Here is a 576716-nt window from a genome sequence, read left to right as displayed (position 1 = left end):
GCGAGAACAAAGCGAGATCGTCCGGGTAACCAGTCAAAACTTTTTAAAAAATGCCATCTCTGCCCCCAACCCTTTGTACAGGGCCGCATTACATACGCTAGGTACAAACCAAAGAAGTAACGAAAAAATATTGCTTCCGAGTTCTTCCTAATGTTTGTTCACAATATCACCCAAGCTGTAACTTCAAGTACGCTGAAGTTTTATTTTTCATTTCCAATAGGGCGACGTTCAAAAGGCAGATAAGGGCACAATACATTTCATCTTTTGGCGCTGAGCACTGAGCGCCAGCGGTCCGTGAGTTCCGCGGGACGATTTCCTTTTTTAATTTCCTTCATAATTTAGACACTTATTTCCGAGCTACATTGGTTTTGTTTTGTTTTGTTTTTCCATACCACTTCTTGCTTTCTTTTATGTTATACGCGATGTTAAGGGCGATGTGCGGGTGAAGTTTAAAGTACGTGGGTTAATTTCGGGCCTTAATTGGCGGAATTAACTTATAGTACGATGAAGTCGAGGGTTCGACGGAAACCCGTCTGGTCGGGATTAAACATGAAGCAATAAAACGAGAGACACCGACCAAAAGAAGTGCTAAAAATTTATAAATCTTTAAGACGTTGCGGCTTCGCTACGGAAGCCTTGTTCACAATCTGAATCTGAAATGATTGTGAACAAAGCTTCCCTAGTGAAGCCGAAGCGCCTTCAAAAATTTATTCATTTTTAGCACTTCTTTTGGTCAGTGTCTGTCCTTTTATTGCTTCAACTTATAGTACGCGTTCGAAAACGTTATACTCGTACAGACGCTATTCGCATTACTTCACGGTGTCCTAGGCGAACCACACGCACCAGCGAGTTGGTATTTAAAGAGAAAATGTTATATCAGGGGTGATGTTAGGACAAAGTTTAAAGGCTGTGAGTTAGATTTCTGTAAATACTTACAATATGCTCGTCTTCTCCATCTTTAGAAGATGTTATACAAAGCGGGTATAACGCCTTCCTGTGGTCCTGGGAGGACCAAATATGACACCGAGTTTAAATTTGCAGGGAATGGATGTCATGTTCGGGCAAAGCTTAATGCATCTGGGCTTTGGGAAAAGTTACCATTACAAGCGCTCGGCTCGAAAGCAACAACATTGCTGGAAATTGGGTTGAAATTTGTGGGGATGCGCGACTCTCGCGCGTCCCCTGATATCTTGTTTTCCCGCATAGCTTTTATCTCCTGCAGTGGGGCTTCGCCGCGTGGCCTGGCGCCCGCGGGTGGTTGAAGCGCAGTACGAGAGATGGCGCGAGTGTTGCGCTGCGGCGGGGTTACTTGGGCGCAAGGGAGAACACGCTTGCTCTTCGGGGCTGCGAGTCGAGGTACGACGCGGACGTCCCGTGCGTACACTGATCCATGCTTCTGCGAGACCGTCTCGTGTGGCATCCATCGAACGCGCCACCGTTCGCGTGACCGTACGCGCGAACGACCAGGCCTTGGGATCCAGCATGGGGCGAACATATTCGCTCGCTATCCGGTCGCGGTGAGTCGGACTTTCTAGATTTGTCGCGCGCCCATCGGCATGTTTTGCGGATAGCTACTCGGCTAGCAGGCATTGATCTATGAAAGGTGCAATAAATGCCCTTGTGATTGTTTGGACTACTGTTCTGTCGTTCCTTTGTCCCAAGAGCACGGGAGGAGAACCCCACAAATTCTACAAGGTCTCGTAAGCCTTCCCGATTCTACTATTGTCCAACACCGGCGGCGCAAGAGAGGGTAATGTTCAATACAGATTCAGGCTCATTGCATTAATTACACAGAGGGACAGAAATAGGCCAGATCTGAACAAATAGAAATTTACTGCGTGGCAAACGGAGCTACATCGCACGCAAGCTTTATCTTACTAGTACCTCATTGCTGGTTTAATATTTTTTTTTTCTGGCACAAATATGGGAAGGTGAGCCTAGCTGTCTTGTGCACTGTGGCGCTATTCCTTTTTGTAGCGCTTGCGTTCCGTCGATGTTGTCTGGGCCTAGATGAATGAAGCGTGAAGTTTTCATAAGAGAACGTCCCAGGCTTGACGACTGTGGCGATGCCTTGTCATCGAACTTGCATATTTCATTATAACGTCGTTAACTGTACGATGACATGCTGGCGATCGTTTCTCTTTGCGGACGGGCCATGGCTGGGCATCGTTAGCACGGAGTGCGGGATACAGCTGTTCGCAAATAAGCTTCATAATGATCGACATGATTATTATTTCTGTTTGCGGACGGTACATGGCTGGACATTTTTCTAATGAAATATGGTTTTAAAAAGAAAGTTAATACTGGAAACGAAGGACGCTGCTCGTCTCTGTGCCCTTCTGGTCTTCTTCCATGCTGCCAAGTGTGAACCTAGGAAGCCAATAAGGGTTCTTATTGAGCAAGACACCGTTGCGTTTCTCGTAACGAGTGCCATACTTAGTCGTATGCGAAATCGTATGCGAATGGGACCAACGGCATAGTGTTCCCAGTCGTTGTGATCTACTCAAAAGATTCCTGTAGCGCGCTTAGTGAGTGAAGAAAAATCAGGCGGAAATATAAAAATCAGTTTTACAGTTTAAGGTGTGCTCGAAGTTAAGCGTGTTCGGAAACACCCAATGTTTTCATGAGGTTATCTTTCACGATGTACCAGTCACGGTGGCTTAGTGGCTATGGCATTGTGCTGCTGAGCCCGCGAGTTCGCATTCCGGCCGCATTTCGATAGGTGCAAAAACAGAAACGGTAGTGCCCTTAGATTTGCCTGTACGTTAAGGAACCACAGCTGGTAAAGAACAAACAATTCGGGTGCCTTCCATTATGGCATCCCTCTTTAACCCACTGTGCAGTTTAAGCATGCAAAACGCCACAGTTTAATTTTATTTAGTTTTTCCGAATCCTTCTCTTCGGAGCTCTGAAGAAAGCCCGAAAAATATCCAAAGAAGTGGCGTCACTGCGCGCTGACGAGTCTCGATTGCAGAGCCCTCAGTCGCGGCCTTTCTCGCTGGTCATGTACGCTGCATACATGGATGTAGGCACACGTATGCAGTTCTTGTTCAAAAGACATGCTTCACTTTGCAGGAAGCAGCTTGGCACTAGGCGAGGATCCCACCGAAGAGGCTGCTCCACAGGGCCCCTCAGTGAATCAGGTACGATGCAAGCCAGAGGGTTTGCAAAAGAGACTGCAATGAACTCAATGAAGTGAACTTCACCTTAATGATAGGTGGAGAGGTTAACCGAGGTTTGGCATGTTACTACAGGTTTGACATACAGGGTGTCCCAGCTAACTTTAGCCAGAATTTAAAAATACGCGAATGCCATGTCGGTGGACGGAACCACGGTAATGTTGTTTGCCGTCGCTTGGAGGTATTCAAATTATTTCTTTTCATTCCGCCTAATTAGATAATTAGTATTGATTATTAAATCAACTTCTCAAATAATATAATTAGATGAAAAGTGTCCATGAGAAAATTGCAGAGCAACATGAAAAACTCCCGATACAGCTTTCTGTTGCTCAATACGTGCTACATAAAAGTCTTTTCCCCAGAGTGAAAAAAGCCCGCGAAAACACGCAAAATTGCCGCGAGACTGGCCGCTTGAGGCACTTTGCGTGTATTCGCGGGCTTCTTTCACGTTCGGAAAAAGACTTTTATGTAGCACGTATTGGGGCCATTCCACGCCAACTGTACTAACCGCGTGGCGCTCAGGAAAAATCGTTTCTCACAAAAAATTACGAAAACATTACACGCATATAAGCATTACTCGCACAGCATTTTCCCAAAATATTTTGAACGGAAAACAATTTGGCCACGTGAGCGCCATTTGAATTTCGCGAAATGATGAAAAACCAGGTGCTAAAAACAAATTGGCCAATAATCGACCATTTCGCGCAATATTTCAAAATTTAGGGTTTTGCATTGCTTGAACATTATTTTTCATTATAAAACAGTTTCACACAATAACTTAATATTTTTTAATCCTTAGCACCGAGGCGAAAATGCGAAAATTCTAGTGTTGCGAAATTTTTCACAAAAAGAACAGTCAGGAAAGGAAACCTGAAATTAATTTTATAAAACTGTCGTTAAAACTTACTATCTTCCAAAATTTTATTCTCGCCAATGTGCTGCTCACAGGCTCCGAATAAAAGCGTGAATTAAAAGCGTTAAAGCATTAAAAGCCTGGCAAAAGCATTATTTTGGCCTATGTTCAGACATTAGTAACACGCTAAGGTGATCCATGAAAAAATAAGCAGAAGAGCGGATATCATTCAGAAGAATAACAGCTTTCGCCACAGAAATTTTAATCAAAGTAATCTGCGTTTTCATCGAGAGAGAGAGAGAGAGAGAGAGAAACAACTTTATTCGGTCCACTATAGACGTAAGCAAGCTCCACGTCACCTGGCTAGGCCCACTCGGGGACCATCAGGTGAAACCTGACGGTTCGCGCTTCCAATTCTCCTGAGAGCAGGTTGGGCAGAAATATAATCCAGGGTGGCGCACATGGTGGTCTATATGATGAGGAATAAAAGCCGAGATCATCAGGATTTCGTAAGAATTTGAATCTTGAAGGTATGCTTACTTAATTTAGATCGACATTGCGCACTAAAACAGTACTGGAAGAATGCATATGCAACTGGTACGCCAATGTATCTCGTCGGACACATTGAAAATTAATATCTCGGAACTGGTGCTGTCCAGAGAATTCGTTCCAAGTGGATACGCTGTGCGAACTCTGCGGCTGTTATTCGCAGATTGAAATATGTGGCGTAAAGTAATTAATTAAGAATTTAATTAGCGTAATAGCGCTAATTATTCGGTTGAACATCTGCATTTCTCGTAGAAGTAATGGCCGCCTCATCAAGTAATTTATATCAAGGGTTAGAATTGTGCGATCCGCCATAGGGAATGTCTAAAAAATTTGGTGCAGCTGGAAAAAAACGCCCCATATATATATATATATATATAGATATGTATATAACACTATACATACAATATTGTATAGTTCACTTGGTGTCAAACCTGTCAATGTGGACATTATCGCGACGTCATGACCAAGACCGAACTTGGATCAGATCGCATGTCTGGGTAAAGCTTTCTTTTTTTTTTTTTACGACACCGCAGCGAAACAAAATGTCAATCTCTGATGCAGTATTCGTATTTACTGAGTGTCGTCCTTATAAGTCCGGGAAACGTGAAATTGAGTTTCTGCAACTTCGAAGACATGCATCAATACTTCCTTAAACATGTTAAGATAACCTGGGGCCGATATTTAAAAGCTATTTGTCAGTGAGAACTTTTGTCATTGGTCGGTTGAGTTTCCAAATATGCTCGCTTTCACGATTCACCATAGCCTGTTCTTGAACGGTACGAACTGATTTGCAAATACGGGCCTCTATTTCACACGTACTTATGATGGTAAAATATTAGTATGATATCTGCCAGCAGATATAGGCTTGCAAGAAGTGTCACTGATTACTCCGCCTGGTCGTTTGTATTCTTGCGAACTATCACTTCATCGGGTTACCATGAGCGCAACGCGAGGCAAACTAAAACGCTGCAATTGTAGAATGCACGTGCAGATCGCACTCTGTCAACTCCTCCCCTCTCAGTGGATTAGGAAGAACACGCTTCAGACGTGAAAGCAGCACTGTTGAAGACGTGAATGCACACTCTACGTGTTTGCAGGTGCCAGACACAGCCGACCTGAGCCGTCGCCCGAACGGTTTTCGAGAGAATGCTCGCCACTCGCTGGCCTCGTCGTCAGAGAGCCCATCACACAGGTCGGCTCCTGAGGCGCTGGCCTCAGGCCACGACGGCAGCGAGAGTTCCAGCATCAACGACAGCGAGCACGTGGCCCTGGGCCTGCGGCTGCCGCGCAGCTGCTGGGCCCGAGCGCGAGACACGCTGTCCACGTCGTCGGACAGCTCGTGCTTGGAAGACGACTCCTTTACGCGGATGGCTCTGAGCAGTGGCGGAGCCAGGCGACTGGGCGAGTCGCATGACTGGCGCGGCCTCGAGAGAGACCATGGTCGTCGCGTGAGCTATTGCGGCGACTACGAGGATGACGTGTTCAACGATCCCTCGTCGACCTCTAGCCTCGAGGTGCGCTTTGACGCTTATCGGAGCTGCACCAAATGTGCTCGCACGGCACACAGAAACTAACATAGCCACCACGTTCCTTCATAGCCTGGCTGCACAGTTTAGACGTAGACTTTAAGACTTAAACGTAGATGTGCTTGATAAAATCAGTTTGTTCAGCCCATGTGTTTCACCAAACAGCACTACTCTTCGGAACACTTAGCGGGAGCCTCCCAAAAACACATACGCACCAAAAGCGCATGGCCTGGACCTCACAGACACGTTCTAATAACGCGATGGCGTTAAGGGCCCCAGGTCGCAAAAAATACGGTGTCGGCGTCCCGTGTCCAGCGTCGACCGTCGCTTTGGCAAAATATATTCCGTACCATGAAACGCAACCACGCAGATCATCCGTGTAGCGCAAAGAAGTTACTGAATTAATTGAATTTCTCAAAGTAAAATACGTAAGAAAAATCGTAAAGTGCGATTTACGCACAACATACAGACATGATGGCGTCGGAATGTAATTTGAATATATGAGAAAACATACTTCTGTTACGCGGGAACTCAAACACAAACCCCTTTTCCAGTGTTTCTACCATACATAGACCGGCCACGGCGTCCGAGATTTCCCCGCGCCGGCGCGCTCAAATCTAGGAGGCCACGGAGCGGCGCGCCCGTTTCCTTAAAAGTTCCTTGCACCTCCAGAGGCGCTCGCCTTCGCCGAAGTACAGTAGTAGAGCAGCTTTCAGGTTTGTTTTATGCGGACGACACTGTTACTAGCTAACAAGCAAAGTGATATGGAACGTCTGGCTAATATCTGTGGAGAGGAAAGAGAGAGTTTAGGTATGAAATTTAGCGTTAAAGATCAGGTGTTATGATATTCAATGAAAACGGTGAACAGACAGTGTCAATACAGGACCAGGAAATACATCGCGTGAAAGAATATAAATACCTTTTTATATGGATAAACGAAGGCAACAAATATATGGAAACTCAGGAAAAACAGAACAGTAAAGGGGAAGAGAAATGCGGCCATAATGAAACACACAGCGCTATGGGGACACAATAGGTACGATGTGCTCCGTAGTATGCGGAAAGGTGTAATGGTTACAGGACTTACATTTGGAAATGTTGTTTGCTTGAAATCAGGGGTACAGTCAGGACTCAGGTCAGTGGGACGCCTCGCATTGGGCGCTCACGGGAAGACTACAAATGAAGCTGTGTAGAGTGATATGGGCTGGACAAGTTTTGAAGTGAGGAAAGTTCACAGTAAATTTGATTATGAACGACTGAGGAAAATGCAAGAAAGCAAATGGGCGGTGGGCGTGTTCAGGTATTTGTACACGAAAAACATTGATTCACAGTGGAGGAAAAGGACTAGAAAGTTTACCAGTAGGTATACGACCTATATGATCAGCAACATGGCATCAAAGAACGTCAAGCGGAAAATCGGGAGGCTGGGATAATATTATAGGTGGCGGCAATGGAAAAGAAACCTGCTATGAGTAACTACTTAAGAGGAAAAAACGAAATCAGGAAAGAAACAATTTATTATGTAACTCAAAGGGAAGCTCTTTACTTTTCGAAGCGAGATCAGGATGCCTTAGAACGCGTACTTATCAAGCGAGATACAACAAAGAAGCAGAAGCATGTGCTTGCTGCGGCAAAGCTAGGGAAACGATGGTGCATGTTTTATTAGAATGTGAAGATATCTGCCTGGCGGTCGATTTAGGCACCTCTGGCCTCCTCGAAGTCCTTGGGTTCAGCGAGAGCAGGGGGAAAGTAACCATGTCCGCAGTAGAGATTAGTAATAGGCGATTGGAAGATTAGTGGAAGTAGGGAAATGGCAAACAACGGAGGCGTACAAAAAACGAAGTTCACAATAGGGGCCCAGAAAGTTCGGTTCTGGTAATTTATCGTGGTTGCTTTTTTTTTTCTATTCTTTTTTGACATAGGTAGGACATTAGAGAATATAATAATAAGAGGTTGGTGACGCCACCCACTGCCCCGTTCCAAAGGGGACCCTCATAGCATCCATCCACCCATCCATCCATCCATCCATCCATCCATCTTCGCGACCTACGCAAGCGAAACGACGCGTTTTTACCAGAAAGGTCGCCTTCAAGCATAGCGTTCGCCGCCAGCGTTTTCCGGTAAACATTACGGTTACATAAGCTGCAGTTGCCGGGAAGTGTGAGAAGCTGTCAGGGATCTTTGAGTGCTATCGTGTATCACTCTTAAAGGCGAAGCTTAAGCGTCCTCCAAATTTTTTCTCATGCACTCTTACCGCCGAACAGCGTTATTTACCACTGATAATAGCCGAGTGACGGCGTTGCCTGGCATCATAAGAATCACATATACTCACCTGAAGCGAGCAGTTGTAGTTAGGAGCCGAACTGACACAGTTCGGCCTAACTGCTGCTTCTCGAGCCGTCTGACGTCTCCAGCGTTGGGGAGAGGGATGGACCTTGGTTGCTGGCCACGGACAGCTCCCACACGTCGCGAACCGTTTTGCCGGATTCACGTAAACGTCCCGATAATTAAGGAGGCTACTACGGCTGCTCTGCGGTCACTGTTTACGTATGTAATTGGTTAGGTTCAGGCGTGTTGTGCAAGTCAGATATGCCTCGGCAAAATTAGACACTCAGCCAACAATATTTTGATGCGATTAGGATAATTAGGCTACTTCATCCACTTTGGCGAGATGTTTCAGTCTGCTATCTAGCCCCTGAAACGTCGCTCTCGCTCGCGAAAGAAAAAAAGCAAGTTATATGTTCAACAGTTGGTTTCCAACCCGGCTCCCGCAGCACTGCATCCCTATGCTCAACCCTTAGGTCATGGGCGCACGCCAACACATACCAACAAATACAGTCGTGCAAGGCAGCGCTTCGAGACGCTTGGCACGTGAGTCGCATCGCATCGCAACAAATAACTGATAAAAATGTGAACGCGGGCTCTTCTAGCTGACAATGAAAATCAGTTTTACATCTGGAAAATAAGTCTATGCAATCGCACCGTAGTTCATTCGAAGTCGATATGCTGAAGCACAATTCTACAGTATCAGCGGGGCAAAATTGACTGCGGTTGGGAGGCCGCATTGGTTAAGCTTTCTTTGTGGCGTCCGCGAACCCGAAGCAATGGAACTCTCAAAATGATCACTACAGATTGCCAATGAAGGTGTCTCCAGCACTATGGTGAGTCGCGACATTGTTTGAATGCTGATCGCATTAGCATCGACATTCATCGTGAGATGGGTGCTGCGGATTTTTTTTCTCTGTATGCATCCATTCAAACTCAGTGGCATTAACAGTGGTTAACACTCACACTCATCGCTAGCGAGTAGCAATCTATCGCAAGTGGTTGGCAATTCATAGTGATATTATCACTGTACTAACGAAAACACAGCTTTCTTCTCTGCATTCCAGCAGTGACGTTTCTGAGAATGGCAGCAAGCTTTTTGGTATCTGTATTTGTGCTGGGCACACCCTCATAATAACATACATATTCAATTATTATACAAGGTGTACAAGCGTGTATACTGTGCCTTTCACCACTTATTTTCTTTAAGCCGGGAAGGTAAACCAATGAAATAGGACGGCAGACTGTTGGAATAGTTGTGGTGGCATATTGCGCTGAGCGGAAACATTTGCGGAAAACGTAAAAGATGCAAGGCCGACAGGATAGACGCTCACCAGCCAAGCCAGGATTTATGGAAACCTTCCTAAGGCGCAGCACAGGCACACGTGCTCTGGGGAGCACGCGCATGCGCTTCGGACAGATAGGGCACGGGGAAAATACGAAAGGTAAAAAAACAACACGCACGTCATATCAGCGATTATCTTTTGTTAGTCAATGCATAAGAATCGAGCTGTCATCTGACGGACATTAAGAAAGACACGACCATGAGAAGATTTTCTCTTCACCTGTTAACGTAGCTTAGTTCTTCATCTATCAAGTGCACTGAAGGCATATTGATGCACGAGTGAAAAAAAGTTGTTAATCTAGCCAGCTTCCAAATTTTCGCGCAGCAGCCTACCCTTGCTCCTTCCGAGTACCAAAGTTTGCAGGCTGGTCAGAATAACAATATTTTTTACTCCTGCATCAGTGTACAGTCAGTGCGCTTGACAGATAAAGAACTACGTTATCTTAACAGATGCAGGGAAAGTATTTTAATGATTGTGTATTTATGTCTGTACGATGTGAACTCGGTTTTTAGGCATTAACTGCCAAAATATGATCGGTGATACGTGTGTGTTGTTTTGCTTTTTTTTTACCTTTAGTATATGCCCACTGCCAGGCTCGTCCGAAGCGCATATGGGTGCTCCCCATCGCATGCTTCCCTCTGTTGCTCCTTAGGAAGGTTGCAATAAATGATCGGTTGCTATTGACTGATTGCTAGATGCGCAAAATTGGGAAACAGGACACCACACAAGAAGGGGCACACGAAAAGATCGAGTGCTAGTGAGTGTCTGTCCTGCCTGTCTTTCCTCTCTTCATTTTTCCACAATTTTTTCCGCTCATGGCAATGATCGAGCAGACGCAGCTGCCCGATCTGCCCATGACGGCGTCAACTGCGTTGCCATTCCTCTTTCGAGAGCCGACGCAGCGAAAAAACTTTCCGCACTTGCGCGTGACCTGACATTAGCCCAATGGAATTCATCCGATTTCACAAGTGCACGCCTCCATACCCTGGACCCTAATTTACAGCTCCATATTCCGCCCGAGCTTCCACGACGTGACTGCACCCTTCTTGTCCGTCTATGGCTTGGAGTAGCATTTTCAAATGCCTGCTCTTTCCTTATCGGAATGGCCAACAGCCCACTGTGTGACTTCTGCGGGTGCAACGAAACGATCGAGCATCTTAGTCAGTGCTCTCGTTTTAACCCACAAAGAGCATTCCTCTCAGCCACCTTAGTCAAACTGGACAAGCGCCCAATGACAGAAAACAAGATCCGTGGAACCTGGCCTACGCGAACATCAGCGCGATCCGCTATGAAGGCGCTGCTGCGGTACTTGAAAGACACGGGACTTTCTGACAAATTGTGACTGTACACTGTGTGACGTAGGACTGTAGGGTGACACTGCATAGGACTAGGAACGCCTTTGCGGGCTGCGTGACAGTGCCCACAGAAATAGTTCGTGTGTACGTGCGTGTGTGTGCTTAGGTTTTTTTTTTTTGTTCCTTTTTTTTATCCTTCTTTCTTTCTCACCTATTGCATCCCCTTGCCCCTCCCCCAGTACAGGGTAGCCAACAGGAGATAATCTCTGGTTAACCTCCCTGTCTTTCCTTTGCCTTTCTCTGTCTCTAGTAGCGCAATGTTCAAAACCAATGTACTTCAGAGACGCCGTCCAAAAATGCGTCTGTGTGTCGAATCCGGCATTCTATACGGTTACTTGTTGGAAGCAACGGATTCGGGTCTCCCCGACACTCCCTAAAACTTTTAAATTGACATCACGTTCAATAAGTCATTAGTTTTAGAACATGCTTCATTACATTCCTTATTAATCACTTATGCGCAGTGAAAAATATTGAGAACTGGATGCGACGAATAACTTCAATCACACAGAATATTTCTTTCTCTCTTCTCTCTTCTTTTTTTCTAAAGTCATGTAGCTTGTAACCCGCGCACCTGTCAAAAAAACTTTTCTTTCATTTTTTTAAGAGTAAGAATTTCGTATATTTTTTCCACTGTCAAACGAACAAATGACAATTGCTTTTTACCTCTTAGCTATATATATATATATATATATATATATATATATATATATATATATATATATATTCATAACTGTTTCGACAACTTTGAAACAATTACGCTCGTGTTCAAATAATGGCACAGAGTAGCGCTTAGTTATCGCAGAAAGAGTGAGACGATATTTATAAGCGTGCTGCGTTCAGAAGGGAACACTAATAAAAGTCACATTTGCGGGCCTCTATAGCCATGAATGTCACTGTCTGCTGTGTAAAAAGCTATTACCCGCAGTGGCTGCTCAGCGGCTATGGTGTTGCGCTCCGAAGCACGAGTTCCCAGGATCAAATTTCGTTGGGGGCGAAATGCAAGAACGCCCGTGTGCCATGCATGGGGTGCACGTTAAAAATCCCCAGGTCATTAAATTTAACCCATAGCTATCCATTATGGCGTACCTCATAATCAGATCATGGTTTTGGCACGTAAAACCCCAGAATTCTTTCAACTATTGCGAATGTATTTCAGTGACGCGTCCTAATGATCGCTTCTTTTTTTTGTATCTGCAGGTCACGTACAACCTCGCTTGGAAGAGCCGTCATCAGCATGACCCAAGTGCTGCACATAGACACACATCTAACACGACAGATGCGCCAGCCCGTCTCAGTCAGGACCTAACATTTTCGTTCCCCCTACAAAAAGCGCGTTCGGATTCGCCCACAAGCTGCAACGCCAGAAATGAAACGGCTGATCTTTGCACAAAAGAAGGACGTCTTAGCAACAGCCCACACCGCATTTCATTCAGTCTGAGTGATAATGATCATGCAAAGACAGACCGAGCTGCACTGTCTGACGTAACAGAAAGGAACTACGAATCTACGTGTAAGTCGAAAGCAGAGAGGCGTTTTAGAAAAGAATGTTCATTGACGGATCATAAGCATGACCAATCAGACTTGTGGATTTCCCAGGAACCTTGTCACTCTGAAGCTCAAAGAAGCCACAAGCCCTCAGAGAGCACATCTTCAAGTCTACAGAGCCGGTCACGGGATGCTTGCCACAAAGGTTCGCTAACGTCAAGCAGGCATGGACAGAGTTCTTATTACATTCCACATACATCGATGATGGTCCCTGTGGCGATGCCGCAGAGCGCAAAAGAGCTTGCTTCATCGAATCAAGAAGTCACTGCTTTTCCTTTTGCAGCCGGCAGCCCGCCCTCCCCTCGTTACAACATAGCAGCTGGTAACGTAGATGCGCTTTTAGAACAGAGCCAGAAACTGGAATTTTCCCATGAAGACCCGACGACGCAGCATCCGAAGTCCAGACAAGAGCCTACAGAGAAAAGTTTTCTTTCACTTAGGTTACGTCGTCCAAAGAAAAAAGACTATTCGGCCATTGGGCAACTCTGCCGACAGACCTTGCCCCTCTCTATTAGTGACGAAACTGAATCTCCTCCGGAAACACTGAATTCAATGTCGGAGAGGTCTGCGTCGCCAGTTACGGCAAGGTCGCGTTCATTCAGTCGAACGAAGTGGCTGCCTCTTTTCGTAACCAAATCATAAATTTAGCACTGAATCCAGGACCACTAATGCCGGTGGTGTGTATGCCACATTTATTGGGTCCTTTCAGTGCTTATGAGAATTTTTATGGACTTGAATGCCATACGATCCAAGCGCCGTTCCTGGAGCAATGCCGCTGGACTATGAACATTTACAACGGCCTTTCGGGCTAGATGCCGCATTGTTTACCTGATCGAGAAAAAAACAGAAAACACGTTACAGAGGATATATTTAAAGCTACACAATGTTTTGTCCAAAGTCACGCTTGCCCCCACCTCCCACCATAAAAAAAACAAAGAAAACGTGTAAATCCCTTCTTTTCACATCGCTTCGTTCCTGTACACATTCTTTTTCTCATTGCACATAGTCGCTCGTTACGCCGAGAGTAAAGGTGCATGTAATAGATCTGGCGTGGTGTGAATTTCTATAGCGCAAAATATTCCTTACCGAATATGTACGACTTTCGTTGCTTCAGAGGTAAGTAGTATAAATTAGCTGCTGCAGACAACTTGACCGTACAGCTTGATTGATGTCTTTTGGAACTTCGCAGAAGCGTCGCACACACGCGAATCTTTCACTGACTCTGTCAGGATCACAGAACGCCACTGATGTAGCTCACCTGTGCTGCATTTGTTACAGACAATGAAGAGACTCAATTGGCGCCCTTCCCAGCTCCGAAAGTGAATGAAGGGGAAAACAACGCAATACGTACATGAATATTGGTTTTTGCACTTCGCCAAGTGAAGTCGGTGAAAAATATCCAGGTCCGATTTGGAACCCTCTTCAAGGCAGCTCTGGTGTCCAACTGCGATAAAATAGTGCAGGAAACGGACGCATGCTATTATTTCCATGGGTAATACTCACCACTGCATAGTGAAATCCGGTTTTCGATTGCAAAACAAATTAGCCGGAGGAAGTAAAAAACAGCCTATTCCTACGGGCGCTCCATGAAGCACGAATGAAACGCTACAGCTGGTGCAACCTGCAGCGTCGCTCACAGCCATCTTGCGCAAGTAAGTGAATTCTTTTATTCCATCTATCTACTTAGTTTAGTTAATTAGTTGAAATTCATTGTCGAGCAGTTAAGCTATATGTTGTTGGACCCGTGGTAGTTGCGAAAGCTGTAAATTGTTACTGAAATCATCAAATTCAATAGTTTGCGCCCAATAGTTTGTGCAGTTCTTTTCCCACGCTTGACAGAAAGGACGAAGTGATCGAAAGGTTCAATGAGGACGTCTGATGTGAAAGGGTTGAAAACTCTGGCAGACGATAATAAAAAGAGGAATTCCGATATAAAAATTTATGAATGGCATAAGGAAACTATCGGCAGTGTTCGAGGAATAGCTAACGAATCATAAACACATTTTTCCGCAAATATAAAACCGGAGTCGTATTTTGAATCGGTCGGTTATTTTCACTTTCCATTCTCTTAGCTATTATGTCATCAGCTCACACAAAGCCGCGCACCCGCTATTACCGGGATTGGCCATTCAGCGGTGTGGATGATAAGCAATTAATGCAATCGGCGAAGAATCCTTACGCAACATGACCACCTCAGCTCCTTGAGATGGTCATAGAAAAGCCCGACGGCTAGAACCAAAACGTGAAACGGCTGCCATACACCATAAAAAAAGTTTACACCCTTTGGTGTGTATATTTGCCACACAACGATAATCGTCATCTGTCTTGCCCGCATTTACTTTCTTGAAAACGCTGCGCTCGTTACTTTTCTGCCGAGAATGTTCTGTCATGCTGATAACGCGCATGCCGTTCGTGACTTGGAAGTACCGGGATCGCAGCGTTATAAAGAAAGGAAATGCGGGCAATACAGATGACGATTATCGTTGTGTGGCAAATATACACCCCAAAGGGTGCAACTGTTTTTAGAGCGTATTGTGTAACATTTACAGCATCCTCTTTGACGTACAAGTTACATATATGGTGAAGTGTAGTAACTATATACGTTAGCCGGTATCAAGATAAACCTTGAGACAAGGGGGAAGTTGCTACAAAAAAAAAAGCAGGTTCACCTGCTTGCAATCACGGAAAAGTGGAATAATTAACTTTGTTTCACATGCTGCGACTGGAGCGAGGAAAAAAAAGTCGGCGCTGTCGCATACGTCGCGATGCAATTTCCAGAGGACTCCGCACACTCTCAGGTTCCAGCGATCGTCACTGAGGGCGACATAATAAACCGCGGCGCGTTCCAGCATGAAGCGCATGCAATAGATCTGCTGAACTCTCGCGCTATAGAACTTGTCTTTTACTGTTAGGGGCGCACGTCATTGCAATGTTTGAATGCAAAATTTTATTGAAGTGAAGGAAGCCTACTTCTTAACATATATCACGCATAAATTGAACAAGCTGCTGCTCATACAGTATTCCTTTGAGCTACTGCGTCACATCTCTTTTATCAACGGTTTTTGCTTCATCTGACTCTTGGTCGTCAACAGCTTATTGACATCGATCTGTCACGCGACGTCATGGTCTGTTTTGGCCAATTCAAATTATACGGCAGTAGAACTACGTAACGAATTGCGGTTCCTTCGCGCAGCCTTGCTCGATGCCAAATATGCCGCTTTAGGCCTGCTAAGAGTTCAAGACAAAGCGACTGAGTCATAAGTCCAACTGTATATGGACAGGCAACCGGCAGGCTGTCTTGAGAAGTGAAGGGCTACTGAAATGCGAGAGCCTAAAACATTCGAGATCAGTAGCTGGACAAAAGAGGCAAAATACGCATTAAAGTGAGCGACATTCGAAAGCGTAATATCATCCAAGCGTGTTAAAAGTGCTAATTCAGTGCACTTTCCTTTGTTAGGTCAGACTGTAAGGCCCCGAAACAAGACACATTTCTTCCTTGTTAAATGCAAGGTTTATAAGGGGCAAGTTAGCTAAGAGAGCCTTCTGGAACGTGGCGAGGTTGGAACGTTCGTTAAGGTGAATACGTCTTACTGCGTGATGTTATCTTAGCTAATTTCTTACATATATGTTGTCCTACTTCCGCTGATATATATATATATATATATATATATATATGTCATATCATGAGAAGTCAACAAACACTGACACCAATGACAACATAGGGGAAATTACTTGTGCTTAATAAATGGAATGAAGAAACGATAAATTAATGGAAATTAAAGTGGATGAAAAAACAACTTGCCACAGGTGGGAACCGAACCCACAACCTTCGCATTTCGCGTGCGATGCTCTACCAATTGAGCTACCGTGGCGCTGTTTCCCCATCCACTTTCTTGGGTATTTATGTGTACTAGTAGAACCCTGGGAGTGTTAGCCAGCGCCACCACTCACAGACCTTGGCGGCGGACGTGGAACGTCCTTGTCGCCGCAGGCGTCACGAGAACGTGATCTTTTTGGGTGAAGGCAACTGGTCAATAAACCCACATATGCTACCTTAAGGCATCAATGTTGCCGGATTCGAGACCCTCGTTGTGTAATAAACGAGAAGGGAGGTTAACCGAGGGGCCGATTTTTATTTGTCATATCATGAGAAAACAACAAACACTGACACCAATGACAACATAGGGGAAATTACTTGTGCTTAATAAATGGAATGAAGAAACGATAAATTAATGGAAATTAAAGTGGATGAAAAAACAACTTGCCACAGGTGGGAACCGAACCCACAACCTTCGCATTTCGCGAAATTCGCTCCCAAGCGAATTTTGATGGATACACGGCTGCATTCGTGTAGCGCCGCATCGTACAGGGCTTCGCCATGTAGGATTGGTCGATAGGCGTCGCGGATTAACATGCGGCGAGATAAGCGTCAGCATCTGGTGACGCAACAATGTTGAGCTCATGCGACATTCAGCATAGCCTTAACTTTCACACATCATGAAACAAAACTGCAAAAGAAATTCAAGCAATGTTTAAAAAATGAAACGATGCGTAAAAGGGCACGGAAGAAGATAAAATGCAGCTCTCAGAAGAACAGAAAAGGGCTGCACTGGAATTTATTTCAATAAAAATTATGCAAATCCCACGTACTGTTGGAATCGATGTAAGCGAAGCTTTGTGTGCTGGTCGCTTTGATTGACGATAATTAGTGGTGATGTTGACGGTGAAAGCTTAATTTCTTAAACGTTTAGTCCAACACGAGAGTGGTGAGTTGATCTTAAACCGTACCTTGCGCGCACCACTGCTGTTTGTCTGCATAGTACACAGAACACACAGAGAGCGGTGTTTGCTTGAGGCGTTGTTGTGCCCCATATTTCAGTTCATTTCATTGTCCTTAAAGACCCCCGAAGGGGGTATTATATAAAGGGTGGCTTTTACATCAGTTCTACGTTATGTATGCATAATTAGCTATATGCAAAGTGATCAATCACACGCTGTTGGAACAAAGACGGACAAATGATGTCAACAATGTCAGCAGGAAGGCCGTTCCAGTCTTTAGCTGTTCGAGGAATGAACGAGGCGGAAAAATGAGCGGTTCGGGCACGCGGGCGTCCGACTTGCTGCGGATGAGTGAGAGATGCGTGCTGAGGGAACGGTGTATGGCGCATGATGAAGGGTGCTGGAAAAGAACTTGTGATAGAGCTCAAGACTGGCAATGCCTCAGCGAATACATAGTAGTGTTAATCCGGATTCTACTTTAAGAGCAGAAATACTGACATCGTATGAATATTGTTAGTGACTAAACCTAGCAGCTCGGATCTGAACAGATTCAAGTGAGTTGACAAGTCATGCTTGATGTGGGCACCAGATGGCAGATGCATGTGCCAGTTTTGCTCGACAAGGAATTTGTATGCGAGCAGTTTTACGTTCTGTGGAGCCTGATGGAGATTACGCTTTAAAAAGCTTAGTGTCTTATTAGCAGAGGATATAATGTTAGAAATATGTTTATGCTGACGTCACGTCTGGTGTACCACAGGGGAATGTCTTGGGGCCTCTGCTTTTCCCAATATTTATTAACGATCTACCTTCAAACATTTCCTCTTGCATACGACTGTTTGCCGAGGATTGCGTTGTTTACGAAGCGATTAATTCCATTAACGATCATACCACCTTACAGCATAACCTTCACATTATTACCCACTGGTGTAGCATATGGAAAATATCTTCCCCTCGAAATATAATATTATATCGTTCTCACGCAAGCGCACTAGCTCCATATTCACATACAGCTTAAATAACACGACTTTGTCACGTACCACTACCTACAAATACATTGGTGTAAACATCACTAGTAACATTTCTTGGTCTTCGCATATTACTACAATTTGCGCAACGGCATCTAAAACGCTTGGCTGTCTGAGGATCAACTTGCAAAATTCATCTGCTGACGTGCGTAAATTAGCATACCTGACATTTTTGCGCCCGCAGTTAGAATTTGCATCCGCTGTATGGTCACCATGCCAAGCATATTTAATAACCATGTTGGAACGCATACAGAACAGAGCTGCCCGATATATCACCTGGAATTTTGATCGGAACTCCAGTATAACGCAGATTAAGCTCGATATTTCCAGATACACTCCAGTTCAGATTCGTCTATTTGCTGATGACTGTGTTTTGTTTGGAGAAGTTACCTGCATTACTGACCAATATGACGTTAACTCTAACTTAGACAACGTGTTGAAATGGTGTGAGCAATGGGGAATGCTTCTTAATGCAACTAAGTGTGTCTATCTCCCCATAACGCGCAAAAAAGTCCCTTTAGACTACACTTACAAGTTAGCTGCATCACCTTTACTGAAGGTAACATGCTATAAATATTTAGGCTTAACATTAACGAGTGACTTATCACGGAACTTGCACATAAATAGCATCTGCTCTGCCGCTTTCCGGAAACTATGCCTTCTGCGCTACAAACTCAAGTCTGCTCCGTCTAGTGTTAAACTACTCTCTTACTTTTCCTTAATTAGGCCAAAACTTGAGTATGCCTCCATAGGTTGGGACCCTCACACAAAAATTAACATTAAGAACCTAGAAAGAATTCAAAGAAAAGCAGTACGATTTATTTACAGTAAATTTAAGGCTACTGACTCCCCCCCTGCATTACTAACCGATAACGGTATTGAACTACTACAAATTCGAAGAAAGAAAAGTCGGCTAGAGTTTCTTTCAAACTTAGTTAATCATAGGATTGCCTTAGACACCGCAAGATACGTATCCCCCTTGACAAGCAGACCCACTCGGCACCACTACCCTCATTCTCTAACACCTATTTTCGCAAGGACTGACACTTTCCGGTACTCTTTTCTTCCACAAACAATAGATGACTGGAATAAACTAACTGAAGCATACCCCCAGCGCCCGTGACCTGTATATAATTTGTGTAAATCTTGTTATTTCGTGTATTATTATAGTTGTATTGTAATCAAGTTAAAATTTTTCTTAATCGTCTACCTTACGACCAAACAATTTGTGTGAAAAACGTGTTACACACTTGTTTCATCTTGTTCTTCTGTGTGTATCATCCTTGTTTTTTGCTCACCCTGCTTGGACTTCTTGTCCGCAGTATTGTATAAATAAATAAATAAATAAATAAATAAATAAATAAATAAATAAATAATAAATATTTCTTTACAGCCCTAGACACCCACCGCAAGGTTGCTTTGCGCTGTCTACTTCACAAATATGTTCATTCTGATAAGCCATGCATATTATAATAAGTAAGTATTTTATTTACAGTAAGCAATATACAAAGCTCACTGCAGGAGCAGGGGCTAAAGGCAATCAAGCCTGACAAAGGTCCCTGTCCCTCCGCAGTTCGTGGCAGCTCACACGCTTCGAGTTGAACAGAGCCAAAAAAGGATTGCAGTACATCAGTTTCAGGAAAATGGACAACTAGCAACTTGCAAGAGTACACATAACAAATCACATAAACAAGAGAAAAAAGTTACGTATCATATTTAAATAATCGCACAGAAGAGGTCGTGCACGCCAAAATATACAGCTACACAAAATAAATTCCAAAAAATTGGAAACGTAGAATACAGGAGGATGCAAAGAAATTACATTTTACATAGGATCACTCAGAATACTAATTTGTGAACGATTTAAGCATTGGTCGAGCCATGAAAATCCGCAAGTTAATGTTGATACTGTATACATGTGGTAATTAATGAGTTCTTTGCTTGCTTTTTAAATGCAGCACTACTAGCTTTAAAGTTCAATCTATCTGCAAGGATATTCAAAACATGATGTGTCTGGTACGCAGCACTTTGTTTTCCATAATTAGTTCTTACTTTAGGTGCTCGTATACTTTGTTCTCGTAAATAGTAGTGTGGTTTTTCGATGCGGCTTTGTTCATATAATTTATTTTGTTGAATTACTTGGAGCAATTTAAAATAGTACAACTGATCAACCCTGAGCATGGAATGTTTCATGAAGAGTGGAGCAGTTGGCAGGTCTTGTAATTTTACCCTGTACTTTTCGAAACAGCGCAATATCTTCTTCTGCATAGTAATAAGTCTATGGTAATTTCTTTGCGATGTTTCTCCCCAGACTAATATTCCATAAGTTACCTTAGAATAAAAGAGTGCATAGTACATATTTAGTTTTAACCTTAATGGGACTAAGTGTACTGTTTTGTGAAAACAACCAACTGTTCGCGCTAATGCGGTAATCAGGTGATTTACATGTGTGTTCCAGTTTAATTCCTCTTGAAATCACACACCAAGAAAATTTTGTTCCCTAACGTGCATAATACAATTTCCTTCAAACGTGACACTTATTTTACTTATAGGCTTGTTTATGGGTCGGAATATCATATAGGTTTTTTTTTTTTGCATTTAAGCGTAGCTTATTTTGCCTTAACCATTTTGAAAGATGCCTCAAATAGTTATTTGCACTGATTTCAAGTGATATTAAATTGTCTGATGAAAAGAAAACGTTTGTATCATCAACATACATAATAAGTTCAGGGGAATTAGGAATTTCTACAATATCATTTATATAAGCAAGGAACAATAGTGGGCCCAATATGGACCCTTGGGGGACTCCTTGGTTTAACTTCATCTTTGTAAACATTGTGCTATTAATTTGCACGAATTGATAGCGATCTTCAAGGTAACCTTTGAAGAGTTTAAGTGCGACTCCACGCACTCCATACCTCGATAATTTATGAATTAATGGTTCGAATTGTACGGAGTCAAATGCTTTTTGAAGATCAAGAAAGAGCCCAAGAGTGCATTCTTTCTTTTCCATATGGTCGATTATCTTATCTTTGATATACAATAGAACTTGTTCCATTGACTTATATTTTTGAAACCCATATTGACTCTTTGTTATTATTTGATGTTTATCAAAAAATGGTACAAGTCTATCGTATATTACTCCTTCAAATATTTTTTATATTGTTGGAAACACAAATATTGGTCGATAGTTTGCTAAGTTATCGATATCACCACCTTTATGTACTGCAGTGACTTTTACCACCTTTAACTGTTCCGGAAATACACCGGCAGCGAAGGTGAGGTTCATAATATAGGCCAATACATAACATATCAATGGTGATATCAATTTCAACTCAGCAGAACCTATTTCATCAATCCCTGATGCAACACTATTTTTAAGCTTTCTGATTAAGTTTTCTACTTCAACCGGATCTGTGGGTACCAAAACATAGAATAAGGCACAGTAGACTTATCAGCAGTTGGGGCACTTTCCGTATTTCCATCGGCTGCAACATAGGAGCCCGCGTTTATAAAGTGTTCGTTCACGACATTGGCCAACCTTTCACCGCTGAGTGTTTCGCCATTAATTGTTAGGTCCTGTGTCCTATTACAGCCTTTATTCCTGTTGTAAGCCCATTTATGACTTCCCATAATTTCCTCTGATTGTTGTAAATTTTTTCAAATAACTTTTCATAGTACTTCGTTTTAGCCTTCCTTATGTCTGAAGTTAAAACATTTTTATATGTCTTGTATTTAGTGAACGCATCTGTCTCTCTCGAGTGGATGAAATCGTGGTAAAACTTATTCTTCATTTGAATGCGCCTGTAAAGATCAGAATTTATCCAAGGCTTTCTGCATTTTTTATTTCTATCACGTGCGAACTTCTGAAGTGGAAATGCTGCGTCATAACTAGCACGCAACAGCTTTGGGAAGGCGTTATAAGCTTCATCAGGGTTATTTTGCCTATAAACAGTGCTCCAATCTAGGTTCTGAACTAAGTGAAAAAAATGTTCCCGAGTTTTTCTGTTTTTAGTTCAATGAAGAAATGTCTGGGTTCTTGGTATGCAGAGGTGAGAAGTAGATAATACGAGAAAGAAGATGGGCAAATGATCACTTATGTCATACGACAAAACCACGGTTTTTATATTCTGCGAATTTAAATTTGAAGCACATATATCAAGCAGCGTAGCGCCTGCTGATGTAATCCTCGTAGGTAACGTTATAAAATTTGCACTTCCATATGTAAGCAAAAGCGTTTCAAATTCTTTAGCATAGGATTCATTGGAGCAGAGGTCAATATTTATATCGCCCATAATTATGCAAGTATTCCAGAGAACAGTTGATGATAACACAACATCAAGAAACTGAATAAAAAAATTTTGTGGCCACGTGGTGGCCTGTATACACCAACTACTATATATGGTCCAATACACATGGTCATGCATTCAATATCATCATTCATGACAGAATATTTATCAAGCAGTTCAAAAGAAAGCGCATTCTTAAAATAAATAGCAAGACCTCCACCTTTTTGCTGTTCACGACAAAGGATTTCATTTCGATAACCTGGAAGGAACGGTGCATCTCATTCACAAATATGTTCATTCTGATAAGCCATGCATATTATACCCCTCGAAACCCCCGCCCGTACGTCCTCAAGATTACACAATCATCTTAGCTTCAAGCGCAATTTATCTGCTGTACCTCGTGCCATATGTCACTGGAATAGTCTTCCCGATGAAATCGTCTCGATAACCGGTCGTAAAATATTTAATGAACGTCTGTGCGCGCTTTTTACTTAATCTCCTTCCTCTTATTTGCTGTTATGCTTGAGCATTGTGTGTCTTGTTTTGTTTGTTTAGTTCAGCCACTGTACAGTTGTGCTAGAGTTATTTTGAGTGGTTTCCATTGTACTCAACAGCTCATTGTTAGATTGCGCCTTTTAATCAATGCCGGACAGGGCTTGCAAGTTGTTTTCTAAATAAAAATAAATAAATAAATACCAGGACAGATTACTGCACACAGTGACACCTAGGTAGTTATATGACTCGACTAGTTCGAGAGGCATGTTTCCAATTTGGTAAAGAGATACTAGGGGATTACTGCTACGATTGACTGAAATAACTTCACATTTTTTTAGCCTTAACTGTCATTAACCAATTGTCCCACCATGTTGGTATGTTGACGAGGTCTTTCTGCAGGGCCGTTTGAGTGAGGGTATAGGGCGATAAATGACACAATCATCGGCGACCATTTGGATGTTAGAGGACGCATGTGAAGGTAAGTTATAACTATACATTAAAAATAATAGAGGGGCCAAGAACAGATCCTTGAGGGACGCCTGATGTTACTGGTACAGAGCTAGATAGGTGACTATTTATAATGACAGATTGGGAGCGGTTACTAAGAAATTCTATAATACAATCAAAACATCAGGATGTAAATTAGGTCTTGTAAGTTTCAATATTAGACACTGATGAGGGACTTTCTCGAAGGCCTTAAGAAATTCAGAAACGTTATGTCAGTTTGCATGCTAGTGTCAAGGTTAGTGTTAACATCGTGCAGGAAGATGCCCAGCTGGGTGTCTCACACGAGAAACTTTTGTGGAATCCGTGCTGAGCGGGATGAAAAACGTGATTCAAGTCAAGAAATGATAAGTGAGTAGATGACATGTTCCGTGATTGTGCAAGGGACGCTTGTTAGGGAGATGGGGCGGTAATTTAGCGGCGAGTTTCTGTTACCTGATTTGTGGGATAGAACGACCTTCCCAATTTTCCAGTCATCTGGAATGAAACCTGAACAGGTTTGAGCAAATATCAAAGACAAATACGCTGCGGCAATATGCTTTGTGTATATTTAATTCTTTTATTACTCTCGTCCATGCCCGAACATGATGAACACTTGATATTGTCGATGACCGCACAAATACCGTCTACATTCAAAACGACGGCTGGCACTGAAGTGAATATACTAAGCCACGGCGAAATGGCAGGTGCATCAGATTCGTTAGTGAACACAGTAGCAAAGGCAAAATTAAACACGTCAGCGCAGTCAGAATCATTAACAGTTTGGTTTGATTCGTTAGTTATCTTAATAGTGCGCATTTCGCTATTGTTTATGACTCTCCAAAATTGCCTCGGATTATTTATTAATAGGTTTGGTAGATCATTGTGGTAAAATGAGTGTTTAGCGTGACACAACGTAGTTCTGTTCAGAGAGAGAGAGAGACTACAGAGAAACGCAGGGAGGTTAACCAGAGGTAGTTCCGGTTGGCTACCCTGCACTGGGGGAAGGGTTAAGGGGGATAAAAAGAGAAGGAGAGTGGAAGGGGGAGATAGAGCGAAAAAGAGACGAGCACGAACAAAGCGCGTACACTATAGAGCGGTAGGGAGCGGCATTCTTAAAGTCTATCGTGAAGCCATTGACCGCAGGAACCTTAATAACGTAAGGCCTTCAACGCGGATGTTCTTTCAGAGAACTGACCTAAAGCTTTCAGTTCTGATAGTGGACGATTGTGCAACTGGTACAGTACGCTGCACATCACTTGCCTCTGGGCACTATATCGCGGGGAGACACATATAATATGTGTGAACGTCTCTTTGCTGTTGCATGTGTCGCACGTGGGGCTGTTGGCCATTCCAATAAGGAAAGCATATGAGTTCGTAAAGGCAACGCCTAGCCATAGACGGTTCAGCATGGTCTGTTCACGTCGTGGTAAACCAGGCGAGAGGTGCATCCGCACGTCCGGAGACAACGAACGCAAACGACACATGGTGAAAACGTTCGAATCCGACAGGGGCAAAGTACAATCACGGGACATCAATCGCAGCCCAGCCGCAGCGTCTGTTCGCGAAAGCGGAATGAAGATTCGTTGACCACTTTCATGCGCAGATCGGGCGGCTTCGTCGGCGTGGTCGTTCCCACTGATGTTACAATGTCCTGGCAGTCATTGAAAGATTATGTTGTGTCCCTTGTCATGGCTGTGATGATATATGTGTCGAATTTCTGAGGCCAGTTGTCCATTGGATCCGTGGCGCATTGGGCTTTGTATGCACTGAAGGGCTGCCTTCGAGTCACTAAAGACAGTCCATTGTTGCGGTGGTTGCTGCTTAATGAAATCAAGTGCAGCACGGAGTGCCGCGAGTTCTGCACCCGTCGATGTGGTCACACATGAAGTTTTTAATTTGATGTCTTCAGATTTTCCGGGGCTGAAGACTGCAGTAGCAGAGCTATTGAGTTTCACTGAACCATCTATGTAGACCTGTTGCCGGAATCTGTGCACGTTGTGAATGTGTGCCAAAGTTGCTTGTTTCAAAGATTGCAAAGGCGCTCCGGCTTTGTTTCTGAGGCCTGGAATTGTCAACTGCACTTGCGGCCGGTGCAGACACCACAACGGGTCGGATAATCATGTGGCAGGCGTAAATTGTGATGGCAAGTAGGACTGATGTCTTACAATACTGCAAAAGTAGAATGTGGCCTTTTTACTGGCACGCAAGCAAGATGGTGGGAGGGAATCCGAGTCAGGTGTCGGATGTGTGCTCTCAGGACATCTGTATCGATGTAGACTGTCAAAGGAGCGTGGTGGTGGTGATGTTGAAGCAGGCGGGGTTAGCCTGGCATACATAGCCGGCAATTGTTCCGCCTGATCCTCCTTCGAGTTGATATCAGGGGTGTGTCACCAGGTGTCGATGAGCCCCGTGTCTCGCAGGAAGGCTATCAGCAGTCGTTGCGCTCTCTTCGTGAATGCCGCGGGCCCTCCGAGGAAAACAACGTCTTCAAAGGTCCTGTGTGTGAGACCGCTTTTTTGTAGGTTGTCGACCATCGCTTTTCTTTCTGTGTCAAACTGCGGGCATAGCCAAATGAAATGTTCGATGTCGCCAATGTCACCACAGAAAACACAGAGTGGGGAAGCGCGAAGCCCAGTCTTGAATAACCAAGCTGGGGTGTACGCGGAGTCGGTTCTGATGCGGTTTAAAAGCGTCGCTTGTTCGCGTGTAAATCCATGAGTCACACAGGATTCGTGTGGATTCTTGTGCATCTCTCTAAAGTGAAGGCGGATTGCACCCTTAGGGTTTTGAAAAGCTTTTGGAGCTTTCCCTTTTGGGACGCCTGTCAACGCTAGGCGTGCAAGGGCGTCAGCTCCCTCGTTTCCATCAATTCCTACGTGTGATAGAATCCACTGAAACCTTATGTTAAATCCTTTGCTCGTTAGGTCGTCAATTAGTGCCAGAGACTGCCTTGTAAATTTCTCTAGAGGTAGGCCCCGATGTAATCTCTGTAATGCTGACTTGGAATCCGTCAGCACCACGACATCTCGTGCAGAAAAGGCCCGTAGTTTCCGCAAAGCCGCGGTGATTGCGGCGCTTTCTACTGTTGTAGAGGAAACTACGCGATCCAGTCGGCCAGACCATGACACATCGAGGGATGGTATGCAGAATGCCGCTGCACATCTATCTGTTTGTGCGCACACCGAACCGTCTGTGTACACTTGTAGATGGCTTTGAAACACAGTGCTCAAGTGGTCCAGCAAAATAAACTATGCTTCGGCAGTTGAAATGGTGCGTTTCGTCGGCAGGTGGGGTACATTGAGGCTGCAGGTAACGTCCGGAAAAGACCATGGCAGGTCAAGCCGACTTCGTTTGATTGATTGATTGATTGAAAACTTTATTGTTCCACCGAGCTGGGGTGCCCGCCTCTTAACCTACACGTAGGTAGGGGGGGAGGACGAAGCAGTCCCCGCGCGTTGAGGACGGTGAGTGTTCACGGCCTCAACGGCCAGGCGAATTGCTCGACGCTGGTCGTCTTCAGCCTCGCTCTGGAGCAAGGCCTCCCAGGCTTCTCTACTGTTAATGTTTTCCTTGGCCCCTGGGGAGCCAGCACACTCCCATATTATATGGTCTAGCGTACCTTTTTGCTTACAAATTTTGCAGAGGGCGTCGTTATAGTCCCTCGTCTGTGTTAGGTAGATCCAATGTGGTGATGTATAATTGTTTCCCTGGAGGCGTCGCCAGATGCGAGCGTCCTCCAGAGAGAGAGACCGATGCGGAGGCGAAAAGATTCTTCTTTCGGCTTTGTAGTGATCGACAATTTCCCTGTACGTGATCATGCTATCTTTTATCCCTGGAACTGGCTGCTCTAGAGTTGCCCGGTGGTAGAGTGCTCGGGCGAGCTCGTGAGCGGCTTCGTTGCCTGGGACTTCTTCATGGGCCGGTACCCAAATAAAAGTTATGTCCCTCCTGGGAGGGTTTTTGAGTAGAATGTGGAGGGCTTCTTCCGAGATTCTTCCTTTGTTAAAATTTCGGATAGCTAATTTGTTATCGCATAATATTACTCCCGCTTTTGTGCCCGCACAAGCGAGCGCTACTGCAACCTCCTCGGCTGTACAGGCGTCCCTCGTGCACGTGGAGCACGCTATCTTAACGCACCCGTCGCCATCAACCACCGTCGAAACCGCAGCCCCGTCTCTGCCGCAAGCGGCGTCCACGTACGCTACATTATGCGCCGGTGTGCCTTTAAGTTTATTTACTAGAGCCTTAGCCCTGTGAGCTCTCCTCTCTTTGTTGTAGATAGGATGCATATTTTTAGGTAGGGGGGCGATTCTGAAGCGCTTACGCACGTCCAACGGAATGTCCTCCTTGTCAGTCGGGGCACCCCTGTCACATTGAATTCCTACCCATTCCATGATTTTTCTCCCTGTTTTAGACTGGCCTAATCTTTCCAACTGAGACACTCGTACTGCCTCAGTGAGTTCAACTAGCGTGTTGTGAACCCCCATTTTGAGGAGGAGGTCTGTCGAGGTCGAGTCTGGGAGCCCTAGGGCTCTCTTAACGCTCTTCCTAATGATCGCATCTATTTTATCCTTTTCTGCTCGTCTAAACACAAGATACGGTGTGGCATAAGCTATACGGCTGGTAATGAAGGCTTGCATGAGTCTGAGGAGGCTGTTCTCTTTGAGGCCCCTGCCTTTGAGTGAAATTCTCCTAAAGATCCCCGTGACTTGCGCCGCGTATCCTTCTAGCTTTTTGATTGTCGTGAGGTTGCATCCATTTCTCTGGATATACATGCCCAGAATTCTTATTTCCTCCACCTTGGGAACCTCATTTCCGTTTACGAAAACAGTGATGGGTCTGCTACTTCCAGCGTGTCTCCTTCGATGTTTTGGCTCAATGATTAACAGCTCCGATTTCTGTGGAGAGCACGCCAAGCCTCTGCTCGCCGCATACTCTTCCACCATATTCGCCGCTATCTGTAGTTCAAGTTCGATGGCTGCGTCACTCCCACTGTTAACACAGATGTTGATATCATCCGCGTACATGCTAAATTTAATCGATTTAATCTCATTGAGTTCCGCCGGGAGACCCCTCATCGCTATGTTGAATAGGAAGGGTGAGAGCACTGACCCTTGCGGGGTTCTCTTGCTCCCAAGTGTGATGGGAGGGGATTTTACATCCAGAAATTTTATATTCACCTCCCTCTGTGACAGAAAGTCTTTGACGTATGCATATAACCTGTGTCCCACACCTACCTCTTCGAGGCCTACCAAGATAGCCTTATGGCTAACGTTGTCAAATGCCTTGGTGAGGTCGAGACCTAGGATCGCCCTGGTGTCAGTTGAGTCGTATCGGTCAAGGATATCATGCTTAAGTCTGAGCATGACATCTTGTGTACTGAGCCCTGGCCTGAATCCAACCATTTCATGCGGCCAGAGATTGTTCTCCTCCATGTACCTGGTCAGTCTCGTTTGAACAACGTGCTCCATCAATTTCCCTACACACGAGGTGAGGGAGATTGGTCGCATGTTGTTCAAGCCGGGTACTTTGCCTGGCTTGGGAATAAAGACTACGTCCGCCTGTTTCCATGTTTTGGGGATTTCTCCTTTCTCCCACACCTGGTTCATGAATTTGGTTAATGCAATGATGGACTCATCGTCTAGATTCCTAAGAGCTGTGTTTGTTATCCCGTCCGGGCCGGGGGCCGATCTCTTTCTCAGGTTATTAATCTCTGCTCTAACCTCTGTCGTGGTGATGGGAGCATCGAGATCTGGATTGGGAGGTCCCTCGTAGTCCCTAAACACCTCGCTCTCTGCTTTTCCAAGATATGTCTCTTGGAGCTCGCTAATGAGCTCGTCATCTGTGCCAACAAAGCCATGCCTCGCTCTCACCTGGTTTGTGCTAGCTTGCATTTTTGATTTACTAGGGTCGATTAGATGTCTGAGAAGGCTCCATGTTTTGGAGAGACTCATATTGGCTTCCATCTCATCGCACTTGCTGTACCAATTTTGCTCGTTGAGCTTAATCGCATATGTTTCTATTTCTTTGTTGAGTCTGGCTAGTTCGCGCCGGATATTCCTGTTCCATCTTTGTGCCTTAAGTCTTTTCTCCAGATTGCTCTTTCTGCTCCACATGTTCAGCAGTTTGCTGTCTAGTGCTGGGGGTGCGTCCTCATCCTCTATAGTTGTAGTCGCTTCCCCTATATGCGTTTTAAGGAGGTGTGTCCACTCGTCGATATTGTAGATATCGTCCGGCAGTGAGGCCTCCTTTCTTATCTCTCTGAATTTATCCCACTCCGTTAGTTTCGGTTGTTTGATGAGGCGTGTTTTGACGCCTTTTCCTAGCGTGAGCGAAATGATAAAGTGGTCGCTGCCTAGATTTTGTCCTGTGCTTTTCCATGTTACTGTTCCCGCCATATGGCTTATCGTGAGGTCGGGTGCTGTGTCCCTGGTTATACTGTTGCCTGTGCGCGTAGGGACGCATGGGTCAGTATGTAGAGTAAGCCCTAGCGTTTGTATATCTTCCCATATCCGTCTACCTTTGGGGTCCCTGTATGTATATCCCCATTCCTCGTGAGCCGCGTTGAAGTCTCCCATAATGATGAGAGGTCTCCCATCTGCGGCTCTGAGTGCTTTGCGGAATAAAGTAATAAATCTAATTTTCTTTTGCTTGGGTGTGCTGTACACATTCAGCAGGAATATGCTATCTCTATTTTTCTTCCCTGTGATAATCTCAACGAGAACAGCCTCTGCCTCGCTGGGGGAGACATCATGGACAATGGTTGCAATGTTTCGCTTTACGAAGGTGGCGACTCGGCATTTATCCCCCTTGCCGCTGTCAAAGCATTGGTAACCCGATAATCTAACAGGGGCCTTTCCCGTTTCCTGCACGACTATGGCTACGGGTGCTTCCTGTTGCAGCTCGAGGTATTGTTGCAGCAGCGCTCTTTTCCTCTGATACCCTCTACAATTCCACTGCCAGAATGTGGAGGCATTTTTCTTAAACGAATTTTTATCCATTTCTATTAAGAATCGCTTCTATGGCGCCGATTTTCTCGCACAGCCTAGCTATTGTCGTGCCTAAGGTATCCATCGACGTGCTTAGGGCGTCTATTTTGCAAGATTGTTGGTTCACTTGCGCCTGTAATAGCGCAATTGCTCCTCCATTCTGTAGCTGTCCTGCTTTCATGGTTTCGTTCTCCTTGTCCATTTTCATTAGCCACGTTTCAATTTTCTTTTGCCAGCTCGCCAGCGGGTCGGTCTCCCCCGCCTTACGTTTGGAAGGGGGTTGTCTCGTAAAATCCACATTCATATCCTCTTCCTCCTGACCAGATGCAGCTGGCACAGGAGCAGGAGGAGTGATGTGAGTGTTGCATTTTTTGGGAGCCTCTGCAAGTACCCTCTCTGTTTTTAGCGCGCTCAGCTGATTTTGGGTTTCCCTCAGCAATCGTTCTAACCTCATGTTTGCTTTCTTCTGCTCCTCTATTTCTTTCTTAAGTAAGCTAATCTCATCTTTCTCAGCCTGGGAGCCCTTGCTACCAAAGCTTACCAAGTGGATATTTTCTTCTTTCTTCTTTTTTCCCCACGGGTCCTTGGGGTCCCTGGGCGGCAAGCCGGGTCCCCGGCCCTGGTTAGCGGGTCCCCGGCCCTGGTTAGCGGGTCCCCGGCCCTGGTCAGCAGGCCACTTGGCTGAAGTCTGCTGGCGGCCTCCCCCGGACCACGAATTGGACCTCCTTCCGGGTCTCGAGCTAGATCTCGCTCTCGACTGCTGCCCCGCCTGGTCTCTGGGAGCATCCCTTGCTCTGCCTCGGTGCTCCTCTCTAGGTGCCGAGGTGGTGGCCTGGGGCTTGCCTTGAGTTGGGGCTTGCACCTGGAACTTCTCTTGTTCTATTTTCTTCTCCCATAATTTTTTCTTGATGATGTACGGCATGCGATATATCTCCCGGCACTTGTTGTCGCCTAGGAGGTGGGCTTTCTTGCATAGCAGGCATCGAGGCTCGCAGCTGTGATCTGGTTCGGGGTTTTCGGCTCCGCACCCCCGACATCTGACGTGGTTGGGGTTCGGGCAAACATCCGCCCGATGTCCAAGTTTTCCGCAGGTGACGCATACTCGGAAGGCGTTCAGCGCCGCATGGAAATGTGAGCGAGTTCTTGCTCTTAGCCGCCGGAGAAGCGCCGTGCCTGCGCGTGACTCGCCCAGCCTTATAGCTGCGTCAGCAAGGCCTGAGATGCCAAGAGGCGGAGTGGAAGAGACTCTGCCTCATTAGTGACTTTCTTGTTTGAAGCCGCCATTGGAACTCCCATCGCCAAGCGAAGTCCCTTTCTGTGCACTGCCTCCAAGCGTTCGAATTGACTCGATGACGGTGATATCAGAGGGAGCTGATAGAGAATGCGGCTTGTTATCAGTGCAGCGTTCAGTTTAAGCATGGATATAGGATTGTTTCCCCAACGTACACCTGCCAGTCGACGAAGTGCGTTGACTCTTTGCACTGATGCAGCCACAACACTTTCGACTGCACCATGCCATAGTAGCTTGTTGTCGATGGTGACGCCCAGGAATCGAACATGAGTTGCACGAAGAATTGAATGCCCTCTGATATTCAGCGTCAGACGTGTTGACTTGCGTCTCACTACCGGGAAGAGCATGAAGGCAGATTTTTCTGCTGATAAATATAGGCCAAGCGTCGATAAGTGGCGATCGATAGTGAAGATTGCGGCCTGGGCTATCCGGGCCAAACGTTTGTGTTGGTACCCCGAGATCCAAATGCAGATGTCATCTGCGTAGATGGACGTTTTAACTGCCGTCCGACCTACTTTCAGGGCATCTAGATGGCTGGCCATGGCAACGTTAAAAAGCAAGGGAGATAGGACACTTCCTTGTGGGACGCCGAGGGAAATTCGTCGCTTGTCACTCATTATACTTCCGAGCTTAACTTGGACACATCGATCACTGAGAAATTCATGGACGAATCGACGAGCATTTCCCGAGACACCCATGGCTCGGAGTCCGTTGATGATGCCTGTATGAAGCACACTGTCGTATGCCTTGGCAACGTCCATAAAGATGGCGAGTGTGGAAAGGCCGTCTACGCGATGGTGCTCGATATGGCTTAGTAGATCCAAGGCACTGTCCTGGGCACTCAACTGTGCATGAAATCCGGTCATATATGATGGCAGTCTATTTTCTTGCTCAAGATACCATGTTAACCTCGTACATATTAGTCTTTCCATCAACTTTGATACGCATGATGTTAGTGATACTGGCCGATAAGAGGTGAGGTTTGCAGGATCCTTTCCGGACTTGAGCACTGGAACCACCCATGCTGTCTTCCACGCTTCTGGGATCTCTCCTCTGCTCCAGACGTGATTAAATATGTCCAGAAGGGCTCGTTTTCGTTCATATGGCAGATTTCTCAGCATCTGATTGCTGATTGAATCGGGACCCACAGCATAGCGTCTTCTTAATTTGCTAAGCGTCAAATCCAACTCACGAAAGGTGAACGGCGTATCCATGGTATGGAATGCTTCAGACAACAGAGGGTTCGATACTCCTGCTGATCTGCCAGATGTGTATACGTCTGCAAAATCTTCTGCAAGGGTTTGCAAATCTTTTTCCTTGCTTTAAAGCAAGTGCTTGGAATGGCCTGTGTAGGCGAATCTTTCCGGATAGGCTATTCATTACTCCCCATATCCTTGTCATGGGAGTAAACGCCGATAAATTCTCACAGAAAGCAGCCCATTGAACTCGTCCTAACCTTTTTGTGTGACGACGGATGACAGCGTTTATTCTGTTGTATTCAGTTTTCGCAGATGGATTTCCCGTTTTTCTCATTAGTTTTCGCTCCGCCCTCCTACGCGCTGCGCAGAGATTCTTTAGTTTCAAATCAGGAGTAGGGAAATGATCTGGCAGTTTCAACATTGAGGTAGCCACTCTTTTGCTCAGCAGCATATCTGTGAACAGCTCACCAGGGGATTCATCCAACGCTTCTCTGTATGTGTCCCAGCGTGTCACAGCACAGAATTGTCGCCCAGCAGTGTGAAATCCGGTGATGTTGGTGAAGATCGGAAAGTGGTTACTGCCCATCCTGTTTGGGGCCGTTGTTGACGATACGACAAGGTCTGTAGAGTGCATCACGAGGTCTATGGCACTCCATGAATCTGGTGGTCTGAAGAAAGTCGGTTTGCCATCGTTCGTGATACATAAGTCAGCAACATCCGCGGCTGCGACAAGTTCCTTGCCTCAGGAATCTGCAGTCTTATCTCCCCAAAGCGAATGATGTGCGTTAATGTCGCCACAGATTATTATAGGAGAGGGGCAACGAATGCATAGGTCGTTTATGAACGCCTCCATGGAGACCTTCCTGCGCGGACTTATATACACCGACACCACACTGAGTTTGCGTTTTCCTAGGCCCACTTGCACAGCGGCGACTTCCAAGAAGGTAGAACAAAGCTCTTGCACTGGTAAGGTGACGTGAGGTATTTCTCGCCTGATGTATATCATCGCATTTCCATTTGCAAATGATGGTATACTCGGATTTTCATTTCTGATGTACCCTGGGATCGTCCTTCCATTTCGGAGACCGGCATCCGAGAGGGCTAAAATTGGTATAGGTATGTCTCGAAGGAAAAGGCTGAGTTCAGAAAGACGCTGTAGAATACCGGCGCAGTTCCATTGCATTATTAAGGGCACTTTTGGACGACGGAATGGACCAAGTGGGCGAGAAATTGCCATTATGATACTGAGGGTATGTGGAAGTAGAGCAGAGTATTACTGACTCAAGTGCCAGCACTGCTTCCAGCATATTCTTCGTTGAACTAGCAGGCATCTTCGCGACGTGGGAACGTAGTGCCATGAACAAAGCGCGTATCACATGCTGGCAGTTTTCCTGCTGACTGTTGCCAAGTGGTACTTGAGGTCGGTTTACTGCGGCTGCATAGGTGCGTTTTTCGGACTCTTTTCGAACAGGTTTCTCAGCGGCTGTGAGCGTTCGCGTTGGTTCAATAACTTCGTTTATCGGTGTGAGACGCGGGAAATGAGATGCGTACTCTGTTTTCAAACCAGTTAGTTGTGGCGCTCTGGACGTCTTCGTGTTCGATGGTGCGCTTGCACTCTTTGGACCCAGAACAAACAACTTATTTCTTCGCTGAGCAGCTGTCCGCGCAGGACATCGACCGTAGCTAGCAGGATGGTCACCGCCGCAATTTGCACACACAAAGTTGTCTTTACTTGCACCCGTCTTAAAGTCATGAGGTCCCCCACAGCGCTTGCACCTCTGTTCCCCACGACAGTACTTAGCGATATGTCCGAAGCGCTGACACTTAAAACAGCGTGGTGGTGTCTCCACGTAGTCGACAAGCTCGTGTCTGGTGAAACCAAGGTTGATCTTCTCCGGGCGTTCAGAATTTGGAGCAAATGTGAGAACCACCGAGTTAGTGCGCCTTGACTCCCATTCAGATGACGAGGTTTGGACCCGACGGATGATTCTTGCATGGAATACTCCCTGAGGTCTCAGGTAGGTGAGCAGCTCTTCATCCGAGTACCATTTAGGGACTCCTCTAACAATGCACGTGTTTCTCATATAACTGTGTGGGACACGGGCAGATATGAATATGCCGCCGATATTCATGGTCTCTAGAAGGACGTTGGCTTGTCTTTCTGTCTCTACATCTAAGAGCCTACGTGCTTGTCTGGTGTCTCCTTTCTTCGTGTGTTGTTTTATTCGGCGCCGTCTTTGTAATCATGCTTAACCAACTAGCCCACCAGCACATGCTCAGATCTAAGAGCAATGCTCCATGTGCTGTGAATGGCTCTTCACTGGTGCTCCACCGAGAATCGTTTCAAGCTCAGAATACAGGACAATAGGGTTTACTTGCCTTAAATTATCTCTTTCGGATGCTGCAGTGATTAACACTGGAATGCCCTCCGCCCTGTCTTTACGATGGCGCACAATTCGGAAACCACCCTCGTCCATGTCTAGGTCTGAAGGGTTCGCCACGTTTTCGTCCTCGATGATAGTTGACTCGTCTTCAGATTCACAAATGTCTTGTCGCTTGCAGTCAGGCTACCTTGTACAAACCAGCTGGCGTTTCTGACCCGGTGTCAGCCCTTGGGAGGTCATGGCGGGGTGCTCGTCGATGCCAGCTTGGTTCCTTCTAGCGCCTTGTGAGGCGGCGGGTGGCGCAGCGCCCGTCGGTCTCCGATACGGAAGGTACTTTTTCGAGTCGACAGACGTCTTGAATCGTTCTGACCAGTAATATTACCAGAAAATAACGATAAATGTAAGCAGAGCTACTCAGACAGGCTAGCAGCAGGTTCTGAGTGTTTGTGCTTGTACACTGTGGAGTTTGCGGATATTTGTAGTGCATATATTTCCTAGTACAGGTAAGCTGCACCGTATGAAGCCCAAATACAGTGCTTTATACAGTTGCAACATTGATCATACTGTTGCGCCTCAGGATTTCCCGCCGAGGAACGCAAGAAGGTACACAATGGCGGCCAAACGCTTTGTCATGTACGAGATGTGAGGGCTTCAAGAAAAGCCTCTATCAATGATGACGCCAAGAAATCGGTGCTTTCGTCTATATCGTATAGTTTGGTCATTAATCCGCAAAGCGTATAGGGCCATCGCTTTGCGAGTAAAAGCAATCGAGTGCACATTTCTCAGCTGAAAGCTCCAGGCCTTGCCTTCTTAGGTATGTTGACACAGCCGTTGAAGCTTTCTGAAGTCACGCGTGGACTTGTACCCGTGTCACACCTGAAGCCAATATGCAAATGTCGTCTGCATATGCGGAGAGCTGAACGGTTTGCGGTAACGAATCAGCAAGACCAACGAGCACCAGGTTGAAAAAGGGTAGGGCTGAGTACTCCGCCTTGCGGTACACCACGACTCGTATAGGTAGATGGCGTTGGTTCGTCATCAGTCAAAATAAAGAAAGATCCTCCATTCAATTAGTTGCGTATCCAGCGAAACGTGTGTCCATCAATCCCTACAGCTTCTAAGGCGTCCAGAATTGCATGATGATCTACATTGTCGTACGCACCTTGAACATCAAGGAATAAGGCCGCAGTGATTCGTTTCAGGTGTTTCTAGTGTTGTATGTATGTTACAAAGTCGATAACGCTATCTATTGACGAGCGTCCGCGTCGAAAACCAGCCATTACCTCTGGATAGACGTTATAAAATTCCAAGTACCATTCCAACCGTGTAAGGATCATTCTCTCCATTACCTTGCCGACACAGCTGGCCAGTGCTATTGGACGGTAAGATGACAATTCCAATGGAGATTTGCCAGCCTTGAGGAGTGCAACAAGCCGACTGGATTTCCACGTCGTAGGGACCAGGCAGTGACGCCATGATGCGTTGCATAGGCCAAGAAGTGCATCTCTGGCCTCTTGACCAAGGTTTGCAAGCGCAGAGTATGGGATGCCATCGGGTCCTGGTGACGAAGATTGCCTGAACCCAGCAAGTGCGGCCTCCAGTTCTTCGATGGAGAAAGGCGCGTCCATGCGAGGATCTCGGGAGCAAGGGGGGACAATAGGAATAGGTGCGCAAGGTGAATATGTGAACGCCGGACCCGTGATCCTTGCGCAGTAATCTTCGGCTACGTCGACTTCTCAGCGTCCTTAATGGAGGGCTAAAGATTCAAATGGACGGCGCTGTTGAGGAGCTGTTCGAAGTCCGCGTTTTGTCCTCCAGACAACCGACAGAGGTTTACGCGGATCGAGAGACTCACAAAATGATTCGTCTCGCCTCTCTAAGGTCGTAGACCAATTTCGTCCGTCTGTACCCTCGCTCCGCTCGCCGGCGGATTGCATGGAGGCTCTGTATTTCCGCATCAAAATCTGTGTATTTCTCCAATGGCCGAAATGAACGCATAGCATCCTGCATAGCCTTGGCAATCTCAAATTCTAGTGTGGACGAAAAGCCTTCGTGGCATGCGTCTTCCATAAGTGATTTAAACACGGGCCAATCTATTGTTTGTTTAAACTTTGATGGAGCGGATTTTGTTAGGCCTTTTATTTTAAGGTAATTAGGAATGTGGTCGCTTCCGTGGGTTTCTATATTTGTGAACCAATGGACGCAGTGAGTGAGGCATCGCGAAACAAAAGCTAAGTCTAAACAACTAATGTACGTCCGGCCGCGCAGAAACGTCGTATGGTATGGTATAAAAGGACACTAAAGGGAAAAATGATTTCTTCTGCATCAGTAAATTACTGTTCTACAACACGAAAAGCACCACTCTTACAACGATAAGACGTTTGATAATCCAGAAAAAGCGCAAGAACGAAATACGGGCGGCGACGCCTACTTAAGTTCCCGCACCTGGGGGCTGTGACGTCTTGGATTTTGATGGCATCTTCTAGGGCCTACTAATTATATATAGCGGTACAAATTGACTACAGTGCGTTCTAAAGGAACCAAATATTAAACATGGCAAGTTTCGAGAACCTTTACTCAGCCAACGCGGCCCAAATGCGAAAACATACTTTGGAATCCCTGACGTCACGCTGACGTACCGGCGCTGGGGTTTCGGCGCGAAATTCAAGTACTGATACTTGGACTCATTTTCTCATCTAATAATCAAACTATTTTTTTAACTGACTGCCAGCAGGGTTCTCAAACAATGCTTCATTAGTCTAAACTAATTTATTGTTTCGCTTTGGTGTTCCTTTAATGAAGTCCTGCAGATCGTGAGTCTTCCCGAAGCGGGCCGCTCCGAAGTGGGAACCGGAAGGCCGAGCCTCTCGGCCGCATCGTGGGCCTGCTGGACAGCCCAGAGTTGGTCAGCCAGAAGAGGGCTGCGGAGAACCGCCTCCCATCTGGCTGAGCTGTTATCGATGATAGAGCGTGACCGGGCACGCTGCCAGAGTATGTGGTCTAACGTGGCTATTTCTTCACAATCGTGGCAGGTAGCATTGCTGTAAGAATCCGGATAGATTTTATGTAAGAGCGACGGATTTGCGTAGGTATTCGTTTGTAGTAGACGGAGCGTTAATGCTTGAGCTCTATTGAGCCGCGGATGAGGAACAAAGTAGGTTCTACGGCTGAGGTAGTAGTGTTTAGTGACAGTTGTTGCGACGCCTGTTTCTCGCAGCTCGACCGTCGTAACTATTGGGTAGCGTGGCGTTGCCGGCGGGCTGCAGGCGTCCGGTAGACCATGGCGATCAGGCAGGGACGAGACGATTTGATTTGAGACGAGATGATTGGTGAAAGATGTAAAAGAAGAGAATGAAGTGAAAAAGTACATTGTGGGGCCGTTTAAATAGGCCCACTAAAATAGCAGGCGGGATCTCGCTCACGTCAACGTCACGTGACATGCATTGAGTCCCACGGTGCTTGGCGGCGGCACCCACTTTCCCAGGACGATGTTTTTTCCGAGCTTGCCTCCGCTGGTGGCAACCCGCGGGTCCTGGGGATCGTAGGTAGCTGATCCCTTCTCTTTCGCGCGTCGTTGGTTCGCGGAAAGGGCGTCTGGTTTATGGGCGGCTGTTCCATTCTCCCACTGACGTCTTGACGAGCGTGCCTCCGCTGGCGGCAGCCCGCGGGTCCTGTCTAGTTCGCAGAAAGCGTCCTCCCCTAGAGTTTGACAGTTCGCGAAAAGGATTTACACGCGCACACATAAAGGGGCCTGTGAACACTGCGGGGCGTCCGCCAGACCGGCATCCACTCGAGACAACCATAGCAAATTAGGAATCCATTCTTCGTTTCGCTTAGGCATGCACACACACGAAGGGGCCTGTAAATACCGCGGTGCACCTGCCAGACCGGTAACCACTCGAGACAACCACAGCAAATTAGGAATCCACCTTCCGTTTCGATGAGGCATGGTGGTTGAGCATCCTGTTTGCGCGGGATGTTACACGCCAACCGTAACAAGGCCCAAGTCTTCGTTGTTGTTGTACCTACGGAGAATGGTCCCGAGACCGTTGTCGACGCGACGGCCTCAATAGTTCGCCTCTCTGAAGTTTACTGCTTTCAGCACATGGGAAGCCTCAACTTCCATGTAACCGTCAAAAGCATGGCTTCCATTACCCTAATCGTCAATGCTGACAGCCTTGTCATAGGTGTCGAGCGTTGTTGTGTCATTCCCATCGGCCCGCAGGTCACCAACGTAACCTGCCTCTTCTTGCCGTCCTTCATTCCGAACGAATGTGCATAACGATAGTGCCCAGGCACTATCACCATACGGCAAGGTTCTGTCTGTCAACCCTGGTCTTATGAGCGGACGACGTGGCGTGCTCACGGGCACCCGCTTCGTTCGAATGGAAATGAGCACCACAACCCCTGTCTCCAATAACCTGCGAGTCTCTGGTCATCGTGTGACGTTTGACTACCGCGGCTTGCAACGCGTGTGTCGTCGATGCGGCTCCAGCGACCACTACCGTGCACAGTGCCCCGCATCGTTCTGTGGCCGTTGTGGTATCCATGGCCACGAAAGCGACGGATGGGACCGTCCTTGTCGGCGTTGAGGGGATGGTCACACTACGGTCGCGTGCCCTGTGCGGCGTTCATATTCGGACGCTGCTGCTAGAGCCTTTCCTCCTTATCGCCAGCGTCAGCTGCGGTCGCGACTACGCTTGACGCCGAAACCAAATAAATTGCCTTGACACCGTATCAACCAGCGTCAGCAAATGACAAAGAAGAAGCATGCAACTCGGATAATCACAACCCTCATGTTCGTCGGCCTCCTCTACCGAAAAAGAAGACCGTGCAAATGGCGGTCACACGGGACGTAAAGCGTGTCCATGCGTTAACCTCTCGCTCGGACGGCGCCCCGGATCGCCGCGCCGAGTTACAGCGGCCAAAAAACGTCGGCCTTCTTCGAGAGGGTCGAAGAACTGACGCGTGTACTGCATGTCTCTTGGACTTATTCCCGGGGCGCCGACTTGAACAACACGACCAGGTCAGTTTGGTGACACATTTAATTAAATATGGCTGACACCCTGAATATTGTTTCATTAAACGAACAGGGCTTCTGAAGTCCTATAAAACAAGCCGAAACAGGGCCAGGAAATACCTCGCGTGAAAGAATATAAATACCTTTGTTTATGAATAAACGAAGGCAACATATCTATGGAAACTATGGAAAAAAACAACAACAGTAAAGGGGAAGAGAAATGCGGCCATCATGAAACACAGAGCGCTATGGGGATACAATAGGTACGAGGTGCTCCGGAGTATGTGAAAAGGTCTAATGGTTCCTGGACTTGCATTTGGAAATGTGGTTGTTTGCTTGAAATCAGGGGTACAATCAGGACTCGATGGCAACCAAAGGTCAGTGGGACGCCTCGCACTGGGTGCTCACGGGAAGACTACAAATGAAGCTGTGCAGAGTGATATGGGCTGGACAAGTTTTGAAGTGAGGAAAGCTCACAGTAAAATTGATTATGAACGACTGAGGAATATGGAAGAAAGCATGGGCGGGTAGAGTGTTTAGATATTTGTACACGAAAAACATTGATTCACAGTGGAGGAAAAGGACTAGAAAGTTTACCAGTAAGTATACGACCTGTATGATCAGCAACATGGCATCAAAGAACGTGAAGCGGAAAATCAGAGAGGCTGGGATAATCTTATAGGTGGCGGCAATGGAAAAGAAACCTGCTATGAGTAACTACTTAAGAGGAAAAAAACGAAATCAGGAAAGAAACAATTTATTACGGTAACTCAAAGGGAAGCTCTTTACTTTTCGAAGCGAGATCAGGATGCCTTAGAACGCGTACTTATCAAGCGAGATACAACAAAGAAGCAGAAGCATGTGCTTGCTGCGGCAAAGCTAGGGAAACGATGGTGCATGTTTTATTAGAATGTGAAGATATCTGCCTGGCGGTCGATTTAGGCCCGTCTGGCCTCCTTGAATCCCTTGGGTTCAGCGAAAGCAGGGGGGAAATAAACATGTCCGCAGTAGAGATTAGTAAGAGGTGATTGGAAGATTGGTGGAAGTAGGGAAACGACAAACAACGGAGGCGTACAAAAACAAAGTTCACAATAGGGGTTCAGAAAGTTTGGTTATGGGAATTATGAGTTTGGTTATGGCTTTTTTTCCTTTTCTTTTTTTACTTCTTTAATTTAGGTAGGACATTAGGCAATATAATAACAAGAGCTTGGTGGCGCAACTCGCCACCCCGTTCCAAAGGGGACGCTCATAGAATCTATTCATCCATACGTTCCAGCATGAAGTGCGCAAGTGGAGCTACTGTAATTAGGTCGTATACTGGAATTCGTAATTATTCTGCTAGGGGCGATCAACGCGGCTAAATATTTGGTGTAAATGTGCATATAATAACCGACAAACATAATTAACATGTCATTGTTTTGTGAAATAAGCAGACCATTGTTTTATTGGACATATGTTATTAACGTCCGTGCTTTATTAGCTGAATAAAGGTTTTGAGTCCTCGCTGACGTGTGATAAGCAGTAGCCCACAGGTATCGATTGCAGTCCATGCCGTTTATCGGTTCGAATTGTACGGCGGTAACATTTGCGAACGGGGTGCTCGTTTTCTTTGAGCAGCATCACGCAGGTTCGTTTTAATTAGATCACATTAATATTTCAGCCTGTTTATGCGCCCAACATTCGGTAGCCGCCACCGAACGGACGTGTTTAAAGACGGCGAATTTTAGCAGCTGCGGCATAGCAATAGTGATCTGCCACGTCTGGCCGCGTGATGACGTATTGCTTAAAAGAAGAAAATGTGCTAGCTAGCACGCAAATTCATCGCTGGGAATAAGTACAGTCTGTTTGGAGACTACCCACGAATGCGGATTAACCTTGCAGCCTCTGAGTTTGTGCACCGGTGAGTAAAAGGCTTTGCTTGGCATTTTCAACTTTGAATTTCTTTGCGTGCGAGGCGGATAAAATAGATTCCTGTAGTCATTAATTAAAATTGGAAAAATAATAATGATAAAGTTATTGCTCTTCAAAGGCAATTCAAACGTGGCTCTTGTAATTTTTCCACGTTGCTAAAATTGCTAACACAGAGTACAGCATAGATGATAAATAGTTTTGGCTGTTTCGGCATAAATGATACACTGTGATAAGTTCACTTCACATTAGTGACAAATGTACTCTCGGTGATACAGTTCGATTACATAATAATATGACTATGTTTTACCAAGTATCTGGCCAAACAGAAATGTCGTCTAATCGAAGCTTCAATAAGCACAGCCCACACAAAGACACCATTAAATGAAATACACACGCAAAACAGTGTTTTGTGTGTGTGCATGCTTTTCTGTCATGGAGCATTTTGTAAACTGTTCAATCATACATGGATCACAAACTCACTCACACTTACACCACAGTAATTGAGGCTCTTTTTCCTTTCGACTACAGCCTCCAACACGCTGCTCATATATGTTCACCCCTTTGGACTCTGTTGTCTCTGGTCGTGCGAGACAAGTCAGTGTGCCACGAATGGAACTACCTTGAAGCGCCAAAATTTTAACAAGGTATGTTTCTGAAAACTTTAACTGGAACCGCGATTTGTTTATTTATTGGACTAACTTTTGCTTCATCATTTTTGTTTGCATGTTTGTCATGGCTTCATCATTTCTCTTTTCAGAAAAACAGACAAAAGAGAGATTAGTGGTCGGCAAGCTGCCCACGCCAAGCCATAAGAAGCTCAGCGGTCACCACAACGACAACAGGTTCTCTCGAACTATGTGCATCACCGTGAAATGTTTGCAAGTTTACCAGATAGAGAGGGCGTGATCCCTATCAGGAAAGCAGCAATCTACAGTTTTGTATCGTACCAAGCGGGAATGCTAAAATTTTACATGCAAGCTTAGTTGCTTTTAAGGGCATTTTATGACAACGGAGAAGTAACGTGTTCAATCCCAAGTTGTTTCTTTTCTAATCATTGTAGCCATGACGGCCAGAACAGAAACAATGTAGCAAGCTCCTACTTGCTAATGCACAAACTCCGTCGTCTGCTCTTTGCAAATCAGCTTGACGGGCGTTACCACCACGTATCACATGTTCCCTCACAACAACAACTTGTTACATGAAAATGCGAAGAATTTTAAAACGATCAAACGCGCTCAATGCAATTTTTGAGGAAATGATACTTCATGTTGACTGAAACTCTGGCAGTCACTGTTTATTTTATTATTTTATTAAAATATCCTCAGGGCCATATGGCATTAAAGAGGGGAGTGGTTACAAAGTAGTAGAGTGAAGCAAACCAACAAGTACAGTGAGTTCTATTATAATAGTTAGTTAGTTAAATTGGGTTTAATGGCGCAAAAGCAGCTAAGACTATGCTGCGCCAAACACAATAATAATTATATAATAATATAATATATATAATAATTATCCAGATGACACAATGTTAGCTAATGTTTCGCGAAAAAGTTTGTTGTCGGTGATGGCTACGATACCCGAGGGAAAATAGTTCTATTCCTGAGAAGAACGAAGAATGAAAGAAAGACTTCGTGAAACATAAATCAATTCCTAGCTTACTGTGATGATTGACGTGGTTTGAAATGTACTAAGGCCGCAGTGTAAAGTCGTCGTGAAGTGTCGTGTGACGGAAAATGTTTATGAAATAGCGAAAGACGGGCGACCTTACGGCGGTTAGCTAGTGGAATAAGTGCTAGGTTAGTTTTCATTGAGGTTACACTCGCAGTACGGTTATAATTAGAAAGAATGAAACAAGTAGCGTTATTTTTTACTACTTCAAGTGAAGCAATACGATTAACACGACTGGGATCCCATGTTGCAGATGCGTATTCAAGTTTCGAGAGTATTAGAGTCGCATAAAGCTGTAGTTTTAACGTAGACGGTGCCGCAAGTACCCGAGCATATGATTAGCATTGTTAATGACGTAGTCTGTATTAGTGATCCACTTTAAATTATTTGTAACATGTACAACAAGATATTCATATGACATGAAGAAATCTAAGGGAATGTTGTTAAGATGGCAAGTGCTAGGATTAGGATTAGATGCGAATACCCGCATTATTTTACCTTTGTTAATTACAAATGGTTCATGTACAGTTTGCATGAAAACAATAACTAGGCTAGCCCTGCACCGTAAGAGATAGCTAGAAAAGGTATGTTGACACAATTGGCCTATTCCACACTTCTCGAACAGACAAAATCACTAAAAACAATTTTTCTTTCTCCTTAAACATGAGATCACAAACCTCAGCACAGTGTGTTCCTAAAAAATATATGCTTGGAGTAAGTTCGGCTCAGCGTTCAGCCAATCAACGGTGAACAAGCAAGGGAAGCCTCAGCGTGGGAACTTGTCTTCGTCTCTGTCCTCACAAATATGTTTGCTTGTTGAAACGTTGGCTCCAGGCTGAGGCTTCCCTTGCTCACCTCTGATACTGAGTTGAACTGTTAATCTCCTTGTAACCTCTTTGCTTTTTTTGAATACACAAACCGAGATGTTTTACAGCGAAGCTGTATACCTCTACCGTCGAAGGAAATTTTCAAGTCGTTGGCGTGGTAAACAAAAAACTCCCCATACGTGGGCCCATACCGGAGATAGTGCAATACCGGCCCGACCAGAATCACCTAGACTAGGAGAAGGCCTCGGCACTCCTTCCGTGACGTCACCACACTCAGCCCGTCCGCCTCCGCTTGAGGTGCCATCGAAAGAAATAAAAAAGCACAGTACTGCAGCATGTTCGAGGGTATATACCTCCGGAATTTATTTGCATCCAGTATAAATTTAGCACTGGCGTGATTTAAGGAACTAAGACAAGTTCTTTCCACGTCAACTTCGGCATTTGGAGCAAAGCTGACAATGGCCCCCATAAAATAAAATGCACTACAGAATTTGGGTCTAGAAAGACGATGCGCCGGAACAACGTCTTTCTTTTTTCAGTCTGTCACAGACAGCTGTACAATTCATATCACACATTTTATTTGGCACTGGTTTCCACTATCACAGAATGACATTCGAACACACAACACTCACATCAATAATATATGACATACATCAACCTCACTAGCTTAATAAGAAAAATCTGCTGAACTTCACAATGCTGAATAATAAAAAAAATTTCCAGAGAAGTCAAGACAACATCACACACAGTTCATACATTGTATGTATTGTAGCATACACATTCCCGAAAACAGCACATATCATTTTCACTTGAGGGTAATCAACTTTCTCCTTTCCCCATTATTATTTTCTTTGTTTATCTAGTCGTTTTCGAAGGCTGCGTAATTCTTCAGCAGAATGTTTACTGCTGGATTAAGGATGTTCTTTAACATTGACTCTTGACTGTGACCAGTTGCACAAGTGTCTAAGTCTTCACTCTCACAGAGCAAATACTTCATCACACTTAGAAGTGCAGCTCTCTGATTACTCTCTGCATGAAACATATTCTCGTATTCTTTGCCTGTAATATGTTCTAGCACAATCTTGGTGCAGAGCACTACATGAACGACACATGGCTGTGGAAATTTCAAGCCGCCTCTGCTCATATTATGAATCAGCACATGCTCACTGCGTTCAAGCTCTCTCTCAGTAATTGTGAATAAATCACAGCAGTCATTGCAAGGCTGGTGCTTCAAAGCAGCATAGGCACAGTAGCCAGCGATGTACACCAATGCCGGCATGTCTTCCCGGGGCTTCTTTAGGTCACAGCTTCTTAGCTTTATGTTATATTTGTCAGTCAGCATTTCAGCACACGTCTCTTTGCAAGTGTCAGTGGATGCTGGCATATCTGGCAATATCAGTGTGTTCTGGAGGCGGATCTTTGCCTCAGCTTCAAGTACCTGTGTGATCGACACATTGTAATGGGACCCACACAGCTTCCAGTACTTTCCAGACCGAGCTTCGAGGGGATCAGTTTGAAATTTTCCAAGGAGAACGTACGTAAAACCGAGCTTCTCCAAACAATATCTTGACACCTCGATCAAGGCGTATGCGGAAAGCCGGAGAGCTGAGTGGGCCTCCTTTGTAAACACACCTGCATGCACACTTCTACTTTTTCAGTCATCGAGCCAGGTAACAAATGTGTCGAGGAACTGCAGCTGCTCACCATTAATTTCACGTATTGGCTCTTGCCACACATCTCTCACTCTGTATTCCTTATGGGGAGTCTTGACGTTGACGATGCTCCACCATCGCACAATTAGGTCAATGAAATCTGCAGTACCATCTGTAAGCGTCAGATGCAGGTTTTTTTTATACAGCATTGATTTAGACACAGTGAAGGTCTTGGATGGCAAGGCTAAAGGCAGTACATTGTCTGCCTGACTAAGGCCCTGTCACCCATACATTGCTCAACAGTGAGGTAGCATATCATAACATATAGATAGTATACACACATATCAATAGCGTGGATTAGACATACATAGCATACATTACAGACATACGTGCATTAAATACAACAATCACTGTACAACTTTCTAAGTAGAAACATTTTAGGATGAACAGAGTAATATGAACACGAAAAAAGCTTTATATATATACAAGCACAATATGAAACGGACTTAAAATAATTATACATAAAACACACAAGAAACCATTTAGCACAATGTCAATCAAAAAGGGAAAGCAAATATTTTTTCATAGCACTTTTAAAGCAGTTTAATGATCTGAAGTTTTGCGCGATAGTGATCGTGTTAGGATGTGCATTTACGAAGGATGGGACTAAGTATGCTAGTTGTTTTCTACCGTAGTTGGTCCTGCAAAATGGAACTCTAATATGGTCATGCCTGAAATTGTATTGGATGTAACTTGAGAGGTGGGTTTGATAAAAAATGAGTGAATTTTTCTCGAGTTCATCTCGTATGTATATGGCGAGCTTAAGTTCGTACAGTTGATTAATTTTTAAAAGTGCATATTTTATGAAAAAGGTGCCGTGTGATCGCGGGGTCCAAGGTTCTCAACACAGCGAACTGCTTGTTTTTGGAGACATATCAATCGATAAAAGTTTGATTGGAATGTAGTCCCCCATACCAACAGGCAATAACTAAGACGGGACTGAATTAAAGCATAATGCAGACAGCGTTTCAACCAAGTAGGAACAAGGTATCTAATCTTAAACAATATGCATATTGACCTACAAATGCTAGAATGAATCTTCCTTACATGAGGTGTAAAACTCAGGTTCTCATCAAAAAGTACACCTAAAAATTTAAAAGCTGAAGTCCGCTCGATTACAGAACTATCGAACTTTACACAAAAAGAACAGTCATCAGACTTATTTCTAGACTTATTTCTGGCCGGTTTACGACCACAAGCAGCGGACATGGCCGATTCCGGAGAAGGCAATGACGACCCCACCTGCGGCGGACCGGACAGCAATCACGCAGGCCAGGCTGGCTACTGGACACCGCTGCGAGATCCACCCACCTTTTCGGGGAAGGCGAACGAAGACGTCGACGACTGGCTTCAACACTACAACAGAGTGAGTCGCCACAACCACTGGAGCACTACGAAGCAGCTCGATAACGTGTTTTTTTTTTTCTCGCTGGAACCGCGCTCCTCTGGTTTGAAAACCACGAGAGCGTTCTGACAAGCTGGGATAATTTTGTAGAAGAATTCACCAAGTGCTTCGGGGACCCGATCTCTAAGAAAAAGAAGGCTGAGCAGACGCTTTCCCGACGAGCTCAATTACCTGGCGAAGCGTGTACAACGTACATAGAGGCTGTTCTGAAATTATGCAGAATCGTCAGTGCTACCATGACAGACGAAGACAAAGTAGGACATCTGCTTAAAGGAATCGCTAAATATGTTTATAATTTTCTTATAACGAAGGAAGACCTTAGTACTCCGTCTGATCTGAAGAAACACCACCGGGCGTTTGAAGCGCTGAAAATGAGAAGGATTGAGCCGAAGTTTGGACGCTTCGACAATGTTACTACTATTGCAAGTGTGTCCGTCCCAACCCACGATGACATCTCCTCGGTGATTCGGCAAGTGGTTAAAGAAGAGCTTCAACGCCTTAAAGTTGTTGACGACGCTCATGTGTGCCATCAGTGTGCATTTGATCATCGCTCTCGTGTGCCACCGGCCACCTGGGCACCTCAGAGTTACCGAGAACCTCGCAGGACCTATGCTGATCGTACGGAGAGCAGCAACTTGCCACCGTAACCGACAAGTCCGGGACGCCGACAAGATGCACCACAACGATTTGTTCCGCGGGCTCTTCCCTCCTACAACCAGCCTGAGAGTACGTTTCTACCCATGACACCCATGTCACCGGTGTCACCCGCGACAAGCCGCGACTCCCGCACTTGCTACAGCTGCGGTGTGCCTGGACACATTGCTAGGTATTGCCACAGCTGCCAGCAGCGTGCTCCACGGTTTAATTCCTACACACCCCGCGTGCCCGCTGACGAGCCCTGGCCGTATCCCAGTTCCTTCCAGCGGCTGCAGCAGAGGCGCGCAAACCGCAGTGACTCCCCCGTTTCCGATCGCAGCCTCACACCACCACCAACACGACAACGACGCTCTCCATCACCTCGTCGTCGCTCGTTGTCACCGCCGCCGCTGGGAAACTAGCTGGTGCGACCGACGGGGGCGAGGCCGCAATATATTCATCTTCATCAAGACCCCCTTGTGTAAAGTTGTTTAATAACAAAGTGTGTGTTTTAGTTGACAATGTGAGTGCTTTTGCTTTAGTTGACACCGGAGCGGCAGTTTCTGTTATGACCCTGTCCTTCAAAAATCGTCTTGCACAAAAAGTTATGTTTTCTTGGGATCGGAACGCTACCTTTCGTGGAGTTGGCGGGGAAATGTTACGCCCACTTGGGGTCTGTTCTGTTTCAGTTACGATAGGGGACCAGACATATCGAAGTGAATTTACTGTGCTTGCACGTACAACGCATGACATTATTTTAGGAATTGATTTCTTGCGTGAGTGGGGGTCAACTTTGGATTGTGGAAGTGGCGCGATTTCTCTTCGCCGCGACGCGCGAACTTCAATGACAGATAGCACCAGTGATGCCGCGGACGTTCTCTCCGTGTCACAAGATGTGTGTTTGCCCCTTCAGACTGCAATGTTTGTACCTGCCAATACTTCTCGCCCTCGTACAGGTTCTTGTTGTGGTTTAGCCGAGCACGATTATAACAATACGCTCAAGAAAAATGTGATATTCCCTCGCTCCCTCGTTGTCACCACTGATGGTTGTACTCGTTTGTGGACAGTGAACGTTTCAACCCAATCCATAACATTGCCGCTAGGACTTAAACTGGCAATGTTTGATGAACAAGCCATTGTCAGCGTCGGAACGGTTGAAATGTCAACTGCCGGAAAAAAATCCAACCCCGATTCCAACCATGATAATTCTGCTGACTTTAAGCGCATGTTTAACAAGTCGCTGTCTTCTAGTGAGCAGTGTCTGCTGGAAGCTGTGCTCGCTCGCTACGCCACAGCGTTTGATTTTGCTCAAGGCCAACGAGTGTCCCATACACCACCGGCGTCTCGTATGCAACACCGCATCCATACAGGACAAGCAACGCCAAGTCGTCAGAAGCCCTACCGCGTTTCACCTTCAGAGAGAAAAGTCATCGCTGAGCAGGTCGAAGACATGTTACAGAAAGGAGTGATCCAGGAATCATCTAGCCCTTGGGCTGCTCCTGTGATCCTAGTCAAGAAAAAAGACAACTCATGGAGATTCTGTGGGGACTATCGCCGCCTAAACACCGTCACAAAGAAAGACGTGTACCCCCTACCACGAATAGATGACGCCGTCGACTGCCTCCACTCCGCGTCGTATTTCTCTTCTGTTGATTTACGGTCAGGATATTGGCAAATTCCCATGCACCCCTCAGACAAGGAGATGACAGCCATCGTGACACCTGACGGTCTCTTTGAGTTCAGCGTTATGCCCTTTCGCTTAGGCAACGCTCCAGCGACATTCGAGCGATTGATGGATACCGTGCTCCGCGGACTCAAATAGGAAATTCGCATGTGCTATTTAGACGACGTCATTATCTACGGCCGGACATTTCACGAGCACAATCAGCGCCTGTCGATCGTTCTTGACTGTATCCAGCAAGCTGGCCTTATTTTAAACTCGAAGAAATGTCATTTCGGTCAGCGTCAAGCCCTCGTACTAGGCTTTCTGGTCGACAAAGACGGCATACGACCAGACCCTGAAAAGATAGCAGCGGTTCGCGACTTCCAACAGCCACAAACGGTGAAAGATCTGCGAAGCTTTTTGGGCCTTTGCTCATATTGCCGGCGCTTTATCAAGAATTTCGCACAGATTGCCTCTCCCCTCACGTCTCTCCTTCACAAAGACACCCCATACTTGTGGACTGCTGACTGCGAGTCGGCGTTTCAACAGCTGAAATTTTTGTCGAATTCTGGACCGGTACTGCGGCATTTTGATTCGGAGGCATCAACTGAGCTGCACACTGACGCCAGCGGTGCGGGTGTTGGTGCTGTGCTTGTTCAGCTCTGCGGTGGCCGTGAGCATGTCATTGCCTACGCTATAGTCGGACACTTACAAAAGCGGAGACAAACTACACCGTTACTGAACTCGAGTACCTAGCAGTTGTCTTCGCCTTTCAGAAGTTCCGTCCATATCTACATGGCCACGCATTCACGATAGTGACCGACGATCATTCACTCTGTTGGCTGGTTGGGCTGCGTGACCCGTCTGGCCGGTTGGCCCGCTGGGCTTTGCGCCTTCAAGAGTACAGCTTTTCCGTTAACTACAAGAGCGGACGCTGTCACACGGATGATGATTGCCTATCCCGTCTCCCTTCGCCGCACACTAAAGCTGAGAATGATGACTTCGATGACTACCTAGTTTCCATCTCTTCCGACTTTCCAGACCTGCGTACCTTCGAGAGCAAGCAACGTTGCAACCATATTGTATACCTTGAAATTCCTACGGGCAGCTGCACGTGAGCCAGCAGGAACAACACCGTTGACTTATCGTAATGGTTTGCTTTACAAAAGAAATTACTCGGCTGATGGTCCCCCATTGCTTCTAGTTGTGCCCGAAAACCTGCGCCCTGCTGTCCTTCGTTCCATGCATGACGATATCCCGTCCGGGCACCTTGGCTTTGCACGCACACTACACCGACTTAGACAGAGATTTTTCTGGCCCAAGCTCTGGAAAACAACGGAACAGTATGTCGCCAGCTGTACTGTTTGCCAGCGCCACAAGCAAACGACGACGGTCCCAGCAGGCTATTTACAACCAGTTAGGCCACCGACGTTACCCTTTGAAAAAGTCGGCATCGACTTGCTTGGCCCGCTCCCAAAGACGTCAGCTGGCTACCGCTGGATTATAGTACGCGTAGATTACCTTACTCGCTACACGGAAACGGCGGCACTTCCATCTGCCACTGCAGAAGATGTCTTTTCATTTTTGTTGCATCACGACATACTCCGTCAAGGCGCTCCCCGTGTTGTTATCAGTGACCGTGGACGGCTATTCACCGTCGACATCGTTGAAGAACTTTTACGGCTTTGTGGTTCTGCTTATCGTCATTGCACTCCTTACCACCCGCAAACCAATGGCCTCACGGAGCGGACGAATAGAACCCTTACCAAGATGTTATCAATGTATGTCGCTGCTGACCACAAGAATTGGGACGCCGTCTTAGCTTTTGTAACGTACGCGTACAATAGTGCCAAGCACGAAGTTACTGGATATGCGCCGTTCTTTTTGCTGTACGCACGCGCTCCCCAGAACTTTCTGGACACTATTCTACCTTTATCGTGCCAAGAAGATCTTTCCATCGCCCAAACTCTGTGTCGTGCTGAGGAAGCACGTCGACTGGCGCATCTTAGGACGTTGTCCTCACAAGGCAACAGCAAGATTCGCTACGATGCGCGGCATATCCCCGTCAGCTTTACTCCCGGTGATTATGTTTGGTTGTGGACACCTGTTCGCAAAAAGGGATTGTACCGCAAGTTTCTCGCCACTTACACCGGACCATTCGTTATACTCAGCCGCTTGAGTGATGTGAACTATGTCGTCGCCAAAGTGACGGCAAGTAATCGGCGTTCACGTGCGACGCAAGTTGTTCACGTGGCCAGACTCAAGCAGTACCATCACAGGTCCTTTTAACTCGCTCAGCGAGCTTCGTCTGCCCCCGAGGAAAATGTCGCAGCACTGCGCGACTGAGGCAGAGAAAGAAGAAGTAGAGTGGGCGCGCGTGATCTCGGGGTACTCTGCGCCGGCTGGGCCTGGCCTGTAGCTTCCCTCTCGGACCTCGTTTCACACTGTAAATAAACATCATTCGTAAGAATATTGTTACGTGTGGAAAGACACAGACGAAATAGGCTATTTACAGGCTATTTACACTGGAGCGAGACCGCCCTGTCGACACTCGCTCGCGCCAAGGGCACAGACCCACTTCGTCGTCGTTCTCGCGGCGGCTCGTCCCTTGAGCATCGCTCGATGATATCGTAATACTACCCCCGGCGGCAAAAGCGTCGTCACGTTGCTGTTAAATATCCAAGGCGCGTGGAGAGTTGTAGGGTTTGAGTCGGGCGACGTGGACAATGTCACTGGTTGTCACAGCGGAGGACGTAGTGGGCGTGGCTAGAACGATTTCATAGGTGACATCGGTCACTTGGCGGAGCACGCGATATGGGCCTGTAAAACAGGAAAGGACTTTTTCACAAAGGCCAATTTTACGCGATGGTGACCAAAGCAACACGAGGGTGCCGGGCACAATATGGACATCACGGTGACGGAGGTCGTAGCGTTGCTTCTGTTTGTCTTGAGAGACTTGTAGACGAGCGCGCGCAAGTTGGCGAGCATGGTCGGCATGGGCGATAGCATCACGGGCATAAGCGCTAGTTGAAGCTGTGGTGGACGGAAGCACAGTGTCCAGTGGCAGCGTCGGTTCACGGCCATACAAGAGGTAAAACGGCGAAAAGCCAGCAGTTTCGAGACGGGAAGAGTTGTACGCAAAGGTAATGTAAGGTAGAGCCAGGTCCCAGTCACGGTGGTCGTCTGAAAAGTATTTGGATAGCATGTCTGTAAGGGTGCGGTTCAAACGCTCAGTGAGGCCGTTCGTTTGAGGGTGGTAGGAGATGGTAAATTTATGCCGTATTGAGCAGGCATGCATGATGTCGTCAATGAATGGCCAAGAACGTACGGCCACGGTCTGTTAGCAATTGACGCGGAGCACCGTGAATCAAAATGATATCATGCAGGAGGAAGTCCGCAACATCAGTTGCGCAACTGGTCGGAAGAGCGCGGGTTACAGCGTAGCGGATCGCGTAGTCCGCCGCGACTGCAACCCACTTGTTTCCTGATGTAGATTCCGGAAATGAGCCGAGAAAGTCTAAGCCGACACGATGGAAGGGCTCGGCAGGGATGTCGAGCGGCTGCAGGTAACCAGCGGGGAGCTGGGAAGGCTTCTTGCGTCGTTGGCAAAGTTCACAAGCGGCGACGTAACGTCGTACGGAACGGGCAAGGCCCGGCCAGAAAAGACGGCGACGTACACGGTCATAGGTTCGAGATACGCCGAGGTGTCCTGCCGTTGGTGCGTCGTGAAGCTCTTCTAGAACGGTTGAGCGGAGGTGTTTAGGTATTACAAGCAGGAACTCAGAGCCGTCCGGATGAAGGTTACGACGGTACAGATTACCGTCGCGGAGGACGAAGAGGCATAGAGTGGCATCAGCCGGAGAGTGTTCAAAACGGTCTATGAGTGCTCTGATGTAGGCGTCACGACGTTGCTCGTCGGCGAAATGAAGCAGGTGTGATACAGAGGATACGCAAGCAGCACTGGCAATATTGGGGGAGTCAGATTCGTCAACAGGGTAACGCGACAAGATGTCAGCTACTTGGTGCAGGCGGCCAGACTTGTACACCACGGAATATGAAAATTCTTGTAGCCTCAAAGCCCATCGACCAAGCCGGCCTGTAGGATCTTTTAGCGATGAGAGCCAGCAGAGAGCATGATGGTCAGTGACTACGGAAAAAGGGCGACCGTAAAGGTAAGGACGGAATTGGCAACCGCCCAGATAACAGCAAGGCATTCTCGTTCCGTAATGGAATAGTTGCGCTCCGATGGTGCGAGGAGGCGGCTCGCATAAGCAATAAAGCGATCCTGGCCACGCTGACGCTGGGCTAAGACGGCACCTACGCCATGACCGCTGGCATCTGTACGAAATTCTGTAGGGGCATCAGGGTCGAAGTGGGCGAGAATGGGTGGTGAGGAGAGAAGAGTGACAAGACGAGAGAAGGCGGCGGCTTCTGATGTACCCCACGATAATTGTACGCCTTTCTTCAAAAGATTAGTGAGGGGTCTAGCAATGGCCGCAAAATCTTGAACAAAACGACGAAAGTACGAGCATAGCCGTACAAAACTTCGAACGTCTGTAGCTGTCTTCGGAACCGGAAAGTCTCGGACAGCGCGAGTTTTGTCGGAATCAGGCTGTACTCCGGAAGCGTCAACGAGGTGGACCAGAATAGTAATTTAGCGGCGGCCGAAACGACATTTCGACGAGTTAAGTTGCAGCTTCGCCTTTCGAAATACATCAAGTATAGCTGTTAGACGCTCATGGTGAGTGTCGAACGTGGGCGAGAAGACGATGACGTCGTCGAGGTAGCAGAGACATGTGGACCATTTGAAAGCTCGGAGCAAGGAGCCATCATACGCTCAAAGGTGGCAGGAGCGTTGCATAATCCAAACGGCATTACTTGTGGGGCTTCGGGCTAACGTGCCCGAACCCGACTAGCTAAGGTCTAAGGAAACACGTAGCTCGTCCCCACTCCGCAGCGCATGCAAAGGGGCGCCGCGGCGGGTTCGCTGACTCACCGGCAAGACCTACAGACGACTCCAGCCGTGGCACCAACGAATGGGGGTTTATTCCCTGTTATGAACAAAATGCGCGTACAGTATAAGAATTTCGGTACTGGGGTGGCAGTCGCAGACTACGGGTGAAAGCTCCCGGGAAGTCTGCTCCGCCACGCTGGCTTTTCCAAGTAGGTTCGCCACACAGAAGGGGGCCGCCTTGCTCAGAGGGGCGCGGGATCAAGTGGGTCCGCACGTCCGACAGCCAAGAGCACCGAAAGTCAATCTCTCCGGGCGAAAGCGCCCGCGCACCTCCGATGCTGAAGGAGAGAGAAGCTGAAGAGAGGGCGAGAGGGGCCCGCTCCTCGGGCACTGCGCGCGGCGCACGGCGTGAGCCGCGCGCGCAAACAGCAGGCTCCGCGTCGCGCCGGCGCCAGCGGCCGCGGGGAATGTACGCTATCCAAAATAAGGCTTGGAACTGCGTGTCCCCAGAGATCACGCGGGCGAATGGCCCAAGTCGCGCGTGAACAGGAGACAGGGATCCAAAAGGGGTCCCCACATCCCCCCCCCCCTCCTCCTTAAGACTCGGGCCGGCCCATGAGGAAGCCGGCCGGAATCAATGGCGAAGCTGACGTCTCATTTCATTTCATTTCATTTATTATACCCTCAAGACCACAAGGTATTACAGAGGGGAGTGGGGTAAAAAAAAAAAAAGGTTACATAACAAAGAAAGCAGCAAGTGATGTAGTCATACACATGTGAAGCCCAAAGCGATGGTGTTGATTATGGCCGTACGAAATTGTGCCTGGTCTTCAATAGCAATCAACGCGGCGGGAAGGTGGTTCCATTCTTGACACGTCCTAGGAAGAAAAGGCTCGTGACAAGCTCTAGTGCGACACTGCAAAACTCCAACTTTGTGATGATGATCAATGCGAGGAGAAACGTAGGTTGGGGATGAAATAAGATTATCGCGCAGATATGAATTGTGGAAGTGTATTTTATGAAACAAAGCCAGGCGAGAGCATTTGCGACGAGCAGAAAGTGGTGGAAGTTGGAGGATGTTTTTCATAGAAGTTACGCTACCCGTGCGGTTATAGTTGCTTAAGATGAAACGCGAGGCATTATTTTGAACACGTTCGAGAGACTGGATTAGTGTCTCAGCATATGGGTCCCAAATTGACGAAGTGTATTCCATTTTACTCCTAATTAGCGTCTTGTATAAAATTAACTTTAATGATGACGGAGCGGAAGAGAAGTTTCGGCGGATATAACCTAACATGCGATTACTTTTATTGATTACGCTGTCGATGTGTAAAGACCAGGAAAGAGTAGAGGTTACATGGACACCTAGGTATTTGTAGGATGTAACTGCTTCCATGGCAGTATTACTAAGGTAATAGGTCGGAAGAGGAAGTTCACGGCGGGTTACACGCATGGTATTGCACTTAGATGGGTTTAGTTTCATTAACCACAAGTCGCACCAGTTACAGACAGCGTTAATGTCGTTTTGCAGAATGCTAGCATCATCGGCGTCAGAAGTTTCACGAAGAATAACGCAATCGTCGGCAAAGAGATAAATGTTAGAAGAAATTTCATTGGGTAAGTCGTTAATATAAATCAAAAAAAGGAGAGGGCCTAAGACTGAACCTTGAGGAACGCCAGATTTAACAGATCTGTTTTATTTCCTCAAGCGAAAATATCGAAGTCAAGACTCTCTCCCGCACGGTCGGTGCCCCCGGCTTCCGGCGAAAGGACATCGCTGTGGAGGGGCGCCAGCGCTGTCGCCTGCTGGACAGCTGCCGCGGTGGTCGCCGCGAACACAGGATCCGAGGCGAGAGCGCCGACAGCGGAACGCAGCAGGGCAGGGTTGACGTCCGGGTCCGTGTTCTTCTGCACCTGTGTGGCTGGATCCGTCCCGGGCTCCCCGGCAGCTGGCTCTGTCCTCCTCACGTGAAGCCTGTGCACCCCGCTGGAGTCATGGGACCGGCACAGCCGCAGCACACCGCAGACGCCGCAGTACACTGCCGAAGGGTCAGGGGCCATGACTGCTCCGCCCGAGGCCTCGACCATGGCGGAAAGCGTGCGGCCGCGGAAGATGCGTGGGATCTCTCGCCCGTTCATGTCGTTCTCCACCTTTCTTCGTTCCTTCCACCGTTTCGTCGACACGAAGCAAAGTGGCGCTTCAGAGCCGGATTGGAAGGCCCAGGTAGCGACAGGGCGGCGTGAAGGCAAGCGGGAACCTGGCTGTGGAGACGCAGGCAATGACCGCACCTGGAAGGATGCGGAGGTGGTAGAAGCGCTAGATTGGACCACGGGTCGTGCTGTGGTCTCAGGAGCGAGAACGACCGTAGTGGCTTCCCGAACGGCTTGCGACTGGAGGTGCCTGCGGCGGCGGCGACGGCTCGCGTGAGACTTGGACGAGTCGGTCGACGTCCTCGAGGCGTGTTGGGATGGGTTCATTGTAGGCGTCTGAGTAGCACCAGCCTGACAGTTAACTCTTCACACAACTAATCCGCACTCCTATGATAATAACAACACACCAACAGCAAATTTCACAGTCCGACGACAATGTTCATACACAGAACACGAAGCTCACACAGCGTCCGTCAGCTTGCCAATCACGCATCGTTCTGGCGCATTCACCTTTGCAGGCAGCTGACAGAGGGAAGGAGGAGGCTCACAAAAAGGGGCATGCCTTTCATGTGCCTTTCATGTCACACGAGCACCACTGGAGGATAAAGTTCCCCGGGCGCGAGCAGTAAGGCAACGGCTAGGTCCGCTTTCACAGCTCACACCGGCGGGCTCGCGGATCACTTTGATTTACCACGGCCCTCAGCAGAAGCCGCGCACTACGAAAAAGCGTCTTATTCGGCTAACGAGTGCTTTTCTTCCGCTTTAACGCGTGCGTTCACGCTATAGTCACACCTCTTCGCTTGCCAGCTCGGCAGGGAATAAGGTCCTTCTGCCTACCAGCGAGAAGCGGCGACTAAGAGCGTTTTCGCAAGTTATACCGGCGAGTGCGCGGATTGAGATCCGCCATCTTGCTCGGTTGCGCTTGCTGTCTCTCTTCATCTTTCCAGTTGCTGCTTCTGGTAACGAAAGGTTTGAGGTCAGAAACGTTCACTGGACCGCCGGTCTACCGTTTGAGTTCACCAGCTTATACACAAGAGGTGACATTTTGGTCTCCACTCGGTATGGGACCGACCACTTGGCCGACAGAGAGGCTGAGATGCCCTTTTTTGCGTCACTCAGCACATGATTGCGCCTGAGGACGAGGTCACCTACTTGATAATGTACCTCTTTATGCGACCGGTCGTATTGTGCCTTTTGTCCAGCGCGTGCTTTCGCCAGGTTGGTGCGGGCATGAGAAAGGGCCTCGCTCATCCTAGCGCGCACTTGCACCGCGTAATCGGAGAGACCCGACGCAGCGGCGCTCGCCCCGCTGCCGGTTCGCAGAACACGATGCATAGGGTTTGGTAGCTCTCTCCCGAAGTTGAGGAAAGCGGGTGTGTACCCAGTCGAACGGTTCACCGATGTGCACAAAGAGAAACCTATCTCGCGGAGGCAGGCGTCCAAGTCCCTGTGTTTCCGGGCAAAGGCCGCGAGCAAGGGCTTCACATTTCGGTTCATCCGCTCGGTGGGATTGGCCTGAGGGTGATGAGTCGTTGTTTTGCGGTGCTTTATGCCAAATGCTGCACAGACATCGACGAACACCTTGGCCGTGAAATAGGACGCGTTGCCAGTGATCAGCTCCGCCGGAAAGCCAAAGCGGGTGAATACCTCGTGCAACTTGTCCTATATGACGCGTGCCGTTAGCTTCCGAAGGGGAAATAGTTCCACCCACTTCGTGAAATGATCTGTGACGGCCAGCAGGAATGTGTGACCTTGCCGTCTTCTTGGGAAAGGTCCCATAACGTCACAGGCCGCGATTTGCCAGGGTAGCTGGCTCTCGATCGGCTGCATGAGGCCCGGAGGTTTGCCACCACGGGGCTTCACACTTTGACACACGCGGCATGAGCGAGAATAATGAAGTACAGTCGCGATCAATTTGAAGGTGATCGCTCGAGCGGCGACCAAAACTAAGAGCAGCGCCACGTTACGTCATCACCGTCGGTCGAGAGGGAAACATCAGATAGCTCCCCTTTCTCTCTTTTGGTGTTCCCTGAAAAGCTGTCACTCCCGTCACCATTCACGGCATAACCTGTGAATTCATTTCGATTGCGTTATGAGCTTTTGCACAGAGGCGTCATTGTTAGCCAAGATATGCATGAGGAAGCGACGCACACAGATCATTGCCATGAAAGGGAAACAAACACAAAAATGTGGCGAGTTGGTCTCGGGGGTGATGGTTGCAGCCTGGAAGAGCATAATAGGGGAAGAAGGCAGCGCAATTTTTATCTTCGCAGTTCCAAAATCGGCCGCTATGCTGCTTGGAAAGCCCGTCGGTCGATGCTCGCGCGATCACCTTCAAATTGATCGCGACTCTATATCACGCTTCATGCCTGGCCAGGTTGCGGAGCGGCACAACTTAAGATAAGTCTTACGGCCACTCGCGTGTCCGGCGAACCGCGAGTCATGGAAATAGCTCAAAGTGGCCCTCCGGAGACTGCGAGGAATCACCACCTTAAAGGACTCATGAGGAGCCTCTTCAGATGGGATATAGCACAGGAGCACTCCATCAGCATCCAGCAGATACGAATCCAACGTGCCTGCAGCAATACCAGCTGCGTCGTACCCGGCGCCAACAGCAATACCAGCTGTCAATTTGCGCCCATCGGCGTTGCCGCCTCGCTCCCTTTCGGAGCTGTGCTCTTTTTCGAGCTCGTCAGCGATTTGCTGACAAAATGGGTCGTTCCGCTGAGCTTCCAGCAGCTCCTGTCTGCTGAATGCGATACCCATGTACGTTACAGGGTCCAGCAGGTATGCACTTTCGTCCGGCGACGGCGGCTTATAGGTCGCACAGCCGCCTGAACTCGCTTCTTCCGTGCCATTGGAGACAAGGGCTCCGGCTTCGTTCGGAAGCGTTGTCGCGGAGGGGTGCCGGTCAAAAGTGTCCGGGTCTGAAACAGGGGCGCGCGACAAGGCGTCAGCCACCACGTTTGTGCTCCCCTTCCGATAGCGAACAACAAAGTTGTAGCGCTGTAAGGTCAATGCCCAGCGCGCGAGGCGGCCTGAGGGCTCGCGCAAGCGCTTCAACCAGGTGAGCGCCATGTGATCCGTTTCAACAACAAAAGGCACTCCGTCGACGTAGTGATCGAACTTACGCAGAGCGAACACTATCGCTAGACACTCATGTTCGGTCACGGAATAGTTACGCTCTGCGGGCGTCAACGACCGGCTGGCAAAGGCCACTGGCCGAAGAACTTCCTCATGTTCTTGGAGCAGCACCGCACCTATTCCCCGGTCGCTCGCGTCAGCTTGGACTACGAACTCCCTGTTCAGGTCGGGCAGCTTCAGCTCGGCTGTGTCCACAAGAGCTTTAGACAGAGCCCTGAAGGCAACATCTTGCTCCGGACCCAACTCCAGCTTGCAGACTTCCTCAATAACGATGTCAAGGGAGCCTGTAGAGCGGCGCAGTTGGGAACAAATTGGCGGTAGTAATTCACCATGCCCAAAAAGCGTCTGAGAGCATGTATGTTCGCCGGCGTTGGGTACTCAAGGGTAGCTCGGACCTTGTCCTCGCTCGGCAAAACACGGCCTTGCTCTATTGTAAAACCCAGCAGTGAGACACGGGTCTCTGCGATCTGAGCTTTCTTCGGGTTCAGAGTGATCCCGGCAGCGTGCAGCCTTCCCAGGATATCCTCCAAATGGCGGAGGTGTTCCTCAAAGGTGCGAGAGAAGAGGACAATATCGTCTAGGGCTAGGGCGTATTGCCATTTTGCCCTTCCCATAACTCTGTCCATCAATCTCTGAAAAGTCGCTGCAGCGCCCCAACAGCCAAAGGGAATGCGAGTGAACTCGTCCAAGCCTCTATGTGAGGTGAAAGCGGTTTTCTCCGCGTCCCTTGGCTCCATCTGCACTTGCAGGTAACCGCGGCTAGCATCTAGAGTGGTAAAATAATGAGCACCACCTAGGCTCGCCACGATTGAGTCAATGCTCGGCATACGGTTAGCATCCTTCCGAGTGACTTCATTGAGTCGGCGGTAGTCCACGCAAAGACGAGAGGAGCCATCTTTTTTCGGGCCCAGCACTACCGGAGAACCCCACGGACTATTACATCGGCGAATTACGCCAGTCTCGATCATTGCGTCCATTGCTAGGTCGATAGCTTTCCTTTTGACCACACTCACGGGCCTAGGATTGCATTTCCACGGTAGCGCGTCGCCTGTGTCGATCCGGTGTCGCACAAGAATGGTGCGTCCCGGCCGATCTCTAAACATCGCGTGAAATTGGTTCAGCAGCGATGACAGGCGCGCTTTCTCACGTTCCGACAAACTTCCAGGCAAAGGCGGCAGCGAGCGGTTCGTTTCGCCGCGCGCGCTTACGATCGCAGGATTACATGAAATCCTATCCGCTAGCGCTGCGATCGGCTTAGGAGAACGAGTCTCGCAACGAGCTCTGCCCGCTTCGCTGGCCGACGAGGGGCCGCGTACAGCGGGTTTTGTGGCAGCCGAAGTCTGGGGGCTCAGTGGGATTCGCCCCTCCTCCTGCCGTGGTGTCGCGCCTGGGGCTCTGGGTGCCACCGAAGCGACAGGGAAATGCGCAAAAGGTTTCAGGGACGCACATTGGCCCTCCCTGTATCCTTTGTTCGCCATGTCTGTCACGATCCCAGTGTGGGCCAGGAAGTCTCGGCCTAATATCACGGGAACGGACAGACCAGGGAGGTACACGAACCTGTGACGGCGTACACGCTCCTCCCAGCGCACAACCAATCTTGCCGAGCCACACGAGGTAGCGGCACCGCTCGCGAGATGGAAGGCGGTGTTGCAGGCTTGCAGCCGGACTGAGTGCCGGCGTAGGTGAGCCAAAACTTCCTCCCCGAACAGCGAGGCTGTGGCGCCGCTGTCCAGTAGCGCTGCAAACGTTCGACCAGCGATCGTGAGCGCAAGGAAGGGGGCTGGCGACGGGTCATCAATTCCGACCCTACACGCCATCGGGGCTAAGGAAGCCCTTGTTTCAAGCACCGCCGGCGAAGGCAGAGTCACCGGCGGCGCACGCCGTTTCCCGTCGGGCGATTGTGCCCTTCGGTAGCGCGGCGGTTTGCGCACCCCCGGGCAATGTGGCCCGTCTCATTGCACATGTAGCAGACGACGCTGCGTGCAGGCGGAGCTGCTCGCGGCGCGCTGCGCGCCGGCGGTGGTTTCTGTTGCGCCGCGTGGGCATTGGTATCAATTCCCACCGCTGGGCCGCTTCGGCGGTCCCAGTTTCGTGCTCGGCCGGGCTGGGCGACTGTGCGCGCCCGCCTGGTGTACGAGTACGGGTCAAGAACGCGGTCAGAAAGCTCCCACGCGCCTCGCTCCGTTTCTCCAACGAGGGCTGCCGTTGCGTCGGTTTGCCGGAAAGGGGCGGGCGTAAGCACGTTGCCGCCGTTCCAAGCGCACCGGGGTTCAAGGGACAGCGACGCTGGCGGCGGCGGGCGGTAGGCCCGCGCGGCCAGAATGTCACGCTGAATGCGCTTCGCTTCAGCGGCCAAATCGTCCAGGTCGTGGAACCGGTCGTTTCGAAGGTAAGCGGCGAAGGTTGGATGGGCTTGCCGAATCACCCGCTCCACCTTCTCAGAGTTCGACGCCGAGTGCTCTGCTAGGAGATAAAGCTCCTGCATGGCTCTCACGTACTCGAGCTGAGATTCGTCCCTGTGTTGGGTTCAAAGCTCCAACTCGCGCCGCATGCGTCGCTCATAGTCAGGAGGGAGGAACTCATGGCTGAACAGCGTCCTAAACTCCTCCATGCTACAAGCGCGCTGTCCGACTAGGCGGTACCACCGCGAAGCTTGGGCGGTCAACGAGACAGGCAGTATGGTGCCTATAATCACGCTGTCTTCCAGCCTCATCGCTTTCTGGTATTGGCATAGAGACTCCAGGTATTCCGTAGCGCTCATGCGGTCTGAGTAACCGCTGTACGTCGGAATGTGTACCTTGAAGTTGCTCGGCAAGGCAAGCCTAGGGGGACTAGGGTCTACCACGGGAGGCCTGACACTAGCCTGAGATTCCGCCATTTCCATCAGCGATGATAGCAACTGCGCGGCTGCGTTGTGTAGCGGCGATTGGTCCGGGAGAGGCTGACAGGGTGTCTGCCGGGATGTGCCCGCTCGTGGCCCTAAGGGACCGGCGAACGGCGGAGAAATGTCGTGCGGGCCTATGGAAGGCCGGCCGACGGTGCTGCGAGAAGGTTGCCCTCTAGGCCAACTGAGGCCGGATAGCGGATCGCAGTCGCCGGCGGAGCGGGATGGCTCTTGCTCGGCAGCACGCCGAAGCAGCTGAGCAGTTAAAGGGCTCACGCTGCTTGGACCGTAGGGTGCCGCTGGGCGAACGGACTGACCAATGGGCGTCCCTAGGCGGTCGCACTTGGCATCTGATAGCATGGAATTACCACAAAGAGCATCCCTGAAGCTTACAGCATTGTCCGCTGCCTCAAACGACAGAAGGTCCGCAACCAAGGACTCAGACTGCGACGGGGGCCGCAAAGGGGCCTGCTCCGACGCCATGCCGAAGCCTAGTTGGGCGCCAGATATGTGGGGCTTCGGGCTAACGTGCCCGGACCCGGCTAGCTAATGTTTAAGGAGACACGTAGCTCATCCCCACTCCGCAGCGCACGCAAAGGGGCGCCGCGGCGGATTCGCTGACTCACCGGCAAGGCGCAGAGACGACTCCAGCCGTGGCACCAACGAATGGGGGTTTATGCCCTGTTATGTACAAAATGCGCGTACAGTACAAGGAATACGGTACTGGGGTGGCAGTCGCAGACTACGGGTGAAAGCTGCCGGGAAGCCTGCTCCGCCACGCTGGCTCTTCCGAGCAGGTTCGCCACATAGAAGGGGGCCGCCTCGCTCAGAGGGGCGCGGTACCAAGTGGATCCGCACGTCCGACAGCCAACAGCACCGAAAGTCAATCTCTCCGGGCGAAAGCGCCCGCGCACCTCCGATGCTGAAGGAGAGAGAAGCCGAAGAGAGGGCGAGAGGGGCCCGCTCCTCAGGCACTGTTCTTACGCGCGGCGCACGGCGTGAGCCGCGCGCGCAAGCAGCAGGCTCCGCGTCGCGCCGGCGCCAGCGGCCGCAGGGAATGTACCCTATCCAAAATAAGACTTGGAAATGCGCGTCTCCAGCGATCACGCAGGCGAATGGCCCAAGTTAAGCGTGAACAGGAGACAGGGGTCCAAAAGGGGTCCCCATATACTTTAAATTCGTATAGGCCATCAGGTGTGATGAAAGCAGTTTTTTCTCTGTCCATATCGTCAATAGCAATCTGCCAGTATCCGGAACAAAGATCAATAGAAGAGAAATAGCTGTAACCGTGGAGACAGTCAAGGGCGTTGTCTATACGTGGGAGCGGGTAAAAAAAATTATATTATGGGGTTGCACGTGCCAAAACCACTTTCTGATTATGAGGCACTGTAACATTTGAAGACGATCTCGCCGCTGCCACCATTTGTAAGATCTGGAGTCGGGCTTGTAGGACGATCGGGGGAACTTGGGGCGACAGGACTAGGCGAGCAGGATTTATTTACATTATTTACATTTGAACATGAGGATACATTTACACAGTTTAGCGTGGCTCCTAAATGGAGCACGCAAGACGACGCATACAGCAAACGAGCACACAGCTCACGAGTACATTGACGAGCACAGAGCACGACGACGAGCACACTCTAGCAGTCGACAACCGCTGCTTATAAGCACTCCATTCGACGCCATCGTTCGACGTCATCGCAGACTACACGCCTTTTTGGAGAACGAGGGCTCACACACACGTGCCGCACAGGTTTCAGTGCTCTCTCGAGGGCAGACGACCTTTGCAGCGCAGTCGTCGTGGTATCCATTGTCCTGCGTCCCCGTATTCAGTTGGTCACGCCCTATCGCAGCCGGCGCCGCTAAATTTCAGAGCTGCCTTTTTCCTGTAGTCGCCCCGTGTGTCAGCAGACTGTGACGAATCCTAGGGCCCCCGTACCGCAAAGCATCCTTTTGGGCTCCCCCTGCCGCAGAGAGACCATGACGACCCGGCAAATTAACCAACAATGCACGGCGCGCCAAACGTGGCCAGCCCTGCTGTCGTCACCGATCCTCCAAACGCGGCGCATGGTCGGTAGCGTTGTCGTCCTCGCTCGTTCTCTGAAGGGCGCCGCCACCGCGGGTCGGTCGAAGCACGTGCAACGGGCTGAAATAGCTGGCACGTTGCCACCTCGGCAGGCCATTCCTAACAGCTCCTCCATGGCCCGGAAAATATCGCCTGGCCAGTGCTGGCAACCGCTGGGCAGGATGAGAATGGCTGGCGAGCAAGACCATGGCTTTGCTCTCTGCAACCCCTGCGCACTTGGAATGCCTTCAACCATCTCACAACTGGCACAGAAGAGTCGATCCCGGCAACACAATACCACTCAGCGTGCAAACGCCCGGAATCAGCTGTTAATCCACCAGGCCTCCTATCAAAATTTCCATGCAAGCCGCTCAACTGGGAATACCAAATTTTGCCCCAAAATTTTGTGCCGCCAAAGCAAGCGTTCACGTTCCCCCTGAGTTTGACCAAACCTGACCGTCGCGCTGCATAACAGCAAAGGTTTACGTAGAACTAAACCGAAGGCTTCTCAACCACCAATACCCAAACTCAACTTAAGCAGCCTAAGTTCACGAACGCAGTGGCGTACTTATCTCATGTACGGTTGCCACTGGACCGTCTGGCCAACTCCACAGGTACGTAATCACTATCGCGCTAGCTTTGTGGTCCCTATTCCGAACACGTGCTTGCGTCGCACGCAAACGTTTCATCACGCTTACTCCCGTGTCTTTTTCTAGTCCAATCAGGACACGTAACTTAACAGAGCAACTAAACGTGCGTAACTCACGCACACCGCAGAACCCTTAAAAAAAATGCGTCTGCCATCAACTAGTTCTACGCACGCTCACTAAAGAAGACAGAATACGGCTGCCCTCAACACACACGAGCAACCCAGTCATAAATCTGCTTCCTTCCGTCCGCACAGGACACGCGCTAAAGGAACTAAGAACGCTTTGTGCAAATCACGCACTTACTGAAAACCTACGCGCTTAACCTTAGAAAATAAAAAAACACATAAAAACGAAGGTTAACTAATACACACGCGCGTTACGATAGGCCTTTCACCGATAACCTTGACACTCAGGTTACTCACACACAAAAAGGAAAGCCTATCTACTCATTAACTAACACCTCGCGAAGCTAAAGTTCTACCAGAAACCCATCTTTCAAATCTCCGAGCTTCTCGAACAAAACATAAACCGAGCTCATACCTTACACACTGAAAGAAACTGTAGTCTTAAATCGCGATATTTTTCAAATGCTCAAAAATAAAACAAAACAAAACAAAACGTTTCACTCCTACGAAGCTCTTTGGCCTCCCGCTTCAAACGTTTACGACTGACTCATACTTTTGAGCCGTACTCGAGGTGGTCGCGGTCGCGGTTCAAAAGCTACTGTGGCTACCGAGGAACAACAAAAGGGGCTGACTCACTATCAGCTCCTCCAAGACGTTACAGTCTCCTGCCGATTTGTGTCCTGGCGCCACGCTTTCATCACTAACTTGACTGACCGCGTCGCGACTCTCTACCACCTCGTCTCGTCTTGCCACCTGGCGCTCCTTCGCCCTACCACGGCCGGTCTCGACGCGCGCGCGCTCTAGCGCGCGTCGAGACCGGCCGTGGCCCTACATGCTGCACGGCTGCACTCCGAAAAGAACTACGGAACGACGAGGAACATAACTGCCCCGTGCCCTTTGTCCGCGTCCGTGCAGAACATGCTTCTCGGTCTCTCTTTGACCGGTGGCTTGAACGTGTGGGATGCGTCAACATCGTCAACGACAACCGCACCTTCTTCTCCTCGCGCCTTGGGTTTTCGCGCCTCTCGCCTTTTTTGGCTGCGCTGCCTTATCTACGGCTTACCGATTTTTACCGCGCTTCTTTCTGCGGCGCTTTCTCTTTGAATTCCCTCTCATGTCGCCTTCTCGCGTCTCGTGCTGGCCGGTACACATTTCGTCGGCCCGGATCGGTCTCTTACCCGCACAGTCTGAGTGATTCTTAACTAAATCACCCTTCTCTTGGCTACCTAGACTGGCGGAGAGCCGCACCGATCCCTGAACAATGCAGTTGTCTTCCCTTGAGCTACGCATCTCGCAATCCTGAGAACTACCTTCAACTGCATCGTCCAGCTGGCACTTCACTTCGGCCTGCAGATCTGGCTCGACATGGGTGCTCGCGTCTGTCGGGTCAGCAGTGCTCTGTACCTCGCTAACGACTTCGTTAACATTAGATGCGACGCACACGCGCGGTGACTGTGCCAATTTGTTCCCAGCTGGCCTAGCTGTCTCTACAGTCTTCTGTTGGCATAGCACCTCGTCGCTCTCACTCTGGCCTTCAACGGCCTCTGCTGCCACTAAGGCATCGTTAGCTGCTAGCACTTCGAGTTCACTTATGAACGTGCTGCTAATCTCGCAGGTGCTACTCCTTCTCTCGGCTTTTGAGCAAAATCTGTTATCTACTTCCTCCCACTTTCGCTGCGTCCAGCCTACAGATTCCTCAAGCCGCTGTTGACTCCGTGCGTTTAATTGCTGCAAATTTTGTATCTCTTTCTTCACTGCTGCCATTTCTTTTTCAAGCTTTTGCCGTCTCTGCTCACGCTCTTGGCGTTCTTGCCTAATTGATACCGGTTCCTTTCTTTTGCGTAGAATTCGTTTGCCCATTTGTTCTACGAATTTCACATCATTGCCACTTTGCAGAATGGTCTTACGAATATCTGCTTCCGTCAAGTTCTCCACTACGTTTACCTCGATGTCTTCACACAACCACAACAGGTCAGCTCTCGCTAAACACATTAGAACCATGGTCGCTACTTTAAGCTTTGGCTCTGCTGTCACACAATACTTGCTGCGATACCCACGCAAATCAAAATACAAGTAGAAGATCCCAGCGAATCAAATCTACACACAGAGAGAAATTGAAGCCTGGTAAATCTTACAGTCAAAAGCAAACGCTTACCCACTGAAGCAGCACCATATCACCAGTCCTTCTCCGCCGTACCCAGTCAGTTGCAAGAGGTGGTAAATCTCAAGTCGCCTCCAACTTGATCAGGATGCCGGTCGGTCACCATGTGCCCACGTCCGTCAGCTGCCGTTGCTGTCTCCGAGTCGTAGGCCGATCTACGAGCCGTAGGCCGATCTCACCGAGCCGTAGGCCGAGCTCACCGCTGGCATCCAGATACTAGATTCATCGGACGATCCCACTGCTGTCAACCAGATGTAAGAGTTTTCGGACGATCCCACCGCTGTCAACCAGATGTAACATTCGGAGACGATCTCGCCGCTACCACCATTTGTAATATTTGGAGTCGGGCTTGTAGGACGATCGGAGGAACTTGGGGCGACAGGACTAGGCGAGCAGGATTTATTTACATTATTTACGTTTGAACATGAGGATACATTTACACAGTTTAGCGTGGCTCCTAAATGGAGCACGCAAGACGACGCATACAGCAAACGAGCACACAGCTCACGAGTACATTGACGAGCACAGAGCACGACGACGAGCACACTCTAGCAGTCGACAACCGCTGCTTATAAGCACTCCATTCGACGCCATCGTTCGACGTCATCGCAGATTACACGCCTTTTTGGAGGAGGAGGAGGGCTCACACACACGTGCCGCACAGGTTTTAGTGCCGCACAGGTTTCAGTGCTCTCTCGAGGGCAGATGACCTTTGCCGCGCAGTCGTCGTGGTATCCATTGTCCTGCGTCCCCGTAGTCAGTTGGTCACGCCCGACCCCAGCCAGCGCCGCTAAATTCCAGAGCTGCCTTTTTCCTGTAGTCGCCACGTGTGTCAGCAGACTGTGACGAATCCTGGGGCCGCCGTACCGCAAAGCACCCTTTTGGGCTCCCCCTGCCGCAGAGAGACCATGACGACCCGGCAAATTAACCAACAATGCACGGCGCGCCAAACGTGGCCAGCCCTGCTGTCGTCACCGATCCTCCAAACGCGGTGCGTGGTCGGTTAGCGTTGTCGTCCTCGCTCGTTCTCTGAAGGGCGCCGCCACCGCGGGTCGGTCGAAGCACGTGCAACGGGCTGAAATAGCTGGCACGTTGCCACCCCGACCGGCCATTCCTCACAGCACGCCGTAGTGGAGGGCTCCGGAAATTTCTACCACCTGAGGTTCTTTCACGTGCACCTAAATCTAAGTACACGGGTGTTTTCGCATTCCGCCCCCATCGAAATGCGGCCGCCATGGCCGGGATTCGATCCCGTGACCTTGCGCTCTACAGCCCAGCACCATATGTGGGAGCCGGTAGACGTCCTTCTTAGTAATGTTGTTCAGATGACGGTAGTCTACACAGAAGCGCCACGTGCCATTCTTCTTCTTAACCAACACCACAGGTGACGCCCAGGGACTCGAAGAAGGCTCAATGATGTTGTTATCTAGCATTTTGTTCACTTCACATTGAATTACTCGGCGTTCCGACACAGAAACTATACGATCGCCGGTGAGTAGGAGTAGCATCGCCAGTAAGAATCCGATACTTGACCGCGAGCGTCTGGCCTAAATGGCGATCGTCGAAGTCGAAAATATCCCGGTAGGACGATAATACTTTGCAAAGGTCTTCAGCCTGCGCAGAGGGCAGATCTGTCGCAACCATTTTCTTTACCTAGGGATCGGCGGCCGAGGCTGGCACGATGGGCCTGCTAAGCTCGCAAGAAGCATCGGTCGATAAAGTTGGCAAGGCAAATACCTTGCGGTAGAATTGGCTTTGCCAATCCAAAGTTAAAGATAGGCATGAAAGTACGGTTCGCAGTAATAGTAAGTACACTTTGAGGCACGTTAACATCATACTGTAGTGGAATGTCGGGCAGAGGAGTGACGAGGTACTTGCCATCAGGGACTGGTGGGGAAGAGAAGAGTTCAATATAGGCAATTGACTTTGGCGGCAGGCGAAGAAAGCCGGTGGGGCGTAGGCGGCACTGGGGTGCGTCAAAAGGTTCTGCGAGAATCAGCAACTCAAGGCGAAGGGTACTGGCAGAGCAGTCAATAAGAGCAGAATGCGCGGAGAGAAAATCGAGGCCGAGAATGAGGTCGTGGGGGCAATGAGCAATCACGGTGAAGAGGACAGGAGTGTGGTGGCCGGCGATGCTAACACGGCCGTACACATGCCGATGATGGGCACAGTACCGCCATCCGCTACGCGGACGACGCGTGCCGACGCTGGAGTGAGGAGCTTGTTCAGTCGTCGTCGGAGGGCAGCACTCATAATAGAAAGATGTGCTCCTGTATCGATGAGTGCCGTGACAGGATAGCCATCAACGTCAACGTCAAGAAGGTTTTGGTCTGTAGGTAATGTGAGCAGAGGATTTGAGGGCAGGGTGGACAACACAGCTTGACCTCCAGAAGCTGCAGTGCATAGTTTTCCGGCTGGATCGGGGAGGCGATAGGCGGCGGAGAGAAGCGACGGGGTTGGGGCGAACGAGACTGATGGCGTCGAGGTGAGGGCGAGCGGCTGTAGCGAAGGTTCGGGGCAGGAGCATCAGCGGCTGTGGGTTCATGGCGGGTGGCATAGGGAACAGAAGGTCCAAAGGTGCGGGAATAAGCGGCGGTGTATGTCCGAGGAGGTCGTGGCCATCGGTTGCGGCAGTGACGAGCGACGTGGCCAATGCGACAGCAGTGGAAGCAGATCGGCCTGTCTCAGGAGTACGCCATTCGGACGGGTTGCGGCGAGATGTGGCAGAAAAGGACTGTCGGGGACGAGGAGGGCTGCTAGAGAACTGGGGGACCGTGGTTGGAGACGATGAACACACGGAGTTTAGACCCATGTTCTGAAATTCCTGTCTGACGACGGCCTGAATCATCGCAATCGTGGTTGCTGGTGGATTGGAAGGCGTCGCGGAGAAAGCTGGCGAACAGGCGGCCTCGAGCTCGCGGCGAACAATACGGGTTACGTCCTCACAGGGGGTAGTCTGACGCGGTCGACCCTCACATGTCGACGTAGCAGCAGTGTTGGGTAGCCGCGTGATGTGGTGTGTGATACGGCGGCTCTTAGCTTGTTCAAGGCGACGACATTCTTTGATGATGGCGTCGATAGTCGATACGTTGCCGAAAACAAGCAAATTGAAAGCATCGTCGGCGATGCCTTTTAGCACATGCGACACTTTATCTGCTTCAGACATAGTATCGTCAGCTTTGCGGCATAGAGCCAAGACGTCGAGGATGTATGAAACGTACGGCTCTGTAGATGTCTGAACACGAGACGCAAGAGCCTTTCTCGCGGCAGTCTTGCGCCCAGCGGGGTCGCCGAACGGTTCCCTGAGCTTTTCTTTGAAACTGTCCCAACTGGTTATCTCGTCGTCATGCGTTTGGTGCCACATGCGTGGGGTGCCGCCGAGATAAAAGATGACATTGGCGAGCATGATCGTTTGGTCCCACTTGTTATTAGCACTGGCGTGTTCGTAGAGCTTGATCCATTCGTCAACGTCCTCTCCATCCAGGCCAGAGAACACAACATGGTCGCGATGTTGGGCAACCGTGATGATTGGAGCAGTCGGACAAGCTGAAGCCGTTGCAGAGGCGGTCTCGTCACCGGGAGGCATGGTGACAAGCTCGATGTATCGACCACTCAGGAGTTCCGTGGTGAGGACGGGGATCGCTAACCTCCACCAGAATGTTACATGTAGAAAGACACAGACGAAATAGGCTATTTACAGGCTATTTACACTGAAGCCAGACCGCCAGGCCGACACTCGCTCGCGCCAATGGCACAGACCCACTTAGTCGTCGTTCTCGCGGCGGCTCGTCCCTTGAGAATCGCTCGATGATATCGTAATAATATGAAAGAGTGGCTGCTGCGGATTAGCTGGATGGGGGTAAACAATTTCGAGCTTCTGGGCCTCACTGAACATAGCCATTACTTTCCGGTTAATGGAAATATTGTTACGTAGGAAGACACCGACGAAAAGCTATTTACAAGTATATTTACAAGGCAATACGCCGCAGTTGGCCAAGAGGCAACAGCCCGCGCTAGCTTCCAATCATCGTCGTCGTCGTCTTCTTACTGCTCGGCTCTTCGTCATTTGAAATACTATCCCGTAGCACTACCTCCGGCGGCAAAAGCGCCGTCCCGGAGCGACTAAAGGCCGGACTTGAGCCTACTGACGTGCACGACATCACTAGATGCCAGAGTAGATGACGAGGTTGAGTGCACAGGAGAAATTTCGTACGTCACAGGCGTCACCTGGCGCAGCACGCGGTAGGGCCCTGTGTATCGCGAAAGGAGCTTTTCTGAAAGTCCGACGTGACGAGAGGGCGACCACAGGAGCACGAGTGCACCAGGCGAAAACTGTACGTCACGGTGGCGGGCGTTGTACTGACGCTGCTGCGTGGTTTGCGAGTCCGTCAGTCGAGCACGGGCAAGCTGGCGTGCATGGTCGGCGAGGGCGATGGCGTCGCGCGCATACTCGGTTGTTGAGGTCGAAGCAGGAGGAAGTACCGTGTCAAGGGGCAAGGTCGGTTCGCGACCGTAGAGTAGATAAAATGGAGAAAATCCGGCGGTGTCGTGCCGGGAAGAATTATAAGCAAATGTGACGTAAGGAAGGGCAACGTCCCAGTCGTGGTGGTCCTTCGAAACGTACTTGGACAGCATGTCGGTAAGAGTACGGTTTAACCGCTCTGTCAGGCCATTGGTTTGAGGATGGTATGAGGTAGTCAGCTTGTGTTGAATAGAGCAAGAACGCACAATGTCGACGATAATTTCGAGAGGAAGTTACGACCACGGTCAGTAAGCAGCTGTCGCGGGGCGCCATGCACTAAGATAATGTCACGCAAGAGAAAGTCCGCGACGTCAGTGGCGCAACTGGTAGGGAGAGCCCGCGTTATAGCGTATCGGGTGGTGTAATCAGTTGCGACGGCTACCCATTTGTTCCCAGAGGATGACGTGGGAAAGGGACTGAGGAGGTCTAATCCAACACGAAAGAACGGTTCCACAGGGATGGTGATCGGCTGGAGATGACCGGAAGGTAGCACCTGAGGTGTTTTCCAACGCTGGCAGGGATCACAGGCAGCAACATAGCGTCGGACGGAGCGAGCGAGACCAGGCCAATAGAAGCGGCGGCGGACGCGGTCGTACGTGCGGGTTACCCCAAGATGTCCTGCAGTGGGTGCGTCATGCATCTCAAAGAGCACAGTCTGTCGTATATGTTTTGGCACGACAAGAAGAAGATCAGGGCCATCAGGGAGGAAGTTCCTTCGGTACAGAATGCCGCCCTGGAGGACATATCGGCCAACGGATGCGTCGGTAGGTGTAGAGCGCAGACGCTCGATGAGTACTCGCAGCGATAGGTCTCGGTACTGTTCATCGGCGATGTTAGCGAAGGCAGACACAGAGAAAATGCCGTCGGCGGTACTACTGTCAGCGTCGTCAGGCTCGTCTACCGGGTAGCGAGACAGGCAGTCAGCGTCCTTGTGTAGTCGGCCAGATTTGTAGGTGACAGAGAACGAATATTCTTGGAGGCGTAAGGCCCAGCGACCAAGTCTTCCTGTAGGGTCTTTCAGTGAGCATAACCAGCAAAGCGCGTGATGGTCTGTGATAACGGAAAAGGGTCGGCCATATAAGTATGGGCGGAACTTCGCAACCGCCCAAACTAAGGCCAGACATTCACGCTCAGTGATGGAATAGTTGCGCTCCGCGGGCGAGAGGAGCCTGCTGGCGTAAGCGATAACACGGTCGTCGCCACGCTGGCGTTGTGCCAGTACTGCGCCAATTCCGTGACCGCTGGCATCAGTACGGACTTCGGTAGGCGCAGAAGGATCGAAATGGGCCAGAACGGGAGGCGTTGTGAGAAGGTCGATTAGAAGCGAGAATACAGAGGCCTCGTTATCGCCCCACTGGAAAGGGGCGTCTTTTTTCAAAAGCTCGGTTAGTGGTCGTGCTATGGCCGCGAAATTTTCCACGAAACGGCGGAAGTACGAGCAAAGGCTGATGAAGCTGCGCACATCCTTGACGCACTTTGGAACAGGGAAGTGCGTAACAGCATGGATCTTGCCTGGGTCAGGTTGCACTCCGTTCGCGTCAACGAGATGTCCAAGGACGGTAATCTGGCGACGGCCGAATTGGCACTTCGATGCGTTGAGTTGCAGACCGGCTCGCCGAAAAACGTCCAGGACTGCTGAGAGACGCTCGAGGTGCGTAGCGAATGTTGGAGAGAATACTATAACGTCGTAGTAAAGTTTCGTTCGTTCTCTGTCCTCGCTTCACCGTTGGAACTTGGAGCTTATCGGACGATGATCGGCAGTTGTTGATCAAACGCAGGCAGGAAGCGATGAGATCAGATGTACAAGAAATATTTATAGGTAAACTTTTCTATATACATGGCAGGTAAAACAAATACATTACAAACTTGAACAATTGAGAAACAAAGTCTCACTCTTCAACTGTCTCAATGACTGTTAGAGCCCAGACTTGTTTTAACGTACATAGTACGGAGGCTCACTGATCTATCAGCAATCCTGATTTCAGCCAAGTCTGAGGGACAGCATGTCGTCCCGATTTTTATAGCCCAAATATACAAAGAAAAAAGGCGGTAGGGCCGTTGGCCCGTCCCACAGGTTCAGTTGCCAATCAGAGTCAACCGTTTGTTAAGCCACAACCCACAGGGATGGGCTTACTCTTAAATATAAACATATTGGAAAACAAAGCCCTTTTCCTTCTTCCCTAAAACTCCGTTGCCCTCTCATTTCTCCGTAGTTAGTGACGGGCTCAGCAAAACACGCCAGGCCCGAACAAGTTATCGCTAGGCCGCCTCAAATCCCAAGGGCGTCTCTAGGCCGCAAATGTCTCGGAAGCAGGGGCATCGATACCACGTAGTGCGGCCGTACTCAAAGTTTGTCCGCGTGGGAGACTGATGGCCCTCCTTGTCCTTCAAACTTATTGTCTACAAGACAAGTTCTCCGAGTGCGTGTTTCCAAGACGCCGCCGTCCGAATGCACTCTTCACGTGTGCACCGCATCCCTACAGCGTGCACTGTAAGCTGGCCTTCGACACCACACAGGCAGTCGCACCCAACAACAAGGCTGGCGATTGCGTTCCGGACGCGTAGAAGAATAGGTCCCTGCTCAGTACATGCGGCACGGGGTTAGAAGAATAGGTCCCTGCTCAGTACATGCGGCCCGGGGTTAGAAGAATAGGTCCCTGCTCAGTACATGCGGCTCGGGGTTAGAAGAATAGGTCCCTGCTCAGTACATGCGGCACGGGGTTAGAAGAATAGGTCCCTGCTCAGTACATGCGGCACGGGGTCAAAGAATAGGTCCCTGCTCAGTACATGCGGCACAGGGTCAAAGTTGCTAAGCCCTTCTTAACCTCGGCGGCGCCTCCAATTAGTCAGGTACTCGGGAGCCAGACCCACAATACCGTGTACAGCTGTCCCTTTCAAGGCTGGTCTGTGTGGACTCGTGTGACCGTCGGCGGACTGTCAACACCGTGCGCACAATACCGACTTCCCGGAATCGGCACTCGCCCTCCTGGCGCCTGCCGCGACGCGTCACCCAACACCACGCGGTGCCTGTGACCCCATATAACACAGCAACTGTTGCCCCGCTGACACAGGGGGGAAGTGAACCCCCTCTCTATACATAAAGCACGCGGCTGATTCGTGGCACTTAAGAAGACGAACAATCAGAGCGACCTTACAGTCGTCCAAGTAGCACAGGCACGTGGACCATTTGAAACCGTGAAGAAGGGAGTCCATCATGCGTTCAAAAGTGGCAGGAGCGTTACATAGACCGAACGGCATCACTTTGAATTGATAAAGACCGTCGGGTGCTACAAAGGCAGTCTTCTCGCGGTCGAGATCGTCCACGGCAATCTGCCAATAGCCGGAGCGAAAGTCAATAGAGGAGAAATAGCGAGCACCGTGGAGGCAGTCAAGGGCGTCATCAATCTGAGGTAGGGGATACACGTCCTTTTTGGTAACCCTGTTAAGGTGCCGATAATCCATGCAAAAGCGCCATGAGCCATCCTTCTTTTTTACCAGCACAACAGGTGACGCCCATGGACTACATGACGGTTCAATAATGTTCTTGGCAAGCATTTTGCGAACTTCGGTGTGAATAACTTGACGCTCAGCCGGTGATACTCGATACGGGCGGCGATGAATAGGAGGGGCATCGCCGGTATTAATGCGATGTTTAACAGCTGTTGTTTGCGCCAAAGGACGATCGTTAAAGTCAAAAATATCTTGGTAGGAAATCAGAACGCGGTAGAGCGCACGAGCGTGCTCGGACGGCATGTCGGGTGCAATCATTTTCTGTAAGTTGGCGATGGTACAAGTTGCCGACTGCGACGGTAGAGGAGGATCGGCGGAATTGCCGTCTACTGAAATCGATGCTACAGAGTGATCCTCGAATGGGCAAAGTTGGGCCAGAGACATCCCGCGTGGCAGCAATTGTGTCGTCAAGCCAAAATTGACCACTGGCAGGCAGACGCAATTCACCGTAATAGATAAAACTGTATGAGGTATTGTGATCGCGTGTGTAAGGAGGACGTCTTGCATAGGAGCCGCGATGTAGTGACCATCGGGGACTGGTGGGGATGACACTAAGTCAACGTAAGTCAGTGCCGAAGGTGGCAAGCGAACGAAGTCGACGGAACTGAGGCGAGTAGGGTGTTGTTCAGCGGGATCCAGAACAGGCAGGTCGAGGCGGAGAGTACTGGCGGAGCAATCGATGAGAACCGAATGTGCGGAGAGGAAGTCTAAGCCGAGGATGATGTCGTGGGGACAGTGAGCGATGACTGTGAATAGCACGGTAGTGGAGCGATCGGCGAAGGAGACGCGGGCGGCACACATACCAATTACAGGGGCTGTTCCGCCATCGGCGACACGGACAACAGGCGTCGTGGCGGGCGTGATTATTTTCCTCAGCCGGTTACGAAGGTCAGCGCTCATTACCGACAAATGCGCCCCAGTGTCTATGAGAGCAGATACAGGAACACCGTCGACTTGTACGTCAAGAAGGTTCAGATGAGTGGGCAACGTCAGGAGAGGATTTGGCGGCGTAGGGAGCAATGCAGCGTCACCTCGAGGCGCTACATCGTCTAGTTTTCCGGCTGGGAGCGGCGTCCGAAGGGAGTCGGCGAATAGGAGCGACGGGGCTGGGGGGAGCGAGATTGTCGTCGTTGGGGCGAAGGCGAACGAGAATAGGGGCGGTTCGGCGCAGGAGAATCGGTGGCGGCATTATCTGAGCGGGTAGCATATGGACGAGAAAGGCCACCTGGGGGGCGAGAGTAGGTAGTATATGTAGACTGGTTCAGGGAACTCCAGCGACTGCGACAGTACCGAGAAATGTGCCCAATTCGATGGCAGTGAAAACAAATTGGTTTGTCGTCTGCAGTGCGCCATTCAGAGGGGTTGCGGAAACGTGGTGGGTAATAAAGTGCGGGACGGGGTGGAATCGAAGAAGCCGGGTGGGTATCAGGGCGATGGGCCGAGCAGATGGTGTGAATACCCATGTTGGCGAACTCCTGGTGGACAACTGCCTGGATCAGGGAAACAGTGACTGCAGGTGCATTGGAGGGGCTGGAGTCGAAGGCAGCCGGATAGGCGGCCTCGATCTCACGCCGGACAATCCTGGTAACATCGTCAGTGTTGTTGGGACGAGGAGCGTTGGCACAGGAAGATGTCGCTGGGGTGTTGGGCAGACGGGCAAACTGTTGGTCGATACGTCGGCTTTTAGCGAGTTCCAGGCGGCGGCACTCTTTTATAACTGCACCCACCGTCGCCACGTTGTTAAATACGAGCAAGTTGAAGGCGTCATCGGCAATGCCTTTGAGGATGTGGGAGACCTTGTCGGACTCAGTCATGTGTGCGTCAACTTTGCGGCACAGAGCCAAGACGTCCTGAATGTACGTGACGTAGGGCTCCGTTGACGTCTGCACACGACCGGAAAGCGCCTTCTGCGCGGCAAGTTGGTGACCGTAGGGGTTGCCGAACAAGTCTCGAAGCTTTTGCTTAAGCGAATCCCAACTGGTCAGCTCATCTTCGTGCGTCCGATACCAAACTCGAGGTGTGCCACCGAGGTAAAAGACTACGTTGGCGAGCATGATAGTAGGGTCCCACCGGTTATTGCGGCTGACGTGTTCGTACAGGCTGATCCAGTCATCGACGTCTTCCCCATCTTTTGCCGAGAATACGCCAGGATCACGGGGAGCGGGGAGAGTGATGTAGGTCGTCGAAGTGGCAGCAGGTGTCGGAGCCGGCGGAGTCGAGTTGTCGTCGCCGGGAGCCATGACGGAAGGCTCGACGTACTGTCCACTGCGAAGCTCCGTGACGAGGTACAGAAAACGTCCACCTCCACCAGATATGTTACGTAGGAAGACACCGACGAAAAGCTATTTACAAGTATATTTACAAGGCAATACGCCGCAGTTGGCCAAGAGGCAACAGCCCGCGCTAGCTTCCAATCGTCGTCGTCGTCTTCTTACTGCTCGGCTCTTCGTCATTTGAAATACTATCCCGTAGCAATATTGTCTGTGATGACTGCAACGATATGAAGGTTCGCTTCTTCAAGTCTCAAGATTACTTTTTTTACAGTTTCATGCAGTTCCTCCGTAGTAATTTTTGACAATGGAAGGATGTGTGCAACATCATTGAACGGTAACAGGAGAGACTGCACCATAAATACATGCGCTCTCTTAGCAGGTTAAGAACAGTTCGCAGCAGCCCCTGTTATGATGCCACCCTTGTATTCAAAGAACGGCTGTAAGTGTATTTCATCTACCATTAATGTTGCATTTCGTTCATGAGCTTTCAGCAGACTTGCCCTCCTTTTCATATATCTTAGGAAGCCCTCTTCATTTTGCTCCTTTAAAGGACTAACATCACGTGCACCACAGACACGCTTGATTGTTTCAGTATGAGGCAACACTAACTTTCCACTGCTGCTCAAAAACTTGTAGCCATGCGGTGAAATAGTGTATAAAATGCTACACAACACCAAAAGTTCCGCAGAGAACCGAACAACATTATTCCTCTTCATGAGAAGATGACACTGCTCTTTGAGGAACATCCCAGCGCCCACCTTTTCGTCCTCCAGAAGGTCTCCTCTTGAAATGTCATCAACAAGTGAGATCACCAATTTCAGTGCAGCCTTTCCTTTGTCCACTTGTTGTTGTTCTCCTTTAGTGCAGTGGTCCTCGACATTAGCCAAGAGCTGAACAAGTACGCGGAAATCGTGGAAACGATCCGGGATCTCAAAACCCTTGTCAGATCTAAGACGAGCACCTCTCCAAAACACACGCAAAGGCATATCCGACGACACAGTCACTGACACCAAAATCTCAGGAGCATCTGTTGTCACTTTGAAGTGAGCAAAGATCATGCAGCTGTCGCAAGGTATCGCTCTCCAAAACCTTTTCTCTCCTAGCTTGTACAGGCGTGAACTGATGTCTTGGAGGCTGTTAACTTTGTTTTACCGTTCCTCGTTTTCGTGCGCTAAAGCTGACTGCTTTAAGGCCCTTTGAAGCTGTTCGTTCTCCACACGTGTTCGCTTTGCACCAGGGTCTTCTCTCGACTGGCGAGAATCAGAAATATATTGCGGGCAGCCGGGAAAGATCGTTGGAATGGCATCAGGCGTAAGCCGGGTGAGCTTCATTTGAACCTCGATGGTCCGTCCGTCGCAGTCCGTGTATTTTGATCTTGTACGTAGGTGCTCGGGCTTGAAATGCCGTTCACAAACCAGCGAAACAACCAGCGCCGTCATATTATGAACACACCTTGACGCCTGCAAAACTGTGACATACGCTTTCAAATCTAAGCGCGAGATCTGTGAAAAGCGCATTTTACTGACCCATGAGCCATTCAACGAATGAATATACACACACCATCGCAAACGCACGCGAACCCGCGTGGTTTACACGTGTAAATAAATGGTCACTTGAAAACGTACTTATATAACAATGGAATATCGTAGTTAGCACTAATACACTTTCATTGTACATTGTTTATATAAATCATCACTGCACTAATTAAAAAGCTAGACAATACTTACAAGCGGATCTTTCAATTTTCCAACGTCGACATCGTCCAGTCGCACTGCCCGCTGCCATTTTTTCCTTCGTTCGGGATCACGTGGGAACCCAAACAGCCTGACCTTTGGCCCGTTGTCGTAGTTTCCTCTACAGCTTGGCACACAACATCGGCCATGACATCGAACAGACCGCACGTGTACACAGAGGAATAAATGCAAAAAAGCGAACCACGTGCAGCGACGTTCTATTGCGGTGTCTCGACGGCGCAGGATATGCGCGTCACGTGCGTCGCATAGCACCTAGCGCCATCTGGTGCTCAAGGGCGACATCACGCGCAGTGGAACGGCTAGGGCAGAGTGGGGTGACGTCAGAGGATAGGTGCTGGCGAGAGCGGAGGCCTTCTCCTAGTCTAGGTGGTTCTGGCCCGACCTACGGCGACGGTGAAGCTGGCGTTAAACACTCCCCATACGTTGGCCGATCCCTAAGATAGTGCAATGCCGGGCCGACCCGCGGCGGAGGTGCAGTTCGCCATTACGAGGCCCACATACACAGCTTCACTGGTCATCCTTCTTCACAGAGTGGAAGGGCACTGAGTTTTTTCGTAGATGAAAATTTCATTTTCCAAGGATCCGTGAGCATTAATTTGGCTTAGTTAAATGTTTATTTAGTGTCCTTCTTTATTCCCACAATATTTGCAGAAGTCCTTGTTAGCACTGTTGTCTCCACAACGTTCCTTGCTTTCCTACGAGTACTCCACTTGTGTCAAAGCCTTTACTGCCGCACCTGAACACTTAATGTGCGGAAGAAGTATCAAGAGCAGGCAATCTGCACTGTAAAATTTAGCATAACTTTTTTTATCCCTACACTACGTGCTTCTCGCCGATGTGTTATGAAAACAATGGGACATTGCAGCTCGAGCTTATCTTGCTGACAGTACATCTTTGCCGAGCACTTTTTATGGTGCTTTTTAGAGCGAAGCTGTACATAGGTTGCCGATTCGTCCGTCCGTCTGTAGGTGACCTATACGCCGAAAACTCCTCCGGCGCAACCCCATGCGCACGCTCGAGAAAAAAAGAGAGAGAGAGAGAGAGAGAGGCGCGCCATTAGCCAACACCATCTAGATAGCACAAGGCATGTTTACTCCGAACCATGACGTCACGCTATCGGGCCTGAAATTTCCATTGACAAGGCTGGCGTGATGAAAGCGGTGACGTCAAAATAACTGTTGCCCACTCGGGAGCATCTCCATTAGATTCTATGGCAGTCGGGCCAAGTAACATGGCGTCATGGATCGGAGTGAAAAGGCCTGCCATGGTGCTATCTAGGTGGTGTTGGATTAGCTCCGCCAGTAGTGACGTCGTTGCTCTCCGTCGCAGCCGAGCACGCGCGCAACAGTTTCTCTCCGGATACGAAATGGGTAGGCCACGCGTCATACGTACTTCTTAGGAGCAGGCAGCTTTCGATCAGCAACGCCACGATCAGAACGAGCTCGTCTACGCTGTGCAAATGCTGCAGCCCGGGCACAAGAAAAGACACAGCAACTGCGTACCGAGGATCCAGCAGCGTACCTGTAGCAGAGCTGCCAGCAACGCGGCATCGTGACATGTGACGTCACGCCCCTGTTCCCATATATGCCAGCGTCCCACCGGCAATAAACGTTGTTCTTCACCGACAACCGGCTTGCTTACATGGTGGCAAAAGTCCCTAGTCGGCATGTCGACGCCAGCGTCCCTTCTTCCACCACCGAAGCCCTTGGACACGTTAGGCAACGCTTGGCTTGGATGGCAAACTTGGGAGAGTGAGTTTACCTTGTTTTCTACTGCCACTCAGCTGAGCAAGCAGAGCAAAGATGTGCAGGCAGCCACGTTGCTAGTAACGATTGGTGAGGAGGCTAGAAAGGCGTACAGCACGTTCAAGTTTGAAGCAGGAGAAGACAAAAACGACGTCGACATCTTGTTACAGAAATTTCAGGATTTCTACAAGCCTGAAACGAATCTAATCTTTCAGGAAATCCGTTTCAGATCAAGAACCCAAAAGGAAGGCGAGAGCTTCAGTGAATGGTTGACCGAACTGGGTTTGTACTAGCTAAAAGCTGCGAATTTGGAGCGCTAGAAGATCGCATGCTGCACAGCCGCATTATCCTGGGCATTCGAGACAAGAATTTGCAGCGAAAGTTGATCGCTGAAAACCCTTCGTATCAGAAGACTGTCGATATCTGGCGCGCCAATGAGCAAGGGAAAGAGCAGTTTCGCGAGATAAGCGAAGCAGCCGCAACCGCTCACGAAACGAGAGTTCATGCAGTAGCAAGTAACAGAAACATCTGCAGTAAATGCGGCTACCAGACACATCGCAGCGGAATATGCCCTGCGAACGGGAAGACTTGCGAAAAGTGCGGCAGGCGGAACCATTTTGCCCAAGTATGCAAGACGCCGCCGCCATCACGAGACTTGGTTCAGAGACCCAGAGATTTGCGTGAGCTGCGTCTAGAACCCGACAAGGACTATTTCTTGGAAACGTCACGAGACGCAGAGATTTGCGTGAGCTGCGTCTAGAAGCATACGAGGAATATTTCTTGGAAACTTTAACGGTGCATACCATAACAACAGACAACTGCAATGCGACGGTTCACATTGAAGGCACACCAATGACGTGCAAATTAGACACGGGCGCAAACTGCTGCGTTATTTCGAAATGAGACATTGAGACGCTACCATATAAGCCAACAGAATCTTGCCGGGTCACGCTTACGGCATTTTTTGGACACAAAACTGCATCGCATGAAAAAGTACGGCTGTTACTTTCAGCGAACAACAAACCTCACGAAGAAACATTTTTCATTGTAGAGCAGAACGTGCCAGTAACACTATAGGGCCGTTTATAGTCCGACGTAACGCTCGCGCGCGCGCACGCTACGTCACGTCGGCGACGCACTGCAGCGCCGACGTAACCGGCGGCTGCCAGCGCGCCCCGACGAGCTCGGCGCATATTTGGCTCCTGCTCCATTCGCGCGCCGGCGCCGCCAACCGCGTCGACCCACAATGCATTGCGCGCGAAGAAAAAGGCGCTAACACAACTCCGCTGACGGCTTTTGCGGACGGCGCGCGACTTGGCGAACCTTCTGCGCATGCTCCGAAGATAGCAGCCTACGGCGCGCGCGTTGAAGTATAGAGGGGATGGCATCTCGGCTGGCGCAACGCAACCGACGTAGCGTGACTGACCGCGAACGACGCTCGCCCGCGCGCCGATAACGTCGGACTATAAACGGGCCTTATACCGGCAACACTGGCGAGACGTCGCTCGAAGTCATCGCTCGCATGGGGTGCGACTTGTAGGCGACGAGCGAACGCGACAGCCATCTCCATCGCGTCGCTTGTCGCTGTCGCGTGCAAGATCACTTGCATGGGGTTTATACTTTATAGTCCGACGTAACGCCCGCGCGCGTGCGCGCGCGCGCACGCTACGTCACATCGGCGAAAACGACCCCTCTGTAGTCGGGCGCACCGGCGCAGCCAACGTAACCGGCGGCTTCCGACGCGCCCCGACGGGCCCGGCGCTGACATGGCTCCTGAGCCATTCGCGCGTCGGAGTCGGCGGAACTCTCGCACCACAATGCATTGCGCGCGAAGAAAAAGGCGCCAATGCAACTCCGCAGACGGCTTTTGCGGACGGCGCGCGACTTGGCGAACGTTCTGCGCATGCTCCGAAGATAGCAGCCGGCGGCGCGCGCGTTGAAGTATAGAGTGGATGGCATCTCGGCTGGCGCAGCGCAACCGACGCAGCGTAAAGGCCCGTTTATAGTCCGACGTTATCGGCGCGCGGGCGAGCGTCGTTCGCAGTCAGTCACGCTACGTCGGTTGCGCTGCGCCAGCCGAGATGCCATCCCCTCTATACTTCAACGCGCGCGCCGTAGGCTGCTATCTTCGGAGCATGCGCAGAAGGTCCGCCAACTCGCGCGCCGTCCGCAAAAGCCGTCTGCGGAGTTGTGTTGGCGCCTTTTTCTTCGCGCGCAATGCATTGTGGTGCGAGAGTTCCGCCGACTCCGACGCGCGAATGGCTCAGGAGCCATATCGGCGCCGGGCCCGTCGGGGCGCGTCGGAAGCCGCCGGTTACGTTGGCTGCGCCGGTGCGCCCGACTATAGAGGGGTCGTTTTCGCCGACGTGACGTACACTCTTAGGCAAAGTTACACCCTTTCGCTTGCCCCTTCTGCCACACAACAATAATCGTTATCTGCCTTGATGCGTTTCCTTTCTTTAACGCTGCGAGCCCGGAACTTTCCAGTAACGAACGGCACGGGCGTTATCAGAAGGGGCACTCCAAAGGGTGTAAACTGTTCTATGCTGATAACGTGCGTGCCGTTCGTTACTGGAAAGTACCGGGCTCGCAGAGTTAAAGAAAGGAAACGCATAAAGGCAGATAACGATTATTGTTGTGTGGCAGAAGGGGCAAGCCAAAGGGTGTAACTTTGCCTAAGAGTGTAGCGTGTGCGCGCGCGCGCGCTCGCGCACGCTACGTTACGTTGGCGAAAACAACTCCTTCTATAGTCCGACGCACTGCAGCGCCGACGTAACCGGCGGCTGCCAGCGCGCCCCGACGAGCTCGGCGTAAATTTGGCTCCTGCTCCATTCGCGCGCCGGCGCCACCAACCGCGTCGACCCACAATGCATTGCGCGCGAAGAAAAAGGCGCCAACACAACTCCGCAAACGGCTTTTGCGGACGGCGCGCTACTTGGCGAACCTTCTGCGCATGCTCCGAAGATAGCAGCCTACGGCGCGCGCGTTGAAGTATAGAGGGGATGGCATCTCGGCTGGCGCAGCGCAACCGACGTAGCGTGACTGACCGCGAACGACGCTCGCCCGCGCGCCGATAACGTCGGACTATAAACGGGCCTTAACTGACCGCGAACGACGCTCACCCGCGCGCCGATAACGTCGGACTATAAACGTGCCTTAAGTGGCTCAGCGGCGAAACGTTTGGGCTTCATCAGCCGCTTGCAGAGCATTGAATACGAACATATTTACCCCCCAGCACGGCCTTTTGCAGAAGTCTTCAAAGGGCTCGGCCAACCAAGGGACTTCGAGTACAAAATGAAGCTCAAGCCCGGTGCCGCGGGTATCGTCGTGCCAGCTATAAAAGAGTCGCTGTGTCCCTTCAAGACAAGGTGAAGCGGAACTACAGCGCATGGAAGACCAAGGAGTAATAACAAAGGTAACCGAACCTACGGAATGGTCCAGTCCCATGATCACAGTAGTGAAAAAGGACAAAGTACGCATTTGCGTGGATCCAACAGAGCTAAACAAGTCACTGTTACGCGAGAACTATCCTATGCCAACAATAGAGGACATAGTTCCGCGACTTTCCCAGGCTGTTTTTTTTTTTCAACTTTAGATGCGGCATCTGGATTTTGGCAGATTAAACTGCACGAGTCAAGCTCAAAACTCTGCACTATGAGCACGCCATATGATCACTATCGGTTTCTTCCAGTGCCGTTTGGCATCGCCTCGGCCCCAGAGATTTTCCAAGCAGCAATGCACCGCCTGTTGGAAGGGTTACCATGTGTAGCGGTAGTCATGTACGACATACTGCTCTGGGGAAGGACTAAAGAAAAGCACGATTACCACTTGAAACTCTTGTTGACACGCTGTAAAGAACACAATTTTACACTGAACCTCAAGAAATGTGCATTCTTGCAGCCCCATGTGCGTTACCTGGGCCACATATTCAGTGCAGAGGACCTGCGAGTAGACCCGCAACGAGTGCAAGACATACTACAAATGCCGGCGCCCAAGAACAGTAAGGAGCTGCAAGTGTTTCTTGGTATGATTAATTTCGTACAGCGATTCATTCCAAGCATGTTCGACGTTACTGCCCCGCTGCGAACCTTGCTGCGCAAAGACATTGCATGGGTATGGGCCGAACAGCAGGAAAAAAAGTTTCGAAAAGTTGCGGCAGTCCTTGGCGCGAGCACCTGTGCTATCCTACTTCGACCCGAAAAAAAAAAATGTCACCCTCTCAGTCGACGCGAGCCAATTTGGTGTTGGTGCGCTTCTTCTTCAAGAACGCCGCCCTGTAGCGTTTTCGTCTCTGTCACTCACGGGCACACAACAGCGCTATGCGCAAATTAAAAAAGAAACGCTCGCGATTGTGCACGGTTGCACGAAATTCCACGATTACATTTACGGTCAGCCAGAAGTAACGGTTTAAACAGATCATCGCCCTTTGGTGTCGATTTTCAAGAAGCACTGCACCAGTGCCCCCTTCGTTTGCAACGCATGAGGCTCACCTTGCAGCGCTATCCCATCAATGTTATCTACAAACCGGGCAAGGAGCTATTTCTTGCGGATGCTTTGTCACGGTTTCCTAGCAAAGTGTGCATGCATGACTGGAGAGACCCAACAGTTTCAAGTAAATGTGCTCGATTTTGTTTCTGCTTCCAAAGCACGCATCGAAGACCTCCTTGCAGCAACCGATAGCGATCCAACCCTGATCAAGCCACGAGGATATGCGGAAACAAGCTGGCCGGACGATAAACGTGATACCCCGGAAGCCGTGCGCCCCTACTGGTCATACCAGGAGGACATACACACACAGGATGGCCTACTGTTCCGCAGCAATAAGGTAATCGTACCACACTCAAAGAGGTGTTCCTGATTCTATTTGCGATTACCTCAGTAAATAGTTTGTAGGCAACTGACAGTAAGCTGATCGGTCTATAATTTTTCAAGTCCTTGGCGTCCCCTTCCTTATGGATTAGGATTATGTTAGCGTTCTTCCAAGATTCCGGTACGCTCGAGGCCATGAGGCATTGCGTGTACAGGGTGGCCAGTTTCTCTAGAACAATCTACCCACCATCCTTCAACAAATCTGCTGTTACTTGATCCTCCCCAGCTGCCTTCCCCCTTTGCATAACTCCCAAGGCTTTCTTTACTTCTTCCGGCGTTACCTGTGGGATTTCGAATTCCTCTAGACTATTCTCTCTTCCTTTATCGTCGTGGGTGCCACTGGTACTGTATAAATCTCTATAGAACTCCTCAGCCACTTGAACTACCTCATAAATATTAGTAATGATATTGTCGGCTTTGTCTCTTAACGCATACATCTGATTCTTGCCAATTCCTAGTTTCTTCTTCACTGCTTTTAGGCTTCCTCCGTTCCTGAGAGCATGTTCAATTCTATCCATATTATACTTCCTTATGTCAGCTGTCTTACGCTTGTTGATTAACTTAGAAAGTTCTGCCAGTTCTATTCTAGTTGTAGGGTTAGATGCTTTCATACATTGGCGTTTCTTGATCAGATCTTTCGTCTCCTGCGATAGCTTACTGGTATTCTGTCTAACGGAGTTACCACCGACTTCTATTGCACACTCCTTAATGATGCCCACAAGATTGTCGTTCATTGCTTCAACACTAAGGTCCTCTTCCTGTGTTAAAGCCGAATACCTGTTCTGCAGCTTGATCTGGAATTCCTCTATTTTCCCTCTAACCGCTAACTCATTGATCGGCGTCTTATGTACCAGTTTCTTCCGTTCCCTCCTCAGGTCTAGGCTAATTCGAGTTCTTACCATCCTATGATCACTGCAGCGCACCTTGCTGAGCACGTCCACATCTTGTATGATGCCAGGGTTAGCGCAGAGTATGAAATCTATTTCATTTCTAGTCTCGCCGTTCGGGCTCCTCCACGTCCATTTTCGGCTATTCCGCTTGCGGAAGAAGGTATTCATTATCCGCATATTATTCTGTTCCGCAAACTCTACTAATAACTCTCCCCTGCTATTCATAGTGCCTATGCCATATTCCCCCACTGCCTTGTCTCCAGCTTGCTTCTTGCCTATCTTGGCATTGAAGTCCCCCATCAGTATAGTGTATTTTGTTTTCACTCTACCCATCGCCGATTCCACGTCTTCATAGAAGCTTTCGACTTCCTGGTCATCATGACTGGATGTAGGGGCGTAGACCTGTACAGCCTTCATATTGTACCTCTTATTAAGTTTCACAACAAGACCTGCCACCCTCTCGTTAATGCTATAGAATTCCTGTATGTTACCAGGTATATTCTTATTAATCAGGAATCCGACTCCTAGTTCTCGTCTCTCTGCTAAGCCCCGGTAGCACAGGACGTGCCCGCTTTTTAGCACTGTATATGCTTCTTTTGGCCTCCTGACTTCACTGAGCCCTATTATATCCCATTTACTGCCCTCTAATTCCTCCCATAGCACTGCTAGACTCGTTTCACTAGATAACGTTCTAGCATTAAACGTTGCCAGGTTCATATTCCAATGGCGGCTTGTCCGGAGCCAGGGATTCTTAGCACCCTCTGCTGCGTGCTAAGAAAGAGAGCATAAATATTGAGCCTCCTTCACGCCGCACATTCGGGAGCAGACAAAATCAAAGAACGAGCGAGAAGCGTTATGTTCTGACCCAGCATGTCCGCGGATATTGAGCAGTACTGAAGAGCTTGTAAGATCTGCCAAACGCATCAATCGCGAAACCCGAAGATGCCGCTTTTGTGTCACGAAGTGCCAAGTTTACCCTGGGAAACTGTAGGAATGGACTTGTTCTCTTACGGCGGCCGACAGTTTGCCATAATCGTAGACTTCTATTCCTTCTTTTTTGAGATAAAAAAAGAAGGAATAGAAGTCTACGATTATGGCAAACTGTCGGCCGCCGTAAGAGATAGGAGACGGAAGAGATAGGAAGTGGCCGAGGAAGACGAAGAAGTGGCTCTTGTGTGGAACCCCGTTTTCTACTGCTCTCATTTTGCGAGTATTTTTGCGTGTTTTCGGGAGGCGCCGCTTCCGAGACCTTCGGCGATGGAAGCGGAGTCAGCTAGACGTCCGGAGGAGACCGACGTCACAGCGTCGAGCGCTCCGAGGAAGTGCAATCACCTGATGAGCGACACAGGCAGCGAGGACACCTTGCTGTACTACTCTGCTTCAGAAGAAGATCTGTCGGATGACGGCGACTACTTGACAGTTGTGAGGCAAAAAGGAAAGAGGAGAATCATCACTGCCTCCTCGTCTTCAACAAGGACGACGGCGGCAGCAAAGGCCCATGACACGGCTCATACCATCCTCTTCTTACCCGAGACGCCGACCGACAACCTGAATCGGCTAATCAGGCAAGCCGTATCTGTAACACTAGAGGCTCTTGTTCCAAATGAGATCACGGATATTGTCGGATTTGTCAGTCGTAGCTGTCGGGATGAACTTGGGACGACAGGACTAGGCGAGCAGGCTTTAATTGCAGGATTTACATTTAAAACAGGACATACATTGGCAGCCTAGCGCGACTCCCATATGGAGCCCGCAAAACTAACATACAGCAAACAGTTTACGAGCACACAGCTCACTAGTACATTTCTAGTATGACAGAGCACTCAGCTCCCGACAACGAGCACGACACGAGCACACACTAGCAGCCGGCAAACGCTGCTTATAAGCCCTTGCTCGACGTCATAGTTCGACGTCATTCAAGATGACCCGCCTTTTTGGAGGATGAGGTGTGTCGACTTGGAGGATGAGGGCTCACATACACGTGCCGGACATACACACAGGTGAAAAGGCCGGACAGTTCTCGGTACCGCCCAGCTTTCAGTGCCGACGTCAGAGGGCTTCGTAGAACTGCTTTGTCCCGGGTGGCTCGGCCAAGTACCAATTTCCTGAGTCACGCCACGTGGCTGCCGGCTCTTCGCAGTTCTCCGAACTGGTGGGCTTGGAACACGTGCAGCGGGCTGAAAGCTGGCCCGTACGGCCATTCTTAACGATATGAGAATTAACACCCGTAAGAACATTCTCGCGGTTGATGTCAAGAACAGAGCAGCATTGGATATCTTGAGTACAGTGAAAATGCTGGGCAAGATAAATGTTCGCGCCATAATTCCACAGGACAGCAATACTATATCAGGTGTGATTTATGATGTCGATGAGTCAATCGACGACAACGATCTGCCTATTTTGGTCAAACCCGCCACAGCAGATGTACCTATTATTGAAATCCGTGGCCTAGGAGATTCACGCTGTGAGAGGATAACTTTCAAGGGAGGTAGCTTGCCGTCCCACGTGAAAGTTGGATTTTTTCGTCATCCAGTGCGACCGTTCGTTCCAAGACCACTTCAGTGTCGTAATTGTTTGAAGATCGGGCATGTCAGCGGCATATGCAAAAGTTCGACCGTGTGCGCAAGATGCTCTGAGCAGCACAGCGCAGATGCTTGCCGTGCAACTTATTTCAAATGTGCCAATTGCTCCGGTCCCCATGAAGCATCGTCGAAAGACTGCCCGAGACACAAGACAGAGCGCAGTCCTAAAACAAATGGTGAGAGAGAACTCAATTCACAGAGAGGCCGCCGCCAAAGTACGACGGCGTAGTGTCCGCCGTCGCCGTAGACGATCCTCGTCTACTAGAAATACTGATACCGTCGCAAGACAGACGATACTTCCTGAGGCTGGTGCTCCCAAGGCGCTCACCCACACTAACAACACGGTGTCTGATGACGCAGTGAATACATCTACTGCAAACGACTGGCCTGCACTTCCGACATTAAGTCCTCCAGCCCAACAAAGGTCGACGGTGGACTACCGACGAACCAATGAGGGCACAGATCACATGCGAGGTCAAGACAAGCAAGTAATCACCATAATAAAATCTCTAATGAAAGTCATTCGCGTGTTGATAAACGACATGCAGACGCCATCTGCTCGAGGTGCACTACAAGTGCTGGACGGCCTGGATCCGGTACTTGCGAGCCTCGAGTAGTAAGCACAATGGCTCTACCGCGTCAGCCGTTCTTCAGACAAGTCAAGGAAGCATCTAATATGCAATGGAATGCCCGCGGCCTGAAATCCCGCACTGATTTTCGCCATTACGTTTTCACCAATCGATTCCCCATTACTGTCGTCTGTGAACCGAAGCTACAGAAACCCGTCCGGATCTCAGGCTATGAACCTCATGTGTCATCGACTTGTACTGACATTAGCAAAGTGACCATCTACATACGATGTGAACTGACTTATGTTGTTCATCCAGTGCTGCCACATGACACTAATCAGTATGTGTGTTTGACCGTGAAAAAACAAAAATTTGCGTTTACATTAGTGGGCGCTTACCTTTCTCCATCAAGTCGTTTCGATAGGCAGAGACTGAGTGACATTATAGATGCGACACCTGGTCCATGGATTGTTGTTGGGGACTTTAACGCGCATCATTCACTTTGGGGAAGCAACAAGATAAATTCCAAAGGAAGAAACCTCGTGTCTTTTGCTTGCGACCATGAACTTTGTTGTCTAAATGATGGCAGTCCGACGTTTCTGCGCGGCCGGACATACAGTAGTTGTTTAGACTTAGCATTTGTTTCGCGATGCCTCACTCGCTGCGTCCATTGGTTCGCAGATATATAAACCCACGGAAGCGACCACATTCCTACCTACCTGAAGAGAAAAGGCCTCACCAAATCCGTTCCATCAAATTTTAAACAAACAATAGATTGGCCCGTGTTTAAATCACTTATGGAAGACGCATGCCACGAAGGCATTTCGTCCACACTAGAATCTGAGATCGCCAAGGCTATGCAGGATGCTATGCGCTCATATCGGCCATTAGAGAAATACACAGATTTTGATTCGGAAATACAGAGCCTCCGTGCAATCCGCCGGCGAGCGGAGCGACGGTACAGACGGACTAAATCATTATATGACCTTAGAGAGGCCAGACGCATTCAAAAGAAAATTCAGCGTCGCCTTGCTGCACTGCAAAATCAACGCTGGAAATCGTTTTGTGAGTCTCTCGACCCGCGTAAACCTCTGTCGGTTGTCTGGAGAACAATCCATGGACTTCGATCAGCTCCTCAACAGCGTCATCCATTTAAGTCTCTAGCCCTACATCAAGGACGCCGAGAAGTCGAGGTAGCCGAAGATTATTGCGCAAGGATCGCGAGTTCGGCGTCCACGTATTCACCTGGCGCACCCATTCCCATTGTGCCTCCTTGCTCCCGAGATCCTCGTATGGACGCTGCTTTCTCCATCGAAGAACTGGAGGCCGCACTTGCTGGGTGCAGGCGATCTTCGTCACCAGGACACGATGGCATCACACCCTGCGCTTGCAAACCTTGGTCAAAAGGCCAGGGATGCCCTTCTTGGCCTATACAACGCATCATGGCGTGACGGCCTGGTCCCTACAACGTGGAAATCCAGTCGGCTTGTTCCACTCCTCAAGGCTGGCAAATCCCCGTTGGAATTGTCATCTTACCGTCCAATAGCACTGGCCAGCTGTGTCGGCAAGGTAATGGAGAGAATGATCCTTACACGGTTAGAATGGTACTTGGAATTTTACAACGTCTATCCAGAGGTAATGGCTGGTTTTCGACGTGGCCGCTCGTCAATAGATAGCGTTATCGACCTGGTAACATACGTACAACACCAGAAACATCTGAAACGAATCACTGCGGCCCTATTCCTTGATGTTAAAGGTGCGTACGACAATGTAGATCATCATGCAATTCTGGACGCCTTAGAAGCTGTAGGGATTGGTGGATGCACCTTTCGCTGGATATACAACTATTTGAAGGGAAGATCTTTCTTTATTTTGACTGAAGACGGACCAACGCCATCTAGCTATACCAGTCGTGGTGTACCGCAAGGCGGAGTACTCAGCCCTACCCTTTTCAACCTGGTGCTCATTGGCCTCGCTGATTCGTTACCGCAAACCGTACAGATCTCCGTATATGCAGACGACATTTGCATATGGGCTTCAGGCGTGACACGAGTACAAGTCCGCGCACGACTTCAGAAAGCCTCAACGGCTGTGTCAAGATACCTAGGAAGACAAGGCCTGGAGCTTTCCGCTGAGAAATGTGCACTCGTTGCTTTTACTCGCAAATCGATGGCCCCGTATGCTTTGCGGATTAATGACCAAATTATACGATATAGACGAACGCACCGATTTCTTGGCGTCATCATTGATAGACACTTGTCTTGGAGCCCTCACATCTCGTACATGACAAAGCGTTTGGCCGCCATTGTGGACCTTCTTGCGTTTCTCAGCGGGAAGTCCTGGGGCGCAACAGTACCGTCAATGTTGCACCTACATAAAGCACTGTTTTTGGGCTTCCTTCGGTACAGCTTACCTGTAATAGGAAATACTTGCACTACGAATATTCGCAAACTCCAGAGCGTGCAAGCCCAAGCACTCAGGACTTGTCTCGGTCTTCCCAAAACAACGTCATCCATTGCGACAGTGGCCATAGCCAGAGACGCTCCTTTGACAGTATACATTGCTACAGATGTCCTGAGAGCGCACATCCGACACCTGACTCGGATTCCCTCACACCATCTTGCTTGCTTGCCAGCAAAAAGGCAACTTTCAACTTTTGCTAAAACTATTGTAAGACATCAGTTATACTTGCCATCAGAATTTACGCCCGCTACACGATTGTCAGATCCATTGTGGTGTCTGCACCGGCCGCAAGTTCAACTGACAATTCCATGAATCAGAAAGAAAGCTGGATCGCCATTGCAAACTTTGAAACAAGCAACTTTGGAGCACATTCACAACGTGCACAGATTCCGGCAACATGTATACACAGATGGTTCAGTAAAACTCAACAGCTCTGCTGCTGCAGTCATCATCCCGGCACAATCTGAGGAAATCAAATTAAGAACTTCATGTGTGACCACATCGACGGGTGCAGAACTCGCGGCGCTCCGTGCTGCACTTGATTTCATTAAGCAGAAGCCACCGCAACAATGGACAGTCTTTCGTGACTCCAGGGCAGCCCTTCAGTGCATACGAAGCCCAATGCGCCACGGACCCAATGAACAACTGGCCTCAGAAATTCGGCACATATATCATCAAATCTATGACAAGGGACACAACATAATCTTTCAGTGGCTTCCAGGACATTGTAACATCAGCGGGAATGACCACGCCGACGAAGCCGCCCGATCTGCACATGAAAGTGGTCAACGAGTCTTCATTCCGCTTTCGCGAACAGACACTGCGGCTGAGCTGCGATTGATGTCCCGTGAGTGTACTTTGCCCCTGTGGGACTCAAATGCTTTCACCATGTGTCGGTTGCGCTCGTTGTCCCCGGACATACGAATGCACCTCCCGCCTGGATTACCACGACGTGAACAGACCATGCTCTACCGTCTGTGGCTAGGCGTTGCCTTTACAAACGCCTATGCTTTCCTCATAGGAATGGCCAACAGCCCCACGTGCGACACATTATTAGATTTGGCAGACGTAGCTGTAGAGATCAACTTGGGACGACAGGGCTAGGCGAGCAGGATTTAATTGCAGGATTTACATTTAAAAACAGGACATACATTGGCAGTCTAGCGCGACTCCCATATGGAGCCCGCAAAACTAACATACAGCAAACAGTTTACGAGCACACAGCTCACTACTACATTTCGAGCATGACAGAGCACTCAGCTCCCGACAACGAGCACGACACGAGCACACTCTAGCAGCCTGCAAACGCTGCTTATAAGCTCTCCGCTTGACGTCATAGTTCGACGTCATCATTCGGCGTCACTCTTCGAGGTCCACGTGGACGGAGTCCCAGTGGGCGGAAACGCTCGTCCAGTCATTAGAGACATTTAGCGTGTCCGGTATTCGGGCAAGCGCGGGCGGTTTTCCGGTTTAGCGGGGGGGTCAAGGTGAGCGGGCAGATTGGTGGCGCCAGCTGGTGGCGCAAAGCTCAACCACACAAACACAGAGCTAATTATTATATTCTGCTTAGCTGCTGGCGTAAATTTTCGACAGTGGCGTAATCGTGTTGACAATTACGCCGCTGCCAAAAATTTGCACGGGTGGCGAAGCAGGATATGGTGAGTTACTGCAGTTTTAGCTATGCGTTTCTCTGGTTGAGCTCTACAACACCAGGCGGCTTCACCGCTCACGTTTACGCCCCGACCATCCGGTAATCCGCCCAAACCGCTCCCGTTTACCGGAATAGCGTACAAGCTAAAAGTCTCTATTGTAAACTTGCCGCCGCCCCGCAGTACGGCCCACACACACAAAGGCACACACGTTCGAGCCTACACACAGAAAGGCTGACACGTTCGAGGGCCCCGTGGACGGAAATGTTCGTGTTGCACACACACACAGGTTTCAGTGCCGCACAGCTCTCGGTGTTGACGTCAGAGGGCTTCGTGGAACTCTGCTCCGTACCGGATGGCTCGGCCAAGTACCAATTTCCGGAGTTGATCGCGCGCCACGTGGCTGCCGGCCCTTCGCAGTTCTCCGAAGGGCGCCCCGTCTGGTGGGCTTGGAACACGTGCAGCGGGCTGAAGGCTGGCACGTTGCCACCCCGTACGGCCATTCTTAACAACATGTAACATCGACGAGACGCTCGCACACATTATCTGTGTCTGCCCGCGATACAGTGCTGAGAGACAAGTGATGTGCAGAGTACTGGACCAGTTGGACAATCGTCCACTTTCAGAACTAAAAGCTTTAGGCCAATGCTCCGAAAGAGCATCCGCGTTGAAGGCCTTACTCGCGCTATTAAGGTTCTTGCGGTCTATGGGGCTTCACGACAGACTCTAAGAATGCCGCCCCCTACCGCTCTGTAGTGTACGCGCTTTGTTTGTGCTTGTCTCCCTTTCTTTCTGTCTCCCCCTTCTACTCTGTTTCTCTTTTTATCCCTCTTAACCCTTCCCCCTGCGCAGGGTAGCCAACCGGAACTACCTGTGGTTAACCTCCCTGCCTTTCTCTGCATTGTTTTCTCTTTTTGAGATACGTGAATTCCGAAACGTCACTGCGAAACTGCTGAAATCATGATGTGCGGATATTTTTGCTGTTCATGGACTTCCCTTAAAGCTGTGCAGTGATACGGCCCACCGTTCCACAGCGCGGAATTCAACGTTTCTGAGCACATTAGGTATCGCACACGTAACTTCGAGCCCGTATTACACGCGCTCTAACGGAATGGCTGAGAGGACTGTCGAAGAGGCTAAGAAACTACTAAAGAAGTGCTCGTATAGGACACCCGACTTCCAAATGGCTTTACTTGAGTGGCGCAATACCCCCAGGGATGCGGTGCTGAAGTCCCCTGCGCAGAGACTCATGGGACGACTGACGAGAACCCTGCTCCCCGTACCCACAACGCACCTGGTGCCAGAGACGGTGCCCTGCAGAGCCGTTCACCGCTGTCTGCAGGAAATCCTTCAGCGCCAGAAAATCTACTACAACCGCGGCTCCAGACAGCTGCCCCCCTTATCGCAGGGGCAACAGGTAACAGCGTACGACACTCTTCACCGGACCTGAGCACCTGCTGTCTTCCTAAGGCCAACGGAAGTACCACGGCCGGCAATCCTCGAAATGGAAGACGGCCGGGAGATCAGGTGGACCCGAGAGCATCTACGCGACTTGGCCCCACAGCCACACGATCCTCTAGAGTCTGATGTCCCAGACGTCGAACCGCCTTTCCCAGAGCTACGACGAAGCACACGGCAACGTCGCAAGCCCTGTCTGTACCCATTGCCTAAGAGACGAACTATCTGTTTATGTAAAATAAGGGGGAAATGTAGCAGAGTTGCCAGCAACGCGGCATCCTGACCTGTGACGTCACGCTCCTGTTCCCATATATATCAGCGTCCCACCGGCAATAAATGTTGTTCTTCACCGACCACCGGCTTGCTTACACTACCAAGCCGTCGTTTAATGAACCGTCGGGATTAACCCTATGATAAACACTGGGGCCGAACGTTTCAGCTTCGCTGGTTAACTATATGTACGGAGTGCTTGGGCGGTGATTTTAATTCATTAAAGCCCCTGTATTTAATCTAGCTGAAATCGCCGAACGCATACAATATATGTATAATATGAAACACGTAAAGCAGCACTGTACGAAACTACAAATACGAGGGTAGCACAGCATAACTGTCGTTTTCTGAAGCTTCGCTCTCCCCTCTTAGCAGACTTAAATTATGGGGTTTAACGTGCCAAAACCGCTTTCTGATTATGAGGCAAGCCGTAGTGGAGGACTCCGGAAATTTGGACCACTTGGGGTTCTTTAACGTGCACCTAAATCTAAGTAAATAGGTGTTTTCGCATTTCGCCTCCATCGAAATGCGGCCGCCGCGGCCGGGATTCAATCCCGCGACCTCGTGCTCAGCAGCCCAACGCCATCGAAAACTTCGCTCGACTTCAGCTTTCAATTCCATTAAATAGAGGTGTATCTGTATTTCTTTATGTTGTAAACTTGGTGACTGAGAGTATTAAGTCCACATGACCTGTACGAAAATTGTGAGCATTGTTACGATTGGCCAGCGGTGCTGGTGGCCTTCTAGCCTTTCCTGCCCCGCTACGACGAATCGCTTCGTGAAACCAACACTGCGTCCCCTTCGGACAGGCGTGCGGCGCCAGTAAAGGCGAGACACGTTTGGCGGCCCGAGTATTGTTTGTTGGTTCACTGTTCCCTTCACGTACCGACTGGAGCAAGAAAACTCCTGGAAAATGGTGTTCCAAGGCGTTTCTCACGGACCCCGGTAACCACCACGGTCGTTTGACAAACGCCTCAGCTAGCTGCTGGGTCATCCCAGGTACCAAGACGCGCCAGCTTGAGTCAAGCGTGACAACCCCTGTCTACGAGGCTGCCTTCCTTTCTGTGTGCTCAGTGAACAAAGGTGCGGGAGTGTATGAACCCTGACCCTCAACGCGGGTCCTTCGACGACTTTGGACGCTCCCATTGGGCGAAGGTTGGACGGCCGTATTCCCTGGCCTATTCATCTAGGGATGACAGAGGGTGTTAAAGCATACTTTTTTCGGCTCCTCGGTGTGCTTCACTTCAGTCATGCTAGACTAATGAGATATAACGTTCTCCGCCCTTCATGTAGATATTGTAAATAAACCCAGTATTCCTCGTTCTCGATGAGAACGCGTTCCTCTCTTCAACGTCTTTAGCACGAATTAGTCGGACGACGGCATAGGCCAGCTACCCTTTTTTCTTATGCCTGACCCCAACTTTTTCAGCATGCACTACTCCAATCACCATTGACAATAAACAATGTAAGTTTAGTTGTTTCAAGTGCTTTATTTTACTGTTTGCCAGTTGAGGCTTCTCGGTCAGCTGGCAACATAATAATGATATGTTAAAGTACCATACACACGATTACCACCCCGAAAGCGGTAAGAAGACGCCCAAAACCTGCGAGCGCTGGCTGGCTGGCTGGCTGGCTGGCTGGCTGGCTGGCTGGCTGGCTGGCTGGCTGGCTGGCTGGCTGGCTGGCTGGCTGGCTGGCTGGCTGGCTGGCTGGCTGGCTGGCTGGCTGGCTGGCTGGCTGGCTGGCTGGCTGGCTGGCTGGCTGGCTGGCTGGCTGGCTGGCTGGCTGGCTGGCTGGCTGGCTGGCTGGCTGGCTGGCTGGCTGGCTGGCTGGCTGGCTGGCTGGCTGGCTGGCTGGCTGGCTGGCTGGCTGGCTGGCTGGCTGGCTGGCTGGCTGGCTGGCTGGCTGGCTGGCTGGCTGGCTGGCTGGCTGGCTGGCTGGCTGGCTGGCTGGCTGGCTGGCTGGCTGGCTGGCTGGCTGGCTGGCTGGCTGGCTGGCTGGCTGGCTGGCTGGCTGGCTGGCTGGCTGGCTGGCTGGCTGGCTGGCTGGCTGGCTGGCTGGCTGGCTGGCTGGCTGGCTGGCTGGCTGGCTGGCTGGCTGGCTGGCTGGCTGGCTGGCTGGCTGGCTGGCTGGCTGGCTGGCTGGCTGGCTGGCTGGCTGGCTGGCTGGCTGGCTGGCTGGCTGGCTGGCTGGCTGGCTGGCTGGCTGGCTGGCTGGCTGGCTGGCTGGCTGGCTGGCTGGCTGGCTGGCTGGCTGGCTGGCTGGCTGGCTGGCTGGCTGGCTGGCTGGCTGGCTGGCTGGCTGGCTGGCTGGCTGGCTGGCTGGCTGGCTGGCTGGCTGGCTGGCTGGCTGGCTGGCTGGCTGGCTGGCTGGCTGGCTGGCTGGCTGGCTGGCTGGCTGGCTGGCTGGCTGGCTGGCTGGCTGGCTGGCTGGCTGGCTGGCTGGCTGGCTGGCTGGCTGGCTGGCTGGCTGGCTGGCTGGCTGGCTGGCTGGCTGGCTGGCTGGCTGGCTGGCTGGCTGGCTGGCTGGCTGGCTGGCTGGCTGGCTGGCTGGCTGGCTGGCTGGCTGGCTGGCTGGCTGGCTGGCTGGCTGGCTGGCTGGCTGGCTGGCTGGCTGGCTGGCTGGCTGGCTGGCTGGCTGGCTGGCTGGCTGGCTGGCTGGCTGGCTGGCTGGCTGGCTGGCTGGCTGGCTGGCTGGCTGGCTGGCTGGCTGGCTGGCTGGCTGGCTGGCTGGCTGGCTGGCTGGCTGGCTGGCTGGCTGGCTGGCTGGCTGGCTGGCTGGCTGGCTGGCTGGCTGGCTGGCTGGCTGGCTGGCTGGCTGGCTGGCTGGCTGGCTGGCTGGCTGGCTGGCTGGCTGGCTGGCTGGCTGGCTGGCTGGCTGGCTGGCTGGCTGGCTGGCTGGCTGGCTGGCTGGCTGGCTGGCTGGCTGGCTGGCTGGCTGGCTGGCTGGCTGGCTGGCTGGCTGGCTGGCTGGCTGGCTGGCTGGCTGGCTGGCTGGCTGGCTGGCTGGCTGGCTGGCTGGCTGGCTGGCTGGCTGGCTGGCTGGCTGGCTGGCTGGCTGGCTGGCTGGCTGGCTGGCTGGCTGGCTGGCTGGCTGGCTGGCTGGCTGGCTGGCTGGCTGGCTGGCTGGCTGGCTGGCTGGCTGGCTGGCTGGCTGGCTGGCTGGCTGGCTGGCTGGCTGGCTGGCTGGCTGGCTGGCTGGCTGGCTGGCTGGCTGGCTGGCTGGCTGGCTGGCTGGCTGGCTGGCTGGCTGGCTGGCTGGCTGGCTGGCTGGCTGGCTGGCTGGCTGGCTGGCTGGCTGGCTGGCTGGCTGGCTGGCTGGCTGGCTGGCTGGCTGGCTGGCTGGCTGGCTGGCTGGCTGGCTGGCTGGCTGGCTGGCTGGCTGGCTGGCTGGCTGGCTGGCTGGCTGGCTGGCTGGCTGGCTGGCTGGCTGGCTGGCTGGCTGGCTGGCTGGCTGGCTGGCTGGCTGGCTGGCTGGCTGGCTGGCTGGCTGGCTGGCTGGCTGGCTGGCTGGCTGGCTGGCTGGCTGGCTGGCTGGCTGGCTGGCTGGCTGGCTGGCTGGCTGGCTGGCTGGCTGGCTGGCTGGCTGGCTGGCTGGCTGGCTGGCTGGCTGGCTGGCTGGCTGGCTGGCTGGCTGGCTGGCTGGCTGGCTGGCTGGCTGGCTGGCTGGCTGGCTGGCTGGCTGGCTGGCTGGCTGGCTGGCTGGCTGGCTGGCTGGCTGGCTGGCTGGCTGGCTGGCTGGCTGGCTGGCTGGCTGGCTGGCTGGCTGGCTGGCTGGCTGGCTGGCTGGCTGGCTGGCTGGCTGGCTGGCTGGCTGGCTGGCTGGCTGGCTGGCTGGCTGGCTGGCTGGCTGGCTGGCTGGCTGGCTGGCTGGCTGGCTGGCTGGCTGGCTGGCTGGCTGGCTGGCTGGCTGGCTGGCTGGCTGGCTGGCTGGCTGGCTGGCTGGCTGGCTGGCTGGCTGGCTGGCTGGCTGGCTGGCTGGCTGGCTGGCTGGCTGGCTGGCTGGCTGGCTGGCTGGCTGGCTGGCTGGCTGGCTGGCTGGCTGGCTGGCTGGCTGGCTGGCTGGCTGGCTGGCTGGCTGGCTGGCTGGCTGGCTGGCTGGCTGGCTGGCTGGCTGGCTGGCTGGCTGGCTGGCTGGCTGGCTGGCTGGCTGGCTGGCTGGCTGGCTGGCTGGCTGGCTGGCTGGCTGGCTGGCTGGCTGGCTGGCTGGCTGGCTGGCTGGCTGGCTGGCTGGCTGGCTGGCTGGCTGGCTGGCTGGCTGGCTGGCTGGCTGGCTGGCTGGCTGGCTGGCTGGCTGGCTGGCTGGCTGGCTGGCTGGCTGGCTGGCTGGCTGGCTGGCTGGCTGGCTGGCTGGCTGGCTGGCTGGCTGGCTGGCTGGCTGGCTGGCTGGCTGGCTGGCTGGCTGGCTGGCTGGCTGGCTGGCTGGCTGGCTGGCTGGCTGGCTGGCTGGCTGGCTGGCTGGCTGGCTGGCTGGCTGGCTGGCTGGCTGGCTGGCTGGCTGGCTGGCTGGCTGGCTGGCTGGCTGGCTGGCTGGCTGGCTGGCTGGCTGGCTGGCTGGCTGGCTGGCTGGCTGGCTGGCTGGCTGGCTGGCTGGCTGGCTGGCTGGCTGGCTGGCTGGCTGGCTGGCTGGCTGGCTGGCTGGCTGGCTGGCTGGCTGGCTGGCTGGCTGGCTGGCTGGCTGGCTGGCTGGCTGGCTGGCTGGCTGGCTGGCTGGCTGGCTGGCTGGCTGGCTGGCTGGCTGGCTGGCTGGCTGGCTGGCTGGCTGGCTGGCTGGCTGGCTGGCTGGCTGGCTGGCTGGCTGGCTGGCTGGCTGGCTGGCTGGCTGGCTGGCTGGCTGGCTGGCTGGCTGGCTGGCTGGCTGGCTGGCTGGCTGGCTGGCTGGCTGGCTGGCTGGCTGGCTGGCTGGCTGGCTGGCTGGCTGGCTGGCTGGCTGGCTGGCTGGCTGGCTGGCTGGCTGGCTGGCTGGCTGGCTGGCTGGCTGGCTGGCTGGCTGGCTGGCTGGCTGGCTGGCTGGCTGGCTGGCTGGCTGGCTGGCTGGCTGGCTGGCTGGCTGGCTGGCTGGCTGGCTGGCTGGCTGGCTGGCTGGCTGGCTGGCTGGCTGGCTGGCTGGCTGGCTGGCTGGCTGGCTGGCTGGCTGGCTGGCTGGCTGGCTGGCTGGCTGGCTGGCTGGCTGGCTGGCTGGCTGGCTGGCTGGCTGGCTGGCTGGCTGGCTGGCTGGCTGGCTGGCTGGCTGGCTGGCTGGCTGGCTGGCTGGCTGGCTGGCTGGCTGGCTGGCTGGCTGGCTGGCTGGCTGGCTGGCTGGCTGGCTGGCTGGCTGGCTGGCTGGCTGGCTGGCTGGCTGGCTGGCTGGCTGGCTGGCTGGCTGGCTGGCTGGCTGGCTGGCTGGCTGGCTGGCTGGCTGGCTGGCTGGCTGGCTGGCTGGCTGGCTGGCTGGCTGGCTGGCTGGCTGGCTGGCTGGCTGGCTGGCTGGCTGGCTGGCTGGCTGGCTGGCTGGCTGGCTGGCTGGCTGGCTGGCTGGCTGGCTGGCTGGCTGGCTGGCTGGCTGGCTGGCTGGCTGGCTGGCTGGCTGGCTGGCTGGCTGGCTGGCTGGCTGGCTGGCTGGCTGGCTGGCTGGCTGGCTGGCTGGCTGGCTGGCTGGCTGGCTGGCTGGCTGGCTGGCTGGCTGGCTGGCTGGCTGGCTGGCTGGCTGGCTGGCTGGCTGGCTGGCTGGCTGGCTGGCTGGCTGGCTGGCTGGCTGGCTGGCTGGCTGGCTGGCTGGCTGGCTGGCTGGCTGGCTGGCTGGCTGGCTGGCTGGCTGGCTGGCTGGCTGGCTGGCTGGCTGGCTGGCTGGCTGGCTGGCTGGCTGGCTGGCTGGCTGGCTGGCTGGCTGGCTGGCTGGCTGGCTGGCTGGCTGGCTGGCTGGCTGGCTGGCTGGCTGGCTGGCTGGCTGGCTGGCTGGCTGGCTGGCTGGCTGGCTGGCTGGCTGGCTGGCTGGCTGGCTGGCTGGCTGGCTGGCTGGCTGGCTGGCTGGCTGGCTGGCTGGCTGGCTGGCTGGCTGGCTGGCTGGCTGGCTGGCTGGCTGGCTGGCTGGCTGGCTGGCTGGCTGGCTGGCTGGCTGGCTGGCTGGCTGGCTGGCTGGCTGGCTGGCTGGCTGGCTGGCTGGCTGGCTGGCTGGCTGGCTGGCTGGCTGGCTGGCTGGCTGGCTGGCTGGCTGGCTGGCTGGCTGGCTGGCTGGCTGGCTGGCTGGCTGGCTGGCTGGCTGGCTGGCTGGCTGGCTGGCTGGCTGGCTGGCTGGCTGGCTGGCTGGCTGGCTGGCTGGCTGGCTGGCTGGCTGGCTGGCTGGCTGGCTGGCTGGCTGGCTGGCTGGCTGGCTGGCTGGCTGGCTGGCTGGCTGGCTGGCTGGCTGGCTGGCTGGCTGGCTGGCTGGCTGGCTGGCTGGCTGGCTGGCTGGCTGGCTGGCTGGCTGGCTGGCTGGCTGGCTGGCTGGCTGGCTGGCTGGCTGGCTGGCTGGCTGGCTGGCTGGCTGGCTGGCTGGCTGGCTGGCTGGCTGGCTGGCTGGCTGGCTGGCTGGCTGGCTGGCTGGCTGGCTGGCTGGCTGGCTTCCACCAATCCTCCAGTCGCCTCTTACTAATGTCTATTGAGGACATGTTTGCTTTACCACTGCTCCCTCTGAACCCAAGGGCTTCAAGGAGGCCAGTGGTGCCTAAATCGACCGCTGGGTAGACGTCTTCACATTCTAATAAAACATGCTCCGTAGTTTCCCTAGCTTTACCGCAGCAAGCACATGCTTCTTCTTCGTTCTAATATCTCGCTTTATAAGTGCGTGTTCTAAGGCATCCCGATCTCGCTTCGAAAAGTAATGAGCTTCCCTTTGAGTTATCATAAATGGTTTCTTTCCTTATTTCGTTTTTTCCTCTTAAGTAGTTACACATGGCAGGTTTCTTTTCCATTGCCGCCACCCATGAGATTAATTCTGCCTCCCTGACTTTCCGCTTGACCTTCTTTGTTGCTGTGTTGTCCACCCTACAGGCCGCATACTTGCTGGTAAGCTTCCTAGTTCTTTTCCTCCACTGTGAATCAATGTTTTTCCTGTACAGATACCTGAACACTCTCCCAGCCCATTTACTTTCTTCCATATTCTTCAGCCGTTCTTCATACTCAATTTTACTGCGAGCTTCCCTCACTTCAAAACTAGTCCAGCCCATATCACCCTGCGCAGTTTCATTTTGTAGTCTTCCCTTGAGCGCTCAATGCGAGGCGACCGACTGACCTTTGGCTCCCATCGAGTCCTGATTGTACCCCTGATTTATAGCAAACAACCGCATTTCCAAAAGTAAGTCCTGGAACCATTACACCTTTCCAAATACCTCGGAGGACCTCGTACCTATTGTATCCCCATAGCGCTCTGTGCTTCATTATGGCTTCATTTCTCTTCCCCTTTACTGTCATGGTTTTTTCCTGTGTTTCCATATATCCATTGCCTTCGTTTATCCATATACCAAGGTATTTATATTCTGTTACCCGAGGTATTTCTTGGCCCTGTATCTCCCCTGTCTGTTCACTGTTTTCATTGAATACCATAACACCTGATTTTCTAACACTAAATTTCAAACCTAAATTGTTGCCTTCCTGTCCACAGATATTAGCCAGACGTTGCAAATCACTTTGCTTGTTAGCTAGCAACACAATGTCGTCCGCATAAAATAAACCTGGGAGTTGCTGCTCTGTTACTGTACCCGCCTGTTTGTATGAGAGATTAAACCCGATATTACTTCCTTCTAGCGCCCTCTCCATCCTCACCATGTACATCATAAATAGCAGCGGGGATAAAGGGCACCCCTGCCTCAGTCCCTTGTTGATATGAACTTTCTCCTCGCTCCTCATCCCTTCCCATTCAACGCAAACGGTATTTTCTAGGTAAATCTCTCTCAAAAGCTGTAGACAATCGTTACCTAAGCCTCCCCCTTCCAGAATATCCCACAAAATGTTGCGGTCTACGTTATCGTAGGCACCTGTAATGTCTAAAAAGGCCACATACAACGGTCTGCTTTCTGCTTTTGATATTTCAATACACTAAGTAAAAACAAACAAGTTATCATCCAAACGCCTACCTATTCTGAAGCTCTCCCAAAATGCCATTATTCTCTGCTCATGCTTGAAGCTTTAATTTGATTGCCTGCATTGCTAGCCTGTATATTACCGATGTAATGGTCAACGGTCTATACGAGTGAATTCTGTCTTTCTCCCCCTTACCTTTATAAATTAAATTCATTCTACTTTGTCGCCAACTGTCTGGTATTCGTCTATCTTTTAAAGTTTGTTCCACTGTTTTCATCGGAGCTGCCTTACTTTTTGGTCTTAGTTCATTTATCAGCCTAACGGGAACCTCGTCTAGCCCTGTGGCTGTGCGCTTAGGAATTTTCTCTTCCGCTTTCTTCCAGTTTAAATTTGTCAGCACCAGCTCCTTTTCCGCTTGAGTCTCTTTCATGCTCTTTTTTTCATCAAGTACAACCTCGTCATTGCCTTGGAAAGATTCGGCTGTTGCTTTTCGGATGTAATTTATTGCCGCTTCTCCTTCCAGTCTGTTTTCATCTTCGTCTAGGATATGTTGTATTGTTGTTGACTTCCTGCCTAATAATTTTATGTGGTTCCAAAATATTATAGGTGCGGCCTTCTTTTTCTCACGTATTTCTGACAACCAACGTTCACTTTCACCTTTTAATTTTGCTTGCACCAGTATTTGAATCATAGACTTTTTCTCCCGGTATATTTCCCATTTACTGGTTACTTCATCCTGTGGCAACTGCGCCTTCTTTGCCTGCCTGTGCTCTCGAGATGCTTTCTGTCGTTCGGTGATCGCTTCTCGTATCTCCTTGTTCCATCAGCTTTTCGGTTTCTTTTTTCCTTTCCAACGAACATGTTGTTTCTCTTTCCGTATTTCTGTCGTTATTACACTTAGAAGCTCACCATATTCCCACTATTTACTTGGCCATTTGCCAAGTTCTTCCTCAACTCTACTGACTGTATTTGCTATTTGTTCAGCGTTAAAATATGGACTGGCCATTTTGCTCCCCTTGCTCTCTTTCCCAATTACATATCCCATATTCAAAATGATGCGTTTATGGTCACTTTCTATGCTGCTAAACCCTTCTTCATCGATGACCATTTCTCTCAACTTATCATTAATTCCTTCTGTCATCAGACAGTAATCAATGGTCGATTGCCGGTTTCCCACTTCCCACGTGATCTGTCCTTCACACTTAGGCCCTGTATTCACGATCACGAGGTTATGTTGTTCACAAAGGTGCAGCATTGACTTCCCGTTATTGTCGGTATAGCCATCTAAACCCTGTATGTGGGCATTCATGTCACCTAATAGGACAATTTCAGCAACACTCCCGAAACCCTTAATATCAGCGCTTATGCATTCCTCTAACTCTTTATTCTTCTCTGTGCAATTTTTTCCGGTCCACAAATACGTAACGCCCAGCCAAGTTTCTTTCCCACTCATTGTACCTGATAACCAAAGATGCTCTTGACATTGTGAATTTACTCTTTTCCATTTGGCTCCCTGATGGATGAGCGTTCCGACTCCCCCTCCCTTTCTTTCCGACTTAGTTCTGTTGCACCCTTCCCAAACATAATTCTCAATAACTGGCAGCTCTTCTGAGTCTCTAAGGTGCGTTTCTGTAACCGCATACACTCCTATTTGTTCTCTGTAACTGCTCCTCAATCTCTACCCACTTTTCCTTTCTTCTGCCGCCCTGCATGTTTATGTAGCCTATTGCATGGCGAGCTCTTTTTCTTGTTTTCCTCCTTTTTCTGTTATCGACGGCGATGCTCTTCTGATGTTCCCCTAGGGGACCTTCTTCATTACTATCTACTCTGACCTCCTGAGCGCCCGCGGGCCCCCTAAAAAAGCAACAGCGCGACCACCAAGTCGCCAGCCCACTTCTCGTGCTAGCCTGTAATTGAAGTGGATCCCGTCTCGTTTAAAACCACCACAACTTCTCACTTCCCTGTTTACTTCGACAACCTCGAAGCCTTTCTCTCGGCTCATTTTCTATATTGCTCATTAGCAGCCACTACGGCTCTTTGTACATGACTGTCACGCACAGGCACCTCCGGCACCGTGCACACCACAATCTGCACCTGAGGGGATAGCTCACGCAAGTCGTCCACCCCCTTCGCCAAGCGCTGGGCTAGTCCTGGCCCTTTCCTGTTTAGGACGTCATTTAGCCCACCTGCTACTAAGACGAGGTTGCGCACGCGGGCATTTTCCGCGAGCTTTTCTTTTGCTCGCTCCATGACAGAACCCAGTTTGCGCGCTGGAAATGTCCCTACCGCCACTCCTTTGTCGCTTTTCACCCTCTCCACAATTGCTTTTGAGCACCCAGCCAGGTTTGAATCGCCAGCGATAATCACCCTTTCACTCTCTCCTACCTCTCCCTGCTTCCCTTTGTCATTTTCCGCGTGATTCGGACTCGACAAGGGGCATTGTCCCCTGGGCTCCTGCTTTTTCCGCGTAGCGGCCTCAAGGTAGGTGCTGCTCTTTCCAGCTAACCCTTCATCCCCCTGCCTGCGTTCCACGTATTTCTCTGACCCTTCCGCGCCTGTCGCGTCGGGAGTCTGCGTTCCATTGTCACGCACATTCTCGGTCACAATGGCGGCCCTGTTCAGCTTTTCCTCGGCTGGTTCAAGTCTCTTTTCAACTACCTTCCGTGCCTGACGCTCCCTGTTTAGCTCATTTTTTAGCTCTTGCACCTGTTTGAGAAGCTTTTCCTGGAAAGCCTCCATTTTCTGCAGCCTCGTATCGACATCACATTGTGTGCCGGTTGATTCGCACCCTCTCCATTCTCACCCGCTCCTCATCTGCCTTGAGGGATCCCCTCCCCCCCCCCCCCCCCGTACTGCCTGCTTTACCGGCTTTCTCGCCATGTATTGCACGGCTTTTTGCAAATACTATAATACTATATCAATGCAGAGCACGTGCCCTTTAGAAAAAACCGATACGCACAGGATCCAAATCCTCAAAATGCCGCAAAGCAACTCTCACCACTGTTTCAAAAACAATACCGCGGAGACCAAAGGTATGACACACTCTCGCACGCGCTCAACCACGCGGCCACGCTCTCACTTTTCTACCAAACACGCACAGTAAAACCACTAATAGCTATTTGTCGTGCCACTTCCAAGCTACTATTTAGACTACAAACACTCAACGTCCCACTCGGCTGCACGTGTTGGAACACGTGGCACGAAAAGACGCTCTAATCATCCTGCAAAACAAATGTACACGAAGCACACCCGCGCACCCGAAATACGAGAGACAAAAAAAAGGAAAGAAAAGGAAAACCCCCCAATTACAATTTAAATGCAAAAAACCAGCAAATAAAAACAGAAGCAAGCTCAAAGCATGCACAAAAACTTATGATTTCGTCGTCGCCACGGAGCCCCGAAAAGCACGTCCATTCGCCACAAAATCCAAACCACACTTCGTTTTGATTTCGTCAGCGCCATCTTTTGGTTGTGTAGTTTAGTTCACAACGCTACCGCTACTCTTACTTCCGTTGCACTGTAGAAGGTAGTTTCCCTTTCGACGCTGGACGCCGACGCCGGATTTTCTGCGATACGGGGCCCTTAATGCTCTCGCGTTAAACATGTTTTCACGCAGTAACCATAAGCTTTGTTTACATACATGCGACAGCGGAGCGGAGCTTCAACTGTACGCTTTGCCTACATTTACCTAGCTAGTAAGGACGAACGCCCTCATAAACGTTCACGTGCGGCAAAGCGTCTGCTCGGCGTCTGCATAGCATTTGAAAGCTACCGTCATCACGTACCATGCTATAGAACGGAGCAGTAAATTAATTATAAAATGAGTAATTAGGCCTTTATAGAGTACCGCATCGTCAACGTGTCACCAGCGCTAAGGCTCGGCGCCGTGTCTGTAGTCCTAGCAGCGTGAAAACAAAGAGCTGATCTCAATAATTACGGCAAAACATACCCAATACTTTGACCTCAGCTTAAGACGAGACTTGGCGATGACTGATTTTACCGCTAGTTTCTTGCTGACAGAGCGGAGAGCCAGTAACAAGCGCGAATTCGGATCGAAGCGAGTGGTCGGCGCTGCATGGGCACTGCCATGTTGCTATAGGTGATCACGCTTAGGGTGACGGTAACTATCACAGTAATTCTCAGGATACGAGGTGCATGCGCAAAGGCCATAACCAATGCCTCTTTAAAAAAATGCCTGCCGCGTGAGCTGAGCAGCTGGTTTCGGCCCCTCTCATCTTTCCTGTTCCCCACCGCGTTCGGCTGCGAGAGCTATTGACCCTTTTCGTGGAGCAGTTTGTTCTAGAGAAACGAGATGGCGCTTTAGGCGACGCGCCCGAAGCGCCATTCTCATGGGTGGCGGCAATCTCAAATAATCTCATGGGTGGCGGCAATGGAGAAGAAACCTGCCATAAGTAACTACTTAACAGGAAAAAACGAAATCAGGAAATAAACAATTTATGATAACTCAAACGGAAGCTCATTACTTTTCGAAGCGAGATCGGGGTGCCTCAGAACGCGCACCTATAAAGCGAGATATAAGAAGGAAGAAGAAGCACGTGCTTGCTGCGGTAAAGCAAGGGAAACTATTGGCGGCGAGGAGTTACGGAGTCGCCATCTGTCGGAAGCGCCTCCCTTGCGTAGTATGAGGGATCACGCGGCGCGCTCCCCGTAGGTTTCGCTTACGGCGCTCAATAAAAACACCACGCAGCAGCCCTCCTGGACATTTATGTAGGTATTCTCAAAACAAGGGAAGTTTTTGACTGTCGATATAATAATCTTGGGCAAACTGAAAGCACAGAATCGTTTACAGACGCTATCTCTTTACCGAATACGCACAGTGAACGCCACTACGCGCGGTCGCCGCGATGGAGTCTCCCGAACCGGCTTCTTGCGTGAAAGGTAGCCAAACGCTGAGAGTAAACTAAGTGATATATGTTCTTATAGAGAGTGGTCTGTATAACCTAATGGCACATAACAGAACAAAGCATCAATGCGTGCAGCCATCACACGGGTTCACGGCAACCGACTGCCAATCTGCATGCATGTCCGCGCACAATGTTTTGCTTTCGCTGTGAGCGCATTTTCCCACCGTGCCGTGAGCTTTAGGCCGCAGCATATGAGCATTTTCCAGTACACTAGCAACTATAGTGTTGCGTGGACGCTATCAGAACTGTTCAAAAATAATTTCGTTATAGAGACTTCGACGCCTACGGCGACTGTGATGTGCCGTCGCGACTATTCAATCTTTTTTTGTCTTCTAAATTCTAGGACATTTCAATATTATTTCTCAAGTTGCGTCGCACTGTATGTTTATCAGTCTTCTCAACGTGCGATTTCCCTCTGCTTCTTTTTTGTAATCCAGTGCATTAATTCATAACAAAAACATGACCATATGTCATGCCTTTCTTTAATATGCGTCTTACCGCTCCCTTTCCGTTCCAGAGAATTTGCCAGTATCTAGCATCAACAAGTTCATAGACAAACCGTCCTGATATTAGCCGGGCAGCGGGCGCGGGCGAGCGTCTCAGTGCGCGTTTTCTTCTACTCACCGAACATCGGCAGTCCCGGCGCCGTAGCAGAAATCTTCCTCGCGTGTGTGCTTGGAGCATACGCGAGCTGTAGCCGATGGCTGCCTGCCGGTGAAAAGTTTCGCCAGCCAAGCTTCACACAGCTCCTTGCCGTGCGGCTGCGTGTGAATGAGGCTGACAGCGGGCTCTGTTGCGTACGTCTAGCACTGCGGCACCAAGCAGTAACCTACCATGCTGCACTCCTCCAAAGGCAGCCACTACCTATTGTAGTAGTTTCAGATGTTGTCAAGCAGACACCCAATGCGGTAAAGCCACACCACTTAATCAGAACCGCGGCGCAGGTGCGACTTTAAACATTCGTTTTCGGCTCGCTGCGGCGCTTCCGAAGCAGCCGACGCGGCCGCTGTGGCCACGTGATCCCTCATGCCACGTCACGCCGACGGTGGCGCCAGCTTTTCCAGTGGTGGAGCTCGAGGCCAATAGAGCATGTTTTATTAGAATGTGAAGACGTCTACCCAGCGGTCGATTTAGGCACCACTGGCCTCCTTGAAGCCCTTGGTTTCAGCGAGAGCAGTGGAAAAGTAACCATGTCCGCAATAGGGATTAGTAAGAGGCAATTGGAGGATTGGTGGAATAAAAGTAGGGCAACGACAAAAAACGGAGACGTACAAAAGCACAGTTCGCAATAAGGGATCAGAAAATTTGGTTGTGGAAGTTCATAGTGTTTTTTTTTTCATTGTTTAACCTATAGGTAGGACATTAGGCAGTATAATAGCAAGAGCTTGGTGGCGCAACCCACCGCCCCGTTCCAAAGGGGACGCTCATAACATCCATCCATCCATCCATCCTCACGTGGCCTCGGCGACAGCGCACGAATACGAAACCACTACCCCTTCTACCATGTTTCTATGCGATCAGCTGTCGGAAATGCAACTGAGTTTTTGCTAACGCACAATGCTCCAATCACGCTGGATCGAATTATGTGGTTTGAAGACGTATGCAGTAGTCGGCTGCAAAAAATAGTGACTGGCATATTAAGGAATGGAATGAATCTGTATGGCCAAGTTCGCGGACCGCTGCTGCAACTCTCTGTACGAGTTACCGGCACTTCGAGATGCACGGCTTTCTTCAAGATTCAGAAATTCGCTCATCCGCCAGCGTTGTATCGCTAACACTCAGAGGAAGAGAGTCAGCCCCGGAACGTCGGCCAGAATAAGTACCGCTCGTTAAACAATGAGAAAGGGAGTAGCGCCGCTCCCAATCATAGCAAGTTTCGCACACGTTATCTGCACACATCTACCCCAATTGACACGCTAACTTACGCCCACTCTATCGCCAACGTGTCAATGAGTGAACGGTCGCACATTTGAATATATGCGTACCATATACGCACAATAACTGACGGACTACACCAATAGTGCACGAATGGTCAAAACTGAATGCTTCGTGACGGTCCCCAAGAGTAAGCGAGTTACTAGCGATAATACATCTTTGCTACAAGGTATTACAATGTACAGAACGGCTACGTTTCAAGCCTTGCGCGCAACAGGAACACGTATATCGGAACTGAATACAGCCGGGATTAGGCAGAAATAATCAGATAGTGACCGCTCCAAGGAAATTTACTGAGAACTGTGACAACCAGCTGCTCCAAATATTTGCCAAATAAAGAGCGAAGAGCAAAACACACTAATCCTGGTTCAATTCATGGGCGCAAAGTTTGGATAGCTTGGAATACATACTTAGCCCTGCTTTTAGAACAAGCACCATATACGCTGATCGCGCCGTTTGGACATAGTTTAATCAACTCCGAAAGAGCTTTTCGCATGTTCTTTGAAGCTGTGGCCACAGCTTCACGTCGTCCACCCAGTCATCGTCTACGATATCTCCCGAAACAGAGGTTTGATAAGCCGCAACGGCGCCATACACACCCACTGTAAACGCGGAGGCAACGGGGGCAGTTGAGGCAAGCAATGGACGCGTCACCTCGTGATCAAACATGGCAGCGCCCACGGGATCGCCGCGAAAAGGGTCAGTTGGCGGCGGGGACTTACGGAGTCGCCATCTGTCGGAAGCACCTCGCCTGCATAGTATGAACGATAACGCGGCACGCTCCTCATAGGTTTGGCTGTCAGCGCTCAATAAAAACAACACGCGCGAGCCCTCCTGGACATTTCTGTAAGTACCCTGAAAACGATAGAAGTTTTTAGTGTCAAGATAATCATCCTGGGCAGACAGAAATCATACCTGATCATACATCATCATCATCAGCCTATTTTATGCCCGCTGCAGGACAAAGGCCTCTCCCTGCGATCGCCAATTACCTATAGCTCTGTCCTGTGCCGACAGATTCCAACTTGCCCCTGCGAATTTCCAAATTTTTTCACCCCAGCTAGTCTTCTGTCGTCCTCGATTGCGCTTGCCTTTTCTTGGCACCCATTCTGTAACCCTAATGGTACACCGGTTATCTAACCTACGGATTGCATGGCCTGCCCAGCTCCATTTTTTTCCCTCTTAATGTCAATGAGGATATCGGAGCAAGAGAAATCACGGAACGTTGTAATGACGCTATCTCTTTACCTAGCTAATACGTTAAGTGAACGCCCACTGCGCTCGGTAGCCGTGATGGAGTCCCGTGGAACCCATTTTTTTTTTTCGTGAAAGGTAGGTAATTGCTGAGAGCAAACTATGTGACATATGTTCTTATAGTGGGCTGTCTGTATAACAAAATTGAACATAACAGAATGAAGCCTTAATGCAGCGACCGTACGGGTTCGCATCGACCGATTGCGCGCCTGCCTGCATGTCCGCGCACAATATTTCGCTTTCGCTGGGAGCGCGTTTTCGCACCGTGCCCTACGTAAGCTTTAGGCCATAGCACATGCGCATTTGACAGTATATAAGCAACGATTGTGTGGACGCTATCAGAGCTGTTCAAAAAAAATTTCGCTATATCTAGGAACTTCGACGCAAACTATTTCCTGCTGCTTCTTAATCCAGTACATTAATTGTTTGGTGCAAACACAAATATGAGCATATGCCATGACTTTTTTTTTTTAATGTGCTTCTTCCCTTTCCCTTCCAGTGAACTTCCACTATCTAGCATCAACAAGTTCATAAAGCTTCACATTAGCCGGGCAGCGCGCGCGGGCGAGCGTCTTAGTGCGTGCTTTCTGCTACTCACTGAATATGGCAGCCCCGACGCCATAGCAGAAATCTTCCTCGCGGAAGAGCTTGCTGCACAACCGAGTTATAGCCGATGGCTGCTTGCCAGTTTTAAATTTCACTATCTAGCCTTCAATCAGCTTCTTGTCCTGCGGGTACGTGTGAGGCTGAGACCGGGCTCTGTTGCGTACGTCCGGCATGCACTGCGGCACCGAGCAGTAACCTACCATGTTGGACGCCTTCAAAGGCAGCGAGTATACCTATTATAGGGCTTTTAAGTGTTGTCAAGCGCACACCCGAAGCTCGAAATCTTTCCCACTTAATCGGAACCGCAGCGCAGGTGGGACGTTGAACTTTCGTTTTCAGCTGGTCTCGGCGCTTCCAAAGAAGTCGACGCGGCCGCTGTGTACATGCGATCCCTCATATACGCTGACGGCGGCACCAGCTTTTCCAGTGGTGGTGCTCGCCTCCAATATAGGCGGTAACGTCTGTCTTGCTTTAAGAAGCTAAATACGGATATTCTGCGCTGAGGCTAAAAACTTTAACATTACCTGAGCCTTGGGATAAAAACAAATGAGAGTTCCGTTTGTGAGTCGGGGCTGCACCTTTCTTTTTATAGTTAGCTTATACGTGTGATAAGGTCGTCTACGTCCGATTACTGGTGCTTGTTCAGGCTTGCTGTACGCAGTGTTCAAGGTAGGGCTCGGGCTTGCGAACATAGCAGACACCCGCCGCCCGCTGAAATTCTAAAACCCTAGTGAAACGCGAGAAATGACTAGCAACCAATCGGACCAAGTTGAGTTTCTTCCAACAGGTTTCCAAAATTTAGCAAAGATTTTTTTTTTTTTTTTTTTGGGGGGGGGGGGCAAGTCACTTGTATTACTGTAAATACACGACTCGGAAACGAACTGAAGCAGTTGTAATGCAATTTAGGTGCGCGCACAGTGTCTGAAAGCAAACTATCGGGGCAGCGCGCAGGTCGAACGCTCCAAAGCTGGAACGAGCGAGCGCTGCTTGTTGCTTCTAAATTTCTTGCGAGAAAATAAACTGACAACTCAACGAATTGAATGAGAAAACAGCATATTCTACATGCACCACTAAAGCATGCTGTGAAAACTACATGTCGCCTCGCGGCATAACACGTGTGACGTGTCATGATCAAATTCAGACCTTTCGAGGCAGTTATCATTCCTGCTACGTTGCCTGCAGACAAAAGCACAGCCTGTTTCACACTTAGTACTGAGTGCGTGCTACCGTAATACGCAGCGACAAGGAATAGACAAAATTCAGAGGACGCTTAAGTTTCGCCTTTAAAGCGGGGGCTACATGGGGCGTTTTTCTCCTGCGATTATCGCGCGCCAAAAAAAAAAAAAAAAAAAAACGCGCTGGCGGGACGCCGGCCAGGCTACATGAGGCGTACGAGCGGCGAACGCCGCCGCAGTGTGGCCAGACAAGGCAAAAATGTTTTGGCTACCACTACATGAACGAACAATGCTTATACGTTGTTTGCTCGTGTTATAATTAATAAATTATGCAATTAATACCCCACTAATATGTCTATACACATTACCAGGTATGCTTTCGCCGACGTAGCCATGGTGCTGACCAGCGCACGCGCGCGAAGTGTTGAAGGGACGGCAAGGAACGGTGAGACGGCTGGCCGCTCCCGCCGAAAACAGACGGAAGTGACTCCGACAGGCACTTCCGGTAGCGTCAGACGCGTGCGCGCCGCGTCAAAATCTAGCCGGTCCTGATCGGTGGCGGCGGGCGTTTTTCTCGACGCCGGGCGACAAATCGGCGCCGTGAGGCGGAAATCGCCTCAAAAACGCTCCATGTATTCCGGGCTTAAGAGTGGAACGCGATAGCATTCAAAGATCGCTGACTGCTTCTCACGCTTCCCGGCAACTGCAGCATATGTAATCGTAATGCTTACTGGGAAACGCTCGCAGCGAACGCTATACACGATGCGGACTTTCTGGTAGAAACGCGGCCTCTTGCATGGGCTGCGATGCGGCGGAGGCAAGCGCCATCTGAAAGTGTTTCAAGGAAACGGGCGCGCCGCTCCGTTGCTTCCAAGATATTTGCGCGCCGGCGTGCGCGCAAATGGCGGACGCCGTGGCCGGTCTGTGTATGGTAGTAACGCTGGAAAAAAGGGTTTGAGTTTCGCGTAACATAATTATTTTCTCGATTATTCAAATTACAATCCGACGCTATCATGTCTGTAGGTTGTGTGTAAGTCTTACTTTACAATATTTCTACGCATTTTAACTTGAGAAATTCAATTAGTTCAGTATCTTCCTTGCGCCACATGGAGGGCCTGGGTATGGGTGGTTCGAGAATCTTTTTCGCCAAAACGACGCCCGACGCCGACGCTGAACCTTCTGCGACACAGGAGCCTTAACGCTGTCGCGTTATAATGTGCGCGCAACGTGCTCGGTCTTTGACGCGAAAGGAAAACAAAGCACTCAACTATGGGGGTCAAACACGATGAAACAAACGGATATGAATAACTGCACTGGTCTTTGTGTCCCTTTCTTATCTTCGTTCAATTTAAGACAATGAGCTAGACGTGATTCTTCTCGACAATAGTTCACTACACCAGACAGACCTTGCCCGTCAGCGGGGAAATGCATGCGTCACGCTCCGAACTTAGTATCTCGTTATGTCCCCAGCGGCAGCGATGAAAATGCTGGAGGGTAGCAAAGTGTAGCGTGACTTAGTCAGCTATATGTTAATTTGCAGCACGTCCCACTCGTCCCTATCCTCGCACAACGCATGGAGAGGATGGCGCACCAGTGATACTTTTAATGAGCCCCAAACATTTTCAATGATGCCGAGGTCCGGGGATCTGGGCGGCTACTCAAGGTCAGTGATGCCGCACTCTTCGAGCAGTTCTTGCACAACACGAGCAGTGTGGATCGGCGACATATCGTGTTGGAGTATGTAGTCGCCTTCCAGGAATGGGCCCTGAATAACGTACGAAATCAGTGCATTGTTTGATTGCCCCGTACCTTTCAGCGATGAACTTGCCTTCGAGGCGTATCAGTGGGCGTCGCACAATGCTTAGTAAAGAATATCGGCTCAGTTCATGCAGTAATGATGAAATCCACACATTGTCCCCGACAGCAGCATGCGGTTCAAGACTACGCTTCTCGGGCATCTGCGCCTGCGCGAGCAGCTGCCGCAGCCTGACTCATAGGCGCTCACCGCATCGTGATGCATCGGAAGCTCTCGTGAAAGCAGTTGAAAAAACTTTAAAAGATAGACGAATACCAGACAGTTGGCGACAAAGTAGAATGAATTTAATTTATAAAGGTAAGGGGGAGAAAGACAGAATTCACTCGTATAGACCGTTGACCATTACATCGGTAATATACAGGCTAGCAATGCAGGCAATCAAATTAAAGCTTCAAGCATGGGCAGAAAATAATGGCATTTTGGGAGAGCTTCAGAATGGCTTTAGAATAGGTAGGCGTTTGGATGATAACTTGTTTGTTCTTACTCAGTGTATTGAAATATCAAAAGCAGAAAGCAGACCGTTGTATGTGGCCTTTTTGGACATTACAGGAGCATACGACAACGTAGACCGCAGCATTTTGTGGGATATTCTGGAAGGGGAAGGCTTAGGTAACGATTGTATACAGCTTTTGAGAGAGATTTACCTAGAAAATACTGTTTGCGTTGAATGGGAAGGGATGAGGAGCGCGGAGAAAGTTCATATCAACAAGGGACTGAGGCAGGGGTGCCCTTTATCCCCGCTGCTGTTTATGATGTACATGGTGAGGATGGAGAGGGCGCTAGAAGGAAGTAATATCGGGTTTAATCTCTCATACAAACAGGCAGGTACAGTAATAGAGCAGCAACTCCCAGGTTTATTTTATGCGGACGACATTGTGTTGCTCGCAAACAAGCAAAGTGATTTGCAACGTCTGGCTAATATCTGTGGACAGGAAGGCAACAATTTAGGTTTGAAATTTAGTGTTAGAAAATCAGGTGTTATTGTATTCAATGAAAACAGTGAACAGACAGTGGAGATACAGGGCCAAGAAATACCTCGGGTAACAGAATATAAATACCTTGGTATATGGATAAACGAAGGCAACGGATATATGGAAACACAGGAAAAAACCATAACAGTCAAGGGGAAGAGAAATGCAGCCATAATGAAGCACAGAGCGCTATGGGGATGCAATAGGTACGAGGTCCTCCGAGGTATGTGGAAAGGGGTAATGGTTCCAGGACTTACTTTTGGAAATGCGGTTGTTTGCTTTAAATCAGGGGTACAATCAGGACTCGACGGGAACCAAAGGTCAGTGGGTCGCCTCGCATTGGGCGCGCACGGGAAGACTACAAATGAAGCTGTGCAAGGGGATATGGGCTGGACTAGTTTTGAAGTGAGGGAAGCTCGCAGTAAAATTGAGTATGAAGAACGGCTGAGGAATATGGAGGAAAGTAAATGGGCTGGGAGAGTGTTCAGGTATCTGTACAGGCAAAACATTGATTCACAGTGGAGGAAAAGAACTAGGAAGCTTACCAGCAAGTATGTGGCCTGTGGGGTGGGCAACACAGCAACAAAGGTCAAGCGGAAAGTCAGAGAGGCTGAATTAATCTCATGGGTGGCGGCAATGGAAAAGAAACCTGCCATGAGTAACTACTTAAGGGGAAAAAACGAAATTAGGAAAGAAACCATTTATGATAACTCAAAGGGAAGCTCATTACTTTTCGAAGCGAGATCGGGATGCCTTAGAACACGCACCTATAAAGCGAGATATAAGAAGGAAGAAGAAGCATGTGCTTGCTGCGGTAAAGCTAGGGAAACGACGGAGCATATTTTATTAGAATGTGAAGACGTCTATCCAGCGGTCGATTTAGGCACTGGCCTCCTTGACGCCCTTGGGTTCAGCGGGAGCAGTGGTAAAGCAAACAGGTCCGCAGTAGACATCAGTAAGAGGCGATTGGAGGATTGGTGGAAGAAAAGTAGGGAAACGACAAAAGACGGAGACGTACAAAAGCACAGTTCGCAATAGGGTATCAGAAAATTTGGACGTGGTAGTTCATAGTGGGGTTTTTTGTTTTTTCATTGGTTAACCTAGGTAGGATATTAAGCAGCATAGTAGCAAGAGCTTGGTGGCGCAAGCCACCGCCCCGTTCCAAAGGGGACGCTCATAACATCCATCCATCCATGCAATGCGCTCCGAGTTCTCCCCTAACTGTAAGACAGCTTGTACATGAGCGAGAATATTTCTGCTGCTTAAAGCATTAGTAACACTAATGCTGGGGCCAGAAAGCTATAAACGAACAAAACCAAATGAAGCTTAAACGCACATCACTATAATTTATTAAAGCACCTGCCTAAGCAAAGCACACTCCACGATTTGAAACGCCTGCAAGATATTTAATATAAATAAAAAGAAAGCAATGTTCTGCACGCCGGGAAGAAAGAAGTCCCGAGTGAAATGTTTCGAACAAACCGGTATAGTAGCAGTCGTCACCTTTTCCCAATGCGAAGTTTCTTATAGCGTCCTCGATCAACCGCACCGCTGCGCACCGACCATCCTCGATCACCGGAAGCGCACCCTGTTGGAGCGGTTTTCCGTTGCCCCGTCCCGCACCGAGAAAATCGGCGGTGCGCCGGGGTGCAATCCCAGCAAGCACTGCGGGACGTGCCGACGCGCGCGCGCACTGCCGACTGCAGAACCGCGGACGCTCTGGCCCGATAGCTGCGCAAGCTGCGGTTGCAACGAAGTTGACGGAGTTAGCTAGTGGAGATGTCGGCAATGAGAAAGGAAGCGCTCCTAGTTGCTGCAATCGATGAGCTTTTTTCAAGTTCGTCTGACAGCGAAGACGACATGCTGATCGACCTCGTCCAAAAACAATGTGGTGAAGAGCGGCCGAAAGTGGACAGGTTCGTTGAACAGGTCGTCAGGAACGGGTCGTCAGGATTAATTATAAAATCCATTGGTGTTTGCTTGCAACCAGGTATGATGGAGCACGCAGTTTGACAAGGTTCGAGCGCTTGCCGCAGATGCTCAGCACCTGCAAACAATAAAATGTGCGCGCACGTTTTTCGCGCCAGGGGCAATGTAGCGCTGCAGGCAAGCACCCTGCACGGGGTGCAGTTTTGTCCTCGATGTTGACCCTCCGCAGTGCGCCACCACGGAGGTGCAAAGCGCACCATTCTGGTTTCGGGGCAACTCCGGGGCAAGGTGACCGAGGACGCTATTATCCAAGTCGCTCTCCGATGCGCGTCGTCTGCTTCTTTCGCGAAAAGATGAAATCCTACATTGCTGCCTTTAAACCGCGATGACACACATAACGGTACACAAGTCTTTCGACATCCATATATTTTCATTTTCGGCTTGAGCGCGGCGGCAGCACAATGATTTGAGAACTATGAGGCATTCAGTGCATGCCATGATAGGAGGCTCTCTTTCGCTTCAAGCTTGAACCTGGATGGGCTGTTTCTCGGCGCGGCCGCTAGGGGATGAGCATTTAGTTGGAGTCGCCAATTGTACGAAATGCCATACTAAATATTTAATTGGCAGCATTTATCGAGTAACTAGCTCTTAATAATTTTAGGGCACACTTCGAGATTAGCGCTGCTCAACTTGCGGTAAAATGCACTTTTCTTTCTCTTATCCACATTTAACAAAACACCTTCTTAAGCAATGAAAAGACGAATTCAACTGGACCACCAATGCATTCCTCGAAACTGGTGCCAGCCACGGAATTGCTTCTAAGTTTACAATTTGCTTTATGACAGCTCCAACATATATACAGTCATAAGAAGCCAACAAATAATGACACCAAGAATACCATAGGGGGAATTATTTGATGCTCTTAATTAAATTAAATATATCATAAATTGGTGTCATTATTTGTTGGTTTCTTATGATATGACTAATAAAAATCGAGCACGTCGGTTTCCTTTCTTCTCGTTCGTTATATAGCGAGGATCTTGAACCTGGCAGCTCTGATGCCTTCAGGCAGCATGTGTGGGTTTATTGACTAGTTCTATCACCCAAAAAGTTCACGTAGTTGTGACGCCTGCAGCAAAAAGGATGTTCCACATCCGCCGCCAAGGCTGTGAGTGGTGGCGTAGGCTAACACTCCCAGGGTTAGTTCTAGTAGATAAACAAATGCCATAGAAAGTGGATGGGAAAACGGCACCGCCGTAGCTCAATTGGTAATGGTACGCTGCACACCCAATGTGAAGACATGGGATCGTTCGCCACCTACGGCCAGTTGTTTTTTCATCCAATATCATTTCCATTTAATTATATTTTTTTTCAATTAAGAACTGCTGTTAATTTTCTATATGCTGTCCCCGGTCTCATTATTTGTTGGCTTCCTAAGATATGGTTAACAAAAATCGGGCCCCTCAGTTTCCTTTCTTCTGGTTCTACATACAATAGAACCAGGAGAAAGGGGTTTAACCGAGGGGCCAGATTTTTATTAATCGTAAGAAGCCAACAAAAAGACACCAAGGACAACATCGGGGAATTTACTTCTACTTACTAACTGAATTAAATAAATTATAAATTAATGGCAATGAAAGCGGATGAAAAAACAACTTGCCGCAGGTGGCGAAGATCCCACATCTTTTCATTACACGTGCGATGATCTAACCAATTGAGCTACCGCCGCGCCGTTTCCCTAAAGGAGTACTGACACAAAAAAAAAAATCCACGCGGTTTTTTCTGCTTTAATAAGTAGTTAATGACCCAATAATCACGGCACGAAACCTCATTTACTTCAGAGCGCGACAGGTAATTATTTGCAGTCTTTTTTGTAGCGACCAGTCGAAGTTTCGGTTCCAGAGAGCAACGAGACGGAACCAACGGGAATGTAAACAAAGTGGTCACGTGTTCACAAAAGGCCATGACGTATGCTCTGACGCGCTGCCAGCGTGCGCGACCAACTTGCTGAATATTGTCGTGCGACTGCCGCATCGGTCGGACGACCGCGCCGGTAGCGTGAACGTCAGGCCACGTGGTAGACCCGGCGGGGTGGGGCCGGCGAGCGAGCACCTCGCCGCTCCGATCATGTCTGTTTTTTTTTTTTCTCTCCCTGGTCGAAACGCGGGCCTCTTTCGCCGCTGACGGCGGCATATAAATGGGCTACAATTTGTTTCTGACACGAAATAACTTTTAGAATAAAGTGACCTCGAAAGAGTACGAGTTATAAAACGTTGTGCGAAATAGTAAATCGTTGGCGTGATTTCTACTCGGACACGGTAAGCGCAGACGCGCCAGCAATCGTCTGTACACGAAGCGGCTCGCCTGACAGGCCTGTTTACTCATCGCTGCTAACGGCACCGGGAAAACTAACCGTATTTTCACTTAAGAGGAAGCTTTAGCTCGGGCCCAACTCCGACGCGCCCTATTCAAATACACGTAAAACGCAAAAACGTTTTTATGAGATAACCCCTGGACCGATTTTGATGAAATTTGTTGCATTTGAAAGAGAAAGTTAAATTCTAGTGACTGTTGGAAGCGGAATTGCGATTTAGGGCTCGAATTTTCTTAAATCGATTTTCAAATATTTGACCGTTTGAAAAAAATGGAAGCACGAAGTTCACAAATTCATAGCTCTGTAGCAAGAACCGATATCGCGGTTCTGTAAACGGCATCCATTAGATCATTCAAAGCGGACAAATTGAATATGTCATTTTACATCTTACGTGAATTTGTTACGTTGGTTACAACGGTTTTGCAAAAGTTGTATTTCCCTACGATTAAATTTTTTTATATTCATGTGTAACATATAAATTTTGTCCGCTTTAGATGTACTATTAGATGCAATTCACAAAATTGTATTATCATTTTTAGTGGTTGAGTTACAGAGTTGTAAACTTGATAGTTTCGTTTTTTGAAAATTTTCGATTTTTCGCAATTTTTAATAAAAAATTCACAACCTAACTCAAAAATTCGAAACCAACTGTCACTAGATTTTAAGTTTTTCTTTTTAATGCAACAAACCTCGTCAAATTTGGTGCATTGGTTGCCGAGAAAAACGAATTCTCCTTTTACATGTATTTAGATAGGAGCACTCGAGCTAAAGCTTCCTCTTAAGAGAAACATAAATGTTCAGGCATTGATTGTGCTGGCGAATTTAGGCGCTTTATTACGAGCTGCGGACGCATCGCAAGGACCCTCGGCCCCGGATAGACGGCCGGCGAGCAAGGCCTACATCGTCTCCCAGCGATCGCAAGCTCGCATGGCATGCTCGTTCGCTTCTGTCGGCGCCAATGAAATCAAATGTGCTGCAATTTAAGCGTGACAATACTGTGTACACGTCGTGCCGACTAACATAGGCGCTTCGTTATACGAGCTGCAAGCGATCGTGTCACAAGCGCAACCGGTGTCGGATTCGATGGCCCAGCGAGCTATGCCTGCCGGTTCCTGGCCATCGGCGGCTGTCAACGGATCCGATACTGCTATAACGCGGCCTTGCGGAAACACGCCTACAGTGCTCGCATAGACGTGTTTATATTGTCATCGTTTGTTTCAAACAAGATAGCTGTGCAAATACGGTTGCTTTCACTTTCTGTTCTAAGTTACGCAGCATTCCGAACTTCCACGCAGGGGCGCCGGTTCTGGGCCGTCGCTCGCTCATTCGTACCATGTGTCCCGAATCGCCGCATGCAGCAAGTCGCACACGACGCGCCGTACTACAGATCGCACGGAAAATCGCGCCATGTGTCTCGGAAAATCGCACGGAAAATCGCGCCAGACGTGGCCAATCACTTAGCGACTCAGATATTGCGGCCGGCGATGGCGAGGACAAACCTCAACAAAACCCTCGCATCGGCCACAATCAACGGTAAGACACAACAAATCGGCGTTGAACGTTGTGGCAGCGCAGCCAAGCTGATAGTGTGGGAAATATCCCGATGGACACGACAAAAACTGCAGTTGCAGCGACACGGAGAGCGTCCCACTAAAAGTACGTACAACAGCTAGAACAAGCAACAACAGAGGAGAAGAGCACATGTAAGCCGCACGGCAGCCAACGAAAATTCGTGACGTAACCACATGACGTAGCGTTTTCTTGGCTATTTACAATCCCGGTTGATGTCAATGTCGCGAGGTGCTCTGTTTTGTGGTTGGCTGCACGCACGTACTTTAAAATTGATTTTAAATATGTTCTAAGCGATATTCGCCGCTGATATTTTATAGACCATGTGTGTGTGACCAACTAAATCGATCTCGCAAGTTATCTCGACTTCAAATTTTTGTGTCAGTGCTCCTCTAACCATTTCCTTGGGTATTTATGTTTTTACTACTAGAACTAACCTTGGGAGTGATAGCCAGACCCACCACTCACAAACCTTGGCGGCGGATGTGGAACATACTTTCTGCCGCAGGCGTCACGAGTATGTGATCTTTTGGGTGAAGGCAACTGGTCAATAAACACACACATGCTACCTGAAGGCATCAATGTTGCCGGATTCGAGACACTTGTTATGTAATGAATGAGAAGGGGGTTAACCGAGGAGCCCTATTATTATTATTATTAATATTAATTAATGATATTATTATTATTCATATGATTAATAAAAATCGGGCTCCTCAGTTAACCCCTTTCTTCTTGTTGATTATATAATGAGGCATGATTAATAAAAATCAGGCCCCTTGGTTAACCCCCTTTCTTCTCGCTCATTACATAACGAGGGTCTCGAATCCGGCAACATTGATGCTTTCAGGTAGCATGTGTAGGTTTATTGACCAGTTTCTTTCACCCAAAAATATCACGTAGTCGCGACACCTGCGACAGAAAGAATGTTCCGCAACCGCCGCCAAGGTTTGTGAGTGGTGGCGCTGGCTAACAATCCCAAGGTTAGTTATAGTAGTAAAAACAAATACCCAAGAAAGTGGATGGGGAAACGGCGCCGCGGTAGCTCAATTGGTTAGAGCATCGCACACGTAATGCGAAGACGTGGGATCGTTCACCACCAGCGGCAAGTTGTTTTTTCATCTTCTTTCATTGCCATTAATTTATAGTTTATTTAATTCAGTTAGCAAGTACAAGTAATTTCCCCTATGTTGTCCTTGGTGTCTGTTTGTTGGCTTCTTATGTGACTATGTATGTCTGTATACATACATACATATATAAGGACACCAGGGACACAGCATACGGGAAATTACATGTACTTATTATTTGCATTTAAGGAATGATAATTAATGGCAATGAAAGTGGATGAAAAAACAACTGGCCGCAGGTGGGATACGAACCCACATCTTTGCATTACGTGTGCGGTGCTCTTACCAGAGCTACCGCGGCGCCATTTTCCCAATGACCTTCTGGGGTATTTATGCTTTACTACTAGAACCCTGGGAGTGTTACCCAGCGCCACACCTCACGGTCTTGACGTATTATATATATGTGTATCAGAAACACGTGCCCTAAAGTGATTAGTTAAAAAGTGCACTTGCGAAACTTTCGTAATTTATCCCTTACGCAGATCAATTTCTCACGCAAGTAGCATCAGCCTCTTAAGAATCCAGCTTACAGAGTAGGGGAGTTTGTGTCAAGACTTCTACCTCTGAATGTGAAATTATCATACTGATCTCAAAACTTCAAGATAGATATCTCAGAACACAAGGTCTATAATCACTAAACAAAATGTCTTCAGATACAATATTTTTTTTTTCACTTTTCTGATACAAGCATGTATATTAAGAGAAATTAAAATTCTAATTAACAATTTATGATGTATTTATTCACGCTATCACGAAAATTGCATTCGCCAAGCTGCTTAATATAGCGACGTTTTTGTAGAAGATAGCGTTTGTGTTCAGTCCTATCTGTATCTTTTGTTTTGCCGTGCAATAAACCTGAAAAGCTTTTTGTCAAATATAATCGAATTTATTTGAAAACTAAGTACCTAAGGCTTATTATGATTTTACTGCTAAGCACTGCTACATCAGTTGTGATACTGACCCCGATCAGCGAGCTTTACACCATACACCAGAGGTCATTCCTCATTCTTAAAGGAGCCCTGAAACACTTTTTGAACATAGTAAGAAAACGTTTTAGATGCTGTTGTGAACATGTGATCCAAACATTACTGCACTGCATGCAGCAGGGAATTCACAATGTTTTGTCAAAAACAGCGAAATGTCGCTTGCTCTCACTACCGCAATGCAGTCATGTAGCGTCATCGAAAGGCAGCTGGTCCAGAAACGCTATTAGCTATTTCATGATTACGAGAGCATCCTCAGCAATACATACGCTGCAGCAATACACACGTTTTATATATATATATATATGTGTGTGTGTGTCTGTGATCTCAAACATACAGAAAATTATCATTTCATCTTTGCATTGCGTAGTCTATCGTGGCTGCCATGGGATGACGCAATGAGCCCTTTCGCCGCCGCGACACTTAACTTTTTGCTCTCTTGGCTTATCCGCTGTGTAGCTAGCACACTAGCGGAGACGAAAAGGGAGAGAAAGCCAGGTATCAGTGCGATAACTGTACTTGCAGTTTAAGGATTAGAAACCTTTTTGCAGCACGAGATTCGCGAAATGATGTCCTTTAACAGTGAGGCCATATATGATTAGTCAGAAAAGTGTTTCAGGGCCCCTTTAAGTCTGTTGATGATTATCTTCATATATTTTGATGGGATGATGGCCCCTACATATGTACACCTTTTCCACAGTTGGCTGCAGCATTAGGACGGGCGCTGAGCGCCCGTGGAGGCAAAATAACTATGAGGGTCAAGGTGCCCCAACATACGTGATTATAAGCCAAGGCAACAATACCCGTTATCAGAAAAAAAAATTGAAACCTGGGACGTGGACGTAAGCCAAAATGCGTTTTATTGAAAGCCAAGAACATGCACGTGAGATTACATAAACAGTGTGGTATCCCCTATCGCTCAAGCGTGAACTGCACGCGGCGCTCCACAACGCCATGAAAAGCCGCCAGACTGCACTTCTGTGCCTTAAAAGCGCTGCGCTAGCATCGCCACGTGCACCAGAGCTCGCCGTGCTGCACATAATGAGCGCCAGAAGCGGGAAACTCACGGCGCACACGGTCACCATTCGCCCTAACTTTTACGTACACGACGCACCAGGAACAAAAAAAAGCGCAAAAGGTCGAGCGCGTCAGACCTAAGCGCAGGTCAGTGCTGAAAACCTAAACCACCACGACGACAGAACATGATCGCCATACCCCGGCGAGAAAAGAACGATGAGGTGCACGTAGTAGGGTGACGTCTAACATACTGCACTGCTTCGAGACGGCGCTTCGCATTCCTAATGCGATGCAAACGAGCAAACGTAAGACGCTGCGAGGCTCCAAGAGGCAGCGCCAACCATGTCCATGAATACCGACATCAAAGACTTGCAAACATTAAATCAATAATTGAGTTCATATCGATGAGTCAAACGCCAATAGTGAGACGTCGTCGAGCCACGGCGCGACAAGCGATGTGAAGAGGTACACGTGACACTGTCCCACAGTATTGTCACCGGAGGCAGTGAGAACCGGCCTACAAGCGAATATATCGGCGCAAGCGGTCCGTTCTTCCCACATCCAAAGAAAGCACATTAGACCGAATGCGACAGGAGAGTCGGCCACGAGATATACTGGGGAACGCGATTCTGCGAAGCGGCGGCCCGTGTGCAAAACAAGACTTTATGTACGATGTGTGCTACGGGGTTACAGAGAGCGAAGATGTGCGGCACGCCGGCGGGGACTTCACTCTTCCTCGTCCGAATGCGGTGGAGGTGCAGACGGGTCCGCCATGAAACTATCCAGGACCCCTTGCATGCTGCGGCGCATGCGCAGCTCTGGATCGTCACCACCAGCCCCCTCCTCCTCCTCGGTAGTGGTTGTCACCAGCTGCTCTCGGCCGTCGGGACCCACGGTGCGCGTGGTGCGCGTCGTGATGACGCTGCGAAAGGTAAAGAATGCAGCACGTCAACAGGTCTTGCCCCTTTACTGTAAAGTATACATCCAGTCCCTTTATTAACACGTCGCGGAGAATGGCCGATCACACCCATTACTGCGGCGTGGCTGCGTGCAAACCAATAAAGAGGGTAGAAAAGAATGGATTTAAAACATAAAGAATCATTAAAAAATGTCGACTGTGAGCACTGTCTGACTTGTGAGACATTTTCCCAGTACGTATAATTTCTGTCGAATGATTGAAAAATAACAGAAAATCACATTAATGCAAACAACACTTTGCACAAGACCAATCCACCGAATAAGAATAGCTCTTCACTAACAAAGTCCTTCGGTCTGCCTGCAGAATGGATAATTCGTTGGTAAGATGCTTGAGGACAGTAAAATATATACAGGGTGTCCCAGCTAACTTGGACCAAGATTTTGAAAAGACCTATGCGTTCTTCAGAACAGAAATCGCGTGGATGTTGTTAGCATTTATCTAAACTTACAGTACCATTTTATTGCTAGTCTTTTTTTTGAGTAATTAGCCGAGACAAATTTATTAAATTTTTAGATATATAGCTTGAAACGTTCAGGCGTCAATAGGAAAGTTGTAGAGCTTGACAAATATTGCCCAACCCAGGCACTTCCAACAAGATAGACTTAGTGTGGCCGTTTTTATTTGGGAAAAACAAAAGCCCGTGGAGTTTACCACGTGACAGCGTGCTCTGTGTGCCCGAATGCACCGCGATTACAGTGCTCTCAGTGCTTTGGAAAAACATAGCTTGCTTCGCGCCTTTCGTGCTGCCCACGACAGAGCTTCGCGTTGTGCTTGTTTCGGAGATAAACGCCAGTGGGTTCGGGCGGCAGTTGAAATACAGCGTGGCTCCCATTCCTGTGGCGATAATTGCACTCTCATGCTAGCAGAATCCATGCAGAGGAAAAATGACAAGCTCATGAGTTCGAATTTGGGAGCAAGACCCCAACAAGCAAACAGGCATTATAACAAGCTTGATAATGTTGTGTGAATTATGCTGGTTGTCATAAAAGGAAGAATTGTAAACTGGCACAAAAGGTTGTTTTTTAGCTTCCTGTCCATTCCTTGTCGGCAGAGAATTTGTAATTTCATATTACTTATGTGCCTTTTCCACGTCATACAAAAGTTTAACACAGATAGCTCTTTTCATGGATAACGGTTGTAGAGATTTATTCGCAGTGATGTCTGTCTAAAGAATGTGTGCAAACAAGTCACCCTCTGCCATAATGCAGTCTTGGCACCTTTTCAGAACGCCCGATGTAGCTTTTTTGATGACGCAAGACGGTATTTCGCTGCAGGCCTCAGCAATCTATGCCTTTAGCGCTTCTGGTGTAGTTGTAGGTTTGTGGTACACTCGGTCTTTCACATGTCCCCACAAGAAGTCAAGAGGTGTCAAGTCTGGTGACCTTGCAGGCCATGCCACTGGTCCATGCCGCCCGACCCACAGGCATTTGAAGGCTTCGCCAAGCCAGGCTAGGGCAAGGCTGGTGCTGTGAGCTGGTACACCGTCGTGCTGATACCAAGTTCGCTTTAAAAACACAAGAGGAAGATAACAGCGAAAATCTTCGACTGGGCCTTCCAAGATGTCATTCATGTACCGCTGAGCAGTGAGCATGTGGTCAAAAAATATGGGGCCAATTATTCTTCCGTCAAAGATACCGCACCACACACTTGAATGACCATTGGTACTGGTGTCTGGTCTTCACCACCCAATGCGGGTTCGTTTCGTTCCAGTAATACACATTATGGAATTTCACATTATGCGCATTATGGAATTACTTGTGCTTAATAAATGTACTAAAGAAATGATAAATGAATGGAAATCAAAGTGGATGAAAAAACAACTAAGTAATTTCCCCTATGTTGTCCTTGGTGTCAGGGTTTGTTGGCTCCTTATGATATGACTAATAAAAATCAGACCCCTCGGTTAACCCCCTTTCTTCTCGTTTATTACATAATGAGGGTCTTGAATCCAGCAACATTGATGCCTTCAGGTAGCATGTGTGGGCTTATTGACCAGCTGCCTTCACGCAAAAAGATCACGTACTCGTGATGCCTGCCACACAAAGGATGTTCCACATCCGCTGCCAGGGTTTGTGAGTGGTGGTGCTGGCTAGCACTCTCGGGTTGGTTCTATTAGCAGCACATAAATATCCCAAGAAGTGGAAGGGAAGATGGCGCCGCGGTAGCTGAATTGTTAGAGCATCGCATGCGTAATGCGAAGGTTATGGGATCGTTCCCCACCTGCGGCAGAAAACCACTTTGATTTTCATTAATTTATTGTTTCTCTATTACATTTATTAAGCACAAGTAATTACAAGTAATTTCTCCTATGTTGTCCTTGGTGTCAGCGTTTGTTGGCTTCTTATGATACGACTATTATATATATATATATATATATATATATATATATATATATATATATATATATGGGGTCCCAACGAACTTTAGCCAAAGCTGTCAAGTTCGTCTTAACTACATTCTCAGTTGGGTTGGTTGGTGGGGGTGAGGGGGGCTGAGTAAAATGTAAAGTTACTATTTAGCTGTGGTTAACGCGATAATTTTTTTTTCTGGGCTACCAATTAGGTTATGCTTCGACATCCTGACTTCAAGTCGTTGCATAAAATCTGATGGCGGCCCATCATCAACTGCCCGCTGCGTCACACGCACATGAAAGTGTCTATCAAGCTTCTAGCGCGCCAGGCTAGCTGCGAGTTCACAGTAGGCACTACGTTCCTCGCTGTTGAGAGGAAGCGTTAGCTCAGGCCCAACTCCGATGACGCCTGTTCAAATACATGCAAAACGCAAAAACATTTTTCTGAGATAACCACTGGGCCGATTTTAATGAAATTTGCTGTATTTGAGAGATAATGTTAAATTCTAATGACTGTTTGAAAGTGAAATATCGATTTGGGGCCTGCATTCTTTAAAGAGAATTGTCAGAAAATTGGTAAATTTGCACAAAAAAATAGAAGCACCAAGATTACAAATTCGTAGCTATGCACCAAGAACACATATCGCAGTTCTGTTAACTGCAACCGTTAGAGCGTCCAAGGCAGACAAATCTGATACGTCGATTTATAACTTACGTGAATTTGTTAGATTGTTTATAAGAGTTTTGCAAAAGTTCTACTCCAATAATAGTGGTTTATTTGAAAGCCATGTATAATACATCAACTATGTCTGCTTTAGATGTACTATTATGTGTAACTTGGAGTTGTGATATCATTTTTCATTGCTCGAGTTAGAGTTGTAAACTTCATAGTTTCATTTTCTGAAAGTTTGCGATTTTCAACAAGTCTTGCTAAAAATATTCCGGCCTAATAAATAATTTCGCTACGAACGGTCACTAGATTTTAACTTTTTCTTTTACATTCAACAATCGTCATCAAATTTGATGCAGTGGTTATCGAGAAGAACGATTTCTCCTTTTCCATGTATCTAGATAGGAGCCCCCGAGGTAATGCTTCCTTGTAAGGTAAACAATTCTGGATATACGTACCTGCTCCTCAATAACCAACAGGTTTTCATCAAAATCACTTTTGTCAAATGCAATTAACTATATGAACCTGTAATTGATATTCGTATTTCCTTGCCCAAACTGATGTATAATACACCATTTTCTTTAAATTTCTTTTTTTAAGGTTTCGACCGTGGTACGTCATAATCGTCTAATACTGAAAGTTAGAAACCAACTGCTTGACTATAACACAACACGATGGACTGAGGAGTTCCTGACTCACAGAGTTCAAGTAATAAATTTAAACAACTGCTTTACTAACCGCACTCACGTCACTTCAAGAGTTCCTAAAGGGTACGTCCTCGGTCCACTGCTATTCTTAACTTGCATCAATTACAATGCAGCTAATGTTACTTCACAAATACGCCTCTTCGCAGATAACTGCGTCACGTACAATGAAGTTGCCCCGCCGACATCTCTGCGCTGCCAGTCTGATTTAACCAAACTGAATGACTGGTGCGCCCCATTGCAGATAGAAATTCACATAGTAAAAACTAAATACCTGAAATTCGCTTCTGTTACAGGCCCTACCTCTAACCAGCATAAGATACGCGGTATAACTATCGACTCAGCATTTTCAATTAACTACCTGGGTGTTCCGTTGACCTCTTATTTAACTGGAATACTAATACTGAACACATTACCACAAAGGCATGTAAAAAACTTGGTTGTCTCAAATGGCAATTACACCTTGCAAATGTTGATACCATACTTCGCACATAAACTTCTCCTATCAGGCCCTCTTTAGGATATGTGTGGTATCCTGTGTGGACTTCTGGTTTCGGTTTTAGGTCGTTACATCACGGCACCACTCAGCGCCAAACGCTGTAAGTTGCCTGCAGCGTTTCCTCTCGCAGAAATACAATCATTCTTGGTCTGGTCCCCGACTGAAGCTGTCCGGCTGTTTCTTGCGGCACTGCACGCCCCGGCCGTTTAGGCCTCATGCCGTAGATCTTCCGTCAGGCTGCCCCGTCAAAGCTACAACAATATGTATCCATAATTTGGCGCCCTCATCACACTAATATCTCTAACCTACTCGAATCAGTCAAAAATGAACCTGCACGGCTCTTGTCTTCATAATCGCATTATCAAAGTGCGTTCTGCCTTAAAGAAATTAATCTTCCTTCTCATGACATGCGCAGGAAATTAGCCTGGTTGTCATGCTTTCATAGTATTTGTAATAGCAATATTCCTTTCACTCAAGCCCATATTCGTCCCACAACTTGCACCTCGACCCGCGCAGACTATGTTCATAAAGTGAAACCAATATTTGCCCGGACTGAAGATGATCAAAATTCGCCTCCAGTTTTACCTATTAATGCAAAATCATTATATGCCCATTTGCGCGAAAATCCGTCGTAGTCGATGACGTGACCGGATGACATAAAAAATGGCCAACGGCGTACAGAGTAAATAGATGTGGTTGATCCCTCTTTCATAAAAATTGGTAGAACACGCAAGTGAAACGTGTCTTCGCAGAAGCAGTTGCGTGAACTCACGGTCCGCTGCCGCAAAAGGTGCATGATTTGCGGGTCGGCGACGGTGTTGCAGGTCCACTTAGCGTGCGGTGTCCTGTTGGCGAGCGGCTTCCTGCTGCCGAGTTGCTTTGGCGAAGGTACGAGCATTTTGGTCCGGCTCCGTACTGTCTTGGACAACCAGGTGCGACACGCTCAGCTTCAGGAATGCGAGTGGCAGAGTTAGCAGTATGCGCCGCAAATGCACGAAGGTGTTCTGCTTCACCCTGGCGAATCTCTCCGGACCAAAGTGAGATTCGCTGGTCGACTTTGTTGCCTTTCTGCACTGCTTAGTGCAGCAGTTATTAGTTGGTGCCATCCCAAGTGAAGCAGTAGGCGGTGTTTAAGCACTGGTCATGCATGTGGAAGCTGCACTCCGTAGGCAACGAGGTGTCACAGGCTAATCAGACGCGGAAAACCATGTGCGGAAACTGTGTCATCACCTCAGCAGAAGGCCTACACCACCTATACCAGGCTACACCGCGCTGGAGCCTCCGCTGTGCTGAGACAAGCGAAGCGCTCATTGTTGGTGCTCGTTAGTGCCATGATGCAGTACTTCGCTTCACTGCTCCTAGACGGTGGCGCCATTCCTGTCAAGAGAGAGCATATTTTACGCGCTCGCGCCGACGTCACATCCGTTACAGGAAGCTGATGATGGACCCGGCACAAAACATCTTCGTCTTAAAACATGTCAAGAAATGCTCGGACTGACATCAAATCTCTCAGGGAGGTTTCTGTAAACAAAGTAAGCTAATGGTTTTGAAAAGAAAATTTGGTACATATCGGTCTGGGGGGGAGTCGAGCCCGGGCCTCCGGGGTGCGAGACGCGAGCGCGCTTCCCTGACACCCCAGCAGCTGTACGGTTCTGGTTGACTAAAGGTGTGCCTAGTGCGTGTGTCATTTCACACGCCACATTGCGGCCGTCTGGCTGACTAATGGTGTGACCTAGTGCGTGAGTCACTGGGCACGTGGCTGCGCCACCAGTGGGGAGGAGATGGCACCATGTCATGAGTGTAATAAACGAGGGCATAAAATAAAAAGCATTAACGTCTAATTCAACGCCGCTGAGCAGCGATTTGAGTTACGAACTTCTGGCGGGCAAGTGAGCGTGCTGGCTTGGCGCGCTTTGATTCGGCCTTACCAAGGCACAGTTAGGACGCAAGTGAGAGCTTACGGGGACAAGGTCTGCGAGGAAAAAAAACTCGCCGACGATTACGATATTCCGTAATGGGAAATTTGAGCGCAGCTCTACACGTGTCACTATTTTGTATTATGATTCTATAGGTACACGGTTTGTATTAGGAAAAGAACGCCATGAACGCTTTGAGTAGCATAGATGGCATGGACCATCTGTCTCGTGCAGCACATTGAAAACAGAGCGAAGGGAGGCGCTAATGCCTTGCTAATTAGGAGATTGCAAGAGGCAGCGCATTGGTGACGCATTGATGATGCATGGGCGCGATTCACAGCAGCCGCCGCAGACAGACCTCCGTTCATGCAGCACTTTGTTTCCATACAGACGACGCGCGCTACTCTGGCACCATATCGTAGGCATCGTAACTGCACAGCCTGTCTTGCGCAGCACTATGCTTTTCTTCTCACGCTTTCGCGGGAAAATCGTGCCACCAGTGTCAGCGTCGGCAACATCCAAGGGAGTATCACACCGAGCCTTACTGGTAGTTGCTCGCCATCACCTCTTTGCAGGAGCAGTAATACCCGTCACACATGCTGGTACCGCAGACTGGCCTGAGCAGCTGATGGCGTGGACAAGCGTAACCATTGCGTGAGCGATGTGAGCTGCGTTTGCGTTGTCGGCTATCAGATATTGTATAAAATCCATTTCTTTTTCTTTCTAACATGATGTAGCGTTTATGTTTTCTTTCATCTTTCTGTTCAACTTTTAGGCCATATTTTATTGTATCTAATAAATTCTCATATCATTCATACTCTACACATTGTACTTACGTTCGATCCTTTTGCATCCCCCCCCCATGTAACGACCTAGCAAGCAATTAGGCTATTCAAATAAATAAATAAAAGAAGATATCTGAATTGAGACCTCACCAGTGATCTCGCGCTTCTAAGACAAGCACTCCAACCACTACACCGCAGCCGTGTTATGCAAGCGAGCAGATATTAATTTCGCATCGGGCGCTGACAAACGCCGACGAATAACTGTTGGGCTCATCTTGTACACCACCTTTCCTTATTCCTTCGTCCATTTTTACTTTTCTTTAAGCACTTCAGTACTTCGCGCTGCAGAAAGTTACACCTTGTGAATAGTGAAGTGCATAATCACTGCATGACACCACATGTCGCATGGTATGCAAATAAACACAACTGCACATATCAAATTTGGCTTTATATCATTTAATTAACTCCTTAGTATAAATTCCAACATGCACATTTCTTTTTATTTATTTAGGAATTCCAAAGTTTCATTTTCAATCCTAAAACAGCTAATTTGATGCTAACCAGCTGTCTATATATATATATATACAGTCGACGACTGATTTTTCGGACGCCTAATTTTTTGGACATGCTTGATTTTTCTGACTTTTTCCTGGCCCCAGGACATACCTCATAAAGTCAATGTATTACATGGCTCAAAATTTCGGACACTCTAGGGAGGGCTGTTCGATTTTTCAGACTTTCCAAGCGTCAGCCGGGCCAACTGCCGCGCATTTTGAGCTGTGTTGCCGGCATTTCGTTTGTTTATATTTTCCTCCTGTAGCCTTGAAACCGGTGCCGGTCTTGCATGGCGGTTCCTCAGCTACTCAGATGCTGGATTGAGGCTATATGCTAGCAGCTTCCGCTTCCGCAACAGCGTCACTGCCGTAACGCAGTGCTTTTTTTTTCTTTTCCTCCTTTGACTGCCTGTTTGTGTTTGCTGTGCGTTGACGAGCTTAGCGAGTAGGCCTAGTTGTGGTCGTGCTGCGGAGACGTGAAAACCACGTTTTGTCGCTACTGTGGCTACTCTGTCGATTTGCTTGGAGCACTCAGCATGCTCGCTGATGCGTGGAAGTCGGCGGCACCCACAACGCTGCGCAACTGCTTCTGCCAAGCGAGATTTGTGCTGAATGGCGACTCGGCTGTCCTGGACAAGGATAGTGTCGTCGAGCAGCTGTCTGGCAGTGAGCACCTCATCGACGGCCTTCGCACTGCAAGCGACAAAATTCCCTCGACCGTCTCGTTTTCGGAGTTCACGGACGTGGACAGCGAGTTGGAACTGTGCGCTGGGCTCACGGAAAAGAAATCCTTCGCCAAGTGCATGCGCAGTCCGAGAGCGACGACGACGACGACTCGCCTGCAGCAGCGCAGCCGACACAAGCTGAGCTGATGCAAGTGGTCGCAACTCTTTCGTTGGCTTACGGGGACACGACGACTCTCGCCAAAGTTTAGGCGGACCTGCTTGCACGCAAGCGAAGCATGGTTCAGAAGACCATTAATCACTTTTTCCAGCCTCTAACTCAATAGTAAGCAATAAATTGAGTTTCTTGAGGGCACATTTGTTTTTTCGGACTGCCCGATTTTTCTGACATTTTCACGGTCCCTTGAGGGTCCGAAAAATCGGTCGACTGTATGTGTGTGTGTGTGTGTATTATATATATGTATATATATATATATATATATATATATATATATATATATGGCATCAATTTAAATATTAGTTTACCAATACACATTCTGGGGGTATCGTGGAGCCTATCCCTGACTACATGCTGGTATTCATAAATAATAATGCAGTTACCTAGCAGAGGCAATAAGGTGTCCCTGAAACCATTTTAGTCCAACCTAAAGGAATGATATACTAGACAAAGTATCCTTCAAAAATCGCTCTCTTGCAACTGAAAGTTTCATCATCATCATCATCATCATCATCATCATCATCAGCCTGGTTAAGCCCACTGCAAGGCAAAGGCCTCTCCCATACTTCTCCAACTACCCCGGTCATGTACTAATTGTGGCCATGGTGTCCCTGCAAACTTCTTAATCACATCCGCCCACCTAACTTTCTGCCGCCCCCTGCTACGCTTCCCTTCCCTTGGAATCCAGTCCGTAACCCTTAATGACCATCAGTTATCTTCCCTCCTCATTACATGTCCTGCCCATGCCCATTTCTTTTTCTTGATTTCAACTAAGATGTCATTAACTCGCGTTTGTTCCCTCACCCAATCTGCTCTTTTCTTATCCCTTAACATTACACCCATCATTCTTCTTTCCATAACTCGTTGCGTCGTCGTCAATTTGAGTAGAACCCTTTTCGTAAGCCTCCAGGTTTCTGCTCCGTACGTGAGTACTGGTAAGAAACAGCTGTTATACACTTTTCTCTTAAGGGATACTGGCAACCTGCTGTTCATGATCTGAGAATGCCTGAAAAACGCACTCCAGCCCATTCTTATTCTTCTGATTATTTCAGTCTCATGATCCGGATCCACGGTCACTACCTGTCCTAAGTAGATGTATTCCCTTACCACTTCCAGTGCCTCGCTACCTGCTGTTCTCTTTCGAGACTGTTAAACATTACTTTAGTTTTCCGCAGATTAACTTTTATAGACCCGCCCCTCTGCTCTGCCTCTTCAGGTCAGTGAGCATGCATTGCAATTGGTCCCCTGAGTTACTAAGGTATTCTCTGTTAACTCTTATCCCCAATTCTTCCCAATCCAAGTCTCTGAATACCTCCTGTAAAAACGCTGTGAATAGCATTGGAGAGATCGTATCCCCCTGCCTGACGCCTTTCTTTATTGGGATTTTGTTGCTTTCTGAAAGTTTACACACTAAAAAAAAGGGGGGGCGGGGGTGTACGTCTGAGAAGGGATGGAGCAATTTTGTCGTCATTGTTTTTAAACAATTCAGTTCTGTAATGCGATGTAGTTTTATCCAAACGCAGAAAAACAACCAGACTAGCATCAAATGTTGTGATTTCTAAATATGTTTATTATTAGTTACCTGCCCGTTTCTTTACGGTGGAGATTTCGGCGAAAATGAGAACGGTAGCAATTTACAAGATGACGCCTTCAAGAGAAGGCATGGGCACCCTACCGTGGCTGTGTCCTCACGAGGGCATCCTCACCCCTCATCTGCCCTCACTCTCACATGATGAGGTGAGGCTGAGGTGAGGATTGGCTTCGAAACATTGGTGAGGGTGAGGGAGAACAGATGTGGTGAGGGCGAGGGAGGATAACGGTGACGATGTAAGGCTAAGTGAGGAAGATGCGATTCATATCATTGTGCCTATTCAAATGCTTTTGTACACACCCTACATGGACCTGTGCAAGGTCCGCAGTACTGTATGAATAATAAAAATAAATAAATATATTGCTGAAGTGCAGAGTAGCCACTTGGATCATATGTGTCATAGATTTGAGATCTGAAGTTTTGAAGCACACTGGCAGGAAGCCTCTTGAGCTCACTTGTAACTGATCTGAGCAATAAATGGCTGTTTGTGTTAGCTGTAGCAAAACTTCGCGACTGGGAGCTGTAGCAGCAACGAAACTGGGAACAGGGACGGCCGCTTTTTGGTGTCACTCCAACATTTGTTTTTTCCACTGATTAACACAGTTCAGCACACTCCCATATCCGAAGCAAACATTTTGGAATTCACCTTTTCTTGCTCTGATTAGGTAGGGATTCTTACGATCGGCCTGCAGGGGTACTGCTCTGCAAAGCTATCTCAGCCTGTTGCAGGTGCTTCGATCGACCAGCGGTGGTGGCGCCCTTCAGAGAACCGGCGAAGACGACAGCTCTAACCGACCATGAACTTCATTCGACTGGAACTGGAGACTACGGCGACGTTAATCCACCGTGTGTCTTCTTCGGAGAGTCGGCGACGGCAGCAGGGCTGGCCATGTTTGGCCGATCGTATATTGTTGGTTGATTTGCCATGGCCTTCATGGTCTATTTGCATCAAGAGAGCTTCTCTAACAAAAGGGTGCTTTGCGGTACGTTTTTCCTCGGGCCCCAGGATTCGTCAGAGTCTGCTGACACTCGTGGCGACTACTGGAGAAAGTCAGCTCTGGAATTTAGAGGCGCCAGCTGGGATCCAGCGTGACCGCCCGGCTACGAGGACCCTCTCAACTCGGTAGGCTCTAGGAATCCAAAGTGCGTACATGTGTGTGTGAGCCCTCCCCCTCAAAGGCGGATCGACTACACCCCAACGACTGTGGACGGTCCAATTGGACGAAAGTTGGACAGTAGTTTTCCTTCCCCTAGGGATCTAGGGAGGTCAGAGGCTTTTTAAGCAGCAGTTTGTCGGCTGCTAGCGGCGTGCTTGAGAAGCAGTGTGCTTGGAGCTGTGTGCTGGTGTACTGTATGCTTTGTCTTGCGTGCTCCATTTGGGAGTCCCGCTAGACTGTCGAATGTATCCCCTGTTCTAATGTAAATATGTAAATAATTCCTGTACTCCTAGTCCCGACCAAGAGTCTGGTCCTCCCTACAACCTTGACCACAAACCTTACAGGACAAAAATGTGAGGTTGAGGCTTTTCAGACATTGACAGCGTTCGTGGCTTAGTAAACACACAAAAAGATATGACGTTATTATAGCAAAAGTTCGACTACAGTCCAACCAAAACTTTTTTGATGCTTTGGATGGCTCATGGAAATGGCGGTCGAGGGACTTTATTTACAGTAAACACGCAACTTAAGAACGTTGTGCTGTTGCGCTGATTCTCTCGAAGAAGCGCGACATGTAATTGATTAGTATAACAAGTAGTTGATTAGTATCTAATCACAAATTCCAACAAGCTATCCACTTTCCAATTCCCTGTAACTAGAAACTTTCAGCATAAAAACAACATAGCTCGCGATTAATTATGAATATTACAGCACATGTCCCCATAAATAAATCCATGTGCTTATTGCTTCGACAATTGCAACTCCAGGGCAGGCATTATATTTGAAAAATAAGCTGATGGGACGAGTAAATGGTTTATTTAAAACTGTAGCATGCTAAAGGTAAAATAATGGCATACCAAAGGATGACAGCGTTTCAATGTGACAGTGGAGTGGGGTGGGCAAATTTTCAACGTGAGGGTGAGGGAGGAAAGCCAAAAGTGAGGGCATCTGCCCTCCTCCATTCGAGAGTATCGGCTCAATGTAAGGAAGAAACATTAGGAGCTCACTTGTGGCAATAAGAAAGCTTGCTTATGTTCATTATTAGCATCGTACACGGATGCAACGCAACAAAGCGTTTACTGGAACAAGCTTCCGGCTGCATTCGTCGTCTGAACAGCCTGGCTGCTTCGGCCTTGCTCTCTACACACAAAGAGAAACAAGCAAAAACAAGATGAACACAGTACACTTTGCTTTCTGTAGCTTTTCCCTTTCGACCTCAAAGAGCATAAAGTTGAGATAACCATGGCTGCTGGACAGAACGTGGTATGCACAAAGGTGCCTCACCGAGTAGCAGTGACTGGTCGCGAAGAGTCATCCAAAGCTGACTCTGCTTCCATCCAATGGTCTCCGCCTTAAAGAAAAATAATGGTCACGTCATAGTTGTTAATTAGAGTATCGGTTGGGCAACTGACTAATATGTTGTACAAAAACCACAAGTGATAGGCCAACGTCACTGTCACAGCAGGCTACAGCAATCACACTCATTTAGAAAAAGGCGCACTAAACGAGAAACTTGTGAAGCAGTCAAGTTCTACGTCGTGCATATTTCTAATTAAACTAATCACGATTAGTTGAACTGTGAGGGCAATCTGTATGAAACATGCAGACTAAGCTTCTGTGCCCATCTTTAGAATAAAGCAAGTCAGACCATTATCTACCGATCACCAATCTTTGGTGCCCCTTTTTCTCTCTAAAAGCACATGTATGCCAACACAACAAAACGAGTAAAATATATATAAACATATATATAAACAGACAACGAAAGACAATCTGGGAAGGAGATCAAACAATAAGCCATAAAGCCCACAAACACACACACTTCATCAACACCAGTGCAGTTCCCCACCAGCCTACTCAAAAGGACAAGGGATCAAAGGAAGGTGGAAGGGTCACAAACTCAAGGTCATTGGAGAGGGGACGTCTTGTCTCCATCTACCTGACAAGCGTTGAAGCCCAGGACAGGCAGACGAGGGCGCTGTTGCGGGGGGGTCGGGCACTAAGGGCTGAGGGCTGGCCCGCGATGAGCAGACGCCAACGCCGGAGTCTGACGTCGGAGTGTTCTCTGCCGACGACTGCTGGCAGCCAGCCAGGTTACGCATGTACTCTCGCATTTGCAGCCGCGCGTCGGGGCCCGTAAACGTGACGGTCTTCACTATGGGCCGCACCAGCACATGCTGCGTCACGTGGACCACGTTACCGGCCGCATCGAAACCTTTACATTCGTCCTTTTCCGACGACGGTTCTATGGAAGAGAACGAAGCGACAAACTCACGGCTTCGCTGTTCAGCGTCTGGACCTGCGAACATCTGCGTGTGCAGCCGCGGCTCTGATGTCACGTGCCGTTTCACAGTCCGTGTGACGATTAAGTTCCCTTTTTCATCAATTGTTTGGCGCTCCTCGACTTGCTCTTCATCCGTCGGTGAAGCTGCAGAACGTAGCAAGCACTCCCGAAAGCGCTCTTCGATGACGTCAGTTGATCCGTCTCCTACAGCCGGCATTCGCTTATTTTGACGAGGATCTGTAGTGGCATAATCCAAGTGTTCCTCTGTGAAGTTTCCTTCCGTTGGCAGACCACCCTCAAGAGACAATGACTTGCCCGAAGCGGCAAAATGTAATGCTTCATGGTCTAATGTGTCCATGCTGGAAACCATGGTTGATTCTTCTGCAGAATTGAGGCTAGACATCATTGAATCAGTGTCACATTGGTACGTCGCGTGAGTATTAGCAGAGCTACTGGGCTCCAAGGAATCTGTGCTTGAGACAAGCGTGTCATTTTGCAGACGTTCTTGTGGTCGAGCCAGCGACTCTGCATCCGAAATAAAAGCTTTTGCAGAGTCTTGGTCGACCCATGTGAGCGTGTCAATACGCTCTACGACCACTGGAACAACAAAAGGTGAAGATGCAGGCCGGGACAATGTTGGAGATAGCTCTGTCGTGCGAATCTGGCTTGAGAATTGGTGCCAATTACGCGAAGTATCATCTTCGGTTCGAACCGAGTCCCATTCAATGTCCCGGGCTTCATATAAGGAATCCTGCAGTTCATTACAGTCATCCTGCAGGGAGTCAGCATCAGCAGATGGTTCTTTTAGTTGCAACGAATCCTTATCTTTACTTAAAACCTCTTGAAGCGAATCATAGTGTTCAGAGTCGTGAAATGAATCGTGTAATGAGTCCAAGTCCACGGACTCTTTTTGCGTGCAACCAGGAGTGTCCGGACCAAGATTAGATTCAGAATCATCAATTTCCCTGTCCCGTAGAGAGTCGGCATCAAATTGTGTTGCAGTGGACGTGGAGCTTTGTCTATCAACGCTGTCCACCGAGTGACCGCTTTCAGTGCGTGTAGACAAAAAGTGTCTCTCTGTCCTGGACCAAGCAACTTCTTGCTCATGTGACGTTTGAATTTCATCTGATTGCGCATCATCAGCCTTTCCGTCATATTGTCCTTCATTAACACTACTGTCTGTAGCCATTTCTCGCAATAAAGTGATGCCATTTTCAACACACACAGTAGTTTCATGCCCTGGGTCAGAGGCTTGGCTTTCATGACCCTCGTCGATTTCATCAAGTTTTGGAACAGCTTCTCCACGTAACCGAGTGTCGACACCTTCAGCTTCAACTATTTCCTTTTCCAGTCGTTCAAATTCCGTAAGCGAGTTTACAGATACACTATCTTGCTCGCTGCCTGCACCATTACGGATTTGATGCTGACGACCACTGAACGAATCGCTAGACCCGACGCTCGATGATTTTGTGCCTGATGCCATCTCAGCTTCAAGTCTCTCGAATTCCATTAAAGAGGAGGTGGAGGCATCGTCTTTTTCGCTACCTTTCCCAAACGTCCTACGTCCACCAAGGGTATCATAATCTGGCGTGGAACCACGTTCATCTGATATAGGGCTAAGTCGCCTTTTACCACGCGTACGAGCACGCTCATCGTCGTATGTTTCCTCCTCTACTTCTTGATGCGTATATAGATCCCCATATTCTGCTCTGACGTCTCCGACGTACTCATGCTCGTAGGATAAATCATATGGAAAGTCTTGTTGGCCTCCATTTCCTTCTTGAAGTCGACTTGCTAACAGCTTGACATTTTCCACGTCCATTCCTTCCTCTGGAAGATAAGAGCTTTCATCCGATGTATTCGAAAGACCAACGCCATACTGACAACTTTGATGCATTTGGAGAATATAATCTTCACATTTGCTGGCATACAGCTTGACGTCATCGGCTATAGCCCTCCCAGAACTAGACGACACACTTTCGGAATGGGGCTGGTCTTGGAATGAGTGACTTACTGAGCCGGGCAAGAAGGTGTACCGATCATCTTCAGGGCATTCCTGTTTAATTCGTGTTTTTTCGTAACTCATTGACTCCTCGGTGTGAACATGCTGAAACGTGTCACCACTGACATCATCTAAGCGCTTTTGTGACAAGTTACCTTTGTCATCTTCGCCATCTATTTCGTCTACAGGTTCTGGTGTGGCTGGACGTTCAAAAGGTTCCTTTACAGCAATGTTTTTGACTTCATAACGCACACTGCAGCCAAGGTATTCGGTCATTTTATCACAGTATTCATTGTAGGAGCTGGAAGATCTACCCTGTAGCAATGCTTCATCTACCGCACTTTCTACTTCTTCAGACGACAAATCACCCTGGAACGTTTCCGCGTAGAAGCCTTCCTCTCTTAGTTCCGTGCTATCTTCCTGTTCATCAAGCTCACGGCTAGAAGACACGTCGCCATGTGATGGTTCGAATATGGTGACAGCGCCCTGAGCCTCTGCTTCGCGTTCAGGTGCACTCTGCTCTAGAACAGGTCTCAAAGTTTGAGCAGTGAGGTCGTCATACTCTGGCACGTATTCCACTTCCACAGGGCCGTTTACTTCCTGAAACGGGGGAGTGGCTTGATCATCGCCAGCGTTGTGGTCAGCCTCTGCGTATTCAGCCGCCACAGCCTCATCAAAGGGCAATGAAACGGAGTTCTGAATTGTTGAATGTCGGTGATGCCGTTCCGTCTCGCACGAAAGGCGCTGCACCTCCACCGCATCTACTATGGTCTCTATGCTAGTCTGCCATGTGTGCTCGCTTTGCGTGGCCGAGCTTTCCGACACCGAGAGTTGTTCTTCTTCGTGACTGCTTGCCATGTAGTCATCGTTAGGACGAAGCCGACGCTGTCCGTCAAATAGTGCCGGTGAACCCGCTCCATTTAAAATTTCTGTCTTCCAGGTACTTCTACCGGAGTCACCTTGAGCGGTGGACGAGCTGGCAGACGGCCATCCAGTGCAGCTACGTCCTAGCTCTGCTGATACCGCACTTTGAAATGGACTGAAGACACCTTCAGATGACAATGGTCGAGCGCCAGTAGGCCCGTGCAGCATTGGAGCTACTTCTTTAGCCACTGGCTGCCAGCTCGGCAAGAACGGATGTTCCACTCCACCACGAATTACTGATTCAGGTATTTCGGCATCATATGGCTCCCGTAGAACAGATTTTGATCGTTCTGACTCGTTGTCAGAATCGAGTTCTTCATGCGCAGAGGCGACAATAGTTTCGCTAGCTTCGGAAACCTCCATGCTTCCTAGGTGTCCAGAGCTCTCAGAGTCTACGGAATAGGCAGAGCCACGCGAACTCCCACTCAAAGACGAACGCGCCGTTGCGAAGGATGTATCGTGAGATGATGCTGCTGCGGTAGCGTAAGATCCAGACGCTTCGCCGTCTTGCGATGTGGCACACGTCTCGTACTCTGAGGAGGCTTGCCCACTTAGTATGTTCACATCAAATTCGGATGACGTTGGTCGACTAGCACCAGGTGTTTTACCAGAATCCGACGTCATTTCAAATGAATAATAGTAGCTGTGGTCGGTTTCAGACCCAGAATGACCAGTGTCCATGTCTCTAGATGACCTTTTTTCGCTTTTCTTCTCTGTTCTCTTGGATTTGGATCTTAGCACGACAGGAGAGGTGGCGTCTACTTTTCCACTGCTTGATCCATTGTCTCCGTCTTTCCTCTTTGGTGGCGAGTCCAACTCTGGAGAAAGTGTTCCAGCAGCGCACGTAGCCATTTCATTTTCATCGTCATATGAAAGCCCACTTCTGCTAGACTCCGCGAGAGCTTCCTCTTCTATCACAAAGATGGTGTCTTCAGGTCCCTCGGCGACCTTGTCATCTAATTCCTGAGCGCCTTTGTCTCCACTCTCGTGCGAGTGCTTGTCACTGCCACCATCTTTTTGAGAGTGACCGCATTCAAGAGCAATGGCACCAACTCCAGAGGCTGCGCGATGATGTGATCCAGATGCCCTAGGACCATCACTGTCTGGAGATGAATTGCGGTCAGAGGCGGAGTCCTTTCTGTCTCCTCGACACGTTGCAGTGATGTGCGTTGGGGACTGTTCTCTTTCCACAAGATCCTCGTCTGATATTTCAGAAGGAATATGCTCCAATTGAGGTCGCTTGCTACCTATACGTAGTTCTGGTAGTTGCGGCTGAGTTGTCTCTTCATCGTCCGTGGCTGTATTTTCATCGTGCTTAACTACACTTTCTTTTTTAGTTGTCACGTCAGAGGCTAAATCTGTATGAACTTCCTCCTGTTCTGCAACAGGTGCTTCCCAAGTGACCTGTTCATCGTGCACTTCAACACTCTGCACAGCTCGTGGAGAGGCCGGAGGAGTGGGTGGTATTGGTCGGCCCCGAATCTTCGACATTACGTGGTCAGCCCATTCCTCTTCATCTTCGTCACTGTCCCCACGACGTGATTCGGGTGTTCGGGCGGTCATGTCCGATACTGTGAGAAGACCAACACCGAGAAGCCCCTCTGACAATTCTTTTTTCTCTGGGGCATTTTCTTTGGGTGAATGATCAAATGCTTCATTGAAGATAGTGGGCTTAATCTGCAGCTCCATTTGTTCATTGCGTTCTTCAGCCATCAGTGACTGCGGACGAGGGCGGACTTCCTGTCCCACATGGTGCAAGCTCTGCTCCGCTTTTAGAAGCGCAGCTTTCGCAGTTTCCTCTGTTGACGCTTCACGAACAACTTCATACGGACTCCGGCTGCCCGTCGGGCTCGACGATTCTTCCACTGGGGACGACGTGGCGTCGATAACGTCTTCACCGGCAAAAGCGACATTCTCAAAAGCCATGGCAGTTCCTCCTTGGCTTGGCGGACATGGCGACCCTACTTCTGATGACGACTCCACCGACGACTCAGAGTACCGGACTGACTTCTCTTTGGCTGGCTGCACCTCGGTCGGCGACACACCAACGCGCACTTGCATGTCTGGTGTCAAGTACTCCGGATACTCCTGCGCAGGAGATATGTCTTGCGTGGGGCAGTAGGCAGTCTCTTCAGGTGGAGAAGCCTCGAGAAGCGGTGAGCGCTCCCGACCCCCCACGCTGCGCCCTGCCGATGCCGCCGGGTCGGCAGCCGCCGATGGCGCATGGGATGGCTCGGCCACTGCTGCGTCGCGGCGCTCTAGAAACACGCCATGGAATGAAAAGGGTTAGTGAACGCGCAGCGCGCCACGCTATCGGTGTCTTCGTTGTTCGACAGCATGCAGTCAGCGAACGCACCGGCTGCCAGCAGCCTACAAGCGCAGCTTGACACGTGTGAAACAAGCGCGGTGCACAAGTGCGTCCGTGCCATTTTAACAGCTCTTACCAGCAGCAGCCACAAATAACGAATGCGGGGTGCAAAAAGCCTTGCTCAGTGCGCTCGCTGTTTCTCTTTACAGTTTTTCATGGTACTCGCATAGTATCAGCAGTAACAGTATAAAACGATAACCATGCACGCCTTGTCAGCCATCGCACATATGCTAAAGTTTACCCTGTATATGTTGCTTAAAAGTGGAACTATAACTAGCGCAGCATTTGAACGTTTCCAAATGCCATTGAATTTTACCCTACCAATGATGTGCTGCTCACACAGCTGTGCGGCTAATTCCGGAAAGTAAGGTATCTCCAACTTAACTGAAGATGATCTATTTTAATAACTTTTCCGAGTCTCGTAATAATGGCTCAAGGCTAGAAAACAGCATTTTACATACATAAAGGCTACCCACACTTCCCACAATAAGCTGCTTTTTGCACCCATCTTCCTTGTGGTACATATGAAAACTACCCTTGAGAGCAATCATACACAAAACTTGCTCATAACTACTTTTCCACCACGGCGGATCCTCAAACTAGCACCACTCAAGAATATGTGTGAATATTTAAGACGTTCCAGAAATGCACAGACATTTAAGCAATCCGATGTTATGAAGGCACCTAGAGACAAGTTTTATACAAGGGACACATGGGTTTTTTCTGCCGAACACCACACTACACATTTTAAATTAAATGAAGTTTGCTTCAAGCTGGAAAACATGTGGGGCTCAAATGTATAGTGCCCGTTTCATACAATCTGACACTCGTTAAATACCACATTCACTCTATTCTAACATGCCCTCAATTGTAACAAGCACCTAACGAAATGCGACTTTGTTGATGGTAACAAGCAACCTTTTGAGTTACATACAGATATCTGAAGAGCCCTAGACATTCAAATTTAAGGTACACATAAATTTTAGCAAATCTCTCTTTACATAAGGATAAGCAGAATTAAGTACTACAATACAAAGACTTCAGATGTTTAACTAGTAATTTCAATATGTAAGTGGAAATTTTGAAGCCTGTACCTGCTGTGGATAGACTGTAAAGCTATCTTTTTAAGCACAACAATACCGCAAACATAAATGAGTCATTTCCATTGTGAGCAACCTACATAGCAAATTGAGAAGGGTCGACATTTGGGCGAGTTGGTACTGGTTGAACATCTTGAAGGGGCAGCACAAAATGACGAAGACAGAAGGCCGGAATGTTGTCCTGTGTCCTGTGTGTTCCTGCCTTCTGTCTTAGCCATTTTGCGCTGCCCCTTCAAGATATAGCAAATTGAACTGTGCACAAATTGAGATACCTATATTGCAAGACTATAACCTCGAAGCTGTCACCAAAAGAACCCTAGCTGATGATGCTGCGAAATCATGAAATGCAAATAATTACACAGGACTGTCTGAAGATGAGACCTCAGATGATGATCAACTAAAGATACTCTGCTAACGCACAGGGGCACAAATGATATGCTCTCACAAGGAAGTTTTCTTGTAGAAAGAGAACATTAAAAAATGAGAAAGGCATCAGATCCACAAGACTGTTTGCATTTAAGTCTGGTTCTTCATGGCCAGTACTCATATGTTGGTCAACCTGTAGCCACGAAAACAACATTCATGCCAGAACTTTATATTTCATTAGCTACTCCTCTTTCCTCAACAGCCATCGAACTAAGGTGTTTATATACCTCAAAGCTTCATGAAGGTTATCTTTGAGAGTGTCCATCTTTTCAAGCTTCCAAGGCAAAGAAACTTCATATACTCTTTCCACTTTTGCAATAGAGGACTTGAACTTGTCAAATACGGTGGATTTCAGGTGTGCATTTCAGTCACCACTAATGCTCATGTTTCCCAAATCCCAAAAATGACTTGAGACGTTTTCATCAAAATTTCCCCAGTGGGGCATACAACTATGTAGCATGAACAGTCACTATAGCCAAAACGTTGACTGCCAAGCCGCTGGGAAGTTACAAACCCAACTTAGGTACAAAGAGCTTTGCGAATCTGTCCTCCGATATACATATTAAACACCACTTTTGAAATTACTGGATAAGCAACTAATTTCTATCTAGCACCTTCCTCTTTAATTAGATGTTTTTTTTTTTCTTTCAGACAAAATATAGGTAAAATTTTTTGCTACAATAAAAATAACTTTCTTATGTTAGCAGTACCCCGCATTAAGGCTTCCAGAGTCTTAATGTCAAGTAACACTCTACACTAAGCCTGAACTTCACTACCATACTCGTGTCACAGAGTATATAGTGTGAACAGAGAGAAACACTAGAATTTGGACTAACATTCCGATAGCAAACATATCAGATTAAGCTGAAAACTTGTAGCCAATGCTTCACATGCAACAGTTATTCTATGCTTAAAAACTAAAACAGACAAGCTGTGAAGATACACACATTAAGGAAGTCCATAGCATCAGTACCCAGTTCTTGTTTTCAAAAATTGAAAAAAGGAACAAAGCAGGGATGACAGTATCAATCATGCAAGGGAAGCAGCATCATTATCACTGCCTTTAAATGCAAAGCATTTTCTGGTGCACTATGCTAATACAGTAACATTGGTGAGAAAATATAGTGAGCAAAATGGCAGTGGCATTTACTTCCAAGCATCTGAGAGAGCCAGATAGAGTAATGTATTCTTCTTTGTTAAAAACAACACTTACTTGTCTTATTATTTTTATTTACAAAATAAAAAAATGCAGCAAGAGATTACACATAGAAAGCTATCTGGCTGTTTTGAAACATTGTGCCTAATAACTTGAGCTCAAAGACTTTATGAATGTAAGTATAAATTTGTGAACTTCATAATGGGTCATGCACTGCAGTATACTATCACACTTCAGTATGAGCTAGAATGCAAAGTCGTCTGTCAAAACAGTCGCAGGTTGTAGATCATACTGAGTGCAATAGTACATGATCTATACTTAAGTACTAAAAGTCTGGTCACTGCAGTGTATCGTGCTCCTTATTGTTACTTTGCAGGTCCCGATGCAATGGGTGTATGAAGTGCATGTAGTATGCGCAGAAGCTAGCCCACAGAATGTGACTTGCAGAGAACTTGTTTCGAACTAGGTTCTGAAGTTTACAAAGTCTCTAGCAGCCATGTTCAGCCATGCAAGATAGACTGGCAAGGCAGACAAAAGTGATGCAAAAATGTTCTCTTAAGTAAACAGCTTTTGTAATTGCTTTTTAATGCTTTGTAATTGCTACCATGCAGAGTGACAGTTCCTTCTCTCTTTTTAAGCATGTGTACTAGTGCTTGCCTCACTTCTCTTGAAAGCACTATAATTTCACATTTCCAACCTCATAGAGATCCAAAAATATGTGAGCAATTTCAGCATTACTTTCACAGTGCGTCTCTGGCACACAGATGATAATTCATGAAGCAACTACCTTGAATTTTATGCATACAGTGCTTCACTGAAAGGTCCAGTCAACTTGGAGTTGACAGCAATGGTCATTTATATCATCATACTAGAAACATTACTAGTTATTTACTAGTTATTACATTACTAGTTATCTGCCTTGTACACTTGCTCAGAAATGGGTGCCCCTACATAGTAACCGCAGCTCCCTTGCACCACAATCATTCGGGACAGTCCTCCCTTTTATCGTTCATTCTACTTGAGACTCCAATAAATGCTGTTATTATCTAAGTATTTGAAAGAAACAAATATCTTACAATTTAGAATACTGTGTAGTGGCACCCCAGTGCCATCACATTTTCAAATAGAATAGAAAAGACTATTTGATTTGTGTTAAATAAACTCTAATATCTGCACACACCGTACTAATTTGTTAACAAGCATCCATGATGCTTAAATCTGACTTATGGCCATTGTTCTCTAGATTTCCCATACTTATAACTTAGTGAGCCCCAGAAGTGGAGCAAGTGATTATGCATCAATAATCATGTACTTGGTGGCATTTTGTGAGCACTGAAAGCCTCACATGTTGCTAGAATGTATAGTTGCTTCTTCTGTGGCAATAATATGAAGGCTATTCAAAAACAAAATTTCTCCTTCAAAAAATTTTACTGTTCACTTTATGAAATTATATACACTGTAGACTTCTCCACTAGCTACCACTCCGAGTGATTCCTTCATTAAAAAATCTTTACGTGACAGACTTTCTTTGATAGTATGCAGTTGTCTCATTTTGATTTCCTGTACATCCTTTATACTTTGATATCAATGTGTCTTGAGGTTTGTTAAACATTTGTTTATCTAGAAAATATTTGCAAGGCGATTAAATGGCCCCATGTCTAATTTCCTGTGACGATTTTCTTCAGCTTCTATATGAATGCAGATCCTTATCGAGCTGAACATGCTGGTCCTCGGCTCTTCACTCAAACTATGCACGAATTTGGTGCTGACAAACTATCCTTAGTTTTTAGTTTCCACATTATAATTTCCTAGGTCAATCCCATATTCATTCCCACTTGATCACAAACTTCTCAAACAGTGAGGTGAAGAGCTCCAGGAATCACAGCAAGAACCTTTTGAACATAGCTTTTGCCCATGTTTGCAAAAACCTTGAAGTGATAGTCTCCTTCCTCTGAAACTATTAAACTGCAGTCGACTTCCGTTAATTCAACCTTGACAGGACCGACTAAATTGATCAAATTATCCGGTGGGTTGAATTAAAAAGATGCAGAAAAATCCCCATAAAACACATTTGATTCATTTGGCAGTATTTGCCTAATTCTAACACTCCCCCAAATTAAACGCATGCTCACTTTCTGTGTCCAAAGTAGAAAACTAATGTAGAAATGACAAGAAAGCTCCTAAAGAAAGTAGAAATCTAATGCACACCCAATATTCTTAGCAAGAAAAATGGGCAAGAGCCTCATATGTGTTGAACAGTGTCAGCTGGTTTCCCAAAGTCAGGTTCACCGCATAGCTTTCAAATTGTGTTATGTGATAAAGCATACAAACTCAAGAAGGTGGTTTTGGTTTTGTAATATTCAGCCCCCTTTTCTTGAAAGAAAAAATGCGCGCGTGTTAGAATCAAGTAAATAGCATTATGGGACATTGTAAGCTACAGTTATTGCTTAAAAATCTTCCCAAGGCAGGCTGAAAATAACTATTTTCGACGGGAGATGATGTGTGTTTAATGCATTCACTGGCCCAAAGCTCCACCGACCCAGACGCTGCCACTAAAGGGGTCTCTACTTGGTCACTATAGGGGTCAGGTGCGTGCATGCTGACTGGTCAAGTTTGAATTATCTGGCAAAGGCCAATTTTAGGGTTGTAATAATGAAAGTTTGACCCCATTGAAATGCATGGGCACCTGCTGAAACATTCGGTCAAGATCGACTTAACCAAAAAATTGAGTTAACTGGAGTCGAATTAATCCAAGTCTACTATACAAGTAACACATTTTACTGTTCATGCAATTATCTCCGTATACACAACATAGATGTCTTTGTAAATTATTTCTCAAATTTTTTACAAAACTCAATGCAGACACCTTGTTGACCCAATCGTTTCATTCTCACTTTCTCCAAAATCCAAAGAATGCTCAATATAGATGTGCTTAGCTTCAGAGTTGTACTTCGGTGACTAATGGAAGAACGTAAAATGGATGAATGTAATTGTCTAGCCCATCTGTACAAGTTATCTGGGTTGAACAGCAATGCATTTGTCACTACATTCTTAGGTTGTCACTAACTACAATGATTAAATTGTTTGTTGACCATGTTGAAGAAGTGGTTCAAGGCCTCTTTAAGTTCAAAGAAAATAAATTGGGTGGTTCCAACCATAGAAGAGCCAAACTCAGAAAACACCACTGCCATTTCGTAGAAGTAGTAGTACCTAAACTGTATTTGGAAGTGCACCAGAATATATCATTGCTAACATGACTCTGAAGCAGTGCATCTATTACAAGGAAAATCGAACAAAAGTTAACGAAAATATTCATCAATCACATTGTATTTTTCATCACAATGCTGCCTTCACATTATTTTTTCACACCACCAACCAAAACAAGCAGCTCATCACACTACTACAAACAGTACAATACAGGACACTGTTTCTTACTTCAGCATCATGCGCACAGTTCATCAGGCTTTGTGTCAAACCTTTCTAAAGCACAGTGTCATGCAAGCTGAGAAATCAGATGAACATAAAAGACATTTACAAAAAAAAATTTACGGAATACAAGATGCAAAGATTCATTCTGTAAACCAAGAGAAAATAAAATAGTTGTGTGGGAGACAGAATAGACCCTTTCTCGTGTTAGCCCATCCCGTGGCAAGTATTATGTTTCTCAGATCACAATAGATGTTCGTATCTAAATGACTTAAAAGTCATACAGAATGCATATTATCAATTTGCCTGTTATCCTAAACCCAAATTACTGCAGGCTTTGATACAAGAAAAGTGTCTATTCTAGTGCCAGTCATGCAGCTGTGAGCCTGCAAACTGCAAGTGAAATAAAAAGAAAACGTTCTGGCCAAGCACCAATGATGATGAGGTGACTGAGCAAGTCCGGTGAATCCTCCAACCAAAAGACATGTAACCAAGAGCAGGCGTTCCCAAGATGCACAGCGTGCAGGCGACTGCAGAGGAATAAAAGAAAGGAGGCGACCAAAGTACCTGGCTCCAGTGGCGGTACCCTGGCTGACACAGCTTCATCCCCAGAGGTGCGCAACTGGTCCGCATCTGGGCACAGCTCGTAATCAAGCTCGGAGAGCGGAGCTGGTGCGCCACTTGCCTGACTGCCAATTTCCACTTCAGTAGACAATTGTGGTTGGAGGTCTCCGCTGTTGTCCTGTGACGAAGGCACGGATTTGTCCTCTTGCGAACCAGCCTCAGGTGAGGGGACGTCATCTTCTATGTCCGGCGCTTCGTCTTCCGTTCGCACTTCGGCGAGCTCCACATCGCTCTGTGAAAACCCGTCTAGTAATTGCATCATGACTTCCCGACTGCATTTTTCAATTTGTGCCTGATCATCCAAGGACTCTGCTGTTGGTGAGCCACGTCTTCTCCGCTCTTGGTCCTCATCAACTTCATCAGCAAATAAAGGATCTCCCAGGCTAGTGATGGAGTACTGAACTCGATCTTCAACACGACCTTCCTTCAACACTTCATACATTTCTTTGACACCAAAAAGGTTCTCTTTATTATCTTTCTCTATGGCTGATGGGGGACCTGCTTGTGACAAGGTCTCGCTGACTTCTGACCTTTCAGGGGGGCTCCCAGCAGCATATGCAAGCCCACTATCATGTATATCTTCCTTCAGGCTGGCTTCAGGGGCAACTTCATTAAGTGACTCCACAAAAGTGCTGGCTATATGCACAACACTGTCCACAATGCGGCTGGCCTCTTCAATTTCTGTTTGCCTGTCTGACTTAAGGGGCACGCAAGGTGCTAATCCCACAGTTCTATCATCCAAAACAAAGCCAACATGCTTTTCCACATTCATCACAGTGTCAGTGGACACAGCAGGACCTTTATGTTCAGGTATATCATGATCCTGAAATATCTGAGGAAAATGTATCACATTGCTAACTGTACTAGGATCTGAGGTCAAAAATTCTGCTATCTTTTCAGCTTGCAGATCACCACTTGAGAAACTGCCTCCATCTTCAGCTTCATCTTCTAAAGACGATGAACCCCCACGTAAAAATGGTATTGCTAACTCAACCTCTTTATATCTAGAAAGTTCCTTTTGTTGGTCCTCATCTGAAGAATATGGCATGTCACTTCCACTTTCACGATGCCCTGTGCTTGCTTCAAGGCACAGTTCATCCTGGTGCAAATCATTACTATCAACAGCCTTGACAAGCATATCAGTGGTTATTCCTGAAGCTTTCTTTGAAAATTCTGTATCTCTCCTGTCACTATCACCAAATGACAAAGGCAGGTTGTCCACTTTGCCAGCAGTCTGTGAAGTTTCATTTAGCAGAATTTCGTCTTTTGAGGCAGCACTATGATTAGAGGCTTGCTGATCTAATGCACTGCTTTTTGCAGGAATGCTCACAATATCCTCAACAATCAAAGACTGCTCACCTTCATTTATTGTTGTGATGTCCAAACTATGCTCTTTGCAAAGCTGTTTTGCTAACGCTATCTCTAGGTGAGAACTTGAGTCAGCACTGAGAGATGAGCTGTCAGCACACTTCTCTTTTTCTACTCCAAAAACTGGCTCAGAGACTTCTGTCAAGCCCTCCTCATAATCAGGCTCTTTTGAGGCAGTTTCATCCTGGACATGGCTAACAGCTTCATCCTCTTTCTTGTCCTTCCCAGATACACATTCAGAGGCAACTTCTGAACCATGAACAGGAGGTCCATAGGCTGCAACAGCAGGTCTCCATTCTGACAACTCACATATTGGAAAAGACTCTTGATCTTCCAAAACAGTAATAAATTCTTTAACATCTCTATCATAGCTGTCTTCATCACTTTCTCTCAACCTACTTTTCTGATGAGCACTTAGAGAAACTAAGTGCTCAGACTTTTCTTTACCTCTTCTTTCTTCTTCCACAAATTCTTTGCTAGCATAACTTTCTAGCTTCTTAGTCGTGAGATGGACAGAGGCTGAGTCCAATGAGATGTTGGTATCTCTAGCCGTATCTACTTCAAAATGTTCTGGAGTTTTCCCATGAACCATGCTGTCGCTTTGTCTGGGAATAAAGTCATGTGGCGACAAGCCATGTGATATGCCCAAAATGTGTGCATCCTGTTCACTGTCCTCTTCAGACTTTGTGCCCACAAACTCTTGACTTGATCCATCAAATGCTGCAAGCACTTCTTTTGGAAGATCTCGTGTGACACAGCCTTCACTGTCCACTGGAGCAAGACTTTCCCCAAATGCTGATGAGAGCTTGTGCTGTATGTCAGCATATTCTGTTTTCATCATAGTTTTTTCCTTTGCAGATGGCTGCGACATTTCGACTTGATTTGGCAATTCAGCACACATTTCAAAGAGATTTGACTCCTCAGAAACGTGTGATATGTCTAGCATTTCAATCTGCTTCCCAGAGATGATGTCACCACCAGGCAGAACTGTGATGGGTGCTGTAGCTACAACTCCTCCAATTTCTCCCCCGTCTTTCCCCCTAGCCTCTTCCATAGCCCTTGTAAAACCTTGTTTTAGAGGTAAATCACTCACTGTCGGTGAATCTAAAGCTGTCAGTTCAGAGGGTGAAGAGCTTAATGTCTCAAAAGTTGCACTTTGAGTGCTTGCTTCAATGCCCTTTTGCAAAATTCCTGATCCAGCCACAATGCCCATTTGAAGACCTGAAGCAAGCATGTGTGACTGCGAACTAAGCAAAGAAGTTTTATGGTCTGTCAAAGGTTGCCTTCCTGACACAGCGATATCTTTGTTAGTCTGGTTAGGAGGACCAGTTTTTGAAAAAGTTAAATCTGTAGTAGCTTCATGCACCAGGCACACAGAATTATCGCTTAAAGCAGCGGGTTGAGAAGGCTTACCGGTTTGGCTACCTTCTTGTTGAGGTGCTAACAAGGAATCTTTGTAAGCATCACGCAGAGGCGATGGTTTCTCTCCAGGTAGCTCACAGCTAGATATGAGCGTTTCACTAACACATTCTTCAGGGGCTGGCATTCGCACTCTCATTCGAGAGAACTGCTGATCTATGTCTACGGATGACTGCACAGAACGCACATCAAAAGCTTCCTTATCGGCATCACTTGTGTGCACAAGCAGCCGTGTGTCACTCTTTCCATCAGTATCCTGTTGGCCTCCCAACACTTCTGAAGATATCTGCTGCAATGATTCAGCCATTTCTGGCATATCTTGAAACTTTTGCTCTCTACTTTGACGTCTTTTATCCATTAGGTCAAGATGAGGCAGGCTGGCAACTGGCAATGAACTTACTTGAGCTCCATTTTGAAATAGTCTTAACCGTTCAGCAAACACTATGTTTTCTTCAACAATTTCTCCCTGTGAAGTAAGGCTCTCTGAGCGTGGTCGTGGCTTGACCGTCACGACTGGTCGTGTCAGTGCTGTATCCAAAGATGGTGTGCTCCCCAATCTTGTACCAAGAGTTTCCTTCAGTGGTGACTGTTCAGATAGCTTCTCAAAAAACTCTTTCTTCTGGAAGAATGTGAGAGACTCTGCTTCATCGTGCCTTGATGGTGCACTGGCTGCTGAGCCACCATGGCTGCCTTTAGATGAATGACTTATGCTGGTGGACATGGTGTCGCCCCTAGGTGCACCTGTCGTATTCGGGTGGAAGGGAAGAAGGGGGAGGAACAACTCAGCGGCATACTGCTCTGCTAAAAAACTGCTGCTCCTCGTCTCCTTCTTGAAGATCACGTGATGCTGATGAGCATGAGTAAATAAAAAATTTAAAAAACTGCTACTCACACTTCAATACTCCTTTCTTTACCTTTACCGTGCTTTCTTTACTTAAGACACAGCTAAGTCCTGTATAGCAACCTAAAGACAATGCATGGTGCGGTTGGTCACTTCTAAAATAAGCAAGAAATAAGCAACAATTGCATTTATGAAAAAAAAAGTATGTGTTATACATTCAAGAAGCTGCAACAAATAAGAGAGGATAAGCTGTGCATCACACTCCTATCACAACTCATAAATCATACCTTGCTTGTGCAGCCATGGGTGGCAGTAAAAAATCACCAATGTTCAACCAATTGTAAATTGTGTTGTAAACGAAAACCAGTACAAAAATATTACCCTCAGCATCAAGCTCAACTGCTGGTGCAGCACAAGCGCACACACTCATGCAGACTTTGTGAAAGCAAAGTAGACAAGCATAGGAGACACACAGCCTGGGAGTTCTTTTTTTGCCTCTCTAAATCTAAGCTAATACCAATGCCGCTACATGAAACTTCGTCACAAGAGCAGTTATTCCTGAAAGCAGGTAGTCATTACACTGCGTCAAAATTTATTGGCTGCTATTGATTACATTAAAATGAAAACAGGGGCTTAGGTTCCATCCTTTACAGTACTTCTGTTATAATGTTTGTGCCCAGGAAATATGCACTGAGAAGCAGTGCCTTGTATTTTAGGCTTCACCGTCCACTGAGACTTTATGGCAAATTAACTGCATTCTTAAAAGCCGCAATAAATAGGCCCCTCATGATTCTTTTACCACAGCAACTGAAAATGCCAAGTATTTTCACATCCTGAAAATTTGCACATTCGCCATAGGCTACTTAATGTTATTAGACACAGGAATTCACACCATCACAAAACTTCAGACATCCATGTTCAAGATAACTGCACGAACATTAGTGCTGACACACTTTGCAGTTAAAATTCATACCCTAGGAAACATCATTCAACAGAAAATAACTGGCTGATGATGATGAAGTGTGTGGTAAACCCCCACTCAGAAGCCTCTATTTTTCTTTTTTTTAGGCTACATATATTTGCAGAAAAGATGAATACACACTCAACAATAGGAGGGAAACAAGAGGAACTTGCTATCTGACTGCATAAATAAATGCACTGGTTGCCTGTTCTGCCTTCAAAAATAAAAATATGCCAATTAAAAAGCAAACACCACTCAGGATGAAACCATAACAAGCACTGCCAGTCAGGAAAAGCATGACTGCACGTAAACCAAAAATTCACAAGCACAAATAAAAATAAAAAAGCAGTAAGCAGCATAAAAATATTTTACCGTGCACCAAGGGGCAAAGCCAAATACATCAAAGGCATTCGTTACACAAACTAATAAATTGAAAAACAATCAAAGCAAGAATTAATTTAAATGCATGCACATACATTCTGCAACACTAAATCAACACATAAAAACGCATGTAGCTGCATCTACAGCAAGTGTGCTTCAGAACTACTAAGCATTTCAAGTATTAGATTATAACTAGGCTTCCGATTTTACAACATTTATTTTAAGAAAAATTTGGCGAGTATTGCTTACTGAATTTTTTTAATTAAGTGTATTTCTGTTTGATCAACCGACGCTACACAGAAATTGGCTTGGTAATTATCATTTAAAAATCAAGCGAGCTGTTAAACATTTAAAGACCTAATCAATAAAACATCAAAGATAATAACAAAAGCCCAGTACCTGCAGTTCCTGTTTACAGCATGCCTCTGTTACCTTTTATGTGATCTGAACATTGTGACAATAATTCTGGTGTCTCTCCCACATGATCTGTATATTGTACAAATAATTTCAGTGCAACTGAATTAGATGGAGCAAGAACTGTAGTTTAAGGAGTTACTGTCTCCTTCAGCAATAGCATATGTTCCATGAGGTGAACACTGACACATCTTTCCATTGTTGTATTGTTATAACTGAACTCTGCCATGGAAAAAATTAAATGGTTTAGTGGCTTACAACATAATATGACATGTCAGTTTCCAACGAACATATACTGTTGAAAAAAATGAAATTATAGGGTTTTACATGCCAGCACCACGATCTGATTATGAGGCATGCCATAGTGAGGGACTCCGGAAATTTGCACCACCTGGGGATCTTTAACAAGCACCTAAATCTAATAATATGGGTGTTTTTGCATGTCGCCTCCACCAAAATGCGGCTGCTGCAGCTTGACGCATCTGACTCCTCACTGGAACTTGCCATACAATACAGTGTGGATACAGCCCTTGTACACTTCACATGAGGTAACATGGTTCCACTGATAAACTCTAGTGTTGCACAAATTCTGTTGAATATAACCTTCAAATTTAAACCCATTAAGATTACTACGGCAGCAGGGCAGGAAGTTCAAAGGGCGCAAGAACATAAATCTGATGCCACAAGTGCTGAACTGATACACTAGGCAAAAAATATCAATTTGGTAAGCAAGGAAAGAAGCCAGCATCACAAACACATAAAAAACAAAGATACGACATGACAGCTCTAGACTGTCATCAACTATTACAGCATGTGGTCAGATTTATTTTAAAATGTCTAAGAATTGGTTCTTTATCCCAAAGAATGAGAAGGGGTGCTGACATAGGTACAGGTGCCTTGTAGCCTTAAGAATTCCTCAGCTTTGAAAATTTTGTGCATTGTTTTATCCTGGCTTCTGCTCACCATCATTGAGTTTTTGAACACTAGCATACAGCCACAGTCCATACAGTGGAAGGCTAATTGCCCTGAAACAGCACACTTTACATTCTACTTAAGTTCCCTGATCCATTCATTAAGATAGCAGGCTGTTATCCTGCCTACACTTTCTTAGAGGACAGTGGAACCAAATAAAAAGCACTTTCACTGCAAGTGACTCCCACATGACAGCAATGCTTAGTGCAGCCTCCGGCTATATTAGCCCCATCACTAACCTGGCGACATAAACTTGTTAACTAATTTGGTGTGGAAAAGAAGACATTCACTCCAGCCCTTCTGCCAATCTTATTCAAATTTTGCGGGAGAGATATTCAAGATAACTGAGACTTGTCTTTTTGCCTTTAAACTTTCGTTTTGGTAAGAGTGTCCTTTGTCCTTCCAGCGCTGCTGCATTATTACGATGAATAACCTAGCCCATCAACTCGTGGAGATTAAACTGTCTTGTTGTTTAGCTTAGTAAAGAAAACCCTTAAATGCTTCAGTCAAGATTCTAGCCAGTGCAATAATTTTTAAGCAGCCTGCCCGCTTTATGGACCCTATTCATTTATGCACTCCACCAACACATCTGGAATAAAGGGCTTTTGAGCTGATATTCTGAGACAACATGCGTAATAGCTTCAACAGTAATTTAGTTGTATAACACCCACCTGGCAGAAATATTTTAAGCCAAAAATACCCAAAAATTGATGTTTTCAGTTTTCACTGATTTCAAGTACTTTTTACCAGCAAATATTTATCAGCTTAACCAAAAAGTCGGAAGCCTAATTATAACACGGCACTGAATTACTACTAAACAACATTTGGCTGGTCAATATTTAACCACACTAGCAACTGTAATATTGGTTGCAATACTAGAAACTACTTTACACTAAAAAAATGATTTTTGTCAGCATCCAGACTGCACAGCAAGCTAAATGGAGCACCAGCTACTCAATACACATCACCAATGTGCATCTTTTAAGTAAATACAGGTCAACTAGAGTGCTGTCAGAAGAGCATAGATAGATAAAAAATAGTGCTGGTGATTAAAGGTTTTCTACTAACAAGATGCACACAGGTAAAAAGAACTCACTAAGAGGATCACACTAAGACTGGAGGTAGTTGCACTGTGTTATCAAATAGCACCTGTGTATGCCATGTCATGTTGTTACAATAAGAGCAGCCAACAGAAGTAAAAAAATTGAAACTGCTTTGCACAGACAAACACAATATTAACTCCTTAAAATTTAAAACAACAGGTAATTGAAACTGAAGCCATGCTTAACGAAGCATAATACTGTGGTACAACACCTCAGAAAGATGGTGAAACTCAAAACAATACAAGTACAGTCAGCAAAACTAATACATCTTTTCTTAAGTATAACATTAACTTGTCAATGGTATTGACACGCCACATATCAATATGTGAGCTTGAAAAAATATTACGCTAAATTAAAAATGTGTAATTGAAGAACTAGTAATACTTCTTTATACTGAAGATTAAGAAATAGCAGTCAATCAAAAAAGTTGCAGTTTCGCCCGAAAGGCAAAGCATCGATTGTGATAGCATATTAGTGGACAGCTAGCTATACGAAGTAAGGATAGTAGTTTTATCGGCCATATAAACTTCTAAACATAGTCATAGTAACTAAATTAACAAGCTTGGTGACACGCACGCACAAGCAAACATTAACACATCTCACTCAATGACCACAGAAACTCGCTGTCAAAATGCTAGAGTGAGGAAGCATGGCAGCAGCAGCGAGCAAATTGACTTTCGTGCTGTGTCTTGTATAAACGCAAACTAAGCAGCGAAAACGCAGCACGCGGCCAGACTCTGTCCCTATCGCAGATGGCTTTCAAGGTACAGCAACCACCTCGGCGACCCCTCCCCCCCCCCCCCCCTGGATTGTTGCGCGCAATGGAGGACAGCGCACCTCTTCCCCGATTCCCTCGCTTGCAGGCACGAGATTTAGCCGCGATCGCCGGGTCACCCTGGCACGCTTTCACTTGCACATACAGCACACAGTGTGAGGCAACAATTTTATCATCCTTGGACTTTATACGGAACCTCACGGCAACAACAGGAATGCACCTAGAATGTCCATATAATTGCTATCGCAATAAAAGATAAGTTCCTAGGCACAACTGCAATATGTAACACATGTAACAACACAACACATGCAATTACATTAAATAATCTCAAATCAGTAACCATTTCAGACAACTTGCCCTAGCAAAGGGGGGATGTGGGGCTAAAATTAAGATTATTTTTCCTAATTTTGTTTTTTTTTGGATTTCTAAGCATATAAAGAGCTCCTCACAAAGTTTGGTTATTATCTGCATGGCAGAAGAGAATAAAATTTGCTTTCCTTTACCCGGCAGTGGCATGTCTTTCGGCATGTTTTGAGATCTTTTAATAGATTTTTCTCAGTTTGCACTTTTTGGTCTATTCGCACTTCTAGGAAAATTATTGTTTCGAAATTGCAATTAGAAATTTTCTAAGATTTTTTTTTTAGGCTGAAAATTTGTGAGAAACAAGACTATGCACATTTCGAATTTCTAGATTGTTTCTATTGTGAGAAAAGGTATACACTTCTGCAACATAGTAACAAGAAAACAGTTTGTTTTCAAGTGACACGGTTTCTACAAAAGAAGGCATAAAATTGCAAGCAGCTGCCCCTATTCTGTCACATAGGGCGTACAGAAGATGTTTATTTAAAAAAAAAAAGTTATCTAACATTGTAATTTTTAAACGATAGTTTTCCTAAAGAGGCACACTCATTTGCTCAATAGGATATGCAGAACTTCTTTTGCATTTATGCTAGGGTTATCAAATTTACTACTAGCTCTAACCACAACAAGACAAAGCCACCTGCCGCATTTTGTTAAAATTGGCATGGCAGTTCAAAAGATTACCTTTCAGCCTTGTATCTACCCACAAGTGTTTATGATTAGTGCAGTGAAGTCAAGAGTGGAATGAATGAATATAATTTATTGATAGGAAAGACAGAGAGGTCAACCTGAGCTAGTGCGCTCTATTTGTTCCAGTGACACTGTAACAGTTCAGTTCTCACAAAACATCCGACTGTATGCCAAGTCAAAGAAATGAAATGAAAAAGAAACAAAAAGCTTGTCAAGCCATAACGACAAAAAAAAAGGCAAAATTTTCTTAAAAGTTTGTCACTGTGATTAAAACAATGTCCTAACAAGGTACCCCTTGGCATGCAGGTGACTAAACACATAATCCGCACGAGGCTCTAAATTCACCAAGACTGTCACTCTTAGTTATCTACAGCAATATTAACCTGCCTAGGTTTTACCTACTCAAAGAAATATTTCTTTATGCTTAAATTTTGAAAATAGGCTGAAATGACTATTACCAGTTTGCACAACAGAAATGAAATAAATTTCCAATTGAATACTGTGATCCTACTATGAAAATGAAGTGAAAAATTGTACTGCATGAAGCAACAGGCAAAAAAAAAAAAGCACACTAATCAAAATATAAACATTTAAAGAGCAACTTACCTTCACCCTGTTTCATCGATGTCACAGTAGTGTGAGTTGTCTTGCTAATAATGTGGCGCACTTCTCCTGAATCTGGGTCGGTTTCAGTCCATTCTGTACAACAATGGCAAACAGGTTTAGCACCCTGAAGTGCTATGGCACAACATCATGCAAAACCTAGCAATGACATCTACAACTTGAAACCAATAAATTGTGTATATAGGTTACAGCTAACCTGGCAAATGAAAAATAAATATGTTCAGCATCAAATTAGTAGCAGCATCCACAGAACATGGCTACTATGATACCTTTGAATACTGGCACCTTTACATTGAGACAGGCTACATGGCGTTAGTTTCTGCAACAGTTCTGAATGTATGTAAACTGCTGTAATATGATGCACAAATATAGCAATATCCTAATACAAGCTGCTTTTGGAGCAAGCAAAAAGGAAAATTCACAACTTACTACAACTGGTTGCTAAAGCATGCAGCTGAGAGTAAGGCTGTGGAGCTTGTTATTTCAAGACATATTATATGTGATAACACTGCACAATGCTTATTAGCCACATGCTCAGTTAAGAATTTCAACACAAATACTAGCAAAAGACAACACAGAGCATGCAAATAGGGAAAGGATAGAAGCATCTAGAGGGCAGACATACAAGCAAAGAAACTACTAAAGGAATAATTATGGTAGAGCACATAGATTGAAGTAAAATAACATTCCTGTATTTATAATTTTTAAACTAACATCAATTCTATAGATGACTGTTGTTTTCGACCTGGTCCGAGTTTAATCTGTTTCAGTGGATATGGTTATTCACTGTGATTAACTTTCATCACTCTGGACATGGCAGCCATATGCACAAGCAATAGTAGTGAAAGTGTACATACTTGGAACACAGTGCCAAAATTACCTCAGTTCATGTTTCTCCTTGTCTTCTACATGCACATTAAAATAAAACTGAACAATTACACACCCTATTTGAGCAAAGAGGGAAAGGGAGTATCTTATGCCTTGTTTCTGATGGCAACACATAAAATATTTTACAGATGTTAAAGAGCACAGGAACAAGACTATCAGCTGATCTGCCTGTTTGAGCACAGTGTCCCTTCCAGAAGGCATTTTGTTTAACATTTATATCAAGTAATATTATTATGAAGTTTCTAATTACATAATAGGCAGGGTAAGTGGAATAGATTTCAGCAAGTGAGACAAGCAGTTGTAATAAAAAATACAGACAAAAATAAACTTCCAAGATAAATTAACGTATTCTCACGGAAGATTTGTGCAGAGGAAGGCAAGTGCTTAACGGCCTCTCTAACCTATCTTTTTGTAGAACAAATATTCCATGCACAGCGGTAGCCTTACAATCTTTTCAGTGCCTTATTAATAAGGCCAGGCAAGCAATATTAAAGCTTTGGTGTCAGAAGGTTGACTGTACAAATATTCAGATAAGTTTCTTCATAAGTTCATTTTAATGAAAGACAAAACGTTTCCATAATTGAATCCATACTTTCATGCTTTTGGCACCAAATAACTGACATATACATCACTGCAATGCTGAAATTAGTATTCAGTGAAACATATGTGCAAATTTGCATTAGTAAAGAGTGAGAAGGACAGGGCAGACAACCATAATGCACCGAAAGAGTTTGAGACAAAGAACCCCTGCATTAACCCATGAGTGGCAAGGATGAAAATTAAAAGGACAAAGTATTATTAATTCCCTTTGGAAGTGGTTTGGCCTCAGAAGCACGAGCTTACTCTCAGTCTGTTAGACAAACACGAGCAAGCCACAGAGTTTAGTAGGTGAAGCAGGAAAGCAAGAATGTGGTCAGAGTTTAAAAGGAGCAAAGTGGCAGCTGACCTCCTCCACTGCCAATGGAGTTGTGGGGCTCCACAGCCAAGTCTTCGATGTCTGTTCCTTCAGAGCCCACATCAAGTTCTTCCAGGCCTGCCATCAGTCGGCATGTAGGGCTCCTTGGCTCAGGCATGATAACAAGCTCCCCTTCATCTGTCAAAGAGCCTACGTCTTCTTCAACAAAGAATTTCCTCAGCAAGCGTTCCTGATCATTACGGCTCGTCAGACGATAAGGCAAGCCAGAGCTTGGACATCGGAGCTTGCTCCTTTTTACTTCACTAGAGATTTTATACTTTTGTGACCGAACATCCAGTTCCCCGAGCACAGCACGGACATGGGCCGACAAATTGGCAAATTCACTTTCTGAAGAAGCTGATCGTGGTGACTGGCAAGCTTCAAATGTACCTGGGGACGACAAGGAGCAAGGCTGTGAATGTGATCTCTGCCTACTGTGTGTTGGCTTCTGGCCAATGTGATTGCTATCATTTTGAAGCCATTTGCTTTCACCTGAAATTTCTTTACATTCCAAATTATCCAGCTGCACCTCTTCAATAAATCGCTTTGCTGTGTTCTTGCTGCCTTCTGCATTTTGAGCAGAACTATCCCAAGGCATAGCCCGACGCCTCACTGATTCCACATCAAGGTCTTCCACATCTGTCTTATTTTCATCACCAGAATCCTCTTCCTTATCAACCAACATTGTTCTCTGGTCAGCAGTGTCCATAGTCTCATGGTCACTCAAGTTTTCGACATCAGTTTTGTCACCATCATCATCAGGATGCAGAGGGCTTAGCATTTCCACCATTTCAGGAAGATCTTCAAATCGCTTGAAGGTTGGTTTTGGAGCAGCTGCACGAGTTTGTCCATCAGGCGCTTCCAGCACTGACACTACAACACCTCCAGGTGTCTCCTTACTGTCTGAAGGAGCCTCGCACTGCCCATTGTCAATTGTGTTTGCTGCCATATTCGTTAGCAAGTGAGAAGTTGCTGCTGTGCTTTATTTATGTAGAGTGGCAGTAGCATAAAGCAGTGCAGTATAGATGGTGCAGATGGTGCAGATTGAAAAAAGGTGATGAAATAAAGATACTGAAGAGAAATGTTCCTTTGCAGGTTGAGACAATGAGCGATGAAATTGTTGATGCGCTTATTTTATGACTGGTTGCTGTCTTTTTTTTTCACTCGGAAATGGATTTACTAGTTTTTAGAGCGCTTCTTGCCACGTTTCTTTTGCTTCTTGGATGCTGTAAAACCACCAACAAATAAACAAGTGATGTGTGAGTATAACACAAAGTACAAAACAAAACAAAAAATTCAGTTGCATTGTAAACTCAAGAGTACAGAACTTCTAATTCAGAATGTGCTTGAATGAAAGTGGCCAAGTAGGAGCTTCAATTTTTACATGCATGAAAATGTGTGCTAAAGCTAACTTTCACATATACTAAGTAAAAATTTTGAAAAGATCAGATAGTTGCACCATACTAAGTGGTAAAATAAGAACACTAAGTGTGTGATTTATATAATGGCAACTTAAAGAAATGGGTGTCACAGCATGAGTGGTGAAAATTGTACATTACCTGTTATTTTGCACACCTTTACCATGGACAGACAGCATAACGAAATATTTGGGGTAATTAAATACTTTTACCTGTATTCTATAGAAATTATTAAGCTGCATATGAAGCAGATAGACTGTCTCAATGGAGTAATTGCAACAGTTCAGTATAAATAATGTCATTGGGTCTTTTCTTTACCTTTCGTTTTATTCTCCCCCAATATGGCACAACAATAGCCACATCAGGAAATAAAGTGAAGGTGAGTGCTCAAGTAACAATAGATAATTTTAGACATTGAGATGACGCAATAAAAATGTGCACTACCCATAATAACCATGTAACAAGGTATTGCAACAGTTAATTTGCCATGGTCTCAGTGCAAAATTAATAAGTTTTTTTGCGTTAATGCTTTTCATAAAAAAAAATTAACTTGAAAATATGGTAATAAAGATGACAAGCAATAACTCCATAAAGAAAGAAACAAAGAAATGTTTATCTCACAAGAAGTTACAAAAGTGCAGCATTTGAATGCTTCGGAGTCATTGATGTATACTCACTTCTCAGTCATTTCAGTCAAGAACTATTTCAGCTACTATGGATATTATGAAAAATACCATTCCTGTGCATAAACGCTTGATGAACACTTTATATGTACAGTTTCCCCCCCTGCAATCTAAAGCTCATTATTAGTCATTCACCAGGGTATGATATATTTGAAACATGTACAAAGTGAAGGCTGAGGTTTTTACTCCAGGTCTCACAGTAGGAGACCGTCTCCTTCCTCAAATTTTTCACCTTACTATGCGACACAATGTACAATGTTTGCTGTTACTTATAGGATTCTTGTCAATAAAATGTGGCCTTCTGTCTAATCCCTTTATGCACTGGAGATCTGCAGATGGCACCTCTTTTTTCTTTTGATTCTAGGTCACTAACAAGTTGCTCAACTCACTTCCTACAATAGAAGAGATGCTTCAACCCAAAAAAGCAGTTTCACCTAGCATTTCAGTTATGTATATGAGAGAAAGATAGACAAGCAGATTAGCTGGTTGACATTCATCTAGATAACTTTTTGAAGTGCAATAAAAAGACGGAAGACAAAGTCACTGAGCAATCTGGCCATTGTACCAATATATGTCTAAAGGGGCATTTGGCACCACAAAATTCATCTGAGACATCACATCTGGCAGCCTACTGCAGAGAGTGCAGGTGCTGTATCATGTTTAATGAAACAGAGGTAGTTTTCAGAAGCAATAACCAGCTCCTACAAGAATTAGCAGACTTCCCATATTATAAAAAGAGGAAATGCTTGCGTCAGCCATCCTTCTTTCGTGCTACATGATAAATAATTTGCATTTCTCGAGTGCTAGGATATGTGCATGTTTGGCTTCTACTTTCAGGCTTCTTAACAACTAGGTATTGGTATATCGTTTTGATTTTTAATCATAATTTTTTTCGTGCTCTGCTCCGCTTACACAATCACTTCTATGTATATGTATTATATGAAGCTTCTCCAATAATTTCTTCAGTTGCAAGTAGATGCCTTGTTCTGTAGTTCCTCTGCCATCCGTCCTTTTAGTTATATTTTTAAAAAATTCTCAAGATAGATGTATATGACAACACATAGCGTGGAAAAGAGTAGTTGGCCCTGCCAAAGGAAACTTGTGCCTTCTCTCATCGAGGAATACCATTCGTTCATCTGCTCTAATGGAATTTTCAGATCACACACTGAAATCCTTTTCAGATCTACTGACATCAAGCAAGTTACATGAAAACACGAGTAGAGATAAGACTGCCATATTTTAAGTGCACTGCAACAACACACACCTGATTCACTAATTGCACTGCTTTATGCCCATCCCCATGAAAAAGACCTACAATGCATAATGAATAAGTATTCAAAGTGTTCAAAAAGGTTCCTTAAGGGCTGGCCACAGGCCACCAACAAAAGAATATCATTTAAAAAGAAGTAAAATTTCTGCAGGAATGAGCAGCACACACATGGCAGGTGCCCATTTAACATCTCACCAGAACCAACTTTCTTACATGCCAGGTGTGGCTCATCGTGTGACTGCAATAGGTTATTTACCTTCCTTGTGCAAAACGATATAAGGCAGCTACAAGAATATTCAACTGTCTATCAAATGTCTCAAAAGCCAAACTAGGAAAAAGTGAGCCAAAAGGACTCAAAATTTTCAGCAATTTAGCAATAAATAACAGTTTCAGCATGTGATATGCACTATGAGACTGCCATTTTAACCTGAGTAACTCCAAAGATGACGTTTGCAGCATGATGCGTAAGTGCATAGAACACAAGTTTAGCTCGACAGAATTTTCAGATCCCAAATATAATTGGGCTACTCCATTTGCAACATAAAGCCACAAACACTAAAGCATATGGGTCACAGGAACATAGTAAGTCTCAGCTCCTGCTTGAATATCTTGCCTGGTTCAAAGATAGACTAAAAAAACTACATACTGTTGACTCAGACTATTTAAAACTCCTATGAAGTGCACATCTTGTTTTGAATTATGAAAAGTTAAATTACACTGAGCCCAATAAAATACAGTCCGAAGAAGAATTATGGGTTACTGGCACTACAAAAATACACATGCAGTTGTGTTCAAACAGATATACGAGTACAATTAGAACAGGTATACTGTTTTGTAGTGGTGCTCGTCAAGATAAATGCCAGCCTGAATACCAAACATAGGCACATTTGGATTATTTCTAAGCCAAAAATGTTCTGACGTAATCTTTGCATATCATAACTTATGCAATGGCCAGCTTCTGAATTATTATGAATCTACTGTATATACTAGTATATGTACCTTTTGCAGATATATCTTATGTCAATAGAATATAAAATTGTGTTAGTCTATAAACAGAGATTTCTGCTTATGAGGATCAAATAATGGCAAAGCTCAAATAAGCTCCTGTGAAAAAGCAGCCAAATAAGTCATGATTTACTATTTGCGCATTATTTAGCCTCCATTGACGACAGCCTGCCTATTTATTTCTACATTTACAATAACATATTCTTGTGTTACAACAAATGTCACATTATAGCATGAACCTCACAGCAATAATGCATGGGAGTATGGCATTCAATACCTCCAGCACGAACCCATAATAGCTGCCACTGCTTTCAGAGAAAACACACATGCTGTAGAAACAACACCTGGCTGATCAGACCTATATCACAGCAGTGGCCAATGTCCTCTTGAAGAATAAATATGCATCAACAAATATTATGATCCAACTTTCATGCTTTGGCTGGCCTTTATGCAATGAAGAAAAAAAAAAGTCTTGTCTAGCTAGTTCAGTCAATAGCACGATGATAAAGCAGGAAACATAAGCATGCCCTCAGATATTATATGGTACCCCCAGTTATTTGTTATAATCATTATCTGAAAAAACAATAACACTGAAGTGCATTCAGCTCATAAGCCCTGTGCAAGTCTGATGCCAAGCAACCAGTTATAAGGAAACAGTGGTGCAGGTATTAAAGATACCAACATTTCTGTACATGTGCTAGACACATGTACACCAAGAACTGATACTATCCAAACGTGTACAGGATGAAGCTGTTGTGCCCTATAGTCAAGAATGTTCCATACATTGCAGGCGTAGCAATAACCCCTTTCCTACTGCAAAGTTCGATAGAGTGTGCATAAACAGCAATAAGCAGGAATAGGTGATACCAGAGATGCCTTAAAAGTGGAGATGTATAGAGCTGATTCAAATTAGAACCTTGAATATTCATTTTATTGTGGAATATACTGTATGCAAAGGGCATGGGATCACTTCATACACAGTCCACCTTACATTCAACACAAGTGTTCCAGTGGTTTGGAAGTCCAAGAATACAAGGAGAAAAATACTTGTTTGTCCTCAAGTGCAGCCATGCATGCAGCAGCTGCTGCACATCTGCATGAAACTTGAAAAACTTCCCTCGCAGAGCCACATTAAAGCATGAAGAAAACTAAAATCAGTACAGTTGTGTAAATATGAAAGGGCAAAGTGGTCAAAAGACAGGCCCTACATGGCAAGCAACTATAGAACAAGCTGTATAGGGTCAAGTGTTATGTTTAAGCATAGCGCCTGTTTGCAGCATACCACCTTTTTACTTGGCTGTTCATCAAAGGTGGTTAATGAGAAGACATGCATGCATAGGACTGGTGTCTATGTCCTACATATAGGTATAAAGACTCCCCAGTTTCATTTATATTATATAATATTACGTGCCAATTTTCTTTTGCCAACTTCCAGCAATGCAACAACCTCGGGCTTCTGGTGAGTCTCTTACAGAAGTAGCACCATTCTGGAAGTTCCTAACCCACAATAGAGCTGTAGCAGTGACAGGCATTCTTCACTATGCTGCACCTGCATTCTTCAATAAATTTTGGTACGTTTGGCGCTTCCACAGTTCAATGATTGAATAACAGAATGTTGCTCCTGTTGGCACAAGGTGTCATTGTCCCGTTTGGCGCAAGGTGTCACTGGAGCTGCAATATTTGCACCACTGCTGCATTCTAATTTAGCACAGTAACTTCAAGCTGTCAAATGCAACTTGCTTTTCAGGCTGCTTGCTTTGTTAGTTTAGTTTAAGCTTTACCCAAGCTTTACTTGCTTTTACAGGAAGCTATGACAAGGAATAAAATTAAATATTCACACAGTGGTAGGCATATAAAGTGAACTAGGCAAATGTAAATTGCATTGACAATTTGCACATACCCTCTAGCCAAAAACGTAAAAGCAAACTCAACTTGCAGAAAGAAACTGTTGAAGTCTGAATTTTTTTTACTTACATTATTAATTACTTTGTTATGAGAATCACCATAGCCCACATCAAAAAGTTGACATCAAAGCACTTATGAACAAACACTACCATGCTCTCAATGCAAGTACAGTGTAATCTCAATAAATGGAAATTGCTTAAACGGAACTGCTGCTTAAATGAAACACCATCATGGTTAGTTGATTTTGTATTCATGCAATGCTCTCTGGCCAATGTCTCGCAGTAAATAAAACTACTGATAAACGGAAAAAATTTTCCTGCTCCCTTGAGGTACCATTTAAAGAGAGTCCACTGTAGACAATAAAGCCTGCGTGAAAACTCTAAACAGCAGCGTTCAGTGAAAAAACTTTTGAAAGAGTCAGCACAGTAGAATTTAAGGGGCCATTTTCATAATGTCCAGGTATGCTTCTGCATACTGCACTTTTGCCCCATTAATGGTGGCTCAGGTCATCATTCAAAATGAAGACAAGGTGCAAACAATGCATACATTGCTGCATGTGACTTTTTGAGAAGAGGCACACCATCTTTCCCTTAATGCTTATAAAACACTGCAGCTGCATACATATGCGCTACTTTATAAATTGGCTATGGTGCCATTAGCTTGGCACTTGCCTTGCAGGAAAGCCAGCTTCACAATTAGAAAAAAAAAGTATAATTAGAACTTGCTGAATTTGAATTGATAGTTAATACAAAAGTCACGTTATATGAATTGGCAAGAACAGTCAGTAATGAAACTATTCAATGTAAAAGATTGTTAACCCATATAAGATTGCTTAATGAAACACACCATTTCTTGTAAGCACCATGGCAAAAATGGGATGGATACGACATGGCACAAATTCCGATATGCACATCAAGAATTTAATTTTTCCCAACGTGCAAGTCATTTTTAAATGCAAAATTTTTACTTCATACATATCCTTTTTGATATATAAATTAGGTCCCAAAGCAAGTATTAGATGAACGAATGCTGCTATACAGGGTGTCCCAGCTAACGTCAGCCAAGCTGTTAAAAAAAATATATTGAAAAAACACCGTGCAAGATATGATTTTAACACCTATGGTGGTCGGTCATCAGACCTCTGATGATGGAGCACCATAGGTCTTATAGTTGTATCTTGTGGTGCATATTATATATCCTTTTTTTTCCCTTTGAACAGCTTGGCTAACATTAGCTGGGTCACACGGTATGCTTCCTTGAACACTTCAACACAATTGCTTAGGCTAAATAATTTTTTTTTTCGAATTTGACAATGAAGAAAACAGACAGATATAAATTGATAGTTTTATGCTTAATGTAGTGCATAATTTAAGTAACTAATACAATGTACTAAAGTGCACCATTTACACTGTAGTTTTCTTTTTTTTCTTCCTTCTTTTTTTAGTGCAACTAACACCATCATCATTCAGACGAAAACATTCGGACTGTGCCAAGGGGCAAGATTCTAGACTGGAAGTTGAAGCATGCAAGACTTTGTGCTGACAAAGAAGTTCTCGTGGAAGTAAAAATGTCCTTTTAGTCAGAGGAGGAGTCCTTTGAATGATGTCGAATACATCAAGCAGTGAATGAGACAAGCTTCTTAGTTCCACCAGAATTCTCTGTGCAATATTTTCTTGTGTAGCTCCACTTGAAGAAGTTCCATCTGAGCACCACTGTTCTGCCTCTTCACTCCAATCAATATCCAACACAGATTTAGACGTACACATGCAAATGTTTCCACCATCACTTTCCAGTTTCTGTCTGTCAGTCCACTGCACAGAGCGCCTACCTTTGTCCCCCTCATATAATAGTAAATCATTACAGTGCTCAAAGGTAAACCGGCCATCAAGATTTTCCTCCATGCCTTCACCAGTAACTTGCTTTGATTCAGCAAAAGGCTTTGAAGCGTCACATGGAAGCGTGCATTCTGGGCATTGGGGTTCACCACGGCATTCCTCTTTTGAACACAAGCTCAAATCTTGAACAAATCCACTGGAACTGCCCAATGTAAAGCAGCTAGTGTCACTACTTGTTTTGAAATTATTTGCCACTATAGCCTTGCAAGTTACACATGTATCAGAAACCTGCTTTTTGGACGAACCATCCGCTGGCGACAACATTCCTTTATCACCATGAATAAAGCTGCTCATAGAAAAATGCTTTTGTGATGAACTATTTGATGCTGTAGCAAGTTCAAGGCAACATGGCAAAAGGACACCAGGCACCTGAAGGATGGTGATGTTCTCAGCATTAAACATAGAATTTGGTTTTTCTATATCCCCGCCTGCTCGATGACTTCTTTTCAGTTCATTTCCAAGAAATCGACTGTTATGATGATGATCCCTTATGCAACAAATTTTATGCAGCCCTATGTCTTCAATGACGCACGAAAAAGGCTTTGGAAGATGTCTAAAGAAGTCAAGCAGTACAGCTAATTGTACTTCTATACAAGGAACAAAAACAACTTCATCCTCAATCAATGCAGAACTAGAAAATATGCCTGAATATATGCCATAATGCATTGCATGTTCCTCAGATGATTTGAACTGGACATTGTGGTTTATAAATATGACTAGGACGTAATTTACAGGTTCAGTTCTAATGTTCTGCTGCATCTTATCCTCAATGATATCACTAATAGGTTTAGTTGCCAAGGTGTTCCTAAACATGGAGTCTGTGGTGGCACCAGATGCTTGCAACAGCTTAACAATTACACTTTCTGGGAATGAAATGACAGCATCATTTGACATCACGGCTGCTGTGCTTAAATTATGTTTCTCTTCGTTTGCATTTCTACCACTAGAAATGCCAATATAAGGTTCAAAACTGTCGTAGTGACTAGTTGATTTTCTTTGTTGCTTCACAGAAGCACAACTGAAGTCTTCATTGCAGTTACATTGCTGATGAAGAGATTTCCAGATCTTGTTGTCTTCCAAGATGCTTTCCTCAGCTCTTGACTCTGCCAGTTCAAGCAAAAACAGTCAATAAGACATACTAATCTTCCAGACTGTAATATTTGAAGAGCATGCTGCGATGTCTGTACGTGATGGCAGCAGGAAGACGGGATCTGCCTTCTTTGCTCACCACTGGTACATTTGTTGCCGCTGATGAATGCAAGCAGCGTACCCAAATTGATAAAAGCAGCTGCTTATCTAATTAGAGCCATTTTCATCTGGGAAAGTGAATCCACTGGTGTTATGCAGCACATCCATACCACACACTAATGTGTGAAGCAGAAGATATTGTTACACGTGCAACCAAACATGGTTAAGCAAGCCACTCTAGAAAGTTAAGACTATGCCTATGCTAAACAGCTGCTACACCTCTGATATCAATTAAATAATAGGATGATGCTCATTAATAGGTCTTACAACATGACCTTTTGTTCAACAAAATGTCTTTATTACAAAAACGATGTGGATGTCCAATTATATTTTTAAAGATGCATAAATAATGCCATTAAAGCATGCACACAACAGTTAGCATATTACGTGCAAATCCTTAAGAAGTGGAAGTAGTTGACTTCTGCTTTCTTCTGAAAGAGAATGTACTTTCTACTTCCATAATCACTTGTGAATAATATTTTTAAGTTCACGTCACCCTCAAACAGGAGCTCAACCACATGTTAGTAAAGGTAACAAAGTTGGTAACTGTTAACATAGTTTGAAAATATACTAAGCATGAAGAGTTGTCGCTTCTTGAATTAACTTCCCCTTTGCAAGAATTCCATACCACTGACGCTGTCAAGAACAGAAAGTTGCCCTTGACTCCCCTCGAAGCTTTCTGAGAGCCTCTTATCATTTTTGTTGCTGCAGTGGATGTCAGAGCAAGTGCAGAGCAGTGCTCATCCCACTCGAACGAATGATGTGTTGTCATACTAAACTTTTTCTTTTTGCATCACCCACCCTTAAAGGAGACTAAAGGCAAATATCAATTCAGGCTAAAGTGATTAAGTGTTTGAAGGTATGCAAAGCATCACTTCTACAGAGAACAAAGTTTTTGTAAACGAGAAAATTATGTAAATGTAGGACAGGATTGGTGCTGCCACTGTGGAAGTATGGTGCCAGCTCTCATGACATAACTTGTCCAGCTTATTACGAGGGAACTAGTCAACCAGTGATAAACAAAAAGTTAAATAAACTGCAGTTTCGTCAATTTTACTTATATTATTCAACAGATGGGCTCTACCACTTCATACTGTACTGCAGGCTCTATTTGTATGCAGGTGTATGCCACCATCTCTCTGCAGGCTTGTAACTCGAAGCAGTCAGTAGAGCCTGGCAGAGTATAACCTTTGTGATTGCCAGTACATGTTGCATGTGAATCTCTGCTCATTGCAGGAAATTTGAATTCTAGAACTCTACAGGCCCTTCAGTCACTATTTTCGCTGCAACTAGGCATAAAGCAAATGATGCAAGGTTTCTAGAAGTGCAACAGAGCAATCTAGATTGTTTCAATGTTTAGCTTCATTCCCCTTCGACAGTTGCCAGCTTAGAGTTGCACCTCACTCTGTCTGTATTGGTTGCTTTTCACCACTAGTCAGGCTCACTACAGCTCCCACCTTTCATGGCGGCAATAAATGTATTCAATTAACTGCAGTTAGTTATCCTCTACGACATACCTACACACAGCCAAAACCCCAATGGGAAAATTTAAACAAGCACAGAGCAAGGGCAAGTAGTCTTCAAAGATGCACCTGAATGCGTCGCACTCACCAGTCCAATAACCATTTTGCTGAATTACATTGATGACAACTCCAAGGTGAAAAAAAAACTACCACTAATGAAAATCTATTTTAGACTGCATGATTCAAAGAGCAATTTGGTGTGATGATAGCGATGATTGCAGAGAGTCGTCCAGGTTTCTCACTACAAACCAGCAGAATAAACTATTTCCTTACCGGGTCCAAAAAGATCAATCAATTTAATCAACAGCTTTTCGACACACTGTTAAAAATTACTGTCGGAACACTTCCACTATCAACGTGTGCACAGCATGAAATAAAGACGGTACTTTAAGCTCGCGCCTCGAGGGCTCGTGCCGAGCCCTCGAGGCGCGAGACAGGGTCAAACGGCCAGGCCCTGTCCCTTTGCGCTTGCGTTTACCCTAATACCGGACTCGCAAAACGCTATTGAGTTAGTAATCTTCCGGTGTAAAGTGATGGCCGCAAACGCGTAAATCCTGGCGCCGATCGGATAGCGGCAGTTCGATGCGCTGCAGCCAGTCTGCTCTTCTGCTGCCTTGCAGAAGGACACAATGTCCCAGCATGACATATTGCCAGTCGCTATGTTTGCCGTCCACAACGCAACAAAGTCGAATCATAATGCTTGCGAAAAGATTGAGACCGACTCTGACCGTGGAGCTCTCGTCAAAATGGAGCATGTTGTAACACAAGCAGACAATACTTGCTGTCTGCTGGAGGTGCTTAAGTGTAGTGAGAAATTGTTCTTGTGCATTCTCTTTCTGTTACTTTCTTTTTATAGAAACAAATGAACTAACATTGCAACTATTACGAACATCATTTGTTCACCATAAAGATGGAAAAACTATCGATGAGACGCCCTGGGCAGCCAATCGGATAGCTCGCCCTACTGATGTGAATTGGGTGATTTACGTCATATGGGTAGGGGCAGCTGAAAATTCCACCGAACAGTGTGCTGCGATCGGCAGCAATGTACATTTTTAAAACCTTATAATAAATTACACGCTTTACGCGGAGCACTTAGATGGGTCAATTAATGATAAGAAGGACCTACTCTATTGACTCCGTATGTTTGTACAAAATCGTCAAAATCATTTCAGGGTCCCTTTAAGGGCTCAAATCGCCACAAGCACAAGCGAAAAAGCTTTGAATGCGTGCCAGTAAACTTAATAGGCATATCGGTGCTCGTACTGTGACAGGAGATGGCGAGTGTACACGTGTATAATTAAGGAATACATAATGCGTCCCGTGATAATTGCCCCTTCCGACGCTTGTTATGCTTCACTGCAATACTTTTACATATGCTTCACTACGCAATACTACTGTACTAAGGCAAAGACAACTTTCAGGAACCTGCCTTATGCAACTCGCCGTGCTTTCCGAGCTTCGAAGCTAATAGCGAGGACCACAAAGGCGGAGTCGCATTGCTGACAGTGGCGAATTCTTTCAATGAAAAACACGGCACCGAATGGCAAGAAGCGTAACAGCAAACGTTAAATCAGCTGGACCTAGCGCTGCCGCGATGGTGACTACGACTGCAAGCGGATTGCGTGCGAGAGCGCCGTTCGAGGCAGCGAGGTAATCAAAATGGCAGCGGTGGTGGCTTTGTTTGATTAATGCCATTTCGGACCTTGGTCACGGCAAAAAGTCCGGAAAATCTGATGGAGAAGGGTTCTTGCATCCAAAATGTCAGACGTTGACTCTATGGGGTACGTGGTGGTGCCGCGAAGCTGTCAGAATTATCGGGCGTCCGGAAAATCGGTCGTTGACTGTACACTGGCATCTCCTCCAGCCGACGACATGGCGTCAAAGTAGATTGGTTACGATTCCTCCTTGTTACTCGAGCCAGCATTACCGTGACTTTCGTTTCATTTCAATAAAATTATAGCTAATTTTCCCTGATAGAAGCACAAATTCCATGAGACTACTCAAAATCCCTGAGAATTCCCAGTTTTCCCGGTTGGTAGACACCCTGAAGAACACTCAGAAGCACAAGAGGGGATGCAAGAGACAGATGTAGCGGCTGCAATACAAACATGAGTAAGCAGTAGTGGTACCAAACCTCTGACAGTATTGCAGGTTTCAGCCAATAATGGATTAAATATAACCACAGTAGAATTTAAAGAATTACAGAACGTGGATAAGTCAATACGAAGGTGTGAACTAAAGATAGGGGAACTGGTGCGAAAAAAAAAAAAGAGTAGGACAGTAGTGGAGTTTATAAAGAAAATAGCCTATTGTACCGGAAGTGTGTGTTTAGTTCAAGTAGGGAAGTACTAAAGTTTATGGTCCTGAAGGAGCCGAGGGGCACAATACTGAAGATAGGGCACAATAGTGTAATGGCAGGTCACCAGGGAATAAAGAACACGTTAGAAAGGATCACAGAAGAGTTCCTTTGAATTGGGGTGCATGGTGATGTGAAACGGTATGTGAAATCATGTGGTGTATACCAAAAGCTGGTGGCTGACTTGTAGGAAAGGCGCCTCTAGGAAAGATTGCCAATGTTGAGCTGTGATTTCACAGAGTGGGGATTAATATTGTAGGGCCTATTAGTCCTGTGTCCAGAAAAGGAAATAGGTATGTACTCACGCTAGTGGACGTAGCTACCAGGTACCCTGATGCTGTAGCACTGCAAACGGTAGATACCATTCAGGCGGCCGAAGCATTGTTGGAAATGTTTGCCCGGTATGGCATGCCCAGGGAAGTTTTGAGCGACAGATGCTCGAATTTCACATCGGAAGTTATGAAGAAGGTAAATAGTGTTGTCCATAGATCAAAAGCTAACCACTCCATACCACCTGATGGCGAACGGTTTGGTAGAGAGATTTAATGGAACGTTGAAGACAATGATAAAGAGGATGTGTCAGGAAGGACCAAAACACTGGGATAGGTATCTGCCAGCCCTCTTGTTCGCTTAACGAGAAGTGCCACATGCTAGCTTAGGGTTTTCCCCATTTGAGATGCTATACAGGAGAGCAGTTAAAGGACCAATAACCATTCTGAAAGAGCTGTTGTCCAGAGAGGAATTGGATATTGAGGAAAAGACCACACACACATATGTACTAGAACTCCGAAACCGATTGGAGGCAACCTGATAATTGGCCCATGAGAAGTTGGCGCGAGCGAAACAGATACAGAAGAAATATTATGACCGCAAAGCAACGCACCAAAAGTTAGAACCGGAGACAAGGTGTTGGTACTACTGCCCACAGATAATAATAAGATGCTTATGCAATGGAAGGGACCTTTTACGGTTACCCAAAAGAAAAATGAGTTGGACTATGAGATCTCAGTTCAGGACCATAAGAAGGTGTTCCACATCAACATGTTGAAAAAGTATGAAGAGAGAAAGGAGATAGAAAAGGGGAAGAACGTGGAAAGGACTAGAGTTTGCATGGTGATTGCCAAAGAGAAGGACCACGGGGAGGTGCCCAGTTATATCGATAAGAAGACCATGGGGGTATAGAGTGTTAGGTTGAACCAATCCCTAATGGCAACACAAGTACAGAAGTTGAGAGGATTGGTTCACAAGTTCGAGGAAGTGTTTTCAGATCTCCCCGGGTGGACAGAAGTAGTGCAGTGCAAGCTACAGTGTTCAACAGAGGAACCAGCACATGTAAAGCAATATCCACTACTCCTTGCAATGCAAGAAGTGATTGAAAGTGAGATAGACGAGATGCTGAGGCAAGGAATCATAGAATGGGCTAATTCTCCTTATAACACGCCATTAGTGGTGGTTAAAAAAGCTGACGGTTCTAATAGAGTATGCGTTGACTTCAGATGTCTGAACAACGTATTGAAAACAGATGCAGAACCAATCCCCAGGATAGACGAGGTAGTAGCAAGAGTGACAAATAAGATATTTCTCAAAACTGCATTTGTCTAAAGGATACTTGCAGATTCTCATGGAAGAAGTGTCCAAAGAAAAGACAGCTTTCTTGTGCTCAAAAGGACTATTTCAATTTAAGTATATCCCATTCGGTCTAGAGACAGCGGTAGCAGTGTTCACAAGACTGATGAGACGGGTGACTGACGAGACAAGACTGATGAGATATAAGGTAGGACCTCCAGCTGCACCGTTCTCTGCGCTTGCTCAGCATTTCTCCTGTGTTGCTCAGCCCTTTTCAGCCCTTCCAGTGGGTTTCCCCGCGCACTGATTACTGCCGTTGCCGAGTCGCTCCTCCGTAAATTCAAGAGCGATGAACACAGGAGAAGGGCTGAGCAAGCGCAGAGAACGGTGAGGCCGGAGGTCTTACCTTATATGCACCGTGTAACCCACAACTTAAAGACGGTTTGCAAAGAGACATGGGGTGCCAGTCGTATCCTCTGTACCATGCAAACTGGCCCAGCTCTGTCCGTGCATTCTTTCTGATGTGAGCAAGAAACATAGTTGTAAAATACAAGCCAATCTATACACAAAATGTGCTACTGGAGTCATGTATGAGTTTCCGTTGTCTTGCGGCAAAACATATGTCGGCCAGACTGGGCAATGCATAAATCAGCATGCACGGGAACATGAGCTGTCACTGAAAGGTAAAGACGGAGAACATTTGCCTAAGCATTGCAATTCCCATCCATGTAAGCCGACTGGACAAGATACGGATTCTTGAAAAAAGCTGGGACACCACGGCACGTGAATTGTTAGAGGCATTTCACATTAAAGAGCGAGGTTCGTCTTGTTTTAGTGACATGTCAATTTTACTTTTGCACGCAGAAAAAAGGTTTTTTGATAGCTGGCTGTAATTAGGTTGTTTAGCGATTGAAGCTGTTCTGTATGTTGCGCATTTGCTTGCATGTATATATTAAATGTTTTACAATATAGAATAAATAGCCGAAAGTTGGCACTCCCCTTGTTTTCTTCCATCCTTCCTTGTTTGCATTAAGTGATCACATTTATGGTCTACTGAGCAATATGAACCGACTAGCCAAGTAACATGTACTTCAGGCCTAAGTTTACTGGCAGGCCTTTACAATTTTAGATGGACCCCCGCTCATTTGATGGTTTTAAACGTCCTCTTGACTTTCCGAGGTTTCTTTCATTTTTTTAACCAAGTTCTTTTTTGCTAGCATTCCCAAAACACAGATGATTTTTCTCCGCTTCTCGGTGCAGGCCACGTGCATACACTTATAGTTAAGGAACGCGTACTAGGCCATGTTAACGGTCTCAAATATGAGACAGGCATGGCGTGCAAAATGAGGGCTGAGATCACCACAGCAACATCATAAATAGCTCTGAATGGCGGCCAGTATGCTTATTAGGCATCTAGGTGCTCGTACTGTGACCGGAGACAGCATGTGCGCGCCTGTATAAGAAACGCCTACTTTTCCCATGACAGTGGCCCCTTTCTATTCATGGCATGCTTCGCCGCATTATGCAGCTGTATGCGAAGAAGCTGACCTGTCAAGTTCGAATTATCTGGCAAACGCGAACTTTGAGATTGAAATAACAGAAGTTTGGGCCTATAGAAATGTATTGGCGCTGGTCGGGACCTTCGGTCAGGATCGAATTAACCGAATACACGAATTAACCCGAGTCGAATTACCAGAAGTCTACTGTATACTTGCTTTTATTACTTACAGGTAAGATGTTGAAGGTGCGACTTATTTGACTTGACAAGCCATCGCAAAAATCAGATCAGAGAAAATACACCAAAGGCAGTCAAATCACCTCAAGAAAAGAATAACAGACAATTAATTTTCAGAATCTTACAGTATTCATGAAATACAACAATTCATGCTCAACATAAATCAATCTGGCTTATCTAACAGGGCATCTGGTGCCAACCAAAACACCTTAGCTTCAAGAAAACTTATTCAAGAAAGCTTACTTATCTAACCTGTTGATGTAAGCATGAAATGAACTTCAGGAAATATTTCAGTGCAATTAGCTTTTGAAAGACAATACTGCAGAGCTCACACCTCACCTAAATTCCAATATTAAGATGAAATTCTTTTACTTATACAGAGGGGATGGGAGTCAAGCCCCCCCCCCCCTCTGCCTTCACCTCCGCCCCCCACACCAAATTTTCTCATGCAACTACCTCCTGCCTGGCTGTCTGGATGAACTCTTCTGACAGTGACCCTATCCAAGTAGTCACACCTGTACGTCATTATTTTTCTTCACACATGATTACAGCTTTCACTTAAAACAACCAAACACATCAATTAGTAGTACAATGGTGTAGAAGGATCAACATTTGGGCGAGTTGGTACTGGTTTAGCATCTTGAAGGGGCAGCGCAATAAGACAAATACAGAAGGCAGGAGCACACAGGACAGCGCTGAACTCACAACTAACTTTATTCGAAGGCATACACACACTTATGTACACAACCCATAGCTACGTGCTCTTCCATCCATGGCGTCATTATCAGTGCGCAGGCAAAAAAAAAAGAAAACACGCAAAACCATTTAATCTAATGCTACGCTATGAGGCGGCTTAAAAATTCGAATTCACTGTCATGCAGATTTAACGATGGCATGCTTACACAACGCAACCCTTTTTTCCTGATATAGTAGGCCTCAATAATCTCCCTCGTGGTCTGATTTTTATGCGCGGAAAGTATTGTGGTATTTTTATATATTGGAGTGCACCCATGTTCAGAGCAATGCCGCGCGACATGCGAGTAGGCATTACCCATTATTGAGCACCTATGCTCAGCTGGGAAAGGCTGTACTGTTAAGCATACTTCCCCGTTTGTGCACTGTAGAATGGGAGTTGTTTACGAGCTTCCATTTTCCTGCAGTCACGTATACATCAGTCAAACAGGTCGTTGCCTGAATATTAGATTGTCTGAGCATAGGCGCTCAATAACAGGTAATGCCTACTCGCATGTCGCGCGGCATTGCTCTGAACATGGGTGCACTCCAATATATAAAAATACCACAATACTTCCCGTGCATAAAAATCAGACCACGAGGGGGATTATTGAGGCCTACTATATCAGGAAAAAAGGGTCGTGTTGTGTAAGCATGCCATCAATAAATTTGCATGACAGTGAATTTGAATTTTTAAGCCGCCTCATAGCGTAGCATTAGATTAAATAGTTTTGCGTGTTTTCTTTTTTCTTTTTTTTTTGCCTGCGCACTGATAATGACGCCATGGATGGAAGAGCACGTGGCTATGGGTTGTGTACATAAGTGTGTGTATGTCTTCGAATAAAGTTAATTGTGAGTTCAGCGCTGTCCTGTGTGCTCCTGCCTTCTGTTTTCGTCTTATTGCTCTGCCTCTTCAAGATGCTAAACAAGTACAATGGTGGCTCAGTGACTATGTCATTCTGTTGGTGGAAATGACCTTGTGGGGCAAATCTTAGGCGAAAAGGCCACATTTGATGAGAGCAGAATGAAAGAATACCCATGTATTTCTGAGCATGTTTAAGAAACCCAGGTGACAAATTATTCCAGACACCCCATAGCACCCCTAATCAGTCATGTTAAACCCCATCTATTATTTTATTATTTAGCAGTATATAGTTCTGTCTCAAATGAAAGCAAGTGCCTGCTGGCACTTGCCTTTAATCAGTGCACATGCCATTTTATTAATTTCAGCAATGCAAATAGGTGAAATTAAAAAAAAAATACTGCTAAAATAAATAGTTTGCAGCAACATACGCCCATCCCACTCTTTTAGCAGCCTTCATAATTTTTTATTCTAAGCGACATTCAGTTCAAACAGCTTAGGTACATCTGGATGCTGTAAAAGCACTACAGCATCCACAGGGTTCATGCTGGTGTATATGACAAAAATTCAAGGGTTTTTAAGGACTTTCAAGGTACTGTGAGTGGATTTTTCAAGGACCATACGCAGGGCCATAATTATACATGCGTGTACAATTATGGAATACGTACTGTGTCCCGTGACAATTGCCCCTTCCCACGCTTGTTAAGCTTCACCGCAATACTTCAAGTACGCTTCACCGCGTAACATCGCTGTGCTGAGGCGCAGCTACCTTTCGGGAACCAGAATTATGCAACGCGCCACGCTTTCTAAGCTTCGAAGCCATACGCGAGGATGACAGATGCGGAGTTGGTGCGATTACTGACAGCAGCGAATTCTTGCAATGAAAAACACGGCACCGAACGCAAGAACCTTAACAGCGAATGTCGAAGCAGCGAAGCCTAGTGTTGCCGCGGTGGTAGCTACTGCTGCCACCGCGAGAGTGAGCGAGCGATCGGCGTGCGAGAGCGCTGGATAATTCGAGGCGGCGAGATAATCAAAACGGCGGTGATGGCTTTGATTAATGCCATTTGGGACCTACGGTCACGACAAAAGCTCTGGAAAATCGGACAGCGAAGGGTTCTTGCGTCTGAAATTACAGACGTTCTTATACATCGACTCTATGGGACGCGTGGTGGAGCCTCAAAGCCGTCCGCGCTATCGGGCATTTCACAAAAATCGGGCGTCCAGAAAATCGATTGCTGACTGTACACAGGCAACTCCCCCAGCCAACGACACGGCGTCAAAGACAATTCGTAACGAGTCCTCTCTTTTACTTGAGCCAGCAGTAGATCGCGACTTTCGTTCCCTTTCAATAAAATGACAGCCAATTTTGGCTCTTCTGGACCAAGCCCAGCGAGCCGCTCGTGCCAGTGCGGCCCTGGAATAGGGGCTCCAACCATCGTGCCTTATTTTATTTAGATTGAATAAAGCTTTACTCTCTCTCTCTTCCCTGATTGAAGCACAAATTCCCTGAGTTTTCCCTGAGTTTTACCAGACAATTCAAAATGCCTGAGAATTCCCGTTCTTTTTTTAACAAAATCACAGCGCGAATTCAGGAGGGTTGAAATTTTGTCGAATACAATCACTGGAAGTTTATTAAAAATAAAAATTTAGGAAATTCAAGGATTTTCAAGGATCTCCAAAAATTCCAGGACTTTCAAGGCCTTGAAAACGATCTTTTCAAGTTCAAGGGTTTTCAAGGGTTTCAAGGACCCGCACGAACCCTGATCCAGATGAAAACTTTTTCCTAAACTCAATGCTATGCTGTGACAACCATGAACAACTTGGAAATAAAAATAAAAATATAATTAAATTATATATTCAATTAGTATTCAAAGGGTAACTAAAAGTCTTACAATAATTATATTTGCACAGCTCTCAATTTCTCTGCAAATTTTTAAAATGTGAGGTTTTTTCATTGAGGGTTTTCATTGCTACCATGTGTGTCATAGCATATGAATTACCTAAATAAAGTGTCTATTTGCTTCTGCTGTGCAAAATCATTTAAAAAACTTTTTTCCCCCTATATGTGCAGGAAATGCCTTCCCCCATCACAAAGTGCGCTAAAGCCATATCTTCCTTCAATGCAGCCAATACAACTGCATCTTGTTTTCTGTGTGTTAGTTCTACTGCACTACTACAATTATTTGTTTAATACTTTTGTACACTCACATACCCACCTCATGAGTAATTCCCAATGGGCCCCAAGAGGGCATTATAGTTAAATAAATGACTAATTAATAAAGTAGCTAAAAATATTGAAAAAAAACTCACATTTGTACCAACCGGAATACTTTGCTTCGCTTGTTTAAATCTCTATTCTGACTTACATTCAGTAATTGCAGCCTAAGATAGATTACACAATGTGTAAAAAGTTAAGAGAAACAAGAAATGTATCTACAAGATCTACCAAAGATCGTTCATCATAGTGCATCTGACAAGAGCTGCTATTTTTGTAAGTGAATTAGCATATCTGCAAAAAATATCACACTATTAGGTACAAATACAGGGAAGCACAACAAACAGTTGTATGAGTTTTCTCAATATCTTGCCTCCTCCATCTAACTGTTTGTCTAACAGCATTTCTAACACTACAAAAATCAAGCCTGGAATAATCATAACCAAACAGTATGTCACTTGGATCAGAGACAGAATTACAACACAAATAGATAGTATTACTTCACATACTGATATAAAAAGCAGGCAGTAATAGGATTCTGCTTACCTGAGTGTCAGGTCAAAAGTTATGGTGACACTCAGTAAGCATAAAAGCATTAAGCACAATATGACATATAATTGTAGTTGATTGAAATTGCATAAAAACCATGCAGCATGTTCCATTTGCTACAAATACTTGAGCTATAAAATAAAACTTAAACCATTCCAACTTATGTGCTGTAGATGCTAATGCTTCTTTTAGGAACAAGATGTCCCAGACATCTCACAAAAGATTACTATTAGAAGTAAAGTATTTTTAAATTCGTGCTTTATGAAAAACAGGTTGAATTTGGACAGGAAGCATCCTGTTCACAAACCACTCTTAGCAAAACAGCATGACCTTCTTTCATGGCATGTTTAATTAAAGCTCCCAAACCAACTTTCATTACAGGCAGAGTACTTCTAACAGAGCACAATATAAAGAACTGATTGATCACATAAAGAAATAGAACAAGTGATGAAAAAAGAAGAATGCTAGACACACTAAAGCAGCAATTTTAGAAACAGTTTAGAGCAGCTGTGTATCAGCTGTCAGCCTCACCTGTGTCCAAGGAAAGTGAGCAGAAAATCAAGCTAGTCTGTGTTGTAAGGCAGCAAACTGTCTAACTCACATGAAGATAACCTTGCGCACTGTCCAACCTCGCAAGCAAGCCTCCCTTCTCACAAAATTGAGTTATTGGATTAGCGTGGGCTTAAGCCTTCCCTCACCCAAATCCTTTTACCCGCTTCAGTGACCTTTCTTCCGTCAATATCTGCTGGCTGTGACACACAGTGCACTTTCTGGAGGAAAAAGCCTGGCCCGACCACTTCCAGGCACTGTGCAGATTATCGTACTGTGTAGAAAATAGGAATTTTAGAAAGCACTACAAAATACAAATGTTTCCATCCTTTTGCAATTCTTCTATTGTAGTTACTCTTCAGCCAAAAGCTTTGAATCCCAAGGAGTAAATGAACAGCCCAAATATTCTTTGAAACAACCGTATAACATGGTGTCAGGGCTTTGTTGCAGTACAGATTAATTGCATTCATCAAGGCATGCTGCCAACGAAGTGTTGCTGCTTGTGTGAACCCAACTGTCACTGATCTGCAACCTGTGCAAAGAGTATTATTGCATACCATGGCCGCAGGAACTATTACTCAGGTAATTTACTGTCACTTGTTCCTTATGAACTTTACCAAGCTTGTAACGCTGAAATTATGCACATTGCTGATAACATATAACACATGCTTATCTGGCCTCTTAACATGAGGTTTCTTTTTAAAAAAAGGCCTCCATAAACCTCGTTCCCTAAAAATCGAAGACATCCATGACTAGAGGATGGTAGTACAAACTTGCCTTGGACAAATTCACATTTATGTTCACTCAGTACTCTTGTGTTGGAGATGAAAATTTAGAAGAAGAATAGGTTTAATATTTTACCTAGCAAATTTGTTTTTATTGTTTTTAAATGATCCTGAATGCTTGTTTCTCTTCCTTGCTGACACACGAGATACAACTAGCACCAATGCTTGCTATCAAGCATGACAGAATAAACACTGCGCACGTTCCTTTTGTGCCACAAGTGTTCTCAGCTTAGATCATTATGGTGTGCTACATCGTCCTTTCGCAAAAACATCCACTGCATCTCAGAATGCAGCACCACTGAGGTAATCAACAAGTGCAAGACTCCATGCAAATCTGGAACACAGTTGACAGCCATGCACTACTGCTATGCATAACATGCAGAAAAGGAAAGCAGCTGAGGTTCAACAACTATTATAAGTTTACTGCTAAGAGAAGCTTGAAATCTGAAAGCACAACAAATAAAAGACATGCCTTAATATAACATCCATGATTCATGCCATGATAATTAACATTCAACTTTCACATCTTGTAGTCTCAACAAAGCTCATTTTTAGAGCAGCATGAAACAAGAACTGATTCAAGTACTGTACCATCCAACAAGTTAAGATGTGCCAATTAGTGTGAAATCTCACAATTTATATAGTCACAGAAACAAAGTCCAGAATTAAAATAATGACATTTAACAAAGTGGCACGATCACAGCACTATGCAAAAAACATATTCTCAAATAACAATAGCTTAAATAGCTTATTTAGTCATGTATTCTGCGAAGCGGACTCTGACTACAAACTTTTTTTTTCTTTTTTTTGGCAAAAAGAAACAATTTCACTCTGTATTTTGGTGAGAAGCATTCTAAAGCTATTTAGGGTGTGTAGCACATTTGCAAATAAACTTAAAATATGATGCTTAACCCTCTAACTCCCAGGTCCAAGCTGTTCTTGTTTACCCTGTTAATACCAAGAGCACCACAGCTGCATCCTACTTGTCTAGGCCACAGTTCTTTCTTTGATTACCAGGAAAGAACCACACTTGTCAGCTCACTTCAGTGCATGCAGTTGACTTTTGGCACTCGTGTGCATTATTTTGTTGATGACATACCTTTCGTTATCAGTTGTCTTGATGGTAACACTTAAAGTTTACACATGTTTTCAGGGAAAGTTCCTTTTACAGGACATGTTCTCCTTTTTATTATTCTAGGTGAGTATAAGTGACGAACTAAAAAAATTTAATTTTTTTTTCTAATCAGGGCATTATGTGCCAAAAACGAGGTGCAACAAAAAAGTCCGAGAACTTGGTGCAGTTTTTCGGGAAAGAACTTGGGAGTTAAAGTGTTAACCGCATAGATATGAACACGCCAACGTAAAAGGAGCCAAAAATCATTAAGTGTATCCATTTAAGCTTTCAACTAGGTTTCACTTAGATAATTGCAGCCACAAGACACTTAAGGCATAAGGCATAGCCAACTATGTGATAGAATCTGAAAAGTAAGCAGTTACATAAAAGAGGCTGCATACAGTACACTTACGTGCACACTTAAAACATTATTCTAAAAAGATTCAGCAGAAAACAGTGAGAAAGATGTTTCTGAGTAGCCCCTAGCCAAACCTAATTGTACTGAACTCAAGGTAAATAATAATACAAATCAGTTATAACCCAAAATATGATTTAACCAAATCGCAAGGCCCAGATGAGTTCTTGATTTATTTTGTTCATCCTTCTTGCATCACCGAGCGTTACAACAGTGACACACTGTAAATAGGTCAGTCCTGCTCCTTCACTCACAATGTGAAAGTGCAAAATAACTCTGGAGTATATAATACACAAAAGTGCCTAGGTGGATTCTTCAGTCTTCTTTACTACCAGTGGCTTGCTTGCTAGTTGCATTCACTAGCATAACCAATGAGCCCCGCTCCCACTCCTCCCCCTTTCCCGAGACATGCCAGCACTTCAGCACTGACAATATTGAGTATGCAGTGAGCCCTACCCCTTCTTAGGCTACCTTGGATCTGCCCCTGGTTGTGTTGTGCACAATTTCAGAAATCATGAACTCTCATGGTCACAATTTCATTCTTTATGTACAACATTGTGCTGTTCAATGTTGGCGATAATGGTGCAGAAAAATCAGTCAGCTGTGTCCTTAAGTTATCAATGCACTTATGCTAGCACCACCACGCTAAGCAAACAGTAATGCCCATGTTCCCAGCAGAAAGTATCAGTGTAGTCCAGACAAAAAGAAACTGTAGTTGTCTCAAAGTCTGGTATATCACACTGTGCACAAAAGATAAAGATGAAAAGAATAAACTGACTGAGCAAACACTTGCATGTAAATGACATCATTTGCAATTGATGTGAAGCTAATGAGCAAGTCTAAATATTTAAAATAAAAATGTGAGACCATCAGTGGCTTGTTCATGGGAGTTAATACAAATATAGCCATATGTCAGTGTATGCAATACATCAAACTACCAGTCATGCTGTTTGTATGGAACCAAGTACTCAGAGATTATAAAAAAATGGAAAGAAAGGCATGCTTTCTCTGTGACCTTTCACTGTCACTGTCACAATTTGTTTTCATGTGTGGTGCAGGCTGGACACAAATGATCGCACAGCCACGCTGCCTAAGGGATGATAAGCTGGCCATCCTACAGTTCTAGCCACCTGAACACCACAAAAGAATTTTGACAAAAGAATGTGGACTAAAAAGGGACAAACAGAGAGGGAGAAGGAGAAAGATGAAACAAATATTGTTGAAGGCAGAAAGTGAAAACATCATTGATTAGCAGAAGGAAGAAAGATTAGGATGTCTTTCTGTAGTGTGACGTGTCCACTACATTTGGTGGCAAGTGACGAGGTACTACCCAAGTGTCTACAGCCTCCTCAAATGCTACTGCAAGCTAAGCTATGAACATGCATTTTCAACACATATTCCTCAGCATCAAGTCTATTCCAAGCCATCTTGCCCCTACAGAGGCCTCTGTGCAACAAAGTACTAAATATTGCTATCACAATGTAGTTCTCGTGATCTTTGACAATTCATCACCATGGATGCCTTTTTGGTTTAACTTGAAGCAGTTGCCACTTTGACCAAGTGGGTCTTTGTTCTGCACTGAGTTGGTCTCAGCATTTGTGGCAAGCCTCCATGGTCCTGCCCAGGACTGTGTAGGGTGCATATCAACAGAGACACTGTTGTCTCTCAGTCAGCTGCAGGTGCCTTTGTACTCTGTTTCGGTAATCAGCACTTACAGCAAGTATTTCAACTGTGACTGAAGTCCTTTTGCCAACGGAGCAAGACCTTCCACGTGTTAGCTTATGATGTGTGCAGCACTGCACGGAAAGGCTACCCCTGTATTGGTGAAGAGGTTGATGACACGGTTGCATTGGTGATATTTATAGACATTTTCATAAGCACAAACATTTAAAAGCATGTGCGACTAAGTTGACCAAATCTGTGGCCATTACTCCAGCCATGATGGCCACAACTTCGGCAGCATACCAAGTTCCTAACTTTTCTTCTTTTTGACAACCTGCTGTCCGCATGCTCACAAGTCACCAGTCTGATAAGAGTCGAAGCACTCGCAGATTTCAGTGCAGGCTAAGCTTGCACTGAAACAGGCTGCAAGACCTTCAAAATGATTGGTTGATTAGCATCTGCTGTTTCATCAAAAGGTGTGGCAATGACCACAACCCATGCAGCCATCGTGTCCACTTGATTTTTATTCTATGAGGCCACTAGACAAGTGTGCTGTCCATGAGTCAGTGTAATCCTCTCTGGTCTTCACGACCCTGTGAAACTTGCCATTGATACGGGTGCTGCCATGCATGTTGTTGACATGTGACTTTCTTAACAGAATATGACTTGAATACAACAAATCAGCTCAGAATACATTCCCTGACTGGTGTCAGTAAACAGATGAATCATCCCTTGTGAAGAGCGAGTGACTCTCTGTGCATGGTGTGAACAAGTGTCGCCATATGTTTCACTGTTACTAAAAACTTGTGATGGCCTCTAATATTGGGCTGCAGCTGGTGTGCTTTTGCATAGCACCAGATATCATTCTCTGAGCAAAAAGAACAGCCAAATGTCTGGTTTGTCTCCTATAAGGCAGCAACACTAATTGTACAGCTACCTCAAAACTGCATCCGTCAAATGAACCAAGTCATGTTGCAACTACTTTGGTCAGCCAGTTCTCTGCGTCTCTATGAGCAGTTTTGTACTCCATAAAACTTATTTTCACATCCAGCATCAAAGCCTGTGCCACTTCTAAACAATCTGTGCCTGGTTTCTGTCACTGCCCCTCAAAGGCCTGCACATGCACCTTTAGGTCGAGAGTTCCTTTTCTTGCTCAACAAGGTGCTCTACCACTCTACAGGTGCTACTCTACAGGTGCGCTATCACTACTCCACGACCACATTGCATTTCCTACACACAAAAAAAACTGTTGTATTAACACCTTAATCTCCCTATTCACAGAATGGCTTAACATGTCAGGTCAGAGGTAGCATCAGAAAACTTTAGATCCTTTCTTTCATGACTGAAATTAAACTTGAAAAGTACTGTTAAATGACCAAAATGTGTTACACTTGTGGCTCACGAGCACCATAAAGCAGAGTGTGCAGAAGAATATTAGCCAATCCCAAGGCCTCCAAGATTTACAGCATGGAATTATAAAATGTTTCGGTGCACATGCCCCAAACCTCCTGTGTACCTGAAGTCTATACACATAGCAAGGCTCTGTTCAAGCTGAAGACCCCAGATGAAGACCAGGGTCAGCGCAATCTCTGCTGTACATTGCACTGATGAGGTAAATGCCTTTGGATAGGTTGTTCAAGACTCCTGAATATGATGTAACGGAGAGCTTCAAATTTTTTCATGTCACCAACAACATGAATCACCAATTTGTTGGTCAATTTGTACACTTGCTTTGCTTTTCTTGGTGAAATCTACGCTGGTGAAATTACACCTTGGTGAAATCTATATGTACATCTGGGCCAAATCTCATTTCAGCAAAAGTATAGATGTGCACTGACTGTATGGCAAACTAAACAGAGGTCCCGGAACTGTTCAGTTTAGCAGAAAAGTTGTCTTATTAGAGTTAATCTTAAATAAAGTTCATGTATGTTACTTATAGTCTAACCAAAGAAAAAGAACAAGGACTTGACTGAAATATTTAGCTGAAAATCAACAAAATATTTATCAACTAGAACTTTCAAGCAGTTTAGTTTTGCCTCAAGCTTAAGGAACAACAAATACAGATTAAGCTGGCTAATCTGTCAAAATTATAAAGAGCAGTTAAATGCAGTAAAAAGAAAAACATTATTAACACACCTATGATGCAGACTTGGCAAGCACTACATCTTAATAGCAAACTTTATTGCAGTTAGGACTAAACAGTCAAATTTACACCAAACATAGTGATGAAAACTGTAGGAGAAATCTTCTTTATGTACACAAAGAAACGGAGACAAATCTAGAATGCATGAATAAGCCAGAAGGAAAGGAGACTACTATTGACAGGTAAATAAATGATAAACAGTTACACTACAGTTGCCCATTCATGCGAGAATATGATTATGCCTGTACATATGTTTGAGGTACTGCAAGTTATTTCAATGCTTTACATCTCTCACATTTTAAGGTTCTTTCTCTACTCTTCCTATCACAAGCAAGAAAATGTGACAATTATTAATAACCATAAATGCACATTGTGACGTACAGGGCTAAATGCCTTCGAAGTGCTAACATGAAAAGTGTGTAATATATTGTTTTGTCAGTGCACAACACACCCAGCATTGTCAGTGCATGCTCACTAAACTTATAGCATATGGTGAATAGCTAGCCTTATCAGCAAGTCAATGGCAGCAAAAAAGACCAAATGTGGCACATGTGCTTCCTCCTCATCAAAGCACAGCTGGTACATCAAGCCGAGAAATGGTTTCAGATATGAGGCATGCCCACTGACGTCCAACAGCAGGAGCTTACCTTTCTCTTCTACCTGGGTGCGAGCAAGGGGTCCTGACAGGGCTTCCGCATCAGCTGTGGCAGTGGTGGCACTACTTGATAATGTGGGTTCTGTCCGTTCATCCTCTGGAAGGCTAGAAACTGACACTTGGCTGGTGTCCAGGTCTGATGCCCACGTCTCAGACTCTCCGGGCCGAGGGGCTCCAGCAGGCTCTTCTACCTCTACACAACAAAATAATTTCATCCAAGCTCAGTGTATCCCATAGTCCAGAGGTACTGATTTTCATGAGCCGAGGGCAATGGATCTAATGGAGTCTATGAGCTTAGCCTCAATTACAATTTAAAAATTTACAGATGAGTTAAATAATGCAGAAGTCAGTCTCACTGCATCGCATCTGTAACTTTACCATGATGGCATGTTGCATCCTTTAGACACACAAAGCAACACCAACATTCTATACACCACAGTAGTACAGTCATCATTTCTGCAAGAACTTAATGCATGACGGCTTCTGAAGCTGCACTTGGAACTTTGGTTAAAGGAGAGGCCTAGTCGCCACAAAGCTGAAGCCCGGAGAAGTTGTGTCCTTAGTAATTGAAAAGACCTATAAATATGTGTTCAAGTTCAGTTTGACTTTTTCTATAGTTCAGTCAGCAAATATAAAAGGTTTCAAAGAGTGAAAGAACACGGTAAAAGTCAATTTCGAGGAGCCACCATAAAATTTTTGAATAGTAAACAATAGGTATAATGTTCAGCATCCATCCTAAAACTATATTCATTCGAGCCATATCCTATTCTCTCTTTATGACAGGACAAAAATATCCTATTTACTCGCATAATGAACGCACTCGCGTAATGAATGCTGCCCCCATTTTTCCAATCAAAAAGTGTGTTTTTTCTTTTTCTCGCATAATGATGGCACCCGCTGCTGTGAAGTAGGAGACACACGGTACGATTCAGCGTCTGATATGGCGTCCGGCTGATGCGACTGTGTCAGATACCATGTCGGATGCTGAATCGTACCGTGTCGCCCATTTTTATTGCGATAGCAATTATATGGACGCTCAAGGCACATTTTTGCCGTCGTCGTTGTTGTTGCTGCGCACCACATGGTGCAGGTGTGAGTGAAAACGTGTGTGGGAAGCCTACGATGGCAGCTCAATCTCACGCGCCCTCTATTGCCACGCAATAGGCCCCGGGAGGGGAGGGAGGAGAGGGGGAGAGGCGGCGGCTTTGTACTCTGGCAGCAACTGCATATTGCACAACCATGCCCGAAGCTCCAACGATCGCAGGTCAATTTCTCGTGTACAAGGGAGGAAAGCAGGAAGAAAGCACGCCTTCTTCCATCACGCGGATGGCGCCGGGGGAAGGGCGGCATCTTACTCCGGCAGCAGGTAGCTGCGCATTGTGCGGCCGCGGCGCACCCGATCTACAAAGCGATCAGCATCAGGGGCTGAGTCGATGGCAGCTTGTAACTTTGTGCGTGCTGCGTCCTCGCCACTCAGTTTACGTTGAAGCAAATGTTTGCAAGTTTATACGGCCAATAAAACTACTATCCTTACTTTGTGTAGCTGTCTACACATTTGCTATCGCAATCAATGGTTCGCATTTCAGGAGAAACTGATTTTTCAGAGGTAGCCACGGAAAAACAAAAGCGCTCAAAATTTTACCCCACATAATAAACGCACCCCCTAGCTTTCCGCATATCTTTCACGAAAAAAAGTGTGTTCATTATGAGAGTAAATATGGTATGTGGATCCCACGCAATGTGGGGATCGATGTAAGTGAACCTTTCTATGCTATTTGCTTTGATTGACGGTGATGTTTGCGGTGATGTTGACGGCGAATGTGCATCAGCATTTAGTCCAATATGAGAATGGCGAGTTCATGTTAAATGTTACCTTGTGTGCACCATTGCTGTTTGTCTGCATAGTACACAAAACACACACGGAGACGTGTTTGCTTGAGACGTTGTTGCGTGCCAAATTCATAATCTGAGAGGGTTGGGCATTATCATTATCTCACATGGCACATCTCATCGTGGCAGAAGTATTAAAGTTTAATTGAATTACGGGGTTGTATGCGCCAAAATCACGATTGGATTATGAGGCCTGCCATAGTGGCGGGCTCCGAATTAATTTTGACACCCTAGTGTTCTTTAACATGCACCTAAATCTGAGTGCACTAGCATTTTTGTATTTCATTCCCATCGAAATGTGGCTGCCACGGTTGAGATCAAACCCGCGACCTTGAGGAAACCATAGCTGTAAAACTACTGCGGCGGGAACAGGAGTGTTGATTTCATGTGCGACCACTTCCGTAAGGTCGCCTAGACCCTATAGTGTTTTAATGTGGCTTTGCGTCTGCATGCCCTGTGCCAGTTGACAGCATGACAAATTTGCATGGTGTTTATTTTTCAGATATAGCAGAAGCGTACGATACCATGTCTTCAGTTTGCCTGTAACCACTGTTTCCTAGCCTTCTCATGTCATCTTTTCCTTCTCACGCCATTTCCCCCTGTACGACAACTGTGAGAGTGGCAAGGCTGTTATTCACTAATTTTGCATTTGCGTTGGTTCTACCTCTTTCTCTGCCTCTTCTCCCTTTCCTCTCTACAGTTCTATCCACGTCCCCTCCAGACTTGCACATTGGTAGAAAGGTAAGCGCTGCAGTTTCTGCAATGCTTTCGAGGGGGGTCACAGATAATTACAGCTGTCAAGAGGCTCATTCGGCGACACCCAGGGCGCTCCAGAAAGCAATGTACCCATGCCACGCGATGGGAAGGTCTAAACGAGTTTCTCGCGTCGACTTTCTGCCACGCTTCTGCCATGTATACACGCTCTGAACCAACCCCTGACGCGGCGTGCAAGACAACAACAGCAGCAGCAGCAGCAGCAGCACAAAACTCAAAGGAAGAGGTAAAGAAAGCTTCGCTTTAAAATGAGAAGTGCCAACTCCAGTGATATTTTAGATGTGCAAAAACTTGTATGATATATTCTGCTGGGAACCTATGTCATGTGCACCAAACAGTGGCCATAGAAAGTTTTACTGTTTTTCTACAAATTAAATTTTGGTGTGCAAACTCCTAACCCATGCTCTCGAACAAACGATTTCTGCTAGACACCTTGTAAATGCCATTCATGTGGTCTATATAGGAGCAGTGTAGTGCTGGTGCCAAGATCTTGAAAAATCTGTCTTTAAATAAAGTGTGCAGGACACTTATTGCCATAAGCAACTGTGTCTAACTTATCTACTTCACGAACCTTTATAGAAGAATCTTTTTTTTTAATCTTTTCTACCATAGAGAACTGTGCAAACCATAAACATTCAGAGTTCATATTAGTTGGCATATTGTCTCAAGGTGCCACTACTATAGCACTCCTGTTCCCAGTGCATGCCTGTTTAAACACGACCACTGACCTCACAAGAAGCAGTTCTCTGACTGCCTGGCCTCGTTATGGTTTTGACATAGTGTTGTTTGCTTAGTTAAAGCTATTCTTAAATATTTAAAAAAATTGCAGGAGTTACCTTATAAAAGCATGACATTATTTCAGTTATGTGTAGTGGTCAGACTTGCATAAATTTAAGCTGCTGCTCACTTTCTCTCAATTGTTCCCAACACTTGTTGTACAAGGTGCTTCTGCAAAAACAACTCAAAAAAGTGCATAGGCAATAAAGAGGCAATTTTTCCAGCAACACAACACTCAAGACAGCAGATGTCAGTAGGTGTCTCACCATTGACGATTCGCTAATTAACGAATCAGAGCTCTATATATCCAGGGATTGTCACTCCATTGTACACATGATGAGGCTTATTAATGGTATACGCTGAATATCAAGCCCGCCTACTTGAGCGTTCTTGGTTTTTATAAGGAGCAAACATCTTTATCAATTCATTTAATGCCTAAACCATGATGCCATGTGTAAATTTATTTTCTTACTTGTTTTTGCTTTTCTTTTCTTTTTTTTTATTTGATTCATTTCATTTTTATTAAATGCGTTGAATCATTCCTTCATGTATAGCTTTAGGATAAGACTCACTACAATGGCTTAGTGGCTATGGCATTCTGCCCTTGAGCAGCCCACCTACTGTGCTCCCCACTGTTGCCACCACCAGGTTGCCTTTGCTTTATACGCACAAGTTCCTCAAGAAAAAGTTATAAGTACCATTGCCCTGGCCTATCTGCATGCTAATGCTACTGCATGACAATACACAGAATGAAAGTACTAGCAAATGTGAAACCATGTCCGTTAAACAAAGTAGGCTCACCTTGAATGATAGTGGTCTTTGTGACTGTAGTGACTGTGTGCTTAACAGTGCCATTGTCATGAATGCCCTTCACCTGTGTGGAGCTCACAACTGTTTCTTCTGAAGGCTTGGTCTTGAATCCCATTGCCTTTGGTAACGGTTCATCTGCACACAGAAGCACAAGGCTTTCAAGATATGCAAGTCATATCAGTTTTCTTTATTCTCTGTACTTGCCCTTCTCATAATAAAGTCAGTCAATTAGCTACAGATATCCCATCGCCTTTGATAACGATTCATTTGCAGACAGAATCACAAAACTGTCAATGTATCTATTTAAGAGAAGCCTTTTTATTCTCTATGCTTGACCATCTCATAACAGTCAGTTAGTTTACTTTAGTAACTAAGATGAGCCATCCAATGCACTGGCATTGGATGGCTTGTTGGAAACAATATGCATGCCAACATTATGCTCAGATGTGTTGTGGGTTATTTGACAGCTTTATTCACAAACATGTCATTTCTTTTTAAGGTTGCATTTTGAACCGAAAATTTGCCTGATGGTCGGCTTTATAACTGTTAGGAATACCCTTTCATAACTGTCGGATCACGATCACTATTTCCTATGACACACAGCTGGCCATGAACCAGCACCAGGACATTGCCAAGTGCTCCACAATAGTGTTTTCATGACACCTAGAACATGCATTGTGTGACCAAGATAATAGATTTAGCAAGTGCACTGAACATCTTGTTCATTAATTTTTAAAAAGTGATAATAATATTGTTTGCATTATGCAGAATTCACTGCTATCTTTGAATGTAGAAGAGTAAACCAAGCCTGCAGGAAATAATGAAATAACGAAAGGACTAAAAGGCAGCATACAAGTCAGTGATACAAGTCTACAGTAGTGGCTCGAATTAAGTTAACTCTTTCTGATACAGTAATTCCTGTGAGAATCATAATGCTTTATGAGGAATGTCCGAGATGGAAAAGAAAAAAAGCCAGAACTACCATGAGAGATTAGTGCCAACAACTCCATACTGGCAGACAACTTTCTGTGGCAATGAAAGGAAAGCTACGAAGGCAAAGCATGCACTAGTAACAGTACTCCTGCAAATAGTCTCATATGGTCATCTCTGTCAGTTTAGACTGGGGAAGAGAAAACATATGTTGTTTACTACTGCAAAATATGATAAAATACACCACTTAATTCTAAATTTGGCCTATTTTTCTGTTTGCTCTTCCCCGTTCAGGAAAATACAAAACCATTGCATACAGAAGCTACCCCAATTCAGTATCTGTTCCAAGAAACAGAAAGCTATGTCAAATGCTGCCGGACTACTTGGAGCAATTGCAAGTTCACAGAGCTGCACCTCTGTAGCTTTCCTTTCATTGCCACAGAAGGCTGTTCGCGAGTAAAATTACATAATTTATGTAGACTTATTGCTGCAGATCATTGGTTTTCTCGGAAATTCAGATAAAGTACGTACACACACTGCTGCATGCTGAAGCATGCTGAAATCTGGCATCTGAGCTACACCTTTGCAGCCTACCACCTAAAGTGTGTTAAGTGTCTTAGGCATGGCATGAAAACAATCTTTGAATAATAAATTTGAAGCTACGCATGCTTCCTGCAGCATAATGAATTTGTGACAGACAGCTCTCACACATGAAAAACTGCTTCGGGAACTTTATAATTTTTCCTTGTCCTTTTCTCATTCAGTTGCTAAATAATATAAATTTGTTACTTCCAAAACCAAATTCGGATCAGAAAGGGTTAAATCACTTTCTCTATAAAGTGCTTTTACTTTTTCTCACAGAAGTACAGGTGTTTTAGGCATGAAGAGACACTTTCTCCCAGTGAAGGCAATCAGCCTTCTTAATGTAACATACGATACCAGCATAAATTCATAGTTCAATGCCAGTATTAATGCCTCATAGCTCTAAGCCTAGGACTATTGCCTGTTGCCATGTTATGCCTGTATAAACTCTGCCAGAACTTGGAGCACCACAAACCAGGCTTAAAAGCAACTCCAGCGACTTTTCGATGTCAATGGATGTCGATGAAATTTGTTGGGTACGTTCCTCTGACCACTTCCGTCATATCCTCAGAAAAGCAGATATGAGAGTTGCATAGCTTTTTTACCAATGAATTTAATTAATTGCCTCGACACCCTACCTTGCCTCCTCCTCAGTTACAGGCCACATTGTGTATGGCATCAGGAGTGTTCCATGCAGAGCATGGCAGGATCGTGCAGATGACAGCGACGAGAGTGTAGAGGAGTTGACCATCGTGAGCTAGTGCATGGCGTGAGAGGTTGCTATCGCGAGAAGTTGCAATCCCTGTAGAGGGGCAAGAGATGGGAGGCAAGTGGCGTTGCATGGTTGGCTGCGTGAACTTCAGCCCTCGCCATCAGCACACACAGTTTGAGCCGATGCCGATGGCGTTCAGCCGAGGTTAAGCCTATATGTCACAGTCGCGTAGTTCACGCGTCTACTGCTGGCAGACCTGAGCAACTGACATGAAGCTAATTAAGCCACCATGATGAAGAGAACTCCTTCTGTAGTTCTGTTTTGACCATACGAATTTGAAATAAATGATTCCTGATTTCGTACAGTGCACACACAAAAAGCGAGAAGGGACGACACAGAGCAGTACCGACATCGGTACGCTGCCATTTTCGATGAGAAGCTGCCAGCTGCACTCACCGGCACTTCCCTAAATTAAACGTGACTGTGAACATGGGCATATTTTTACATATTGTCATGCAGACTCAATAATTAGCTTCTGAAGTGCACTGCTTGCCTCGTATCCCAAATGGGCAGCAAGCATAGGCCCCTTCATTACAGCAGCATAAACATTAACCGCTTCGTTCAGCTACCGACGGTGTCAATACTGGCATCGGCGTTTCCGCAAGAAAACTACACGTTTATGAACGATCATACGTGCAAAATCCCCGTCTGTGTCCACTTTGTGGAACATATTGACACGTGCACTTGTTCATCTTTATCAGGCGGCCAGGTTTCACCACTTAACAAATGTTATCGCACAGCGCAGGACGTGCCTGCATGTATCGGAAGTTTCTGGAATGTTATAGATGGTTCCATCTGCTGTCTGTCACTGAATGTTGTATAATCTGATTGCATGTATGCACGACGCAAATGGTGTAGGGCTTTGTGGAAGACACGCAGGTCCCAGCGATTACTCTGGAACATTTGACAACTGATGTATAAAAGCAGACGAGCTTTACCCGCTGATCAGATTTCTGACGATCGCCGACTGTGTTCGCCGCTACCGTCGTGCTTTAAGTGTAACTTGCTTTTGAGGGCACAAGTTTGCCCAATAAAGATTTAGTTTACCCATATACAGTTTTGTTACTGTATTGGTCCCAGTCACTACCCCGTGACAATATTGCGTCACATGAAGAGAATACGAAGAATAATAACTAGGCAACATAACAATGCTCCCGTACTACGGTCTCCCGCTCGCTGTTTTCGAAGATGTGTGGTCGCTCATATCAGTGCGATTCAGAGTGATGCAACGGTGCTTACATGCACAAAATCTGCCTGTTTTGATATGTTCTGACATTAATTGATGTCCCCGCTGAGCGGCTATAGCATTACATCTCAAGCGAACGACGAGTGGTCGCTGTACCTGCTGATGTAAACAAATGCGCCACTCGGTGCTTTGAACTGTCAGCGGCGTTCTTGCGGGATACAAATGCGGAAAGTCGTGCTCCACATCTAACAGTGAGCATGCAAAGTGCTTCCCTGAGAAGGGGTAAAACACATAAACTAGCAAGTAGCACGTATAAAATCAGCGGTTAGGGCCACGCTTAGTGATCATGTTTCAGCACGCTGCGTAGTGTATCGGCACTGGCTCTCGTGGTGGCGGGTCAAATGCCAATGGCGATTCGTGGCTATTGAATTTATCAGAATCATACTGTGAATATTTGACACACCCGAAGAGCTGGCGCAGCTGACGTTGTCGCCCGAACGTCCGGCGCAGTCACGATTCAGCCGAGCGTCTGCTCTTCGCTGCCAACGGGCGAGACCGGCAAGCCTTGCGCGCCTCTTTCCGGTGGGGACACTTGTGACGTCACAAAAAGAGGTTCACTTGGCTGCTTTGTCAGGTTTTGGTTTCGCTTTTGCACTTTCTTGCTTATTTAAAATTACTTTTAAATTTGCGGAATAATTCTACTATCAGACGCGTGACAGGAGAGTCTCAGTAAGCTAAACATTCCATTACCTTGACATGGTCCAAATATTGCCGGAGTTGCACTTCAAACTGAGTTCACACCAAGTGATTTGAACAGCATTATGATGGATCAGCAAGCTCACTGATCAGTTAAAATATAGAATGTTGTGCTGCTTCAATAAACCAACTCAACCAGCACCTGCAGGCTAATTGAAAGGACTGCATAGTAGGTTACGTGGCAGAATTTTTGTCTCACAAGTAACACCTCTGTCTTGAAGATGCCACACACTCTGCAGAAAAACAATGACTGCAGAGCTCAAGAATTAAGAACAAGCCATAAAAGAAGTGAAGCACATAAAAAAATCTAGTGCAAGAATGGCAGAAAAAATTTTACTTGTAAGATTTTTACGAATATAGCTGGTAACGTTAGCACAACAAATGTCCCAATATTTTTGTATTTGTTAATGAAGTAATTTTATCCATTATGAAACAGGACGGTAGGGTTGACAGCAGTTAAAATTTCTGCCACAGCAATTGTGATGTTTAGAAGAAACTATTAACATGGTGTTTTATATATGTCGACAAGTTGACACTTGGCAATAGATCGTGTTGTATGACAAAAAATGGGCGGCACAAGAATCGTATACTCATAGCAAGTAGGACAGCGTAAACAAAGAAAATACTGACAGCATAGGGAATCTAGCCATAGCCTCACAAATTAGAAGCATTCACGTAGCTACACTATCATTGCAGTGAGAGGAGTACCTCTTGGTAATCACAGTACAAGCAGAGCATAGAGTGGGAAATTCTAGGGAGCAGGTATCCCCCATAGAAGTAAAGGGTGATGTGCACAAAGTATTCTATGACCAATCCCACATAATGTTCACATGGTGTCCTGCTTAACTTTTCAGGAACATGCTGCAAACATTGTTAATGCATCCTACAGAAAGTGAAGCTTTACATAAAAATAAAAAAGAACATTTGGAATTTTAACTTTGTCCTATATTTTTCTTACATTGTTCAAAACCAGAGTTTAGTTCTGTTCATCAGAACTGTATTATGTGACCAATGCACAAAAATTGAATGTGTTCAACATAAACTGTGTTCTGTGCAATCAGTTCTGGGGGTGCTGTGTTTACTATGACTATGAATGTATGGTACATATGATTAATGTTGCTCTCTCTGAAGTGAGTAACCCTTTTTCAAAATACCGTGATTACTTATTTTTGTATAAACTTTTTTACAATAACTTTTCCTATCAAACGCTAACACCAGCTCTAGCGTTCTCTGTGCCTCAACCTAACTTGTGCAATCCCAGAGTTTTCTTTGTGGGCTTTCTTCATTTATTTCTGCACTCATGACATGCGTTTTCTAACTCAACAAAATACTAAGCATTTTCATGTTGACATATTTAACTCTAATGTTGGCCTTTCGATTGATTTCTGTTTAAGTTGGCACTACCCTGCTCTTTCTTGTACTACATTTCTCGATTTTTCTTGTTCTTTTTTCCCACACATATTTTGTTTAATGCACCATAACCAAGGCCTCATCTGCTCATGGGCACTTTCAGAAATGAATAATTGAAATGTTAGGTCATGTATAGTAAACAAATGAAGATTTCCTCGCATGGTACATGGAATGTTACACATGGATCCTCTACCATCACCTTTCAGCAAGAATCAGAAGTGCTTTCTAAGATTCTTCCAGAACAGATCAAGCAGTAATTAATATAAATGATTTTATAATATGCTATATGTGAAAAAGTATAAAGTGCACACTGAAGTATAAATGCAACACAAATACTAAATTCCCTTTCAATACAGCATTTTCTTTGCATTTGCACATGGTTAGCAGAGGTCTCAACACTAAAATATATAAATGTTCACTGCAGACATGCTGGCATAGCATTTGGGACAATGTCCTTCTTAATTAAGACTTATTACCATTATAGAATTTGTTCAAGTTGCATTTTGGCAAGGTCACTATCCTGTGCATTCATTGTGATTCTTAAAATGCATCCATATAATATTCCAGTTCTAAATTGGCATTGATGCTGATTGAATAAAAAATAAACCTATAATATAGCATGTACCAGGAAAAATAGGAAAGAATGAGTGCAATGCTTTGTTCAGTCATTCGCTATATGTAATTAAGAAATCAAGTATAAGGGAGACCCTTAGCAAAAGAAAACTTTTCGAATTCTAATTTCTGCTCTGAATGATGCCCTGTTTCATCACTACAAATAAAGACCCAAAAGATGCCTTTATCAGAAAGAATGTCCCAGAGGAATCTTCTGAATGAAGTGCAGTGATGTGCACAAATTTGCATGCTCTCTGTCTGTGATTAGGCTTTCAAATTGTAGGAGTTCCGAACCAGACATTCGAACAGGTTAATTTTATTTTAATTAAGTAACTATACGGCCAATAGCCAGCATTTAGCTCTCAAATCACAGGCATTTGCAGACATCGGACGATCACGCTCATATTTCACATGGAAAAAAGAAAAGGATGCAGAGGTTTTGGAAGCATGCAGTTATTTCTTTCTTTGGCCACTAAGGAAAAGAATCTTTGCCTTAATCATGAGATAAACAAGAACACCTATAAATAACAGACTATTTTACAAATTAGCAAACATAGGTAACTTGTACCACATCGTTGTTCTCTTGCAACAGAAGTTTTGACAATGAAAACATTCTGAAAGAAATTTAAACAAACAATATATTAAATATAAATATATATTAAGATGATCCAATCTTACAGCGCAAAAGTTTTAAATACACTGACCATCAATTGAAAGACAGCCAGTCTTTGTGCTAGCATGTAAGAGTTTTTATTTAGTCGAATAAACAACCATGCATTAGGCTCTGGTTCTCTTGTATTAGGGTGTATTCAGATAAGGACAGTCAAAGGGGTGTCCTGGTTATTTCCTTAACTCAACTAAATATTTATGTAAAATCCTGAAATACATCAGAATCGAGCTTCATATTACACTGCATGCCTTTTTTTAAGCTCAAGAAATATCTTAACCGAGATATGCAGAACACAGCTCAAGCAATTGCAAATGTTTGTACTGTGAATGAAAAAAAAAATTTTTTTTAAGACTTCATATGTTTCACACCATAGTAAAAGAATGTGCAAACTGAAATAAATTCACTTAACTTTACACAGTGAGAAAGTAAGAAAAAAATACAAATTTAGCTTTTGAGCAAGAAGCCCCAAATGGACCTGTTTTTTTTTTTTTCAGCAATTTTCTAATGCACCATTTAGCAATAATTTTCACTCAGGATTTTTTCTGGGCATATACTGCTGCCTTCTTAACATACAGCAAAATGCATTCAGAGCCTCTTATTTAGTTTTGAATTTTGGCAGCAAAATTTGAAGAAAAAAAGCGTGAAATGTTGAAATTTTTTTTTTTTTTTATAAGAATAGACATCACCTCCAATTCTACTGAAGTTTCCTGAAGTTCATCACCTGTCTTCACTTATCTATTTGCTGTAAAAACATGTAACACAATGTTGTCCTCAATACAAAAGACAGCAATGAATAGTGCTGCTGCGTTCAGTGCCCCACGGCCTCTCTTTTGCACCATCACACTATTAAAGCATCAGATTTCATGATAGCTTGTGCTTTTCACATAACCTAAAAAGAAGCAACCTGCAGCACTACAGAAAAACACAGGTGCATTTTTATGAAAAATGTGAATGTGTGCATATGGCATTGTGCTGCTGAACATGAAGTCAGAGGTTGAATTCCCAGCAACGGCGGATACGTTCTGAAGGGGGGCAAATGGAAAGACACCCTGTACTAGATTTAAGTGCATGGTAAAAAAAAAAAAAAAATGTACCCGCCGTGGTTGTTCAGTGGCTATGGTGTTGGGCTGCTGAGCACGAGGTCGCGGGATCGAATCCCGGCCACAGCGGCCGCATTTCAATGGGGGCGAAATGCGAAAACACCCGTGTACTTAGATTTAGGTGCACGTTAAAAAACCCCAGGTGGTCGAAATTTCCGGAGTCCCCCACTACGGCGTGCCTCATAATCAGAAAGTGGTTTTGGCACGTAAAACCCCATAATTAAAAAAAAAAAAAATTGCACGATTGGCAAAAATTATTCTACAGCACTTCACTGCAGTGTCTCATAGCCCCTGCGTCACTTCGAAATCAAATTATAATTTTTGCTGACCAAGCTTCATAGCAGTGACAGACACCAAATTTGTATGATACTTGCCGATACAACAATTAACAAAATTTCAATAACTGTCTGTTCATTAATGGCTTTAGGTAACGTGTAATAATTGCAGAATTGAAGTCATCCAGCAATGAAAGCATCACCTTCTCCTAAAAACTTTGTGCCTAGCACCAATTTCAAGAAGTACAGAGTCAAACTGTGCCACAAATATGCACTACTGTTCCAGTTAACAAATTTTTGTACTGCATTTTTCTGCAGTGAGGAAACATGTTAACTGAAAAAGTAATGTATATTGCTGCAGATTTCAATTACTTATTCCACAAGAAATCTGCAAGGCCCAGAGTTTCTAGCAAAAGGTCATAGACTTGTGCAGTGGCTAACTTCAATTATATGGTTACAGTGTGCTACCTTAAGTCACTGTTAAAAGCTAATTAGTGAAACTATGCTAATTGACAATCATATTTGCAGTTATTGTTACATTAATGTTATGTAACATTATGTTAACCTGACCTCAGATGGGATACACACATTTCTAACATTACTGCGTTTGCACGATGCAAACTGTTCATTGTAAAGACGTATAAGGATAGTGCCCGTGCCTGCAAAGCTTCTGGTAGGCAGTACATATGTAAGGCCAGTGCTAGAATATGCTAACACAGTTTGGCTCCCTCATTTGCTAACCAATATAACAGAATTGGAGTCAGTACAGTGCAAAGCCACAAGATTTGTGCATAAGAAGTGTAAATTAACACACGGACTTGCCCACTAACCTTGTCTCCTTCTGGCATTAAGGCACCATCCACTTGGGTAAAGCATGCATGTCGTTAGTTTTTGTACCAATTGCTGCATAATTGCTACAAAGTAAATGTATCTTAAGTATGTCTGATATTCATAGCTGTGCCCAACTTGTCATAAGCATAAGTACACCATAATAGAATACTCTCAACAACGACACATTCGGACAATTTTTTCCACTTACAGTATGCAAATGAAACCTATTGAATCCAAGTGTCATTAGCACCAACATACTGTTTGCTTTTGCCGCAAAGTTGGAGAGTACACTTAACCTTTGTACCACTACCATTGCCATGTGCACTCTCTCATTTGAAGGCTTCTGCTTTTCAGATTCCTTGCACTTATCAAAATTGATTCCCTTTTCATAATACTTGGTGGTCCGCCAATTTTTATCAGTTCCCTTTGTGAATGAGGATTGCTTAGGCTGCTGCATTATTTCATTATTTCATTCTTATGCCTTCACTTGTTCACTTCTTTATTTTTTCCTCCTTTTGTGACTGACAGCAATCCTGTGCCAGCAGTTGTGCTTCGTTTGTGTGTGTGCACAGCGTGCAAGTTTGTGAAATGTCAAATTTTCATTTATGGCGTTTCTTTGCTTGGAAAGCTCTATTTAAGTGTACATTTGTAACTTACAACACTTTGTAACACTGCAGTATTTCCTACCTCCTATGCTTTCAACTGAGAGTGGTAGTACTGGAAGTAACAAAAATAAATTAAAAGAAATAAATTGCACAACTTCTGATTTCTGCTGCTGCTATGAAGCTTGGTCATTAAAAATTATTGTTTTGTCTCTAATTGTACATATTTAGTAATCTGAGACAGTCATTGCAGAAACATGTGGTACTACTGCTGCATTTCTCTACATATATGTGCAACCCTGTACTCTGTGGAAGCCTCTTGGCTATTGCTCTAATTATTCCTGATAACTTTCTTGTTTAATAAATTGATAATAATAACTGGTACTATTAAACATTACATTATAGATATGGTAAGTCATGTTTTTACCCTGCAAATATTTAAGCCCAATCTTGTATTTTGTTACGAGACATTGTGTAGAGCATGCGTCTACCCACGTTGCCGATTCTTTGGTGCAGACATAAGACTGTTTTGTGGAACATTGCACTTCAACTGTTTGTACTTCTGACACATTGATACTCAACCCCGTGAGGCTGTAATGCTGAACCAACTGAAATGCAAGGCCCTCGTCCACTTGCTGTACAGCCCACACGTACAGCCCACATCTAAGCTGAACAGGCTAGTGTGTTTTTGCAGACAAATATATTGGTGCAGGAAATGCTTGTGCAGTCAAAACTGTGAACCTATTAGTAAGCAATGTTGAGAATCTATTAGTAAGCAATGTGTATGTCTGTTCCTTTGTTATGTCATCTTTTTAGTAAAAACTATGCACCATGACTTTAGTTCTTTAACTGACTATCCCAACTTGTGCTTAGGACAACTGGTGTTTGATTCTTCCAGATGTTATGGCCCGTTCTTTTTTTTTTTTTTTTTGTAAAATCCTGAAACATTATTCCTTGTGTGGATAATGCCTACTGTTATTTAAACGCTTACCGAGAAAAATTTTTGAAATTGTAGAACCTCTATGCTACACTTCTCGTATTCATCACAGTTATGAAGTATGAAATTAAGGAGCACATTTAAAATATTTTAATTTCATACTAAGCTTGAAATTGAGCCACAAAGAAAATGACAGTCACTATGTGCAAATTGCAAATGTACATACAGCATTTATGAGCCAGCAAATTTTAAGTCAAACAAAAGATAGTGTGCGCGCACGCACGTGCACGCCTGTACGCACGCACGCACACACACACACGTACACACACACTTCACAATGAAAGAAACAAAGCACAGGAAGAAAAAGAAGCAGTCAACTCATATTAGGATGTGTTACTGTGAAAAGAACTTGGCATAGCCTACTCATCATTCACAGACAAGCCAATGTTATAAATAAGTGGCACCATTCTTTTGTGAAAGGCATGCAAAGAACCCTTATGTCTAAATTCAGCAACCTGTATTCACCAGACATTTATGAAATATCAGCAGATAGCTCACACATTCAATAAGTTAAAATTTAGTGTGTGTGTTTTCTTTTTTTTAATAATATCAAAAGGTATTTTGCCAATATGCAATCATATTTTTCTAATCATAATGTATTTAAAATAATTTCTATGAGATGAAAAGTAGGTGTAGTGTACACATTTTTTTTCCTGTTCCTTCCAAATTACAATAAAGAGAAAAAGCACTTGAGCAAGGCAAGCACTAACATAGCTTTGAGAGTATTGCTCAATGCACCGCAAGTATAGCATGACAACAGTTGACAGCCCTTCCTTACTGCTGCAAAGTAAGCAAGCAAATTTTTGAAAGGGATTGCTTAATCTGTGCACCCTACCTACTTATTCAGAAGAGCAGTAGGCAATCCAATTTTCAAGAAATCTTAGACAAAGGTTTGCAGGCCATGTGTGTATCATGCAAACTGCATCACTGCATCACCTGGTTTCCCAGTGCACCTGTTTTTAGAGAGTGTTTGGTGCATTCATTTTGAGCCAATCCTACGCAGCGGCCATGTGACAGCAGTATAAAAACTACTCTCGTTATGCATTGTCATGGTGCATGAAAAGATTTGCAACTTTTATAATATGTCACATGTGTCTGATTAAAGTTTATTGCTCACGCCCACATTAAGCTAAATATATTTGTTATCAAGAACCGAGGACCAGTGAACAAAAAGTCATTCTGCGATCACTCTCAGATGACCACACCTGTGAGTACAAAATGAATAAGACAGGCACAGCCTTGAAACTGAATGCCAGGCTCCCAGTTGTTGGAATTGTGCAACTTAGTCCGCCCTTGTGGTCTTCAAACTATCTCCCAAAATATCTCCCAATTTGGTTGTTCTAGTGCTCGAAGAATTCAATTTTTTTTAATATTTGAAGTCATGATTTCCAAAACATACTACTAGACATTTTTTACATTTTATAAATATCAATTCAACATACACTACTGAGATAATTTTTAAACATTGGGCAGGACAGTTGCTCTTTTAAGTTATTGAATCACAAAGGCAAGTTTTTTTTTTTTCAAATGAGGACCCATACAAAGATAAGGACAAAGAATAAGACAAAGCATTGAGATAAAGGCAAACAAATTTCTCAAATGATCAACACTAGCCATATTGGCTTCAAACTTATTACTTCATTATGCAGGCGTAAACAGCAGCAATGCAATACAAGAAAAATTAGGATGCCTAAGAAAGCAAGGACCAGCATGAATATGCAGAAAGGACAAAGCCCTGAGTGAGACAGCCATCACAATGAGAAGGTACAGAATGGAGGTACAAAGCAGCAAGCAAAGAAAGTGAAGCAGCACAATGTTATAAAGAAATGCCCAATGCAACATTCGATCACCAATTAATACAAACACAACAGGCAAGGTGTCATACAATGCATTATTGAAACAAAGCCTATATTTGACAGAAGCATAAGCAGGAAAGCTCATACATATATTTACACACTATAAAACTTATTAAAGACTGCATAATATACAGTTTAAAGTAAGAGTGTTATGTGACACAATCTGAAACTCCTTCCCAACATGGTCCCTTAGCCCTGGTCTGTTGGTTAGAAAACTTTTCCATCATGTCTTCCAGTTTGCTGTGCGAGAAGATTTGTACTTTGCAATGTATTCAACATCATGTTCTTTAGTCCAATGCCAAGGAAAGTCCAAGCAAAGCAATCAAGCGTGAAGTGTGTTAAACTATGTCACTGCCTACATGCTCTATCACTATCAAGCAGTTAACATCAACTATGAAGGAAATCACATGTTAGAACTATGCAATTCTTTTAAGCAGGCATAGTCACATGACTCAAATGATCTCAGTTGCCACTTGCAGCACTGCTTGTGCCACGCAAGTAATGTAATAAAACAACAAATAAGCAATAGAGGGCACTAGGGTAGCGAAGTGCCATACTTTCTAACGATCCATTTCAATTTCCATTCTCCTTGTCCTTTGTCAATGGCTCTCACATGGCTCAAAAGCTGCCATACCACCATTATCACTGAGATCAGTCATTCAGCGCAAACGCATGACAATAAAAAAAAGAAGAATGCAAAATGAAATGGAGTATTACAAAATAGAGGCTTTAGTGTAGCAAAAGAGAAAACCACTCTAATGTTTTGTACACCCAGCCTACATGGCGGCTGGTAGTACCAGCAGTAACAGTGCTTTAGCAGTCACGACTTCAGTGCATTGCTAAGGAGCCATTTGGTTAAAAAAGATGGCTGCCTTTATAACATGAAGTTGGGCAAATGTGGCTCAACTTCTTAAACAATCGCAACTACCTAGACAATGCTCTCAGGAACCTTTCTTAACATATGCCAAAAGGTACTGAACTACATAAACAATGGTTGAGAAAGTGAGGAAGACTTAACATGTCCCTAGGATAGTCGCATACAGGTGGGCTTCTGATATAACAGTGTATCTTTTCAGCAAACAGTGGTAGACGTTTATCTATGTTAATCGACATTTCTAATACCAGTTAGATTCAGCGTGATGCCAAATGAAAATTTTAAAATGTTCCTATTATCAGTCAAACAGAAAAACCTAGGGAAGGCCATGATCAGATCATGGCCTTCCCCAAGTTTTTCAGATCAGGATCAGGCCTTCCAAGCACACTTCTGACTGTACTTGCTTGATATGGAATTTTTATTTTACACATAAAATTACACACAAAGGGAAGTGACAAAGGTGAGCTGTCAACTAGTCTTTGGCTGAAAAAGTGACAAAAGTGTATAAACAAAAGCAAGAATGCACATACTGTTTGTGTATCACAGCGGTAAGAAATGCTTCCGTGTGTAAAGAGATCATTGCTCTGCAAAGGGTGCATTCTTACTTGTGTTAATACAGCAGAAGCCTTATATCACTTCTTGCCAGTTACAGGGCATGCTATTCTATATTAAACTTGTAAACTTGAAGTATTTCAGCATAATCCACTAGACTAGTGTATTTTCATGGCATCTAAGGTGGCTATGGCACATACAACAGCATGGACAGTGGGCTTTGGCAAGCTACAAAAAGCTAAAGGATTGAAAAAGGTTCCTGCAAATTCTGGTGCATTCAGGACAAGCAGGAAAATGCATGACAATGTCCTGCAAATATTATTTTCTTTAATTCTGCACATAAAAACTCCACAAAATTTTGCACCTTATTAAAATTGCCTTCGGTAGACTAAAGTATACCTGTTCATTACAGCTGTATGTGGCAATAATTCACAATAGAATGCACTCCTTAATTCCTCATTTCCGTCATGGAAAGCAAGGTGCCATGTGAAGTTCAAAAGAAAGTTTCTGTGGCAAGCTTTCCCCAAAGGGACAATGTTTAGGCATACTACTATAATATTAGTTCATCACCTTTCTGCTTTAAAATACATGGCTGAAAAATGATGGTGTCCTATAACATCCACTGATACGAAATATCCAAAGGCCAAAGGTGCAGAAAATCCATGTTTTTGGTTTTGCTCAATTTGACACTTCCTTTTATTGACAAATGTATTTAAGAAGCACCTTTCGTTTAAAACCGAAAAGTCAGAAGCCTACGTACAAGCAACCAGCAAATCACATTTTGCTGTGACACACAAAGGGAAATTATCAGCACAAGCTTTTAGAACAATAATAAATTTATTAGAATAGCCACGGCACAATGCTTGATGCATAACAATCAAAGGAAGAACTATCCAGTACCCAGAAGCTTAAATGCAAAAGGATCACAGCAGAAATGGCAGCTGAAGCAAGCAAGATGAAGCAAAAGTCAAAACATGCACAATTTCTTATAGAACAAGCATACCTTGTTCAAACTCTTGGCTGTAGCGCTTGCTTTCACGGCGCGCCAATTCAAGTTTCTCGACCACCGGCTCTTCAACTTGATCAGATGCGTCCACTGCTGAAGTGTCAGGATGTAAATGATGCATCAGTGGCAGTATGTACAGCTGCCGGAAACTTTTGTCCACCGATGTTTTCATCCACTATTATCATCTGACTCACAGTGTGGCAGATGTGCAGGTATGTTTCAGTGTACAAAACTTAATACTCCATGGGTACCATACGTTATGCAGGAGAAGAAAGAAGTTTTTTTGAAAAACTGAAGCAGTACATATACAGGTCCCGTGCCACAATATCCCAGAGAATGGCCAAGCAATTTAAATTATTTGGCAGACAATATATAATTTAAGCAGCCAAACATACATGCACAGCACATTTCAAAATACAGACAATGTTGAAGGATGTATGTGTAATAAAAATTATATCTGCCCCCTATATACCCAACACAGCATGCACAATATTCACCCAACATATATACTGATGCACATACGAGTGGATGATTCTACCTTTGCAATAAAAAAAAATTATCTCTCTGTTTTGCATTTTAAAGCGAAGCTTTCTTTGCCTTTTGCCGTTACTTTGTAGGTGCTCTCTTGTCAACTTGGGGCACTGGGTATGTGCCACTGGGTAGATGCCCCTTCTTGGCCAATGCCCCAAAATAAGTATGTGTCACTTGGTACGGGCCCGAACAGACAAGCAAAGAAGTCGGCAACAGAAAATTGAAGTCAGCTACGAAAAGTGAAGAAGTAGGCTACAAAGGCAGATAAGTGTAGGGAAATAAGTGAAGTGAACAAAATTCAACTAGAACAGGCATTGAGCGAAAAGAGTTGAGCTACAGAGAAGTGAAGTGCAGAGAAATAGGTGAACAAAAGGGGACCAGAGAGTGCACTGAGCAAGGATCGTTGAGCTACAGAGAAGTGAAGAATTCAACAGATAATTAAATAAGTCAGCTACACAGTGGGGGGATGCGCGACTCTCACGCGTCCCCTGATATGTTGTTTTCCTGCATAGCTCCCATCTCCTGTAATCCGGCTTTGCCACGTGGCTTTACGGCAGCAGTCACTATGCTTGCAGGGTAGTACAAGATGGCACGAGTGTTGCTCTGCTAACGCCACCTAACGGTGGGGCTAATTGGGCGCAAGAAGGAAAAGGCTCTTCCTCTTTGGCTGCGGGTCGGCAAGAGGCATGGACGTTCCGCATGTGTGCCGATCCATGCTTCTGTGAGACCGTCTCGCGAGGCCTATACCGGAATGGACGAATATGACCATTTGAACGTGCCACTGTTCGCGTGATCGTACGTGCCACCAGGCGTTGGTGTCTAGCATGGGGCAAACATATTCGCTCGCTATCCGGTTGCGGGGAGTCGGACTTGCGCGATTGGTCACGCACCCATCAGCATGTTTTGTGGATAGCAACTCGGCTAGCAGGCATTGGTCTATGAAAGGTGCAATAAATGACCTTGTGATTGTTTGCACTACTGTGTTGTCATTCCTTTGTCCCAAGAGCACGGGTGAGAACCCCACAACAGAAGTGCATAAAATTTAATTTCATTTGCAGCATTTTGTACAAACATTCCTATTATTAGCGTTACATTTACATAACATTCACTTTAACACTGGTGCAAAACTTCAAAGAAAGCTTCACTTAACACACTTCACTTAACACTGATCACCCGCCGTGGTTGCTCAGTGGCTATGGTGTTGGGCTGCTGAGCACGATGTCGCGGGATCGAATCCCGGCCACGGTGGCCGCATTTCGATGGAGGCGAAATGCGAAAACACCTGTGTGCTTAGATTTAGGTGCACGTTAAAGAACCCCAGGTGGTCAAAATTTCCAGTCTTCCACTACGGCGTGCCTCATAATCAGAAAGTGGTTTGGGCACGTAAAGCCCCATAATTTAATTTTTTTTTTAACACTGATCCTCACATAAGTGTAGCATCCACAAAATTTTTGTTGTAGTTATCTGAACAAAACTCATAATCAGACTACATATCTTCTGCCATAACTATTAAAACACACAATGGGGAGACACCTAACCTGGAATATCTATAAATATGAAGTATGATGTTACACGCTCCAGTAACAGATAATGTGAAAGTATAATACCATATTTACAAGATTTTAACATATACTTTTTCTCCGAAGCTTAGTGCTCAAACTATCACATATTATAAAAGGCCTTTGCAAAAGCTACTTCAACGTGGAAATGTCTCGCACACAATGGCAGCATATTGAAGTGCCTTTTGTATAGCACACAAGAGTGCTTAGTTTGCGTTAATTGGTATATTGTCTTCGTAACAGATTGCATAAACCCTCTCTCATGGTAACTGATAACTGGGCTCAGTGGTTTGATCAGGCACATTCACATGAAATTCCAATTACCATAAAATTCCAAGCAAGTACCCCTATCCATGCAAGTGCCCCCCTTCCACTTTTGCAGTGATTAGAATTTGGCGACAACTACCAAGCAAGAGCCCCCTTCCTTTCTTCACCCTCTTTACCAATTTAGGCTCTTTTTTTATTGTAATCTTTTCATTAAATTTCACAAAATGGTGAAACTTCGTTAGGAAGAGAAATCTAATGTTTAGCTGGCACTTCTGTTGTGGCCCAGTAGTGGCCCCATCATTGCCAGGTATCTTTTTGCATAACTTTTGTCAGTTGCCATTTTCTTCGATGCATCAGCTGCGAGAGGTGTTGGTTGCTTATGTTGATTTGGTGCGCAGTGCTTTGGTGTTACCAGCGCGTACGCAATGTGACAGCCAGGCAGCATGCATTCCCATACAATGAAAAAAAAAAAAAAAAAGTCGCTGATGTTGTGGAGTGGCATTGGCGGACCAAGAGAATTGCACACTGCTGTTTTTGCTGTACAGCCAGAATATCCTGGCCCCTTCAGGCCGAGTGCACAGACCTAATTTTATGGTTGATCTGTATGGTCATTTGAGGAATTTGAGAGCGGTGATGCAGAAAAAAGGCAGTAAATGCATGTTAGATAAATTTTTTTACTCAAAGAAAAGTGGTGCTGTTTTCATCTTTTTTTTTTTTTTTTCATGATTGTTCTGCCACCTACTGGTGTAGCCAGTTTATGTGCTATTATGCAGTATTCCCAGCCCACTACCGCCTCCTCCTCCTCCCATCAAACAACCTAACTTGAATTTTGTCCGCAAATGAGCAAAGGCACTCACTTAGCTATTTTTGGATTATATTTGCACTAGAGGGGGCGCTTGCTCAGAATTTCACAGTAATGCACTTGATGCCGATGTAGGGCACAAATACACTTCATGATAAAGTGAAAGCAGACTGCATTAGACTGCACCAGCACCGGGACTTGCCCACTTTTCTCAGTACTTTTCTCTTAGCAGCTAATGCTACGTAGGACTGTGCGACGGTGTACCGACTTCACGTTTGCCGGTGTGCAAATTAAAAAAAAAAGTACATGTCAGATTTGCGTAAATATGGTAATATATGGACCACCAGCAACATACTAATGCAAAGTTTTTTTCCGTACACTATAGTAGAACCCCATTGATACGTTTTTAAAGAAACCGTGGGAAAAAAACTTACCAGTAGGGAAAACGTAACCGTGAGGAAGGGCGGAAATCGCCACAGCACAACGGCGGAAAAAGTCTGAGTGGCTGCCAGTGCAGTTATTAGATGTCTCTGTGCTTGTACTGTGACCAGGAACCGCACATGCGCGCATGTATAATTAAGGGGCACATGCGGTGTTTACGTGACAGTGGGCCCTACCACAGTATTTTGTGTATGCTTTACCGCATAACACAGTTTTACTGCACTGAAGCTGACTAAAGAGAACTGGCAATTGTGAAATGCAAATAAGACTCTTGCAAGCCCCAAAGTAAATGTAGCCTTGTATTTGGCAGAAGTGGCCCAGTGTGCGAGGTTCCCAGTAGGTTTTAGTCAATGCACACTTCTTTAAATGCTTTGCCAACAGCTCTGTGCATGCTTCTTCCCAACGTTTGTGCAACACCTGGCTTGTGCAAATTTGTTCATTTATTGCAAACTTCAGTCGCTTGTTGCAACAAATTGGTAGCTTGTTGCCATGGGGCATGGAGGAAGAAAAGCATAGGAGAGGCCCGGCTCACCCACATCAGTTGAAGCGAGTGTAGCAGAAGTCACATGTTTTTTTTTTCTTTTTTTTTTTTTTTTTTTGCAAAGGAGCACTGGGACTGATGTGGCAAACATCAACAGTGCCATAGCTACCGTGCTCCTGAGGCTCTCACTGCTGCTCTTGGCTTCTGAAAAGTGAAATAAGGTTTTTCGGCGCATGCCTTTCTCGCAACACATTCTGTTTGCGAGACAAGCTGACTTGGAATGTGGTGTGTAAGTTTGCAAGTTCTGTTTTGGGTCTGTGTGTGCGAGTGTCAGCCAGCAAAAGAGACACTCAAGCAATAACAGAGTGGGTCTTTGTCGTCTTCAACATGCCACAGAAATGCACAGGACCATGTCTGCTTCACTAATACTGCAACAGAAGTTTCATAGCCTTGCTTTTGAGATGCGTCGTCAGCACACACTTCCGGCAGCTCATAGCAACGCAAGTTCAAAGCCTGCGCCTATCAGCTCCAGCGGGCTGATTGGAGGGAAAAGGGCGATGGCACACCAACATAGCTGCACTTCCAGCTTCAAAAATGTGACGTCAGGGCCTTTCCCATTTTGTTTCTCTTCTCTATGCCATGGGGGAAGGAAAAAGGAGAGAGCATTACGTCACACAGCCAGCCTTGGCAAGTGAGCGCACCGCGACGGCCGTCCCCTTGCTCACATTGGCCTAACATGAGACCTCCTGCATCAAGATCACGGAGCAAAAATCGAGATTTGATGACATGGAGGAACATTTTCCTTCCTCCATGTGAATGGGTACCGATAAAAATCAACCAGGAGTACTGAAACCTGCTGTGCACTCTGATGTATCCTCCATGCTTTCACATTTCCAACACTTGCGGAGACGATACCCTTGGCTTCAATCGTGCTGCGCGAAGCTCCCTCCTAACTTTTTCTTCCTTCATGCTTATTGCAATGAATTGGTAGCTTGTTGCAACAGATTAGTCACTTGTTGCCATGGAGGAAATAAAAAGTTAGGAGACAGCATTACATCACGCAGCCAGCCTTGGCATGCGAATGCTCCCTGAAGCCAACACATTTGCTCAGTGGTGGCCTAACATGTGGCCTCTTGTGTCGAGATCCCGAAGCAAGAATCGAGATTTGCTGAGAAGTTTGGTTCCCAGTAGCTATGCCAGTAGTTTTTATTCGGTGTTCACTTGTTCGGCTGCCCTGCTGTGGCTCTGCCTGTAGAGCGGGAACACTAAAACCAACCGTGCACTTTGACATGTGACCAAGTGTTAGGCCACCAGGTTTGGCTTCAATTAGAGATAGGTCACTCAGGAGCGAGCAGAATCTTTTGAGCCGCTCTTTTTAAAGAAAGAGTGAGCCGTTGTTCGGTAAAGGTGAGTGGCAGTTCTTTTGGAGACAGGAAGCCAATTCACTCTCATTCAGTGAGCCACTCATTCAGTGATCCATGCCAAACCATTCCATCAGAGACGGGTCTTCTGCCAGGTGAGACTTCCGAACCTTCTACTAGTGGTGTGACAAAGCAACTGCCCTCCTGTCCTTCCTTGCAAGAGTCGTAACCACCCTCTCACCTTCGGCTGTCTTTTGAGCTGCTATGTTGGAGAAAGGAGGCCGGTACCCTCGTTCAGTGAGCCGGGTCTTCTCCTGGTTTTTGTGGTTTCGTTTTCTTGCCGACGAGTGGTGGCCAGCGTGGTGGGCAGACTTGTGCTACTCTTACTCGCTCACTGTATGCGGTGTGCACAGCAGTTCCTTTAGTTTTGTGTGCGTCCTACAGTGTGGCACCCGATACAACTGAAGGGAGCAGTAAAGAAGCCTTAATTGGCAAAGGATGGCGCCGTTCATTGCCTGCTGCTGTTCGAACGACGTCTCACGACTCTCCCCGATTGCACAATGTGCGCTGGTGCAACAACACTTCAAAGACAAAGTATTTTGTGACTTTAAAGACAACAGGTGAACGTACAGTTTACGTCCTGCTCTTCCTTTGTGCTAATTAATGTAGTCATGAAAATGTCGCCCATGTCATCCATTTCTGTGCATTTTCTGAGCCTGTATCATTAGCACGTCAATAAAACAAGGCCAATAATCTGTTGTGTTGTAATATGACTTTTTTTTTTTCAGCGCATGATGCCATGATTGCCAGCATGCACTCAAGAAAAAAAAAATATGAAAGGTACACGCGGCAGGAGGGAGCCGGCATAAAAAAGGAAAGAAAACAAGACAAGGCGGACGCACCGTGCGACATAGCACAGGTTACAGATTTAAGTGACCCAGTGAGCCGTTCAAATGAGCCAGTTCATTTCAGTAAGCTGAGCCATTCTGAGCCGCTCACTGAAGCAAGCCGTTTTGCCCATCTCTAGCTTCAATTGCGTTGTGCAATGCTCCCTCCTAAATTTTCTTTTCCTTCACACTTCTTGCAGCGAATTAGTAGTTTGTTACAACTAACTGGTAGTTTGTTGCAACGAACTGGTTGCTTGTTGCAACGAAATGGTAGCTTGTTGCAACGAATCAGTAGCTTGTTGCTATGAATTGTTGTTGCAATGAATTGGTCGCTTGTTGCAATCAATTGGTAGCTTGTTGCAATATGCGAGAGCCAATTTCTCCCTGTGCTGTTATATTTACGTGGCGGCCACTCTCAAATGCAACGTATGAAGCAGGAACATTACAGAATGGCGTTATATAATATAGGAATATAATACATAGGAGTCAATGGGATTTAGGTAGTGACCACAAAAACACGACATAGCAGCCGGGAAAACGCAACAGCAAGGAATGTATCAATGGGGTTCCACTATTAGCATCCTACATGTGACAAAGTACCACATACATGTTGCAAGATGAATAATTTAATGCCAAACGGGTACAGATTTCAGGATGAGTCTGTCCAAGTTAAAGATATTTCAGGTTATAATGTAAATGATGTGCACAGGCCATACATTCTGCAAAAGGAGTCAGTGCAGAATAAGAAAAATATTAGAGTCTATGAAATAAATAAGCATATCTCATTAATTTTCATACAATGTCATTTCACAAGCAACAATATTTTTGCTTTAGATAGAGATGAAATTTTTACTGCAATGAAACGTAATATGCACTGTGACATTTTGTCACAGAAGATATACTGCACAGACTACTTCTTAATTATAGTGAACATGTAAGAACTTCCAATCATTATGAGCAGCATCATTATAGTGGACTGCAGTGCACCTATTTTTCAGAGTGACGCAGCAATGGTAAACATAATGATGGCAGCATATAAAAACTTAACAGCAATGCTTACACGGACATTACAGCAGCAGCACAAGATACTTTTCTAGGTTATTTGATCTTGGAATGAGAAATCCTGCCTTTACAAAAAGAGAAAAGAAAAAGTAGCCAAGACATCTTATACGCAAAAGAATGTCTCCAAGGCAAGCAAAAATGCCATGATAATGGTGCTCCACAAGGGACTGACTGTACATTTTGAAACATATTGATGCTCTGAATAGCACATCCAGAACACGTCTATAAAATTTCCTTGAGGTGCTCTCAAACGGGTACCTTTCAAGTAAAAGAAAGTAGGCTGAAACTTGCAATTCAAACACGCTTGTCGCTATGTGGTTCATGTAAGCATAGCCAGTACAGGTTACATTGCAAATAAACAGCATGTTTCACCAAGCTTTGATTCCTTGCAACCCTAAGCCACAAGTTACACTTATATACACATGAAGTGAGAGACATGGCATTTACAAGTGAACACTACAGGCTTAGATATACAGATGAATGCCCACTTGGAGATGCACATGGTCGTAATCACAACAAAAAAATAAACTTTCATTGCATTTGCAATGTTGTCTTGTTGCCCTTGCAGTGTCTTCAAACCAGCAGCCATATACAGGGTGTCTACCAAGTTGACATTTTCAAATTCCCTGAGTTTTCCAGGTTTTCCCTGAGCACCTTTGCAAAATTTCCTGAATGAGCCAGAACTTTGTTTTATGTCAAGACAGGCTGACACAGTGTTGCCTGATGCTGTCACTCTCTTGTAAGCATGTTGAAACAAAAAAATGACTTAATCTAGTTTGAATAGTAAGGAATAATATCTATTTTATTTGAAAATAAAACAGAAGGAAGGTGTTAATAAAATGTACAGCTAAGAAATGGTAAAACCCATTCCAAACTGAGTCGAACATTTTCAAATACGAATGAAAAGGAAATGCATACATAAGTAAATATTTATGAATATGAGCTATTTCTATCAACTGATAGCAAGCTCATCGGTATGAGGCCTGAACTTTGCCACAACTAAGATCCTCTCTCAGCAGCTGGGAAGTCAACGTCAACTGTCCTGACATACTGTCAGCCCGTACACAACATCTAAGTGTTGCGTTTCACTGCTTTAAAGAGTTTATTTTGGTTTGGATGAGGGACACCTGCCATCTCAGCGTCAGCCAACACTTTGTTTATTTGAGCTCAAGCTCCTTCAAAGAGGCGGCGGCATGCTTCCTTTCCCGTTAATTCCTCACTGCGCCGGTCCTTTCTGTTCTCATCCTCCTTCTGCCATGCTTTCACCCCATGGATGATTTGAAGCATTCTCTTGGTCAGTTGTACAGTCAACGTCCGATTTTTTGGACTCCCTAGGGGCCGCAAAAACATTCGAAAAATCGGGCAGTTCGAAAAAAATGAATGCATGTCTTTAACTGCCCTTAAAGGCTAAAATTGCAACAGGCACGTCCGAAAAAGCTCTGAAGGCCTGCCAGTACACTTATTAGGCATATCGGTGCTCGTACTGTGACAGGAGACGGGGGTGCACGCGTGTATAAAATACATACTGTATCCCGTGACAATTGCCCCTTCCCACGCTTGTTATGCTTCATCGCATAACACTGCTGTACTGAGGTGAAGCTAACTTCCGGAGACTGGCATTACGCAACGCACTGTGCTTGCTCTGAGAGCTTCGAAGCCAATCGCGAAGATTACAAAGGCGGAGTCGGTGCCATTGCTGATAACGGCGAATTCTTTCAATGAAAAACACGGCACCGCACGGCAAGAAGCTTAATAGCGAACGTAGAAGCAGCTAGGCCTAACGCTGCCGCTGTGGTGGCTACGGCTGCCAGCGGATCTGCGTGCGAGAGTGCCGGTTCGAGGCGGCGAGATAATCAAAATGGCGGCGGTGGCGGCGGCTTTCATTAATGCCACTTCGGACCTGCAGTCAGGGCAATATACATTGACTATATGGCGTACGTGGTGGTGCCGCAATGCCGTGCGAATTATCGGGCATGTCCGAAAAAGCGGGCGTCTGGAAAATCGGTCGTTAATACTCTGGCAATACTTCGTGCCGATGACACGGCGTCAATGACGAAATGACGATTCGTTGAGATTCCTATGTTACTGGAGCCAGCATTACCACGACTTTCGTTCCATTTCAATAAAGTTACAGCTAATTTTCCCTGATAGAAGCACAAATTCCCTGAGTTTTCCCTGAGTTTTCCAGACTATTCAAATTCCCTGAGAATTCCCGGTTTTCCCGGTTTTCCCGGTTGGTAGACACCCTGCATATATTATTGGCACTAAAATTTTTCCAGATTCCAGACAACCCCCTAAGAAGCTGACATTCACTCCACCTAGGCACACAGGCTAGAGTAGGCAATTCTTTGTGCAACCTAAACAGTGCGCCACACATCTCATATTACCAGGCTGCTTGCCCAGCCTGCACAAAAATTTGAGTTTTGCACCTCTTGGCATCCCATAAACTGTTTTCACTTGTCGCCCAAAGGCACAGACAGTATTGAAAGGTTTCATTTAGCACCTGTGTATCAGTATGAAGCCTATTTATTGTTTACAATGAAGTTCCACAAGCTAGACACTGTCTCATAAAGCATAAGTAACCTGATGTGCCACTTTACAAGCTATTAATGGATAGCAAGACTGCAAGGCAGGCCTAGTTGGTTGAAGTTCAGCTTCAAAAAATTAGAACAAAAAACAGGACACAAAGACAGCCTTGTCCACAAATCAGTCATCCAATTTCTTCAGAGTTCTTTGTGTCCTGTCTTATTGTGCATTTAATATATCCCCAAGCTATTATGAGTAATATGATTTCTGTAGCAGCCCAAATTTCATAACACCAAGTTCCTTAAATTTGTGTGAACTGATGTAGTAGTCATAACCACTACTTTGAACACTGGAGTCTGAATGATTGTATTTTAAAATTTTACCCTTTTATAAACTGCAGTTCTAACTTTAGGACATTAGAAGTGTCAGCGACATAGGAAGCAAGCAATGAATCCAGCATAGTGGTACCAAACCACAGCCACAGTTGCATCCTGGTATACCTTTTACTTGCTACTGTCATCCTTTTCATCCTGTACAAGTATATACAGCAGTTTGATTTTGTGGAAACATACACACCAACTTTCCTGAAAAAATTTTAGCTTACAGCTGCAAGTAAGTACACCTTCAAATGTGGTGTGCAAGGAGGTGATTTTTGCAAGCCCGTCAATCTTGCAAACATTACTTTGCCAGGTGATTTTTGGGGAAAACAAATTCATTAAAAATCGCCTTTGGCAGACAGCACAATTTTGTCATATCAGCTGGATTACCCGATGAGGTGGGCATTAGTACTTGCACTACGAATCACAACATGACGTTAGCTAGTAAACAAGATTCCCCAATTAACTTTGTAATTATGCATTTTAGGTCATATACATCCCAATTTTGCAATAGAAGTAGAGAATAACAAGGACATGTATATTCATTTCATTTCTCGTAAGTTGCATGTGCACATTCTTTACTGTTGCTTAACTTCCTTTTAATTATTGCTTTTAATAATGTTCATTTTTTTAAAGTGTAACAGTATATATTCCCTTGGCGCTAATGTTATTCACCCGAATTTCAATGCGCTCGTAATGATTATGCATGTATGTAGATCTATTCATGCCCAGGGAAGTGGATATACATACCACATGTTGTATTAATGAAGCTACTTACGAAAGCTTATTGTTCGTATTGCGGATGTGTGCGATGCTGATGTTGCCTGGTGGTGGGCCCCTGGCCTCGTCAAGCTGTGTTTACAGCTTTCTTGCCAGGGTGGCCTTCAACACTGTACTTTGTACATGTTGTAAATAAACTTGACTTGACTTGACATCCATTTAGCAATAATCTAGCACTTAGCACCAATTTCGCAAAAGAAGCCATCAACGTCTATGGCAAAATGTACCAACATTCCTGTAGCACTTCTAAGCACTGTAGAAAATGAAGTGCTCATAAGTGTTAACTAAACCATCAGTATATTTCTTGTACTTCACAGTAGTTAAAGGCTTCGGAGTGAAACGACTACATACTTTTAACTTTATACTTATGGGAGCCACATGCTTTAAGATATTTGTGCCAAAACATAACAAAAAAATTATCTTTTTATATGTACTATATTGTTCCCATGCAATGCACCTGTGAACTTTATCCACAGGATAAACTCTGTAGTATCACTTATAATGCCATGCCTTTTCAGAAATAAAACTAGAACACAGATCCTGTTTGCATAACATGTGCCGACCACTCATTCTCACTCAAACATCAACATTGCTAAAAGAAAGCTGCCCCCATATCAGCAATAAAAATACCTAACTTACTTCCCTTATAATCCCCTATCACCTACTAGTTAAAACTCAACCATTACAGTATTTGAAAATTTTTTTTTGTTTTCTTGGTGAAAGCATCTATACCATCCTTAAACTTAAGCCGTGGTGAGATGCGTATAATAGATAAATTCAACACATGTCCAATAATCAAGAAGGCACTAAAAAAAGGATTATAACAGCATTCAGGCAAATCCATTCACTCCAAGCAGCTAAGAGAGCAGCAAACAAAAAACAATGACCAACAAAACAAAGTAGTACCTTCACCCAGTCCTGCAACTGTCAAGGCTGCTTCCCCTTGGGTTGGAGATGGTGCATCCAGGTCATCCTGGCTGAGTGCTCGTCCCAGCTTCAGCAACACTTTTTCCTTGGACTCAGGGTCATGAGGCGATAAAGGTGGACCTTCAGTGGTCATCATACATCGGTATTCTGGAATGATCGCAGCCTCGGGAACTAAGCCCGCAGGAGGGTATACAGCCACCCCTGAAGACTGCTCAGGGAAAAGTTGTGCCAAAAGCTCCGCTTCTTCGGGTGTAACTTCTCTTTTGGCTCCGATGCCTCCTTCTGCAGTAAGAACATCCTTGAGCCGGTAATCCATTTTGGGCTTTTCTATGTCACCAAACATCTTGTCAAGATCATCCGCCGAGAGTTCTGGCTTTGATGAGCCTGATGCTGTGGCTGATGTCACAACAGATGTAGTAGTACATACTATTGTCTCTGGTCCAGAAATCTCTCTTCGAACAATGGCTGTCTTTGCCTCCATTGGCTTTCCAGCTGCACTTTCTGCAAAGTGCATGGAGCCTGAAGTGCTTGACGGCAGGTGCTCTGTGGCAGCAGTTTCTTTCCCTGGTGAAGAACTAGAGCGCTTTGTAATTGACACAACTTCAACCGAACCATCTGGAAGCTTTTTCACTTCGCGTGTCGTCACAGCTGATGGATCATCACTGGACAAGCCCTTTGCGAATTCACCCATTTTTGCAAATAAGCTGCTTGCTGTACTTCCAAGTTCCTCAGCCCTTTGCTCAATGTGCTCAGTGACTTGCTGAACACCATCAGATGTTGTTGTCACTAGTCGCCTGATGATGGTTGGTTTACCATCAACAACAGTCGTTTCAATCCTCCGAGAAATAGTTCCATCTGATCCATCCCCAGCAATGTCAGGGGCAAAGGGTACATCACCAGCTTCCCTTCTGATGACCTGTACCACTTCAACATGTCCTTCTGGGGTCTCTTTAACTTGTCGCTTTACTACAGCTGATGGATCCTTGGCCAGCTCAGCTTCCCATGGAAGTGATGGATCCACCATTCTTGACCTCGATTCAGCGGAATGCTTGTCTTCGGGAAGTTTACCGACAACATGCTTGGTAACTTTGACGACTTCAACAACACCACCAGGTACTTCTTTTATCTCTCTTGTCATGTGCGTTGGTGGAAATTCTTCTTTACTACCAGTGGCAGTTTCAAATGATGCTGGCTTTAATGATACTTTTGTTCCATCCTGCTCAATGTGTTTGCTTTCAGAGGGTTTGGCTACATCATGTTTTGTAACTTCGATGACTTCAACAATGCCACCTGGTGTTTCCTTTAACTCTCGCTTTGGTGTTGACGGGGACTCTTCATCTGAACTCTTTGACTTTGAGCCACGTGGAAATATTTTCTTGGGAATTTTTGACACTTTTGACAGGAGACCAGGGCTTGATGGCTTCGAAACTTCATGAGTGGTTACTTCGATGACTTCAACGACACCACCCGGGGTTTCTTTAGTTTCTCGTCGTTCCATGGTGGGCAGCTCCATTCCTGGCAGCATAACGTCAGCACCTTGAGTTGCCCCATCAGGAACATGCTCTCCCACTGCAACAAATATTCTTGGTTCTTCAACCCACTCCCCTGTAGCAAGACTCATATTTTCTGACAATGTTGGTGGTTCACTTGTGTTGCCACAATGGTATAGTGCTTGCGCAGCCATTTTTGACTTTGCCTGAGGGAGGGTATTATTATGTGGCCTCTTAACATCATGTGCAGTGACCTGAACAACTTCTACAAAACATTGAGGTATTTCTACAACCTTCCTTCTTGCAGGAACTGTTTGTGATTCAACATCCAGCCTTTGCTCATGATGGTCATGGGGTGGGATCTTTATCGCAGCACTTTCTTCACTCCTAAACAGTTTCGATGACTTCTGTATTTCATGCTTTGTCACATGCACAACATCACTTAATGTTGCGAGATCCCCCTCAAGAATGCCGGCTCTGCCATCAAAAGGAAACAGTTCTGACATTTTCTCATCACGATATTGAAGCATGCCCTCTTGTATATTAGGAATAATGTGAGCAGTAACCTCAATGACTTTCACAAAGCCACTAGGAATCTGAAAATCACCTGTTTTGACTCCCAGTGGCGATTTGGCACTGCGTACACATTGCTTAGTTTCCTGAACCTCCTCTGACTCCTTACCAAAAGATCCCCTTTGCATTTTTGGCAATTCTTTTTCGGCTGTAAATATATGAGTTGTTTCGGATGGAATAAAATGTCCATCAATGACGTTCGGTTTATTGTCAAATATTTTTTTAGAAACTTTGCCAATCTTATCAAAAGACACAAAATCTAGTGCTTTTCCAACTTTTTGAGAGTCACTTTCTTCTACAACACACTTCTCAGAGGGCTTTTGAAAGTCAACATTTCCTTGCCTAAACCCATGTTGTTCATACAAGTTGCTTCTGTGAAGATGCACGGGGAAATCACCCTGGGTTGCATCAGTAGGCTTTTCAGGTTCCTGTATAACTGAGAAATCTTCATAAAAAAATGGAGATGGTCTATATACTGATATAAGAGTCTCTGAAGTACAAGTGACTGGTGTGAATGGCATAAGCCCTTCCTTTGTGAGCAAGCTTTCCTTTGTAGGTTTTGATGTGTCACTATCAACAATATCAAGTACTTCTGCAAGATGGTCCTGCTTTGCCTTCTGCACATTTGAACCAGTTACAGTTGTGCCAATATTGTCAGCAGACATACTTGTAACAACTTCTGCCTTCCTCATTTCTGGTTCTTTTCCAGCCAACTTGTGAGGTTCAGGCATGCTCACACAAGATGTTACATTATGAAGCTCTGTGACATTTGTAACCAACATTTCTGTTGAAGGTGAAATATAAATTTCATTTTTTGGTACTGAATCAGCAAAATATGAAAGCTGCCTCCCTGCTTCATGTTTTTGTAAAGCCTTACTATGTCTTTCTGTCTCAGACATCTTGAGAGAAACACCTTCAGTGGAAATAGTTGCAGCTTCACAGGTCGCCCTAACTCTAGAATTATGGGACGAGGTTTCCTCCTCAACATTTAATGTTATATTAGTACCTGATTTGGTACTTTCCTGAACAGGCAGATGAGCAGCTCCATGGAACATTCTCACAAACTTATGAGATACTTTCTGTCCAAAAGGAGTAACATTATGGTCTGCTACCTGCTTTTCTGAAATGGCTGTTGTTGATCCAGGTATCCTAATTTCAGAATTTTCACCAACTACACTATGTTTACCCATAAAAATTTCATTCTTGGAAACCTGTGAAAGTATTTTCTTAGGCGACTTGGTGATTTCTGAAGCAATACTATCAAATGATAAATTATTGTGTTGTGGAGGACTCAATTCAACCGATGTTTTTCTAAACTTAAGACCTCTAGCAGGAATGTTTGCTTTAGACTGGGAAAAACCAACCATTCCCGATTGCCCTGAAAATTTGGTGCAATCTTTAAAGGATGACCCCGAAGTAGAAACATGTTGGTTACTGCCTTCTGTAGGTACTGACACATCAGCAGGGACGTCTGTTTTACAGCCACGAGAGAATATCTTCTTAGGGAACTTAGCCATTTTTGACATGAGCCCACTTTTTGCTTTCTTACCATGCTCAAGAACAATAACACCTAACTCTGCTTCGACACCTTTTGGTAAGTCAACATCCTGCTTTCCTGTGGACAATGGACCCTGAACTGCATACTCAGGATGTTTTTTCTTCTTAACACTCAAGTTCAACTGTTTTCTTTCATCATGCTTTTGTGCATGAGCGCCCTTCTCTGGTGATAAAAAGTCCCACTCCAAATCAGCCTTTTCAAGAGCATCTAGGCCCACCTTTACGTTGCCACTTGTTTCAGAAAGTTTAACGCCATTTCCAGTAGGAGCAGTTAATGGCTCTCCAATGGAAATACTACCCTTTGAACCATAAGAAAAACTTTTTTTCGGCAGCTCAGTCACGTTGGGCATGAAACTTTCATATTGCTGTTTGCGATGTTCTACCGTGCTTATCTCAGCTGCTATGCTAGTGCCCTCCGGCAATTCGAAACTACATAATTTTTTATCAGATTTCATATCAAAATCTGCTCCAGCTTTTGTAGGGCTTTGGATACTGTCAGTCAAAGGTACTTTTAATTCAGGCATATAAGCATAACCACATTTATCAGTTCCTGATGCGTCTGTTAGTGGAGTACTTTGCGTACAAATGTGTGAAAACATAGTTTCTGAGGCTTGTACTGTCTTTAATGAAAGTCTTTCATCTGATCTTTCTGCAAATTCTGAACTGCTCATTCCAGAAGTCCTATTACATTGCCCAATAATGTTTTCTTTTGGCAGTGACACATCAAGACTTACACCAAGCACCTCTGGAACCTTCACAGTGACATTACCTTGCATTTCTACATCAGACACATTAGTGTCAATGCCATGAATTTTCAGCGACTCTTCAGTCCTTACATTTCCCTCAGAACCCCGCAGCAGTGTTTCTTTTGAAAGTTTATTTGCATCAGCCAGAGGTTGTAGATATTTCTCAGGCAATACAGCTTTCATATTTGATTGCAACTTTAGCTGTTCAGGACCCTCAGTCAATACGTGAAGTTTTTTTTCTGTTCCAGATATCTCAACATGCATGCCTTCATGAATTCCCAATGGCCCTTCAGTTGACACGCTGCCCTGAGAAAAGTCAGGTAGCATCACTTTAAGAACTTCATGTACTCCAGACTTAATCTCATCTGATGGCACCCTGAATTCTGGACAGCTTCTGTCAACTGGCATATTATGTTTTTCTACTAAACCACTAGAAATCTCAACATCAGACACCAAGATGTTAACATGATCTATTTTTTTCTCTTGAGCATCTATATTAGGTACGTTGAGATGGCCACATATAATAGCACCTGACAGTCCTTCACATGAAATGGCAGGCTTAGAACTGCTAGGAAACATCCTCTTGGGCAAATTGGCCATTTTTGATATAAAACCTTTCACTGAATGCTTACCTAGTTCTGAGGTGCTTATTTCAACCATTCCTTTGCTCCCTTCTGGCAGCTGCACAGTAACGTCTTTTTCATAAACTGAAACACTGACATCTGCTTCAGGCCTTTTGATGGTCTTGGCATGGGTCTGTAGCTGCACTCCCAAGTCGGGCATCTTGATGTCAGTAGCCTCAGCTGGTGTTGAATGCTCATCAGTTGAACTGCTACCTTTGGAACCATGGTGAAACATCTTCTTGGGAAGCTTGGCCATTTTTGACATGAAACCTTTATCAGGCGCTTTCCCAGTTTCTGAAAAATCAATTTCTAACTTTCCTGCAACACCTTCTGAAGTGTCGGCAAAACTATCCCCTGCAGGAATTCTAATGTCTGCACTTGCTTCAGGCTTCGATGGAAGCTTGGCTTCTATCTTCATTGTTGCTTCAGTGTGAGGGATGTCAACATGAGCACCTTCAGCAGTTACCATAGGCTCTTCAAAGGAAGTCTCAGCCTTTTTACCATGAGAGAGTAGCTTTTTAGGCAACTTGGAGATTTTCGACACGAAACCTGCATCTGACGGCTTTCCAACTTCTGGTGGTGTCACCTCAACTTTACCTTCAATGCCACCTGACAAGTTCAACATAACTTCACTCTCAGGCAACAAAATGTTTGCTTCTGCTACAGGCCTTTCAGGATCTTTTACTTGCAAGTTTAGGTGAGCTTCAGGCATATTGGCAGGAACATCACTGACAACTTCTGGAGCCTCTTCAAGAGATACTTCTCCCTTGGAGCTGTGAGGAAACATCTTTTTTGGGAGTTTAGCCATCTTTGACATGAACCCACTATCTGAAGGCTTCTCTACCTCTGCAAGATCTATTTCAACTTTTCCTTCCATACCTTCTGCTAAATCCATATTGACATTTCTCTCTTTCAACACATCCCCCTGAATCATTTCAGGACCTTTTACATCTACTTCTAAATCAGCTTCTGGCAGCTTTACTTGAACATCCCCAACCAACCCAGAGGTGTACTCAATGGAATCTTTTCCTTTAGGGCTCTGCGAAAACATTTTTGCCATAAATCCTCTGCCTGTTGGCTTCTCAAGTTCTGGAGTTGTTATTCCGAATTTCCCTTCAATACCCTCTGGTACAGCTGCAGAAACTTCAGGCACTAAAACATCCACATCTACTTCAGGCCTTTCATGACCCTTTGTATCCACCTTTAGGCGAGCTTCAGGCATTTTCACCTGAACACCACTATCAACTTCTGGTACCTCTTCAACAGATGCACTTCCCTTTGAGCCATGAGGGAACATTTTCTTGGGAAGTTTCACCATCTTTGACATAAATCCTCTGTCAAATTGCTTGCCAATGTCTGGAGCAGATATTTCAACTTTTCCCTCAACACTCTCCGACAAGTCAACAGCCACATTTTTAGCAGGCAGAACAACATCACCCTGTATGTCAGGTCTCTCGGGACTTTTAACATCCACCTTCAGGCGAACTTCAGGCATTTTTGCCTGAATATCGCCAACATTATCAGGTGCCCCTTCAACAGAAACACTTCCCTTGGAGCCATGAGGAAACATTTTCTTGGGAAGCTTAGCCATCTTTGCCATAAAGCCTCCATCAGTTGGTTTGCCAATTTCTGGAGCTGATATTTCAACTTTCCCCTCAATGCCTTCTGGCAAATCGACACCAGCTGTTTTATCAGGCATTCCAATGTCAGCTTCAACACATGGTTTTTCAAGACCTTTCACATCCATTTCTAGGTGAGCTTCAGGCATTTTTGCATGAGCATCGCCAAACTCTGGTGCCCCTTCAACAGAAATACTACCTTCCTTTGAGCCATGAGGAAACATTTTCTTAGGAAGCTTGGCCATCTTTGCCATAAAGCCTCCATCTGTTGGTCTGCCAATTTCTGGAGCTGATATACCAACTTTTCCCTCAATGCCTTCTGACAAATCAACACCCACTGTCTCACCTGGTATTCCAATGTCAGCTTCAAGGCCTGGCTTTTCAAGACCTTTCCCTTCTAATTTTATGTAAGCTTCAGGCATTTTTCCATGAACATCACCAATTGCTCCTGCCCCTTCAACAGAAATACTACCTTCGTTTGAGCCATGAGGAAACATTTTCTTAGGAAGCTTGGCCATCTTTGCCATAAAGCCTCCATCCATTGGTTCGCCAATTTCTGCACCTGACATTTCAACTTTTCCCTCAATGCTTTCTGGCAAATCAACACCCACTGTCTTATCTGATATTCCAATGTGAGCTTCAAGACATGGCTTTTCAAGACCTTTAACATCCACTTCTAGGTGAGCTTCAGGCACTTTTGCATGAACATCACCTATTTCTGGTGCCCCTTCAACAGAAACACTACTCTCTTTTGAGCCATGAGGAAACATTTTCTTAGGAAGCTTGGTGATCTTTGCCATAAAGCCTCCATCTGTTGGTTTGCCAATTTCTGGACCTGACATTTCAACTTTTCCCTCAATGCCTTCTGGTAGATCAATATGCACTGTCTTATCTGATATTCCTACATCAGCTTCAAGGCCTGGCTTTTCAAGACCTCTCCCTTCTATTTTTAGCTGAGCTTCAGGCATTTTTGCATGAACATCTCCAATTTCTGGTGCCCCTTCAACAGAAATACTACTTTCCTTTAAGCCATGAGGAAACATCTTCTTGGGAAGCTTGGCCATCTTTGATATAAAGCCTCCATCTAATGGTTTACCAATTTCTGGAGTTCCTATTTCAAATTTTCCATCAATGCCTTCAGGCACATTAACTGCCACTTTCTTATTAGGCAGCCCAATGTCACCTTCAAAGCCTGGCTTTTCAGGACCTTTCAATTCCATTTTCAGGTGAGCTTCAGGCACTTTTACCTGAACCTCGCTTGCAACTTCTGGTGCCTCTTCAATTGTAACATTTCCTTTTGCACCATGAGGAAACATTTTCTTGGGAAGCTTGGCCATCTTTGACATAAATCCTCTATCTGAAGGTTTGCCAATTTCTGGAGTGGATATCTCAACTTTTGCTTCCATGCCCTCTGGGAAGTCAACGACCACTTTCTTATCGGGCAATGCAATCTCAGCTTCAGGTTTTTCAGGACCTTTTATATCAACCTCAAGGTGAGATTCAGGCATCTTTACCTGAATGTCACCAACACCATCAGGTGCCCCTTCAACAGAAACACTTCCCTTCGAGCCATGAGGAAACATTTTCTTGGGGAACTTGGCCATCTTTGACATAAATCCTCTATCTGAAGGTTTGCCAATTTCTGGAGTGGATATCTCAACTTTTGCTTCCATGCCCTCTGGGAAGTCAACGACCACTTTCTTATCGGGCAATGCAATCTCAGCTTCAGCTTTTTCAGGACCTTTTATATCAACCTCAAGGTGAGATTCAGGCATCTTTACCTGAATGTCACCAACACCATCAGGTGCCCCTTCAACAGAAACACTTCCCTTCGAGCCATGAGGAAACATTTTCTTGGGGAACTTGGCCATCTTTGACATAAATCCTCCGTCTGATAATTCTGGGATTTCGGGAGTGGATATCCCAATTTTTCCATCAACACCTTCTGGAAAGTCCACGGCCACCATCTTTTCAGGAAGTTCAATGTCAGCTTCTGATTCTGACTCTTCAGGACCTTTCACATTCATTTTAAGCTGAGCTTCAGGCATCTTTACCGGAACTTCACTGATGGCTTCTGGTGCTTCAATTGTAACACTTCCTTTTGAACCATGAGGTAGCATTTTCTTGGGAAGTTTGGCCATCTTTGACATAAAGCCTACATCTGATGCTTTGCCTATTTCTGGAGTGGATATTTCAACTTTCCCTTCCATGCTATCTGGCATGCCAACAGCCACATTTTTATCAGGCAGTGCAATCTCACCTTCTACTTCAGGCTTTCCAAGATCTCTTATATCTGCCGTAAGGTGTGCCTCAGGCATTTTCACGTGAATATCACCGACACTTTCAGGTGCCCCTTCAATAAAAACACTTCCTTTTGAGCCATGGGGAAACATTTTTTTGGGAAGTTTGGCCATCTTTGACATAAAGCCTCCATCTGATGGTCTGCCAACTTCAGGAGTGGGCATATTACCTTTTCTCTCAAGTGTTTCTGGCAAGTCAACAGCTGCAGTCTTACCAGGCAGTCCAATGTCGCCCTCCACTTCAGGTCTTTCAAAACCTTTTATGTCCATCTTGAGGTGAGTTTCAGGCATCCTCATTTGAACATCACCAATAACTTCAGGCGTACCTTCAACAGAAACACTTCCCTTAGAGCCATGGGGAAACATTTTCTTCGGAAGTTTTGCCATCTTTGACATAAAGCCACCATCTGATGGTTTACCCATTTCTGGTGTTGAAGTCTCAACTTTTCCTTCAAAGCCTTCTGGTAAGTGAACATCCACTTTCTTAGCTGGTAGTGCAATGTGACCTTCAACTTCAGGCTTTCCAAGACCTTTAACATCCATCTTAAGATGAGGTTCAGGCATTCTTACTTGAACATCACCAACACCTTCTGGAGCTCCTTCAACAGAAATACTTCCCTTTGAGCCATGGGGAAACATCTTCTTAGGAAGTTTGGCCATCTTTGACATAAAGCCTTTATCTGAAGGTTTGGCAATTTCTGGGGCTGGTATTTCAATTTTTCCTTCTATGCCTTCTGGCAAGTCAACTGCCACTTTCATATCAGGCAGTGCTATGTCACCTTCTATATCTGGCTTTTCAGGTTCTTTTACATCCATATTAAAGTGAGGCTCAGACATTTTCACCTGTGCATCAACACCTTCAGGAGCTCCTTCAACAGAAATACCTCCCTTTGACCCATGAGGAAACATTTTCTTAGGAAACTTGGCCATCTTTGACATAAAAGATCTATCTGATGGTTTCCCCATTTCTGGAGTTGATAATTCAACTTTTCCTTCAGTGCCTTCTGGCAAGTCAACAGCCACTTTCATATCAGGCAGTGTTATGTCACCTTCTATATCTGGCTTTTTAGGTCCTTTTACATCCACTTTAAGGTGAGGCTCAGGCATTTTTTCCTGAACATCAATGTCTTCAGGAGCTCCTTCAACAGAAACACTTCCCTTCGAGCCTTGAGGAAATATTTTCTTAGGAATCTTGGCCATCTTTGACATGAAGCTTTCATCCGACATTTTGCCAATTTCTGGAGTTGACATTTCAACTTGTCCTTCCATGCCTTCAGGCACGTCAACAGCCATTTTTTTACTTGGCAAGGCAATGCCACCTTCTGCTTCTGGTATTTCAAAACTTTTCGTATCTATTCTCAGGTGAGCTTCCGGCATTCTCATTTGTATATCACCAACATCTTCTGACGTTTCCTCGAGAGAAACGCTACCTTTTGAGCTATGAGGAAACATTTTCTTGGGTAGCTTGGCCATCTTTGCCATAAAGCCTCCATCTGATGGCTTACTGACACCAGGATGCGATATTTCTACCCTGCCTTCGAAGCTCTCTGGTATTTCTACAGAAACTCCTTTTCCAGGCAATTCATCAAAATCTGCTTGAGGTTTGTCGGGAATATTTGCCCTTATACCAAGTTCATCTTGTGTTTTTGGAACAACATGAACATCAATAGGTGCTGCTGCTAAGTCCCGAACTGAAGTTTCAACTTTTGTACCTTGAGGAAGCACCTGCTTTGGTATTTTAGTGACTTTAGACATGAAGTCATCTTCAGCTGATTTGCCCAGTTTGTCCAAACTTGCGTCAGTATGTCCTTCAGCACTACCAGGCAGATCTGCTGTCACTTTCTTAGCGAGTAATGTGACATCAAGCTTTGTTTCAGGCATTTCAGAGCCTTTACCGCTTGTTTTTAACTCCAATTCTTGCTGCGACAACTCAATGTCAACACCTTTAGTAACAACTGATGGCCCTTCTACTGAAACACCAGACTTGGAATCATGCGAGAACATCTTTCTTGGCAGCTTAGTCATCTTTGATATGAAGCTTTTCTCAGATGGCATAGATGGGTCTTCAGCACTCATTTCGATGCTCCCCTCTACATCTTCTGGCATGCTGGCCCCGATTTCTCTTGGTATTATGTCAGATACCATTATCTCTTGATCTCTGTCTAGTGTAAGCTGTGTTTCAGGAACAGAAACATGGATACCATCAGCCGATACTGATGGCTCTTCTACTGAAACTTCACCTTTGAAACCATGAGGAAACATTTTTCGAGGAAATCTTGCCATTTTTGTCATGAAACCACTCTTTGTTGTTTTGCCATGCTCAGGAGTACCTATCTCGATGGTGTCTTCTGCTTTGTCAGGCCATTCAACAGTGGTTTCCCTGGAGGTGAGTGACAGCTCAATATCTGAACTCTGAATATCTGGATGTTTTCCTTCAACAGTAAGCAGTGACTCTCTTGGCTGTGACTTGACTTCTCTAATGTCAATGTCTACCATGGGCTCTCCAACGGAACCTTCCACTTCGAAACCAGAAGGGAAAGACGTTTTAATGCTTTCATTCTGCTTTTTGAATTTGATGTCTGGTAACCCTGGTTTGTCTGCCTTTTTAATACCAATATCCACTCCAGCAGGCAGTGATGTATCACTGCCAATATCTAAATCAACAGAAGCTGACAGTTTTTGAGTATCTGCCTGTTTGACCTTAATGCCTTTTTCTTTTTTCTTAAAGGTAGTATCCCCTTTTGGCTCCTTTTTCAGTTTTTGCTTTGATGAAGGGAGATTTTCACTTGCTGATGAAGGTTCGTCTTCAGATGAACTGGTCTTTGAACTACGTGGAAACATCTTTTTTGGAATTTTAGCTATTCTTGAAAAGAATCTGCCATCCGGTTCTTTAACTATGTCATCTGCATCTGTTTCCAAGCCTTCCCCATCCTTTGCTAGTGCATCCTTTGTCCCTTTTGTAGTAAATTTAGATGTGTCTACTTCAACATCCACACTTTTTATTTCGTGTAAGGGCTTTTTTGAAGGCTTTTCACTGGCTTTAGGTAACGTGGCAGACTTTGGAAGCTTTCCAGACTTCTTTTTAGCAATAGGACTGCTCTCAGAAATTGATGATGGCTCTTCATCAGAAGCACTAGCTTTACCACTGCGTGGAAACATTTTCTTAGGGAGTTTAGCCATTTTTGAAAGGAAACCAGTATCCATTGATTTGCCGTCAGAGCCAGAAAGCTCAACATCCTTGTCTAAAGCCATGGGAACGTCCTTCAAGTCTTTCTTCCTCTGCTTCACTGGACTTGTTTCTTTTTGTTCTTTACGTTTCTTTTCAGCCTCACTAGTGTCACTTGACACATCTTTCAGGCCCATGGCCACATCAGGAACCTCAACTTCAGAACTAGGAAGCCTCCTTCTATCTTTATCTCCAGAGCTGCCTTTCCCCTCTGGACTTTTACTGCTTCTTTGTCGCTTAATATGGACTATTTCAACAATTTTACCAGGAGTTTCTTTTACAATTTTCTCCACTTTCTCTACAATAGTACCTTCAGGACTTTCTTGTACTCGCTTCTCTTGTTCCTGTACTGAAATATCTGCCCCAAGTGACCCATTTTCTCCAGTTTTGGTTAGATCAGGAGACAAAGAACGCTCCTTGCTCCTTCTTTTGAAAGAGGATGTTTTTGCAATATCTTTCTTAGGTGTCACATCTTTCTCAGGCAATGCGCTTCCAGCATAACCTGCTGTGGTTGCATTAGTTGGTGGAGTGTATGTATCCCTCAACCTGGGTAAAGTGTAGTCAGGGCCTGGAGGACTAGGGCTCTTTTCTTTCTTATCTTTCTTCTTTTCTTTTTTCAGCTTGCCATCAGCAGCTGGCTCTTTGGAGGCATCTACAGCCTCTCTGATGCTTGAGACAGTCATGGCATCAGTGGTACTGGTGAAGTCCCTTTCAGGTGTGACACTGTCCCTGATCCTAGGTAGGCTGTAGTCGGGCCCTTGAGGTTTGGGGCTCTTCTCCCTCTTGCTTTTCTTCTTTGGGTCTCGAGGAGGAGCTGTAGGGCCTGTCTCTAAGGCTGCCTGCTGAGTGACCTCTGTAGAATCAGTCTTCAAGACAGGCTCTTCTTCAAAAGTCTCTTCGACAGCCATCCGGGCAGCTGCCTTCTCCTTTGAACTTCCTTGCACAATGCGACCAATTGCCGCTGATATTGGAGATCCTTTCCCGACTCCTGGAATGGCCTTGCTGGTTCCTGTCCCCATAGACATTTTAAAAAGTCATCCCCAGCCACAAGCTGACCGGCTTAATTGAAGCACTAGCAATGTGCCATTAGATGCATCTAAAAGTACAAAATTTCACATCCAATCTATTCAAGCAATATGTTACAAGCCCAGCTACAAAAGTTGGTCAAAGGTGATATCTTCCAAATTCTGCATAAGTTAATCATGAATTAAACTGACACATCCTGTTACAGCCTAACATTCTGCACACTATAAAGACATTTAATTATAGACTTTTCATGAATCCAAGAATCTTCACTTCTGTTAAAAAATTTATTTCTGTCCTATGTACACTAAGCTCATGCTGAAGATATTAAATAAAGGCAAGTTTGTTTACAAGACATGCTTATACATATAGAGATAAAATTCTCATGGTAAAATTATTGGTGTTTGCAAAGCTTTGCATGGCAGCGAAAATAAACAAGACTTATGCTGTGACAGGCTTTATTAAAATGCCTCCATTCTTTTCACAAGAATGGTTGCTTGCTGGGCTAGTTGGTTCATTGCAACTTATGCAACAGCGCGAAACATAAAGAAGGGACAACAATAGACACCGAGTGAAAAGAGCTCTGACTTCCAACTGCTTATTCTACTGTCAACTAGCATCATCAGTAGTATAAACAGCTGGAAGTGTCCAGCATCGACAATAGAATAACCAGTTGGAAGTCTGTGCTCTTTTCACTCAGTGTCTATCATCGTCCCTTCCTTATGTTTCACACTGTTACATAAGTTGCATTTTCACAAGAGCGTAAAATTTGGATTCTTACAGATCACAACTTTTTTTTTTTTTTTTGCTCCAACAGGAAATGCAGCTGGTGCAATGTATATACTGATGTCTCATAATAAATATTTTCCTGTACTGTTCGGTCATGCAAGATACTGCTACAGGACACTGCGTACTGGCAACTACGAGCGCCTAAACCTCCACAGATACAATAATACTGTCAAATTGCTAATGCAGCTGTGTGCAATGCTTGAATGTAGTTACGAAATTCTTATCTAAATACAGTGCAAATAAATATAGAAGTATCATGTCTGAGTAAAGCATAATCCCTTATGCTTATCCTGACTGGTACACACGGCTACACAATATACAAGCTATTTGTGTCTTTGCATGCAATAATATCACAATATCAAACTCAACTTTAGCACTGGACAATGGCATATCTGCCCTGAAAAATGTGTAAGTGTAAAAAACAAACCAAATATCAACCAAGACTGCTCCAAAGCACAGCTTGCAATGTGAAAAAAGAGCAGCATGCGTGTATAGTAGCAAAGCAAGCAGTGGACCTTTTTGAAAAAAATTTCACAGGCTCACTTACGGCCCGGCTTCTCAATGTAGTCAGAAGAAGGGCAACTGTCAGTCCACTACAGGGGTGAGGTCAGGTGACACACTAGCATCCTTAAAAACATTCCACTGTTAAGTTCTCTTAAAATATGGCCTCCATAAAACACATCTTCCTTCAAGTTAGTGTTAAGGTTATATGGGTTATGCAGTATATACTGCAGGATTAGAACACAATATTGTGAAAAACTGTAATAACAATGTTCATATATTTTGCCTACACAACACACACTTAATGGAGATGACAGACTTCATGCCCTCTTTCGTATTCGCTGAGTGATAAGCTTTTTTGTGTTTTTTGTATTCAAGACAGTCTTGTCACTCTGGAATTATGTAGCATCCAAATCATTTAATCCAAAATGCCCATACATTGGTTAAGTATCACTTCAGTTCTTTGCGAGAGTTGTGCCCACATATAATGATAGAATTAAAGGGAATATAGAAGCCTTATCATTACAGCCGAGAATTTCCCTTGGAAGAAAAGAAGCATGAAAAATAAGAAATGCTGCACACAATAGTAAATATAACTGACAAGGAATGCATTTATGGTGATGCCTGGAACAAAAAGCTGTGAAAAGAAACGCAGCTTCCCATGGGACACAACAAAAGAGTGTCACAATTGCTTTGTAGATGGCCAGTAAGCAGTACTTAAGTGTTGTGTTATTAAATTATCTGACGGTAACTATCTCATGTCTAAAAATTAAGATGTATTGATGAAAAGCATTAAAATAGGTTTTATAAGTCATCCTTGTCTTGATATTTCTGCCAAAATTGTGCAGAAAGGTAATTGTGGAAGCACCAAATTGCTCCTAAGCTGTTCAAAATTAATTCCGCCATGCATTGCATAACTGATTCATGCCTTCCTTTAGCTGTGCCATTGATGAGATAAGCAAACAAAACAAAAATTGTTGTGCTGCTCCTATAGTCAGTGCCTTTCATTTAATGCACACACTCGCACAGCTACGCTCATGGAATCATGCTTCAGAAGAAGCAATTGGTTCACTAAAAATGAATGTCTGCATCATTCATTAACATGGGACACAATTTATGTTTGAATGCCTTTACATATATTTTTACTTACTAGGTTTATTGCGATTTTTCTTGAGGCACATATTTTCACCAAAACAGAGCCTTTTTACAGATGTATTTAGTGGGCTGTGGACAATATGCAGTGTTATCGTCATATTAGTTATCACTACAACTGCAGTTGTTACAAGAGGACTTGACTGCATATCAAGTTTCCATGCACACATTATGTGGTATAATCATATCAGGGGTTTGAGAACAAAGTCTTCAAAAGAGTTAGCACAGAACACTGTAAATCACTCCAAGAATGAGCCTGCTTAAGTCCACACACAAAAATCAGCATGTACAAGCATGGCACCTGCTGCAACCAAGCTGCAAGCAGCAGCGTCAGCAGCCACTACAACACATCATGGGTACCCAACAGTGTTAGCCAGTTAAGAAAAAAAAAAAGCAGCCAGTAGAAATAAAATTGGTAGCTGCAAGGCTGCACAGTACTGGCACTGGAGTGAAATTGTCAAAGCATGAATTAGCACAAAACAGCAAAACACAAGCAGCTGAGTTTGTTGCTTACAAAACTACTGATATGTCTGCGATATATAAAAAAATTTACAGGAAATAATTTTTATTCTTTCTTTCTCTCTTTCTTTCTTTCTTTTTTTTTTTTTTATAAGCTGCAGAGGCTGCCATGCTGGCAAATACCTAAGGTTATATTTTAGGTGCTCTATTTCCTTTCTCCAAATTTTATTTCTTGAGAATTTCACATCATATTTCACACCTTGTGCTGAAGTACTGTGCACACACTGATAATGCAGCAATAGCCATTAACATTCAACATTGCAATGTGCAGATCAATAGTTACACAAGCAGCAAGACCTTCAGAAAAGATACATTGATGCCTAGTAATGCAACATTTTCAAGGAAATACATCTGTCACCCCACGAGAATGAGGTCTCGTGTCAGAGATCAGTGTTATCGTGTAACGACTATATACAAAGCGAAAGCATTTCTGCTAGTTTTGGAGCTGTGAAAAGAAAAAAAGTGGCAGTTATTTATACTCTCCAAAAACATCACAATAACAGATAAATAATCTCGATTTAAAAAACAAGAATGCTCAATTAGGTAATTAAGTAACATTCTTCTAAGAGAAAGAAAAGCACACATTGCAAACATTATCTTTAAGAACAGCCAAGTATTGAAGCTGTTACATGATAAATGAAGTATTTTAGCTCTCATGAAACCACTCTTCCCGATTAATCTTTATTTGAAGCCATGTGGTATCAGCTAAAAGAGGCTAATAGTCAAAGTACAAGATATTCTGGTGAAGGCCTTGCAGAACGGTACATATCCTTCACGTTGCCACACAAAAAAGACACATCCGCAAAACAATTGAAATACACATTTTGAGCAAAACCAAGCAAAAAAATTAAACAAAACAATATATTCGTCTCACTATGAACACGGATGATTGGCTTGCAATATGCACAGCAAACAGTGTTAGAAACGGTGCAGCGTGTCAGTAGCTAGAGCGAGCACACTGAAAGCAGGGCCATAACCCCAGCACAACTGTTGCAAAACATATGCTTGTGGTGAAAAAAAGTAACAAGCAAGCATAGCGATGGCTCGTGAGCAGCTCAAAAACATGTGCATGATGTGATAGAGTGCTGTGACACTTCAGTGGTAGCTAGTTTACGACTTAACTTCTATCTTTACATAGCAAATGGCGCATGACTAAAAACTAGTAGATATAACCTTTAATACTGCGTGATATCAATTCCATCTCATAAAATTATACCAGCTGCTGCACAAAACGAACCAGGAAGGAGGCACCTAAGAAAATGACATAGCACTCATTGCATGCTGGAAAATGCTAACTTAGCAACATTAACAAGGTCACAGCTTTTTACTACAAGCACATGAGTAATACTTTGTGCATGACCTTCAGGATGGGTCTCTAACCATATAACATATAACAGTACACTGCTACGGCCAACTCTTTACCACTAGTTACAAATTTTGTAAGTACAGTTCTATAGGTACAGGTTCAACTACATTAACTGAAAGAAACAAATAACAATAAAAATACATAATAGAGATTATACTGTTACTTGTTCAACAGCCATTCAATACAACAAACCCACCTTTAACCAACAATTATGATGAGTGAATTACATTTTCCAACATATCCAACAAAAGAAGCATTACTTCTTAAAGGGACAGTAAAGACAATTCCACATATGGCCTTATAATTCAGAAATTAGCACTCAGAGTAACCATTGTGCCACTTGCTCACCTCCACACAGCCCGGTGTCATTATCAATGTTATGAAACAATATAATCAGTATAAACGACAGCGCTGCAGCGACACGAACTGCTACGGACGGCGGCACAAGCTGAATTGATGAAGCAAGCAAACATAGCAGGTCGCGGTGCCAGGTGCGCCGATGACATTCCTATCATTATAAGCTGTTATCGCTCTTTAGCACCTTATTCATCTGCGTTGAACCATTATAAACCATGATTAACCGTACTCCGGCAGTGGCTGCGTATGGCGTGGCCGCATTGGCCCTATCTTGAAAGCGACCTGCGATGGGGAGAGAGTGCGCCGAGTGTTGATAGCTTTGTGTGCACTGTGTTCTCACTGCTTAGTTCATGTTGAAGCGAGATGTGTAGGCCCTATCTTGAAAGTGATCTGCGATGGCGACAGAATGCGCCAAGCGTTGATAGCTTTGTGTGCACTGTGTTCTCGTCGCTTAGTTCACGTTGAAGCGAGAGGCAGCACACAGGTCAATTCGCTCGACGCTGCAGGCCCTATCTTGAAAATTATTGTCTTATGTGACCGATGGACGGACGGGTTTCCTCATTGGGTAGGCATAGAAATACTTGCACATTTGAAATCAGTTGAATAAATCTCAAGAAAAATAAAGATTTGGTAAAAGTTACTGCAAGAGAGTTCGTATAACTTATTAGCAATGTTAGGTATTAACCAGTAGTAACATTTTGCATAACACATCCCATTAAGAGTCCATGTGGCATTGCCATGAGTCTTCCCCTTTTCCATGTTTTGTAAACTAACAAGTTTCGCAAAACGGTTACATAGATGCTCTCAACATGCCATCAATGTGTAATTCACTTTAATGTCCCTTTAAGAATTTTTTCTTTTCTATTTCAAAGTATTTTTGTTTGCTTCTTAAGCCTGTTTAGCAGTAAACGAAGTGTTAAAACAATTCAGGCACTTGAAGAGCAAGCAACTATAAGAAACGATGACAAGCTCACTTACCCTTAGCCTCAGAACCTGTGTGCTTCTCGTGGACCGATCCAGTCTCGCTACTCGTCTCCTCCGCCGACTCGGCCTCCTTGCACAGAGTGTGAGAAACATGATCCCTCATGAGGCCGCCCGTTATGTGCCCCGAACAATATTACAAAAGATTCAATGACCCTAATTACAGGATGGGAAGGAAGTCATTACAGACCTACTCACATAAGTTTAAGGACAACACTGAAAACAAGGGTAATGGCAGCCATAATATATCTCACCCTGGAACGTCTAGAACGTCCAAAGAAATGTGGAGAGTTACAAAACACCTTCAGAAGAAAAGAGCACTACCACAGAACATAATTTTTCCAGAGTGTTTTGAATTACCAGAGTTATGAATAACCTGAAGCTTCTTTTTGCCATCTTCAAGGCTCCTCGTTTTGTAATTCCTAGCAAGCTGGAAGATGTAACTCTGCATGATGAAACAGATGATACCCCAAGTTACGCATCACCAGGCTGCAGCTTCTCTTTTTTCTTTTTCCCATGTTTAAAGCCATTTCAGCAGTCATGGGTGCATAAGTTGCAACATATATTATATACTCATTCGTTTTTTTCAATTGCTTAGTCAATATTTTTTGCTTTCTCAACCACATTGCTCAGTGGCTCCTGCTGCCATTTATATAGGCCATTCACATATATATGAGAACCAGCGAATAACTTCAACATGTCATCCAAAATATGGTCAATTTTTTAAACCGCAGTAGAAGCAAGCACTTGCTGAGCAACATTTTACATTTTTGCTGCACTGGGAGATGTAATATCTTGCCCAGCAGTTTGCGATAACATAATGATTGGGTATGTTTATTTACCACATTCAAAAAGTGTTGCAGGTTCCATTTAAGGTTATATCAGACAGAGAACATTATCCTCTAGAGTAGTAGCCAGCAAGGCTCCAGAGTTTGCTAAGAGCATGTTATTGAGTACCACAGTACTTAAAGTTTGCAATCTGTATTAACTCCTTCCATGCCAACTTCCTTTTTTAGAAAACCAGCGAAATTTCCTGAATTTTTTTTTATGACTGATTCATTGTGATCAGCTTTTCTTATTGCAATACCAGCAGTTCATTTGTTATTTTATGTTGTCTTTTAATGCCTTTTTTTTCCATGTTTTTGAGTTGCACATAAGCAAGCTTACAGAAACAGTCTATATGAAGCTTGATATTTCTTGGAACATAAGTGTACTTTTGTTGTCCTCCATGTGGCATGTTCTTGCTGGAGCAGCAAGGGAAATCGCGGAGGTGACGGCGGCAAAGCGTATTCATTTATACGCGTCCATGTGAGAGAGGCCGCCAGAGGCTTTATAGCTTCCTCACAATCATCAGTACTAAGTTCAACTTCTGAATATGACTCACCAGACTTTTCCAGGTCTGAGTGTTTACTTGCAGTGAAGAAACAAGCAAGAACACTGTGATTCTGGCATTTAAAAAGGTAGCTGTTGTCACTGCAGCCGCCTCACTGCATACTGCCATATCTAAAATACAGGAGAGCCAGACTTCCGTTACATTTCCACCAACCACAACCTCAAAAAATCAGTTTTCTAGGAAGCTAATGCTGCTTATTAGCGCCGCATTCACACCAAAATGGTAACTGTCACTCATTTGTGGCACTCAATAGACAAAAAGAAATTCATGGACGAGCGAGATTCACCCTTGGCACGGAAGGAGTTAAAAGTGATGAAATCCTGCAGACACAGCAACAATGTAAATGGCAGCTTTTAAGATCTGCATAAACAAAGTCACACTACAGAGAAGATACTAAAATGATAGTAATTCATGTAGATGGTGCACAAGCACAGTGTGCTTATGTCCTTGGCCGATCCCACTTGGTGATAGTAGGCCCAGAGCAACACTAAAGTGCAGCAATGGAAACCATGTCTCAATGGCTTAGCCAATTCACCCCTCCTTTCTGAATTGATGACACAAGCAAACTACTGTAGGGGGTGGGGGGGGGGCGCCAGGTGCGCTATTGACGTTCTGATCATTATAGGATGCATAGGATGGGGAGAGCAGAACCTAACAAGATTCGGCCTGTAATCTTCAAATTACTAGATTCTAGAGATAAGTATACAATACTGAAAAGGGGGTACAAACTTAAGGACACTCAACTCTCTAATGCAGAAGACTTTTCGATACGCGTGCGGGATATCAGAAGAAAACTTTGGAACAGCGCGAAGGTAAACCGGCAAAAGAATGAAAAGGTTTCGCTTGTTTTCGACAAACTATACATTAACAATCACCCGTATGTTTGGAGCAACGAGCAGGATGACAAAGTGCCGCTTGAAAAAAACGATTCAGAAAGAGGGTCAGAAAATCGCCGTGCCGGCAAAGCAACGAACATCACCGGAAAAGACAAAAGCGGTGTTGTAACTCGCCGAGGCGCAAAAACAGCGAACTAACACTTTTCACTGTAAATGCTAGAAGCGTCGTCAACAAACCTCAGGCACTTGAAAACTTGTTAATTGATTATGAGCCTGATGTAGCAGCTATAACAGAAACGTGGCTCACATCCGACATTCTTGATAAAGAGTTCGCGCCGCCAAATTATTCCGTTATACGAAAAGACCGTCCCACACGTGGTGGTGGAGTGGCATTATTAATAAAAAAATGTTTTGCTTTTTCCGTTCTGCCTGAGGTAAAAGACGCTGAGGCGGTATTTTGTAAATTGCTTTGCGAAGGTAGAAACGTTGTTTTAGGGTGTGTTTATCAGAGCCCGAACTCGGGTGACGACTGTATCAGTGCCATTCACGACTACACGCAACATCACGCCCATGGTTCACGCATCGCCCTTATGGGTGATTTTAATCTTTCTGACATTAACTGGAATGACATGCACTACTCGTCAGCAGCCTCGGATGCACTATTTGATCTCATGTTAACCTTCAATATTCATCAGGTTGTTTCCCGTCCAACGCGTTCAGTGGGAACTACTCAAAACATTCTTGACCTAATATTTATCAGCCATCATTTCGATATTAACCATGTACGAACTGACGTAATTCGTGGCATATCAGATCATGACGTACCAGTATGCGTGTTACCACTCGTTGGTATTACTACCCACTTTCCTGTGTCCATAGTAACCGATTTCCAAAACGCTGATGACAATAGCATACTAACATACCTTGACCACGAGTTCCAGCCTTTTTCCCAAATGGGTTCCAATGACTCTGTTGACGTACATTCCCTTTGGCTTATGTTCAAATCTATCGTCCTCTACTGCGTCACGAACTACGCGCCCACTAAAACCAAGCGGCCGCCAAAAAATAATCCCTGGATAACCCGAGAAGTAATTCAGGCAAAGCGCCGTCTGAAAAGACTGCGTAGAACAATAAAAATTAAAGGAGGAGACGAATCCAGGGTGACGAAACTTCCTAATGCCATCGCGGAATTCAAGCTTGCAGCCAAACGAGCAAAAGAATATTATTTTAACGTAAAGTTACCGAGCTTTCTTACTAATAATCCCGGAAGGTTCTGGAGGCACTTTCGCACCAATGATAGAGAAGCGTCCCACTTAAGCCCAGAGGAAGAAACTGCGAAAGCCAACGCATATAGCATTTTTTTTCAATCAGTATTTACTACAGACAATAACATTATTCCCCCCCTTCTAACGAGACAGGGCGCAAGCATTGGCAAATTACACATTACGGACGCTGGCATACTTAATCTTCTGCTTAATCTTGACCCTAAAAAAGGCAGCGGTCCTGACAACATACCTAACGACTTTCTGAAAAGGTATGCGGAATGGTGCAGTAGATACCTCGGCATAATTTTTCGTAAATCACTCATGACTTCACAGCTACCGAACGACTGGAAAATTGCAAAGATAACACCTATCCATAAATCAGGCGACACAGCAGAAATTTCAAATTTTAGACCCATTTCATTAACTAGTACACCCTGTAAGTTTCTAGAGCACATAATCTTAAAGCACATAACGGTTTTTCTAGAGAGCATTGGCTTCTTGTCTCCCTACCAACATGGTTTTCGCAGTGGTTTATCAACAATAACCCAACTAACAGAACTAGTCCACGATCTTGCATATACTATCAATCACCGCGGCCAGACTGACATGATTTTACTTGATCTATCTAAAGCATTCGATTGTGTATGCCATAACAAATTAATCGCTAAATTTGAAAGTGTTGTTGGGAAAGGGCTCCTTTCAGCCTGGATAAAAGAATTTCTAGCCAATCGTTCACAATTTGTAACCTACGAAAAAATGCCATCTAACACTGTCACCGTCACTTCCGGAGTTCCCCAAGGCTCAGTTCTTGGGCCATTACTCTTCCTAATCTATATTAATGACATCACAACTAACATTGGTTGTAATATAAAACTGTTCGCCGACGACTGCGTTATCTATAGGGAAATCACTAATTATAACGATAACATCGCATTTAATACATCCCTCAACACTCTAGCTATTTGGTGCTCTAATTGGCAGATGTCAATTAACGTAAAAAAGTCTGTGGTCATGACCGTAACAAGGAAAACAAGACCATCTAACTTTACATATGAGATTAACGGCATACCACTAACTAAAGTTGAACAACATAAATACCTGGGAGTTACATTAACCTCAGACCTCAGGTGGGATAAACACATTTCGAATATCACGGCAGGAGCATTACGCAAACTATTCTTCCTCAAAAGAAGCCTTGCGCTCTCTGCAACATCAACGAAGCTACTGGCCTACACAACGTTCGTTAGGCCAGTTCTCGAATATGCAAATACAGTCTGGTTTCCTCATACAACAACTAACATAACAAAATTAGAGGCAGTACAAAGAAAGGCTATAAGGTTCATTCACAACAAATATAAACGCACTGACTCACCGACTAATCTTCTAACGCAGTCTGGATTGCAAATGCTATCTACCAGGGCAAAACACGCTCGCCTGAAGTTCTTGTTTCAGCTTCTAAAAAATAACTATAAGATAGATGTGTCCAGGTACATTTCATTTTCTGAGGCTCGAAAAAAATGTAACAAACATGCGCACACTTTAACAGAATGCACACGCAACAATGACACGTTTAAGTATTCATTCTTCCCCCTTACAATTGCTGAATGGAACCGAATTGATCCTGCTATAACCGCCATCGAATCGTTGTCCGAATTTACTTCACAACTTTTACTTCAAAACAATTTATCATCGCACGTGTCATCGTCACAAATTTCGCATTGTGTTGCTTTCGACTTCCCACTTTTCTTTTTCCATTTTTGTTTGATTGTCGTTATGTGGACATATGGTACACTGTGTTCCCAAAATAAATTTTCATTACTGTACTACTGCTAGTCCTAAGATAATTGTTGTAACTGCCATTTCCTGCTGATTGTTTGCCTAGATTGTTTTTTTTTCCATTCGTGTCTTCTCACTCTCAAAGTGTATGCTTTAAAGCGTATCCCTTCACACAACTTTAAAATTTCTTCACGCGTTAAGTGTTATCTTTCAGTTCGCTCCTATTTTATGTATAAACTAGTTAATTACGTGTTCTTAACTGCCAGTATCATGTTAATTAACTGTCATGTGAAAACTTGCATTTTTGTTTCTAAACTCAGCTTCTTTCTTATATTACCATCCTCGGGCAATTGTTTTCTTTTTTCTTCCTTTTTTCAATTAACTGTTCTGCCTAAATGCGTATTCATATACATGTCTACTGTATCGCCCAACTGCCACGCTCTCAAATGAGAGTAGCAGTATTGTAAATAAATAAAAATAAATAAATAAGCCTATAGCTCTTCCGCACATTATCCATCCGTGTCAAACCATTATCAAACGTGATCAACTGTGCTCCGGCGGCGGCTGTGTATGGCGCAGCCGTATGGGCCCTATCTTGAAAGCGATCTACAATGGGAATTGAGTGCACTGTGTGCTGATAGCTTCGCGTGTGCCATGTTCTTGCCACTTGGATTGAAGCAAGAGGCAGCACAAAGGTCAATTCACTCGCTGCTGCGGGATCTATCTTGAAAACGATTGTCTTACATGACGGTCAGATGGACGGACAGGTTTCCTCATTGGATAGGCATAGAAATGCTTATGCATTTAAAATATATCAATAACTGTTACACGCCAGAGAAAGCAGCTTTTGTACAAGAAAAATGAATTGTAAAAATAGTAAAGCTGCATTCTGACTAACAACCATTGTACATAATTTGCATCATCACTGAAGCTTACCTAAACCTTCCTTTGCTTTCCCTCCTACTTTCTCTCCACAACATATACCAGTACATCATCATATCAAACACTTAAGAAAGGAAATTTATTCCACAACCATTTAACAAATCATGACGCTATGATCACAGCAATGAAGTTTTGGGCACTTCTCACATTTAGAGCAGCTGCATACTTGAAACAAAGTATAGTCGATGCAGTCATGGAACACATATCTTTTATTACACACTGACGCTTCATAGAACACTCCTTTTTTAAATCAATTCCCTTCACAGCAGTATCACCAAGATCTGCACTAAACATTCTCTAATAAATGAGCAACCAAAAGTGCTCATTAAGAAGTTTCACTTATAGTAAAATATACGCAAAACGATTAAACAGGTCTTGCTATACTGGCTGTATGAATATTAAGCATGTATTATGGTAATACATACAAGATAACCAGGAATGCATGTTGAAAGGGAAAGTCACTTCGCAATGGTTCCAGCACCATATTTCATGCAAGTAGCCAACATGCGAGAGATCACTCTGAATTCACAGCCTTCCAGATACCTTTGCACAATGCCTGTAAACAGATGCCAGTAAATGTGTGGGATAAAAAGCCACCAATAACAGGCTGCTGACTGTACATTCATGACTCAAAGCAATATTCTGCAAATGAAGCGGTCAGCATAGTAAGCAAGTAAGTGTGCAAGTTATTAAGCACGACAGTATATATATGCAAGTTACCAGGATGAATCACCAACTAGCCCAGCTACAAGTGCTTCAAGTATAAACAAACAACCAAAAGTGCTCCAACAAAAAGTTTCACTTACTGTAAAATATATGCCACCAATGTGAGTTCGATCACCGCACTAAATTCTTTTAGAAAAACATAAGAGCATATTTATTTTAATAATTTATTCAAAAATACCCCTGAAGTACCTCAGACAACAGTATAGTCGATCCCAGACATATCGAATTCGAAGGGAATAGCAAAATAGTATGACATATCGATAACTCAAAATATAAAGTATGCCTATCTGAAACTTACATCAATCATACGCACATTTCACGGTTTCCCCTAGACCATGAAAAGTGGGAATTTGCCAATTTCATTCTCCAAGGTTGCATCAAACGCAAATGTTTAGTAATTTTTTGCACATGAATGTCGGAAGTTTCTGACACTGTGGAATGGTTTTTGATATACTGATTGTAACGCTAACCCTAAATGTCCACCTCACCAGGCCGGGAAACCGCAGTGTGCCCCACGTGTATAAAAATGCTTTTTGCATGTTTTTTGAACGTACCCAGCCACGTACCTGTTACAATACACCGTTTAAACGGCCAATCATCACATGTCAGCAATGAGCCAACCAGCCGAACTATTATGTCAAGTTTCTGGTTCGGAACTAACTCTGTGCTCTCCACCACTCTCCCCTCCTGTTGGAACCAGTCATCATCGCTTCTCGGCCACCGGTCTATTCTTGCATGCTGCTCGACGCTCCAGCACTCCACCGGTTTGCGGCCTTTCCCTTCCGGCCACTGCATCGGTGACTGCTTACATTACACAGATAGCACTAGATTCGAAAGTGACTTTCAGCTTGCAGAACACAGAGTGATGAGTCTTGCGTACCGCACTGCAATGGTCTTTTCGAGAAGTGCATATGTCGTATGCAGTGGTTTAGTTTAATCCAAACTGTAATGTAAAAGCCCCCTGCTCAAGTGGCAGGTGGGGCAAGATTCGTTTTGGCTAATGGTGTGCGAATATGGGAAACTTCAATTATTCGATTCGAATTGGTTAGTATTAGATTCGATTTGAAAGACACTTCTACTATTCGAAATATTAGAACCCCAAAAAATTGCTGTTGTCAGTTCTTTAAGTCAGCTTCGCCGCAGTATATGTATATGCAGACTGTATTGCGGTGAAGAATATATACTGTGCAGTGAAGCATATATAAAGTAAAAAGGGGCACTGTCAAGGAGCACTTGCTGGTGCTTATGGCTACTAGACACTATCAGCTCAAGTACCCACCCTGTGCTGCCTCTTCAAGCATCTGCATTAAGACAGTCTCCAGGTGGAGACCTCTGCGTCCACTACTAATCTAAGTGCCTAAAAGCAGTTTCCAAACTATAAACTGGAGCAAGCTTGGCAATGTTTTAGAGCGCAGCTGTTAGGCGCCCGTTCTTGCGGGAGCGTCGGTGTCCTACCTCGTAAGTGAGCAAACGAGCACAGCGAAAGATAAGAGTGAACACGGAGTGCAGCAGGAGAGGAAAAACTCAGTGCCCTTCCACTCTGCGAAGAAGGATGACCAGCGAAGCTGTGTGTGTGGACCCCTTAATGGCGAACTGCACTTCCGCTGCGGGTCGGCCCGGCATTGCGCTATCTCCGGGATCAGCCCACGTATGGGGAGTGCTTAACGCCTGCTTTACCTCCGCCTCGGGTCGGCCCGGTATTGCACTATCTTCGGGATCGGCCCACATATGGGGAGTGCTTAACGCCTTCCTCACCTCCGCCGCAGTTCGACCCAGCATCGCACTATCTTCGGGATTTTATGCCTGCACACGGTCACGATCCTAGGGGGGGGGGGGGGGGAACTATCCCTTAACAGTTTCGCTGTAAAAAGTGGCGAGAGCGAAGAGAGCATGAGGAGGAAAGCTGAGCAGGAGGATATGGCAAAAGAGTGAGAAGAAAAGCGTAGTGCCGTGGACAAGGGGCTTTGCAGCGACGATGGCTACAAGCTGGCACCAGAGTAGTGTGTGTCGTCTGTACGGAAACAAAGTGCTGCATGCGTGGTAGCTGTCTGCGGTCGCTGCTGTGAATTGTGCTCACACATCACCCATGCACTTCCTCTCGCGATCTCCCGATTAGCGAGGCAGTCACGCCACACTTTGCTCCGTTTGCAACCTGCCGGACAAGACAGATTATCCGTGCCAGACACTATATTGCGAAATGCAAACATGTATACAGCTGCGCTCAAATTTCACATTAGGGAGTATCCTAATGATCGGTGAATTTTTTCAGAGTCTCATTCTAAAGTAGCTGTGTACAACCAGGATGTTTCAATGGCATACTGGATTGAAAATATGGCTTTATAAGAAGCAAGGGATATTTCAACAAGGCACCCAGACATATCCTCAATAATGAAAGCATCTAAACAGGCTCCTTCCACGTCAGCTCTGTGGAGAGACATCAATAATGAACTCATCAACCAGAAACACTTCTGACTTGCTTGTGGCAGCAATTATCACTGCCAGAAGCACAGGTGCATGATAAAATTTTGGGCCAAAAAAGAGATCCATCTAAGTGATGGTTCCTGCTCCTTGAACATGTCAAGCAGCTATCCTTCCTCCATGACAACATTAGATAACTGCAGTTATGATACTGGTAAGCAAAAGTGCTGCACTAGAGAATTTTGTTGATCACAAAGATAATTTTCATGTACATTATTTCCTCTGCAATAAACTTTTTTTCTTTTTTTTTTATGTACCTCTGGTTGGTGAAAAAAAATTGCATTATTGCAAAACCAATAGTATTCCTACTCAAAAAATACTTGATTCGATTTCACACATGGTTTTCATTATTGAAGTTCACTTCGAAATTAAAATTTTGATATTGCACACCCCTGGTTTTGACCGCTCACGGAAGCCTTAAAAGCCATTCACGGCAAGCCCTGGTATACATAAAACAAACTTGGCCACAAAGACATCTCCAATTCAGCATCCCGTGCCTGGGAAAAGACTGAGTGCCATCCCTGTTTCTTGTAGAAAGCATGTCGAATTGGGAGGACTTTCGCATTCTTGAAGCACAGTGGCGATCTGCTCTTGCCAATAATGAACGGTCACAGTTTGCATGAGCCATCCATGTGCGCAGTGAGCAAAACAGGCACTCAACCTGGTCATTTTTCTTCCAATGGCATGTATTGCCCTTCAGATTCAATGTCTTGAGTGGCAGCATCAGCCAAAACAGCACTGTTTCGGTTTCATCCACACTAAATATTTTGAACAGTGTGAGAATTAAGTAATCATCCACCCGTTACAAAAAGTTCACTTGCAGGGGCACGTCGTGACACAGCTTTCGATACAGTGGACTCTCTAAACGGAACTTCAAGAGACCAAGGAAATTGGTTCTGTTTATCAGGAGTTCCATTTACTGAGAGACAAAGCTGAATACAATTGCATGAATATAAATCTAACCAACCACGAGGATGGTGTTCCATTTAAGAAGCAGTTTTGTTTAAGCGATTACCGTTTATCAAGATTCCACTGCATATTGAATGCACCCGTGAATGGGAGTTCGATACACACATAATACAATACAACACTTGTGCATGAGATTCCCAAGGGGATGGTGCAACTGTTTGATATAGGCGATAATTCAATATATCCGAGTTTGATACATACGGGATCGACTGCATTACATAGTGGGGGAGATTAAGAAATGGAAGTGAAAGAATTTATCAGATAAAATGTTAATGATACAATGAGTAACATCATGTCACATACAACTGCCTAGAAAGAGAACATGTGAGTTATATAATAATTAATGCAAGGACTCAGCAATAATTTAAACCAGTAATAAAGAAACTGAATTTAATATAACACAACCCCTCCTCCCCCATATTATCAACATCTTCTATAAAGCTGCACTCTGCCATCATTCTTTGTTTAGTGCAAGAGGTAGGAGTCGAGTTTGTCCTTTAAGTAAATCTTAGCTTTTTTTTTTTGGTTAGAGATGTTACTCACTTTACGATGAATTAACCAAGCCAGACAGGTAATTCTGTCAAAATGTTTAGCTACAAGGCATGCTGCATTGCATAGTGCATGCCTCATCCTGAAAAAGGACATTGCTAATGACTCACACTTACAAAAAGCACACAAAAAAGATGACACAGTACAGCTTTTGTATGTTTTTTTAAAGCAAAGCTTTTTTTTTTTTTTGCCTACAAATCAACCTCAGAATTGAGAATGCCGAACTGTAATCTCAGCTTGTGTGCATTTTTATTTATATTTATTTTACATACCTACTTATTTATTTTATGTACTTACTTATCTTACTGATTTATTTTACTTACTAACTTACTTACTTACTCATTTGTTTTACTTATTTACTTTACTTATTTTACGTACTTACTTACTTTACTTACTTACTGCTTGTTCTATAACATTCACAGCAGCCATGGTAACTTATAGGCATAGATACTTCTAAAATGTTGCATATTGCTCACAAAATTAACGTTCCTTACATGTCCTTACATGAAAAAGCCACAAACAATATCCCTGTCCAAGAACATGCGTGTACAACTGACCTTCATGAGGTCTTGCTCGTCGTAAGAGACGTCCAAGGAAGCATCCCTCTTCAGTGATGTGTCTTTGGGAGTCCCCAGTTCCTCACGGAAAGTGTCGAACCCTTAGCAAAAGAAGCATTCATGTAGGGAACCAACACAATATAAAAGATGTACATGCTTTTCTTTCAGATTCAACATACCGGACTGGTCAAGGTGAACTTTGGCAACAGCTTTTTCAACATCATCAGTCACAAGCTCTACATTGAACATGCACTTGTTGACGATATCTTCACGGTTGATCATCCGCAGCCCCTTCTCCAGGTTGTTGCCTGCAATTTCCCAAGGGGACAATTAGACATTTTCTCAGAGTGACTGTGACTCATTCTTGCCATCAACTAGCAATAATGAACTCCTACTACTGATAACATATTAAGCTGCCATTAAATATAATATTAGAAGCCAATGTACCGCAATCTCAATAACCTGAACTCTGTCGATTCAAACTTGAAGACGCACATATTTAAATTCAGAGAAGACAGATGTTAAAGGTAGGTAAGTAAATCAGGATTTACCCTGGCTTGCTCCCCTACACACCAAAAATGAGGACGGGACAAAAAAAAGGAAGAAAAAAAGAAAGACGGAGAGAAACCAAAAACACACAACTGTTAACTTGAACAACAATGCCCACTGACCCCGACAACTTATTTACTGTACCATGTGGCTGAAAGCACAGTCATAGGGCTGTGCATTGTGTTTCTCGAGCAAATTATTATATCATAATGTCATCAACAGTACAGTTTATCACCCACTTTAATTTTAATGATTTACTATTGACATTCATCATTAGAAACAGTGTCTATCCAGGCCTATTTTTATCTACTTACTTCTTAAATTATGTTGGATTTCTACTTTAAAGGGGCCCTGAACCATTTGTCTTTGAAGCCTCAAGAATGCCTTGGCATGAGTACTGTTCCTCCCAGGAATACCTATGTTACCAAAAGAATTTATCAAGACCTAGTACGAGAGTAGATCCCACAAACGCAATATTTGTCTTTTTCATTCCTCCTCAACATCTTCCGTTTCGAAGAAGTGGCGTTGCTTCAGTTGTGGTGCTTCACCTACGGCGTTGCCATCATTTTCTTTCAGCGGAAATTGATGGCCACTGTTGGCAAAACATACTTTCAGTCGCTGTTACTATAGTAACATAAGTCTCATCACTCTGTTGTGCTACAAAGTGCTAGATAGCTGCACACAGCTGTTTTTTCGGATACCAAGTGGCATGAGTAGCACATTTCCTTTCGCACTTATCTCTACAGCAATCATAGGATTTCTGAGTCTTGAATAAAGCATTGTCTTTGCTCACGCAAGTATGTCGGCAGCACTCACATCTGCTCAGCAATGGACGCCGCACTCAGGACTTGTGCTAAAAGGATTCCTAACAAGCCTCGACAGCGAGGCGATGCACCTTGAAGGTGTGCCCAACTCTGGAAGCAGACAACCTGTCCTAGTGAGATGTGGGCGCCCAGCATGCGCTCGGGCAGGCTTGCATCCCCACGTCCTTGAGCCATGTCACCCAGAGAGCAATTAGAGCCCGCGGTTTTTATATGTCTTGACAGAAAGAAGGCTCGTGGCGACACCCCACGGCGGCCACAGTAACTACGCTAGACAGCAGACACAGCTATGTGCAACTGTAGCACTGTATGCAGCAAGTGACTCTGTCCTGTATTTGCTGCGAAAGTCCATACCACCACTCGGAATCCCGAGCCCTTCGCCGGCATTGGTCAATTCCCTGGTGGCCTTCATGGATAAGTTCGACTGCATCCTTGTGCAGCAAAGCCGGGATGACAAAGCGATTACCTTTTAGCAGGACGCCATTGCACAAAGAGAGATCACCTCAATGGCTCCAGTACTTCTTGAGGTGCTCAGAAAGCCTGTCTCGACGAGGCCAGCCTTAAGTGCAGTATTTGACGAGCTGGTTGCATTCCCAGTCCAGTTCTTGGTGCCTGCGAACATCATCTACAGTAACCAGCTTCGTGTCTGCGACCGCAGCAAATTGAAATTCCACAAACTCCTCTACCACATCCACCGGACTCATCGGCGGCTTCTCATCCAGAGCCCTTGAAAGAGTATCCACAGTGGCTAGCTGTTTGCCAGGAACATAGACCATGCTAAATTTAAATTGGTAGCGCATAAGTTTGATGCGAAACCTTTTAATACGTGGGGTCATTTTGTCCAAGTCAGCGTTTCCAAGTACAGTAGTGTTACCAGTGGCTGGTGATCGGTTTCTACCGTGAAGTTTAGACCATGCATGCACTGGTCAAAACAGTACACTGCCCATGCTACCGCCAGCACCTCTTTCTCCATTTGGCTGTAGCGCTGTTTTGCTTCAGTAAGCAACCTGGATGCGAACGCTACTGCGCGTCACCCGCCCGATGGTTGTTCCTGCAGAAGAACCATCCCCAATCCAAATGAGTTCACGTTGCATGAGACAATGGTATTATAACTGGGATGATTCTTAGCGACGCACAACTCCGAAGTGAGCATTGCTTTTACCCGATCGCTTTTACCCGATTAAAATCAGTCTCTTGAAGCGGTCCCCATTGCCATGCATTTTGCTCACCTAGCAACACGCGAATAGGGGCGGTTGCCTGTGAAAGGTTGAGCACGAAGCGACCAATATGATTAGCCATGCCGAGGAATTGCCTAACCCCAGCAACGTTCTTGGGTGGCTCCAAGTTACGTAGTGCTTTGAGTTTGCTGGGAGTTGGCGAGATAACGATGGCGTTGATCACCACCCCCAGAAACTCTACTTTGTCTTGACTGAAGCAGCATTTTGACTCGTTGAGTTGAACTCCGGCTGTCTTCAGACGTTCAAGAACCTCCACAAGTCGCTTGTCGTGCTCTTCTCGATCTTTGCCAAAAACCGTCTATCACATTGACGACGTTCGTTTGCCCCTCCAGAATTCGAGCCATTTCTCTCTGAAAATATTCCGGTGCTGAAGTCAAGCCAAAAGATAGACAACAGTAGCAGTAGAGTCCAAATGGTGTGATGAATGTGGTATACTCTTGGCATTCTTGGGACAATCGCACTTGGTGAAATCCTGCTGTCGCGTCCAGCTTCGGAAACACTTTAGTGTCGCTCAGTTGCCCGAGCACCCATTCGACCATTGCAAGCACATGCTTTTCATGGAGAACTTCTTTGTTGAGCTTCCCAAGTCCACACATTATTGGATGCTGCCCGATGCCTTCAGTACTGCGACCAGACCGCCACACCATGGCGTCGGCTTCGTAATGCACCTGATGACACCTTGTTTTTCCATCTGGTCCAGCTCCTGCTTTACCTGGTTTTACAGAGGAATGGAAATTCTGCGAGGTACATTGAGAGCAAATGGCCTGGCTTGAGTGGAATAGTCTGCTCCTCTGCTACGGTACCAAGCCCTTCGAAGATGTCCTGGCCAGGGGTTGCGTCGCTTGCAGAGCTAGCTTGCTTTTCAGGTTGCTGTGCGGCGTCGATGAACTTCACAACTCCCAATGAGAGGATAGCAGGGTAGCCTAGTAGAGGTGTAGACTGCGAAGGCATGACGTATACTGACTGTACACAAGTGCGGCTCTTCCACTCCAACGTAGCTCTGAATTGGCCTGTTACTTTCAAAGGTCAATTTCCTGGACCGGTGAGATGACCCTCCGGTTTTTCGAGTCGTGACGGTACTCCTGAAAAAGTGCTTGGAACCCCGGTAACTTCCGCTCCCCAGTAGACCTTGAACTTGAGTGGGACTCTATTCGCATGGACCCAAAAAACTTAGCCTTTGCCTCATGACTGCTCATGACAGCATGCATCTCGATGGCATGTGACTGTCGGCATTGCGAGCGTTGTTTGGCTAAGCAAACTGCTTTGAAGTGTCCTTTCTTTTTGCAAAACTTGCAAACCGCTTTGTTGGCAGGACAAAATCTCCGCTGATGCTCTTCTTGTCCGCAGAAGTGACACGATCTGTGCAGGCCGGCGAGGAGCGTTTCTCTTGATCCCGACGCTTGATTACGTGACTACCTACCGTCTCGTTGGCCAGCGTTTCGCTACATCAACGGCGACTGGCCCAGATAACTGGCTTTCTCATTCACATTTTTCTCGTTCGGCATCTTTGTGCAGCCGTGCAAGCAGAAGCGCTTTATCAAGCGTCAAGCCAGAAGTGCGGCAGACTTGTTCCAATTACCTGTTGTCCAACAAAACAATGATAAATCGGTCTCGAACGAGCCTGTCCTCTATGGACGTCGAGCCATAGTTGCATCGTTTTACCATGTTTTGCAACGCAGAATAAAAATGCATCGACACTTTCGTCTCCTTTCTGCATCTGCTTGCGAAAACGATAACTCTCGTGAACTTCGTTTAGTGGGTGCACGAAATACGAGGTGAACTTGCTTTTAACAATGCTGTACGACTGAACTTCTTCGGCCGACAAGTTGAAAGACACCAGCATAAGTCGAGTTTGAACGCTCATGCAATAAAGAAGCGTTCGTACCCGAACCTTGTCGGTAGCCTGGTGCAATCGTGTAGCGTAGGCATAGTCCTCGACCTGCTCAATCCAGGTAGACCATGCACTTGGGTCGGCAAAGTCGAAGCTCGATGGCTGTTGGAGTCCAGGTACCCTGGCAAACGCAGCGTCCGGCTTGTTCGCCATTAGAAAGAGCGAACGGCGGCCACTTCTGACACCATGTACAATGTAGGGTGCCGACAGACGCTAGCCGCATCTACTGAAGTGACTCGGAGCCGAGTTACCGAATGAATGCCCACCCCTTTATTAGACAAATATATATATATATATATATATATATATATATATATATATATTGACACGTGTACTTATATTTATCGGGCGACCACGTTTCGCCGCCTAACAAATCTTATCGCACAGCGCGGGATGCGCTTGCATGTATCCAAAGTTTCTGGAAAGTTATCGATGCTTCTATCCGCAGTCTGTTGTCGCCGAACCTTGTGTTATCTGATTTATTCACCTGACGTGAGTGGTGTAGAACTTTGTGGAAGGCACGCGGGTTCCAACGATTAGTCTGGAACATTCGATGACTGCTCTATAAAAGCCGACGCGCTTGACCCGCTGATCAGATTTTCGACGATCGCCGACTGTGTTCGCCGCTTTCGTTGTGCTATAAGTGTAGCCTGTTTTGTGGGCAAAGGTTCGCCCAATAAAATCTAGTTTTGCCTTTCACAGTATTGCTACTGTGTTCTTAACGTCACCACCACGTGACAATATATATTCAGATTCTGATGAAGGCCGGACCCCGGCCGAAACGTCAATAAACCGCTTCATACGCGCGTCTGCTTCACTGTGAATATTTACCCGGACCCAGAACTGCTTTTCTTCTGGTATATATATACAGAACGCATGGCACGTAGTGCCCTCTACAGTGCATGCGTGCTTATGTGCGCTCTAGCCTGGCCGTGCTACATGGTGCAGGCAGGCTTTTTCCTGCAGAGATGGTACACAAATCTAAATTGTGCATTTTGAAGCATTAACAATAGCTCAATATGAAGTGATGTTTGCCAAGGTGTTCAGCCAGCAGTGGTCGAAAGCGACATTGGCCGGGAGTGAGCGTGAGCTGGCATGCATCCCTTGTAGATGCTAACTGCCATTCATCGTGAAGTATGGCACGCGTAGCATATGTGGGATCTGGGCTTAACCATTTGAGGGTCAATTTTTTTCGCCATATGCAACCACTCAGGGTTGATTTTTTTTTTTTTTATTGCAGATTCCAATTCTTCTTAGGGACTTATTTCGAAAACAATTTACTGTAATTTTTCTAGGGTGACCGTAAAGTGAGAAAAAATATTTTGCTTTGGTATATATGTACTCTTCATTCATGAATAACAACAATAAAAAAGGAAATAAACTTATAAGAATTAGAAATTTGATACATTGTTATAGTTCAAGGCTTTGAAAATGCGCACACAAGAATATTTCGCAAGACTCAAATGTTCCTGTTCTTACACTAATATGTACACCCATAGCGTAATCGAACTGCGTAGGTGAGCGCGCTCAAGAAAACTGTGTGGTTATGTGCCCGTCAAAAAAGCAAAACGTGTGACAAACTTCCGCTGATCTTCATCTTATCGCCAACCAGAGGCAATTAGTTTTCAAGAGTCTCAAACAAAAAAGCAAACGGAAACGCATGCACAGCAGCATCCTTTCTATGCGCAACCCTGTGAGCACTAAACGAGCGAGAAACAAGCGGTAGCCCTTTGAGCGATTAGTAACGAGATAGCCATCGGTTTTGCAAGTGCAAGAAGCCGAAACCGCCTGCGGAACAAAACCCAAACTGCCGCACGCGCACCAATGCGCAAGCGGTAGTATATAGACGCGCGGGAGCGAACTAGCGCTAAAACAAACCATACAACGAAAACCGAAAGAGGCAGGAGCGCGAAAAAAATTCCCTGTATTCCCACATAGTGGCAGCACGACAGAAAAGAAAAAGTTTGGAAAGTGACGCGCTTTTTAAACGTACAGACGCCGCCACAAATATATGTCATTGACCTTCAAAGGGTTAAGCTTTGCGTAGTTGAAGCAAGTTGAGTGTTACAAACTAATCAAAATTAGCGAGACCCAATAACTGTGCCACCCAATAAGCAATGTGGCCAAAGTTCCATTCCTACATGGGCAGGTGCAGCCGAGTGTGAGCAGAGGATAGTTGGCTTCTTCTGGAAGTGCATAATTCTTATAGAAATTGGAAATGCAGATTTTTGCTCACTTAATCCTGTTTAGTTAACTGCATCAATTAATATACACAGTAACAGTAGGAATGAGCACACTAATCCAAACACCCTCAGAGACTGATGTCAGCTATTGACCTATAGCAGCCGTGTATGGGAATCCTGCATATGACAACATATGCAAGGTGCAGCCAGTTTCGAAATGGGTAAGGAGAAGGCTTCTGTTCAAAAAGAGGGTGTATCCTAAAAAGATAACTTCGCACTCCGATTGAAAACTTCACGTGCCGCGCATGACTGCAGTATTTGGCAGAGATGTTCACAGCAGTGTATGCTATTTGCTGAATGTGTTCTTTCACAAAGCCTGAAGGGTGGTTCAGGACCTCTTTAAAGGGACACTAAAGGCAAATATTAAGTCTAGCTAAAGTGATAGATTAGTGCTCGGGGATCTCTAAGGCGTCAATATTATTGCGAACAGAGCCTTAATAATTGAGAAATTAAGGTAAATGCAGGACATGGTTAGAGACTCCAACGGGACATTCAAGTACTTGCCTGATGATGAAAGCACTCCTCAGTTAAATTCTGTCACTAGTACTTAACCATTAATTGCAAAAAACATCCTTGTATTATAAAACGAAGTAAAATGCTACTTGGCCAGTTCTATTTCATCTTTTTAGAAAAAGAACTCATTGAAATTACCCTTGACAACGACATGGGCGGTCGAACGGTTTCATTTTCGCTTTACTCCGCGCCACCCACATTTTCGTATTTCAATAGTTTCGTTATCACGTAGTGCTAAGCTGGTTTGCTGGCTCGCGAAACTCACACAAACTGCAAGTATCAGAGAATTGAACTTCCATGTGATGTCGCGGGATGCCCGAACGGTTTACGCCACTTGATCAAAAAGCAGCTGCAGCGGCGATTCCACCGCTCTGTCTTGGCTCGGTACCGCAGTCTGTCGAGCGCCATCTTACACTTCGACGGCAGCAAAGGGTGGTCATGGCATATGCAACGTCACCACTCCCCCGGTTGGGTGGTGGGAGATTTGAATTGCGAAAAAGGCATTTGGACCCTACAGATGCAATTTTCTCATAAACTACATCTTTTCTTGGCGCAAAGCAAGCGTTGCGAGGTTTTTGGAATGATATTTGACAGTCCACATTGACTTAGTATTTGCCTTTAGTGTCCCTTTAGAAGTTATTTTGCAGCCACTAACATAGTGACATTGTACTACTAATTGTGCCGTACACTGTGGATGCCTCAGTGGTGTGCTTATTTATAAGCAACATGCACTAAACAGCGATGTTCATAGTAGTACACAGGGTGTCTACCAAGTTGACCATTTTCAAATTCCCTGAGTTTCCCAGGTTTTCCCTCAGCGACACAGAACTTTATTTTATGTCAACACAGGCTGACACCATGTCGCCCGATGTTGTCACTCTCAAGTAAGCATTTTAAGAAAATAAATTAAAAAAAACCTATCCCAGTTTGAAGTGTTTATTTTATTCAAAATAGAAAATTGAAGGGTGGGGGATAGTAAAATGCACAGCAAATATCTTCGAAAAAGAAAAATGGTAAAGGCCATTGCAAATCGAGTTGAACATTTTCAAGTACGGATAAAAAGAGATGCATACAAAAGCAAATATTCTCGAAAATGAGCTATTTCTATCGAGTGATAGCAAGATCACTGGCATTAGGCCTGAACTTTGTCACAAATGAGATTTTCTTAGCAGCAGGAAAGTCAACCTCATCTATGCTCACATACTCTCGGCCCAAGCATAATGCCTCTGTTTTGTGTTTCACTGCTTTCATGAGTTTATTTTGGTTTGGATGAGGGCCACCTGCATCTTTCCGTCAGCCAACACTTTGCTTTTTGAGCTAAAGCTCCTTCAAAGTAGATGCGGCACAGTTCCTTTCTTGATCATTCCTGAATGCGACGATCATTTCTTTTCTTGTCCTCGTTCCATCGCACATTCGCCCCACAGACCATGTGAAGCACCTTCTTGATCAGTTGTACAGTGAACATGATATTTTTTGGACTCCCTAGGGGCTACGAAAACGTCTGAAAAATCAAATCGGGCAGTCCGAAAAAATGGACGCATGTTTTTTACTGCCCTTAAGGGCTCAAATCCTCACAGGCACATCCGAAAAAGCTGTGTACACCTATTAGGCATATTGGTGCTCGAACTGCGACATCAGACTGTGGGTGCACGCGTGTATAATTATGGAATACGTACTTTGTCCCTTGACAATTGCCCCTTCCCACGTTTGTTAAAGGGAAGCTGAAAGGTTTTCCAGAAAAAATGAGTGAACATCTGTACATAATGGTTTTCAACCCTCCGAATTCGAATATTGTATCGAAATTCAGCGAAAGAAAGCGCAGATATGTTTTATTTCGATGAAAAGTGCAGAAGCGGACACGCCCAGCTCGCGCGTCTCGTTTCCGCCTGTGATTGGTCGGGCGCCTCGTGACGTCAACACTAGTGTTCGTCCAACCGACCGCTGCCACTACACATGAAGCGCGGTGCCAAGTAGTTTGGTGCTGTTTTTCTGAGACATTAATGGAAAATTTAGAGAGACTGCGTTTTTCTAAGGAGTTCGACGTTACTCCCTACATGTATGAGCCGATTGCGAAGAGCCGGCCTCTCGAAGAAGCAAACGATGCTGGTGCGAGCAGTGCTTTCGACGCGAACGAAAGCGAAGTCTTGGGATCTCCTCGTGTTGGAAATGCTCTTTGGTGAGTATGTTTTTTGCAAAGCGATCTAGTGATCTCGCCGATCTTTCGCCTATCTAGTGAGCTCGTTTCCGGTCAAACAACTGTAGTGTTGTGTTCCTGCATGCCTCCTCGTGGAACGTAAGCGGGGATGCGATCGTCGGCATTTGTGCGCTGTCCAAAGCTGTCGGCAATCTACAAAGTCGGTTTAAACGCGTGAAAAGCTTCCCTGTTCATGCAGTACGTGTAGTGACCTTCATCTGTGCGCCATCCGCACACTACTCGTAACCGAAGTCGTAAAGGCGGCGAATTCCGTCTGCTACGTGAGACGGTCGGTTTCTTGCTGTGCGCGAGAGAAGGGGGGAGCGTAGCGTCTTGGCGTGCGCCGGCTTTCCAGCACATGCAAACTCTACATTTGCACTGCGTTTGCATTGATAACACCAGTTATCATCAGTCAGTCCACACTCGTGCTGTCTTTGTTTTCGTTGCTCCGATCTTTTCGCGCTGCGTTTAAAAAGCCTGCTAGTGGCAAGTAGTCCTCTCTCATTCTGTGGCCATATGCAGCAACTGCACAGGCCGAATTGCAGGGCTGGCCGTATACATGCTGCGTGCTTGATAATGTATCAAGCTAAGGTGCACTTGGTAATTTGATACTAGTTCTTTGCATGTGTTCATGAGTGCAAATGCTTCTTTGGTAGTCTTTGATGCCATTTTAAACACACTTCACTTTTAATAGGTCTTGTTGCCATCACGAGCTCCTTGTGTACGCGAACACTGACGGCACTGCACCGGGCCTTAGACGAGCCGACTTGACTGGCAAACCCAACGCACGCATTAATGATAAATTCTGGTGATAATCGTCGTCACAGAAGTGGTTGGAGCACAGCACTGTTGTTCTTGAGAGCTTGAAATTCTTTCGCTTCACAGCAGCCTCCCACTTCGTTAAAAGCTTCTTATCTTGTGGGAAGTAACGGAAGACAACATCGTCGCAGCCGCTGGTGTTCGTGCAACCGTAGGCTGCACAGAAAGCCGGCATGATCGGCCCACCACTTCAGTTGATGCTGCGCACGTTGACTACCACTCTACATACACGCAGACGCACCAACAAAGGAATGCAGGGTCGATCGAAGCAGATTACGATGGCACGCACACAGAAACAAGCACGGTCAGGCACGGTCGCGGAGGCTGTGAAGGAACGGAACACTAGTGTTGACGTCACAACACCGCGGTTTCCGGTCTCCGCTCGCATCGTCAGCGTCAACAGCAGCGCACGGCATTCGACGGGGGGCGGAGCTACGGCGCAATTTTAACCGACGAATACGTCGCTCCTAATTGAAAAAAAACCCCCAAATTTTACCTACATGGTTTATAAGGTTCCCGCATCCGTATATGAGCGTCTTATTGAATTCGACAGACTCTTCAGCTTCCCTTTAGGCTTCACCGCAATACTTTATGTATGCTTCACCGTGTAACATCCCTGTGCTGAGGTGAAGCTGTCATTCGGGAACCGGCATTATGCAACGCGCCATGCTTTCTAAGCTTCGAAGCCAATCGTGAGGATTACAAAGGCGGAGTCAGTGCCATTACTGACAGTGGCGAATTCTTTCAATGAAAAACACGGCACCGAATGGCAAGAACCTTAATAGCGAATGTCGAAGCAGCTAAACCTCGCGTTGCCGCGGTGGTGGCTACGGCTGCCAGCGAATCTGCGTGCAAGAGCGGTGGTTCGAGGCGGCAAGATAATCAAAACGGCGGTGTTGGCTTTGATTAATGCCGTTTCGAACCTGTGGTCATGGCAAAGAGTCCGGAAAATTGGACAGCTCTGTTCTTGCATCTGAAATTAGACATTTTTATGCATTTACTCTATGGGCACGTGGTGGTGCTGCGAAGCCCTTCGAATCATAGGGAATTTCCCTAAAATGGGGTGTCCAGAAAATCAGTTGTTGACTGTACACTGGCAACTCCTCCAACCGATGACACGGCGTCAAATACAATTCGTTACAATTCCTCTTTTTTACTCGAGCCAGCACTAGGGTGACTTTCGTTCCCTTTCAATAAAATGACAGTTAATTTTCCCTGATTAAAGCACAAATTCCCTGAGTTTTCCCCGAGTCTTTCCAGACTATTCAAGATCCCTGAAAATTCCCAGTTTTCCCGGTTGGTAGACACCCTCAGTACACTGATTTCCATTCTGGAATTTCAGAAAAACTTACCTCGGGCAAGGGCCATGCATTGTCGTTGTACCACATGTGTAACAGAATAGCATAATACAGCATAAATGTCTTTTCAATGAAACCCTAAGTGTACCGCATGGAGGTTTCTCTCATAGTAACATGCCAAAATTTGTTCACAATCATCTCACTGTAGGTCCTAACATCAGCTACAGTGCTAAAACTTGCTTTTAAGCAACAGGGCTTGAACAGCCTCCTAAGGCGGCTATTAGCACTTCCAAGCTATTTGCAACTGAACGAAGATTATAACATGAATAAATGAAGAGCATGTCCTCACTGTCTCATCAGTCACATATTTGCTTACAAAGCCCTCTCACAGAAGAAGTGAAGCAGCATAGGCTGACCTGTGGCACGGCCCCCAGCCCTCTTCATCCAGAGTCGGAGCATTAACAGTGCTTGCTGAGCCAGGTCACTGGGGCATTCTGTACGAATGGATGCCACATCTTGCTCTGGCACATCTAACTGTGCTGCCAATGCTGGCCAGTCTGACCCCAGCTCTCGCGCAATGTCAGAGAGTCGCAGATCTGCACGGTGGATCAGCTCAGGCTTGGCTGCATTGCGTAAGCATCACAGAAAATTCAATAAGCAAAACTGCACCTCTTTCTTCAGTGTTACGAATCATTTCAGAAAACAAAACCAATGTGAACAAGCAAGTAGCCTTGTTGGCTGGCACAGAAGCAATATTAAGCATTATTCTTTAACATATAGAGTAAATCTGCTGTCAGAAAACTTTAGAACAGAGCTATGTAGCTGGTCAATTAAGCTACCTATGAAATTATTAATGTGTTCAACTCTCCACAGAAGTGTTTGAGATCGGACATAGCCAACTGGGGATGGGGGTATTTTTGACAATCAAAAGTATGCTCCAGCTGAGCCTACATGTATCCAATGTAGACATTTTGTAGAAGTACTGACACAAACATCTTGTGTCTTCCATGTTTTTCTTGCTTTAGTAAGTGTGAACTCTGTAATTATGGTATCAATCCTCAATTTCTCAAGAGCAAAACAAATGTAATTAATTAATCTTTTGATGTGACCAGTACAAAATGAATGATTTCATACGTGAAGCATGAGGCTAGTTACATCATGGAAATTGGACATAGTGGCCACGCAACACAACAAACCACTGTCAGTACGATGCAGTAGTTGAAGGCCACACAATGACCATATCGCAAAAAGCCAATAGCACACCACCAATCAGCCCTCCTTGATAATTATCTGCAAGTGTTAATATGCACCACCAAAAGGTCTTGGCAGGCATTTTGCTTGCAGTACAACCGGCATATAAGCACAGAGAAATTGTGCTGGTTGAGCTGCAAGAAAAAGCAATGTCAACCAACTCATCCAACTCTCCACCTTGCTACAGCCTAGGCAGTGTTACAATCGGCCAGCGGGGGTGATGACCTTCTAGCCTCTCCTGCACCACTGCAACAAATCCCTCTGTGAAGCTAACAATGCGTTACCTTGGACAAACCTGCGGCGACAACAAGGCGAGTCCTCTTTTGGCGGATCGAGTGTTGCTTCATGGTTCACTGTCGCCGTTACTGACAATGGGAGCACGAAACTCCTGGAAAAGAGCGTTCTACGGCACTTCCTCACGGACTCCGGTAACCGCTACGGTCGTTTGACAGATGCTCCAGCTAATTGCTGGGTCATCCCAGGAACCAAGATGCACTAGCTGGAGTTGAGCGTGACAATCCCCGTCCACGAAGCTCCCCTCCTTTCTGTGTGTTCAATGAACAAAGGTGCCGGAGTAATTGTGTGCGCCCTCACCTTCAACGCGGGTCCTTCGACAACTTTGGACGCTTCGAATAAACGAAGGTAGGACGGCACATTTCCCTGGCCTGGGATATAGGGAGAGCAAAGGGGATTTAAGCGTACTTTTTTGGATCCTCAGTGTGCTTCAATTCAGTAATGCTAGACTTTTGAGACACAACATTCTCAACTCCTCATGTAGATATTGTAAATAAACCCAGTACTCCTCATTCTCGATGAGAACATGTTCCTCCCTTCAACAATGTCTTAAGCGTGGATGAGTCGGGACAACAGCATGGGCCAGCTACCCCTTTTGACATGCCCGACCCCAACTCTTACAACTGGCTGGCAGCGGTGAGACTGACTTTGCAAGGCGGTGCTGTGTTTGCCGTGAGTGCTTGGTTTTTGCTTTGACTCTTTAGGCTTCATTTTGTGGTTCTTCAGTTTAAAACAGTATGGAAGCTGGATTGTTGGTGGTTAGCTAGGTTGTGTTTACCTAGTTGTATTTAGCGAGCAGGACCAAGGCAGTAAAACAGTAATTGTGGACTTCAGGACACTGCTGAGAGACGAATTGTTGGTTGTCGGTGAGGAACTGGGGCTGGAAGTACAGAAGGAAATGATGAAATCGGAAATATTAAAGGGACACTAAAGGTTACTATTAAGTCAACGTGGACTGTTGAAATACCATCACAGGAACCTTGAAACGCTTGTTTCGTGCCAAGGAGAGACTTATTTTAAGAGAAAATGCGTTCTGAAGCGTCCGCGTACCTCTAGCGCAGTTCAAATCGCCCACCCTCCGATTGAGGAGTACTGACATCATGGTCTCATAGTGACGTTGCGCCATCGGTGAGTAGAACGGCGTCCGCAGACGGCGCTGCGGCTTTTCTGCGCAAAACGCAAACGCGCGGCCAGAAACAGAGCCAAGACAGAGCCGACAGCAGAGCGAAAGTGCGAGTATGGTGGCTAGCGGAAGGAGAAGCGAATTACGTCCCACATTACGTCCCACGGCACACGGAGAGTCCGTTTTCGTTAAACTATAGGCTGCGGCGAGCTCGCAGCGTGGTCGGCGTGGTCTGTGAGAAGTGACGAGCCTTTTCGCACTCGCAACAGGGCAGAAAAAAGTGCGAATCGAAGCAAAACTCGGCCTAGAAACGTGCTTCGCCACAACCAGGGCTCAATACGACCCAAGCCCCCAAGCTGGCACGACCCAGATGTCGTTTCCCGCACCGCCACCAGGCGCCGCTACTATACCTCAAACTCCAGCGCAAGACGCCCATAAGCTGGTACTTCATTCTATGACGCAAACTTCGACGCTCGTCGCAATGGACCCTGACACCGACAGATTGGCTCGCGATGGTGGGCTCAACTTCAGCGATTTGAGCACCGACGAGCGCGACCTGCTGCTGTGGGCTCACACTGGCGGCGTCGTTGCGTACTACGACGGCGGCCTCGACACCGGCTCTCCGGAGCAGGAAAGCAACGAGGGCTTCCCACGGCATCACATGGAAGTGGCATTCTCGCTGCTCGTTTCAAATGAAAGTTTCGCGAGCCAGCAGAACCCTCACAGCACGACGCGATAACGAAACTACTGAAACTCCAAAGCGTGCGCGGCGCAGAGTCGAGCGAAAACGAAACCTTTCGAACACCCATATTACTGAAGGGTAACGTCAAAATGTTATTTTTTCTTAGAATCGAATAGACGTAGACAAGTAGCATTTTTTTTCGTCTTATAATCGAATGAAATGATATTTTTAATACGAGTAGTTGAGTATTAGTAAAACAAATTATGAGGAGTGCTTTCGTCATCGGGCTAGTACCGGAATGTCGCTGGGGGGTCTCAAATCGTGTCATGCATTTACCTCAATTTCTCGGTTACTAAAGCTCTGTTCGCGACTATATTGACGCCTTAGACATTCTAGAACATTGCTCTACCACTTTAACTTGAGTTTCTGGTAACCTTTAGTGTCCCTTTAAACCTGATTTCCGAACAGGCCAGTGAGGAGGACATCAGAATTGGGCTAGAATATTTTAGGAAAGAAGAGGAATGGGACAGTGAGGAATGCGAGAAAGACTGCAAGTTAAGGAAAAATTCCACTCAACCTTGAAAGTAAACATTTGGAGTTGTCTTGAGCGAGCGAAGGGGCTCTGGAACATTCAAGTGAGGCAGAATCATACCGCATGAACAGGCTGTTAATGCTATTTGATGTCGGGAACGACATAGGGTTGTTCTTAGGAAATTTTGAAATGACTTGCGAGAAGGTGAACTTCGCTCCGAGTGCATGGCCACAGCAGTTGCTGTCTATGTTACCATGTGAAGCTGCTGAAGCAATCGCCAGACTCAGTGCACAAGATGCATGTGATAATGCAAAGGTTAAGGCTAGCCTTTTGAATAAGTACCACCTTTAAGGCGAAGCTTTTCAGCAAAGGTTTTGAAGCACAGCCAAGGTGAGCAAGGAATATCTGGAGTTTGCATATGGCTTAAAGGTAAACCTAGTGGAGTGGTTGAAAAGTGCGGAATCGTACGAGAGCAGAGACATCATTATTGAATGCATGTGTTTAGAGCAGTTTTACAAAAGCATCCCACAATCTGTGAAGCTGTGGATGCAAGACAGAGGAAACAAACACTGTGGAAAGGGCAGCCGAATCAGCCGAACAGTACGCAACACGTAAAAAGCTGAGTGCCAAGGATGGGAGTTCAAATGATCGAAATAGACCCTGGGAACAATATTCGTTCAAAAAGGAATCGCAGACGAAATGAGCAGAGCATGCAGGCCTAGAGAAAAAGGATGTCAGAAAAGAGTGATAAGAGGTCAAATGGTGAAACCGTCCATAAAGAGCAGAAAGGGAATTCGAATCTTTTAGACCGATCTGCTGCTATAAGTGCCACAAACTCAGACATATCACTGCGAACTGCAGGAAGCCTAGCATAGTTTTTTCTTAAGTGGATAAAAAAAGAAAAGAACATGTAACTTTTATGCCCATATCTTCATGACCTGCATATTAATGAAAAACCATGCCAGGTACTGTGATGCAGTGCTGCCTACATGGACGTTGTCTGTCTTACGTCACGGCAGATGGCTTCACCGGAGAAGTAGCATGGATTAAACAGGTTGTGGAAGAACACAGTGTGTGTCTGCCGATGGAGAAAGTCAAAATAAGTGAGCTGTTCGGGGAGCTCGTGACTGAGGCTGCAGTTTCCAAATTCTTGTAGCTGCATTTTTTTCTAATCGGTTGGAGCTGTTACTGCGTGAGAAGGGGCTGAAACTTGGAGAGGGTGCAGTACAGGCGTTGACGTGATCCCTCTTCAAATTGCGTCACTTTCATCTGAAAATGGAAAAGCCGCTCTAGCACAAGTAGCAAAAGAGGTAGCCTCGGCACCAGAAACCAAGCTAGACTCGAGAAAAAGCGGTTGAGGAAATACTGCCAGCTGACCAGCTCAACAAGGGTGTATCACAAGGCATGTGTCAAAGTTCACGCCTGCAGGAAGAGCCAGCCGACGCTCTCGCAAGCGAGACAGGGTCGTTACTATCACCAGCCTCAAAAGAAATTTGATTTCAAAAATTAAATTATGGGGTTTTACGTGCCAAAACCACTTTCTGATTATGAGGCACGCCGTAGTGGAGGACTCCGGAAATTTCGACTACCTGGGGTTCTTTAACGTGCACTTAAATCTAAGTACACGGGTGTTTTCGCATTTCGCCCCCATCGAAATGCGGCCGTCGTGGCCGGGATTCGATCCCGCGACCTCGTGCTCAGCAGCCCAACACCATAGCTACTGAGCAACCACGGCGGGTGAAGAAATTTGATCTGCTCTTACGTGTGGACAGAGAGTCAATGGTAGCCAAGCAAAAGAGTGACGTCAGCCTAGCTAAATTAAATGTAACAGCTAAAGAAGGCATTACTAGGCGCAACTTGACAATGCACGAGAAAGGAGGCTTGCTGTATCAGCACTACAGAGACCAAAAGGGCAGGATTCTGGATCAGTTAGTCGTACCTACTAAGTACAGGGAAGACCTTTTGGGTCTCTGTCATGGAAATGGGTGGTCTGGCCACCTAGGCATAAACAAATCGAAAGAGAGATTGCTTATGGAATACTACTGGCCTGGCTGCTTCAAAGACATAGAAAACTTTGCAAGATCATGCGACGCCTGCCAGCACTAGGGTAAACCTGGAGCATGAAAAGATCCTTTATAAAGGTATCGCCCTTAATATCAGAGCTTTCCAGATGACTTGTGACAGACACAGTACGGCCTCTACCAAAGACAAAGTCAGGTAACAGGTACCCGCTTACCATGCTGCGTCCGACTACAAAGTTTCTAGAGGCAACCCCTCTGAAAGAACTCAGCTTCACTGAAGTAGTAGACATGCTTTTAATAGTATTCGCCCGAGTCAGGTTTCCAGCAGAAATTCATGCAGATCAAGGGACAGTATTCGCCAGCTCACTGACTACCAAATTCTTACAAAAGTGCGGGGTAAAGTTAATACACAGTTCCATCTATCACCCTCAGTCAAATAGCATAAAGAGGTGGCATTCAGCGCTTATGCGAGTTTTGAGGGCACTCTGTTACGAGTACAAGGAGGACTGGGAGAATTGTCTTCCGGCTTTTTTGTTTGCTTTGCAAACGGTTTCTCATGAGGATACAGAGTTCTCGCCAGCAAAACTAGTATATGGGAGGACACTCCATTCCCCACAGAGAATGTTGAGAGATGTGGGAGGAAAGAGGAGGGAGTCAAACAGTGGTAGAGTATGTGATAAATCTGTTGGCAACACAATGACTAGTCGAAAAGAACATGGGTGTGCACAAAAGAACGCCAAGCTCTATTACGACAGGAATGCGAGGCTTCGAACGTTTAACGCTGGGGACCAGGTAATGATCCTCAGACCTTCACGAAAGAACAAGCTTGAAGTTCACTGGGACAGACCCGTTAAAGTGTTGCAGAAACTTTCAGATGCTAACTATACGCTGAAAGTGCCCGGTCGCAGGAAGGAGGTGAGAATATACCACTGCAATTTGACGAAGCCATACTTGGAGCAGAGCGGAGTGATTAACCTTGCCATCAAAGAGCTGGATGACATTAATACCGAGTTTAATGAGTGCAAGGTGACCTCAAACTCTTCAATCAGCCTGGAAGATGTTGGAGAACACTCAGTAAGCACGGACGCTCTTAAACCCGAGCAGCTATATGAGCTAAACGGGCTGCTAGGGGAATATTTCGACAGATTCAGCAATCGGCTAGGTAGAACCGAACTAATAATGCACAAAATAGTACTAACATCAACTGAACCCATAAAATTAAAGCCTTACAGGGTGTCTCCACGACAGAGAGAAATTGTGGAGGCAGAGATACAGCGCATGCTAGAGTTGGGAGTTATTGAGCCTGCTGAGAGTGGCTACACACCACCCGTAGTACTTGTGGAAGCCCCTAATAAGGACCCTTGTCCATGTGTTGACTACAGGAAGTTAAATGCCATCACCAGAGATCAGCTGTACCCAACACCCAACATTGAGGATACTTGTGGAATACTTGTGGAAGCCCCTAATAAGGACCCTTGTCCATGTGTTGACTACAGGAAGTTAAATGCCATCACCAGAGATCATCTGTACACAACACCCAACCTTGAGGAACGAATCGAAAGTCAGCGCTGCTAAATACATTTCGACTCTAGCTCTTGTGCAGGCATGCTGGCAAGTTCACCTTTCAGAAAGTGCCAGCTGCTAAGCCACATTTATCTCACCTGTAGGCACTTTTCGTCCTCGCGTTCTTAGCTTCAGGCTGAAAAACATGCCGTTTAGCTTCTTTAATTTTATGAATATTGTCCTAAAAGACTTGCAGGACTGCGCATTGCCATAACTTGATGTTGCAATTTTTTCTGACAGCTGGAAACAGCTTATATCGCACCTCGAGCAGGTGTTCTTGCGGTTGAAGGAAGCAGGCTTAACGATGAAGGTGGAGAAATGTAGGTTTGGCTGCTCCCAGATTACTTATCTGGGTCATGTTGTCGGCCAGGGCACAAGACAGCCGGCCAAGCTGAAAACAGCTACAATTGGAGATTTTTAACAGCTGTGCACGAAGTCAGACATTCGTTCATTTTTGGGACTTGTTGAGTACTATCAACGGTACAGTCCTAATTATTCACAAATAGCTAGTCCTTTTAATGGACGCACTCAGAAAGGGAGCACAGAGTAACGTGCACTGGGATAAGAACAAAGAGAACGCTTTCCAAGGTTTGAAAACGTTATTAGTTTCTCATCCTGTGCTTCGCGCACCAAACTATACAAAGGAATTCATAGTTCAGTCTCACGCAAGCGACAGGGGAATGGGTGTGGTACTTAGTCAGGTCGGCAATGATAATGAGAAACATCCTATTTTCTGTGCCAGCCATAAACTAACTATAAGAGAGGAAGCCTATAGTGCTTCAGAGAAGGAATGTGCCTTTTTGGCTTTGGCAGCCCAGAAGTTGTTGTGTTACTTGTACGGAGCGAGATTCATCTTCGAGACCGACCACTGCCCTCTGACAAGGCTTAATCAAATGTCACAAAAAAATTGCCACTTGCTCCGATGGAGCCTCATCCTCCAACAGTACAACTTTTCCGTTACCTATAAGAAGGGAAAATTGCATAGCAATGCGGATGGCATGAGCAAGCTCATTTGAAACTCGTTATGCATTTAGAGATCCAGACTAATATTTGTTGGTTTTTTTTATTATTATTATTTTGTTAAGCCAAGGCAATCTCCTTTCATTTAGCAGAACTCCATCCATGATTGCCAACTTTGTCGACACAAAATTCCTTTGAAATTTGCATAGCGAAATGCAGTATTTGCTGTTTCTGCACTCATGTTTTCTTTGAAGTCTGGTGGGTCTAAAGCAAGATCCAAGATACTTCATCGCTGTGCAGAGCCGTGTTGTGGGATGGTTTGCTTTGCTGCTGCCTGTCATTGTGAGATGTTTTGGGGTGTATGTCAGCATTTCGCAGCTGGTTGCTGCAAGCCAAATCATCCTCCTTGGAACCAGGCATTCTCATCCACACTGGCCAGTCGAGATTTTCCAGGTCACGGAGGAGCTGTTACGATCAGCCAGCGGGAGTGGTGACCTTTTAGCCTCTCCTGCACCACTGCAACGAATCACTTCGTGAAGCTAACAATGCGTCCCCTCAGACAGACCTGCGGCGACAACAAGGCGAGTCCTCTTTTGGCAATTTGAGTCTTGCTTGATGGTTCACTGTCACCATCACCGACAACCGGAGCAAGAAACTCCTGGAAAAGAGCATTCTATGGCATTTCCTCACAGACTCTGGTAACCGCCACGGTTGTTTGACAGCCGCTCCACCTAATTGCTGGGTCATCCCCAAAACCAAGACACGCCAGCTTGAGTCAAGGGTGACAATCTCTGTCTGCGAAGCTCCCCTCCTTTCTGTGTGTTCAGTGAACAAAGGTACCGGAGTGACTGTGTGCACCCTCACCCTCAACGCGGGTCCTTCGACGACTTTGGACGCTGCTATTGGACGAAGGTGGGACGGCAGATTTCCCTGGCCTAGGGATCTAGGGAGGACAGAAGGGATTTAAGCTGACTTTTTCGGCTCCTCAGTGTACTTCAATTCTGTCATGCTAGACTGATGAGGCATAATGTTCTCCACTCCTCATATTGTAAATAAACACAGTACTCCTCGTTCTCAATGAGAACATGTTCCTCCCTTCAACAACATCTTTAGCATGGATGAGTTGGATGATGATATGGGTATACTGCTGATGCACAGCTGAAAGGCTGTTCTATACAGTGACAAGCAAGCTCACAAAGAAGAAAAATGTATATTCCTACCTAGGCCTGTCTCCTCGACAAAGCCATACTTCTTCTCCAGTGTAACCAGCTCCGAAAGGTTCTGTGAGGCTTCATACTGCATGACAAAACAGTCAGGAAGTTAAGCACACAAAGTTTCCTGCAAACAAGAGATCTTATCTTACCTCTGGTAAGGCGATGTTGAGATTGCAGAGAGGTGCCTGAGGGGGTTCTGTGGCACGAGCAGCCCGCGGCTGACGCATGAACGCAAGCCGTCCAAGAGGCTCCTGGTGAGGATCCTTAACACGGACAGAAAATGGAAGTCGGTTCTCTCGGAAGGCCTGGAACTGGAGCTGCAGCTGCTCGCCCGACTTAGTCACAGGAACTAAATTGCCTCCAAACTCTAAGTACTGACTTTTCTTCTCCAGCACCTAGAGCAGAAACAGAGCACAACATCAGCTGCAAAGTCCAGAGGACTTCACGCACAGAGCACCTGTTGTGTAGCTATAATTTACATGTTTTCTAAGGTTTCATTAGCAAAAAGCCAGTTCAATATTCTTTAGGGCTAACAAAACACTGACGTAGTGTATTTTCATTCCCTCAATGTTATGATTGCAAAAAAAAAATTTTAGTGTAGAAGAATAACAGGGGTAACAAGAAGCTACACGAGGAGTTTTTCTTGGCATCATGGATTACCAGCTCATCCAATGACAAGCATTAGGACAAGTTTCGCTATTACATCAGGAAACTTGTACAGTAAAAGCTCGTTAATTCGAACCGCAAGGGGAAGCCGCTTCAATTCGAATTAACGAAAGTTGAACTAACGAAAGTGAAGGAGAACAACAGTACCCTGCGATTTGGAAGTAGTAGGGCATTTCAGATATTTGGCGTGTCAGAAAATGATGGCGTGTGCCGCTTCAAGTCGAAGCTCTGGGTCCAACTGTGCCACACCACCGATGTCCACCGAAACGAACGTTAGCCGAGGCTTAACACCATCACAAAGAATCGCAACGGCCAATACCTCCTAAACTGAAAACAGACGTGCACAACCGATGAAGACTGCCGAGACAAAGACGCTGAACATGTGAAGGTGGCGAAGGCCCCAATTCGTCAGTTCTTGATTGCAAGCGCAGCTGCGACGCACTTGATTCGCTGTGTTTTCGTGCTTGCCGCGCCAGCTGACGCACAACATTAGCAGCTGCACAAGATTTGCAAAGCCTCCGAGATTCGCAACGGGCAAGAAGTATTGGAGGTTACATAGAACGAAGAGGTGGCAGCCACCGCTGCCTTCTGGCCGACTCCATGCCGGTTATATTTTTTCTGATTTTGCCTTCTCTCGCCGTTCTCTCCGTTCCGGAGGCGACACAGCCTTGTGTGTAAGCAGTGGGTGCTTTTCTCTGGCCATGTGCCAGGCGGGACATAGTTTGAATTATCCGTGGCGGAACCTTCTCGCATTCGAATTAACGGGCTTTTTTATACATAGACTTCTGTGGAGCTTGGTCGGACCAAATTGTACAGTTCAAATTATCCATAAATTCGAATTATTGAAGTTCAAATTAACGAGCTTTCACTGTAGCTCCTATGACAGCAGTGAATACTGAGCATCACTTCACTGTGTAAGAATACAAAAAAACTTACTGCATTTACACAATAGTAATGTGCACATAATGGCCAGAAAAGAAAAAAAGCAGCATGGCTTATTTTTGCACAGAAATTGAAGTGTTGCCGTAGGTTGGGCAGTTTTTCACAGAACCTTGTAGTAATTGATACATCTGCTTGTAGTAACGCACCAGAAGGACCTACCGTATTTACTCGCATAATGATCACACTCACGTAATGATAACACCCCTGAATTTTGTCGTCAAAATTTGATTTTTTTTCTTTCCCATGTAATGATCGCACCCAGAACTTGTCACAGCGATATATTGTGTGCCAAGTCTAGCTAATGATCATCGCGCTTACCATCTGTCGAATGCCATGCGAACGACTCTTGAAGACATACCAAGCAGTCTGCACGCACCAAACATTCTTAAGCAGATACTCCATTTCATTCCTTTCATCACTTTCCGCACTTGCATGAAAAAAAAAAAAGCTACAACCAAACTTACCTTGGCTTTATTATTTGTAGGCTTCATAATGATTTTGGTCAACAACAACAAAACAAGCGCCTTTCGATTCTCGTCTGCACTCGTGGGCACGCAACAAATCACGAGCGACAATGATAGTGACCACGTTTACATTGATACATTAGCAGTGTACCCTATTCATACGCCGACGCTTGTAACGCAGCTAGGATATTCGCCCACCCTTAGCAGAAATGTGCCTTATAAGGATATTAGTGAAGACAAATGCCGCAACTTGCCCGCCATGTGTTTCTGTCACTGGCAGCTAAGTGCGCCCACCTCTGTTTCTGTCCCCTCAAAGTGTACATGGCCCCGTTATTGTCGCAAACTTGCCTATATTTACGATATTATTCATTACTGATAGAGAAAAAACTGTTTCAATGCGTGTAATGTACTCATGAGAAGAAACAAAATCACGTTCGGCGCATTCGGCTTGCTCTGCCAGCCGCCATTATTGTTTTGGTGTCCCGCACTGTTCAGCGGCAGCCACCTGCTTGCTGACCTGTTGTTATCCCGCAGCAAACGCCGGATGAAAACAAAATTTTCTTTTCACGGAGAAATTTAACTCGTATAATGATCGCACCCCTGAATTTGCGTCAATTTTTTTGACAAAAAAGTGCAATCATTAGGCGAGCAAGAATGGTAAATATCGTATAGGACACAGTGCCGTATCCTGTCCCCGTTTTCATGTCCCTTTACCTTCTCTATTTTTCTAACATAAAGCAGTGCAGTAAAAACAAATTTATGGCTCCCAAGACCAGCAAAGGACATGTAATTTTCGGGGTGTCAAGCTATTGAAAAATTTAGTGAGAGAATGTTTGTCGCAAGGCTCAGATACACTACTAAATCACTAGCATATGGCCAACAGTCTCATCCAAACAGTCAACTGATAAGCACCAACAATATAGGAGAGGGTAAAAACAGATGCTACAAAAGCCTGGCGCTAGTTGTTAGGCTGCATCCACATTAGTAAGGAAATGAATAAGGAATTTTGTACACAATGGTTCAATCACAAGGCATGAGAACAAACCAATGCAGCTACTGACATAAAGAGCTGGCAAGTGCTGCATTATCCATGAAAGCATGTATCTCGGAATCAAGCTACTGCATGTAAAAGCTGCTATTCATGCCCTTCCTAAAGCCTGTTTCATAAACTGCGATCCTGTGATGTATGCGAAGCACTTTGAATTGGTTTACTTTGTGTTATGTAGGAAAAGTTGTGATCTGGCTACATCACAATGTTGCCAATTGTAATGTCAGCACGTTTGTGCATCTCCCATGCTTGCTTCATTGCTGGAACACATGTATGACTGACACAATAATGTCCCAATGTGGAATTAGCCGCTGTGCATCAAATTGGTCCCAAATTAATGAGTATCTTACGCCACACATCTCTATACATGTTTGACAGAATCATTCCATGAGTATGAATTACAGTCTAGCCCACATATAACGGCCCCACTTAAGGCGAACTTTCACTTAAAACGAACGAGACCCATGAAACCGTCAAAATATACAATTCTGAGCCCTGCCGACCATTTACAGTAAACGCACGGCGTATACCCGGCGCCACAATGCGAAATAAAGATGACCTCCGACTCCTTTACGCACGCAGTCCGTTTTCCAAAGTTTCCTCGCAGGCGAACTATCCGTTTCGTGCCCCGCTACCCTCTCCTCGCCGCGACGCGCTGCCCACGGGTGTCGGCTCGTGGCTTCCAAGGTCGCCCTCCTGCCCTTCCTCGCAACTCCACTCCCATTCACTCACTCTTTCTTGCAACTCCTTCGCTGTCTTGGTGGTCACGCTACGGCACCAGCTAAAGTTGATAAGTTTCGTTTTCTGGCCATTACCGCGAAGCATGGAGGAAGGAAAAAAAAAAGCGAAGCAGGCCTCTCCACACTAGTCTCCACATTAGTCTCCATGATTTCCTCACTTCCACGCTTCGTTCTAGTTGGATGGGCCTGAGTTGTATTCAGGATGGCGGACGGGAATGCCATGCCTGCAGCGGTCACGAAACAAAAAGCACTGGACGTGGCAACGAAGCGAGCGATTTTGACGAAACTGTCTCAAGGTGCTAAAAACTGCGAGTTGGTCAAGAAGTACAAAGTGTATAAATCAACCATCTCAATGATTCTAAAGATAAGGAAAAGATCGCCAGCTGTGATGCCAACTCAACGAACAGAAAGGCCGGACTTCCGAAGCTGGCCTGCTCCGTAAAGGCATGCAAAGGAATCAGTCTTTCTGTATTCTTCAGCGCCCTGACTCCCAAGGAACTATGCCCTCTTCGGGCCATCATTTCTGATCGTGGAACCTGCCAACAGCAAGTAGGAGTGTTCCTGCATAAGTTTTTGTGCCTCCTCAACATCAATGACCCCTTCCTCATAAAGACAGGTGCTGTCTCCACCTTTCTCTGTGAAGAATGCCCAAAGGCTGTCCAAGCCTTTTCCATGGGCATTAAAGACTTATATTACTTTTTGCCTCAAGAAGATGTAAGTATGCATCAAAGTTGGCCATTGCATTGACAAATACGATGTTCTTAAGTTTCAGAATGCATAGGGTATCAATGCCAACAGGTTTTTAGAGCTCTTAAAGGGACACTAAAGGTAAATATTAAGTCAAGCTAAAGTGATAGATTAGTGCTTGAGAATCTCTAAGGCGTCAATATTATCGCGAACAGAGCCTTCATAATCAAGAAATCGAGGTAAATGCAGGACATGATTAGAGACTCCCCCGAGACATTTGAGCACTTGCCCAATGACGAAAGCACTCCTCAGTTAAATTCTGTGACTAGTACTCAACCACTCATTGCAAAAAAAAAAAAATCCTTGTATTGTATTAGTATAAGATGAAATAAAATGCTACTTGTCAAGTTCTATTTCCTTTTTTGAGAAAACTCGTTGAAATTACCCTTGACAACGACGCGGGTGGTCGAAAGGTTTCGTTTTCACTCGGCTCCGCACTACCCACGCTTTCGCGTTTCAGTGGTTTAGTTATTGCGTATTGCGCTAGTTTTGCTGGCTCGCGAAACTCGCACAAACAACAAGTAGCAGAGAATTCAACTTCCATGTCAAGTCATCGGATGCCCGAACAGTCTACGCCACTTCACCAAAAAGCAGCTGCAGCGGCGAATCCACAACTCTGTCTTGGCTCAGTACCGCAGTCTGTCGGGCGCCGTTTTACACTTCGATGGCAGCAAAGGGTGGTGATGGCGTGTGCAACGTCATCACTCCTCTGGTTGGTTGGCGGAAGGTTTGAATCATAAAGGTTTTCGGACCCTTCAGATGCAGTTTTCTCGTAAACTAAGTCTTTTCTTGGCACGAAACAAGTGTTGCGAGCTTTCTGGAATGGTATTTAAGCAGTCAACGTCGACTTAGCATCAGCCTTTAGTGTCCCTTTAAGGTTTTACATGCATTCCACTTTCATCAGCATGGAGGATAAGCTTTTTATACAAAACAAAGGTGTGTGCATCGGTTCATGTATTGCCCCTGTTCTAAGTGACATTTTATTTGCTAGCTATGACTGCAATCTTAAAACTAAGCTCAGCCAGACGAGCACTGTAAAATTTATGCTTTTTTTATGACTTTTTAATTTTATATAGTACTAACACTCCTGAATACAACCTCCTATATGAATACAACAATAAAACCCCGGCCCTCAGTCCCCAGCAGCCGCGAAACAACTGACCACGGCGGCGGTCAGACCTGCGACGCAGCAGAGGGTGCTAAGAATCCCTGGCTCTGAACAGGCCGCCATTGGAATCAGAACCTGGCAATGTTTAACGTTAGAATGTTATCTAGTGAGGCGAGTCTAGCAGTGTTATTGGAGGAATTAGAGGGTAGTGAATAGGATATAATAGGGCTCAGTGAGGTTGGGAGGACAAAAGAAGCATATACAGTGCTAAAAAGCGGGCACATACTGTGCTATCGGGGCTTAGCGGAGAGACGAGAACTAGGAGTCTGATTCCTGATTAATAAGGATATAGTTGGTAACATACAGGAATTCTATAGCATTAATGAGAGGGTGGCAGGTCTTGTTGTGAAACTTAATAAGAGCTACAAATTGAAGATCGTACAGGTCTACGCCCCTACATCCAGTCATGATGACCAGGAAGTCGAAAGCTTTTATGAAGACGTGGAATCGGCGATGGGTAAAGTCAAAACAAAATACACTATACTGATGGGCGACTTCAATGCCAAGGTAGGCAAGAAGCAGGCTGGAGACAAGTCAGGGGGGAATATGGCATAGGCTCTAGGAATAGCAGGGGAGAGTTATTAGTAGAATTTGCAGAACAGAATAATATGCGGATAATGAATACCTTCTTCCGCAAGCGGGTGAGCCGAAAGTGGACGTAGAGGAGCCCAAATGGCGAGACTAGAAATGAAATAGACCTCATACTCTGCGCTAACCCTGGCATCATGCAAGATGTGGACGCGGTCGGCAAGGTGCGCTGCAGTGACCATAGGATGGTAAGAACTCGAATTAGCCTAGACTTGAGGAGGGAACGGAAGAAACTGGTACATAAGAAGCCAATCAATGAGTTAGCGGTAAGAGGGAAACTAGAGGAATTCCGGATCAAGCTACAGAATAGGTATTCGGCTGTACCTCAGGAAGAGGACCTTAGTGTTTAAGCAATGAACGACAATCTTATGGGCATCATTAAGGAGTGTGCAATAGAAGTCGGTGGTAACTCCGTTAGACAGGATACCAGTAAGCTATCGCAGGAGACGAAAGATCTGATCAAGAAATGCCAATGTATGAAAGCCTCTAACCCTACAGCTTGAATAGAACTGGCAGAACTTTCTAAGTTAATCAACAAGCGTAAGACATCTGACATAAGGAACTATAATATGGATATAATTGAACATGCTCTCAGGAACAGAGGAAGCCTAAAAGCAGTGAAGAAGAAACTGGGAATAGGCAAGAATCAGATGTATGCATTAAGAGACAAAGCCGGCAATATCGTTAGCATACTTGAGTCTTCCGTTAAATATTATTAATTGGATTGCTGCCTACCTTCGGAAGAGGTGGCAATTTGTACATGTTTTAAATCAGTCTTCAGAACTTTTGCATGTTACTTCTGGCGTGCGCCAGGGAAGCGTTTTGAGACCATTATTGTTCTTGATTTATATGAATGCCTTGACAGACTTGATTCATGGTGGTGTCTGCATTCAACTGTTCGTGGATGACTGCATTGTTTTTAAGGAAATCAGTAATCCAAATGTACATGCAATATTACAAGAAAGCCTACAAGTCATTGGAGACTGTTGTATCAGATGGGACATGAAATTAAGTACAGAAAAAAATTTACTTTTGCGTGTTACGAGAAAGAAAATACCTAGCACATTTACATACTCAATTAACCAGCGTAACATACAGGAAGCAAATAAATGCAAGTATCTCGGTATCATTTTAAATAACAAACTTACCTGGTCATCACATATATCGGCTATTTGTACTTCAGCAGTACGAAAATTGTGGTTTCTCAAAAAGAAACTTAAAAGTGCACCTCCCAACGTTAAACTTATAGCGTATAATACATGCGTTCGGGCTACGCTCGAATGTGCCTCCACTGCATGGGACCCCCCTAACAAAAATGATATTCGAGAGTTAGAGTGTGTGCAAAGAAAAGCAATGCGCTTCATATTCAATAAGTACAAAATGACTGACTCACCCTACTTACTTATGCAGCAGCTAAACACCCCATCTTTACAACCCCGCAGAAAAGTCAATAGGGTGGTTTTTCTTCATAACTGTCTTGCAGGAAACATAAAAGTAAATATACCAAATAGTGTGCATCCCCACTCAACTAGGAAAGCTAGACACGCCCATAGCAGGACACTTGCCCCAATATTCACAAGGACAAATTCATATAAATACAGCTTCTTTCTTAAAACATTGTCGGACTGGAATGCTCTACCCCACACTGTTTTTTATTCAAATTATTTTGTACGCAACTTATAACACCTGTATTACCTATCTTTGTTGTTTTTCTTCATGTCTGATTGTTACTTGCTTGTTATGATGTTGTTTATTACTTGTATGCCACTCCTGCATGGACCACACGGTGGTCTACAGTATAAATAAATAAATAAATAAATAAATAAATAAATAAATAAATAAATAAATAAATAAATAAGGTTCACCATAGATACATAGAACATAGATTTCCTGATGGCATCTATGGATGGTGACATGGTTGTTTTGTGGTTAAGTTGCATTGTAACAGGCAATTTTAAGCAAGCAAAGAGTGCTGGCATTAATGGGAAAGCCCATGGCCAACTTGATGGCTTTATGTAGCAGCGCGGAGAATTTGTTTTCGCACTGCTGTGCGACTCAGGTTCATGGTAGATAATATCGGAGGTGGGGTATTAATAAGATGTCGCAAAGTCTCAGCACATGCATCTTTTAGCCCACAAGCGGAAGTAGAAATGCGATAGACCTTGTTTTAAGCTGTGATTAACAGTGGTATAGCCACCATCATCTCAATGAATGTGGAGCCCCAAGAGGCAAATAACTTTACGCTATAGTATGGGTGGCTGTTATGTTTGAGTATTATAAGAGACGGTTGCCATCACTGGCTTTGGACTAGCAGTAGTTCCAATTTGGCAGATCAACCTCTCACGCCAGTCTGGGTCGTAGTACAATGGGTACTGTTTAGAGTGTGCAGAGTATCCTGAATGTGACCTGCCAAGTGGCAATTTGTAAAGCACTCATTAATTACTCATTGCCACAATAGTGCTATTAAGTTGTGGCAGGCTTCAAATCAAATCAGTCGATTTAAATGACCCATCTCTGGCTTAGGAAACTTATCAGAGGGTAAGTTCTGCCCATGCAGTTATTTCTTTCCCTGGCTTCACTAGAAGCCACTAAGAAACGAAAATATGCAGGACAATAAGGAAAACTTCACCTAGATGCTGCTGATGCAAGCAACTTACACACGAAAATGGGCCACATGTGCGCATCACTCACACAGCAAAAGAATGGACTTTTGCCCGCAAGTCTTGCATGTTACAATCAAGCAAATTACACTTTTCTTTTTCCTGGCCATGAAAATGAGTGCACATTACAAATGAATATGCACAATGCTACATTCAAGTAGCTATGGGATGTGCTGTTACAGTTAAGTAAAACAGTTGTGATGGCACCCATAATGTCTTTGCCATTTTACATCTCTCATCTGCTGTTCTGTGCAGTCACCCATGGGCCCATCTGTAATGCACACCAAGCCCTTACCTCAACATCACGACTTTTGGCCACCTCAGTGAAGTGCTCTTGACTTTCTAATGTTTTGTCCTCCTTGTCATCTGTCATGCAGAAAACACGAAGCTGGGCTTCCATTGGGTCTAGACGCTTCGCAAAAACCACAAACTTCGCCATGAATGGCACGTGCATTGCTTCTGCATAAAGCTCCGTAGCAAACTTGGTCGCTTCACTCACTTGCCGGCAGTCCATCAGCCAGAACCTGAGTGACAAATCAGCAAGATACCATCACAAAGATGAAAAATATTCATGCTTTGTGATACAGAAGATAATCTGCCTTAAAGTTGTACCCCTCTGGCAAATTGTATTGCTCAGCCACAGTAAGTCTATTTCAATTAACAATAAATTTGAAAATGACACAGTAGTAACCTAGCTTTTTAGGGCACCAGACATAAAAAAAAAATATTGTGCACTACGTTGAAAGGATTCTTTGCTTAAAGTGTAATTATGCTTTATTTCACCATTTGGAGACGTGATCTTCCATCAGCACCATAAGCATGAGACACGTTTTGAACAGACATCGATCAGTTAAAATAGTGAAGGCACTGCAGCTGCACTCCCACGATTTCAAAAGCCCCGTCTCTGGGCTTGTTGCTATGAAAGTGCTAGTGAAAAGGCATTTCCCATCAGTGTAACCATTGTAAGATGTTCTAGGAAAGGCCAGTGCGAGCTCTGAACATCAACTATACAAAGTCTTGTGGTTACTTTTCCAAAGTAAACACTGCAAGCTTTTAACTATAGTGGCAGGTCTCAGCAGTACCATATGCTCTCTAAATGTTGCCAAGATTCTTCTCACCAGGTGTCCTTCAACACAGACTCCTTGGTGCAAGATAGAGACTACATACCCAAAGTTGGTCCCATAATAGTACCTTGCACAATCCTTGAACAACAAAAAGCGAACCTGTTGTATATACTGCAGTTTAATGTTTCCAAAGCTTGAAATGGCTTATGAATTGCTTGCCCATAATGAAAGCTATCATTTTCTTTTGTACAACGAATTTTTCAGCATAGAACATGTCACTTTCTAGGAAACCTGGCTGGCCTGGTTAATAAGAGAAAACCACATAGAATGTATCTTGGCTGTAATTTTGGAGGCTTTTCAAACTTTTCGACATGCCTCTTTCACACTGTAATTCTCATGCCTGAAACACAGCAGAAATGCATTTGATGTTGCTGTCACTTAAAGTAGAAATAATGAACAATGCCCTTTCACTGCAATATTGGTGCGACTATTGCGTGGTACAAAATAGGTGCACCAAGCAACGCACACCAAAAATGTCAAATGCTTTTTATGCAGTTGCCACTTTGTTTTCAGAATTTATAGCAAAACTTCTTTCATATCTACGTACCCCTGAGCCATTTCATTGAATATATTCCATTAACAAATTTGCCACGTATAAATATTTAGGCTTAGCAACACCTCAGGCTTACAGTGAAGCGCATACATTAATTACATCTACGTAGTGCTTGCAAGGCATTACGGTCAGTTGGACGAAATTTGCACAGTTAAGCTATGGGAATAAAATTCTCATCCTTTAAAGCTTTAATCAGATCCATAATGAAGCACCCCGAACTAATGTGGGATGTATACTTTTAACAATGCGCCCTGAAACTGACAGCATACATAGACTGGTAGTAATGTTCACATACATAAATTTCACTGTTGGGGTTCCCCCCACAAACTTTAAGTATCACATATGTCTTCATTAGAATCACAAACCAAAGCTGAAAGATTAAATTTGATTTTGCTGATTACACATGGACATGTTAAAAGAGAACAACTGTTTAAATGTCCACCCAACTATATTTACTTCATATATAGGTAGGGTTCAGCATTTCCACTCTTTATTTCCCCAAAAATCTGCACACTTTTTATTTCCCCGCCTTCGCGCGTGTGCGTGCGTGCATATGAATACGTGGTTCACGAATATTCTTGATGCTAAAATGAGCTGTATATATTGTGCATCCTGCTCTTCAACGCTACTGTTGTATCCAATACAAAGAATAACAAGATTTTTGAGAAGCATTCTAGCAAGGGCACAATACCAGACAGCAAAATGACTGTGCAGATATTAGGAGTTAGTGCATATGGTACTATTCGAATACAAATAGAATGACACCTTATTCATAACATTATGCGAGTACTAAGAACCAACAAATATTATATTTTTTTAAATGACTAAAGGTGGATATGGCCTTGCGTTACACCATCAGTGAACTTGCCCAGTTCATTCACCATAGTGGCAGCGCAAGGACTACAGAGACACTAGCCAGGGCCCTGCTAACCCATCAGTATACACACCCCTCCTCTTCCTACTTCTTGTTTGCATTGCAGTGGCAGGCAAAAATAGACACAAATAAGAAGTTGAGATAACTTGGGTGGCAGACTGGCACATAACCTTGACCTCACCATGCTCTTAGTATCAGAGCACGTGCAGGCTCGCAGCTGCGTGCCAGTTACTGCCTCTGCTCTCCAGTAAATTTACTTCAACCTACCCTTTCCAGATGAAACAGTTTTCCGGAAAACAAGTTCACTATATTCTGCCTGCCAATCACTGTCTTAGCACTCTAGTAAATTTATTTACCCTTTTCAGATTAAACCAAATTTCAGAGAATAAATTCACCATGCTTTTTTCATCTTAATTTCTTTTTCATTCAAAGAAAAAATGATAAACTAATTATATAGGCACAGCAGGCAATTCCACCTCCTCCTGTGTTTACAAAATGCTTAAAATTCAGCTTATTCTTAGAGCAATAAAACAATGAAACTTGTTGCCAGACTGCTAGCGTCAGTATGAGTGATTTTATAGAGTAAAACATTTATGAAAAGTAAATAAAAAGGCAAACCCTGTGATGCTTCCATCGAAGTTTCTAGGTTAAGTTAATTGTTTTATTCCTCAGAAGATACAACAGCAACAGCTTGAGTTTTTATGTAGTATTTATTTTTAATGTCTTACTCAGATATTTTTGATGTAATGATTTATAGATTTCTTGTTTTCTTGTTTATGGAGCTCTAAAATGCTTAACCTGTACTTTTATGGCATGTGTTATGTACTTCCTTCACCCTCCTGTGTCCCTGTAGAACAGTCAATATGGAAGTGTTTGATATGTTGTTGTTGCTGTTTTTCTTCACTGAGTGTTACAAGCTACTTATCACCTGCTTTCTCTTTAGCTCCACTCCTGTAACAGCAAATTACTAAGCTGAATGTACTGCTGAATGAAATAAATTAAATGAACATATATTGGCTAGTTTAACATTTCTTTGTGCTCAATGCAAAGTTATAGGCCTCTGGAAGTTAGGCTTTGTGATTTGCAATGGTCACTCATTTAAATAACTTTTGCTCAGCTACAAAAAATATCTTACAACTTAATTGTGGCAGAATAAAAAGTTAACTCAGATAACCAAAAAGCAGCCTTTCTTCCTGCATTACTTTATGAAAGAAAGAAAGGTTGCTCTAGGTAGTAAATGACAAGCTCCTTTTTTATGCTTTTGCTTTTGTTGTGGTTACACTGAGCTTATTCACATTTCCAAGAAGATATTAGTGGGAGGAACTTCCTGCAGTTCTGCAAAAAAGCAGACTCTGCCATATGAAAACCTTACACAACTTTTTGACCAGACTGATATAATGCAAAGGCACTCTTAAAATACCCCACATTTCTACATATCGTACAGGAAATGAAATTGATGAAATTTCGAAATTAATTAAATGAAAAATTACGAGCGTACATAACACAAAAAGAGTTGCAGAATGCATTCGGTAAAAGATAGAATGCCTACTTAATGCACAAGTGCCCTAAGAAGTTTCTGGAATACAGATTCAACAAAAAGAAGCTGAATTCTTTTATAGCCTCATGACCACTCTGTACAGGTGTGTAACCTACCTACACAACAGACTTTTAAATGTTAAACTGTACACCTCTGAATTTTAAACTGTGCACCGAGACCACACAAAACTATTTCTTTTCAGCTGAAATATTTAGGAAACTCACAAACCTTCTTGTGCATCAAACGAATTTTTCTTTTTGTACCATGATGCTTCATACCACTGAACCACTTTATTATTTGTACAGAAGTCTGTATATTATAGGTAGCAAGAAAGCTGACCTGGCTGACACTGTTGTTGTAAATGAGACACAGTCATTGACAAAGGTAAGTGGCGTTGACCCAGTCACATCTTCCCACTGAGCCTTGTTTGTACCACCTGAAAATTGGACATCAGCCAAGAAACAGAGCATCAGTGGCACATACAAAAAATGCATACTGAATGGTTATTAAGCAAGCACAAAATGATTGCACATTCTATAATCTATGAAATAACCAAAAGAAGCCCAACTGAATACCTAACTGTCAGACTGCCACATACACAGCGTTATGACCCACATCAAAAGGCCTTTTTCACACCCATGATGCTACACTGAAATCGGGCTCTGACTCTCATACAAAAAAAACAAGACCAAGAAGAAGAAAACACACACCATAGCAAAATTGATGCTTCAGAGACAAAAAAGTAAGCACTTAGTTTGCATTTTCCCATCCCATTACTACATGGACCACATGGGCAATGTTAAGGCATTGGGTGCCTAGTGCCTTATATTTCCCAATGTCACTTCTCAGTTTTCAGAGTCAGTGCCATATACACATCATAATGATATTAAATGCTACAACTGTAGTTGAAGAGGCTGGCAGTCAAAATGGCACTATCTGCTGCCTAAAAGCACAAGCAATGTCATAAAAAAGTATTAAAAACGCATATCTGACACTGAATAAAATTTTTTTCTACCTCAAAAGTGAGTCTTTTCATGCAAATAAAACTGTGTAGAATGCGAAGCCACAGCAATGGAAGTAAACCAGCACCCATAGCATATCAGATATTACAAAGAAAATCTGAAGATGTTCACCATGTGTGCTAATTCATCACAGAGTTTTTACAAGCCAAACATAAACAAAATGCTTTAGCAGGAAGCTCACATTGCTAAATATCACTGGTGTGCCATGACACAGCCTTTTGCAAAGGCAGTCACACTGTAAAAACACAATGACCAGTCCAAAGTATCCCAAGCAATGCATGCAGTGCAGCAGACTAGGTAGGCTAGAGTTGCCTATAGATAAGCTGCCACACGTAAAAGCCCCACCTTGGGAGCACCTATGGTAAGGGTACCTATTTGCTAAAGCAGAAGCATCAAGTTCTTACTTTTTCTTACATATTTGTTTTGTTATGCAAGTATCCTACTTGACACAAACATAGCAAAGGGTAAGCATTCTATGCTACACCTGGTGCAATTAAACTTAATAGGGCATGAATGGTGCTCACAGTTAAGTAGTTAAGCACACAATGTCATTAAATTTGCCCATGTGATACACATACAAAGCACAGTGTTGCAGCTCGCGTGAAGAATAAAGAAATGCCTACGGCTCTGCATAGCACACCAAAAGTGCTAAATCTCATACAAAAAGCAGCGACTTATACTCGAGTCTGTACTTTTCCTAGGTTTGTAAGTAGTAAAAGAATTTTGTACGTTTACAGCTGAACCTCAATATAACAAACCTTCATTCAACAAAAATCACACTCAGCCTCAACTTCCTCATTCTATTATGTTTATTTTACGATAGAATATATTAGTTTTCTTGAATGAGCAGGTGTCATTTCTCACTAAATATTTCCTCAAACAAAGTTCCTCAGACAACAAATTTTTTTAGTTGCAAGGCAGACTGCACATTTTGTTTCTAAATAACAGCAATTCCTCACTGCTATTCTGAGTTAATGAAATGCAGATCACATGTGCTCGTGGGACCAAGCATTCAAAACTTTTGCTTAATTTTGCATGGTTCAGGCATGCAGTTGTGAAAGAGCAGAACACTGTCATGGTCACACATACTGGTGCCGAATGCAGTTCTTAATTGGAGACTGTGTGCCAAGGCTTCATGAAAATCCAGCGTTTTCTTGGATCCTTACATTACATACACTTTTGGGATGACATGTGTTATCAACTAATACTACATGAAGAAAAACCAAAATCTGAGATGAGACTAATTTCATTCACATACTTTTTTTAGGGAGGAACAAATGTCACCAAAACATGGTGGCAATGAGTGCGCGCGCGCGCACGCACACACACACACACACACACACACACGCACACACACACACACAAACACACGTACACGCACACATTTTTTTAAGTTCTTCTATTGAAGCAATTTGCAATTTGTAGATGCCCTTGGTATACACTTCAGTAAACTGACAATTGACAGCCAACTCTAGTCATCTTAGTTCTGCCTGCTTTTTAGAGTTGCTGGTCACAGCAATAAACCTGCTATGACTTCAATATGTTGGTAGATGATGATAAGGCCAGTTTTTCAAGTTGCAGTGTTTCATTACAAGCACTAGAGGACACCTAAAATGGTCCCCAATTTTCATGGCATAGTACTTGCTGTACAGCTTTATGTTACTGTAGAACCAAACTGCAGTGATTCTTTCCATTCTCTTTCCCAGGCTCAGCTATAAGCACCTGAATATATGACTATTATATCAAGGCTAAACTGTATTACAGACCACAGAATAGAATGAAATAAAGCTAAATTTCATAATTTAAAGCTTTAATAATGTTAACAAAGTGCTATTCATTTCCTACATTAACTTTTGTCACTCCGAGGCACCATCTACTGCATTATTACATGTATGTATATTATGAGGATACTTAAAACATTGACAGACCCTTCCCCCTCCTTCTTTTTTACCCTTGCACTGTGTGCAAGAGCTGAAACACAACAGAAGTAAGTATATAAAAGATGCATTCCATAAATGCTGTCAATGACATTAAAATTAAGTACCTCATGCTCTTTTACCCCATTTTCTTCCAATCTAGGCTCTAGTTTGGTAAGCAATGCTCTTGCATATTTTTAATCATAATTACATGGACAGACTAGAATAATCCATAAGCCTTAAATACTCTTAATACCAAGTCTACAGATCAAGTTCTGGACATACTTAGATTGCAAGCAGAAACCCTGCACAAGATCGTTCTTGCAATGCAGGTGCACTCAGTACCTTGGTGCGTTCACTCATTGTTTTGAGGCACATTTTGACCAATCAAAAAAAGAATATGAAATTCTGCATCTTTATTTGGCTACTGCTGCACTTTGTACAAGTTCTACCCAATTAATGACAATGACAAGAGTGCAGAACTGCAAAATTTTTGCCCCCTATGTCCATAAAGGTATGTAGGTTCAACTGTAACCAGCTTGCCAGCTGCTGTGTCTATAGCTGCTGTAGGCTTAGAGATAAGGGTTTTGATTACACAGATATCAGGTTGTGTGAAAAAGAAAGTTTCATTATATGTGCCCAACTTGACATAGTTAGAGTATATTAACAGTGCTGGGAGCTTCTCAATTTGTTTTTGTGTCCAGTGATCACAACCGCCAGCAATCAGCTAGCATTGTGTTATCACAACAGTGATTTAATGATGGTGATACTTGCCAGTTTCTACTGCACACAAGAATAAAATACAGACTCTAACACACTACAAGATTTTGTTCAACTAAAAGCACATTTACGGTCCCAAGGTAACAGTGTGCCAAATAACCATGTGACTACCACACTTAATGTAACAAGCAAAGGCAGCTTTTGATTTAATTAGGTTCAATAAGCATGCAAAGCTAAGCTGAAAGATAATGATGTCTATCAGTATAGCAATACCAGCTATCATTTGATACAAATTTTGCATTATTTGACAAACTTACTCAATTAATCCACTGTGTACAAAGCAAACCAGTGACTTTCATGTTCTGAAATCTTTCGAAATGAAAATTTGATGCCAGACATTATTTGGTACTTTGAAAGCATAAATTGAGCCCTTTAAAAAATATTGGCTTACCACAAAAATAAAAAAAGCAATGTTGTGCTTTTTGTGCAGGCAGTGTTTGCAGTAAACATGCATGAAAAACACTGTGCACAATCTGTAAAGCCACTTACAGCATGCAAGGATGTAGGCTCTACAGAGAAATGAAAAAGAAAAGAATAGATATAACAAAGAGGGTGAAGACATGCACACAATTTTATAAAGCAGTATGCAGAATGTGAGATGCTTTAGTTGATGACTTCTGGCCAGCTGACACCAGGTGCAGCCCTAAAAAGCTGACCAAACACACTGCCATAGACCAAGGCAAACAGCAGTTGAGATATCTCATAAAGCTACACAAATTAGAGCTCCAAACACAAACACTATTGCCTGTCTTGCCCCTGCAGCCATTGAGTAACAAATGATGAACTAAAATGGACTCTGGCTGCTCGGGCACATTAGTGATTAAAAAAAAAAAATATGCTTCTCGAGTGTGAGTAAAATACCATACAAAGAAAGCATGGTACATTGACCTGAGTGCCTCTGCACAAGAAATGCTTTCATGCAGCAATGAACTAAAATAAAAAGTTAGGCCTTCAGTTTAGCTAGCCAGGTTTTTCAACAATGTCCCAAAATCCAAATGAAAAGCAAATAGTAACAAAGTCTCTTACTGACCTAAGAGACTACTTATCTCAAGAAGACAAAAACAAAAAAGTAGAAACATTAACTTCACACATAACCTCCTTTATGTACTGCCCAATACATCAGAACTAACACTTGAAAAAAGCCAACACAAGAAGGAAAAGAAAATGACTTTTCTGTCGTGTCTTTTGTAGCCGATTCAAGCGAAACTCTTGAAAAGATTTTTCTACATTTGCACAGGCAAGAAGATTGATGTGGACAAGTGGTCAAGACAAACTTTTTGAAAAATATGCTGTACAGGAAAAATATACTTGTATATACAGACTACACTTTTCAGTAGGCTTCTTAAAATTTAACAGTATTTATCATTAACCATTTTTTTATCACTCCACATAGCAATAAATTAATAAGAGGTCACTAATGACCCAATGGCTCTTGAGACAATGTGTAAAGACTCCACCAGGTAGCAGTACTATGGAGCCAGCAAGAATGAAATGCGAACTGTAAGTGTAGGCCTTAAATGAAGGTAAACTTATTTTGGCGCTTGTTTTACCAAATCCTACACACGTTAATCTGGTGTAGTTATAGGGACATTTAAATGCTTACAAAGGTTCACCAAAATAACTAGCACTTGCCCAGACTGTCAGTGGGTCTGCTTAGCATCATTAGAGGAAATTGGCAGAAAACTTTATGAACATGTATTTTGTGCATGCTGCTGGTTTTTTTTAGATTCTTAGTGGTAAGCTATATAATTACTTATAGCAGCTTGTCTGTGAAGGCAAGATGAGGAAGAAGGATAAAGGAAAACATTCAAGCTAGAAATGTTACACCAAAACAAAGAAGAATGTCATTAAAGCTTGTAGCTGGATGAGACCTGCATTATAAGTAACATAAAAGGAAAGAATGAAAGCTATCAATCCATGCAAGAAAAGAAATATGGGAGAAACAATACCAGAACACATGAGCATGTTGAATGGAAGGAAACCCGATGTCAAGCTCACAGAAAAATGTTCGGGTAGTCTCGAGACAAGCAAGAAATAAACTGAAGGAAGAGTTTAGAATAAAGTGTAAGAAGAGAAAGCCAAATGTAGAGACCTGCTTCGAGCCTGTACTCCCCAGTCAATTGGCCATGCCTTCGACTGGCTGCTCAAGAGAAACAGAAGGGTGAGGAGGAGAGGAGATACAGTTAGAGGCCGAGGCTTGAATCCAAGGTGAAAGTGGAGAAAGGGAAGCCCAGCTACTAATGGCCAGCCTCCCTGTGGCCATAAGCGCGACGACCATCCAAAGTGAGGTGCATGTGAAAAATTCTCATGCAGCTTTGTTTTGCAGGTTATACATCTCTGTGCCAGCAGCACATATGCCCAGGCAGCACAAGCAAAATAACACACAAAGCACAGCAACAGCCACGGTTATGTTTCTAAACAAAGAGAAGAAAAAAAGTACCAATATTTATTCTGTTCAATTGATCCGTTCCAAATAGTTAAGCTTGAATATGGCTTCTCAAGGACTGTCTGAATGTACCATTCATTGCCACGATAAACAGGCACAGAATTTTAGTGGTGCTAAGTTTTCTAACAAATATTTGGTCAGTATGAAAAGCACTGCATTCGAATTCAGCAAAACCTAGCTATACTGTAAAAAATATGCTGCAAGGAGGCACGGTTGTAGCAGGAAATTCTCTATACATACACAGACATATTGCACAAATAAGCATGTTTGGGCAAACAAACATTTATGCCACAGAATAAAACACAAATCGATAGAAGATTTACACCAATGGTGAGTAAACTTGGCTCTACAGTGACTAGCACATTAGTCATTTCCTAATGGAAGACCTGAAGCCACTTCAGTCTATGAAGTTATTGATAGAATTACAAGGTTATCCAGAAGTAACATAAGAAAATAATTGAAAGCAAGTGGTGGGCACTGATAATGTTGATAGTAGAAATGCACTAAACTCAAATACACTGTGAGCACACGCGCATGTGCAACAAAGCACGTAATTTAAGCCTAAGGTGCATAGGAGGATGCAAAAAGAAAAAGATGTTATACCTGTTACATTATTTTTAAGTTACATCATGCATTACTAAGATAGATGCCAAGCGTTGAAAAAATGTGAGCTTGAGCTCAGCCTCTATTCAGCATGTTCCAAGTTAACAGGTTTAAGAAAAATTATGTGACATCCAAAACTGACAATAAAGATAATATTCACTTACCTTTGGCCTCTCAATTTAAGGCAACTTCACTGTGCTTATATGGAAGATTTAAACACGAAAGGAACACTTACTGGAACTGTTAAATTTAAAAAGCCTAATGCAGCAGAGTTGCTTATGAGCTGCTTGCATATGTGTCTATATAAGTGAATGCATGGCAAACAGGTGCACTGCAAACAATGCAACTAAGTTGGTCAAACTACCTCAAAAATATTTACTCAAATCATCAACGATATACAGTAACATGCAAGGAAAAATACCAGGAAAGTCAGGAGCAATCGGAATGTAATGAAATTTGGCCTTGAAGTAATAAAATCACAAATTAATTTGCGTTAGATGAACAGCATGAAGAAAATATTGAAACTAGCCAACTTGTCCAATGTGCATACATGCTGCAGACATGCAAGTAGTTAGAGGTGAGCACATCTCTTGTTGCTCCCTTTGGTTTACCTGAACTACATGCTTCTCACGAAATATGTATAATACAGTGCCCTTCCTGGTATAAAAGAAAGGAATTAATAGTTAAAGAATAGAAAGTACACGTTACAATTAAAGACTAGGCAATATGCTTTGTCTTGGGCACACATCAACAGTTCTTCAATCCAAAATGCAAAACCGCAGATGTGCTCGAATGCCATGGACAAACATAATCAACTATGACATAAGAAATGGCATATATAGTGACCCACCACACCACGAATGAGTGCAGTGAAAGGAGAGCAACCCTTTCCTGACAAGTGACAGGAAGCCAGAGAAACAGCTTAAGCTTTTTTCAGGCAGGAGTTACCTGTTATGCTGCACAGTAGGCGCAGAGTAGGAGCATCACCAGCATATTGGTTGATCATGCCTTTGGTTGCCGCCTGTGGCACAGGGATGGTCAAAGTTATTGGCTTGTGGAACTTGCGGCGCCGGGGCTCCACAGTTACTATAGGGCTCACTGCCACACGATGGCCCAAAAGCTTGGTCACCAGCTCTGCAGGAATTGGCTGGGCCTGAAAAATAAAGCACACACAAGAAACTTTATCCAGTACACAAACCAACAATGGTTCCACAACATGTAAAAAAAAGCTATTTTGCTTAAAGCACAGATGCCACCAAAAGGTAAAAGAAATAAAACCACTATCCTTTAAAAATAAGTGAGCCTCTCACACGTTTCCTGTGCAACACAGGAATATATCCCTGATGATAATAAGAGCAAGTAAACTATATTTGGGGTGGCAGATACAGCAGCAATCAATGAACAATTAGGTTTGGTTGCAGCATTTTCATTTTTTTTTTCTTGATGTCATGCACAGCACGAGGCAAATGAGTACAACACAAAACATTTGAAAATGCCATTAAGAATTGCAGCGTGCTTTTCTTTAGCAGGACTCTTAACACTGCTAATATTCTTGGTGAACTTTACTAGAAAATTTAAAGCATCTGACCACCTCCACGATTAGACATCACGCTCTTGTGTACAGCCTTCCCATGAAATGTTCAAAACGAACACCCACGCATAGCAAGACAGGCACAAAGTGGAGGCCCTTTGCCTATAACTGGATAAAACAAAAGAAGACTGCTGCCTTTGAGAAATAACTAAAGTGTAAACATGCACATTAAAGAATTGTTGAAGTTAAAAGCACAAAAGCTTTAAATTTTCATTATTTAGAGAAACAACAACCAAGACAACCAAAACTAGATTGCTGTGTACCAGTAGCAAACATAAATGACACATGGAGAACAAACATCCTACCAAACAGTATGCATTATTAGCAAGCAGCCTGGACAGCCTAGTGCTCTAAATTCTGGAGATCTATATACCTGCGCATGGATCACAACTCTTACTATTGCAACTAACGAGACATAATAGGGCAACTGCATAGAAGCAACCAAATATAACAAAAGCAGGAGGATGGAAGAATTATATTTTGTGTCCAATATACAAACCATGTCCAATGTACACACTTCAGGTTTATAAACAACTTCGTTCAATTATTACAGGTGCTGCATGGACATCAATTCTGGCCCAGACAAATGTGCCCCTGGAAGTAAAGCTGTACTCAGCAGAATAGAGACTTCATCATTGACCATGAGTAGAAATGTAGTCTACAGCAGCAGAGCCAATTTTCATAACATCTCAGGGATGTGCCCTTATCAAATACAAATAACTTGCTCATGTTGCATGTTGCAACACCACTTCTTTCATCTGATGGAGTCCATATTGTCTTCAACATGAATAGTACAAGCAGGTGCAATTGCAACAACTCATCTCTACAGTCGTAATCTCTACAGCACATCTCTACAGTCGTAATCAGCAGTACGTAACAGCAAAACTTGTGAAATTCACAATGTTTGTGAGTGGTGTCAATTATTCCGTGTTGTTAAGTGGCAATGGCAAGCAGTCTTCTACTTTAAAGCGATGCTAATGAGCAAAATTAATTCAATTTATACTTGTAAAGTGTTCTTTCAAAACTCAAAACTTTCTTTTTGTTTTCTCGATAGTACAAGGGCCAGATTTACATTTTTTTACATTTTACACCAGAACCTCTACAGCAGTATGTCACTGTGATGATGCAGATTGCAATGTATTTTCTTGCATTGAGTCATTCTGGCACAGGAAAAGTTCTCAAATTTCAATGCAGTTTCCTTATTTATTATCATTAACTACACTTTACAAACTGTTGCCAGAGATATGCACATCAATAAAAACTGGTTCCGTGTCTCTAAAGTGGTGGCACCACTATTACTCTTCCACATTTGTTATTTCCTGGCTTATGGCACCTCTGTTCCTCATAGAAGCAACATTTTTTTATGCAGTAAGTTAATCCATCAATTTAGTCTGACTTAACAGTTGCCCTTAGAATCCCCTAAACTTAAGCTTGCCATGTGTCTAGCACTTCAGTGCCATGGAAGCACTTGGTGTGATTTGTAACCAACTGCACCTTTCAGACTTAAGTTGGTATTTGGCAGGCCCAAATGCAATTTTTCTGCCTCCCTTGTACCAGGTAGGTTGTGTTGCACTTTATAGTCCAATTTGTTCATGCAGCCTACATTAATATAGTGCAGTGGACACACAATTCTGCCAGTTTTTAGTAAGATCAAGCAAGTATGCCCTATCAACATTCTGAACTTTCACCAGGCGCGATTTCTCAACTATTTATTTTTAGTTCTTACAGATGATGCAGATTTTGAAACAGGAAACACAATTCTTGATAAAAATCTAGTAGAGAAAAAAAAAAAACATGGCACCTACAGCCACTGACAGCCATTTTCAGGAATGACACGACACCTTGACTTTTAGAATTGGCAGACATATGTATAACTATTCAGTCCCTTATTACAATGTTTGTTCAGAAATAAAAAGAAAGAAAGCAAAGTGAAATGATATATATTTCTTATTTCATTATACAAGAATAAGTTAAAACAAAAAATTTACAAAATGGCACATTGTGCATTTAAGACTAAATATATGTCAAAAGATAGCACATTTTGGAAAAGATGTCCTTTCAAGAATTTTGCTTGTATAAAAAATAATTAAGCTTGGACATACTAACCTTAGAGTTTGAAAGGTTAAAGCAAACATTTAACAAGAGGGAGAAAGGCATATAACTAGCCTTGCTGGCTCAAGGAACTACCAGTTTGGTCTAGTTTGTGCATTTTGGCATGACAGTGACAGCCACTATTGGAGCCCAGTCAGGAAAAAATGCACTTGCTATTAGATGTAGCTCTTTTAGATCATAACTAAGGTTCTTCACTTTTGGGTTAATCCTATAAAATTTTAAAATACTTGCACCTAAAAGAAAAACGCTGCAATTCAGATTTATCTGAAAAACTGAATTTCAGAACCCCCATTTGTAACCATGTGACATTGCCTCTGAGACATGGGGCATTAGCGTTGTGCTTGAGTATGATGGCTTCCATATGCTAGAAAACAAATCCACACAGGTAGGCCTATGTGCAGGCGCTCGCAACTCCTTGCAGAGCTTGCTCATCAAGCTGAGGTTCCAAAAGAAAAATTTGAATGAGCTGCTCTCAATAATAAAGGAACTTCAAGCTGAATCTACTCTTTTGCATAACATGTACCATATTGTTGACAAGCACCTGCAAGCAATGCTAAGTCCATGCAATGATGTCTGTACGACAACCTCTGCCACACCCGTCATCTGCATGCTAGACATCTAACAGCTTCCGAAAATACTACACTACTGTTGCAGAAAGTGGAGCCATACCATGCAGTAAAACATTTCTCATGACTTGCAGTACACCAGTGAGTCCTTCGGGTACTGCCCTGAGATCATCAACACAATCGTGAAGGCAGAATTGCCAACAGCATTCAACATGAATGAGCAGTCTTTTTCTGCTCTTTTACCAATGGGGCATTTTAGCTTGCTAGCAAAGGAGTTCTCAATGTATCAAGCAAATTCTTAGGGAGAAATCATTGGGCCCCTTATTTTCTAAAGGATGTATCTACCAAGACTGACCCATGCTTTCATGAACTCCGCTGGATCTACAGGCTTTTCCTATATGCAGTGCAAGCATTGAAAGGGTGTCTTTGATGTTTGTCATTTTGTAAATGAGAAAGAGCATGCTGCAGCCACCAATTCAGATTTGTAAATGTGCATGTATATCAATGCAGTAGGTTATGATGACAATAAACCCTTCTGCTACTATAAATGTTGACTATGAATAAAGGATTCCTGCGACCATACTGCTTCTTTTTCTTTCTACAATCAAGGCTGCTTTTGAAGTACGGTGCACTAATTAGTTACAGCTTAGTCCTTCCAGCTCACCTATGTCATGCCCGATGGCTCCGTTTTCAAAGTGATGCATGACTTGTTCTGATAATCATATCTTACAAGGTTATTCTCCCGTGCGAAGTGTACAAACCATGTCTTGAACTAATCACACCACCTCTAGTTAGGTGCGTTTGCTGTAGCTACTAGGTGGCATAGGATTCCTGAATAATTAGAAACTGGGTCTGAAAAAGGCTTCTTCGGTGCCTGTGGCACCTAGATGCACCAGTAAGCAGCTGCATGCATCTGCATGTTTACGTGGCTCATGGCCTTCGGGCACGAGCCCCATAACGCATGCCACGATGAAACCACCGCAGGTCATCTAGGCTACATGAGAACAGTGTCCTAACTCCAACGGAAGTACTATTGGCCGAAGCTACCCACAGCTGTAAAACGTCACGTACAAACATGTGCGGACTGCCAAAGATGCAAAGCGCCTCCCGGCAAGCCCACAGGTCTCTTACATCTGGTCAAGGTACCAGGCCAGCCATTCGCCCAAGCTAGAATGGATTTCCTGGGCCCATTTCCAACTTCTACAGCCGGCAACAGATGGATCATTGTTGCCAACGATTACCTGACGCGCTACGCGGAGACGAAAGCTCACAGCAGGGCACAGCAGCCGAAGAAGCAAATTTTTTAATTGAAAACATCATCCTTAGGCACGGCGCCCCAAAAGTAGTCATCAAAGACGGGGGAACTGCCTTCACTGCCGAATTTCTTGACTCGCTTCTCAGACTCAGTGGTACAAGCCACCGGAAAACAACCGCTTCTCATCCCTAGACGAATGGACTAACCGAGCATCTTAAGACCCTCGCAGACATGCTATGCATGTATGTCAACATAGCACATAAGAACTGGGATCAAATTTTGCCCTACGTAAAATTTGCCTACAATACCACTCGACAGAAAACTACTGGAATGACACCGTTCAGCTTGGTCCATGGTCGCGAAGCTACGACAACGCTGGATGCCATGTTGCTGCACAAGTTTGACGACCTACCTACCAACGTTGACGAATTTACTATGCGCGCCGAAGAAGCCAGACAGCTTGCTCGCGTACGTATTTGCATTAAGACCAAAATGCAACGGTATGATTTTCAACATAGGTCCTTTTTCTACACCCCTGGCGACAAAGTATGGGTCTGGATACCCATACGCCATCGTGGGCTCTCCGAAAAACTCCTATGACAGTACTTTGGGCCGTACAGAGTGATCCGCCGCCTTAGAGACGTGAATTACGAGGTGTGAATTACGAGACGTGAATTACGAGACATGAATTACGAGTGACAATAGCTCCAGTCGCCGCAAGCACTTACCCGAAGTGGTGCATGTAGTATGGATGAAGCTGTACCTGTCGACCTAACTTTTCCTTTCTTTTTCTCTCTTTTTTTTTTTTTGAGTGTGTGTGCGACTCTGTTCTGTTGTACTCTGTCCCATTGTCCCGATTAATTTGCGCATGGGGACGATGCTTCCTTCAGAGGGACGCAAATGCCGTGCCAGTACTCCTATGAAGAGGTCAACGCGTGTAGGCATGAGCGTTTGTATCAAGGCGCAGAAAAGAAGCTGCAGTTGCGCACAATATTAAAAAGGCGACCCGCCGTTGTGCCTCCTGAATAGTGCTCTACAACCCCTGTTTCTGACATTGCAACAATTAGATGCCACACTGACATCATCAATGTCACAGCTTAAGCATGAAATTTGAAAAAATGAAAGTCTTACCTCCATTTTCAGTGTTAATAATAGTTCTTTCTCAGCAGAGAAACGCACATAAAATTTTGGAGCTATACCATATCAGTATAACCAGACCTGAAGTTTTCATCTACCTTTAAGAAAACTACAAAAACCTTTTCAATAGAAATTATCTGAAGCACAAGAATTAAAAATCATTATCTAAAAAAAAGCAATTCTATCTTAATTGCACTCTATGAAAAGTTAGCTATCCCACAATAATTATTGCAATTTGCATGTGAAACAGTGCACACAAGAACAAAGTGGTAAAGGCAGCTTCTGTTAATTTGTTTATATGACAGATTAATTCAGCCATATTTGAAAGTTTGATTAGTGCCTACACTTTTCTATGGAGGAAAACACTTGTGAATTTTAACTTAGCAGTTCAAACATTAGATGGTTCAAAGTAGAGGGAATCGCTGAAGAATACATTAGGAGCTCTACCAGTTCGGGTAAAGGTGTTAACAGTGATACTTTAGATTATGGGGTTTAACGTGCCAAAACCACCTTCTGATTATGAGGCACGCCATAGTGGAGGACTCCGGAAATTTTGACCACCTGGGGTTCTTTAACGTGCACCTAAATCTAAGTACACGGGTGTTTTCGCATTTCGCCCCCATCGAAATGCGGTCGCCGCGGCCGGGATTCAATCCTGCGATCTCGTGCTCAGTAACAGTGATACTTTCTGCACAATTTGCAAGACCTGTGAAACTAAAACCCCAAGAATGTCTCCTGCCATGCACGCAAAGTAAAACAAGCAAGATCACTAGAGTACAAAAGTTGAAAAGGCAAGACTGAGAATTGGGAATAGGAGCTTGAGAATAGCATGTAGACACAAGGGTACTGGAACCATGAGTGAAGTCATATATGCTGTTGCAAAAATGGTTTTTGTAGACAGGCTTGTTTTGTAAGCAACACTGTGAAACTTTCCAAACAGTTAACAGTGTCTGTGCGACCATGGCAGATTGGGATTAGAAGTGATGTGGAAGCTGCACTAAGACTCAGGATGGTTCTTCGAGTTTGAAGACGAAGCTGACAACAAATATCCTTTCCTTATTGTGTGCACGAGGTTCAAAAACAGCATGCTTCCGAGTGCAAGTATCAAAACACCATCATAGAATATTTCAAGCAAATAAACATTCATTTCAGAGCAAATTAATCAACAAGTGAGCCAGATAAACCAATTCACTACAAAGGCAGCAAATTTCTAGCAAAACAGTATGACTTTGAAACCACATCTTGACAAAGACCCATTTAGATACACCTGCACCCTTTGTCATAGCCCTGCTCATGCTTGCACTATGTTTTCAGTGAACACATGCAATACTAGAACACTGCTACTAGCTTCATCATGTAGGCAGCACATTACTGTTTGTGTCAGCATCAGTATTTGCAGAAATAAGTTATTGCCACTTTCTTTACTACATTAAGAAGGGTGATTTACAGTAGTTAGAAATTATTCCATCTTATATTTCAAGTGATGCTATCCATGGTGTATAACAAACACAATATAAATTTTTTATCTTTAGAATAAGCAATGCCAATGCTAATCCAATGCTATCAGCCAAGAATCTTTTCAAGAGTCGGTTCCTGAATAGAGAAAACTGCTAAAAAAATTAAGACAAATCTAAGAAATAAATTATTTGCAGCTTTACTGAAAAATAAAAGTTTTAGAATTTAGGATTATACAAAAATATGGACCACGCTCATAGTACCAACTTCTGCACACTGTGTTTCAATATGTTAAAAAAGCATGATTTTTTTTGTTAGAATTGTCAAGCCTCTGCTTTGCCACTATAAGGTAATAAGCCCAAGTCACTATACTCTGCCTCACTAACAGCTGTGCAAATCAAGCTCCCTAACAGCTGTGTTGTACATATCAGGCTCCCTAACAGCTGTGCTGTGCAAATCAAACTCCCCAACAGCTGTTCATCAATTTCATGTGACTGTCTCTAGCCCTACACAGACTGCTTGTATAGTTACGTCACATCATATATCCAAGAACTTCTCACTGCAATCTTTTACTGGCCGCTATGCACCAATGCCACTACAGTAGAGTTTCTTGCTGGGAAACTTCATATATACTGTATTTTTCTGTTTACAAGCCGCATCTTTTTCCCAAAATTTTATTCTGTCCATCTTATAGAATGGTGTGACGTATATATGGATAAAGCCATGCATGATGGCACGACCAATATGACCATTTTCTTTCTTCCTGAGCACGCCACGCTGCAGAGGCAATGCCAGTGACATACCTACAGAATCTTGTAAAAGTTATACAGAGGTCAACGACAATGATGCTGCCAGCTGAAGTAGCTCAACTTTTATAGATGTGTCAGGGAGGACGAGACCGTTGACGACTTCGAGAGAAATGGAATAAATAGTAGTCTTCTGTTCCTAAGAGGAGTGTTGATTGAAGTTTTTGTCTGCTAGAAATTGCATCTCAAACATTTTGTTTATGAAAATTTAGTGCCCTGGAATGGGCAAGTAAAACCTTTTGTAATGAGTGTGCAAGCATGCATAATCACATTTTATCATGGCAACCGAGTTGAAATACACTGGTGTCGCTTATACATCAATTTTTTCTTCACAAATCGCAAAAAGTGGGGGGTTGTGACTTATGGAGGGTGTGACTTATAGTCAGGAAAATACAGTAATTGTGAATGAATATTAAACAAATGAACAGCAAACCAGCACTGATCCTATCTATTTCTCTTGTGTAAGTGTGCTCACTTGTTATCTGCCGAGAAACTACAATATCTAGTTATTTTCTGGACTCCCAATTTTTCAGACATGTTTGGGTATCCTTTTTCATGCCTCCACAATGTGTGCCATAGGGCCAATGTATAATAGAAATGAAAAATTCAGGTGACATACAACTGTTTCTAAAAGTTTTCAGGCATGATCAGCATGCATCATGCTACGAATATTGCTGCTGTGAGCAGCATGGGTAACCTTATTTCCTGTTTTAAGGCAAGTCCTTTGCTTTTTATGTTCCACTTGGCCTTTAGGTCTAATCATCAAGTGATTGTCATTGAATCAATACCAAAGAATGTAGCAGGTTCAACCACTGATATGTCATCTTTGTCAACCTAAGGTATTTAATGAACACCATTCACGATATGCGAGCAAGAACTTTTATGGCAGCAATGACACGATCCCCATATGTCCACACATTGTTGCATTGCTTGACGTGCATCAGATTGCGCCTCTGGTGAACATCATCACTGCAAAGTTCCAAGCATATACTACTGTATGTCCCAGCTAACATTAGCCAAGCTGTTCAAGAAAAAAAAATTAAGTAAAGTGGTGCAAGACACAATTATAACGCCCAGGGTGTTCAGTCGTCAGAGGTGTGACAACCGAACTTAAGATCGTATCTTGCACAGTGTTTCTTAAATCTTTCTTTCTTTTTTTCGTTCCACAGCTTGGCTAACGTTAGCTGGGACACCCTACATATCACTTGGCCACAAGACTGAATAAAAAGTACATTACCAAGCCTCTTGGCAGTTGCTGGAACAGTAAAATGCCATGGAAATGCTTTCTTTACCTTGAACTTTTTCTTTCTTTTTTCTTATTGACATTTGGACATTTTCTCAGTTTCCTTCACGCCTTAAGTCTGATGGCAATATATCTGGTTTGCTCAACATTCAGGAATCACTGAGCTGCACCCTCTTTATTTTTGTGTCTCACATTGTGCCCCCAGCATTGCTAAACTTCACAGTGCCTAGTGACTTTTTTATCTGTGTCATGCACAGTAGCACACACTGCAACAGCCAGCTCATGAGGAATTGGCAGTCTTAGCATTTACTTTCTGTGGATGCCCTAATGATGTAGTCGGTTGAAGTGTTGGTTTCCAGTCACTGAAAACATACTGACACACAATGTCAATCTTTTGTTGATTGACAATTATTTCCTTAGTGTGAATGTCATTGTGCTTCTTTAGAACAACACACTTATCATAACCCGGACATGCGAGAGTGGTTTGCATGATTAGTGGTCAGCTTCATGGTAGATGCATGCACCTTCAAACTGTTAAACATCTTTCAGTTTTCCCTACATGAATGCCAATGCTTCTTCTGTGGCTCTGATAAAAAAGATATTGTCTACTTGTGTAGTTAGGCTTAAGATTATGAAAATAAACATATGAAAACTTTTCTCCCCCTTTAATATCTGTCCCTCTTCATTTTTATTACACACACACATGCACATGCACGTACACACACATGCTGTCACAATGAAAACCAGCAGTTGTTAGTGCTTGTCCTATTAACTTTCTTGACCCGGTCCCTTTGTGTTTTTGTATAACTCTATAAACCACTTTGCCCAACTTTACATTACCATACCCATATCTAAAAGTTAACAATAACGAAGGAAAGAAAAATCAAATTACTATTACAGAAAATGTTGACAAAAACACATCACAAAAAGAAAATGGCATGTACTTTATAACTGCAGCTGAAGCAGTGACAGGTTCCCGAGGTTTATCCTTCAAAGAAATTATCAATTAATCTCACTTTCTAAATTGACATAGTACCTTCATGTGTCATGTAACTAAGCAGTGCTAACAGTTTTGAAGTTAACCTTGGATTGGAAACTGTATGCTCCCTACCCCATTCACTGACACTACAAGCATTCAGATAAACTAGCTATAAAAAGCTGCAAGGCTAGGGAGGTCAGTAGCTCACTAACATATGTTGCCACATGATAAAAGTGAAAGCAGCAAAAGCTCCTTTGACAGCATTGATGAGCTTAAACAGAGAAAAACAGGCACACAGCACTGTGTCTGTAGCTCAGAAACAGAGCATTGCATCAGTGTATGTTTTCAACTCCTCCTTCTTGTGTGCTGTGAAAGAACCATGCATTACAACCTGTCCTGATGAGCCCTACGTGACAAAAAAGCTGCGAGCACAACACACCAGTAGACACAAATTTGTACTTTTTTCAGTGTACATAAAGTATGTTGATATTTGTAGTCTAAAGGCTGGCCAAAATTGCAACCTAGGATGGTTTGTAAGATTAATAATGTCATTAATTCAAAGCTTGCAGAAAGTTTGCTTTTTATCAGTAGACACAACACATAAAAACAAGTTTGATGACTCAAGTGGTAACATAGGAGGGCTGTATGTAGGAGGGATGTATGCATGTATGTATGTAGAAGTGCTTGTGCAACAACTATTTATGCTTCCAAGGAAACGCTAGGGAAAAGAGAAGAAAACAGTGCCTTACGGTGAGACGCACACGAGAGGTGAAGTGCAGAACTGCAGAGAAAACAGTGCCTGCCTAAAAGCCACTTCCAATACTATGGAAAAATCCACATCCCGCCACAGCCGAAAATTCTAAATGCACCTAAAGGCAGTGATCAAGCAAAACCCGGAGAAGTAACACAAGATAGCCTGCTAGGGCAAAGTGGCAGTATCGGTGCAAACGACCCATTCAGGTGTTTTAGCATAGTAGATCTGCATACCAGTACTGCTGCCATTCCACACACCTGTCAGCCTTTAGACAGGCTATCTAATCTGTGCAGTTCCTTCCAGATGCACTTGCTGCAAAGGATTAGATAGCATGAATGAAAGCTGGCAGGTGGCCAGGGCAGTAGTGGTAATAATGAGTGGCAGTGTTAAGCAAAGAGTGTGTTCTTGCGTAGCATAATCCACAATCTAGTACCAAGCTCCCCACCAGCAACACTCCAGGTTCGCATGCACTGGGCTAACTGTGTAGCATATGCATGCCTGACATTCTGCTGGAGTGGACTGTGGTAGTGGTTTGCGCATCGCAATGCGCTAGAACAATCTATAACTGTATCACTTTAGTAAGCCTCTGCTTGTATACTATGAATGTTCCTGATGGTAGTGTCAGTAACTAAAGCTGCTTAACAGCCAATAAGGAAGATAAGGGTGAACTAATTCCTCGGAAAAGGATATCCATGCCTTTCTTTGATAAGCACAGTGACAGCTTGTAGTGATAAAATTTCTGCTAAAGAAGGTCACTATCTGTTTCTTGAATGCTATAAATGGAATTTAACCTTTACACTTATTCTATTTAACTTAATCAGTGTAAATTAACTGGAACACTGGAAGGGTTTCATAAGACATCAGTAGGAGTAACAAAACTTTTGCTGCTCCTGTCAAGTCTGTTCCAGCTCCTTTCTTCACAACCAATAGTGCCAGGCCTGAAGCATTCAACTGTCATGAATATGATCACAAGATGGACTTTTTCATGGCAAGCATATTTTTCAATTAGCTTTCAATAACAATGTTGCCGTCCTCATACTCGGTGTTTTTTTTTTCAAGTACTGAAAGAGCAACTTGTAGAACAATGTTGCTCTGTGCAGTATTTCCATGAAATGTCATCTTTTCTGGTGTGATTGTCAGAAAGCTCAAAAAAGGCACACAACCTCCGAGTAAACAGCAGTGAAGCTCAAAACATAGCAGTGGGGAGCAGCATTGATTTCACAGAATAAATTTAGGCACCTGGAAGCCAGATGTATGTACTGAATTTCCTTTCATAGATTACTGTCAGTTACGAAATTTCAGATCTCTGCCTACTGCTTTTGAGTTCTCCGCAGTGACAACAAAGAATTTTATCTTTCCACTATCCCTCTCCAGTGTTTCGCTTCAAGAGAGATGATAAGGACTACTAAAGTCTGACAGTTAATCTAACGTATTTGTAATGTAGAGAGCGAAATATGCGAGAAAAGTAACAAAAAATTCGAATTGTGAGCCTGATCAGGTCAGTTTACTTGGAGGTTTTTTTCTTCTTCTTTTTTGTTCATGGGAGGCAAGATGAATAAAGATTTGGCTGGTTAGTTTTGCTTGCAGAGTTTAAAAGAGGGGACTAAATGCTTTAAGAAGAAGCAGGCAGAGACAGAAATAAGCTGAGATTACAATGACCTTTATTCAGTACATACATTCTAGTCCAGTTAGAAGGTAAGGTAACAACAAGCAAGGTCAGTCAGTAAAAGGAGACCAGGTTAGTCTTGTTAAACAAATATTTCAAGAGTTGTCAGAAAACAAGGCCATAATCATACAACACATTGCTTCTTCTGAATTAAAACTAAGATGTATTTAAGCTAGGAGAAAATAACTAAAAGCAGTCATTAAGCATGCACAAGGAATTTGCTGCAAATCAGATAATTCATCATTTCACCTAAGGAGCTACAATGTTGCCTCCTCAGCATAAGTTACAGTACTCACCAATTTTGCACAGTCAGATTTTGTACTCACAGAGAGAGGCACAATTCATGGCCAACCAAACTCACCTTCTGGATAAAGAAAAAACTTTATTACAGAGAGAGATGTTATGACTCAATAATAAATATGGAAGTGAAAAACAAGACTGAACCTGTCAAATAGAGCAGAATAATAGACCTTTTCCTTTAACACTCAAGCCATCCATCATGTACAGTTAATTGAAATGTATGACAAACTGTCTTCCCCACTGCTATGGGATGCATATACAGCCAGCATTAAAAGTTGAACAGCTGTTATGTTATAAAAGCAGGTTTATCTGACTAGTGCATAAATGCAAGAATTAGTAAGCAGTAAATGGAACAAAACATGAAAAGAGAAAATTTAAATACGACATGTGATTGAAACATAAGGTGAATGGAGCCTCTCTAGCTGTTAAAGCAACACAGAGGAACATAAAAAAAATGTTAAGAACCTCAGTCCATTTGTGTTGCAACTGGGTAAAGACCTAAGAAATCTAAAAAATAAAAGACAGTACTAGTATATTCAATCTTTACTTTCACACCCTCAAGATTTCAACATTAAAGAAATGTCCTTGCTTAAAATTCCATCAAATTGAATATTTGACTACTGTACTGTTGATTAACCTGCCATTCTGCAAATGACGACACAATTAAAACACTTCTTTTTTGACCATCCAGCTCTTCTTCACCACTAGGTTTTGTTCAAGTGCCTACCCCAATTTCATTATTCTTCCTAACAACTGAACACTTAGCAAGTTCTAGCTGTTTCTGAATATAAAAACTGCTAATATAGTCATTCTCATAAAAGAACACAATGCATAAAATGTGATGCTACAATATATTTTAAGGACCTCCTTGAAAGCATGCTTGAAAACATCCCTAGCTGTTGCAGAGCTGGTTCTGTGAGTAAACATGCTTACTGTATGGAGCAGGACTACTTGAAGGGAAGTGGCAGCCAAAATATTAGCACCATTTCTGAAACATTGCATTCACCTTATTTTTCGATCACACCTCGTATATTCAATGCCCAAACTACATCCTATTACAAGTAAATTATGGTACTTTAAGCTACACATAATATTGCAGTGTCAATGAAAACATGAAATGCACTGCGGGTAGCGAGGTTTAGTATACCACACATGCAAAATGATACGATTCAACAGCAAAGCCAGTTTACTACAAATAAGTACAGCATAAATTATTTTTCTGAAATATGGCCTTACCAGCATGCAAGACTAAAGCATGGATGAAAGCAAAGCACACAAAAAGTTCCAGATGATGTTGCCACTTTGTGCATGCCTGTTTTCCATTCTGATTATTTTGCTTAAGGAAAATGCATCAAGTGAATAGCGACTAGCAATGTTACTTCACTGAACACTCAATATAGCACTCAATGCACTTGTAGCAAAACTGGTAATGTGAACACATGGCCTAAAGCCAGTAACACACATTTGGGGCATACCTTTAAATGTGGCTGTACATGCACGGCAGGGGTAAGAGATCAAAGATAAAAGCTAAAGATATTTTTCAGTTAGACATACATAGCACACGCTCTGCTTCTCTTTACGATATGTCTGCTGGACAGCGATGTGGAGGGCACACAAATCCTTGCAGTCACAAACACAGAACTAATACTCTCTGGTCTGCTGAAAAGCCACGCCTAAAAATGCTAAAGGAAAGTACACTTTCACTACTTACATAATATGTGCAACACTTTTAGCAAGTTATAGTCCAAAAGAAAAATAGTTTTTTGCAGGGCCTTATTGACACACTCCACAAATACAGGTGCCATAATGCAATGAAATAGCTAGTTCAGGCAACCATGGCAATAAGTGTCAGTGATACAATACATTACCAAAATTGTGTTATTCGTATGCCATTAACTATTGATGTGAATGAACACGCTATCAATTGCCACAATAAAAAGTCTTAAAAACAGCTGTTTCCAACATATTTCTCTTTTCTTCGGAAGTGTGTTGCTATTTAATTTCAAAGAGGAAGCTTTCTTCAGAAGCCTTTTGTTCCAGATCACCAGATTAAGTCGCACAATAATAACACCCTGCCAATAAAGTTAGTCAGCTTAACACAATGTGTTTTTCTTTTACTCACTGCGATTCATGTCTATATATGCGGCATATATGATGTGTACTTTTATGTTGTGAACCACTCTCTATAAGTATACACTGCCTTAAGCTTACGAACAAATAAATAAATAAATAAATAAATAAAACAGCTGTTGTAAATGTGCGCTGTAAATGTGTATTAGTTTTTTATTTGAAATCAACTTCAAAATCATTCTATTTTCATCAAACTATAACAAAATAAATGAGAAACTCATAAAAGGCACCCGTTATAGGCACCAATACTCAATATCTTTCCTTTCTAATGCTAGCACTATTAAAGTAAAGAAATGTCTCAACAGTGTCTGCAAAGCTAAGCATCTGAAGCATAGGAAAAATGGGAAAATCATGCTGACCCCACAGCAACAGGAAGCATAAACAAACGGCTTAGGAGGCAATAATTTATCTGCTAAATATTATCAAAGGCCCCATTTTTCTACATAAGTGCAAACATAACTGGGGCACTGTGGTTGAAAGCTGATGCAAACTGAAATATGCTACACTTCCAGAACTGAATTTATGAAGTGGAAAGACAAAACCTCTCTGTTCTTTTTTTCTTTTCTTTAGGCACTACATTTTACATTTACATGTTCAAAGGATGCAATGAGCCCCTACTAGTCTTGTTTACATGAAATGCATTGACTGAATCTGTTGAATTTGCTAACACTGCTTACATAGTTGAGTACCTGGCACAGACATGTTAAATATATAGAGGCAAGCGTTAAGCGCAAAAGGCTCACCTCACAAATACACTACATGGCTGAAAGTGCTCAGTATAAGCATTCTTTAGTTTTGCTTTCTCGTATTACATACTTCTTTTATTACCTTTTTCTTTTACACTCCATGCATCTTTTTAACAGGGCAAACTATATGCAATAGATCAAGTATTTACTAACTACTGCTGCTAAGCCTATGAGTACGACATTATGACACAAAAGTGGAGTACATCAATAAGGTCCCATTAGAAACAAACAAAAAAAGATAGTTGTTTTATCTTGGGAAGATTAAGTCTAACAGCTCACAGCTGCAGATGAGAAGGCAATTTTGCAGCTTTCACAGACTTTCCGGCATTCAATTGTTCAATGACAGCACCCTGCACATGCCTTATTGACGGATTAAGTACTAATTATGTTAGCACACCAACCTAATAGTTTTCTGCAAGGAGACATGTACCTGCATAGAGCAAATGTGACATGTGACCGCAACTCAGCACTTAGTTGCAGCTAAATATGTCAACAACATACTCTGCTTAGACCAATGAGTAATTGCCTCTATGGCATGCATCATTCATTATTCCATTTCAGTGAAAGCTTCAAAACTGCAACGATGCACTAGCATAAACTTCTTCCATTCCTGCAACCGGAAACTGTAGAGTAAGCAAAGACTTTAAAAATATTCTGAGTAGTGCATTTTATTAAAAATAATTTACTTTCCTTTTTTCAAAATAAAATCACTTTCACCAATATCCTTCTTGCCCAACTTTTCAAATGAACATTGCGCCAACACTCCTTTGAACCTTGTACAAAGCTGCGGCAACTGTACATTAATGATGCTAAAATTGATGGATGCATGAACTCTTGATGCTACGGTGAGGTTAGCTGGCAAAAATAGAATCTTTGGGCCGCGTGATGTGTTCAGAAAGAGATGCACTATGAACACTGTACATGGGCCCCAAGTGGTACGAGGAAGGCTGCCACTACAGTCACTGGCACATAGCTTCTCTCCAAAAACTGCAGAATGTGCAACTAGAAAGCGCTGAACCATACAAAAACCAGTGATGATGTCACTGAGGAATCGCCTTCAAGCTTTTAATACAGCAGTACCCAGGGCTCTTCTTTTTTTCAGTAGGCTTTTGCTACATTCAGAGGCATCTAAGTGAAGACAATATATCAAATTACTATAAATCACTTTAAAAATTCAGCACAGTGCAGTGAAACTTATCTTTTTACACTATGAAAACAAAGGCAGTTAGTAAAAGCCATGTAAACTGCCAATTAGCAATCTGCCAACGTATAGCAAGCTGCATGAACTCTAACCAATGCAGTTCATGAACTATAATAATGTCTTTCACAAAATCTAAACTGAACCAGAGAGTTAATTTAAGTAGCAATACCTGTCAAAACAATAAAATAAAGAAATGGGTCCAGTTTCTATTCATAGTTAGATGTAATGTACTCAGAACATGAGCTTGCATGAGGTTTACTACAGTAGTTAAGCAAGTTTTAAAGATAGTGTACTTCAGTATTACCATAGCACACTCAGTGCTTTTGTTAATTAAATTAGAGCAAAACCTAACAAAAAGATGCTATTTTAACACTGACAAAGCTCAATTTTTTTCCCAGTTGCAAATTAGTGTGTGAGGTTCATACAATACACATCACAAGATTTATTTGGACCATGCTGCTGCACAGAACTGCATGCAGGCACCAGCACTATAAGCAAACTGCATTTACTGAAAATTGAGTCTACCTGAACCCTGTATGCTTTCTTGATAGCTTGGAAAAAACTGCAATTCTAGCAGTATTTTTCAAACGCTGCAGAATTAAGCCAGAGGACCACATGGAGCTGAATTTGGTACTTTAGCAGCAAACTGTTACACAACAAACAAATCTAGTAGCACAGTGCAACACCATGTGCTCATTTTATCAAATTCCATGCCACAATTAAGTGCCAAGCATTGCTGCAGCAACCTCACTGTCACAGGGGGCAAACAGTGAATCTGCACTGCTGCAGGGCTGGCAGAGTCAATTCATCCTAACGATGTCTATACAGAGTACAAGAAATGAAGGCATTCTTACAGCATCTTGCAGAACATGAAGGAGCATTTATAATGGTAACAAACACAGCGGCAATAAACACTGCAGGTTCAAGATGCAGCAGCAAAAAACACTGCCCCTCGTATAAATCCTTCATTAGTACTTCCACAGGAAAGTGATGACTGCCAAAAGATTTTGAGTGGCTCCAACTGTCCCTGATGCTAGCTGCCCTACATTTCATATGCAATGTTTCAACCTAAGCTTGCTTCTCTGCCTTGTTTGATGCTTTGTTGAATGTTATGTTTAAGAGCAAAAATGAGCCTCATCAGCTTTAGAATTGACAGAGCAGAATGAACTTGGATATCTTAAGCATTTTCATAGAGTGATGACTGAACGCCTCATGAATACTAAAACAAAACAGTTATATGTCCGCATGGCAAGATTAATCTCCAAGCATTGCTGAAGGGCTACACCCAATTTCACACTGCCTGAAATGTTGGCATGCTAGCTACCCTTTGGCATTTTCTCTCTACAGCATTTCTGATTGTAATTTTGTCATTTTGAGCTGGATAGAGTTATATTTCCAATAACACAGAAGTGAGTACCCTTAATCATACAGCAATTAATTTCTTCTTTAATCATTGCCTAGGCCATTGGCTAGGCCACTGACTATTACAGGCAGACAAACCAGATGCTGAGAGCATTGGGAACAATGATCAGTTCTATGTTCAGATGTCTTTCGCTCACATTGCAGGCTACCTACTTCTGATAGCATATACATTAACACAGAATATAAAATCCGGTTAATTCACAGCAACACACCTAGTTTTTAAATGCTAAGCATCAAGTGCCTTTCACAGATGAAAATTCAACGCTGGTTCATCACTTGCTTACTCCACGCGGTCCACATGGTTCACACATTCCAAATTTGTAATAGTGCTTTTTAGTTGCCATCACTTGAAAATTGCCACATTAATCATACCTTATAATTAATGCACACACACTAAATTCTGTCAGTTTGCTAGACTAATAAAAATATGTTGGTTTTATCAATGCAAAATGTACTCAACCATTTTTATCAATTCTTATGTTGCCTATCGCCATAATATAAGCCACACTATGAGAAATATATGTAGAAGCATGTACATTAATGAGAACTAAAATTGCATTTCAATGACTGCACAAAATTAAAGTTAATTTTAGACTATGAATAGTTAAGAAAGAATGTCTTATGTTAACGAGATCCTTTTAGGATATGTATATCAGTAAAACCAGATACCAGTAAAACCAATAAACTATTGCCTTGCTGTTTCTGATGCCATAAGCACTTATAAGAAAATAGAGTTTACAGTTCAGTGAAGGATGAGATAATAGTAAAAGAGTATTCGCACATTTAAATAGCGAAAATGCCCTTGAAAAAAGCCCAGCGTGTTCACACTTTATGGTAGCATGGATACTCTTTACTGGCTGATTGCAGTCATATACTGCCGTTCTCATGTCATCAAGAAACAGAATGCGACTTTACCTTAGAAAGTAGAACAGGCAAATTTTTTCATGAGACGTGTAACATCTTACAACACAAAGTATTTGCATGACTGCACACATGTATGACACCGCACATTCTCATTAAGAAAATTTGGCCATAACACAAGCACTGTATGACATATCGCGGCAAATACTTTTTAAAAAAAGTTCACAAGTGCATTTTCAAAAAACTTACACCTCCCATATCATAGGGTAAGCACGAAAATGACCCTTCTTAAAGAAAGGTAGGAGGAACAAGTAGCTAGGAGAATAATGCTGGTTCCTACAGGCAAACAGGTAGGTGCCAAAACATGATTGAACTTTATCTTGCTTCTTGGAAATTTCTTCTATATTTGAACAACCTATCTGATAGTGGCATGGCTATTACAACATAAGAGTATACAAATACTTCGTGAAATAAGGATAAACTATAAGACTTAAGTTTCTCAAAAGATAAAAGTAGTGGTTCCAGAAAAAAAGTAAGCAATATGAAATGCTAATTTCAAGCCTATTTCAACAGATTTAAAATACAAGAAGAAAAACAGAACGTCAACCAAACGCCGACCATTTTGGTTGGCGTCCTGTTTTTCGTCTTATTATGCCGTTACTTCCCAACCAGACAATATTTCATCAAGCTCTTGATTTCAGATTTCAAATATACTAGTCAATCAGTAGAGAATTCTATAAGGTCAGCATTCATACCCACATCCTATGGTGCAGTTAATGTCAGACAAAAAATAGACACAAGTGCTGAAAAAAAAGAAAAATGGACACGATGCTGAAATCTGTCACACTGATATGTGACAAACTGGAAATAACAGTGCAGTGTTGTTCTTATGCGCTACCATAGCAAGTTTAAACTCACAAGCAAGATTAAACTCACAAGTGTGTGCAGCACACTCTCTAAATTCCGGAAAATTATGCGCCAATGCACTCACATTGCACTGCTGCAAAATTGAACTTTCAATACAGAGACTAATTATACTCTATAAGAAGTGCTGCTGTGGAGATCTCAAAGCTAATCCCACTTAAGATTGTTCCTTTATTTAGGCCTAACTATATGGCCACTTGCCTGCCAAGAACTTGTGCAATAAATCAGAAAAGTTTTAGAAAAGCATTTACATCTCAGAAAAGCATATAGCTTTTAAATAAAACCACTTGATAGTCTGCGCTCTTTCCGTCTACCTCATTTTATTCCTGTGTTCATTCTTCCTTAGACACAACTCTTCTGCACATAAGCATAAAACGTTTGTCAGAAAAGTTCCAGGAATGCATTTTTATTCCTTTTTCTATACAATTCAAAATTAGGAAATGCATCTTCTCAAGTGACTTTGTACGTGCTCACAATAGGCACAGCCTTGGAAGGGTTTCCATGCTAACTCACAAGGTGACAGAGCTGATTTTAGCCACCCACTGGTCAGCTTGTTGGTGCATTTAATTGGACGTTACACGGATAATGTGATGGAAACAAATTCCCAGCAGAGAGCTCACATTAAGTTGTGCGTTAGGCTAGAGGAAACCTCTAGTGAGACATGGAACATGATTCAGCGAGTATGAGGTGACGAAGCATTATAAAAGAAGCAGTGTCTTTGAAGGGCAACAAAGGTTTTGGTAAGGCAAAAGTTCACTGCAAGACAATCTCAGAGTCGGCTGCCCATCAACGTCACATACCTCTGAAAATGTGAAAGAAGTGAGGCAGCTACCACATGAAAATTGTGATGTTACTGTGCGCATGATATGCATGATATAAAAAAAAATGAAACTGAACAGAGATTATGTCACCAGATGTTATGCAACAATTTAGAGAAACAGAAATTGAATGCAAAAGTCATTCCTCGTACACTAACAAACAGAAACAAACGAAATGATCAATTGCTGCTGTTCAGCAGCAAATGATCATTTGCTGCTGAACATTGAATCCCACATATGTGCTGAGCATCCTTGCTGGAGATAAAAGTTGGTGCTACCAGTATGATCCTCAGACAAAGCTACAAATCACCAAATGGCGAGGTCACAGTTCACCTGCCTCTAAAATGGTGAAGCAATAACCGTCAAGAACAAAGATAAAGTTTATTGGATTTCTTTATGCTAGAGGCTTAGTGACCCATGAACACCTTCCTGAAGGGCAAAAAATAAACCGAAACTTCTACATCAACATGCCAAAACATTCTGTGCTAAGCAATACGGTGGTGCCATCCTGTTTTGTCACCATCTGGACAGTGGTTCTTGTTGCAAGAACGCGAGTCCCCACATTATTGTATTAGTTCAGGAATATCTGGCTGAACGCCATGTTCCTGCTCTACATCATCCTCCATATTCAACCAACCTGTCGCTGTGTGATTTCTTTGTTTCCCCACGCGTAATTGCACTGAAAGAGAAGCATCATGAAGATATGGCAGAAAGCCAAACCTCTGTGACTAATGTGCTGAAGGCATCCCAGATAAAGCTTTCTCTGACTGTTTCCATGGCCTCCAGAAACATTGGCAGCTGTGCATAGATAGTTGAGAGGACTACCTTGACAAGACCTACAGTCATTGCTTTGTAAGTTGAATATATTACTTTTTCAGAGCTCAGTCCTGAAACTTTTCTGACAAAGGTATACTATTTATTTACGGACAGGATATTGCGCACATAGTTTTAGGTCAAAATGAAGGTTTGCATTTGAAATAATCAGAAATAATTTACTGTGCCTATATTTATCCAATAAAAATAGTCTGAAGTGCTGAAATATGGGGTGCATCACAATTTTATGCCCATCAAAAACTTTGACCAACTGCAATGTAAAAGTTTTTGCATAGTCTCATTTCCTCAGTTCAGCGTGTCTTTATGACTAAGAGTTCCCACCCAAATCAAGGAACCTTTTAAGACTAAAACAAAATTAGCATTGCATGCCAGATAAAGTCTCTTTAAAATGTCACATAATTTTCATTAGTTTTGTTACTTAGTTTTCACAGCTGAACAATTTTTTTTTTTTTTTTTCAAAATAGTTTCATACCACATCATGCATAAACCACGCAAGGAATATAACCCATCAGATGTGAATTAACAGGGATAAAGCAATAAATTTTGTTCGAACACCATTAGGCTGCATTTGCAACCCGCAAATATAGAGTACAATATCTTAAGCCAGAAAGTAATGTTTTTAGATCCAGCTAACACAAAAACCGGTCATTTAGTAAAATATGCTGAAGTGTTCGGCAGTCTGACTAAGCATAAAAAACTGTTTGTCCTCAATTCAGTGCATCAAAATGCTTACATGCACCTGCATACAAGCAAAGGTGGCCAAGTCCTCAATGTACCATTTTTTTTACAAAACTTAATAAAAATGTTTCTCTTCAAAGGAAAGAAACATTAGTTTTATATGCATGCCAGGACTTTATAATACCTAGCAAAGTATGTGCCTTTCACTCAACTAGTTGTGTACGTTTGTGCTGAATTGCAGCAATTCATACACATACAGCAAACCCTCGTTGTAACGAAGCCGCTTTACTCAAATTATAGCTTTATTTGAAATTTCTCCAGTCCCGACAAAAATGCATACATTTTAAACAGGATTATTCGAAGCATGCCAATAAGCTGCTCAATTTAGAGCAAACTGTCAAGGAGCACGTGCGCACTCATGACTTTTGCGCTAAACGAAATGCACTGCGCTGGGCAAGCAAGCGACCCTCTCTGTCACCCCCTACGCCATCGTACCACCTGCGCACCCTTTTCCTCCATGCTGTGCCTGCATACTATCAGCGACGAGCGGGTGCGCACTCACGGTGGCGCTCAGTATCTTTGGCGCCCAAGCCCCTTGAATAAACTAAAAGTAGCAACCAGAGAGTAAGATAAACAGAAGCACCGACTCGCCTGACAATGCATTCCAACTTGTATCTTGGCGAACCACCTGCTTTGTGGCACAAATCATAGATGGTGCGGAAACTTGTTACTAGCCCCCAGAGCTGCGTCGCCTGCAGCAGCCCAAACACTATGTGGCCTTTAGCAAGGCATAGTGTGCTTTTTGTTTGACTAACTTGTTTGTTGCAGAGACATGTGCACATTTTCACTATTGCTCCTGTGGGGCTGGGTGTGTGCACAAGCTAGTGGGTACCGCTTGTCCCCTGATGAAGTTTGCGGGATATTTCGTTGCTTTTAAATGCATAAATATTTATTGCTGTAAGTTGCAGTGTCATGGTAGGCGCTGCTGAACATACAAATTTTTTACATTGGTATGCTTTCACTAATGCTACATTTGTTATTAAAAATAAGACAAAAAAGTTGTAAACTGCCTCATGTCTGTGTGCATTCAGTACATCAGTGAGATGTACAGCTTTGCTTACTTGAGCAGATTTCAGTATCAAGTCTTTATTCATGAACTTCAATTTCTGGCATATTTTGGCCTGTGCCGTGACAAGCCTCAGCTGGCATGCTATACATCTTACAAGTCCTGCCACCTGACTGACATCTCCAGCTTCAATTAAAGCTTTCAGCTATGCTTACACCACTTGATACGGCAACTGCTGGAAGCAGTGCACTAAAATTATAAGGGCACTAATTCTAATGCCTCAACATCAGCACTCTTCTGTTTTATTCTGGAACTATTTTTAAAACAATCTTATGCAAATGACGGTCAAGAATAGTAGCAGACGGGCACAAGGCATTTCATACTGTTTTCAATTTCGATTAGCTTAGTGCCGGCAAGCACCATCACAAGCCAATATGTCACTACTGCTAATGCCAAACAGCACACTGTTATAGTCTTTATCGCCACTAGTATAACAGCGATGGGTAACTTTGGCAACACAATATACTTTTCCACTCTTGGAAATTGGTTTATCGCATCTTTACTCGTTGCTGTCGTAAATGAAAGACATGCTGTAATAATATACCGCTTCAAATGGTGACAACAGAGTAAGTGCACCATCCAGTCACTTAATATTTTGATAGCTGAAAGGGTTCTTGACACATTCGTTTTTCGACTTGACCGCCGCACAGCGCAAATATTTGCTGCCAACAGCTAAGGATGAAAAAAAGGGGGGAGAGTGCCTTGGAAAAAGAAGAAATGGGGTGAGCAGAGGCAAAGAGAATGGAGGAATACTGGGCGCCTGTTATTGCTGAGACATTAGTTGGCCTTGCCAAATTATCGCAAGATAGGAGAGTTGGCGCTCCTGTATATTTTACTCCCTGGTAGCGACATTCCTCCTCTCCAGGCCTCTCCTTCTCACCACAAGCACCTTCCCTTAGCGCTCACCCTTTCAGTTTGTTCTTTTTGATTACACCGATTATCGCAATTGTCGGATCCACGATTACCAAAATCACAGGGCTGCGCACCACAATCGACAGCAACTGTCATGGTGCCAGCAAAAGTCAAAACAAAAACAAAAAAAACTACAGTGCAGTTGGCATTGCGCAATTTGTTTTCACAGAAGCGGCATAAGCAAAACCACATGACTCTGCAATAGGGAGACGCGGATAAGCCCCAGACCTCCTCATCTGCCCTCACTTGCTGGCTGGTTCCGGCAGCAAATCAAAAGAATGTTACTACCTTTAGTTTTATTCAGGGGGCTTATTTGTGCCGAGCGAGTGAGCGACCCTCTCCGTTGGTGCACCCTTTTCCTCCAAGCTGCGCCCCCCCACAATCAGACATATCAGGCACGTATCAAACGTGGAAATAGTGCGCAATGGAACAAACAAATGTTACTTCCCACCATCTTCCGCATGCCCGGTGTGCCCAAATTCGCCCGAACCAAGACTCTATTGGCTCCCTCCCACAGCTTGTGCAAATGAGGCAATACCGACGGAGAAATTTGATCCTGATCTGGCTCGATCGCAATGAAAAGTGTGCCGCATGATACCCGTATAGACTTCCGCAGAGTTGTCCTATTTCAGCTCTACTTTTTTAGCTTTTTTTGAGTAGCTGCCTTTATCTAACTTTTTGTCATCCCATTCACTTCATTATCAAGAGAGTTTACTGTATTTTAATTTGAAGGTAAAATCATTACTATCTTGCTAACATCATGCCAAAGGAGTTCAACTGCACAGAAGTACGATCATAAAGACTGAACTTTTATGCAATTTGAACGGAGTTGTATGCTGTCAACAAACTTACAATTGCACTGCTGCAGCTGGACCTTTGTAAGTTTACCTTCAATACAAAAGCTCTTAATGTTCCATCAAGACTGAAAGCCACCCCAGAACATACTGTTTTAAACTTGACATACAATGATCTTATAAGCTTCACAGGGGGCACAAAACAGCAAACTAACGAAACCTTTATTTTAGGCAGCCTTAATTTTCTCTCAGAAGGAGCTCTAGAAGCCCAATGATGCAGCGAATTAAATAATATAGATGATAAACATTTTTGACTAAAGCTCAAGAAACAGCTTGTACATGCAATTTCAATCCATGTGGCAAGAACTGCTGCCAATAATATCCCGAAAACTATCAGGACCAGCAGGTTTTAGCACGCAAGAGCCATAATATCAGACTCAGGACAGTACCAAACATGTCTGCCGTTAGCAAAAGAGAGATAAAGAGCAGTCTCTCCTCTAGTTTGCAACTTGTATTTTTAAAAGATCCAAACAAAGTTCATATATGCAATGGTATGATGCAGTCGTAAAGGAGCATAATGTGAGCAGAGGTATGCTGCGTGGGAGGCCTTCACAATGTATCTATTCTTCAAAATGACTCCTCCCCTTGCAGAAACAAAAATAACATATACAATGTTTCCCCTGCATAATTAGTCAACTGAAAAAGTATGGGTGATCAGACAACTAAAAAGACAATATTCTTATGCTCTATGCATGCAATCATGGTTCACAAATGCCCCCAATAAGACCACACATGCAATGCATGACGGCCATCTACTGTCTGTGGAACAGTGAAAAAGTGTGTATCATTATTGTCACAACTTGAACCCACATGCACCCAATTAAACTACTACTGCAAGCATGCCTTAAGCAAAGATTGCCTTAAGTGAAAAGCAACAAGAGCCACAAAAGCAATCAGAGTATAAGATGTTAGCTCAATGTTTCATCAAAATGTGGACGTGGACATCTCAGTATCAACCTGTGGCACAAGTTATGTGAGAACACACATGGAACATCAAAGGTGTCGCACCTACCCTGCACATTTACGTAGTAAATGCCAATGAGAAAAAATAAAGTGGCTGTTGCTTATGTAATGCTATATCAAAACCAATGTTCTGGAGTTACCACTCCAGAATTGAAATGATTCCCGAATCATTCCATTTTCGCGACCCCGGAATGGAATGGGAACGGGATGATGATAAAGCTTGGAGGAATGGAATAGGAATGGAATTAAGCGTCTTTTGCCCGGAATGGAATGGGAATGGAATTACGTCCTTTTCCAAAAATAGAGTGCTTTTTTGTCTACGAGCTGTTTTTTGTCAAAATATGCCAAAGATGCAACCAGCCCACATTCAAACATTAGTAAGCCAGAGCCTCGAATTTAACAATAAAGCAGTATTTTTAAGATGTCCTGGCTGATTACAAGCACAGTAAATCTATAAGCAATGCGCCTACTGCAATACTGTCCTTATAGACTTGAGTTGCTCCAAAGTTTGTCTGGATTCTTCGCGTAACCGCGGCTTTATGCTGTTGGTATTCGTAATGCAGAACTACAGCAGCAGCACACTCCTCCTCCCCCCCTTACACCTTGCGATTTTTTTTTTACCTCGGCGACACCTTCGCCCTGGCTGCCTGCTGTCTCCCCACTCTTCACTTCTGTATTTTTGCTTCTGTCGCCATCGGCGACTCAGACGCATAATCAAAAAGGCGCTTCTCTAAGTTGTGATGCGTATTGCACTGGCGCGATGCTTGTGTTCACTGCAAACTTTTGCACACCAGCTTGCACACTGTCTCACCTTGTACTCCCCCCCCCCCCTCACTCACCCCAACAAACTACCAAGATGCCTCTCCTACGTTGAAGAATTACAGGAATGGAATTGAACTGCCCGGCCATTCTCAGAGTGGTAATAGGCTAATTTTGTCATTCCGAGGAAATGGAAGGAATGGAATTGCAGCAAGTTCTAATTCCCCGGAATGGAATTGGAATGTTATGGAAGCAACACTGATCCGAACTCCACAGCCAGGATTCAAAATTCTATGAATTGAGATGCAGTGACAATTGGATGTGGTTCTTCATGCATCGCTTCACGACCCTATGCACGTAATCCTGCTTCCTAGTTATTTTGGACCAATCAGGGCCACTGTTTGTGTATAACAGAAATGTGACACCTTGACACCAAAAAAAGGTTATCTGTGATTTGCATCCCATTAACGAAGTGTTTTGTTCACTCATAAGCTGGAATGAGGCTGGCAGCAGATAACTGCACCATACCAGAGTACCAAAATTTCTTTGAATTTGTAGTATGACAAACATGCAATAAGAGGAAGGAAGGATAAAGTTCACCCTGTTCTTCACATTTCTTATTTTGTAACCTGTATGAATTTTGATCTTGTTCCTTGAGAAAATCAGCACATGGTGTGCATGCTCAGGTGCATTTATGACACTACTAAATGTCCAATTTATAACAAATAATTATTTTTTTACAAACGCACAACATTCTAGTTAGAACCAAAGCATGATGAGTGCACTGCATCAGCTCTGACTTGGCTGCATGCCTGTAAATTTATATCTTGGTGCCAGAGTAAATTTAGTATAACAAATAAAAACATTTCATGCAACTGTTCAGGTAATGAAGGTTTTCTATGCAATGCCATCAATAGCAGGCTCAAGCTAAAGGCAGAATACAGAAATAAATCTCCAATCCTAGCAACTTACACCTCTGTGGTATGGTGACAAGGTGCAAAATATATATTATTTCGGAGCTAATGTTACCTATTTTTACCCGAGACATGTGAATAAACACAATGTTTCTCCTTGTTAAAAGAAAAATCAACTGCAATTCAGCTATGCCACATCTTCTGAAACATATATCAATGAGCTCTGAACTCACAATAATGCGTGCTTACATAAGTTGCAATATTCTTTCCATGACGGAAGTAGGCGAGTGAAATTACCTGTCAATGCATAAAGGTTCAAAGGTGACTGCAAGTAAGTTCTCTATTTGTTAAAATTAAGTAGTTACATAAAACATATAGATGAAAAAGGTATAGAAAAACAGGTGCCAATATTGACTTTATGCATTCAAGTTATGCTGTACAAAAAACAAAGATAAAAATGACATTGTGTAAAATTATTTCGGCAACTGGACAAAAAGATACATGTAAACTTGCAAATTTCTTTTGTACTTAAAGCCAATATATACAGGCTATAGTATATAAAACAAAGTGCTCACTGGAATGGTCCTGAAGCACAAGCAAAACAAATAAAAATAAGTAAGCCTCACAGCTGATGGCTATACAGTACTCATCCAAGAGGTTTGCCACAGCTTACACATGCAGAAAATTCAACTTTGAGTAGTCCAAAGATATTTACTAGATTTAATGCAGTTAACATTTGCAAATAAACTAATGAAATATTGAAGGGGCCTTGGAACACAGTTATTCTCCCTTTCCTATATTTCAATCTCCATAATCTTAAATGAATTCTGTTCCATTAAGATGTTCATTTCACAACATGGAAGCTACCGTTGGCTGATTAATTTGTACAGGAGTAAGAATATACTCATAAGTGCATTAGCAAAAAAAAAAAAAAATTATATACCGTATTTATTCGCATAATGATCACACTTTTATTGTCAAAAATATCGACGCAAATTCCGGGGTGCGATTATTACGCGGGTTAAATTTCCCGAAAATTTTTTTTCTTTATTCCGCATTTGCTGCAGGATGACAACAGGTCAAGCAGGCGGCTGCCGCTGTGCGATTGCGCTGTAATAGTGAGGGACTGGTGCGGGACACCAAAACAAAAATTGCTGCCGGCTGAGCAAGCCGAATGCGCCGAACGTGATTTTTTACTTCTCATGAGTATATTACGCGCATTGAAACAGTTTCTTTTGTATCAGTAATGTGTAATATCGTTAATATCGGTAAGTTTGCGACAATAACATAGCCATGTCCACTTTGAAGGGACAGAAACAGAGGTGGGCACACTTAGCTGCCAGTGACATAGAAACACATGGCAGGCATGCTGCGGAAACTGCAGCATTTGTCTTCATTACTATCCTAATACGGCATGTTTCCGCTAAAGGTGGGCGAATATTTTAGCTGTGTTACAAGCGTCGGCGTATGAATAGGGTACACTTCTAACGTATCAGTGTAAACGTGGCCACTATCGTTGCTGCTCGCGATTTGTTGCGTGCCCACGAGTAGACGAGAAGAATCAAAAGGCGCCTTTTTTATCGTTGTTGTTGGCAAAAAGCATTATGAAGCCTACAAGTAATAAAGCCAAGGCAAGTTTGATTGTAGCTTTTTGTTTTTCATGGAAGTGCGAAAGTGATGAAAGGAATGAAATGGGGCATCTGCGTAAGTATGTTTGGTGCGTGCAGACCGCTCGATATGTCTTCCAAGAGTCGTTCGCGTAGCATTAGACAGCATTCGACAAATGGTAAGCGCGATCGTCATTACACGGGAAAGAAAAAAATTGAATTTTGACGACAAAATTCAGGGGTGCGATCATTATGCGAGTAAATACGGTAGCTGCAGCATGGTTATGCATGACAGATTGGGGTGCGAGGGCATTGCACATGCTGTGGAAGGTTCACCCCGATTAGTTGAGCACACTTGCCAATGGTAGAAGGAGCCATCCAGAGAGAAAATAATTAAATTATAGGGTTAACATCCCAAAACTGCATGGTGGGTTATGAGGGCCATAATAGTGGAAGCTCAAAATCAATTTTGACCACCCAGGGTTTTTTCAACAAACATTCAAAAAGCATGGTAAACAAGCATTTTTCAATTGAACCCCGATTAGAATGCAGCCACCACGAGCAAGAATTGAACCCACAAACTCGTGCTCGGCAGCAGAATGCCACAGCCATTGAGCCACTGGTCCAAGGAAAAATAATAACTAGTTTTGACAAAAAGTGTTTCAAGGCCCCTTTAAGTTTGTTTGATATTGGGAGCAGTACAGCGAATCTGGAAGACTTGGAAAAGAATTCGACAACCAGCTTGTACAGTGTGGCAGTTACTTGGTTCATTGTTGCAGGTTGACAGTACTGATATATCACTGGCTACATTGTTATAGGCAAAATCTTGCATGCCTACAACTCACTGAAACAACTTTATAGTTGAGGAACACAAATCAAAACTTACATTCTTAGAAGTACGAAGAGTACTCAGTTTTAGTTCTTAAAAGATGAAAATTTGAAACTGCCAATGGTAGCATTGAGATATGCAGTTTTAACACTAAAAAATGGCCTTTCAAATAAAGGAAAAGACCGGAAAAGGTACTGCAACATGGAATGATAAAGGCTTTAGCTGCACATAAAAGTCTCACTAGACATTGCACAAGAACATTTGTGCACAGTCACTGCAATGACACAACTAAACATTTTGCAATTCGAAGCTCACAGGAACATATCTTCCATAGTTGGAACTTTTATTGCACATTGCAAAGTATTTATGTGCTCACCAATAACTCAATTCAATCACATATCTATGGCAAGAAGCAAAAATCTATTTTAGGAGATTTTCCAGAATGCAAAAAACTTTTAGAGCAGCAATTTATAAAATGGCTTAACCATTACAGAAGCTTTTGCAGATGCAGAAGCCACAGAGGGCACAAGGAGAACCCTGTACTTAGAATGTGAACAAGGGCACTATGGGAGCAACCAGTCCCATGTGCTTCCAAGCATATCAGAGGTGAAACAAGATGCGATGCTAAGTACCTTGCATGTTCTTTTTCACAAAAAGCTGTAATACAAATTTCAATTTTTTTGGCATTCTCTTTTAGTCGAGTCCAGCAGGCACTTATTATTACCCCTGGCAAAATAAAAAGAAGCTATAAATTATGTTTATTTTGAGGAAGCACTTTATTCTTCAGCATGCCTAAACATGCAATCACGGTAGAAGGTTACAAAGAGGAGCAGACCAACCCCACTTGTGTGAAGCACCAATTTGGCTAATGCACTTAACTGTACACTGCATCACGGAAGGGTGCCACATAAGGGCAAGAGTGTAATCACCGTTTCAACTGAGTATCTCTGGTGTGCCTGTCATGCAGTTGTGACCACTGAAAAAAGTACTAAAACTTAAAAATTTTAGTGCTTTTTTCAGTGGTCACAACTGCACAACAGTACTCAATATGCTCAGTGACTACTGGTACATCTTGCAAGAGCAGCATGCCTGTTGAATAAATGCAGTCTAATTACATTCACATTATTTTCAGCCTTCTTAACAGTTATAGCTTATCTAAAACCAGCATATTCTTTCAGGCATCTGGACTGCTTAGGGCTGTATCTGAAAATTCTGAAACTCTAAACCTTTTAGAGGCAATTCATCGTGATATACAACTCAATCACGACCAATTGCCTCAAAATTTTTCAGGATTCAGATACCTCATGGCTTATACCAAATTCATAAAATGAAAAATAGTCTGTATTTACCAGACCATGTTGGTTTACACAAAGGAACTCATACTTGAAGTACACTAAAAATGCTAATTCAAATTGTGCTATTGCATCTCTCTTTTGAAGCTGGAAAACAGGTTTAAGAATTGCAAGAAAGCTGCTTAAGATCTTAGCTGCCAACAATGACTGACAAAACGGTACATGTAACTAACTAAAATGTTAGAACAAAATAGTTACAGGGCACACCGAAGTACTATTCACAAGAAAGCCTACACTTTCACCTCTGTAAAATGAGGCAGCTGATACTAACATCTCCTTCATAAATGCATAACATATATGTAATATAAAATGCTAAAAGAACAACGAAAATGACTATATTCGGAAGACTAGATAAATAATATCACATTCAAAGAATCTCAGACAATTAGAGTGTCTGTCATTAGGAAATAATGGCACTAAACTCAGTTTTTCCAACCATTTCCATTAAAAAGCATAGCAAGAATGCTTATTCATGCAATAACTTCAACCACAGAAATAAAGACCTGACCACTAATATTAGTGATGATCTGCAAGAATCAATATTTTTCTTCATTATTGTAATTGAGCAAGGCTTGAAATTCACACAATGGCGTTTAATGAACAGCCGTAATAGCTGTAATAGACAGGGAAAACTCTGTCAAACTTTGTTCCAAGCCTTCAGACAATGAACTACGTCATAACTCTGCATGCATTCCATGCTCCCTTTTTCCCCAAAAGTGAAATAATATTTTGCACCCAAATACAGTTAAACTTCGATATAAAGAACTTCAATATAATGAAACTCTCGATATAACGAAGTGTCTCACTTTTCATAACCTCTCGTCTATGGAACACCATGTATTTAGAACCTCAATATAGCAAAGTGTATTTCTATGCAATTTCAATATAATGAAATTTCCCAGAGCGCAGAGTGCAAATGGGCAGAGTGCAGAGCAGACATTGCTGTGTGCCATCCACTCTGCCCACTTGTCCTGTGCTCCCTTGAACAAATAATCAATCTTGTGTAAATGCGTGTGTGCCATAATGTGGCCACAAAAATAGACTGTCTCTTGTAAAGAAAGAATGATATTCTACTCATTTTTCACTGATTATGTTGCTTCCTCATTTACACACGAAAAAAAAGACAGTAAGAGCGAAAATCAATTTTCAGCTACGGCAGTAGAATTTTACACAACTTCCTGGATATAAATGATTACACTCAATTACCTTACTCAATTTCTGAAATAAGGCAACATATGACTGCAGTTATAATCAATAAAAATAAATGCTATGCTTTCAGCAGGTGTACGTAGTTACAGGATGATGTATTACAGAAATCTTACTTCAATAGTTCACTACATTTTCATGTACAGCTCTTGCAGGAGCATTGACCTACACAGTGGTCAACACTGCATCATGATGCATACCTGTGAAAGTAGCAAGAGTATGTGCATGCGTGCAGAGCATCCTCATCTCCAATCGTCATCTGCTAGGCTATTCCATTCAATATACCATAAACCCTGCTGCTTATCTGTTTTGAACGCAAGCAGTAATGCGTAAACATGCTTTTGAACAAGCATTATATAAATCCCATGTGCTGTGTTTGAACATCCGTCTCCTGTGGCTCTCGTGTGCACACAATGGTTACAATCAACAGTTACAAGTGATAGATGAGCTAATAACAGCAAGGGTCATGGTAGACTGAAAGGCATAGTCTAGCAGTCAATGTCCAGAGACCACAGAGGAAGACCACATACATGCACTTATCCTTGCTATGCTTGCAGGTGCATTCCATAACACAGTGTAGGCCATCATGTCGATCAACACTTTCTTGATATTATTAACTTAGAGGGCTGTATATGACGTGGAGTAATCTACACTGTTCTTACATTGTCAGTGCTAAAAGGTAACTGTCCTTTCTTTTCCTGAATTCTCAGCATATTTTTCTTGACGAATCTACCAGGTTTTGTGGGCTGGGCTCATATGGCTTAAGAAATTCAGGGAAAGAAACATCAAATAAGTTTGGACAGATAAAACAGCTAGAATTAAAATTTAGTTCTAGAAGCACCAGAAAAGATGTGGTCTTGCTTATGCCTGTGCCCCCCTTTTCATTCATAAATACAAGAGCAAAAAATATAAATTTATTTATCCAGTCAATAAATTTGTTTTGAGCAAATAAACATGCTCTTATGATCAGTTAGAGTTATTCACCATTTTGACAGTGTATTTCCCCGTGAAAACACAAAGCTACTCTATCTTGTAACAGAGTGAAACTGCAGTACTTGAATGTGAGACAGTGAGACACTAGCAGCAGGCAACAAAACAAGAAATAGATTTCATGTTTCTTTCCCAGAACAGCTACCTCTTAAACACATTCTTCTGCGACATGCTAAAGGGGCCATGACATGGTCGCCCAACTATTCTCAGTTTATCATTGTAAATGGAACTAGATGGGCCAATATGGCAATAGACATACAAAAAAGCTGGAATTTATATTTGAGGATAGAAGCACCAGAAAAGACATGGCCTTGCAGGACTCTGAGAGCACACCTTCAACTGAAACTTCCAATTTGAAATCGCTGCCTCCAAGCTTGGCTTAGAAACAGTGACTGCCATTTTGACATGGCTTGTGCGACATCAAGAAATGCGAGGTCATCGTTGTGTCGTTCACTTCAAAACATTCTGAAACCTTGTACACACCATGCCGGGAGGGTGCACACCCACCACTATGAGAGTGCATCCCGAGCTGACCACCAAGACACACGTGTGAAATCAAATCCAAATGTATATTGCGCACATTGGCCACTCAGAATGCACTTCATTTAGTTGCCTATCAGTGTTGCCAGATTGTAGTACAGTTCAACTGCGATATGAAAAAATACAAACTTTCCACTACACTGAATGCGCTGAAATTTTTACAGTTCACTGTGGGACGCATATAGTTTAGCATGCAATGCATAGCTCAAACTAGAAATTTTGGTGTTACAGCCTCTGAGTTTAATGTACTTTACAGCTGCCAAAGCTGCAATATCTAAGCCAGATAATGCAGCTTGTCTGCTCCAAATGCAGTATAGTATGAATTTCTTTAAGCAGGTACTTTTCAGTAAATTTGCAATCAATATTTGCATTTAGCCCATAACATATAGAAAAATCCACTTGTCTGTAAGAATTCCACTAAAATATTAAAATATGTCAAGTAAATATGCCAACACCAGTAAGGCCAACAAGCCCAACAGATGTAACCCAAACAAACAGAAGCATTGATGTGTAAAGCATGGTGAAGATAAAGTCATCCAAAATAACACTAAGTTCCTCTACTCGTCACTCTCTTATGTGTTCCACTGCAAAAAGTGATCAGCATGACAAGTGTACCTCACTAACCAGACCATGCCAACTGCTTTCAGTCAGAACTACACGAGTGAATTTTGCCAAAGGTTAATGTCTTGGAGTATCTTGGAGGACCAAAGCTTTTTTCAAGTATGCAAGAAAAAGCATCTTAAGCAAACTGCCATTAAAAAAACACAACTAATTAATAATATGATTCAGAAAGCTCCTCTAAAATACTGCAGCTTGTTTAATCAGCATTTAAAAAGTGATATCTTGCTACAATAACAATAATCCTGAAACTGCAATTCCTTCTACCCTCGCTGTGTGTCCCCACAGAACAAAAATATGAGTATTACAAGTCAAATTAAGAGTACCTCTTCAAAGAAGAAAAAGATAAAAGCAATCATTTTAAGTTAAAGCTTTTGGCATCATAAAAGCATCTAGAAACTGCAGCATGCACCTTCAAGATGGCTTCACACGATAACACAGGATAATTGGAATCGCACCAAGTCGGTGCTGTGCCCCTATTTCCTTACAACCTTATGCAGTAGGCCTATCCCCCTGCCACACAAGCCCAAAGTGGAAGCAATGAGCACTGTGCGAGAAGCCTGGCCCTTTAATCAGACATGCGAAAAGACAGCAAGCCTCGGCCAGGTCCTCCTCACAAGCTGTGCAAAGAAGCCCGCCTTGCGGGGGGCTCGCTTTTGGCCATTGCGTGCGGCTGGGCCTTTGCGGGCAGGTAACAGGAAGCCCAGCCTCGAGCGCGAGGGCCCCCGACTGATGGCGGGCTCCTCGTCAGGCTCGCTGAGTGTCTCGGCCTGTGCCAGGTACGGTGGTGGGGGGGGCTGCCCTACCTGGAGGCCCACGCGGATCTTCTTGGTGAGGGCGCCCTCGGGGAAGATGGCTTGGACCTGGGGAACCACTGTGGAGCTGAGAAGGCCCCCTTCGGGACCCACCGCATGCACCTCCTGTCGTGTCCTGCTCACCACGGCAAAGTACTGTGGAAAGTCTGTAGTCAGGATTCGCACAATGCGGTTCGTCTGCAGGTCCTCCAAGGCACTCAGCTCTGCCAGAAAGCACCAAAACAGCAAACCATAAGCACACAGGCTCAGTCTCCCTCATGGGGACATTAATCTATTTTGCACCATTGTTCCCATTTGGGAACATATCTCAGCGACATTTGAAAAGGCAACAGAAGTGTGCACTTTTCTAAAATGCAATAAAATGGACATTTACCATTTTCTAGGTCTTAATTTTTAAATAGTACCAACAAATTTCCCATTATTAGTTTTGTATCCCATTCATGCAGTTAGAACTTCATGTCAGTTTAGCCGCCGCACTGCCTTCTTGGCAAGGAGCAAAAACAAGGGCCTCTAGGCACGTTATCCTTGACTATTGTGCAAACTTTTAGTGAAGCTGATTTCTATAATGCGACATGCACTGTGATATTATGTTTGTTCTTTATTTATGCAAAATTATGGTGTAAATATCAGTGCATTTGCACAAATGTTCCAAAATGGGAACAACTGCGCAAAGCGGTAGCATGTGGACCACTGAAATTTCCGTTGGTATTGACGTAATTAATGGACATTTTACTAAACAGATGCCTCACCATAAGTATTTGATGCGGGAGGAATTTCTGGAAAAAGGTCTTGAACGGTGTTAGGAATGGCCTGCCAAGGTGGCAACGTGCAAGTTATTTCAGCCCGCTGCACGTGTTTCAATCCAATTGGGGTGGTGGCGCACTTCAGAGAACTGCGGATAACCGGCAGCCACGCGGCGAGGGGTCAGCTCAGGGGAGTTCTCGAGGGGAGGTAATTGGTGGAACCTCTCCATGCGCTTTTCGAGACACCAGACAATGTGCAGCGGCGGAGGCCGCTGTGCGAGGTCCGCTCTGGAATTTAGAGGCGCCAGCTGGGGTCGGGCATGACCACCTGACTACGGGGACGCGGGACAATGGATACCACGACGACTGCACTGCAAAGGTCGTCTGCCCTCGTAGAGAGCGCACTGAAACCTGTGCGGCATGTGTGTGTGTAAAACCCCTACCCCCTTCTCTCAAAGGCGACCACGAGGACTTTCTATGATGACGTCGAACGATGACGTCGAACGGAGTGGTTATAAGCGGCTGTTGTCGGCTGCTAGTGTGTGCTCGTTGTCGTGCTCGAAATGTACTCGTGAGCTGTGTGCTCGTTTGCTGTATGCTATGTCTTGCGGGCTCCATTTGGAAGTCACGCTAGACTGTCGATGTATGTCTTGTTTAAACTGTAAATAATGTAAATAAACCCTGCTCACCTAGTCCTGTCGCCCCAAGTTCCTCCGATCGTCCTACAAGCCCGACTCCAAATCCTACAACAGCCATTCTTCGGGAAAAGTCAATGCTGTGCTTTTACCGACACCAAACATGTATAATGTACTCACTGATGAACAAGAGGGCGACGCCGACATTGTGCAGGTAGACGCAGTGCCAAATGAAGTTGCAGGTGAAATAGAGGCACACAAATCCGATGCAGAGGAAAACAAATGTGATGACAAGAAATTAAAAAAAAAAAAGAAACAAGTGAGAGTGTTCCTACTTTTTCTACATGAGCGTTTTTATAAGCGCACTAATACGTACCAGGAGCTCAATGGGCAGCGCATAGGGGCAGCCCTTGCAAGTAACTCACGCTGGATTAGTGGATGCAAACCCATTTGACCTTTTCAACCACTTTTTAAAATGAAAGTCACTGACCTGATAATTGAAGAATTGAACCGCTATGCCCGACAGCAGAGTTGCCATAACTTCGAACTCATGCAAAAGGAGGTTTGTCACTTTGTATCAATTCTTTTCTTTAGTGCCTACCACAAGCTTCCTTGTACAGACATTTAGTGGCCAAAAGCTGAAGATGTCAGTGCACTACTTGTATGGGGTACAATGAGTTGTGCCAAATTCCAAGGAATCAAGAAGTACATTCATGCTGCTGATAGTAAGTACAATGCTGCAAAAGGGACACAAAATGTCAAATATAGGGCCCCTGTTGCGGCTAGTCAATACTTGGCTCCAGCAATTTCGAATTTTCTCAACTAATCTTAGTGTTGGTCGGCATAGCTGCAAAATGTTCTTTAGACGTTTCTTTTAACTGCGCGAAAAAAATGAGGGTACAAGAAAGAAACACACCACACCATGAGCGGAGACTGCCAACTGCTTTCTGTCAAAAGCTATGAACCAATTAGCCCGCCAGAACATCCTACTAAAGTGCAAAATGTTCATAAAGGGAAAAGCAATATGCTTTGGCTACAAGCTGTTGATTCTCCCATCTTCATCAGATTATCTGACACCTAAAGCGGAAAAGCTGTTCAGGAGAACATACAAGAGCCACTTTGAATGCGCATTGTAATGAATGTGCCGAGATTCGTAGAAGCACCAATAAACCACACAATCTTCATAGATAGCTTTATTCTATCTCCCTCTCTTCTACAAGAAGTGAAAGTGCGGGGATTTTGGGGTACCAGAACCATGACAGGGAACAGACTGAAGATGGGCCCTTTAGAAGATTCAAAATAACTCTCCAAACAAAACCGAGGATCTCTTGACTACATGCCTGATTGTGAAATACTCGATCGGAGGTGGAAGCAACAATAAGTGCGTATGCGTTGCAGCAAACTACAATGCAATTCACACAGCAGCAGCCAGCCGCTACTGCCAGAAGCAAGAAAGGTTTAATGTGTAACAGCCAGAAGTATTTCAAGAATACGAGAAGCATATGGGAGGTGTTGGATTTCTTGATCACTTTATTAGCAGCCATGGTATTCATGTCAAGAGGTGGTACTGGCCAATGCTTAGCAATTTGCTAGTATAACACCACGCGTCGCTGCTTGGAGGCTTTATGTGGAGCTCGGAAGTGAGCCAAAGCTTGACCAGTTGCGATTTTCAAAGCACGTGGTACAAGGCCTATTGACTAAGCTCGAGACAGATAAGGCCCGATTGGAGCCTCCTCGTTCCACTGCAGAGAAAGTGGTCATCTTATCGTGTGATTAGGCAAGCAAAGCCACAGCCGGCATCGCACAAAAACACCTGAATAATATGCCAAGTGTGCAAAGTGCCCCTGCATATTCATTCTTCAAACACAAGTGAAGGCCACAAGTTCCCACAACGTTCAGAAAAAAAGAATGTGCCATGTATACACATTGCGCCATTGTTCCCTTTTGGGAACCTGCTGTGTATCATGAACGAGTTCAAATCAAATCAAATTTGTTTTCCAAGTATGTACAACGCTTCCTATGGATGCAAATTTTCCCAAATTATTTCGTTTTCTTATGAACACTTCTAGTACCAGCGTTTAATGGGTTAAAAGCTGATGGTCAACTATTCCACTCTAGCACTGGTACAGCGCAACATACAAAGGAAGTTGGAAGTCAGCGCTCTGTTCCTTTATCTGGCCAGCTCGGCTTGTTTCTTCCTTTGTATGTTGCGCTGTACCAGTTCTAGAGTGGAATACCAACTCGCCCAATCCTCAACCCTAGTTAACAACTATTCCACGTCTGTCATACCCAAAAAGCAAAGCACAAAATGTTAATACAAAATAATGAATGTTTATCCTGAACCCACATATAGGTACAAACTATAAGAGACTCCATATGGTATACAATTTTTTATCATAGTACTTGCTGGTGCATGGCAAGATGTCTCATGCTCCACATGTGGTGCTACATCGCTGTGTCAGCATTAATGTGGCATTACATCCTTGAATCAAACTGGTTCCTTTGCAAGATTGTTTCGCGCTCATTACTATCACTGCCTTCCACCCCAATTCTGTTCAGCCTGTACAGTCTCCTGACTTAGCAACAATGCTCTACATTCTTCCCTTATATATCATAGTACAGCCTGCAGGGCACTCCACGTGCTACATATATATATCCGACCTTACCCCTAGCTTAAGTTTTACGCCTAGCAGTGCTGTACGCCATGCCTATGTAGCACCACCACAACATGCAATAACTGCCATTGCACAAGAGATATAGAGGTATGATATGAAACTACTTGTTCTTGCTTTTAAGAGGTAACCACCTCTAAAATTTTAAATGACTTTTTTTTTTTTTTTTTACACAAAACAGTTTTCATTGTTAGTGCAACACAATGGTGTTTTACATAAATTTCATATCATTTAAACTTTCAAGCACCCGACAAAGCAACGAGAGTTGGGATGGGTGCATTTCTTCCCCTAAGTGAACTGGCCCAAACACTTTTATGGTTTCAGATAATTAACCAGCATGGCAAAGGACAAGTCCTTGTAGGTATCAAAATCTGACTATGAAACTAGGTATTGCTTATAGAATTCAGTACAGAGCAGGACCTTCAGGTATCTGGTATGGCTGGTAGGTGCATAACAAGAACACCAACTTGTTCCCTCACAATTAAAATGCACAGGGCTGTTCGCTGGCCAGCAAGGACTATTGTGGTCAATATCAAAAAAAAAAAAAAATAATAACCCTTACAGACTTTAATGAAAGAGATGTACGCACCTTCTCCTTCAAAGCTCTCATTTAGGACCTCCTGAACGGCTTCCTCAGAAGCCTCAAGAGTGTGCTCTTTCCACGTTTCTCCATTGTCACTGCGAAGGATGCTAATCTCTCGTTCCTTGCCTCGCAGTGATGCAAAGTGAGGCACTTCCAGAATCACTGGCCTGCATTCCATGAAGTGCACATTAGGCACACAACCACAGGAAAAGCCTGCTTGATAGGCTTGTGCAGGTATTTGCAATATTCTAATGATCAATCAAATAGCAATCGAATAGTATGCTACTCGCAACTCGAATTTCAGCATTTGGAATTTTCAATGTATTCAAAACAAATTAATATAAATTTGAATACATGTACGATCACCATTTTTGGTTTCAGTAAGCAAGTCACATTGTCAATGACATGGCTCATAGCCAAGAGAAGCAATAGAATTTGTTTACAGTGGCCAACTGATTTTTTGGATCTGCTCGATTATTCAAATATCCCTATGCCACAGCCACCTTTACTATTGAATCAATGTATAACGGCAATCGAACTTTCAAACACTGTATAGTGTCTCCCTCAATGGACGGTTTGCAAAAATACTGCTGCGCATGCGTGAACACTGCTGTCCCGAGCGTTGGTTAGACACGAGAAGCAGACGAACAGCCAACCCACCCCAGCACGCCTTGAGACGCCGGTTTGTGGTAGTTTTGATAGTAGTATTTTCGTGAAAAGGCCAGCTAGTTGTGTTGAGTATTGTGCACAAATTGTTTCACTAGCAAACGGAGCACGAGTTTATTTTGGTTTCCGTCCGAGAAGAGCTATCCGGCGGGAAAAGCAGCATGGATAAGCGATGGCCGGAGATGCCATCACAGCACACAACTTGCTCGCTCCTCGAAGAGCCAGTTCTCATCGCGCTACTTGCGGGCACTGAATTGTCATATGCCAGCGCCGTGAGGTTATTTTGGCTTCGAGACACCCTTAAGTGCAGCCGCATTTTACCAGGAATGCGAAACGCTCAAGATGGACGAGGACGGACAGCGCTTGCGAAAGCGCAGTGGTGTCACTCGATCAGATGTCGCTGACATGTAATTATAATAAATATTATAAAGCGATGTTGAAAATGTGCCTTATATGACAATCAGCGCCCTGTACTACGCCACTGAAGTGATCGAAACACCATCCAAGGGCAGTTGGTGTCACTGACGGGCAGCGTGGAGCAACCACTGTGCGACGGAGTTCACTTGGTTGCTCTTTTCTGCCGATGGTGTACAGCCGAACCCCGCTACAACGAACGCCGCTTCAACGAAATTTTCGCTTCAACGAAGTATTTCCAATTCCCCGTCAGCTAGCCATAGAAGTCAATGCAAAAAAGTTCTCGCCACACCGAACAATATTTCGAGCTTGTTTTCGCTTCAACGAAATTTTTGCTCGGTTGAGCTGGGCTTTCAAATTTGTCTTGCGATAAAATAAACATAACCCCAATCGTCTGCAATTTTTCGTACATCCACGCTGCTTAGGTTCACCGAAAACGTGCGCCCACTGCACTGTCGCCGATAAACAAACTCATGGAGGGGCGCCATTGTTTGGTGGTGATGACAATGGGGTTAGCCACCTTGTGACAAGGCGCAGGCCCACTTTGCCAAACGGGAGCCACAGCCAATCCGTATCCATCCTAGGTCACGTGATCGCTGGCGCAACGTGGCATGGCCAGCATGGCGACAGAGCGTAAGTTTCTTTCCTTGGAGGTGAAGGCGCGAATCATCAGCGAGGCTTCGAGCAGCAGAAAGAAAGGAGACGTTGCAGCAGAGTTCAGCATCTTCAACAGCACGCCGTCGACAATCTTGAAATCGAAGGACGCGATCACCAGTGCTCTTTTTGCGAGGGCATCTGCCAAACGGAAGAAGTTGACTCAAGCTACACACGAGGATCTTGAAAAGGCGTTTACATGGTTCCTCGACATGCGTGCCAAGAAAATGCCAATCAGCGGAAGCGTGCTGCAGCAAAATGCACTTAACTATGCTTGCATTCTCGGCATCAACAATTTTAAGGCAAGCACAGGTTGGCTGACCCGCTTCAAGGCCCGACACGACATCATTGCGAAAGTGTTGTGCGGCGAACAAGATGCATCGGCCCCGCCTCGTGCACTGGATGTAATGGACGCTTTTGACGTCATTCGTAATTTCATTGGCGCCCACGATGACTACATCGCAATGCAGCTGCTGACCGAGTGCGAACATCGCACCACGGCGATGATGACCAAAGGACGGAGGCAAACAAAGATGACCGACTTTTTTCGGAAATGAATGACGTTTTTGAATGCGTAGTCAAATCTCACAGTGCTTTGGGTCAGGTTTCATCACAAAGAAAGGTAACCGACTTTTTCCGGAAATAAATGATGTTTGTGAGTGTGTAGTCAAATTTGACAGTGTTTTGGGGCAAATTTCGCCACAACGAAATTTTCGCTTTAACGAAATTTTTTGCGCGTCCCATGAGCTTCGTTGTAGCGAGGTTCAACTGTACAGATATCCAAATGTATTTTTCACTTAATTAGCCTCTTAATATTTACGCATGCGTTAAAGAGTTCGCAAAAGACTATGCGTTCAATTAATTGCTAGCACAAGCTTTGTAACCAGCGACACTCACGGCCAGCGAGCAAGGCCTACCGTCTTCATCGGTGGCAGTTGGTGCCTACAGTCGAGAGAACGGCGCACCGTTTGAGACTTTCCCGTATTTACCGTACGCAGAAAAGGACCGTCGTAATAAGACAAACACTTCCTTGAAACCTTGCTTTCCTGCAGATGGGCCATATTAGTACGGTAAACTCTCCTAAGTGGAGCATATCATGCTAGGCACGATGACTTTGTCGGCAGCTGCCGATCGCTTGAGCCGGTAGGCCTAGCTCCTGGTTGTCGAAGCCGTAGCCGACGGCACTTGCAATGAAAACGCCGCGAGTCATAGAGCATTTATTTTCGTTAGCATTTTAGCGTCTGGACAATTGTGTCGCGGTTAAATGAACACAGATTTCGTTCTCTCTATACTCTGTCGGCAGCAAAGAGCAAATAAGGCGAGCCCCCTAGCACAGTGGTCGCTGCGCGCGGCCAGCCTGCGAAACCAAGTGTGGACACTCGCCGACACATCGGCAGAATGTTTCGAGGATGTGCACTCCGCTCTTTGTTGAAGGAGCGCATGTGACTCGCATCAGTTCTGTGCTGGCATCAGCAGCCTCCGAATACACTATATTTTTTACGTAATCTTCTTCCTTCAGTGCCTAGCCTAGATGAGCCTGGCGAATAGGGGCAGTTTTAGAAAGCAGATACTGCCACACACAATCAATTTGAATGGTGCGCTTCAAGAAGTCGGATGTCCCTGTCATGTACGAAAAGTGGAACGGAGTAACGAAGTCTTCAATTATTTTTGCTGCATTGAACATACGCGGTTGCTGCGGCAGAGGCCAGGCAGAAGCCGAGAAATGAGACTCGCTCTCTAACCACACACTCTCGCACGCAGAGCGCTGCAGCTTTGCCTGTTGTGCACCAGATGGCGTTCACTATATTGCAAACCGTCCATTCTTGGACATTACCTGCACACACACAATGTCAGAAAAATAGTGCTGCAAAGAAAGTTATTGCCATTCAGGTTTCCTCTCACACTGTCATTTTCATTGGCAAGGTGGCATCTCGGTTTTCTGACAGCTGTACGGCCAATGTGAATAGACCTACATTGATTCAGCACCAAACCATAACTTTAGTTGCCAATGCCTAACAAAGCAGTGCTTGTTAGGCCTAACAGCAAATGCAGTGCAACCATGAAAAAAATTTGCCACTGGCCAGTGTGGCAGTGGGCAACAAATCATCATTTGATGCGCATCGAGTGGCTCATCAGTGACAGAGCCTTAGATTATGTGCACAACTAAAAACTGTACAAGCGACGTTCGGGTCCACACACAACCAGCCAGCAAGTTTGTCTGTGCGCTTACTGGACAAAATGGATTAAGCTCATACATCAGTAGAAAGCACTGAGCTGAATTTGCGCATCACCGCCTAACCTGTCAGCATCATGCAGTCAAGGTTATTTTAAATACATCAGCACAATGTGACAACACGCGACACACATCAGACTTTAGAACTATGTTGAAACAGCACAACTGAAACAAGGTCACACAGAGAAAGAAATACTACTGCAGAATAAGCGCTGATTGACAACTAAATTGCTACTTGAAGAATGCCAGCCTTTATTTATATATTCAGCCCAGAATAGGCATGCGTACACAAATACATGTACAGTCGCATGTCGATAATTCGAAGTTGAAGGGGCCCGAAAATATGTTCAAATTAAAAGAAGTTCGAATCAAAGGAAGCTAATTGAATGGAGGACTTACCTGCAGTGGTGCATGTGCACTGAGCTAACACATGATTGGGAAGTTCCATAACATTTATTCAGATGTATTTACAAATTACAGTCAGTTATTAGGCGCATCGGCATTCGTACTGCGATAGGAGACGGCAGGTGCACGCGTGTGTAATAAAAGGAAACATACCCATGTCCCATGACAGTTGCCCCTTCGAACTTTTGGTATGCTTCACCGCGTACTACGTTGGGGCAAAGTTGACTTTCGGGAACCGGTATTATGTAACGCGCCGTGCTATCCACGCTTCGAAGCCATTGGCGAGGATTACAAAGGCAAAGTCAGCGCCATTGCTCACAGCGGCGAATTGCTTCAATGAAAAACAAGGCACCGAACTGCAAGAAGCTTGGTAGCTAACGTCGAAGTAGCTAGGCCTACCTACTTTTTCCAAGTAGCTAGGACTGGCTACGGCTGCCAGCTAATATGCGTGTGAGAGCACCGGCTCTAGGTGGCGCAATAATAAAAATGGCGGTGGTGGTGGCTTCGATTAATGCCGTTTTGGACCTGCGGTCATGGCAAAAAATCCGGAAAGTCGGACGGCGAAGGCTTTTGTGTCCGAAATTTCAGACGTTCTTATAGACTGACTATGGGGTACATGGCGGTGCCGCGACACTAACAGTAGTCACTAACCCGTCACAAACAGAAGTAATCGGTGATGCACGCCTGCACATGCCTGTGCACAAATTTCCGCCACGTCTTTTGTTTGTTTTGTTTTGTTTTTTCTTTCGCATGCGGCGTTGAGTCTCTCCTACGCTCTTCTATTACGAGGTCAGAGGAATGCTGGTCGGAGGCGCCGCCGCGCGATTTGGCGCGCTGCTGAGTGCATTGTCGGAGAGCAGTATGTTTGAATTAACCGTCGCAAATGCTTGCGCATTCGAATTACCGGGCGTTTTCGCCCATTGCAATACACAACTTTGACGGGACCACAGCGTCAGTTCGAATAAACTGCAAGTTGAATTAAGCGTGTTCTAATTAACGAGATTCGACTGTACATGACACAATCATAGGCCATCATGCAAAAAGGCTATTTCCTTTTCTGATGATGCAGAAAAGGAAATAGCCACTTACACAGCTATCTCCAATCTTTACAACATAAAATACCTCTATGTCTCTCTTCTTGGTTTTTCCTTTCCCTAGGAACTTCGTCTTCTCAAATATGGGAGCCCTCCCATGCACACTCCAATGCACTGCTAAATGGCTTCAATACCCAATCATTAAAACATCATTCCATTTGTCCTATAGTATATGCTTTATGTAAATCTAGTAAATTATGTTGTGCGTGCAGTCAGTGAAACCAGTTTTATGTCTGGTGGTGCACTGGGGCCTAATTATACTTTTTCATTTGATTACACACTGTAGGTAGCTTGCAAGAGGCACTGAAAAGTACATTCACATTATGTCGATTGGATACTTTAAGTTGTGCTTATTTACAATGAAGGCGCCAAATAAAACGATAGACAAAGGAAGACGACACAGGATAACCACGCAGGCGCACTAACTGAGCGTTTTATTTCTTGACACAGGAATAAATAGCTGCTGCCATATTATAATAGCTGTTAATAGCTGTTAGTGCGCCTACGTGGTTGTCCCGTGTCGTCTTCCTTCGTCTGTCATTTTATTTGGCGCCTTTATTGTAAATATGTATGACCAACTCGCCCACCAGCACGTGCTCAGTTAAGTTGTGCGACAACTTGTGCACATACGACACCGCATGCACTGGTCTCTGGTCTTTTTCTTTGCATGCTGGTTTGAAACATATCCATTTTTCCTTCTGCAAGATGGTTTCACATGCCGAAGTGATGAGAGAACAGGGAAAAACCTGCTCCCGTTAACTGTGCTGTCTGATTTGATAAACTTTGCTCATGCTCGCATGACTTCTTCGGTGCTGCCTTAATACATGTTGCCACTATGCCCCTTTTAATCAATTTAGAGTGCGCACTGCCATAGGGCAACATGGTTTTCCTGGATTTTCTTTTTTTGTTTCAGTCATGCTATTTCAGCATAGTTTGAAAAATGAATTAACTAGCCCTCACGAAGCTGTTTCTAACACATCAGACCGCACAATGGGCTAATTTTAAGTGGCCCTCTGGCCTGAGCACCCCAATATTTCAAGTACAGTGAAGCAAAACACTGAGCAACATTCTGCAAACAAGTTTTTTCTGTACTGCTGGGCAATGTAAAAAATATTTAACTTGCATTTTTCCTTGAAGCTATCTGTTTTAACATAATTCTAAACTGTGAAAATAAACTGTTTCCTGAGATGAAACACTCTCTATCTTTGTAAGTAAAGGACAAATTTTTTAAGATCTTCTAACTTCTGGCTGTTGTATCTATTCACTCCTAAGCACTATTACTGTTCACTTTTAATTCAACTCAAACAAAAAATTGATACTGCAGAAGCCTACTGTTTGGTTTATGCCCTATTCCCCATCTGCGAGTAGTACTGATGACTCACCCAAGGAACTTGGCTCCTGCAGGCCCAACCTCAAGGATGCGAGATGCACAAGCTTCTCCCTCAAGCAGTGGAGGTGGGTGAGGAAGCTTCTCCTTGCGCAGGTAGCGGCAAGTAATACGCATAGGCATCTGCGCCTTGCGCGGCGGGATGATCACCCTAACACCAGAGTGTCGGCAGCCACGCATGGCGCCACCCCGCGCATCCACCAAGAAGCTTACAAGAAACCTGGTAGAACAAGCCAAGCAGTGTAGGTAATTATTAGGAATAAAAATCTACATGCCAGTTCTGAACAAGTTGAAAGAGACAATATGCAATACAAGAAAATGATGGCGCAGATACCAAACCAATCACAGCAGTCAAACCAGCACTGGCCACAAGCTTGTGGCAAGTGTTGATCAGGTGAATTAGACACTTCTTGCATAATACGTCATCATAAATTTTAGTTGCTTTTTTTACTGTTTGGTGCTATGATGCCACTTTACGTGCCTGGTACCACCTTCCTGTTAACATCGAGCGAAGTACTGTGCAGTCTCAATGATACAATAACTACAAAAGGGTGCAACACTGGGCTAGCTGGTATTGCATCTTGTAGAGTAAACAGTGCAAAAAACTACAACTGAGACACACACGACACGAGCACTGTGTCGGGCGTGTCGTGTCGTGTCATGCGTGTCATGTTGTGTATGTCATGACGTGCATCTCGGTCCTTGTTTCTCGTGCCGTTCCCAATACAAGATATAACCACGAAGAATATAACAAAAATTATGTGCATGGTATCTTCTGCACATATTCTTTTATGTAGGTGTGTTGGTCAGAAGCATTACTGCTGATAGAACAATATGTCCATGTTGCTACTCATTCTTTATCATTGTTTAAGTTCAAGCAATACGATTCAAGCTCAAAGTATTGCTCAACAATTTAAAGGGGTCCAGAACCACTACTCAGGCTCAGTGAAAAAATGAAGTCCACTGATAGCATATGCTGCTGTGAACATGTCGGCCAAATTTTGCAGTCATGCACGATGCATGGAGCTCGCAAGCGGAGCGCAAAGACACATATTTCTCACTATCTTTTCAAACGAGGCCTTCTCCTCAACAGCTTTGAAGCTGCTGGCAGCCTGCATATGGCATATAGACCACTGCTATTGGCTGATAGCTGACATCAATCAAGAGGGGTGTTTGGATCAGTCTGTGTTTTCCTACTGTTACCGTGTATAGTTATTGAGGCAGTTTAATAAACAGGCTGAAGTAAGCTGGATAAGAATTACATACTTTCGCAAGATGCCAACTATCATCCACTCACACTCGGCCACGGCCACCCGCATAGGAATTAAACTTTGGCCCCACTACTTAACAATGTTGTAGCTGTTGGGTTTCGCTAATTTCAATTTGTTTTGAACAATCAACCACCCTCGAACCACACAAAACTTAAGGTCAGACCACACGTACGCTTACCAGCGCACGCTCACTCCTGGCCGCTCCTGGCTAGACGCTTTGGCACTGCGGCTTGCTGAGGACAACCTTGTTTGGCGTGTCACAGGTGCCAAAATCAAAAATAGTGTTGTGTATGTGAACATCCAAAATCAAATTCGAACTGCATGCCAAGGGGACGTTCAGTGATGCAACATTGTGGGCACGCCCTGCTCCGCCATAGCCTTCACAGAGCAAGCCATTGAAGAAGGAGCGGGAACACCGCAAAGGGGACCAAAGGTGGCCTTTGCCAATAACTCCACTTCTGCTGAACGCATTGAAGTACTTTTTGCTGCAAAGTATTTCTGATGTAAATTAATTTAGCTTCAAATGCATTTCTCAACTTTGATAAAAAGTGCTTCAGGGCGCCTTTAATGTGGAACATCAACTGCACAATTTTCACGAAACTTTAATATGACAAAAGCTTTTTTCCTAGCTCCACACACATGCAGAATATGTAGATGGCATACATTTGAAAGATAATAGTTCTTTTACCAACTTTCCAACTGTGGCACAGCCAGAAGCGTAGGAAAAGAAATCTTTTCTTTCAAATGTGCATGGCCTGCATATTCTTTCAACAGACAACAACCTGATTTTTGAAAACATCCCTTTAAGTATGTGTTTGTGTGCATCTTTTTTTCTTGGGCATCAAAAGATTGTACAGCAAGCACACATATCCTATTATGGCCCACGAATGCATGTAGTACTATGAAAGGGTACATGTATCAAGCTTAAGATGGTAAAACTGGGCACTACTGTGGCTGATTTCTCACTTTTCATTGTCTCTACATCTCTCATTTTCATTTTGTCTAACTTTCACAAAAACAATACACAATTAAGAGTCAATAAATGTTTACAAAACTGCAATTGCTTTCTAGATAGGGAAGCATTTATTTCAATTTTGCTTCCTATTTCCGAAAAAATAAATCATGATGAACTTGGCAACTTATCACTTATGCTGTAAATAATGTAAGTGAATATACTGAGCACTTAAACGGACACTAATGAGCAACACTAAGTTAGTTTACTGGTAAGAAGTACTTTTTTTTTAATGCAAGCTACATTTATTTGGCGGGAAAAGATAGCTATTACCAGGAAAAGAAAAGTGAAGTTTCCTTTTTTGAATTTGCTACTCTAACAACAGTGCTGGTATACCAGTATAATGTCTCGATCTTCAAAGTAAGCATGTTTAGACTGTTTATGTTGTATTCTTTCTTTCACAACTAGCCAGATAGTCTCTGGTTTCCTTAGAATTCAATGTAATCCTTGTTTATTGATAAACTATTAGCAAGTCCTGTGCAGGTGCTCTCCAAACCTTACGTTGTCACAAGGAGATTATGCATGAATTTCAAGTTCATCTTTAAGTGTTTTTTTTTTTTTTTTCTGCCTTGCCAAGACTACACTCATAGTGAAGCTGATGTTTCTGGTATTCCAGAAGTGTAATTTACCAATATAGCTAAACTTTATAGTCCACTTCAGTGTCCCTTTAACATTGCACTTGACACAATGACACGTGACCTGTCTTAATTAAGTGGTATAGCTAAACAAGAATTCATGGAACAAGTAAGCTGTTCCCACTAGACTTCAAATACAGCTAGCATATTATTATGGCACCTACTACAACAAAACATTACTAAAAAATTACTGCTAATATAAACTTATTAACATAGTGCCAGCGCTGTAGCAAACTGTGTGGTACATGCTTTGGTGCTGCCAATATGCCCGCATACGAACTAGCCTGACTGCCACTATTACCGCAGGCAAAAATTAACTTGCAATAAACACAACATATGCGAAACTTACGTAAACAGCAGCTCAAACACATTTGGGTAACAACAAAAATTTTTTTTTTTAATTACAAATGCTGTTGACCGTCAACTTTTCCGCACAGAAGTATAAGTGCAAAACAAGGCGCCCTCCTGAAGGAAGTATAAGGAGGTATGGCATACCAACAATGATTATGTATAGTGTTTAGTGATGCAAGGGCCAGGTATGGCCGAAGAGCGCCAAGAAATCATACCAACAAGCCCACACTGCAACATTAGTTGGCCAATGCCATCTACGAGGATGGACAATCATTACAACAAAGTAATAAATATAACCAAGTGCAGCTCCCTTTACAAATTAATTATAGCAGGGTTTTACTGTATTAGAATGATAACTAGTGAATTAGTTAATTATCCTCTCTCTCACGATATGTTGGCAGTGAAGCAAAGCTGTAGCAGGTGTCAGCCTCAATCAGGAGCACACACTGTCTCTCCACACAATGTGATGTGAAACTGCTAGGTCAATGGAAAAGTTCACCTTCGTCTTGAACAATACAAAGAAAAAAAAATATGTTTGCATCCAATCAATGCTTTTTGGCAAATTTCTTAGCCGTCAGTTACGTAAGTGCTAATTAAATCAATCACACTTCAGCCATATTTTTTCTATTTGCCACTAGCTAAAATCACAGTCATCATTACGATTGTTTTCGCCTTGTCTTGTAGCATTCGGCAAGTGGTTAGAGAACCTTCTGAAGTGCATTCCCCACCTATCACAGCAGCGTTTGTGTTTCCCAGTGATGTTCACAAAACACAGCAGCATGCTACATTTTATCGAAGCTGAACGCAGCAAGGTTACGAGCTTTCAAGAAGCCACACTGGCTTATTACCAGATGACCAGAGCTCATGCGTCGTCACTTACTACACACAGCAGAAGAAAAAAAGGTACTTCCTCGTTTTGAGTTAGCTGAAAATGATAACTGGTAAAGCTTCCAGTTGAACCAGTAAACACTATCAGAGAGTCAGACTGCGTGTCTGCAAAGCGGATAGCAGAACACAAACCTGAAATAAGTAAATAAGTGTGTGCATTAAACTGTTATATTGTTGAACTCTGAAGTATGGGCGTCTTGCGCTGGAGTTTGAGGTATAGTAGCAGCGCCTGGTGGCCGCGAGAGACACTATCTGGGTAGTACCAGCTTGGGTAGTATTGAGCCCTGGCTGTGGCGATAGCATGTTTCTAGCCCGAGTTTTGCGTCGATTCGCACTTTTTTCTGCCCTGTTGTGAGTGCGAAAAGGCTCGTCACTTCTCACAGACCGCGGAGACCACGCTGCAAGCTGGCTGCAGCCTATAGTTTAACGAAAACGGACTCTCCGTGTGCCGTGGGACATAATGCTGGAAGTAGAAGGAATCGGCGACGCCAATCCGGAGAGAACTAGCTCAGCCTCGAAAATGCATCACCGTTGTTACTGCTGCGCCGTGGGCTGTCATGAACAAGAAGGCCTGAATCCCAACAACAGATTCTACCGTTTTCTTTCAAGGCCTCATGAAGCAGAGCACCCGGTGCGCTGGATAACTGTAGTTCGTCGCGCTGGGTAAGCTAAACTTCACGCCAGGCTGACTGCTTCGCCTGTCTTGAAGCTTGCTTAACTATCTGCGTTGCTAAAAATCTGTCTTTTGCACTTACAGTCCCGACGGCAGACCGACGGCAGACCGACATAGCAGCAGGCATGGCTGGTGATTCCCAATTCGAGACCCGGCCACAGCTACAATTAACAATTCGCCCGGTGCGAAGTGGTGAAGTGACCAGGTGTGTGCAAATGACCACAAATGGTCGGGCTGATTCGGTAACAATTCACTACTCCACTACAAGCAGCACAGGTTAGAGAGTTAAATGTGCTCATCCTTGACCTCAAGCCAGCATGTTGAGGCAGCGCAGCAAGGTAGTATTGATTGCAGCACATCGATGTTCGAGCGCTGTCATTAAAAGCTACATCAAGCAAGCAGCGCACAAGCTCGCGCTGCAGCGCGATTCGCACGTATGTTACTGCGAGCCCATATGCATTGCATCAGTTATTTATCAGTTGCTAAAGGGACAGATGGCCGCTACTACAGCGCAGGCATAACTACTTGTCTAGCGGCATGCAGTCAACAAAGATTGCAGGAGGCCCGCTGTTTCGTGGCATGTCGAAAGACCGCTGCCGTCGCGGCGCGTACGATCATGAGCTTGAACAGTTCCATACACATGATGTCTGCTTACTGCTGCTGTGAATTCATTTATAGCAAGCATTTCCTCGCATTTGTGTGCCTGAATCTAAGCGTGCAAACGTTACCTGAAGTTCAACTTCGTACGCGACTCGCTTCACTTGCGATTGACACTGTGCTAAAACTTCGCCGCTTATTTCTTGAACGGCATACATGTATTCGGCGTTGCATAATTTCTTGCCTTTACGCAGCTTGCCACCCCTGAAAAAATCTTCGGCGCCCGATATTCGCTGTAAGCCGTGGTACAACACAACCGAAAGTGGCGGGTCCATGTTGTTAACGTGCTTTCCGAAGCAGATGACCGATCTTGGTACTACCCAGTTCAGGACAGAGGCCACTTTTTAGCACCATTTTCACAGCGCCCCCTGGGCAAAGCAGGAGCCCCATAAGTAAGGTTTCCATAATACTATGAACACATTTCTTCTTTCTATGACGAAAAACATGCCATTTATGTTCAATTTAATGCCGAATATTACACTGAAATGAAAGACTTGATTCTTGAGCTAGAAAATGAAAATGATGAATATGTGGCAGAAAAAAAGCGTACAAAGCATCAAGACTGATTATGATGAGGTCGTCAGACTATATCACTTGCGTAGATAGCTGTAGATTATAATAACTACTTTTAGAACACAGTCCCAAATGCCATGTAGAGGCTCCTAGTCTTGGCTGCACTGCCAACAAATCGTTAGATATAGCATAGTAATCTAACTTGTAATTATTAAACAAATTTTGACACTGCTATGAATCTTGACCAACAAGTTATTTGGTCTCAAATCCCTTGTGTTTAATAAGTGTACAGTCATCACTGAAACACCTTGTATACCATAAACATTACTGTAATAAGTTTCCCTGTGCTTCAGTCAATGTCGATGCGTATCAGCATTTTCCATTCATTTCGTGTAGAATATGCATGTAGTGTGCGCCGATCGAAGCGCCACTGGTGGCGGCCTTGCGCAGAACACTTGGAAAAGGGACCAGCCGCGCGCCGTAGTTTGCTGCATTCGTTGATCCTGTTTCTCTGTCTCATTCACGTTTTCAAAGCAAAATAAACAACACCCTTCACATGTGTGGCATGGCTAAAGCTTCAAGGAATGTCAAAGAAGAATTGTTCCACGGTGGCGGGCTCAAATACCGGCAAAAACATGCCAGCGATAGCGTTCTAATCATTCCCAGCAAAGCCTCGACAGCGGAAGCAACGGTAGCAATGGATCGCCACCGTTCGGCAGGAAATTTCTTGTTCTCATCCTTTCCTTTGTTGTGTCGGTGTTTTTTCCACTCGACCATATTTAGACGGGTAAGCGACGAAGTTTGTCTGCAGTGCAGCATATGGTTTAAAGGCATTTCACTAAAGTTCTGAATTCCGTTTGCCGCTTATACTGTTTGCTGCTTCTTTACCACATTGCGCTAGCTACGCAGCACGACTGCACGAGCGCATTGTGTTGTATGTTAAAGCTACTGAAGTTTGCAAGGACTGAAATTGTTGGTTTTATGTGGCCTGGTAAATCCTTGCACCAGCTGTCGCGCACTTCATCCTTTTGCATCTATTTTATGCATGGCTTCGAGCATGTTGAACTGTTGTTAGTTGCTTCATGCATGACTGCTGATTTTCTTTAGGTGCGAGGTTTTCTCCCGGCTTCATTTGCAAAGTGTCTAAATCATGCTGTGTCTTATAGGAATGATAGCAAGCAAGTGCTTCTTTAACAGCTTTATTCTTTTTGCCCGAGGGCATCTTAGATATTGTCTTTCTTGGGGAAATGTGTTTAGAAAATAGGTAGTTCAGGACGAGAATTGCTAATAGTTGCGGTATATGGTGTTTTTGTTCCATTTTCCCTGAAAAGTTCACATCACATTTCGGAAGTCATCACACCTTGGTGCTGTTTGAGCAGACTTACCACGCCAAGTGATTTGTTTGTTTCACAACATAGCCCCTTTTTGAACATGAATTTTGTACTCAACTGAATTCTTTCTTATTATGCTTATGCTGCAGAGGACTAAACCCTGCCTTGCCGCCAGCGCTCATATACTTTGACTGGCACTGCTCTGCCTTTAAATATATCATGCGGCACCTCTCTTAGTGACATTAAAGAAAAGTTCTGTATAGTTAGTCAGACTTAAGCTTTGTACGTTTCCAAGCAGCTCACTTGGGGAGTTTAAAATTGCAAAAACTGCGACGGGAACGGCAGTTCGTCAGCGTATGCAGCAGAATTGCATCGGCGTACAGCGCTAACACGCGTTTTTATTAAATAAACCCGTGCATTTGGTGACTTCGTTGACTAGTGTACATGTTTCTATCATAAGTTCGCAATTACTCTTCTTGAGGCGACTTTGACTGCACTTATTCAGTAATGTCACATGTATTCATCGGTAGAAAGATCACAACGACATGTGCAGACACCGCACCGTGCGGATTTGTTTGAGATATAAGTCTGCACTAACGAAGGGTGCTTAATATTGAGGTACGAAGCAGCATTACAGCAAGGGTAGAATTTTAAAAAACGATCGAGACATCGCATTACTCAACAAAATTTAGCGGCTGGTTAACATGAGCTCCACTTGGTGTAAATGAGGTTCATAGCGTTTGTCTGCGGGACACATCTGGCACGTATGTGGATCAGGTTGCCCCAAACACTGGTAACACCGTGTTCATACCCGCTCCCACAGAGGCCAGTGTCTTCCCTACAGCTGTCACTGCAGAAGCAGCAGCCTGGCACCCAAACAAAGGAGAAATCACAGCCGCGAACTTTATCCATCCTTGCTGCAAAGGGTTGTCGTCTGCTACTGCTCCCAAGCGTACCATTGGAAGCGCCCGCTAGATGGCTATCAGTGGTGCCTCTATAGGCGGTGCATTACACGTATAGACAGCACCAAGAAAGCACTACCACGTGATACAAAATATAGAGCCTTTCTGCTGCAGCCCTACAATGTTTCAGAACAGGCTAAACATGTTTTGTTTTCAAATATTATAACAGGTTGCACGCTACAAAATCTATGTGCTAAGTTCACTTTTTACTTGTGTATACTAATGTCTGTAAAGTGAAGTGCTGGCAGCACAAGCAGAGTCTTTCTGTTGATTGTCTTTTACAGATACAGTCTAGGCAGTTAATTTCCAAGTACCACTTCTGGCTGTTTAGCCCCATACACTTTCAACAAACTCATGTAGCATGAATGCTCCCTGAGTTTGCACAGTACACACAGGTTGTCAACAGGTGGTAAAAAAATTATGCACCAAGATTATTTAAATCAATGAAGCAAATACCGTAGTGCTGAAGTTATTGCACTGTCGACAAGCAGAATGGCGTTATACACAATGATGTGATCTTATTTGGTAACCATTTACCACTGTGTGAGCAATGACTCGTATGCAATAAGTATACCACCATTCAACATAACAGAAAAAAAAATTCTAGCCGTACACTTTCTATACTTTCTAAAGTGTACAAAACAGGCGGCTTGAGATAATTTCATAAGCAGCAGCACCACTATGGCAGTTTCTTTCCAATGCAACATAAAATTCATAATTAAACTGCCAACAAGGTGATAGCTGCAATTCACAGAAAAGCAGACACTAAGCAGCAAATGAAAAAACAATTATGTAACAAAGGAGCCATGTAGGAGTAGTTGACCTTGAAGCATAACCACACTTGAAGGAATTAAGAGGTACACTCTGCACTTGCATATTGCTACTTGTTATGCACTCTGAAGCATAGAGCAAAAAATAGACAACAAAATTTATTTAAAGGGCACTTATACACTGCATTTGCTTTCAAAATTTTGAATACCAATTGTCTGCATCATGTTTCAGCAATTTTACACACATTTTCAAAAAAAAAAAAAAAAGGCATTAAAACTGACTATTCCCTGCATGGGCAGTGATGTACACAGCACAACTCATTAACTGTCAGTCATGGGCAAAGCTCTAGTGCTATTTACTATAGTAACTATTACTGGACTCCCACTATGTATTTGAATTGGCTCAGCTATGTCGTGAATGTTACACTGGCTTAATTAGTATTTGGTAAAGGTGGCTAGAGGTGTCTAGTCCGAGTTTTAGATCTTGCAAAATGGAGGTGATGAATGATGAACACAGGATACTTGCACTTGAGGCAGGGCTCATGTTCTTAGACTTAAATGCGCCCTGGTTCTTACTTGGGTAGGTGATGAAAAAGAGATGCCATTAGAGTCATTGTGAATGTCAGGCCTTCAACAACTGTTTTCACAGCTGAATACATTGAAGAATTTCAACATGTCAAGCTTTTATGTGTGCATACAGCTTATTTCCAAAGAGAAAAGTGCAAACGCGGGCTGTGACAGACACCCACAGCAGTACTGTGCAACAGAAGACATGACTAACAGACATGCAGCGGAACTCTACACGGACAGGACTGCATTGTAGATAGGTAAGGTGGTTCTCATCACCGGATGTGACCACACTCTGGGAGAACTTCCACAACGCAAGTGAACATGAAGGTGAAAGTAGCAGAAAGGAACAAGGCGAAACTGAACCTACTGCATACAAGTAGTACTGTAACTTGTCCTGCACCTCAACCAAACAGGTGATACCATAACTGCTTGATAAAACAAATTTTTGCATTTTGTAAGCATTACACATATAAATATGGCTTAGGAACGTCTTTGTTAAAAAAAAAATAAGCTGAAGCATGACTGCAGTGAGGTTCAGTGCAATAAATAAATATGTGATGGCCCAACCAATCATGTGCATACTATTAGCTCCTGTCACCAAATGTTTATTCTGTTTTTGCATTTATTTTTATAAATTAGAGCTCCAGAACATGGCCAAAAAGTGCAGTGACCTTTACAACTTTTACACCACACAGGCAAAATGAAAATTAACTATCACGCGAGTAGCCTCCCCATTGCAAGGAGAATATACCACATGAAATCATCGCACCTACATCAAGTGGCACGGCCATGGAGAATAGGAACTGTTAGAAAGATGCAAACAATCGCTATATATGCGGAAAGATGCACCACCACTCCTCTGCTCAGCAGCAGCATGCAATGCCGCTGCTTACAGGGGACAGAGAAGGTACACCAGAAACATCCTTCTTGGAATCCCTGGGACAAATCCCATGCCTGAACATCGCTTTAAGTATCTCTATGCCTGTGCCTTGTTTCCTGCTCCATCCTTTAGTACACATAACAAGCAACATGGGCCAACTAGTCCCATCTATTGATTTGCTGCAGAACACACTTCTCAATTCCTAGTTTCAAGCCCAAGACACTGCGAGTTCAGTATTCTCCAATCTTCTGTCAGCAGTTGCACATATATATAACATTATTATTAGATTTAAAAATAAGGAACTAAATATTAATTTGTTAATATTTATGAACAAACAAACCCTTGAATGCACGTACCATCTCACAAGTTTAGTCGGCTCAGCAAAGCTTCTTATATAACTGTTACAGCAGCAATGTCACAAAATAAATTTTAAAAAAGTTACAGCAGAACACTTTTAGACCACAGTAGAAGCTCCTTGCATCAGGATTTACACTACGTATTATTGTAAGAGCAAAGAGAGTATCAATCTAACCTGCCTGTAAGTTCTGTGAAAAGAAGAAATCTGTTTTCTATTTTAAAACTATACCTTCATTCTTATTTTTGCTTTCAGAATGAAAAGCATTAAGCTACAGATTGACAATTATGGTTAATAAACAAAGCAATCAGCAGCTATACTTCCAAGCATTACAGACAACAATATTTTCTGAGCAGTAATGACACAAAAGAGCTTTATTATTATTATTATTATTATTATTATTATTATTATTATTATTATTATTATTATTTAGCAACCATAAATGACGTATTTCGAAAATAGATATTGGAATTAAACTGCATGTAACAAACAACAAAAGGTACCATAAAGTTTAGTTAGCTATAAAGTTGTGTTCAGCACAAGTTTTCTAAACTCCAGATGCAGCTCCTGGTCACTTTGCTGTTAAATGTGTTCTTAAAAGGTTCTGCTGCAAGCCACCTCTGCATAAAGCCACTAGAGCACATCGAGCAGTGACAGCCACACAATCAGCGTGGAGCCCTTAGCAGCCTGGGGGCGTGTAAACATTCAACAGCAGCAATGGGGCATATTAAAAAAGTATTGTTGGGTGCTTTTATTATTAATGCTGGTGAGTACGGCAGGGTCAGAGGGCAACTTACGTCTTCCACTTTAGCTTGCTACTTTGGTTCCAAAGGAATCGTGCAGCAGAAGGGGAGAGAACAGCCACAAAAGGGGGGAGAGGAGGAAAAAGATTACCAGGTTAGGCACATCAACAGACAACAGCCAGAAAAGCACAAACAGCCAGCCATTAGTAGTCCACAACACTCATGCAACCCTTTGCTCAGATAGCACACGCCATACGCCTCCCCAATGCAAATGAGCCTCCTTTGCTTCCAATCTTGAAGTGGCTTGGACAAGCGTGATGCTACTTCAGATGGCCAAAACACCAACATTGGAAAGAACTAAAGGTTTTGTCACCAGCAAGGACCTGCAACTGCACGCACATACTCACATACAACTAGTGTGAGCACATATACACAAAAACTAATCCTTGCACCTGCTTTAAGTGTACTGACTAAACCTGTATGCACCAGCCTGACAACGAAGCCGTTCAGGAGCTTTCTCTGTACTTTACTCCATTTCATACATCAGGTGCAATGCTGTGGAGGCTAGAGATACTTTTTGCAGTGGCTGAGTTCGCACTTAGAAATAGTTTGGTGTTTCTTGACCCGGCTTTTTGTATAAATTTTTTTTTATGTAAGCTCAGCTCTGAATGAAAAAAAGAATTTGACCTTAGAAATAATCCATGTACTTATACGGCTGCTAACACGTTGTTTTAAATAAATTTGCCTTTCGTTATTTTTTTAATTGCAGCCCGTCGCGGCAGCCTCACGTGCATGCTCACGCGAGCAAATGCCGCTGGCACGCAGCGAAGCATATAGACGGAAACACGTGGAGTGATACATTTTGGTGACCGGACTACTTGCATAGCTTCCACAGCATTGCACCTGATGTATGAAATGACTCAGCAGATTTACTGAGAAAATAAACAGACATATAGGTGTATCCACGCTCTGCCCACATGTAGCTAGCCACCACTACAAAATTAGCCTATTACTTATGGTATCTAGCAAGACTGACGTATCAATAACACAGCTGTAAATGCATTGAAAGAGTGAGGAGCTTCCAATAATTGATGTTTAACAACAACCACTTCAGTAAACAATTTGACAGGACTGAATGCTCACGAAAGTCCCATCTAGAGATGTGAACAATAGCACAACTGCTATATTAAAAGCATACTTGAAGTGTATAAATGGCATCACACAAAGGAACCGTGCAATGGAAAATCATCTGCCTACCACACTGCCACGCAAACGTAATTGCCATTAATCAGTACAGTGCAGTTCCATGCAGGCGTGGTGTAAACACCAGTCAACAGCAACTCACTATGCTTGCTTGTTCTTTTCGAAAGCACTAACAATGTATTGTACAGGCCAAACAATTACCAACAGAAACTCACCACACTTATTCTAAACAAAAGTGCTTAAAAAGTGCTACTGTCTATGGGAACAAGGGAAGTCTCTACTCTGAACAGACAGCGCAATTGATAGGAAAATCAAACATGAGTGCTTGTTAAAGATCACATCAGTAAGTAGACATGCTATAAGAACAAGAACAATCTCACTGAGAGATTAAAGATGGTATGTTAAGATAAACCAGGCTGCTTTAAAGTTACGACCAAACATACTGCTCACAAGCTCAGAAGCACACATCTTTCCAGTTTCTAGCACTGTTCACTCTTTCCAATGTTAAAGATCTACAACTCTTTAGGTGAGCTTAACACATAAACTGTTGGAAAATTGTAATGTGAAACAGGAAGAAAGGGAGCAAGAATTTTGAATATGATGGCTATACCAATGTTTTAAGTTTATCTTGAAATAAATTTGACTTGGCTGTGTCGGTGGAAACAGCTAATGATGCCCTAAATTTGTTTTACCTTCCTCAGTATCAATTTTTACTTACATAAATTAACAGGCTAAATCCAACAGGTAAGATCTCTAAGTTCAATGAACTACAATAACACAGACATTTGGTCCATTTCTACTCGGCATACCTGCCCTGCGCACCTACCTCAGCATACGGAGGATGTGGGTTCGATCCCAATCTACAGCAAATTATCTTTTCATCTAATTTCATTTCCCTTTACCTGATTATTTCTACATTTCATTTAAACATAGCAGCTTCCTCTGGCTTCACTGTCTATCACTTCAGATGATTGCTACAATAGCATGCTACTGGTTCTTGGTGAAATGAGTGGCAATGTGAAAGCACTTTACTTCTGCTTCACATGCGAAGGCTGCACCATATTTTGCATACCTTTCAGTCATAAAGGCTACAACTGCAGTCAAAGTAGGCAGTCATGAAAAGCCTCAATATACATGCATTAATAGGCAAGTTTTCCATGGTGCAACTTACTCAACAGCAAGATTCTAATGAACAAATCTACGTAAACTGTAGCTATCAGATTCAATATGACCGATGGCTTCCTAATCTTAATGCACTATGCAACATTTTTTTTAGTAATAAATTTCAACCTCAAGATATTCAGCTCATTTACAAATCAGAAATAGATCAGAGTAGCACGAGAGACTGGCTGTTCATGCATATGAAGTTAAATTTGCCTGTACTTGTTCACCATACAAAGTTTCATCATCAACAAATGACCAGTCTTTAGGACCTCTAAAACACATTTGGGCCATTTTGAAGAACCTCAAGAACTATTTAAGGCCATGTGCATGTGAGTTTTCACAGTCTAAAAAAAAGTCCCTAAAGCTTGAAAGGAGGGTCAAAAAATAAATAAAATGTGCCAGGTTAAATTCCGTTATGGGTATGTGCAATCCACTAATCAATCCACATACCATACCTCAATTACAGTGTGTTTCATGCCTTTTATGCATATGTTATGACAACAGAATAAGTTATATCCTAAATTAAGTTTAGCAACCATGAATTAGTGTTCTTGCAGCTGGAGTGCACATCTTGGTACTGCAGTTAAGGGGGGACCCTGCTCTCTGGAGTTGGAAATTGGCCCATTTACGTTTTCATGTTCCTTTGCTCCAGGTTGGTGTAGAGCACTTATTTTTGCTTGATTGGACCCCTGTAGCATCCTTGGTTTATTTGGCCTTTGCCCCAATCACTATGAACGTGTTCTGATACGCTATTCACATTTCCACAAAACAATTTTTGATGTGTCACAGTTCTGGAGCAATGATACCTCTTGTTCTACTTATCCTATTGCAATAATTATTTTTTTTTTGTCAGAAAGGTAGCCAATTAGGGAGTGTAATAGGGCCTACAATATAAAGAAATAATATTACAGAAACTTTCAAAAAGTGTTCTTGTCATGCATTTTCATTCATGTGCATTCGTTCTGGGTTGCGATATTGAATACTCCCTTTGTTATGCGCAGTGCCAAGTGCGGTTACGCGCAACATTAGGAAGCTGTTGATACGGAATTTTTGTATCCTTGTATCGTTAATTAATTCTTGTATTGTTTCATACCCACTCCTGCCCAAGGCCTGACACTCAGGCCGGCAGTATGTACCAAATAAATAAAATAAATATATATACAGGGTGTTTCAGCAAACACTTTCAAAAATCATTAAAAGTTGCCTGTGGCAGATATCACAATTCTAGTTCTTGAGCTGGTCTACTCGAAGCGGAGGACAATACTTGCACAAGAAATTGAGATGCAAAATCGACTAATTAATAAAAATTCACTAATTAAGTTTTCAACTAATTACATTATGGCCCATATTGCAATTTTTTGTGCAAGTAGTGTCAAGTAGAATTGAGCTATCTGCCACAGGCAACCTGTAAAAAATTTTGAAAGTGTTCACTGAAACACCCTGTATATATATATATATATATATATATATATATATATATATATATATATATATATATATATATATATATATATATATATATGATTTAAAGTGATGCGACATTCACATTGCACTAACTAGCATCCTCGTACTCAAATTTACAATGCAAGTGTAAATGCAAGTGAATTTCTACAACTAAAAAGCAATCAATTTCTAAGTGACTTATGTAACTTAGCAAATACAAACTACCAAGAGCAAGAACTATAGAGGGTCCTGAATATTTTGCTGCGCGTGTTCAAAAAAAGATTTTGGGCTCACCATAGCACTGTTCTTGCTCAAATTTTGCAGAACGATGGCATTTTGGCGTCAACTTCGTTTAGTATAACACTTGACACACTGAATTGCCTGACTTTTAAGAAACAAATGCCAATTTGCCTGCGTATACGGGGATGCGAGCTGTTGCCGCTACCGCGCAAGCATAAACTTGTTTTGCCGCCTGCCATCAGCTGCAGAAAGCAGCGTTTCAGGGAGAGCTGCCGCCTGTTCCAGGAGCAGGCAACACAAGGCAGCCCTCTCTGAAACACTGCTGTGCACAGCTGACGGCAGGTGGCGACACATGTTTAGGCTTGCGCCGTCGCAGCAGCAGCAGCAGCTCGCATTACCATAAGTGCAGGCAAATTTGCATTTGTTTCTTAAAAGCCAGGCAATTAACTGTGCCAAGTGTTACGCTAAACGAATTCAACGCCAAAATGCGATCATTCTGCACAATTTGAGCAAGAACAGTGCAGCGGTAAGCGCAAAATCTTTTTTCGAACATGCGGAGCAAAATATTCAGGACCCTGTATACTCAGCCACTGACTGAAGTGTTAAATGTTAATGTGCACCATGAACATGAATGCAAACAGATCAATGAGCAATGTAAGTGTCAATAAGTATAGTGTGCCAATTTATCTGACATAGCGGGGACAACTTGCATGGCTAATGAAAAAAGCCCATAACTGTGCAACTTAAAAGCTGTGCAAGAATTGGTGCTTCATGAGCATAGTCTACAGGTTGAAGTCCTAAAAACTTTGGCATGTCCAACCTGGCAGCTTAGTAGGGATAATGTTAAAATGAAAAGTAACTTGAAATACTCTGACATGGGAGGTAAGTACACAGGACTGGAATGTTTAGGAACTCTACCTCAGAGCAGTAGTAGTATACTTAGACATGAGTCAAAAGCACTGCAGACTGTCTCTTCAATTTTAAAGCGAAAGCTTTACTGACCGCAAACTTGCGATTTCGCCGTGGCGGTGCTCCGAGGAGGCACATGACGTTACAATGCGCGCCTCACCACGGATATTTCTCTCTCTCTCGCTCCCTAGTCACTACTGCGCATGCGCCACTAGTAGCACCGAGCCACAGGTGTTCCTCTGCTGCGCAGCACCGCGCCTTTCCGCCGCCATTTGCTATGACGTCAGCTGCATCGCGTGCCTGATAACATGTCGGAGGATTGAAAAGGAGAGCTCATGTGCGCCGCAACCACAGTTGAGGCAGCAGTATGGACGGCGACAATTCTGATAAACAAGAGGAGGCCTGGAATCGACATCGGAACGAGATGAAGAGGAAACGAATCGCCCAGTAAACAGATGAACAGCACGCCGAACGACTGGCTAAACACCGCAACATAGCTAGACAACCAGACTAACCTGGACTTGCAATCAAGATTAACCAAGGCTAACCATGCTATGCCTTAGCTTTCACTACATATGTCTTGGCATAGCCAAGCTAAGCTAAGCCACCGCCAATTTTTTCATATGTCTGGTACGTTTATGCTTTACCATATTATTCTACATAATGCAAAATTTATACATGTTATACAAGAAAACTAGCACTGTTGAAAAGCTTTTATCAATGCTTAGATTTTATAATGCCAGACACAATATAAGAAATTGTAATTCACAAACTTGTGTTTTAATTCCTTAAAGGGCCCCTGGAACAGTTTGGGCAAATTCTGGAGACACGTAGGGTACAGCTAAAGTTAATCATTCATACCACAATTTGTGTGAAGCATCTCATATTAAGAGAGCTACGGACGATTACAAGTTACCCTCCTCCATAGTCATGCATTTTCTCCTCAACTCGTTCGCCGAGTGATTGGGGCTAAGCTCCGCCTTCACTGGGTCTGCATCATGATGACACCTCGTGTCATCTACTACCGGTTGTCCAGGAGCGAGCGCGCGAAGCCCCTCCGCCAGCTGCTTGATAGTCGACCCCAAGCGAGAGTTATCGAAGCAGCGTGCGTCGCAAGCATTCTGTCGCAGCGCTGGATATGTCTGGTATTCCGGTAACCACAGGCGAGCTGGGCATTTCGACAGATGGGTGGAGGCATAAACTCAAGTTGATGAAACTTCAGCGTAGACGTACGTGAGCAGCCTGATCGGTCTGCATGGTCCAGCCACCTGGTGCTGCAGAGTTTAAGCAGCCAAGCAAAGAACTAACATTGCTCTAACCAAGTGTAAAACATTTTAAACATTTACAAAAGCAATGTGTTAACAATCAAGCTCCTGAAAAAAAATTTACACCAGCAGCAAAGAAGAATACACTTCGTTACTGCTACTGTGTTTGGTTGAGCTCTGTGCCACTGGGTGGCTGCACCGTGCAGACGTTCACGTTTGCGCTTCTGCTCATCCCGGGAAACAGCACGGTCAAACAGCCAGGCCCATTGCCCTTGAGCTTGCATTTACCCGAATACCAGACTCGCGAAACACTATTGTGGTAGTAATCCTCCGGTGTAAAGTGACAGCCGTAAACACGCAAATCCTGGCACCGATCGGATATCAATAGTCCGATGTGCTGCAGCCACTCCGCTCGTCTGCTGCCTTGCAGAGGGACAAGATGTTGCAGCTTGACATATTTCCAGTCGCTACGTTTGCAGCCCACAATGCAACAAAGGCGATTCATGATGCTCACAAAAAGACAGACTGACAGTGACCGCGGAGCTCTCGTGATGACGGAGCACGTTGTAACACAAGCAGACGACATTTGCTGTGTGCCGGAAGTGCTTGAGTGTACTGAGAAATTGTTCTTGTGCATTCTCTTTCTGTTACTTTCTTTTTATAGAAACAAATGAACTAACATTCGAACTATTACAAGCAACATTTGTTCACCATAATGTTGGAAAAATTATCGATGACGTGCCCTGGGCAGCCAATTGGATTGCCCTACTGACGTCATTAGAGCAATTTACGTCAAATGGGTGGGAGTGGCTGAAAATTCAGACGAGAAGTGTGCTGTGATCGGCAGCAATGTAGATTTTTAAAACCTTATGATAAATTACACGCTTTACGCAGAGCACTTAGATGCGTCAATTAATGATCAGAAGGACCTACTTTGACAACTCAGTACGTTTGTACAAAATCGTCAAAATCATTTCAGGGTCCCTTTAAGTTGCTTTCTCCAACTATATATCAATAAATCACTACCAGAAGCTGGAATTTTACTGAAAACAAGCCAGTCTAACTGCACTGTAGCCAATAAACTAAGCGCTAGTCAACAATTTTTTTTACAGAATTGTAAATTGCACAAAAAACACAGAACGAGAAAGACTGGATACACAAGCCAGACCCGACGCATTTGTGCTGGTTTTTTCCATTGCCCCATGTTTTTTTGCTTCTTTTACACTTAAGCATCAAAATGAAGAAGCCTAGTTTTCTACCTTGTCAAAACTTTTTCATTCTAGCCTGACATAGCATTTAATAAGGTACTTAAACATATGACAGTAATGTACACTGCATGTGAGTTCAACCATGTGAATACATATTGTAATGCACACTTAACCCAGGCTGCCTACCAAACCATAATGCCAATGCTGGGCACAGAATTACCAAGTACACAAGAATTTGAATTCAGTGCCTTCATCACAGTTTAGTAACCATCACAGTATGTCTACCAACATGCAACTAAAACAAGCAATAATACCCAGCCAACCTGACATCCAATTAATGCATGCATTACCCAAATTGAGGATAAGGTTTCAAGTAGTGTTAGCAAGTGCAAGCATGCAGTGAGTACCGAGTTATTACTAAGCAGCTGTACCAGAACCACAAAGATGAAATGGAGAGAGAGAAGGAACCAAAAAGATAATATATCGAAACACGTTTTGACATTCAAATGAAATGTAAGGGCAGCGAAGGGGGATGTGGGAGTAAATAAGTTTAACAAAACATCAACAAAACACAATAATAGCTCTACTATATACAACATAAGCAAAAGATAGAAAGTGTCCATATTTAGTTATAAAGTTAAAGAAACAACCAAAAGTAATCTCTGTGCATGTTAAGAACTAAAAATTACTGAGAAATGGAGCCGTCACGTTACTGTATGCCACTGATGTCCTGCTTTTTCATATGTTCTATGCTTGGCATCATAAAGCAGCAGTGCAAAATGCACAGCCTGTGGTGGCTATGTACAATGGCACCATAAGCTAAACATTTAAAAAAATGTGATGGGCAAGCCCCAAAATGTAAAACATATGACTCCATTAAGCAAAAAGCAAAGCAAACTATGTCTAATGAAACAATCAATAATCAAGGCAGAAAAGTATCCCAAGAAGGAAGTCATTTACATAGGAAAAAACCATATAAACTGGAACATTGTTCACATGTTTAAAAAAAATGTTAGAAAGAATGCACTAACCGGAAAAACGTACGACCCAAAGACACTAAAATATGTGGCACCCTCAATTGTAGTTGAAATCTACATAATGCGAAGCATTGTGCAAATCGGTGCAGCATGTGACTGACATGCACCGAGCTGGTGGGGCCCGAGCGGCCCAAAACAGCTTTGGCAAGCTTATGTTTGCATCCCACAAATTTGGCCTGGGTCAGCAGCTTCTTCGGACAGGGCATTTTGATAGGAAGTTTTGACGTGCCCACTCGGCAAGAATCGTTGTGGCATGAGATGCCAATATACGTCGAGCAAGTGGGGCCCAAGTGGCCCGAGACAGGCTTTGTTGATTTCCTAGTGCAGTGTTTCAAGACAGCAACGCGAAACGGAAAGGAAATAGAAGTGGTGCCTACGCCGGAGTACAATGATGCCAGAGCAAAAGATGACCCTCACTTGGTGCTGCCAGCAGCAGGGAGTGGCAGCATGTTTGGATTATCTCCTTTTATAAGCGTGCAGTCCAAAAGCTTGCATTCCAACGGCCCTACGCCACATGCGCTGTAAAACAGTTAAATGATGATGCTTATCGCAACAGGGTTGGCAGCGATAGCTGTGAATGCAATGTTCAACGACCCGCAAGGAGATTTCCTGGTACTGGAATAAAAAACTGAGCGCATGTCAGCATTTTCACGTGACACGGCCGGAGGAGTACTGCGGGAAGGCTGCCATGGCAGATGCCTGCTGCTCTCGATCCCATGCTGCTCTCGAATGTGCATGGGACCTACCTTTTCTTGTTTACAGGAGATTTAGCAGCTGTAAAACGTATCATACAATCCTATGTTTGGGGATGTACTGAACATTGTTTCCGAAAGGTAGTGTTTTCTGGGAACAAATTAACCGGTAAAAAAGAAGCGCAACTGTATTGGGTCGCTTTTGTGTTTTCGATCGTGAATGTTGGCACCAGGAAATTGCACGAAACAAGGTTGTATCAATGAGGTTCTAATGTATTGGGCACACATGAAAATTGTATCTAGCAAAAATATGCCACTGCTGACACACTTGTCAATAATCATACTTCCAAATTCATATTTTGAACTTAGTATGTAAAATAAAAATATAGCAAGCAAAAAAAATAACTGTGCTTTTACCAGACAGAAATAGAGGAAAAGCACCATGCCAAGTGATTAAAGCAAGCATATCTCACTTCAATAGCAGCTTTTCTCCAAAGTATAATAATATGCCTTCATCGCAACTTCTGGTCAGTACGATGGGGCATAATATTAATCATCTGAGTATAACAGCTTTGCTTACCATTCTGACGCCACGCTTAGTACTATGCATCAGATGAGCATCAAGAATGGCCAAGGAAGCTATTGACGAAACACAGGCACAAACGCTAGCAAATAAATCCAAGGAAATGGTAAAATTGGTAGGAGGAGCTTGGGAGAGAAAAAAGGGCAAATAAAAGAAGCTGCAGGTGCACACCTTTCGCGCCACATGCGTTTTGTGGGCGACAGGACGTAGGCAGAGGAGCAGGAATCGCCGTCCCAACTAAGCAGGGAGCTGGATGTGTGCAGAAAAAACAAATAAAGGGGGAAGAAAGCAAAACCAAAAGAACATAACACTAAAAGTAATGAGTGTCGCAACAAAAAGCACAAACAGGCTTCAAGCTACAAAGATCAGAGGAACGCACTCCCATAGCCGCACTCTTTGTGAATGGACCCTTTTCATAATTGCCAAGCTAGATTTCCCACCACATTTGCAAGTAGAGCATACAAGCAGTCTTGTGACATGGAAAATGTAGATGTGGCTCTTGTGATGAACCACATGCAAAAGAGAAGCCCCCAGCAGGTACAGTGAGCGCCTAACCTTCATTTGTACCGTGACCAGTGCCGTCATTAGTTGGGCAAATGTGCAATGCAGAGGAGGGCACTTGTAAATTAAGAAAAGGGTCTGTTACAATGCAAAATCAAATTATTTTGTATTGCGTAAAAAAAAAAATTTTTTAAGTATGTTAATATATAAATGAAAAATGTCTGCACAGATTGTGGAGAAGATAAATGAAAGCACACAAGAACTTTCTACAATCGTAGTGAATTCAGCTTCACAAAGAAAGAAAAAGAAAAGGTCGTAATTAGCCAAGTCAACCTTCTGTTAAGCAAGTAGCCCTCACACTTTAACAAAAATAAGCAAGTGTGCTCCAGGAGGAAGCAACATAATGTTGGGGGTAGGCAGCTAGACAACACAAAAGTCACTTAATAGTTCAGTTGTCTGTATAAAGTAAGATGAAGCTGAATATGAGAGTACGTTGTCCTCAATCTAAGGTTACGATTACACAAGTGCCAGAAGCAAGGTAAAAGCTCCTACAGCATGTAGCCATAGGTTCTGAGCTGTAGCATTCAAGTGGAAAATTCAACTAGGATGGCTATTTACTTACAAATGACACCTTGCAACCTAATTGCAAAGTGGACAGAACAGGTACGCACCAAGAGCAAAATGTTATGCAACCTTTTAGTTTACCAAAGACTCGTTTAATTTCACTTTCATTTTAAAGGTAAAATTTGCAAGAAAATGCAAGATGCCTTTGCCCATTTTTCGAAGTGTATGGTTTTTCAGTACTACTTTTTATATCCTCATTGTACAATGTATACTTTATGTGAAATAAACTCAAGATTAAGCTTTTCATATTCTGTAACAATGAGTTACTCCTCACTTATGAAACACTACTACAATATCAAACCATCAACAATTACATTCAGTGGAAGTAGTAAGCAATAAGCAAATTTAAAAGAGCATTCAGAAACATTTACAATAATTCAACCTTTAGTAGATAAAAATGGTCCACTGCCATTATTAGCCCCTACGCTACATTTGCAGAAAAAAAAACACTACTGATGTGGCTTCAAGTGACAATAGAAAGCTCTATGTTATAGCCACTTCAAAAAAAGTTTAAAAGTTGCTGACAAAAAGACTTCAAACAATATTGCAGTTAGGCCAAGCCCAGCCTGACCAAAACTTCTTGTCTACAGTAATAAATATAAGAACCTCAAGGAAACATACATATAAATGAGGATATGACAGTTATCACTTCCAACTGTTCTTGTACATACATGAACCTTACTGGCAATGGCTAAAGTTACCAGTCATTCTTGACTCACTCTCAATGCCCTAGGTTTAAGTAAAGCAAGATATGGAAGTTAAGGCTGAAATGCACTGACTGTTGACATCATAGTACACAAAATTAGAAGTGGGTACAAGGCAATTTTCTATTGAAGGCAATTTCTTGCACTAGAGGTGTATAGCAACAAGCATTTCAAAGACCTTCAAAATGCATACTAACTGCGTAGGTAAAGTACAAAACATGTACCATTCTTAACTAATGGTTCAATAATTTGAACACTCTCCCTTTGATTTAATTTGTGGCCTGCTGACACGTACATATTTCAGGAGATGTTGAAAGACATGCAACTCACTAACCCCCAAAGCTCTTAAGTGTCTAGCCAACAGCACAAGACCAACTAGCATGCTGACATAGGTCGCAGAGTATACCACATTTCGTACACTGTATAGTACCACATTTTATTCATTGAGCACTATATAAAAGTGATCATCACAGTCCAGAAGGGTCTGTCATGCTGCCTTAAGGGCTGTGATAGCTTCTTATGAGCAGATATTGTGCTTGTTTTTGAAAAAGTTGTTAAATTCAGCAGCATCAGTACTGTTCAACTGGCCTTCCCTGGGAACTAAAGATTAAAACCCTAAAATTAAACTGACGTTGGAAAAGAACTTATGTGCCAGTAGTACTATAAAGCCACTTAGAACAAAGCAGATATATTAAAAAAATAAACAGGATTTGGCATTGGAAAATTTCCTCATTTCAGAAACAATGAATATAATATTTCATTTTCCTATTCCTGAATGCTACAGCACAGAATAATAAGAATGCTTCATCCAAAGACAGACTTTATATTAGCTTAAAGCTGAAAACAGGCTATGTGCGTTCACACTAGTGGTCGCAGCACAAAGCAATCATTGCATATTGCGTAAGTTAAATTACCTTGTGGCTGCAAGCTCATATAAAAGCATGTGAAAAACTAAATCACAAATTAGCAGCAGGGACAACAGAGAAGCAAGAAGTAGGAAGCAAACAGATTGAATTAGATGTATTAACACCACACAATGATCAGACAGACTAGTAAAATGTAAAGCATGAGGCACCTTCATATATACCCTACTAGACAGCACACACGCACACACATGCACGCACGCACGTGCACACACACACTCAGTGCTTCAGCTAAAGTTTGCAGGCTCTTCAAAAATACCAGTGCAACCTAAGCGGATAAAGCCTGTGCAGTATTGTTTGCAGGGTCCTTAAACAAATCCAAATTTATTTGTATTTTAATCAGTTAATTATCTAGGATTAAATCTTTTTTTTACATACTGACTTCAGCTATGTTTAAATAGAGAAGATGTAGTACATCACTGAGAACAAACAACAAATTAAGTTTGTGCAATGCTCCCTTTCAGACAGGGTTTATAAATTTTTTTTGGCATTAAAACAAAGCCTACAGAAGCAAGAAATTATCCTGCGCTGATGAGCCTGTGTGCCCTCAAGTGCATTGTGAATGAAAAAACCCTCCTGTGCCAGACCTGATGGACCCATCAATGCAATAAGCTGTCAACAATGTTGCCGTCCAAAGCCTTCTTCACCCGCCGCGGTTGCTCAGTGGCTATGGTGTTGGGCTGCTGAGCACGAGGTCGCGGGATCGAATCCCGGCCACGGCGGCCGCATTTCGATGGGGGCGAAATGCGAAAACACCCATGTACTTAGATTTAGGTGCACGTTAAAGAACCCCAGGTGGTCGAAATTTCCGGAGTCCTCCACTACAGCGTGCCTCATAATCAGAAAGTGGTTTTGGCACGTAAAACCCCATAATTAAATAATTAATTAAAGCCTTCTTCCCAGCCACTCTCCTAGTGTGACATTGCATGATGAAACAGGACATACTGTTTTTCAATGTCGATAAGCAACCTATGAAAGCAAAGCTATAACACTCTGAAGCCTTACACCAACAATTACACAAACTGTCGCTTTTCATTTTGTCTACAGTGTAAGCTAGTCACAATAGTGAAATCAATGAAATAAAAGAAAACAGTTCAAACTGGAAGTGCGACAACTGTTTCTAGGTGTAAACAGATGCCACTAATAATGTTTTGCAAGCTTTTCTAATAGTGAACATGAACTGAACATTTTTTAGGTAAAAAATCTGTTAATTAGGTTTTCGATGGCAAATGTTTGGGGAACGATAAAAATCTAATAAATTATCTTTCACGGAAACATCTTTTGATCAAGTATAAAACAATGTTCGATTCAATGGACACAACCAGCAATTCATGTCACCATTTCTTATAAGCTGAAAGACATCATCATAACAGATATCACAAATATTGTTTTGTTAGCTATACATGCAAGTAAATCGGAACTGCGCTCAGGAGGAGAGATCTAAAGGAGCAACCCGTCCTACTTCAACATCCCTCTTTCATCAAATTAGATTTCAAGCGTTAGATTTCGGCACACATTGTTTCCAACTATAAATGCATAAAAACTGTTTCCAACTATAGATCCATAAAAACTGGGTGCACGTTACATTCGGGGGAACATTAGAATCAGGTACATACTGCCACATGAAGCAGTGATATGATTTTATTTTTTTTCCTGTCTGTTATTTTAACTTGACTCGCAAGATAATTGCAACAATTCCATCTGTCCTTTCAAGGTAAAATTAACGGAAGTTGATGGTATGCATTTATTTCTTATTCATGTATGGACGACCCTCGAGAAATTCAGTCTAAAATTTAATTTAAGGAGGGTACCACCCTTGCATGAGAATATACAGCATTTTATTTTCCTGAAGTCCATGTTCAGTTCATGTGAAATAAGATAGTGCGCCACAATGCACCAAAATTTTCCACTTTCTGGATTGACAAGTTGTTCACCAGATACACAGAGCATGCCAGGCTACATGAAGAAACTATGTAGCTAGTCATTCACACTATAATCTCATAGTTAGTTAAACCAAGAACAAAAACTTATACCACAGTGCACAGGCATGTACTAGTGCATACCCAGCGTGAATAGGCGTCCGGGACAGGTCTACATTGTCTGGTGCATAGTTGCCAACAAAAACAGCTTCTGTGGTATGGGCCTGCGTTGGTGACAGGCGCTCTTCTTCTTGTGTCAGAGGTGCTGCATGCCCTACAGCAAGCAATGTGTCAGTTTTGGTGGCAGTTCATAAGAAAAAACATTATTCTTCTAAATATCATGCATTTATGCTTCCACTTCCCTCATTTTTCCAGACTTCTCTGTATGCAATTAAATGTCTAAACAAAGCAGATGTTTCCCAGTAAACAGTTCAGTCAAAACACAAACTTCAAGTAAGTCCAAATTTGTATGTTACAGCTTTGCAAAAAATAACTTCCCTTATTGCAAAAATCATTCTCACTGGTCTAATGGCATCAATGCACACAGTCAAGGGAGTGAATCAAAAGTACAACACTATTATGGCTTGAGCACACAGTCAGTACAGTTATTAACCTGTGTGTTAATCTCTACTGCAGTTGCTGCACTTGGAACAGATTATTCATATCAAACATACAAAAAATATCTACCAAGTTAACTTAAAAGGACAAATTGATGGTGCCCTCGTCTTTCCTATCATCTTGCCTGCACTGTTTATGCTAAACTAGGGGGTATTCTGTAAGAGTCCACCTAGTTGACTGTCCATTTCGACCGCCACTGATTGGCTGGGGCCGCTCGTCTCCTCCTCGCTTGCACCGCTCCATTCAATCAGCAGCGGCCGAAATGGGCAGTCCACTAGGTGGACTGTTACAGAATACCCCTCCAAGACACAACTTGATTCCATGCAGCGAATAGTCGCAATAATCTATTCATTGTACACAGTCAAAAGCAATATTTGTAGAATTCTAGTGATAATATAGTCGAATGTCAATAATTCGAACTCGAAGGGGCCCGAAAATGAGTTCGAATTAAAGGAAGTTCGAATTAAATGAAGGACTTGTTTTTGAAGTATTCATGCACAATTGCATGATGCACAAACGGTGCGAGTCATGAAATATCACAGCACGCAAGTACACAGTGAGTGAGGACCACAAAACTGCCCACGCCAGCCAATTCTCACTTCCCCCCCGATAATGGCAGAAAACAAAACTTCAAGGAGTGGGCTAAGCTGGCGACAGCGCGAAGGCAGGCACGCGTGGAGACCGTCGAAGATGAGGGAGTTACGAGCAAGTTGAGAGAGAGGGCGAGGGGAGCGTAGTTGCAAGCAAGTGCTGGAGGGAAGCAGATTTGCTTTCCTGCCAGTTTGCTGGATGGCACTAATTACCTCTGCCACCTACTGCCACCAAAGCAGCGGAGTTGCCAAGGCCAAGACTGGGCCTCCGCTGCTGCTTCCCTCTGCGTGCTCGCGTGCTTTTTCCTTCACCTGCTGACAGATCGCCGCTGTGTTTTTTTTTCGTCCTGCATTCTTAACACGAGCCACGTCTTAAGATGGTGAAGTCGTTGCCACTGACCATAATCATGTTGGTGTGCTTTCTTTCTGTTGTGGCGGTGCCGCGTTTAGAAGACAAGGAGAATGCGGTACTGGGTGTCGCCTTCACGTTCTTGTATTCAAGGTCTGTCTTGTCATACAGAATCGAATATGGCGCACTGTCTCCAATAACCTTTCCGTCGAGACATCTCGGTTTAGATGAGTCATTGTAAAAAAAAACAAGCGCGAATGAGACCAACCAAAACAAGAGCTGACAGGCTAGCAAGAGCTGACGCAAGCAGGCGATAGTGCAAAACAAGTGGCCCGGCTGAACCAGACGCCAGTACGAATAGAGCAGTTGGACAGGTCCGCATGATATCAGTTTCCCACGTGTGCATCACCGTAAGGGCCACTCTTATAGGTCTCCTCCACTCGTGGCTCGCTTGCCGCCACAACGAGCCACGAAAAATGGGCACAGAACTGATCCCTCCTGCAGTGCGCGTTTTGCTGCTAATGTGGCTGAGGCATTACGGCGCAAAGCAGAAACGGCGACCTTGGCATTTGAGACAGGGTAAAATTTCCGCTACAGTGTTCCCCTCCCCACAAGGGGTATTGAGGGGTCCCTCCTAAGCCTTTTCCTCTATGGTGGAGTCAGAGCAATGCTGGTTAAGAGGCGCCACCATGTGATTTGGCACACTGCTTAGAGCACTGCCGGAGCACGGTATATTCGAATTGAGCATCGCAAATGCACGTTCGAATTACTGGGCATTTTCGCTCATTGGAATACACTAACTCTGAAGGGAGCACGGTGTCAGTTCCAATAAACCGGAAGTTCAAAAATAAGCATGTCTGAATTAACGAAATTCGACTGTATTACATACTGCATAATAAGATACTACATAGGTGTCAAACAAACCCCATTTTTTGCAAGTTTATGCTTTACTGCATTATTCAGAGACTGAACACTCATCTTCTAATGGAAACAAATATGAACTCGTTATTTTGTTTTTGTTTACTTATTTACTTACTGCAATCCCCTTACTGAGAATGTTTACAGGGTGAGATAAAGTAGAAATCAAAAACACACAAGGGTTTCACATGAAGAATTTAAGTGTTAACAAATACCAAAATTAAGAGGTTTTTCTGTATTAAGCATGCAGTTTGTAAGGTATTGGATATTCAGTTATATCAACTCAACTAACCTGGTTCCCGAGTGATATGGATAGATTCCGTGATGCGTTCATCTCTTGTGACGTCAATTGGCAAAGAATCATCACCAAGTGACTTCATTTCATCAGCAGTCAGATACCGGAAGGACTGGTCGCCCAACATGTTGTCCTCAGCTAGTAATAAAAATAATTAATTACAATCCTGTGAGTTCCTATGTTTGTTGACAAGTTGTGAGACATCCTGGGACACACTGCCCTTGGATACTAATTTCTTTAAAATAAAACCAGGTTTTTCAACATTAACACAACACAGTCTTGTTGGTCACACCCCTGATTTTCATTTTTTGGTCGCATTAACCCTTTAATGATGGCACAGATAGATACCCAGAAACAATTTTTATTTTCTACCTGAGAGTGTAAAAAGCATTGAGAATAAGCATCAATGAAAAGAAAAAATGTTTTGCGGAAACTTTTTCAGCAATAGTGGTAAAACACCAGGCAGAAAACGAAGTGAGCTTCACCCCAAGCTGCCTATGACTGTTTGGAGTTTATATAGATAACTCTTGTTATACGTGAACCATAGGTGTACATTTCATTTGCTTAAAGGGCCCCTCACGAAACCACATAGCAATTTCGGCTATACACTGGAAGTTATGTGCCCTCTAGGGAGCATTCTGCCGCAAGAATTTTTCAAACTGGTTCATTAATAGCCGAGATAGAAATATTTCAGTTCTGCTAACCCACCATTTTAGGAGGCAAGCGCTACTGCCAAGAGAGAGACTCCCTCCACTTGCCCCGTCTAGCCTCCGCAAGGGAAATTCCTTCCCTGCGTTCTTCCATGCTGGACCTCAAGGATCACGTGACGCATACGTCACGGGCTCTGCTTTCATTTTTTTTCCTCTCGCTTTATTGCTGCACGGTGCACTTCACTGATGGAGTCGTGCACAAGCTGTTACATTTGTCTTGCATCGCGCAACACACAATTTTGCACGCTGTGCACAAGAACACCTGACTAGCAGTATAAGTCAGTGCTATGTGAATACTGAGGCAGACACAAGTGGTTCATAGAGCATGATCCCGCACTGGAACACGGTAGAAAATGAAATACTTTTGTTGTCTGCACACCTGACTGCAAGACATGGGAACAAGCAGACAAAACGAAAGTACATCTCTATTGCTGCGGTGCGAAGTAAAACAAGAGCACGCAGACTTTCGGTTTATGGGTTTTATTATTTCACTTAACTATAATTCATCTACTGAAGCCACAGATTACACAAATAACAGATGTTGCTATGAATGATTTTTGAAATCACGTGCCACTATGAGCGACGTCACAGCACTGCCATGTACATAGGTGCACTAGTGTGATATGCGTTGATTCTTCAGCTGGAAGTGTACGGTGCCCATGAGAAGAAGGGCAAATTGCATTCGGTTTAAAATTTCAGCTCTTTCCGCGGCGCTTAGCGATGGAATACTTAGCAGACATGATCGTTAGCACGCACTGTATGCACAGCGCTTGTCAGCTCAAAATGGCCAGACCTGGCGAAGGGCCCTTTAACATGAAGTGTATGACATCACTGCAGCCTGAAACCTTGCAGGCTGAACCTTGAAACCTTGCAGGTCTCCTCTGACCATGCTTCCAAAAGAAAGTGAGTCGCATACAAAACTTCTTCCTCATCCTGTGTTCCTGCTCTAAACCAAGAAACGACGTTTGCTTCCTGTCATTCAGTGTTGGCTGAAGACATTTATCCAGAAGCTTCAAGTTCAATACCAAAACTCAGCAAAAAAAAATTAAATTCTGGTTGACTCTAGGCAACACTCGTCAACAAAGGGTTAATGTAACAAAAGGAACAAAGTACAGGAACTGGTGTCTTGGGAATAATTCCAAGGATCACCTAGAAAAATATTTATATACACATAATTATCATTACTTACCAGCTTCATCTTCAGAGTCACTCATGAAAGTTTCATGCATAGTTTCTGGGGCAACCACACGATATTTTTCCTCTGTGACAGTTGTTGTGGTTGTGGTCACAATGGTTTCTGTCACCACCTTCAGCGTTTCCACAACGGATATGTAGCCTAAACGCTGAGCTATGGCCAGTGCAGTCTGCCCTTGCTGCAAGAACATCCAAATTATTATCAGCACAAAAGCCATTAAGTGGTAAGTAACCACCACTTTCAGATGCTGACGTACATGCATATTAATACTATCTTTCCGTTTGTCAAAATTTTAGCCACTGCCAGAGTCAGGACAAATTTAGCACCAAATAATGCTTCTCAAACTTTTGCTGCCCTTTCATTTCTATAATCATATATACTGTATTTACTCGCATAATGATCGCACTTTCTTGTCAAAAAAATTGAGGCAAATTCAGGGGTGTGATCACTATGTGGGTTAAATTTCCCGCAAAAAGAAAAAAAAATTTTGTTCTTTTCATCTCGCGTTTGCTGTGGGATGACAACAGGTCAACAAGCAGGTGGCTGCTGCTGAACAGTGCGGGACACCAAAACAAAAACGGCGGCCGGCGGAGCAAGCCGAACGCACCGTATGCTGTTTCTTTTTTCTTCTCGCGAGTGCATTATGCGCATTGAAACAGTTTCTTCCATATCAGTCATGAATAATATCATAAATATCGGCAAGCTTGCGACAATAACGTAGCCATGTCCGCTTTGAGGGGACAGGAACAGAGGTGGGCACCCTTAGCTGCCAGTGACATAGAAACACATGGCAGGCATGTTGCGGAAACTGCGGCCTTTGTCTTCACTACTATCCTAATACGGCACGTTTCTGCTAAGGGTGGGCGAATATCTCTGCTGTGTTACGAGCGTCGGCGTATGAATAGGGTATACTGCTACGTATCAGTGTAAACGTGGCCACTATCGTTGTCGCTCGCGATTTGTTGCGTGCCCATGAGTGCAGGTGAGAAAAATCGAAAGGCACCTTTTTGTTGTTGTTGACCAAAACCATTATGAAGCCTACAAATAATAAAGCCAAGGTAAGTTTGGCTGTACCTTTTGTTTTCATGGAAGTGCAGAAAGTGGTGAAAGGAAAAAAATCGAGCATCTGCTTAAGAATGTTTGGTGCGTGCAGACCGCTTGGTATGTCTTCAAGAGTCGTTCGCGGGGCATTTGACAGATGGTAAGCATGATCATCATTAGCTAGACTTGGCACACGACATATCGTTGCGACAAGTTCGGGGTGCGATCATTACACGGGAAAGAATAAAATCTAATTTTTACAACAAAATTCAGGGGTGTGATCATTACGCAAGTGCGATCATTATGCGAGTAAATACGGTAATATTTTCAGGAAATTATAAAATTTATTTCTTTTTGTTTAACTCGCTTTAAGTTCACTCAAAATTTCATCATACGAGTATCACTGAAACAAAAAACTACAACTACACTGTATTTCTTACACCGAACTGCTACAATCGACACAGGAAACCTTATTATTGCAGCCATATATGCCAAAAATGCCCAATGATGTATCTACACAAAAAAATGAACTACGATACATTCTGTATTCAAGAATCAGCACTTACAATATACTATATCGATGTTCATAATGTGCATATGCGGAAAAGTGCAATGATGTTGGGGAACGAAGTGTACCCCAATGACACTAATGTAACTTCTAAACCTCTGCTACAAAGAGACACTGCATGCTACTCAACATCCACTGTCAAGAATTCCTAGCCATGTAAAACCCCAAGATGCAGGTCACAACATTTAAGAGGTGCCTTCTTGTTGTACTTCTGTGACATTAATGGCACAGGAGTGTTGTAGGAAGACAGACACTCTATAGCTTGGCCACAAGAGCATAGCCACCACATTTCCCACTTTTCCTGCTGCTCAAGAATAGGTATGGGCCAGGGATGAAAAACAGCAACACCCCAATTTGCAACAACACTGCTCTGTGGTGGCTGATGACAAGCTTCAGTCACCTGCCTGGATCCCTAGTATGAAGCAATAAGCTGCAGATAGACAAAAGTGCAACCAAGCAGGAACAAGTGGTGAAAGCAACATAACTAGCAGATACCAGTAACCTTCCCAACATTATGGTATATTATTAATTATTTACTATATGATGGTGACTTCAAGCAGTGAAAGTGCCATGGCAATAACCATGCAAGGGTAGCTAATTTCTAGTACTCTAGAATCTCATTCTATAAGGAAACTGACACTGGTCATTGCATATAACGAAGGAAAGAGCATGGGGGTCTAATATAGCGTGGGTGAGGCAGCTTGCTCAGGATCTTACAGCACATTAGACTACTGCAGTAGACTTCGATTAATTCTACTCCACTTAACGTGATTTTTCATATAATATGATCCCAACCGACGGTCCCAGCCGGCACACATGCATTTCTATGGGCCCAAATTTTCATTGTTACAAACCTAAATTTAGCCTTTGCCGGATAATTCTAACTTGACCAGTAAGCATGCATGCCTGACCCCTAGGATGACCCCAACAGCGACTCCTTTACTAGCAGCGTCTCAGCAGAGCTTAGGGGACAGTGAATGCATTGAACATACGTCAAAAATCTCCCATCAAAAATGCCTATTTCTGGCCTGCCCTAGGAAGGTTTTAAAGAAATAATGGTAGCTCACAATATCCGATTACAGTATTTACTTGATTCCAATTGGCATCGGTTTTGTTTTTGCTTCCCCAAGAAAATCTGGCTGAAAATCACATTTGTAGCGTTCATATGCTTTGCCGCAAGGCAAAGATAACTTTAGAAAACCGGCCATCACTGTGCAACACATTAGTAGACCCTTGCCCATTTTTTTTTTGCTAAAAAATCGTGTGCACATTAGATTTCTACTTTGTTTAGAAACTTTAATGTTCTCTCTACATTACTTTCCTGCACTGGGCACACAGAAAGTGAGTGCGTTTGATTCAGAGTCGTGTTAGAATTGGGCAAATACAGCTAAATGAATCAGCTATGTGTTTTGAAATTTTTTTTTTTACATCTTGTTTAATTCAACCTGCAGGATAATTACATCAATTTCGTCGGTCCTGTCAGGGTCAAATTAACGCAAGTAGACCACATTACAACAGAAGAGGCCTCAAGGGCATAAACTAATTATGCCATAAACAAATCCCCTTTCCACGCCTGTTTTATTCTCTTCTCGTATCTGTCTTATGGCCAGTACCACCATGTACAACCTCCCTGAAATTATTACTCAATATACTTTACTGCATTACCTTCACTAAGCTGCCTTAGAAGCTAAGCGGCTAACATTACTTAGGGTAACTAAGTCTGGAGTACATGAACTTTCAACCAGGTTAATCTTATTTCAATCATCCTTATTCCAAAAAGCAAACTGATACAGTGCCACTAACACTGTTGTCCTGAACCACTAACACTGCCCGCACAACAGGGTTCTCTTTTCTATTTTTTGTTATGCAGAGTACTTTAAAAAAAAGCCCGTTATATCCAGGCACCTACCACTTTCACAGCTAGGCTTTATGGCTAGGTTGGCTTTAGCAGTAGTAATAAAAGTTTTAATCGTAACTTGGGTAAGCGCCTAAAATGTGCTGATTAACATGCCCATTATTTTCTTTAGGCCACATGTAATAGCCTGGCAAGGAAACAAGCGTTCAGGATCACCAGTCAGCCTCTAGAGTCTGTGAAGGAATATGTTTATCTAGGTAAATTACTCACAGGGGACTCTGATCACGCAAAACAAATTTACAGAAGAATAAAAATGGGTTGGAGTGCATATGCTAGACATTGGCAGATCCTGACTGGGAGCTTACTACCATCGCACCGCCTACTCAAACGCACTACGCCAGCCAAACGTCGCGATCGGCACAGATAGCCGGGCCCCGACGCGCCATGAAGGCGGACGCGATCATGGGTCGAGTGGCGCGCCACGTGTTGGGGCCGCGCCGTACATTGTGAGGAGGGAGTCTTCTGTGTTTGCCGCAAGATGGCTCTGCATGTGCGCAGAGCGCAGAAGAAATATAGCGGAAACGTACTTCGCTACTCGTGAAACTGCGACTTCTGTAAGTTACATGGTCATAATTACCGATATACACCGCAGTATAACTTTCTACAGCACGTTTCTAAGACAACACTGCATTCACTAGAGGCAATTTTGTCCCGTTTTGAAGGAACGAACTCGTGGCTGAGTGGTAGTGTCTCCGTCTCACACTCCAGAGACCCTGGTTCGATTCCCACCAGCCCATCTTGCAAGATGTTTTTTATTTACGAAGTGCCTTCTGGGATTTATCGCTCACGGCCAACGCCGCTGACGCCGACGCCGACGACACCGGCTTTTCAGCGACACGAGCTCCTTAACGCTGTCGCGTTAATAAAGGTGTACAATCACTGGATTCCACCGGTGCTAACACTTAACAAATGAAAATAAATTTTACTAAAACTGTGATAATGTCATTTTCTAATAGTGCCTCTCCTTCATGAACCAATTACACTTTCAACGACTTATCCTTGCACAAGGTCTCAGAATACAAGTATCTTGGCGTCATATTTACCACTAACATGTCCTGGTCAAAACACATTAACTTCATTTGCACTAAAGCACTCCGGAAGCTCAGGTATTTGAGGCGCAATTTCAACAGTTCTCCAAAGGAAACTAAGTTACTAATGTATAAAACTTTAATTCGCCCAATCCTTGATTATGCTTCCCATGTCTGGAACCCTCATAAGCAGTGCGACATTAACTCCATTGAGAGCATACAACGAAAATCTATTAGGTTCATATATCGTCGCTATGATCACTATTTTTCACCCTCTCGTGCCTTATCTTCTTTGAACCTAACCCTTTTATCCATACGCCGTCACATTGAGTCATTGAAGTTTCTGCATGGCATCGTCAATTTTTCTTATCGTGTCTCGCATCGCGTATATATTCCTTCAGACATTCCTCGGTCAAGTAGGAGTCACCATAGCCTTAATATTAAACCTTACTTTGCTCGAACTAATACATTTAAATACAGCTTTTTCCCATGTACTATTGAATTCTGGAACTTAATTCCCAGAACAATTAGGTCACTGCCATTAACCCTTTCGCTGTCACGGACGTACCGGTACGTCATTGCGCTTCCCCCCCACGGTGTCACTGACGTACCGGTACGTTCTCTATCGTGTGTTCAAAATTTCGCGCCTGAGCGCAAAGCAGGCGCTCCTGGATTGGCCATGCCATCTGTTGACTCTTTCTACAAGTTCGTATATTCGCTCCGACCTGTGTTATTCCATGTATTGAAGAGTACGGTGCGACTGCCACTCCCCACTTTCTCCTTGCTGAGTGGCGCGGTGGCTCCGCGTTCGCTGGATCATGCGTCGCGCGCGTGTGGTTATGGGTTCAAGGGTTGTTCTGTAATCTCCGCTGGTTTGAAGGTTTTTATTTTTCTTCTGTTGGTGTGCCTGCTACGGCGCGTCAAGTTCAGGCGCATGTGCCGTTGCCTCTCCAAAAAGGGTGACTCGATTGCTGCTTTCGCTCTCTCGCCGCACCCTCGCTTCCGACTTGCAGCAGTAAACGTAAAGCCCTTCGAACTTTGTTTAGCCTTTTTCCATCTCCCTCTGTCTTCTTGATCACGCAACGTCACATTTCTCTCCGTTGCGCGGGCGACTGAAAGCGCATCCTCCCTGCGCGCGGTTACTTTCGGACGGCTCGGCGCGCGGGACCTTCATCTGCTCATGGGAGCGGTGGCTGAATTCCGATTCAGAATACGAGCCGAGCTCGGATTCGGACTCGGACAAAGTCGCATGAGAGGAAGAGGGCTCCGCATCGTCAGATTCGGATGTTGAACGGATTTTATAGTCAGGCTGCTGATGATGATGATGTTTACTAACAACAGCTGCAGAACACTGAAATGTGCATATTGCATTGACTATGTTATTTGTATACCAATCATAATCAAAAATAAATTGCTATGTTCATTCCCTGTTATGCTCGTTCCCTGAAACCAAGCCGACACTGGGGGTGCGTCACGGCCAGAAACGTCCGACAGCGAAAGGGTTAAACGATTTCCTGTTAAAAGTTAACCACACCTGATTTTATGTATTTTCTTGTTGTTACAGTGTATTGACTCATTCTCGTTTTTGTACTGACTCTCAGTGTTGCTGTTATTTTGAGTTTCATTTGTGTCATCTGCCTTATTTCTTGTGAATTTTTAATATGTTATTGTTTACTTGTTATTTTGTATGACTTCTTTTTGTCTAACCCACTCCTGCAATAGCCCCATAAAGGGGCTGCAGTATGTATAAATAAATAAATAAAATAAATATGGGGAAGAAACTTGGAGGTTGACAAAGAAGCTCGGGAACAAGTTAAGGTCCGCGTGAAGAGTGAAGGAACGAAAACTGTTAGGCGTAACATTAAGAGACAGGAAGAGAGCGGTGAGGATCAGAGAGCAAACATGGTCAGCCAACATTCTAATCGACATTAAGAGAAAAAAAATGGAGCTGAGCAGGCCATGTAACGCGTAGGATAGGTAACTGGTGGACCATAATAGTTACAGAATGGGTGGCAAGAGAAGGGAAGTGCAGTCGAGGACGGCAGAACACTAGATGGGGTGACGAAATTAGGAAATTCGCAGACGCAAGTTGGACAGGGGTAATTGGAGATCACAGGAAGAGGCCTTCTTCCTGCAGTGGACAATAGGCTGATGATGATTATGATTACGATTATGATGATGATGACGAAGAAGAAGAAGAAGAATAGTGAAGTCATGTCTGCTTAGTAGAAATACCAAAAATAGCACCAATTTAAAGATATCCATCCTTAAAATGTGCTGTGAAACACATTGAAGTTCCAGTTAAGAATTCCTCAATAGCATCCCTCTAACTGCAACACCAATCCACTTTTTAGCAAATTTTGGAGAAAGATATCTCGAAAGCGGTGCTATTCTTGAGAGTTCTGCTAAGTAGACAACACTTTGCTTGGTTTCAACTCTGCAATTGCAATGTGTCCTAAAATTAATAATCAAAAAGTTAATCAGCCAAGTCATTCCAGAAGATTTTCTTGACTATAGTTAAACTCCTTCCCCTTTTTTGCCATTCCACAGAGGTTTTTATTGACAGCTGCATGAGGCATCATAAAGAAATTAGCAATGTGTGCTGCAATACACTGCACAGCAAATTACGTTATTTTTACTGTTAGCTGAGGACTATAACACAGAATGTTGCAGTTGGTTTAAAGTTGGTTGTTCAAAACTTAATATCCACAGCTTCTCACACCACAAGCACATTACCTCTAAATAAACTATAATTGCCAAAACTAGGAATTTTTTTGACCGACATAGTTTAAGAATCTTGCGAACCACAATATGTGACCTTCCTCATGAAGCTGTCCTTGCAGTTAAATAAATTAGCCCAACTACCAATAAGCTTTTGATACAGTATTGTGTCCACAATCTCTGCTAGTCATAGCAAATCACTACACCCGTACGTAAATGGCAATATTACCAGAAAACTGCTTGCAATGTGTTGCCACCAATACAGCCTTCTAAAATTGCACTTCTCAAGGGGGAACACAGTGCAGGGAGCTCACTGGCTTCAGTTACTCTGACCCCATAAAGGTAGGGGTTCCTTTATGGGATAACGTTAAAGGATAAAAAAGGGATTATGGTACATTAAGGGATAAGAAAAGAGCAGATTGGGTGAGGGAACAAACGCGAGTTAATGACATCTTAGTTGAAATCAAGAAAAAGAAATGGGCATGGGCAGGACATGTAATGAGGAGGGAAGATAACCGATGGTCATTAAGGGTTACGAACTGGATTCAACGAGAAGGGAAGCGTAGCAGGGGGCGGCAGAAAGTTAGGTGGGCAGATAAGATTAAGAAGTTTGCAGGGACAACATGGCCACAGTTAGCACATGACCGGGGTAGATGGAGAAGTATGGGAGAGGCCTTTGCCCTGCAGTGGGCGTAACCAGGCTGATGATGATGATGACCATCAAAACTTCTAGGTCTGCTCCTGTCTGCTCAACCTGATTAGGGCGAGTTGGTTTATCCTTAATGAATATTGAAGCAGCGCAATGGGACAAGGACAAGAAAAACAAGAAAACAACCCCAACTATATTCGCGGACAACTTTCTGTGGCTAAGAAGGGAAAGCTACAGGGGTGGAGCTTCTACGAATGTGTTACCGCGCCAAGTAGTCCACCAGCATGTGACAGTGCTTGTGGTTGCTCGGAACAGACGGTGAATCGACACAGCTTCCACGTGTGATGGTTTCGCATTTTCCCAGATGTGGAAGAGAAAAGCCCCAAAATAAACTTTTACATACAGTGGTGTGTTTTTTCTTATTTAACTGTTGCTAATAAGGTGTTTATGGTGACTCTTCCCCAGCTTAAACTAACATGAATGAAATGCGGGACTCTTTTTAGAAGCGTTCTCACTTGTGCATGCTTTGCCTCTGTAGCTTTCCCTTAATAGCCACAGAAAGTTGTCCGCGAGTACAGTGACTTTTTCACTGGTGTTAAAAAGAAGTTGCCCTATTTAAGGACAAAATTTTAAAAAAGAAGATATTATACACTCACGTTGGTAATGGCATTAGGCGCAGCTCTGTGTTCAAGCAGCAGGTTGATGATAAGTGTGTGCCCTTGTTGAGCTGCCTGGTGCAGGGGTGTGTAGCCATGCTGTTTGAGAAGAAGCATTATGACTGAATATCAGAAGACCACACCTCTAAAGCACCAATGGACAGGCTTCTACAATAAATACTGTTCACCCTTCTAGGATCATATCCTACGTCAAGTCCCAAGCATGGGACCATTATAACACTGGATACAGTTTAATTCGAAAAGAAAAAAGACATAGTGCAAGCATAGTTATCACATACATACCTAAAGGCAAAGGTGCTCACACATAAAACATGTGAGACATGTCTGAACACAAAAGCCAGCATCAAAGATAAGCAAGTTGACATGCTGCGATAACAGTAGAAAAACAAGGCAAACACAACCTCAGCTTGGTGCCAATGCTTCGACAAGGAAACTTCTTTTCATCAGGACAATTTAAGCCCCAGAACATAGTAGCAGCATAGGTGATATTTTAACAGTGCTTTCTTAAAGGGGCCCTGAACCAACCCTAGGGCTTGGTGAAATAACATAGTCCGCGGGTAGCATACGCTGCTGTGGACATCTCGGCTAAGTTTTGTTGTCGTACGCAGTGCGTGGAGAGCTGGCAAGCGGATTGCAAAGTCACCTTTCTCTCAAGCACTCTCTTTTCAACAGAAGGCCCTGTCCTCACTCTCTTCTGGATGCTTTATTTTGTCATTCCCTTAGATGGCTGCTATTGGCTGATAGCTGACATCAAGCTGAGGTCGGCTACATGGCATAGATACTGTGGCCGCCACTGGGTGCCGTCACGAGTCCACTGGCTAAGCACACTGCGGCTCGATAAGGACAACTGCATTTGGCTTATGTTTAGCACATCGTAGGCACCAAAGGCGGAAGTTGTGGCATATACGTTAACATCCAAAATTAAACTTGAACTGCGCTCCACAGTGACATTTAAGAAGGCGGAGCACGCCTTCTAAATTGTGGGCACGGCCCACTGTGCTGTAACGTTCGCAGTGCAAGGCATTGAAGAAGGAACGGGAGCACAGTGGAGGCCGTGTTTGATCGCCCCACTTCTGCTGAATGCATTGAAGTACTTTTTGCAGCAAAGCATTTCTGAAATAACCTATTTTCACTTCAAATGCCTTTCTCCACTTCGATAAAAATTGGTTTAGGGCCCCTTTAAATGCAGGTGAAACAGATCTCATCAAATGTTGTCTCACATCTTATCCAACAAGCAAAGCAGTAAATGGGTATGAGCTTCACAAAGATTGTTTTAACAGTTTTTAAGCTGTATGCACATTATTATTATTTTTTTTTATAAGCAAGAGACAGCCAATATGCCAACATGTGTCAATATTTCTATGGGATAGCTGGAATCAGATCTGTTAAAATAATTTATTTTATATCCTCACACCTATCTCCGCTATATAGATGAAATCTTCATTAAATGGAAACATGGCATTACCCTAAACATATTCCCTAAACAATACCCTGAACACATTCATTAACCATGCTGTCACCTAACAAAGTTCACCACCATTCACTACTCTCCTATTCAAATTAACTTACTCAATATGACTGTTTGTTTACATAAAACATTGGAAAACTGAAAATGATGATTTACAGAAAACGTACAGATAGCCAGCAATATTTAGATTATACTAGTCACCCCACTGTAAGCGAAGTATGTTTGTCAGGCAGGCAAAAAATGAGGATCTGTAGCAACAATTATTACATTCATCCTTTAAATAACCTTAAATCTTCACTGAAAGAAATTATCTACAAATCTCTCTAAATCAGGCCTATGAGCACATCCTTAAATTAGAAAGGAAGACAGCAGTAGCTAACAAAAAGCCTAAAGCTAACTCCAAATGGCTGCTGGGCTTCATAACAATATACTCCAATGTGCTCCCAAATATAAACAATGTACTAGAGAAGTACTATCCAATACTATCAAAGGATGACTGCCTTATGAAAGCATTCTCTGAGGAACCAAGGGTCATCTATTGCCGTAATCTGGCTTAGACATGATGCAAATGCCTATCCTCAGTGTACTGCCATTTAACAGCCTGTTGTTGCACCTGGTGCAAAATTTTAGTGATAATTGGACTCGGATGCTTGCTTCGTTGGCCTGCTGTGTTGATTTTGAATGCCTGCAGTGTTTGCTCATGCTTCTTTTAGGTAAGAAGGCTCACAAACTATCCAGCTTTACTTAGGAGCTTAAACAGCCATCCCTCGCATTGACATCAATCTTTACAGATATGGCACTTTTTTCATTTGTTTTTGCTATGATCTAATTGATTACTATGATCTAATTATTTCTGTGATGCACGCCAGACTTTACTGTGTTGTCTGCCTTTGTTCACTACAAGTATTGCATAAGCACATTTTTGTTACTGAGCATAATGTTAGCCATCGTTTATTTATTATTTGGTTGAAATTTACAGACCATCTGTGAATTGCTCGTTAGATCCATTATGGATGCTACACGATTATTGCTACGTTTACCTTTTCTTTAATGTATCTTAGTGCACCCATGCTGCAATCTTTTCTATCTCTCTCTTTCACTGCCTCAATTGCCTTTGTCTCCTGTCTATGCTGCATCTGTGCCAAAAGTGCCCCTGCCTGCTTGCCAAACTTTGTATCTAGGGGGCCAGGCCCTGTCAAGCTATGATACCCAAACTTTTTCATGTTATCCAATTTCTCTGTAGAGATATAAAGATTTGATGAGATGATAATGATGTTCTGTAAGTGGGCTTCACTGTAGAGCACTGCAAAGTGCCATGTTCATCTCAAAAATCACTAAGCGTGTGTACTGGCTAAAGCTGAAAAGTTACTAGGGTGCATAAAAATTTTACTCCAAGAACACTGGTGTGTCAAGCAAGTGAAAAAGTTTGCGAAGTAGCATAAGGTTGCTCTCCCTGTGATAAAAATGAAAGACTGCTTACCGATGTAGTGGCATTCACATTGGCACCCTGACGCAGCAGAAAGCGAATCATGTTGGTCTGTCCAAAATGGCATGCCACGTGCAATGGAGTGTAGCCAGCCTTGGTCGTTGGATCCAGGGAGGCACCATGCTTAGCCAGAATAGTTGCCACTTCCACCCTGTCCTCTTGAGCGCACAGGTGCATGGGTGTCAGCCCATTCTGCAATAACGTAATAAAAAAGCCAGACAACAAATGTCATGCGCTACTACTCCTTTAACTACTGTGAACCCACAATAATTAAAATTTGGATAATTAAAGTTTTCAATACAGAACTTTTTCAGGTGTTTGCTTAGTCCGCTATGTTTTAACTGCATGTTGCATCTGCTTAATTCAGACAAGCACAGTAAATCATGGATTTCCCTTCATTCTAACTTTTGGCTTTCTAGGGCATAGGGATGTAGCCAAAAACAAGGTTGATATGGAAACATATCCAGGCATGAATAGTCAAAACGAGCCCACACGATATTTAGGCTGCCGTGTCTGTTGATGAGCACCATTGCAAAATGAAAATGGCACCATTAACCTGGTCGCCACGAATGCAATCTGCTCTTTCGTATATATTTTTGTACGACTTTCGTATAGCTGCTCCCCATAACCTTTTCTCTGTATAAAGTAAAACCTCTAACTCTTTCTGTACCGCGGACACTAGGCATCATTAGCCAGCTAACAATGGTTTGAAGCACCACTTTCAAGGCCTTCCACACCGCTCAGACACACTGCGCTTTCAAACGTGAAGGAGGAGAACTATATTGTTTTCTAAGCAGTTTGCTTTTTCCCCACCAGGCGTTAATTTTTTAACGCACTCTGAAGTTTCGCAATTGTCAAAGTAGGAAGCAAAAATGGCTGCCTCCGGGAGCGGCACGCACGCTTCCAAAGATGACAAAATTTGCGATTCCGCTGCATCTGCAGCTGATTTTATCGATGGATCGAGCAGCAGCAAGTCTGAGGATGCTGCCTTTTCCTCTGACTTTGATTCTGAGAGCGACGATGGCGCAAGCCAGCCCGGAACATTGGCGGCCACAGCCTGGCACACCAAACTATAGCGCTTGCACTTAAATTTTTGTACAGTAAAACCTCGTTAAACCGTACCCGCTTAAACAGTAGCTTCGTTTTAAAAGTAGTAAATGTTAAATTGTTAAAGTTAAAATGTGTTTTGTATCCGCATAAACCCTACCAGCTTATTGCGTACGTATCGGTTAACACGTAGTGTTTCCACTTTTCGTCGCGCAAACACGGCGGTGCGTCGTCTCCATCGGGCGGCCCAGCAGAACAACAAGCCTCAGAGATCGGAACAATGGCCTCTAAGCACCCTGTGCATTTGCGCGTGAAGCCACATCAATATCAACATCATTTCGGCGCCGTGCCAGAGAGTGTTGTGGCATGGTTGTGGCGTCGTGCAAGCGAGGACTTGCGTCATGCCGAAGCTCGGATAAAAAAGACGCCGGGTGCTCAGCATAGAAGAAAAATTAGATATTGTTCGTGCTGTTGAACGTGACACGAAGTCAGCGCTGGCACGCGACAGGGATCTACTGTTGAGTACAGTCTGTGGCATTTGGAATGCGAAGAAGTTGCTCGGCAACGCTACTGCAACCGTGAAGAGATGTCGGCTACGAGGTTCTACTTTTCGCCATCGTTGCCTCGGTTGATGCCGAAGTGTGGACTAGCAACAGTGATGAGGACGACACAGAAAGCAACAGCACGGGCCATTCGGGCCTGACAGTGGCAGAAGCTGCGCGTTACGTCAGCCTCATGAAGGCAATCGTCGCGATGAGAACAGCACCCCGAATTGAAAAGGTGCCCCACAACTTCAGCAATGCTACCGCGCCTGTGCGCAGAGAATATGCAATGCCAACGAGGAATCTGCCATGCGAGTGTTTGCCGAGAAGAGGGAGCTGGCTGAAAAGCTGGCTCACAGCTTCAGCAAGTTCGAGGCCACTGTTGTCACTGCTATGCCACCGCTTTTGTCGTGTGAAGTGAATAAATACTGCATGTTTTCTTTTTCCTTTCATTGCACTCTCTCTGAGTTCCGTTTTCGACAGGTAAGTGGGCGATCTCATGCTATTTTGGTTAAGCAGTACGTACTTTTTCCGAGCTCCGGTCAACTACGGTTTAACGAGGTTTCACTGTAGTAGAATATCTGTTCAATTAAATTTTTAATTTTTTCCAGAGATGCCAGAGACGGCAATAAATTTTGTATATCTTATCATTTTTGTTACGTTTTTTTTTTAAATAGATACAAGCGTCCTTACAAACGTTCAATTTTATTCCACAATCTTGATTCTGGTAATTTATATCTTTATGACATACATCTGGTTAATAAAACTTATATGCATGAAAAGTGCATTCATTCTGCTTTTTGTTTATGTATTACATGAAATATTGAGTGCAGTAGTTCCTTCAGAAAAGAAATCTGGTGTAACCTACAAAAAAACATGTATTTTTCCCTACGGCAGGGAAAGAGTTACCGTATTTATTCGCATAATGATCGCACTTTTTTTGTCAGAAAAATTGACGCAAAATCAGGGGTGCGATCATTACGCGGGTTAAATTTCACGCGAAAAGAAAAAAAATTTTTTTACGTCCCGCGTTTGCTGCGGGACACCAAAACAAAAATGGCGGCTGGCGGAGCAAGCCGAACGCGCTGAACGATATTTTTTTTTCTTCTTGTGAGTACATTACGTGCATTGAAACAGTTTCTCCCGTATCAGTAATGAATAATATCGTTAATATCGGCAAGTTTGCGGCAATAAAGTAGCCATGTCCACTTTGGGGGGACAGAAACAGATGGGCGCACTTAGCTGCCAGTGACAAAGAAACACAGGGCCGGCATGCTGCGGAAACTGCGGCATCTGTCTTCACTACTATCCTAATACGGCACGTTTCCGCTAAGGGTGGGTGAATATCTTAGCTGTGTTACAAGCGTCAGCGTATGAATAGGGTACACATTTAACGCATCACTGTAAACGTGGCTACTATCGTTGCCGCTCGCGATTTGTTGCATGCCCACGAGTGCAGATGAGAAGAATCAAAAGGCGCCTTTTTTGTTGTTGTTGACCACAACCATTATAAAGCCTACACATAATAAAGGCAAATTTGGTTGCAGCTTTTTTTTTTAGTCATGGAAGTGCGGAAAGTGATGAAAGTAATGAAATGAGACATCTACTTAAGAATGTTTGGAGCGTGCAGACCGCTTGGTTTGTCTTGAAGAGTCATTCGCGTAGCATTCAACAGATGGTAAGCGCGATAAATATTAGCTAGACTTGGCACACAACATATTGCTGCAGCAAGTTCGGGGTTCGATCATTACACGGGAAATAAAAAAAATCGAATTTTGACGACAAAATTCAGGGGTGCGATCATTACGCGAGTGCCATCATTATGCGAGTAAATACGGTAATATGCACCCACTTAAAATGTAATGATGGTTAACCCTTTACCTCCCGTTGACAAGTATAGTCATGAAATTTTGTACCAATATAACTAATGATGACTACAGTCATCATAAAAAAAAAATAGTCCCACAGTGAACCTATGACGACTATACTTGTCCTATTGCAGCTAGTTGCGATTCCTGACACTAGATGGCCACACTTGTCCATGTTGTGCCATTTGTGTCTCACCTTTCATTATATTGCCGCCTCTGACAACCCACATAAAGCATGGCTACCTTCTCAAAGCAAGACAATGAAAGTGCATGTAAAAGAAAGTATTTTGATGCCTCCTCATTAGACCACTGCTTTGTTGTTTTGCTCGTAAATAGAAAGAGATGTGTTCTCATCTGAGGAATCTGATGACTACTATTCTATGAATGGCCCAGAGGACCTTGCAGCTGCCCGTGAGTCTACCATATGAAGACAGCCTACTAACTGCTTTAGGAACTACATAAAAGTAGCCACTATTCATGTGCATGTTTTTGCGACGTTTAGCTTACTTTTTCTTCGTATTCTCTTTCTTCATCGTGTATCGAGCGCTGCAAAACGCTTTTTTTGCAAGACACCAGGGCCATGTATTGAACCCTTCTTCAACCTATCTTATTACGCAATTTGTGAAATAAAGAAACCCTACTGATGTGGAGTAATGGTGCTGTTTTATTCAGAAAAACAAGCTTTACAAACTGAGTGAAAAAAAGAAACAGGTAAATTTGGTACAGTTTTCTTTTTTTCGTGGTAGGGAAAGGGTTAAAATGTAGTTGCAAAGAATCCTCAACCCAGTCATGTGCCTATCGGTTAATGCGTACCATGATCACTTTTTGTCACATAGAGGCTGACTGTGCCATCTTGACTCACAGTGTGGGTGACACCTTGCTATGCTATGCTATGCTAATTTCAGGAACTGCAGGGACCGGTGATGCCTATACAGATAAGGATCTGAAATGAAAGGTGTGGTGTCGGCCTTGGCAAAGAAAATAGCCACCGCCGAATGCACCCGCACGACCTGTTTCCAGGGGTGTAGCAAGGGGCAGGGAGAGGTAACCAGACTCATGCTAGACACCCCCTCCACGAAATTTTTATGTGCCAGGCACCCACCTGCGCAGCCCCCCCTCTCCTTTTCGTCCCCAGTCAAGTGCATGCCCCCTGTTTAGCACCTGTGTACGTTGTTCTCTCGTTATCGCTCATTCAAGTTTTTCATGCTAAAAAATTGTATCATGCATGACCCCTTCGCAAAAAGAATTCCTGGCTATGCCACTGCCTGTCTCCACCAACCCTATCGCAATAAGCACCTTCACTATCTTCACATTCGACAGCACATGTGCCATAGTGCATAGTGCCATTGGAAGTATACTGCATGTTTTCAAGAGGCGATAAACCAAAGATGCTCTACTATCTGTGCATCACTTGCAAAAACGAAAGCAGCCCGCAGTCGCCATGTTCACTCAATAAGCTACATCAATAAGCTATGCTCAGCGTCCGCTGGCTCAATAAGCACTCATGCACCACATGCACAGCCGGCAGAGATGTGGGCATGAAGATAGTTCACCACACAGATGCTCGCACGAAATGCAGGTGCAGTCTGTCGGCAAATACGCGCACATCCCAACACAAGGACAGCATATGCTTTGTAGAAGACTGGCTGCATACAAATCGCATGGGTTCATCACCACCACACAGCAGCAAGTAGTGTTTCACACTACTTGCCAGAATAACTTTTCACCACTTTGCAAAAAAGAAAAATAGAATGAAAGAAAGCGAGAGACCTTTTAGGCCCATATGTTAGGTAACATTTAACATGCTGTCCCATTACTTTCTTTGTTGGTGGCAGTAGGCATAAAGAGATGCAAATTCATACTAGCTGGTTAGTGCATACTATTGTTTAGTGTGCAGTTATGCTACATTCCCACCAGGAACATATTACCGAAGTTCCACTTATCTGTTTCATATAACAAGCTCTAATTCTGTCTTGGAGTGTATTTTTCAACATCGTAGAATTCAAATTTCTGCTAATTCGAAGTATGTGGTCACCATTCCGTAGGAGTTTGAATGCAATTACAGTTGACTCACGTTAATTCAAACTGAAATAAAAATACCCTACTGCAACAGCATAGATCTACAATAGCTGTATTAGGTATCCTGTATAGTGTATATTAACATCAAATGCATTTCTCGACTTTGATAAAATGTGGTTCAGGACCACTTTAACAGCACATTTGATGAAAATAAGATAAACTAATAAATCGAGGATCTGAAAAAAACTTATCTGGACAAGGAAAATCATGGTCGATAAAACACACGTCGTCAACCAAGGCAAAATATACAGTTAAACCAAGATATAATCAACTTCAACATAATGAAATTTTTGATATAACAAAGTATTTAACTTTTCATAACCTCATGTCCATAGAACACCATGTCATTAGAACCTCAATATAATGAAGTGTGATTTCAATATAACGAAATCTCACTTCCGCAGCAAAGGAATGCCAAGACAATAAATGAAAACTTCCGTGGATGCAAAAGGTCAAATGATTGAATTACAAGCGGCTGCTTGCAAACGCAGCTCTCAAATCGTGCGCGGTGCTACAAGGGCAACCGCCGAAGTGGAGCCGCATAATGTTACCTATGAAGTCCAAGTGCAATAACATCCTATCGCGCCCCACGCACTTTGTGCTTTAGGTGCAAGTGAAAGTGTGCAAGGGCGTGACAAGAAAGATGGTGGCGTCACGCACAAGTGCCACCTCCCCATGCAAGCAAAGGGAAAGAGGGAGAGGGGAGCGAGCTCCCAGTAATGAAATCAAGCACACACGAGGAGCAGGGGAAGGGGTAAGTTGACACGCATCGCGATTTCTGGCATGCGTCTCGGCCACGGCGGCGCATGCCTGTAAGCGCGGCTGAGCGCATACGAAGCCACGCACCCTGCTTTAGAGGAAATCTGCCATATGTGCAAAGAGTGGGGGTGCCGAGACAGCGTGGCATCATGTAAGCTGTCTTCCCACACGTTTAGTGTTGACAGTTGCGTAATCTCGAGTTTCGGTGACCCGTCGAAGCGAGAGGCAGACGAAGTATTCAATCCTCGCTGCGAGCGCTTTTCATGATAGCGTCGTCCCAGTGCAGGTGACGCTATCAGCTGCGGGGGCGGAGTGGACACGAAAGCGTGGCTGGCTTCACTTAACTCGTGCCGCCTACGTGAAGATATCATCAACATGGCATGAAACCGTATCATTCGTCGCCGACTCTCAAATTCATCAAAATTAATTGTCTCCTCATTGTAATTAGCTTTTTTCGATTGCCAGATAATTCAGAAAATCCTGCAGCCCTTTCCCATGCAAGAAAAATCGATTGGCGACTGTACTAATTTCCATAAAAGGTTGAATTTCGATACAACGAAATTTCCACCTAACGAAGCAAACTGCCAATTTTACCCACTTCTTAATGACAAGATTTAACTGTACTCAAATACCCTTGCAAGAGCTGAAAACGTCTCTTATTTCAATATATTGCGCCTTGGTCAGTGCCATGTGCTTTATTGATTAAAATACACTATCACCAGCAGTGAAGCAAAATATAATGTCACATAAAATGTTTACTGGCACTAAGCTTTCCTAAACACAGGCTTTATAAAAAGGTCACACTGGTGCATGTCTTATTCATACCTTGGCCTTGGCATCACAGTCAGCCCCATGCTCGACCAGCAAAGCAGCCAGGTCGGCATGGCCTTCTTGAGCTGCCAAGTGCAGAGGTGTGAAGCCTGCCCGTGACTCAGCTCCTGGCTTGGCTCCGTACTCCAAAAGGCTGCTGGCTATGTCCATCTGGTCTTTGCGTGCCGCTACGTGTAGTGGTGTATACCCTGAGAAAGCACAAAACGTAAGACTATAAGGCATCTATAAGACAAAGTTTCCAAATGGAATGAAAAGAACTCTACTTGAGCGGAATAGCATTTCACACTGACCAAATCACACAGACTGCAGTGAAGTGCATTCATGTGGTACTAGCAACCTAGGAGGAAACTCTGGAACCAGAAATGGTGAACTAACTGGCATCTGATAGGTGGTATGCATAAGTGAAGTTTACTTGGTCACACTTCAACCATGCTCTGGCACTTCAACAGATAAGTAAATGAAAATTGAAAACCCACACAGAGTCTACATGTTAGTTTACAGGTGATAGCCTCTGCACGAGAACCCTGATGTGGTTTCAAAGGCGTCTGTATATTCAATTCTCTAAAACATGCACTGTCAGGGCTGGCTACTCCGAAATAAGAGATCTGCAAAGAGCAAACCTCTGCTAGTCCCTTTGTTGTCAATATCAATTTTATGGTTAAAAGTGAATTCAAAGCGAACTGTAATAGTGCCAAATAATTCTGAAGCGAAAAGTTCAAATAATTGTGAGGTTTGCATAAAATTTTGACAAAGCAGCTTGAAGATAACAAAACAACAAAGAAAATGGAGTCCTTACTTATGAAGGTGGAAACAATAACATCTTAGGAAACAGCTTATTTTGAAAGTTCAAGATGCTGATATATACAGGGTGTCTACCAAGTTGACATTTCTAAATTCCCTGAGTTTTCCAGGTTTTCCCCGAGTACCTTTGCAAAATTTCCTGAGTGATGCAGAACTATGTTTTATGTCAAGACGGGCTGAAACCATATCGTCCGATGCTGTCACTCTCTAGTAAGCATATGAAAAAAATTTTAAAAAAAACAACTTAATCCAATTTGCATACTTAGGAGTACTGTTTATGTTATTTAAAAAGGTAATAGAAGGGAGGGGTTAGTAAAATGCACACAAAATAATATGTCTTCGAAAAAAATTGCAAATCGAGTTGGATATTCTCAAATACGAATAAAAAGGAGATGCATACAGAAGCAAACATTTTCGAATGTGAGCTATTTCTATCAAATGATAACAAGCTCAGTGGTATGAGGCCCAAACTCTGTCACAATTGAGATTCTCTCTCAACAGCTCGTAAGTCAACCTCAACTGTCCTGACATACTCTCAGCCCGTGCACGATGCCTCAGTGTTATGTTTCACTGCTTTAAAGAGTTTACTTTGGTTTGCATGAGGGACACCTGCATCTCGGCATCAGCCAACACTGTTTTTTGAGCTCAAGCTCCTTCAATACGGCAGCAGCACGCTTCCTTTCCCGTTAATTCCCCAATACGTAGGTCCTTTCTGTTCTTGTCCTCCTTCCGCCACTCATTCGCCCCGTAGACCATTTGATTCATCTTCTTGATCAGTTGCACAGTCCACATCCAATTTTTTTAACTCCCTAGGGGTCACGAAAACGTCCAAAATATCGGCCAGTTGGAAATATAAACGCATGTCACTTACTGCCCTTAAGGACTCAAACCACCACAGGCACATTTGTAAACGCCCTGAAGGCCTGTCGGTACATGTATTAGGCATATCGGTGCTTGTACTCTGACAGCAGATACCGGGTGCACACGTGTATAATTAAGGAATACATACTGTGTCCCGTGGCAACAGCCCCTTGCCACGCGTGTTATGCTTCACTGCAATACTTTTGCATATGCTTCACCAAGTAACATTTCTGTACAGAGGCAAAGCTGACTTTCAGGAACCAGTGTTGTGCAACGCATTGTGCTTTTAAAGCTTCTAAGCCAACAGCGAGAACCACAAAGGCAGAGTCGGTGCAATTGCTGACAGCAGTGAATCCTGTCAATGAAAAACACGGCACCCAATGGCAAAAAGCTTAATAGCGAACGTCGAAGCAGCTAGGTCTAGCGTTGCGCAGTGGTGGATACGGCTGCCAGCGGATCTGCGTGCAAGAGTGCCGATTCCAGGCGGCGAAGTAATCAAAAGGGTAGCAGTGGTGGCTTTGATTAATGCAGTTTCGGACCTGCAGTCACGGCAAAACGCCCGGAAAAATGGACGGAGAAGGGCTCTTGTGTCCAAAATTTCAGACGTTCTGATACATTGACTCAATGGGAAACGTGGTCGTGCTGCAAAGCCGTCCAAATTATCAGGCATCCGGAAAGTCGGTTGTTGACTGTACACTGGCAACTCCTCCAGCCAACAACAGGGCGTCAAAGACGATTCATTACGATTTCTGTCTGTTACTCAAGCCAGCATTACCGTGACTTTCGACTCTTTCAATAAAATTACAGCTAATTTTCCCTGATAGAGGCACAAATTCCCTGAGTTTTCAACGAGTTTTTCCAGACTACTCAATATCCCTGAGAATTCCCGGTTTCCCCATTTGGTAGACACCCTGTATGTAGATATTTTCACGAAAGAAGACGTTCAGCGCTTTTTACATAGTAGGAATAAATTCAAGGCACCCTTCTCTTGGCATATGCACACTCTCAACACTTTATTCCAGAATGAAAAAAAAATTAAGCTAGCACTATTTTCTTTCGTCAGAGCCCCACATTCGCAAGTGCAATGTTCAAACCTACATGAGCTTTGCTCGCTTGCGGGGGAGCAGACTTGCACATTCAAAGCCCGTTCTCGCTGCAGGAACCACGCATAAAAATGCATTCGCGTCACCAAATAAAATTTGATGATACAGGCCTAAACTCCTAAAAATGTACACAGCATCCAACACGCACAAGAACTGCAAGACCGAGACTGCAGCAAAACATGCATGCATACATGCCACCAAGCCATGTAAACAGCCACGGACAGTGCTTCTCTGCGCCGTCCGTGCCGTGCTGACCGAGCAAAGAGCGACAGCAGCGCCACGAGATCCATGAATCTGTGGCGGGTCCACGCAGTCACAGAAGTTTGAAAACTGAACCTAATCTAGTAACGTTGGTCTGAGGTGTGTCATGCTTAAACATGATGTGCCTATGTCGCATGCGACTGATTGTGCGATGCTGGCAGTTTAGCCTGTGATGTGCAAATTCAGTGCAGTGCTTTCTACCTGCACATCCAGTCCAGTAATTGTTTAGATGAACATGTCGGCCAGTCGTCTATACACCCAAATGACATTTCTACAGTCCTTAGTCATGTGTATAATCTAAGGCTTTTTCACTGAGAGCCACTCAATAAGCAGCAAACTTCTCGCGAAGGCTTGTTGGCCACCATCATGTTGGCCAGTAGTATATTTTTGTCATGGCCAACACTACCTAGGCTGTTAGGCCTAACAAGCGCTGCTTCACTGGGTGTCAGCAACCAAACTTACGGTTGGTGTCAAGTTGATGCAGATCTATTCGCAGCAGCTGTATGGCTCTCAGGAACACTAGAAACAACCTCACCAATGAAAGCGAGAGTACAAGGGTACATCTGAATAAGTTTCTTCATGGGTGCCATTTCTATGACATCATGTGCATGGATAATGCCTGAATAATTGAGCGAAACACCATATGGCACCCGAAAGTTTGGTTGCCATTATACATTGGTTCAATAATGAAGGTAGTGGTGCCACAGGGATGTTCGATAATCAAGCAGGTCCAAATATTGGGTGGCGACTGTAAATAAATATTGGTCTTTGGTTTGTTTTGGCTATGAGCCATGGCAATAGTAATGAAACTTGCTTACTGAAACCGAAACTGCCAATTGCATGTTTTCAAATTTATATTTGTTTGTTCCAGATATAGCAGACTTCCATTAATTTGAATCCAGTTAATTTGATTTTTCGGTTTATTTGATTCTGACCAAAGGTCCCAGTTGGGGCCCATGCATTTCTATGGGACCCAACTTTCAATATTTCAATCCTGAAATTGGCCTTGGCCAGATAATTTAAACTTGGTCATCACGCACACGTCTAACCCCAATGGTGACTGCAGTGGTGACTCCAATAGTGGCAGCGTCAGTCTTGGCAGAGCTTAGGGTACAAGGAATGCATCGAACACATGTCATTTCCCGTCGAAAAGGCCTATATTCAGCATGCCCCAGGAAGATTTCAAGGCAAAAAAGGTAGCTCACAATGAATTATTACAGTATTTACCCTATTCTAATGCACGCCTCTTTTTTTTCTAGAAATATCGTAGGAAAATTACTTGCGTGGTACAATCCGATACGAAACCGAAACCAAAACTGCGTTCGCAGCAGCTTACCATCAGTGCCAGCCTAACCAGCGTCATCAACATTGCCATCAGAAGATGAGACCATGGACGACAACAAAACAGTTCTCGCATGGCATAACTAAAGCCCCTGCATCCACGCGCCACCGCCGCCTTCTTAAGTAGCGACAACCTTTGTTGTGCGCCGCCTTTTCCCCTCACACCAAATCCGGTTCCAGTATTTCCGGTTCCGGCGTTTCCATTTCCTGGAGTTGCACTGCGGGAATTTCAGCTTTGACTGCTGTTAGACGATGGTGAGACGCCCACGCGTGCTTAGCAGAGCTGTGGCAGTCACCATAAGAAGAATGCAAAGGGGACAAGCTGTTGTATTCCGCTGAAGTAGTAGTTCGCGGTCGCTGTTTTCCAAACGCACGAAAAACGGCAGTGGTCTCCAAGCACCCAGGCCCTACATTCCACTGTACGTTGTCGCTCGTGCCACAACCCGTCGCAGGTTGACTCGAAGCAGGGAACACGAGCAGATCGCTGGTTACAGTAGGCAGTGGTTCTTGGATGGAATCGCATTCACAGTTTCAACCGCAGCTCGTGCAATTAAAGCCTCTCCAGCGACGCGAAAGTAAACAACGCTAAAAAACAAAGCGTCACTTCCACTCGGATTAGGAAGCTGCAGCTACGTAAGTTCCGCTTGACGCCGGAAGCTAAGGGGGTGAGTGGGACAGGAAAGTGGAGGAGGAGGGCAGGTTGGCGGTACTTAACCTGGTCGGCGGAAACGTGTATGGAGGGGCTTTAGGCATAACAACAACGACGTGCTGCTCTCAGTACGATTATGAAAGCGCATTCAAACGATAAGTTATTTTACATGTTAAGCTAGAGGCAACAAGTCACGTCACATGAACGAAAGTCGACTGTACTTTGAAAATTCTGACTACTGAAGTTCAAATTAAAGTGAACACCAAACAGAATAGTATACAATCCACTATTTGCAAAAAATAGAATATTCCCACAAGTCAACACAGCAGTGCTGCGATGGCGCAGAATGCCAAGACTTTCCACCAAGAATGCAATGCACATATCTCAAGGCACTGTATTTCCAGATTATGCCAATATCTTTTCCTTGACAATCATAAAATATTTGTTCCTTGGTCACTGCTACCATAAATAAAGTGCCCCAAAACCACGATGTGAACCATGGTGTGTACAATGTAACTTCAGTCAACACTAGGGTTATATACTGCAATCTGACTTCCTTTTGCTCCTGTGTGTCTCCTGTTTATTATTTTTAAAGAGTGTTTACCCCGAGTGATTAAGAAATAAACTTTCAGGTGTTAGTGCACCCAGTGGTAATCCTGTCCACTCTGTCCTCCGTCTGGCACAGTTTGAAAATGGAGTTACTGTTCTTGCGATTAACATATCCCACTGCATTACATATTTCCAAAAATATAAGCACACATCAGTTGCTGGCAGTGCACTGAAAGTAATGTGAGCATGACAGTGTGTTGAACACCTGAAAGAACAAGCATGACAAAAAGCAAATCGGTGAGTGAGAGTGTAATGTCCATACAAGAGATTATCAAGCACTCCTTTCCTCCGACAGTTGTGGCACTGTGTTCCCTGTTACAAAATGCCATTAGCATATGCTGAAGCCAAGCCTACAAACCATTGCGTGCTGCTGAATGGGGCGAGGCACCTTTCTCCAAAAGCAAGAGAGCCACATTGACATGGTCGTAGTGTGCAGCAACATGAAGAGGTGTCACTCCATTCTGGAAAGGAACAATTGATCTTCATTATATGACGCAAGCGAACTATAAGTAGGCTAACCATTTAAGCAGCAAAAGTGCTGTTATAAGTGAAAGCTTACAGCTGCTACAAGGTGCAGATCCAGTTTTTTTTTTTTTGAGGGGGGGGGGGGGGAAGGGCCGGGGTTCTGACAGAGATGGGATTGATGATGATAGTGGTGGTAGCTGCACGGATGATGATCAATAATAATAATAATAATAATAATAATAATAATAATAATAATAATTTTATTCATGTCCCAGAGAGCATTATAACGACACATTTCATTTTCAAACTAAAACGTTGGCATTAAAGCATGCCACTTCTGTGCTGATCCCGAAGCAACTGATTTCCTGAGGCATACAGAGCCAGAAATAATGCAACTCTATGCTGCCAGATTCTCTTCATTATTCATTAATCATTTACTGTCTCTCCTGAGCAAAAGAACAATAACAGCGGGGAAGAAAAGATTTCAAGAGTTTGTCAAGTGCCATACGTTGGCACTGCACACACAAATTTTAAGGGGGAGGGGTTGTCAGGACATCTGCACATCCCCCCCTGGAACCATGCCCGACTGCCAATACCTACAACCCATGCAGGAATCAATACATCAATAGTGGACAGTACTCATAGAGCCACGCTGTGGAAGAAGAAGAGACTGGACTAGCGCCATCAGGCATATAGGCTCGACAATGCCACAACATCAACAGAGTCACCTGATAAATAAATGGCAAATCTTTATGGGCCTTCTATTCCTACATAAGTCTATTTGCAATTATAAATGGCCCTGCACTGACCAAAACACAAACACACCACTGAAGTTGTCTTTTAAAAGCTAAAATTGTGCACAAGAGTCCAGAAAAACATTGAGCAATATGTAGCCTTGTGTAGTACCTAGTTAATATATACAATTTTCAGGTTAACAACCATTCAATTTAGGGCAAGAGCTGCAAAGATGACATTACAATACAGTAAGCATATATATATATATATATATATATATATATATATATATATATAAACGAGAAGAAAGGGGGTTAACCGAGAGGCCCGACTTTTATTAGTCATCTCATAAGAAGCCAACAAACACTGGCATCAAGGATAACATAAGGGAAATTACTTGTGCTTAAGAAATGAAATAAAGAAACGATAAATTAATGGAAATGAAAGTGGATGAAAAAACAACTTGCCGCAGGTGGGAACCGATATGATATCGGTTCTTATGATATCGCTTCTTATGATATATATGTGTGTATATATATATATATAAGCAAGGAAATTTGATTTTGATTGGTGCAGCAGCCATTCTGACCAATGTGCTAGAGCTTCAAGTATGTCATGTAGTGGTTGCCAAAAGTATTCATCATGCAAGAATTGAAGTACACTCAAACCTCATAATAAAGCTGAAGGGAAGCCAATATTACTTCGTTATGTGCACTACTTCATTATATCAACTACTGCCCATTAGTACTGCAGTATATGCCCAATGGCGTGTACAACTTTCAACATGCAAAGAAGACTACAGCTCCGCGGCCACGTATGCAATGAAATTTTAATGAAGCAACAGCAAAAGACTGTCCAGCGTGTGCAACGTGCGACTTTCTAGCACCTGATGCTTTTCTAGCGCCTTTATAATACAGTCCTTATGTTCCAATGTGATGGTCTTTCATTTCCAATTTCCACTTGGCTCACTCATATTGTCGTAAACAGGCGGAACAGCGAGGTGTTCAAGCAGCACGTGGCACACAACACAGTGCATCGACTTCTTGAGCAACCTCCACGACTTTCAGAGATAGTTTCACTTTCGCGAGATTTCGGGAACCCATCAAAGTATACGGCCAACAGAGCTTGGTATAGCACCAGAAACACTGTCAGCCATATAGACCGTTTTTTCGTAGGTGCCGCCATATTGTGAATGCAGTGGCGCCGCCTATGAGCAGCGCCATACTGGCTTGGGTGAAAGCGGTCTTTTGCATGGCAGGTATACGCTCGGCGGTAGGTTCTGGCGTTTGTTTTCACGGTCGTGCGGTCTGTTTAGTATGACGCGCGTATTCTACGTGGTAAACGGTTCTGTGAGACAAGCTGAAGTGGTTTAAGGCGTCATGGCCGGAATTTCTGCTGGCGTTGAGGTGGACGGAACACACAGCGCGATGTGTGCGCGCATATTTGAGCCTACAATCAGCCTCGGAGATCAATTGTGTATTTCTGAATGTTCCAATCATTAATGTGACCTTATTGCAGTATTATCCTCTATTTCTAAGCTGAGGTTTAGGAGCCATGAAACATACGCGACGATCGTAACAGCGTGGGTACCGTTCTGCTACGATACGAGCTGTGATGTTATACTTTGACAAGCGTTCAAACTGTTCGCTGCAGGTTACATTGCGTGACTACTTGGTTCGATGGATGAGGTTTCCACCCCTGAATAAAATAGTTTTGGCAAGTAATAGCAGCACACCTTACAGTCTGAATTAAGCTTTTCCAGCAAATGGACTGTTTACGAACTGCGCGAGCGTCCTAAGCAGTGGTAGGTGCTGGATTACATATATCTTTGTTCTATATACCGCACGGTCCAAGCATACGGCATCAGCGGTTATATATTTATAAACGTTGTGCGGCGTGACTATGCGAGGTCCTATTACGGCGTTAGCCCGTTTTCTCTTGCTTTTTCGAGAAAGATGATGATAACTGAATTTTTTTTTTCGGTTGTGTTCGTTCCGTTCTCTACGACGCACTCACACGTATTACGGAAATTTTGTCCTCAAAAATAGGCATCGCATTCTTTTTATGCGATCCCTCTCATATATTATGGCTGTATGCAGGCCAAAAAGGCAATGCCAAAGCGCACAGCTTACATATGTATCGTGCTGGTTCACCAACCGCAGTGATCGCTGTGTTGAGCAGCGCCATCGGCCTCATGCAGGAAGGCTAGCGTAGACATATGGTAATTTGAAGCCTACTAGACTTGAAATGCGCGAGAACGATGCCGGTGCATCACAAATATTTCATAGTGCCTGCCGCTTAGATGTTTCGTGGTTGCCTTAGGTTGGCCGTGCACGAGCATGCGCTCTTATGCTTTATGTTTTACTCCCTACGCCAAGCGATTCGATAATGAGCAGATTTACGATTTCATGCTGCTAATACAGAGACACCGGTTTTCTTTGTTGAATTAAAACAGATATAAGCAAAATAGTTCACAACACAGACACACACCGCGACTGATAATGTGCGTACGCCGCGGCTGATAAAACGCGTCACATTTTTGCGCCCCCAAGAGATATTTCCGCCTACTGTAGTTACCGATGCACCGAAAGGCTTCCCTGACGACCTTATATGAACGGACATGGCGTAAATTCCGCAAAGTACCATCTAAAATATTCCGAAATCGTTCCACAGCACACGACAGCAATACTTCCAAGCAGCGCCGCGCCGGATCGCCCAAGCCAGAGAGGAGGAAAGGCTCTCCGCGCGCCCTATCCTCCTCGCCCGATGAAACGGTCTATACGCACACATGTTCGGCGTGTGAAAGCGCAACTATATGATCCGCCACTCTCTCGTGGCCCCGCGGCAGTTGTGGCTCTGCTGTGTGAGCATGCCGGCTTTGCTTGGCCAGCTCGTGCCGATTTCACAAAACCTCGCAGGTCACACCTAGCTTTGTCAGCCAGCGCAGCATACCCCAGTGAGAGAGAAAAAGAGAGGCACTGCTTTATAACATTCCATGCACGAGCATCTTCAATATGTGGTGCAGCACAGCTAGGCGTGGCTTCCAAGATTGTGATCTCGGAGGGTGCACCTAGCGGCATAGCTTCTCCAGCTATGTGCCACAGCGAGAGAGGTGCAGCAAGATAAGAAAGAAGTGCTGCTTGTGCATGGCCATCTACAGCAGTGAGAAAGACCAGTGTTGCTCACTGGTGTATTTGACGCAAGAATTTTGAACTGCCACGCCGAACGAGTGCAGAACCCAGCAGAAAGCAATATGCTTGGTACATAACGGTCGGTTATTTTTGGTTTCAGAAAGGAATCTAGTTCGTTATATTCAATGGCAGAACAAACTTACTTTGTTAAAACAAGATGAGTTAAAACAACATTAATCTCTAGGGAAATTTCAATGGAGATTGCATTAACTTCATTATATCCTGTCTTGTTATAACGTGGTTCAAGTGCGTATAAAATAACAAGAAAAGATTTCTGGGTAACGTGACAATGAGTAAAAAATATAGATCAATGCTGGTCCAAGCATACATGGAGTGACAAATCAGCATATAGATTATGTGCTGTTTCTGTAAGAACTTGGACTAAGCAATTTAGCACCAGATTAGTAGAGATCAAAAGTGAAAGGATTAGACTTAGCTATAAGGTCAAAATTTATGTGACGATAAAGATAAGTATAGCTACACAGCTCTCAATCATGAGCCCAGTATCAGACTTTACCACAAAGTATGAGGCTCAAACACGTCAAGACATCAGTCTCAAAATGTTTCCTTTCTAGGACCTCCAGTTCTAAAATTATGACTGTTTGCCATGTTCCAGAAGGAAAGGTACTGTAATTACTTCCAAAAGGTGGAAGAACAATGGACAAGAACACAAACAAGCTTTGTTTGTGCGATACTTGCAATCTGCTGTTTAAGGCCAACTGCAATGAAATTTCGCTTTGGCCAAATTGATAATCAATAGTAGTAAACACTACTAAAGCAATTTTGGCAAAGCTGCAGAGCTGGCAATTGTCTAATTTTCTTATCAGCAGTCTTTTAATAGTGCCTAAGCAGACGACACATGCACCTGGTCGTTATAGTGGATCCACACGACGGACTGCTCCGCGAAAATATGTTCCACGGACACTTATTCCGCCGCCCGTTCGGCTGCGAAGTGCATCCAGACGACGGACGGAGTGAGCAGACGACCGCGCCGGGAAAATAAAGATGGTGGCACCGCCCAAAGCGACTACCGTCCGCCTCGAACCTGTCAAGTCGTTGTCGTCCACTGTGTTGCCCGTAACTTTCAAACTGAGGCTTGTATTTGGTTTAAATTTGTGTCCAGAAGCTTCGACAGCAAAGTATTCATGATGAGTGGGCACCGTTTCCGAAAGCCATACTCAGATTCTCGGCGTGTAGGCTTACAGTGGCTGTATTGGCTGAACATGACCTCGAAGATGTTGCGGCAGCCTGGGCGGATCTCAGTGGCCGTAAGCTACAAATGTTTACTTGTTTCTACTCACTCCAGATGGCGCCATCGGTGTAAAAAAAAGACTTTGTAATACGTCTTTTTTACTCTCAATGAAGATGGAGATCGAAAGGAAACGACGGTTGGCCACAATGGCTGTTGATTTATCCAAATTGGATGATGACGAGTACTTGTTTCATTGAAGGAAGTCTTGTTGGCAAAAGGACCATATCGTCAACAAGCATCTCGGTATGCAAAACTACTTGTACCGAGAGCTGTTGGTTCATTTCGTTGGCGATGCGCTGCCAAATCGTCTCTTTCGCTCTCATGTCCGCGTAATCAGTGAGTCATGCCCCACAACGCGGGGAACTGCTCCACGATATGCAAGAAGAAAAAAGTTGCCTCGTCACTCAGGTTCATTGCAGTCACTCTTGCGCGAATCGAGTGCGCGAACAGGCACGAATGGTGTCAACAGCGATGAAGCTGTTTCAGAAAGATCCCAAAGCCGCGCTTGTTGCCAGACTGTAGAGCATGCTAGGATAACTTCGCAGCACTCGACCCCCAGCATACGGATGCGAAAAATAGCTCTGCATTTTCCGTCCGTGGGGGTCGCGGACGACGCACGGATGGCGTGAATCCGTGACGCGTAGTCATGTGATGCGCTGTCCGTCGCGGAAAAGACGGATTTAGAAAGTTGTGTGGATCCACCATTAGCGGCTATGATATAAGTCCCAGCACAACGCCTCCAGATATTTTTCAGCATGCGGCGAGCAGCTGCAGGCAGTGCCTAATTCTGGAGATCATGCCAAGGAGCCATGCAATTTGAGTTATGCTTCACTTCGAGCAAGCTGTACTGGCAGCCTTATTTCAAGTTTCAGTATCAAAAACGTCTACTTTTGATAGTCTTTCATCATGCAACCACTGATTTTTCCAAAATAAGAAAATTTGCAAGAAGGCTGCTCCATATCTAATCTACACTATCTAAATCTAGGCTCTTTAGGTGGCCCAAAATTTTGTTGCAGTTGGCCTTTCAGGGCAACTTCGGCGATTTTTCGATGTCAACGGATGTCAATGCAATTCGCTGGGTATGTTCCTTTTAACAGTTCCGTCATGAGCTCGAAAAAGCAGGTTTGAGAACTGCAAATATATTTTACAAATGAATTTAACAAATTGCCTCGAACACACTACCTTGCCTCCTCCTCAGTTACAAGCCACATTGTGTATGACGTCAGGAGTGTTTCATGCAGAGCATGCCGGGATTATGCAGATGACTGTGATGAGAGCGTAAAGGAATCGATGATCGTGAGCTGGTGCATGGCGTGAGAAGTTGCTGTCGCAAGAAGCTGTGTTCCGTGTAGACGTAGGCTGCACGAACTTCAGCCCTCGCCATCCGCACACATAGTTTGAGCCAATGCCGATCGCGTTCAGCCGAGGTTAAGCCTATATGTCACAGTCATGGTAGTTCATGCGTCTGCTGCTGGCGGGCATGAGCGACTGACATGAAGCTAAAAAAAGCCATCAGGATGAAGAAACTACTTCTGCAGTTCAGTTTTGACCATACGGGTTTGAAAGAAACATTCCTCATTTCGTACAGTGCACACACAAAAAGCGAGAAGCGACGACACGGAGCAGTATCGACATCAGTACATTGCCATTTTCGATGGAAAGCTGCCTGCCACACTCACCAGCCCTTCCCTAAATTAAATGCGACTGCGAACATGGGTGTATTTTTACGTATTGTCATGCAGACTCATTATTTAGCTTCCGAGGTGCACTACTTGCCTCGTATCCCAAATGGGCAGGAAGTGTAGGCCCCTCGATACAGCAGCGTAAACAATTGCGTAGTTTGGCTGCCAACGGTGTCTATACTGGCATCGGCATTTCCACGAGAAAACTACATGTTCTCGCAAAGTCCTCATATAAGTCCACTTTACGGAACATATTGTGTGCATGAAGAGAATATGAAGAATGATAAGTAAGCAGCATAACAACGCTCCCGTACTACGGCCGCCCGCTCGCTGTTTTCGGAGATGTGTGGTCGCTCATATCAGTGTGATGCAGAGTGATGCAACGGTGCTTACATGCACAAAATCTGCCTGTTTTGATATGTTCAGACATTAATTGATGTCACCGATGAGCGGCTATAGCATTATATCTCAAACGAACAAGGAGTGGTCGCTGTACCTGCCGATGTAAGCAAATGCGCCGTTCGGTGCTTTGGACTGTCAGCGGCATTCTTGCGGGATACAAATGTGGAAAGTCGTGCTCCACATCTTACAGTGAACATGTGAAGCACTTCCCTGAGAAGGGGCAAAACAACTAAAATAGCAAGCAGCACATATAAAATAGGTGGTTAGGGGTACCCTTGGTCTTCATGTTGCAGCTTGATACGTAGCTCATGGGCGCTGGCTCACGTAGTGGCAGGTCAAATGCGAATGGCGATTCGCGACTACTGAATTCGTCAGAATCATGTTTGACAGATCCAAAGAGCTGGTGTAGCTGACGTATTGTCACCCAAAGGTCCAGCGGTGTCACGAATCAGCCGAGCGTCTGCTCTTCGCTGCCAGTGGACAAGACCGGCATGCCTTACGCGCCTTTGCCGGTGGAGACACTCGTGACGTCACACAAAGAGGTTCGCTCGGCTGCTTGGTCAGATTTCGGTTTCGTTTTTGCGGTTTTTTGCTTACTCAAAATTATTTTTGAATTTGCTTAACAATTCTACTATTTATCATGACATGGCATGACATGGCATGACAGGGGGGTCTCGGAAGCCTAAATATTCCATTACTTTGACATGGTAAAAAAATCACTGGAGTAGCACTTTAATTGTAACTGATATCTAGAGTTCACCCCAATTTCTGGAACTACCCAGATCATGACAATAACAACATCATTTTGATTTCCCAAATTTCACAGTACTGGCAAGATTATTGTGCCCTTTCTGTGGGGGAAACCAACAAACGTTCTAGGGCCGGTACAATTTATTTCAGTGTAGACATTAATTCGCACTTTTAGAAAAATACCTGCAATTATTTATTCATGTCTTGTATGTGCTACAATCTGAGATGCCACAAAAAGCTGCTTCAGCTTTTAAAGATTGCACTGCTACTTGTCTTGCACTTTTATATCAATTTCCGGATTACATCAAGCATCTGCTCTCTATATGAAGACAGTATCCTGCATTAACGCCTTGAAAGAACACGTACCAGCTTGCACCTTCCTTCTAATTTCCACCCTGAAAACATCTGGTTCTATGTGCCCTTATGTTTCATCCTTGTCTTGTGCTGAAATGCTGCTGGTTACAATTACTTCAGTTTGTTAAAGGACCCATTAAAATTGCCTTAATTAAATTATGCAACAGTCCTGGTTCTGTACTATGCAGCATAATTATCAAATCAACATCAAGCTGTTTACAAAGAGCATACTCAAGATGCACAATGATACAAATGTCAAATCCAATGTACACACCTTGCCCTGGGCATCTACAGGGGCATCTTTTTGGAGCAACAGCTGGGCCACCTTTAAGTTGCCATATTTAGCTGCCAAATGAAGCGGGGTGAATCCTTTCTGCAATGCAAACATGTGAACTGATCTGTCAGAATCTGCATACTTGCAACAAAAGTATATGGGGTGATCATTTTTAAGTTTTATGGAATTTTTAAAAATTACTTGTTGCAGACAGAATTTTAGTCCTTGAGCTGGATTACTCAGAGAGGCGGACATTACATGTAGGAGAAATCAAAACAAATATTCAACTAATTAGGAAAAATCACTAATTAACTTCTGAATTAGTTACCTTATGGCACATACTGCAACTTACGAATTGCAGCCGGTGAGTTTGCAAGGCGTGTCCACTTAGAATGCGTTTCCAGAATGGCAACAGTTTGGAGATGAGTGCTGTCAAATTCGCCGTAAAAATGCACTGTTCCACTTACTTTTTTAAAATGCTCTTTTATGCATTAAAGCAGAAAAGTAACTGGAACGCCCATGTATTTCATCCCACGCATTGGGAAATATCTCGAAACTGGTGTCAGCCTGGAAATTCATTTCAAGTCAATACATCTTGCAATCTCACCAGCTAAAATTTGTAAATTGCAATATGTGCCACAATACAATTAATCAGGGAGTTAATTAGCTGAATATGTGTTTCGATACCTCTTGCTAGTGATGTCTCCTTGAATAATCCAGCTGAAAGACAAGAATTATGTTATCTGCCACACGCAATTTTTAAAATTTCTGTAAAGCTTGAATTTGATCACCCCGTAAAATGGTTACAACCTCAGTGCAAAAGGTACGCAGTTATGCAACCACCATTAGTGTGCCTTCCAACATTTCCATTCCCCTCCTCATTCTCTCAACTAGCCCAGCCTTCCTTTTCTTGTTCGAAATCATAAACCTCTGAACTTCAGGGCTCTAGAGCACTTGAAATAAAGCAGTGCTTGCACTTGCGAAAATGTTTAAACTGTTTCAATCAATTTAAGCGTATTGCAATTTCTAATATACCCGCCATGGTGGCATAGTGGCTTTGGCATTGTACTGTTACGGCCATGGCGGCCACATTTCGATGGCAGCAAAATGCAATAACACCTGTGCACAGTGCATTGGATGCACATTAAAGAATTTCAGGTGGTCAACATTAATATGGAGTCTCCCACTATGGTGTGCTTCATAATCCTATCATCGTTCTGGCACGCAAAACCCCAGAATTTATTTAATTCACAGAAGCATGCAAATATAATTTAGGTCGATCATTGACCCGGCCACACTGAAGGCATTTGAGTATCACTGTATGATCTGCCAGAATACTCACAGCTCTTCACTTCTGAGTTAGTGTTCCCACTGCCATCCAATTATGTCTCTTATGCCACCCTCCTCTATAGAATGCTAAATTTACCAAGCAAACTTTCCTGCAGTTATACAGGTACTATCAAGATGTCTTGTTGCTTTATGAAAGGACTAATGTGAGGTTCTGTTAATTTGAATGGTAGATATTTACCTTATCCCTTAAGCAGAGACAAGCAGCTTGACAGCAGCAGACGAAATAAAAAAATAATTGCTTCTACTACAGCATATGCTACTCTGGGAAGGTTCCTTACAATGCTAACCTTAAATTAAAAATTGAAGCATTTTTTTTTTCTTCTCTGCTGGCTGCTCCTCCCTCCCTCCCAGCATTTGTATGTGGCACTTAAATAATGAACTATACTCGCGGACAACTTTCTGTGGCTATGAAAGGAAAGCTAGGGAAGCAAAGCTTCTGCGCATGTGTTACTGCACCAAGTAGTCCGTTAGCGCTTGACGGTGCTTTTGGTTGCTCGGAGCAGACACTGAATCGACGTAGTTTCCACATGCAACAGTTCCGCATTTGCCCAGAGACGGAAGGGAAAAGCTGCAAGATAAGTAAACTTTTACATTCACTGGTGTGTTTTGTCTTATTTAACTGATGCTAATAAGGTGTTTAAGTCTTCTCTTCCCCAGCTTAAACTAACGTGGATGAAAATGCGGCACTCTCTTCAGAACCAGAACCGCTCTTGTGCATGCTTTGCCTCCATAGCTTTCCCTTCATAGCCGCAGTGAGTTGCCCGCAAGTATAGCCCAGTACAGACTGTGATATGTGAAGATTGAGGTGCCTTCCCACACCTCACCCCCAGCTTGCACATATTGTGACAGTCATTTTTCAAGCTCGATCACCAAGAAACTACCGTCGTAGAGTAAATATATATATATATATATATATATATATATGCACCAAATCAACCCTGAGCTTTGAACCATTAAGCTCTCCCTCACTGTGTCAGATGCCCCAAAGGTCTTCTACGAGTTCTCCATGGGACTTTGCTTATGTGAATCCTCATGTCCGGTGAACTGCTACCCTGTAAGTCTGCCACAGTGGCCATGCATGTTCTATCAGTCTTGCGCAAGCATTGATCTCTATGCCATGACTTTCATGCTCTGGTGCATCTTTGATTTATGAACCCACTTTTGTTGGCAATCTGACCCTCAAGCCTTCTCTGTGCCAGGTCAAACAGTCGGCAGACAATGTATGTATTAGCATCAATTGCACTCTTACACTCAGGAATCTTGATGAGTGTCGCATCCTCTACTGGCCATCTCTTCACGGGTGAACTATGTGCAAGCTCATCTCCATAAATTAAACAATTTTATAATTTAGTGAAGAAAAGCATATGCACTAAAGTACTCAGCCTTTTTCAAAATATGCAAGCTGGTTTTTATACATACGGGTTGTCCCAGCTAACTTTAGCCAGAGTTTAAAAATTTGTAAATGTCACGTAGCTGGACAGAACAAAGGTAATGTTGTTTTTCGTCGCTTGGAGGTACTGAGATTATTATTTTTTCATTCTGCTTAATTTGATAATTAGTCTTAATTATAATTAATCAACTTCTCAAAAATTATAATTCGATGAAAAGTGCCAATGAGAAAATTGTAGAGCGACATGACAACCTCTCGCTATAGCTTTCTGTTGCTCAGTACGTGCTACATAAAAGTGTTTTTCCAAGCGTGAAAGAAACCCACAAATGCATGCCGAATTGCCGCGTGACTGGCCACTCAAGGCACTTCACGTGTATTTGCGGGCTTCTTTCACGCTCGAAAACACACTTTTATGTAGCACGTATTGAGGAACAGGAAGCTGTATTGAGAGTTTTTCATGTCGCTCAACAATTTTCTCATTGACACTTTTTATCTAATTACAATATTTGAGAAGTTGATTAATTAGGACTAATTATGCAATTAGGCAGAACTGAAAAAAATAATCTGAGTATATCCAAGCGACACAAACAACATGTAGAAAATGGAATGTAGCACACGTTAGTGGCATTTTACAGTGCAATTAATTGTTCTGGCCAAACAAATTCCTTCTACATTGCAATTTTTGTAAATATGTTGGTTGTAAATAAAGAGAAGCTGCAAATAAAATGTTCAAAATTTTTCTTTTCTTTATCCTAATGTATATTTCATTTGTGCTTACCTTTGTTGGGGCAGCAAGAGCAGCCCCGTGGTCCAGAAGTAGGGCAGCCACTTCATCTTGGCCCTCACGGGCTGCTACATGCAGAGGAGTATAAGCATCCTTGGTGGGAGCATCCACTGCAGCCCCATGCTGCAGGAGCAGTCCAACCATGTCAGCATTTCCCAATCGTGAAGCTATGTGCAATGCAGTCTGCAGTTCCTGCAATATACGAAGCACATAATTCCACCACACTGGCCAAGGAACAGCCCGAAAGCTGACTCTTGTAGCGTTTACAAACCCTGGCTTTGGCGTCCACATGAGCTCCATTGCGAAGGAGAATGCGAATGATGTCTGTCTGGTTGGCACGGGCAGCCAAGTGCAGAGGGGTCTCTCCCCTGACAGTGGGGATGTCTGGATTAGCTCCATGCTGAATCAGGTATATAACAATGTTCATGCAGCCCATGAACGAGGCCACGTGCAAAGGTGTCAGCCCAGACTGTGTGAAAGAACAGGAGACACTGGTTTCAGACAAAGAACCAAAGCACTTGTTTGGGACCATTCAGATGAAATGCTAACCTCAGTGGTGGCCTCGATGGAAGCGCCATGCTTGAGGAGCAGCTCAACTACCTTGATGCGGTTCTTTTTGCATGCAATGTGTAGCGGAGTAAATCCATTCAGGGCTCGTGCATTGGGATCTGCCCGGCGGTCCAGTAGCAGCTTTGCCACTCCAACATGGCCACAATGTGCAGCCACATGAAGCGCTGTCAGGTAGTCCTAGCAGTCAAATTAGCACAAATCAACATGAGAATCTGGTGCACGAAGTTAACAGTAAATTTATAACAAAAACTCCCCCCCTCCCACTTCTTTTTTTTAGGTTCAAAAAATATCACTCGAGAAGGTACATTATAAACCTGTTAATATGTATGTAGTTTCTTTTAGCCAAAGAAAGCAGGCACAACATGGTGATGATGTTTATGATATGACCGACATTAGGTCTCATTTAGTAACAAAGAAATCAAGTCTTAAATTAAAGCTCAATTTCAACATACTTGTTACTAGTTTTGGTGCCAGTGCTATCTTTATAGGCTAACAAAATGTTGATTGAAATTTAACAGCCCTGAACCGTTTAAGACAAACTGTTCAAATCTGAGCACTTTATAGCAAAAAGTCCAGTGTATACTGCCAGACAATGAAATCCCAAGTGCACCTCTTGGTTTCATTACGATAGCAATTATATAGGCACTCCAAGCATATTTCTGCTGTTGACGTCAGTATCGCCGTATAAAGTCCAAGGGCGATAAAATTGACACCGTGCACTGTATGCTGTATGTGCGAGTGAAAGCGTGTGAGGGTGAGCCGACAATTGCAACTCAATCTCACGCACGAAAAGGAGGAAGGCAAGGTGGAAGCGCGCCGCATTTCATCGCACAAAAGGCTCCAGGGGGGAGGGGAATTTTCATCTAGGCGGCGCGGGTGGCCACACACACCTGGGCCGTTGTATCTTCAAAGCCATTTGCGACGAGGACGTAGTCCACCGCGCTGTGTTTTCACGGCTTACTTCACGTTGATGCGAGAAGCAGCATGAAGGTCAGTTCACTTGCTGCTGCTGCCGCCGTGCTTCGTCACTTCAGCATTTTGACAGCGAGTTTCGACGATTGAAACATGTTCATGTTTGCTTGTGTGTGTGTGACACCATGCTTGTTAATTTAGTTAGTATGCCTATGTTTACAAGTTTATACAGCCGATAAAACTACTATCCTTACTTCGCATAGCTGTGCGCTAATTTTTGTGCACTAATTTTGTGCACTTTTTGTGCACTTTTTTGTAAAATTGTACACATAAAACACAATAGGATGGGCCCAGCAACATCCTAAAATAATGCGTTATACCCAGCTTGCACAATGCAACTTTGAATGCTTCCTACATAATACAATAATAGACAGATAGCCCCCAGAAACCAAACACTACTAAATGAATATACGTAGCATTATGGTACAAGTCAAAGATCCAGCTACAACTCAAGAGTTCATGTCGCAGCAATCAAAAATTACTAAGCATCTTTTTCATCATCACCACCATCACCTGTCACAAGAACACGCCGAGCTAAGCAGACAGGAATTAATATACATGAATGACATCACAGAGAACTGGCAACTTTGCTGAATTCTATTAAGTAATAATTTGAGATTATTCAGCAAAACAATGGCAAATAAAACGGTTCCAAACAATCATAAAGTTGCATTTATTTTGGTTAGTATATATTTCCAACACGACTCTAGTGGCATGGCTGATAAGACAAATCAGTGTGCTTTTTTCTTCCTCCCAGTCTTTTCACGCTTCCTTTTAGGAACTAGGCACCCTCCCTTTACAGTCTCTAGCATTTATGCGACCTTGCCAGAAGGATGACTACAGAAAATCACGCCTTTTACCACTAAGGTACCACCAATTCGTGACGCTGCGGCAGAAAGGATGTTCCACATCTGCCACCTAGGTTAGTGAGTGGTGGTGCTGGCTAACACTCCCAGGGTTAGTTCTAGTAGTAAAACATAAATACGCCAGAAAGTGGATGGGAAAACGGCGCTGCAGTAGCTTAATTGGTAAAAGCATTGGACGCGTAATGTGAAAACACAGGTTCGTATCTCATCTGTAGCCAGTTGTTTTTTCATCTACTAAGTCGGTGTGGCTTAGGCCAATGCCTCCTATAGTTAGAAGAGGCATTGCCTAGGCTAACTGCGCACAGCGCAATCGACCGGGCGCTCCAGGCTGACGAAGTCAGCGCGGCCTAGGCAACCGAATGCACACCCCGAACAACGATCCCCAATTGTGCCCTTGGTTCATTGATTGATTGGCAGAAGTTTTTTATGCGCTTTTAACGTGATGTTCTGCATCGAATTCTGGCTACATAGAACTCTTTCGCGATCACCACGCTGTTCGATATATCGACGTTCGACTAGAATTTCACCTATGTTGTCCTTGGTGTCTGTTTGTTGGCTTCTTATGATAAGGTACCACTAGAGTTTTACAGCTGGTAAGTAACCCAGTTGCGTCAAGGCAACTCTTTTCCTGAAATCAACATCAAGAGGCCCATGGTGGTCCATTCATCCTGCAGTGGCCAGCAGCAAAAGGTGCAGTGCCTTTAGCTCCATGGGACTGTGATATCTCATCCTAATTCAATCCCAATCTTTAGAGGCAAACTTTAACTTCAGGACAAACACAACCACGCAAAAGAAGTGGCAGTTACTATTTAGTGCCTTGCACCTAAGCACATTTACAACTACAATGCACTTTCAAGTCGCACATTATTGGATTTTCCATTAATATGCATACTGACAAAGCTTTACTGACTTATTTATTGCTGCAATAAATCACTTAAAAGAATTTGTCTTTATTTTCTTTCTGGTGGCTGCCAATGACAAAAAGCAAAATTAGTGTGCAAAGCATATACTTACAACAGTGACATCATCCACTGGAGCCTTGTGATAAAGTAGGATGCGAGCACTGTCTACATGGTCACCTTGTGAAGCCATGTGTAGAGGAGCAAGCCCATTCTGCAGAGAGAGCAAATGATAAGACAACTTAAGCTTTTTGTCAATGTAGTGTGCTACCACCACACCATACTAAAAACAAACAGCTACATGTCTTCTGTAGTTACATCACATTCTTCCAACCACTGTTGTGGAGTTACCAGTCCAGAATTGGAATGACTCTGGATCATTCCACATTTTCATTACCCCAGAATGGGAATGGAATGGAATTAAGCACCTTTTGCCCGCAATGAAATAGGAATGGAATTATGTCTTTTTCCGAAAATAGAGCGATTGTTCGTCTACGTGCTGTTTTTTGTCAAAATATGTCGAAGAACCAACCAGCCCACGTTCAAACATTGGTAAGTCAGAGCCTTGAATTTAACAATAAAGCAGTATTCTTAAAATGGCTTGGCTGATTACAAGCACGGTACATTTATAAGCAACACGCCTACTGCAATTCTGTCCTTATAGACCGAGTTGCTCCGAAGGTTGTCTCGATTCTTCACGTAACTGCAGCTCTATGCCGTTGGCATCCATCGTGCGGAACTATGGCAGCGGCATACTTACCCCCACTCCCCCGCCCCTTACGCTTTTCAATTTTTTTTTACCTCAGCGGCGCCTTCGCCCCGGCCGCCTGCTGTCACCCCACCTTCTTTGTTTCTGCTTCTGTCGCTGTCGGTGATTCGGACGCATATATGAAGAAGCACTTCTCTAAGCTGTGATGCGTACTGACGCTGGCGCAATGCATGTGTTCACTGTAAGCTTTCACATACCAGCTTGCGCGCCGGCTGACCTCGTACTCCCCCCCCCCCCCCAACCCATTTGCAATACTGTGCCCCCCACCTAGACACACAGACGCCTTTGCCTGAAACTCTGTCAATGAAGGTCTGCAGGTCAGCGCAGCACACAGTCATATAGGATGAACTGTGCACCCTCTCCCTCCATACAGAGAGAGAGAGACTAAACTTTTGAAAGCGTTGGTTTGGGAAGCCAGCCAAGGCAGGAGAGCCCACGTAACTGTGGCCACGGAGGCGCCTCGACAAGCCCCAACGCGCCGATTCGAGCCAAAGCAAACCCACATTTGCTCTGTTCTAGGGAGCTCTGTTCTAGGGAGCTCTGTTCCATTGCAAATAAAAAGCACTTCCATAACACACTGCCACACTAGCTCCTGTGCCCAGCGGCTCATGCACGCAAGTACGCCAGCATGGCACGTTGGGAACAATTTTTTTAATTACTCGTGAAAAAAACAAACAAGCTGCACACTGCAAGCTTTGCTCCGAAACTATAGATGCTGTGCTCGGAGTTTCATATAATTCGATTCGGCACCTAAAAAGAAAGCATGAACATGAGTACACGCAACAAGAGAAAGAGCTGGCAAGCCAGCCAAAGATAACGTCGGCCTTCACTGCTGGGTGCAGCTCTACCTGTTCATCAAAAGGCTGCTCTTGACAACACCATAATCGACATGATTTGCACTGACATGGAGCCCTCTCATGTTGTCGAGAGGGAGAGATCCAAAGAATTCGTTACGGTAAGTTGGACGATATTATAAGCCACCTTTCATCAAAGTAACTGCTTTGTATTCTTTTAAATTCAGGTCACTGTCCCGGGCTACAAGTTGCCATCGCGGGATGACCTCAGCGAGAAGTTCCTGCCCGGGAAAGTATCAGCGCTGCAGACCAAAATATCATCGTCTTTGGCGGGAGCGGAGTATGTCTGTATCGCACCAGACCTGTGGATGTCACGGTCTACAGAAGGCTTCCTAGCTCCAAAGCAGCACTCATGGACAGCGACTTCACGGTTCACACGTACCTCCTCAGTTTCACTCGCCTGACTGGGAGCCACACAGCTAGCTGCTCGGATCCACTCCGAGTATGACCAGCATTGCTGCAGTGGAACATCATTGACAAGGTGAAATATGTATTTTCGTACAAATTCGCCTCTGAACTGTTTTTATTTCATTTTCCAGGTCCTTCGCATGGTGACAGATAATGCGTTATCAATGATAAAGGCATTTGCATTTACCAGGTGGGAGACTGATGGGGACGATCATGATAATTTCGACGACTGCCCGGAATGCTTAACTAAGGAGCTTTTAAGAGAGTTCCATCAGATGGAGCAATTTTTATTTGGCTGCCCAGCCACAGACTGCAGCTTGCCGTAAAAGATACCATTCAGCGGGTATGCACTATTAAATAACATACTGGCTTCATCTTATGTGCAGTAATATGTTGTTCATTTATTACTCTTTTCATGAACAATTGTTTGGGCCAAGCTTTGTTAAATAATTTGCCATGAATGCATGGACAAAGAATGTATGAATATAATAATTGCAGTTTGAAAAGTAAGGGCAGACAACTGCTTATTACAGTTTCAGTGCTTTAAAGCTTTATTATGCAACTACCCCCCCATGTTTAGCCGAATTTTCGAGCGTGCTTCACTTCTTCATCTTGGGGATTCGTGGTGCATTTGCTGCCATGGCTGAGGTCACGAATTCTGCTTCCCATCAAATAGTGGCTTCAAATCATTTTTCTGCCGCAGGTCAGGCACCAAGCTTACGCGACTTCGAGGTCTGCTCTCACCCCGTCAATGAACCGTTCTGAAATAGCTCTAAAGACAAACAAAAACAAAACTGGTGCATGATGTAAAGAATGCCCACGGTGTCACAAAGTTACATTTTAAAAGATTTGGTTTTGGTTGATTCCTTGTTCAAGCTATATTTGTCTTATTTTATTTTGTGCGCCTTGCTATTTTTCTCCTTTCGTGATCTTCCACTCCTTTCTTATTGGATTACATCCCCCCCCAACCGGCCGCCGCCCAGGAAAATGAAATCTTGCGTATGCCACTCCTAGTACAAATCGCTCTGCCCATAAACACAGTTGCCTAGCATATACAGGGTGTCTACCAAACGTTGGCATTTCCGAATTCCCCGAGTTTTCCAGGTTTACCCCCGAGTGCCTTTGCAAAATTCTCTGAGTGATGCAGAACTATGTTTTATGTCAAGACGGGCTGAAACCATATCGCCTGATGCTGTCACTCTCTAGTAAGCATATGAAAAAAATTTTTAAAAACGACTTAATCCAATTTGAATACTAAGGAGTAGTGTTTGTGTCTTCAAAAAGGTAAGGGAAGGGAGGGGTTAGTAAAATGCACACAAAATAAAATGTCTTCGAAAAAAATTGCAAATCGAGTTGGATATTCTCAAATATGAATAAAAAGGAGATGCATACAGAAGCAAATATTTTCTAATGTGAGCTATTTCTATCAACTTATAGCAAGCTCAGTGGTATGAGGCCCAAACTTTGTCACAATTGAGATTCTCTCTCAACAGCTCATAAGTCAACCTCAACTGTCCTGACATACTCTCAGCCCCCGCGCCATGCCTCAGTGTTGTGTTCCAGTGCTTAAAATAGTTTATTTTAGTTTCTATTAGGGACACCTGCATCTCGGCATCAGCTAACACTTTGTTATTTAAACCCATGCTCCTTCAAAACAGCGGCAGCACACTCTTTCCCATTCATTCCTCAATGCAGAGGTCTTTTCTGTTCTTGTCCTCCTTCCGCCACTCGTTCGCCCCACGGACCATTTGAAGCATCTTGTTGCTCAATTGCACAGTCCACGTTTGATTTTTCGAACTCCCTAGGAGCCGCGAAAACATCCGAAAAATTGGCCAGTTGAAAAAAATAAATGCATGTCATTTACTGCCCTTAAGGGCTCAAACCACTACAGGCAGATTCGAAAACACTCTGAAGGCCTGTCGGTACAAGTGTTAGGCATATCAGTGCTCGTACTGTGACAGGAGATACCTGGTGCATGCATGTATAATTAAGGAATACATACTGTGTCCCGTGGCCATAGCCCCTTCCCACACTTGTTATGCTTCACTGCAATACTTTTTGCGTATGCTTCACCAAGTAACATTTCTGTACAGAGGCAAAGCTGACTTTCAGGAACCGGTGTTGTGCAACGCATTGTACTTTTAAAGCTTCTAAGCCAACAGCGAGAACCACAAAGGCAGAGTCGGTGCAATTGCTGACAGCAGTGAATCCTTTCAATGAAAAACACGGCACCCAATGGCAAAAAGCTTAATAGCGAACGTCGAAGCGGCTAGGTCTAGCGTTGCCACAGGGGTGGCTATCTGCGTGCAAGAGTACCGGTTCGAGGCGGCGAGCTAATCAAAACGGCAGTGGTAGTGGCTTTGATTAATGCCATTTCAGACCTTCAATCGCGGCAAAAAGTCCAGAAAATCAGACGACGAAGGGTTCTTGCATCCGAAATTGATACCTTTACTCTATGGGGTATGTGGTGGTGCCGCGAAACCATCCAAATTATCGGGCATCTGAAAAGTCGGTCGTTGACTGTACACTGGCAACTCCTCCAGCTGATGACAGGGCGTCAAAGACGATTCATTACGATTCCTGTCTGTTACTCGAGCATGCATTACCGCGACTTTCGACCCTTTCAATAAAATTACAGCTAATTTTCCCTAATAGAGGCAAAAATTCCCTGAGTTTTCCCCAAGTTTTCCCAGACTACTCAATATACCTAAGAATTCCCGGTTTTCCCGGTTGGTAGACACCCTGCATATAAGACAAGTCAGCGAGGCGGCAGTCTGCTGCTAGTGTGTTTATTTGAATTACGAAGCCCATTTCATTAAAAATAATATCAGCCATAGTGCAGTAGCCATGGCACTATGTGCACATTTATTCCTAAAGAACAGGAAGGTGCAGCCTATGTATTAATGTGCACACAATTTATTGTAGGGCTAGAAAAAATGGCTGCGTCTGACCCACTTTATTTTGTCTAATGCAGTCTTGAAGAGTGTCAATGTGTCGTCGAGTGCAATATTGTACGATTACATATGTCATCATTCCCTTTCTGAAGCTCTGTTGTATTGCATGCTTGCCATTTGCGCTACCTGTACTTGCAGCGTCAATATTCACTAATTATCATCCTCACTTTATTTTAGGACCCAAATGCCGAGGAAATCATACAAAAATGCGGCGCCATCATTGCGTGTATATGCACGAGCCCCACCGATCTGGCCGACAATGTGGCCGGTCTGCATTTGGAATCTCATAACATGAAGAGGTGGAAGTCACAGCTGTGGATGATGAGAAAGCTCGTTACCACTTTTTCAAGTCATCCAGGCCTGACAGAAACTCTGTACGTGTGCAAGAAGGCTAAACACTCTAAATATGAACTAAGGCTGCGACAGACTTGATTGAGCTTCTCTCCCCTGTAGAGGAAGCCACAGAGTTGCTGCAGAAAAGACACGAGACAGCCGGGCTTTTACTTCCCACATTGCGAAATATCAGTTTCCCTTGCGGAAATCTTAAGCAAAGGCACACTTCTTTGCAAAGAGGCGGCTAAAGGCCTACAGCGTAGCCTGGAGAAGCGGTTCGCAAGCATGTGGATTGACTGCTTCTTTTATGGGTACCCTCCTAAACACACAGTTTAAGTCTTCGTGGTGTTCAGCTACAACAGCCAAGCAGATGCATTCTGCTGTGCTGGGGAGGGGACCTCTTTTGTTAGGGCTGGACAGCCAGCACTGTCGCGAACGCAGACTCTGAAGCAGGGCCAAACAGACTGATGTTTAAAAACATCAGGCAAAATTAAAATGCCCACCAAGACAATATGCCTACATCCATTGCAGGGGAAATTTCTCTTTACCATACAGAGGGAACTTGCGCAGACATGGTTAAGCCTCTGACCTAGTGGAAGGCGAACGCTAGCCATTTTCCCTTGCTTTCTCGCCTCACAAGGACAGTTTTCACTGTGAATGCGATGTCAGCTGACGTGGAACGCTTGTTTTCTACGGCATCCCTGATAATGACAGCAAAGCGAAATCGGCTGTCAAGCGGCCTCTTTCGAGCAGCTCATGTTTGTGAAGCGTAACACATAGTTAGGTAGACGGCAATTGTTTCATCTCACTTTATTTTGTTTTTTAGAACTAACCGTTCAAAACTTCAAAACACTTCAAAACTAAACGGCGAAGTGCCCATTTAGCTCATGACATTTGGTTGCAAAATTTCGATGAATAAAACCAAAATAAAGCTTCTTTTTGCACCTTGCACTGTTTGTGTCCTTTACTGCAGCATTTAAAAAGCACGAGGACACCTAAGCAAAAATACGCTATGTCGTCATTTTATCATTAACACATTTAAGCTTAAATAATACTAAAACATCACAAGCCATTAAAACATGCTGACCATGCAAATACTATAGGTAGAGAGAGAACTGCCCCCATGGTAATTAGTAGGGTGGTTGTACTACACGGGATATGTCACCTAGCTACTATCTCTCTACCTTGGTAAGATGTTTTGCGTACTTTTGCAGTTCTTAACGCGTCTGATGACATTAGCTTTATGGTGCGTTCATTGGTAACTCGATAACTACCAAGATGCCTTTCCTACTTTGAGGAATTACAGGAATGGAATTTAACTGCCCGGCCATTCCCAGAGTGGGAATGGGCTAAGTTTATTTCATTCCGAGGAATTGAAAGGAATGGAATTGCGGCAAGTTCTAATTCCCCCGTAATGGAATTGGAATGGAATGGGGGCGCCCATTCCGCAACACTGCTTCCAAGTCACATAACCTCACTTTTCTCTAGAGTCACTGGTGAGTGGATATCCTCCTTCTAGACATATGATGATCCAATACTAATGCCCATCTGTTCTTACCTTGGTCTTTGCTGTAATGGGAGCATTCTTCTCAAGCAGTTGCTCAACTACTTGGTCATGGCCACTACGGGCTGCACAGTGCAATGGCGTTAGTCCATCCTGGATCAAAAAACAACACATAACAGCAAGTTAAGGTGACACTTTCAGTTGTTAGCACACAGAAGATGCAAAATACAGTTAAAGAAGCTTTATACCAAAAAGGAAAAAAAAAAAAGAAAGTGTACTATCATTACCACCCCACTTTTGTCACCAGAAGACATCACCAAGAGCAAGAGAGAGGTAACGGTGTGCACCACACTTCTGTAGAAGAGGGACCCCGCTTCAAGGCAGTATGGAAGCAGGGCAAGAGGGCACTCATTTCACTGATATTGTGTTCCACTGTACCCATTTTTTTTTTCACATGCAATCCCCATAAAAAACTAACAACAGTTCGTGCATGATCATCTGTAGATAATACTTTTCTCCTGACATGTTAGCTAACAAGGATGCTGCAAGCGTACGACAGAAGAAAAAAATTATTCCACTAAATGCAAACATGTTGCAAGTGACAAAGTATTTATTTTACACACCACACGTAGAAAATGCAAAAATGTTTAAATGCAAACATATGCAAGCATGACTTACCCTTGTGGAGGCATCAATTTTTGCTCCCTTTTCAAGCAACAGCTTCACCATGTTGCTTTTTCCCCATTTTGCAGCCACATGTAATGGTGTTATTTGGTGCTGTGGAAAAGTAAAATGTCAGCATAAAATAATTTTACATCATTTCTTTAAGTAACAAGTTGACATTGCATTGGCCCTACCCTGCATATACTGTAAGACCTTAACAGTCGACTTCCATAAATTCGACTATAGCAAATGATCCAAGTTAGTTTGAATTATTTAATGTTCAATTCAGAAGTGTTTAAAAAGGACGAGCGCCTTTTGCGAGTACCAACAGGGTTGATTGAACAGGCAAGTTGAATTTACAAATACCAAGGTAACTTAAATTGACTGGCATCAAGGGATATTGACAAAGCTAGTAATCACTGAACAATAAAATAAAAGAAAATTAGACAACAGCAGCTAAATTCTTTGGTATCTGTGTTTAATACTTTTCTGTACCTATTCTCCTCTCTTACCCTAAAAAAGACCTAGAAGCCACCCTTCCTTTAGGAGCCTTATACATGCACACATTTCTATCAACAGCGACTCTATGTGACATGAATTATGACACACAAAATGCAAAAATCTCAACAGAGACAACAAACTTTTCTCGGAGCAAATGGCTAGCTAGACCTTATTCATCTACTCTTCCGCCAAGTTTTATTTGTTTCCCCCTTATTTGGCCTAAAGAAATTGATCGATTTGATCGACTGAGCCACAGTGACCCAAATACAGGAAAACAATTCGAAATTCAGGATGTCACGCACACATATCAGCACTGGGGTATCACATAATATTTAAAAAAATTAGAGGTGGGTGAATATAAAATTTTTCTAATGCAAATTGAATATAAATATTAAGTATCAAATATCAAATAGACAAATTCAGATGCATATACATGCTTACAACAGGAATATTTATTTCTTTATATTTATAGGTACCACACCTGTACTGGCTAGTACAAAAAAGACAGCTACAGGGGGACAAACCAGTTTTGAACACATCACTACTAATTGTCATTATAAACTGCATGAATAGCCTGTCAGCATCTTCATAGCTTGGTTGCAAACAAGCTTTCTACGAAGGAATGGCTGATTTACAAAAATTTCAAATAAATGTTTGCTGATAAACAATCAGAAGTTCTGGAAAAAGAAAATAAGAAAGAGCTGCTTAAGGACTTGTGTACCATACATGCATGTAAAAGGGCTTGGCGAGGAAAAGTCACTTATCATAGCATAAAAGATAAAAATGATACATGACTAGACTGCCAAGAACACTAAATGACAGACAACAAACAAAACTTGCAAGTTGTTACATAGGCTTTCACCACGAAACCAAAAATAATACTTGCATTATCCATTTTGATTTTTGCATTCCTTCAATAACTTCTGTCATTTCACTTCTAATAATTCGAAATACTTTTACTAATTCAGAATGCAAACTACTAGGACAATAATGAAGGACACAGGGCTGTGTCCTGTTCCTTCTCGTGCCTTTGTCCTAGTGGTTCACACTCCGAATTAGCCATGCTTCCATACCAACTGTCCCCTTTTTCGCATTTGAAATACTTTGTTTAGTAGATGGAGAACAGTAACAAGACTAACAGTCAGTTGTGAAATATTTGGTTAGTTTCGAATATTCGCAAATACCAAATAGCTCCTTTTCAAATATGAATATAAATAGTTAGCGTGTAATATTCAATTCGCATTCAAAACTTTGACCTTCATTATTTCTTCTGCTAATCAATCTCTCATGATATTAATGAGAATAAAGTTTTGAAATAATACTTTATTAGTCTAAAGTGATTCATTTTTTTCTCTTTATTGTCCCTTTAAGGAATAACAGTCATCAATAGCATCTTTAAGTGGCAAACTGCGAGCCCACCATGTGAACCTACGCATGGAATAAAAGAAGCCGAATCGACAAGTGACAATTCATTTTGCTTCTCCCAGGACTTCCCAGTATATTACATGGCTAGTTAAATATATTAGAACCTATAGGCCCTTTGACCTCATTAGAAATGCATACACAGATTCCAATTATATAAGTGCACGTACAGATTTCTTTTTGCACAAGTATGCACCATTTGTACCACAGGTGCCTAATGAATGTCACCTATAATATGGATACTCTCTTGCTGGAAAGGGAAAATCTCACAGGAAATTTCTACACATCCACAGACAGATTGTCCAAATAATTGGCATGCAGAAGCGAAAAAGATCACAAGGAATCAAAAACAGAAAGAATGTAAAAGGCAAACAAAACCAAGGAACTCGTGGCAACTTAGCAAATGTCTAAATACAGGCAGGAACAAGTTGACTAGCACTGCAGTTTGTGAAGTGCATAACTTTCAGTTAATGGCTATATACCATATAGACTCGTGTAAGGGCCGCACCCCCAACTTGGCAGCCCAAAATTTCGGGGGAAAAAAATTATATCAGAGAAGCAATCGCATTCGATGCCCAGATGCTGCACATGCGCATCGTCAAATTTTTGCGCACTGCGTACTTCCGCGTGCCGCTACTAGATGGCAAGAGCTGCACATTGACCTCTGATGCAATGGTACAGCCGAGGATCCGGGGGGGAGTGCAGAAGTCACCGGCTGCGGCGGCAACATTTTGACCAGACGGTTCGGTCCCATGCAAGGATCACACCTCGTCAGAATTGTGAAAAAAGATGCGGCCGTTACACAAGTCTATAGGGTAAGTCATGCTGTGCATCCTTGCAATTGCATGCAGCGCTTCTTCGGTCACCTTGACCTTTCCATAGCTTTATCACCTTTTATCTGTGCGGCGCAAGAGATACATACATATCATTAACCTCCCTGTTTCCACTTTTCTTTCTCTCCATATCAGCACAGGCCCACACGTACATAACACAGAAAAATGTGAATTCATTCATACAATCTTGTTACACCATCAAATTCACAAAGATAGCCAGATTAACTTTCAATATAGACAGAATCACATTTCCTAAAGTCATGATCTCAAACATGACATCAGGTAATCAAAAAAAGTGGATACGGGTGTAATTTAATAGTGACTATCACATTCTGATAAGTACACCAGCTGGTATAAATGCATTCTGCATCTCTCAAATGTGTGCTGCTGATGCACATGTGAAGCCAGAGAAGCGATGTTGAATGAGACAACGAATGTCAAAATCCTGCAACTTCTAGATTTCATGGTGTAAAGAATTAGGGTACAAGTTTAAGAAAAAGCACAAAAAGACGGCCCTCACAATGCAAAACTTTGACAGTACAGCTAAGGCATTATCATTCCTTTACATCCTGAATACATAAAATGTGTCACAAGAATTTTGGGCAAGGCACTTTTGAATCTTACTTACCTTTGCTGGAAAGTTAACATCAGCTCCCTTTTCCAGCAGGAGAGATGCAATGTTACTGTTGCCATAATGAGCAGCTATGTGAAGTGGAGTGAACCCACTCTGCAATATCAGCAAATGTGAACAAAAGCACAGTGTTAATGAGCCAAACATGAAGTAGGAGCCTAGGTAATTGACAGGAAAAGAAAAAAAAATGTCAAATTTTCTGTTGATACTTTTTTTTCTCTTTCTCTCCTACATTTCTTTACTTATGCAGCTTCGAGAAAACATAAAAGCTTTGAAGTATGACCGTGCATTTTTTTTCTTAGTGCAAGCAGAGATTTCAGGTTGTGCACTGAGGATTCTATTGTATCCTCAGTTCTTCAAAAGCCAGGAGAGTAAAGGAGCACTCTCATCCTCACTTTCCACAGCTGTGGAGCACTGTCAGGACAACATAAACGCAGCAGCAATGTGCCACAGCAGTTCTTCTGAACATATGTGCAGTCACTTAAAAAATAAATTTAACAGGTTCCACATGCAACAGTTTTTATTACAGGCCCAATGATCTTGCACAAACAAGCGCATTGGGCCGCTCTTGCTCTAAAGGCTAAAGTACAGCTCTGTTTCTATTGTAGATGTAGTGTTTCTGGCTGGAAACACTTGTAACAATCCCAACTGCACTTTTAATAAAACCAACTGTGATGTGATCAGAGTCCCAAGAGCTCCCGACTAGGTTATTTAGGCTGCTGTCATGCTATCTGCTTCTCGACAAGGCGACTACAAGATTAAATTAGCAATAATTCCTCACACTATTGTAAGGTCTGCATTTTACCATATTCACGCTAACGAATTGCAGGTCAAGGGAGCAAAAAGCTGACGAACAGTAGTATCGAAGCAGTACGGTACAGTACTAGCATCATACAGTGCAATTCACTTGTAATGGTAACCAGATAATCTGATAATTTAAATGTTTACAGTCATATCTCGACTAACATTAAACCTGCCACCCAAGGACATTCATACACTTGTAAGGGCAGCACTTTTCTCACATTATCTTTGAAGGGTGTGGTGTTGAATAAGTGCACCTTTCAGAATGGCTCAGTCTTGTGATCTACATTAGCTTGCACTGCGCCTTTGAAGAAATCCTGTCATATGAAAGAACTGTAGAAAAGAAAACTTTTACTCTAATATTTAAGCAACAGCAAAATGAAATGATGTGATATACATTAGGCATGCAAAAAGAGTATGTCATCTGTGCTTGGTTATTATATAGCAGCAACTTGACAATCTCACTGTGAACTGAATCTAGCCCACATACAGTCACTGCATAATTTCATGATTGTATAAAACTGCTGGGTGCATTCCTGTGTCTGCTAATAACCAGTCCATGAATATTTGCCATTATTTACTCTGAATACTTTCACTAGATCATTTTATTTTATGCAATATTTTCCCAAAGGACAGCTTTCCAAAGTCTAGGATTTCCCCTTGATATCCAATATGTGTTAGATAAAGTCATCACTACGTATACTTTATTTGTGCATAGAGGCAATGTGGAAGGCAACAGTTATAAAGAAGCAGATTATTATAACTTAGATGCATCCCTTATAATGTGCCACCACAGAGTGGAATAATATTATATTACATTTATAAAAATCCGCTACATATCCAACTACATTGTGGGATGCGGTGCATCCTGAAATAGTGGAATGCACTGTAGCAATATGTTGTTTTTTTCTAAACCACATCAATTATTATTTAATTAGAGTGCATCTACTTTATGCAGGCACAACACACATATAAAGGTAAAAAGAAAAAGCTGTCAATGCATATAATAGAAAGTTTCGTGGAAGATGTAATACATGGTCAGTCTTTGGTGTTCCACAAAACTTTCTTTTACATGGCTATGCACACTTCAACACTGCACGCATGAGGTGAAAGTTCAGTGGACAGAAGAAATGGCCAGCCTTATACTCCACACAAAACTTTTGTCCACTTGCATAATGCTGAGTGAGCTGACATTACTTCTCACTGAGTTTAAGGGCAAAAACTAATTACACGTAGGGGATAATGACTTATCACTGTTAGATTCATCACTTACAATCTACAGCATGACGGACTAAAATCAATACCACAGGTTTTCACTGTGCAAAACACCCAGTAAACAAAGACCCCTTGCAGAAAAGGGCTTAGCAGCTAGACAACGTAGACGAGACCTTAGAAGTCACATCAGGATTATGTTCGCTGTGTAGCAGCAGAGCAGCTGCTTTGCAGTCGTCCTTTTTGGAAGCAATGTGCAGGGCTGGTAAGCGGACTTTCCCCCGAGCGTCATTCTCCAGCAGAACTGCCACCACCTTGTCATGCCCTTGTTGCAATGCCACTGCCAGAGGGGTAAAGCCATCCTGAAAGCAGCAAAAGTGACCCCAATCAGAGCTCGCCCACTCCACAAAGTTGAAGTAAGCCTTACTTCTGTGGCGAGGCTCTGATTGGCGCCATTGGCCAGGAGGAAACGAACCACTCCATCGTGGTTCTCCTGGGCGGCCATGTACAAAGGTGTGAAGCCATTCTGCGACTGCACGTTGACATTGGCTTGCTTCTGCACCAGCAGCTTCACCACCTCTTCTTGGCCTGCCAGCGACGCTATGTGCAGAGCACTGTTGCCTTTCTGTGAAAAAAAAAAAAAAAAAAGCAGGATTTAAAAATGAGTGATGCCCTTTCTGAGAAAGATGTGCCTGGAAAAATCATTTCTGTTAATACTGAAGGTATCTCAATGGAATTTGTTATGTTTGCATGAACTAGTTTTGTTTGTTGTTTCTCTTAAATTAGCTGAAGATCACTTTCATAACTTCACAAATGTATTTACCTTAAGAAAAGTATGCTCACTGAAAGGTTTGCGGTTCCTTATCAGGTGTAGGGGAACATTTAGTGCTTTCTATGTGCCACAGAAAGCTCCAAAAAATACAACTCAGTGCAAAAAAAATTTACATGCTGCAACTTTAACCCTTTCAGGGCCAATGACGTTAATATACGGCACTGTAAACAAGTCCAAAATGGTCGATGCCATATATATTTACAGCGCCATCTGTACATTTAAAGAGTGCACCAATTTCCAAATTTTTTCTTTCTTGGCATGTGCTACCACTATGTGGGAATACAGGGAATTTTTTTCTCGTGCCTCGCTCTCTCGGTTTTCGTTGCATGGTTTGTTGTAGAGCTAGTATGTTTGCTCTGGCGCATCTATATACTACTGCTCGCGCATTGGCGCACACAGGGGTGGGCGGCGGTTAGTTTGAGTTTTGTTCCACAGGCGGTTTCAGCCTCTTGCGCTCGCAAAATTGATGGCTATCTCGTTAATAATCGCTCAAAAGGTGACCGCCTGTTACTCACTCGTTTATTGCTCACAGGAGTGCGCATACGAAAGATGCCACCACGCATGCGTTTCCTTTTTTTTTTTTTTTTTTGAGACTGCCAAAAACTAATTGCCTCTGGTTAGCGATAACATGAAGATTAGTGGAAGTTTGTCACGCATTTTTCTTTGCTTTTTTTGATGGGCACACAACCACACAGTTTTCTTGAGTGCGCTCACCTACGCAGTTCGATTAAGCTATGGACATAAATATTAGTGTAAGAGCAGGAACATTTGAGACTTGCGAAATATTCTAGTGTGTGCATTTTCTAAGCCTTGAACTATGCATTTAGCAATGCATCAAATTTTTAAAAGTTTATTTTCTGTTTTATTGTTGTTATTCATGTATAAACAGTACATATATACCAACGCAAAATATTTTTTTCTCACTTTACGGTCAACCTAGAAAAATTAGAGTAATTTTTTTCGAAACAGATCCCTCTGAAGAATTTAAATCTGCAATAAAAAAAATCAACCCTGAAAGGGTTAATAAACAACATTTTAGCTCTAAGCCTCCTTTTTCAAGCCAAACATTATTGTTTTTGTTTAAAACTGCCTGATGAAAGCTACTGAAAATTGAAATATGCTTTAATTGCACTCTGCAGAAGTTTCTGTATACACGAGGGCAAATTGGAAAGTCCTTACCTCGATTTCTTTTTAGCCAAATTACGACTGTAAATGCGAAGTCAACATATTGATTCCCAGCAGTGGACCTTTCTTGGACTGACCCAGCCTTATCTGCCATTAGCTCTGCGGCACAGTGCTGCTGTCAGTTGTTAAAGATGGCAGTTGTTTTTCACACATCAATGGCATACGAGCAACGTATTCGATTTCTATGGAGGAAGGGACAAACGCCCATCGAAATCCACAGGGAAATGCAGCCTACATATGGGGAAAGGTGTCTCACTTTGAGAAGTGCGAGCCAGCGGTGTTGCAAGTTCGCAAAAGGCCGTGAAGACTTGCATGACAATGAGCAATTGGGGAGGCAGCGTGCATCGCTGACTGACGACATTTCTCAGATTTAGCGCCGAGATGGGACAAATGTTTGAGCCGGTGTGGGGACTATGTGGAAAAACAGTGTAACGTACATAGAATAGCACATATATTTGAAATAACCTGTGTGCACCTTATTTTGGCTAATAAAAAATAGGAGCAAAGACTTTCTGATTTGCCTTCATACATGCCGAATTTGACTGAAATTGGCTAACATGAATACATTTTAGTGCACACAAATACTGATATTGACACAAAACAGTGAACAGAAAAAAACACACATGTTTAGCAAGGAATTTACTATGACGACATAATGGCAATACATGTTGAAATTACATAAAGTTCTGGCCAATGAATCTATAAACCCAATATTTTAAAAAATCTTGCAGAATTTCTTGCTTGCAGCCTCTTTAAAACAAGTTCGCCCCCCATCCCACTGAGGCGATGTGCATTTGCCTCAGCTGTCTGCTTTGTAGACACCCTTATGTTGCACTGCCTGTGATCTCTCTGTTTGCTGTTTGTTTGAACTTGCCTAGCGGGCACTTAATGCCATCTTTGGCGTCCTTTGTGCCACCACTAATGACTGAGACCAGAGATGCTGAGTTTCTTCATATGCCTCCATTGTGTCCAGGAAGAACAATGAGTACTGCACAACATGTACTTCAACGCACAGCCTACTAAGCAGGAGTTCAAAGTACATGCGTGATTCCATCTGCCATCTCTTACCTCAATGCATAAGTGTTCTGTGGAAAGTACATCTAAATTAGTCTGCCCAAATAAGCGCGAGGACACTCAAATGCAGGAATTTGAGCGCTCCCACTTTCAAATTTGGGTGTGGCTGTGGACAGGCAGCAGCTGGGTGCGTCACGCACAGGAAAACAAAAGGAAATAGGCATAATATGTCTGCCTATACAGCATTCCTTGCTGCCACGTAAGCAGCCCCTCCAGAGCATCCCTGAAGAACTCACACTTCCAAGTACAGTATGCACTGTCAAAAGCTACACTTCACCAAATATGGTGCGATAATTTAATAATGATACTACAGAAATACGTCTCATTCACCATTATGAGCACACACAATGCAGCCAGCATCATCATCGTTGTTGTTGTTGTTGTTCTTGTTGTTATTATTATTATTATTATTATTATTATTATTATTATTATCTGCAAAGCAAGGTAGAGAGCACTGGCATCTACAAAAGAAACAAAAGGAGCCTATTCCTAGTTGCACAAGTTTAGTTACAGCTAGAAAAACTGTGTTAAATTAATGACAATTCACAATTCTTTGGCTAATTACAACATAATTTTTGCACCCATGAACAAGTGCACTGCACTGAAACATCTAGAATTGCTATTCTTATCGCAATTATATTTTTAATGATTACTTATAAAAGAAAAATTGCCAAACATGTTTGGTTAATGATTAGTTATAAATAAAGCCTTATCTGCATGCATCATTACTATCCTGGAATCCTCCAAGAGGCACAAGAGTCAATCTGTTGTACACTGCTTAAGGACTTCCAGAAATACATTTCATTTCTTCATGACCATCTAGCCTTTAAGTAGTTAAAGACATGTGCCACCTCTTGCAGAGAAACCCGTCATTCTACCATCTTTCACGTTTGGCTTGTTTCAAACTATGCTGTTCCTAAACATTTGCACAATGCACACCAATATCAAAAGTAAACTAAAAGACTTTCAGCAGAAATAATGGTTAAGAAAGAACAACCTCAAAAAGCTTTAGCACATCTATCCAAATTCTTAGTAGGCATAGATTAAGAACAATGTGAGCTGTCAGAACTGTTTCACCCTAAAGGTCCCACAAGGATTTCCAAATTTAACCTTTCTCTGATGCTCAAGTTTTCAGAGAAATCACTCAAGTCTGCTTACACAAAGACCATCAGAAAACTTTAGGCTTTCCACCAACTACTGCAGCGTCCTGGGCACCCCCACTTCCAAGGTTACTTGCAACATCGTGAATTATTTGGACTTCAGCACATGACGTTTAAACGACCCAGTTATGTGCACTGGGTCCACTTGCTATCCACAGCGTTTCACCTCAATACTTATATTCTGCTACCTGTGAGGATTCTTTGCAAATACATTTATGAACATTATCACCAGCAATGCCCAATGTAGACTGTCACCAAAGATTACGTTCCCTCTAGTGAACTGTACAGAGGACGACACAGCAAGGCATAAACAAGCTCATAACAGATGATGCTATAACGCTATGAAAATGCAGAAAGAGCATAAAAGAAAACTCAATTTAAATGGCATTGAACAGATAGTCACCTAATCAGCTCTCATGGATTTAGTACGAACAAGCAACACAGATTCACGAACGTTTCCAGCAGAAAAGTTTAATATTTAAAAATTCCAAGTAACTGGAATGAGGATACGAATATGGATGTGTGCATTGATGGGGGATGATAGGAGGTGGAATTACAGCATAAGGGAACAAGTAACATAGCAGACATTAGAATCTATGTTCAATGGAAAAGACAGATCCTCTGGCCGTGTGCTGCTGCAATACCACTTGGAAGAAGCATACAGAGAAGTTGATGACAAGAGGAAACAAGGTTGGCCAAAGGTGACAAGGTAGCAGGACCAAGAAGCCAATGGACCAAATCAGGATTAAAGGAGCTAATGTGAAGGACAGGATAAGATGAAATAAAAAAATATGAAGAATGGGAACTCAAGAAAATAATGGCACACAATTGTAAGAGACAGAAGCTCCCAAGCAGTGGGAAAAAATGTGTTGCACAAGGAAAATATACAGATGCAGTACCAGTGCACTGACACTTTGTCAATACATTTCCACAATTATTACCACATTTAACATAAGAAAAAGAAAAACAACAAGGAAAGAAAAGCTGTGAAGTACATATTAACAGTAATTGCCATTCAAAACAAAGCAGTACTAACGAAATTAAGAGACTATCATCAATAAACACTTTTTGCCAAATAATGCCAAAGACATTGTCTATACCTACCTTCGTGGTAGCATTGACATTAGCTCCACGCTTGAGCAGTTCACTAACCACGTTGACGTGGCCTTCCTTAGCAGCCAGGTGGAGCGCATTGAGCCCATTCTGCACATAAGTAGAACATATTACTAGTTTAGTGCTGTTACACAACATGTTGAGGCACAAGTGATTTACTCGGAATGTTTCAGCTTTTACAGTTATGTTATGGGAGATGCTGTGGCAGAGGCTTCAGAATAATTTTAACCAGCTAGGATTTTCGACAAGCACCAACTCTTCGTGAACAGATGATCCTCCCCAGTGATCCAGCTGCAGGGAACACAATCTCATGCTCAACATCGCACTGCTTTAGCTGCCGATCACTGCTGCAAGTTGCATGGCCAAATGCATTATTTTCATTACTTCTGCACTAGAATTAAAAAACACATCCAACATGATACTACCTCCATTATATCCAATATTTGTTGTAATATATGAATCAATATGAGCCAAAAAACAACACAGGGATGATACCTCCAACAGGCCAGCAAAGGGTCTCCCAGTCAATTTTATTGGCCTGTTAATGCCTTGCCGTACAAATATGCGGCACATGAACAACATTAAATTACACACATGTGCTTTGCAGTGGCATGATCATATGGGATCGGTAGGCAAGCTGAAGCCTCTGGCCAAAATGCACAAGCACATCCTAAATGTGCCATTTCAAGCTGCCGTTGCTGATTATTTGACATTTTTAGTGCCAGAATACATTTTAAGCTGCAAATGAACAAATATTCACTATGCCATAATCAATATTGTCTAAGATCTTGAATTTCGGTTTCATTCTATAGCAGTAGAATACACATTAAAATAAGGCATTTTAGATTTACTTCATCATACCTGATAATTTTTACACTGTGTTCATTGTATCAAGGTTTGACACCTAGAATACACAAAGCTGCATGTCCCTAAGCCCCACCCCCCCTCTCTTGCAAACTGTTAATAAAGCAACCTCATATAGAAAATCGTACACATTTTGTATACAGGGTGTCCTAAATCTTATTAACCAGGCTTTTTAAAAAGCACTGTTGCAATCTGCATAAATAAAACTAATGCAATGGCATTGTCAGTGATCTTGTACAATTTAGGGTAGTTATTGTATTCTATTTATCCAGTTACATGCCAAGGTTACTGTACATTCATCATTGATTTCTTCAGCTATGTTAAAACAGACAATGAAATTAATGGTCATGGTGAGAAATCAATAATGAATTAGTTATAAATGAAAATTTTAAACAAATTTCTTCGACTATGTGAACATGCTAAAGATTTAGACATACTTCGAAATGATTAATTTCAGTTGTTTCCACCACACTATCTACCACTTAGTCTTTTCTTCCATGCTGAACAGAAAGTAGCTAAAAGTATAAAATTACACCACTGTGGCTAATCTGTCAGTCACAATAATAATCCGCACATATTCGCTGGAAATAAAAAAGCCTGACTCCTCTCCTAGTCCATCATCTAAGTGGAAGCAATGGAGCTCTAATAATCATTGGTGACAAACATCAGTGCATAACAGCCAATAAACATGGCAAAACAATGCATGCCGCTTCAAGGTGCAATACGATGCTGGAAGCGTGACTGACAGAATGTCACAGACACGTACATAACTTCTTCCCTGTCGCACGGATACAGAATCAAGTTCCCCAATTCAAAGCCTACTTGAAGGCAGTGCGATAGCATCATGCAAGCGAACTATCACAGTGTAACTTGATACTTTCACACATCATCTATCCTAGATCGGCAAACAAATATATATTAACTATGTGAAAGGTAATGCAATGATTCTAATACTTTATCATGTAAACAAATCCAAAAAAACATCTAGGTTTCAGAAGACGAATAATTAATCTTAGCCAACCCACTAATTAGACAGAATGCCAAAAAATACTCTGAAGTGCGCAAGGTCACAGAAAACAGCCCCATATCATATTTATAACCTGCAACTTGGATCAGTACTTATTTAAAGCCTGGCTAATTTTAGCTAGGGTCCCCCTTTAACAGAGCCAGGAATCAGCTTACTGCATTGCTTGTGTTGATGTCTATGCTGCCCTTGAGGTAATCAAGCACTTTTTCCAAGTTCCCAGCACGAGCAGCCCGCAGGAAGCTGGCGTTGCCATCAGTCTGCATGAGACAAAAAAAATTTCACAAGTTGCATGTTATGCCGAAAAACCCTGGCACAATAAAATGAAGCATACTTATAAGAAGTAAGTGCTGAAGCAGCCCTGCACAAATGCTTAGTAAAGCTTGGGCACTTTACATTTTGAAACAACACTCATACAGGCATGAACAACAGTTCCTTTAGCATTCAAGCAGGTTGGCTAGACTGTTTCTGGCATCGACCCTGTATACAAGCAGACGCTAGAGAAGTGCACACAGAGTGAGCATACTATATTTACAGCCCAGACTCAACCTGCCTTTTATGTTACAATAATTACTGGAAAGAAATGCTGTGCTGCCATTCATTCATTTAAGCACATTGAGTTGAATAGGATGCACCACACCTGTACCTGTCCTTCTGGTATATTATAATAATGTGCTGCTCTCAGCCAACCATCTATTGATATGCTCCAGACTGGGTTGCCAAACTCAAGGTTGTTCAGTTGTGTCATAACCTTGCCTCAATGAATTCATCAGCGCTGTGCTCTTCTTTCCATAAAGGAAAAGCCAAGATTGCTGGGGTTTCTTAGCAGTAGCTGAGGCACGCAAGTGCCGATGCCATTATGGTAAATGTGCAGGACACACGCTTTGAAAATCATATTCAAGTGGGAAAAGCAGCGCTCCAGTACTTTGTGACAACAGTTTTTTCAAGCTTTGGAAGAAAGAACAATGCAAGGAAACTTACTGCATACTTTGACAGTGAGATCTTGTGTTTCAAAACCTGTATAATATTTAAGACAATTATTCTGCTAAGAAACTCGCAGCATCTAAATTTTTAACATCAGACTATCTCTGTTTATCATTAAATTTTTGGTAAATTTTCTAAATGGCCAAGCTTAGCCGTCACAATCCTACACATGGGTGATATTTTTTTCAGTAATAGCCGCTATGAAAGCTTGTGTCTAATATTTCAGGCAATTAATGTTGATATCTCAGGAAACAGCCCAAGATGCTAGCATGCTGAAACTGAGAAGAATAAGGTGAATTGAGGGGCATGATATTTAGTAACAATCCTATGATCCCAACAGAGAGTGAAGCAAAGAAAAGACTAGAAAAAATTTAACAGATCATTTTTTTATTATCCACGAACTGTAGAAGTATATATAATTGATGGTTAAATTTGGAATACACCTCATATTCATAATAATGGAAAAGGGAAATGAAGGTGGGAGAAAATAACTTTTTGTCGTCACTAGGAGATAAACCTACAGCCTGCAAACACATGATATAGCTACTAAACTTATTGAATTTCTGAAGCTAAAATACACAGAAAAATCGTAAAGTATGACCACTGTGAGTATGACTTACACACAACCTACAGACATGATAGCATCAGATTGTAATTTGACTATACGAGAAAACATATTTTGTTAAGCAAAAACTAAAAAAAAAACCTTTTCCAGCATTTCCACCATTCATAGACCGGCCACGGCTTCTGCCATTTGCACGTGCCGGTATGTGAGTATATCAGGGGCCATAGAATGGTGCGCTTGGTGCCTTGCAATACCTCCAGATGGAGCTTGCCTCCGCCACATTGCGGCCCACACAAGGGGCCGCTTTTCTACCAGAAAGCCCACCTTCGTGCATAGCATTCAGGGCCAGCATTTCCCAGTAAACATTGCAGTTACATACACTCCAGTTGCCGGGAAGCGTGGAAAGCAGTCAGGGATCTTTGAATGCTATCGCGTTCCACTCTTAAAGGTAAAGCTTAAGCGTTCTCCATCTTTTCATGTAAAAGGCTGTGCACTTATTCAGACATGCACTGCATAAGGCGACTCCAATTTAGTAGTACTGTCTCACTCTGAATAAGTCAACAGGCCCTGTCATATGTCTTACTTGTCTTTCTAATATTCAATGCTCATAAATGAGGTGCACTTTTTGTTCATTGTATACCGTGCCCAAGTGGTCTCAGGAGCCTTAGCATCTTAGACCAGATTGAGAACCACCAGCTCCACCACCACTATGAAAACATAAATAGTTGACCTACATCAATCCACAAATAAACCAAAATACACAGCATTAATTAAGACACAATTTGAAAGTGCAAATGTATAATCAGAAGCAAAATGTGGTCAAAAGCTAGTCTATTTCCCCGGTGCTGACCAGTCAATGAGATGGCCAAATTTTCCAGCAACATAAGGAACACAGTTAATGCTCCTTAGAAGAACTCTATGGGCCCTAGCACTAAAAGGATGGTTCTCAGCAGCCTTTGGTCTGCATAAAATTATTCAGCCATAAGTAGCCGTAGCAATGATTTGACAACACTCAACCACATGTGAATCTCAACTTAAAATTTTAAGCAGCTGATATTACAAAGAATTAATAGAGTAATAAGTGTGCAAAACAACAAACTCCACTGCATTACACAATATTCACAGCTCCAATAATAAAATTATAAATAAAGGAATAAATCAATTGTACAGTTATACTCAGCAGCCAGAGATACACATAATGTTGCAAGTACCACAGAAGTTCATATGACGTGAAAAGTATTAGCAAGCTTGTGGAAATTAATATCGCTCTTGAAAGCTAGAAGCAGAAATTATTGGACCAAATAGCAAGGACCAGCAAACTATGCATCACGTGAAGCAAATGCAGAGTCGGTGCTTACATTTCAGGAGCATAAGCTATCTGTAGTAAAAGGATTCAATACAGTTTCACCAAACTCACAGGCATGCAGCAAAGAGCCATTAGGTGCAACTGCAAACTACAGTCTCACCACTAAATGTAAGCACTCTTCCAACCCTTCATTGGTGATTTCTGGTGGAAACACAGGTAAAGCTTCCAGGTGAGATGAGCCTCCACGCAGATAACTCACAATTGCAGCCACGGATGAGAAAACAACATAGATCCATTCATAAAAAGCAGAAAACGCACCACTGTGCCTTAGATTCTGGGACTCATCTGCATCCATCTCTGCCACTAACCAAGCTAGTGCCCATGGCAAACCCACACAACTGAATGTCTCAAGAGCCGGCATAGGGGCAAGCCAGCAATGGCCTTGAGCGGGTACCGCCTCTCTCCAAAGATTCCGTGAAATTGGCATGACTTGGGATTCCACGCTTTTCGAGGGCCTGTTTTTCTCACACGTTGGTCTGCCAGTTAGCTAGGCTTACGAAGTTCTCCCTACTAGGCAGGCAAGGTCTACTGTAATGACACCAGTCTTCAAGCATTCTAAACAGCCAGAAGAACACCTGCAAACAGCTTAATGATGCGTAACTGTTACCAGTGCTGTTGTATTGATTTGAGAAAACATTCACTAGCCCTGACCATAACCTCAATCAACAAAAGAATCCTTTCTGGTGCTAACTATGAAGACATCTACTTCGGAAAGAGAGCCAACGAAAATGTTCCTGTATGTCTGCATATGTTTCACACTGTGTAGACTGTCATAGGTCTCTCTTTGTTTTTATTCAAGATGTAAATAAACTATTATTATTATTATTATTATTATTATTATTGACACACACATGTGTTGTGCAATACCTGCAATGACATTCATGGTTTTACTGAATATGACAGTTGCCAAAACCTTTCAGCTTGCAATCACTGTGCACCTATTAGCTGATATGCTGATTTAGACTCCCTTTCATCATTACTAATCACTCGGGGTGTGTGAATATTTTAAATTTTTAATACGAATAAAACAGTCGTTGCTATTCATCTTAGAGAATTCACTATTCGATGTTATTGAATACTGCTTTGGTTATAAGGCACAACAGCACTAATTGGAGTCTACAGGGAGAAACAGATGCAAATGGTTACTGCCCAGACTGATTACACTGTAAGGAAGCTGAGGTGGTTGAGAGGCACTAGTTGCTGAGCAACTGCATAGAGTAGCTAACTCCTGCTCAGTAATTTTCAGTCATTCATTAAGGATGCCTCACATTAGAACAGATTACAAACTTTTTCTTCAATCTCAGCAAAGCTATTTATTAAAATAATGAACCCTCCCACCACTTTTGCATCCTTTAAAAAGTTTGTGTGGTTCTGTACCATTGCACTTCAATCCTTCAACAATCGCAGCACTCTACACACATCTGGTGAGGTGCCCTTTCCTGTGTTTCATTTCTGTCATTGTGATGGTGCTGCAGATACATTCGCCTTTCAGTTGTTTCTCACCTACAAGCTCCTCAGCTGACCGGAACTCCAAGTCTGAACAGCAATACATCTATGAAATGATGCAAATAAGCCTTCTTTTTAACCAGACACCCTCACAGCCTTTCTATTTTACTTTATTTAGAAGTAGAATATTCTGAAGTCGATTCAATATTCAAAGGTAGTTTTTTCCCAGACATTCATATTCAATTGAGAAATTTTTCTATTCAAACACCCCTACTAATTACCTCGCACAGCTAGAACTCAAAGCCAGTGACAAGCACATGATATAGCCCATCATAACATCTTGGGAATTTGTGCATGGTTGTGATCACACAGGCAAATCACATAACTGCTGTGACAAATTTGAATGGCTGATCCCAAAGGTCACCCCATAATATTTCATTGACTTTTAATATTTCCTGACATTCAAATTTGACAATGTTATAGGCATGCTTTTAACATCTGCTGAGTTTGCTGTCTAGAAATTGTCCGACAGAAAACAACACTTCCTCTACCCCTTTCAATAAAATTTCTGTGGTCCTCTTATAAACTATGTCCTGTATTATAAACGTTCAAGGTTAATTGTACTAAACAATTTGGAGTTTTCCATGTGTTTTTCTCTGGAGAACAATAAATTTAATTAAACTGCACATATCTTGGCCACAGATTTCTTTTTTTGGAAAAAATATTGTGCTTACTAGAATCCAACTGCTTTTCTCAATGCAAGTGGCAGATTTCAACAGATACAGTAAAACCTTGTTATGACATAGTTGAAGGGGCAGCAGAGTTTACTTTGTTACATGCTTCATTATAATGTCTGCCCTCACGGACAGCATTGCCCGCTGGGGAGGTGAGTTACCACTGGGTATGATGATGCCAAAGTGCGCAATCATTGCATCCTGCCGATACATAGGGCAGGAACTTAAAAAAGAATCTGGAGAAGAGGACAGCGCAACGAGTGATGGAACGAAAAATGTTAGATGTAACATTATGAGACAGGAAGACAGCAGTATGTATTAGATCGCAAACAGGGCTAGCAAATATTCCAGTTGACATTAAAGGAGCACTGAAACACTTTTCTAACTAATCATATAATGGCCTCACTATTAAAGAATGTCATCCCATGAATCTCATGCCGCATAAATTTCTCTAATCCTTTAACTATATATAGGTGGAGTTACTGCACCGATACCCCGCTTTATCTTCCTTTTTGTCTCCGCTAGCATGCTGGAAGCTACACAGCAAAGCCAAAAGGGCAAAGCCCCGGCCAAAAGTTAAGTGTAACCTTTCAAGAATTGTCATTTTCTTGAAAAGTTATCGGAGTCTATGATTCCCAATACCTGGGACTGCCATGCATGCTTTTGCATTCTCAGATGACAATGATTGCTGTAAACATGTTCCCTGTCCAGCTCCCAACTTGTACATGTTGTCTTCTGCTGGATTCGTATGGTTGTGGAACGGAAATTGTGCAATACAGTTTCAACACCTGAACATTTTCACCTGGGTTAGTATAGTTTTTATGGACATATTTTCGCCAACGAATAACATCCTATGCCGGGAGAAAAGCCATAAAAAACCCCAATAATAACCTTATAGGCTTAAAAACAAAATATAACTTTTCGAGGAATATAAAATGCAAACGATGTTACTGATGGGCAAGTGAAACTTTTGCTCGACAGCCACCGAATCGCCGCACACGTGGATGCTTTGGAACAGAAATCTTAGCCAAAAATAAGACACTCCTCTTGGTTCTCACTAAACAACGTGCCGTGATGAACGCTGCATGTTGATTAGCAGCCACTTCGAGATGCCCATGCCTAGACTGTACATAAACTACAGCGCGCTGGTGCCACCGACGTGGCGTGGGATGAAAGGCGGTCACGTTTTATCCAGAGCAAGATCCAACCTACTAATGTGCCAGATAAAACGCGCGGTTTAGGATAACACCGCATAGCAGTATGAATGCGCGCGCCCGTGCGATGCACTCGCCGTCTCCGCTATTTCCTATTAGTAGCGCCGATTTTCTCTGGGCGCGAACGCAAACAATGTGATTCAGCGGGCCAGGATCTACAAACTTTTGCTGGGTATCACCGGATAAGCGTATTCCGCTATAATACGGCCTTCGGGACACGTCTATCAGCGATGATCCGAAAACGAGCGCTCGACACATGCAGTTGCGGCCTGGGCAAATGTGCAAAAAGAACAAAAGAAAGACTGCCTCGTCGACGTTCACGCGAACTGCAGAACCAACTGCTCCAAGCCATCTTTCCAACAGATTACGAATACGTGCCATTTGCCGAAGCCCAAAAAGGTGCACGCCCACTGAGAAAGGCTGGCTTGTTCTCCCGATCAAAGCGCTTCCGCAAGCTCCGGTCCGCAAATGCATCCGCGTGTTTACATGACCGCGAAGCTACAAGCGCTCGTAACACAGCTACGTACACCAGGCAGTGTACATAGCTCTGTGCACGAGAGGATGCCAACTCATTACATCGCGCGATACAGTTCAAAATGAATTTACCTGCTGTTCTCCTTCAGTAACCATGGTTACCGGCCGCTTGTGCAGCTTAAAGAAGCAGCCTACATCGCCGAGACGATCCCTTCGAAGAGGCGACGAGTTCGCCGGCGCCGAAGAGTTGTTGTGTTGATTCTCTTAACGGCCGATATGCTTGGTTGCTTCTACGCAGGTCAACGGGGCGCGGTTTCGTTGCCTAAATTACGTTTTCGATGACGAAACGCTGATCAAAACCTTACCAAGAACACGGAACCCGGCGAGACAGCCTGAAACGAAGCGGCGTCGCGGCGCGTCAGACGCCAGTATTGATTCAGCGCAGCGCGCATGCGCGGGCGATCTGTTTCTGCCGAAGATGGCGGCGCCTGGCGTGCCTCCGCCTCCGCGCGACGCTCCGTGCTCCGTGATTTGCCTCCAAGCAAGATTCGCGCACGGAATGCTTCCCGAGTGCTGATCGCATCGCCTACTCGTATTCTGGGACATTAATGTGTTATGCCGGAATACTTGTTCCTATGTTGCTTTCGGCCACGGCGGCCGCATTTCGATGGGGGCGAAATGCGAAAACACCCGTGTACTTAGATTTAGGTGCACGTTAAAGAACCCCAGGTGGTCGAAATTTCCGGAGTCCTCCCCTACGGCGTGCCTCATAATCAGAAAGTGGTTTTGGCACGTAAAACCCCATAATTTTTTATGTTGCTTTCATTGGTGGAAAGGACACGGGACACGGAAGTGTGGCCAGCGTGCACAGCTGAGTTAATTGGGAGGGATTTCGTCGTATGGTTTTATCAAGGCGGTGAAAAATACATGGCATCAAAAAGCGCACTTGTGAATGTTACGGATGTGTCGTTCCTAAATACTATCAGTACAGTGACGCGCATATTTGCACACACGAATTGCTTTGACAGCTAGGTCATTTGGTATGGGTTTCCTGGTAATTTCGAATGTAAAAACGAATACACAATTTAACATAGTATATGCGGGATGTCTTTCAGACAGGTGCGTCAGAAGCACTAGTCGAAAGTGCTTATTGAATGGGAGGGGGATTGAGGTTATTACACTCTTTAAAAAAGTTTACATCCCTTGGGTTGTATCCTGTCCCACAACAATAATCGTTATCTGTCTTGCCCACATTTCCTTTAATGAATGCATTCTCGACAGGAAAGTAGCGGGCGCGGCGTTTTCAAGAAAGCAAACGCAAGAAATCGAGATGAACGATTATCGTTGTAGGACAAGATAAGCCCCAAAGTGCGTAAACTTTTTTAAGAGTATACTTTTAAAACGGTCGCACCCTTTCGAGTATATTTGTCCCACAACACACTCTACACTCTTATCCAAAGTTACACCCTTTGGGGTGTATCTCTGCCACACAACGATAATCGTCATCTGCCTTGCTTGCGTTTCCTTCCTTGAAAACGCCGCGCCCGCTACTTTCCTGTCGGGAATGCTATGTCATGCTGATAACGCGCATGCCGTTCATTACTGTGAAGTACGGGGCTCGTAGCGTTAAAGAAAGGAAATGCGGACAAGACAGATGACGTTTATTGTTGTGTGGCAAGATACAATCGAAAGGGCGTAATTTTGTTTTAGAGTGAATACTCTTAAGCAAAATTACACCCATTTGCCACACAATAATAATCGTCATCTGTCTTGTCCGCATTTCCTTTCTTTAACGGGGCGAGCCCTGTTCTTCCAAGTCACGAACGGCATGCCCGTTATCAGCATGACAGAGCATTCTCGACAGGAATGTAGAGAGCGCCGAATTTTCAAGAAAGGAAACGCAAGCAAGTCAGATGACAATTATCGTTGTGGGCAAATATACACCCGAAGTTGGAACCGCTTTAAGAGTGTAATTGTCACCTGTCTTGCCTGCGTTTCCTTTCTTAACAACTCGGCGCTCGCTACTTTTGTGTCGAGAGTGCCTTCTCTTCCACCTGTGTCTCACAAAAATGGCCTTGTCTAAACATAGTACATGCGCTTTTCCTAGCTCATTCCCCATCAATCTTTCTCTTTTATTTTCTTGTTTACAATGTACTCAGATTCACGTTAACAAAATCTGTAGTTTCTCACGTGACGTAGATCTTAACTGTCTTAATTACATTAGAACTATCCGGAAGAGCAGATGTCAGCTAATAGTGATGTTGGAGATAACATTGGCGAAGGGAGCCGGCCAATGGCAAAGAGTAGTTACGAACAAAAAGCTTTGTTAATTCATCCTTTCCCCCTTTCTTTTTTTTTTTTTAATTCTGCGAGCCGCTTCACGATGAAGAACAGCTACACCTTGTGGATACAAAAGTCGGAGACAGCGTACTGGCTTTGCCGCGACAATGACACCACTAAACGCAAAATTATTACCGCCGTGCTAATCCTCGTGGCGGCAGCGCGCGCCGCGCCGGAGCGTGGCGCCAGGAATGACGCGTAAGTTATCACCAATGCTCGGTCTTATTCTGATACCCCCCTTCTTGTTATTATTTGTCTGAGTGTGCTGTCATTGTATGTTCTCTGCACTATTTTCCGTACGCTGCAGAGTCGCTTTGTACCTATCCCAATCCATTCAGATAAAGCTATTCATATAGTAGACACCGTCGACGAAGTCACCGTCAGAAGTCACTCCAAAATCGACTTCGTCCGTGGGACTGCATCAGATGCGACTGCATGCAGATCGAAGCATGCTCGCCCCTCGCATGCAAATGGCGCCGGGAACCCCACTCTTAACCCGCCTGCCGCCCTCTCCTATAAGTGCTCCGAGAAAGAGAAAAGAGAGAAAAAAAACAAGAAGAAATGAAAAGCGACCGTTTCATCTCTTTTCAGCAGGGCGCCGCCATTCAAAAGGACTGAGGGGCAAGTAAGGACGGTGAGCTTTTCTGAAAGCGCGAGAGCCGCACAGACGTCGGTGTTTGGGCTCGCGCGGGAGGGCAGAACAGGAAGCTGCTCACCACGCAGCTGGGGTCCCACGGCGCGAGCCAGCCATTGAGCGCTGCGTGTGCACTACACTCGTCTGGGCACTCGGACATGTGTGGCCCTTACAGTATGCGTATACAGTCATTAGCGGGGCAAAATGTGGAAGGGAGGCGGAGTACTCTCTGACGCTCCGGCTGAAGCTCAGGGCACGTCCTCCAAGATCAAAGATACCGCGCGTGGTCCTCAACCTCACAGTATTTCGGAAGTCATTCCCGAACCAATAGGAAATGCTCTAGGAGTACAGAATGCGTCGCACTTGAGCCGGGGAGTGCCCGCTAGCGAGGTTCGTGCGTGAGCTTCATCGCTCACATGTACTGCTAGCCGCAGGCACTGCCGTCAATGAGCAGTCACTGCGCATTTCCGTGCACAGCGAACGCCACAGTGCCGTGAGCTGGCGATAACGTACTTGAGGAAGCGAATGACAGCGCAGATTTTGGTTGCTTATTAGCAGAAACCAAAGTAGGCACACAGCACGCTGAGAACTTGTTGCGGTAGTCAAAGCATTTCAAGCGGCCGCATCGTAGTAACCAAGCACTGCCGCCTGTGCTGCAGCTGTGCTTGCCATAATCATATACCTTTGGGGCCGAATTCACAAAGCGTTACATTCGTAAGTGTTCTTTGTCATTGGTAGGCCGCCTTCGCTAAGAGGTCCAGCATCATGATCAGCTGGAATTTAACCTCACGAAGAATTCTAGAGTAAGAGCTTTCTGAGACTTCGGGCCCTGGACCATTACTATATCACATATAGGTGTGCCAGCTCACGCTAACCAAACTGTTCAAAGAAAAAGAAAAAAAAAAACGTTTAGAAAACACCGTGCAAGATACAATTTTAAGATCTACGGAGTTCTTCAAACGTCTGACAACCTAACACCGTAGGTCTTATAGTTGTATCTTGCACCGCGTTCCTTTAATTTTTTTTTTCTTTAACAGCTTGGGTAACGTTAGCTGAGAGTTACTGTATAGGCCGGTTTGGGCCGGTTTGGGCCGCCGGCAGTGCCAGCGGGCGTTGATGGACACGAGTTTTTTTATGCGAAAGCATCAAATGACTCATTGAGCGTGAACGTCGGTGTCTGTAGCAGCGAAACGGTACCTACATTCCCAGTGGCTGCTACGCGTCGAAGGAGCAGAGCGGGCGAAAGGGGAAACCTGCTGCCACGCTGGCGCGCCAGGTGTTGCGTGAGTGGAGGGGGGTCCCTTGGCAGCGTACGCTCGATCTCGCCTGCGTTCCAACTTCACCTCGGTAATCGCAATAAGCAAGTTAATGAATAAAAACCAGAATAAATTCGAAAGGAAAGACGTTGGCGGTAGTGAGTTTCGAACCTACGACCCCACGCTCAGAAACTGAGTCTCCCACCCACTAGGCTAGACCAGCGCCTCCTAGATAGCAGGCGTGTGCACTCTGCTTTATGACATCATGCTACTTGGACCGAAATATTTGTTGTCAAGCTCGGCGTGACGAAAGCGATGGCGTCATAATCTCCGCTGCTTGCTAGAGAGCGCCCCCATTAGATCTTGTGATAGTCGGGCAAGGTAGCATAACGTCACGGATCGAAGTGTACCGGCCTTGTGCTATCTAGGAGGGGTTGGTTTGCCAAGCGTCTCAACGCGCTCGCTTGCCCGCGAGGATTTCGTAACTCGAAGGGCCGCTCAGCAGCGTTCAAGTGGAAATTAATGTTTTCGCATTCACAACTTATAAGAAGTGCTTAGGTGTCCTCGGATTTCTTCTTCGCCCTGCAGCGATAGTGAAGCAAAGGATAAGGAGGCGGCCTGACGACGGCAGATTAATGTCGATGACAACTGTCTTCGTCAGCGTAACGGAACAGATAGACAGACAAAGCAAACCCGCCGTAATGACTGGGTATTCACGCGCCCAAAGAAAGCTTTTACGCTAGATTTATTCTTAAGAGCAAATTCCGGCTAATCCTGATGCAGGACATTGTTGCGGCTAGAGTGGTGTTCAGGGCGTGGAATCCACCAAGCCCATCGACTACTACGTCAAGTTGTAGAAAATGAAGGAAAAAGGGTTTATTTAGCTTATAGTTACACGGCTCCAGTACGGAAGCCCACTCCATGCAGGAGCAAGTTAAACGTCCAAGTTCACATCAGGACCCTCTGCCCTCACTCTCGAAAAGTCTTGGCTTTTGATATAGTCGTCTTCTCTAGGCGAGTGGACTAGGGAATCTGAAGACTGTCCAGCAGCAAATCACCATCGTCGACTCCATCGCGATACCACGCCCATGCTTGGAATAACCCGCAGTAACTCCGCCTCTGTAGAGACTGGTTTGGAATATGTGGCAAGAAAGCAACCTGCGCCTCTCAAGTCGTCGTCGTTGTTCCCTTCCCCCCCCCCCCTCGCTCAGGCTGCCAGGTAATGGGCGGGGTGAGGGTCTTTCGTGGAACCCTTTCAGTTGGTGTCCACGCGGCGTTGACCTCTGGATAGGCGCTGATGGATGGGTGGTGATTTCACTTGTGTTAAACGTCCACTTAACGCCTTTGTGGTGTTGAGACGTAACAACAAATCATTAGCGAAGGCGGCCAGCCAGTGGCATACAGCACTTACGTACGAACGATAGGCTTGGTAAATACGACCCAGGGCCCGTATTAAAAAAGAAGTCCTTACGCTAGAACTGTTCGTAAGAGCAGATGTCAGCCAATCGTGATGTCCGACATATATTAGGGAACGCGGCCAGCTAATGGGAAACAGTCCTTACGACCGAAAAGCTTTCGTGAATTCGGACCTACTTATTTACTCAGGTGAAATGATAGTGCAAGATCGTCCTCCGATAACTGGTGCCTGCAAGTAAAAATAGACGGCTGCCATTACCTCACTTCCAAATACCATAATAGCCCTTACCCTCCGTGGTTGCTCAGTGGCTATGGTGTTGGGCTGCTGAGCACGAGGTCGCGGGATCGAATCCCGGCCACGGCGGCCGCATTTCGATGGGGGCGAAAACACCCGTGTACTTAAATTCAGGTGCACGTTAAAGAACCCCAGGTGGTCGAAATTTCCGGAGTCCTCCACTACGGCGTGCCTCGTAATCACAAAGTGGTTTTGGCACGTAAAACCCCGCAATTTAATTTTTCAATAATAGCCCTGTCCTTGTGTTTGCAATTATCTTCTCGCTTCGCATACCCACGACCGGTACACTTTATACACAAGGAAAACTTCACATGTGCCCACCAGGCGTGCTTCGCTCGTGAATGAACTATGAGTGCGATTTCCAGCGCAGGCGCAGTATGCCTACAGTGGATATTACTTTTCTTTCCCCTCATTTGCAGGAGGTTTTCTTAGGGGTTGTGCGAAGGCCTCGCGGGGCCAGCTAATTGAGAAAGTTTTTCGTTTACAAGTAACCATCCCGGTTGTTGGTCGGTTATAGCGTGCGCAGACCGGAAGCACTTCGAGCCCTTCTCCCCACTTTGAGGCGACGGCTATTTCGGACGCTGGCCCGTCGCCGTGGCACCGAGCCAGTCTGGTGAGGAGACGGACCGTTCGGCTTCGGCCAACGCGCGTTCAGCCGCCGCTTCAGCCCCCCCGCCCTCGACAGGGACATCGGCAATGAAACACACTAGGAGAAAAAAAATGGGACACCGCGTCGGCTGCTTCTGAAAGGGTGCAAGATGGAAATTGGGGCTGGATTCATAAAGCTATTTCTCGTTCGTAAGAACGAACTGCCTGGTGTCCGCCTTTGCTATCACCACCATCGCTACTCAAGTTGGCCCGCACGTGCCCATTCATACGAATCGCAAGAGGGGCTGGCTGCTTCTGAGCTGACAGCATTATATCGATTTGGCATATCGTGTTCGCCTTCTTCATTGCGTTCGTGTCATATTCTTTTCCTTTGAGCAAGTTTTACGAATTATCAGTGCGCACGTAAACAGTTTTGTGAACCAGAAAACAAATGTTTGTCATTGGTCGGCGCCTACCTTCATCACGTTCGATATCAGGACTTCTCAGCTATAGTTCCTACAAACCGTCCTTACGCATTAAATAATTAGCACATTTTAACCCGAATTCGCAAAGCTGTATACATGCCACAAAACGGTTCCTAAGAACAGGCGCCGTGGCCAGCCATGACGAATGAAACAACAGTGAAGACGCCTACCGGTGGATAAGCAGGGCTTAGAGTACAATTAATATCTCTTATGAGTGCAACCAATAGCGAAATATTGAAAGAAAGCAAATTTAGCAAATTTAGCAAATACACGCACAATAAAAAGACGCTGGTTGCCGCGTCGTCTGGTATAAGATATTCCAGGCAGTTATCTGGGCGGACGAATTTGCGACTGCTAATAAGGCGATATTCTGGACACGCGTATACCGTGCCACATAAGCGGGTCTCGAGCGCTGCATATGAGATACGCACAGCATATATATTCCGTCTATATTCTCAAAACGAACATATAAAATCGCGATGGTCTAGTCCAAAAGGTAAACATTAAATTGCTGTAGTACGAATACGCACGCAAGAAAAAAAAACTTAAAAATAAAAATATTTCACCATAAAAGTGCCTGAAGGCGACAAAGAGACACCTGCAGGCACTTTCTCTAAATTCGTCCCTCGTCACTCCAGATCGAACCGGACGTACGACTTACCAGCGGGCTCTGTGGCATCCGTATCATAGCCAAGTGAAGACTTTCTGCCGCCTCAGCAGCGCACAGCCCTGCAAATGCCTGCGCTACCCGCGGAATAATGTCGAGCAACCGACGCTGAGGAGGCTCTGTCCTTGTGCCGCAGCGCTTTTTTTGCAATAAAACTACAGAAGGTTCCGAGCACCTACACTGGACGGAAAGCAATACACTTGCTTGCAGGCGAAATGTGCAGTCGTATACAGCAGCAGAGAACAGGACAGCCACAGGTCGCAGAATGGCTTCAATAGGCGTCCCAAGGGGCACACCACAAAGGCTCTTCCCGAGCGGGAGAAAGGCGGGCTCGCACCACCTTAAAACGCAAGGGCAAAGGTGTTCTCGGCGCAAAATCGCTGCACAGAAGTGTTTCGCGGTGCCACGTTCCCTAGGGTGACATTAAGGATGCTATTAAGCCGAGAGCGAGCAGAAGGCAACCTTTTGAGCTACGCGGAGAGGCAGACGCCGAGTTCTGACGAGGACGTGGTGGGGTCTCCCGCAGCACTACTTCAAGACGGCAGCAGCATCTCCAACCTTTGGGACGCAACACAGAGCGACGGGAGACGAGGAACTGAGCCTGACCAGACAAGAGACTGGCCGCGACCCAAGGGCGCACACACGGCGGCGGAAGAAGCTGCGCCCCTCTGTTCAGTGCCCTTAGCAGACAAGCGCCGACCGCGGCTGAATAAAGAAGAACAGCAGCGTCTTGGGGCGACCGCATCCACAGCGCACGCACGGGCCAGTCGGCGCGCCACAGGCGGAGCTCGACTGCGTCGTAAGGCTCGAGACGCATTTAGCAAACAGCGCGCTGGCTTACCGCCCGCGCGCCACTCCTGGGATCAAGGTCCGCGCGCTGCCGACATGCTGCGAGAACAAGAGCACGCCTCGCCCAGCTCTCGTGATGCGCGGGTTCAAAGCGCCGACGCCAACCCGGAGATATGAGGTGCCGTGGTGGAAGCCCCTCTCTTTTTACGGACGAAATATAGAATTGAAGACTAAAAATGGGAGGGGGCAGCAGCAATACTGAGCGCAAGACCCGGCAAAAAGAGAAAGAAAGTTGACAGACGCAAAAGCGAACTTCAAGCAAGATGACGGCACACTGAGGCGTGAGGTCTGGCCATTGAAATATGAAAAATGGCACGCTAGATCATGAAATCGTTAACGTTTCCGAAGCTCAGGCAGATAAAAGTGGAGAAGACAGCGTGTGTGAATATATATATATATATATATATATAAACCGTGAGCCGCACCGGATATATATATATCCGGTGCGGCTCAAATACGCGTAAAGATATATGCTCCAAAATTCAGTCTCACTCTATCGTTCTCCACACTGTAGGTACAGCTAGTTTACATGCTCTAAATTCTGAAAGTCAGCAGGACTCATGTGTTTCTGAATGCACAAAAATTACCATACACACCCATTCGTATATGCTGCAGGCCGCTACAATAGGAAAGAAGGACGACGGCACATGCCAGGGTAGGAATTGCAAATAATGGTTGGAAGAGAATAAAAATTTGCCTTGTCCGCACGGTGTATGACAGCAGTATAAATTCTAAATTACATCGATAGTCTAAGACATTGCCATATATTTATACTATATTTTTTTGCCAGTACACCTGTGGGCCACTGTAGAACCAGCTATTTCGCTCTGCTACTGGCTTCCCTGCTTTACACAAGAACGTGTGTGTGTGTGTGTGTGTGTATTATATATATATATATATATATATATATATATATATATATATAAGGAGAGAGAGAGAGTGGGGGGAGGAAGTTGCCAGTAACGGAAAAGGAAAGCAGCGCTCAGCACTCTATATATCAGCTATCCTATATATAGCAATCATGTCGTGCGAGCACTCCATCGTGCCACAGCAATCGATGCTCCGAGTTACAAGTTTCAGTAAGTCGGCGAAAGCACTAAATTCGTGGGAACATAAGGAGTAGTTTTTCCCCAGACAAATTACCGCTGTTTAGGCAGACAGCATAATTTGACCAGATCACTATAACGGAGATGCTCACAGCATTCACGTTCGGACCTGCTTCGATACTCACTGCGAGATTGATCGGCATGATAAACGCGGACAGCGGGAAGCCTTTCACTCGTTTTCAGTCAGCGATGTTGACGCAGTATTTGGATCCGGTCTTGCTCCTAAAGTGCACGTTCACGGAGTCGTCGCTCGGGCAGTCTTGAACCTTCTAAATAATGGACTGTGGCGTTGAACCTTCACGTTCCAACCTAAGATGTAGGCCGATAAACATTGGTCACTGCGATCAATCCAACCGTCCGCACAGATAACAAAAAACTCGACGGCTATCGCCTGCTTCAGCTCTTGTTCCGGCGTCTACGGTGACCACGTAAGTGCAGCGCCGTCTTCATACTTTTCTTGTCGATGGACTTGCGTGTCGGTTCTCCGGTTTAGGAAGCCTTGCGACTACGCCTCCACTGGGCTCTCATGCACGGGTGCAGAGGTCCGAACCGTAGAGCGCACACTGAGGCGACCGCGGCGCTTGTCGGCGGGCGGTGTCCCGGACGACACGTACTGCGGCGGCCCACGTGGTGCTCTGGTACTACGCGCGGGATATCGAGCCGCGGCCGGTGGGGGGGAGGCAAAACGCCGGGGCCCAGCTGCTGCGGGTTGCACTTATGTGTGTGCACGTTCCGTGTAGCCGGACGAAGCCGGCGCGGCGATCGATGACAAAGAAGCGCGCGCTTCTCTTGTCCAGCCTAGGGCACAGATTCAATGGCAGCCCCCTGCGAGCGCTACAGGACGCTTGCGTACGCGTATACCACCCTGCCACGCCCATATGCAGAGCGCCCCTGGAGGGCGAGTGTGACCCCCGCTGCCGGTCGGATTAGGAAAGGGGACAGTTGCCCTTGCATTATATATACACATAACGGTAGTGGACGGGGCCGTGAATGCTAGAGTGCCGAAGGCGAAAATCGCCGAATTTTTCTAGAAACACGAAAGAGCGACCGTTTTTCTTGAGAGACGCGCGCTCGCCCTTTGCAGATACACGGCGTTGTTACGCAAGACGAACACGGGCGCAGCCAATGCGAGAGGCCTCATTCCGACAACTGCACAACGCCCTTCCCTGCCGCGAATGCGTGCGTTAGCTATTGAATAATATTTATTTTCTTATAGAATATCCCGTCACGATATATGCCGCGTACAATAAATGCAAACCTGTATCAAATGCAGTACAACCTATGTCGACGCATATACAGATGTATAGATAGCACGTTATACGTTTCATCCGGAAAGTAATTTTTAAGCAAAATCCGGCAGGTTTGATCATCGATATGTGTTTGCGTCCCTGGCTGCAAGTCTTCGTCATGAGCTACCTATGGTATGAGCGGCCTCAAAGAGAATCTTGAGAACCAAGTTGGACGTCGTGTTGTTGACATGCGCTGCACGCGGATACATCTCCGAAAGCAACGTAAACTATAGGCAAGGACCCCGCGAGTGTATACACAGCCACGGGCATGCACATAACGGGGCTTGCCGCTCGCCCACTTTCGGCTGTTATACGACCCCATAACATGGTCCGACCGCCGCTCGAACATGACCGCATGCGTCCTCCCGTGCACGAGACTAAGATGCTGCATAATTACAAGTGCGCGCAGAAAGAAGAAACAAACGAAAGCGTAAGTAACAGGAGCTCGAGCACTACAGTTTAGTGAAAAGCGCAAAGGGTCAATGAAGCTGAGTCCAAGAACTTGCGGAAAGGCATTAGCATACATGGGATGATGATTTCTAAGCTTTGTAGCATTTTTAAACCTCACCAGATGCAGATAACATAATTCTAGTCAGGCCTAGCCCTGTATTATGCAGAGAGGCGGACACCATTTGCACAAGAAATCGAAAAAAAATTTTCTACTAATAAAAAATATCACAAAGTAACTTCATGGATTACTTTACGGCACGTATTGCAACTTACGAATTGTAGCCGATTTCATTGCAGGGCGCATCCACTTGGATTGAATTTCCAGAACGACATCAGCTCGGAGATATGGGCCATCAAACTCGCCGTAAAATAGGCACTCTTGTTCAATCTAATATTTTAAAACGTTATTTTATGCATCGAAGCACAAAAGTAACTGGAACGCCCATGTATTTCGTCCCACATTTTGGGAAATAATATCTCGAAAATGGTCACATTCTAGATGTTCATTTCAAAGTGGATAAGTAACGTCTTGCAAAGTCACCGGCTACAATTCGTAAATTGCAATATGTGCCGTAAGATAATTAATTAAGAAGTTAGTTATAGAAAATTTGTTAATTTGTTGAATATGTGTTTTATTTCTCGTGTTAGTAATGTGCGAGTGTTCTAATAATCCAGTTCAAAGGCGAGAATTATGTCATCTGCCCCATGCGATATTTAAAAATTCCGGAAAACTTAAATATGATCACCCGGTGTAGCATATCGGCACTGCCACTCATTAGCGCTGCACACGTTTAAGAAAAAAAAAACGCGGATACATTTATTATTTTTTTTAATCTTCACATATTCGACAGTTTTATGAAAAGAGATAGAAAGAAAGAACCGTACAGGAAACACAATAAGGGAAATGGGGCGCTCTCTGCATGCGCGCCTCTTTCTTGAGCTTGTCGTTTAGTGGGCTTTGTTCCTCAGCATTACTTTGAGAATTTCTTGCATCCGCGTGGTGGTCCGTGTAGTGTTAATAATATGCGCTTGCGTCAGACGTGGTGCCCCTACGGCGGTGATCACCGTTAAAGCTATAAATATGCAGTTATACACGCCTCCATACTGTATACGTATGCCTATAAATGCATAGCCGTAATTGTAAGCTGTAACCTGGCGACCGTCATTTTAAATGCAATAAATTTGCTGCATCCGCCGAAGATACAATGAAGTTTCACTATCTTTAGAAGTGGCAAGTTACTATAGAGGCTTTTGTTCCCTCCAAGCACCACATGCATCCGTGTCACAGGTGTAAGCCACTGCAGCACTACAAACGCCATTAGACGCAAGGAACAAGTGAACTCGCCGTACCTTTGTCGAACAAAGCGAAACGTGTTTCTTTTGTTGGTTACGAAAGGAACGATCCTTCTGCACGGGCACTGTCAAAAGCAAGCGACGATATTCTCAGTTAAGACGGCGGAACGTTGCGAAACGGCATGGTAAAAGTGTTCCTTTCCCCATTTGTAAAAGGCCGGGGGCCGTATTGTCGATCGATCACTCTCGGAGACATTATTTTCAATACGCACTAGATTGGCTAAACCCAGCGGAAATGGGTTCAGAAGGATGGAAAATCGGGCAAGTTGGTATACGTTCATGGTCGCAACAGCGCGATCAAATACACTGGACTGAGGAAAAAAGAAAGAAAGAAAACGAGGGGGCTGTAGTCAGCGCCATGTAGTGTCACCTTGTTTTCTTAGTCCTTGTCGCGTTGTTGCAGCCATCAGCGGAAGTGGAAGCAATGAATGAAGTGTCACACATGCTGTCAGCGCTCTTCTTACGCTGCATAGTTACATTACGCTCAATGCACTGGCAGGATGCGGTTCACTCGGGAAGCATTGTCAAACAGTACAGCCTTCCCGATCACGAGCATTCTACGTAGCCACACCTACGAGTAAACGTATTGTCTCTGCAAGTTTTCGGTGAAGGCACTCGCGACATCCTGACTCAACAGAGATGCGGGCAGTTTGGTGAGAACTAAAAATCGAGCGCCAACAAGAGCCGATATCCGAGAGCGATTCATGTGGACAAAGCTCAAGAAAACAGGGATAACGACTGGTTCTATAATGTTCTAATTAGGGATGTGCGAATATTCGAAACTTCAGAATAACGAATAGAATATTATCCTATTCGATTCGGTCTTCCAATCGAACAGCTACTATTCGTAAATGAATACATTTTTAATATTTTTCGATTTCAAATCACCAACTGTGCGTGATCAAGCATAAAATTGGAGCAAAGAGTACGACAAATTTAATTCAGGCGGCCTTAATATATAGACATAAAATACGAAAAGTTACGTCGATGAGTACCCTATTTCGCTCCGGGAGACGGACTCTTACTGCATGGTAAACCGCCATCACCAATCGCACTCACCAACGAGTCCTGAACACGCAAATAAATTGCTTATTTGCTTCTCATGCTCCAGTTGTGCTTTCAATGAACAACGATTCCTAACGTGCAATGCAATTACAGAAACTTGCTAGCGTTATGAATATATTAGTGCATAACGATCATTTTACATTAATGGTGAGATCTACTGTTCACTACTCCTAAATTATTCGATTCGAATCGCTTCTAGTACTGTTCGATTCGTATTCAATTCGGTCTCAGAAATTACTACTCGCACGCCCCTAGTTCCCAGGGTCTATGAGAGACGCCCACGTGGGAGACTCCGGATTAGTTTTGACCACCTAGAGTCCTTTAAGATGCACCCAAGGCGGGGTGGGGTGCACGAGCGTTTTTGCCTTCTGCCCGCCTCCGGATGCGGCCGCCGCAGCCGGCTAGTCGAACCCGCGACCTCGTGCTCCATAGCTGAACGCCATGTAGCCTATGCCACAGAGCCATCGTGGCATAGCGCAAACAGAGAAGCAAATGTACGAAAGAACAGGACACGTCGCTTCTCATAAACGCGGACATTTTTCTTTCTCTTGCTTTAATATCTTTTTTTGTTACCTCAGCTACTTGTTATAAGCTTGTTACGAATTCAAAGTCATTGGGTGCACCAAAATAAAATGACATTCGAGTTGCGAGAAGCTTCATGTCTGTCCTGAAACTGAACTGAAGAACTGTTTGAACTGTAGAGACCGGAATTGCTTACAAACTGGGAATGCGATACACATGAATTGTTTCATCGGAGTCCCTATAACTCCCAGCGACATAATTTTAAACAACTGCATCGGTATAGCTAATCAACCAGCAAGTTGTTGTTGCTGTTGTTGTGCTCTAAAGTGCATACCTTCGAAACTCCTACTAACTCCTTAGCCAATGCCTCGGTATGGGTATGGTACCATAGGCATTTAAAGCAAAGTAACACATACAAGGACCATCTAAATTTTCTGAAGCTCACCGGTTAATCTTTCTTTCGAGAATTCTGCTTTGCGGCTTCAGCGACGGGAACATTTACATGACTATTTATGATGTTCTCCGGAGCAATACACCTGCCATGCTATATTCACGGAAGCCTCCGTTGCTTAATACTCCTCACAATTCTTCCAATTTCTTGAAATTCTTAAAAAGCTGTAACGCTAATTTTTTTAGAGCCTCGCTTGCAACTATGCGCCCTTTTCCATTATTATTCAAGTTCGTGTTTCGATTGATAAGTTCAACTATTCTTTGTCATAAAATCGTTGTTAAAAGCGTTTGGTTCTTGGCCAGTCACTCGCGTACTGGGGGTGATATACCATTGCTTGGGAACAGGAGCAAAAAATTCAGCGGGTCCCGGAGCCTATAGAGCAACGTCGCATTTTCAGAAATCCTATAGACCGGCTCTTAAACGCAAAAGGATTGCGAATTGGGCGAGTGGGAAGACATTTTTCTTGATTAGCGCACAGAAATTGCCTTGAGTCGTGGCCTACTTTCCAATGTAGAATAGAAAAAAAAAAAGAAACAAGTATACTACAAGACTGTTTAAACATTTATATTTCTGATTTATTTAGTTGGTTAGTTAATGCAATTATTGGCTCCAAATGATTATTTCCTCCAACCCTACTTCCCACACGCACACCGCTGGATATCGTGAGCGCCACAGGCAAGGCCGCCCTACATCCCACAAGGTTGCGAAGTTTCGGCGAGACGGACATGTACCTAGCGGCTTACTGCCGGCGCTCCGTCACGAAATTATCGATGAGCCTGGTGGCGCCTGCGCCCCGCGTCACTTTGCGCGCCGCCGCCCACGGAGGTCACGGTCAACTGGCACGGCGTGACCAGCAGAGAAGCCGCCAGCGCCGCTACAGGTGCACTGCGTCGCCACATTGGTGCGCAGTGTGCGAAAAGGGGGCGGGCGCCCCCTTTGCATGACAGCAGCACTGAGATCGACGCGATGACATACACGGTGATCAACTGCTTGCACTAAGGAACACACGCAATCAATTACTTTGACTCGATATTTTCAGAAAAGTCTCAGTCACGTCATTTTTTTTTTCTTTCTTTCTTTTCACAAGCACCTTTCTCCAGCTCCACTCGCAAGGGAGAAAAAATAAATAAGATGAAGAGGGAGGGAACGTGAACGTTTGGGAAAGAGAAAGCTTCCGTGTGACTAAACCGAGCCGCAGTTCCTGTTGCTGCGCCGCTGACACCACTACAGAGTGCGAATGAATTACATTCTAATACTTACTACGTCCGAAACGAAAGGTTATTTCAAAATGACTTCTTTCCGACTTCACTTGCAACGTGAAGCCGAACTACGTGCAACGCCACCTAATAGTGTATTAAATAATGTAATTAGTAACATGAGGTAAGACATTAAATTAAATTTTTCTTTTTCTTTGCTGTGTGCGTTACTTGGCTCGAGTACTTGACACGAGGTGATGCGAGGAATTATCGGCGCCTTTCGCCCTGCATGATGGAGAGCGTCGCGCTCAAAGAACCGTGGGCGAAGGTGAACAGCGGAAGTGTATGGGCGACTATGCAATACATAGGCAACACTTTCGGTGTCCACTTAACGTGCCAATACACACACACACACACACACACACACACACACACACACACACACACACACACACACACACACACACACACACACACATATATATATATATATATATATATATATATATATATATATATATATATATATATATATATATATATTACAACACTGACAACGTTACGGCCACCCCGGTTATGCAATCGCCACCAACACACACAGCCTGACACCTGTTAGAAATATCTCACGCAGTATAAGGCTCCCGTCTCGGCCATTCCGATCGGCAAGCGGTTTTCGGTACTCTTATTATACATTGCTGCGCCGAACGTATCAGGCAAGTTTTACGTATGCCACAGTTCACTATTGCCCACCTATTTCCATATTTTCACGCAATCGTTGCGAAATTTGTACCTTTAAGTACCGACAACGCTCAACCATGAGGCCGTAGCCATGGCCTCGTGGTTGAATGTCCGCCTCTGCTGCGGGAGGACGTGGGTTCGAAACCACACTGCCGCCCGCCGGTTATACAAATGGACACAGGCGACCCCGGCCCGACATTATGCTTTCTTTAGGGCTGAGTCGTCCTGGGGAAGGAGCCAACGCCATGCAAATACCGTAGAACCAAGTGGGCACAACAAAGCACTGTAAATGTCGATGTTCAACCAACTAGCCCACATTAGCACTCTTAGGTCTGCTCGACAAGCACTAAAAGTGTGATCGACTGTTCGAGTCTGAAAAGAGAAAGCAGCCAGAAAAGAACATATGACTGATGTGGCCTATCTGTTACCCTCGATAACGTGTTCTTCATCTGCCCCATGACATATTCGGCAAACCATGCTGTGAGTGAGCGAAGTTTCATTTCAATCGTCGCGGGATGCTGAGGAGGCTCGAAAAAGTGCCCTTTAGTGGTTATACAACGCGTTCTCTTTGAGCGCCGAGTATTTCGCTGTTTCGGTAAGCAGAGGTGTATATGAAGAACCTAGACAATTAAATCAGTGCAGCGCTGTCAGACTAAAAATAGGGACAAACAGTGCCGGGAGCATATTAAGAATGAGACTGTAGCGGCGCAAGCACAAATGCCTCCTGCAAACACAAATACCTCCAAGAAGCCACGCCGACGCCTACAAATCTTTTAATAAGCTATTTTTCAGTCTGCCTGTTCAGTCGTAGCGACTTGCCGACTCTGAAGATAGTCGCATCAGGGGAGGGGGAGGATTAAAAGGAGCGGCCGTTCGGGTGATCCAGTACACAATAGACCAAATGCATTAACTCCAGAATTAGATTTGCCAGTGGCTGACAGATAAACCGAGGCAATTACTCTGCCCAGCCAGTCGCGTAGGTCATATATATAGATTATCCTTTCGGGGATAGAGCGTGCGAGCCGGGCTCACCTGGCGTAACAGCAAAGCAACCGCGCGCGCGCTCTGCCGGTCGGAGATGCGCGAATCGTGCACACAGCAGCAGACAAGGCACACGAGCGCCACTACACATTCAGCCCGCTACAGAGCCACACACAGGTGCTGGAGGCCGTGCGGTTACCCAGAATGACTCGGATGCCAGGGGCGAAGGCTGGCGGCGTGGGCGTAGGCTCCGCCACAGGGCCCGGAGCCCCCATCGGGGCTTGGCCTTCGCTGTGGCCGGAGTCACAGCCAGGCTTCCGGTGTCCAGCGCACGCTGCCTGGGGGCCGCCAGCTAAGCGGCGCCCGCGTGCGCTGCTCCTCGCCGCCGCGGTCTGAGCGGCGTCGACACAGCTGCGGCAGCGCGCGCGCTCTCCATGTATGCGACTGGGAAATTTCGAGGTCGCTCGGCCTGCTGCAGCTGTTGCGTCAGTGACAACGAGTCGACGATGCTTGCATCGCGGCTACAACAAATAGCAGCGGTGTACATGTGCGGTTCCAACACGTTGCGGATGCCGATGCAATGTCTGCAGGCGCGCAAAACAAAATCGGCCGCCATTGTGGACCACACACATCGCGTCTACTACCGAATGACGCGTGGTGGACGCTGCGATGCACAAACGGCTGCGAAAGCAGGCTCGAAACGCCTTGCCTGTCCCAATGTTTATCTGCAGCCAGCCTTAAGGATAATAGAGGAGCGGGTGAACGAAAGAGAGAGAGAGAGAGCACGCGCTTCGCTGAAGCGAATGATGAGGAACAGAACAAGGGACGGCGTTCTTTCACTTATTACGACTGGACGCGGAGTTTGAAGCCTCTATAGAGAAACTTTCTGTCGGCACCTTGCAATAACAATCTCCAGCATAGGGAGCAACGAGGACTACATATGTTGGGTATATAACATGGGTTGATATATCCAGTTGTCCAGCTTGCTGCCAGCTGGAAAGGTCGAGTTGGTCAACAAACAAATTTCCCTTTGGTCTGCGCCGGCCATTCCTCCTGATTTTTCTGGACAGCCTCGAGGTCAAGGGGCCTCCAAATAAAGAGGAATGTCCATGTGTGCCTCAGGGTCGAACGAACATTGGGCCTGTTGTTCATTTTGTTATATATAGGTAAGTATGCGTGTGTGTGTGTGTCAAAGTCTGCCAGCTGTCGCATACCGCAATGTCAACGGAAGATAATTACATCTGACTTCGCAACCCCTAGTCAATGACTGCGCCAAGCAAACTTATATTTAAAAAAAAATTAAATCAGACGTTTCCACATTTTGCAGCGACTGCTGTTTCGTCTCGCTGCCAAAACATGCGAAACAAAGCAATCATTGAGATCTGCGCAAGCCAAGGAACAGGACCGTAGGTAACCACAAAAAACTGGTATGGTCACTCATTGTTTCGAGGCCCGGTAAATGCTGGACCGGCCTCGCTGTCCCCCCGCTGCTGTGCAGGCACGCTCAGCATCCATAGTGCCAACAATGGCCACGACTGCTGGGATACTTCCTCCCCTTTGAGTGACCGCGCCCAGTGTTAGCGAGCGTGGCCAGAAGACTCAGTGAAGTGTGCGCATGCCGCGACGAGAGTGTCGCCGTTGACACTTCTTCACCATGTTTGATCGGAAAAGAGAAAAGGCGTTCGCGACTCATCAGACTCATCAGCTTAATGCGGTTGCCCAACAGATGAGCGGCGGGTCGGCAGGCAACCGGCAAAAGCGCTTGCGAAAAGCCGACCGCCGAAGCATGACTGGCGCCGGCATACAGTGCCGAGCTGGAGTAATTGCCTAACTGCCTCCGCCAGCTTGACACCGCTTTCAATGCACGCCACAGCTTGCCAGACCGGATGTACGCCCGGCGTAGTGCACGAAGCACGTGGGCGCGCCCCGCTGTATCGTCCCGATTTTGTATGGAAAGCGCCGCACATGTCCTCGACGGGGACCGTGCGTTTCCGTGCATTTCTCCCTGCCGTATTTCGGTTACTGGACATTATCATTTTCGCACGAAACTAGTGCGGTCGAAAGAAAATTTCTGTGAGTCTGTGCAGCAGAAAGAAAAAGCCAGTGTATTAAAAATTTGGTTCACCAATGAAGGAGTGCGTTCTCGTTAAAGTTACAACTGGAACCAAGAAACGCTATACTCGCGTGAGAACCAACCACAGTTATCACTTTGTTGATTGCACAGCGAATTTGACAGTGACCGCCGACCACAAAAGTTTTCGGAGGACGGAAGTGGCGAAGAAAAGTTGAACTGCCTCGCGATTTCTCCACTCTCGACCAGCATGGGTTCGCGGCTGAGTCCGTATACGTCTACCTCATGGCTAGAAATGTGGTAGACGTGCGGAGCCTACCGTCTACAGAAAGCATCCACCGAACTTTTCGATTCACGATGGATGCACGGGCTGCACCGCAATTTTTTTTCCTGCCATCTGATTCCACCCTTTGAAAACACTTGCAGTTGCATATACATAGCTGGGCAATGTCGATGAACAAAGGTGGGAGCTGTGTCACAAAGGGCGTTGGGTACACGGGGGAGACAAGGCGGACTTTCTCCTCCATTGGCTGCAAGACGCTGAACGAGACACGCCCTGCCGTTGAAGTAATTACACTGGTCGCATCAAAGCCCAGCGAAGCGCGCGCGCTTTTCGTCACTCGCAGCAGGTTTTCCGCAGAGCAAAATACGAGTGAACTGCACCCGTTCCGACAGGCGCAGATCGTGTATGAAAAAAATGTACATACACATAACGAAAGAGCACGCGAGCGCCACTGGCTTTCCCTGCGCCGATGATGCTCTATAAAGGCGGAAGCCGCAGGGGCGTGGCACTCTGCGAGTGTCTCGACGGAAAGAGCGTCCTTGTAGCGACCTTGGCCGCACTTTGCGGGAAATCGCGAGAGACGCAGCACCATGCGGTGGGCGCCGGACCGTGACCGCATCGTTTTCAGGCCTGTTCCGCGTGCGGAGAGTGAACAGCTGCTGCTGCATCCATAAAGTCCGCCATTCAGGAAGCGGCCTCGCGCGCTCTCCCGCCGTGCTGCGGCGCCCGCGGTGCTGAAAGCAGCTGTAGGTGCTGTGCCGCGGCGCTGCGTATTGCAATCGAGGCATCGGCTGCGCTCAGCCCGGCTACAGCAACGTCAAGGTTCACGGGAAGCTCCGTTCCGGCGTTTGCGCCTCTGCGTCCGCTAAACAAGAGCGTTCGGCGCTATAAGCGGCGTGATGTTGATCAGAATGATGTCGCTCAGCGGCGCTTCGTTTCTTTCTGCAAAATGTACACAAAAGGGGGTGTCAGCAGCATGCCTGAGTCGTACAGACTGCTTTTTGTGTCACCAAAATCGTCCCAGCGCACAGCGGAATCTCGGGGCTGGCAGTAGCCGAAATCGAAATGTTGTTTCTGCGCGTAACAAATTCCATCGGCCGGCCATCACAGTGATTCGGCAGCGCATGGGTGTTGGCCAGTCACGACGAGTTCACGCAAAAAAACAGCGCCCATATTCGCAAAGCAGTTCGTACGCTAGAGCAGTTCGTAAGAAAAGACGCCGGCAAATTATGATTGCGAATCTATTATTAGCGAAGGCGGTCAGTCAATGGCGAACAGTGTTATGAACGAAAACTTTAGGGAATTTCAGCTATGTGGATGCAGCCGCCGCATGTTGCAGCTCTCCCCTTGATGCACGGTTTGAGTGAGACCTCGCATACATTGTGTGCTCGTGAAGTTTACATAACGTCGTTTATAGCCATAGTTGTGGATTTGAACGCCTGGACGGTACACTTGATCTGCATCGAAAGACTTAGCGTTTCGGTTCGCATGAACGGTAACAATGTTCACCTGTCAGAAGAAACACGTGGATATGGAAATTTGTGATGCACGCTTGATTTCCACGCTGTCCGACTTTTGCCTTCAATAAAGGTCCTGTTTTCCTGACATGAGAAACATCGATTGCTAGCTTCGATTATCCATTTCTCCTTCTTTTTCACTTTTTCTGTGCTGTGTATACTCGGCTTTCACTTCGTTCTTATGACGTACACCGAAATCGAAGAAGCGAAGAAAGCGATAATTTGCTTTTGCACGCTGCCGCTTTCTTAGAAAAGCAAGCTTAGGTGTTGAAAAACGCGGTGTATAGTAACAAAATGCGATATAGTCAACCCCAAGAAAGAACGAGCACCTTGATAAATAAACCTATTTTTACTTTGCTTTTCTGCACTAAGATAATATGTCGCGTCGAAATCAGCATGCATGAGACTGCAAAGGCAAGTCTTTCAGTTTACAGAGAAAATAATCAATACGTCTAAATAAGATGGCCGACTGTTTCTTTTGTCGCATAGTATATATAGCAGGTCGAAGCGTGCTCTGACTGTGTGCAACATCAGAGGCGGCAGAACACTGTCCAAACAGCAGCGCTTACCGCAGAGGGCATCGTCTGGCTCAGTATGGAGCGGAACAGCAGGAGTGCCAGCCAGCGGAGGAACAAGTAGAGCGACGGGTCACACTGGTCGCCGTGCGATGCGAGCAGCCGAATGAGGCAGCCGATCCAAGTTTCGCGGGTCGGGCGAATCGCCGGCTCCCCGGGGCCCATTCAATGAGAGCAGTGCCGACACAGCCTTTCCATCGTCTCTCGTTTATGCTCGCCGCACGGGCAGAGTGTGTGACGATACTTTGGTAGACAGGTATGGAACGCACGCAACAGCCCAACTTGGTCAACCACTCGGCGCTTGCACTTGACCGCCCTCGGTATCGGGCGCGTACCGTAGAGCAGTCGGCTATGCGGCGAGCCTCCGCCGGCTAGCAGCGAAGCAAAATACCGCGATCAGTGCACTCGGCGGTGTCGTAGCAGAAAGCGTAAAAATCGCACCGCGCCTAACCTGTTATGCAGATTCCATTCAGCTAACCGCACAGCCTTCTTTCTTTGTTTTTCTCGACTTCCACCACGTCACCGCTGTACAAACTCGGAGTCGCTCTTACTTGTTTGCAGTCCTTCAGAGGGAGCACGTTCTTCGGCAACGGCGCGAATGATAAGCGTCGCTGTTACGTTGCACCGTGACGACGGAGGGCGAAGAGTCGAGAGCTCTCCGCCGAGGTACAGATATGCTCGTAATTGGGTCAGAGCAAAACGGCGCGCGGTGTGCGGAGACGCTGCGGTTGGGCCCCGTTAGTCGGGGTGCCCTCATCCCGATGAGGTGCGACCGCCGGAGGAGGCTCCCACCGGGCGCGTACGCGGTCAGTGACATGCGGGCGCCGATCACGCCGGCACCGCGGCACTTGTGACGGGGGGGGGGGAAGGGCGCCCCGTCGACGCCTGCACAGCTGCGGTGACGAGTCAAGGCAGCGCCTTGTGCGCTCGTCGCGACGACTTGGAGGGATCGTTGACTATTGTCTCCCTGGCTGCCCTTGACAGACGTCTGACAGCCGCTAGGGACGCGCACCTGAGCAGGTTGCGACGATAATTGTTTTTTCGATGAAGAAGATGGCTACAAACAGAAGCACACGCGCGTGTAGTCAAAACAGACCTATCGCCTCACTGCCTTCCTGCGATGCTGCCACTGAACAGAGTTGACCAAGCGTGTAAGGAAGCGTGGCCGTGCTGCTCCGCCCGCGCGCGGCACGTATACGAACATAGGCCGAAGCTACCCATACACGCAAACAGGATAGTTACGCTAACACACTCTGGCGCCCCGAGTCCCGTGCGCCAACTCTGTCTGTGTAAGGTATTCTCAGGCGCCTGGTGCTGCAATATCCCCTGCAAGCAATCGGCCGGTCTTTCAAGCACGTTCGCAAGCGAGTATGACCAGCACGTGCGGGAATAACAGTACGCAGGCAAGCACACACACACACACACACACACACACACACACACACACACACACACACATATATATATATATATATATATATATATATATATATATATATATATATATATATATATATATATATATATATATATATATACACACACACGCGCACGATGGCGATAAAGGCTTCTCGACCGCGCATCACTGTCGCACAACCACTCCTGATCACTTAGTAGGTATATGCTATAACATGAATTGCACCGCATTAGTCCTTTTTTCTGGTCTCCCCACTATGACCCAGTCTTCGAAAGTGAAGCGAGAGCAAATAGTAGGAGACGTGCGGAGTAGAGGAGGCGTCCCCGGCCGGGACCTACCTGCCAAAGGGACTTGGGCCTGCTGGGGGCCCGGGGCGCCGTAGAGACGCCCGCGTCGTCGGTCTTCTCGACGGCCATCGCTACTCGCACAGGCACTCGGTTCCGATGGTGCAGCGGCCGCCCGCAGAGCACCGGCTAAACCTGCCAAGCGGGCCGCGCGCTTCGTTTTTCAGTGCTTTCGATAACGCTACGCTTCGGCACATGATATAGGCGTCACACGTTTCATTTTCCTGTTTCTCTCTCTTCGACGGGCTTTCTGGAATTGTTCTCTGAACTTGCCTATCCACAGTCAGTCGTACGTGCATAGATATCCCTCCTAACCTCTTCTTCCCCTTATCGTATCGAACAAGAACAGCAAATGCCATTGCATCGATATTCCTATTCCTCCTCTGTTTTACGCTCCTTTGTCAATTAATTGCTATGAAAGAGTGCCTCGTAATGGACTACAAATAAAAAAATAAATGTGTACACTAGAACCAACGATGTAGCAGTTCTATTTCGGTAGAAAATAACCACTGTCCTTGCATAAAAAAACTTCCACAGTGGCCGGCGAAGAGAAGCGAAACGGTGTGCTCAGCTTTATCTTGTTTTGTCTCTTCTTTTTTCTTTCCTTTTTCTTATTTTTTTTCTTGAAGCAATCGTTTGTTTTACCAACAACGTTATTTGAGACTCACATATATATATATATATATATATCTTCACAGTTACCGGAGCTGTATTCCTAGCTTGTGGTTAGTTAATCCAGAAAAACGAAAGAAAGAACACAATACGGGACGTTACACGAAGAAGCCCACTGACAGTATGTACGCCTTCATACATCGTCCCCCCTAATATCGTGAACCTGAAATCTCACCAGTCAATTATCTACAGCTTATATGCATTCAGGAAGTTAGACAGTTAGGCAAATTTTCCTACTTCTCATTTTTTTTCTTAAAGAAATTCTACAGGTTGCTGGCTCATTAGAAAAATTGTCGAGTAATGCTTATTGTGTTCGTTGAAACTTATTGTTTTCATCCACATGAAAAAAAAAAGATGCATCTGGAACTCTGATCTGCCCTTCGCGACAGGTCGAAACAAGACCGCAATCGAAATAGTCTTGTCCTTTATTTACTTTTCTTTTTCTTTCTAAGTTGGGATTATAGATCAAAGGAAACTGTGAATGCTTATGTAATCTAGCTACTGGCACTTTGCTGTTTTCGTTCTATCATGTAGTGTAGCGAACAGGTTGGTCGAGTGGCCGAGAATATGCCCATAACACTTGGTACAGAAGGATGCAGAACGTGTTAACCAAATTGAACAAAAGCAATAAAAACTACATTACACTCCAGCCTTTCCTAGAGGAGTGTCAGCGTTGATGACGGATATGTATGCAAAAGCAGAAAACGAAACCAGAAGGTAAATTTTCACGAATGTTTATTCTCATAAATACAGGACCCTCTAAGTGTGATACTACAGCTGCAGCTTGTAATCTTCGCAGAAAAGCGAACAATCTCATTGGCTACTGCAGCGTACATCCAATGATGACGGACAAGACAGAAAGGAATCAAGACGACAAAAATTTGTCGTCTTGCCTTCTTTCTGTCTTTAGTCCGTAATCTTGGGCTGTACGTTACAGTAAGAACATACCAACTGGCTCAGGGGAAATCCACGCTGAGTCTAAATGACGCCCCCCCCCCCCCCAAAAAAAAACAACAACAACTGAAGTTAGTTGTACAGTCCTAAAAGGGGCCTTCTTTCCCTGTATGCGATGTCACCGTGACATCGCCCCTACCGGCGACAGCCTAAGATTGCAACGAGAGACATAAGGAAGGAAGAGTGTGACGCCTATTTCAGAGCTAGTCCATTTAATATCATCATGGAAATTAACAGTCGTAATGAGAGGCGGCTGAAACAACGGCCTCGCGAGCATTCGTTTCGCTACATGCATCAACGAATTTAAGGGGATTAAGTTACGGTTTGAAAAGAAAAAAGAAAAGAGAGAGAAAGTACAGTAATATTGAATTCTTGGAAATTCTTCCTTGGTCCAATAGGCATGCAACGGCGGTTTAGATCACCGTTGGCTATCACTACACTCGTTTAGATTTTCTGAAGCCGTGCTAAAAGTGCGGGCGGGTGTTTAAATTAAACAGCTTTCACTCAAAAAGAAGCTTTGACCCGTTCAATGTGCCCGCTCGTAAAATGACAGGCGAAGGATGAAAACAAAACGACAGAAGCACGCTGCTCTTTACGCACTCGCACAACCACCCTGGGGCTACGGTGGAAATTAACGGACACGTACGCACCTCTCGACAGCCTCGGAAGGTTGCCTAGCTGTTGCCGCAGCGGGAGTCGTGAGCGGGACGGCTCCGCTCTCAGGACATCGTACAGCGGCCGTCGGCGCGGTACGAACGGAAAACGGGGGACCTTTCTCGCAAGGGACGCGGCGAAACGGGACACGAGGCGCGTGGCTGCAAGGAGCCGCCCGACTCTTCGGCACGAACCGCTGAAGGGCGAAAGGGGGGGGGGGGGGGGGGGGGTCAGCGGACGGAGTGCGCGAGTACTTCCCTCCGTGGAGGAAGGAGAGGACGCGGCGTAGCGGCGGCCCGTCGGCGGCACTGGAGTGCCGCCGCTGCTCCGTCTCCGGGGCCCAACACGACGCGTTGCCATGGTGACCATTCGCCAGACCGGCGCCCATCGGGGCCGTGGGGAAGCGGAAAGGGGAAAGAGAGCGCGTAGAGGCCACAACTAAAGTTCGGGCATGGCTATAGTTCGGGAGAAGGACGCAGCGGCGGGACCCCGCGCGGCGCCATCTGCCCCGCACCGCAGTCGCTGGGCCCCCCGTCTCGCGACGGTGCGTGCCCGCAATGGCGCGCCCTCGCCTCTGGTGCGACGTTCGCACCACTCAGCTGTTTGAACAGCGCCCACCGAAACCAGTGATGCCAACGAACAATTTTAGTACGAGGTATCTGACGCATCTAAAGAAATCGAAAAGGTGACTGCCACGCACACTTCACTGAAGTCGCAATTCATAATAAGATTATTGTACAACGTATTCAGCCGTAAGCGGCAGCATTCACGGAAGTGAACGACGTGGCATATCTTCACGCTTGCACCAAGTGTAAAGCCAGGACGCATTTCGTTCTACGCGTACTTCAGACAGAAATCAACGGCAGCAAGAACAACCGCTCCTAGCATCGTTACAGACTTCCTTTTGTTCTCATAAAGTATTAGTATGACTTATTTTTTAAAGTTATAAACGCGAGTCTCCGCCACACCTGCGTGTATGACGTGAACGCTTCGCTCTGTCCAAACCTTGTCATAGCCGTGCTTTCACAGTCATTGTCACAGCCATCCTTAAAATCCTGAACGACTACAACCAGCTCAATCGCCGCCAAGGAGTCTGAGATATGCAAGGCGTTTAAGCTATTATTAACACAGACGTTTAGCGCCAATGTCGGCATTTCTTCCCGCGCATATGATGCATACGTCGCCAGCCACAGGACTAAATTTGCGAGATTGCAAAGCGAGAGAGACAAAAAAAAAAAAATAAAAGTCGGGAGGGCGCAATTGCACAATGGACAGCAACGCCTGAAAACAAGACCCTCGTACCTACCTTATGCAGTATCAGCTTGATGAAATGCGCGTGGGATAAACGCGGGGCATTTCTGGCAGGTATTTCGAGCTCTGCTTCCAGGGGCGCTCGGTGCGCTCGCGACGCTCTGTCCATTGCGCGTGACAATCTGCCGTTGCTATATCGGCTCGATGTTGCACCCGTCGCGGGGCCGCCGAGAAACGGGCCTGACCGCATTAAAAGGAGCGATTCACAAGCAGGCCGCCAGCGCATCCCAATTTCCGACGCCCGACAGCGGGCCAGGGACGAAGGCTTTGAATGGCCTGCACTGTGACATGCATTGTTCCGCGCACGAAACAATGACGGCGGAAAAACAAACTTCAGTACAGGCGCAAACAATTACGTACTCCACCAGTGCCTGTCAGGCGCCCGGCGCCCCGACAAGAAAATAGCACAAAAAGCTACCCTTTGCCCTGCGCGTGTAAGCCACATGCGAGTGGTGGAACTCAGGCTCGCTGTTGGGCCCACTGATCTCCATCGGCAGCCGGATGATTTGACTTTAGATGCAGAGTGCAAGAAATTGTACTGCTGCCTGTCATGAGCTACGGAGCGCATCTACGGAGCGCATGGATTTACATTCCGAAGCTTTATGAGCATAAATTTCCCATAAACTTTTGATGGGAAAGGTGCATTGACATTTCCAAAGTGATTGTGAACCTGTGATTGCGCAACATGTTTGTCTGCCTTGTTCGACGCATTATTACAGTGACTTTTGCTTAAGTACGTAGATTTATTGGATACTTGTACGTTTATTTAAATATCTTGTTGCGAGGTTTTCTGTATGGACGCAATGAACTTTGTTTCCAGTGACACTTTTTGGCCCTTTATCAAGTTGATATTCGCATTTGCATGTTCCACTGTATCTTCACATTTCTAATGAAGATTTTGCAGAACTCCTTATTTTTTTAGGCGCTCTCTTTGCGGCTATAATTTTGGGGCCATTGCTCACAATACGCGACCGGTGACAGCTGCTCCTGCGCAATACATTGCAACGAAGGACAGCGTCACTGAGATTTTTCCCTGACAGTTGCATATGTACAAAATGTAAACAAGGTTCTCGAATGACAAAGTTTTATTAAAATATTTGTCCTCCTCAACTTGTTCATTTCATGGGCTTTACTTTTTTTTTTTTTTTTATATCAGCGGCATGCACTGGTTTGCTGGTTTCCAACTGATATAGTTCTAAAGTTCGTGTGGGATTTTCTTTAGTCATTAAATAGACAAAAAACATGGATGCATTGATATCAGTTATTTTTGGCACAGTTTTTGGGACATACGAATATATTGTGTTATGAGAATTTTACTTGCCTTGACAGTGCGTAGCGTTCGAGAATTCGTTTGCAGCATATTTGGCAAGAGAAATGCAGTTATCATATATTTGATCCCTCGACAAATTCTATAAGGAACCCGCCGTGGTTGCTCAGTGGCTGTGGTGTCGGGCTCCTGATCACGAGGTCGCGGGATCGAATCCCGGCCCCGGCGGCCGCATTTCGATGGGGGCGAAATGCGAAAACACCCGTGTACTTAGATTTAGGTGCACGTTAAAGAACCCCAGGTGGTCGAAATTTCCGGAGTCCTCCACTACGGCGTGCCTCATAATCAGAAAGTGGTTTTGGCACGTAAAACCCCATAATTTAATTCTATAAGGAGGAGGCCGAGCTGCAACGTGAGCCCCCCCGAACAAAATTTCTGGCTACGCCACTGGAAGGTACGTACGATCGGGAGCCGCAAGTATAAGAACAGTGTCCTAGAATCGCGAAAGAAGCAAAAACTAAGAATGTTACTCCGTCTCTTATATAGACCCTTTTTACGGAGCAGTTTGATCCAGAGGAACTAGATGGCGCTGTAGGCGGAGCGCCGCACGTTGCTTCAGTGAAAGCGCATGAACACGAATCCATCACAACTTCTGCCCTGCTTCTGTGCGATCAGCTGTCGGAAATACAACTGGGTGTTCGCTAATGCACGGCGCTCCATTCATGCTGTAAAATGTGGAGCGGTAGAGCGAAGACGTGTGCTGCAGTTGGCTGCAAAAATAGTGACTAGCATATTAAGAAATGAAATGAATGTGTGTGGCCAAGTCCACGAACCGCTGCTGCATAAGAACTGCCTGCGTTGCCAGCCCTTCGCGATGCACGACTTTTCCCGGGGACAAAAAAAAAAAAAAATGATTCATCCACCAGCGTTGTATCGCTAGCCTCCAAAGAACGGACTTCAACCCCGGAACGTCGGCAAGAGTGAGTACCACTCGTTAGACAGTGACAAAGGGAGTAGCGCCCTCACTGCCTAGTAAGTTTCTCGCACGTTATCTACACGCATATATATATATATATATATACCCCAACTCACATGCAAACTTACGCCCATTATATCTATTGTCAACGTTTTAGAATAAGTGAATGGGCGCACACTTGAATCGAAGCATGGGTGACCTGTCTCTACACCGACAGCACAGGAATGTTCGAAGCTAAACGTTTCGTGACGGCCCACTGAGCAAGCGAGTGACTAGCGATATAATACGTCTTTGTTACAAGCTACTACAAAGTACAGACTATCTACGCTCAAAGCCTTGCGCGCAGCAAGGACAAATTTATCACAACTAACTACACACGCGAGCGATTAGGCAGAAAATAAACAATCAGATAGTGACCGCACCGAGGAACCTTAATGAGTAAGAAACATGACAAGCCGCTGCTTCAAAGTGTTTGCCCAATAAGAATGAAGAAGAAAACACACTGATCCTGATTAAATTCATAAGCTGAAAGTTTGGATAGCTTCGAATACATTCCTAGCGCCGCTTTTAGTACAAACACCGTATAAGCTGTTCGTGCCGTTTGGACAAGGCGTAATCAGCTCACAAAGCGCTTACACCTCCTCTGGAGTTGCGACCAAAGTTTGGTGTCCTTCACCCAGTCACCGTCCACGATACCTCCCCAAACAGAGGTTTGCTAAGCCGCACCGGGCGTCATGTATATTCATCGTAAACACGGAGGCAATGGAAGCAGCTGAGGCAAGCAATGGACGCGCCACCACGTGATCAAACATGGCGGCGCCCACGGGACTGCCGCGAAAAGGATCTATATTGAGAGAAACTGCTTGTGGAGAGGAAGAAGCGCCATTTACTGCAGCCTATTAGGGAGCTAGGCTCAGCACCTCCGTCGTCAACGCGAGGTGCCACTTAGCTGGGACCTCCCATCTCCCTCAACGCTCTCATCATTTTCCCACCATTGAATGCCTATTGGCCGCGCCACATGCGGAAGCGGCTGCTCACAAAAACCCAGCGCCAACGTGGTCTGTGCAGCCAAGCTTAAAGCGCCCACTCGTCTCAGTGGAATCGCTGAATGCTGTTGAAGCTAGAGTATACAGTTTGCACGTAAAAGCGGTTCATAAATGACCAGCACTGTGGCTCTTGCCACTGGCAATTTGCGGTCGATCATAAATACTAATCTCCACATTTCGCCACAGTCTAATTCGGTCATATGTTCCCTTTGACACTTAGCGGCTAAGCGAACGTGCGGATGACGACTGTGGATGATGGATGAACGGATGGACGATTGAATCGTCCGTCCCTCCGTCAACAGACAGACAGACAGACAGACAGACAGACAGACAGACAGACAGACAGACAGACAGACAGACAGACAGACAGACAGACAGACAGAAAAACAGATAGATAGATAGATAGATAGATAGATAGATAGATAGATAGATAGATAGATAGATAGATAGATAGATAGATAGATAGATAGATAGATAGATAGATAGATAGATAGATAGATAGATAGATAGATAGATAGATAGATCAATTTGGAAGGGAACACCAAATTTGCGTTCAAAGCCAGTAATTTTCCTTGTGCATGCATGAGCGGGATTTGAACATAACAAATAGCAGTGAGTGAAGTTCGGACTTGCACGATCTAAAGAATAACTTTTTCATGACAGATGAAGTGTTCCGTTTCATATCGGCGGAGCGTATACTGTTGCGTTTCGCCTACAACGCGCGGTAATGCCGGCGCGGATGCAACGGACGCCGGGGCTTTGTTCAAAGCGGCGGACATTTTGGCCCGTTCGACGCCGCCGCAACGCCTACCCGCCAAGCGTGTCCAGCCGTGTTTCAGTGCCACGTGTCTTCGTATGTGCGTGTGTGTGTGTGTGCCCACGCTTGTCAAAGCGCGGCAGCCGGGGAGCGGAGTTCCCCGAATGAGGAGCCTGGAGGTCTCTCGGCTCAACCGTTCGCGCCGTCGTGTGGGCGGGTTGGCGATGCGTCACGGCACTCGGTTCAGCAGGTCTCTCGGCTCAACCGTTCGCGCCGTCGTGGGCTCATGCTCCGCCGTCCCGTGACCTTCATCCCGTGACCTTCATCCCGTGACCTTCCCTTTTGGACCGCGACGCCGAGAGTATAAGAGCAGCTGCCCCCGGACGCCAGGAGAGAGGCTCCGATTTGTACTGTTGAGTTACGTGCTCTCCCGTCTCTCCAATTCGGTCGACCTGACCGGCCGCTCTTTTGCTATGTTAGAATAAACAAGTTGTTCTGTTACCAGTCTTCTCTTGCTTTGCCGGGACCTTCGGATGCTTCCAGTGCCACAGGCCGCCAGGCCAACGCTACCCTTGGGGCTTGCGACCCATTGGCAATAACGGGCGTCAGCACCGAGACCCCAACAACTCGTGCCAGCGGTGCGATTACAACATCTGGTTGCCAGCGGTGGGATCGCGACAACGGAGGCCAGCAGCGAAGAGATGCGGTTGACTGTATGCTGAGCAGCACAACGACCATCCGGGAGCAGTGCAACGAGCCCTGTGTGATGACTGGTTGCCTGCAGCGGAACGACTGCGCTGAAGTCTTGGCTGCAAGGTTTGGTGAGTGCGGGACTTTCTTCTTCTGAGTTTTGCCAGGCTTTTGTTAGTGTTAGAAACAGAGCTGGTAATTGTGGTTGTCGTTGCTACCGGGTTAGTTTGCGGCAAGACAATAGTAGGCAGTAGAGAAAGCAGCATTCGGAGCAGCCATGGATTTGAAGTCGTTGCGCAAACCGAAATTGCTGGAGCTTGCGAGAGAGTTGGGTCTGGATGTCTCAGACAAACTCAGAAAACCAGAACTGCTAAGGGCTATTCTTGAGTTAGAAGCTGAGGATGACGAGCTGTCGGAATGCCTTGAGACCATTGAGGAGAGGGAGACGGCAAAAAGACAGGAGCGTGAACTTAAAGAACAGAAAGAGAAAGATGAGCGTGAACGAAAAGAACAGAAAGAGAAAGATGAGCGTGAACGAATAGAACAGAAAGAAAAAGAAGAGCGTGAACACGCTTTGGAAATGAAGCGTCTCGAGTTAGAGATGGAACGCGCTCGTAATGGAAGTCAGGCACACGGTGCAGGAGAACGAGTATTGTTCAAAATGACTGACCTGATGCGGCCGTTTAAGCTTGGAGAGGACATTGGTTTGTTCCTGGTTAACTTTGAGCGAACATGCGAGAAGCAGGGGTTCTCTCGGGAAACGTGGCCACAGCGCTTGCTCACTTTGCTACCCGGCGAGGCGGCCGACGTAGTCGCTCGCTTGGAGAGAGAGGAGGCAGAGGATTTCGACAAAGTGAAATCGAGTCTGCTAAAAAAGTACCGGCTGTCAGCGGAGGCGTTCCGTCGGAAGTTTCGGGAAAATGAGAAAGGCAAAAGTGAGTCATATACAGAGTTTGCCTACAGGCTTATGTCAAACATGCAGGAGTGGCTCAAAGAAGAGAAAGCGTTTGGTGACCACGAGAAAGTTCTGCAGTGTTTCGGGCTAGAACAGTTTTATAGTCGGTTACCTGAGAACGTGCGGTACTGGGTCTTGGATAGGCCAGACGTTAGTACGGTGGCTAGAGCCGCTGAGTTAGCCGAGGAGTTTGTGACGCGTCGGGCTCGCGGAGCTAAGGACGGTCAAAAGGGTGAATTTGGCTCCAAGTTTGAGAGGCCGAAGTTCACACCCATGAGAGCAAAGGGGGATACACGTAGTGCGGATGCGAGTGAAAGCAGTCCGACCGAACGTAAGGAGACGGCGGCAACCGAAGCCGAACGCAGAAAGCGGTTCGAGACGAGGCAAGCGCGCGTTTGTTATACGTGCCAGAAGCCGGGTCACTTTTCGGCGCAGTGTCCAGAAACAAAAACACAAGTCGTGTTTTTGTCTATATGCAGCACTGACGAGAACATGAAGCTTCTCGAGCCTTACATGCGAGACCTCCTCGTGAACGGGAAAGAGTGCCGAGTGCTTCGCGATTCCGCAGCTACAATGGATGTAGTTCACCCCTCTTACGTAGAACCCGATATGTTCACGGGCGAGTGCGCATGGATCAAGCAAGCAGTGGAAGCTCATAGCGTGTGTCTGCCGGTAGCAAAAGTGCTTATTGAAGGACCTTTCGGAGCACTTGAGACGGAGGCCGCAGTGTCATCTATGCTGCCCCCCCAGTACCCGTACCTATTTTCGAACAGGTCCGATCACCTCCTGCGCGAGAAGGGGCTTTTGTTTGGTGAGGCTAGCGTTCAGGCCTTAACCAGATCGAAGGTTCGGGAGCTCGCTGCAAAGGCGGTAGTTGCGGGGCCGACGTTGTTGAACGATGAGAAAGGGTCAGAGGCGCAGCAAGCTGGTATTCAGAGCACGCCCGAACTGAATAAAATTGAGCCTGTAGCGTTAAAGGCAGCAGATACTGGAGAGGAAATTCCCGACACGGGAAAGTTAGAAGAGCTGTCTCCAGATTTGCTCATCGCGCCTACGTCAGACGGACTTAACAGGTTGCTAAAAGTCAGCCGGTCGGCTTTGATAGCCGAGCAAAAGAAGGATGGCAGCCTAGAAAACATACGCTGCATTATCAAGGAAGGTATCGCCAAGAAAAATGCTCGCTTTGTGGAAAGAGGTGGGGTCCTGTACCGGAAGTATCTAGACCGCAGGGGAGTGGAGTTCGATCAGCTGATCGTGCCTCAATGCTATCGTCAGGATCTGTTGCGCTTGTCGCATGGGGGTTCGTGGTCCGGACACCTAGGAGTTAAGAAAACTAAGGACCGTCTCTTGCAAGAGTACTATTGGCCAGGGTGTTTTCGGGACGCAGACCACTTTGTGAAGACATGCGACACCTGTCAGCGGGTGGGCAAGCCAGGGGACAAATCGAGGGCGCCGTTGAAGTTGGTACCTATCATTACGGAGCCTTTTAGACGGCTCGTTATTGATACAGTGGGACCTCTGCCGGTAACAGCCACGGGGTACCGACACATTTTGACTGTGATCTGCCCAGCGACAAAGTTCCCTGAAGCAGTGCCGCTTAAAGAACTCAGCTCAGTTGAGATAGTCAATGCACTACTGTCCATATTTGCGCGAGTTGGTTTTCCTGCAGAAATCCAGTCAGATCAGGGCACAGTGTTTACTAGCGCTTTGACGACAGCCTTTCTCGAAAGGTGCGGGGTAAGGCTGTTACACAGCTCAGTGCACCACCCCCAGTCGAATTCCGTTGAGAAGCTCCACTCCGTCATGAAGCGCGTGTTGAGAGCATTGTGTTTTGAACATCAAACTGACTGGGAGCTGTGTCTGCCTGGAGTGATGTTTGCATTAAGGACCGCGCCGCATGCGGCTACGGGGTTCTCGCCAGCTGAGCTGGTGTACGGTCGCTCGCTGCGATCTCCGCTTCGCATGCTTCGAGAGTCATGGGAAGGCAGGGGCGACGACCCAGTCGTGGTAGAGTACGTGCTTAAGCTCCTCGAACGCTTAAGAAGGGCACAGGAGTTGTCAGGTGAAGCAATGGCAGAGGCCCAGCAGAGGGCCAAGGTTTATTATGATCGGACAGCCAGGGCCCGTCGTTTTGAGGTGGGCGATGAGGTCATGATATTGCGCACATCGCTAAAGAACAAACTCGACGTGCAGTGGGAGGGCCCAGCACGGATTGTTCAAAAACTGTCGGACGTTAACTACGTGGTGAGTCTGCCAGGAAAGCGGAAAGCACAGCAAGTTTACCACTGTAATCTGCTCAAACCCTATAAGCAACGGGAAGCAGTGGTGTGCATGATGGTAAACGTGCCCGAAGAGCTTCCGGTCGAGCTTCCGGGACTAGGCTCAGTAACAAACAGGAAAGACACCGATCAAGTCATTAGTGACTTAATAAGTAAAGCATCGCTGTCGCCTGAGCAGAAAACCGAACTACACCAGCTCTTACAAGAGTTTCAAGGTCTGTTCTCTGAGAGGCCTGGTAGGACTTCTGTCCTTACTCATGACATAGAACTTACCTCCCCAGAGCCAGTACGATCCAAGGCGTACCGGGTGTCACCCCGCCAGAGCGATATTATGGAGGCTGAGGTAAAGAAAATGCTACAGCTCGGTGTTATTGAAGCGGGTGAGAGTGATTATACCTCCCCTTTGATTTTAGTTGAGGTACCGGGCAAGGAACCTCGTCCTTGCGTCGACTACCGCAGGCTTAATTCCATCACTAAGGATCAAATTTATCCGATCCCTAACATCGAGGAGCGCCTTGAGAGAGTGAGTAGCGCTCAGTTTATTTCCACCCTAGATCTCGTCAGGGGTTATTGGCAGGTTCCACTTACAGAAGAGGCTAGTAGGTATGCGGCGTTCATTTCACCAATGGGGACATTCCGTCCTAAAGTTTTGAGTTTTGGTTTGAAGAACGCGCCATACTGCTTTTCAAGCCTCATGGATAAAGTGTTGCGGGGACAGCAAGAATTCGCTTTACCGTATCTAGACGACGTAGCGATATTCTCCGCATCCTGGCCTGAGCATATGGCGCACTTGCGGGCAGTGCTAACCCGCCTGCGCGATGCGGGCTTGACAGTCAAGGCTCCCAAGTGCCAGTTAGCACAGGCCGAGGTTGTCTACCTCGGACACGTGATTGGTCGGGGTCGTCGCCGCCCCTCTGAAATAAAGGTGGCCGCTGTGCGAGACTTCCCGCAACCGCGTACGAAGACCGATATTCGGTCGTTCTTAGGTGTCGCCGGCTACTATCAGAGGTACATCCCCAGGTACTCTGATATCGCGGCTCCCTTGACGGATGCTCTGAGAAAGACAGAGCCGCAAACAGTCGTCTGGGATGAGACGAAGGAAAGAGCTTTTAGCGCCCTAAAGAGCGCCCTAACAAGCCAGCCTGTGCTACGATCGCCCGACTACACAACAGGGTTCGTTGTTCAGTGTGATGCTAGTGAGCGAGGCATGGGCGTTGTACTGTGCCAACGGGAAAATGGAGAAGTAGAACACCCCGTCCTGTATGCTAGTCGTAAGCTGACGAGTCGTGAGCAGGCGTATAGCGCCACCGAGAAAGAGTGTGCGTGTATCGTGTGGGCCGTTCAGAAATTGTCATGTTACCTAGCTGGCTCGAGGTTTATCATTGAGACGGATCACTGCCCTCTCCAATGGCTGCAGACCATCTCTCCCAAAAATGGCCGCCTCCTGCGCTGGAGCCTCGCTTTGCAACAATATTCCTTTGAGGTGCGTTACAAAAAGGGGAGTCTCAACGGTAACGCCGATGGCTTAAGTCGAAGCCCCTAACGTGGGAATCAGCCTCAAAATTGCTTGTTACTGATGTTTTTCTTCCTGAGGCAGGATTTTTAACCTATTGCTTTTGTGTAGTGTTTCAAAGTGATGATGTGCTTTCTAGTGCAATTTTCCGATTTGTGGACGCGTTCTGAGTGCTGCTAAACTACTGTAAGGAACTAGGCAGCAGTATAAAAGGGGAAAGAGCCTGGCAGGGCTTAGTGAGGGTTGTGCCGTGCTTGCTGACTGAGCGGTTGACTTTCGGCGTAGTTCTAACGCTTGCCGGAAACGAGAACAAAAAAAGTCAACTCTCCCGAAGTCACTTTGCAGTGTCCTGTGTGCACCTGAACGTGAGAACGAGGCCTTCTCTGTGCGCTGCGCTCAAGAAACGCCAAAGGACGCCCGACTTCGGTTATGAGCATCATCGAGCGACATCCCTCCGGACAGCGGATGCAGTCCCCTGACCATCGGGATCTCCTTCCCCCGGCGGGGCGGTCTGTTGCGTTTCGCCTACAACGCGCGGTAATGCCGGCGCGGATGCAACGGACGCCGGGGCTTTGTTCAAAGCGGCGGACATTTTGGCCCGTTCGACGCCGCCGCAACGCCTACCCGCCAAGCGTGTCCAGGCGTGTTTCAGTGCCACGTGTCTTCGTATGTGCGTGTGTGTGTGTGTGCCCACGCTTGTCAAAGCGCGGCAGCCGGGGAGCGGAGTTCCCCGAATGAGGAGCCTGGAGGTCTCTCGGCTCAACCGTTCGCGCCGTCGTGTGGGCGGGTTGGCGATGCGTCACGGCACTCGGTTCAGCAGGTCTCTCGGCTCAACCGTTCGCGCCGTCGTGGGCTCATGCTCCGCCGTCCCGTGACCTTCATCCCGTGACCTTCATCCCGTGACCTTCCCTTTTGGACCGCGACGCCGAGAGTATAAGAGCAGCTGCCCCCGGACGCCAGGAGAGAGGCTCCGATTTGTACTGTTGAGTTACGTGCTCTCCCGTCTCTCCAATTCGGTCGACCTGACCGGCCGCTCTTTTGCTATGTTAGAATAAACAAGTTGTTCTGTTACCAGTCTTCTCTTGCTTTGCCGGGACCTTCGGATGCTTCCAGTGCCACAGGCCGCCAGGCCAACGCTACCCTTGGGGCTTGCGACCCATTGGCAATAACGGGCGTCAGCACCGAGACCCCAACAACTCGTGCCAGCGGTGCGATTACAACAATACATTTCCACTATTGCCCTTATATATCTACCACTTCTCGAGCTCTCTTACTTCAGTCTACCTTTTGTATACTAATCCGCCTTTGGGTGTATTGGCTTTGGAAGTATTGGGCAGTCCCAATACTTCCTAGATCTATGTGATTGCCTCGTGTTTCATGAAAGCAGAACTAGCGTTACCAAAGACGAAAATAGATCGAAAAGGACGAAACACTAAAACATTAAAGCGCTCCTTGTGGAGCTGGAAAAGAAGGGGGGGGAAAAAAGCTTTTCATATCTGCAAGGGTGTTCGAATAGTGAAATTTCCGAACCTAATCGAATTCAAACATTCGAGAAAAAGAACGCCCGAATATCAAATCTAATATTTCATTTTTTATTACAGTAAAATATAATGTTTGCGTGAGTCCTCTTGGTAAAAAAAAGGAGGTTATTTACATAATATACATGACATATTTCCCGGTATATATAAATGCATTTAATGCCATTCACAAATGGACGTCTGGTAAACCGAGGAGCTTATTATCAATGATAAACAGGCGCTTATCTGGTGAATCATGATAATGACAGTAAGAATGAAAAATTGGCGGCGCATACCTTTGGAGATGATTGGCGACATTAACGCGATTAGCAATGTTTCTTATGATGGGTGTGTAATTGGTGATATATTTTATATGTTATGATGATTATTATGATCATTATTGTATCAGGACCACGCCATTCATCAATCACGACACCTTATAGGCACGCCAGCAGACACACGAAGTGGCGATTTCGGTGAAAACCACAATGCCGAATGATGCCGCGACACAATATATCTCGTTGTAACCATTGCGCCCCACTTAAAGCTCCGTGGCACCCCCCCCCCCCCCCCCCCCCTATCCCTACTATTCTGGCTGGAAACTTCACTGCAATGGCTATCCATCAAGCGGCCGCGCTCGATCACGTGTTAGGCAGGAAGAGTAGTCGCGCGCCACTCTAACGTGCGAACAGCTCTCTGAATTCAACCACTGGTTACCCGGTCCGGCGAGGGCGCAGCAGCCAGCCGGCCATGCCCGCGCGTCTGGCCGGCGGCCGGAACATCGCGTTCCGCGGCCGCATAAAGCATGCGCCGTTTTTAGGAGACGGCCAGCTCAGCCCTTTTCCCTCGCCTGTTCCCAAAAACTGCTCGGGCGGAATCTAGTTACGGCGCCGCGAATACTCAACGGCCACCGCCCCATGCGCTCTCTGCTCGATTCCGACTGCTGCGCGCATAGGGTGCACCGACTTTTAAATCCGGATAACTTTAGCTGCGCCTGAAATTTTCCTCCGCAGTTGTCAGGGGCGTTTCTTTCTTAAATTTTTTTATTGTCCCCTCCGAACCCTTCATTGGGCAACGTGAGACAAAGCTACATGTGGGACATCAATGCAAGCGTATTTCGTCGCTGACTTTAGCGGCGAAACTTCTTACGCGCCAGTTAAGTTCGTAATAAAAAACCATCCCACAGTGACAAATAACATATTTTAGCGAAGACAGCCGACCAACCAGAAAAGTTTTTACGAACGTAAAGCTTTGTGAATTCGACCCCTGGTGCTTTTGTCACAATTCCTATACTAAGTACACGTCATTTTGAGCAACGTACACCGGTTTTACTTCCGCAACTGGAATGTGTTCGATAAATTTGCTAATTATAGTTCTAATTTGTATTTTTTGTGTTTCATATATCGCACGTCAATTCGAGACAGCCATCGGTGACACACTTAGTACAAGTTTGTTAGGTCACGTTTACGAGAACTTCGAGCTGGTGCGCTCAGTGTATTTCCTTGAACGTTCTTAGAAGTCGCTTCCTTTCTCATTTCGTTTCCGAGCGACAAGAACGGTGGTAAGAGCCGGCCGCAGTTCAATGCATTACCCGTTGTGAACCAACGGTAACGCAGTTGCCAGAGATATATCTACTACATTACGGTACTTGTACGCTATAGAAAAATGTAATTACAACGACCACACAAGTCGCATTTCCACGCTTTAAACTAAAGTAAGATCCAACTTTCTCTCTGTCTTAGTGATTTTAAAAGAAAGAGTAACTAAATACTACGTTCCCGCTAGCATTCTGGTGAGAAACAAAGGGTTGAAAATAGCAAAAAAGAATTACTTGTTTCATTGGGTAAAAATGAAATTGCTTCATTGGTCATTTTTCGGTACACAATTGTACACGAGCACACAATTGCTCTATAATGAAGCCAGCATTTCAGCGCATATAAATCCGCAGATATAATTAGCCCGTTAATTCAGTGGCACACATGAACAGTGAAAAGATTACGGGTGATAAACGCCAGCGACGCGAGCGCAATGTGGGGCGCACACAAGGGCGTTTCGCCAGCACCTGTACGCAAGACTAAGAAAAAAAAAATCTTTTCGGCAGAAATCAGCTTGCGTGGAATGTTCCGAGGTACTGTCGGAGCGGTGTCGCTGCGCCCACTGTGCTGCAATAGCTGTCCTACAGTGACAGCTGAAATGCGTAGCGCATGGCTGCCGCTTTAAAGAGCAGACGTACGAAACGCCATTCGGCACCGATTCAAGCGTCGGAATTGCGCGGCGCGACATAGATGCATGATAAAGTACACTAACAGATAACGTAACGTGACAGAGAAAATACGGGTGAGAGGAGATCGTGCCAGCTAAAGGACAAACACTGTCTGCGGGTGGTGCTTTCCCTGTATAGCTCAGAGCTTGCTTTTGACGGGATATGGGCTTTAGTAGCTCCATTATTAATTAGTGCTAAGGGACTGGGCGTTGCAGAACAACAGCTAAGTAAGGGTGCTTAAAAAATGTCCGCCACAGTGACCCGTGCCTTCAATGTGCGGCCAATGAGCCGCGCTTCACCTGGCGCTTCCCGTAGCTTCTCGTAAGCGTGTTACCTTTCCTTTTGCAGCTGTACAATGCGATTCACGCTTGTCGCCAGACGAACCGCACGCCCATTCTTTAGAGTGCGTCCCTTCTATTCCATTCCAGCGCCACGCGGCCGTCAAGACAAAAACAAAAACTAATAAAATGAAGACGCACACGCTTGCTTGCGTACACAAGCTCTTGCACTTTACGTAATGGCAACGGGTTATGTCCCTATATATTCAGCGTGGGAACCTGGAAGGAACGCAATATTGAAAAAATGAAAGGGGTTCGGCGATGGTGCCACTCGGCGACTTCATCCGGCGGCCGACGCCTGGCGATGGAAAACATCCGACGGTCGCCGTGTACGTGATGTGCAGCGTCCCATGCGATGAGAACGGGGCGCGCTGCGCACGCGGACGACGTTGCGCTCTCTCCCTTTCAAGTCCGTCTGAAAGGGGGAACCGCTAGGCCAACACTGCTCGTGAGGAGAGCGTGCAGTTTTCGGCCGGCGGGCGCTCTTTTTCGCCAGTCCTCTCAAGTGCGGCACGCGCACTTTCAAACCGGCTGGCTGCTGCCACGTGGCCGCTTCAACGCCGCGTGGGAAACGCTTCTTGCCGAGGCGCGGCCTCCCTCTATTTCGGGAGATCGCGACAATGCCGCACGCGACCCGGGCGGACGCAGCCGAGCCTCGCTGCCTCTGTCGTCTCCAGCGCACGAGGAGGCCAAGTTTTAGGCCGCGCAGAAGCGTGTATGCACACACGCACGTATGTGCGCGAGCTGTCACTTCTCGAGGAATACTTAGTTGAGCCCTAAAAGGTATTTCCGGTTTCGCCCACGTAGCCATGCCGAGACGATGTGATCAATTTTGTAGCGCAAGCAGGTATGAAGAAAGAGACAAAATAGCACCCCCCCCCCCCCTTTACCACCCACCCTTCTGAAGCCCATTGTGCGCGGGCGGGCGTTACTTGGCGAGAGGAGGAATGCAACCTGAGTTAAAGTTTACAAGCAAGCGACTAATACGCGAGGTTCGTTCATAATTGCGTGCATATATCACTGCAGAAAAAAGAAAAACAGCGGCGCAGGTACACTAAAGGGCGGGGTCACAACGATCACTCGTATACATCTGCGACGTCGAAGAGATTTTACTATTATATCTCCGAGCAACGCGCCGGTATGCAGCTCAACAAAAATAGGGCTCTGACTTACGTTGAGCGCAGTCACAGGTGAAGTACGTTACCATCTCCTTTCTGAGGATGCCAAAACGAAGCAGAACCGAAGGCACAAATTTGACTAGTGCAATTGTTTATGTTGCCCTATGCATTAAACTTGCAGCAAGAGGATTTGCTGCTGTCATTTTAAGTGAGCCACTATTGCCGCAGGGCTTGTTTCTCTGCGACCCCTGTGCTATATCACCGTTCAGTGCATGGCACCAAGAGGATTCCTCAAACTGGACCCATCTATACAGTGACACGCTACCATGTACATCATCATCTATTCATTCATATTGATAATTTTGGCCACAAAAATCGCGAGGACAACGTCCGAGTTCTGTGTCGCGGTTCAATCACGAGATTATCATATCAGACAAAGTGAAAGACGAAGCTGCCTGCTACGCAGCTTCGTCAATCCAAGATAAGCCTCTAGATAGAACTTGACGATATTTCCCCCTCAAATGCTAAACTAGTGCCATATCAATATTTAAATGACCAATTACAGGATTACTATTCTAGCCTGGACACAAGCAATATTATAGCCACTGATGCTTTACTGTCTGAAGAGAAGGATGGCGTAGGAATTTTCTCTCCTTCTCTTTGTCGGTCAATTTCTATTCGCCTTCCAGATTACACGCCTATTTTCATAGCAGAATTATTGGCTATTGTTCTAGCGCTGCGCAAGCTTCCCACTAATCAATCGTCAGGTGTCGTAGTTACAGATTATCTATCTGTATGTGGATCGGTTTCCACGGAAACGAATGCAGCTATCTTAAGTATGTTCCAAAATTGAGACCATACAGCTTTACAAAAAATTAATTTGTGGTGGGTTCCTGGCCACCGCGGTTTATACGTAAATGGAACGGCAGATTTATTAGCCAGAACGTCTTTATAAGTGGACCTTTGATTCCTGTTTTACCGGATACAGCTTGCGTCACTGCATCGAGATACAGAAAATTTTGATTGCAATATTATTTAAGCAAATTATCGCTAATACCATCTCCAGACTTTCAGAATCTCGGTATTTGCTGGAATAAACAGTGGTGTCTTTCTCGGCAACTGGAAGTTACATACACCAGGGGCCCTATAACGTAAAACTATTCCAATATGTTTCTATTCCAATTTTCTGACGTCAAATTTGCGTAACCGCTGACGCATGCATCGGGTGGTCACCCATAGGGTTGTCTAAGCAGACCAATCAAACGCTCTCCTCGTTCATAGGAGGTTACTTTTGTTTGCTTGAAAAACGAATAACATTGCCTACACTGAGCGGCTTGTCTTATCTAATTGGCTGACAAGAGGCGAGGAGCACGCTGAAGTGGAGAGGGATTCGATGGGGCCGAGCCACTGCACTGAATATCGATAACTGGATGAAGAGGGTGGTGCCGGCGTCTGCGATTGGTCCGCTTTCCCTTACTTAGCTGGCGATGGCTGGTCGACAATCGCGGCGGCATGCAACGGAAGCTTAAGAATGACACTAAAACGGATCCTCACCAAAGAAGAGTTGGCAGAACGCGGTCCTAAACGTTCCGAAAGTGCTCGAAAACGTTACACGGCTACGCAAAATGTTTCATTATACGCAAATAAACCCATGCTCTCCGACAGACGCGAGTAGCTAGTGTATCAGCGATCGGCAGCAGCCATCTTTTATTCCTTTCGGAATGGGGCAGCCAGCGGTTATTCAGAAGAAAATTCAGTTTTGTTCGGCATATTAATGCATCTTTGACGCGTACACGTCACTCTGACGCGGCGAGTTTTTGCAGTTTTGTGACGTCTCGTGACAGGCAGGTGAAGTGGGTGCTGCCCGAAAAATTTTGACCAATAGCCGAGGGCTAGTGCCGAAAAGGCGTCGAATCAGAAATAACTTTTTTTTTCTTTTGTTCGGTCAAATCATGCATAATCAGTGTGAACACGTCATATCAGATGGGGAGCTATCGCGGTTTTCGTGACGTCGCGTGACCGACAGTTGAAGTGGGGGTGGCCCAAAAAAGTTTTTGACCAATCACGGAAGGCTGATTGCAGAATTGGAATAGAAATGTTTGGAATAGTTTTACGTTATAGCGCCCCAGATTACGCTGTCGCATCCCGCAATTGAATTTTTATTTACATAGAGTTCGTCTGACGATGTCCCCTCTATGCCACAATTGTAAGGAAATTTAATCGATAGACTTTTTATCATGCAGGCGATATTCTCACCACAGAAAGATATTACTCGAAGCTACACTCTGCAAAATTGGATTAGGATTAAGTATACTAGTATTAGTATCATTTGGGGCCTCGACACTAGGCTATAGTCACAGAGACGTTTGCTGCACAGCATTTCATTATTTAACTGAAACGAAACGATTACCCAATTAATTACTGCACCGTTATTCTACATATCAAATCTGCATTCATTTCACCTAAATTTCTTTCTCTAAATTCTTTACTAACATTAATTCTCTCCATGATTGTAGCCTAATTTAACATTTAAACATCATTTAGTCTGACTGCTCGCTCGCATACTAGTCTAATTATTGCAACATCTCGTTTTGTTCTTGTTCTTTGTACTTTTACCTGCGTTTATCATTTTCAAATAAGAATCCTGTAGCTACCTACTTCCGGCCGATTGTTGGCGTATCCCCCTTAGTGGGTGCGAGCAATGACGGAGGTCCATCATCATCATCAACATCGCACAACACGAAGGTGGACTTGACGCACACGTAGGGTGCCTCCGTGTCACTGCGCCGCGCAGGCTGCGGAGACAGGGAGTCGCTCACGTGCAGACGCACGGCGCTGCCCTTTCGAGCAACGCGGCACCATGCAAGGCTCGCGCGTCGACGGCATGCACAGCGACGGGAGCCCACCTTGGCCAGTTTCCTCTGTGCCGCGCCCATGGTGTTCGCACTGGCTGCAAGGTCGCCCAGGACTCACGTCACACTCGGGCCCGCAGGGACGAGTCGCATCACAGTCGCAGGACGGCCTCTGCTCAACGTCCGGCGCGTGCGCACGTACGAGCAACACCGGGACGATTTCGTCAAACAGTATTCGATGCTTCGTTCGCAGCGATCGGAACCCCGGTGCACCGCGGCTATTCCGCCCGTAGGTTCCCGGTTTGGATGACGGCAGGCAGCCAGGCTAAGCGGGCGGCTTCTTCGGGCGCCCACGTGACCGACGACGTATGAGGCTCCCGCGTTCGGCCAGCACGCCGGCTAGTGGTTCTTCTCCAGGGCTGGGAGCCAGGGCTAAATTGGGCTTCCACCCACGGCTGCAACAACAAGTCACAAGCGCACGGCGGGCCGCGCGAGCAGCCTTCCGGAACCAGCCGCAGCGCGTCTACTGAACCTCGCAGCGCGGGCTCGGTTCCGGAAGCGGGAATTTCGCGCACTCGGCTGCCGCGCCAGATACATCACGTCTTCTTGAAGAAGGTTCGTCGCCTGCAGCTGGGACCTTGAACCATCTCCCGCTCTATTTTGCTCCTTTGATGAGGAGCCGCACAGCCAAGAATGACCGCGAGGGGTAAACGCAGTAAGGTAGGTGACTGGCGAAATAACGCAATTTATATGGCCGCCATTTTCAAATCCACTCACAGCGGCTTCAAGGATAGATGGTCCCAGTCACGCTCCTCTTTAATTGCGACTTCAGTGCCGTCATGATAGCCACAACATAGAACAATGCAACTGGGCGTGTATTCAAAAAGCTTGGTACGCCAGAGCTGTTGGTAAGAACAGGCGTCGGCCAATCGCGCTAAGAAATCTTACATAAGCATGGTCGCTCGGCTGATGATAGTTCCCACGAAATAAAAGCTTCACGAATTTGGCCCCTGGTGTGCGGAAATACGCACAGATGCAAAACGAACGAACGAACGAACGAACGAACGAACGAACGAACGAACGAAAACGAACGAACGAACGAACGAACGAAAGAACGAACGAACGAAGGCTGAATTGACAAAGCTTTTCGTTTGTAAGAATTCCTTGTCGTTGGCTGTCCCCTTGGTCAATATATTTTGCCCTATATCGCGATTGAGTGGCGCCTGTTACGATTAACCGTTCTAGCACACAAAATATCTCGCGAATATGTAAGGCGTGGTGCCGTGTGAAAAAAAAAGGAAAAAAAAAGGAAACAAGTAAATGTGCGCGGAAGAAGACACTTTCCGAGTCGGTAAGCATCCATCATGTCGTAGTGCTTCACGCAGTGGAGTGCTGAAGAGGGCTGTCGCTTTTGCTTACACATATTTGGAGGGACGCTAAAGCAAACACTGAAACAATTTACACTGCTACTCTTCCAGAGACCTCGCAAATTTTATGCCACTAGATGACTTCGTTGGAGACACAATAATTTTGCAGTTTAAATCATCTTGGTGAACGGGTTTGCTTGAGTAACTGCGCCAATAATCTCAGAGGTCATGCTCTGCCTGGAGCTACAGGCCTGCTTTGAGGCCGCATAGAGAAGGCCGCCACACGCCCGCTAATAGCATTGACAGGGAGAGAAAGAAAAAAATATAGACAGATCCAACGACCATGAGGGAATCTATATGTGAATGGAAGCTTTACTGAAGAGAAACTTTAGTTGCATCTTATTTATAGAAATAGATACTATACAACTAAATAGGGTGCACACAATTGTGTTTATTTTTATCCAATGCAACGGGCGTAACCTGATGCGATGTTCATGTTTATGCACTGCACAGGTAACAAATTTAGGCTCATGTAATATTTATATAGATCTATTACACCGTTCACAAGTTATGACGAAACGCAAACACCAAATCAAGAGATTGCACATTGTGAGAAAGAGATACAAGATTTAATTATATGAATAAGATGTTAGCCTGGCTGCTCGCCGGACATGCTACTCCAGGTGCTGGGTGGTGATTATGATATATACAGTGATAAACACTTAACAGCACATACAGTCACACATACACAGGTGGAGCATTGCCATTGGCCGAGAATATGCCGTAGTTCCAAGCTCGAGTCCCGTTGCAGGTGTGCAAACTTATGTTGACGCTGTGATGTACGAGGACTAAGGCTTGGAGATTCCTATGAGCCAACATCCTATGTACATTTTATGTTGTGCCTTTAAGTTCTCTTATACAGAACACAGGTGGCTCACTGGCGCTGTGGGTCAATTCCGTGTTAGATAAACCAGTCAACTGTGTCCCATCAGACGAGATACCCAACGACCTATACCGACTGACGCGAAACCATGGTGGGGTAGACAAAGAAACCTTCGCTTTCTTTGTTTTATTATAAGGTACCAATCGGCTTTTCCGCAGAAAGATCAAACAAAATTGGTCAAGCTGCATTTCACTTCATGTTTAGGTGCGCATGACTATTTTTTTATTATCATTGGTTAACTAACTTGGACCAGCGGGACGTGCTACGTGAACGGTATACCTGGTACCGCCTTTCCACACCAGCAGCGTCAACCTTCATTTTCTCACTTGCGAAGGCTATGTTCTCAGTGAAAGTGACACTTCGAACACTAACAATAACAAAAAGAAGGCCCCAGTTTACAACAAAAATATAGAAAGTGATGGTAATGGGGCAACGCCGTGAATGGCGTTGAACGTACCACCAGGCGCTGCTGCTATAGTTTTGGCGGCAAACGGAGCATGCCCCCTGCATGCTGACAAAAGCGCCGACTATTACGTGCCTTGATCGGTATTCCGTGATGCGCTTAGCGTTTTGCGGCAGTGTGCTGTCGTATCCATCGCCTGGGGTAATCTTGCGGCAGTTTATTTATCGGTTATGCTTTTCGTATACACGGCATTTCTGTCGCACGCGTCCGGCACGACAGCATATGATAGTTGTGTCCTCTGTTATAAGCGCTGCCTTTTTTCGCAAAAGCGCTGCCTTTTTTCGCCCACAACAGACCTCACCTGTGTACGCATTATAATAAGAGCGCGCGCGCGCACACACACACACACACACACACACACACACACACACACACACACACACACACACACACACACACACACACACACACACACACACACACACACACACACACACACACACACACACACACACACGTCAATAATGAGTTCGCAATGAACGTGCTAGTAACTAACAGTACTGGCTCTTGTTTGATGTTTATTAACTACGGCAATATAGGAATTTCGGCTCTGAAGAGCCTGCTTTTCCAAAATCGTAGCTACGCGCGCGCACACACACACGCACACATACACACGCACACACGTTAAAACACTACACGAGAGAACAGTACAAATAGAAAAAAGAAATAATCAAAAGCTTTCACAAGCACACAGAGTGAAACTCCCTAAATACACTCCATAAATATGCAAATGACTTGATATGAACTGTAGAGAGTTTATTTGAAAGAAGGCAGAGAAGTCGGCCTGAACTATAACGCACTCTAGCCAGCTACTCTGCACAGGGGGAAGGGGGAACGGGGACATAAAGGTGTGATGAAAGACGATGATGACATAGAAAGAGGGATGCACAACGGTAAAAGCAAGTACTACATTCTGATGATAAACATTCAGAAATCTCATCCATGAAGCCACTACCGGGTTCCGTGTCTTGCCTGTAGTTCCTAGTTCAAGTGACACTAGATAAACGGGCTAAGACGAAGCTGGTGTGTGGGCCTCCCCTGAGTGAGCAGCACAGGCGCCAAGCCAAAGCTTTACAGCATGTAAAGAGCTGCGATAAGCGGCTCCAGTATGGCTAGCACCTGCAGGGCACCTGTAGTGGCCGGATTCTGGAGACCACCGATAATCACGCGCATTGACTCTACTAGGTGCTTCAGTATTTTCTGAACGTGTTTCTTCTCATTGTGTCCATCTCCTTGCTTGCCCGTAGTGTCACCGGTTTCAATGGCCTTATCATTCTTGGCTTCATGGCGCAGCTAGAGGTCAACTAGGGCCCGCTGCCATGGCCGTGGCCAGAAAAGGCCATTCCGTGTCTAAGCCGGTGGAGGCGAATATTCGCCGCGTGCTCTCACCGACCTTGAAATAGCAGTAGGCGCGGTTACCGTACTCGATGCACGCACAGGCAGAGGTGATCGTGGCGCCTGCGCGCCGCTATGTAGTTCTTTTGAAATGGTTTTGTAGCGCTTGTTTCGCCGCGAGCGTTGGTTACTTTGGCGGGTAGACTGAGCAGCCCCTTTACGTGAAGACTTGTCTCTTGTCATTTTTGGAAGAATACGAACTTCTTGTTTCATCTTCGGGCATTCCTTCGAAGTCGCTTCGTGAGAGCCAGTACAGTTGGGACATTTAAACGAAGACACATCACAGTCGCCGGTAACGTGCTCTCCGCCGCAACGCGAGCAGGTGACTTCCTTTCTACAAACAGCGCTCACGTGTCCTAACTTTTGAGATTTCCGGCACTGAAGAGGCCTCGGAACGAGTGGTCGTACACGGTGTATCACGTTGCCCACTTTGACAGACGCTGGTAACGTCGAATAAGCAAATATTAACTTGGTACATCGGGAGTTCCCCAAGCGGTGAAGCTCATGAATGCGCACCGATGACCTCAAAAGACTCTTGAGGTCTGCATACTTGATTTCAAGCTCCACGTCGGAAATCACACCAGTCGTTGTGTCCTTCCCGTAAGTTATAAAGGAGCGGACGGGCATTGCGCTTAACTGCGGAATGGTCTTTAACTTCTCCAGTATTGCAGAATTTTTCACATCTATAGTCAGGATGTTCTTGCCAGCGTTGATCCTGATCTCGTTGATTTGCCCAGGGGCCACACTTTCAAAATATTCGGTTAGAAACTGCCTGCTGAGGGAGTTCATGCTGTATGACGTCGAGAGCGGCTCGCAAGAAACCATGAAGGATTCCTGCTCACCCTGATTCTATGAAGCCGTCTTAGTCGACATACGGCGCATCTTCTTCATGCGGCGGCCCGTGGCTACGGTGTACTCGCTGTCAAAGTCCATGACTTCCGGCGTTGAGCTCTCCCAAGAATCGAGCTGGTTCGAGCTTCCAAAGGCAAGTCGTCCAAAAATGAGCGATGAAGCAGACGACTGACCTTGTTCAGGTGGTCGTGCATGGGAGCGTCTTATTGCTCATCCTTGATGAAATGACTCTCACGAAAATGGCAAAAATGGCAAAAAAAAAAAAAAAGATGCATAACAGCAAGAGGCCCAGAGCACTAGTGAGCCCTGGGCACTTCTTTCTCTTCCTCTCCCGATATGAACTGTAAATGTATACATGCATAATGCAAAGTAAGTGTATTACCGGTGACAAGCACAATTACTCTGTTCTTAATTAAATACATCCGTTCAAAGGAGAGTGTACAAGAAGTCTGTGACGCGAAAATGTTGTCAGGATAATAAATGAAGTAAAATAAAGAAAAACATACCAAAGCACATAAAATGTAAATGGTATGATAAGGAAACCATTACTGCCGCTTGTGTTTTTCACTGATGTGTGAGAAAATCGCATTTGAAAGGATCACGTACAGCAACTACGTCTACCCGGGCCCTTCACGAGCCGCATCTGGTGCACTTAATACATGCGACTTTTGAAAGCTGCTAACGGGGTCATCACTAACATTTAATACATCTAGCATCTAATATATATATATATATATATATATATATATATGTTCCCCTATGTGAGTGCCTTGTGATTGACACGGATGAGGACACCCAGTCCCTCATCACAACAGAAATTTCTTTTACTTTTGCCTCCCGCCTCCTCGCAATTACTATAATTATTATTTGTCAGCGTCGTTTTACAGAGAACCAAATAAAGATCATAAAGGGGGTTTCCGGCGGCAGAGCAAGAGTAGCGTAGCATTCTTCTACGTAGTCGTACGAACCAGCAATTATCCTAATCGCAAGTTCGGTGACGCGTCTTGCATCGAACGCAGCGATGTCTGACATTATTTGCAAGTAGTGGCGAGGAAGAAGCGGTAGTTGCGTGCCGTACAGTTTACTCCCATCGGCAAAGCGCAGCCTCAAGCGCACGTGGACAATCGGCCGGCCTCCGTCGCAAACTGCCTCGGCGCGACTGCGCCAGGCAGTGCAGCAGCGCGGCGCCGCCCATGCGAGGTCAGTCGGAATCGATGGTCCTCGGTGCGCTTCCGGGATCCGGGCCGGCGGGCGACAGACGCGCCCCCCTTCTGCGTGCTCCCAACGCCGGGTTTCTTCTAGTGTTGGGATGACGGTATGTGCAGTCGAGCACTTGCTGGAAGCTATAGTGACACAGCACCGCACTCGGTGGCGCAATTTTAGCAGGCAGACGACACGCAGCTGTTCAAAAGACACCTGCCCCTGCACCTCACGGGGCCCAATGCCTGCACCACACGTGGAATCGGAAGTGGAGCGGTGGAAAAACGTCTCCCCCGCAAGTCTGCTGAGACAGGAAGGCGCGAAGAATTTGCGCAAGCTGTGATCCGTTTGCCAGATAGCTTCCTTCTGGCACCTTGGAGCTTCCTGACAATGCATCTGGAGTGTATATATATATATATATATATATATATATCGCGCAGATTGAGTGTGCGAGGCGCAGACTGTGCGGCGATGGTGGGTGCAACCGTTGTTAACGGCACACATTCGTGCTGCAGCTGGTGGACTACTGCACTCTTGGCAGTCCTATAATTACATATTACGCTTGCTATCAGCTATATCGAATCACGGCTACACTACGACCCATAGGTGCGCAACCGAGTGCGGCAAACGGGCTTTTCCAGCCAGTGTTCGAGAAGGCCACACCTCTCTCGACTGGCCGCCAGAGAGCTCGCGGTGGCCCAGACACAACACGCGCGGCTGCGTAAACAAACGATCGCTGACGACGCGCCTGCAACTACGTTTTCGTGGTAACGGCTCCGAACTCGGCAATCGTATCAGTTCAAAGTCCAACCTGGCTGCACTGCGGCCAACCGCCTGCCAGAAGAACAAGAAACAAAATATGCCGGCGGTGAGCCAACAGTAGCAATCTAACGTGTTACTACAAGCCTGGCGTGTGCGGGCAGTACCATACCGTGACCTGTGAAGGCTGGAGTATAAACGCACGCTACTTTGTACAGCTTCGGAAAGTGAGCACCATTTGTAAATATACGTGCAATAGCTCTTGCTGCTGATTGCTGTAAGGTAGGGACTGTTGTCACCTAAATAGCTGCAGGTTTCTCTCAAGATCTACGATTGCGAGCCTACACACATGAGCTGAGAAAGCGGTTGTCCAGCAGATGCGCGAGTTGACATCAACTCGCTTGCCATCATTTGATGCCACGACCAAGACCATGAGCGACATAATGTAGCTATTTATCTCGCTCTATTCCATCCCTTTCTTATGATCCACCGCTCACGACCACTCGATAGTGATGACAACGTAGGCGGAGCGCTGCTCGGACCACTGACGAAGTGTACGGAAAGCAAGAGAACTGGAATATGATCGGTCCCGGCTCATAGTTGCCTTATAAATGTCTGCGAACAGTAGCAGCAACATTTGCATTTAGTGCTCGTGATTGTTTCATGAATGCAAAAGCTACAATATTTGTGACAGCTTATAAAGCAGGTGCCACTATTTCATCTTTCAACTCATTTAAGTCGGTCTACGCAGTTGTATACAGTTGTATGCAGTTGTATGCAGGCCAACATAGCAACAGCCAGAGAAAAGGACATGAGCAAATATGAGGCTGTAGATAAAGGCCCGATTCACGAACCCTTTTGTCCGTAAGTGCCCATTCTCACAGACTAGCTACCTCCGCTAATAATATGTCCAACGTCAGGATTGGCTGGAAGTTACTCTTATGGACAATTCTAGCGTAAGAGTGTTTAGTGAATATGGGCCCTGGAGGACAACGACAGCATAGATGTAATAAATGAGGCCTTAAAGATGCTAACTTCAGATACCGCAAATGAATTCGGAGGTAAGGCACGAAGGCAGGAAACAGGCAAGCTCTACCAAGCAACAAATGACCTAATGAAGAAACGAAGAGAACATGAAAGTCTTCAACTCGGTCAAGTCGAATTGGCTGCGCCGTCAAAACTGCTCAGCAAGAGTAAAACAAGTGACATACGAAATTATCACGTTGGAAAGATCGATGAAGCAGCAGAGGAAGCATGAAATCAGCAAGAAGCAACGGAAAGAGCGAGGTGTGTGCAGTCAAAGATAAACACGACAATCTCATTAGCACTTTGAATTATAAAGGGCAGCATATAAATTTTATAACTGTACAGCACCCATAACAGACAAATAACCTGGATTCGACGCGGTTGCAAGGAAGCAATGTCAGTTCCCTGTTAACTAGGAATTAAGGTCAGGAGGGCTTTGCTAAATACATGTATATACATTGAAAAAGTGCCAGGATAAGATGAATTAGCAGCCGGTGTGATAAAAGATGGCGGGGAAATTGTGCCCTATATACGCACTGCCTCATAACTTCGAAGCATTCCAGGATAAAATAACTCAATAAGAAGGAAGGCGTCAAAGAATGGAATAATTAAAGGTCCGTTAGCTTACTGTCGGTGTTGTATAATATACTGAGAAAGGTAATTTCGAATAGAATCAGAGAAAACAATTGACTTCAATCAACCTAGAAATCCAGCTGGCTTTAGAAAGGAATATTCAGCAATGGATCACATCCATATCAACAATTACGTAATTGAGAAACCTGCGAAATATAACGAAACTCTCCATACGGCCTTCCTAAATTATGAAAAGGACATCGAATGAGTAGAGATATCAGTCGTTATGGAGGCATTGCGTAGTGAAGGAGTAGGGGAAGAATATCTGATTACGAATCTGAGGAAGTATCTACAGCGAATTCAAAGTTACCATAATTCTTTAAAAAAAAATTATGCAGGTCCCACGAACTGTGGGAATCGATGTAAGCCAAGCTTTCTGTTCATTGACGATATTTGGTGGTGATGTTGACGGCCTACGACAGTCGTGATGTGATGTTAAATGTCACCCTGCGTGCGCCACTTCTGTTTCTTTAGCAAACAGCGCGAATAACGGGACACAGAGCACACAACACAGGCGCTGGCTTGTGTCGTGCGCCTCTTTTCTGTGTCCCGTTATTCGTGCTGTTTGCTAAAGAATGTGTTCGTACCAACAAGCCCGACTAGCCACTATTCTGAAGTTCACTTGTGTTTGTCTGCGTAGTACACAGGACACACAGCGAGACGTGTTTGCTCGAGGCGTTGTTGTGCGCCATGGTTCGTAGCCTGCGAGAAAGCACTGTCATTCCCTCGCACGGGCGCATTGCATCGTGGCTGAAGTGTTGATTTGCTGGACAGCCGCTTGCGTGTTGTCGTCTTGACGCTGCTGTGCTTCTTCGCGTCTTGTTGCGTACTCCAGGGTAGCGTATCGTACTGCTGCCGAGAAGTAGCGGCGCCTGCCTAACGAAGCTCGACCGACATTACTTATTGGGTAGCGTGGCGTTGTCGGCGGGCTGCAGGCATCCGGTAGACCATGGCGACCGAGCAAGGGCGAGACGATTTGCTAGTGCGAAACTTGCACGGTTTATTCAAAGGTAGTTGAAAGAAAATAAGAAAAGCATGAAGTATCTAAAAGTACATTTCAGAGCCCCTTAAATATGCTCTCTACAAGTGTGGGCGGGATCTTGCTTCCGTCGATGTCACGTGACAGGCACAGAGAGAGGGCCCCTCCTCCTGCATGACCGAGCAAGGAAAGGAGAAGTCAACCCTCTTTTCGACGAATCCTGGTAGAAGGCCCTTTGTGCGCAAGGTGCCTGACGTTAACCCTCGCAGGAGAAGTCAACCCTCTTTTCGACGAATCCTGGTAGAAGGCCCTTTGTGCGCAAGGTGCCTGACGTTAACCCTCGCAGGAGAAGTCAACCCTCTTTTCGACGAATCCTGGTAGAAGGCGATTTGTGCGCAAGGTGCCTGACGTTAACCCTCGCAGGAGAAGTCAACCCTCTTTTCGACGAATCCTGGTAGAAGGCCCTTTGTGCGCAAGGTGCCTGACGTTAACCCTCGCAGGAGAAGTCAACCCTCTTTTCGACGAATCCTGGTAGAAGGCCCTTTGTGCGCAAGGTGCCTGACGTTAACCCTCGCAGGAGAAGTCAACCCTCTTTTCGACGAATCCTGGTAGAAGGCCCTTTGTGCGCAAGGTGCCTGACGTTAACCCTCGCAGGAGAAGTCAACCCTCTTTTCGACGAATCCTGGTAGAAGGCCCTTTGTGCGCAAGGTGCCTGACGTTAACCCTCGCAGGAGAAGTCAACCCTCTTTTCGACGAATCCTGGTAGAAGGCCCTTTGTGCGCAAGGTGCCTGACGTTAACCCTCGCAGGAGAAGTCAACCCTCTTTTCGACGAATCCTGGTAGAAGGCGATTTGTGCGCAAGGTGCCTGACGTTAACCCTCGCAGGAGAAGTCAACCCTCTTTTCGACGAATCCTGGTAGAAGGCCCTTTGTGCGCAAGGTGCCTGACGTTAACCCTCGCAGGAGAAGTCAACCCTCTTTTCGACGAATCCTGGTAGAAGGCCCTTTGTGCGCAAGGTGCCTGACGTTAACCCTCGCAGGAGAAGTCAACCCTCTTTTCGACGAATCCTGGTAGAAGGCCCTTTGTGCGCAAGGTGCCTGACGTTGACCCTCGCAGGAGAAGTCAACCCTCATTTCGACGAATCCTGGTAGAAGGCCCTTTGTGCGCAAGGTGCCTGACGTTAACCCTCGCAGGAGAAGTCAACCCTCTTTTCGACGAATCCTGGTAGAAGGCCCTTTGTGCGCAAGGTGCCTGACGTTGACCCTCGCAGGAGAAGTCAACCCTCATTTCGACGAATCCTGGTAGAAGGTCGGGCGAAATTCCTGTCGCCACGTGGTGTCAGACGCCAACCCTAACAGTCTGTATGCCCTGCATCAGTTGTCCGCATGTATAAACTTGCGGTGTTTATTTTTCATAAATAGCAGAAATGTGCCCTACTATACCTTGAATCAAATTTTTTTTTACAGTTTGTCCCCAACTGTTGCCATGTATAGTAGGAGCGTTTCCTTTACTGAAGCGACCCCAAACGAAGCATGCTTTCTGACGGCGCCTCTCGCTTCTTCCATGATCATCCCATGCATGCAAGCTGCCACGAGGGAAGAGTGGCTATTCACCCGTTTCGTCAGGGCGTTGGCTTTACGCCTTGTCTGTCTCCTCTTTCTACCATACTATCTCCCCTCTGGGTTGTTGCACGTGAGTACAAACGTAAGCGCTGCAGCTTCTGCAATGATATTGCGGGGCGCTAACGCGTAACTACATCCGTCCGGAGTGCATTGTGTCGATGGCCATGGAATTCCAAAGGGCATTGTAACTACGACCAGAGAACTCGAGAGGCATTGTGGCGACGCCCATGAAGGACAGACGCGTCTCCTGCGTCCCTACCATGTACATTATACAAGTTCTCAACCCCCCTCTAGACGCGGCGTGCAAGACAGCTTCCAGCAGCAGCAGCAGCATGCAGTGGAAAAGTCGAGGGAAGAGGCAAAGAAAGCTTCGCTTTAAAGAAATCGAGAAATACCGATTATAAGAATGGTGTAAGACAAGAAGACATGCTTTCTACAATGCTATTCACTGCATGCCTGGAAGAAGTACTCAACAAACGTTATATGAAGGATTAAGTGCGAGGATCAACTGGAAACACGCCAGCAACTTGCGCCGCGCAGATGACATTGTAGTGCTCTACAACGTCGTGGATGACTTACAACGAATGAATGAATGACTACCTTAAACAGCAAGTATAATGACAAGCTGTAGGATTAATGCTCAAAACAAATCGCAAATAACAATTGATTGATTGATTGATTGATTGAAAATGACGATGACCTATGACAATTCGTGGCAATATATCAAGAGAGCAGGCGGATGTAGCTGACATTCTAGTTGAAATTACGAGGAAGTATGGTTGGGGCGGTCATGTAATGGCGTAGATCTGATAACGAATGTTATCAACTCAACACAACGACTGACTCTGTTGTTTGGCTGCATATTCAAAACTGATCAACAAGAGTAAAATAAGTGACATACGAAATTATCACATAGGAAAGTTAGAATCACACAGGAAGTTGGAACAACCTGGGAAGGCGCTGTTTTTCTCGGAGCGTTAGGAAATTTGTAGACACAGGGCCGAGTCGGCTGAAGGAAGAAGGCTAATTAGAGACCGCTGGTAGGCGCGTTAATCCTGCAGTGGACGCAAACAGGCTAATGATGATGATAACAGTGACAGACTGTCGACCTAGCGAGCGTTTCAGCTATTTAAGCACAGTGCTGTCGGTATGTTAGCGCACTATCTTGTCTGAAGCTCGTCATGTAAGGTGGCGCATAAATAATTTTCTTCGTCATAAAACCCCTTCCCGCTCACCGAATCTGCATGCGCAGATGTGTTGGTAATATAGTGAGAAAATCGTTAAATTTAGCGAGTTTAAGTTTCCTTGACGATCACTTACTTTTGGAGCAATAGCGTCATTTTAGTGGCATTTTTTAATGCCTCAAATAGTCCGTATATTGGCCCTGGTAGAATTCCTCAAGTGACTTTGGAAGCCGAGGTTCAGTGCCTCCCACGCATTATATCCCTGGGGGAATTACCCCCAGTTGTCGCGCTGCTTCTAAACACATAAACTGAATAACGCACTAGCTGGTGCTATTGAGCCATCTGAGTGCATCAAAGCTGCTTTTCTAGGTGAAACGCAATCTTGAGATCTGATACCGTTTTAGAAAATCGGGAGTTATTTTCGCTTTTCGCATTCCGACCGTCGATTCGCCACCACCTGATATAATTTAAAGCTATAGCTTAAAAATAATTCCGAATGAGTTATCATCATCCCTGAACGACGTATTCAAAGTATAAAGCTTATTTGGCCGCGACCTTTGTAAAAAGAAACAAAAAAAATATTACCAACATTGCACGGACGCCGGCATGCAGTGTAACGTGACCACGGACAGCAAAAATATTCGCGAGGTATGATTTATAGACATCCACCAGCCCTCAGAGAAGTGTCTACCTAAAAATGAAGTTCACGCGGTTACGAGGGACCAGCTTCTTCAAAATTTGTAGCCCTGCTTGAGACGAGCTATCCTGATAAAATGACAGTCCTGATAAATATGCAAAGTATACACTCAAACTAAGGACGGTATAGGAGGCCCATACCTCCACTAAGCATGTTACGAGGCGATAGCAATGACCGAAGCTGAACTTTATCCCCCCGACCCTCCAGAGAGAGAAAAAAAAAATATCAAACAGCGCAGAGATGGGCGTTCATGACTTCAACATCGAGCTGTGCATTTCATAAGGAGCGTCTTACATGCATTGGTCGTAACTTAACTCACATGCCCAGAACATGATGTGTATAACGAAAGTCTCTGGCGCGAAAAGACGCAATGAACGCGCCGTCACGCCAAGTGCTTGCACTTCCTGCGCGTTCTCGCCGCAGAACGACCGGCGGGCCGTGGCAGAAAGGCGTCGCGACGGCGCGGCGCCACTCCCGTCGGTGCGCCTCGGTCGGCGTCTCTGCGCGGGCATCCAAAAGACGCTCGGGAGACGAGAGAGACAGAGAGGGCGTAGGGACGGCGCGCTTCCTGCCATCGATTCGGCGGCCGCCCCTTCCTCTTGGCGCTCCCGCTACCCTTTGGGGACGCCGAAGAGAAAACTGAATCCATCCCGGGCCGCGTCGCCAAGCTCTACGTTTTTTCAAAACAAGAGAGCGGTGTGGGCTTCGAGTAGAAGGGCGCTCCGCGTCTGAGGAGATCCATTTTGAGCACAAATCCAATAAGAGGGGGGGGGGGGGGGGGGAGGCAACCACTGCCGGTGCGCCGTCGCCGACGCGGGCCTGTACAGAGAGACGCAAAGACGGAAGCAGGGCGCCTCAGGCGGCACGCAGGCTGTAAATACGAAATTAAGGTTTGCTACTACAGGCACAGATCGGAATGAGAACGAGACAAAATATTTTGGTACTCGTCTCGTCGATTTCACGTACGCCAGTGCAAGTTCGCGTATAGTTCGAGTTCTGACGCTGAGTTCTGACGCTGAGTTCTGACGCTATACGCCGGGATTAGCGACTGGCTACAAAGCGATGGCGCATCGACGCCTCAAGTAATTAGGCGAATTAGATTTTATTTTCTCCAATATACGGAATGTGTTACAGTGCGTATAGAGCTTTAGAACGAGACAAATTGAATTCGAAAGGCAGGTATACACTGAGGAGGAGAGAGCACACTGTCGGCTACTGCGCACATGGGGAGGGGTAAAAGAAGGCATAAATATGAGAACAGGGCTGAAAACAAGCACCGCGCGAGAGAGTGCACTGCCGTTTTGTTCACCGGGATCACATCTCGTGGAAAAAACTAATACCACACGAAAACCACCGACTATGAATAACCCACAGGACGAGACACAGAGCAAGAGCCTGCACTGCGTCTTCTGTGGCAAGCTATAGTCTTGTCTTGCAGATTTGCTGTTCTCTGAGCTTGCACACAACCATTATTAGACTAATAAATAAACGCGTTAACTCAACGTAACCGAGATAAAACATCCCCTAACCCATATGACAAACCACACACTGCACAAGGGCCGATATTCTTGAGGCTTAGTAAGTTTCAATGACAGTTTACTTAAAAAAAAAAAAAAAAAAACAGCCTCCTTATTAGTTACCATCTATTCTGCATGTCCCGTGGTGCTCATTTAAAGGTGCATTAGAAGTTCTCGCTTCATTCGTTAATTCACATTGAAAGAGAGATAATGCGAGAGAGAGAGAGGTGCTTCAGTGCATGAAACGACGTTTTTTTAACAACTTAACTGGAACGCCAATGCCTTTCTCCGCAAAGTTCGGGAATTTATATTTTGAAACTGGTGTCATCTTGAAAATTCGTTCCAAGTGGATCCGCCTTGCGAACTCCACGGCTAGAATTTGTAAATTGCAACATGGGCCATAATGTAATTAGTTAAAAGCTTAATTAGTGATTTTTTTATTAATTCGCCGATTTGGCACCTAAATTTTTTGTGCAAGTATTGTCCACCGCTTCGAGTAGACCAGCTCATGAACAATAATTTTGATATCTGCCACACGCAACATTTAAAGATTTTTGAAAGTATACGCTGAAATACCCTGTATGTCGGAAGCCTGTCGTTAATGACTTGGCAATGCCTGCCAGATGCCGTTTCAATCCCTTAGTCTGAAAATTTTACCATACGGGTCCCCCGTGACTAGTTAGCCCAGATAAACAGACTCGTTAATATTTCAAGAAACTAAGCACAAATAAGGAACTATATCGTTCCCTTGCCAGGCTAGTGAGCGTCACTTAATTTTCTAGATAATTTTCAAGCTTGAGCTCTACCCGTTCATACTTAGACCTAGAGTGCATTCAATATCACAGGTTGCCTTAACTGAAGTTCAACAACGGCTGGCTCTGTACGCCGCACGGAATGACCTCCGCCTCAGGAAAAAATAAATAAATCCATCTTAGGCATTAGTATAAAGTCTTCGATGCACCAAACCCTTCACTAAGCTACGCGATGATCCAGGTGCCAATTTGAAGTTGCTGCGAGCATAGGGAAGCTCCTGAACTGAGTGCTTCTGACAAAGTAAGTCTTGTGTATAGCTATTTTCTTGTGACAGGAAGGTACACTCGACGGGGCGCGCAGAAGTGCTGTTGTCGGTTTATCTCTATTGCTCTTGTTTTCCTTTTCCGGGGGCTTGCCTCCCTGGCCTATGAAAAGAACTAAGAAAGCGCTTCACCGTCAGAAACAATTTATACGAATATTTCTCACTGCCCCGTGCAGATTTCTGATAGACATCTATATTATGAATTTATTAGGTTAACGTTTGCTAATTAATCTGTCAACTGAAATCAATTAATAACTATTAACGACAAACTGGTATGAAAAATGAAAAACAATTCAATAGTTCTTCAAGTTGAGGAACCCTTGAAAAACTCAATGTAAAACTATTAATGGAAAACTATAGTAGCAACATACGGTCGACTGCGACCGCGTAAAGTCCTCCGTTAGGGCGTTTCTTTTTCCTCTTTGACGCCTTTCTGATAGGACGACGTGGATATGCGCACTAAATGCTGAAGGCCGCGATTCCCCAGAACCCTGCATCACGAGGCCACTTCCCTATAAATGTCATTAGGCTTACCGCATTATTCCCTTTCCTGCACAGGAAATACTACGCCAACAGACTTTCCCCGGGCTCGTTGTTGAAACATGTACCACTCCTAAAGAGGACCGAGCTGGGCCCGTCCAAACTAAAACCTGCAAACACAAGTTCGCTTTCACCGCGAGAAAGTTAGTTCAGATTCAATGCATGTTTCTTTCGATATTGGACGACAGGTGACACGACATGGCAGCACACTGTTGTACAGGCAACCAACTTTCCCAAGTGACGTCGACATCCTGTACATGCTCTGATTGACGAGAACTCGCTATCGCAACCTCACCAAAAGGACGCAAATCCGCAGCTGATCATGTCATGGCCTTCTCGCTCGCTACTTCCCCAAACATTCTGCCAACTGCTAAATGTCAAGAGCCAACAAGGAGATGCTTCGTGTGCCCAAAACGATCATCAGGTGATCGCAAGAGAAGCACTCGAAAGGAAACCATGGGACCTGGTGCGAAGACTGCGGCGTGGCGGTGTACACTATTGCTTGCTTTGAAGTGCACCACATAATTATCATTGCATCAATATCTTTTCCGACGCTTTTGAGGCTGTAGTTCTCCATGCGAAATAGAACAACGGGAAAACGCCTAAACGTTTCTTTTACATTGATCATAATTTCAATTCAACACTAAGTCGAAGCGGTGTAGTGTATGTGCCCACGGTTTTGCTCATTCTGTGGCTTACAGCGCGAGCGAACGTATGCGCACAACGGACGACAATCCTGTCTATTATGAAGCGGGACGTCAATACGATGACATATAGAAAGGAAATGGCGAATAAAATCGCGTATCACCATTGATGCCAAAATCATGTGGACTGCTCGAAGAAAAGCAGTCCACATGATTAACATTAGTAATTGCCACACACACACACACACACACACACACACACATTTATATATATAACCACACCGCCGCGTATCACTGGAGGCACTTTCTTAGTAAAGACGCCACTATGTTTATTTGTTACATGTGCTTATGGGAAGACCAGACGAAAAAGAAAAGCGACAGCAGGCGACAGCCATCGTCGTTTTATGATTGGCTGGAGATGCTAATTGTAAATCCCATACTAACATGAGTCCTGGGCGAAATGACGTCACTCACGTTTTTCAGTCGCCTTGTGCGATGTTTTTTCTAACGAAACTACGGTATCTGTGCGTGGTATGTGCACATCGCCTGGATTGTACTGAAAGACTGAACATACTTCACATCAAAGCCGCGGTGCTTGCAGCATTCGGCTGACAACTAAAAAATTCTTACATTTATGTGCAACTTCCACATTTACGTTCAGCCACAGCGCACGATTCCGCAACTCCTCAGGCTTCGACTCTGGCTCAGTGATAGTTCCGGCTTCATATGTTTTAGTTATCGGTATAAAAAGTGGAAAAAGCGGTCAGGCAAGGAAACACAATTTCTCCTGTGATATTCACTTCATGCATAGAAGAAATATTCAACCTGCTAGACTCGGAAGGATTAGGAGCCACGATCAACGGCGAATATTTCAACAACCTTCAGCTTGCCGATGCCATTGTCCTGTTCATCAACGCTGGGGACACATTGCGAAAATTGATTGAGGACCATGAACTCTAAGAAAAAAACACGAAAAGGGGTGTCGATTTTACTCCTTTTGTGGAGTAACTGATCTACCCCAACCATTCGTCATTTTAAGGTTGTAAGTGCGAGGGGATGAACTGTTACTCCCCATGCGGTTACTCCTTCAAGGACGAACAGGTGCTCTTTTCCGGTGCTTCTCAAGGGAGTAACGTTCATTCTTTCCAATGCTCCTCAAATGAGCAATTAACAGCATTAGCCATTTACACGCTGATAAAAAAAATTATTGAGCAGAAAAAAAGCAAAAAGAGGCACTCTGAAGCATGCAGCATTCGAACTCACGTTTTTCACGTTCTCAAGCACGGTGCGCTAACCAACACACCACGGTAGCTCGGTTGTCGGGAGAGAATACTGAGAGCATGTTAAACATATCAACCTTGGTGCGGCAATACATAAGATACTCGGCATTTTGTGTATGCTATTTGCGAGAGCCTAACGTTGCATGTACTTGCAACCACACGCGACTACAAAAAGAATGCTGTCCGCTTATTCTTAGGATGATTTAACCTGAGACACATCACGTGTGGCACAAATGGGGCACGCTTGCGGGACGACATAGAAAACTGACTTCTGTGTCGCTTAACGTTCCCCGTTTGAACTACACATCACTTCACTTAAGATTGTAATCTCCTTGGAACGGAAGCAACTTAGGTACCATTGAGCAAGAACATCTGCCAGTCCATTCATGACTTGCGCGTTTAATGTGTATCGTTCACTTATAGTGCGCACATGAAGTACATGGCTTTTTATATTCCACCTTTTAAATTTCACGGAATCTTCTCACGAAGAGGCAAAGTGCTGCCCTACATGTAGTTCAATTGACAGCGCACAAGCTTCAACTTATTTATGATTTATATGAACAATACCACTTCCACCACTTCACTCGATGACAGTGAAGGAAACAGCGGAGTGCACGCATGAGGAGTAACGGGTGCCGTTCCTTGCTCTCTATCCGACCGGGCACAACACACTGACTCTCAGATAATTGGGCACGGCACGCACACTCCTGCAGTTAGTCATGCACTTGAGGGGCGAATTAAAGCGCCATTTTTAGGACAACTGTCTAGTTACTCCCGTTTTACCCGACACTTTTCTTAAAGTTTAACCAAGAAAGTGTAAGAGTAGGTTGAAGGTTAATATGCAGAAGACAAAGATAATGTTGAATAACCTGTCAAGCGAACAAGAATTCATAATCGGCAGTCAGCTTTTGTATTTAAAATATTCTTTATACAAAAGTAAGAAGGAAGGCTTTTAACGGTGTATTGAAAATATTCTTTAAACAAAAGTAAGAAAGTATTTTGACAGTGTATGAACAAATATTACTAGAATGTAAATGTAAATAGACTGTCAGTAATGTAAATAGAAAGTTCGCAGAAGTTCTAAATAACGTTAATAGGCATTTTTGTAAGGGAAAGCGCTATTTTTAGGACAAACTGTCTAGTTACTCCCGTTTTACCCGGCACATTTCTTAAAGTGTATATATAACAGATAAAGTGTAAGAGTAGGTTGAAGGTTAAAATGCAGAAGACAAAGGTAATGTTGGAGAAAATTGGAGGTTAACAATAAAGCTCGAGAACAAGTTAAGGACTGCTCAAACAAGCGATGGGACGAAAAATGTTAGGCCTAACGTTAATACACAGGAAGAGAACGGTGTGGATCAGAAAGCGAACGGAGGTATAGGCATACAGTTGAAATTAAGAGGAAAAATTGCAACAGGACAGGCCATGTAATTCGTATGGCAGATAATTGCTATTAGAAAAACAGAGTGGGTGCTAGGAGAAAGGAAGCGCTGTTGAGGACGGCATAAAATTGTGTCGGGTAATGAAGCAAGAAAATTTGCAGGCAAAGCTTGGAATCGGCTAGTGCATGCAGGTCAGGGGTAATTAGAGATCGCTGGGAGAGGCCTTCGTTCTGCAGCGAACATAAAAATAGGCTGATGACGTTTTGCAAAATACACAATTCGTCCGACATTTTAATGCACTGTTGCTCTTGAGCAACAGTATAGTGCTCGCTTGGTACTGCGAGTCCGCATTCGTATGTTTTCAGAAGGGCGCCTGAGCCGCTGCTTGGATACTACCGCCTCCATCTTGCCCCTGTACAGTGAGGGCTCCGAACAAAGTGCATTAGTGTCGCAATATCGACGACTTGAACCGATTTGATCTAAAGCCAGTTAGAATAATGAACCGTTGTGTGCTTCGTGTACGGGGCTGCGTACTTCAGACGTGCACTTCAACGTGTGTTCTTGTGAGGCTGGCAAATTTATGAAAACGCTGGCGCTGATCATTGTGGTGATGTTGACTGATTAGCCTTGATTTTTATGAGGTGCCACTTGGGCTACGACAGCGTAGGGGCTCCAGGCCCTGACGTCACCAACCTATGATTTATTACCGGTCTCCAAAATTCATGTGTAGGCGCCTTTGTGCATTTCGCTTCTGTCGGAATGCGGCCGCCTTAACCTGCGAAAGAAACTCTTGACCTGATGCGAGGTATCACCATGTTTTATCAGCTGAGGAGAAGCCAAGAAGGAGCGAGGAACGCTGATACGATTGCAAAGTGTGATATGCAGCGAAACTTGCACGTGCGGATGTTGCGTACTGAAGTTTTCTGTCATAATTTGGTAGTTTCGGTAGCAACGGCTTGTCTTCCTGCCTTTGTTTCTAGGGCTATTTTCATAGCTCTCCGTGCCCCCAACAGGGATGGTGGTGGTGATGTTGCTACAGGCGGGGTTAGCCTGGCAGACCTGGCCGGCAATTGCTCCGCATGAGCGTCTTTTTCTGCGTCAAGTATGTCGCCATGTGTCCATCAGTTCTGTGTGCCGCGGAATTGCGAGAAGACTGCGTGACCCTTCCACTGTCATTGTTTAGGCGGCGGTGCGGTGAACGGGCGAGCGCGGTTGCGCTTGTCGGCGCTGTAGCAGAGAAAGGAAGCTGTCGAATAGGGGTGTGCAGTGATTTACTCTAAGAATATATAGTCTCAACTATACCGATGCATGATGTGCGATCACGCTATCGGTTGACCACGCTGCTTTCATTTCTTGTTTAATCGGAGCTTTACTTCCTCCTCTCCCTAATACGATGCCGTAAGTTAAATGCGCTGCAACTTCGGCTGCTCCCTTGTCCTAGCGTAAGAACTTTTTGGCGAAGGAATTCGTACGAACAGCTAGTGCAGCTTAGTGAATACCGCTCCTGGTTCGTCTAAGTTTCTTTCATTATTATAATTTTTTTCTCCTCCAAGTCACTCATCCTTTCTCTGTCTACCCAGTTCGCTGCGGAAATGTTGGGTTGCGTATCAATTTTAGCGTGACCTGGCCTTGCATGACTGCTTTATGACACTGCTGCAATGATTCTTTGCAGCAACTGCTCCTTCCGTAATTTGCTTCCGGAAGGCGAGTAAGACATCGTACATTCGGCTAAAAGGATTTTAAAAAATCTGCACACTTCAACAATTCCTCCGGCTTCGAGCTCATTTCGAACTCCAGTTATTCCACCGACTACCCTCGGAGCCACAAACTGTGTTAAAAATTCCTGTAATAATGTATAAACTGCCCGAGCATCATGCAACGAGAACACAACGGGAGCAAGGTGCATTCCCCCGTCAGCAGCGAAACTGACTGGACAGCCTGGCTCAGTTCCGGGGACGTCGACCGACAGCTTGAACTGGTGGACTGGGCGGAGAAGGCCAAGCAGGCACAGGGCCTTACTTGAGCCCGATCCCTCAGCCACCTCCCCCTTTCCCTTTTCAATAACGTTTACCACCACCAGAACACAACGGTAAAGATACCGCGGCAGCATGGCAACGACGATGGCACGACGACGAAACAACGACGCACACCACGCTCTAACGGAACGGACAGAACAAGCACTGCTTCGAGCTATTTACTGCTGTCACAGTAAAATGTTGCATACACATACAGACGTCTATGTTATATACTAAGTAGAGGATGCATGGTTCAGCGCATGGCAACGCACATCGCATGCAGAGTAAAGAAATTTTTCGAATTTGTCAGGGTAAGCCCCGTTCAGAGCTCTTAACTGCTGTCTCAGTAAAAAAATTTGAAAAAAAAGAGAAAGAAAAAACATTTGATCGAGGCATATACACGGTAGCCAATTATTATAGATGAGAGAATTGTAATTATACGGCAATCAATAAAACAAAGGGAACAGATACTGACGCTATACGTAACCTGAACCTGTCGGGATCTATGTTATTTATGTGTGTCTGAGTGGCTGTAATGCAAAATGACAGCCAGACAGGCAACTCCAAGACTTGATTCCCATAGGCGTCATCCGTCCCATTCTGTCAACATGACGTCGGCGTCCGTCAGGAGAGCACGTTTCCTCACCAGTTTCTCATCGAAAAATGGATGCCTTCGACGTTGTCCGATGATCTATAACGTCGCCGGCATCTTTTTTTTTCTTTTTTTAAAGGAGAAACTGGAGAGAAAACGCTCTCTATACTGACGGACGCCAATGTTTTAACGGTTATGGGACGGGTCGGATAACGGCTGTGTGAATCAAGGCGTCAGCAGAGTACGAGACGGCCCCGCCCTTACCCTGTACACAAAATAAGCTGTACAAGCCAACAGACCGCGGATTCGCAAACCCGCGGCCGTGTTGGTGGCCAGTTTTTCGCGACTGCACGCGTCAGCTGCGCTCGATCTGACAGGCGTAGTAGCGTCGTGCACCTTTCTCGAAGTCTGCTGGTGCTGCTGGTGCCCCTCGCGACTGGCATGGATGGCGGCAACCACCGGCTCCCTTGGGTCGCCGTGATGGTGGCGGAAGGGACGCGACGAGGCGGCGATGTCCACCGGTATGTGGCTCACGAACTGAGTCATGGCGGCCTCTGAGTTGCCCGCGTGCCGTCGTCGACGTCAACAGGTCCGGCCGGTGCACCGCGCGTGCCGACCACGCGTCAGGCCACACGTGACACCGCGCCCCGGAGTCCGAGCCCGGTGTCCGGCGTTGCGGCAACAGGCGACCGCTCCAGAGCCAGCGCGGCCGCTGGCCGACCCGAGCGCTGCGAGATGGGGTTGCCGCGGGAGACGGTTGCTAGGCGACCGCTCGCTCCAGACACACCCACTGCGCCGCGAGGCACTGCTGCATCTCCCGACCGGCCGACGGGGGTGGTTGGGCAAGAGGTGACAAATTCGACGGGCGCTGCAGTGACGCGCCGCAGCCGATTGCAGGCCGATCGTCGCCAAGGAGAGAGCGCGACGCGCCCAAGAAACGACAACACCCTCTGCGGACGCCTCGCTCTCCGTTCCATTTCGATCAGCGCTTGTTATTGCTAGCACATACACGACGCCTGATTCGGTAATGACCGTAGAGACTCGGCAATTCTCTCGCCTTGTCAATGCCGACGTTAGTCATTTGTTTACTCCGCAAAACAACATTGGACAAATCAACGGTTATAAATCCACTGGATAGCTTCTTGCCTGCAGACGCGTCATCCGCTGTACTTTGCAGCTAAGAATGAATTGGTTAACTTGAATGTCGTGCAATTTTTCGGCGCTCAAAGAGCCAATTTTAATGCAAGATTCCCTTTCTTATCATGCTTGAAGGGGAATGGTGAATGTAACATGAAAAAAATTGACTTGCTATCCAGGCCCTGCGAAAGCGGATGTCCAACGAAGCTGTTGAAAACCACCACAACTGCTGAGCGAGCTATGCAATGCTTTATTGCAGAATTCCTCCTTCGGCGCGTTATTCAGCCACAGGCGAATGCGAACGTGCGGACTTCCCCTGTGCTGGATATCCACGGCAATACGACCAGCGGCAGCACGCCGTCGCTGGTCGTATTGCCGTTTCTTTTCCCTTTCTCCTCGTATTCATGCTGCTCCGAGGGAGTCCTAACTATGCGTTGCCTGCCCATAGCGGTGCTGCAAGAACAATGAAGTCAGTTGCTAGGCTGGTTCTTCTGTATATGACAAGCTAGTGACGTCCCTACCCCCATCGCAAGCTGGCGTCGCCGCGGCAGCTTGCGCGACAGTAATATTTACCAGCCAACTTATACGGGGAGCAGCACTACGTGCTTCGCATTTTTATCAGCAGCGCCTTATCATCAATGATGTGGTTTGGATGCTTGTTTTGGGCTTGTTCTTTATTTAAACGAATGTTGCGCTGTATGTTGTATGCGTGACACCAAAGAATGTATGCACTTTTCGCTTCAATCGCTGAAGGTTTTTTTACAGCGAAGCTGTTCGTCTCTAGTTTGTCGGGATTTTCGTGTCCGCATGCACGGTGCTCCCACAAAAATGTGGGCCGATCCCGGAGACAGTGCAATGAAGTGGCAAGCGCACAGTCTGATGCTTCTCCAAGAGACATGAGGTGACATCATCACAGGACGAAGACGTCATCGCATGACGTCACGTTTGACGTTATGGTGTCATCAAACAACTTCATCAGGCGATATCGTCACGTGACGATGGCGTTATCCTCGTATTATCGGTTTACAATCCGAAGCTATCATGTCTGCAGCTTTTGTGCAAGTCGTACTTTACGAATTTTCTGACGCAATTTAAGAAATTCAATTAGTTGAATAACGCCCTTGCGCTTCGCGGAGGGCCTAGGTGAATGAGGATATATGGTGCACTTCTTCACACGTGCGTGCGCGCGTGACATACGTCATTCGTCGTGGTGGTGCTTGTCTAACGTCGGCAAGAGCTTCGCTATATACATCCACTTTCACAGGGTGGAATGGAGGCAGATTTTTTTTTTTCTAATCGCTGAAGGTATTTTTTTTCCGCGTGAGGAAGCCGCCGCGAAAAGTCCCGACCAACTAGACGCTAACAGCTTCGCTGTAAAAGAACTTAAAAAGATTTCGGATGAAACGATCACTCTCAACGGATATAAACAATCATTACATCTATACAACTGCCAGCGGAATCACTAAAAGGTGAGAACACACACCCAATAAAAGCGCGCGCGCGCGCGCGTGTGTGTGTGTGTGTGTGTGTGTGTGTGTGTGTGTGTGTGTGTGTGTGTGTGTGTGTGTGTGTGTGTGTGTGTGTGTGTGTGTGTGTGTGTGTGTGTGTGTGTGTGTGTGTGTGTGTGTGTGTGTGTGTGTGTGTGTGTGTGTGTGTGTGTGTGTGTGTGTGTGTGTGTGTGTGTGTGTGTGTGTGTGTGTGTGTGTGTGTGTGTGTGTGTGTGTGTGTGTGTGTGTGTGTGTGTGTGTGTGTGTGTGTGTGTGTGTGTGTGTGTGTGTGTGTGTGTGTGTGTGTGTGTGTGTGTGTGTGTGTGTGTGTGTGTGTGTGTGTGTGTGTGTGTGTGTGTGTGTGTGTGTGTGTGTGTGTGTGTGTGTGTGTGTGTGTGTGTGTGTGTGTGTGTGTGTGTGTGTGTGTGTGTGTGTGTGTGTGTGTGTGTGTGTGTGTGTGTGTGTGTGTGTGTGTGTGTGTGTGTGTGTGTGTGTGTGTGTGTGTGTGTGTGTGTGTGTGTGTGTGTGTGTGTGTGTGTGTGTGTGTGTGTGTGTGTGTGTGTGTGTGTGTGTGTGTGTGTGTGTGTGTGTGTGTGTGTGTGTGTGTGTGTGTGTGTGTGTGTGTGTGTGTGTGTGTGTGTGTGTGTGTGTGTGTGTGTGTGTGTGTGTGTGTGTGTGTGTGTGTGTGTGTGTGTGTGTGTGTGTGTGTGTGTGTGTGTGTGTGTGTGTGTGTGTGTGTGTGTGTGTGTGTGTGTGTGTGTGTGTGTGTGTGTGTGTGTGTGTGTGTGTGTGTGTGTGTGTGTGTGTGTGTGTGTGTGTGTGTGTGTGTGTGTGTCACACGGAAATCGGTCTGACTAAAATGAACCATACCTAGCTGTGCTCGGAGGTCTATATGATGTATCGCATACTCGACAAGGCATCGGCAGTGGAAAAAAGGCAATCTAAAGAGTGAAAGAATGAGGGCGGAGGCGACGGCTGAGCTCGCTGGAAGACCTCGACTTGCGGCATCCTCCGCGTAGGTACACCGGCAAAACAGGGCCGCATGCACGAGCAGATGCGGCAAAAGCGCGCGCGTGCCCCCGAAGAGCCTCAGCAGAGCATAAGCAACACGACCGACAGAGAATACCGCCTCGTTATCGTCGCTCCCCCACGCGTTCTCTTTCTGCTCGAAACACGCTGGTCCCGTTTATAAAAGGAGATGTGCATCCCAGACGCGCACAAACGGCATCCCACACGGCTCTTGTTCCAGCTATACGAACATCGCGGCGACGGTGCGGGCGTCGTTCTCAACGCGCGCCTGCGTGACATCACGGCGAAAGATTGAGGCAAGCATAGGAGTTTCCTACAGTTATTACTAGAGGGGGCCCTGGCGCTGCAATCGTTCAGCCACCCTGGGAATGATGGGAAGTACACAGATTTGTCTGATCTTCGTGCTTGTGGATTCCCTTATTACGCTTTGTATGCCTTCATTGTCGTAAATTTCAGAGCAATCTATACTTTTCGAAGTGCAGAAGACGCTGTGAATACGCACAATCCCTACTAATTGGAACGGTTCAGCTCGTCGAAATGGCCAATTCGAAACGCGCCAAGCGTCTCAAGGCGCGGGCTTGCCGACGATAAATTCATAAGGGCGTTTTCAGTCCCTTGTCGATGCTTGCGTCCGTGGCGTAATGGTTTCAATATAGGCCTTCTGGGCTAGAGGTCCTGCGCTCGAATCCTGACGTCGGACAATTTTAATAATGTTTATTCGATTATGTATTACGCAGTACTTTCTTGAAAATGACGAGTTAACAAAGCCACGAAGCCGTTTGAAAGTAAGAAGGACGAAATTTAGCCAAATGCATGCACTTCCCATAATTCCTATGCTGGCTGAACCGCCGCCCCCATTGCAGCTCCCATAGATACTAGTGTCTGAGTTCCCTCTACTAATTGTATGAAACTATATGGAGGCAAGAGCCTGCCGAATGAGACGCCAACTCGTGACTGGCCTCGCGTGAACGTAATCTTATATGTTTCGTGCAGCATGCCCATAACATCCACTGGATGGTGCGTTCCTCATATTCTTTGCTAGCACTAATATAGCCCATATGGGCCAATTCCCGATGAGCTGTGCTGAGTGGAACAGATATGGTCCACAGGATAATATAAAGAAAAACAGCAAAATTTATATAAAGGTGCGCGATTAAGTATTTTTTGTTTATTCAACGGCGCGAATCTGGAAAAATAGATCACCGAAGGGCCAGCTGTTCAGTGTACCCACGGAGAAGGCATGTTTTGCTGAAGGCACAATCACGTGAGGTCGCACTCTTCGTAGTATTACAGAATTTCCAAAGCAACTTTTTTTAAAGATAGAACTATTGTTTAAAGCAGCATAGCTGTATAGGCGATAACGTCGAGGCGATTAAGTAAAGACTTAGTAAAGCCTTATGCCTTTAACCGTATGGATCGTCACGCGGTTGGACTTGAATGAACGATTGTACCACTTTATTGTTCCCTTATTCTCCTTGCCTCTGGATAGCAGACCTAAGCACTTTCGACGTGCGCACTCCATTCAATTTTTCCCTCGATGTGTTTGCTTTCTCTCTTAAGCGAACAGTGGTCGCTGTTATTTATTTCTGGCAGCTTTGTCTTCTTTTTTCGTATGAATTAAAGAATTGAAAAAGAAAGAAGAAAGAAAGAATCACTTTAATATAGACTTTGAGAAATTCGAAGGTGCGCCACTTGGTTCGCAGGACTGCTTTCCATGGCTTCCATAATGGTTGCCGCCGTTCAGAAACGACCATACGTCGACGACAAGGTTGTTCGGTCGTTACGTGTACGAGGCAGAGCACGACTGAAGGCACAACGCGCTACAACAACATTGATTCTTGAGAAGTTTAAAGCGCTGACTCTGCCATGCGCTTATACAGGCGAGATGTCTTTTCCCACAACGGGAACCAGCTCCTGACACTAAGGGAAAGCACGTGCAACTTTATTTTCGCCGAGCGCCGGAACACTAGATGTTCTCCGCCGTTCGTTAGCAGCTCGCGAAAGAAGTGATCACTTTCAAAACGTTCTAAATTACGTAGGTTTGCCCAAAGGAGAGGCGCTAGAAATTGTCAGTTTGCACCTTGGAAGTTCCTGCAGGAAAGACCTGGGAGAGACCTAACAGGAAAGACCTGGGGAGTGCCAATACAATCTATGCTGCAACTGCACAGGGTCCTCTTTAATGGATTCCTACCGGTCATGTCCACCACCTGCAGAACTAACCTGATTATAATCCAAAGCATCCAAGCCCAAGCCCTCAAGATATGCCTTGGTCTACCGCGGAGTGCGTCAACGACTGAAGTTATTGCAGCCGCTCAAGATTCCACTCTTAGAACACACATTACCATTGAAACAATGCGTGTGCACGTGAGACGCTTCGCCCGGGCCCCTACTCACCACCTCGCAAGTCTCCCAGTAGATAGGCCCCACACGACATTCAGTGCGACTGCCTGCGCGCACCGTGCCTCTCTCGGGTCAGGTTACGCACCTGCAGCAAGACCTTCCATTCCTCCATGGTGTGTGCGCCGTACTCAAGTAAACCTTAAAATCCTAGGACCAAAGAAAAAGTCGGACTTGCCGTCATCAGCACTCAAGCAACTAACTTTACTTCTCTTGTACGAGAAATACAGCGACTGCACACACGTCTATACTGATGGATCAACTACATCAACCAGTTCCGGTGGCGCTGCATGTAGTCATACCAACAATGAGAATAACCCAGCGGTTCAAGACTTCCCATGTCATTACGTCTACAGCGGCAGAGCTCGCGGCTCTCCGCGACGCGCTTCATGTGATAAATGCTGAAAGTCCTAGAAAATAGGCCGTCTTCTGCGATTCAAGGCCAGCCTTGCAATGTGTGCAGTCGTTTCTCCGAGCTGAAACTCACGATCATCTCACGTGCGAAATGGTGCAACTTGTCCATCACTTAAGAGAAAAAGGCCATGATATCTCTTTTCAGTGGATACCAGGTCATTGCGGTGTCATAGGAAATGATGACGCAGATAAGGCAGCTCGGACGTCAAACCAAGAAGACCGCTGCGTCCCCATTCCTCTCTCAAGGACCGACGCCGCGAGACAACTTCGCATTCCAGCACGCACGATCTCCTTAGCAAAGTGGAATACCGCACATACAAGGCACACAAGACTGCACAGACTAAACCCGTCACTGCGACTCAGACCTCCGGCCGGTCTGCACCGACGCGAAGCGTCTCTTCTGTGTCGGTTGCGGCTTGGAGTTGCCTTCACGAATAGCTACTCAGCAGTAATTGGAATGGCTGATAGTCTGCATGTGACGTTTGCGGATGCGAGGAGAACATTGACCACTTATTGTGTCATTGTCCTCAATTTCAAACACAAAGACAATCTTTGTCCAACTCATTGAGGAAATTAGATGATCGTCCTCTGAGTGAACAGACAGTACTAGAGCACCGCCCCCATCGATCATCGGCACAGAAGGCAGTGAAGGCACTTTTGTGCTTTCCCAGAACATCCGGTTTGCGCGAGCGGCTTTAACTCAAGTACTGTCCGTACACGCCTCTACACCTTCTCTCTCCCTTCTCTCTCTTCCCCGTCTCCCTTCCCCCAGCGTAGGGTAGCCAACCAGACCCTTGACTGGTTAACATCCCTGCCTTCCCATATTCCTCTCTCTCTCTCTCTCTCTCTCTCTCTCTCTCTCTCTGCACCTTGGAAAGCTTCTGATGACTGAGCTTCTATTTTCACTGCCAGCTGCTCGGGGCGACTGGTATATCGGCGACTTTACGCAAACATATATAGGCGGCGTAGTTCTATTAGAGTACTATGAGCCGGCACAGCGTTCTCTTGCCGCTGCATCACGAACCGGAAGGTATACCGCGTCTTTATAGCTCCCTCAGACTTGAATTCTTTGGACGCACAAGCGAATATATAATCTCGGCGCTTTCGATTAGGTGAGCAAGCGCCCGTTCTCAGAACTGCCCCGAACGCGCTCCCACAGGGGCTCTGGTCGGTCTTGGCGACACCAACTATGTTCCGAGAGCATTGTTCGCACTGTTTTGAGTGCTCTTGTGCGACCCGCCGGAAAGCATCACTAGAGAGGCGTCGGACAAGCCGGAGATCGCTAATAAAGCTTCAGCGAAGTGCTGAACACCGCGTCTGCGAAAAGCGCTTTTCTATATATAGTACGTCTCAACATGTGTACGCTGAATAGTCCACAACAAGCAAAGGCCTTTACTTCAGCTACTGTAGATATTAAAGCTGAAAAACAAACGCCTATGGTTGAACTCTTGATGGTACGCAATTTAGCACAAGTTCGCACCCTTTGCATCGTGCAGGCCTAGTGGCGTAGCCCGAAAGTTTCTTCGGAGGAAGGGGAGAGGCGGGAAGGCACCCACTTGACCGGGGACGAGATCGGGTAAAGTGGGGAGGAAGGTGGGGAAGGCCGCATGCTAACAACAGAAATTTCTAGGGGTCAAGTGCCCGGTGTGCCACTCCCTGGCTACGCCACGGGTGCAGCCTTATCAAGGCCAACGCGATGGTGGTCGGACATGTCGCTGTGCGGCACCTCCCGCTGCACCCACGACGGACTGAAAACTTTCGGAATATGAGGCACTGCACAGAGTCCTAAATAAACGTAAGTAACAGTATAGGATCACATGCAGCAAGACATTTATCTAATGACCAGTAGTAATTCTCTAGCTGTACAGAAGAGTTTTCAAGCCCCATACTGCACGCGTTTGTAGTGTTTGGCCTCGGTCCCACTGGAATATATTTGCAGTAGCGGATGAGTTACGGTGAATTTCCGAGCTATGGTCCCGGCATTGGCGCCGTGCTCGTTTGCCCTAGTAAGTCTATGACATTTCCCTGTTCTTAGTCAAAAAATAAAGTAAATAAAGCACGCAGTTCATATCAAGCTTTTTTTCTTTCCGGCACAGTCCCAAAAAAAGATATTGTTTCTTTTTTCATATCTTGAAAGCTCGTGCTTTGAAGCTCTGTGAGTCTGCAGTAAATGCTCATTGATCTGCACGGCTTCGGGGTGACCAGAAAGATCGCACCCAGTACGACGCGCGGGCTGGACTTGGGCCAACTTCTCCTTCGTCTCGTACTCGAACTACATGGCCAATGTAGTATCTTGTATCGCACCTCTCGGCTATACACAGAGCCCGATTACAGATGGCCAGCGATGCGCAGACTCTCCGTGAGCCGTTGTAAATATTTACTGAAAGGGATACGAGGCTGAAGGCGCAGCCTGACATTTAGTTTTCGTCTTCGCACGATTCGCGCAGAACAAGAGGATCTTTCCGGTTGCCGTACACGGGTCACACAACACTCTCGGCTCTATGTCTGAACGGCGCGTGAACGTGTTCTGACATTTTATCTGCGTTACCTTTGTTTGCGTTGCCGTATTCCATGTTTGTAAGGATGTTTGAAAAAAAAAAGAAAGGATCAGCCGATTATCGTTCAACAGTACATCTCCACACACTTTAAGTAGTGCAGAGATGTCCACTACCTTGCTCCCGACTTTCCATGATATGCTGCAAAACGGAAACTGAGGAGAGGTCTTATGGAGTGCATCGCTACGTGCACACGCAACATGGAATGAAATAGGCAACGGCCAACCAACACGTTACACAGAGGAACGCTCAATGTTCCTAGAATCTTTATAGCAAAAGGCTGACATGTTATGAACATCAATGCGTCTACAGGCCGAGCTTGTGCTGTACGTGCACCACAGCAATGAATTTACTTACACGCATTTGATAAACAAAACGAATTCACTCTGCATGATGTCGTGCTATAACATGACTTATGTGTGTTAATGCGATTATGTGCAATCACTGATTTCGCGACCAACAAACTGTCACTCTGTGTCACGCTGTGTTTATTTTACGTGCTACTAGTATGGACAATATTTGCAGCCGTTGTGCTCACACTACGCGACGAGGAGTAGCCGTCACTGCCTCAAGGCGCCAATACCTTGTACATGAACAGGCAGTAATAATAAATAAGAACATCGCAGCAAATAGGTGAGAAAGAACAACGGCGTTACTGAGGGGACACAGACGGAAACTTTTGTGCGAAGTCGGCCTTCTCACATCATGGATGTTTTAACTGTTTAAAATACCATACCGAAAATATTTCCGAAAGCGGCAAGCCGCTCATAGCAGCTAGGCGATAACCCGGTCAACCACGTAGCACTTGGTATCAAGTAACACCCATACGCCGATGATTTGTTCCAAGGTCAAAATGATGACAGTTGTGCCCGCCATTGCTAATACCCGACTACCTAGACAACATGTCAACATATCCAGCACTTTATAATGCAGCCGTCACATTGTACTAGAAAATTTGGATCCTTCAACGGCTTCCATGTGCTTCCACAGCCCGTGATGAGCCCACAGCCCCCCATGATGCAACGAATATTCTTGCAATATCAATGAATTCCAGTCTCCCATTCTCAGGGCTTAGTTTATTACAGGCAACGACAGCAAAACAAGCAATGTACAAGACGCACGGCGATCATACGTATACGCATAAGCTACGTTTACTTGAATGTTGCAGTAGCACGCCCCATTCTTTAACGTATCACGGTAATTGATATGTGACGTATCCGCTCTTGTCTGAAAAAGCCGGAACCTGTTTCAGGCGTTTTGCATCCCGCCAGTGAGTGGAGAAGAGCGCGCGGCGGCAGCCGTTTCTTTCTCTCAATGCGACACACGCCAGCGTTTACACGCACCGCGCGAGGCGACTTGTGCCCGTCTTATGCGACTTATGCCGCATCAATGCGATTCGCCTTTCTAGCGCATTACCGCTTTTCACAAGAATGCGATATGCGCTAGAGAGGCGATGAAATGCGCCACTTGTCGCATTCATGTTACAGTCGAACATCTATTATTATTATTATTATTATTATTATTATTATTATTATTATTATTATTATTATTATTATTATTATTATTATTCCCGCTTTAGACGTACGCCGGCCTACACTAAGGTTTTCGGAATGCGACAGTCAAGTTATCAGTGCCTAATCCTCACCAGTTTCACAAATTGCGAAAGTGGTGATGATAGCCATTGAAATTGACTGCCCTCCCTTCAATTCAGGAAGGGGACCAGTCAGTCCCCCTCCAGGAACGGCAGCCCTCAAACATTCGGTGCTACCCGCAATCTTCTGCCCAGTTCTCGTCTCGACGTCATGGCCACGGAAACAGCGCAAACTGTGGCGCGCGTCCCAAATAACGCAAGAAACGGAAGTCGCATCTCCCCCGCATACACAGACGCCCAGCTAACACCGGTCGCTTCGGGGACGCAAGGAAAACCGGCGTTTTTCGGACGAGGGTCTTGCTGAGTGCCTTTGGCCAGTTCCCAGCTGAGGGCCGCGCTGGATTTACGGTTGCACTCAACGGCTTCAAGAAAGCGGATGGGTCGCAAGATCCCGTGCACGTACTTGGCGCACGCGGACCCATTCGTGTCGTCATCTCACTCCTCCTCCGTCCTGCGCAGACGGTCGGATAGAGATGAGGTCGCTTCCTCTGCATTTCTCTGTAAACAAGCTGTTTTTTGTTCCTCCTCTGATTATTTTATCACGTAGCGTCCGCTCTGGTGGCAGGCTATGTGTTGCATTACTAATGCAGCGTATCGGGACGGTCGGGGGACTAGCGGCGAAATATGGAGGATTCAAAACAGGAGAACCATTAAACTCACGGGCTCCTCGCGAAATAGTTTGCAAAACTAAGAAAAGAGGGAGAGAAACTTGAGCGGAACAAGAAAATAAAGCAGATTGACAAGCATTCTGCCCTGCCACAGGCAGCTCTTTCGTCGATCAGCCAGAGCACGTGCGTGCGTTCAAAAACAAGCCCGCTCATTCCACGCCCGTGTCGTGAAACTGGTCTTCTTCGGGACACTGGGTTGCAGCTATTGATCGCCGACTATCAGCAGGCTTGCGCGCTGCAAGGCGCTTTCGACAGTGGGAGCTCGATGGGGCCGAAGTTGAGGCACACGTTCGCTTCGTCGATGACGTCATTCGGTAATACGATCGTATTCTTTTGTCTGGTCTGTGGGGTAGGCGTACCTGCTATCCATGTTTTCTGTTTCTGATAATACGTTCTTTTTTCGTTCATGAAATCCAGTCCTATACATTGCGCTGGATGGTCGTCGGACTCGCCAATTTCAAGTAATCAATTTCCCGAGAAATCTCGTTTTAGCATTTCGCACTTGCAAGACACGAAACGTTTTTTTCCCGAGTATCTGTCGATGGCTGGACACGCCGTTCGTAGCGCGCTCGCAGGTGGGCGTGACTTGGAGATCAATGCTGCGGATCGCCCACGCGATCACGAGCGACGGGCCAGCGCTCAGTTGCGCAACGGCAAAGTGAACGCGACTTATGTGGCGTGGTAGTTACTATTTCACGTTCGCTTTCAAAGGTCTCCTGAAAACAATGTACGTGCTGCACTGCCATTCACCCAGTGCAAACCCCATGACCCGTTTCCTGCAGTTCACCCTCAACAACACAAAGGCCCGGGATCGATTCTCGTACGTCCGAGCAGAGACCCCGTGCTGTAAGCCGATGGGCGGCGTCATCCGCATTCGCGCTAGATGCGCACACGGCGAGGGCCTGCGTGCCGTACATCCGCGGCGTAAATTGTCGTGTTCGCGCTGCCGGGTCGGCGCGCACGAGGGAGTCGGCTAGGGGAAGAGGCCTCGACGGCGCGTCTTCCTGGAATGGAGCCAGGCCGAGTACGGGGAGCGCCCAAGGCGCCCACACCAACGGGACGGCGCGACCTTGGGTGCGGCGACTCGGGCCGCGTTAGGCCGCGTTGCGTCACGGACAACGCCCATGGCAACGTCGATCACTACGCAGGCCAGCTCGCGCCATCTGAGGAGCACTCGCCAAGGTGCACTCCACTGGCGGCGAAAGCGGCAGATGGGCGCAGGGGTGCATAGGCGACACGGTCAATAGAGCTTTGCAGGGCTGCTGAGCGCTGCGGGCCGCTTTCGCGTAAACGAAGCGAGAGGAGGGAGCATGCGCGCGGGAGCACTGAGCGACCGGAGACTTCGCAGCACAGGGCATGAGACTGCGAATTCCGCTACACGCAGTCGTCGGGGGCCGCAGCCTGGTAGAATGAAGCCGGTAAACGCGCACGTAACAGCTAACCGCCAACCGAGTACACGACGCTGAACGAACGTGCCCTATCAAAGAACGCACGAAATGCCGCAGAGCAATTAACGCACGGCCTATCAGTGACGCCGTATGGGGGGCTCCAGATTAATTTCGACCACCTGGAGTTATTTATCGTACACTTAAACCTAAGTACAAGAGCGCTTTTGCAATTCGCTACCATCTGAACATGGCCGCCCCGGCCGGGAGTCGAACCCGCGACCTCTTGCTCAGCAGCATAACGCCATAGCCACTGCTGTGCCACCACGGCGGGTGAACGCAGAAAGGCACTCGACGCGGCGACCAAGTGCAATGTTATCGATAGTACATACAACGCAAACACAGAACATGGGAAAGTATATAGCTTAACCAAGATTTGCTAACTGATTTCTTAATACATTTAGCCCATATGTTACATGTATGTTACATAACGAGAATTGGAGGCCGTCAGTGTTAAGGGATATTAGAAAAATCCTAATCCCTATTACCAACTTCGAGGCACCCGCCCCAAACTTGCGGCGAGATACACTGTCATTCCATGTTAGAAAAAAATGTATATGCGTGCAGAGATGGGGCACAAGTGGAGGGACATCTGTTCCGTTGTCCATGTCGTGATGCGTCGTATTGTTACTTTCCCTCTACTTGTGTCTTATTTCTAATATGAATCTCTACCAACTAACTAGCTCGACTTCCTGTCGAGATACATTCGAGATGAAATTACCATTTCATCTCGAATCCCTCATTTTTTTTAAATGCTGCACAAGTACTGGCAGTGTGAGATCGATGCACTAGTGACTGTCGACCAGCAGTTATGTGTCTAATACACACGCGAATGCCAGCGTGGAGTCGCCGACATGTAGGCCCACACGTGGCACGCGATTACCGTCTTGAATGTAGCAAGTTTCTGGTGTACATGAAATAAAATCAACACGTGTCTGGGTTCCACACCAAATGATGCGTCCCTCCGTGCGATACGATCTCGACACGTCCATAAATGGTTGCTTAGTTTTACAACTAACTGACGCAGAGGTCGTATATGCACGATTTCTAGGAAGGGCGTTAATCCGTAAGCGGTAGCGTTCTATAGTTACGTTACTCGAAAAGAATACAAAGACCATTGGCTTTGCACGAATGCGGTAATTTAGCGCACAAGATAATACAATAGTTTAAAAAGAAACACTAGTGCACTCGATGATTTTGTTCGCGCCCTTAGACCGCTGCAGTATCGTCCACAGAATCTGTTGTCACTTATGTATTGACATTCCGATATCCAGTGCACAGCCGCACTCTGTCATCTCGATAGCGGAATACTGAAAAAGAAGTCCGAGCGGTGCCGTCATGAAGAAAGAAAGAAAGAAAGAAAGAAAGAAAGAAAGAAAGAAAGACAGAAAGAAAGAAAGACTAGCTACACTATGTAAAAGACGACGCAACACAAAACCTTCGCGTCGAACGTCCCCTATCCGGCCACGTAGGCGTAGCAGCTGGTTCCACGTCGCCGCCGCCATTTCCTTCTCGTCCAACTTTTTAAACTACCAGGTTAGCTTCAAATAGACTCACTGAGCAAAGCTTTCTCGCGATCAAAAAAAAAAAAAAGAAAAGAAATCTTATGAGAACGTGAAGTAGTCCCGACGCTACAAATGCCTTCTGATGTGTCACAAAAATAACAGAGCGGATAAATATCAAAGGTCACCTAACAAAAGTTTCTGTCCAATACTGTTATTTTTGTTTCCTGGTGTGTGCTCAGCCGCAGCCCAAGGCCCGCCATCTCCTTTCAGGGGGTCTTCCGCGTACACGTTTCTACGAAACAGAGAACCAAGGTCAGCGAGTGCTATCCGGAATACAGCTGCCTCGTTCGCTGCTTTGAATCACCAATGAATTTGAGCGAGCTCTCGGACAGTAGCCGTTACTCATCGAAAAAAAAAAAAAAAAAAAAACGAAAGGGGCAGACGAGGGGAGGATGCGCGTTGAGCAAGTGCGGAGGAGCCAGGCAGGGATGACCGCAAACAGTGAGGCAACTTAATCTAAGCGCAGCGAGGTCGCGGCAATCCCCGCTTTCCCTCACAAAGAACAAAAATAATAGTATTAATAACAAAAAGGAAGAGAAAAGGCTTATTATCTGACAAGCCCACGGTAAAATTCATGCAGGCACTTTCACCACGGGCATCTATCTGCTCACACGCATACAGACGTCAAATGTCGAAGAGCAAGGCCATACTTTTCCGAGTGCGACTCTAGAAATTATATATGGCACAGCAAAAAGCGGCTCTTTGCGCGCTTGTGGCACATCTTTCGGAAGGGAACTAACCAGCACCTATTCAAGCTGACGCCTACGTGATCTGGAAAAGTTGCTGCGAGAGCCGATGCATCGCTCGCTGTACGGCGAACGCGGCCTTCGAGAACTGGGACCGCCTTTCACTGCAACGCGCTTTCAAACGAGGAAGACGCAAGATAACGCTTAGTTACTGGTGAGAGAGGCTGCGATGACATTTATCGAAAGTAATGGAGTTACTGACTCCACAAGGAGGAACCAGCTGCTCTCAAAGTCTTGAAGCCAATTACAGCAACAAAACACTTTTACATCCTCCTGAGACTGCTTGTACATTATGCTACACGTTACCTTAAACCCTTATCAATGTTAACTGCGAAACGACTACGTTATACGTTCGCACCGTATACAATGTCAGATGCATGCGGGGGGGGGGGGGAGGGGGGGGACTGTATGAAAGTGGTTCAACCATATTCTCGCTTTCAGGTTTCGAGAAAACTGACACTAATTTGGTACAGGCCATCAAGTCGTCACAGATGAAGAAAAGCAACGGTCAACTAAGTTTCGAGTACCGCGAAGTGGGATGAAAATCCACGATGCAATATCAACGTGGCAACAAACAACACGATGTTGCACCATCTTCATCTCCGTGTTTATGAAGTCTATACCAATTCATACATGAGGAGATGGTTACATTGCCCGCATTCAACAGTGCTATTTAGACAAAAACAGTTTTTACAGCGAAGCTGTTAGCCTCTCTCGGTGGTCGGCAATATTTGTGTCCGTGCGTCAACAAACATCATCATCACCATCAATGGCTCATACCCCCCAAGCAAGCAAAAAGTGCAATGGATCATCACCCTCGTAATGCAGAGGCTACAAGCACTCAGCAAAGTGAAGCGAACAGTACGTACATTCATTGGAATCACGCATACAACGCACAGAACAGCGTACGTTTCAATAAAGAACAAGCTAAAAACCAGCATTGATCATCGTCAGCAATGGCTCATACCCCCGTAAGCAAGCAAAATATGCAATGGCTCATACCCCTGTAAGGCCTAGGTTACAAGTGCTCAAGCAAAGTGAAGCCAACAGTGCATACATTCATTGAAATCACCCACGCAACACACAGAACAACATACGTTTCAAAAAGAACAAACTCAAAACAAGCATCTGAATCATGAAAAGTTGACAGTCACCTTAGCATAAAGAGGATGGAGGCGAAAGCCTGCGCGCTCACGATACATTCATTAAATTACTCGACATTTCTGATTCGAATGCGTTGTCCCTTTCTATTACTTGTTTTCTCCCACCAAAAGTCGTGGGTACGAGTGCCTTAATTAACTGTGCCTTAAGTAACTTCGCCTTAATTAACACCAAAGGTCGTGAGTTCGACTCACACCAAAGGTCGAGGGTACGACCCCCAATTTTTCTGCCACTGAAATTTGCTGCCATTGAATTTTCCGGACGGTCAAATTTTCGACCCATGAGCCATCTAAGGCTTTCGCCTTAATAAAGCATTCCATAACCCCATCAGCAGTTGAAGTGGTGGTTTTGCAGCAGCTTCGTTGGACATCCACTTTCGCAGGGCCGGGATGGCGAGTCATTTTTTTTTTTTTCATGTTCGTAACGTAGCAGTCGGTAATACGAGGCGACTTGAAAAACGATTATGTTCCTGAACTGTCTCCGGGCATCAGCAGGATATAGTTGCTAAAGCGAAACAGTGAATCAGACTGTAATGGCGTGTTATTCTGTCAAAACTCTCCCTACGTTCGTTTCAAGAAAAAAAAGATATGGCGGTTTATTCCAGGAGAAGATGAAGGGAAATCATACGTTGTTGAATTGCGCGCCCAAATTTCTGCGATGATGACACCAACGCGGTGTCGCAGATTCGTGTATCTGGGCTTATTTCGCGCCGGAAAATACGCTAGAAGTTATGAGGTTACATGTTTGTTTATTTTCAACACAACCTATAGCCTCACTTAATCAATTATGAATCACTTAGCCACTGACAGACGTTGCCAAGGAATTGTGACGTCAAGGGGACCTGTCGCGAGAAATTGAAGGTAGCGTTGCCAGCAGCGTCTGGTCTTACGTCATTTTCTAGCATACCAAAATTCATCCGCTATTGATAAAGGTTATGGCACCAGTTTATTATTCAAGAAGCTTGACGTACAAATAAAGCTTATATTAATAGCTTCCCTTCGCGCTATAAATATGGACAACGGAGAAAACATTCGTCTTCGGTAGACATGCTCGCACATTATGCACAGGTGCGCACATAATTTTAGACAGGAGAACACTGATGGAGGCACTGCTTAACTAATTTATTACATTACTGGTTACTCCCCCTCCACCTCCCTTCCAAAAGAAAAAAAGACACGAAAAAGCCCACACCCAATGAGACTCTGATTCCTCTAACTCAATTACAACCGAAAACCATTATAAGGCTGCCGAATCCTCCATACGTCTAGAGAATCCCACGTGATCTTGATAGCCCCTGGGATTTCTGGAAAACATTTAAAAGAACTCCAGTGGCCAACTCAAGAACTCCTGGAACCTCCTCGACAATGCGCTTCACCCAATCTTACAAATAAGAAGCATATGGTTTGTACGCAGCAGCTGAAGCGGATTGATTGATTTGATGATATTGGTAAAGTTCGAAACTTTCGTCGCCATCTTTTCCACAACATTTGATTGCCAAATGAACAGACAGAAATGAAATCACGAAATAAGAAAATAAATGAGGTAACACGCGCGTATATAATGACGCGCTCCAATCTACGTACTTCGCATAAGAGTACAGCAGACGCCCGCTGTCCACAGCGCCATCAGTTGGCAAGCAGGACATGCGGGAGATTAGCGAGCGTTCCGCGAGGTGGCCTGTGCTGGGTTCACCTTTATATTTCCTCTCGCTGTTCTTGCTTCAAAGACCCTCGCAGAATAAGCACGTGCAACGCAATGCGAACGCCGGTTCATCGAAGTGCGCGAGCGTGCTGCAGGCACCACGGCTCGATCAAGGCTGCGCCTGACAGAAAGTAAGCCCGACGAAAAAGTGACGATGGCAGCGCCATGGCCACCACTCAACACAAGTGGGCGGATGTTTTCTTTTATTTTTTTTTTATTTTATAACGCAATGTCGTGCAGTGCCTGAGTCCTGAAACGCGAGAGACCCATTAGTAGCTCATAACTGCTGTTCATTCAGGAAAGCTGCTTCCAGTACGAATTTCGGGTTTAGTTGGTCATACGGTGTACGGGATGCTATATGTAAGACTACTCTGTCAAATGGAGCAATTAAAATCATTCAGGTAGCGCTTAAACAAAACTTTCACCGATTCAGGTAGAGCACAGAATGAATCTGGCCCACTCCGCGTGAAAGAAAGAGAGAACAGTTATACTTGACGGTAGCAAGTCGCATCCAGAACATCACATTTCCCGACATTGAACCTCTGCACGAGAGGCGTCTCCAGACTTGTCCTTTCTTTACTAGCGGTGCGGCTACAAGGTAAACGCCGCGCTACGAAAACATTGAGGTTGCATGGGTACATAGAAAGGGCGTCTTCTCCAACTCTGAAAGCCTTCGCTGTAGAAAGGCTAATCTTGCTGCGCAGAAAAGGCATGAAGGCTAGGATTGCGCCAGAGCATGCTACACGGCCAGAGCATGCCACAAATAAACGCCGAAAGCGGTGTGCGAAACACGGAATACGACGTCCCCGGGAGTACTCATTGGTATGCAAGTCGTAGTGCCATCACCGCCACTACCACGCTCTTAAAATTTCTTATATTTACTTGAGCCTTGTCGACACTGCCATTACCAGGATATAAAAGTATTTCTCGACGCAGAGCCGCCAGAGGCGTCCGGTATAGCCAGCCACGTGGTCCACGCGGCTCCGATTGCGACACGCCGAAAGTGCATCTCGCGGCTGCTCGGTGAGCGACTAAGAAACGCCTGGAAGGAAGAGGTGGATCGCACACCCCTCATGGACCCCCTCCTGTCCGCCCCCGCGCGGCGCTGTCATTGCGAGAAAATAATCCGATTGGCATGCGCAAGGGTAGCGGTTCCCCAAGTCGAGCACGCTGTCCTTCACGCTCGTGCGAATGAGTCGTTCTTCCGTTTGCGCAATGCCAGTTTACTCCACATGCACGATTAAACGGCGCTGTCATGCCAGCGAGATAGAAATGACGTCACTTCAAGGTCGCGCCAGCCGTCGTCTACGCCAGGGGGACCTGCTGCGCAAGGAATCCTCCCCTTGGTTGCCAAGTTGGGGGCGAGGTCGAGGCGCCCCCGCTCTCGGCACGCGGTGCCATGCGGTGCGCTCTTTAAGCCGCCGTCGTTTGATCGCCGCGCGGCGTACGTTGTACTCCTAGCGCCTCTTCCGCGAGGCGGCGAGGCTCACTCGAACCTATCCCGCTGCAGCCGTCGTGAGTCGCGCTAGACGGGTCCGCCGCCATCGCCAGATCGCACCCACCGCGGAAGGAGGGCCGACCCGTTCGGGCTGTATACGAGCGGGCACGCCGCCTAATCAAAGGAAGCGGGAGGCTCGGAGAGCGCTCCAAGGTCGCGGCCGATGCATCACGCAACGCCGCTTGCGCAGGTTGGAGAGCCGAAAACACAAAGTGTGTGCGCCGGATGCTGCCCTTGAAAAAGTGCGACCAAGCCACGTGGCTCGGTGTCTTACGTAACAATGGCGGCGGGCTGTTTGTACTACGGAAGTGTAAAAAAGTAGCCGGCCAGTGCAAGGCCGCGGCGACTTCCTTGCACAGCATTCATTAATATGCCGCGACGCGCGCTTGTTTCCATATAGACTAACGAGAACTTGGCTGCCCGACAAGAGCTGAGCATCCGCTACGAGCGCCGGAGGAACACAGAGAGTAGCGGGCCCCGGACGGGCCACCTGGCGTCCGCAGTGCGTCGTCACCAGCACGTCCGGTAACGGTGCACTGCCGACCCACATTCCGCTCGCAGACCCAGTGTTTCCAAGGTGAACGAGAGGCGACGAGCTGGCCGGCAGTCTGCGGTGTGGGTGTGCCGTCTGCCGTGTGAGCCGCTTCTTGGCCCGCTTATACCGAAGCCAGTGTGAGCGTTGCTTGTGCACGTACTTCCTACGTTCGCGTTGCTATGTCAATGCGTTGCACTTGGAGTGAAAGGGAGAAATTGTGCGCCACTCATAGTAAGGCATAACCGAGCGAAAGCCGCGTAGCGAGAGCTGCTCGAGGTCAGCTTCAGATGTAAAAAAAAAAAAAAAGGCAAACCAGACAAGTTCAGTTTCTTGGCCTGTACTTCCATATACGACTCGAAACTCAGATAGGGTACGGAACTCTTTTTTTTACATGTCCAGCAAGAAATAGCCGCAGAATATGTTCATGTGGCTTACAGTAATTGAAATTAAAGAAATGTTGTGGAACTGAGTGTCTTTAAATTTAAAAGGGATATTGACTTAGCTTGTTGGCAATGCGTTAAGCGTTTGCTAAAAAGGAAAAAAAAAGGGAGGAGAAAGCAACAAAGGTTGTTCGTCACGATCTTGACTGAAGCCTTCCATGTCCAGGGAATTTGGACATTGCCTCTTCGGCTATCTGTCGAACTTCGCCGCAATGTTACAGCGCAACTCAATGGGCGGCATTAAAAAAAGAAAGAAAGAAAACATACACTACAATAGGGCCCCAATTTTAACGTCTTGAGTTAGTTAGCAACGTCAAGAGAGTAAGCCCTTCAAACAACATGCGCATTTACGGCACGTAGTCGTAACTTTCCTGTTACCTTATATCAGTGTTTTGGTTAGGATTAAAACACTACTATAACTCAACAGGAAAGTCACGATTAAAGGCCGTAAATACGCATGTTATTAGGAGGGTGCATGATCACGAAGACGATAACTAAACGTTGTTGAAATTCGGCAGATCTTTTGATATATATATATATATATATATATATATATATATGTCTGAAATTTCTGCGCATGTGGCTGTGTTTCGGTCGCCGGTAGTGAACACGTGGAAGCTGCAGAAAAGTGCACATTCCGAAATCAGGCCACGGGAGTTGCTAAAAGCTGTGCCACAAGGCCTCGATGCCTAATGCCTACGTGAAAGAGACAGTAAAGGCAAATACTAAGTCGGCGCGGACTGATTAAATACCCTTCCAGAAACCTCGCAACGCTTGTTTCGTGCCAAGAAGAGAGTTAGTTTTCGAGAAAATTGCATCCGAATGACGTGTCCGAGTACCGTTATCGCAATGCAAATCTGCCGCCACCCAACCGGTCAGTGGTGACGTTGAATACGCCATAACCCTTTGCTGCCGTCGATGAGTATAACATGGTAAAACGGCGCCCGACAGACGGCAGTACCAAGCCAAGACCGAGCGGTGGATTCGCCGCTGCAGCTACTTTTCGGTCAAGTGGCGTAGACCTTTCGCGCATCTCGCGACATCACATGGAAGTTGAATTCTGTGATAATTGCAGTTTGTGCGAGTTTCGCGAGCCAGCAAAACCAGCGCAGCACTACGCTACTAAAAAGCGACAGCGTTGGTGGCGCAGAGTCGAGCGAAAACGAAAGCTTTCGACCGCCCGCGTCGTTGTCGAGAGTAACTTCAATGAGTTCTGTTTTCTAAACATGAAATAGAACGAGACAAGTAGCATTTTATTACATCTTATAATACAACACAAGGATGTTTTTTTGCAATGGGTGCTTGAGTACTAGGGACAAGATTTAACTGAAGAGTGCTTTCGACATCGGGAAAGTACTCGAATGTTCCGGGAAGTATCTAATCATGTCCTGCATATACCTCAATTTCTCGATTATGAAGGCTGTGTTCGCGATAATATTGACACATTAGAGATTCTCGAGCACTAATCGATCACTTTAGCTTAACTTAATATTTGCCTGTAGTGCCCCTTAATTTTGCCAAGGTCGCGGTAGTATACACTTTTGTTATTATGTATTATTACTTTATTTTTCAGTGACAGTGCAGTCTTTTTCATGATCTACAACCTCAACGAAATTCAATGTCTAGTAGCCCTCAGTGACACATATTGCATTTTTTTGTGACTTGCTTGGTTTTATTGATCGTTAATCCCTTTTATTTGTTTACCTAACAGGCCTCTCGCTTTCCCTATGGTTATAAGTAAAAAAAAAAAAAAAAGTGCAATAGCCTGCGCAACTCAGGGAGGCTGGTCACAGCCTTCCGGAACTGTTACCGGTCCACCCATGGCAATCTACGTTCCCCATGATTCGATACTTTGTACACCTTGCCCTGCCCTAAGTTATCGGAATTAACGGGAGGCAGCACATTCAGACGCGCTGAAGAAATGTATAAAAGAAAAAGATAAAGAAGCACGCGTGCTAATGGCAAATAAGCAAAAATTAGAGGGCCCGCGTACTTGAGACAACTGCCGAAGATAAACGAGAACAAGCGAGCGCAAAATAAAAATAACTTGCTGTCAGTGAAAGCCCATAAGGAATATGCGCACCTTCACCGACCCCACGGCGCCGTTTGACACGGGCCACCTTTCGGCACTTAACGACGACGCCGTCGGCTCAAGGAGGTCTCGCTTCGCTCAGCGGCGAAAGTCACGCATACTGTGTCAGAGACGGCGGTGGGAGGCAGCCGAGGTCCGGGCTGAGGACGCGGCACTAAAGAACTCCCAGGAGGGGAAGAGCCTAATTAGGCCGTCGCCCACAGTCTCGAAGAGTGCACGGCAATTACGGCCAACTGCGCGCCAAATGCCGCTGACGCTCTTTCGCGTGGGTCATCGGCGGCCGCGTCGCTCGGGTCGTGAGCCACGCGGGCGCCGACCGCCGCGCGGCACGCCGCGCCGGCGTGGGTCGTCCATTACGCCACGGGTCATCGCGGCGAAAAAAACTGGCCGCTTTGCAAGGTGAGGGACGAATGACCGCCGCCTGGGACCACAGTGCCGCCTCGATCACGCTTCCCTTGGGCGGGGGTGCCGCCGAGTGGCTCCCGGGGGCTCGATTTCGTTGGCTTGCATAACAATTTGAAAAGAGAGAGATACAGACAGAGAGAGAGAGAAAAAAAAAGAACAGGCATCCGCTTTCCCTTTCTTTTTCTCTGTTTCTGCAAATCACCTACGCGTTTGCCGACGCCAGTTCACCTATGCTGTTGATGACCATCAGTGACGTGCCTCGAAGGAGGTTAAATTAAACACTTCGGCGTTGCTCTTCCTGCAAAACCAGAGTTGCTTATTCTTCTACTCGGCAGTCAATGGAGCAAGTTCTGGCCCACAGCGTCTACTTTTTCTTCAATTCCCACACAGATTCCCGTTCACATCGTCTAACAAGACATCATCATATGCACTCATATGCAAGTGAGCCGCGATCGCCGGCTCACCCCCGCGCGCTTTCACTCGCGTACAGCATATGGCGCGCGGCGATGATATTATCGTCTTTGCACTTTATACGGAACCTCACGGCGACGGCGATACCGACGACAACTGCAAAAATGCGCCTGGAGTGTCCATATAATTGCTATCGCATTAAAAGAAAGGAGGAGGAGGAGTTTTGTCACTGAAGTCTGGCAATGTGGCGGGTTACACTGAGAGAGGAAACGCCACAGAGACACGGCGGACACAAAGAGAGCTAGAAGGCGCGCACGCGAGGGCTTGCAAAGCACAACGTGGAACGATATGTAGCAACGACAAGCGCAAGAGACGCTATCAAATGAGCTACGATGTCTGGCGAGGAATACGCATAACTTCGCGAATGAAGGCAATATGTAATGACTATATGTGCGTCGGTTCGCCCTTGCTTCCAGTGTGACTGGTTTGCCTAATGAGACGGGCAGAAAAGCATGATCCAAAGCCTCTTTCTTTCTTCTCTCTCGCCGTCAGTCAGCTGGGGGACCTGAATGCGTCTGCTCTGTACCGCGGACCTCGGTGCCTTCCGTGTCGCTGTGCGCTCAGGCGTATGGACGCATGTGCGCGCTCTCATAGGCGATCACGCACAGGCGACACGGCGGTGAGTCAGTGAGAACAGAGGACGAGTCCTTGGCGCCGCGGCAAGACCACCATCCCGCTACTCCTATCTGGGTCACGATCGCAAGCAGCGTCTCGTAAAACACTAAAAAAAGAAAGTAAGAAAGAACCGGTCAGAGTGGACGTGCGGTGAGACAGCGGGCTTGTTACGCGGCCTCCTATTTATAGCGGCCCTGACCGTTACACGCAGTGCGCCTGCTAAGATTTGCGAGGGTGAGGACGGATGCTGGGAGAAGAGAACGAGCAGCCGCCCCCGCCCTGCTTCAGATCGCGCGGCCCCGTCAATAAGGACGGGGTGGGGGGCCTCGGGCCAGCGACGCCGGGTTCACCCGTACGGACGAATGCATGCTGCCTCGATCGCTGCGCCCAACCACAGCGCATCCTGAAAGGCTGAGAAAGCGTGCGAATCAGCGCCACGACTTCACCAGCCGAGAGCGTCGGACAGCATGATTACGTGTTGCGCACCCGCGCAGAGGCCGCGCCGCGCTCATCGAGGACCCCTCTTCGGCAACTATACACTACAGCGGCGCCACTCGGGGTGCGCGCCCGAATGCGAAAGGAGGACATCGAAAGATGTTTTCCAAAGCACGAAGGCGGGCGCAGCCGAAATTCGTGCGTGAAACCTGTCCACTGCAGATGCTAGGCTTGCAGTTCTCATTTGCTGTGTTTCGCGAGAAAACAAACACGAAACCAGGACAACTGCCCAGTTACCGAGGGGTGCTCTTAACTATTTCTAGTTGTGGCTTTGCCAAAGATGCATATATGCGAAGAAGGGGGACCACAGGCCTGTTGCAGATTATTATAAGAATTTCTCGTTCTGCTAGTCGGTGAAACCTTGCTAAATGGACGAAAGGCGGGAACAGACACAAATACACAAAATAGGACAGACGAGATGAGCGCTCTCCTGTATATGTCTTGTACATGCCTTTCTATATGTGTGTCGGTTCGGCGCCAAACTATTGCCATGTGGTGCTCGCATCGATACCCACCTCAATGATGGTAAGGTCTTCTTCATCGGCTTCCTGCCTTAAGAATGTCCTGTTTACCATGACGGCATAGCCATCAAATGATGCTCTGTGAACCATCGCATATTGCTGTCATAACCACGGCACATCCGGACCGATATGTAAAGAAGTAACGATTCATCTATCGTGAGTCCAATTTCGCCAAATGCACTGACGATGACCCCAAGCACTTGCCGACAGAGGCCTAGAAATAGCTGCGCAGATGCAGGAAGGTTCCTCGCATATATATATATATATATATATATATATATATATATATATATATATATATATATATATATATATATGTGTGTGTGTGTGTGTGTGTGTGTGTGTGTGTGTGTGTGTGTGTGTGTGTGTGTGTGCAAGAGAAGAAAAGAGGAACGGTAGGTGTAGTATCTGCAAACTAGATCGCTCGTACGAGCCGTCGCATTCCACGTGTTCGGGATGACGCCGCGTGTTTGTATCTGGCCGAATGCGCGCGTTCAATGTCACTCGTGTCGCGGCGCGGGGATGACGCGCGCGCGCACCACACTTTTCCAAGATTGCCTCGCTGCCGCAGGCTGAGGAGAAAGGCGTGGCCGCACCCGCGGCGGTGACCTTGGGCGAGTTCCAGAGATGCCTCGGCGCTGGAGAAATCGTAAATAAGCAGCGTGTTGCGCGGCGGCGGCGGAGGCGGCAGTGGAGCATCTACTACAGGGACCCGCCGACTCTCCTCGACGGCTCGAGGAGCTCATTTGAGCGCAGCCAAAAACAACGAGAGTAGAAATTTAAAGAAAGAAAGAAAAAAAAAAACTGCGCGGAAGCGTATCAGCGTGGATAGGACAGGAAGTCAACACGCTAGCTCGTCTCTGCTACACAGGCGGCCGCCGTCGGGTGTAGGGCGCGGCATTATACCGTATAAATCGCTTCATAAGGAGGTGGGGGGGTAGGGGGGGGGGGGGGGGGGGGGCTTGAGTGACGGCGTGTTCGCTTCCCGGGTCGTGGCCGTGCCGCGCGAGCGGGCCGGCTGGCTCGCCCCGCACGATTAGCGTGCCCGCGCTCAGCTTCCCACGGCGTCTCAGCATGATCGTAATGCCGAAAGTTCGCAACTAGGAAGTCGCAGAATGCACTGAATTGGTCGTTTACACTGATGGCTGGTATTTCTGAGCCATCCTCGATCCTCCTCCACCAGCAGCTGATCTCGGCATTTTCTTTTATTGCCGGGAAGGAATGCTTACAACGAGTGCCCCACCGTAATAGCCCTGTCAGCCTTGGTGTGCATGACGTGTTTGAGGATGGTATTTAGTTGCCTACGGGCGTCACGTCCCTCCTTATCACTTCAAAGCGCAACATTCGGGTGCAGAACGAAGATAAGACCGACGAGCAGTGGCTCGCGTATTGCGTCGTTGCTGTTATTATGTTTGGAGATTAGGATGTTTCTGCCCGGTGGAAAGAATTTTCGTTATGTTTTCATCCCTGCCCTCTTACACTACATTCTACATCCTACGAGCGCTCAATGTTACACATTCCCCCATTCCTATCTTTTTTCTTTGCGCATGCATACTCTAATGTTTATTTTCATATACGGAAGGTAACGACTGTTTACGCTCAAGAACAGCGGCGCCTCTTCCAACCGATGCATCAATGCTGGCATAGAGCGCTATGAAAATGGGATATGTATCCCTTTTCCCGAAGATCGAGTGTTGACGCTGTCAAGAAAACGACTATACGCTGCGAAAACTGACAGGTTGAGTCATGCTACTTTCTTATTCCAACCGGAAGCGTTGAATCAAGAATTAAATAAAAAATAAACAAAAGAAAGGAAGGGCGACTGAATTAGGACCTTATAGCGCCAAAACTGAGCCGCCGCTATAAGCCATCCTTACCCGCGGTGACATTGAAACTTCTCCAGGACGGCGAGGCTCCAATAGTACGGTGTGGCTTTTTCGTAACTATACGACCTTTTTTTTTATTTCTTTACTTGTTTGAAATTTACAGAGAAAGCGAGAGAGAGACACAGAGCAAAGGTATGGCAGTAAACGAGACGAATGTCCGGTCGGCTACCGTGCTGCGAAGTAAGGAGAATCGGCGTTTAAAGATGGCAGGAAGAGGCATATTTGACTAGCATAGTAAAATACACAGCTTGTCCCTATACATATGCGGTCTCCCAGCTTCGTTGCGTGTACTCTAATTGAAGAAACGCCAAATTTATTAGTTCAAGAAAAAAAAGAGACATACACACGGTCACCATGTTGCACCAAGTGCGTTGCTTGCGAACGAACTGATAAGTATACTTTAGGGGGTGGAAGATCAAACGATTCGTAAGGACGAAGAGTCAATGGCTGCCACAGTGTTAAGAAGTCGTTCCCCTATATGTGCTGCACAAGCGCCGGTTGCGGAAAGTGATTCTGCGCATGACAGACGAAGGCAAAGGCATTTAATGAGGATATCCAGAGATCGAAGCCAGGAGCACTGGTCAAATGCTTCTCGTTGACGAGCGCGAGCTCCAGCGTTCGCGCTCTCTCCAAAGTGATTGAGCTGTTGGCGCCAGGTGTTTTGTGGACAGACGCTGCGCTCTTGATAAAGCAATTTTCCGTGCTCTCGTTCGACCACCGGAAATGGCGCGAGTTGAAAAAAGTACGAACGAAAGAATAGTTGGCGGGGACAAGGTGGAATGTGCTACGATAGCGAGATTATCGATCACAGTTCAGCTACAGCGTCGCGACAAATCAAACGGGGTCTGTCTCAGTCAAGCCCGAAACGTCCCTGCTGTGCGCTTCACATGACATCGATCACGCACGCGCGCAGCGCTGTGGGAACCTCCGTACCCGGTGCATTTTCGCGACCGAACGCGCGACAGGAGAGCGACGACCAAGCGTCCCGCCGCCAGTAACACAAACGGCGCAACGTGAAGCTCGCTCTGACGGCCTACATGCGCGACAACGAAGGCGTGGCTGAAGCCCTCGCTCGTTGTGCGCATGCGAACGCCGCACATTTGTGAGTGCTACAGAATTCAGAACAACCAGGTGAATCCACCCAACGATATTTTCCATCAAACACAAAGGTATTTCGCGGATGTGAGTTTTCGTGCCATGTACGTATTCGTTCGTTCGTAGGCAAGGGAATGATCTGTCTCCTTGCCATATCAGAATGGAAGTAATGCGTGCGAAGAAAAATCGTTGCGCTTTTCATTTTATTTATTTATTTATTTACGAGGATCAATTGTTCGATCTAATGCAGGCACCACTGTTATCCCTACACACGGCGGGAGAAGGTGTGCAAACTGCTCGAAACTGTTGCCCACGTGGATTGGAACCTGTTGTCAGGTTACAGGTTGTCAGGTCAGGCGTCCAACACTCCTTTCGGACTAACGCTCTTAGCTTACGAAGAAGTTTAATAATGGGAATCATATGCGACGCGTCTGTATCTATGAATAGCGCATTTCGTGTGAAAGGTGTTCAATAGACACTCTTGGACTGCGTACGTGTTGTAAAACATTTAGCTACATAGCGAGTGATATAGGTTGCAAGAGGTACCCGCGAGCAGCAGCGCATATGCATCCTGTCTTTCTGTGGTATATGCCTCGCCCGCTTGCGAGGTTCAACGTTGAAATCGATGGTACAGTTACAGCTTGTAAAGGTTACTTTCGTAAAATCTGTTTAGAGAATTGGTAAATTGTTTTTGCTCTGTCAAACAAGAAGATGCGAGAAAATTTCTCGCTACACCGCTAAATACATTCCGGCTCCAAGAACTGTACGACTTCGAGTAACGAGCTAACGACGAAGACACAGACTCCCGCACAGTTATAATCGCCTGCTTCGACACTGTGCTCGATCCTTTTTCCTGCGCATGTACGGAAGTGCTCACTACACTCGCAAGCTTAGACGGAGAGCGCCGGCGGCGTGGGCCGCCGTCTGCGCAAGTGAGTCTGGTGCATCTCACCTGCGCGCTGTCAGGAATCTGGCCGTTCGGAGATCCTGCAGGAGCGTCGTGTGCCGTGATCGCCATATCACGGCCGTGGCACGACGCGCCACCGGGTAGCGTTCGGTGCGAAGCCCGGGAGCGTCCGCAGAGTTAGCAGTCGTCTCTCGTAAGCGCCGAGATGAAACAAGAACGGATCCGGAGACGTTGCTCTGCAAGGTGCCGCCGATGCTGCGTCGAAAGACTGTCGTCGGAGCTTACCACGCCCAGCCGGGAGAGGCGAAACACGCTTTCGAAAGTGGCTCCTCGATGCCGCCGACGCCGCCTCACCGCGCAGCGCCCGAGCCGTTCACGGACGTCGGCAGCCAAGCCTAGCCGACTGTCGTTGGGAGAGTTGGGAGAGATGGCCGCCGTGGTTGAGAGAGAGGGAAGAGCGGGCGGAGCAGAGAGACAGAGAACGCCGCCTGCTTGAAACTGGCCGACGCGGGAGAGTGCGGCACAAAATGAGATCGAGAGCAGGAAGTGGCTAACTTCGTCTGTCGCGCTGACGGTGCTGATGGCTTCAGATGAAGGCACGTAACGCTCGGTTAACTCATACCAAGCATTCAGCCTCACGGCCTGTGGTGCCGCTACAGATTATGGCCAGAAATTATTACTTCTGCGTTTCGTTTCGCGGGGAGCAGCTGCACGTGAAAGGGACGTTCTTCCACTGTTGACTGAGTTGTCACCGTCTTTCTTGTTCGCTAATACGTGCTTTAAAGAAGCAGAAAAGAAAATGAGGGAGAGCGAGAGAGAGACTGTAATACGATGTTCATATACTTGGCACTTAAAAGGCACGAATATTGGTGCACGATACAACATAGCGACTGTATGAACACACAGGAGAGTGTGAGACAGAATTCGACAACTTGAACGCTAAAGTGTCGATTCTAGGTGAGTATGGAAATAATGCTGCTGCTCAGCCAGTGCCCAGATCGGGTCGGCTAAGGTGCCCCTCTACGGCGCGTTCTGTGGCGCGAAGGGACAACCCAGAGGTTGCCCCCAACGGGGGGGACAACAGAGCCAGCCAGTGTCGCCGCAGCGAACGCAGGCCCCTGGGAGCGTGGCCGAGGAGGACGGAAGCGGCGGCGGCGGAGCCCTTTCGACCCCGCGCGCCTGCCGTCCAGGCCCGGTCGGCGCACTGTGAGGAGAATGGGGCGTCGTTCTCGCACGGTCGGGAAGTGTGGCCCCCATCGGTGAATGCAGACGCACCAGACAGCACAACAAAGGCGAGGCCGGCGGACGAAATGGAAAGACCGCCTGGGCGTTAACACGGGAAATCAATCGATGACCGCTGGAACTGGCCCGGAAAGAAGCACCGAAGGCACGCTAAACACCCATTGCGTCCGCGTCACATCCAACTAACCAGGAAATGGGACATATTGCGTCTTCAATTTCTTCAAGTGTACTGTGACATAAATGCTTCATCGCCCATTGTTTGTGCTCTATAGAGCCACCGAGTGCGTCATTGTACTGAGGGCCACAAGTTTATCAAAACCGTGCTTTCTGCATTCATGCGAGACTGTGCATATACGCGGGATATTGCGGGATGCACAGGATACACATATCGACGCCACACATATATACGACGATATACAAATCGATACACACGCGCGATGCATGCACATCGAGCGTCGATATGTGTATAATAATGTCTATTTGTGTACAGTAGCGAACAATCGATTGAACAATAGTGAACAATGATTTTGTGGTTTTCTGTGATTCATTACTTATGTTTCTATGTCAATTTTAATTACCGATATTAAACCGCGTGCGCGCTGCTGCAACCAAAGTGACAGAGATTAATAACATTTTATTTATTGATGGTGACATACAGGTCTATTTTCTACTTTGTTCATTTCAGGGGGCTCATGGTGGCCTACATTCTCAAGTTTGTGTTGATGGATGTGTGTGCGTCTTTTTTTATTTTCTCTCATTTTTTGATCGCTTGTAATATGTTAGGCCTGCAATGGCATGTTAAGCATATCGCTCGACGGACCTCCCCAGTTATGGTTAAAATTTATCTCCCTAGCGCGCACGTATTTTCACATATACACTGGGAGATGTAATGCGGTTACCTTGTGCTACATTCTTGGAATATACGCAAGCTGTGTGCACCCTGGGAAAGGGGGCGAGGAGGACTATGCTTTGCGAAATAAGAGATAGTGAGTGTTCAAAAGGCTATTGCCCCAGGCTAGCGGTCTGGCACAATGCAGTGCAAACTTTATGAGCAGCTTAGCCCAGAGGACGAAGATGCAAAATATCATATTTTTTTGTGCACTACAGTATGGAGATGTATTTTTTCTTGTTGTTGATAAATTGATTAGATGTGATTTGACACCACAGCGAACCACTGGGCCCAGTGGTTCGCTGTGGTAGTTAACCCTCCACATGTGTTCTTTGCTGTTTACGTTCACGGTTTCTTCGTTGGGGCTAGTTGTGGTCTGCAGATGGCGGGTCAAATCCTTTCACGTTTTGATTGCATGTCACAGGTTCTATACATTCGTTCTCTTCTTTTTAATTAGAAACTATTAAAGAAGATCCTCTGTCACAGATAACGCCGTTCCACTTTTTCAGAATTACCCAATGAACTTTCTTTTTTACTTTTCTTTTACGGCACACGTTGAAATCGCAGAAATGAAGCTGCGTTATAATTAAGTCATGTCAACTGAGCGTATCCATTTCGGAGACTTGAACCATGTTTCGTTCCCACAATCTTTCCCCGGGGGTCTCCATTACCTGCTAAATGATGCATTGGCGTTGCAGTTAAAATCGTCCCTATTTGCTAGAGGGAGGCTTTCAGGAAACCATTTCATCACGCCAGCGTACATAAAACCTTTTGTGGACAGAAAGTGATGCTAGTCCTATAGGATTTCTGCTGAGCTTGCCATGAGTTCACTTGCTTGTGAGGCCATTGAAACTACCTTCGATTTATATGACACAACGAAGAAGCCTGCTTAACACGCCAGCAACAAGCCTCATTTTTACACACATAACTATAGTAATGTATGAAATTCTGCATATTGCTTGTATTGCTTATACTGTTAACTGTGTATTCTTTATTGACACGAATGATCAGCCTACCTAGCTGATTCAGTGTTCTGTTTTCTGTTTTACTTGAAGCATCTTGTCCTTTTACTAGGTTGTATATGTTCCTGTTAGAATTTTTTTCCCCTTGTGTATACCTTGCCTTATGTATTGATTTCATGCGTGCGAACTACCTGAGGATAACGTCAGCCATAGTAGACACCACTCAAAGTTCTGGGAGATAGGTGTTCGAGACTGCTGGTATTTTTTTTGTAATGAAAAGTTGTTTTCGCTTGATTATCCGGATAATGATAACCTGTTAAATACCGCATGGGCATGCGACACCAGCGGGGGACGTCCTTCTGCGCAGTCCGCCACCTGACGCTGGCCGTATAGCACGCCAGAGACGGCGCAGGCCCCCGAACTGTCCACCCGCAGAAAGCCATTCGCCAGGCTTGCGACAGAGACAGGGCTACGTGCTTTCTGGCGCGTGTGATGGTGGCGATGTGATGGCGTTGGCGGCGTCCCATCGATTCCGCCCTCTAAGAGGACTGAATTAGCCCCTCTCGCAGCTGTTGGCATCTCCCCCACCCTGGGTCTGAAGGGCGCGGGAAGAAGGAACGAGCTAACAGGTAGGCGCTCACAGCGGACAAAGTGCAACACCGCACCGACCTATGACGCAAGCGAAGCGAGCTTCAAGCAGCCCGCCGCGCTTCACGTGCGCCTCTAAAGGCTCAAGTTAGGATCGATTCAGATGGGAGTAGGCGGGGAAACGACACTGAAGGGAGACAGAAGATTAAGTAATTACCGTATTTGAAGACCTTCATTCGGGGCAAAAATATTCTTTCTCAGCGACTGGAATGGATGAATAAATTTTATTCCAGATGGGTGAAATGGCGGAACAGCATTGGAGCTGAAGGACGAATTTTCCTTTCTTAGTTACGCACATCTCCAAAACCAATAAACCGAGCAGGCCTGTTTGAGCATGCAGAATCACAGCCCAAATTTAAGCGAAGCAGAGTTCGAGACGCAAAGATCGCAGCGCACGGTGCGCTGCATGACATCGGACTGTTTTCCCAGCAGGGAGGCGCTTCGGTTCCTGTGGAACAAGTTCGCAGGTTTCCTGCACCTTCCTCGCTGTTTCCGCGCGCCGAGCCAGAGCTGTTTCGCCAGTCTCTTGCAGTGGTGTTGAACACGCGACTGCTTACAATTAACGCACTCAAATGAGCCCTTCTGGAGTCGTGAAGACACTTTCTATGGCTTATGCTGAGCATAAAGTCTTCCGAAAGCATGTACAAAGCTTTTAGCAGTACTGTTCAGACGTTTGCTTACAGGGACAGTTTTACTGCATCAAAAATTAATTCCCTGCTCGAAGTACCGTTTTTAAGGTCCCTACGGCACTTTGTAGATTTATGTCAGGAAACCTTATAGTTTCCTGACAATCATCGAGAATAACCCCAAATAGTTCAAATTTAATAATTTCTCTACCATCCCCCCCCCCCCCCTAAATACCTAAAGTTTAAAACTTTGCTGACGTGTTCCGTTCAAGGCACACATTTTTCCCTACCACATTTCGTCTAGAAACGCCAGATATAGTTCTGAAACGATGTACTCTTGAGACAAACTCGGAGCTCGGTTAACAAAATATTAGAAATTTTCAATCAACGAGCCTAATTAGTGCACGCACTTCGATCTTTTCCATGTGCTACCCCGTACTTTCCCAGCGATCACTTCAACTTTTATTGCACTAGCTTCCGTAGTTTTCTCAATAAATTTTGGTCGGCACTCTGAGCGGGCGCTTGGAGCGGACATTCCCTACTGCATCCAGTCGCAATATAAAGTTCACTGTAAAAATTGCTGACGCGGTCGCATGACGTCACAGCCTTCGCTATCGTCTCGCCAATTTCAACCTTTTTTCTGCAGATAAAGCCTACGAAAATCCTCAGACTTATATTGACTTCATTTTCGAGCGTAATGTAACTATTTCCAAGTGACAAAAAATGAAATATAGCATTTTACCGTTATCGCGCAATGACGTTGGAGGGAGCACTTCAGGTATAAGAAAACGGGCGTGTACGCCACCTTATAATTTTGCGCGAAAATAATTTATTCCCTATATCAGCCTATTATATTTTAAGGGAAGAGCGAGAGAGAAACCGGCGTCTGTAGAGAGAGAGAGAGAGAAGCCGGCGTCTGTAAAGTCGCTCACATGCTACTCTGGATGGGGGAGGGGAAGAGCGATTAAAAAATTCTAAAGAGAGAGAGGGCGGAAGAAGAGAAAGGGGCATGATAAAGATGGACAGAAATGATGTTCGGTGTGTTACATTCAAAATGAAGGGTATGTGAAAATGAAGTTCCTTTTAGTGTGTTTACCAAATCATATTATAAAGCTTGTCAAGCTAGTCAATATCCCGAAGATAAGCAAACAAAAAGCTTGAAACCTGTCGCTACCTAGAAGGACAAGGCGTTGGACCTAATGTGCTTCTCAGTCTCAGTGGTGCCTGACTAATTATGTCCATTCGGTTTTCATAAAAATTCAGCAGAACCTGTCTTACGATGACTGTCGACAGCAATGTGTTTATCATTGAATCAATATGGTGACACAACGTATTGCCACCGTCGAAACGAGTAATGTAGGAGGCGTGTACTGCAAAGGGACTCGGCGCTATCTACCGCCACCGCCGCGAAGCCTGCGCGTGGCCTTCGAAATGCATGGCGCGCCAATTGCGTCATCTAGTGGCGCTGCCGACCCGCATACCCATTCATGGTGCAGCACGCTAAAGTGTTGGCGTGAAATACGCTCATTGACAAAAAAAAAAAAAAAAACAGCACATAGCCGGTCCATTTGTGACCCAGCTTGCTAAAGCGTCTGGCTGCTGTTCTTGAGGAAGCCTTGTAACATGGGTTTGATTCCGCTCAGCATCGAATAAATTTAAGGGATCGTTTTCGCCATTAAATTAAATTGCAGGGCTTGACGTGCCAAAACCACTTTCTGATTATGAGGCACGCCGTAATGGAGGACTCCGGAAATATCGCGACCACCTGTGGTTCTTTAACGTGTATCTAAATCTAAGCACACGGGTGTTCTCGCATTTCGCCTCCATCGAAATGCGGCCGCCGTGGCCTCTTTTTCGTCATTGCAGAGCGGCAAATTCCCAGTGGAACATACCTATAGTTACCCAAGCTGGCGTCAAAGACATTGATTGAAGAGCGGCGCACATCTACTATTGGCACACACCTAGTGACCCAAGTTGGCGTCAAATGGTTTCATTCAACAGCGGTACCTATCCAGTCCCACATCTACAGTGACTCAATTTTATACAACCGCAAGGAAAACACGGACAAAAAAGGCACACAAACACACAGACATGCACACACACACGCACGCAATGGTGTGTGTACGTGTACCAACGTGCCCGGAATGCCATATTGCTGAACAGTGACCCATGTCGGCGTGAAAGAGGTTCGTTGAAGAGCGGCACATATGTACAAATTGCCACATAGTTGCAATGACTCAAGTTGGTCTGACGGTTGACCTCGAACCCTGGTCCCTCAGCACAGCAGTCCGATGCGCTACCCATTCGACCATGGACCACCCAGTGACCCAGGTAGGCGGGGAAACGGCTATACATACAAACCCAGCCCCAGGAAAGTGCGTGAAGTACCCTAAGAATGCTGCTGGATTGAAACATATTTCATTTCTATTAGCTGGGTATTCTGTCAGGACATACTCTACCATTTATATAGAACCTTCGTTATCGCAGTACGGAAGTTGGCACAAATAAATGTTTGTAAATGCTATGTTTAGGCGAAGACCAATGACAGAAACTTAGTTTCTTGCCACCGGGGAAGTCGGCTTGAGACAATATCTTACTCAAACTGACTGTCCCTTCAACTAAGCCGCCTAGTCTATTGTTCATATATGCACTTTTGTGTGCACATATGTATGCATATTCCATGCACTCAGCTTTGACATGGTATACCACACTCGCAAGCGCATATGCGTCTCCTCGAATGGCATCGCCGAAAGAATGGCGGAAGTGGCGTCTCTCTTACACGCCTCAGTTACTGCGGCTCATACGTCGCGTTGTGTTATACAAAGAGCTCGCAGTTGCACGTGCAATCTAAAGATAATATTTTACTGCACTAATAATATTATTTTCCACATCACGGAATTGACTCTTAAACGCGGTAACAATAACAAAGGGGTAACCACAATCATAATGCGGCATCTAAGTCTCCTTGATTCACTTCCGCTTGAATGATCACGAACCAAGAACTCAGCCTCCATTACTGCATCGCACAAACTTTTTACTCGTAACCTGCTTAGCCGAGCCTGAAATAATACTGAACGCATTCGAATAAAGTTTAAAGCTTATTCAGGAAATGGACTTGACGTCCAGTAAGATTTCACTCAGAGGAGTTGATTAAAAGTAGCGTGAGAGGGACAAGTGTACCATTAAAAACTGATGACATCATATTGACACGTGTACTTATCCTTATCGGGCGACCACGTTCGGCCGCCTAACAAATGTTATCGCACAGCGCGGGACGCGTCTGCATGTATCCGAAGTTTCTGGAAAGTTATCGATGCTTCTATCCGCTGTCTGTTGTCGCCGAACCTTGTATTATCTGATTTCATCGCGTGACTCGAATGTTGTAGAACTTTGTGGAAGACACGCGGGTCCCATCGGTTAATCTGGAACATTCGACGGCTGATCTATAAAAGCCGACGCGCTTTACCCGCTGATCAGATTTCCGACGATCGCCGACTGTGTTCGCCGCTTTCGTTGTGCTATAAGTGTAGCCTGTATTGTGGGCACAGGTTCGCCCAATAAAATCTAGTTTTGCCTTTCACAGTATTGCTACTGTGTTCTTAACGTCACCACCACGTGACATCTGGTGGAGGTGCTTTTGGTCCATGTACCGGACGCCCCCGACAAGCCGTGATCCAAGCCCGGACCGTAAAGAGAGCACCAACGTAGTCACGGACCATCGAGTAAGCCGTCGTCTACAACAGCTGCCCCCGGAACACGGACTTCTACCTGAGAAGACCAAGAAGATCGTGGCCAAGACAACCCCAATGGCTGCCCCAGCGACCCCGGTTGTCCTGCAACAACCTCGGGACCCACCGACCTTCCATGGAGCAGCAACTGAAGACCCGGAATCCTGGTTGGAGACGTACGAGCGAATCGCGACTTTCAACAACTGGGACTCCGACGACAAGTTGCGGCATGTATACTTCGCCCTAGAAGACGCCGCCAGAACGTGGTTCGAGAACAGGGAGTCGACATTGACAACATGGGACCTGTTCCGTACCGGCTTCCTGCGCACCTTTACAAGCGTCGTGCGCAAGGAAAGGGCCGAAGCTATGCTGGACGCCCGAGTGCAGCTACCTAACGAGAACGTCGCCATATTCACGGAAGAAATGAACCGCCTGTTTCGCCACGCCGACCCGGATATGCCCGAAGAGAAGAAAGTCCGCCTTCTCATGCGTGGCGTGAAGGAAGAACTTTTCGGCGCAATGATCCGAAGTCCACCGAAGACCGTAGAAGAGTTTCTTCACGAGGCGACCAGCATCGAGAAGACACTCGAAATGCGGAACCGGCAATTCAACCGCCGCACGAACTCTACCAACTACACAGGAATTCAGCCACTGGCCACCGACGACCTGCGCGAGACTATCCGAGCGGTCGTGCGGGAGGAACTACAAAAGCTGTTCCCGTCACCGCAGCCTCAAGTGGCTTCGATTGCCGACGCCGTACGTGAGGAGCTCCAACAACAACTCGGAGTAGCCCCTGAATCACAGCAGCCTCAGCCGCAAGCGATGACATACGCCGCTGTAGCCCGCCCCCACGTTCCCCCTCCGCGCCCACGGCAGGGCCCAGTGACGACACAGTTCCGTCGTCCACCACCAACCCCGCCGCCAGCACGCCAACCCGTCACCCCACGCGGCATTCCAAGGAAGACTGACGTTTGGCGCGCCCCTGACCATCGCCCGCTTTGCTATCACTGCGGAGAAGCCGGGCACATCTACCGCCGATGCCCATACCGGGAGATGGGACTCCGAGGGTTCGCCGTGAACGCGCCGCGACCACAGATTGGCGAACGACCTCGCGATATCGCCGACTACCTCGCCGCCACTAAGTGGAGCCCTCGACGACCGTCCCGTTCGCCGTCACCAGGCCGTTACCTGTCGCCGCAGCGCCGACCATACACTGGCCCAGCCCGGGGCCGGTCTGCGAGCCCATATCCGGAAAACTAAAAGCAGCAACCGATGGAGGTGCGGTTGCTGTTCGTCGAACTGACGAAGATCCTCCGACGCCGACGGTGACGCCGAAGAGACCATCTCCACGACATAATAATGACACGCCGCCGTCCCGACGAAGTCGGAAAGCCAAGACTACACCGACAAAAGACGACTTGACGACGCGACGTTCCAGCTTCAGTTCAACACGACGCAGCCGTGATCCGACGCCAAGACCTAACTGCAACGCCAGACAAAGAACCACCGACCTCGACGTGCTTCTCGACGGCCACGCAGTTACCGCCTTAGTGGACACAGGGGCCGATTACTCCGTAATGAGTGGACACATCGCCGCCCAGTTGAAGAAGGTTAAGACCGCATGGGAAGGCCCTCAAATTCGGACCGCTGGAGGACACCTCATCACGCCGACTGGAATATGCACGGCAAGAATAACCATTCATAACCGGACTTACCCTGCCACCTTCGTTATCCTGCAACAGTGTTCACGAGACGTCATTCTCGGTATGGACTTCCTGAACCAACACGGCGCCATCATCGACCTGCAGTCGAAGTCTATAACGCTGTCGGAAGATAAAGCGACACCGCCGGAGAGCCCTCGTAGTCGCCACGCCTTGAGTGTGCTCGAAGATCAAGTGAGCATCCCGCCTCGCTCCAGCATAGTTATTTCGGTCGGCACAGAAACACCCGCTGACGTAGAAGGCGTCATCGAAGGCGACCAACGTCTATTGCTAGACCGTGAAATTTGCGTCGCAAGAGGGATCGCTCGACTGCATGGAGGGAAAACTGAAGTGTTCCTGACAAACTTCAGCCAGGAGTTCAGGCACATCAAGGGCACGACGATCGGGTACATTGAGGAAATTCTGGAAACCAGTAATGCGTTTGTCCTCTCGGATTCCACCGCATCTGCCCCGACGACCATGGTTCCCGAACCAAACTACGACATTAATCCAAGTCTCCCCATGGGCAAGCAGCAACAGCTCAGAAGTCTGCTCCGACGATACAAAGCCTGCTTTTCGACATCATCGAGGCTTCGACAAACACCAGTCGCCAAGCATCGCATAATCACTGAGGAGTGCACTTGACCACTCCGCCAGAGCCCTTACCGAGTTTCGCCGCGAGAACGTGAAGCTATAAGAGAACAAGTCGACGAAATGCTGCGCGACGACATCATCCAGCCGTCGAAAAGCCCGTGGGCATCCCCTGTTGTCCTGGTGAAGAAAAAGGACGGAACCCTACGTTTCTGCGTCGATTATCGTCGTCTGAACAAGATCACGAAGAAGGACGTATACCCCCTCCCACGGATAGACGACGCATTGGATCGGCTCTGCAACGCTAAATACTTCTCGTCGATGGACCTCAAGTCTGGCTATTGGCAAATAGAAGTCGACGAAAGAGATCGCGAAAAGACCGCCTTCATCACCCCGGACGGCCTCTACGAGTTCAAGGTTATGCCATTCGGACTGTGCTCGGCGCCCGCAACGTTCCAACGGGTGATGGACACGGTTTTAGCAGGTTTGAAGTGGCAGACCTGTCTCGTTTACTTGGATGACGTCGTTGTCTTCGCCGGCAATTTCGACGATCACCTTAGGCGGCTTGCAACAGTACTAGAGGCCATCATGTCATCAGGACTTACTCTGAAGCCGGAAAAGTGCCACTTCGCTTACCAGGAGCTTCTATTTTTAGGCCACGTCATCAGCAAATCTGGAGTCCGCCCCGACCCGCAGAAGACAGCTGCCATCGCAAAGTTCCCGCAGCCCATCGACAAGAAGGCAGTGCGTAGATTCCTTGGCATGTGTGCCTACTACAGGCGCTTTGTCAAGGACTTTTCACGCATCGCGGAGCCGCTAACCCATCTAACCAAATGTGATGTCGAGTTCAAGTGGGAAACGCCGCAGGCCGACGCATTTCAAGAACTCAAACGACGCATGCAGTCGCCGCCCGTACTTGCGCACTTCGACGAGCACGCCGATACCGAAATTCACACTGACGCCAGTAGCCTAGGCCTCGGTGCCGTCCTAGTCCAGAGAAAAGATGGACATGAACACGTGATAGCTTACGCTAGCCGGTCGTTGTCAAAAGCGGAAGGCAATTATTCTACAACCGAAAAGGAATGCCTCGCCATCGTTTGGGCTACAGCGAAATTTCGCCCTTACCTATATGGCAGGCCATTCAAAGTGGTCAGCGACCATCACGCGTTGTGTTGGCTAGCTAACTTAAAGGACCCTTCAGGACGGCTGGCACGGTGGAGCCTCAGACTACAAGAATACGACATCACTGTAACATACAAGTCCGGACGAAAACACTCAGATGCCGATTGGCTATCACGCGCCCCCATTGACCCGCCGCCGCAAGATGACGAGGATGACGACGCCTTCCTTGGCATAATAAGCGCGGAAGATTTCGCCGAACAACAACGAGGGGACCCGGAGCTAAAAGCCCTAGTCGAGTATTTGGAAGGGCATACCGACGTTGTCCCTAGGGCATTTAAGCGTGGATTATCTTCGTTCACGCTTCAAAGCAACCTACTCGTGAAGAACTTCTCACCAGTCCGCGCCAACTAGCTTCTTGTTGTTCCGTCGGCGCTGCGTCCAGAAGTACTGCACGCCCTACATGACGATCCGACCGCTGGGCACCTCGGTTTCTCCCGAACGCTATCGAGGATACAAGAAAAGTATTACTGGGCGCACCTAACCGCCGATGTCGCCCGTTACGTCAAGACATGCCGAGACTGTCAGCGACGCAAGACACCACCGACAAGGCCAGCGGGATTACTACAGCCGATCAAGCCTGCTCACCGACCTTTTCAGCAGATCGGGATGGACTTGTTGGGACCGTTTCCGACATCAACTTCCGGAAATAAGTGGATCGTCGTAGCGACGGACTATCTCACCCGCTTCGCTGAAACTAAAGCTCTACCGAAAGGCAGCGCAGCCGAAGTGGCGAAATTTTTCGTCGAGAACATCCTGCTGCGACATGGTGCTCCAGAAGTCCTCATCACCGACAGAGGAACGGCTTTTACAGCGGAGCTCACGCAAGCCATTCTGCAATACAGCCAGACAAGTCACAGGAGGACAACTGCCTACCATCCGCAGACGAATGGTCTCACGGAGCGCCTGAACAAGACCCTCGCCGACATGCTAGCAATGTACGTCGACGTCGAGCACAAGACGTGGGATGCGGTCCTGCCGTACGTAACATTCGCTTATAACACGGCGGTACAAGAAACAACACAGATCACGCCATTTAAGCTGGTTTACGGCAGGAACCCGACGACGACGCTCGACGCTATGCTGCCGCACGTCACTGACGAGGAAAATCTTGACGTCGCTTCCTATCTCCAGCGCGCCGAAGAAGCTCGACAGCTCGCCCGCTTACGGATCAAGAACCAGCAGCGTACCGACAGCCGACAGTACAACCTGCGACGACGCTTCGTCGAGTACCAGCCCGGCGACCGTGTTTGGGTATGGACCCCGATACGCCGACGAGGACTAAGTGAGAAGCTACTGCGACGCTATTTCGGACCCTACAAGGTTATCCGACGTATTGGCGCACTGGACTATGAGGTCGTGCCAGACGGCATTTCGCATTCACAGCGGCGCCGCACACGATCTGAAGTGGTCCACGTGGTGCGCCTTAAACCCTTTTACGGACGCTGACGAACTTCCTTATTTTGTTGTCTTCTTTGCTACGAGTGCTTTTCCTTATTACTTTCGTTTGTTTGCAGCATCGGGTCGATGCTTTTTAAGAGGGGGGTATTGACACGTGTACTTATCTTTATCGGGCGACCACGTTCGGCCGCCTAACAAATGTTATCGCACAGCGCGGGACGCGTCTGCATGTATCCGAAGTTTCTGGAAAGTTATCGATGCTTCTATCCGCTGTCTGTTGTCGCCGAACCTTGTATTATCTGATTTCATCGCGTGACTCGAATGTTGTAGAACTTTGTGGAAGACACGCGGGTCCCATCGGTTAATCTGGAACATTCGACGGCTCATCTATAAAAGCCGACGCGCTTTACCCGCTGATCAGATTTCCGACGATCGCCGACTGTGTTCGCCGCTTTCGTTGTGCTATAAGTGTAGCCTGTATTGTGGGCACAGGTTCGCCCAATAAAATCTAGTTTTGCCTTTCACAGTATTGCTACTGTGTTCTTAACGTCACCACCACGTGACAATATCTTAATTCACAATCGATAGACCAAAGACAAGTATGCTTCAAGAAATGGAAATATTCTTAAAGTCTTCTCATGTTGTATATACTCTGAGCGAGGCATTTCCGTGTGGGTCGACTCGCAAGAAATTCAAAGAAATGTCATCATTACATTCACACGTTTCCGGCCTGTAATATATCGTATAGGGTGTGTATAGGTGAGGGAGATATATATAAAAGGAATACAGGGATCTTAACAAGTCAGGAGTCAGGTTGGCTACCCTGCGCTCGAGGAAGGGAGAAGAGAAATAGAAAGAAGATAGAGTGAGTAGGGAGACGTGCACGAACAGCACTTCCGAGTCAAAGGCGTTCGCACAAGCCAGACGTTCTCAGAAAAACCTGTTTTTGAATATTGTCTTTGTGCTTCAAACTGACAGTACAATAGGTGGCCAATGTTCTCCTCACAGCTGCAGGCATCACATGGACTGCCAGTCATTCCAATTACTGCTGAATAAGCTTTCGTGAAGGAAACTCCCAACCACAACCGACACACAAGAGACGTTTCGCGTCGGTGCAGTCCGGCCGGACGTCCGAGTTGCAGCGAAGGGTTTCGTCTGTGCAGTCTGATGTGTGGTATACCACTCAGCTAACGAGAGTGTGCGTGGGAGAATGCGAAGCTGTCTCGCAGCGTCTGTCCTTGAGAGAGGAATGGCGACGCAGCGGTTTTCTTGGTTTGACGTCCGAGCTGCCTTATCTGCGTCATCATTTCCAATGATACCGCAGTGGCATGGTATCAGTGAAAAGAGATACCATGACCTTTTCCCTCTAGGGATATATATATATATATATAAACGGACCAGTGGAAACAGAAACAGGACAGTAAAAACGGAAACAGTGGAAACGGACCTTTTAGGTCCGTTTCCACTGTCTATTGCCGGAAATAGATGGATAATCGTCGTCACAGATTATCTTACTCGATACGCCGAAACAGGTGCTATCCAACGTGGAACAGCAGACGAAGCAGCGCGATTTTTCGTCGAAGCCGTCGTCCTAAGGCATGGCGCTGCCGCAGTGGTCATAACAGACAGAGGATCTGCGTTCACGGCTGCGCTTCTGGATACCGTGTTGCGACTAAGTGGTACCACTCACCGAAAGACCACGGCTTATCATCCACAAACCAATGGGCCGACAGAACGTATGAATAAGACTCTGGCAGACATGATGAGTATGTACATCGACGTTGACCACAAGAACTGGGACGAGATTTTACCATATGTTACATTTGCGTATAACACGGCTCGCCAAGAGACAACACGTGTGACGCCTTTCAACCTCGTTTACGGACGCGAAGTGACAACAATGTTGGAGGCAATGCTGCCACACGAGTGCGGTGACGACGAGACTGGTGCCGAGGAGTTTACGCAACGCGCAGAGGAAGCCAGGCAGCTTGCGCGTTTGCGAATCCAAGAACGACAGGAATACGATGCCCGACACTACAATCTTCGGCACAGACCCGTCACATACAACGTCGGTGACCAGGTGTGGGTCTGGACTCGGATTCGTCGGCGGGGGCTGTCTGAGAAGCTCCTGCGAAGATACTTCGGCCCGTACACAGTTCTGCGCCGCATCAGCGATGTGAATTATGAAGTTGTCCCCGACAGCCATAACTGCTCCAAACGCCGGCGGCATCTGCCCGAGGTTGTGCACGTGCTTCGTATGAAGCCATACATTTCCTCATGACCTCAACTTTGCACCGTCTGTGCACAGCCTTCGGCGGTTGGTGCATCGGGGCGATGCCATTTTTTTTTTTTCAAAGGGGGGGCAAATGCCACATCCTATATGGTCGCCGCGTGTATGTGCGAGGCGATGAGAACGACGCTGAAGTAGCGCGCGAGTGGAAAAACAGAGACGACAACGACGTCGCGTTGACTGCTCTCATAAAAGTGCTTGTACACGTCCTCTACGCCGGCTTTCCCGTCTCCTACTAGGCTGCGACAATATATATATATATATATATATATATATATATATATATATATATATATATATATATATATACAGAAAGAAGATTTATTTCTCAGGAAGAGCTTTTAACGAGGGGTGGTCGGATTACTCCAGTCCAGGGCCCCACTGGTTTCTGCCGCCTGCCTGACCTGGCTTTAAAAGGACTTTTGTCCTGCCAAGTCGGAACGGGCGACTTGTGCCTCCAATTTCTCCATTGTGTCATTGCTATTTGGCCTATGAGGGCGATTAGTGCATTCCCAGGCTACATGTATTAGGGTGAGTATGCGACCGCACCAAGGGCAGTTGGGCTAATAGCGAGTCGGATATATGGCGTTTAGGAATTTTAGATGGGGGAGTACCTCAGTTTGTATTTTGCGCCAATCGGCGGCCTCTTCCCGTCTAAGTTGTGGGTGAGGCGGCAGGTATTTTCTGCAGACTCCGCGCTGATGAGGAAGGATGACTAAGTTCCACGATAAGGCACTTCAGTTCATCGTGAGTTCCATGTCAGAGAAACGATTGTATACATTGTCAGACCGGCCTTGAATCGCAGAAGACTGCCCATTTTCAAGGACCCTCTGTATTGTTCACATGAAGCGCACTGCGGAGAGCCGCGAGCTCTGCAGCTGTAGGCGTAGTGATATGGGAAGTCTTGAACCGCTGGGTAATTCCCATTGTTGGTATAACTGCAGCGCCGCTGTAACTGGTCGATGTAGTTGAACCATCAGTATATGGACGTGTCTGTAGTCGCTGTATTTCTCGTACAAGAGGAAAAATTAAAATTAAATTATGGGGTTTTACAAGCCAAAACCACTTTCTGATTATGAGGCACGCCGCAGTGGAGGACTCCGGAAATTTCGACCACCTGGGGTTCTTTAACGTGCACCTAAATCTAAGTACACGGGTGTTTTCGCATTTCGCCCCCACCGAAATGCGACCGCCGTGGCCGGGATTCGATCCCGCGACCTCGTGCTCAGCAGCCCAGCACCATAGCCACTGAGCAACCACGGCGGGTACGTACAAGAGAAGTAAACTCTGTTACTTTAGTGTAGATGACAATAAAAGTGTATAGGAACGGTATGGAAAAGTATAGGAGTGACATTTATACATGGTGTCCCAGCTAACTTTAGACAGAGTTTAAAAACATGCCGATGCACTCTAAGACGACGCGATCAAATGAATGTTGCTGACTATTGTATGGAGTAAGTCACACTTTTTTCATTCTGCTTAATAGCATAATTAGTCAAGATTAATTAACCAACTTCTGAAGCAACGAAGTTAGGCAAAATATTCCAATTAGAAGGTTGTAGAGCAGTTTTCAAAACATCCGAATAAGGAGTTTCTATCTTTCTATCTACTAACTATTAGTGTTGTTCCGCTTACTGTAGATGCCCGCGAAATACAAAAAGTACCACGTGACATGCCCTCTTGCGCGCCGTGATTGCAGTGCTCCCAAACATGTCACGAGGGAATGTCATGTGGTATTTTTTGTATTTCGCGGGCATCGGAAGTAAGTGGAAAACAACTAATACTTAATAGATAGAAAGTTTGAAAAACTGTTTAATCGGACATTTTGCAAACTGTTCTACAACTTTCTAACTGGAATTTTTTGCCTAGCTTCGTTGCTTCAGAAGTTGGTTAATTAATCTTTACTAATTATCTAATTAAACAGCATAAAGAATGTACCGTGACTTACTCCATACAATAGTCAGCAACATGCATTTGGTCGCGTCGTCTTAGAGTGCATCGGCATATATTTATTTTATTGCCAAAGTTAACTAGACACCCTGTATAGTTGGTTCTAGTTGTTCTTGGCAGGAAAAGGTTACCACTTGTTCTGTTCCGTACCCGGCACTGCTATACTTAATCGGCCGTGAGTTACGAGCGCCGATGGAGCGCGCGATAGGCGTCGAGAAGAAGAAGAAGAAAAAAAAAAGACAAAGGAAACGAAACGCCAGAGGGCGAAGTGGGAGGTTACGATGAAGTCATTACAGAATTCCGTAGCGATGAAAAAGGCGTCTATGATATAACGGCGGAAGGAGGAGGAAGTTAGCCCGCTGGACGCAGTAGCAGCGAAGCCGATGACGGTGGTCAAGCATTCTGTCGCAATGAGAAACAAGGCGGGGATGACGATGCGCACGCTATTCGCGCCAAGGATAAGCAGGGAGCCTGACATAGATTACGTGTGGGAGCTACAAAGAGAGAGAGAGAGGCAAAGGAAAGAGGGAGGTTAACCAGAGATGATCTCCGCTTGGCTACCCTGTACTGGGGGAAGGGCAAAGGGATGCGATAGGTGAGAGAGATAAAAGGATAAAAAAAGAAAAAGAATAATAAAAAAAAACCTATACGGGCACACACACGTACACGCGATACGCACGAACTGTTTCTGTGGGCACTGTTACGCAGCCTGCAAAGGCGTTCCTAGTGTTACGCGGTGTCACCGTACAATCCTACGTCACACAGTGTATAGTCGCAATTTGTCAGAAAGTCCAGTGTCCTTTAAGTACCGCAGCAACGCCTTCATAGCGGATCGCGCTGATGTTCGCGTAGGCCAGTTTCCAAGGATCTTGTTTTCTGTCATTGGGCGCTTGTCCAGTATGTCTAGGGTGGCTGAGAGGACTGCTTTTTGCGGGTTGAAACGAGGGCACTGACAAAGAAGGTGCGCGATTGTTTCATTGCACCCGCAGAAGTCAAAGTGAGCTGTTGGCCATTCCGATAAGAAAGGAGTACGCATTGAAAATGCTACTCCTAGCCATAGATGGACTACAAGGGTGCAGTTACGTCGTGGAAGATCGGGCGGAATACGGAGCTGTAAATTAGGGTCCAGGGTATGAAGGTGTGCACTTGTGAACTCCGATGAATTCCATTGAGCTAATGTCAGGTCGTGGAGTTTCAGAGGATCCATTATACAGTCGGAGAACCACGACATTTGCCAATGTCAGTCGCAGACCGAAGCTTTGTAGAGTTGATCTTCAAAAAATCCCAACTTTACGCCAAACTCCGGATGCGAAATAGCTGGTAATTTGTCTATACTAGATAGCTGAAGGCAACTTTTAATCATTACTAAACCATTTCGTGATGTCTTCCTAACGAAGGCAGGTTTCGAAATGCGTGTCGTCGAAGTAGTAGTTCAAACTATAACAGCAGTAGAGTAACTTGTCCGACATAAAGCTGTTTAGAAAACGACTTCACGAGGGTTTCTGAAAATTACGTAGGGTCATGAAAGGGTTAGGCTATTCGACGTACCCGTTTCAAAATTCAGCGCACTTATGTATCGCATGTCAATAAACTTCGGATCATAGTAACGTAATGTGAACTCCGGTCACTGAGAGACTGACTTTCCTGCATATATTGTTAAATATTGGTTTTTAATTCATTTATTTTAAAAGACAATATGACCAGGCGGTAACACGTGCGCTAGATATGAAGTGAAGATGTTCAAATTGGTCATTGTGTGGGCAATGTGTGGGTGGGCATGGCGAAAGGGCTGTCATGAAGACTGAACCAGCCATTCTGTTGTTACAGATTTTCCTGTGCAATGCACTCATTTCGGCGTACACTTCAAGCAAGGAAACAGCCATCGCCAGCTGCGAGGTACATCGCATCCAAGGACCATCGTGGCAGCTTGCTACTTCCGGACTGGAGTATGCGCACGGAACAGCACCGATAACGACAGTGACATCCCAGCGCAGCAGCTATATAAGAGCAGTCGACACCCGGCAATCCCGTGGGCATGGCGAAAGTGCTGTCGTGAAGACTGAACCGGCCATTCTGTTGTTACAGGTTAGTAAATTTGAGAAGTGCTTCAGAAGCGACAATCGATTTATTATTGTTCTGTTATGCCCCGAACTATGTGCTTCTTGTGCCTTGAAATGTATTTCCATGTTGCTGATACTGTCTGGTGATGTTGAGCTTAATTCTGGTCCCAAAACAGTTGAAGAAATGCTCGCGGAAATTTTGTAAAGGCAAAATCTAATGAGTCAGGATATAAAACAACTAAGAACAACACAGGCTACCTTTTCTAACCGGTTAGAAGTCATAAACAAGAAGATATCGGAGATGGAATTGACCATGAGGGCTGTAAAGGAAAATGAAGGAAAAATAGAGCGCCTCCAAACAGAAATTAACAACATAGGTAGCACTCTACAGTACAGCCAAGAAAGAATGATTGATTTAGAAGATCGAAGTCATATAAACAACTTAATTGTCATCGGAATAACAGAGAATACTAGTGAAACGAATGGTGAATTAAAAACGCGAGTTCTGCGAGGTGTATTTGAGGAGAAACTTGGAGTGAAAGTCAGCACAGTTGAAAGAATTCACAGAATTGGGAGACAACGGACGAATAAATGTCGACCAGTTATTGTAAAATTTTTTCACTACAACGAAAAGGCGAAAATATTCCAGAACTGCAAAAAGCTAAAGGGCAGCAGTACCTCAGTTGCAGATGATTTTTCCGAGGTGATGCTACGAAAGCGTAAAACCCTTTGGGAAAGTGCAAAAGCTGAAAAGGACAGTGCAATGAAGGTTCGCCTCGTGCGACAACGACACCTTTATCTGGGACGAAGAAAAAAAGTGCCGAAAGAAGGTGGGTAAGGGAGGGTCAAGCTCGCGTACAACAAAGTGACAAAGAGAAAGCAAACCCAGGGATTTCAACTTGATTAATATCAACGTTCGTAGCCTGGCAAACAAGACCGTCGAATTTGAACACATTCTTTTGCAGTACAAGCCAGATGTCGTTCTTGTCACAGAAACTTGGCTACGCCCCAAAATAAAAGACTGTGAATTAATCTCCCCGGATTATATCGTGACCATCCCAGCGAGAATCGGCACCCTCCCTCCACATACAACGAGATCACAAAGCACTTCTATCTAGACCGCAGAATATACAGCACACCTCACAATAAGCTCACCAGGCCTCAAGCCCTCACGTTCAGAATGCACGTACCCCACGTATAAACACGTACCCCACGCAGAACAGACTACATCACTACATGCCTGACCTATAAAAACATCATATTGCGAAAATTGCCATAGCGCACTAGACGTACATCACTTGCTCTGGCCGTGTGGTCGGACCCACGCAAACAAGGATCAAGACTCCGCCAGGCTACAAGAAGCATTACGCAGCACGGACCAGGCGGAGCAGCTCTGGCTGTCCAGCGAGCCCACGATGCGGCCAGCGAGTTACAACTCCCGGTCCCAACGTGGGAGTAGCCCGCTCTCTGGGACCTTGCGCCCCTTAGCTCGCAGGACCTTTCATTAAAGTTATTCCATCCATCCATATCATGATCCGCAAGGACCGCGGAACGCGTGGTGGAGGCATAGCAGTTGTTTGTAAAGAAGACATTGAGCTGATCGTTTTGGATGACTGCCCTAATACCGAAAGTATTTGGTGCAGAACAGTGTTTCTAGACGTTCCTTTTATTATTGCAGCTGTCTATCGACCTCCGGATGTTCCTCTTTCATTTCTACAATGCCTTCAAGTTTATATGTGCAACAATGTTTCTCCTAAAACCCGTCTCATTATTGCAGGCGATTTCAATTTACCGGGAATAGATTGGGCTGATCTTGCAGTGGGTACCACAGATGTTGCACATTGTGAAGCTTTGTTAAACTTCACTTCAGTTACGACCTCACGTAAATAGTTCCTGAAAGTATGAGAGTTACACAGACCTCGGAATCATTACTTGATCTTGTGCTTATTTCAAGCAATGTACCAGATTGCAGTGTTTCCGTCAAAGACGGAATTTCTGATCATAAACTGGTTTTGCTTTATGTAAAGGAAGCCCTCCCGACGAAGAATTCAAAGAGACCAACTATCTGTATAAGAGATTATAGCAACGCGGACGATGTTAGAATCTTGGAGTGTCTTGAAATGTCACTGTACTCGTTCGATGGGGCGACTGATGTCAACATCTTGTGGAATAGGTTTAGGAATACGGGGAACTACTGTCTGGAAAAGTTCGTGCCAAAACGAATCAAGGCAGTAAAAAAGCACAATCCTTGGATTAACCGCAATATAATACAGCTTAAACGAAGAATAAGACGCCGAAGTAGGAATAAAGAGAGGAACAAAGTGGAGATTTCGCAGCTTTCCCAAACCCTTAAGCCCATGCTCGTAACGGCAAAGGAACACTTTTACTCGCAGACGTTACCAAATTTCATGAGAGATTCACCACAACGTTTTTGGCGTCATCTTGCCCCGTCGCACGAACAAATACAATATGTCTGTATTGATGGCAATATAATTAACGACTGTGCACAAATTTCTGAAAAATATAATGGATATTTTAATTTTGTGTTCGCTCCACCGGAGCCATCTTCCACTGACCTCGATGAGAATCGCACCGAGGGTATGTTGCCTATGCCAGACATCGTTTTCTCTGAAGAGGGGATATATGCACTACTCCTTAACATAGACACACAAGAATCAGCCGGTCCTGATGGCATCCCAAATGAATTTTTAAAACGATATGCGCAATGGATATCTAAGTATCTCTGTATAAATTTTAAGGCGTCCCTACGGGGAACTGACCTGTTCAGACTGTTGTGCAGCACAAATTGCCATCTGACTGGCTGACAGCTAGAGTTGTCCCCATCTATAAATCCGGCGACAGACACAGCATCGAAAATTATAGGCCCATTTCAATTACCTCTACATGATGCAAGATTATGGAGCATGTAATATCAAAAAGCTTGTTCAATTACTTGGAAAATGCTAATATCCTTCTTCCTAACCAACATGGTTTTAGGCAAAAATTGTCTACGGTTACCCAACTCACCGAAACCATAGATGATTTTTCTAGCGTACTTAACGAGAAAGGTCAGTTCGATGCTGTTTGCCTCGATTTCTCAAAAGCGTTCGACCACGTTCCACACCCAGAACTTCTTGATAAACTGCTTAGTCTCGGCGTTAACATTAACATTGTCAAATGGATTCAATCATATTTAGTAAGAACACAGTTTGTGGAAGTGAATGGCGCGAAATCCGGAATGTTGCCTGTAACGTCAGGAGTCCCCTCAGGGATCGGTGCTAGGCCCTGTCCTTTTTCTCAGTTATATAAATGACATTGCAGACCAGATTAACCCCGTTATCAAAGTTTGACTTTTTGCGGACGACTGCTTAATGCATACCGCAGTATCCAGCCGCAATGACCAGATCGTGTCAAATTCCGCATTAAAAAGTATCAGTGACTGGTGTAATAAGTGGAAAGTGAAAATAAACTACAGCAAGACTATGTATATAAGGGTAACCAAGAAGATAAAAAAATATACACTCCTTCGATTATGAGATAGATGGTAAGGTCATAAGCCGTGAAAATCACATTAAGTACCTCGGAATTACCATATCGAGTGACCTCAACTGGAAAGCACACATAAACAACATATGCTCATCAGTTGAAAAAAAGCTCTGGTACTTGAGGCGAAAGTTAAAACTTACTCCTCAACAAACTAAATTAGCTGCATATTTAACGCTTGTTCGTCCCAGATTAGAGTACGCGAGCGTCGTGTGGGATCCGTTTAAAAGAACCTGGTAGATAGAATTGAAAAACTTCAAAGAAGAGCGGCAAGATTCATCTTGTCAAAATATCGTTCAACCGACTCCGTAACTGAAATGCTCAGGAAGCTCAACCTACTTCCACTTTCAGAACGCAGAAGGATAGCGAGACTAAAATTTCTTTATCCGATTCGCCATAACTGGTTTAACCTTAATACACAGCAGTACAAAAAACAGCGTCTGTCTCGAACAGTACGAAGCAGCAACCTAGAGCAAATTGAACCCATTTCAGCACGAATAGATGCAAATAAGTACTCGTTTTTCCCCAGAACAATAGGGGAATGGAACGCGCTACCACATGAATTACTAACAGTAGACAGTCTAAATAAATTTGAAACCACACTAAAAAATTGTTTGCTTCGGCTAGAAGCACATAGCTGCTACTTTAATAATGGTACTTTGTCTTACTTATGTTTCTACTTGTAACACACATGATTAATCCAGCGGCTGTGGTACATTTAATACCACCCTATTGTAATTTGTTTTTGCTGCTTCTTGCTTTGCATTGTGCCTTTTCCTGTGTATATGCCTTATTTGGTCTATTCTAGACTGCGGCAGCACTGCTATCTTGTTTCATTTGTCTTGCAACCACCCTGTAACAGCCTTCGGCCAACAGTATTGATAAATAAATAAATAAATAAATATTCTTAAATATTGGTTTTTAATTCACTTATTTTAAAAGACAATATGACCAGGCGGTAGCGCGTGCGCTAGATATGCAGTGAAGACGTTCAAATTGGTCATTGTGTTGCCACTCGCTGCAGCAGGTGCATCGTCCTGCAAGGCGATAAGATTTCAAAGCTACCCTCAAGCTCCTTTCCTTATCTGTAAGGAGCGTGAATAGTGCGCAAGGCGCGCCATCTGCTTAACATTTACGCGAGACTGAATTGAAGGACACATGGTGACAGATTAAACCTCGCCTGGACCACCACTTGTGCCACCACCACTCCCTTTAATCTCCTTTCCTTTTTATCACTGCATTTCATTCAAAGTAACACGCAGACGTAATCTGTGATCACTGTTCGTATCACATTTAACGGAATTGATAATCGTTCGCCTTTTTTCGAAAGGTCTACGACGTTTCCCCTTCTGGTTGAACTTTGGAATGTGACTTTTTTATGTTGTGAATAACCAGGGGTCGAATTTACAAAGCTCTTCGTTGGTAAGGAGTGTTTGTAATTGGCCGGCAGCATTTTATAATATTATGCGCGATACCGCGACTGCGTGGCGACTGTTCTTATGGACCACTCCAAAGCTTGTGAACTGCCCTCTGATTACGGGCTGCTGTCATAACAGGGCCAGTAGCTTGTATTTTCTGACCTTAGCAATATAATAATCTCTCATCGTAAGCTGCAGTTGCTCCCCAGAGCTACGATTCGGTCACTAAAAATGCTCGAATATTAACTTTTATTGATCCACAGCTAGGCGTATCAGCGTTCAAACATTTGCGCACACATTTGAGTGCGCAAATGAGGCCCGAGTGGGCCTAGCCAGGTGACGTTGAGTTTTCTTACGTCTATAGTGGACCAAATAAAGTTGTTTCACTCAATCACACATTTGAGTGAATGCTTGGATATCCAAAAGCTGCTGAAAAAGTTAAAACGCAAGATTTCCAGATATGGCTGGTGTCTCAGTAATTAATTTACCTGATACCTTAAGGGCTGTTAAGATCGCGTTATGAGTGCGATCAACGCTTTAGTGAGCTGGTCCTGAATGAAGGTGTTTATAACCTTGCCTCAAATTCGGTTCGGAATTTTCCAGGCTCAATTTTTGACAGCATCTATAAGCAGATGCCTATGACGGGCACTTTCCCTCAAGTTTCCAAGTCTGTAAGAACGAATATCTTTTAGAACTTTTTTTTTTCGGCACTAGAAGGAATAATAATAACAAGCCGGAATTAAACTGACACTTTTCTTGCACTTTTCTCTGACAGGACTGTAGAATCTAACAGAAAAAAAATCTTTTTGTATTATATTTTTCGCCTAGCTGGCCTATCATCACACAGTATAAGACATTGTTTTCGCATGCGTTATATGTTGCACTAAAAAACAGAAAGAAAAATAAGACGGAAATGGGCCGGGCAGATAACTTATCCGCACCACTGTAGCTGATTAAATATTTTGTTACTCTGAATCTAAAGTCGCACTTTAATTAGCCGAATAATAATTTGGCAAGAAAGCATACTTCTGCGTCAACCACACACAATAACCCTTGAGCGAACTGGACATACAATAAATCGGAACAAGATGAGACAAATCGTAAGTCTAAGTTAGCTCGTGATGAGCAAGTTTTACACTCTACGACGACGGCCGGAACGGTGAAACATCCGACTAAGACTTTTGAGTAAGAGAAAAATCATACGCCGAAGTCATTTCTATCTTGTTTCCCCACGCCATTGCAAAATGCAACCTCAGCAACGTCCAAGTTCTTTCCCAACTGCTGACTACAGAATAACTTGGCAGGGAGCGCGTTATTTATGCTTCTGCGCACCATCTGCTCCAGGTGAAGTGAAGGGCGAGAAAGCATGATAAAGAAAGCAGATAAAGAAATGATAAAGAAAGCAGGAGAGGAAAATACGAATAATTTGAGTGAGGCTCCGAGTAGAAAAGAGTTCCGATGGCGTAATGTTCGGCTATTACAATCAAAATGTGCATCACGGAAACAACCGCATTCATCGCAAATTTTAGCAGAAAGCAAGGCATGTGATCTTGCGACACAGAGATACTTGGTCTGTAATTTACCTAGAAAGCAGAGCACGGTAGTTATGAGCCGGAGAGTGTCGATACTCTGTTGCGGATCGAGACAGCATTTAGGCCAGGAATCCACCAAGCCCCTTGATGAGTACGTCCACTAGTAGGAATTAAGGAAAAGGGGTTTGTTTTACATTCTCTACACTGGCTCCAGATATGAAAGCCCACTCCATAGAGGAGCATATGGAATGTCTCAGTTCACATCAGGACACGTCAGCACCACTCTTACTGCACCAAATGTATCCGCTCTTAATACCGTCGTCTTCCCTATGCGAATAGACTAGGGAATCTGGTGATTGTATATCGGCCAGTAACAACCGTCGAACCGGTTGCAAAATCCATCCCATTATGTGGCACCTTCGGCCCCGCATGTGGCGCAAGCGTGAGGCAATCTGGGAATCCGAGGTCGACGCTGTTCCCTTCGGTAGGCGTTGGCCCCACTGATCAATTAGTTCAGCTTGTCAGGGTCAGAATCAGGTAGAGTGATATTTGCGGTAGTTGTCACGTCGAAGTGAGCTCCTTTATTTGCGCGTCACAGTCTATTTCGGGCCCCGCGTCGTCTTGGCGGGTGCTGGTGAAAGGAGCGCCTCGTGGAAAACGTCTAAGGAGTACTCATCGCCGTATTGAGACGCAGCAACTCCCACTATATTGTTAGTGATAGCGTTCGTATTACAAAAATCATTGATAGCATAGAGAATCTTCTATTGGACTGGGGTTCCCGCCTAAAAAATTAGCCGCGCCAAAACATTTCTGGTCTTAATACTGTCACGTGGCAATTCTGCTCTAGCGCTATCAAACGCGATAACAAAGCCGTATAGCAAGAGGAAATGAAACGTACTTATCCGCAACAGTGCCGGTGCCAAACTCGCGCTTGTTCGTTCGTGTTTTCCGCCGCTATATAAATATAGCCTTTTCCATTCTTACTTTCTGTAGTTTTCTCGCCACACGAGCACACTTCTATGTAATAAGGCTATAATGTTCCTGTAGTTAGTTTCAAGGTGGCCACAATGCAAGGCTTTTCACAAGCTTTTGGTTCAAAGCCTCGCCTTTGATTCCTTGAGTCTGGCGCTTTAGACCCCCCGGCCATCCTGACACGGTGCCTTTGATTCCCAACCAAGTTGCTACGTTAGAAGCAGTTGTATACGAAGCGTCTCTGTCGGCGAAGGGCTCGGAATCGGTACAGTGTGACAGAGGCGCCGACACGAAGAAAAAGACGCTGTCGCCGACAGTCGGCAGACCGAAATTGGTGTTGGGTCGGCCAGGGGCGGATAATCCAGGGTTTAAAGGGTGCACATGAACCGGGCCCTCCGGGCTTAGGGGCTGTTGCGTTCTCCAGGGCTGCGTACCCCACCGCGGCCGGTCAGTTGTTGCGACGCCTGTTTCTCGAAGCCCGACCGGTGTTACATTTGGGTAGCGTGGCGTCGTCGGCAGGCTGCAGGCGTCCGGTAGACCATGGCGACGAGGCAAGGACGAGGCGATGGCTAGGCATCAATGTTTCCGGATTCGAGAGCCTCGTTGTATAACGAGGCTCTCGTTATGTGCCTCGATGATGGTATATGCCTCACTGGTATAGGCTCTCGATGATGCCACCAGGTAGCATGTGTGGGTTTATTGACTGGTTGCCTTCACCCGAAAAGATCACGTTCTCGTGACGCCTGCGGCAGAAAGGATGTTCCACATCCGCCGCCAAGGTTTGTGAGTGGAGTCGCTGGCTTACACTGCCAGAGTTCTACTAGGAAACAAATATCCAAGAAAGCGGATGGGGAAACGGCGCCGCGGTAGCTCAACTGGTAGAGCGTCGCACGCCAAATGCGAAGGTTGTGGGATCGTTCCCCACCTGCGGCAAGTTGCTTTTTCATCCACTTTCATTTTCCATTAATTTATCGTTTCTTTATTTCATTTATTAGGCACAAGTAATTTCCCCTATGTTGTCATTGGGCCAGTGTTTGTTGGCTTCTTATGATACGAGGAAAGTGAGTGTCATAGACAACGCATGCTTTACCTGAGCAAGCACCGTTCTCTTAGAACCTCAGTCATTCGATCCCTTGAAGAGCACTGCTACGAAAGGGCAACTTACTGGAGAAATGTCCTTCAGCGCGTAGTTGCTGTTGTAATGTTACTGGCAGAACGAGGGCTCTCAGAGGATCTAACGATTTAATAGTGTCTCCCCAAAATGACAACTTCCTTGGGTGTCTGGAACTGATCGCCAAGTCTGATCCTTTCCTTGCTGCCCATATAATGAACTTTCGGAACGCTGGACGTGGCAAGACATCCTACCTCTCCTCAACCATTGTGAAAGAGGTTGTAGAAGCTCTTGGAACTGAAGTCCGAAAAAAAAATTGCTTGCGAGATTGGAAGTGCCAAGCACTTCGCTCTTTCCGTTGATTTTACACCCGATTCGAGTCACAGGGATCAGCTTACAGTGGTAATTCTCTACGTCGCTAAGGATTAGCCTGAAGAACATTTTCTCGGGTTTTTACCCCTAACCAGTCACAAAAGGGAAGATCTCGCGAAGTCAACGCTCGACTTCTTAAAAAATCTTGGGAGTTAACTTCCAAGACCGTCGTGGCCAGTCGTACAACGCGATCACTATGGCTGGCAAATACTCCGGCATGCAGGCTCATTAAAAAAAACAATCCGCAAGCAAATTTTATCCCTTGCGCTGCTCACTCTCTTAACCTGGTCGGGGCAAATGCTGTAGATTCTTGTGGGCAAGCCGTTAGCTTTTTCGGGCTTGTACAGCGTATATACGTTTTCTTTGCTGCGTCTACACATCGATGTGCTGTACTACAGGCTCACTTGAAACAAAACGTGACAGCGGTAATCCGAAAGCAAGTCTCAGACATGCGATGGCCAGCGCTAGCGGATGCTGCGAGGGCTCTCCTGGCAGATTCTAAAGAAATCAAAGCCGCCTTGATGGAACAATACGAAGATCATGATGAACGAGCAGAAACAAAGCATGCGGCAAATCCTTTGCTGAAGGCAATGACAACGTTGGAAACCGCGCTGATGGCCGAGTTTTAGGAGAGAGTTTTGCAGCGCTTCAACGCCACCAGCAAGGTACTTCAGAGTCCAACACTGTCATTGAATGCTGCCGTAAGCCTGATGAAATTGTTATGTGATTATGTATCCGCCTTAAGAGAGAGCTTCGATGAAATTGAAAAGCTTGCGAAGAAAGCGTCGGACAATGCTTCGGACAAAGCAAGCACCCAGAGAAAGCGAAAAGAATCGACAAGATGACAAGATGATCGACAGCACTGAAGGAACGAGCACGCCAGAGCCACAAGATCCTTCAGCTAAGTTCCGCTGTGAAACCTTTTTCGTCATGATTGACACTCTCTTGCGCGCTCCCACAGCTGGCTTGAGCACTTACACCGAGGTATGCTCGCAGTTTGCTGTTAATACAGGTTGGAACTGTTTTTTCCCAGCGCAGAGGCGCCTGCAGGCAATGCACCTGGTGAAAAAGTGTCCTTCTGATCTGGCTGGCACATTTCCCGATGAGCTTGAACAGTTTATTTCATTTGCGAGCAACGAAGGCTGTTCCTGTGTGGCAGACATGCTGAAACTTCTAATTCGTGAAAATCTTGAAGGTTCATTCCCAGACGTTCATGTTGCTGTTAGAATTTTTTTGTGCTTGATGGTCACAAATTGCACTGGCGAATGACCATTCAGCAAGCTGAAATTGATAAAGAACAGGCTTCGATCTACGATGACTGACAGCCGTCTCAGCGATTTGTCGTTGCTGAGCGTGGAGACGGAGATTCTAAGGAGGGTAAATGTTGAAGATCTCATCAACAAACTGTCCCAGCAAAGTGCACGAAAACGCTTGTAGAAACTTACATATAGCTCTTTCTTTTCTTAAAACATGAATAAAAAGAGAAAACATGTTAATGCGTGTACACGCCCCATTTAAAGGTTGAATTTCTGCGAAACGCATAACTATCTTCTACATTGTGTTGAAGTAGAAAATTTTTGTAAAAATGTAAATTTATCCCGCAATTTTTTTAGCAAAAAGGGCGTGTGCAATGTGTTTCCTTCTCCTATAAAAACCTGCAAAAATGTAAGTTTATTACCTGTTTAAAAAGTGAATGATCTGTGCATAAATGCAACTATGTATGATTGTTTATTCTAGAATGTTATTAAAAACATTTGCCCCTCTTTCAGCATGAACCAACTAACCCGACACATCTTAATGCTGTCTATGTTCCTTCGTCTCCTGGTATAGTTCAATTCCGATGACAACCTCCCACGTGCTTTGCGAGAAAGTAGACGCCCAGGCGATGTTCATAAACACTCCGGCGATTCTTTGAGTAAATATGGCATGTGTTCTTCGTAGCGAATGTTAAAAAGCGTCAAGTCTCAAGAATGACGATAGGGTAAGGCGGGAGGGGAGAAGGGGGGGGGGGGGGAAGGGGTTTCTCTTGCTTTGTTGAACCGGGCTATCAGCACTGTTAATCCGGCCCTGGGGTCGGCTATAGTGTGAGTCAACCTTTATAGTGTCCCCGCGGGGTTTCACCACATGTCCGTGTGGTGAAAGTTCTTTGCGGGCTATAACTGATCCTTCGGGGGAACACATTGTGTTGCAGGCACGCATGCGGAAGGCGCTTTTCTTGCAGGTTTTCCAGGAGAGCGTCTCTTTAATCTTGAAATTTCGGGCACGATCACAGAAAGTGTGCAATGCCTTCTGTCTCGTCGCATGCAGTACAGTTCGGAGAATGGATACGCCCAGTCTTAAGTAACCATGCTGGTGTACTAACAGACTCTGTCCTTATTCGATATAGAAGTGAGGCTCCCTCTCGACGAAATCTCTTGGTTACGCAGGGCATATGTGGTAGAACCCAAAGTGACCCAAAGTGATTTCGAATGTCAAACCTGTGACCTCATCCTGTGACTGGAGCAGAAGACCGTCATAGCCACTGAGCCACTCCGGCAGGTGAGTGACACACAGTAGTCTCTGTTTGCGAATGTTGTGTTGTCTTTTGATGTGACACTCAAGACATGACACCTCGATTACCCAGGGACATTTGTATTTTGTGAACAATTGGAACTGATCTGGTAGATATTTGTTTCCATTTGTTTGTGGCCATTTGCAGCGTTCTTACGCGAAATCATTACGCCAGAGGGGAATACCCGACGTTGCCTAGAGGCGCCATCTCCTTAACGTAGTTAATTACAATTTATTAAAGTCTGGGATTTTACGTGCCAAAACCACGGTATGATTAGAGGTACGCCGGAGTGGAGGGCTCCGAAAAAGATTTGATCACCAGGACCGCCAAAGCCACTAAGCAATCAAGGCGGGTAGCACAGTGAATATTAACTGAAAAAAAAAAAACGGAAACAAGTAAGTCGCGTCACCGACACTGCGCATGGGCAGAACTCGACTTGGGTCATTCTGGACGGAAGTGGTATTTCTTCGATTCCACTTCGTTGCATTTCTGATCAGATACTCGGGAAAAACAGCGTTTTATCATGTCACTACTCAGAGTCGACGCGTTAGCTCCTGCTAAGCAGTGGCATAAGGAGGTGGAGTCTGGTGCCTGGCTTTCGCCAATTGCCGTCGTGAACGAGACAAAGGCCCGATCAAAACAAACAAAGAACAGTAATTTAGTGTGATCTCTCAACAAAAAATGCGAACTGACGTTATTAAGTGGTAGCTGTGAATTTGTTAGATAGAAAAAGGAAAGCGACAATCGCAAAGTACAGGTAGAACAATAACGATGTGCAATTGTAACATCAGCAATGAATTCTTTGTATATATCGGTACAAGCTAAATTTCTAAACAGTAATTGGGAAAGGAACTATGTAGAGCGCACAGTTCCCAAAATCGAAAGCGACATACAGTAAACCGGGCACGTCGACAGTCCGTCCACGCCTATGTGGCTCGTCAGGGACCCTCGAAGTAGGCGCCTCGACGCCGGAGGCTGGCTTCCACGGCGGCTTCCAGTGTCGGGACGTGATGTTGGTGGGTTATTGGCCCGGGAGTTGCTCGGCGTTCAATTATCGTCCCCGAGTGGCGAAGTGTCGGATTGGCCCGTTTTTATAAACTTCATTGTAAACTCCAGACTCCATTGGCGGCCACCTTCACCAGACGGCAATTTAATCACGCACGAAACAATAGTCACGGACGAATACAGCTTCACGTAGTCCGTGTGTGCTCCCAATGTTGTTCAAAGTCTGCTAGTGGCCACATTCACTGGCAAGTAATTTAGTCACACACAAAACAATAGCCACGAACGCACATAGCTAAGCGTGCTCTGGATGTACCGAAGATAACGTTCGCTACCGTTTACGCGAAAGGTCGGTGCACGTAGGCTTGCGGCTCATTCTTAGAGGAGAGGTGCTTAATAGGCGTGTCTAGTTAGGAGGCGGGGAGGTGGAGATTGGAAGAAATAATGCGACTTTTGTGACACATCACCTGTTCCAACTCATGCGGTCGCTACAGAAGCTCATTATTACGTCCAGGACATTTATTTATGCATTATCCGGCTTCGAAACTGAAAATACGAATGGTCTCTATCACTGATGTTTCTCAAACACTGAATTTCAACCGATGTCCGACTTGTATCTTTGCTTGCGTTAATGGGGCAACTCGATCGATTTCGCATTAAGAAGTTTAGTTAGCGGTCGTTTGTAATGAATATGAGCATAAGCGTCGATCACGGGGAAGCATGGGTGCTGCTGCACCCCCTGCCCCCCTGTGTTGGGAGTGGGGGGGGCGGAAGTCTTACACAGCCCTAATTACTCGCTGCATTTTGTTGTGGACATGTATACTGCTGTAATCTTGACCCGCAGTAGGATTCAGGGCACTTTCCTGGGTATGTCATTATTAAATAACCTACACACAGCCATCACCCGCCGTGGTTGCTCAGTGGCTATGGTGTCGGGCTGCTGAACGCGAGGTCGCGGGATCGAATCCCGGCCACGGCGGCCGCATTTCGATGGGGGCGAAATGCGAAAACACCCGTGTACTTAGATTTAGGTGCGCGTTAAAGAACCACAGGTGGTCAAAATTTCCGGAGTCCTCCACTACGGCGTGCCTCATAATCAGGAAGTGGTTTTCGCACGTAAATCCACATAATTTTTTTTTACACACAGCCATCAGCAAGCCTTTGTAAAGTGTGCAAGTACCTGTTTAATAAACTTCACAGCCCTTTTACGTTGTTTGTTTGCTCTGGATCACTACCGACTGCATTTTTTGGTTAACAGTTTCCAAGAATAGTGACTCCGAAGCGGAAACCTCCCTTCAACCGTCTACTAGCTCCCATCAGTTAACTTCAATTTGACCAGCTAGGCGGTCAATTACTTCGCATATCTTCATTTCTCCCGAAAATATGGCGCATCAGTGGTTGTCACGTGTTTCCGGGAGACGTAAGCGCGATGGCCAGTGCGTGAAGCACGTTCTGTCAGCCATACGTTACCAAGTTTTCGACGTGAAACTTAGGACGTCCTCTCCCCACTCCCTCTAACCAAGGCGACGACGTGCAAGATGCCCCCCCCCCCCCCCCCCCCCCCCGCGGAAAGAAGGGGTTGCTACGCCTCTGAATGTGAGCTTTCTGACACACGAAGAGTAGTTCATATTTTCAGACAACTAAAAAACTATAAGGGAGAAAGAAAGATCGAACCAGAACTCTGCCGCCCAGCTGCTGGCAGAACAGCTTTCCTTGACATATGCGATGTTGCAATCACTGGCAGACGACCCAACGCTCACGCCAAGAGTGGGTGGTCATTAGTTGCTTAAACGCACAATTAAGGGATCGCACAACTGGAAACATTGCGCGCGACAGAGACAGCTTGATGTCATCGTCAGACGATTATAGAGCGTAACTCCCCAACCTTGCGGCTTATAATAATATTCGCCACTACGAGATCTAGGCCCTGAGAATGACTTCCGTAAAGCCATGTGAATGCTCACTAAGCATTAAAGCGCTGCCTAGATTCTATAAGCATTATTTTCAATTACCATTCTTTTCGGAGCGCTTGAATAGGTTCGCACGCTGAAGCGTCGCCGCTATCACCAGTACCGGCCACTCGGTGCGATGGACGATTAAAAAAAGAAAAAAGGAAAAGAAGAAATAAAGAGAGAGAGAGAGAGAGAGAGAAGAAAGAAAAAGAAAAGAGGGTTATAAAAGTAAGGGCATCGTTGTGAAATACGGTCCCTGGACGCGTTGCTCTAAGCGCGCGCACAAAGACCATTTGTACCTCCACAGGTATACTTGTATTTGTGTGTGTGTTTGAGCTATTTAGAACGTTTGCCACTATATTTTTTATCTGATCTTTGCGTCACCTGTATCCTTTTGTACACGTCTGTTAAATCAGAAAACAAGTGTAGCCGGCGCCGCCTTAAACGCAGATAATAAAAAGAATAATAATTAGCCGCAAGTTATTTAGCTTAACCTCGCTGCTAGCTATCCAGCGTCTCAACGGGAACATAATGTAATTAGCGCTTGTGTGCTGGGCCGCTCTGCAGTTCACTTCATCTAACGCTTCACGATATGTATCAAATTCAGAGGTACTCTAAATGATCAATATCAAGAACTTGACAGTACACATTCGACGATGACGTCTTAAGACCTGTCTGGCTCCGCAACGCTGGAGTTTGTGCTGACCATATGTGGATGCGACAAAGGGGAGAGGGGCTTCAGTTCTGTGAAATCCCTTAGTCACACAGGGTTGTTGTGTTGGAGGCCACAACGAATGGAAATGGCGTAAGGAAACTTGTTTAATGTGTTTTCGCTTCCTGAAGAGTCTTCTTCGTAAACTTGAACCCCAATGCTATACGCGCAAGACTGTCAGCAGCTTCATTGAACTTTACACCGATATGCTAAGGTAGCCACTGGAAAACAATGGTAAAATGAACGATGCACACTTGTTTAGCTGCGTATATACTGAACACTGAATGTGTTTCTCAAGGGACAGTCCTTGTTGGAGTAACTACAGCGCTGTCTTGATGTGTGAAAAAAAAATCTGCGAGCTGCGGCCAGCGAGGCTTTAAGGCTCCGTAACATTTTCACATGTCATGGAGAACACATAGTATTCCGGAATCACACAGTATGCCACTGCACTACCATTGTTAAAAAAGTTGTGATAAAGCAGGAAAATTATGACACTTTTTGTGGTAGATATTTTCCGTTCTATTCTGTTTTCTGTTAGCTTGTTTTCTGTGGTTTTCTTAAATAATCTGCTTATAGTATTTTTTTCGTAATATTACAGGAAAAAATTGGTAAAAAGCTTATTTCCCCAAGGCAGTAATTTTTACTGCCCTCATGACTGCAGCTTTCATGTGGTACGAAAGAGACAAATGCTGGGATGCGGTATTAACACATTATACATGTACAGATAAGCACGCTACATAGAAAATATGAGATGTGACCCTCCCCCTGACAAGACATCTGGCGCCAAGACACCCGGTACTACGCGATTTCATCCAAGTATCCACTCTACGAGTTTATATAGCCTTGCTTTAGCGACACGACTTACCCTGATTGCACCTGCTTCTTATTTAGAAACTAAGATGCTCGCGTATACGAGATATATCTGCCTATATGTGCGTGACTGGTGCCCACATGTCAATTGAGGATAGTAAAAAGACAACAAAAAAAATTATACTTCGCTTGACGACAAATTTTCACTTTACCGCATGGGGAATAGTTGGGTTAAAATTAAAAAAAAATGTATTTAACCATAAATAGAAATGAAGTCACGTCATATTTTAAAAGAAAAATAATCCTTTTATCTTCAATTGAAATAAATTTTCTATAGCAAGAAATAGAAATTTCTCGCTTTTTTTCTCACACAATTTTTTTTTTTTTACACTGCAGCCCCATTCTCTTTGTCAATAGAACCTACAGTGAATAAATGAAGGTGATGGCCGTACATTCTGTAAAGGTGTTCGAGTACCAGATCTCGGTTCCACTATAGGTGTAAGGCGCTTGGTGCGAATGTTGGAATTTTTTAAGTGACATTCCACGCTCTTGTGCCACCACGGGGGCTCCAGACGTTTTAGTTTTCTGAGAAACCATACAAACCAACGACGCGTGTAGCGTTGAGTGTTACAGAAAACGTTGAGTCTGTCCTGCGAACTATCTAGAGAGGAGCTCTCCCTGATTTAGTTTTACTGAAGTGAAAACATTGCAAAGGGAGTCGAGAATCGAGGAAGAGGAGGGAGCGCGACTGATACTCGTGCAGAACCTTCTCATTGGCTGTCTTTGGCCCATAAAGAGCTGTCCTGAGGCCTTTCTCAAGAAGAGACTACAAGCGATCATACTGGCACTGGGACGGCCTCACTAAATACATCTGAAACAGCGTGCGGTTCCCAACCAATTCAGAACGCAACTTTAACATAGAAGAAGGGTGACTTTGCCAGCGGCGCACCAGCTGTTCTTCGCACAGCAGCCATAGTCGCAGTTCGAGAGATTAAGCGGTGAAGCCTACAGCACGTTGCGTCTACATCCTGGAGTCAAGCACGACGCCAAGAAAGCAAGCGTATACGTGATCAGCTTGCTGAATTGGCACAGTTCCGATACCGATCTTCAACCGTTCTGCTGTTCGCCGGAGAACGGGAAAAAAAACCACAAAATGCAACTTGTCCGCTGCGATGGATATACCTACCGATGCACGGAGAGCTTGCTCAGACAGAACTGTCCACTGAACTGTGACATCCGGGCTCTTGCGTTTCGGATAGCCAAATGAAGATGTCATCTGTTTATATTTAGACGCGTATTCTCTTGAACTTATTATTTAGGTCATCTGTAATATGACGATGACAGCAATAAATAGCGTGGGTGACAATACACTAATTCTCATAGGGTATAAACTCACGATATTGCTCTCGCAAGCATTCAGTGACATCTCTAGCTTCACTCGCATCTGCTAGTCACTGATTAACGTAGTTGTGAAGCATAAAAGATGTCCTGTGACGCACATTTTCACTAGCCGACCAGTTATTGAGCCGTGGAGAATGCAATTAGCCGTTGGTGCACCAAAATACATAGCCAGTGTTGAAAAGCCTAAAACCTTAGCGTTGAATGCGGCTTACCAAAATAAGAATGTTATCTTGAGTATTAAACGGTGGCCGGAGATGCAGTCATACATACAGGAAGAACCTTACGGCGCTTAAGCTAGCGTATCAGGTTGGCACAAACGAGCTTTTTCATCAGCTTCGCCGCTCTGGAAGTGAGAAAAGCCGGCCAATATGAGGTGAAGGCTGCTCTGTGCTTTCGGGACTTAAGTGTCAATTTGTACTACTCCGGCAAACTTACGTGATAATGGTACGTCTACAACTACCCAAATACGGTTGAAGAGCGCCACGAGATCATTACTGAATTCCTCAGGCAGGTTGGAAATCTCATGATTTATGATTCCACCAGGTCTCGGTACAACATGTTTCACTTTCTGTTTATTGGAACCACGAAGTGCGGAAGCATTACTTCTCTACATTTGCCTTGGCCGCATCCTAAATGCGCTTATTGCGTTTTTTTAACAAGGGTACATCCTGCAAGCTCTCCATTGTGTACGTGCGGCGAGGCGAACGATTCTGCAGCTCGTGTGTTGTAGCCATGCAAAGGCGGAAGCTGCACGGTAACGTCAAAGCGCTGGTCAACCGATTTGCGGCCCCTTGAGACGAATAAGAAAGGAGTCAGGCAGGGAGATACGATCTCTCCAATGCTATTCACAGCGTGTTTACAGGAGGTATTCAGAGACCTGGATTGGGAAAAATTGGGGATAAGAGTTAATGGAGAATACCTTAGTAATTTGCGATTCGCTGATGATATTGCCTTGCTTAGTAACTCAGGGGACCAACTGCAATGCATGCTCACTGACCTGGAGAGGCAAAGCAGAAGGGTGGGTCTAAAAATTAATCTGCAGAAAACTAAAGTAATGTTCAACAGTCTCGGAAGACAACAGCAGTTTACGATAGGTAGCGAGGTACTGGAAGTGGTAAGGGAATACATCTACTTAGGACAGGTAGTGACCGCAGATCCGGATCACGAGACTGAAATAATCAGAAGAATAAGAATGGGCTGGGGTGCGTTTGGCAGGCATTCTCAGATCATGAACAGCAGGTTGCCATTATCCCTCAAGAGAAAAGTGTATAACAGCTGTGTCTTACCAGTACTCACGTACGGGGCAGAAACCTGGAGGCTTACGAAAAGGGTTCTACTTAAATTGAGGACGACGCAACCAGCTATGGAAAGAAGAATGATAGGTGTAACGTTAAGGGATAAGAAAGGAGCAGATTGGGTGAGGGAACAAACGCGAGTTAATGATATCTTAGTTGAAATCAAGAAAAAGAAATGGGCATGGCCAGGACATGTAATGAGGAGGGAAGATAACCGACGGTCATTAAGGGTTACGGACTAGATTCCAAGGGAAGGGAAGCGTAGCAGGGGGCGGCAGAAAATTAGGTGGGCGGATGAGATTAAGAAGTTTGCAGGGACAACATGGCCACAATTAGTACATGATCGGGGTAGTTGGAGAAGTATG

At 45.2% G+C, this 576716-nt stretch overlaps 2 protein-coding genes and 1 non-coding gene across 3 annotated transcripts in view; 2 read left to right on the top strand and 1 right to left on the bottom strand.

Annotated features, from left to right (window-relative positions):
- LOC126548448 (uncharacterized) overlaps positions 1–13722 on the top strand; it is a 78106-nt gene extending 64384 nt beyond the window's left edge. Inside the window, exons 14-16 of the mRNA XM_055063483.1 lie at positions 3076–3143; positions 5679–6095; positions 12331–13722. Of these exons, the coding sequence (XP_054919458.1) occupies positions 3076–3143; positions 5679–6095; positions 12331–13320 (1475 nt within the window). The 3' untranslated portion in view covers positions 13321–13722. The remainder of the gene's footprint in view (positions 1–3075; positions 3144–5678; positions 6096–12330) is intronic.
- Positions 13723–126685: 112963 nt separating this feature from the next.
- LOC126548445 (uncharacterized) lies at positions 126686–465080 on the bottom strand. The gene is made up of 46 exons (XM_055063629.2): positions 464405–465080; positions 435659–435760; positions 433604–433702; positions 428676–428873; positions 428425–428610; positions 426233–426331; positions 422864–422962; positions 422240–422338; positions 415479–415577; positions 412606–412803; positions 412328–412525; positions 412051–412248; positions 408533–408631; positions 399786–399888; positions 393797–393990; positions 386671–386868; positions 383702–383800; positions 375118–375301; positions 373216–373356; positions 370593–370722; positions 365949–366026; positions 364920–365021; positions 356088–356108; positions 344418–344642; positions 337576–337736; positions 332928–333139; positions 296922–297126; positions 295017–295064; positions 289546–289642; positions 285414–285642; positions 276245–276490; positions 276102–276177; positions 266872–267078; positions 255069–255197; positions 254890–254990; positions 243396–243471; positions 229575–237719; positions 224556–226145; positions 212573–212668; positions 197556–197699; positions 193306–193506; positions 163162–163254; positions 156053–156799; positions 140901–146429; positions 140249–140315; positions 126686–127781 (listed from the first exon to the last, which is right to left on the bottom strand). Exons 1-46 carry the CDS (start codon positions 464573–464575, stop codon positions 127586–127588), a joined length of 21915 nt encoding a protein of 7304 aa, XP_054919604.1. The 5' UTR covers positions 464576–465080; the 3' UTR covers positions 126686–127585.
- A 100925-nt stretch (positions 465081–566005) lies between these two features.
- On the top strand, positions 566006–566078 carry TRNAW-CCA (transfer RNA tryptophan (anticodon CCA)). The gene has a single exon. It is a non-coding gene; the product is annotated as a tRNA-Trp (tRNA).
- Positions 566079–576716: the final 10638 nt, after the last annotated feature.

Source organism: Dermacentor andersoni, chromosome 1 (genome assembly GCF_023375885.2).
Source record: "Dermacentor andersoni chromosome 1, qqDerAnde1_hic_scaffold, whole genome shotgun sequence".
In the NCBI taxonomy this organism is placed as follows: domain Eukaryota; kingdom Metazoa; phylum Arthropoda; class Arachnida; order Ixodida; family Ixodidae; genus Dermacentor; species Dermacentor andersoni.
This window is presented reverse-complemented; position numbering and strand designations above follow the sequence as displayed.

Coding starts and splice junctions, on each gene's coding strand:
- LOC126548445 (XM_055063629.2), bottom strand. CDS start 464,575: ATGGGCCCCGGGGAGCCGGCGATTCGCCCGACCCGCGAAACTTGGATC. Junction 276,491..285,413: donor CCAAAAGTCGTGATGTTGAG/GTAAGGGCTTGG, acceptor TTTCTGCTCTAG/GTGCTGGAGAAGAAAAGTCA. Junction 156,800..163,161: donor ATCGATGAAACAGGGTGAAG/GTAAGTTGCTCT, acceptor CGAATACGACAG/GTGCACCTAGGGGCGACACC.